Source organism: Callithrix jacchus, chromosome 2, assembly GCF_049354715.1.
Source record: "Callithrix jacchus isolate 240 chromosome 2, calJac240_pri, whole genome shotgun sequence".
Taxonomy (NCBI): Eukaryota; Metazoa; Chordata; class Mammalia; order Primates; family Cebidae; genus Callithrix; species Callithrix jacchus.
Window position 1 is genome coordinate 166,451,769 of NC_133503.1, and position 535,398 is coordinate 166,987,166.

Below are 535,398 nucleotides of genomic sequence, written 5' to 3' on the forward strand. Positions count from 1 at the left end.
CTGAGGTGGGAGGATCACTGGAGCACAAGAGGTTGAGGCTGCAATAAGCCATAATTGTGCCACTGTCTCAAAAAAAAAAAAACTGATCCTGTCTCAAAAGAGAAGAAAATATATATATATATTTAATTAAAAATATATTTAATATATATTTTTATATATAAAAAATATATATTTTTTATATAATATATATTTTATATATATTTATATAAATATATATTTTAAAATATATTTAAATATATTTAAAAAATATATTTAAATTAAATATATATTTAATTAAAATATATATAATTAAAATATATTTGAGACTGACCCTGTCTCAAAAAAGGAGAAAATATATATTTAATTAAAAACATATATTTTTAATATTTTTATTAAAATTTTAATTTATCTATTATATATTTATTAAAATTTTAATTAAAATATATATTTTTAATTAAATATATATATATTTTTTAATATTGAGGCCATCAGGCTTTTTCTCCCTTAACTTGATCCCACATCTCAAAAGAGTCTTTCTCGGCATCCAACCTTGCCTCTTAACTTCAGCCTCAGACAATGGGATATCTCCTCTTCAAGACCAAGCCTCCTACCAGGGCTCCTAACACTTTGCTCCTCTGTTGTGTCAGAAATTAAGATAACTAAATGCAATTCCTTTCAGTTCCCTACAACCTTCGACCTTAACCCATATCCAGACACTCTCCCAGAGAATAAGATGTCATGCCTCAAATTCAAACCCATAAGCTTTGGATCCTATTTCTTCCTGCCTTTTCTGGAGTGTTTGTCCTTTACAATTTATTCTTTCTGATTCTCTTTCTCCCTCCCTCTCTTTATCCCTCTTCTTTAAGTTCTCCCACTATACAGATTCCTTTCTCTAGGCTTACAAACACTGAAATCTTTCCCATCTAAAAAGCAGCATGAAACTTTGCCTTAGGCCCAAATACCTGTCCAGCTATGGCCCATTTGGATTTTTTTCCCCTCATTTCATTGTCTTAAAATGACAGGGTACATGTGGCAGCCAAGAGAATGTGCCTCAAAGACCTCCAACTATGGGACATTTAATTGTCCAAAAGGTCCCACCTGCTGTATTCTGAATCCGTCACAATGTTTGTGCCAAGACCAGTCTTCCCACAGGCTGCTCTAGCCAATGACTGAGTGTTGCAGGGATACTAAGGCAGGCCTGTTGCTGAAAGATACAGAACTCCTCACATGGCCAACTTCAGTTTGAGGACTCCCTCACAAGCTTGCTAACCCCGCAGAATGCTCTGAGATACTTCTAACCATCCCTCTTCCTGCCTTTATTGGTGAAGATTTGCATAGCAGTGTGAGAGCTCATCCAGCCTTCTCCAGCTCCCTTCCCATTTCCTCTCACACATGTATTCTTCCCACCCACATATGTTTTCCTCTCCTCCCATTTTTACTCCGTCTTGGTGTCTGCTTTCCAGAGGACAGGACATCTGAAGAGTTCATAAAAATATAAATTTTTCTCTGCAGATCAACAAATAAAAATCTCTAGGGAAAAAAACTTTGGAATTCATTTTCCCTTAATTCTAAATATGAGTTTGATGCTCAGTCAAGTTTGAGAATCTCCCATCTCTATTCATCCTTTGCCATATGCTCAGGGTATATCAGTCTTCAACTTACTACACCTTGATCTCTGGTATGATTACTCTGAAGTCATCTCTACGTGATATCCCACAGGTGCCTGTAACTCATGGAACTCAAAAACAAACCTCTTTCCCTCTTTTAAACTAATTATCCTTCCTGTAGATTCTACCTCAATGACATCTGAATCATCCAGTCAACCAAGCTCAAAATATGGAGGCTGCTCTCTTTCTTCTCTTTTATTCTCCATATCCAACGAAATTTCATTAAACAGAGCTCCTAGAAAACAAATGATTTTTGTCTTGTTTTTATATTTCTTACTTTATGTCATATTTGAAGCCCTTTATTATATATTTAATAATGAAAAAATAAATAAATGCTGTGTCTGCAAGGACTGTGTTAATTCTGTGGGCTGCCACTGTAATTCTTTCTTAATTACTATTTCAGATGCCATAAGAGATTAATTAAATTAATGACCAAGAAATGTCTGTTTGATTTACCAACATGTATGTCATTGGCCACCTTAGAAAGATTCACTGAAGCAATCAAGACCAAGCTGAGTGCATTGATGTCACTGTCAGGCTTTCTGGAAACGGGGATAGAGTTTGAGGAAAGAGATGTCTATTAAGGATCAGTATCTGCGAAAGGAAGGGGAGGAAGCAAGATTGGGCAGAGAAGAAGGTTGAACGTGATGCAAGCCTGAAAATGCTTCAGCCGACCAGACTGGGGCCTCTGGAGTAAATGTGGCCCAATACTTACCTTCCTTCAGGCCAAAATAGCCAGTCTTTGTGACTTTGCCTTGCTCTTCATTATCTGTGGACCATCCTGGAAAGGTCATGACCTGTACAAGATGACATTGCACAGTCATGAACAGTTTCCATTCTGTTCTCTCCAGGAAAACACTAGGCTGTATTTACATTCTCCTAAAGTAGGCTGGAGCATAGGCACAATCTTCAGCTTCATTTGCACATTTGGAGAAATGAATAGATGCGCAACAAGTACTTCTCATCTTTGGGGATTCATCTGCAACCAGTAATTCCTCTATAACTCTCTCCACAGCCTACTGAGTTAGAAAAGTTTCCCAAATGTTGGAAAAGTATTTTTAAATACCAACCTATTAATGGTCTTCCTCCTCAATTTAGATAATGATTCAGTTATTATTCATGATTGGCAGCAAGCAACAGAAGTTTACTATTGCCATTGAGTAACTTACTCATGAGTCAAAGTCCCTGGAGAGAGAACTCCATTGATGGTGCTTGAGTCATGTGCCTGACCATGTGGTGGGAGGAGGGAGGGTTCTAACCCTTCAGCTCCCGTAGTAGCAAAAAGCCACCTAGAATTAGCCACCCAAACAAGACTAGACTTAATGGTGGAAGGATAATTTTTAAATAAAAAATTCAGGGAAAGCAAACTCGACCTCATGAGTGAAACAGGGTATATAAAAAAATTTTTTTTTGAGACAGGGCCTCTGTTGCCCAGGCCAGAGTGAAGTGGTGCCATCTTAGCTCACTGCACGCTTGACCTCCCAGGCTCAAGCAATCCTCCCACCTCAGCCTCCCCAGTAGTTGGGACTATAGGCACATGCCACCAGGTCTGGCTGATTCTTTATTTTTGTAGAGATGGGGGTCTCACTATGTTGCCCTTACTGATCTCAAACTTCTGGACTCAAGTGGTCCACCCACCTTGGCTTCTCAAAGTGCTGGGATTACAGGCATGAGCCACCACACCTGACCAAAAATGTTTTAAGAGAAGATCAAGGTATATTCTGCTTATATATTAAACACATATTAATATTTCTTTTATGTATTATTTTCCCCCAGTTTTCTTGAAGAATTTGGTCCTTTATCATTCCTTGCTCACTTTTGATACAGACATTGATAAAAAATTGGTTTTGTCCTATGAAGAACACCATATTGGCATGATGATAAATGGTAACTGATAATCAGCTTTGGTGTGGAGACAGTACAGAAGGTGGGGGACCGTGGCAAACTGCGGAATATAAGGCCTGTCCATGGGAATGAGTTGCTAATTATGCTGGGTATCTTCTGTTTGGCCTCCAGATTCCCCCTCTCCAACTGTCTCCATCCTGTTCTGTGCCTCTTGAGACAAACCTTTATGGATTGCCTCAAGAGGCTCCCTTGACTTCCAGCTGCCAGTTTCATTGGGCCTTTTGGGGAGCACTAGCACTCAATGAGAGGTACAGAGAGTGAGGTTTGGAGATTTATTTCTGCAGTATCCTCCCAGAGAGGACCTTACAAGCTGGCAGTGTTCTTCACTCAAAGGCCACAGCTCTGTTGGACGGGCTTTTCCACATTGTGCTGGCTCTCTGGGTTCCAGTGCTTCTCCCTGGACCTTTTCCTTCAGAATTGCAACCACTTCCCATGTTTACCAGCCCTAGAATTCTGTCTTTTATTTTGTAGCTTTCTAACACACTGTTCACATATTAGTAAACAATCCCTGAATGAAGCCTTCCTCAAATTTCCCAATTTGAGTTTGCTATTTGTTTCCCATGTAGGCCCTGCTGATGTATGTATGACTCAGCTCTGATGAATTGTGGGCCCAGTGTTGATTCTCCTATTTTTCAAGAGAAGCTGAATATCAAGGTTAATATATAAAATTTCCACTTGTTTTTATCGTAAATTGAATTTTTTAAATGCACTATTCAGAGCAAAAAAAAAAATCTCTGTAGGTCAGATTTGGCCGATGCCATTAGTCTACAACCTCTGCTATTTATAAGAAATAAATCAGATGAAGGACAGGCCACTCTAGCTATCCAACCCTGCCAATATTGTGGAAACTATGCATAGGTGAGTGATGAACAAGATGTATTTAGTGTCTGTAACAGCCAGATTCCATCACTTTTAGTAGCACCAAAGGCCACTGAGTAGTCCAATAAGAGTATGATCATAAAAAAGTAATGTGACTGCACAACATTCTTTAGCATTTGAAATTTTGCAAATACCACCACCTGAAACCAAACAGAAGTCTAAAGTCAAACCGTGGTTTGGGATGTGCTCAACTGAATGTAATATTCTTACATAATGTAGGCTACCTGGGGCCAGGTTGTTATCAACAAAGGAGAGCAAACGAATATCTGCTAAGACTGCCAAGGTAAGCCCTCTCATCTCAGTTCTTGGAAATAGATCTTTGAAATATTGTCATATTTTTCAAAAAGTTTATATGAAGAGTTTTATTTAGTAATATAAACCATGGCTTCCCTTTCAGCTTAATGATCTCAACACATATGTCACCATACATGAAAGCTTAGCTTTCCATCATGTCTCCAGCAGCAATACTAAAGGGAATCTGCAATCTGTTTTTTGTTTGTTTGTTTGAGATGGAGTCTCACTCTGTCACCCAGTCTGGAGTGCTGCGGTATAATCTCAGCTCACTGCAACCTCTGCTTCCCGGGTTCATGGGATTCTCCTGCCTCAGGCTCCCGAGTAGCTATGACTACAGGTGCATGCCATCATGCCTGGCTAATTTTTTGTAGAGATGGGTTTTCACCATGTTAGCCAGGATGGTCTCGATCTCCTGACCTAGTGAATAGCTTGCCTCGGCCTCCCAAAGTGCTGGGATACAGGCTTTAGCCACCGTGCCCAGCCAAGTGAATCTTTATTAATCTTTTTTAGTTATGATGAAATGTAGGTTACTGTACTTATTTTGAATATTTTGAATTTGCTTAATTCAATATGTTTGTCAGAGGTTCGCCCTAAATGGTGGAAGCTGTGTTAAGTAAAGCACTGAAATCCTCTTGCCTCCCGCATGCCTCAGGAAACCTGAGTTTTCTTTTGGCTTCTTATCTTTAATATGTACGGATCTAAAAGATCTTTTTATCTTTATTGTGTATGGCTTCTTATCTTTATTTGACTTCTTATCTTTAATATGTATGGATCTAACCACTATAGCACTAAGCTATAGTGGTTACCTAATTTCCAAGATCTAAATAAATGTGCAGAACTACAAAAACCAAAACTGCAAGGTATTAAAGAATACATGTAGGTGTTTGTGCCTTCATCTAGAGGAGCAACAACAAAGATATCCACTATTCATAATGTCTCTATCTGTAGAAGTAGACTTAGTAGGAAGATATCTTAGGTTGGTGTTTTCACCCATTGGGACTGCTATAACAAAGTACCATAGACTGGATGCTTATAAACAATAGAAATGTATTTAGTACAGTACAGGAGGCTGGGGAGTCCAAGATCAGGATGCCAGCATGGTCAGGTTCTGGGGAGGGCCCTCTTCCAAAACGCAGACTGCCTAGTTCTTCTTCTGTTTTCACTCTACAGCAGAGAGTGAGCTAGCTTTCTGGCCTCTTCTTATACAGGCACTAATTCCACCCATGAGGGTTTCACTATCAAAGACTCAACATCCCAGTACCATAACACCAGGGACCATGCTTCAACAATCCCTAAGCCCCCAAAGGCCCAACCTCTCAAAGACCCGACCTCTAAACACCATCACACTGACTGTGTTTCAACATATGAAACTTGGAGGTGTGGCAAGCACAAGCAATCAGTCCCCAACATTCCTATTCCCTAGAAGCAGAGCTCAAGACGGGAATTCTTGTGCAAGGGATTTGCTAAGGGCATGCTCTCAGGAGAAACCTATAAGGAGTGAGGAAGCAAAAGAGCACAGGAGAAGTTAGGCAAAGATGTAGATGCAGCTAAAGTCCAGCCTCAGCCTGATTCCACAGCAAGAAGGGCATCACTGAATTATGTCACCTTAAGGCAAGGGAGTGGGGCTATTATACCCTCCCAGTCAGTCATTTGCTGCTGGAGGCATCCCCCTTCCTCAACCTGAATTTTCTACAAATCTCTGGGCACCATTGCCCCTTTGAGCCAAGGGCAATTTTCAAAAGTAAATTGCATGTGGGAGCTTTACCAACCAGCTCTTACATCAGCTGAGGAATAGGTTCACACACTAGGAAAAGTTAATAGAGATTAATTAGAAGTAATTTTTTTGCAGGAATAGTGGTTCTGTCATTGACTGGAAAGAGACATAAAGGAGTATATTTTATGGACCAGACCTAGAGCTGACTCTCCCCACATCATTAAGGGGTTGTTCTGGCTTTCCAGGGCCCTGTGAGCATCCTGAATCATTTCAGCTGTAACATCACCTAAGTAACAAAATTTATACTGAGTAAGTTGAGTTGCATTTGAGAGGTGAATATTCATTGCAAGCCTATTTCTTGTTATTCTATATTTTTTATTCATTTATTTGAATGGTAAAGTGGTCCAATCTCAGTATTTAAGTAAGTTACATTTATGCTGCATTATCATCGTCATCTTCATCATATTTGAGCTTAGTATTTGGTTAGTATATGGAGTGCTTAGTATTCGTTAGCCATTGTGCTAAGTGCCTAATGGACCTTGTCTTATTTAAACCTTACATCAACCCTTTCAAGTGAGGGTCATTTTATTTATTTATTTGTTTGTTTGTTTGTTTTTGAGATGGAATCTCACACTGTCACCCAGTCTGGAGTGCAGTGGCACGATCTCAGCTCAGCACAACCACTGCCTCCCAGGCTCAAGTGATTCTTCTGCCTCAGCCTCCTGAGTAGTTGGGATTACAGGCACTGTAAAATTAAGCTGTGACCTCACATTAATGATAGTTTCTTATTGATCATAACACTGGATTCAGCTTGCTAATATTTTCTATATGAGTTTTGGAAACTGTGATCATAAGTGTCATCTACAAATTGGCCTGTATTATTGCTCTCCTCAACTGCATATGGTTTGGATACTAAGGTTATGTTAAGCTCATCGAAGCGTTTGAGGGATGCCTTCTCATTTTATCTTTTGTAAAAGTATGAATAAGATTAGGGTTACCTGGCCCTTAACTGTTGTGTTTTCTTTGTTTGTTTTAATTTTCAATTTCAGTTGTTTTTTGTTTTTGTTTTTTTGTTCTTTATTTGAGACAGGGTCTCTGTTGCTTAGGCTGAAGTGCAGTGGTACAATCATGGCTCACGGCAGCCTCGAACTCCTGGGATCAAACAATCCTCCTGCTTCAGTCTCCTCAGCAGCTGGAAATACAGGCTTGCACCACTACATCCAGCTAATTTTTAAAATTTTTCTTTTTTTCTTTTCTTTACAGACTTTTCTTTTTTTCTTTTCTGTACAGACTTCTGTACAGACAGGGTCTCCTAACATTACTGGGCTGACTTCAAACTCCTGTCCTCAAACGATCCTCCTGCCTCAGCCTCCCAAAGTGCTAGGATTACAGGCATGAGCCACCACATCTGCTCTCTTAAATGTTTTGATATGATTTACTTATAAAACTATTTAAATCCAGCACCCAACCAGCCTGGGCAGCAGAGCAAGAAGCTGTCTCAAAAAAAAAAAAAAAACGAAAGGAATATAAAGAAAACATTTAAGATAGATATTGCTATTGCAGGTAGATTTTAAAGTATCTATCCATTGGGTTTTTAATTTTATATATATTTTTCTAAGGTCTGCTCGATTACTTTTCAAATCCATCTGGTAATTTTTAATTGCTCGTTTTGTATTCATAGTTTCTTTAGTCCATCTTTTATTCTCTTAAACATTTTAACATCATTATTTGTATTATGTATGAATAATTTTATTATCTTAAATTCTTAGTGGGGAGTATCATTCTCCGCTTTTGTGATTCTGCTGATTCTTGCTCACCTATGGGTGGGCTTTTTCTGAAGGAATCCTGTGATGTCTGGGACAAGGGTGCATTTTTCCAGAGATTTATCTCTGCATCTTTTGGGTGTCCCAGGTATATGAATTCAGGACTTCAAGAAAATATATTTACTTGGAATTTCCCAGACTTTGCCAGTAAGTGTAGACAGGAACTTTGAAACTTTATGACAGCGTGCTTGAATCCTGAAGGGAGTCTTTCGTTCCACACTCAGAGTCCAAAACTGGACAGACAGGGGAACCTCAACATGTCCCTTGGCTGGAATGATAATTTATTCTAATCCACCTTTTTCCTGACCATGTAGTCCCTCCAGATCTTAGGCTTTATCTGTGAGAGAATTCTTACTTCCAATTTCCCACCTTTCCATAGACCCAAAATCTTATGTTTCCCAAACTACCTTTAAAACAAAAGTCTCTTGAATGTCAACATTGTCAAAAGACCCTGGGCAGTCATCATGTCACCTGCAGCTAACCATTCTGGTTTTAACAATTCTGGTTTCCAACTCCCTTGAAGCCAGTCTTTCAATCCCTGGGGATTTCCCTTTTTTTCTTATGAGATCAACCATACATTCAAGGAAACATGTATTATCTCTTTTTTTGCATTACTGGATATTTGTATATTAGAAGGTCTTTCAGGGTAACCTTTCCATTGAAGTATTGGATTCAGATGTCCCAATATCTTTTTAACTTCCGAGTACCTGTATCACAAGCATTTGACATTATAACTTTGATTACAGGTTATTAAATTACTTATTGCAGTGTATTTTTTCATGTGAAATTAGTCATTACAAATATGATAAGCCAAATTAAAAGAGAATGAAATGAGATTCCTCCTTTGTTACATTATTTTGATACTTCTATACCTGTTTTCACTGTGTAAGGTAATTTTTAAGTATTTTTTTAATGTGGCAATGTTGCTTCAATAACATATTAAATAATAATTTCCAGTTTCTTTTCTTAAAATAAATGAAAGGCAATTTCCAACCAAATGAAGTCTCACCAGAAATATATAATTATGAAAAAGAAATTACTTGTCAGAGACATTACAAAGGCAAAAATTCCAACACAAGAACATAATAAATTGCCAATTGTGATCACGTTTATCAAAGAATCTGGTAATCTGGTATTTCTTTACATGCTTTAAGAAATGTCTTTAGGCCAGGCGCGGTGGCTCACACCTATAATGCCAGCACTTTGGGAGGCCAAGGCGGGTGGATCACAAGGTCAAGAGATCGAGACCATCCTGGTCAACATGGTGAAACCCCATCTCTACTAAAAATACAAAAATTAGCTGGTCATGGTGGTGCGCGCCTGTAGTCCCAGCTACTCGGGAGGCTGAGGCAGGAGAATTGCTTGAACCCAGAAGGCGGAGGTTGTGGTGAGCCGAGATCGTGCCATTGCAGTCCAGTCTGGGTAACAAGAGCGAAACTCTGTCTCAAAAGAAAAAAGAAATGTCTTTACATAATTTCTTTATGTAAGAAATTCTTTCTGTAAGAAATTTCTTTATGTACTTTAAATTGGAAAGTAAAAAAATATAATACATATTCACATTTTTACCAGGCATTTTGGATTAGTTACGCTATTAACATTGAAAGAAGAAAGTACTTTAAAAGTTGAGTCATAATTTCTCATAACATACTAAGTCACCATCAAATCAGATTGTCTTAAAGCCTCAGTCCCAACTACTTGTTTGGCTGAAAGTATGTGAAACTCATACGGATTACCAATACCACCCTGCAATGCAAGGGATTCGTTCTGTCACAACAAACTGAAAAGCATATAACTAAGATAAGCATAACTGCTAAATATTTTTGTTGCTTTAACTTTTAAAGCAATATCTATATTCTGTTTCCCAGCTTACCAGGTAGGCAAGATGGTACTTATAAGAACAGAGAAATTGTCTCCTGAACATGATGTATACCTCCAACCCCACAGAAGAAAATGTATGGTATCTACCCAATGCTCTCAAAGTGTAGTGAGCATAATAATCACTTCTGTATTGAAAAATTAATATTTTTGGATGCTAGGTACCCAGTCTCTCTCTTCATTAGAACGATGTGCTGGATTGTCTGTTTTTGACTTGGGCAGTAAAACACCAGGTCTCAGGCCCTATGCAGAAAAGACAACATAGCAAGCCTGAGACTGCCGCCTTAAAACATCCTGCTTGGAAAGTTGGCTTTGAACTGCTGTCTGGGGACCTGGATTTTGAGAGGATTTCCAACATTCCCAGAACTGATAAGAATGGCTTGCTGTGCCTAGACTGTTTGTACAAACAATATGATTTACAGTGAACATCTGCTTTACTCTAGAAGTCTGGAATGTTGGTTCATGCTAGGCAGAGGGTACTTATTTGACCAGTCCTCAATAAAAACCTCGGGCACTAAGTCTCTAACACACTGCCTTGGAAAGCAACATTTCAAATGTGCTGTCATAAATTGTTGCTGGAGGAATTAAGTATGTGTGTTACTGTACTGGAGAAAAATTATTGGAAGTTTGTACCTGGCTTCCTCTGGACTTCACTCATTGTGCCTTCTCCTTTTGCTTGTTTTGCTTTGAATCTTTTCATCATAATAAATCACAGCTATGAGCAGAACTACACGCTGAATCATGTGAGTCCTACTAGCCAAATCATCAAACCTGGAATAGTCTTGGGGACCCACACACACAGTGAAAACAACACATCCCAGAATCTTTTTTTCTATAGGGTTAGAATTGGCCAATGAAAGAAATTGTGCAGCATTTGGAAAACAAGCACCACAGAGGTTATTACTCTCAGAAAGTCCCAGCAGTCAGACGTGGTAATGGACAGACGCAAATATATACAGTGGGTCACAGACAATCCTTACTTTCCTACGCTAAGCTCATATCAACTGCTGACTTCATTGTTTGTATTAGCCCATTTTCACACTGCTATAAAGACATACCTGAGCCTGGGTAATTTAATTTATAAAGAAAAGAGGTTTGACTCAGTTCTGCCAGTCTGGGGAGGCCTCAGGAAACTTACAATCATGGCGGAAGGGGAAGCAGGCACATTTTCCATAGCAGCAGGTGAGAGGAAGCAAGAGCATGAGACCTCGCTTACTATCACAAGAACAGCATGATCCAATCACCCCCAGCTGGTCCCTCCCTCGACATGTGGGGATTATAGATATTACAATTCGAGATGAGATTTGAGTGAGGACACAGAGTCCAACTAAATCACTTTTCAATTCCACCCCCAAGCACAACACCAAGCCCTTGGCTCCTGGCCTGCATAGGTAAAAGCTTCCACAAAGGCAGTGGCTTCCACATATCTCTCCATAATCTCCCAGATGCTATCCCACTTGAAAACCATATATATACAGTTTCTTGCACTTTTTACTCTTGACTGTATATGAAACAAAGACGCATATATAAAAAGGCAAGTACAACAATGTATGACTAAGATCCCCTGCTCCTAAATGACAAGTTATTGTTGTCAGGTATTTTATTTCTTTCCTTTTCAAACCCTAAAATTAAAATACTTTTATTATTAAAGGCAGAGCATTTTTGTTTAAATTTGTCTACATGTTTTACCAATTTCTTTATTCTTATTCTTTCTTGTATCTCAGACTGTCATTCCAAGGCCACTTTCTTATTCTTTAAGTACACATAATAAAGTTAATTTAGTCGAGTCTTGTGGTAAACGTTTCCATTTTTTATTGACCCATAATAATTTACATATTTCTGGGGTACATGTGAGTATTTGTTACATGTATAGAATATGTAATTATCAAGTAAAAGTACTTGGGGTATCCATCACCTTGAGTATTTGTGAGTTCTGCGTCACAAACATTTCAAGTCATCTCTTGTAGCTACTTTGAAATACACAATACATTGCACTAACTATAGTCACCCTACTCTGCTATTGAAAATCAGAACTTATTTCTTCTAAATCACTGTATGTTTGTACCCATTCACCAATCACTCTTGATCACCCTGCCTCCCACCCACACACCCTTCCTAGCCTCTGGTATCTATCATTCTATTCTTTATCTCCATGAGATCAACTTTTATAGCTCCCACATATGGGTGAGAACATGCAATATTTGTCTTTATGTGCCTGGCTTATTTCATTTAACATCATGACCTCCAGTTCCACTCATGTTGCTGCAAATGACATGATTTCATCCCTTTTTATGGCCAAATAGTATTCAATTGTTTATATATACCAGATTTTTCTTTATTCATTCATCCATTGACGGACATTTAGGCTGATTCCACATCTTTGCTATTGTGAATAGTGCTATAATAAACACAAAGGTACAGATATTCCTTTGATATACTGATTCCCTTTCCTTTAAATAAATACCCAGTGTAGATTACTGGATCATATAGTAGCTCTATTTAGTATTTTTTGAGAAATCTCTATACTGTTTTACATAATGAATGTACTAACTTACATTCCCACCAACAGTACAAAAGAGTTCTCTTTTTTTCTACATCCTCACCTGCATCTATTATTTTTTGTCTTTTTAAAAATAATAACCATTCTAACTGGGGTAAGATGGTATCTCATTGTGGTTTTGATTTTTCATTTCCCTGATAATTATGGATGTTGAGCATTTTTTATAAACCTGTTGGCCATTTGTATGTTGTCTTTTGAGAAATGTCTACTCATGCCCTTTACCCACTTCTTAATGAGATTGTTGGGTTTTTTTAAATTGAGTTGACCACGCCTCCTTCAAGTCCCAAGGAGTTCGCATGCGGCCGTGTCCGATTCCAGCCGCCTCTTCAGTTCGGCATGGATCCCAACTGCTCCTGTGCCACCAGTTACTCCTGCACCTGAGCCGGCTCCTGCAAGTGCAAAGAGCACAAATGCACCTCCTGCAAGAAAAGCCGCTGCTCCTGCTGCTCTGTGGGCTGTGCCAAGTGTGCACAGGGCTGCATCTGCAAAGGGAGCAAGTGCAGCTGCTACAGCTGATGCCAGGACAGCCCTGCTCCCATGTGTAAATAACATGACCTCTACAAACCTGGATTTAAAAAAAAATGTACAACCCTAACCCATTTGCTACATTCCTTTTTCTATGAAATAATGTGAATGATAATAAAACAGCTTTGACCTGAAAAAAAATTGAGTTGTTGAGTTCCTAGCATATTCTGGATATTAGTTCCGTGGTGGATAAATAGTCTGCAGATATTTGCTCCTATTCAACAAGTTGTCTCTTTATTCTGTTGATTGCTTTGCCATGCAGAAGTTTTAAGTGTAAGATAATCCCATTTGTCTATTTTTGTTTCTGTTGTCTATGCTTTTGGAGTCTTAGCCATAAAATATTTGTCTAGACCAATATCCTGAAGTATTTTCCCTAATGTTTTCTTCTAGTAGTTTTATAGGTCGGGATCTTACATTTAAGGCTTTAATCTGTCATGAGTTGATTTTTGCATACAGTGAGAGATAAGGGTCTAGTTTTGTACTTTTGCAAATGGTTACACAGTTTTCCGAGTACCATTTATTGAAGAAGTTGTCCTTTCCCCTGTGTAGGTTCTTAGTCAGTTGGTTGGAGTCAGTTGACTATACATACATAGATTTATCTCTTGATTGTCTATTCTCTTATGTTGGTCTATTTGCCTGTTTTCATATCAATACCATGATGTTTTGGTTACTATAGCCTTGTAATATATTTTGAAGTCTGTAGTGTGACACTTCCAGCTTTGTTCTCTTTTGCTCAGGATTGCTTTGGTTATTCTGGCTCTTTGGGATCAATACAAATTTTAGAATTGCCTTTTTCTAAGTCTGTGAGAAAATGATATAAACAATTTGATAGGAATTGCATTAAATCTGTAGATTGCTTTGAACACTATAGTCATTTAAATGATGTTAATTCTTACAATCTGTGAGCATGGGATGTCTTTCCATTTGTTTGTTTTCTCTTCAATTTCTTCCATTGGAGCTTTTTAAATTTTCTTTGTAGAGATGGTTCACCTTTTTAGTTAAAATTATTCCTAGGTATTTTTTGTAGCTATTATAAATAGGATTGCCTTCTTAATTTCTTTCTCAGCTAGTTCATTATAGGTATATAGAAATGTTACTGACTTTTGTGTGTTGATTTTATATCTTGCAACTTTACTGAAAGTATTTATCAGATCAAAGAGTCTTCAGTAAAGTCTTTAGGTTTTACTAGATATAAGATCATATATTATCAGCAAAAAGTAAAATTACACTTCCTTTTTCAAATTTGGATGTCTTTTGCTTCTTTTTCTTGCCTGATTATGCTGGCTAGTATTTTCTTTACTATGTTGAATAGGAGTGGTGAAAGTGAGCATTCTCATCTTATTCCAGTTCTTAGAGAATTGGCTCTGGATTTTTCCCCATTCTGTACAATGTTAGTTGTAGGTTTGTCACATATGGCCTTTTTTACATTGAGGTATGTTCCTTGTATGCCTAGTTTGTTGCAAATTTTTATCATGAAAGGATGGTGAATTCTATCAGATGCTTTTTCTGCACCAATTGAGATTGTATGTAATCAACTGTGTGAATTTTTTCCTTCATTTTGTTGATGTGATGTGTTAGGTTTATTAATTTTTTATATATTGAACCATATTTGAGACACATCTCTCTTGATCATGGCATATTATTTTTTATGTGCTGTTGGATTCAGTTTGCTAACATTTTGGGAAGAATTTTTGCATCTATGTGCATCAGAGATTTTGGTGTATGGTTTTCTTTTTTGCTGTGTCTTATTTTGCCATCAGGTTAATTCTTGCGCCAAAGGATGAGTTAGGGAGAAGACTCTCCTCTTCAATGTTTTGAAATAGTTTGAGGAGACTGGATGTTTGTCCTTCTTTAAAGTTTAATAGAATTTGACAGTGAAGCCATTTGGTGCTACACTTCTTTTTTTTGGGAGACTTTTTATTACTGCCTCAACTTTGTTATTTGTTACTGGTCTCTTTAGGTCTAATTCCTTCCTGATTTAGTCTTGGAAGGTTGTGTGGGTCTAGGAATTTATCCATTTTGTCTAGGTTTTCTAGTTTGTTGATATATAGTTGCTCATAATAGTCTCATGATCTTTTGTATTGTGGTATCAGTTGTAATGTCTTCTTTTTCATTTCCAATTTTGTTTATATGTATCTTCTTTCTTTTTATTGGTTACTCCAGCCAGTGATTTATTGATTTTATTTATTCTTTTCAAAAATGTTTTTTCTTTTATTAATCTTTTGTATCACCTTTTTAGTCTTTATTTCATTTAATTCCGCTATGATTTTTATTATTTATTGCCATCTACTAATTTCACGTCTGGTTTATTCTTGCTTTTTTAGTTACCTGAGGTACATTGTTAGGTTGTTAATTTGTATCTTAGTAAAAGTATATTTCTACTTTTTTGATGTAGGCATTTACTGCTATAAACTTCCCTCATAGCACTGCTTTTGCTGTATCTCATAGGTTTGATATGTTGTGTTCACATTTTCATTTGTTTCAATAATTTTTTTAAATGTTCTTGTTAATTTCTTCATTGTCCCAATGTCATACAGGAGTATCCATTTATTTGTAGTTTCAAAAGTTTCTCTTGTTATAGATGTCTAGTTTTATTTCATTGTGGTCTGAGAAGATACTTACATAATGTCAATTTTTAAAAACTTGTTGAGACTTGTTTTGTGCCTTTACCTATGGTCTATCCTGAAAAATGTTCCATGTGCTGATAAAAATATGTCTATTTTGGGCTGCATGTGGTGGCTCACTCCTGTAATAGCACTTCGGGAGGCCGAGGCAGGCGGATCACCTGAGGTCAGGAGTTCGAGACCAGCCTGGCCAATATGGCAAAACCCTGTCTCTACTAAAAATACAAAAATTAGTTGGGTGTGGTGGCACATGCCTGTAGTCCCAGGTACTTGGGAGGCTGAGGCAAGAGAATCGCTTGAATCTGGGCAGTGGAGGTTGCAGTGAGCTGAGATCTTGCCACTGCACTCCAGCCTGCACGAAAGAAGTGAAACTTCATCTCTCTCTCTCTCTCTCTCTATATATATATATATATATACACACACACACACACACACACACACACACACATATTCTATAACTATTGAACAAAATGTATTGTAAATGCCTGTTAGGGCCATTTGGTCTAATGTGAAATTTAAATCCAATGTTTATTTGTGCATTTTCTGTCTAGATGATCTGTCTAATATTGAAAGTGGGATGTTCAAGTCTCCAACAATTATTGTATTGAAGTTTATACCTCCCTTTAAATTTAATAACATTTGTTTTACATATCTGGGTGCTCCAGTGTTGAGTGTATAAATATTTACTATTTAAAAAATTAGTTAGAGACTGGGTCTCATTGTATTGATGAGGCTGGTCTCAAACTCTTGGCTTCAAGTGATCCTCCTGCCTTGGCCTCCCAAAGTGCTGGCATTACAAGCACGAGCCACCACATCTGACCTATTTACTAATTTTATATCAGCTTGCTGAATGACGTTTTTATAATAAAAATTTGACCTTCTTTGTCTCTTTTTATGGTTTTTGACTTAAAATCTATTTAAGCAATATATAGCTATTCCTGATTGCTTTTGGTTTGCATTTTTATGGAATATCTTTTTCCATCCCATTGCTTTCAGTCTACATATGTCTTTACAGAGGAGATGAGTTCCTTGTAGGCAACATCTAGTTGGGTCATGGTTTTTGTTTTTGTTTTTGTTTTATCCATTCTGCCAGTCTATATCTTTTATGCTTCAATTGTTTTTTATTTTTAGTTGGAGTCTCGCTCTGTTACCCAGGCTGGAGTGCAGTGGCGCAGTCTTGACTCACTGCAACCTCTGCCTCCTGGGTTCAAGCAATACTCCTGCCTCAGCCTCCTGAACATCTGTGATTACAGGCATCTATCACCACCATGCCCATCTAATTTTATTTTTTATTTTTGGAAGAGACGGGGTTTCTCCAGGTTGGCCGGGCTGATCTTGAACTCCTCACTTCAAATGATCTGCCTGCCTCGGCCTTCCAAAGTGTTGGGATTACAGGCATGAGCCACCGTGCCTGGCCACAGTCTATATCTTTTAAGTGGAAGGTTTAATCTATTAACATTCAAGGTCATTATTAATATGTGAGAGTTTATTCCTGTCATTTTATTAAATAATTTCTGGGCCGGGAGCAGTGGCTCAACCCTGTAATCCCAGCACTTTGGGAGGCCGAGGCGGGTGAATCACGAGGTCAAGAGATTGAGACAATCCTGGTCAACATGGTGAAACCCCATCTCTACTAAAAATACAAAAACTTAACTGGGCATGATGGCGTGTGCCTGTAATCCCAGCTACGCAGGAGGCTGAGGCAGAAGAATTACCTGAACCCAGGAGGTGGAGGTTGCGGTGAGCCAAGATAGTGCCATTGCACTCCAGCCTGGGTAACAAGAGCAAAACTCTGTCTCAAAAAAAAAAAAATAAATAAAATAAAATAAATAAATAAATGATTTCTGATATTTTTTCTTTTGTATATCCTTTGTTCCTTTCTTTCTTTCCTATTTTGTTATCATGGTGCTTTGAAAGTTTTCTGTAGAGCTAACAGCTGACTGTTCTCCCTTCCTTGTTTGTGCATTTGTTCTACCAGTGATTTTTTACTTTTACATGTTTTCATTATGGTAAATAACATTCTTTCACTTCCCAGTGTAAAGCATCCTTAAATGCTTGTAGGACCAGTCTGGTGCTATGAATTCCTTCAGCTTTTGCTTGTCTGGGAAAGACTTTGTTTCTCTTACTTTTTTATGAAAGAGAATTTTGCTGAATATACTATCCTTCCACGATAGCTTTTATTTTTCAGCCCCTTAAATATATCATCTGATTTTCTCTTGGCCTGTAAGGTTTCTAACAAGAAGTCTATTGTTAATTTGGTGAGTGTTCCTTTATAGATGTCTAGACAGTTTTCTCTTGCTGTTTTTAGAATTTGCTCTTTGCCGTTGACTTCTGACAGTTTGTTTTTGGTTTTTTTTATCTTTTTTTTTTTTCAAGAAATAAAGAGAGAGAGAGAAAGAAGAAAGAAAGAAAGAAAGAAAGAAAGAAAGAAAGAAAGAAAGAAAGAAAGAAAGAAAGAAAGAAAGAGAGGAAGAGAAAGAGGGAGAGAGAACGGGAGTGTTGCTTAATTGCCGGGGCTAGAATGCAGTCTGAAAATGGGTATTGAAAACCTCCCTTATACCATCAATTTTGCTTATTAATGGCCAACCAACATTTCATTTAAACCTGTGAGTAGGTGTGATGTGGTACTGATAAGAGTGCATATCTTGTGTGTTTAAAGTGGAGAGTTCTATAAATGTTATTAAGTTTACTTGTTCCGGATCTGAGTTCAAGTCCTGGATATCCTTATTAATTTTCTGTCTCCTGAATCTGTCTAATATTGATGTTGAAATCTCCCACTACTACTGTGTGGGAGTCCAAGTCTCTTTAAAAGTCTTATGTAGGCCAGGCGCGGTGGCTCACACCTATAATCCCAGCACTTTGGGAGGCCAAGGCAGGTGGATCACGAGGTCAAGAGATCGAGACCATCCTGGTCAACAAGGTGAAACCCCATCTCTACTAAAAATACAAAAATTAGCTGGTGGTGTGCACCTGTAATTCCAGCTACTTGGGAGGCTGAGGCAGGAGAATTGCTTGAACCCGGAAGGCGGAGGTTGCGGTGAGCCAAGATCATGCCATTGCACTCCAGTCTGGGTAACAACAGCGAAACTCCATCTCAAAAAAAAACAAAAAAATAAAAGTCTTATGTATCCTGTATTGGGTGCGTACACATCCAGGATTGTCAGCTCTTCTTGTTGCATTGATCCTTTCACCATTATGTCCTCTTTTGATCTTTGCTGCTTTAAAATCCATTCCATCAGAGGCAAGAATTGCAACCTCTGCTTTTTATTTATTTATTTATTTATTTTTGCTCTCCATTTGGTTGGCAAATCTTTCTCCATCCTTTTGTTTTGAGTCTTTATGTATCCTTCCATGTAAGATGGGTCTGGATGCTACATACCGATGGGTTTTGCCTGTATCTTTTGATTGGGGAATTTAGTTAATTTAAATTTAGGATTACTGCCATTTGATGTTAGCTGGCTGTTTTGCCCATTAGTTGCTGTAAATTCTTCATTATGTTGATGCTCTTTACTTTTTGGTATATTTTTAGAAAGGCTAATACTGGTTGTTCCTTTCTATGTGCTTCTTTCAGAAGCTCTTGTAAAGCAGGCCTGGTAGTAATGAAATCTCTGAGTACTTGCTTGTTCACAAAAGATTTTATTTTACCTTTGCTTGTGAAGCTTAGTTTGGCTGGATATGAAATTCTGGGTTGAAAGTTCTTTTCTTTAACAATGTTAAATATTGGCCCCCACTCTCTTCTGGCTTGCAGGGTTTCTGCTGAGAGATCTGCTATGAGTCTTATAGGCTTCCCTTTGTGGGTAACCTGACCTTTCTCTCTGGCTACGCTTAGTATTTTCTCCTTCGTTTCAACCCTGGTGAATCTAACAATTATGTGCCTTGGCGTTGCTCTTCTTGAGAAATATCTTTGTGGTGTTCTCTGTATTACCTGGAGTTGAATATTGTCCTGCCTTACTAGGTTGGGAAAGTTTTCCTGAATAATATCCTGAAGAGTATTTTCCAGCTTGGATTCATTCTCTTCGTCACATTCAAGTACACCTATCAAACGTAGATTAGGTCTTTTCACATAGTCCAATATTTCTTGGAAACTTTGCTCATTCCTTTTTAACTTTTTTTCTCTATTCTTGTCTTCTTGTTTTATTTCATTAAGTTGGTCTTCAACCTCTGATATCCTTTCTTCTGCTTGATCAATTCAGCTGTTAAAACTTGTGCATACTTCACGAAGTTCTCGTGTTGTGTTTTTCAACTCCTTTAATTCACTTATATTCCTCTCTATATTGTCAATTCTTATTAGCATTTCGTCAAACCTTTTTTCAAAGTTCTTAGTTTCTTTGCATTGGGTTGGAACAAGTTCTTTTAACTCCCAGAAGTTTCTTATTATCCACCTTCTGAAGCCTACTTCTGTTAATGGAACACAGTCATTCTCCATCAGGCCTTGTTTTGTTGCTGTTGAGGAACTGTGATCCCCTGTAAAGGGAGAGGCATTCTGATTTTGAGTATTCTCAGCCTTTTTAGGATGGTTTCTTCCCTTTGTTACAAATTTATCCATCTGTCATTTTTGTAATTACTGCCTTTCCATTAGGTTTCTGAGTGGACATCCAATTTATTGATTCCCAGTGCCAGGATCTGAGCAACCCACTGTGCTGACTAAAACAGCGGCGTTAAGATTGATGGTGCTTTTCTGCCCAGGAATCTCCGGTCTGGCTTCCTTCTTGAGTCCGTCCTTCAATCAGCTGAATAGGCGACTCTGCCTTCCCAGAGGTCCAAACGTTGGCCAAAAGGGTCCCACTTACTCTGCACCAAGAACCGCCGCACCGAGGCACTGGCAAAACTGCTGCACAGGCCAGAAGAGTTGCACTGGTGACCCGTGGGGCTCCTCCGCTGGGAATCTCCTGGTCTGTGAGCAACAAAAATTCATCTGAAAGTGTGGCATCCTCTCGTTCTCTGAGCTTTCACTGGGAGCCACAATCCTGAGCTGCTAGTGATCAGCCATCTTGGATCTTTCCCTTGACTTCTGACAGTTTGACTATAATGTGTTGAGAAGACCTTTTTACATAGTATCTTTTTGGGGATTGCTGAGCCTCCTTTATCTGGACATCTAAATGTCTTGGTAGATGTGAGAAGTTTTCATCTATTACTTTGTTAAATAGGTTAAGTAGGTTTTCTAACTATTGTTTTCTCTTTATCTTATGGAATTTCAAATATTTGGTTGCTTTTTGGTGTCCCATTTGTCACATAGGCTTTGCTCATTCTTTTTTGTTATTTTTTCTTTATTTTAGTTTGCCTGGGTTGTTTCAAAACACCTGTCTTAAAGTTCTGAGATTCTTCTGCTTGATCTAGTCTATTATTGAAGCTTTCAAATGTGTATTGTATTTTATTAAATGAATGCTTCAGTTCCAGGATTTCTATTTCTTTCCTTTTTTATAATATCTATCTCTTTGGTAAATTTCTCATTTATATCCTGAATTGTTTTTCAAAATTTTTTTGTATTGTTTTTCAATATTCTCTTGTATCTCTCTGATCTCTCTGCACTTCTTTAAAATCAGTATTTCACATTCTTTTTTCTGGGCTTTTGTAAATTTATTAATTGGAATCTGTTGCTGAAGAACTATTGTGTTCCATTGGAGGCATCATATTTCCTTGCTTTTTCATGTTTCCTGTATATTTACATTGATTTCTCTGCATCTGGTATAACAGTTGCTTCTTTCGATTTTTTAAATTTGTTTTCTTAAGGGAGGACTTTTTCTTGGAAATGTATCTATGGTGTTGGTTGGGTTGCGTACCTTGGCTTCGATTCTGGGTGTGTGTATGAGTGTAATTTTGTATGATTTCTTTGGCTATAAATAGTGTCAGTGGTATCTGATTTTCTTGGTGACTTAGAATGTGGTTATTAGTGGAGGCTGTGATGAAGTTTTGCTGGGGACTGGGGTGTCAAGTGAGCCAGTCTTTGGGCCCCGGTGGTGTCAGTGATAAGCTGAGGCCTGTCCTTGGGCCCCTGAGCAGCTTATGCTGGCACCAGAATTAGCAGGTCCAGCAGACTGATTCATGTGCCTCCAGGTGGCTTGCTTGGATGTCAGTAGTGGCAGTGGTGGGACAAGAAGGCAGAGGGGTTCTCAAGCTTCTAAGCAGCGAGCATGGGATGGACAGTGTCAGTCACAGTGGCAGGACAACCCTCTGGGTCCTAAGTGGTGCATGCTGGTGTTAGTGGTGGCTGCAATGGGCTGAATGGATGAGTCTCCAGCCGAAATGTGACACATGCAGGTAGGCACCAGCGATGGTTGTATCATCAGGATGAGTAGGCTCAACCTCATGCCTCCCTGGGAGAAGTGCACAGGTGCCAATAGCAGTGGATTGAACTGGACAATTTCCAGGTTCCCAGACTATATGCTTGAAGCCAGGCCAAGCAGGCTTGTCCTCAGATCCCCTAATTGTGTGTACAGGCGCCTTCTATGTTAGGCAGAGGCAGGGAACTCCCCAGGCTTCCAGCAGAATGCCAGGGTTGGAGACAGCAGTGGCCATATTGCAGCCCTGCCACTGAGGAGGTCAGGGACATCTACAATGAAAGCAGCCTAAGTTGGTGGCTGGAAAACACATACCACACTCATGCCTTAGCCTCTGTGGCAACAGCTTATGCTTCACTCACACTTCACCTCTGGTTCCACTGGGCCCCAGGACAGTGTTCAGGTCTATTGTGGGCTGGGCTTTCAGAATGGTACCTTACTATAGCTGCCTGTGACTCAGGGGGAATGTAGGACCCAGCACAACTTCTTCCCTGCAGCAGAGCCATTGTGTAGTCTCCAAGTGGCTCCTCATGTTAATTCCAGGGCCTGTGAGGCTTTAGATTCTTTTCTGTGACTAGGATTGCAGAAGTCATGGTGGAACCATCGCCCACTGGGGGTCACTCACTTACCATTTCCCTGTATTTCCCACTCCCAGACAATCCTGGCTGAGAAGGCAGCCTTACTTCTTTCTCTCCTTGCTTTAGGTTTTTCTGTGACTTTCCTGTTGAATTCCAGTGTTCTGTCTTGGAAGATCCATTCAAAGTGTGATTTTCTGATCACTATTTTGGTTCTTCTTTGGTCAGGAGGCAAACATAAAATGCTTCCAGTCAGCCATCTTAAAGTTGTTTCCCATATTTTTTTGATTATATGAAATAACTTTATTATTTCATTTTTATTGAAGGTAAATATTAAAAATACAGAAATTTTGGTTGATACTGATTTTTATTCAGTACTCTAATGATATTTTTCTTGTTTTCCCCATATTATTTATGTTGAAAAAAACTACATAATTATTCTAATTGTAGTTTCTGCATTTGCCTTTCCTCTCCACCTGCTTTGTTTTTAGTATTCTGTACTTTTATTATATAGCATCAAGGTTTACATTTCACTTGATTTATCCTGATTTGCATATATTATCCCTCTTATAATCATTAATTTGTGTTTTTCCTAAGTCCCAAAAATGCATAATCTCTTCAAATATTATATCTCCTTTGATCTCTCAATTCTTTCCTTCTTGGAATCCTACTAGATCTTTTCATTTGGTGCTCCATGTATTTTTACTCCTTACGATAATGATTTTTGTTATTTCCATTTTTATTAAAGTATAAATTACATAAGGCAAATTTGCCCTTTTTAATATGCAGTTCTGTAAGTTTAACAAACACATACAGTCACATAACCATCACTGTATGCAAGAATTCGAACTATTCCATCACTCGTAAAAACCACCCTGTGCCATGTTACACTTAACTCCACTGCCCAACCCTGGCCACCCCTGATCTTTCTGTCACTATAGTTCTGCCTTTTCCAGAATGTCAAATAAATAAAATCATACAGTATATAGTCTTTTAAGTCTGGCTCCTTTCACTTAGCATAATACATTTGAAATTCATGCATATTGAATTTCATAGGCTGGGCACTGTGTGGCTCACGCCTATAATCCCAGCACTTTGGGAGGCCACGTCGTGTGGATCACCTGAGGAGTTTAGACCAGCCTGACCAACATGGAGAAACTCCATCATCTCTACTAAAAATACAAAATTACCCAGGTATTGTGGCATGTGCCTGTAATCCCAGCTACTTGAGAGGCTGGGGCAGGAGAATCGCTTGAACCCGGGAGGTGGCAGTGAGCCAAGATCACTTCCTTGCACTCAGCCTGGGTAACAACAACAACAAAAAAGAAAGAAATTCATGTATATTGTTTTGTGATTCAGTAATCTGCTCTTTTTTAATGCTAAGTGATATTCAAGTGTATAAAAACTCTATACTTTGTCTATCCATTCTCCAGTTGAGAGACATTTGGTTGATTTTAGTTTTTGGCAATTATAAGTAAAGCCTCTATAAAGGATCACATCCAGATTTTCATGTGAACATTAGGTATTTCACGTGGGCAACACCTACGCGTGGGAATGCTAAGTTGTACAACAAGTGCATGCATAACTTCAAAATAAACTGGCTGATGGATTTCCAAAGTCACTGAGGTATTTTGTGTCCCCACCAAGTATGTAAGTAAGAGAGTTGCACTTGTTCCACATCCTTGCCATTTTTGGTATTTTTATGCACTTTTAAAGACATTCTAATAGATATGTAGTGATATCTTTTTGTGCTTTTAATAACCACATTCTTTATAACTTATTGAGTAATTTTTATGTGCTTATTTTCCATATGTGTATCTTTTTTGGTGAAATGCCTATTCAAGTTTTTGTCCATTTTGTTTTCATTGTTTAGTTTTCTATTAGTGAGTGTTGAGAGCTCTTTATATAGCCCGCATACAATTACTTTATCAGATACATGATTTGAAAACATTTTCTTAGTCTGCAGCTTCGGTTTTTACTCTCTTAAAAGTGTCTTTGCGGGAGCAGAAGTTTTTCTTTTGATGAACTTCAGTCTATCAATTATTTCTCATATTGATCAGGTTTCCCAGTACCGTATCTAAGAAATCTTTGCTTCACTGAAGGCTACAAAAATTGTTTTCTATTTTGTTCTAGAAGTTGTGTAGTTTCAATTTGACATTTAGGTTTATGATTCATTTTGAGTTAATTTTTGCATACAGTGTAACATATAGATCAAGGTTTGTTATTTGTATATGAATATCCAATTGATCCAACACCATTTGTTGAAAAAGACTATCTACAATGAATTGTCTTTACACCTTTGTCAAAAATTAATAAAATATATGTACTTTGTGAGCTCTTTATGATATGGTTTGGCTCTGTGTCCCCACCCAAATCTCATCTTGAATTGGAATTCCCATAATCCCCACATATTGAAAGCAGGACCTGATGGGAGGTAATTGGATCATGGGAGCAGTTTCCCTCATGCTGTTATTCTGATAGTGACTGAGTTCTCAGAAAACATAATGGTTTTATAAGGAGCTTCCCCCTTTGCTCTTTGCTCTTTTGCCTGCTGCCATGTAAGACATGCTTCTTTCCCTTCTGCCATTATTGTAAGTTTCCTGAGATCTCTCCAGCCCTGCAAAACTGTGAGTCAATTAAATCTCTTTTCTCTATAAATTACCCAGTCTTGGCTACGTCTTTAGAGCAGAATGAGAACAGACTAACACACTTTATTTCTGTCCTATTAATTTATGTCCATCCTTTCTCTAAACTTGCCTTTGCTCTGGCTTTAGAGTAAGTCTTGAATTCAGATTGTGTTTCTTTAGTATTGTGCTGACAATTTTAGATCTTTGACTTTCTATATAAACTTTATAATCACTTTGCATATCTACCAAATAGCTTCTTAAGTAAGCTTTGGTATTTTCTGTCTTCGAAAAATTTGGTCCACCTCATCTAAGTTGACAAATTTATTGGCATAAAGTTGTTAATATTCCCTTCCTATACTTTTAACATCTGTAGGTTCTATAGTAATGTCCCATCCTTCAGTTTTAGATATTTGTTATTTCTTTCTTGTCTCCTTTGCCTTGGTCAGTCTAGCTAGAGGTTTATCCATTATTACTTTATTTTCTCTGCCCAATCTCTCTCTCCACTTCTTCTAGGATTTCAATTATGTGTATTTCAGACTACATGATTTTTTTTATATGCGTCACTGAAGCTTTTTCTTCTTCCCTTTTCCCCCAGTCTTTTTCTTCTCTATGCTTTTTGTTAATTTGTCTTCAAATTCACAGACCTTTTCTTTTTTAGGGTACAATCTGTCATAATTTACTGAATTTCTGACTAATATATCATCATTGCTGGCACCGTATTTTTCATTTCTAAAATTTTCACTTGGTTCTTTTTTACAGAATACATTCCTCTAGAGAATCTCCACCTGTTTACTTATTGTGTCCAACATTTTAGAAAAAATCTTTTATCATATTTATGAAATTCTATTAATTCCAGTGTCTGTGCTTTCTCTGTTCTTGTTTTTAATTGACTATTTTTTATCAGGAGGATGAGTCACATTTTCCTGATTTTTCAAATCTCATAAAATTTGTGTCGTATGCTGAACATTAGCAATGTGATGTTCTGGAGAGTTGAAATACTGTTGTTTTGTTTTTAATAAGTTTTTACCCTGTTCTTTAGTTAATTAATTGGCAGATCAGCTTGATCCTATTGAGGCTTGACTTTGGGCTCTGTTTAGGTATATCTATAGTAGCCTTATTCCTTTTCTATAAGTTATGGCCTTTGAGGGGTCTCAGTGTAACTCATTTCCTAATGTACAGCCTTTTGGGGGTCTGACGTGAATACTCGAAGTGTTCACCAAAGTCTCTTTACTTGCTGGTTGGATGTCTTTCAGCAATCTGTAACCTCTGGAATCTCCATTTAGTTTAGAGTCCCCAGGGGCTGTTCTTTGCCAAGTTTCACTGAGTCTTTCCCCACGCTTGTCCAGCTTAAAATTTACCTACATAAGCATGGGGATTCCTGTGCAGATTTCTGGAGCTTCTACTTTGTACAGCTCTCTCATCTCTGGTATTCTGCCCTTCAACGTTCAATTGCCTCACTATCTCAACTTTGATTTTTCTTTCCTCCATTCTGTGAGACTGCTGCTCTGTTTAGGTTCCATAAATTTTTTGTTGTATTTTCAAAGCTGGAGAGAATGTGAAACTCAATTTTTCTTGCTCCTTTTATGTCCAGGTCACAGTGCCACACTATTGTCTAATACCTAAAAGCTGCTGTTTCATATATTTGTCTCTAAATTAACAATTGTTTATTGCAGGAAGGTACATCCAATTCTCATTATTCTATCATGGATAGAATCATAAATTCATTTAAAAATTATTTAATATAGACTAGGTACCTTGTATTTTGTTTCATAATATCTGAAGCCCTTGGCATCAAAATTTGTTCATTTTGATTTCTATGGATTCTTACCCATAGTTAGTTTTCTCTAGGATTTTAGTGATCTTTCAATGTGAGTTTTTGTTTGTTTGAGCCTTTATTTGTTTGATGTTAATATGTGACGATCCTAGGAGCTGATGAAGTAATGGGCTTTCTCCCGAAAGGATTTGTAATTGCTACTGCTGGAAGCCAGGGGGCACTACCAACCTGGGTCCACTTTGGTCCACTCCTAGGATCCTGCGCTTAATGCAAGAGCCTCGTGTTTTGCCTTCCTACCTTGTAGTGGCTTAGTCTTCAGATCTGGATAGCTAGAGAGTTCCAGTTTTCCGGTTTTCTAGTTGCTCACTGTGCCTCACTCTGACTTCAGTGTCCTTTTTTGTTATGGTTTTTGGTGGAGGAATTTGGGGAAATTTTTTTAGCTCCCTACCCTGTACCTGTCCCAATCAAAAAAAAAAAAAAAAAAAGAAAAGCGAGAGAGAGAGAAAAAAAAAGAAAAGATATAAAAACTTAAGCTATTGATATTTATTATACAGAACAACAATGGAGCTTTCATCTTGTCAGCAGGTTAAATTAATATGAGTCACATAAGTATTTTGAGGGAAGACTGGGAGTTCCACAACTCAGAAGAATTCACAACAATCTCCAAGAATTCTATCCACTTTGGCATAAGGCCATATGCTTTATCTAGTTAAGTGGATTTAAGGGGGATATTATAAACTATTCCTCATACAATGTATGTATGGCTTAAGAAAAAATCTTGCAAATAAACCATAGGTAATACAAATAATAAATGTACAGCACAGGTTTTAAAATATGGCAGACCTGATACTTCTAGTTTTAGTACTTTATCAGCTTCGTTACAAGGAAAAAGCAACGATAATGGAATCAAATGTTGCAACATTAGCCAACATTTTAAAAAATTAAAAACATTAGAATTATGTGAAATATGAATTTACATGCATTATCCTTTACTATTATCTAAGTCTAATTATATATTTTAACTTGAGATGTTAGCTATTATAAAGCTACTAGATTAAAATATTTTAAAAATAAACAGAAAATAAAGAATTTTCTGTGATGTTAGAAGTCATGCCTATTGAATTCATTGCTTTGCAAAAAGAAAGATTTCTTTTTCCTTTTTTTTGAGCTAGGATCTTGCTTTACTACCCAGGCTGAAGTGCAGTGGTGTGATTATCGCTCAATGTAGACTTGAAAATCTGAGCTCAAGTGAACCTCCCACCTCAGCCTCCCAAGTAGCTGGTATTACAAGAGCATGCCATCATGCCAGATAATTTTATTATTATTTTATTAGAGACGAAATTTTGCTACGTTGCCTAGGCTAGTCTGGAATTTCTGGGCTCAAAGGATCCTCCTGCCTCAGCCTCCCAAACTTCTGGGATTATAAGCATGAGCCACCCTGCCCTGTGAAAAAAGAGATTTCTTATTAGCAACAGAAAAAAACGGACATATGGGTTGGGAATATAGTGCTATTTCCTGCTGTGGTTGAAAAAAAAAAATGGCTGGGAAAAAAAGAGAAAAATATATGTTGACACCACAAAAATGCAAACTTATTGGTCAACTAAAGCAGAAAAAGGGGTGGTAGTGGGGGGAGGCTGAAGATTTGCAGAAAAAGGCATTTGAACAAATAAGCATTATGAAAGCTTGAAAGCTTTGCTGTGTGTGCAGTTGGGTGAAAGCACAAATATTTGTAACTATTACTTAGCTTTTGGTGTTGGCTTAATTCTGGTTAGTTTTTGTCTGTTCCATCAAAGTAAAAGTACCAAATAGCATGCGTCCTTATCAGTAAACAACTTCCTTAATGAGGGTAATGTTTTATGAAAATTGATGAAGCGGTTCCCATAAATTTAGAAACGGGTTCATACAGAAGCATAGAGATAGTGCCACATGTGATAATTTTGTGTTAACAAGATGTTTAAAACACAGTTTAATTTTCACATTTTTGAAATGAGAAGTGATGAAGAAAATCTTTTGTACCATACAGATGTTTACTATTTATTTAGTGGCAAGTTTGTTGTTCATGACTGGTTATGATTATATTTATATATTATTTTTATATATTTATAAATTATATATAATTATATTTGCTGGTTATTATAATTATTCTGGCTTCCAGTAGCATGTTACCTATCAGATTTTTTTAAAAATTAAAATTAAATAATTTCCCTTCAAGGTAAATGTGACAACAATAACTAAGAAAGTTAATACTTTCAAAAAGAACCTGTGCTAGGATGAGAGCATTTAGAAAATAGATATTTGAAAGTGTGTCACAGTTTTGTCATTTTTTTCTGAAAAAAAGAAAATACACATATGACACATATATACATTTTCGTATCTGCACACTTGAAAATCATGGGTACAGAGTTTCCTAAGCTGCTTAAAAATCTTTCAGATAAATGGTTTTGCAACGATTTTGCTGGAAATTTCTGTGTTACGTCTTCTAGTTTGATAGAAAAACTGATTGACATTAGGGAAGATGGACATGTGATAGCCCAATGACATTTGAAAAAGCCTTTGTATCACTGGGCACATGAAATGGGAAAATGAGTTTATGGTTTAGAAATGCAGCCAGTAAAGTAGTTCTTCCATTTTGCACTTGTATTTTGCAATGAAAACTCTATACCCACGTAAACTCTTCTCAGAACTAGATTTTTACATTTCAGTATCACAAAGCATATAACAAGAAATATAAAAAATCACAAAGTATATTCAGCCCTGTTGCTTGTATTTGTGCCATTAGTAAAGTAACATTAAAAATTACTTTTAACTATTTTTATTTCATCTTTATGTTTTCTGTTCTAATTTAATTTAAAAAGTGAATATATATGTATTGCAGTGTGTGTGAAAATATTTTTTTAATGAACAGATGCATAAATAATTTTGATTGTTTAAAATAATAACCTGTTAACCAAGTCTATATTATAATCAACTGTTTCTAATTTTGGTGTAGAATAGCCAACAAAATTTTTCTGAAACACTTTTCCTAAAAAAATTCATGAGTAAAAATTTGCTTGGGAACAAGTAAAATGAGAAAATGGGAGAGAAAAATCACTAAAAATTCTACCATCCATAATCATGTTGAAATTTTAACGCATACCCTTTCAGATTTCATTTTTTAACATATCTTCATCTTCCATAAACATAGGTTTATCCTTTATTTAAAAGTGTTTTTAATAGAGAGCCTTTAAAGAATTATTTAAAAGGAAATTTAAATGAGATTTTGGGACAAGGATTAAAAGTTAAAGACACAATACTCAGGAGCTTTGTTCTTCTGTGACCAAGGCATAATTGACACTAGATGGAATTATAACATTTCTTAAATTTAGTTCATTGCCTGTCATGTAAATGGTCTTTAGATGTCTGAAATGTGTGGTTTAACTACAAAGAAAAATTACCAAGAAATAGTCTGACCAAATTTTGCGGTTTTTGACTTGCTTTATCGTCAAATGGCCTATGTATCAAGGCAGAGACATTAAAAGGAACTAAGATTTTGATAAAGCTTTTGTTTCTTTTCAGTATTACAACTGTATCCCAAACTGATAAAATATGGTTTATAAACTAGAATTATTAACTACAGGCAAGAGGGTAGAGAATAGAACCAAGGGAGTGACTATGAATGGAGTAATTGTATCTTTAGAATCAAGCAGTTATCTTTCAAAGGTATGGTCCTGGACTCGATCTTCTCATAGAACATTTTTTATCAATGACTAACACTACTAGAAAAAAAGTCATTGACACAGCAAATGAAACCTAGCTGGGAAATGAAAAGTAGAAGAGGAAGTCACATTCTCAATGACCAGATTAGAATCAAAATAAAAATTGGAGAAGTAGTAAGAAGTAAACAAAATGTGTAAGTCATATGGGTGGGCTAAAAGAAGCAAGGAAGAGAAACAAGTTTCAAAACGAGGAATAGCTAGCAATTGGCAAGTATTAAAGAAGAAAACTTAGGGGTTTTAACAAGCAGTCTGACTACCAGCAATAAGGAAGTGCCATTGTTTAAAAAGCAAACACAATATTATAAAATGTATTCCTTACCAAAATTTGCCTCAACTTCTGCTTCCTAGTTGAGTGTCACTTGCAAACACTAAGAACTTGTTTTTTACCAGACCTGCCATTCAGTTTAAGAGCTAATATGGAGAACCTAACCACTCAAATGACTGAAACAGTAACAGAGAAAAAACTAGTTTCAATGTAAGATTGAATGCCATTTTTTTCTCCTGCAAGAAATGGAGTAATTGAATAACTGTTGTTAATAGAAGCATAGACTTATAAAATACTACTGGATTTAGGCACTTATGTACCTCAAGTAACCTAAAAGTAGATTAGTTGTACTCAACTTTCATAAAACACTGAGAGAAAATGAAGTTAAATTGTATTAGGAAGGAGTTAATTTAGAATATACAGGGATTTAAAAATACAATAAAAAATATCGGTTGGAAGTCAGAACAACTCTAAGAATCCATTATAATTTCTACCGATACATTCCTACTTTTCAATAAGTGTGAAATGTGGTGATACATGGAGGAGTGAAATCTAAAATTTTTCATGTCTCAGCCAGACCTCAAATTATGTGATTTCTGTTTTAGGCAGTAGCTAGAATAAATAAATTGCACCAAGATTTTTAAAGCTATAACAGAGGGAGCACATTTGTTGGTATTAAAACTACCTCTGGCGATGCCAGGAGATGTTTCTTTGAAGCACTGTAATTGTGTTACATCCTTAACTGAAGTGCAGTATCAGCTGCAGATATCTGAGTGTTGACTTGATTTAAAAAAAAACAACAAAAAACCTGGATTATATAGACAATGGGCAATATCCTAAGGAAGCAGTGCTCCTATTTTTTTTTCTGGATGATGCTACTTTTTAACATTTATTTTAAAAATGATATATATTAACTATAGGACATTTAAAAAGTAGAGACAAGCAAACAACAAAAAAGTGCACGTGTAATTCTACAAACGAGGGGAGAAAATCAGTTAACATTTTTACATATATTTTCAGACTTTTTTCAACGTACATGTATATATAAAATATTTTATAAGGTATATTTTAATTTCGTATGTATTTAAACTTTATAAAAACAGAAAATTTGTAATCTTTGCTTAACATCATGAACATTATTTCCTATTACTATTACTAAGTCTACCTCGTCACTTTAAATGGTTGAGATAATTTACATAATCCCTAACTTTGGACATTTACGTGTTTCCAAATTGTTATTAATAACTTCAATAAATATCCCATATACATATACATATATATATATATATATATATATACATGTATTTTAAAGCAAGCAGAGAATTGGAACAAAGAAGAAATGCAGGGCATTTACTCATCTAACAGGTATTTACTGAATACTTATTTGTGCCAGATATTGCATTAACTAGGAGCTGGTAAAACAGAATGGTTAAAGCAAGATCTCCACTTTTAATTAACTTTCAGTCTTATGGAATAGAAAGATGAGCTGAGGAACTGGAGGGGACAAATCACTCATCCTCTCTTTAAAATAAATGTAGTTTAAGAAAGCTACTGGGTCAGTGGGCAGATGTATATATATTAACTAACTAAGCAGTTTCTAGAATTAAAATCCCTAATGTTAATAGGCTTATGCATACAATAGATTAATCCCCAACATCTGCATGAGCCACGCTCCTAGGACCTACAGAGACAGAAAAGCCGGACACAATACCCAGCAGTCTGGCCTCGATTCCTAGCAAAGGAAACCCCTCTCCCCGGCCTCCCGGCGCTGGCGCGATCCCACCGCGGGGACTGCCGCCCGCGTCCCCCTCCGATGCACCCCCTTCTCGCGTCCTATGCCTGGCGGCCACAAAAAAAAAAAACAAAACCGCCCAACCGCTTCCACTTGGAGAAGCCCTCCTAGCCGAGAGGGGCGTTCTGAAAGATCAAGGGCAAGGCTGGAAAACAAACTTTGTTATGTGTTAACTTGGTCGGAGCAAAGCGATTCCAGGAAGGGAGACTAAAACTGCGCAGCGTTTTTATAAAAATTGTTTCAATGGATGAACGGGGGAGTGGGGCCGTCTACGGCAGGGCTTGAGAGCAAGCAGGACACTCGCAGGCCGGCGATGAGCAGGTGGCCCGCCGGTCGCATCTCGGCCTCCTCCTCCTCCTTGCTCGCCTCCGTTTGGACGACTGCTTCCGCGGCGGCCAGAGGGGAGCATCCTTTACGCTGCCAACTCGCATCAATGGGACTTTCCTCGTGGGAACTGCCCCTCCCGGCGGACTTGCCCTCCGGGTCTGGCGTGGGCGGGCAGGCGGGCAGGCGGGCGCTGCGAACTCAGTGCAGACCTTGGATTTGTTCCGCGCTCCCTCCGCGCCGGGACCGAGCCTACACCACCCGCACAGCCGTCGCCGCCAAGGGGGCGGGGAAGGTGCCGCGGGGGGCGGGCGCGGCGCGCGGGGAGGGGAAGGGGTTCTCGCGCGATTGGGCGAGGTTTCCGGTGTTGTGACTGAAACCCGTCAATATGGCGGCGATCGGCCGCGGCCGCTCTCTGAAGAATCTCCGAGTACGAGGTAAGCCCGCTGCAACCCTCACTCTCCACCGCCCGGCGCCCGCCACCCCCTGGCACTTGCCTTCCCCTGGCCGTGGGTGGGGAGCGAGCCGGGGCGCTGGCCGGAGCCAGGTCAGCCGCAGCTGGCCTGCGAGCGAATCCTAACTGGGGTTGTGTGTCTGTTTCGCGCAGGGCGGAATGACAGCGGCGAGGAGAACGTCCCGCTGGATCTAACCCGAGGTAACGCGGGGCGCCGCGGGCACAGGCGAGGGCGCGCTGCTGGGGAGGAGCCGGGCCCGGGGCTTGGGGCCAGAGGCGGGGGCGGGCCCCACACGGGACCGGCGGGGTGCGGTGGGCAGAGCCGGAGCCCCGCCTGCCCGCGGGAGCCGAGCCCGGGGCCGCCTTGCCGGACCCGCCTCGCCGGACCCATCCCCCTTCCCGGCTCCCGCTTCCCTGGCCCGAGCCCTTCTCCGGGCCTCCGGCTGCTTGCGGGTGCGGGGGAGCCCCGAGTGGAACTCGGCGGACCCGCCGACCCTCTGGGCTCGAACTCCGGCGGAGCGGTTTGCACCTATCCCGGAGTCCGGCAGCCAAGCTGGGGGCAGCCAGAGGGAGGTAAAGGCTGTTATTTAGGTTGCAGGAGGATGTTTGAGGGATGAGCGACCACATCCTGCCCTCCCCATCCCCGGAGCAGAAGCCGGACCTACTCGGTGTTTGCTGACTGCGTGACTCTTTTCCCCTTTGCCCACAGCCCTGTGGGGACCCGCAGCATTGATAACTCGACAGTGAAACCTGGAACTGGTCATTACTGCTAACTGGTTTATGCTGTTTCCCTTCTGCTTCCCTTTCCCGGGCCGCTGGGACTGTAGTTGGCAAAAGACCGCCCCCTCGCCCTGCTGCAGGTTCATTGTTTACCTTCTGCAGTGGAGATGGGTTTGTTTACACCTTTCGAACTGGGGAAACCCGGGTTATATTTTTAATGACCTAATCCGGTTACTAGCCAGTGTTTCTTCTATCACTCACAGTACTAGAGTTTATTCGACATTATCTCGTTGAAGAGTTAGTAGTTACGTACAAGATTCTTTTCTCTTCCACGGTAAACAGGATTTAGTCTACTGATTCTGACGAAGTCATACACGGGCTGTAGCTTGAAGTGTAACCGGGCTAAACTGTGCAGAATCCGTTTCTGAGATCTGTAAAACGCCTTAGGAAGTAAAAACAACAACAACAAAACTTGTTGTAAACATTCTGTATGAGCTATTTTTTACCCTATACTGTGCTTGACGTAATGACTCTTATCTACAGTAATTTGTCAAACCTGGGCTCGTTGTTCGCAATGGCTCATCTCTAGAGGGAAAGCATAGTGTATTTTCTAATTTGTTTTATTTTGCATATCACAGTGTAAGATTACTGTTTTAAAAACTGAATGGTCAGCTTTCATTGGCTACAAGAGTACATGTTTGTTACTTAATATTTTATTCTGAAAGTTCAAGGACTTAGTTTCGGGTGAACTAAGACCTTTTGCAAGCACCGTTTCTAAAATATAATACAATGTAATAGAGCTTAAATCCTGGAAATGGCTGCTAATTAGATTATCAATGCGCTAATTTCCAACGGTTTTTCAGCAGATAGGTTTTGAGAATTAGTATAAAAAGACGTAAAGCTTTTGACTTCTGTACAGCAGTTTGGAAACTTGACTAAATATAACACACGTGAAAAATCTATATAAAATAGATTTACTAGTAAACTTCCTAACAAATAAGGATAATTCCTACAATTTCAGGTTTGTAAAAGATGTAATTAGTGAGTGATTTAATTTTTATAGCGGCATTTCTGTTTTTCGATGAAGGTGAAAGGAGCACTTAAAAAACTTGAGTTTATCTTGTGCATTAAAAACCTGCTTAGATGTGGTGCTGGAAATACATAGTTGTTTTAAATTGAGTTCGTCGAGCTCCTATATATAGTGCTCTGTTTACTATTTAAAATGCTGTATTAACTGAGCATTTAGTAAGCACCTGTGTCCATAGGTGTTTCCAGGTTAATATAAACAGTGCAGAAAATGCTGTTTCTGCTTGCCCTGACAAAATGTACTTCAGTTTGGTATAAAATATACATAGCCACTTAAAACTGATTGCAACAATTGTGAGAGATTGTATGAGATCTGTATTTCTTAATCATAAGAAGTTTAGAATTAATCTGAATTAGTCATTTTATAGTGTTACTATTGTTTTAAAAAGTTGCTGTTGTGACAAACATTTCATTGTTCAAAGTAGGCTTGAAGAAAGTTCATGAGGAATTAAAGTTTAGTAATAATTTGAGAACTGTGAGGCAGTTTGGGTTGCAGCTGAAGGGCAGCTGTTTGTGGATTAGATTACAGTATGTAAAAAGATAAAGTTTGGGGAATGAAAATTTTTTTTTGTTTAACGCCAAGGCAGTGTTTGCTTTTATTCTCATTATTTTAATTTAATCTTTGAGAGATTCATTGTATAGATACCTAATGAAGCTCATTATAAAATAGAGGTCATGGTCATTATAATACCTAAAGGAGCCATCAATGTGTAGTGAAAACATAGTTGACTATAAAATCACATCATTCTGGGTTATAACCTCAGCTGTGAGGTTTAATAGTTGGGTGATTTGGGGCGTTATTTGACCTCGCTTAACCCCTGATTTCTTCATTTCTAAAAGAAGAGATAACTTCAAAGGGTTATTAAGAATGTGAAAAGTGAATGAGCTAGTTGTTCATTAAAGTACTTGGTGTAAGACCAGGTACTTTGTGATATTTAACATTAGTTGCTATTCTACATTGTGAAATCAGAATGTTAAAGCTCACATTAAAAATACTTCAAACAGCAGGGCATGGTGGCTCACGCCTGTAATCCAAGCACTTTGGAGGCCAAGGCAGGTGGATCACCTGAGGTCGGGAGTTCAAGACCAGCCTGACCAACACGGTGAAACCCCATCTTAAAAAAAAAAAAAAGTAAAAAAAAAAAAAAATACTTCAAACAATTGTTTTGAGTATTATAAACTTGTTAATAAGGAATTATGGTATTTGAACTTTTTTTTGAGACATACTGTTGTGATTATTAGGTACAGTCTATCTAAGGTAGAGTTCTTGAATATAACAACTGTAAAAAAGTAATCTGTGACATTACCAATAAATTAAGTCTGAGTGAAGTGCAATCTGTTATATTCACTTAGGATAAAATGTGATACTGTATTTGATAGAACCTTAGAATTTTTCTCCCTGACACCAGGAAATGGCATACTATTTTAGTAATGACTTGGCCAGCCTTACAAGCTTCTTGAGACCCAGAAGACATTTCATTGGTTTTGGTACTGGTGTTAGTGCTGTGGTTCATCCATAGAGTGCCTCAGTTAAAAATCGATGGATTAATTTTTATCTAGTTTAGGAACTTCATTGTAGTAGATTTTACAGTGTATTGGTAGTTGTTGCTTTCAGTTTTGTTTAGACAACTACTTAATTTTGAAAGTCCCCAATATTTGCTAATGATACTATTAAATACCGTTTATAATGCATGCCAAAATGTATTTTGAAACCCAAATGCTTCCATTTGTACTGCAAGGATAGACTCTTATCAGTCCAGTAGTGCATCTCTTACAGGTACTGAGTCACTTGAAAAGATACTATGTTCTTCCTGGGTAAACCCCTCCTGGTAGACTTTTGCTATTGTGTTCAAAGTGAATTCCCAGAATATGGACACACTAGTTGAAATATTATTAAAATATAATTTATTTAAAAGTACAGTTGAGTTTTGCAATGTTTGATTAACCCCTTTACATTTCTACTACTAAGAACTAAAAAACTGTCTTTGTTGCTATTTAATACCTAGAAAAGTAGAAAGGTTATCCAAAATGCTGTAGATTTGAACCCTAACATTTTCTAATTTCTTCTAGATAGGAGTTTACTCATTTGTTTAATTGTTCAGTTAGACAAAATGGACATTGATAAAACATCTATTATATACCAGATGCTGAATTAACTGCTGGAAGAATACAAACAAGGAAACTGTTTCCCTCTTTTAAGGGGTTCATTGGAATAGACATAAGGAAATGATTGTGGATGGAAAAATAATTTAAGTACAAAATAATTTAAGTAAACAAACTGTATAGGAAACAGAGGTAGCCCAATAGTAGAGGAGAGAAGGATTAACTGGTGGGTAGAGGGTCAGAGAAGTCTCATAGAAGGGTTTACTTCTTAAAAGAATAATGGTGGACATAGTGGAAGAAAATATGTGTTCTCTTGGGAATACGCCATGCCCTTTGGGAAGGGGAAAGTTAGGAAGTAGAGGAGCTGCCTAGGGGGCTGCTGATATAATCTGATAGATGATAAAAGACTGGACCAGAGTGCTGGCTACAGAAAGGAAGTCAGTTACATATTTAAACGGAAGAATTGTCTAATTCGCTTTCTTTGGATTTCAGATCGCTCCCCCCACTCTATGCAGTGAACTTTATTTCTTTATAAATAAATAAAGTTTATTTCTTTATAAATAAATTCACACTGCCCATCCAGTGTGAATTCCTCAATTGTCTCCCCAGACTTACCTTCTTTTACCCTGATTCAGAGAATAAAGCATTGCTATTCCTTTCCAAGGGTAGCTTGGAAAAAAATTTTTAGACTTCTTACACTGTTTCCTCAAGATTCTTTGTAGAACTAAAATCTTCATTTCTCCCTCCAGTTGACTCAGTTTTCTCATGTTCATCAAGCAGTTGTTAGGTTCTTCACAGGGACCAGGTACTATGCTAGGCATGGGCTTAAAGTGGGAGATATGGAGTGATAATGAAAGATGTCACAAAACCTTTTTTTTTTTGAGATGGAGTTTTGCTCTTGTTACCCAGGCTGGAGTGCAATGGTGCGATCTCGGCTCACTGCAAACTCCGCCTCCTGGGTTCAGGCAATTCTCCTGCCTCAGCCTCCTGAGTAGCTGGGATTACAGGCACGTGCCACCATGCCCAGCTAATTTTTTGTATTTTTAGTAGAGACGGGGTTTCACCGTGTTGACCAGGATGGTCTTGATCTCTTGACCTCGGATCCACCCGCCTCGGCCTCCCAAAGTGCCGGGATGACAGGCGTGAGCCACCGCGCCCAGCCAACCTTTTTTTTTTTTTTTTAAAGGATCTACAGACAGGATAGTTTATCTTCACTCTACAACTTTATTGTTTAACCACTAAAGTCTTGTAAGCAAAACTCTCCCTTTGTACGGAAAAGAATTTCTGAAACGATGCTTGTAACCTCTTGCAAAATTTATGGGCAATTTTAAGTTCCACATTCTACTATTATGAATACTGTTACTATAATACTAGTTTTGTGTCAGGCACTGATTTCATTATTTCACTTAATATTCAGCAACTATTTTAGCTACACTTACTATCCCTGCTTTATAGTTGAGAATATAGGCTTTGAAATTTGAAAGTACTAAAACTCAGATAAGTTATTTAACCAGTGTCACGGGGCTTAGTAAATCACTGCTATGCGTCTGATCATTTCAGATTCGTGATGTGTAAAACTTTGCACCCCAAAGTATGCTAACTTTTCACTTTCTAGGTATTTCCACCATCCTCTGTTACTCAAGCTAGAGAGCCACTGCTTATGCTCTTTGTTGTATTGCTAAACTCCTGATTACCTTCTGAAATATCGGTTGAATTCAATGTCTCCTCTGTTCCCATTGTCAGTTCACATCCTAATTATGTCATTGGTGTGGCAGTCACATCTTCTTTTTTCACCTTTTTTCACTTGGTCTACTGTATGACTGCCAGGATTATTTCCCAGAAATCTAGATCTGATCTTCTTGTTCTATTAAATAAAAAAACAAAACAAAACATATACACACATTTTCTAGACGAATTTTTGCTCATAGAATACAGCACACATTTCTTTAGCTTGACATTCAAGGCCTTTTTTGATTTATTCCTATATGGTTTTCTTTTAGACTATTTTAACCATACACATCTCAATGTATCTGCCTCTCTGCGTAATTCACTTCATTACACACAATTCTTCTCAAAGAGGATTGGGGAGAATTTGCTAATCTAAAGCACCAACCCCCATTCCTCTCCTTTCTCTGTGGAGACTGTATTCCCCTAGTTGAAAATCTTTTAGTCAAAGAAGAATGTTTGCTGTTCCTTGAATATGCATGCAGTTTCATATTTGTTTGACCTTGCATAGGTATTTCCTTTGCCTTGAATTGCATTTCCAGCACAGTTTATCTACAGAAATCCTAATTCTTTAAGGTTGAGGTCAGATGCCACTTCTGGGAATCCTTCCTTATCACTCCAGTGGAAATTTATTGCTTCTTCCTGTGCTTTTTCAGGTCTTTATTTATTCCTTTCTAAATTGCACTTACCATTGTATTACTTTAGTTCTTTGTCCAGTTTCTTCCCCCTTCACTAGATCTTTAGCTTTTTCAGGGCAGGAGTCCTCTTTTTTTTTTTTGAGACAGTTTTGCCCTTGTTGCCTGGTCTGGAGTGCAGTGGCACAATCTTGGCTTACTGCAACCTCCACCTCCAGGTTCAAGCGAGTCTCCTACCTCAGCCTCCCAAGTAGCTGGCATTACAGGCATGCACTATCATGTCTGGCTAATTTTTGTATTTTTATAAGAGACGGGGTTTCACCATGTTGGCCAGGCTGGTCTTGAACTCCTGAACTTAGGTGATCTGCCTTCCTCGGCCTCTCAAAGTGCTGGGATTACAGGCATGAGCCACCGTGTTTCACCCTTTTTTAACATCCTCTTCCCCCCAACATATATCAGATAATAATCACTGAAGCATTTATTGACTGGAAGAATGGAGTGAGAGACATGGGAAAAGGAATAGTACAATATTAAGGAGATTAGAAGGAAAAGAGTCCTTTAAGTTTGCTATCCTGAGGGACAGTGAAGTTGATAGTACCATAAAATGGAGAAGTCATTTTGGGAAGGATAATGAGTTCAGCTTTGCTTTAAATTTCAGGTTATTGATGTTGCTATAAATATGTAAAAGGTGGCAGCAAATACTGGAATGGAGGTTGTAGTTGTTCTGAACTTCTTATCTGATGGTTGTATGTATAGGATGTTAAGAAAAGGGATATAAATGGAGAAAGAGCTTAAGATTTGAATGTTTGAGAATAAGTTGGTGAGAATGTATATCATAGAGTAGGAATCAATAAGAAAGGAATCAACAGAAGAGAAGTGGGCCGGGCGCGGTGGCTCAAGCCTGTAATCCCAGCACTTTGGGAGGCCGAGGCGGGTGGATCACAAGGTCAAGAGAACGAGACCATCCTGGTCAATATGGTGAAACCCCGTCTCTACTAAAAATAAAATAAAAAAAAAAAAAAAGGAAGAAAGAAGATTGTGATCTCTTAAGCTAAACAGTTTGGGTATTTGTCCCCACCCAAATTTCATATTGAATTGTAATCCCCAGTGCTGGAGGTGGGGGCTTGGTAGGAGGTATTTGGGCCATGGGAATGGATCCCTCCTGGCTTGGTGGTGTTTTTGAGATAGTGAGTTCTAGCGAGATCTGGTTGTTTAACAGTGTGTGGCACCTACCCCTCTTACTCTCTCACTCCCACTTTGCCATGTGAGATGCCTACTCCTGCTTCACCTTCCATCTTCAGTAAAAGCACCCTGAGGCCTCCATAGAAGCAGATGCTGGCACTATGCTTTCTGTACAGCCTACATTACCAATAGCCAATCAAACCTCTTTTCTTTTAAATTACCCAGTCTCAGATATTTCTTTATAGCAGTGCAAGAACAGCCTATTACAGATAATTGATAACTGGGAGTGGAGTATTGCTATAAAGATACCTGAAAATATGGAAGCAGCTTTGAAACTAGGTAACAGGCAGAGGTTGGAAGAGTTTGGAGGACTCAGAAGAAGACAGGAAAATGAAGGAAAGTTTGGAACTTCTTAGAGACTGGTTGGTTGGTTGTGACCAAAATACTGATAGTGATATGTATGGACAGTGAAGTCCATCCACAAAGGTGAGGCCTCAGGTGGAAATGAAGAATTAGTAGGAACTGGAGCAAAGGTCACCCTCATTGTGCCTTAGCAAAGCCCCTTAGCTGAATTCTGTTTTTGCTGTAGGGATCTGTAGAAGTTTGAACTTGAGAACGATGACTTCTGATATCTGGCAGAAGAAATGTCTAAGCAGCAAAATGTTCAAGATGTGTCCCAGATGCTTCTAATAGCCTCATGCTCAGACGTAGGATCAAATAAATGACTTAAAGTTGGAACTTACTCTTTTTTTTTTTTTTTTTTTGAGACGGAGTTTCGCTCTTGTTACCCAGGCTGGAGTGCAGTGGCACGATCTCGGCTTATCGCAACCTCCGCCTCCTGGGTTCAAGCAATTCTCCTGCCTCAGCCTCCTGAGTAGCTGGGATTACAGGCATGTGCCACCATGCCCAGCTAATATTTTGTATTTTTAGTAGAGACAGGGTTTCACCGTGTTGACCAGGATGGTCTCGATCTCTTGACCTTGGATCCACCTGCCTCGGCCTCCCAAAGTGCTGGGATTACAGGCTTGAGCCTCTGCGTCCGGCGGAACTTATTCTTATACAGAAAGCAGAGCCTAGCCATGTGGCAAACAAAACAAAGAAAAAGCTTTGTTGGGGGAGGAATTCAAGCAGGCTGTGGAACAACCACTTGCTAAAGATATTTGCATAATTATAAGGATGCCAAAGTGCTGATATCAATGACATTGGAGAAACGGCCTTCAAGGCATTTTAGAGACCTTATACAGTAGCTCCTCTCATATGCCTAGGAAGAAAGAATGGTTTTGTGGGCCAGGTAGGCCCTGCTGCCCTGCACAGCCTCAAGACACTGCTCCTAGTGTCCCAGCTACTCAGGCTTCCAGCCTTGCTCTAAGGGGCCCAGGTACAGTTTGGGCTGCTGCTCCAAAGGGTGCAAGCCAGAAGACTTGATGGCTTCCATGTGGTGTTAAGCCTGCAGATGCATAAAATGCAAGAGTTGAGGCTTGGCACCTTCTGCCTAGATTTCAGAGGATGTATGAGAAAGCCTGGGTGTCTAGGCAGGAGCCTGCTGCAGGGATGGAGCCCTCACAGAATCTCTATTAGGGTGGGGACAAGGGGAAATGTGGGGATGGAGTCCCCACAGAGTCCCTAGTGGGGTACTGACTAATGTAGCTGTGAGAAGGGGCCTACCATCCTTCAGACCACAGAATGGTAGATCCACTGGCAGTTTGCACCCGGTACCTGGAGAAGCCACAAGTATTCTTCTAAAACCCATGAGAACATTCCTGGGGGCTAAACCCTGCAAAGCCACAGGGCAGAGCTGCACAAAGCCTTGGGAGCCCACCCTTTGCAGCAGCATGCCTTGAATGTGGAACATAGAGTCAAAGGAGATTATTTTGGAGCTTCAAGATTTAATGACTGCCCTGCTGGGTTTTGAACTTGTATGGGGCCTGTAGCCCCTTTCTTTTGGATGATTTCTCCTTTTCGAAATGGCGGTGTTTATCCAATGCCTATATGTCCATTATATCTTGGGAGTAAATAACTTGTTTGTGATTTTACAGCCTCGTAAGTGGAAGGGACTTGCCTTGTCTCAAATGAGACGTTGGACTTTGGATTTTTTTAGTTAATGCTGGAATGAGTTAAGATTTTGGGAGACTGTTAGGAAGGCATGAGTTTATTTTGCAGTGTGAGAAGGACATGAGATTTGGGAAGGGCCATGGGCAGAATGATGTAGTTTTGATACTTGAATTGTAGACCTTAATGCTCGAGATGGGGCATGGTGGGAAGTGTTTGGGTCATGGGGACAGGTTCTTCATGGCTTGGTGCTGTTTTCATGATAGTAAGTTTTCACAAAATCTTGTTATTTGAAAGCATGTGGCTCCTTCCTCAGCTCCTCTCTTGCTCCTGCCAGGTGAGATCCCTGCACCCACTTTTGCCTTTGCTTTGAGTAAAAGCTCCCTGAGGCCTTTTTAGAAGCAAGTGTTGGTGCCCTGCTTCTTGTATATCCTGCAGAAATGATAGCCAATTAAACCTCTTTTCTTATAAATTACCCAGTCTTAGGTGTTTCTTTATAATAATGTGATAATGACCTAATAACATAAGCCACGAGAAGAGTTTTGAAGGGACTGCTAGACTGTTGCATTGAAGGTGAAGTCCAGAGAACAAGGTTCTATCATAATCTGAGGAAGATGCGGCAAGCTATTTAACCTCTCTGGGCTTCAGTTTCCTCACCTCTAGAATGCATACTACTTTATATTTGCAGTACTTTAGCCTTTGGTCTTTGTAATTCTCACATATCACTATGGACCTGGAATATCCTAAAAGTTAAAAAGAAAGCATTTGTAGCCTTGTTAAATCACTGTAGTATTCCCACAAACAATAATGAATACATGTAGGAGTGGTAGTATTTCATAGCACTTTACATTTAAATTATAGTCAACTATCAATTTCCTTCTAAGTGATCCACCAGCAGTGACTTGCTGCCTCCTCCCCCTCCCAGGTCTGAAAATAAGGCGGCGAAAAGCACAGTTGGGTGAGCGAATTTGCTTGCCTGTGTATCGTACCTCTGTCACCAAGCTATTAAATACAGTCCATTCTCAGTTACCTGCTTTAAAAAGATGAATAATGGTAGAAGAGTACTAAATATGTAATCTAAATACTTACATTGGTGAGAAAAGATTTTATGTTCTTTTTTCTCCCACAGTAGATTGATGTATATTTTCTTTTACATTTCATTTGAATTATTAGCACAGATTTTTGTTTCCTAAGCAAATACTTTTAGTGGAAGAACATAAACAGGTTAAAATATTTGTTAAGATAATCTGTGTATGAATAATTGAAGTTGACTGTTAATGCTTTTTGGGTCATCTACAAATGGTATTTGTGTTTTTGTTGCAGAGGCCAGGTTAAAGTTGAATGGTTCCTTAAACATTATATCCATACAACAAATGTAGTTATAAAATTATACAGATGTAAAAGTAAATTGAAAATAATTATGTAAAACTAGTTAATATGTATAACATTCATATTCCCAAAGTAATAGGGTGGAAAGAGAACCTAAATATAAGTATATTGTTAATATTCCTCTTATAGAGGCTTCCAGCCAGATTATGTAAACTGAGCAATGTACCTGGTAATGATAAAATTTATATAACATATGAAATTAAGGATATTCTGATGCTTTAAACATATTCTGTTAAAGATGTCAATAAGAAATACAGAAAGCATTTTTTAACCTTAATTACGTGGATTTTCAAGAATCTGGCTCTTTCAATTACTTTTCCTTTTTTTTTTTTTTTTGCCCCATTGTGTTAAAGAATTTGGATTTGTAGTGGTTTTATTAATGTAATGGATTTATTAATTTCAGCCAGTATAGCTTTTAATCACATGGGTTAATTGTATATATTATATGATCCCACGGGTTAAGACTGTTGTGTTTGAGGGAGGCATACATCTTTCTTCAAGGAGTTTCTTTTATAGTTGGGATGTAGCTATATCAGTGTATAGTAAAAGACAGTAGTATTTGAAGCATCTGCCAGTTATCTATGTAAAGGGCTATAAAAGCTAGAGGAAATCAGAAAAAATGGGAGATAGGTAAGGAATGACCTAAAACGAAATCTTAGAAGTGAAGAAATAATGACATTTGCAAGACCTTTGCATAAAAGAGTAGCATTCAAATAGGTAGAGCTCTGCACAGGGCTTTACAACTTATAACTTAAGTTTTTGAACTTTTTCTTGGTACATTATTCAGTATTCCAAGATAATGTTGAGAAAAAGTTGGGGGTGAGTTTTTTTCCCTGTATATAAATCTCTTAACTATTGAAGAATGATTATATTACAAACAGGCTCTTCTGGCCTTAGAAGTTACTGCTGGACTGAAAGATTTGGGGCACACTGTGAAATACTAATTGTTTGTGTATACTTGTGACTATGAGTATGTAAATATCTGCATTCCAGACCCAAGTGTAAGTGATTTTTTTTTCTGTTGTTTTGTAGTACATTGTGTCTTGCACCTTCAGCAGTACTGTTTAATGGAGGATAGTATGCATGTTCAAAGGCCTTTGTAAATTTATCAACTTTACTTCTAGTAGATGTATGCAGTCTGGAAATAGAAAATATAAATGGGATGGGTGGTGTTTTTGTTTTGTTTCACACTAAAATCACCATATTTTCTAATCTCAAAATTTAAACATGTAACCTGACAGTCACATAGAATATTTGAAATGAAGATTTTCCTGAAAAACACAGAATGTTTCATTGCCAAATCCAGGCACCCTACCCAGCCCTCTAGTGATTTAGGTACAGGACATAGTGTTTGAGGAAATTATTGCTCTATTATAGCAGCATAACAAGACTTCAGGTATTTTAGTCATCTTGCTTTGAATCCAGTGAAATTTCATGTGTTTCTTATAATGAGTAGAGAATGAAGAGATGTAGAAGCTGTAAACAAAGAAGGTTGCCAAGTAATTAAGTAATTTAGCTACTAAGAGGGAACAGCTTGTCAGATAAAAGTGTATTTAACTGTTTTAGATGTGTGCACATACATCTTTTTACCATTAGTTTCATACTTCAAGAAATCACATCTTAGAATAGTATTGTTGATTATTTCCATGCTTAGTGTTCGACCCTCATATACTAAAATTTTTAATTGCACTGTTCTTTTTACTCATAATTCTATAATGCACTTTCTAATGTTCACCACACTACCATCACCACCACTTCCCTCCCTCAAGAAGGAAAAAAAAAGGGAAAAATGAAAAACTCTGGGGGGAATGGAGTTTCAGGGAGAGACTCCAGTGGTTGGAAATACATTTTGAGGTAGGTGAGCTGTGAACTCTTTAACATTTAGCCATGTGGTGGTTTCTGGATGTATGACCAGGTAGCAAGTGGAATATTTGTGAAACGGTTTATTCAGTATATGTGTTATAAGTTTTTAATTATATCTGTCATGTGGTATTAGTGTAAAATTATAATAATGGATGTTTGAATACTAAGCTATTTCTTACCCTACTTAGAGTGACTTATTACTGTAAGCTATAACTTTGAGTGGTATTTTTGAATGACATAACAGTACAAAGCAGGTCAGATTAATTCTTATGTCATAAGGTTTCATATGTTATGTAAGAATAATTCTTACATGACATAAGAATTTATAGTAAGTTAAATTTTAGATTGGAATAGTTTTTAAAATGCTTAAATCACCTTATTTTAATATGAACCTTAACATTGTGTTTCTTTTTTCTCATGGGAAAGTTTGTTGTTTTATGGTCTTGTTTCAACATTGTTTTGAATACACAAATGTATGTTATTGTTTACCTAGCAGAGTGAAAAAAGTTATATATTTGAAAAGATTCTGGTTGTTCTTCATATCAAAGTTAAAAGGAGATGATTAAGAGCTTTGGGTAAACTGTGGCAGTTGCCTTTTGCTATGCATTGTTTCTTCTAATAGTTATTTTGTTTTACTAAAAAAAAAAAAGTACTTGATTTTTGATTCCTGGAGGCATTTTTTGCATACCTAAATAATTGTTTTTATATTGGAAAAGTACCACAGAGAGAAAGTGTAATTATCTTTAAAACTTATATATTGCTGCTAAATGTTCACCTGGATTGCTTGAATATATATGAATTTGGGAAAGGTATGTGCGTATATAAATCTATTATTTGTTTTTAAGACTATTTGGAAGCTATTCTAGAAATTGGTAGATCTCCCACTCAAAGCAGGAATTTTCTCTGCAATATCAGACAATCCTCATCCATCATCACTCAAACCTTCCACTGATGGGTAGGTTATTCACAGTGGTTTGTCCTTTGTTGAGCAGTTATGTTTGCTAATAAAACTCTTACATCAAATTAGCAAAAAAAAATCTAATAAAAGAATAACTTTCTGCAGTTAGTCCTAGCTCTCTCCTTTAAAACAATTCTTTTATTCTTTTATTTGATAAGTGTTTGCAAATAAAAAGTAGTAGACATAATCAGGCTGGACACTGCTGTATGCTATTAGAGATTTGTTTACCCTTCTCCTCTTCTCATACATAGGCCGGTCACCAGGTATTTATTGAATACTGGTTATGTGTCCAGCATTGTTCTAATTGCTAAATATTTAATGGTCTGTGAACACAAGAAATAATAGCAGCTGCTGCCATATTTTGAATAATAATCATATGTTGGAGAGTATGTTAAAAACATTACTTAAATTCTAATTGTCTTCTACATGGTTTAGAGAATATGCATTAATACACCTGTAACTGATGAGGAAAATGGGGCAATGCCTAACTAGCTGAAGGTCATATGGATATTATGAGACAGAGGTGGGTTTCAGACCCCTTTTTTTGTTTCTGATTCTAAAATTTATGCACTTAACTCTGCAGTCTTCCCATAGATAGCATCATGTATAAGATAAATCATACTACTAAGGCTAAATGAGTATTCTATGTATTGTATTGACGGAACCCCCAGGACCCAGGTTATTAACTGAGATCTAAAATGTATATTTTAGCCATTTTGATGCAGTGATTTCTAGAGCCGGTTCCTTTTTTTTCCTATCTTGAGAAAATACCAACTATTAACTTGAGAAAAAGTTTAAATACATTAACTTTTTCTCATTGGCTAGAGTCATCATTATGAATATTGATTTTTGTTTTGGGAGTGGGGTGAAGACAATTTATTACTACCCTCTGTAATACCTCACTGTTCTTTTGATTCTTATATGCCACTGCATTGCTCTCAGCTGTCACTTTACATTACAGTTTTTTTCCCTATATTTAGTGGTCCTTTAATTCTTTATATTTTTTTACTTTTATTATGCTGTAGAATGGCAACTCTAAGTATGGACTATTGCTAATATAATATGTAAAATAGGATAAACAGGTTGTGATTATGAAGAATTAACAGGCTCTATTGTGATAATATATGCAAATAAACTTGGTGATGGTACATACTTTGAAATTTTATTGTCATTTTTTGGAGTACTTACATTTGAGTACTGGTTTTCCAGATAGGTAACTGCCTCATAGCATAGTTCAAAGTAGGTGAAGTGTCACTTGATACAGAGTTGGCTTATATGTATGTAACATGGATAGCAGGATTATATGAAGATAACTAATAAGATACAAAATATGACTGATAGGGACAAAATAATGTCTAATAAGGTGCTGACTGAATGGTATGAAGGCAGTCTAGTATTGACTAAAAGCATGGTGTTGGACCCAGACAGATCTGGATTTGAATCTTGATCCTGCCTTTGAGAAGTTTAGGGTTCTGGATAAGTTGCCTTTTCTGAGCATGTTTCTTCATCTCCTTTTGAGATAACACTTGAGGATTGAAGGGAATGTTTGTAAAATATTTACTATCGTTTTAGCACATAGATATAAATAAAGGGATATTAGGTGTTCTTATTTGTATGGTCAATAAAAGCAAAAGAGATGAGAGAATGGGGAGATTGAACTGAAAAAAAGTCATAGAAAGTGGAGCATTGTTTCAATTTTGGATGGGTAGAATGTGCTTAAATCTAGAGGAAATAGGGCATGAATAAAGGCATGAAACATTTTACTGAAAGCAACAATAAGAATATGGAATTTTAGTATTAGATTTATAGGATAGGGGTAAGTTGTTGAGGACCTTCACAACTGTGGAGAAAACAGTAAATGCTGTTTAAAAGTTTTTCTTCATTAAAAGATAGCATAGATCCAAAAAGTCTTTCTTATAAATGTGTAATTCTGAGAATTTTGACAAATGAAACACATAGGAAATCAGAACCCAGATCAAGAAGCATAGTATTGCAATACCCTGGAAGCTCGCATTCTCCCATTCTTTCCAGGCACTGCTTCCCCAGCCAAGGAAGGCATTATCCTGACCTCTAATACCATGGATTACTTTAGCCTGTTTTTGAACTTTATAAAATGAGTACATTTTTGCGTGCTCAGTATGTACTCTTAAATTTATCCCCATAGATTAGTTTAGCCTGTTTTTGAACTTTATAAAACGTACTTGTACAGTAGATGTACTCTTTTTATAAAGTTCAGAAACAGGCCAAACCAATCTATGGTGATAAATAAGAGTACTTACTCTTTTCTATCTGCCTTTCTGTGCCTGCTGTTATGTCTTATCTCCATGATGTATATACAAAGTTATTTTAATCTAAGTCTGCTCATGTGAATTCAGGTATGTTGTGATATGGATGGATTCTTTCCTATAGGATTGGCATTGGGTTTATATGAGTGGATAAAGTTTGAAGTAATTACAGTAATTCCACCTTAATTTAAAAATTTTAAATCGTCTTCTCCATTACTTGTCTGTGTTTTCAGCCTGACCTTTTCATTGAATAGGTTTTGGCCAGTTAATATACCTCGATAGGTGAACTTTTTTTGAATGATTGTTTAGTGAAAAATAAATAATCAAATTACTTACAAAAGAGTTGAAAACTACAGATTAGAAAATTGGAAAAAATTAGAATTGCAGTCTAGTAGAAGTTTTATGTTGACCTGATTGTGTTGCTGGGATGAATACCAACATCAGTTTAGTATCTTTTACAGAAGATAAAGGGAAGATAATGAACATTGTTTGATCCTCAGTTCAACGGTATGCTCATGTGGAAATACCAACATTTGTTATATTTGTTAATATGTTAGATTTACAGCATGCCCTTGTAATTGTGCATCAAAGTTGAAAAGTTGTTAAAATACAAAATAGAGATGCCTCTCCTTAAAAGAGCATAAATACCTTTTCTGATTCTTTATTTTAAGAGCTCAAAATGAACCATTAGAACTGTCTTATACCACTCCAGATTTCACATATGAGAGAAGTCATAAAGAAATATGATTGATTTTCTAATAGATATATTAGAATTTTATTAGACTGAGAGTGTCTAACATCTCATTGATAGTTATAACCTATCCCTGTGTGATTGCTTCTCTTTCTGCCTTGTTTTTCTGTTTCTTTTATTACTTTCTGTTTCTATTTTGCTATTTCTAGCCTTTCTTCAAGTGCCCCTTCAAATAGAACATACTATTTAGATGAATTACATTTTTTTGTTGTACTTGATACTGTTTTATGTTCCCTGATTTAAAATGTTTTAATATTTAGATTTTTTTGTTGTTATCAGTTATTTTTCCCCCCTAAGAAATTGTGATATGAGAGTTGGAATAGAAAAAGATTCCACTGCCTATCATTTGGTGATTCTCTCCAAGAAATATAAACCAAGTATTTAGTAGGAAATTGATTAAATACTTGACAGCAACTTGGCAACATGTGCTGTTTAGCATAGACTTTTAGTAAAGAAAATTTTAACTTAGTTCAGTATGTAAAAGCCCTAGAGTAAATATGAAAGTGAAACAAAAATACTGAACTGTATGAAGGTAAAAAAGTTTCTGAAGTACATTTTGTAAATGTTGATAATTAAATATTAGTATTAATTTGTTTTAAATACTATACATACACTCTTTGGAAGTGTGGAAAACAATGAGTTGGGAATTTCCCGAAGATGGGAACACTTAATATAGTCTTGACAGATTCTTGCTGACTCTGAGTCTGGACTATTTATTTCACTGAGCAGATTTAAACTGAGTGTAGATTCTTAGCCACCAAAAGAATACTTGTTTTTATTGGTGGATTTTAAGTGATTGATTGATTCTATCAAGAATGATATAATGCAATAAACGTATATTTTTAATCAGGATTATATTATTTATTGCTCTTGTATATACCGACACATCATTTTCCTTTTTCCAACTGTTTTTAAATGACTTTCCCTAGAATAAAGCTGAAGTAGTGCGGTAAACTAATGACGGTTCCTCATAATCTGAACTTTGTCTAAAATGATATTTTCATTATTAAAATATTGCTAAACGTGGTTTATGAAGTGATGCATTAATTTAGCACACATCCCAGAAATTATATACTTCTAAGTAGATGTTGTTTTCTCTTAAGCGTTCTTCTTGCAAGGGACAGGTAAATGTTCCATTGATGTTGCTGTTGTTCAATACATTTTAAAATTCTACTTGTGACGAGTGCTAAAACTTGTAAGGCCTTTAAATTTTTCCTTTATATTATTAGTCCTTCAAATTGCTATTTGGTTTCTCCTTTGAAGATGAATTGGAGTTTGGGAAATGGTCAGATATAATCAGGCTCAAATTTGTGAAATTACTCATTAATTTATTCACTCTTTAATTTGAAAATAATTCAGTGAGCACCTGCTCTTTTCTTAGCACTGTATTACATACTGGAAGGTGGCATTTGCAAGATGGATAATTAGTTTTAAATAAATTGCCACTATATGCAATACTGTCATTGTCATCTAGTCCCTGATTACCTCTACTACCATTCTCATTTTGTAACTCTCGCCTAATTCACTGTGTTTACTGAAATGATTTCCATCCTGGTGATTCCTAATCATATTTTCTTTACTTGGCCTTTGTACTTGCTCTAGCTGGATTGTTTTTCCTTTGATATTTGTATTACTTACTCCCTGACTCCATTTAAATCTGTTCAAATGTCACCTTATCATCAGTGAGCCCTTTTCTGATCACTCTTATCTAAAGTAGCTCCTCTCTCTATCACTTTTTTTTTTATTGTATTGCTTTTTCTTTTTTAAGACAGGGTCTTGCTTTGTCACCCAGGCTGGAGGGCAGTGGCACGATCATGGCTCACTGCATTCTTGACCTCCTGTACTCATGTGATCCTCTCACTTCAGCCCGGTGAAGTGGCTGGGAATACAGGCACAAGCCACCAAGCCTGGCTAATTCTTTGGTAGTTTTTATAGAGATGGGGTTCTGCCATGTTGCCCAGGCTTGTCTTGAATTCCTGGGCTCAAGTGATCCGCCTGCCTTGGCCTCCCAAAGTGCTGGGATTGCAGGTGTGAGCCACTGTACCTGCCATTATTGCTTTTTCTTTCATAGCCCTTGTCACTACTGACATTACAGTATATATTTCTTGTCTCCTGGAATGTAAGTTTTGTGTGGAGACAAGTACTTTGTTTTGTTCACCATTGTATCCTTGGTGCTTAGAATAGCCCCAGGATGTAGTAAGTGCTGGATAAATATTTGTTGACTGAATAATTGACTCTCAAATTTGTGTTATAGCTTGAGGGCTCCAGTCCAGTTTTGCTGCTTAGTCAACATGGTAACCATGCAGCCAAATACATCAAACTTAATGTGTTTCAAACTGACTAATTATCTCATTATTCTAAAAATCTTTCTGGGTTAAGAGAAGTACTTTAATTGGGCCAAATAAGACACCCGGGAGACATTTTAACCTCGTTCCTTGTCCTTATTCCACATGTCCAATCTGAGACCAGATGGTATTGATTTTATCTCTGAAATCTGTTTTTTCTATTTCTGTTGCCGTGCTTTTTATTCAGGCCCTTATTATCTTTCTTGGATGATTCTATGGACTTCATAACTACTTGCCTCATTTCTAGTTCTGTTTTCCAGTCTGTTCTCTTCTCCATAACCAACAAAAAATTTTCCCAAAAGTCAATCTTCCCTTGCAGGGTTGAGCATCTTCTTCTTTTGGGGTTTTATAGTATATTATATTTTACCTCTCTTATAATTGGTATAATTTTGTTCATATGTTTGCCTCTCTGTCACAGTAGACAAATATTTGACTTTTACTGTGTACTGAGTACTGATCTTTTGGTGCTGATTCAGTGGTGAAAAAAATATATTGAGTCCCTGCCTTTGAGGGACCAAGAGTCTAGTGGGGAGAACACAGACAGTTAAACATGTGAATGCAGAATTTTAGGTACTGATAACTGCTTTTAATAGTATAAAATCAGATATGTGAAAGAGAGTTGGAGAGATTGTCAGAGAAACTTTCTCTTAAGTAGTAATGTTTAGTTGATACTGACTAACAAGGAGGCACCATGTAAAGGAGGAAAGCCTTCCAAGGGGAAGGAAAAACTAGCCAAAAATAAGTAACGATCTAACAGACAGGAAAGAACCAGTATGGCTTGTACATGGTGAATGAGAGAGAGTATAGGAATATGAGATTTGGAGAGACAGGGAAACAAGTGATAACTTGGAGAAGGTGGTGGACAACTGCAAAGGGAAGTCATAAGAGGGTTTTAGGCAGGGGTGTGATAAGCTAAGATAATTTAGAAGAATCACTTTGCCTCATGGACAATAGACTGTGGCCCTTGGAGCAGGCACTCCATAGAACATGTCACTAAGTCAGTGTTAACTAAATTAATAAGTGAATGGACTAATTCTTTCTTGTTGCAAGGCAGGTAAGACTAAGCCATTTGAATCACTTGAAACTTCAGTAGTATATTGTTTTTCAAGATGAGATAGCAGTACAACCAAACATTGTGGAAATGATAGTTGTACGAATAGATTTTCTTATAAGCAATGTATGTATAAACCTCATTACTTTAATATTTTTGAGTTATCAATTAATGTCTGATTACTAATTTGAACAACAATTCTTTTCATCGTTGGGTGGCAATGCTGTATTTAATGAGTGTGTAACAGTATTCTGCCAGGTTTTCTGAAGGTTGAGGTTACATGATAAATCAGACCTTGTTCTTCAAGAAGCTCCAGTTAGTTGCATGTTATTCAAAAAACATAGACTGAATAAATAGTTAAGTTAGACTGACAAATCAAGAGGCCCAGAAGGGACTTATTAGCCTTATATAATCTATGTAAAAAATGATTCTGTTCATTTTATCTACTTTTATGCTGTTTCTGCAGCTAGATGCTTTCATTTAGATGTTGATTCTATCCTTGGGAATATGGAGGAGTACTGAAAATAGCAGAATGAGTGAAGTTAGTGTTGCCTTTATTCTCTGTAATTTTAGATAAATTTTTATTCTGGATATGAGCTCTCTCTTCCTCTCATTTATCTCAATCTTTCCCCTTATTCAACTGTAACTGCCACTGTCCTCCCACCTATCCTGCACCCAGATATGTGGGCTGTGAGTGCTTTGGAAACAATCTCTTTTTTCTTGGAGCTAAATCAGAATGGCTTATAGGCAGATTTGGGGACAATTCTTGTCTTTCATTTCACAACTGTTATTCATATGTTCTTTGTACTTTTTTTAAGTGAATGTGATCCCTGCAATCTGTTCTTTAGCATCTTTTCAGCCAGTTGTTAAAATTAAAACCCCCCTTTTTTTTAACCTATTCTTGCTTTTTTTTTTTTTTTTTTTGAGACGAAGTCTTGTAGTGTCACCCAGGCTGGAGTGCAGCAGCGCGATCACGGCTCACTGCAACCTCTGCCTCCTGGAGGCGATTCTCCTGCCTCAGCCTCCTGAGTAGCTGGGACCACAGGTGCATGCCACCATGCCCAGCTAATTTTTTGTCACTGTGTTGGCCAGGCTGGTCTTGAACTCCTGACCTAGTGATCCACCTGCCTTGGCCTCCCAAAGTACTGGGATACAGGGTGAGCTACTGCGACCAGCCCCTATTCTTGCTTTCTAATTCTGCAGATTTAATAAACATTTAATAAATATTATTTTTTATGTGCCAGGCACTGTGCTAGATCCTAAATATTTTTTAAACAGGCTGTAGTATGAGTATGTGTGCCTTTGGTAAAGTCAAGTCATGGCTCAGGGTTGGCAGATAACATGAGAACCACTGTGGTAGAGATTGTTCAGCAATCACCATACTCTTTCCTCTGAGTGACACTGAAGGTTCATAATCTTCAGGGTAGTATTCCTGGCAGCACTAGGGCCGACACTGGAGTTGAAACCTGATTTGCTATGACAAATACAATTGAATAATGTCTGTGTTTTGGTTTGTGACTGAGGGATGTTTTGTACTTTTAGGAAATAGAGGAGGATTTAGCTACTTAGTAAATTGTATTGTGTTTTACTGTTAGCATTTTCCAGAGAAAGTTTTATTGAGTAGGTACATCAGGGGCATTGAATTAGCCTAAAATAAATTGGAGAAAAACTATTGAAAAATTTGGCTGTGATTTGTTTCTTTTAAAAAAATGGTTCATGAAAGTGTTTGGATGTAATCTAATCAATTGAATACTCTTACAAGTTGAATTGCTAGAAGTAGCATGGATGTGGTTCTTAACTGATACTGTTATTTATTTGATATTTATCCCTTGGTCTGAGCAGGACATTCTTAGTAAGCCAAGCTTTGTACTAGAGGATGGTTTTATGGGTTCAGAAATAGTGTAGGTGGAGATCATTGGTGTGGAATTATAAAACTGAAGCCAAGTAAGCTCTTAAGAGTTTAGAGCTAGAAGAAACTTATAGAGATCACTTAATATAGAAAGACTTTTAACAAAAAGAAGGTGGCTGTCTGTATAAAATGAGATCCTGTTGTCAGTGCACTTTGAGGAGACTGATCATATTAAGAGGAATACTTGAGTTAATCTAGTCAGTCATCTTCCCCAGGGACCTCATTGGTTTCATTTTATGTGTACATACATAAAATATGTACTGCGAATTATGGGAAACCTTGTTATTTTAGATCGTATTGGTAATTTGTACAGGTCTGTATCAACTACAGTTTACCTTTGTGATACTGTAAAAAGTTCTTTTTATGCAGGTAACCTTAGACTTATGATGGGATTACATCCTTATAAACTTATTGTAAGTGAAAAATGAGTATTTGTAGACAATGAGTGCAAAAACAATATAAAGAAAATGCTAATGACTGGGTACACTGTAGAGTGTTGGCTTACTCTGTTGCCCAGGCTGGATTGCAGTGGCAGAATCATAGCTCACTGTAAACTCAAACTCCTGGGCAGAGGGAATCCTCCTGTCTCAGTCTTCTAAGCAGCTAGGACTATATATGCACACCACCACGCCCAGCTAATTTTTAAATTTTTTTTGTTGAGATGGATGTCTTGCTGTTACCCAGGTTGGTCATGAACTCTTGTTCTCAAGCAATCCTCTCACATTCGTCTCCCAAAGTGCTGGGAGTACAGGTGTGAGCCACTAAACCTGGCCTGTTTACCCTTGCAATCATGTGTCTGACTGAGATCTTGATTGACTACTTCGGTCCAGCATTATGAGAGTATCCTACCACACACTGCTGCTCAGAGAAAGATCAAAATTTAGAATTCAAAGTAATGTTTCTATTGAATGTGTGTTATGCTTGCAACATCTTGAAGTAAGAAAATTTTAAGTTGAACCATCATAAGTCAGTGACCATCTATTAATTTTAAGCTATTTTAGAAAATTAGCATATTACTGCTCTTTTGAAAATTTACATTCCTGATTACTACTGTGAAATGAAAACTGAGTTTGTAGAAGGGAAAATAGAAATTCACATTTTTTTTTGAGGCAGAGTCTTGCTCTGTCACCCAGGCTGGAGTGCCGTTGTGCAATCTCTGATCACTACATCTTCTGCCTCCTGGGGTCAGGTGATTCTCCTGCCTCAGCCTCCAAGTAGCTGAGATTACAGGTGTCCGCCACCACACCCAGCTAATTTCTTTAATTTTATTTTTGGTAGAGATGGGGTTTCACCATGCTGGCCAGCCTGTCTGGAATCCCTACCTCAGGTGATCCACCTACCTTGGTCTCCCAAAGTGCTGGGGATTACAGGCCTCAGCCACTATGCTCAGCTGAAATTCACATTCTTGCTCCATGATTTGCAAGCAGATTTCAGATGTGTTGTCTAGTTTTCTGAGCCTTTTTTTATTCATGAAAAGGGATAAAATATTATATATCCTACAAGGTCATTATGAGTATTAAGTGAGAAAATTATTTGTTTGCAGACCTCAACATAGTGTCTGGCGAATGGGTGAAAAACTCTAAGGACAAGTATTAATAAACAAGTAACAGTTATTTATACATTCTTTGATCATGAGCATTTGGAATATTTGTAGTTTCTTGCTATTATATACAGTGATTTTATATATAGTCTTGCATATGAATCCTGCTACTTATATGTAGATTTCTCTGCATTATATAACTTAGTGTGGAATTACTGGTTATATGCCATATATATATATATATGGAGAGAGAGAGAGGTTATCCATCTATATGTTTTTATTTTCACAGTAGTAATATGTAAGACTAGCTGTTACTTCATACTTTCATCACTTGGGATTATATTATTAAAAAATACTTTATGAAAATTTTCAAACATACACGTAATTTGAGGAAAAAGTATAATGAGTCCTCATTGTATTCTCTGTCTTCAACCATTATAAACATATGGGACAATCTTATTTCATTTGTATATTCTCTCACTTCCCTCATGGATATTTTGAAGCAAATCCAAGGTATATATTATTTCATTGCAGATCATCAGTATGTATTTCTAAGGGATAAGGAATTTTAAAATATATAACCACAATGGCATTAACAAAACTGAGTAAATTAACAGTAAGTTCTTTGTAGGCCAGGCGTGGTGGCTCATGCCTGTAATTCTAGCACTTTGGGAGGCCTAGGTGGGCAGATTGCCTGAGCTCAGGAGTTCTTGAAGCAACATGGGCAAGAAACCTTGTCTCAAAGAAAATACAAAAAATCAGTCCGGTGTGGCGGCGTGCACCTGTAGTCCCAGCTACTTGGGAAGCTGAGGGAGGAGAATCGCTTGAGCCTGGGAGGTGGAGGTTGCAGTGAGCCGAGATCATGCCACTGCACTCCATCTTGAGCAACAGTGAGACCCTGTCTCAAAAACAAACAACAACAAAAAACAGTAAGATCTTTATATTATCTAATATTCAGTCAGTGCTCAAATTCTTCTGATTGTTTTACAGATACTTTCAGTAATAATTCATACAAGGTCAGCACACCTTATATATATATGTAAAAAAACAAGTTGTTCATCTAGATCACCTTCCTTTTGGGTAATCTGTTTTTCTGTCTCTTTTAAATATTTTGAATAAAATGTGTTTAGGAGGTTGTTTAATCTGCCTTGGGATACATTAGGCATCCTGATTCTAAGTATTTCAAGTCTTCGCGTAATTCCAGAAAAGTGTCAGTCCTTGTGTTTTTGAGTATTGAATTTCTCCCATTTTGTCTTGTTAAATGTATGTTAGACTTTCTCATTATCTTTTTTGGTTTTTAAACTTTTTTATATGTTTCATCTCCTTTTTTCTGAGAAACCAACTTCTGTATAATATCTTCAGCTAGGTCTTTTGTTCATTAATTCCTCTGCTAGCTGTGTTTATGCTGTTCATCCTTTCCATTGAGTTATTTCAGTTATGATATTTTTATTTCAAGAAGTTCTACTTGAGTCTCCCCCCCCTTTTCTATCATGGATCTTTTTGATATTTTTAATTTTTTTTTTTTTTGAATGCTCTCTTGAATGTTCTTTTTACTTCTTTTTTGCCCCTTAAGCCAGAGGTTTGCAAATTATGGTTTGCAAGTCTGGCTTGCTGCTGCATATGTAAATAACATTTTATTGGGACATGGCAGTGCTTATTTATTTTAAGTGTTATTGTGGCTGCTTTGGTGTCTGTGGAGTTAAGTAGTTGAAACAGAGACTGTGTAACTTAAAAAACCTAAAGTGTTTATTATGTGACTCTTTATGAACAAGTTTGCCAGCTCTCCTGTTTTAGATATATAAAACATAATTATTTCATTGTATGTAATGATTCTGCTTTTTTAGTCTTTTTAGATTTTTTTTTAATTGGTTTCTGTTTATAATGGCTTATTATACTGTTTACTGTGTGTTTGTGGCTTTTGGTTGTGCCCTATATTTGTTAGGTTACCCAGGCTAAGGGTGGTTACCTGGTTGGGTGGGTGAGTTAGTGCCGGAGTGATTAGTAGTTGAGTTTGCTTCTGCCTGCTGCCTAGGAGCATTGTAGACCAAGGGCTACTTTAAATTCAGATTCTCACCTTGGTGGTTTTTTTTTTTTTTTTGAGACGGAGTTTCGCTCTTGTGTTACCCAGGCTGGCGTGCAATGGCGCGATCTCGGCTCACCGCAACCTCCGCCTCCTGGGTTCAGGCAGTTCTCCTGCCTCAGCCTCCTGAGTAGCTGGGATTACAGGCACGCGCCACCATGCCCAGCTAATGTTTTGTATTTTTAGTAGAGATGGGTTTTCACCATGTTCACCAGAATGGTCTCAAGCTCTTGTTTTTTTTTTTTTTATTTCCTTAACCATGCAAGAGTACATTTATGTTCCAAAGTCACATGTGGTGGCTTCAGAGTCTCAGCAAAGTCTCTCTTTTTTTTTTTTTTTTTTTAATTTGTTTACAGCTTGACCCAGAGCTGCTTTTCTTTGCTGTTTACCTCTGTTGGATGTTCTTCTAATTCACCTTTTTTCTTAGGATGTAGACTTTTCCATGGTCTAACTTTATGGCTAATAGATTCCTTGTCTTGCATTGACTCAAGGGTTTGCCTGCAGTCCTCATGGCCTGCTCTTAAGTTTGGGAATAGAATTTCATGTGGATTCTCTAAAGCAGAGCTTCTGAAATTTAGTGCTTTGTTGGAGGTCCGAGACACCATCCTCAGATTCAGTGATTTACTAGAACTCATTACAGCAAAAAGATATGACACTAAATCAGCAAAGGGTAAAGATAGATACATGGGGCAAAGAATTGGGGAAACCAGCATAACCTTCTAGAATCTTTTCCCAGCAGAGTCACACAGGGCATGCTAGTTCCCTCCAGTAATGAATTGCAATAACCCATGAAATGTTTGTCAACCAGGGAATCTCGTTAGAGACTCAGAGCCCAGAGTTTTTATTGAGGACTTGCCAAGTAGGTAGCCTCTACCCAGCAGATAACAAAATTCCAAACTTACAGAACGAAATCAAGTATTATATATGAAACATATTGTTTGTATAAATAGGTTAGGTCCAGTGAGCCACAAGTACCAGTTTAGAGAACCTCTCAAAATGTTAAGTTCCTGTATGCCAGCTGAAGGTCAACCTTGTAAGCAGGCCTTTTTTTAAGCATAAGCAGTTAGGCCTGCTAGGTTAACTTTTTTCCTGCAGAAATATACAATTGGACCACCTGGGGATTTTGTCATAATGAAGAGTCCTGGAAGGGCTTAAGATTTTGCATTTATGACATGCTCGCAGGTTGTACCCATGTTGATTGTCCACAGCCACACTTTGGTAGCCAGGTCGTTATTCTTAGGGCCAGAAGCCCTTCTTTTCATTAGTGTTTTTATCCTAAATGGCCAAAGTCATTTATTCTGAATTGGTGGGAAAATTCTTTGTTGTGGTTAAATTCTTTGTGTTGACAAACTAATTATTGCTGGGGCGATATGATTTACTTTTTGTTAAACTTTTTCCAACTTAATATCTAGATTTATACTTCACTACATATTTTGTGTCTTAGAATGGAAAAAGTAACAGTTTCAATAATATTGTTGTAGAAAAAAGTGCAAGATTTTCCCACTGGTAGTATTAATTGTATAGGTCCACAGTCTCTTCTCCACAACTTTGAAAACTTAAAAACTCTGAGAAGGAAAGATTTTTTCATATATAACCTGACCTAATAAAAGCTGACCTGACGGCCCGGTGTGGTGGCTTATGCCTGTAATCCCAGCACTTTGGGAGGCCGAGGTGGATGGATCACCTGAGGTCAGGAGTTCGAGACTAGCTTGGCTAACATAGTGAAACCCTGTCTCTACTAAAAATACAAAAATATTAGCTGGGCATGGTGGCAGGCACCTCTAATCCCAGTTACTCAGGAGGCTGAGGCAGGAGAATCGCTTAAACCCAGGAGGTAGAGCTTGCAGTGAGCCAAGATGGAGTCACTGCGCTCCAGCCTGGGCCACAGAACAAGACTCTGTCTCAAAAAAAAGAGAAACAAAACAACAACAACAAAAAACCTGACCTAAACTCATTTTACATAACAAAGCCTTACTGGAATTTGTCTTCTTAATATTTATCACAGTGTGTCTAGTCATGTTTTTCTTAAAAGAAATTATAGTTTATGAATAGGCAATGAAATATGGAGAACAAATATCACAAAAGCACTATCAGTGCATAAATAAAATATAAAAATATCAGCAATTAGTTCTTGCAAGATACACCTAAATAAATGTGTTATACTGATTTTATGTATAATGGTTTAAAGTTTTTAAAGGCTAATTCCAAAGAGCATTTGCAAATTTATTTTTAAATTCTGATCGTTAGTCTATGCAGTTATTTATGAGTGTCCAACCAAAGTGTAGGGAAGAATAACAAATAGTAAACTTGGAATTAGAGGGCCTGTTTACACTTACACTACATGAATTAATTGTGCATTGTGGTATTTTTTGCCAGGTTAGGGTCATCATTGACCCAGGTTCATAGAAAGGCTTAATTTAACATGTGTTTCTTTTCATGCTTAGGACTTGAGATAAGCCAATATATTTTTGTTCTGATAATTGTTGGTGAGCTTTTTCGATTTATATGAATGATTATGCTTAACCATAAAAGCAGGAATAGGATACTAAATATGGTAATATGTATAAAACACTGATTCAGAACTTAGTAGTGTATAAAAACAGGATACTATTATGACGTAGTCTATGTAAGAGGTTATTAAGATACATGAACTAAAGCAGGGGTTCCGAAACCCCTGACTGTGCACTGGTACCAGTCCCTGGCCTCTTAGAAACTGGGCTACACAGTAGGAGGTGAGCAGCAGGCAAGAGAGCATTACCACCTGAGCTCCACCTTCTGTCAGATCAGTGGCAGCATTAAATTCTCATAGGAGCTTGAACCCTATTGTGAACTGTGCATGTGAGGGATCTAGGTTATGCCTTCCTCATGAGAATCTAATAATGCCTGATGATCTGAGGTGGAACAGTTTCCTCCAAAACCATTCCCACCACTTGACCCTGTCTGTTGCAAAATTGTCTTCCATAGAACTGGTCCCTGGTGCCAGAAAGATTGAGAACTGCTGTTTTAAAGTGTCTCAGTGATACCTGATGGCTACCTGGATTTGAATAGATTCCATCGAGTCCAGAATTTCCAATAGTAATATTATTTGAAGGTGGAAATTCTTGAAAGCTTTTATTAGGATGAATTAATTTGATTACAGGACATGCCAAATTTGAGGTGGACACACCACAAAACATGTAGACTGAAGTGTATTGCTTTTAATCATAGATACATTTTAGAATTGAACTTTCGAGGCGTTGTTGACTTAAAGGGTAAAATTGAATTTGTTAGACTCGATGGAGACAGTGAAAAGAGAAACCTGAGGAAAAGGATATAGAACTTTAGGTAATTTTTATTGTCTTTGTTGTTGTTTACATTTAAAACATTTTTTTTTTCCTGGCAACCTTCATTTAACTCAAAACTTTCGGTAATGTTAAAGGATACGGAACAGGAGGAGGGAATACAAATCTTTAAACCAAGACATAAGGAGCAGTGAGGAATAGACATGAAAAGGACCGAAACAGTGTAGTTGTAGAAACCATGGGAAAGAAGGTGGATTTGGTTAGCATGGGTGAGTATTGTAATGGAAAAGTCAAAAAGTTTGAAAAACTGAGAGAAAAACTTTGAATTGGGCAAATGGTAAGCTTGAGGAGGACAGTTTAATTGGAATGATGGCCTTAGCCACCAGGTTGATGAAGTTTAGGAGATGATGAGGTAAGAATAAACTTGTAGCATCTCAGATTTGGCAAGTAATGTTTCAAAGATGGGTAATAACGGGCAAAGCATTTAATTTTTTTTTTTAATTTTTAGATACAAGGTCTTGCTCTGTCACCCAGACTAAAGTTCAGTGGCACCATTATGGCTCACTGTACCTTCAACCTCCTGGGCTCAAGTAATTCTCCCATCTTAGCCTCCTGTATAGCTGGGATGGCAGATGTGCGCCACCATACCCAGCTGTGTTGTTGTTGTTGATTTGTTTTGTTTTCTTTTGTTTTCCCTAATTTTTGTAGGGACAGGAGTCTTACAATGCTCTTATTGCTGGTCTTAAACTCCCCGCCTCAAGAAATCCTCCCATCCTGGCCTCCCAAAGTTTTGGGATTGTATGCACGAGCCTCTGCACCTGGCCAGCATTTTTTTTTTAAAGACAGAGCTGTGAAAGAAACTGAAGATTTATGAAGAATCGTGCACAATAAGACAAGATGTGGAATCAATACAGATGGAAAGATTAGAAAATAATATAGTAACAATGTATTTTTCAGTTTGCTAACCCATCTAGTGTCCTACTGCCAAGATGTATTTGTACTTTTGCTCTCCTTATTAGTTCCTAAGAAGGTAAGCCCATTTAACTACCTTCATAGAAGCCACCTGTCTGACAAATGATCTGAACTATAGACATGTTTCATAGAGAAAAGCAGAAGCATGAAAGTAACTGTACATGCAAATATACAACTGACTTCTAAATAATTCTAATAGACTGGATATATATCAGAATTAATTGTCTTGGCCTTTAGGCACAGCTGTTTCATTCTTTCACAGGGTTCATTTACATAGTGAATTGTTTCAAAGACAAACTGATTTTTTTCTCTTATAATAGAGGATTCCTAATTAGAGGACTGTGAAAGCCTAATGATTTTATAAATATCTTTGTAAAATACAATAGACTAAGACATAGAAATTGTAGCAGAACATGTAGTAATTGTAATCTTTAAGTAATAATTGCTTTTAGTTATTTTTACTGTCTTAGACAAAGTTGTTCAAGTTGCAGACCATTTTTCATAATGATTTTCTGCAGAAAAATAACATTAAATGTTATGAAAAACATTTCTTTGAACGATAGCCATTTCTGTAGGCTGGTGAAGACCTTTTGAATTCTTTGTATATACTTGCGTATACTTTTGTGTTTGTGTACAAAGTAAAAGTGCTTTGTGAATTTGGTTCAGTTGTCTACCACAAATTATTTTTTAACAGGTGTTATGATCCCAAGTACTCAATTCTAATTTTACTGTGAAGAAGAGAGAGAGATGAAGTCTAAGAAAGCACTTGATATGCTTTTTCCATTGGGGAGGTCTTACTCATTTTCTGCCTCAAACATCTGTGCCAGAAAATCTTTATAAATTCACGAATTACCTACCATGTAATAATAGACAAGGATGAAATGATTAGAAGATTAGTTAAGGTGAATGGTTAGGCTTTAGCTTTTGCTAGTGAAACCTGGCAACAGGATTTTTAGCACTGAGTGAATATAGTACCTGAGAAGGTGGAATAGAAAAGGATCAGAATGTGGTTTTCTGAAGGTAGACAGCGGGCTTAAATTTTTGTCTTTTTCTTTTTGTTTTCCTATGCATTGCCATCTAAAAAATTTTGTGTTTGACAAATTTGGGTAAATGCCATTGCATTGTTAATTTTTAAACAGGTTTGTTCTTCCCTTAGAAAGTGAGATTTCTTTTCAAAGCAGTAAGAAAGAAGTTTGGTTAGGGTGTTTGGAAAATTATGCTATTTCATATCTTCTTGTTCCTCAGAGTCTGGGAAGTAGATACATTTCTTTTTTTATTCCCTCTTTTATGTATGTCCATATTATAGCTACCATTATTATAAGTAATCATAAGATAGTAAATCCCTTGTCAATTCTTCTATTTTAGAATTCACAGGTATGGCTTAGAGACTTCTGTTATAATTGCCAGATTGTTAAAAGTCAAGTTAAAGAAGCAGTCTTGTTTACTGTAAAAGGACAATAAATATAGTCTTTAATATCTGGCAAAATAACACATTTTTTTTTATTCTTGCTTTTTGCTATTTATTGAATAGAGAGAGACATGAATTTATTATATATGTTTTGCTCAGTGTGTCTGACAGATTGACACCTCTGAAACCAGCACCCCGATCAAGAAACAGAGCTTGGTGTGTTTTAAATACATATTATTTTTAACATTTTGGTTTTAATTGACATGAATAATTACATATTTATAGGATACACTGTGATATTTTGATATGTGTCTACATTGTGTAAAACAAAATCAGGGTATTTAGCATATCCATTAATGGATTAATCAGTTTTCTTTCACTTACAGAAGATTACCTGAAATTGGGTAATTTATAAGAAAAGGAATTTAGTTCTTACCATTATGGAGGCTGAGAAGTCCAAGATTGAGGGGCTGCCATCTGATGACACCTTCTTGCTGTCATTGAAGAGTCTCAGGGTGGTACAGGTTGTCACATGTCAAGGAGGGCTGAATGTGCTAATGTGCTAGCTCAGGTCTCTTTTCTTCTTATAAAGCTACCAGTTCCTCTCTTGTGATAACTCATTCCTGAGGGCAAAGCTTCATGATCCAATCACCTCTTCAAGGCCCCACCTCTCAATACAGCCACATTGGGGATGAAATTTCAACATCAGCTTTGGAGGGGACATTCAGACCATAGCAATCACCTCATATGTTTATAATTTGTTTGTCGTGAGAACATTCAAAATCCTTTCTCCTAGTTATTTGGAAATACAATACAATACTGTTAGTCATAGTCACCCTACTGCACAAGAGAACACCAGAACTTATTCCTCCTAACTTTAACTTTCTCTGTTCCCCCCTAGCCTCTACTATTCTACTCTCTACTTCTATGAGATCAGTTTCTTTAGATTCCACTTCTTTAAATTTATGAGATTGTGTGGTGTCTTTCTGTGCCTGGTTTATTTCACTTAAGATCATGTCCTCCAGGTTCATCCATGTTGCGGCAAATGAAGATTTTATTTTTTTAATGGCTGAATAGTATTTTATTGTGCATATATACCACACTTAAAAAATTCATTTATCCATTGAAGGACACTTAGGTTGCTTCTATATCTTGGCTATTACGAATAGTGCTGCAATAAATATGGTATCTCTTTGTCTTACTGATTCTCTCTGATAGGCTGATTTCATTTCCTTTGGCTTTATATATCTAGTAGTGGAATTGCTGGATTATCCATATGATAATTCTATTTTTAGTTTTTTGAGGCACCTCTATATTATTTTCTTTAATGGCTGTACTTAATAATTTATATTCTCAGCAACAGTATATGAATTCCTTTTCCACATTTGTTACTTTTTGTGTTTTTCTTTTGACATAGGGTCACCCAGGCTAGAGTACAGTGGTATGTTCATGGCTCCCTGCATTTTTTTGTCTTTGATAATCGCCTAATTGAGGTGATATGAAACCAGAACCCAGACCAAGAAACTGAATTTGGTTTATTTTGAAGTTTTGTGTATTTATTTCTGAATAGTAAATTCATTTATTCAACAAATACTTTTTGAATGTGGTTACTGCCTGCCAACCATTGTTTAGATATTTGGATGATGTCACAGTGGTGAACTAAAGCAGAATTATGGCATAGGGAGATAAACATCAACTAATTATACAATTAAGTGTGTAATTATAAACCAGTATGAACACCGAAGGTACATTGTCCTATGCAAGGCAGTATAACTAGGTAGTCTGTATTGTGTTATATATTGAGGAATGAAAGGTACACTTTGGAGTCATGCTGCTTAAGTTCAGATCTCATTGCCACATCTGGTATTAGTGTGACTTTCAGGCAAGTCAACTATGTCTCTAGGCCTCATTTATTAACATGGGGTCAATAATAATAGTACCTACCTTATACGATTGTTACGGAGATTAAAATAGGTTATTCATACAAAAATATTAGCACAATATTATAGGTTTTCTGTATAGTATTAGTAATTATTAATTTTGTGTCAGTGGTGGTGTTTTATATTGTAACATTTGAAGATGATCAGAATATTTCATACAGTAGGTTCTGGTCTTAGATTTCAGATGAAATAATCCAAAGAGATAAAAGAATCTAGTTGCATGACACCTGGCAGTCTTTATAGCATGTTTCACATTTTAGTGAGCATGAGAATCACTGGGGTACTTCTATAAATGCAAATTACTGTGGGCAGCTTTCTAGGGACATTTGACTCTGGAATTGGTATTTTTATGATAATCTATATATATATTTAAGAACACAGGCTTGAAAATGGATAGCCTGTAAATGTGGTTTAAAATAATTTTGTAATTAAACATAATTTTTTACAATTATTTTTTAATTTTAGAAACAGGGACTTGCTCTGTCACCCAAACTTGAGGTGGAGTACAGTGGCATGATCATAGCTCACTGCAGCCTTGAACTCCCAGGCTCTAGGGCCCCCAGTATCAGCCTCTGGAGTAGCCAAGCCTGACTAATATAAGTGTTTTTGATACAATACCAAATAGCCAGTTATTATTTCTTATTATTTTAACATTTAACATATTATGTTATATGCTATTTAACATTTAACATATAACATTATAAATATTAGCATTATTTAATATATAACATTGTAAGGTTTGTTGTTACTTACTTTTGGTGCATAAGCTTACTACAGCTGGTAGAAAATTTCCCCCAAATCTGTACTTGCTCTAGGATTCCCTGTTAGTGAGTAGAATCATACATCAATTTACCCAGTCCAGAAATCTGGAATTCATCTTTGATTCTGTCCTCTATCTTTCCTCCATCTCTAAGCCATTACTAAGTTTCCTGGTTAGAAAATTTTTTTAACCTGTACTTAAACTTGCCTTTCTCCTCTTCTACAGTTCATTCTCCAAAGTTGTATTTCTGAAACACAAAGAACTGATCATGCCATTCACTTGCATAACTGCCTTCCTTAATAATTAGAACTGATCATGCCATTCACTTGCATAACTGCCTTCCTTAATAATTAGAACTGATCATGCCATTCACTTGCATAAATGCCTTCCTTAATAATTAGAACTGAACATGCCATTCACTTGCATAAATGCCTTCCTTAATAATTAACTGTTGCCCAAAGATATAAGATGTTAACTTATATTTTTCTAAGTTAAGTTAACATATCTTAGAAAGCTGTTGGAATCTAGCTCTGTTTTCATTTGTTCTCTATCCTGTTTTCTGGGTATATAGAATTTCTTGCTATTTCTTGAGTTCATTGAGAAAAGTACCATATTTTTTCACATTTCCATGTTAATGTGCATATTACTTTTCACATTTTATCTGTCTACAGGATGTATTGCTTATCGTCAAGAATAAATTCCAGTGTTAACTATCTCCAAATAACATTTGTGCCACTTACTGTCTTGCTCAGTATTTCTTTTAACCACTGATTATTGACAACCTACCACGTGCCTGGCATTGTGCCAGAGGTGCATCGGTAAACGGACAGACAGGTTTCCTGTTCTCACTTGTCTTATACTAGTGAAATCTCTGTCAAGCACTCTCTTTTTATTTTGTTCGCATGGTATTTGCCACCTACCTGTCTTTATATTACTGTTAGATTTGTATCCCTCTTTTTTCCCATTTAATTTTGAGCTCCAGGAATGAGATCATATATTTATTAATGTTGCTTTCCTAGCAGTTATTTAGCACAGTATATGGCAGATGAAGAGCATTGAAATTTATGACTGAATAAAACACAGAAATTGAAATACTCTTGTAGATATACAGAGCTGTTCCTAGGACAGATCATAATTGTCCTTTATGGTATAGATTTATTTTGAAAAATTATGTAAGTAATAAAATTATTAAATAAAATCTAGGGGAAAACCTGTGTTCCACAGTATTGATATTGTCAGTAAATGAAAAAGAACCTTGGGAGGACCATTGTTTGAAGTTTAGTTTTAAATATTTAAATATTTTAAGCTGTAAACTTATATAAACTTGTATTCTAAGTATATGAATTAAAATAGTAATTATAGCTTCTAATTATTAAAATACAGCTTTTAAGAGATGTACTGTTCAAATCAATTACTACTACATCTAGCTCACTTTCTTTTAGTGTTGTATACCTAGATTGATCCTTGTTTATATTTGACAGTTACAATATATAATAACATGCTGATAAACCAATTAAAGACATGGCTTTTGTTAATAGAATTTTAAGATCATCACAGGAGTGGCCTGTTAGATGTCACTTTTTAAATTTATCCAAAGATACAGAATGATAAACTGTCAACGAGAACTTTTTTTTTTTGTCATTGGTTATAACATTTGCTGCTTGAAATCATTCAGAGTGAGCAATTCTTTGGAATTATAGAAAGGAAGATGTTTTTGTGTACACAGAAAGAGGAAAGTATAAAATGAAGTAAGTTTATAATCCAGAATTGAAGGGAGAGGAAAATAGATCTCAATACCTGGGTCATGGAGTAAAAGTTATTTATTTAAAACATATATGTATTTGTTTTTCAACCGTTATTTTCAGGGGGTACATGTGCAGATTTGTTACATGGTTAAGTTGCATGTTGCTGAGGTTCAGTGTACAGATGTTTTCATTACCCAGGTAGTGTGCATAGTACCTGATAGGTTGTTTTTCTGTGCTTACTCCCCTTCTAGTCCCCATAGTCTCTTGTTACCATCTTCAGGGAAGTCAATTTTAATATGTTACAAGTCAGCAGAAATTGCCATAACGCTTCCTGCCATCATTATTATAAGAGTAGGACACTGGTACAAGAAGCCAACAACACAGTTTCTTTTTAATTTTTATATACATATATATATATTTATTTATTTATTTTACCTCAACAACACACTTTTAGTCTCTGGGAGGAGATAATGGAGCAGATGTAGTCCTGGGAAAAACAGACACTGCCGTTGAAGTTTATACTTAAGGTGATCATATTATTTATAGTTATTGTTTATAATACAACCTGGAATACTTTGGGAAGTGAGAATAGATGGTATTAACAATTACAGTGGTACACTAGCTGTTAACTGGAACCCTGACAAATCAGATATATGTAATATATATGCTATAATGTTAGTATGAAGAAAGTATCATAACAGTATAGAGAAGGGGTCTTGTAGGTTAGGAAAAACTTTTACATCTAGTCTGAGCTAGACTTCTGAAGAGTGACAAGGTTGTTCCCCAAGTTGGGTTGAGAAACAAAGGGCATTCCAGGTTAAAGGGACCTAGTACCGTCTTGCTGTTTGTATTGCTCTGTCTCTGTCCATATCATTGCCTCTCACGAAGTGCTTCGTAGTTCGCTGTTTTTCTGAAACAGCTATGAAACATCCAGTTGATCGATTGTACTTCAGGTTTACCTACCCAGACACTGGTTCTCACAGCAGTTTTTGCTCATGAACCTCTTTTCTAATAATGTGTGACTCCCTGTATTCTCAGGTCTACCTTTATGATCTTGAGGGTAGTGGATAGCCCTGTGCCCTCATTTCTCTTACAAATGCAGAAGAGTTGTTGATTTTTCAGTTTGATCAGATTTTTACTTGTTGTTAGAATGATGTGGTGACTTCCAGGCTCCTCTTGTGTGGAACCAGAAATGAAGTCCATGTTCAGTTTTTAGTATGATAAACTTAACATTTTAGAAGCATTATAAGCCAGTTAAATTGATTGACTTGCCATTGTAATTGATTGACAGGTTTTTCTGTCAATCATTTAGCCATTGTATTTATATTTAAAATATACCAAGGATCAAAAGATTATTACATGCTTCAGTTGCTTGAGAGAAAACATTGTTATTTTGAGTGTGTTAAGGGAAGATAATACTTGTTCTCTGCATTCCAGATGATTACACCAGAACAAATAAACAATTACACGGGGACAGATTTTGGCATCAGTGTAAGAAAAAATGTTCTATATCTCTATCCAAAGATGGAATACGTTCTCTTGGCAAATTTTGACTTCCTCTGCATTAGTGTTATTTTGCAATAAACTAGAGGCCCTCAGGAGATGCTATCCTTGGGATAGAGCCTTTCTCTACTAAATTATGTAACTTTTTGAAATTAATAATTGTTAAAATTTCAGGAAATGTTAGATTGTTTCAAGCAATGCTTTTCTCATCTTTTGGACCTGTGGATAAGGGTGAGAAGATGTACTCCCAGTGTCTTTGCTGGTGGAGACCATTTTACTTCTAGCTTTTGCAAAGTAATGCTAACTACAGTAATCTTCACATGCATTTAGTTATATCTGCTTACATTAATCATGGATTATATTAAAGACATAATTACATATCAGATTTGTGTAATTGTTTAATTATGTTATACTGTTGAAGCCCTGTATGTATCCAACTTTTCTAGTTGGATAGGTTGCTTATGTGGCATTTGTTTACGTGTATTCAAAAGTACATCATACAATACATTGTTCAGGTCTGCTTCTACTTCAGTTTCTCTTTGAAATTTTGAGGAAGGTAGAAAATATGATAAAAGTTAGATTTGTACAGTTAATCTTGCAGTGGCTTGGAGATTGGATTAGAATAAAGAAAGGTAATATAAGCACAGGGAATTAATTCATTGTGCAGCTTTTGCCATAATTTAGGTATGAGTTAGAAGAGCAATTGAAATGTGGTTATGGTTGATAGAATTTAAAAAAAGGAAGAGATGTCAGAAACTTTAGAGAGGCGTATATAGCACTTTGCTGGCCAGTTGAAGGTGGGAGATCAGGGAGAGGAAAATGTCAAAGATAACTTTAAAGGAGAAGTTTTCCCTTAAGGGGGAAAATAATTTAAAGGACCGGTAATTACTCAGAATTTGCCTAACTGACTTTTCTTTTCAGTGCCTCTTTAAGGCTATGATCAACGAACTTGGTCACTCATTAACTGTAATAATTGTTGTTTCTGAACAGTTACAGATGATAAATGGAAATATATTTAGACGTTTGCTTCAAGATTCTAATCAGCCTCCAGCCCTTCAAGAAAACATTAAGTGATTTTAATTAGAAGGAGCTCGTGTGTGTAAGAAACCTTGTATGAAGCCTAGGAAGAGATAATGAGGGGAACTAAAGCTCCCTTAGGTTCATGGAACCTCATATGCCATTATATGTGTATCACCCTCCTTTCATATACTCCTTTTATAGTTGTTTCTTTTTCCTCTTCCTCTGTCCTCTTGCTGCTTTGTTTGACAGGACTTTTGGAAGGGATAATTAGCAATAGTTACTGGAATTCGTACATGACCAGACATAGAATTGTTTTTTTAGTAAATATTGGTTGGACCCTCTTCCTCCTGAGTACTGTTAGCAAAACCTGATCTTAAAAATAATTACTTACAAATTTATTCTTTAGTATAGAAAAATAATTCTTGAAAGCCTACTGTGTGGTAGAGACCGCTAGGCATTTGAAGATAAGGGTGGTAAGCAAGATGTCCTTGTCCTCCTAAAGCTTAAAACCCTTCATAGAGTCTCAGTTCATGTTATATAATTGTTCACCTGTTTTTTTTTTTTTTTTTTACTGTCCTGTTTTAGAGTGAAAATATTAGAAATTACAGAGCTACACAGCTAATGCTCTAGAGTATGTGACATCTCATCCAAACTACTGAGAGTTTAGGTAAGAGTGTTGGGAAATTAAAGGCTAGGTAAGTGGTGGGATAGTGGATAAGAATTGAGGGATCCTTGAAGTGACTGTAAGATGTCGGGGAATGTATTCTGAGAATATACTTACGACAGCATAGTGGGCTGTTGAGTTATTACCACATTTGGCTTTATTAAATTTGTACTGATTCCTTTAATTTATTTACTATGCTTGCATGACTGAAACAGTTTCTTTAGGGATTTGTTTGAGGTTTCATTAATAACATCTAAGACAGTTTTAGATAGAATTATGTATCAAAAAGTATGTTATATGTTATATAAGCAAAACAAATTCTACCTGCCTATTAAATGATTTCAGGTCATTCACACTCAACTAAGCAAAAGAGGGTCATAATTTCTAGTATTTGTATAGCATTTCATGGTTTGAATATTTCTATGTGAAATATCTAATGTAATCATCAATATAGCTCGGGAAGGGCATTATTGTTTCTACTTTAAAAACAAATCTTGGGGCCGGGCGCGGTGGCTCAAGCCTGTAATCCCAGCACTTTGGGAGGCCGAGGCGGGTGGATCACGAGGTCGAGAGATCGAGACCAACCTGGTCAACATGGTGAAACCCCGTCTCTACTAAAATACAAAAAATTAGCTGGGCATGGTGGCGCGTGCCTGTAATCCCAGCTACTCGGGAGGCTGAGGCAGGAGAATTGCCTGAACCCAGGAGGCGGAGGTTGCGGTGAGCCGAGATCGCGCCATTGCACTCCAGCCTGGGTAACAAGAGCGAAACTCCGTCTCAAAAAAAAAAAAAAAAAAAACAAATCTTGGATCATGAAAGTAATATACTACTAAAACCCTCATATAATAAAAATTAATTTAAGCAGACTAATGTGTTAAATACTTGCTTGGACTAACTGTATCTTTCACATGATTGCTCCATGAAAATTGGTTATGCTAAATGAATAATTTTTAATTATAGTTATTATTTATTGAGTAGCTGTTATGGGCTAGCCACTGTGCTAAGGAAATTATATCTCATATTTTGAAAAAGCTTTTTCAGAGTAGGTAAGTGTTTCCCCTTTACGTATGAGAAAATGGATGCTCAGCCAGGCGTGGTGGCTCATGCCTGTAATCCAAGCACTTTGGAGCCCAAGGTGGGCGGATCACCTGAGGTCAGGAGTTCAAGACCAGCCTGACCAACATGGTGAAACCCTGTCTTAAATAAATAAATAAAAAGAGAAAATGGATGCTCATGAAGTTAAGTGATTTAGCCAAGGCTACATGGTTTGGTTATTAATAAGCTGGACTTGAATTCTGTTTTTTTTTGTTATTCTAAAGATTTTTTAAAATTTCCATTACTCCCAAGTAGCATCTGCATGCCAGCAGTTTTTGGTCATTAATTTACTATATGGACTTGGACTCAAATTTATTTAAAAATCAATATTGTGTTGTGTATTTATTGACAGGTAAAGATAATATAGTTTTATTGCAGCAAGTTATAAAGCAATATGTATTGAAGCCATTTTAAAATTAATGTTTACACACATATAAACATATACATATGTGTGTGTGAACGTGCACATACCCAGAATTGAGCCAATAAATAAATAAATGCATGGATAAATGAACAATTAATGAATAAATATGGTTTATATCTTAGTTTTCTCTTGGTGGTCTGCGTATTATGTAGCATATAATATATGTGTCTGTGGGTGTGTTTATGTAAAGAGCTTTATGATAATGGTAATCTTTTGTTGAGCTGTAATACAAAATAAAATGTACATATTTTAAGTATGCATTTAAGTATCATTTGGTAATTATTTACTCACTACTTCCAAACAAGATATAGCATATTTTTATCCCCTTCTCTAAGCCCCTCTGCCTGTTTCCAATTGAATACTTTGTCTCCCAGCAATCACTATCTAATTTCTATCATCATAGATTACTTCTGCTTATATTTGCATTGCATACAAATAGAATGTTACAATATGTACTCTTGTATCTGGCTTCTTTTTCTTAACATTTTGAAATTCATCTATGTTGTATGTATAAGTAGTTTGTTTTTTTCTTATTATTGTTTTATTTTTGTTTTAAGAGACTGAGTCTTGCTCTGGCACCCAGGCTGGAGTGCAGCGGCACATTCATAGCTCACAGCAGTTTCAAATTCCTAGGCTCAAGGGATCCTCCTGCCTCAGCCTCCCTAGTTGCTAGGATTACAGGCATGAGCCACTGCACACAGCTCTGTTTATTAATTTGATTAATATTCCAATATGTAAATATACTACCATTTGTTTATCCATCTATTAATGGACATTTGGGTTATTTCCAATTTGGAGCTGTTATGAATAAGGCTGCTATAATAAATATTCTTGTACAAGTATATTTATGGACATATGTTTCTAAGAGTGAAATTATGGAATCATGATATGGACAGATGTATGTTGCTAGCAGTTCTTTAAAGTGGTTGTAACATTTCTTACTTCTCCAATAGTGTATAAGAATTCCATTTGTTCCATTGCCCCTCCAACATTTGATGTTGCCAGTCTTCTTGATTTTAGCTATTATAGGTGTGTAATGGTAATTCTGTGCTTTTAATTTTCCTGTTAGGCACTTTTTCTCATATTTTTTGGCCCCTTATCCTTTCATATCTAATTAAATCTTTTACCTGTTTTTATGTGGGTTATTATATTGTGGATTTGTAGATGATATTTATATATTAGTTACTGAAGTCTTGTCTGATGTTTCTGCTGTGAATGTTTTTTCCCCATTTTGTGGATTGTCTTTTCATTTTCTTAATAGTCTGATGAGCAGAGGATTAGATAATCATGTCAGATAATTAACTTTATACTAATGAAAATTGCTTTCTATTGTTCAGTATACTTAGAAAAATATTTAACATTGATATGTAAAAATGCTTCTTCAGGGTAGAAGTGTTAATAATTTTTAAAACTTTTCTTTGACTTAATTTTTCAAAACGTCTACAAAATAATGTAACATCAGAAGTCTCTAAAAAAACAAACTTCAACATGAATACATGTAACTTATGGTGACATTAATATATAAATACTTCAGTGAATACTATGTACGTGCCACGCAATAGATGATAAGCACATATAAAACACGTTACACTTAAATTTATTATATTTATTTTAAACTTTTTCCATTTTTACTTATAAAAGCAATGTAGAGAGATTAATTATTTTAATATAGTCACAGCCATGAAGTCTTCTTTTTTTTTTTTCAGTTCTTTTCATTTTGTACACGTTTCTTATACTCATTTAGAGAACTTGGAAAATACAGTCCAAGGCATGAAAATAAATCAGTAATTTTTACCACCTAAAATTAACTTCTCTGAAAATATTTTTGGTGTATATACTTTCCTAATTTCAAGAATCCTTGAATTGCCATGTGTTACCTACTTGGGGGAAATTATTAACCCTGTCTCTTTTCAGCTATACTCAAAGTTTTATATAATCCTCATTTCCAAAAACATATAAGGCAGTGTAAAATCAAGAAAATAAATCTTGTGATGTTTTGGTTTTTCTTCTAAATCTGCATTTTGTTTTTCTTAATACATAGTAACTAAGGCCAGATGTAGTGGCTCATACCTGTAATCCCAGTACTTTGGGAGGCTGAGGCGGGCAGATTACCTGAGATCAGGAGTTTGAGACCAGCCTGACCAACATGGAGAAACCTTGTCTCTCCTAAAAATACAAAATTAGCCAGGTGTGGTGGTACATGCCTGTAATCCCAACTAGTTGGGAGGCTGAGGCAGGAGAATCCCTTGAACCCGGGAGGTGGAGTTTGCAGTAAGCCAAGATCGCGCTATTGCACTCCAGCCTGGGCCACAAGAGCGAAACTCTGTCTTAAAGAAAATAATAATAATAATAATTATTATTATCATAAGCAGTAACTAGTATGTGAGAGCAATACATTATATTTTTAACTGATCTATTAAAAACAATTCCACAAAGTATCTATAATGTCACAAGTGGAATAGGCAGCTCCTCAATGGAAGGACAGGAGAAGACGGATGAAATTAAGGTTGAAATCAATTGTGTTCAGCTCTACAATTGAAGATATTAAATTACTGGATATTTAGAATTGACTGCAATTGTTGCATTACCTCCAGAGAGATTCATCAGGAATACATGTAGGATTTACTGTCTATACAATATGAGGAAAAGACTCACTGTAATTCTGGTAGTTCTTTGTATTTTGTTTATTTGCATTTGAGTGGTTACCTATCATAGCAAGTTACCCACATTTATTTTTCCTTTTTTTTTTTTCTTTTTTGAGACAGGATCTTGCTCTGTCTGTTGCCCAGGCTGGAGTACAAGTGACATGATCACTGCTCACTGCAGCCTTGACCTCCTGGGCTCAAGCAGTCCTCCTTCCTCAGCCTCCTGAGTAGATAGGACTACAGGTGTGAGCCACTGTGTCCGGTTGTTTTTACCCTTTTTCTCATACAGCTATGGTTTTCGAAACTTTAAGACTTCAGAGAATATCATCTTAGATTATCTCATTTCTCACTTTATACTTTTCACATATTGCTGTTATCAGTAGACGGTTTTAGAGAAGGAAAGTTGGAAACACTGAGAATAGTAAGAAAGAGAGACAGGTAAACCTCTCTTTAAATTTCTTTTTGCTATTTCCGTATCGATTCATCCTATCCCTCATGTAAAAACCACATCAATCTCAGCTTCCTCACCACTCTAGGTTCTGACTATTTAGCATGAAGGGTGACAGACTGCAATTCGAGAGCCATGTTTGTTTTATTGAAACAGTGCAATGGACTGAATGTTTGTGTCATTCAAAAATTCATATGTCAAAACCCTAACCCATAATGTATTGATATTAGGAGGTGGGACCTCTGGGAGGTAATTAGATCATGAGGGTGAAACCCTCACAAATGGAATTAGTGCCCTTATAAAAGAGAATCCAGGGAGCTCTCTAGCTCCATTTCCCACCATGTGAGGAGGCAGTGAGAAATTGGCAGTCTGCGGCTTGAAAGAGGAACCAGGACCTGACCATGCTGGCACCCTGATCTTGGACTTGCAGCCTCCAGAACTGTGAGACATAAGTTTTTGTTGTATAATAAGCCATTCAGTCTCCATTACTTAGTTTTACAGCATACTGAACTAATATACATAAAAACTACATTTTCTATACTTGCTTTTATTAGAGTTGCATGGCTGCAACAGAGACTTACGGCCTGCAAAGTCTAAAATACTGGTCCTTTACAGAATAATGTTCTCCAGTCCCTGGTCTAGCAGGTAAAGAAGAAAGTGGAGAGTTCTCATTTTATTACCAGGGAAACTTTAACCTGTTATTGCAAGTTAAAAAGTTCCTCAGAGCAACATTGTACCACATGAATGTTAGATAGTAGTTTAGTGTCTAAAATGGCCCTAATACTGTTTTAATTGATTTGGGAAGTCACATACTGTCTGGGAGATGGAGGTTCTAGGTAGTGATATAAAGGAGAAAGCTTTGAGGAGAAGGAAGGAGAAAGCCTGGTTCATTTTGGTGGGTTAAGAAAGAAAACATCTTCATTAGGCAAACATTTGACTCATTGCTGAGTTATCAACACCTGTCAATTTTTAAATTATGTGCATGCCATTTGTTGTTGTCATCAGTTTTCTTCCACTTCTGTTAGATGTATTAGAGATGGAGTTGTCTTGTTGGTTGTTATATTTCCAGTACCTAAAACAGTACCTGATCATAATAGCCATTCAGTTAATATTTGTTGAATGAATACACTTAAACGAGATTGGCTTCGTAAGAAGATTGTGGTTTCTTAAAAAAAGTCTGCAATCAGTTTATACCCAGAAAATAGTATTTTAAAATTTGCAAAACTTTGTGAGGAATATATCTTTTCAAATTGTAACTATTAGTCCTGTTAGATCATTAGCTAGCAGTAACTATATTGTCATTTGAGTAAATCTTACTGTTTGGTGCCTGACAAGGTAATGATAAATTGAAGTAAAATGTTTAGATTATGCATTTCCATGAGGTGAGTTTCACAATAGCTTCTATGAGCCTCAGCCCTGACTTTGCAAACTGCCATAGGTCCTAAATTATCTAAAGGTTGTTATTTAATTTTTATGAAATTCTCAAATATATATATAGTTAAATCATTTTTTATTTTTATTTATTTTTTAAATTGCATTTTAGGTTTTGGGGTACATGTGAAGGACATGCAAGATTGTTGCATAGGTACACACATGGCAGTGTGATTTGCTGCCTTCCTCCCCACCACCTATAACTGGCATTTCCCCCCATGCATTTCCCCCCATGCAGTTAAATCATCTTAATGCCATTGACTTGCTTATAATTTTTCTCCCACAGTCTTTTCAAACAGATAAAATTTATAATAGTGAAAAGCATTACTAAATACTTAACAGCAACCTCTTCATGGCCCCTTGTAATTCTTTTTAATACATCCAGTCTCAGTGATGGATCATTCGACTTTTAAGATAACTTCCCCAAATCATTAAGTATAAAGACATATGCTAAACTGGAAATCTCAAACCCCTGAGCCTGGACTGGTACAGGTCTGTGGCCTGGTGGGGACTGGGCTCTACAGCAGGCGGTGAACAGCGGGGAGTGAGCATTACTGCTGGAGCTCCACCTCCTGTCAGATCAGCACCAGCATTAAATTATTAACAGGAGCACAAACCCTATTGTGAACTGCACATGTGAGAGATCTAGGTTGCGCCTTCCTTATGAGAATCTAATGCCTGATGATTTGAGGTGAAACAGTTTCATCCCAAAACCACCCCCACCCCTGCCCCATGGAAAAATTGTCTTCCACAGAAGCTGTCCCTGTTGTCCAAAAGGTTGGGGACTGCCACACTAAATCACTTAAGATTGAATTTTATTCACATTAAAAGTATTTCATCTCATGAAAATCAAATGATGGGTCTCAGCATGTAGCAACTTCAAAGCAATTGGAAATAGCTAAGTAGTGTACTTAGTGCTTTGACACCACATTTGTTGTCATAGACAACACCCAGTACAGCAGAATGGAGTAAGATAGGCAGACAGAAGCTAAATGTAAAACAGGACAATGCAAACAGTTTCATTTGGTGAGGAAAACATTAATTGAAAACAAACAGTTCCTTGGGTTTGTGATAACAGATAAAAGTCTCAAGGGAAGTCATACGGCTCTTAAAATATCAAAAACATGGTAATGTATTTTTTAAATTGTGCTTTTGTTTTTATTAAAACCAATAGGGTGGTGAAGGTTTAAATAGAATACCTTATAGCTATCTGAGGAAATGGACACTTTGTTCCAGAGGTGGCAAACTGCTGCCTGCAAGGCCATATCCATGGCTTGTTTGTATAAAGCAAGTATATTTTTAAAGCATTTTCTTCTTTCATTACTTTAAAGATGTTGCTTCACTTTCTTCCGTTTTGGACAAGAAATCTTCTTTTTTTTTGCTTTTCTCTATGTAACTTTTTAAAATCTGGCTACTTTAAAGATTTTCTCTATCAGTGGTTTTGAGAAATTTGATTATAATCTGCCTAGGTCTAGTTTTCCTGGCTTGTTTTTGTAGAGCAAGTATATTTTTAAAGCGTTTTTTTCTTTCATTTCTTTAAAGGTGTTGCTTTACTCTCTTCTGTTTTGGACACGAAATCTGCCATTATCTTTTTTTTTTTTTTTTTTTTTCTATTGTCTGTCTAATTTTTGAAAAAAAAAATCTACTTTTTAAGATTTTCTCTCTATCAGTGGTTTTGGGCAATTTGATTATAATCTGCCTCAGTCTAGTTTTCTTCATGTCTCTTGTGATTGGGGCTTGTTGAGCATTTTATTGGTTTATTGTTTTCATCAAATTTGGAAAGTTTTCTTCTTTTTTTTTTTTTTTTGGCAAAGATGACTTTATTAGGTTCTTTTTCTCTCTTATAAGGAGGATTTGAGTCCTTTCAGGTGAAGCTCCAAATTACTAGACAATACACTCTTTTCTTCAGTTGCAGCAAGTTTATCCCAAAGTGGGTGCTCAGGAAAGCATCTTGAGGGTGAATGGGTTTCAGACCATTCATGGTTAAGTTTGTCTGATGATTTTGTTAGTTGAAGATGTTCCTGTGTCACTTGTTAGAAGCAGTTTTGTGTCTCCCTTCAAATAGTCCACCACCTGGCTGCATGCCACCTCCATTTGTCCCACAACTATCAGGTAATAGTGTATGGCTCAGAAGGTGCTGCTCTGGGGCAGCTGGGCCTTTAAAAGATGCAACACAGGACAATGAACAGCAGCAACTTCCAGTTCCCCCCGTGGGTCTGATGCAAGGGCATTTAGATGGCCTTCTAGTTGCACAGGATAGAGCAGTACAACAGCAGAAACACCACTGGCAGCAGCTGGCAGGCGATGAGGACCACGTTTGCAAGAGGCTGGGCAGGCTGGGTGGCCTTTATCCATCATTTCTTCAAGTAATTGCTCTATTCCTCAATTCTTTCTTTTATTTGGGGTTTCTATTTACACATATGTTAAGCAGCTTAAAGTTCCACAGCTCGCTGATGGGGTTACATCCCAATAAATCCATCGTAAGTTGAAAATATCTTAAGTCAAAAATATATTTGCTATACCTAACCTACCAAACATCTTAGTTTAGCCTAGCCTACCTTAAACATACTCAGAACACTTACATTAGCCTACAGTTGGGCAAAATTACCTAACACAAAGCCTATATTATAATAAAATGTTGAATATTTCATGTAATATATTGAGTACTACACTGAAAAACCGTGGTTTTATGGGTTTTTGAAGTATAGTTTCTACTGAATATGTATTGCTTTCGCACCATGTAAAATTGAAAGATTAAGCCTAACCATTGTAAGTCCTGAACCATATGTATATTTTATCTAATTTTTTGGTTTACTGAAACAGGGACAGTATATTTGGTTCCTTTTACTACATTGTAGCCATGCTATTAAGCAGCTATCAAATGAAAGTTGTGATGTTGAGGTTTTTCTTTATCTGTTTTATACTGCTGTAACAAATTCTGAGACTGGGCAATTTATCAAATACAGAGATTTATTTCTCACAATTCTGGAAGCAGGGAAGTCTGAGGTCAAGGGACCTTCATCTAATAAATGCCTTCTTGCCTTGTCATCCCATGCTGGAAGGTCAAGAGAGCACTGGAGGTGGGGTGAGGGGAGAGATGTTTGTGAGAGCATGAGCACAAGCAAGGTTGGGAGGGTACATTCAAGAGGGAGCCAAAAGCTTTTATAACAAACCCACTCTGGTGATAATCAACCCATTCCCTCCTTAAGAATCCATTCTTGGGGGCAGAGCCTTCATAACCTAATCACCTCTTAACGGTCCCACCTCTCAACACTTTTGCATTAGTGGTTAAGTTTCCAACACAACTTTAGGGGAACACATTCAAATAATAGCAAGATATAAGATTTTGTGGTTGAGTAATTCCAGGCAATGATATAGAGGTAGACCATAGGTATAGAGGAGTAGAGATGTAAAGTTAATTGGATGAGTCCCAGAGACTTAGAAGTCACTTAAATTAATAGATTTAGGGTGGAGGGTAAGACTTGAAACCAAGAGCCAAAGTTGTGAAGTTTTAATACTGCATGTTTTATGTGTTTGATCAGGAAAATACTCATAAAATTATGTTAAATTGTCTTGTCTTTCCTTCTAGAACCTTCTGATAACTTAAGAGAGATTCTCCAAAATGTGGCCAAATTGCAAGGAGTATCAAATATGAGAAAGCTAGGCCATCTGAATAACTTTACTAAGGTAAGTAACTTGAATTTTTATTATTATCTAAAATTCTTTGTTCCTTACTACACTTACTAGATGTTTCTCGGCCGTCATTAAATGTAAATTCTTGTGTATTCACACAGCATTAATGCTTTTCTTTCCTGCTTCTCATCGATTTTGTCCTGTGTATCTTAAACTTTTATTTGTGTTATGGAAGAATTATATATTTGTTATAGAAAATATGGTAGATTCAGAAAAGAATAAAATAACTGAGAAACTTGCAATTCAACCTTTTATTCATATAAGGATGTATTTTGCCTTCTCATTTTACTTGATGATACATGGTGCAGGCATATATTGGAGATGTTGTGGGTTTGATTCTAAACCACTGCAATAAAGTGAATGTTGCAATAAAGCAAGTCATTAATTTTTTTTTGTTTCCCAGTGAATATAAAAGTTATGTTTATAGTGTAGTGTAGTCCATTAAGTGTGCAATAACATGTTTAAAAAATGCATGTACCTTAATTTTAAAATATCAATTAAAAAATACAATCATCTGAGCTTTCAGCAAATTGTTGTTTTTTGTTGTTGTTGTTGTTGGCTGAGGAACTTGCCTCAATGTCGATGGCTGCTGCCTTATCAGATTAGTGGTTGCTGAAGGTTGTGGTGACTGTAGCAACTTTTTAAAATAAGACAGCAATGAAGTTTGCTGCATTGACTCTTCCTGTCATGAAAGATTTCTCTGTAGTATGCAATGCTGTTTGATAGCTTTTTAACCACAGTAGAACTTCTTTCAAAATTGGAGTCAATCCTCTCTAACCCTGCCGATGCTGTATCGGCTAATTTTCTGTAATATTCTGAATTATTTGTTGCCATTTCAACAGTGTTCACAGCCTCTTCACCAGGAATAGATTTCATTTCATGAAACTTTTTTTTTTGTGCATCCATAAGAGGGAACTCTATATCCATTAAAGCTTTTTCATGAGATTGCAGCAATTCAGTTACATCTTCAGGATCCACCTCTAATTCTAGTTCTCTTGCTATTTCTTCCACGTCTTCAGTGACTCCCTCCACGAAATCTTGAATGCCTCAAAGTCATCCATGAATATTGGAATCAACTTCTTCCAAATTCCTGTTAGTGTTGAGACTTTGATTTCCTCCCATGAATCAGGAATGTTCTTAATGGCATCTGGTGGTGAATCCTTTCCAGAAGGTTTTCAATTTACTTTGCCCAGATCCATTAGAGGAATTACTATCTATGGAGGCTGTAGTGTTACAAAATGTATTTGATTAAAATAAGACTTAAAAATCAAAATTATTCCCCAGTTCCCTATTCATGGGCTGCAGAATGGAGTTGTGTTAGCAAGCATGAAAACAACATTAATCTCCTTGCAACTATCAGAGCTCTTGGGTAACTAGGTACATTGTCAATGAGCAGTAATATTTTGAAAGAAATTTTTTTTCCCTGAGCAATAGTAAATACTGTTTTTTTCAACAGTAGGTTTAAAATGTTTGTAAACCATACTGTGAAGAGATGTGCTGTCATCCACGCTTTATTCCATTTATAAAGCACAGACAAAGCTACCTTGGTCAGTGATCTTAGCTAGATCTCCTGGATAACTTGCTGCAGCTTCTTCGTCAGCACCTACTGCTTTACATTGCCATTTTATGTTATGAAGATGGGTTCTTTCCTTTAACCTCATGAACCATTCACACTTTTCTTCTGCAGCTTCCTCACCTCTCTCAGCCTTTATAACATTTAAGAAAGTTAGGGCCGTGCTTGCTCTGGGTTAGGCTTTATTTTAAAGGAATGTTGGTAGCTACTTTTATCTTTTGTCTAGACCACTAAAACTTGGTCAGCAGTAAGGCTGTTTTGCTTTCATAGTATTCATGTGTTCATTGGATTAGCACTTTTAATTTTCTTTAAGAACTTTTCCTTTGCATTCACAATTTGGCTACCTGTTTGTCACAAGAGGCCTGTCTGGATTTTCAGCATGCCTTCATCACTAAGCTCAGTCTTTAACTTGTACTTTAAAGTGAGAGTTGGTTGACTCTCCCTTTCACTTGAACACTTAGGGGCCATTCTGAGGTTATTAATTAGTCCAGTTTTACTAAGTATTGTGTCTCAGGAAATAGGGAGGCCTAAGGAGAGAGATTGAGACAGGAATGGCCAGCTGGTGGAGCAGTTTAAGTTCATCATCCTACATGGGTGCAGTTCATGGTGCCCCAAAATAAGGATGATAGTAACATTGAGGATCACTGATCACAGATCACCCTTACAGATAATAATGAAAACATTTTTAGTATTGTAAGAATTGTCAAAATTTGCCAGATATGCACAAAGTTGAGCACATGCTTTTGGAAAAATGGCATCAATTAACCTACTTGATGCAGGTTTACCACAGATCTTCAACATGTAAAGTGAAGTATGCTTGTAAGTATCTGTAAGTAAATATGTGTGCCATATTTCATAAATACAGCCATAAACCCCAAAGAACTGTATTAGAACGTCTTCTTTTCCTGATGTTGTATACTCATTATTTGGATCTAAATTAGATCCCAAATTAAATTGTGGGGACCCTGGTCCCAAATAAACATTGACTTGATCTCTAATACCAGCCCAGAATTCTTGAGATTGATGAATAGATTGGTATGTTTCTCAGCCTTGTAATGCTGGACAGACAATTCAGGCAAACTAAAATGCCTGCTATTTTAGGTGATACCCTAAAATAGAAAACAGAATAGGTCTTTTGAATAACATTCCCTCCACCTTTTAGTATATTAATTATAAATTGTTTTTAATGAAAGAATTATTTCATGTTTTAACCTGTTGCTACTCAAAATATGACCCACAGTTCATTGGTATTGGTATTGCCTTGAAGCTTGTTTGAAAGCGTACTATTTTAGCCCCATCCCAGACCTACTAAATTAGGATCTAGAGTTTAGTAAAGATTCTCAAGTAAATGTATGTTTACATTCAAGTTTGAGCAGCGTTGTTTTAATCCTTCCAAATATTCTTTATTAAGTAGTTGGACTGTGGCTTGGATTTGATTTTTTATTTCATAGAAATAGAAGGGGATGAGAATATAGTCTCTATGTATTAAAATCGCTTTTTTCATATAGTATTGTGCAATAAAAATAGGTTGAGGTTTTTTCTATAGCTAGGGAAGCAAGTACATAGGTATTTTTCCTTAGTGAAGTTTTAAAATATTCTGGCTTTTTAAAAAAATATATATAAGAGATGAGAAAATGATTTTATATGAGGGATGAGAAAGTTTTTTTTTAAAAAAACAGCTCTTAAACACATTAAATAAATACTCGAGAATGGACTCTCAAAAACATGTTTATATATTTTATGTGTGTGTGTGAACATAATGAAACTCTTCAAACATCTTTCTTCAACATGAGATAATGTCAAATCTTTAAGACACTGACATTGTTCCAGGGTTGCAAAATGCATCTTCTAGTTTCATTGCCTTTTATTAAATTTTATAGTTTTATTTCACCAATCTTCACTCAATTCAAATTAGCCTTACTTGCTTGGTTTTAACTTTTAAAAACAATTATAATAGAAGTCTGTGTCCTGTTTGCAATTATGATTACTGTTATAACCAGATTTGGACACCTAGATATACAGTTCCATAACTCTTGCCAACTAGGATTCTGAAAGTTGGGGATGGAGGTAAGAATGGCAATAATTTCTCTTATTTTACTTTGTTACCAGCATGGGTCCTACAGCAATCTTAAAAATCTAGAATAGTGTTGCCTAATAGAAATATAATGTGAGCCACGTAGGTAATTTTAAATTTTCTGGTAGCCATACTAAAAAAGTAAAAAGAAACATGACATTAACTTTAGTATTTTTATTAAACCAGTATATCTAAAACATTATCATTTGATGTAATTAGTATAAAACATTATTAAATGTTATTTAACTGTTTTTCATACTAAAGATTTGAAAGCACGTTTATAGTTTATAATTCAACAAATTTTAATTAAAACTAGTCACACTTCCAGTGCTCATAGCTACTTGAGACTCATAGCTACACACGACATTGGACAGTGAAGAGACACGGCTTTTTGGAACAGTAGTGACTTCAAAACCTTCATTTCTAGGAATCTGTTGAACACCTCTTATTCTCCCTTCTCATTCGTTATTTATTTCTGTCTGGGTCCCAGGTTCTCTTGCATTAGGATTAGTTTCCCTTTTTTTTTCTTTTTTCTTTTCTCCTCAATTTCCTTGTTTTCTGTCTAAATTTCTCCCATAGTATTTCACTGTTATTCACTCTGCCTGCTCTCTCTTTCTTGATTTGTGCTTCCCCACTCTCTACTGGCATTTCTGCTGCTTCTAATTCCTTCTCTACCTCTTCCTTCCCCATTATCTTCTCATTCTTCAGCCTTCCTTGTCCCCTTTCTCTGCCTCCTCCTTTTCTCAGTTCCCTCTACTTCCTTTTCTATGTTGTACAACTGTAGAGTATGCAGTGATGTATCTCTATAATGAAGGCTGTAGACTTTTGTACTTTTTATAGTCTTGTTTTTTATTTTACCATGTCCTTCAAAAATTAGGCTGGGCGCGGTGGCTCATGCCTGTAATCCCAGCACTTTGGGAGACCAAGGCGGGCAGATCATGAGGTCAAGAGATCGAGACGATCCCGGCTAATGTGGTGAAACCCAGTCTCTACTAAAAGTACAAAAAATTAGCAGTGCGTGGTGGTACGCGCCTGTAGTCCCAGCTACTTGGGAGGCTGAAGCAGGAGAATTGCTTGAAACTGGAAAAGGGAAGTTGCAGTAAGCCGGGATCGCGCCACTGCACTGCAGCCTAGTGATAGAGTGAGACTCTGTCTCAAAAAAAAAAAAAAAAAAATTGATTTTCGTATATCCCTCTGGCCTTGGTGCCAGCTTTGTAGCAGTCCCTTTTATTGCTATTAATTTAAAATCCTGATAGCCAAACTTACTAGAATTTGGCTATTCTAAGAGTGAGTACACCCAGAGTCAGGATCTGACCATCCTGGCCAATGTGGTGAAAGCCCGTCTCTACTAAAAAATACAAAAATTAGCTGGGCGTGGTGGTGCGCAGTGCACCTGTAGTCCTAGCTACTCGGGAGGCTGAGGCAAGAGAATTGCTTGAACCCAGGGGGCAGAGGTTGCAGTGAGCTGAGATTGCGCCACTGCACTACAGCCTGGCGCCTGGCAACAGAACAAGACTCTGTCTCAAAAAAAAAAAAAAAAAAAACGGGGGGGGGGCCAGGTTCCAAATTAGACTTGTAAATATGGTGTTAGTGTTTGACACTACCCCTGGATAGTTCCAAATGTCTTCCTTGTGGCAGCTTTCCTGGCTGAGCCCGAGCTTCCCTCCATGTTTATTGTGTTCATGTTCAGTATGTGTTGTCAAGGTAAAACGTTTCTCCATGGAATAGCAGTGTCTGTGGTGCTCTTAACAGGACTCCTCCCAGAGGGATGCTCCCAGGCAGCGGGAGGTAAAAACACATGCATGTCAAGGCACGGGAGCTGGCCACCTTTGCCAGCCTCCTGTTACTAGCATGTGCTCTCTGACAGTCCAGACTTTGGTGTTCTGAGGGTAGGATTCTGAGGCCTTAGCTCCACGGACCTTCTTTCTGGGTAATAGTTTACAAATCCCTAATGATCAGTAGGGTGGCTATAAAAATCTGATTCAGAGAGGAGCTAAAAGAAAAAATAAATAAATAAATCTTCAAAAAAATACATATATTTTTAAATACATATATTCATATATTTAATACATATATTCATGGCTGTCCCATGAATAAAGTCAATGAAGTTTGGACTTGATAAAATCTGTTTTGGCTGCTTAGTGATATACTGGGAAAACCATGAGCTTTAGGTCAAACAGATGGAGACTTGCAGCCCAACTGTGATTAACTAGCAGGGCAATCTTGGGCAGATTTCTTTCCTCAGAGGTAATCTTGCTGTCTTTAGAGGCAAAGTCTCAGTCTAGTGCCTGGCGCATAATAGATGCTCTGTAACAGGTAGTGCCTTTCAACCTCATGTTTGGTTTTTGTGATTTTTCTGTTCTTTTTGCCACTTCTCTAATTTTTTGGCTGACTGTAAGATGATGAGTCTGCTTAATGGCTTGAATTGTCAATTGGTAAACTGTTACTGTAAATCAGGGTTCTTCAATGCTGGCATTACTAACAAATTGAGCCAGATGATTATTTGTTTTGAGAAGCTGCTAAGTGTATTTTAGGGCGTTCAGCACTGCTCCTGGCCTCTACCCACTAGATGCTAGCAGCACCCTTGCCCCAAACCAGTTGTGGCAAGCAGAAATGTCTCCAGACAATGACAAATTTTCCCTGGGAGAAAAATTGCCCCCGTTGATAACCCCTTCTGTAAATAAATGTGTGTGTAGATTTTATTATTAAATTTATTTAAATATGCCACACAAACACTGAATTTAGTTGTACTATGTCTTGAATTCCATTTGTTAGAAAGCTGAGTTTATAAATACTTAGGTAACTAGTATTCCAATAAAACCTATAAATTCATTCATTTGCTTATTGAGTAAAAGGAATTCTCAGAAATTTCTAATAATAGCTCTATAGAATAAGAAAATAAGAATATTATGATGCCAGGACTAGTGGAGTTAGTTGGCCACCCTCTTTTGTGTTTCCATTAGTTTATAGATATGCCTACTAAATTGTATCTTTCTTTATTATTTATTGTACATTAGGTTATTAAACTGAGTTTCTCAAACACAAAAAATATATGTATTATTTTTCCACTGTCATATCTGTCTCTGCTCCAAAGTGTGTCATATAACATGTGTTTAATTAATGGTATTATATTAGATTGGGAAGCTGATGCATTTTAAATATGAGCTTTTGTTTTTACTGGTATTTGTTTTGTTGTTAAGTATAAGCCTGTAAGGAGTAAGTTATCTTACTAGAACAGTAACGTTAAAATGTTGTATAGGGTCTACTTCAGCTTCAAAACTAAACCTCCTTTTAAGGTATAAAGAGAGCGAGCTAGTGATGTGATCCTTTAACCATGTGAATGTCACACACCCATGCTTGCCTTCTGACATCATCTCACTGGATAAAGTAATGTGTATAACAGACTGCTGATGAATATAATCTTAGTATTCTATTTTTAAAACTGACAACATGCTCGTAATCTAAAGACCTGCTTTTTAAAGATGAAAATATTTCAACTCTTTTATATCTTAAAAGTTCTCTTTTCCTATGTTTAATCTCATGTTTATATTAAAATAAGCTTTAAAGGAATCTTTATTTTCTTCTGTTTTATAAAAACTTTAAGGTATAGGCTGAGTATGAAAAATTAAAATTCTACAGAAGAATATATGGTAAAAAGTAAAATTCTCTCCTTTCATACCCTTCCCACCCACCTCCCTGTTCTGACAGTAATACCACTCTCCAGAGGTAACCACTAGAAAGTATTTATTCTTTTCTAGTATAATTATCAGTACAAATATGTGTGTGTGTGTGTGTGTGTTCGGAGTTGTGAGAATTAAATGAGCTAAACAAAATGAAGTGTTTACTGTATGCTCAGTTTATTTGCCATTTATTATACAGTTATACATGATTTGTTTACCATTACACAGGATATGTTCAAGGAATGCATTGTTAGGCAATTTCATCATTTTGTGAACATCATAGAGTGTACTTACAGTCCTTGACAGTGTAGTATACTGCACATCCAGACTGTATGGTGTAGCCTATTGATCTTAGGCTATGAACCTGTACAGCGTGTTACTGTACTGGATACTGTAGGCAGTTGTAACACAATGGTAAGTGTCTAAACACAAAAGGATATAGTAAAAATATAGTTTCATAATCGTATGGGACCACAGTCGTATATGTGATCCATCATTGACTGAAAAGTCATTATGCAGTGCATGACTGTAGATATATATGCAAAAAGAATTTTTGAAATGCGAATGTTATATATATGTGTATATAAATGTATATCTATGTATATATGTGTATGTGTATGTGTATGTATATGTATATTGACTTGCAGTTTGCTGCTTTCCACATCCCAATATATCATAGAATGCTTTCCTTTCTATATGTATCAGTCTACTTTTTTTGTAGCTGTGAGTGGGAGTGTGTGTGTCTAAATTGCCATGTAAAAGACTATGCCATGGTGTTCTAATATGTGAGATAACCTGTTTTAAAGTTTGCATATTATTTCTTTTGCTTATTTAGAAGAACTATTTAACCTTTAGAGTAATACAACTAAAATGGGAGTAGCATTTAGAACTATCTAGTTTTAACTAGTAATTACATTTTTAAAAAATTCTTCATTTTAACAAACATAGTCAATTTTTTTAATACTTGGAGATAATTTACAGTTCTGTTGTAACTTTGTCAGAATATAATTGTTCATAGCCCTTTTTGAATATTTTAGTATTTATGTAAGAAAGTCATGTAGATTTATTATAACAAAGAACAGATTGATTCACGGATGATAGACATGGATTTTAATAGGCAAACCAGTGACATTATCAAAACCTTTAACCTATCTTAAAATAAGGTTTATATGATAGTATTTGTTTTGCTTAAATAAAAATACAAAGTTTAACATGTTATACAATAATTGTGGACTTAGGATGCTGAATGTTTAGCTTGCTTATAAGTAACAAATTCAACAAACTTAATTCATCTTAGCTTAAATATAAAGAAGTTATTTGCCTACATAATTAGGAATATCAAATGTCGGATCCTGATTTCAGACACGATAACCCAGGGGTAGAGACAGTGTCAATACATGCTGCCACTCTGTTTTTTCATTCCTGTTTTCTTTCAGGTTGGCTTCGTTCTCAGATAAACATTTTCTATAGGACTAAGATACATCATCTTTAATACTTCTAGTCTTGCTGGGTGTGGTGGCTCATGCCTGTAATCGTAGCACTTTGGGAGGCCAAGGTGGGTGGATCACCTGAGGTCAGGAGTTCAAGACCAGCCTGGCCATCATGGTGAAACCCCATCTTTATAAAAAAAGAAAAAAATTTATAATACTTCTAGTCTTGAAAAGCAGAGAGGAACCCTATCTTAGCATCTTCGTGTATGAACTCTGATGTTATTTGGTAATGTTCAGCTAGGCATTGTGACTGATAGCCAATTAAAAAAATGCCTGGGTGGCATGGGGAGTGCAAAACTTAATGAAAAGTGTAGTGTCTAATAACTTAGCATTTTATGTGACTGTTATTCTAATTCTTACATTTTGTAAAGTTTAACAATTTCTAAACATAGTCATTTATTTGCTCTTAATATATAATAATGAGCCTATGTAATAGAGTAGACAGAATTACATTTTAATGACTTATATAGGAGATGGGATGTCATCAGTAATGGCAAAAATAGTAGTGAAGAAACTGCTACCTAATGGCTGAAAATTAATTAGCAACTTGGTTATTAGCAGAGGTGTCATGAGAGGCCCATGTTTTAATTCATTCTGTGTTCTTCTATTTCTTCATGTGTTTTTCATAGTATATTAGTTCATTCTCATGCTGCTGTAAAGAACTGCCTGAGACTAGGTAATTTATAAATGAAAGGTGTTTAATTGACTCACAGTTCCATTGGGCTAGAGAGACCTAGGGAAACCTATTATCATGGTGGAAGGGGAAGCGAAGATGTCTTTCTTCACAGGGTGACAGGAGAGAGGAATGAGTGCTGAATGAAGGAGGAAAGAAGCTCCTTATAAAATCACTGATAGTGGAGAACGATCCAAGATGGCCGATCGCTAACATCCTGGGATTGCAGCTCTCAGGGAAAGCGCAGAGAACTAGAGGACGCCACACTTTCAGACAAATTCTGGTCGCTCACGGAGCAGAAGATCCCCCAGTGGAGGAAACACACAGGTGGCCAGCGCGAATCTCATGGCCGGCACAGCGGTCCCTCCGGCACCTCGGCGCGGCAGCTCTTGGAGCAGAGTAAACAGGTTTGGAGGACCCACACGGGCCCCCAACACAACACCAGAGCCCAACGCAGTGGCTGTGACGGCACCTCGGCGCGGCAGCGCTCAGTGCAGAGTAAACGGGACCGGTTCCCCTTCTGACCGAGGTTTGGAGCCCCGGGAAGGCAGAGTCGCCTACTACAGACACAAGAAGGAAGCCAGACAGGAGAATCCTGGGCAGAAAAGCACCATCAGTTTTAACGCCGCTGCTCTGGCCCTGGGAACTAACAACCTGGACGTCCACTCAAGAGACCTAATCTGAAAGTTGGTAAATTCAAAGACGACAGGAGGATAAATTTACAATGACGGGAAGAAACCAGCGTAAAAAAGCTGAGAATACTCAAAGTCAGAACGCCTCTCCCTCTAAAGATGATCACAGTTCCACATCAACAATGGAACAAGGCTTGATGGAGAACGAGCGCATCCTGATGACAGAATCACTCTTCAAGGAATGGTTAATAACAAACTTCAGTGAGTTAAGAGAACATGTTGTAGCCCAACGTAAAGAAACTAGGAACTTTGAAAAAAAGTTTGATGAAATCCTATTGAGAATAGACAACTTAGAGAGGAATATGAGTGAAATAATGGAACTGAAGAATATAATACAGGAACTCCGAGAAGTATGCATAGGTTTAAACACTCGAATTGTTCAAGCAGAAGAAGGGATATCAGAGGTCAAAGTCCAACTTAATGAAATAAAACGTGAAGAAAAGATTAGAGAAAAAAGGATAAAAAGGAATGAGCAAAGTCTCCAAGAAATGTGGGACTATGTGAAAAGACCAAATTTACGTTTGATAGGTGTACCTGAATGCGACGGAGAGAATGAATCCAAGCTGGAAAATACCCTTCAGGATATTATTCAGGAAAATTTTCCTAAACTAGCAAAGCAGGTCAGCATTCAACCCCAGGTAATAACAGAGAACACCACAAAGATATTCCTCAAGAAGAGCAACCCCAAGGCACATAACCGTTAGATTCACCAGGGTTGAAATGAAGGAGAAAATACTAAGGGCAGCCAGAGAGAGAGGTCAGGTTACCCACAAAGGCAAGCCTATCAGACTTACAGCAGAAACTCTACAAGGCAGAAGAGAGTGGGGGCCAATATTCAACATCCTCAAAGAACAGAACCTTCAGCCCAGAATTTCATATCCAGCCAAACTAAGCTTCACAACTGAAGGAAAAATAAAATCTTTTATGAACAAGCAAGAACTCAGAGATTTTATTACCACCAGGCCAGCTTTACAAGAGCGTCTGAAAGAAGCATTACACACAGAAAGAAACAACCAGTATTAGCCTTTCTAAAAATACACCAAAAAGTAAAGAGCACCAACATAAAGAATTTACACCAACGAATGGATAAAACAGCCGGTCAACATCAAATGGCAGTAACCCTAAATATAAATTGACTAAATCCCCCAATCAAAAGACACAGCCAAAACCCAATGGCATGTTACATCCAGACCTGTTTCACATGCAAGGATACACAAAGACTCAAAACAAAGGGATGGAGAAAGATTTACCAACCAAATGCAGAGCAAAAATAAATAATAAATAAATAAAAAGCAGGAGTTGCAATTCTCGTATCGGATAAAATAGATTTTAAAGCAACAAAGATATAGTGGTAAAAGGATCAATGCAACAACAAGAACAAGAGCTAACGATCCTAACACCCAGATACGAGACTTTGATTCAATGAGACAGAAAATTAATAAGGATATCAAGGACTCGAACTCAGATCCGGAACAAGTAAACTTAATAAATATTTATAGAGCTCTCCACTTCAAATACACAAAATATACATTCTTGTCAATACCACATCACACCTACCCATAAGTTTAAATGAAACATTGATTGGCCATTATTAATACCCAAGTTTTTTCACAATAAAGCAATATTTCCATTTACTCTCCCTCTTTCTTCCTCTCCTTTATTTATTTATTTATTTTTTCTTTCCTTCTCTAAAAAAAAAAAAAGAAATCAACTTGTAAACCTCTAGATCCAGGTCGGCAATGTCTCTCTCATTGCTTGATTTCCTTCCTTCCCATCCCTCCCTCCGTCCCTCCCTCCCTCCCTCCCTCCCTTCCTCCCTCCCTCCTCGCTTTCTCCCTTCCTTCCTTCCTTCCTTCCTTCCTTCCTTCCTTCCTTCATCCCTTCCTTCCTCCCTACCGTCCTTCTTCCCTCCCTTCCTGCCTTCCTCTGCCCCCCCCCAAAAAAATCACTGATAGTTCTATCAGAGGACTGTGTAAGGGAGAAGGAAGCCTCTAATAAAATCAGTGATAGTGAGTTCTCACTCAGATATTATGAGAACTTACTCACTATCACAAACCACCCCCATAATTCAATTATTTTCAATTGGTTTCACCCTTGACACATGGGAATTATTGCAATTCAGAGTGAGATTTTGGTGGGGACACAGAACCAAACCTTACAATTCTGCTCCCCCCAAATCTCATGTCATCACATTTCACAACACAAACATGGCCTTTCAGTAGTCCCCCAAAGTTTTATTAACTCATTCCAGCAATAACCCAAAAGTCCAAGTTCAAAATTTCATTGGAGACAAGGCAAATCCCTTCCGTCTAGGAGCCTATAAAAAGTTAGTTAGTTACTTTCTAGATACAATGAGGGTATAGGCATTGGCTAAATACACCTGTTCCAAATGGGAGAAATTGGCCAAAATGAAAGAGCCACAGGCCCCATACAAGTCTGAAACCCAATAGGGCAGTTATTAAACCTTAAAGTTCCAAAATGATCTCCTTTGACACCATGTCTCACATCCAGGTCACTGATGCAAGAGGTGAGCTCCTATGGCTTTGGGCAGCTTCATCTCTGTGACTTGGCAGGATACGGTGCCCCTTCTCATCTGCTTTCATGGGCTGGAATTGAGTGCCTGTAGCTTTTTCAGGCACACCGTGCAAGCTGTTGTGGAGCTCCCATTCTGGGATCTGGAGGATAGTTATTCTCTTCTCATAGCTCCACTAGGCATTGGGGCTGCAAGTCCACGCTTCTCTTCCTCAGTGTCCTAGCAGAGGTTCTCCATGAGGGCTTCACCCCTGTAGCAAACTTCTGCTTGGACATCCAGGTATTTTCACACACCCTCTGAAATCTGGATGGAGGTTCCCAAACCTCAGTTTTTGACTTCTGTGCACCCACAGGCCCAACACCATGTGTAAGTCACCAAAGCCTGGAGGCCTGGGGCTTGCATCCTCTGAAGCAATGGCCTGAGCTCTGTGTGGGCCCCTTTTAGCCACAGCTGGGATACAGGACACCAAGTCTGAGGACTACACAAAGCAGCAAATCCCTGGGCCTGGCCCAGGAAACCATTTTTTCCTCTTAGACCTCTGGGCTTGTGATGGGAGGGGTTGCCATGAAGATCTGTGACATGCCTTGGAGACATTTTCCTATTGTCTTGGCAGTTAACATTCAGCTCCTTGTTATTTAATGCAAATTTCTCTGGCCAGCTTGAATTTCTCCTCAGACAATGGTTTGTTCTTTTCTCTTGTATCATCAGGTTGCAAATTTTCCAAACTTGTGCTCTACTTCACATGTAAACATGAGTTCCAATTCCAAATTGTATCTTTGTAAATACATAAAACTGAATGCTTTAAAGAGCACCCAACTCATCTCTTGAATGCTTTGCTGCTTAGAAATTTTTCCCACTAGTTAGCCTAAATCATCTCTCTCAAGTTCTAAGTTCCACAGAGCTCTAGTGCAGGGGCAAAATGCTGTCAGTCTCTTTGTTACAGCATAGCAAGAATCACATTTATTCTAGTTTCCAACAAATTCCTCATCTGCATCTGAGTCCATCTCAGCCTGGACTTCAGTTTCCATATCACTATCAGCATTTTGGACAAAGCCATTCAGCAAGTCTCTAGGAAGTTCCAAACTTTCCCACATTTTTCTCTCTTCTTCTGAGCCCTCTCAACTGTTCTAGCCTCTGCCTGTTACCCAGTTCCGAAGTTGCCTACACATTTCATGTATCTTTACAGCAGTGCCCCACTCTCTGTGGTATGTTAGTCTGTTCTCACAGCACTATAAAGGACTGCCTGAGACTGGATAAAGGAAAGAGGTTTCACTGATAGTTCTGCATGTTTGGGGAGGCCTCAGGAAACTTACAGTCATGGCAGAAGGGAAATCAAATAGGTCCTTTTTCACATGGCAGCAGGAGAGAAATATGAGTGCCGAGCAAAGGCGGAATCCCCTTATAAAACCATCAGATCTCATAAGCACTCACTGTCAGAAGAGTTTGGGTGTGTTCAGGGTGATATGGTCATAGACAGAACTCACTATCCTGTGAACAGCATGGTGGAAACCAGCCCCATGATTCAGTTATCTCCACCTGGTCCTGTCCTTGACACGTGGGGATTATTATAATTCAAGTTGAGATTTTTGTGGGGACACAGAGCCAAACATCAAATAGAGAAAGAGCTAAAGAATTTAATGTGTCCTTTAGGATTTGGTTATTTAAAGTGGGAGATAACTAGTAAGGCGGTCATCACAAGAAATTTGTATCAAAATCATTCTTATAATATTTTGAGATTTATATGTGCGCTCTAGTGATTAACAGTGAATGTATAACATTTCTTTCATAACCCAAAATTTAGAATTCTGTTATTAACTTCTTATTTCCAATATATATGTGAATTTATTTACACATACAAAGTTTAATTGTTGCTTGGGATAATTCTAATTCAAAAGGGATATTTTCGTTTAAGACTGATTAAAACCTTCTTCTCCAGTCTTGGAAACAACCTGAAAGCATTTAACCATTATTGAAAGTATAGCCCTGACATCTATTACTACTTCTGGAAAATAGGCACTAATTAATAAATACACTATGTTTCTGCCATAATTGTTCTTTTTAGTTATTTATGATTTTCCAGTTTCCAGCTGATTTGGCATCTTTCTCGAAAATTTTTCCTGCAATGGAAATGCATTGACATTAATAATCAGAAAATGATACTCTTACTGTAGCAGGAGCAACCGTGGGAAAGGATCTCTTGGACACCAAATACAGGAGGAAGGAATTTATTTCAGCTGGGAACAAGGTGGCATAGGTGCCTAACAAACAGCCAAGCTCCTCTAACAAAGGGAGGTTCAGCCTTTATATAGGCTTATACTTTAGATGTTACACGTGGAAGAATCTTAGGTTCATAGTTTTAGGACTAACGTGAAAAGGTTTTGGTTTACAGTTTTAGGACTCACATATGAAAAGGTCTCTGTTTACAGTTTCAGGAATCACATATGAAAGGGTTCCAGTTTACAGTTTTAGGACTCACATGTGAAAAGGTTTCTGGTTTGATCTTGTTTTAAGTAAAAATAGTGCCTTCTGGAGAGTTTCCCCAAGGCCTAGCCTGTTGTTTTCAGGAAGGAGAATCAGGAGGCGCCAGCTGGCCTGCTCTCTCTTTTATTGAGATGCACAGTGGATGACAGAGGGGGAGGGAATCCCAAATGCCTGGGTCTCCCTCCTCATTACTTTTTTAAAAGTTGTACACGTTTTTTTTTTAAGATTATAATACTTTCGAATTATGTTTAACTTTTTCACTAAAACTGCTAACTCTAGGAAACGTTAAGTGGTAAATAGTCATATATTTTTGTGGTCTGAGAAAGTAGATGATTTGAAAATTGTGTTCTCTGAATCTGTAGTTTTTTACAGATTCAGAGAACACAATTTTCAAATTAGGTTGACTGGCAAGTAGGAAAAACATAATGTAGGAAATGAGAGTCAAGTACACACAGGGGAGAAACCAACCCTTTAAAAGACGAGACTTTGTATGTTTGTAGAATTTTACAACCTTTCATTTTATTAACATTCATTATTACTGTAGTAGAAGAATGGAAATACTCCCCATTTAAGCAGTTGAGTTGGTATGTTTAAATTATAGTTTAAGAAAGTAACATTTTTTCCCAGTAAAAGCACAATATTTTACATGTTGATGCAAACAACCTTAATTTTTCTCTATTATATATATTAGAATATTCCCAAGGTTGAAGTAGTCATAACACTGTAAGCTGACCATATTTTTCTTTCTTATTCATGTATGGTACCACATAGTGATAATGCTAGTATCCTGAAATACTTGACAAATCTTAATAATTATTTTAAGTAGTGAAAGTGCAGTTTTTTTGTGTTTTAATTCTTTGAAATGGGCAGTTTTTTAATGATATATTTTTAGTTAGCAGTTCTGGAGAAAAACAGTAGTTAAATTTGCTTATTTGTTTTATGTATATATAGCAAGGGTACAGTTCTCCAGACTCTTGATGCCACATTTTAGACTGGAGAAGTGAAATAAGATAATAATACTGAGTTGTTCTTTACTTCCACTTCCTTCCCCAACCCCAACCCTGTGTAAATAATTTCAATACAAAATTATAGTATTATTTTTCACAGTGGGCTCTGGACTCACACTGGTGTGATCTGATTTCCAGCTTTAGCTCTTAATTACCTCTTTGTCCTTAGGAAATCATATTAACCTCTCTAAGCCTAGAGAGTTGTTAGAAATACTAACTACTCTCTAGGGTTGAGAAGATTAACAGGCAGTAGTCGTAACTTCTGTGTATATTAATCAATACTATATATAAAACGATTCCTAGATTGTGTGATGTATGTTTAATCGTGAAAATTTATAAAATACACAAAAACACAGAGAGGAGAATAAATTATCTGTGATTCTTTTTTGTTAAAAAATTTTTGGTGCTAAAATTTTGAAGTATACACTTTTTTAAAAAAGTATGTCTTTAAGAAATATATCTTACAGGATCTTTCCCCCTACTTAGCAATAGATTATGCATACTTTTCCTTATGATTATAAATTACATTATTTTAATGGCTTCATAAATTTCCTCCTTTATAAACATTTTATTCCCATTTCTTAATTTTGTTAATAACTTCAGCATCTTGTACTTGAACCTACTTTATACTAATAAAGTAATTTAAAATATCAATCTCCAAAAGTAGATCTTGATTCTAGTGCATTTTTCCAATTTATTTTATAAACTATTTTCAGTTTTTAATTCCATTACCAGTATGTCTTCTTAGCTGGTAAAATAATATTTAAAAACAACATTATGCCATTTTTGTGAGTTTCAAATAGGACTTTGGAATTCACATGATTTGGATTTTAGAAATAATGAGTATATGTCATATTTATTTGTCAATTATATTTCTTCAGTAAGTTCTTCGTACATTTTCTTTGCGTGTTCTTCTTTGGGGTCCTTAGAAGTCTTTCCTCAATTTGTTTCAAGCTTCCATAAGGATCTGTATTAGTTTGCTAGGTGAGGAGAGCTGAATTGTGACTTGTCAAAATTCATATGTTGAAGTCCTAACCTCCAGCACCTCAGAATGTGACTGTATTTGGAGATAGGAACTTTGAAAAAGATAATTAAGGGAAAATGTGGTCATATGGGTGGGTCTAATCCAATAGAATCTCTTCCTTATGAAAAGTGTAGATTAGGAGACAGACAAACACATAGGAAGACACAGAAAATAGCCATAGGTAAGGCAAGGAGAGAGACTGGGGGGAAAAAAAAAAAAAAACAGCTCTGCCAGTACCTTCTGGCCTTCAGAGTTACGTAAAAGTAAATTTCTGTTGTTTAAGCTACCTAGTCTGTGACATATGTTATGGTAGCCCTAGCAAACTACATATAGTGCCTTAACCTTTTTCTTACCCTATTTGTTGCAAATATTTTTTACTAACACATTATGTCACTTTTAATTTTAGGTATATAGTTGGTTTTTAGAGGTATAGAAGTTTTCTCTTGTCTCAAAACTTAGAAAATTTTATGTTATTGTTTTAAATATGTAAGTATAAATTCATCCTTTTAAATTTTTAACTACTTTAACACTGTACAAGACAGTAAAAACAAAAGAAAAAAATTGTACTGTTTGAAAGTCTGAAGCCTCTTTGTCATATCAGAATTTTAAGGAATACTGGTGTTACAGTATCAGCAGTGTTGCAATATTTGATAGCAGCTATTCTGATCCTGTCTCCTACCCTATTCTATTTGGGACTCTTAATTTATTTTATTTTATTTATTATTATTATTTTGCCTCTAAAAAATTGGACAGGAATTTTTTTACGGATATCTTACCAATAGGTACTGAACTTCTATTGTCAGCTTTTCCTTCTGTTCTCCTCATAGATGTGATATGATGTGTTTATCACTTTGGTTGGTTTATACTGTATGGTTACAATGTTTACAACTTCATATTGAGAAAGACTATTATTTGAAGACCCTTCTTAGTCTTCAGTGTTAAATAAACGATTTACCTTCTCTTTACTCCATTTCAGTTAGCCCCAATAAATCAATGAAGGACATTATACCTAACTTTTTGGTAAAAGTCAATTCTCCAAAGTCATACCTAGATTAAACTGGCACACATTTATCCAGGTGGCATCCATATATACCAGTATTACACCACCACCCTCAATGAAAACTCGGAAAACCTGTCTGAAGGCAGCAGCGAGCTGCTCGGGCAACAATAAGTGCAGGTGCCAACCTTTCAGAAAAGGGAGAATCTTGTACAAGTAAGCTGCTTCAGCAACTTTTTCCTGGGGGACACTTGCTGATATTAAGTGCAGGCAGGAAACAGCATTCAAGCGTTAGGCCTAGAAATACTGTTGCTGAAAGACCAAAGAACAGCACAGAGGTTTTGGTGGAGTCCTGGGTACATCAAGCATGAGGAGATTCCCTTAGTTCAGTTGTTTAATCCTGGGGGTACCTGGGGTGATAAACTTAAAACCTTAGTGAAAATTTTTTGAAAATAAGGGAAAGAGCTTGCAAGACAAAATAAATTTTTCATTCTCCTCGGACTAGGTTTCTTAACAATAGACTTTCAGTTGAAACTTCAGGTGGCAAGGAAAAAGCAGAGGTAGAACTGGTCTTCCCAGGGCAGCCACCTAACCTGGACTCTACACTATCTAGTGGCCTAACAGAAAGAAGGCTGAACCTTCTGTGGAGACAGATGAAGCCATCAAATCTTCGCAAGTTTTTATATACAATCAAAGATTAAGGCACCACCAAAGGAGAGGATTACATGACTAGAACAAAAGAACATGACTAATTTGTTATTAGACAATAGCTAATAACAAATCCAGAGGTGATCCACATCGTTCAGGTTTATTAGATAAAATCTACTTTCAATAACAATCATTGTCATGAACATAGAGGATATATGGAGAAAACTGATGTGAAATGAATTTCATTAGCACATTTGAATGACTAAAAAGATTAAGTAGAAATTCAAGAAGGGAATAATACAGTATCTAAATTTAAAAACTCATTAGATACATGTAATAGAAGATTAGAAACAACAGAAGACAGGTTAATAGAAAACATTCAACTGAAGCATTGAGATAAAATGGAAAAAAAAACGAAAGCGGATTTACGGATTTCTGATACACATGAAAAGATCTGGCATATATTTAATTGAATTACCAGAGGAGAGTTTAGAGCGAATTGGAGAAAAGTAGTTTTGAAGATATATTGTATATAATTTTTCAAAATTGCAAGAATAGATAAACCCAGAGATTTAAGAAGTTTTGTTTACCCTAAACAGGATAGCTACAAAGGAAACTACACCTAGATACATTGTAATGAGATTGCTGGAAACCAAAGATAAAGAAAGATGTCTTTTTTTTTTTTTTGAGACGGAGTTTCGCTCTTGTTACCCAGGCTGGAGTGCAATGGCGTGACCTCGGCTCACAGCAACCTCCGCCTCCTGAGTTCAGGCAATTCTCCCTCAGCCTCCTGAGTAGCTGGGACTACAGGCACGCACCATCATGCCCAGCTAATTTTTTTTTTGTATTTTTATTAGGGAAGGGGTTTCACCATGTCGACCAGGATGGTCTCGATCTCTTAACCTTGTGATCCACCTGCCTCAGCCTCCCAAAGTGCTGGGATTACAGGCATGAGCCACTGCGCCCAGCCAGATAGATGTCTTAAAGAGTGTCTGGAGAGGCTGGGTGCAATGGCTCTCATGCCTGTAATCCCAGCACTTTGGGAGGCTGAGGTGGGCAGATCACCTAAGGTCAGGAGTTTGAGACCAGCCTGGCTCACATGGTGAGACTCCATCTATATTAAAAATACAAAAAATTAGCTGGGAATGGTGGTGGGCACCTCTAATCCCAGCAACTCAGGAGGCTGAGGCAGGAGAATCACTTGAACCCGGGAGGCAGAGGTTGCAGTGAGGAGCTGAGATCACACCACAGTACTCCAGCTTGGGCAAGAGCGAGACTGTCTCCAAAACAAAGAGAAAAGGAGTCTGAGAAATGACATGACTTTCTAAAGAGTCAACAATAACAGTGATGGCAGACTTCACAACTGAAACAATTGAAGCCATCTTGAAACCATTGGAGGAAAATAGCAGCTAACTTAAACTTCTAAATATCCAGCAAAATATTCTTAATCATAAAAGTAAAAATAAAAATTAAAATAAAAACAGTCATTTCCAGAGAAATAAAAACTAGAAAAATCATTATCAGCAACCTAGTCTAAAATTAAAACACCACAAAACAAGTCAACAGCAACAACAGAGTTCTTCAGGTAGAAGGAAGAATATCCCATTAAGGAACCATCAGAATGACAAATAATGACAAGGGTAAATATGTGAATAAATATAAATTGATATTGACTAAATACTGTAAAAAAATAACTATGGTATAGCTCTTTAAAGATAGGATAAATAATTGTCAAGTGAAATGTGAGGGGAGAAAGTGAAATTTAGCATTATTGAAGACATGGTGAAGTTATACCTTTTGTTAGCTTGTAATTTTTGAGGAAGAAAATGGAATAGTAGAAAAAAAAGTAGCTTTTAAAAAGGCAGGAAAGGTAAAAGAGTAAAGAAACTTAAAAACTGGCGGGTCAAATGAGATGATGATATAAAGATGATATAAATAAGATGATATGAATAAAGCCGCCTATTTAAACAGTAGAATCATTTTTAAAAATATTATTAAATAAAAATACCTTATTTTCCAGCATAAATATATAATTTATATAAATATATAAAAATATAAAAACATACAAGACAAATACACATTTGTTTTGTTTTTCTGACAGCTTCTTTGTGATATTGGCCATAGTGAAGAAAAACTGGGTTTTAACTATGAAGATATCATAATTTGGTAAGTGTATTTTATTCCCCTCTCCCATCCCTTCCAGATATTGGTAATTTTAATTTTAGTAATTTTAAACTAGAAATAGGATAGTACAGCACCTGATATGTGGTTTTGTAGTAATGGTTGCTTGAACATTAGAAAAATTTAAGAGCTACAGTAGTTTTGTTTTTGTGTCTTTGTGATATTTTCTAATTCCTAAATATGAAGAACCAAAGAGTGAATGTTCAAAAATACCTGGACTTCTATAATTTAAACTTCTAAATTAAATCTGAAATTTGCAGACTGAATTTCTCATATTATTCTCAGGAACGAGAAGAACCTGTGACTCTTGGTCTTACCTAAGAGAAAGTTTGTGCTTACAGCAGACTTGATTTGTTCATGCACACTAATAGAGGCATGTTATATGGTTTTGTAATTTCTATTAGGTGCTCTTTGGAATTAAAATTGATATAAAAGGTCTGTGCCTGCTATTGGTGTAAATTATTTTTATAATTGATTTAAACCAGTGATTCTTTGGGAGTTATGGAACCAGGTAGTCAGAGAGAGGATATTCGACTGTAGAGACGCAAATCATATAGCTTGAAAAAGGCATATTTAATTTTCCATTGTTTTATAAAATAAAGTACAGAAAGTAGAAAAAACTTAGTAATATTTTCTTGATTGGTAAAAATGTACTAAGGAGGCATACATTTTTTAAAAAGCAACACTAAATGAAATTTTTTAAAAAGCAACACTAAATGGCTTAGAGTGAATAATTTTTATGTATGTAGAATGCTTTTAGATAGAATTCCATCCATGACTAGAAATTTGGCATATTTGGGCTGAGGAATAATTTGGTAATATAATTTTGCATGTATTTGAAACCCATGCAACACAACTTATATTTTGTTTGTTTTCATACAGTTTGCGGTTAGCTTTATTAAACGAAGCAAAAGAAGTGCGAGCAGCAGGGCTACGAGCGCTTCGATATCTCATCCAAGACTCCAGTATTCTCCAGAAGGTGCTAAAATTAAAAGTGGACTATTTAATAGCTAGGTAAATTTCCTAGAGTTATTTATGTTTTTGAAATTTTGTGTTGAGTTTTTAGCATGCCTATCATAAAATGTACAGATTTTTACTATAGTGTAAGTTTGATGAATTTTTGGCACACACGCGCACACACAACCCACCCCAAGTAACAAGATTTAGAACATTTTCAGCATCCCAGTAAAGCTCTGTTATGCCTCTAATCAGTTGTAAACATTATTCTGACTTTTCTCACTGCAGACTAGTTTTTCCTGTTGTTGAGCATTGTGTGTTGCAGGTATACAGTACTCTTTTTTTCTCATTATTATCTTTGAGATTCATCCATGTTGATGTATTCTTTTGTTGTTTTTGCTGTGTAATATTTCATTTTATGAATAGACCACAATTTATTCCATTCTGTTGAAGCTTTTCCGGGTTGTTTTCAGTGTTTGACTCTTCAGAATAAAGCGCCCTGAATATTCTTAGAAGGCTGTTGGTGGACATATGCACTAATTTCTCTTAGGTATATGTAGAATTAGAACTTTTGGGTCATAAGGTACATGTATGTTTAGTTTTAGTAGATACTGCTAATTACTTTGCAAAATGATTGCACTGATTTATACTTCTATTATTTATAAGAATTTCAGTACCCCCATGTCCTCATCAACACTTGGTATTTTCAGTTTTTAGTTATATCCTTTCTGGTTTGGTTTTCATTGTGGGGTCGCACTGTGGCTTTAACTTGTGTTCCCTGATGAGCGATGATGGTAAGCACATTTCGTTTACTTGTTGAAAGTTTGCTTATCCTATCCTTTGCTCATTTGTAAATTGGATTATCTTTTTTGTTATGTAGCCATTCCTGAGGTCTTCTGGATATGAGTCTTTATAGATACATGTATGTCTTCTTTCAGTTTGCCTTGCCTTATCTTTGAAAGCCTTGCCTTTTCACTCTTTTAATGGGTCTTTGATGAACAAAAGTTCATAATTAGTGAAAACCAATATACTTTTTGGTCTGTTTGGAAGAGATCTATGTTTTTTTTTAAAGGTTTTATTCCTTTACACGTTTAAGTCTTTGAACCATCTTACTTGATTTGATCTAATTTCATGGTTGTGTAAGGTATGAGATAGATGTCAAGTCATGATTCATTTTTATCTTTATGAATATCCAATAAAATTACCACCTTTCATTAAAAACATTTTCATTTTTTGTCTAGATTTGTGTCATCTTTGTTGTAAATTGGATAGTTAAGTAGCAGTCTATTTCTGGGTTCTCTATCCTCTTTAGTTGGGATATTTTTCTGTCCTTGCACCAGTTTCGCACTGTTTTAAGTAATGCAGTTCTAAAATATGTCTTGATACCTGTTAATGTGAGTCTGATGTTGCTTCTTCAGGACTATCTTGACTAATCTGGGTCCTGCATTTTCATATAAATTTTAGAATAAGATAGTTCATATCCACATAACTTCCTGGGATTTTAGTAAGGATTGCACTGATGCTCTAGATTAATTTGGGGTGCATTTACATCTTAATATTTAATTTTCCAAACATCTATTTATTGGAAATTTTGATTTCTGTCAGCAGTATTTAATAGTCTCTGTTTTTTGCAGAGATCCTGAACATGTTTATTCTAAGATATTTTTATGATAGTATAAATGTAATTTATAACTTACTCTTTTCTGTTTTTGCTACTAATATTAAAAAAATGAAGGGGAGATATTGACCTCTTATTTAGCAAACTTGCTAAATTTATTTTTAAATTCTGATTGTTTGTAGATTACTTTGGATTTTCTGTGTATAAGCATTAATTACAGATAATGTTCATTTTATATCTTCTTTTCCAATCTTTATCTTTCTTTTTCTTGCCTTCCTGCCTGAGATAGAATATTGCAGTGAATAGGAATGATAATAATGGACAAGTTTGTTTTGATCTTGAACTCAGGTGGAAAGCGTTGAATATTTCACCATTTTGTAAGCTTTTATTTTTTATTTTATTTATTCTTTTTTGAGACGGAGTTTCACTCTTGTTACCCAGGCTGGAGTGCAATGGTGTGATCTCGGCTCACCGCAGCCTCCGCCTCTTGGATTCAGGCAATTCTCCTGCCTCAGCCGCCTGAGTAGCTGGGATTACAGGCACGCGCCACCATGCCCAGCTAACTTTTTGTATTTTTTTAGTAGAGACGGGGTTTCACCATGTTGACCAGGATGGTGTCGATCTCTTGACCTCGAGATCCACCCGCCTCAGCCTCCCAAAGTGCTGGGATTACAGGTTTGAGCCACCACGCCTGGTCTTTTGTAAGCTTTTTCTAGATTTTTTTTACATTTCTAGTTTGCATTCTTGAAATAAACACCACTATTCATGATGTATTGTCGTTTTTATATACAACTGAATTTCATTTGCTAGAATTTTAAAGATTTTTGCTCCTATGTTTAGGAGAGATATTGACCTTTATTTTTCTATTCTTCTAAAGTCTTTGTCTGGTTTTAGTATTGGGAGTATGTTTGTTTCATAAAACAACTAGGGAAATCCAGGCTTGTTTTCATATTCTCTGGAAAATATATGTAAGACATGTATTTTTTTTTTTTTGTTCCACATGATTAGAATTTGTTAATGGATCTGTCTGACTGGGTTTTCTTTTTCAGCATGTTTTAAAATGATAGACTCAGTTTTTTTTTTTCCACCTATATAGTATATTCTGACTTTTCTTTTTCTTGTTTTAGCTTTTGAAACTTTGTTGTTACTTTCATATTTAGAATTGTTAAATTTTCATATTGGGCTTAATTGTTTTACAATTATAAAGTAACCTTCTGTATTTCTAGTAATACTTCTTTTATGAGTATTCATGTCATCTAATAATACATTACCACCTTTATTTTGCCTGGTGTTTGCATGGTATACCTTTTCCTATCCTTTTACTTTCTTTTTTTTTCTTTACATTTAAGTGTCTTCCCTGTAAATATCATACAGGTTTTTTTTTAATATCTGGTTTGAGGAACTTTATCTTCTTATTGGAGAATTTAGACTATGTCTAGTGGTTTATCATGTGCATGATTTATGGACTTTGTCTACTGTAATTATTTGTATGTGTTTATGAGTTTGTCTTCTCATTACTAGCTTCCTAATACTGGAATTTGTTTGCTCTTTTGCTATTTGTATTCTGTTTGTCACATATGTTCTTTGTTCTTGTATTTCTCCTTTTTTTGTTTCTTTTGAAATAATAAGTAATATTTTTCCTCTTTTAGTGTCTGGTGGATTAAGTCTTCTTCTTTTTAGTAGTTGTCTTAGAGTTTGGAACGTGTATCCTTGATATATTAAGTTCTGCCAGTCATCTTTTGTCTGTAAATTCCTCTATTTTACCTTCATGTTCCGAAGGCTGTTTTCATTACCGCTTATTTATTTTTAAATGCTTCAATTACTGTCTTCTGGATTTCTTTCTCTTTCTTTCTTTCTTTCTTTCCTTCCTTCCCTCCCTCCCTCCCTCCCTCCCTCCCTCCCTCCTTCCTTCCTTCCTTCCTTCCTTCCTTCCTTCCTTCCTTCCTTCCTTCCTTCTCTCTCTCTCTCTCTCTCTCTTTCTTTCTTTCTTTCTTTCTTTCTTTCTTTCTTTCTTTTTCTTTTCTTTTTTCCCTCCCTCCCTCCCTCCCTCCCTCCCTCCCTCCCTCCCTTCCTTCCTTCCTTCCTTCCCTCCCTCCCTCCCTCCCTTTTCTTTCTTTCATGGTTAAACAGTAAGTAGCTTATTTGGAATATCTCTTTTTACTTCTGGCTGCTTTAAAGATTGTTTTTCTCTGTTATATATTCTGCCCTGTTGACTGGGACTCCATCTGTACACATGTTGAATCTTTTCATTGTCCTACATTTCTGATGCTGTTACTGTGGTTTTCATCCTTTTGCTGTGATGAATCTTTGTACTTCAGTATGCCTACTCTCTACTTATATTTATTAAAAATCTTCTACCCTGCTAGTAAATTACTCTCATGAATTCTTAATTTCAGTTATGATTATTTATGGTTTATTTTAGTTTTATTTAAAGATTTCAAGTCTCTGCTTTATTTCTTCATCTTCTGTTTAGCATATTAACCATAGTTATTTTGAAGTGTCCCCTCTGACAACTCCAATATGTGACTCACCTGTGTTCTATTTGTAGTGCCATTATTTTTCTTAGTTTTTGGTTCTTGGTCCTGTTTTAAACCGTGCCTCATATTGTCTGATAGAATCTGAACATTGATATTAAAATGTTAGGGTTGGGCTTGGTGGCTCATGCCTGTAATTCTGGCACTTTGGGAGGCCGAGGCAGGCAGATCACTTGAGGCCAGGAGTTCGAGACCAGTCTGGCCAACATGGCAAAACCCCATCTCTACTAAATAAACAAAAATCTGGCTCAAGCCTGTAATCCCAGCACTTTGGGAGGCCGAGGCGGGTGGATCACGAGGTCAAGATATCGAGACCATCCTGGTCAACATGGTGAAACTCCGTCTCTACTAAAGATACAAAAAATTAGCTGGGCATGGTGGCGCGTGCCTGTAATCCCAGCTACTCAGGAGGCTGAGGCAGGAGAATTGCCTGAACCCAGGAGGCGGAGGTTGTGGGGAGCCGAGATCGCGCCATTGCACTCCAGCCTGGGTAACAAGAGCGAAACTCTGTCTCAAAAAAAAAACAAAAAAACAAAACACCAAAAATCAGCCAGGCATGTTGGCATGCACCTATAATCCCAGCTACTCAGGAGGCTGAGGCACCAGCTCTGTCTCAAAAACAATTAAAAAAAAAATCCCCCCAAACAAACAAAAAAACAAAATTGTCTCAGGATCATGTTATTTTCCTTTTAAGAGAGTTAAGTTTTGTTATAGAATGTTGGCTTATTACACTGATTCTGCTAAAGTTAAGATTTGCCTTTGCTCCTAGAAGTGGCTATTTGGGATCTCAAGTTACAGTGTAGATATTGAGCAGAATCTTTTTACCTTAACCAGTCTTGAACCCTAACCCATTTCTTAGAGTACTGTGTTCCTGCTAACATCTATACCCTGTTCCTTTGTTTTTTAGAGTGTAATTCTGCTTTTGCACAGTGCAGCTGATGACAAGTGTTGTGGAGAGAATTCTGCATGCAGATTTTAGTTCACTTTCTTCCGTTTTCTTCTCGAGGATTTTACCCCTCAAGTGCCAACTACTTTGGCTGTTCTGAAGTTAAACTTGTATCTTTTCAGTACAGCCAGATTTCTGCTTTCTGTTAGGACTCTGCCCACAAGGCCAGAGATTGACAAATGCACCCAGGGAAAAAGTCTGGTTGATAGTGGAGCTACTTATGCTTCGTTTTTCAGAGATTATTCTTCATTGCCCTTTGAACAGTTGTTTTATACTGTAAATTTTTTAAAAAAACCTTTATGGTAGTTTTTGGCAGGATACTCAACCTCGCATCTCTATCATGGCCAGGAATGGAATTCTGTGTCCATTTATATTTTAATAGAGTTGCCTTAGATTAATTGTATTCAGATAGAAGAAATGCTTTTTGAATAGCAAACTCTCTCTATATAAAGCATTGATTAGAATAATGAACTGTCTAAATAAAACTTATGCTTCTACATAAATAAAAGATGTTCAAAATTGGATAATTTAATAAATTTTACAAAGAAATGTCAGTTTGGTGATATTTGTTTGGACATCAATATTTGAAGTGAATTAAGAATTCAGATTATATTTTGGTAAAATAGAATTTTTATGGATAGTGCCTAATTTAGCTTAAGCCCTGGTTAAAATCTGAATTAAATGAAAACAGCCTTGAACTATTGTTCTTTACAATTTTTATAAAATGTCTGAATTTTATCATGGATAAGTGAATTTTTTTAGTAGACTTTTTATGCTTTATTTTTTCTTTATAAATAGATGTAGTCTTATAAATTACTGTTCTTTGCTGAGGTTTTAAAAGAAAAAATTGGTCTTTTAAATGACAGATATTTATCACTAGAGTTATTAGGTTAATTAAATATATGCTGGTACTGAGAAATCATATACTAAAACTTTAATATACCATATTGACATTGTGAAAATGCGTCTCATCTAGCAGTATTATTATACAAAAAGTTGTTTAACAGAATTTTATCAATGATTTATATTTTGTGTATTGTTTAGGTGCATTGACATACAACAGAGCAACGAGGTAGAGAGGACACAAGCACTTCGATTAGTCAGAAAGGTATGCTCTATGTGTGAGAGTAAAAGGCAAATTTATGGTTTTTATGTTTACATTTTAAAATTAGACTGTTTTGTGAAATCTTTATTAAGATTAAAGACTAAACTTTTATTAAACATTTATATTACAGTTATATATTAAATAAATTCATTAAACTTTGAGGTAAACATAAATCTTTTGTGAAATTCTATGTGATTGGGTATAGCTAGGACATTATTTCTTATAAATGTTTACTGTGAAGACTATTTCTTCCTCCAATAGACATGTAAATGTAATTACTGCTTTGATAAGTTACTGGAGAGAGAGGATTGCTTGCTCCCCATCCTGATTTTCTCTTAATTAATACTATTAAATGGATGTCACAAATAGAAGTTTATTGTTTTGAAGATGAATTTGGATACAGTCTGTGGGCAGTTGCAATAAACAATTCAGGCCCTTGTACAGGATAAAAGGTCATAGCCTAAACTCCCGAAGATTGAGTGTTAAGGACAATCCATAATGCTTCTCTTGAGAGGCCTTCAGGGAGTGCTTTGTTGTTTTACTTCATACCCTAATGGTGGAACAAAGAGAGTGAACTGAGAGTAAATTTGGTTGGGACTCAGCCTGAGTGAGATAAGTGTCATATTTCATCTTAATGTTTCATGAGAATCATGAAGTATATGTTTGTTTGCATAAAGACATCTAAAAATACTTACCAGTTGAATTTTCTAGTTCTTTATTTTCCCCCTTCCTTTCAATTTAGTGCATGTTCCAAAATGGTGTACTGTTCAATTCCTGTGTTAGCTAGGGTTCCCTCTTCTTCCCTTTTCTTAAAATTGTCTACCTTGTAGTTAGTAATAGTACCCACAGGTGAGCATAGAAAGGAACAAGTAAATGGATGTGTTAAGTCTTAAAAGAAGTCTGATATTTAACTAAGAATGATACTGGAGATTAGATTAGGAGACTATTGTTATAGGTGAACTGTTACACTAGGATTGTAATTTGACTTTTCAAATTCAGATTTTAAAAATGTACTGTTTTTATTTATACAATTCTTCCTTCTATGACTGAGAATTCAAGATAAAACAAAATTTGGTTTTGAAGAACCTAGAACAATTTTTTGATTATTTGGGTTATATATGTCAGAATTTATCGTATTTGGAATAAAAATATATATTAATATGTTTAATAAACACATTAAATACAAACAACATTCTTATGAAACTGTATTTTTTTCTTTTTTCAATAGTTTTTGGGGAGCAGGTGGTTTTCAGTTACATGGATAACTTATTTAGCGGTGATTTCTGACATTTTTGTGTACGTATCACCCAAGAAGTGTACACTGTACCCCATATGTAATCTTTTTGTACCTAACCTCCTCCCAAACTCCCCCACCACCTCCAGTCTCCAAAGTTCATTTATCATTCTTATGCCTTTGCGTACTCATAGTTTAGTTCCCACTTATAAGCAGGGAACATACAATATTTGGTTTTTCATTCCTGAGTTAACTTGACTTACAATAATGGCCTGCAGCTCCATCCAGTTGCTTTAAAAGACATTATTTCCATTGCTTTTATGGCTGAGTAATATTACATAGTGTATAACACCACATTTTCTTTATCAACTCATTGGTTGATGGACACTTAGGAATGTCTGTATTTTTCAAAAAATGAAATTAATGAGAAGAGTGCTATTGTTTTAGAGTTTTGCAACTCTCTTTAATTTTGTTTTGATATACAAGTCAGTTGGATTATCATATTTGCTTCTGCATTCAGTCTGTTGTGATTACACATGTGGTGGAGTCCCTAGAAAACTTTAATACACACTTGTGAGAAAATAAAGGTAAAAAGGACAAATAACGTCTTTTTATTGCTATGCAGAATTTCCGAAATTATCTTAAGGACCTCAGAATTTCCTGGTCTACATTTTGAGCACTACTGCTCTAGAGACTGCTGTCGGAAGAAAAGACAATTTCAAATGGATTCAGACCAATTAATTCAACTTGGGATTTTATAGTAAATGTTTTACTTCAGTTTTCTATTTTTGCACAAGTTAAAATTGAATTTAAAGTAGCTCAGTTTTTAATTGCTTAAAAGTAATTTAATAGCACCATAACAAAAGTATCATTTCATTTGGTTGTCTTCTGAAATGCAGAGTAGTTGACTCACATACATTTGTGAATTGTAGAAGAGGAAAATTACTGGTATTTGGTAGTGGGATATAGGATCAGAGGAAGAATTGTGGCACAGGGCCTTTCCTTGGTTTCAGCTAAAAAGGTTAGAGTGAGAGCACATTTGCTGAACGAACAGTGGCCTCTATCGGCCAGAGAAACTATAATTTCATTAGTACTTTTACTATCTGAAGCACACTTTTTTTTTTTTAAAGTAAAACCTTGGCAACAGAATTATAGGATGAGTATTTCTTATTCAAAGTGCTTGGGACCTGAAGTATTTTCCATTCCCATTGGATTTTTTTGGGGTTTTGGAATATTTTTGTATATACAATAAGATCTTGTGAATGAGACCTAAATCTAAACACAGAATTCACTTATGTTTCATATACACCTTGTACACATATCTTGAAGGTAATTTTGTATAATATTTTTAAGACTTTTGTGAATGAAACAAAGTTTATATACCTTGAACCATCAGAAAGCAAAGTTATCAGATGCTGAATTTTCTACCTCTGGCATCACATCAGTGTTCAAAAAGTTTTTGATTTTGGAGCATTTTGGATTTTCAGATTAGGGATGCTCAACCTGCAGTAGAAATTAATGTTTAATATTATAATTACTATATCACTGAGATTTTTTTGTATGCATTCCAAAAACTCTTAAAATTTATAATAAAAGTATTAGTCTGTTATATCTTAAAGGATAAGGAAAAACATTTTTTGCTTTAGGATAGCTTACACTATAATTAAGGAATTCTTATGTTACTTTTTCTCTTATTTTACCCATCTCATTCATTTGGAAATTTTCTGTCTTTCTGCTGTTTTCTTTTCCATGTTTTTAATTTTTTTTTCTCTCTCTCCCCCTTCCAATGCAGGCAGCTCTTTTCTGGCTTTATCTCTTATTTTTAGCGTAATTTTTCTACTAGTCAGTTGTTACTATTCTTCTCCTAATCTTATTTAAATTCTGCCTGTTGCCCACTTAATTTGAGCTGTCATTTTATTTATATATAATTTTTTTATTCATGTAATAAGGAATTAATTCCACAAACATTTTACATTTGAAAGAGATTCATTGGGTGGAATCACAAGCCTTTGATACATTACATAGCAAGATAGTGGCAAAGCCAGAGCAAGAGCCCTCTTCTCAGAGATTTCCAGACCTACATTGACCCATGAATTTTAAGTACAACTTGCCTACTTCGGCCTTCAAAGCCCGGTTTTGGTCCAACCAACCATTTCTATCTGTCATGTCTTATGCCACCATGTGTAGACAAACTACCCACCACTGCCACCACAATTGTTACTTCCTTCCTACTCGTCATTTCCAGCCCTTCCTTTTTTTTTTTTGAGGTGGAGTTTCGCTCTTGTGACCCAGGCTGGAGTGCAATGGCGCAATCTCGGCTCACCGCAACCTCCGCCTCCTGGGTTCAGGCAATTCTCCTGCCTCAGCCTCCCGAGTAGCTGGGATTACAGGCACGCGCCACCATGCCCAGCTAATTTTTTGTATCTTTAGTAGAGACGGGGTTTCACCATGTTGACCAAGATGGTCTCGATCTCTTGACCTCATGATCCACCCGCCTCGGCCTCCCAAAGTGCTGGGATTACAGGCATGAGCCACCGCGCCCGGCCCCAGCCCTTCTTACCTTTTACATCAATCTTCTAGTCTCAGCTCAAATATTAGATATTCCCCTTAGATAACTCAGCTCAAATATTAGATATTCCCCTTAGATAATTCCTTTGTGTCAGTTCCACAAATTTATTACCTAGTCATGATCTTAAATTTGTTTTATATGTCTGTCCTGTCATGCCAGAATGATGACTGAATTTTACAGTTTTAACAGCGACAGCATTCTGTGGCCTCTCCATTATGGAGCATTCATTGATTTATGAGGAAAGCATTCTCTGATTTACACACAATTTAAGAGTTTCTTTGCATATATTTCCCTGGAAATAAGAGTGATTTTATTTGTAAAAATTTTATGTATCTGTTTCACAGCACAATCTGTTAAGTAAGTATATGTTTAGTAGACACATATATAGAATTTTATACTTGAAACTCTGGAAATCATCGGTTCATACATGTCTTCATTTTACAAATGAGGAAACTGAGGCACAGAGGATTGGTTTAGTCAAGGTAACATAGTTTATTAATAGTAGACTTAATTTTAAAAACCATTTTGCCTGTTTTTTTTTTTAGCCAGCTCTTTACAGAATTTATTACATGCATTTTGCTGCTTAGAGAAATTTTCTTACAAGCTCCTTAGAATAATAATAAATTAGAAAGTATTAAGAAAGAGATTAATGTCATAAGATGTTAGAATTCTTTCACCCAGGAAGATCAATTTCCTATATCTCCTTCCTTCTCCCTTTCTTCTTCTTTTTCAATTGATTGAAAAAAAAACTGACTTAGAAATGAATATGAAAGCTTTTGTAGATTCAGCAGTTATTGGAAATGTATTTGTTTTTTGGTTATAGAACTGTATTCTATAATTCCAGGTGAACTTTGTAACGTATCTTAATGCTGCTTAAATGACATAAACCATTTACAGTTACTTAAACATATCTTTCTTTTGATCCTGTGTAAGACTTAACTGTATCTTTCATTTAGTTATATTGCATCGTCTAATTGTTTTATCTCACAAGTTTTTTTTCAACAGGATAATAAATCCAGTGACATCTGGATCAGATTAATTTTCTGTAATATTTTATTACCACACAAACAAAAGAAAATATTTCATTTCCACTCCAGGAACCTGCTATTTTCAAATTCTTAATTTGCAAAATAGTCTTTATTTATGAAACAATAATTAACTATGTATTTTTCTTTCTGTTTTCCAAATCAAAGGCATATGTTACTGATTTTCAATATTCCAAATATGTTATTGACAGTTAGACCTTTCATTTAATGTGAGATTCATACACAATTTTATTACATAATATTTTCATCAGGATTTCCATCAGGATTTTTTAAATATTAAAAATAGATTTGGATTATGAACTCTGCTTTCTTGTATAGCAATGAGTAATTGATAGGGAAGGTAACTAGAGAGGAGGGAAATCATTAGGTATCTATTGCAGTAGTCAGAGTGAGAGTGAGGGCCCAAGTCAACCAATTAATTTGATGAGGAGAGGGGAGTAGAGATAAAGATGTTATTGAAGTAAATTGATAGGATTTGGTGATGATGGTATATGGAGAAATAGGATTGTAATAGTACAGTAGTATATTGACTACTATCATCACCCCTGGTTTACCTTACCTAAAGACTGAAAAACTGTTTAAGATTTAGTCCTTATTCTACAGTAATTAAAAATCTCAGAACATTTGGTCAACGAATTTATAGTCCGTGCTGCTAGAAAAAAATTTAACACATTTTCTGTAGTAACAGCTATTAACATTTGTTATGTCAATTATTAGTTGTATTAATCTTTTGAAATATCCAGAAGAAGCAGAAGATTAAAATTGGTTCCTAGATCTTATTGTGGATCTTATTCTGTGTTATTAACTACCTCACTCTGAACAAAATAGGTTTAAGAAATGTGTTATTAAAGTAACTTCTTTTTCTGATTTCTTCTGTTTCAGATGATTACTGTGAATGCTTCCTTGTTTCCTAGTTCTGTAACCAACTCGTTAATTGCAGTTGGAAATGATGGACTTCAAGAAAGAGACAGAATGGTCCGAGCATGCATTGCCATTATCTGTGAACTAGGTCAGAATTTTCTTCAAGTAATAAAAATGTAACATTTTAGAAAGGCTATATGAGATATATAACTACACACACACACACACACACACACACACACACACACACACACACTTTATTATACTTTAAGTTCTGGGATATATGTGCAGAATTTACAGGTTTGTTATATTGGTATACACGTGCCATGGTGGTTTGTTGCACCCATTAACCCATCATCTACATTAGGTATTTCTCCTTATCCTATCCCTCCCCTAGGCCCCCACCCACCGACAGGCCCCAGTATGTGATGTTCCTCTCCCTGTGTCCATGTGTTCTCATTGTTTAGCTCCCACTTACGAGTGAGAATATTCAGTGTTTGGTTTTCTGTTTCTGTGTTAATTTGCTGAGAATGATGGTTTCCACCTTCATCCATGTCCTCATGTCCCTGCAAAGGACATGAACTCATCCTTTTTTATGGCTGCATAATATTCTATGCTATATATGTGCCACATTTTCTTCATCTACTCTATCATTGATGGGCATTTGGGTTGGTTCCAAGTCTTTGCTATTGTGAATAGTGCTGTAATAAACATATGTGTGCATGTGTCTTTATGGTAGAATTATTTATAATCCTTTGGGTGCATACTGAGTAATGGGATTGCTGGGTCAAATGGTATTTCTATTTCTAGATCCTTGAGGAATGACCACACTGTCTTCCATAATTTACACTCCCACCAACAGTGTAAATGCATTCCTATTTCTCCACATTGTCTCTAGCACCTGTTGTTTCCTGACTTTCTAATGATTGCCATTCTATCTGGCTTGAGATGGTATCTCATTGTGGTTTTGATTTGCATTCTTTAATGACCAGTGATGATGAGCCTTTTTCGTGTGTGTTGGCTGCATACATGTCTTCTTTTGAGAAGTATTTGTTCATATCCTTTGCCCACTTTTTGTTGGGGCTGTTTTTTCTTGTAAATTTGTTTTAGTTCTTTGTAGATTTTGGATATTAGCCCTTTGTCAGATGGATAGATTGTAAAAATTTTTTTCCCATTCTGTAGGTTGCCTTTTTACTCTGATGATAGTTTCTTTGCTGTGCAGAAGCTTTTTAGTTTAATTAGATCCCATTTGTCAATTTTGGTTTTTGTTGCTATTGCTTTTGGTGTTTTAGTAATGAAGTCTTTGCCCATGCCTATGTCCTGTGAATGGTATTGCCTAGGTTTTCTTCTAGGGTTTTTATGATTTTTGGTTTTACATTTAAGTCTTTAATCTATCTTGAGTTCATTTTTGTGTAAGGTGTAAGAAATGAGTCCAGTTTCAGTTTTCTGCATATGGCTAGCCAGTTTCCCCCACACCATTCCTTTCCCCATTGCTTGTTTTTGTCAGATTTATCAAAGATCAGATGGTTGTAGATGTGTGGCGTTATTTCTGAGGCCTCTCTTGTGTTCCATTAGTCAATATCTCTGTTTTGTTACCAGTATCATCCTGTTTTGGTTACTGTAGGCTTGTAGTATAGTTTGAAGTCAGGTAGCATGATGCCTCTCCAGCTTTGTTCTTTTTGCTTAGGATTGTCTTGGCTATACGGGCTCTTGTATGGTTCCATATGAAATTTAAAGTGTTTTTTTTTTGTAATTTATGTGAAGAAAGTCAATGGTAGCTTGATGGGGATAACATTGACTATGAATTACTTTGGGCAGTATGGCTATTTTCATGATACTGATTCTTCCTATCCATGAGCATGGAATGTTTTTCCATTTGTTTGTGTCTTCTCTTATTTTCTTGAGCAGTGGTTTGTAGTTCTCCTTGAAGATGTCCTTCACAACTCTTGTAAGTTCTATTCCTGGTATTTTATTTTCTTTGTAGCAACTGTGAATGAGAATTCCCTCATGATTTGGCTCTCTGATTGTTTATTATTGGTATATAGGAATACTTATGATTTTTGCACATTGATTTTGTATCCTGAGACTTTGCTGAAGTTGCTTATCAGCTTAAGGAGATTTTGGGCTGAGGCAATGGGGATTTCTAAGGAGACCTGTCTCACATGCAAAGACATACATAGGCTCAAAGGGATAAAATCTGTTTTATCAGAGACTAGAATTGCAACCCATGCTTTTTCTTGCTTTCCATATGCTTGGTAAGCAAGGAATATTTCCAAGCAAATGGAAAGCAAGAAAAAGCATGGGTTGCAACTCTAGTCTCTGATAAAACAGATTTTAAACCAACAAAGAACAAAAAAGACAAAGGCATTACATAATGGTAAAGGGATAAGTGCAACAAGAAGAGCTAACTATCCTAAATATATATGCGCCCAATATGGGGCACCCAGATTCATAATGCAAGTTCTTAGAGACCTACATAGAGACTTAACTCCCATACAATAATAGTGGGAAACTGTAACACCCCACCGTCAATATTAGATCAACAAGACAGAAAATTAACAAAGATGTTCAGGACTTGAACTCAGCTCTGGTACAAGCGGACCAAACAGACATCTACAGAGATCTCCACCCCAAATCAACAGAATATACATTCTTCTTAGCACCACATTGCACTTATTCTAAGGTTGATCACTTAATTGGAAGTAAGACACTCCTCAGCAAATGCAAAAGAACAGAAATCATAGTCTCTCAAACCACAGTGTAATCAAATTAGAACTCAGGATTAAGCAGCTCACTCAAAACTGCACAACTGCATGGAAACTGAACAACCTGCTTCTGAAAAACTACTGGGTAATAATGAAATTAAGGCAAAAATAAATAAGTACTTTGAAACCAGTGAGAACAAAGACACAATGTACCAGAATCTCTAGGACATAGCCAAAGCAGTGTTTAGAGGGAAATTGATAGCACTGAATGCCCACAAGAGAAAGTGGGAAAGATCTAAAATTGACACCCTAATATCACAATTAAAAGAACTAGAGAAGCAAGAGCAAACAAATTCACAAGCTAACAGAAGATAGGAAATAACTAAGATCAAAGCAGAAATGAAAGTGATATAGACAAGAAAAACTCTTCAAAAAAATAAGTGAATCCAGGAGATGGTTTTTTGAAAAGATTAACAAAATAGATAAACTGCTATCCAGCCAGACTAATAAGGAAGAAAAGACAGAAGAATCAAACACAAAAAATGATAACAGAGATATCATCACCGATCCTACAGAAATACAAACTACCATCAGAGAGTACTATAAACACCTCTATGCAAATAACCTAGAAAATCCAAAAGAAAGTGATAAATCTTTGGACACATATACAGGAAGAAGTCAAATCCCTGAATAGACCAATAACAGTTTCTGAAATTGAGTCAGTAATTAATAGCCTATCAATCAAAAAAAGCTCAGGACCAGATGAAATCACAGCCAGATTCTACCAGAGGTACAAAGAGGAGCTGGTACCATTCACTCTGAGACTATTCCATATAATAGAAATAAGGGACTCCTTCCTAACTCATTTTAGGAGGCCAGAATCATCCTGATACCAAAACCTGGCAGAGACACAACTAAAAAAGAAAATGTCAGGCCAGTGTCTCTGATGAACATTGATATGAAAATTCTCAATAAAATACTGGCAAACTGAATCCAGCAGCACATCAAAAAGCTTATCTACCATGATCAGTTGGCTACATCCCTGGAATGCAAGACTGGTTCAACATTGGCAAATCAATAAACGTAATCCATCACATAAATAGAACCAATGACAAAAACCACATGATTATCTCAATAGATACAGAAAAGGCCTTTGATAAAATTCAGCACCACTTTATGCTAAAAACTCTTAATAAACTAGGTATTGGTGGAATGTATCTCAATAATAAGAGCTATTTATGACAAATCCACAGCCAGTATACTGAATGACAAAACCTGGAAGCATTCCCTTTGAAAACTGGCACAAGACAAGGATGCCCTCTCTCACTACTCCTATTCAACATAGTGTTGGAAGTTCTGCCTAGGACAGTCAGGCAAGAGAAAGAAATAAGGGGTTTTCAGATAAGAAGAGAGGAAGTCAAATTGTCTCTGTTTGCAGCTGACATGATTGGATATATTACATTTTTAAGGCCTTTAATACATGAATTATTTAGTTATAAAAATATGAAAAAGTAGCACATTTCTGATAGGGAAGTAGAGAACTTGTTATTTAAGAAAGAATTTCAATGTGACATTAAAATTCTATAAATTTTGAATTTTTATTCATCATTAAATTTAGTATAGAGAAATTGTCTAAATTCTAGTACTATTATGTAATATAATCTAAAGTCTGGCTCGCTAAAATTAAAATTAAATAATGTTGTATTAGTTTCTTTTCACACTACTATGAAGAACTACCTGAGACTGGGTAATTTATGAAGTAAAAAGGTTTAATTGACTCAGAGTTCTGCATGACTTGGGAGACCTCAGGAAACTTATAATCATGACAAGGCGAAGGAAGTGAGGCATGTCTTACATGGCAGCAGGAGAAAGAGTGAAAGGGAAGTGCCGCTTTTAACCATCAGATCTTGTGAGAACTCACTATCTTGAAAACAGCATGGGGAAAACCACCCTGCAATCCAGTCAACTCCCACTGGGTCCCTCCCTTGACACATATGTCCTACAATTTGAGATGAAATGTGGATGGGGACACAGCCGTATCAGTTTTGATATGGGTTAAAAATGGTAAACAATCCACTATGCATAAAAAAATGAAATCTAAGTGCAAAAGCATCAAAGGGCTGAGCAGGGAAAAAAACGGGGGCCCGTGGGCAGCATTAATGAATATTTATCTGATAATTGGAAGGAAAAGGGGTTTTGAGTTATCAAAAGAAATCACACAGGGATTTTAGCAGCTTTAGATTTTACTATATGGAGTCAAGAAAACAAGCAGTGCCAAAACAATCCAATAAAAAGGTAAATGTAACAAGTAAAATAAGTAATTTATTTATATAGAAGCCAGTAGGAAAACAAATACAGTTGGCCCCTTGTATCCACAGGTTTCATATCTGTGGATTCAACCATCTGCAGTTCCAAAACATTCAGAGAAAAAAAGTACACATTTCAAAATACAGTATAACCATTTACATAGAGTTTACATTGTAGGGTATTGTAAGTAATCTAGAGGTGATTTAAAGTATATGAGAGAATGTGAGTAGTTTATATGTAAATACTATCCCTTTTTATATAAATGACTTGAGCATCTGAGAATTTTGGTATCATCTGGGACCATTTCCCAGTGGATACAGAGTGATGACTGTAATTCTCAAAGAAATGCATGGCTAAACAGCATATTTTGAAAGTTCAGTCTCACTTATTATCAAAGAAATATAATTTTAAGTGACAAGAAAAGGCATTTTTTTCACCACCTAAAGTAGGACTGGTGTTGGTTATATTCCCTTTTAAGATAAATGGTAACAAAAGTTTAAGCTAAAAAAAAGAGAACCAAAACCTACCATTGAGGATTTTAAACAGTGACCACAATGCTTGTTGATTTAGAGACAGAGTCAGAACTGTGATTAAGGAAATTAAAAAATAAAAATAAAATTTGACTGTGCACCAGTCTGTAGGACTGCCTGGATACCTGGAGAGCTATACTCAGTTAATTTTTCATCATAAAGCACATTGTAATTAAGCAAAAAATAAGTGAGTGAACCATTATAACTCAAGAAATACCAAAAGAAGAAAAGAAATTCCATGTTAAGTCGATGGAGAAAAACCAATAAAATTAAAAGTCTTAATATAGTGAACAAGATAGATTATGTAATATAAATTGTTAATTGGATAGAGAAAGTAAAATCCACAAATGTTTGGAAAACTCAAAGGTTAGAAATACAAAAGATTAATAAATGAGGAAGAGAATAGTTTTTATATGTATTTGGAAACTTAATAAAATAAATGGATTTTCAGGATAGATTGTAATTTCCAGTTAAAAATTATAAAATATGAATAGTTCAAAAGCTGTAGAAGTATTTGAAAATACTGATGAAATAAATTGCCTCCAAAAAAATGCATCCAGGTATTTTTCTTTTTAAAAAAAAAACAGGTAATTAGTGTAATCTGATTTACAGCCTTAAAAAGATATAAACCTTCAAATTTCTTATGCAACTAGCATTTTATGTACATGTACACAGATATACATGTACCCAGATACATAGATAATTAGAAGGCTATTTTGTTAACATTCCAGAATATTTATCTCAAATCAACAATTAAAGCTGTTCTTAATGGTTAATTTCTACAAATACCACATTCTTGTAACTATTAATTAGCATTATTTTAAAACTTTTAGCCAGGTTATTAGCCAAAATAAAATATGTTTATATATTTGAAAGGAGACAGTGTTACTTTGTAAATGGTATCATATATAAAAAACTCTGAATCAAGTGAAAACCAACTTAATTTTAGGTAGTAGAACTGTGTGAAAACACAAATTTGACAGATTTTTGTGTTTCAGCAATAATTAGTAATTATAATAGAAAAAGCAATACTATTTTTAAAGTAGAAAAGAAAATATATAAGACAAATTGTTTAAGAAGTGTGTATGACTTGTGTATGTGTTTGGGGAGTATGTTTGAATTTGTCAAATTGATTCTCAAGAAGACACAACTAATCTATAAGGGTAGAAATAAGAATGGTGCAGTGGAAGACTCATTGGAAGGTAATGTGAGAGATCTTTCTAGGATAATGAGTTCTGCACGGTGAGTGGGACATTGTTCATAATTTATTCAACTTTACCATTAAGATCTGTGATTTTACTGAACGTAATTATACCTCATTTTAGAAAATAGAAGAAAAAAACTTGATTCTAAAATTTCCTGGAAGAATAAACAGTCAGGAACCAACCATGAAAACATTTTTGAAAAAGTAAAAATAAACATTTTTGAAAAAGAATATATAATTTTAAACTGTTAACCTAGATTTTTAAGAGAGAGACAAATGAAAGACAAGAGTTGCTGACCCTGATAAACAGAAAATTTTAATGTATCATAAAGTACAAAAACCGGTTTGGGAAGTATGCCAGGATAATTGATTAAACATTTGGGAGGGGGAAGATTGTGTTTATCATCTTAACAAAACTCAACTTTGTAAAAGATTGCAAACTGAAATGTAACTAAATCATGAACTCTTTTAAAACACCTACCTACATGTACACATATACAAAGAAATGTCTGATCTTTGCAGTAAGAAGTTTCTGAGCTTAAAATTATTAAAGCTGTGTTCTGTGTGTGTGTTTAATAAAAATAGAGAGAAATGAGGTGTACAATTTAAAAAAAAATCTCAAGTCACAAATGAAAAACTGGAAACAAATAAATGGCTAGTATCCCTACTTTATAAAGAACTCCCTGCAATTGATAGAGAAAAGCCATTCCGGTAATATATGGACAAAGGTTATGAAAAGACAATCCAAAGATATTTTTAAAATCAGGTTGTGGGGGAAGTATGTTCAGTAACTCTTATTTTATCCACTTGTCCTTTTATCCACCTGTTCTTATAAATGTTGTTGATTAGAAAGTTTTTCAAGTCAGAAAGACAATTAAATTTTAAAGCCCAGATTTTTTATTACTTTTAATATTACCCCAAATATAATATGTTAAGTTTTTCTCTTTTATTTTAGCACTTCAGAATCCCGAGGTGGTGGCCCTTCGAGGTGGACTAAACACCATCTTGAAAAATGTGATCGATTGCCAATTAAGTCGAATAAATGAGGCCCTAATTACTACAATTTTGCACCTTCTTAATCATCCAAAGACTCGGCAGTATGTACGAGCTGATGTAGAATTAGAGGTAGGAACTTTAATATTCTTTTCTAGTTTTAAAATATGATTTTAAATGCATATTCTTACCTTGAAATACTAAATTCTGTAGATGCAGCACCACATTAATTATCAAGCCTAAATTAACTGAGACTGATTTATTCCCAGCTGTATTTTACAGCTCGGTTTGGACTGAATTGGAAACATTACTTTTAAGGATTTAATGAATATGCAAAGTAAATTTTATTTTTGTATTATCTATGAAAAGTTTATGAAGCAAATTGAAGTACAAATAATGTTATGAAATTTACTTATTTTAAAAATACCATTTACTTGTAAGGCCTTTGGTACATTGTGTGTGAATAGCTCCTGCTAATTAGATGGTATTTTATGAAACCCACTAAAATTCTCTGAAGTTGAAAGTACTTTGTTAGCAACTAATTATATCTACTTGAAAGAAAGCCTATATATATATTTTATAAATTTCTTTTCAATTTTTTACTGATTTAAGTAGGGTTTATTGCAGTTAGTCAGAAGTAATAAGACTACTGTATACTTGATAAGAGTACGTAGTGGAGGTTAGAACAGAATTATGCACTGTATTATAGTTTCTTCATGTGCATATATTGCATTGTTGTCTTTTGAATATAGTATTTAGAGTCAGTTTAAATCAAGGATTTGTATTTAGGTATGAAATCATGCACGATGTAAAAGATTGTCCCCTAATTTGTCTTTGCACATCATTTTATGAAACTTAAGTGTTCGGTTTTTATCAGATTATTTTTAAAAACACTTCACATTATATATTTGACATTAGCCTATATTATTAATTAATAATTTTTGTATACTCTTAATAAGTGATTTCAAGTACATTATTCATAGGAATCCTATGGGAATAAACTGGCACTGTTGATATTTTATAATAGTTTAGCTTTAATTTTTTTTCTTATCAAGTAAAAAAACTATAATTTTAAAATTGGAGAGATGAATAATAGATAATATGTATAGGCTCTGTGTTTTGTTTTGTTTTGAGATGGGGTCTTACTTTGTTGCCCAGGCTTAAGTGCAGTGGCACAATCACGGCTCACTGCAGCCTAGACCTCCCGGGCTCAAGTGATTGAGCTTCCATCTCAACCTCCTGAGTAGCTGGGACTACAGTCATGTGCCACCACACCCAGCTAATTTTTGTATTTTTTGTAGAGACTGTGGTCCAGGCAGGTCTTGAACTCCTGAGCTCATGCAATCCATGCTTTTCAGCCTCCCAAAGTGCTGGCTTACAGATATGAGCCACTGCACCCAGCGAGCTGCATATTTATTCCTGTGTATTATACAGTGGATTAGGAATTATAATTGAAGGATTATAATTAGGAATTATAAATGAAGCAAACCTCAAACACAGGAAGACCAGAGGTCTACTTAGTCTTATCAAAATTGCATTGTAGCCTCAGTTTAGCTCAGTTGGGCATTAGGATAAGCTGATCAGTTCCCTTAATCTACTTGTCTAGCAGAAGAAAGAATAAACCATCTCTAGTGGGAGATAACATCACTTGGAGCCTTTTATAAAGTGCACAATGCCTGACAGTCAGAAATTTCTAGTCATATAAAAAGACATGACTGTATGACTGAAAACCCAAAGGTAAAAAAACAATCCATAGAAACACACTTACAGGTAATTCAGCTAGAGGAAAAAGATATTACAACAATCATGATTATTAGTTCAAGAAAAAAATAGATGAAATAATGGAGAATTTCACTTATATAATTGGATATGTGAAAAGAAATGGAAATTCTAGTACTGAAAATATATCTGGAATTCAGAGCACAATGAAATTAAATATTCAGTGTGAACAAGAAGATAGTAAACGGAAAGAGAAGTCAATCAAAATATCCAGGGGTAAAACAAAAATAATCTTAATTCACACACAGTAAAGCACAGAGAGAAAAAAGAAATTGAAGAGCACAAAAGGGATAAAACATAATTGTAGTCTTTGGAGAGAAAAAATTGGCAGAAGCAAAGATCCAAAGAGACAGTGGCCAAAACTGTTTCTAAAACTGATAAAGCTTCATGTTACAAAGCTCAGAAAACAGCTAAGATAAATAATACATAGGGAGGAACTGAGCCCTCTTGCTAACAATCAGCACCTTGTGAATGGAACTTCTTGTAGATCCTGAAGCGCCAATCAGTCATTGAGGTGAATGCAGGCTTGGCCAACACCAGGACTGAAATCTTAGGAGACCTTTAGCTGTAACCATGTAGCCAAGCCTCTCCTCGATTCTTAAGTCACTGCAACTTTAATAAATATCATTTGTTGTAAAAAAAAAAAAAAGACACATAAAAAAGGCTAAACAAAATCCTCAATTAAAAGGAAAATGACCTAAGACAAAGAAATGCACGAAGGAATGAAGAGCACCAGTAAATGTAAATAAATGGCTAGATTTAAAATAATCATGATGGTTAAATGCAATTATTAATCTCTTATATTTTATATTATACTTAGAATTAAAATCTATGTCCACAGTAATGCCATAGGCAAGATGGGAAGGTTGTTAATAAATACAGTAGTTCTGAAGTAGCCGGTAATCCCAGCTACTCTGGAGGCTGAGGTAGGAGGATTACTTGAGCCCAGGAGTTCAAGATTGCAGTAAGCGCTGATCACGCCACTACACCTTAGCCTGTGCAATAGAGTAAGATCCCATCTCTTAAGTTTTAAAGTAATGAGTTACTTTTTGCAAGGTTGCTGAATACAAGCAACAACACACAAAAATAACTTGGATTTTCTTTATACAAGCAACAAAAGGAAATGAAGTTCATTAAATAGAATTAAATAATTTTCAAAGACAGGCAAAACTAATCATAATGTCAGAAGTCAAGATGGTTATCCTGGGATAGAGACTGATTGTGACTGCTGTCTACATCATACCACCCTGAACATACCCAATCTTTGTGACTACAAAGGTGTAATAGAGCTTTGAGGATGCCAATAATGTTTTCTTTATCAAGTGCTAGTTACATGAGTGTGCTTAGTTTGAGCAAATCACTGTTTTAGATACATGTTAAACCTCAGTTTAAATGTTCAAAACTTCAATTTGTACATTAAAAAAAATCACCCAACATATTCCTCCATGATGAGTTAGAACAAATAAGTCCCTCAAGCAGTAAACCCATTAAAGATAGAGAGAAATGGAATGCATTGTAGCTTGTTATAGGAAGGATGCATTTTAAAATAAAGATTGTTTTCTTCTTTGTTTTTTTTTTAAATTAGAGAATTTTAGCACCCTATACTGATTTTCACTACAGACATAGTCCAGATACAGCTGAAGGACAGCTCAAGTAAGTAAAATTGGTTCCTAATAATTTTTAAGAGAATGTATAAAGCTTTTAGGTTTGTGATTGCTTCTACTGCCAGAGAAATGTGAATTTAAATAAATTTTCTATTTTATAGAATTATGTTATATTTATCTCATAATTTATCGTGGTTTAAAAAATTTAAAGTTTTGAGAAACCTCAAAAAAATATATGGTAGACTAAGAAACCAAGGTTGTTGTTTTCGTATTGTATATATTTTAGCATAACTACATTTAAAAAACTAAAAGAAAGAAGTAACAGTGGGTAGTAGAATGAAGAGTTAACTTGCTGAGTCAGCAGAATGATGTAATATGTTGAGTTCTGACATTAAGGTTAATACAGAAATAAACGAGTAGAATAAATATTGTTATCTAGAAATGGGACAGTATAATTTTCAGAGTGTTTTTAGAGAGAAGGGCACATATTCACTAGGTATATGGAGATAATTTAAGGATCAAATAAAGCACTCTGCAACGATTTTGCAAATGACACAATTCCATTAAATATGCTATCTAGTGTTTTTCTGGTAGACTTTATTGCAGGCGTAAACTTATTGTGATACATAGTATAGGTTTTTTAATTCCTCACTACATTTTGGAACATTGCCAGGGGAATGATTTTATTGTTTTTCATTTTTCCCCCAAGTTAAAAATAGTGATTTCATACCTTCAGTCACATCTATCACTGTGAACTCATTATCATACCCTAACATAACACGATCTACTTTGAGCTAAGAGATAAAGTAGATGTGCTCAAAGACTTCTCAGACTTATTCTTGCAAACTTTAGCTATGAATTGGAATTTATAAGGCCCTTTCTTGGCTTCTTTGGAGATACAGATATTCTGGTTTTTTTTTTTTTTTTAAGATGGAGTTTCACTCTTGTCCCAGGCTGGAGTGCAATGGCGCGATCTCGGCTCACCACAACCTCCGCCTCCTGGGTTCAGGCAATTCTCCTGCCTCAGCCTCCTGAGTAGCTGGGATTACAGGCACGCGCCACCATGCCCAGCTAATTTTTTGTATTTTTAGTAGAGATGGGGTTTCACCATGTTGACCAGGATGGTGTCGATCTCTTGACCTCATGATCCACCCGCCTTGGCCTCCCAAAGTGCTGGGATTATAGGCTTGAGCCACCACGCCCGGCAGCTTAGTCTTTTTCTTTGAGCTTTTCAATTCACTTTTCTAGGCTAATTGCTCACTAATATACCTAATTTGATTTTCTGTCATTCCTCTTTATTTCCTCTACTTTTTGTTGCTGTTTTTCCCAGTTCTGTAATTTTCTGTATGCTCACAACCATTAAGAATTTAAGTAAGAAAGAAAAAAAAAGGTGGTACAGGAAAAAAGGGACAATGGGCAGGATAGACATGGCGGTTGGAGTGACATAAATAGACACAAAGTTGCTATTAAGTATTGAAACTGGCCATAAGCCAACCATGAAAAATGCTTAACAGATATAAAAATTCAATTGCTTAATTAATTGTCATAACTATTATTTAGAAAGGAATAATGGATACAGTTGGGTACACAGTTGTCAAGGAAGAAAGGAGCTAGCGATGTTAATATATAGTTATTTCATAACATTTCAGTGCCTATATAGGTTGTTGAACTTGCATGTTGGAAACGTTCAAATAAGTTTAGATCAAGAATTTTGAAGTAAAGAGTGTGTGTGATTAAAATTAAGAGGTTTATGTGTTAATTTTCTTTGCTAAGGGGCAGCCTAGTACCATAGATGCTTATTAATCAGACTTAATAATGCTTAATTAAATCTTATCAAAGAATAGTTTTCAGAGAGAGCAGGAATATAGAACTGAGTAGAAAAGTAGAATTTATTACTAAAATGTTGTAAATTTTAAGTTTAAAGTCAGTTCATAGTTGGCTAATTTGCCTTAGTGTAGATCTGGTCTTTGTGTTTTTTAATGTTTTTTATTTTTATGTGTAAGTGTTTAAACATTAATGATAGCTCTTATTATGATTTAATAGTAGGAAAAAACTCGTTTTAACATTTTATTTCATCGATTCTGCCCCCTGCTTCTCCCTCGCCCCGCAACAGAGAAGACAGAGAAGCACGATTTCTAGCCAGTAAAATGGGAATCATAGCAACATTCCGATCATGGGCAGGTAGGTTACTCTACATTGCTTTGTAACATCCAAGAAGAAAAACTAGACTGCTTTTTTGAATGTGAAATTGTTATTGTAGCATCTAATTTAGATGTTAATCTAGTCTTACTTTATATGCTATTATTAGAACCAATTTCTCCTGGAGCCTTTTTATACTGATTCATCATCAGAAACTTAAAGGAGTATGGCCAGGTGCGGTGGCTTACACATGTAATCCCAGCACTTTCAGAGGTCAAGCCAGGTGGGTCACCTGAGGTCAGGAGTTCGAGACCAGCCTGGCCAACGTGGTGAAACCCTGCCTCTACTAAAAATACAAAAATTAGCCAGGTGTGGCGGCAGGTTCCTCTAATCCCAACTACTCAGGAGGCTGAGGCAGGAGAATAGCTTTAACCCAGGAGGTGGAAGTTGCATTGAGCCGTGATCACGTCACCGTTACTCTAGTCTGGGTGACAAAAAAAAAAAAGAAACATAGAGGGGTGGGAGTCTTCTCCCTTTCTATTGAAGTAAGAAGAGAAGTATCAGCATTGTAAGTTAGAACCTTGAAAGCCTTTGTCTCATGGAAATAACTTCCTAAATATTTATTTTCTGTAGTACTGTTTATAAGTTAAATAAACTTTTGTGTACTTGTAATGTTACTTCTGTAATGTATTTCTAGTTACAAGTAACTGATTGAAAAATGACCTTTTAGAACACATTTTTAATGAGATGCAACAGCCTGTTGTCCATATTAGCACAAAGTACGATCTTTTGAGACTATTTCTTAATCCGGAATTTCTCAAGCTACTATCAAACATCAAAATTTGAGAAATACTATTTTGATACTTGAAGCAAGTTTACCTAGTGTGTTTTAATTTGAATTTTGATCTTGAATCTAAAGAGAACTTATAGACTGTTCATAAATATACATGTGCTTAGCTAGAAGTACAGGGAACTTTGGAGTCCCGTAAGACTTTTTAAAGAATGTTTTCCCTAACATGTCATGAAAAATTTGAAACATACAGAAAAACCGAAAAAACTGTACAGTGAACACCCATATATTTCCACCTAGATTTTACTGTATTTGCTGCATTATATATCTGTCCATGTGTCCATCCCCCTAGGCGTTCATCAGTCCGTTATTCTAATATATCTGAAAGGAAGTTTCAGACAGTAGTCCTCTTCACTCCTGAACAGTGTAGCATGCACACTGTTAACTAGAATTAGATGTTTGTTTATGGTCCTGATTTGTTTGCTTTGGGGAGAGAGATTTGAGGTAAAATTTACATACAGTGAAATGCACACATCATTAGTCTACTGTTAGATGTGTTTTGACAAATGCTTACACCTTTGTCATTCAAATGCTTTTCAATATATAGAACATTATCATCGCCCCAGAAAGTTCTCTTATACTCTTTCCTAGTCAGTTTTTGACTCTGTATCCCCAGGAAGGAACCACTATTATTATTTTGATAGATTAGTTCTGCCTATTCTGAAACTTAATATTGGTGGAATCATACTGATATAAAGGCTTTTATGTAAGTCTTCTTTCACTTGACATAATGATTTTGATACTCATTTATGTTATTGTATCTATCAGTAATATGTTCCCTTTTTGTGCTGGGTAGTATTTAATTCAATGAACATACCAGTTTTTGTTGTTGTTATTGTTGTTTTTAGCCTTCCTCCTGTTAAGGAACATTTGACCTGTTTGTAGTTTTGACTATTCAAAGCTCCTTTATCAAAGATAAAGCTTCTTTGAGCAATACTGTACAAGCTTTTTTTGTAGACCTGAGTTTTCATTTCTCTTGAGTAAATACCTAAATGGAATTGCTGGGTCAGAGAGTGGATGCATGTTTATGTCCATGAGAAACTACCAGACTTTCTCCCAAAATACTTAGACTGTTCTATATTCCCATCATCAGGGTATGTGAGTCCCTGTTGTTCTGTATCCTTGTCAGTATTTGGTGTTGTAGGTCTTTGACTTTAGCTATTCTAGTAGGTATGTTTTGGTTTCTTGTTATTAATATAATTTGCATTTCCCTGATGACTAATGATATTGAGCATTTTGTTTGTGTTTATTGGCTATTCATACATCTTTTGTGACATGGTTTTATTATGTTAAAAATTATTGAACTTAGAACTCTGTAACTTAAAAATTTTGAACCATATTATTTATTTGAAGTCTGTTGCTTGTACTCATCTGTGCATTCAATATATTTTAGAATTGAACTCTTAAATAATAAATGCCAAGCAGATTTTTTCACTTGAAAGTGAGGAGCATAAAAGAGGTAGGACAAACCATTGTCTTATTCTCTTCCATATTCTTACTCCCAGAGAAGTGTTAATCAGGCAGTCAGACTCATGAACTTTTTGGATATGAAACAGATACTGAAGGTGGAATTTAAGTGATGAAATTATTTGTAGTCTCTAATCGATAGAGAAATACAGAGAATGCTTGAAATACATTTTAGTTATGTAATAGCTTTTATGAGAGCCAAATAGTATCATATTATATAGTTTTGCTTAGAAAAATATCATAGGTTTTATATTATACATTGCTATAGAAATTTTTTTTGAAACTCAAGTCAGTGATTTTTTTTTCTTTCTATACTCTTTAGGTATTATTAATTTATGTAAACCTGGAAACTCTGGGATCCAGTCTCTAATAGGAGTACTTTGCATACCAAATATGGAAATAAGGGTAGGTAAAAGTTATTAAGATTGTTTCATTCCTGGACCTTAAATTAATTCCTGGGAATTAATTACATAAAAAAAATTATTTCAGGTGATGCTTTTTCCTCATTAGTTGCTAATGTATGTCAAAATATACGAGTAAATATGTACTACTTAGTTAAACCCTAAATATAGTAGGAATCATTTAAAATATTGCCGTTGTTAGGAATGATGGCTGTATTAAAAATTGAGTTGAGGCCAGGCACGGTGGCTCATGCCTGTAACCCCAGCACTTTGGGAGGCCAAGACAGGTGGATCAGGAGTTTAAGACCAGCTTCCTCAATATGGTAAAACCTCGTCCGTACTAAAAATACAAAAAAATCAGTCAGGCGTGGTGGTGGGCACCTGTAATACCAGCTACTCAGGAGGCTGAGGCAGGAGAATCACTTGAACTCAGGAGGTGGAGGTTACATTGAGCCGAAATTGTGCCATTGCACTCCAGCCTGGGCAACGAGTGAAACTCCACCTCAAAAAAACAAGAAACAAAAAAAAAATTGAGATGAAAATATGAACTTAATTATACTTTATTCATTAAAACAATGTAAACAACACACAAGAGCATTCTCACTGTAAAGGGTTCAAGCACTACAGATTACATTTAACAAAAAGTAAATGCATTTAGTTATGCCTTCTAATTTATGTTTTATTACATGTGGAGAGATTTTATTTTGACAATGGTGGTTTTTATTAAATGGAGTTGTTAATATTTCTGTCTTTATTTATTAGATGTATTTTAAAATTATTTGTAAGAACTTGTATTATACAGTTGAATTTGGAGGAAAAGAGAATTAATTCTTAAAACGATTTTTTTTTTCTTTCTCCTTAAATGTTTTTATTTAATTTTGTTTCTTCCTTTTGCCCTTCCTTATATAAACCAAACCTGGAACTGAAAAATATTATTAGAAAATATTAGCCAGGTGTGCCTTGTTTAAATGTGAAATAAAAAGTATTTAGATAATGGAAATGGAAGGATATATTATAAATGGAAAGATCTGTAAGCAGGTTCAAACTGTTGAGATAATTCAACTTATTACTCTATAGGTGGAAAAAGAACATGTTCTTTGGAGTCTGACCAACTGGGGTTTATCCCTCTCATTTTATTTATTTTTTTATTTTAGCTCCATGACCTTGGGAAATTGCTTTTAAGTCTGTTTCTTCATATGCGCAATTAGTGAAAAATTTAAAGACTAGATTAAATGATCTATGTAGTAGTAAGCATTCAGTAAAAGACTAGATTAAGTGATTTATGTAGTAGTAAGCATTCAGTTATCTCTTCTGTACTATCGGTCTGATACAGTTTTAAAATACGATTTAATCATACATTGGTTAGTAACAGGAATATGTTCTAGGAAACTCACTGTTAGACGATTTCATCCTGTGAACATCCTAGAGTACACTTACACAGACCTAGATGGTATAGCCTACTACACTACACACCTAGGTTATATAGTATAGCCTATTGCTTCTAAGCTACGAACCTGAATAGCATGTACTGAGTACTATGGGCAGTTGTAACACAGTAGAGTTCGTGTATCTAAACTACTATACACAGAAAGGTCCAATAAAAATACAGTAATACTGTATTATATTACAGATTAAAAATGCAACACCTGTATAGGTTACTTACATGCGTGGAGCTTATGGGACGAGTAGTAACTCCGAATGAGTCAGTGCGTGAGAAGTGAGTGAATATTAAGACCTAGAACATGACTTTATACACTACTGTAGACTTTACTGACTTGTGTGTACACTTGGATTACACTTAATTTACTAAAATTTCTTCAAAAATAATTAACTTTAGCTTATTATAACCTTTTTACATTATAACTTTCAAATGTTTTAAACTTTTGGCTGTTTTACAATGATATTTGGCTTAAAACACAAACATGTAGAGGTGTACAAAAAAATTTTGTTTTTATATCCTTATTCTATAAGATTTTTCTGTTTTTAAATTGTTTTAGTTTTTAAACTTTTTTGTTAAAAACAAAAACACAAACACACACATTAGTCTAGGCCTGCATAGGGTCAGTATCACTGTCTTCCACCTCCATACCTTGTCCCGCTGGAAAGTCTCCAGGGGCAATACCATGAATGAAGCTGTCATCCCCTGTGATAGCCATGTCTTCTTATGGAATACCTGTCTGTGGCTGTTTTATAATTAACCTTTTTTTTTTTTAAAGAGGCAAGTTCTTGCTCTGTCACCCATGCTAGAGTGCAGTGGCATGATCATAGCTCATTGCATCCCTAAACTCCTGGGCTCAAGTCATCCTTTTGCCCCAGACTCCTGAGTAGCTAGGACTACAGTAACGTGTCACCACACCCAGCGAATTTTAAAATTTTTTATTGAGATGGGATTTCACCATATTGCTGGTCTTGAAATTCTGGCCTCAAGCAATCCTCCCACCTTGGTTTCCCAAAGTGCTTTTTTTTTTTTAAGTGTAGGAGCACACTCTTAAGATAATGGTAAAAAGTATAGTATAGTAAATTGGTAAACCAGTAACATAGTCACTTTGATCATTATCAAGTAGTATGTAATTGTACATAATTCTATATATAATACTTTAACTGGCAGTGCAGTGGGTTGTTTACTCCAACATCACCACAAACAGTTGAGTAATACTACCCTATGACATTATGACTGCTTCAGTGTCACTAGGCGATAGGAATTTTTCAGCTTCATCATAAGCTTAGGGAACCACCATTGTATATATGGTCCATTATTGACAAAAATGTTGTTAGGTGGCAGGTGTATTAATAGTTCTGTTTTTCATTTTTAAAATTATGTGAATGGAACATTTAAAAATCTTAAAATATTTCATAAAAATGAAGTCTATTTGTTTGCTAATTTAGCGAGGTCTACTTGAAGTGCTTTATGATATCTTTCGTCTTCCTCTACCTGTTGTGACTGAGGAGTTTATAGAAGCACTACTAAGTGTAGGTAAGTATTTAAGTACATTTGCATCTTTTCATATATTGTAATTTTTATTTAATGGAGACAAAGTTCCTAAAAGGAGAATTACTAAATATTGAATATCATTTTCTTTTCTTGCTTCATAATTGTGGCAGGAAATTAATACAAAAATAAAACAGCAAATAAATTCTTAAGACTAAGAAATTTTGGTTTCTTATTTATCAACTTGGCTTTTAGAGCAATTAAATTAATAGGAATGGGCCAACAGAGGAAGAGAGAAAACAGTAAGAAACCTGTGTATTCCTCAGATTATCTCATTCTCACGTTATTTGAGCCAAATGACTTAAAGTCCCGATGTCCCAAAATGAAGATTAGATCTGTGTATAGTTACATAAATAGTTTTTGTCTGTATCTTTTTGAATGTATGGTATTTAACCAGCACTTTTAAAAGTTATTTTCTAGCCTGGCTAGCTGATGGTTCTAAACTTACCTGAAATGTTTTGGTGATACCTAATATTTTCCCTACCTAATTTTAACTATTTTAGATCCAGGGAGGTTCCAGGACAGTTGGAGGCTTTCAGATGGCTTTGTGGCAGCTGAGGCAAAAACTATTCTTCCTCATCGTGCCAGATCCAGGTAGAATATAAAAAAGGTTTCAGTTTATTAGAATTAGAGTTTTAATGTTAGACTGTGTAATCTATAAAACTTTATTCAAAACGTTTCTGTGCTGTTTTTTCCAGGCCAGATCTCATGGATAATTATTTGGCACTGATACTTTCTGCATTTATTCGTAATGGACTTTTAGAGGTAAGACTTATAAACCTTACTTTATTCCATTTTGTTTATTTTCTCTAACAGATCTTTCAGTCCAGGCGCGGTGGCTCATGCCTGTAACCCAACACTTTGGGAAGCCAAGACAGGCGGATCACTTGAGGCCAGGAGTTCAAGACCAGCCTAGCCAACATAGTGAAACCCTATCTTGACTAAAAATAGAAAAATCAGCCAGGCATGGTGGTGCATGCCTATAGTCCCCACTACTCAGGAGGCTGACACATGAGAATCTTTTGAACCTGGGAGGCAGAGATTAATTACACTTAGCTGAGATCTTGCCATTGCACTTGAGCCTAGGCAACAGAGTGAGACTCTGTCTCAAAAAAAAAAAAAATTCTTTTAGAGTAAAAAATATATCTGATGCACAAGTGTATTCAGATGTATTATTTTGCAACAATGATGTTATCTTTTTATTTTCAAAGGGCCTAGTTGAAGTGATAACGAACAGTGATGATCATATCTCAGTTAGAGCTACCATCCTTTTAGGAGAGCTTTTACATATGGTAAGTTTAGCAACTTCTGATTATATGTTTCATGTCTTTGTTTGAATTTATAAAACAGGTCATTTTAATAGTGTTGCTTTGTATTAGCTCAAATAGTACATTTGCATTTTTTATGAATGTTTATCTTTGCATTACAAAAAGCCCTTGGTACTGTATCCTGAGATAGATACATACATGCACACGTGCACACACACACACACACACACACACACATACACGTACATATTTTGATTGTTTTATAAATGGAATAAATATACAACATACAAAATTCTGAAATTTTGATTTTTACACTCACTTTGAAAGTTCATATATTTGTCCTGTAAATCTTAATTGATTTCAGAAAGACTTGCTAAGAAGCAAGAAATTGCAAAACTATGGATACCACTTCAGTCTGCTGAGAATGTACTTGATACACAGTAGTGCTTGAATTTTAGAAGCCTTGTGCAGAAACTTTAAATATAGTCTTGGTTGAACATTATAGTGTTTTCCATAAACTTGTAGTTTGAGGTTCAGAAGATGGTTTTTTGTTTTTGTTTTCACCATGATTTTATGATTACAGTAACTTTTGGAAACTAGGAGATAGGGAAGTTATTTGACAATTCTTTACTCTCAGCAAATCAATCAGTGAGGGAACCCTGATAGTTTGCAAGGTAGGAATTTATATTTTTAGATTACTTACTAGTTAGTAAAATACAAAAGAAAAAGAATCATTTAAAACTGATTAAGGAAGAATTGATTCTGTGGCACATCTTTTGAAATTATGTTGCAGCTTGCTATTTTTAGCAGATAGTTTTTGTTTTTCTTTCTTGATCTCTTTTCCTCCTCCTCACCCTTTTTTCTCCCCTCATAGCAGCTGGGCTATGTGAGTTAGGTAAAGAGCATTAAGCAGAATTTAATTTAACTGTCTTTTTTAAATCAGTGAATTATTTAGCTGCTTGCTCTGTTCTTTTGTTTGTTTTGTTGTTTTGTTTGGTCCATCTGTGAAAGAATTAATATATAGTCAGAGGCTTTCAAGTCTGATTATTTGTCTTTTAATTCTTAAGATATCATTTCCTGTAAGAATACCAATATTCAGAATTATTTGCTTTTATATGAAGGAATCTCTATAAATTTCATTTTTTTTCCGTTCCCCCATACCCAGAACTCCATAATTCTCTTGAAATAAAAACACTGGTTATTTTTAGTATGACAGCGTTAGTTCATTGCTTATTATTCTTACATTTTCTATCTTTCACATTTGGTTGATGTTCTTGTCTTCATTGATAGCTGGTTGGGTGGTGGGGTTTTTGTTTGGAAAGTAGAAATTAATATTTCCTATTTTCAATATTATGGCATACGGGACAAACCTATTTTGAGAAAGTAGTTTTTTTTTTGAGACGGAGTTTCACTCTTGTTACCCAGGCTGGAGTGCAATGGCGCAATCTCGGCTCACCGCAACGTCCGCTTCCTCGGTTCAGGCAATTCTCCTTCCTCAGCCTCCCAAGTAGCTGGGATTACAGGCACGCGCCACCCTGCCCAGCTAATTTTTTGTATCTGTAGTAGAGACGGGGTTTCACCATTTTGACCAGGATGGTCTTGATCTCATGACCTCGTGATCCACCCACCTCGGCCTCCCAAAGTGCTGGGATTACAGGCTTGAGCCACCGCGCCCGGCCGAGAAAGTAGTTTTTAAAACTTAAGCCAACTCATAAATTTAGATATGACATCTAGCATTTTAAATGTATTTTAAACATAAGTTGAGTCCTATAATGTTTTGACATATAATCCCTTCTGGTCATTTAAGAATTAAGTTTAATTTGGGTGCCACTTAAAAACCATAATATTATAATAAAGAATCTTTGAAACTTAATGGTTATATTAATATAATATATCTTTATATTTCATTCTTGTTGGAAGTATTATAGATATGATAAAAATATAAATAAGCATGTATTGGGGAAAATAAGTTAATTTTATGAGTAAAGCTTCAGAATTTGTAATAGTCTTGAATACAGCATTATATGTATAGGTAATCTGTAACATAAAATATTTCTACTGCTGAAAACTAATGTAAAATGTTATGCTTCATTTTAGGCAAACACAATTCTTCCTCATTCACATAGCCATCATTTACACTGTTTGCCAACCCTAATGAATATGGCTGCATCCTTTGATATCCCAAAGGAAAAGAGACTGTAAGTATCAGAGCTTTAGCAGAGCTTTTGTTTGACATATTTAATATTGAATTAGATTACCTTTTCTTCTTTTTTAAAAAAAATAGTATGGATAGATTATGCTGGGAAATTCTTTCAGGGAATTTGCTAAATGGAAATTCAGTAGTTCTAGGGCCGGGTGCGGTGGCTCACGCCTGTAATGCCAGCACTTTGGGAGGCCGAGGTGGGTGGATCACGAGGTCAAGATATTGAGACCATCCTGGCCAACGTAGTGAAACCCCGTCTCTACTAAATACAAAAAAAATTAGCCGGGCATAGTGGCACATGCCTGTAATCCCAGCTACTTGGGAGGCTGAGACAGGAGAATCGTTTGAACCCAGAAGATGGAGGTTGCAGTGAGCCGAGAATGTGCCATTGCACTCCCACCTGGGTAACAAGAGCAAAACTCCGTCTCAAAAAGAAGAGAAAAATCAATAGTTCTAACAATAATAATTTGTGTTTTAGGGTACAAAATACTAATTGTCTAATAAAATCACTTTTTTCCAGCATGTTTGTAGACAGGGACATAGGATATCATATTACTAAAAAATGTTAGCTGAGAGTTTTTTGGACTCCTTTATGTTGTGAGCAGCAGTTCTGGCTCTTTATGTCTATGAACTATTTAAAATTAACAAAGCTTTACAATATTACTATTTTCTTTTATTTGCATGGTTAAAAGTGTCAACATTTAGTAACAAGTACTGGGCCATATAGCAATAAGCTGAACTGTTACTACTAAAGGAGCTATGGCAAACAGAACTTACGAACAAAATTATGGTATTACAACTGTAGCTTTGCTGGAATTCCAGTGCTAATAATAAAATATATGTAAAAGGTAAGGATGGAAGGCCTCATTGGGAAGTGCTAGCAGGAACTTAGTTTGGTTTGGTGAAGATTATATCTAGGCCAAGAATGTCTTTTTTTGTTTGTTTTCTTGTTTTTATTTTGCTATTATGATCAGAAACATTTATATATGTACCATGTTATTTTTTTTTTGGCTTGATGTTCATGAAATGCCATTTTTTAACTCTTCAGAACTATGTATTTTTGTTAAGTTATGATACATTTTTGACAAGTTTAGCTTTAATAATAAATTACACTTAATAATCTCTTAATTTTCATTCTTCCATTGAATATACTGTTTGACAGAACAAATTTGTCATACAAACTGAGGGCATTAGGAGTCATCTCAGTTCTGTCTCTAGGCTTACATCAGTAATAGTAGCTTTTAGCTTTTACATTAGTAGTTTCACGATGGAAAAAATGTACTTTCCCAATATCTGATAGACCTAAACTCAGGGTCGGAGTATGGCCACAAATTCCAGCGCTCATCAGAAATTCAAATACATCTCTAGAATTCCAGTAAGAATAGTCCTCTTAAAATAGTTTTATCTTTAGCTCAGTAAGCTTTCTTTACTGTTAAATACTTGCCACTCAGCACATTGCAATATTGAAAAATTCTACTTACTAGAAATTCTGAAGTTGAGACTTGCTACCAAATTCTTCAAAACTGCACTTTTATGTACCACAAAGAATTAAATATAATTTATAAAAATAAACCATTTACAGTTACAGACCAATGTGGAAAATAGAGACTGTTCAGTTGATACTGGGATCATTGATTATTCATATGGGAGTACAGTGAAATTATTTCAACCTCATACCATAAACACATGTAAGTTTCAGGTGGATTAAGGATTTATATATGAAAAGCAAAGCTTTAAAACTTTGATAGAAAATGTAGAATACTAGGTTTCTGACCTTGTAGGAGTTCCTAAAACCAATAAAAAATATACCCACCACTATAGAAGAAAAGTTTAGTAAGTACATGTTCAGTTGAGTCTAAATAATCAGTATGTCTTTATGTAAATCAGTAGTGTTGTTGATTTTTTTTGTCTTTGTCTCTCCAAATTTGGTGAAATAATTTATCAATAATAATTTCTAGCTTTGAACTTACATAAGCTTTAACAATTTACCAAGGCAATCTCTTAAATTATGCTGGTCTTGTTACTGTATTAATTGAATTGTTTTTCTCATTAGGCGAGCCAGTGCAGCCTTGAACTGCTTAAAACGCTTCCATGAAATGAAGAAACGAGGACCTAAGCCTTACAGTCTTCATTTAGACCACATTATTCAGAAAGCAATTGCAACACACCAGAAACGGGATCAGTATCTCCGAGTTCAGAAAGATATATTTGTTCTTAAGGTACTGACATGAAATCATGATTTTCAACTTAAACACAGTATCTTAATTTCTTAACCACTGGATTTTAATATGCATGTGTTTGAGTTTGCACTTTTCTTCATGCATATGCATATTCAGATGGCTTCTGAGTTTTATAATTTAGAGCTGGGTTTTTATAACTTAAAGTTGAAAAACCTTTATCTATCCTTAAATGGAAAAGCTATTTTTCAGTTTTTCAAATTTGAGCTTAGTTTTCTGATAAAAGGAAGATTACCTTAATTTTTCTTATTACTTTCTGATGATTTTAGGATACAGAGGAAGCTCTCTTAATTAACCTTAGAGATAGCCAAGTCCTTCAACATAAAGAGAATCTTGAATGGAATTGGAATCTTATAGGGACCATTCTTAAGGTATGAAAAGATACTTCATGGTAATGGCTTGTCTTTCATTATTAATGTATTATAATTATCTTATATATTTGAGAATTGATAAATATATATGTAATATCACATATTATGTTTTTCTAGTGGCCAAATGTAAATCTAAGAAACTATAAAGATGAACAGTTACACAGGTATGTAAGAACTATTTTGCATTTAAATGTAAAGAACTTAGATATGGATATTATGCCTAACGCCTGCTAAAATATGTAATAATTTAAAAAAAATACACATACATTTTAATAATTTCTCAATAGGTACATTCATATTTTTTTATATGGTCTTATTTTATAACCAAAAAATATTATCAAATTTTTTTTTCTAGTTATTTACATTCTGCTTTTAGGTTTGGAATAGATGAAGTAGTTGAGATAAACGTTTTTCAAACTGGGGTAATAACTATGTAGTGGGTTTTAGCCTTAACATATGAGGATGACGTAATAAGGGCTTATATTTTTAATATACAGCTTCTGTTCCTGTTTGACTTTGGAGTTATCCATTCTAACTGCTGTTTACATTCTCCTTAATTACACCTTCCATAACCCATGCAAATGTTTGTAGCATGAAGAGCACTTTAAGCTACTATGCTGTTCTTTATTACACCCATACATTTTTACTCCTGAGTTTAGATTGACCAGCTATCAGTACTGATCTCAGAAAGAGGGCCTTAGTATGTTCAAAAAATTGTCATCAACATTATTATTTGATTACATTCTCTATTCATGATATGTAACTTAATATTTATATTATTAAGTTTTAAGAAATAGAGATTACTTATAAATTACACTCAAAAAAGCATAGTACTAACTTGTTATACTCCTTGAGAGCACAGATGATGTCTTACCCAACTTTGTTTTCCCAACTCCTGGATTGGACACCTCTATTGTATTGAATTATAGTGCATGAAATTGAACTGAACTAAATTCAATAGAAGCTTAGAACATAATGTTGAAATAGTATAAATTATGTCTATAAATTCATTGGCCTAAGTTGCAACTTTCATGTTTGACCTTTTGCCTAATTGTGAAAAACCACCAAAATCATAGTGTAGTATCTTACAATTATCTTAACAATAGAACATTATTGAGCCATGGGACAAAGTTCTACATAGAATACAAGAGAAGAAAATTTAAGTTAGGCGACATTCTGTTTATCCAATTTTATATTCTAGCCGTGTTAAATCTGCATTCATCCGGCTAGCATCTTTCTTCTCCTTTATTTCTTCCAACCATTTCACCATAAAATTCTTACTCCGCGGAGATATTTTTTACAATGAAGGTTTTTTGTGTTTTTTTTTTTTTGATGTGAAATGTACTGTATTAGTCTGTTCCCACACTGCTATAAATAACTGCCTGAGACCGAGTAATTTCTATAAACGAAAGACATTTAATTGACTCATAATTTCACATAACTAGGGAAGCCTCAGGAAACTTAAAATTGTGGCAAAAGGGAAAGCAAACATATCCCTCTTCATATGGCAGCAGGAGAGAAGTACAGAGCACAGGGGGAAAAGCTCCTGATAAAACCATCAGATCTTATGAGAACTCACTCACTCTCACTAAAACAGCACGAGGATAACTGCCCCCTTGATTTTATCTTCTCTCGTGAAATCCCTTTCACGACATGTGGGGATTATGGGAACTACAACTGAAGATGAGATTTGGGTGGGGGCACAGCCAAACCGTATTGTGTACCAAACATTTAATATATTTCTTGCCATTTATCCCAATGGTTCAGACCCAAAACATATTCTGAAAGCCTTATTATGCCATAAACAATGGTTAAGATTCTAAAATAATTGCTTTGTTTTTTACCTTTCTGCTACTTGTGTTTTGATTTTAGGTTTGTACGAAGACTACTTTATTTTTACAAACCCAGCAGTAAATTATATGCCAACCTGGATCTGGATTTTGCCAAGGCCAAACAGCTCACGGTTGTAGGTTGCCAGTTTACAGAATTTCTTCTTGAATCTGAAGAGGTGAGCATTCTGAATATTTTCCAGAGCAAATGTTTTTTTATTGAATTTGCTTTCCTTGCCCTCTCTCTGTTTCCACCCTTCTGTTTTGCTTTTATTTCTGAATATGCATAAGCTATATTTAGAAACTTAGTGAATGATCCCAGACCTAGAGTTGAATCCTGACTTAGTCACTAGTTATGAGACTGGGCAAGTTATCTGCCCTCTAGAAGACTTGGTTTACTCTTCTGTGAAATGGAGAATAATGTCATCTCCATGCAGCATTGTGTTGAAGTGGATTAAAAAACAACAAGTACTCACTGATCAATAGTTAATATTGGTAACTTCATCATTATTACTAAATTTTTGTACTTGATTGAGGTTAATTTTTCTAATTGTAGATTTTGAATGCTTTTCTCAGAATATCACAATGTACTTACTTTTAGGATGGGCAAGGATACTTAGAAGATCTAGTAAAGGATGTTGTTCAGTGGCTCAATGCCTCATCTGGAATGAAACCTGAAAGAAGTCTTCAAAATAATGGTTTATTGACCACCCTTAGTCAACACTACTTTTTATTTATTGGAACACTTTCTTGCCACCCTCATGGAGTTAAAATGCTAGAAAAATGCAGTGTATTTCAATGGTGAGCATTCCTAGATTTTGTTGCAATATATACATAAACTTCATTTTTAAATATATTTAAGTAGTCAGATATGGTATGCATTTTAGTCTGTGTGCATATTTGGTTGTTTTATTCTAAATTAGAATTGTCTTTGCTTTAATATTCTTTTTTATATGATAGTTGTTATTAAATGCTTTCTTTCAGAAAAGCTTGTTTATAATAGGAATTTTAAAAACATGCATTGAATTGTCTTCATACTCTTCCCACCCCAACATTCAAAATAGTAACTATGTGTGACGGTTGATGTTACTTGATTGTGGTTATCTTCACAATGTACGTGTACATCAAATCATGTTGTACACCTTGAATAATACAATTTTTGTCATTTATACTTCAGTAAAGCTGGAAAAAATGCTTGTTGAATTGATGTATCAATATAGTAATTTCTTGTAACCTTTCTTCTTTTTTTTTTAAGTCTCCTTAATCTTTGCTCCTTGAAAAACCAAGATCACTTGCTAAAACTTACTGTTTCTAGCTTGGACTATAGCAGAGATGGATTGGCTAGAGTCATCCTTTCCAAAATTTTAACTGCAGCTACTGATGTAAGTATAACATAGCCAGTAAAACTGTATTTTTTATAACCAGTTAATTCACTGCTTGATGATTTTGGGCTAAGTAAAATTAATTATAAATTCTAAGAAGATGATATGGAAATTAAGTTTACTTTAACATTTTAGGTTCTTCAAGGAACTCCATATAGTACTGATATTTTTTATATCAAGGGGAAGAAGCTGCTAGATAGAAAGGGAAGTATTTTATTTTACAAGACCAAAAAAGTCGAATTAAGGGCTAGACCACCAATTCCAGTCTTTCTTCCCTTTTCAAGTAGTATGACTATCTCAAAATAAAATCAAATAGACTATTTATGGTGAAGTTTTTTTTTTAATGTATTAATTTATCTTTATAGGCCTGCAGGCTCTATGCAACAAAACATTTAAGGGTATTGTTGAGAGCTAATGTCGAATTCTTTAATAATTGGGGAATTGAGTTGTTAGTGACCCAGCTACATGATAAAAACAAAACGATTTCTTCTGAAGCTCTTGATATCCTCGATGAAGCATGTGAAGACAAGGTAAAGGTTCATTTTTTAATTATTTAATACTTAAAAAATACTAAATTGACAATTACTTAAAAGTATAATACATAATAGGCATTTTGGAACTAAAAAGTTTGCTATCTTTCTGCAATTGTGAAAAATAATGATCATCTCTTTTAGGCCAATCTTCATGCTCTCATTCAGATGAAACCAGCTTTATCCCACCTTGGAGACAAGGGTTTGCTTCTCCTCCTGAGGTAAAATTTTCATAGTTACATTTTTTGTTGTGGTTTTTTTTTTTTGACAGTGTATATTAAAGATGTATTCAAATCCAAATAGGAAGTATGCTAAAGAGTTTACCTTTTAAACTCTGAAATAAACCTAATTTTGACCTTGTATTTCCTTTAATATTGAAGCATTGTCTTTTCATTGTTTTGAGTGTTTTTAAAAAAATCTTTTGGTCTCTTCAAACTTTTCATGACATTTTCCTTTTTTTCTTTCTTTCTTTTTTTTGTTTGAGATGTCGTCTCGCTTTGTCATCCAGGCCTGAGTGCAGTGGTGTGATCTTGGCTTGCTGCAACCTCTGCCTCCCAGGTTCAAGCAATTCTCCTGCCTCGGCCTCCCAAGTAGCTGGGACTAAAGGCGCACGCCACCACACCTGGCTAATTTTTTGTATTTTTAGTAGAGACGGGGTTTCATCATGTTGACCAGGCTGATCTCGGTCTCTTGACCTCAGGTGATCTGCCCACCTTGGCCTCTCAAAGTGCTGGGATTATAGGCGTGAGCTGACATATAGGCTGACATTTTCTGTGTTGTGATTGGGTTCATGCATTGTTGCAAAGATTGTGAAAATTTATTTCTAATTGAAGTTATAATTAATTATAGTTGACCTTTTGGGAAGTAAAGTTAACTTTAGGAAATATTCCTAAAAATCTTTTAGCTCCTTATATTTTTAAAAATTTTAGTTATTTTAGCTTCTTAGACTTGACAGACTCAATGTAAAACTATTGCTTGTTTTCATTTACAGATTTCTCTCCATTCCGAAAGGGTTTTCCTATCTGAATGAAAGAGGTTATGTAGCAAAACAATTGGAAAAGTGGCACAAGGTAACTTCTTATTGAATAATGCTGAATTTGTGTGTTTTTCTCTTTGGAAATTGATTTGTGAATTTAGAGGGTGGTTTTTTTTTTTTTTTTTGAACTACAGTTATTTCTTTTATTCTGAACTTTTGACTGTGTTCATTCTATTGAAATTTTGCTCTCTACTAATTTGATTTTATAATCTAATGTGTTGGCCCTACTTACTTCGTTCACTCTTGGGTCCCTTATATAACCTATGACTTTGCATGAACCCTTTTAATCCAAAACTAAAATAATTTTTTTTTAATGAAAGAAGATTGAAAACAGTTCTACCAAAAGAGATAAATCATTTAATGAAACTTCATTTTAGGGTACTACTTTACCTAAATCTGAGAATCAACTTCTTGCTGTCAGAGGGAAACCTAAGAAAGGGAGTAGTTGCTATCATATGTACTAGGCAAATCTGCTAAGAAGGGAGTAGTTTGGAAGAAGATAAGAAACAGCATTTCTTTAGCTGTTAATTGCTGTGGCTTCATTATTTTGTCTGAAGTATTGTAAGTCATCAAAGCATCTTGGAAACCCGTGGTCAAAATGATCTTTACCAGTATAAGTGATTTTTAGATTTTACATCATTTCAGATCAATTATCCTGTTTTCTCTTTTTTGTTAACATAGTTGCAGATTCTTTTATAGTGTCATTATTGAGCCATATTTCATAAGAGATGCTCCTTAAATGGACTAAAACTTTGAAGCATACAACTTAAGGCATAAAGTCTTTTAGTATTTGAGGAATTATAGAACTGAGACAAGATGTGATAGGTTTGTTTCCTAGAAGATGTTTAAATCATCATAATAAAATTTATTATACAAAATCATAGTATTAGAAAATTGCTTAGAATTTTTGTGCAGTGCTTACAAATAGTAAGTATAAAATAGAAGAGCTATAACAAAGGCATATGCAAGTGTATAAGGGAACACAGAGGAGAGATTAATGATTCTGCCTTAGGGATTATCAAAAGAAATGTTGTTCAGACACAGTAGAAGATGTGATACTTGAAATGGTCTTGAGGAGTAAGTCAGCAAATAAATTGGAAGAAGGATATCCAAGGAAGAGGGAGTAGGATAAAGCTGTATAGATTATTGGAACATTATAGACTTATGAAGAAAGTCATATTCCAGTGTAGTTGGGATTAAGTTAAGTGTGGAATGGCAAGATGGATCTGGAATAGTAAATTAAAGGTAGATTGTAAAAGGCCTCATAAGCCACATTATATCATTCTAAGGGATTTCAGTTGTATATGTACTGGGAAATCCTTAACAGATATTTAAAGAGTCACCAGAGTTGTACTTTAGTAACCTGACAGGTCTGACAGGTTGCAGTGAAGAGTGGAATTTTGATCATCAAAGGGAAAGTCTAGGAATATTGACACAAGTTTAGAAATAAGACTTGATGAGTGCCTGAACTCCCTGGTAGTTAAGTTGAATAGATAAGGACAATTTTCTGGGCATTTTCAAAATAAGATGGACAGAATTTGTGGGCTGATTGGATACAGTAAATGAGAGGTCCAACTTGGCTCATAAGGTTTCTAATTTAATGACTGAATATATAATGGATCACTATTAAGAGACTGCATATGTAAAAAGTGGTTTGCTAAGATGAGGATAATGAATTTTCAATATGTTGAACTGGCATTGCCTGTGCGATAACCAAGTGATGGTATCCAGGAAATACTTGAAAATGTGGATCTGGAACTGAGATTTGTGAGGAAGATGGCAGATATGGGGGTCATCAGTATGTAGTAGTAATTGAAACCTGAGCCGAAATCTTATGGGTATGATAGAACATTTGCATTCATAATACCTTGATCTGTCTATCCTTTGCTAAGTATCTGACATATTATAAATTTAGTGACTGTCATTGTGATACTATGTGCAATTAAAACAATGTTATCTTCTAGGAATATAACTCAAAATATGTTGACTTGATTGAGGAACAACTCAACGAAGCACTTACTACTTATCGGAAGCCTATTGATGGTGATAACTATGTTCGTCGGAGTAACCAAAGGTGTATACCCAGTGCTAGTTCTCAGATATCAAATTTAAAACCAGTTCATCATTCATTATTTTTTAACATTTCTGAGTTTTTGTACATTCATTCAGTTTCTTACATGATATAGGAAGAATCTTAAGGCGCATCATTAATTGCTCAAAAATTCAGTGGCATTCATGGCTTGTTGAATACTGATAAAGCATTCAGATATGCTCCATGCTGGCACCCCAGTCTACATTTCTAGCCCTAGATTCTCTTACCAGTACTTTGAGAGCTGATAAACTGTTACAGGTTGAACATCACTTATCCAAAATGCTTGAGTCCAAAATTTTGCATAAATGTACTCTATAGTTTCATGTGTTTTTTATATTATTTTGTTTGAAGTATTATAAGTCATCAAAGCATCTTGGAAACCCATTTGTCAAAATGATCTTTACCAATATAAGTGATTTTTAGATTTTTTGTCCAGAAATGTTTTGGATTTTGGAATTTTTCCGATTTTTAAATAATTGCAAATATATAATGAGATATCTTGGGGATTGTACCCAAGTCTCAACATGAAATTAATCTGTGTTTTATGTACACATTATACATGTAACCTAAACATAATTTTATACTGTGTTTTAAGTAATTCCGTGCATGAAACAGTTTGCGTTAAATACTAATGTTTGGAATTTTCCACTTACAGGGTCTTGTCAGCACTTGAAAAGTTTTAGATTTTGGAGCATTTTAGATTAGGGATGCTTAGTGTATATTTACCTGAGAAATCCTCACTCCTTCTTTCATATTTTCATTTATGCTAGAGAGTTTTATGTAGTTTTATTTATCAAATACTTATTAATACTTTTGTCCTAATTAGCATTCTTAAATTAGCCAGGAGGTATATTAATCATCTTTGTTATGCTAGATTACAGCGTCCTCATGTCTACCTGCCTATACATCTTTATGGACAACTAGTACACCATAAAACAGGCTGCCATTTGTTGGAAGTACAGGTAAAACATAATTCACTTATTTTAAGTAGCTGCAATAGTAAAAAAAAAAAAAAAAAAAAAAAAAAAAACCAGAATCTTAATGTTGCTAAAATACTTCCTTTGTAAAAACTGCTCAGAAGCCTTAATATCACTGGCATAATTGCTTTTAAAGTCATCTATTTCGTGATTGACTTAGGCATTCTATATTTATTAACCTTAGAAATATTAATAGTCTTGCAATGAATTAACTGACTTGTGTATGACTTTTTGAATAACTAGTTATGTAGAGTAAGCAATCTAATTAAAGTCTGAGTTCTTTTCTTACAATTTATTGGAGAAATTCAGATCTCCAGAAATGTACTGAAAAAAAGTTTTTCTTCCACTCATTAGGAAGTTAAACTGAACCTGATACAGATTCAGTTATCTTTGAGCAGTAAGTTGAAAATTGCTGGTTGTCAGAACATTTTATCTCATATACTTCATGGAATGTAACAGGTTTAGGCAAGCAGTTCTTTGAGTTATGGTATTTATGTTTCTGACTACACCATGCAACTGTTTACAATAAATGTAACCTTTCTGTTATTTTAGAAATAGTTATAGGAATATTTGTGTGTGTGACAGAACAATAGTTATTTACAGTTTAGTTCCTTTTTGTATCAGTATTCATCTCGAGCACAAAATTTTGCATAAATGTACTCTATAGTTTCGTGTGTTTTTATATTATGTCAGAAAACTATTGGGACAGGTATTTTTATGTAAATATTTGAAAATTTCACTAAAAATTTAAATGATTTTCTCAGTGTTATTACTTACATAGTGTGATAAAACCTAAGCACTAATTTACTTTGTATTTAAAAGTAGTATTATTTTTTAGTAATACTAAGTGCCAAGTACTTTTGTAAGCACTATATATGCAATAATTGATTAAATCCTGAAACCTTTTGACACAAATGTTATCACTCTTCTAGATATTAGGAAATCAAAGGATGGGGAGATGAAGTAACTTGCCCAAGGCCATGCAGTTAATAAGTGATAATTCTAGAATGTGAATTCAGAACCCATGCCCTAATGCTGTTTCTCAAGAAATTTTAATGAAATTATTTAGAATTTTAAGTATGCGAAAATGACAAAAAGCAAACCTTACATAGGTTTTATGATACAATAAGAAAACATATTAAATACATAAATATATTATTACTCATATGGTAATTTCCTTTTTCTTTCTTCAGAATATCATTACAGAACTCTGTCGTAATGTTCGTACACCAGATTTGGATAAATGGGAAGAAATTAAGAAACTGAAAGCATCTCTTTGGGCCTTGGTTTGTAATAAACACTTCTGTAAGATCTTTGCAATTTTTAGATTTCATTTTTTTAAAAATTTATATTAAATAGATAAAAATTGTTTTATTTGGAATTTATTAGATTAATATTCAAGACTGGATTGTTCCTGCCAATTTAAGTATTTTCTCTGTGTTGAAGAATAGATGGTTAAACTATTAGTTTTATGACTTTCATTTTGTTGCTAAGGCAACTAGAATTAACCAATGCCTAGTGTTTTTTATTTGAGGACATTTTTACATTTTTTTTCTCTCAGAGATAAGGTTAAATTTGTTTCTTGGTAGCTTTCCAAATCTTTTGAAAGAGTTACTCTTGTAAATATATTTGATGAAAGTGATTTCTTTTCTTTCAGGGAAATATCGGCTCATCAAATTGGGGTCTCAATTTACTACAGGAAGAAAACGTGATTCCAGATATACTAAAACTTGCAAAACAGTGTGAAGTTCTTTCCATCAGAGGGTAGGCCATTTAACTCAGAAATCTTTCTAATGTAGACATTGTTATTTACAAATGGATGTTAGCAAAAAGTATTTTATGATTAAGTGCAGTGCATAACCGTTAATTCACTGAAAGTTCTAATGATATAAGATTATTAACTGTTTTAAGTGAAACATCTAAATGAACTCCTTGTTTACTATTATCATTTGATTTTTATTATGATATTGAAGTTTACCTTGTAGGTAACAGGGAAGGTGTAGTATTTGTGTACAGATATTCCAGTAGTCCAGTAGCCCAACTATTCCAGATTTATACTAGAAAAGATAATACGTCTTTTTTGCTCATATTGCATTGTGTTCTTTTTATTTCGTTGTAATTACTATTTTTATTGGGAAAGTTTGCTTTTTTTTTATTGCTGCTAATTTATTCCTAACTAGTTTTAATAAGTTTTTTTCAAAATGGTTATTTTAGTGGGTTTTAGAGAAAGTTGAAAGTACATATAGTAAATGAATCCGTGATTGCTTTAAGAAATCTCAGCTTGGAATTATAACTTACTTTACTGCATCTTTTATATACAGGACCTGTGTATATGTACTTGGGCTCATAGCTAAAACCAAACAAGGCTGTGATATTCTAAAATGTCACAACTGGGATGCTGTGAGACATAGTCGCAAACATCCGTGGCCAGTGGTTCCAGATGATGTAGAACAACTCTGTAATGAACTATCATCTATCCCAAGCACTCTAAGTTTGAACTCAGAGTCAACCAGCTCTAGACATAATAGTGAAAGTGAATCTGTGCCATCGAGTGAGTATCCTGACAGGTTTATATACAGTTCGCCAGTGTTAACATTTATATTTGTGTTTTAAAATTTAAATGTATGTGTAACATTCCTGATTTGCTTTTATCTAAGGTAATTACTTGGCAACAGTAGCCTCTTGAAGAATGTGTATCTTTTCATAACACAGACTATAGTCACCAGCTTACATTGTTCTCTCTCCTTATTTTCTAAGTGGGTTTTGAGAATTCCTACAAAGTTATATAATAAACCATGTGCCAGGAGAACCAATCCCCATTTCTTTTTGGCAGAAAAGAAGCAAATATAATAAGTATTTATTTGTCTAGTTTCTTTAAATTTAATCTTTTTACTCATTTTTCAGATACAGGGATTGTTGAGCCAGAATATATTTTTAATAGATATTATATTCACAGCTTTATTTTAGAGAAAAGCACTAAATTTTAAAATAGTGAAATTGTTAACAGAGTAGCAAAAGTAATTATATATAAAATGATTTGTGGTTTTAAGTTCTATGCTAAGTGGTGTTAGGTGTACAAAATGTGTAAGGTATGGTTCTTCCTTTTAAGAAGATAGTGTCAGATTTATCAGACTGTGTATGTCACCAAATCTGAGATGCCATGAATTTTGAAATGTACAAATATTTTATGTACCACAAAAGAAGATGAAAGAAAAAGTGCTGTCTCTTAAACTAAACATACTACTATTGCAAGATGCATTCTGATTTTAGAATCAGATTCTATGTGAAAATAGAAGAAATTAAATATGAAAAGTGTACATCTTAGAATTGACAAAATATAGAAAAAAAATTGACAAAATATAGAAATGCAATGCTGTATGCAAGTTCACTTAGGATTTTCTTTTACCTTCTTTCAGAATATATTTGAAGTAGTTTGTAATTATTCAACAGAAAAATTGAAAAGAAAATTTCTATAGATGTCATTAGGCACTCACTTAGGTTACGTCTTCTAATAGAGTTGGGCACTAAATTGAGTTTCTTAGTATCTAAAGTAAAATGGGAAATAAACAATGTAAACATGAACTTAAAATGTTATCACTTGGTTCTCTGTAAGTATATTTTAAGATTGGGAATTCATTTCTTACAAGGTGAATTTCTCCTGCCCATAGTAATTTAAATATGAATTACTAGGATTCTATAGTAACTGAGTAAGCATCCATGATCAAGTCTCCTTTTTCCCTTTAATTTCATCTTGAATATTTGGAAAATCAAATTAACTTCATGTAACCTGTGCCATAGTAGGTCTTAGAATAATTTTTCTTTCGAAATAACAGGAGATCCTCATAAATTACCTAATTTTACATTTTACCCAAGTCCAAACTGTGGGTTTCAAGAAAGATATTTTCAGGTAGCTGAATGGTTTTAACACTTTGTTTTTTAATTTTTTTCATTCAGATGACTAAAAAGAATTTCTGAAATGTGATATCACTAATAGTTAAGCATTTGTCATTTTATTTGTACTTTTATTAATCGATCCTTCAATCATAGGTATGTTCATATTGGAGGATGACCGGTTTGGCAGCAGCTCTACTAGTACATTTTTCCTTGATATCAGTGAAGATACAGAGCCAGCATTTTATGACCGATCTGGACCCATAAAGGATAAAAATTCATTCCCTTTCTTTGCTTCTAGTAAACTTGTGAAGAATCGTATCTTAAATTCACTTACTTTGCCTAACAAAAAACATCGTAGTAGCAGTGATCCAAAAGGTGGGAAACTGTCAACTGAAAGTAAGACAAGCAACAGGCGAATCAGAACACTTACGGAGCCCAGTGTTGACTTTAATCATAGTGATGATTTTACACCCATATCCACTGTACAGAAAACATTACAATTAGAAACTTCATTTATGGGGAATAAGCACATTGAAGACACTGGTAGTACACCAAGCATTGGAGAAAATGACTTAAAATTCACCAAGAATTTTGGTACAGAGAATCACAGAGAAAATACGAGCCGAGAGAGGTTAGTAGTAGAAAGTTCAACGAGCTCACATATGAAGATTCGTAGCCAAAGTTTTAATACAGACACTACAACAAGTGGCATAAGTTCAATGAGCTCAAGTCCTTCACGAGAGACAGTAGGTATAGATGCTTCAACTATGGACACAGACTGTGGAAGCATGAGTACTGTGGTAAGTACTAAAACTGTTAAGACAAGCCACTATTTGATGCCACAGTCTAACCATCTGTCTCTCTCCAAATCAAACTCGGTGTCCCTGGTGCCTCCAGGTTCTTCTCATACGCTTCCTAGAAGAGCACAGTCCCTTAAAGCACCCTCTATTGCTACAATTAAAAGTCTAGCAGATTGTAACTTTAGTTACACGAGTTCTAGAGATGCCTTTGGCTATGCTACACTGAAAAGACTACAGCAACAAAGAATGCATCCATCCTTATCTCACTCCGAAGCTTTGGCATCTCCAGCAAAAGATGTGCTGTTTACTGATACCATCACCATGAAGGCTAACAGTTTTGAGTCCAGATTAACACCAAGCAGGTGAGCAAATATATGTTTAAAAGTGAGCAACAATGGTTGCATTTTAACAAATTTAAATACAAAAGGTTAACCAGATTTTACACTCTAAAATCCTCACAACTAACCTATTACAATTGTTTACTATGGTAGGCTATAAGCTCCTTGTTACCCGATATGACTTGAAATGGATTCTTGCAGCTGCGAGGGGGGAAGAAATCCTATAGGCCCTGAAAATAAACATACATGCTTTGCAAAGGACATACAAGTCACAAGCTTTTTTTTATTTATTTCTCGCTTCTGCAAGGATCGATTTTAAAAAGAAGCATGTCGGGGGAATCAGGAGCTTAAGACCTACAATAACAAACAACCTTTTCAGGTAGGTCAATTTAAGGCTCCAAAAGTTGACCTCTTTATTATTTTTTTAAAAGATAAATGAAAATTTCAGTGAAATTATTTTCACTTTAAGTAGCTGTGATTATTAAGTAGGAACCTAATAAACACTAAATGAATTACTTGGTCCTCATGACTTGAGAGGGATTTCTGTACCATATTTAGATTGTGTCAAGCTTGTCAAAGTTAACAGTTTCGATTTTACTTTTAAAAGATATACAGTATTAAATTTGATTGTTGCAAAAATTTCTGTACCTATAATTTTTGTTGTCGGGCCAAATGCTTCTAAACAACTTTCCTTAGTTTTAAATTATTCATTTACATTTATGTAAGTGGGAATATATGCCAAGTACTTATATGTCAACAATATATGTCAGAATAGTGTGGCAATAAAAGTCAGCTATTTTTATTCATCATCTTTGATAATTAATGTGGTAAAAGTTAGCTATTGTTTTTTATCATCATCCTTGATAGTTATTTAATGTAATCCATCGACGCTTACCTTATTCTTAATAACATTAAACAGTTTTGCTTCAATTAACACATTTAATAGAGGGTTTCCTGGTAGGAGATGATCAATTATGTACCCTAACAGGATTTAAGAAACTGTGCAGCAGTGTCTCATCTATCTGGAACTTACTAGCTTTGGCAGCCTTGTCCAGGACTAAGCCGGGGAAATGGCTTAGCAGCTCACTGTTACAAACCTATGCAGTAAAGTTCATGAATGTTGAAAATTCCTAAGCTTCAGTTACCTCCTCTGGTGGAGATCAGTGGTTTTAAGCTTTTGTATTGTTGCTTTTTGAGCCAAGAAATTATTTTTTCACATAAACATTTCTATGGAAAACCAACAGATAGAATATATAGAAATGGAGCTATACTGGTTGAAATAGGAATTAGGAAGGAGAATAATCCAATAATTTTTTCTTCCCATTCCAGTAATCCTTGAAGAGTTTTATGGAATCAATGAAGTATAACAGAGTACAGTTCGAAAGAGTGTTTGCTGGGTGGAAATTAGGAGAATGGTTTTTGCTATGACAATCTTAATAGCTATGGTTATAAAACATTTATTTTGTGTATTTTATGAAGTAATTCTTTATTAGGCTATATTCATACATTTTAAAGACTTTGGTTTTTCAAATAAAAATATCTTCATATAAATGTATATCAATGTGGAACCTTGTATAGTACCTTGTATGTATACAGCAGATACCATGTAAATAGCATGTAAGAATCTGTATGAGAATGATGTATCTTATAGAAATATCAGTGTAAGGATCTCTAGTAATGAATGCATTGCGGAAATAGTGCTTTTATACAAGGATATCTCCTGTCATATTTATAAAGGGTACCATTTTGCTCTTGTGTCTGTCTTGTGTGTTACAAAAATCTTATGTTGATATGAAGGCATTAAGGTAAATATCAATTGGTATTACATATCAAATAATGATATGTAAGCTTATTGTTTATAAATATAAATAGAGTTAATACACATATCCTTAGTTACATAAATACCAAATCTGGTAGTCTCAAGTAATTATGAAGATAGTCCTTGGACTATGCTCTGACTACTGAGGTTAGTTTCTTTTTTTACTTCTAGATGTTGAAAGTTATTCTAATTGCCCACCTTTTCGCCTTTACCTGAGAGACGGTAACAGTTGTTTTGGTAACAATCAACATTACTGGTGACCTTTTACATATCAGTCTATAACAGCTAATATTTTAAAGTGTTTGTGTGTTCCCAGTAAACAAGATGACACTGCTTAATACATGACTAGCTACTTGTCTTTTATAAAGGTAGGAATACATGTTATTTCTTCATATGATTAAAATTACAGATCAGGAAACTAACGCAAGTTTTTTTTTATGGTTTTATAGGTTCATGAAAGCCTTAAGTTATGCATCATTAGATAAAGAAGATTTATTGAGTCCTATTAATCAAAATACCCTGCAACGATCCTCCTCAGTGCGGTCCATGGTGTCCAGTGCCACATATGGGGGTTCAGATGATTACATTGGTCTTGCTCTTCCGGTAGATATAAATGATATATTCCAGGTATCATCATACATTTTATTGTTTTCCTATGAGTTCGTTTCCTGTTTTTTCATGTTCGATGACAGCTTACTAAAAATCATAATTTAGAGTGGGCGCTAGTTTCCTGCAGCATGATTTTTTAAGATCGTTTTGTTTAAAGAAACTTTAAGATGAAAATTATGCCTTCTTCAACTATTTTATACTCTTTTATTTAGTCTTTAGAACATTATCCTTCCCTCTCTTCCTGTATTAAATCAGTATCTCATTTGATTTCTTTTTTTTTTTTCTTTTTGAGATGGAGTTTCGCTCTTGTTACCCAGGCTGGAGTGCAATGGCGCTATCTCGGCTCACCGCAACCTCCACCACCTGGGTTCAGGCAATTCTCCTCCCTCAACCTCCTGAGTAGCTGGGATTACAGGCATGCGCCACCGTGCCCAGCTAATTTTTTGTATTTTTAGTAGAGATGAGGTTTTGCCTTTCTAACTTGTTTTTTAGTCACATTAACTTACACCTCATTTTTTAAATCCTCATTCTTATCCCATAAAAGTTAGTCACATGTGGTGCCCAGTAATATAAAGTGACCCTAATCCCATGAGATATCCACAGATCTCTAGATAGTATATAGTACTAAAAACATGTATTCTTAGAAGTTTAAAGACGGTTTAGGTAAACACTGAATTATTTTTATATTTGTTTACTCACTAAGAATAGGGTTATTTTGTTAAGTTTTGGTAGTTAAACCTTCAGTAAACTTGACTATAGGTTCATATGCTATAGTAATTCTATTTTAATTGTATTTTGTTTAATTTTGCTAATTTTCTTAAAGTGGATTTCTTTTTATAGCATGACTTATGGTTTATATCTTTCTTAGGTAAAGGATATTCCCTATTTTCAGACAAAAAACATACCACCACATGATGATCGAGGTGCAAGAGCATTTGCCCATGATGCAGGAGGTAATGCATTGTGCTTTGTACTTGTGAGATGCCTCTTTATATTAAAAAGAAAACTCTTAGTTCTTTCTAATAGGATAACACTAAAAATTTAGTTAGATTCACTTTTGGATCAACTTTTAAAAATTATATCAAAACAATCGTTAAAGTCACCTTAACATTAAACCACTTTTTCTTGTGTGTGTGAGGGACTTAACAGTGTTTTGCCAATGAAGTACTCAACCTTTCAAAGAAATAACAACCAAATTCATTGTTTCTTCTTTTTAAAAAAGTAGCACATGAAAAATGTATCACGCTAATCCTCATAGATCCAGGAAACAGCTGCTTGTTTGGTAGGAGAGATAGAAATATACTTATAAATTACATGATCTTTGTTATGAACTGTTATATTTTAATATGTAAACATAAGCCACAGGTTTTACAGTTTTATATTCTTGATTTTTTAAACAAATGACTCTTTATACTTAAAATTATTACATATCTTGAGTCAAATATTGAAGATAATTAAAATGATGCATTATATAATCTCAATTTTCCATTTTGTGTTTAAAACTCTATATTAAAATCACAAACATCTGCTGGCTTTACTTATTTTCATAATTTAAAGCAAATTTTTTTTTTTTCTTTCCAGTTAAAGTTAGATTTTGAGTCATAAAATGTGCTTTAGTTTTGTTTAAAGTTTCACATAATTTAAGGTACCCTCAAAAGTACTATCTTTATTGGATAATGTTTTATATCTACTTATGCACAGGTCTTCCATCTGGAACTGGAGGTCTTGTAAAAAATTCTTTTCACTTGCTACGACAGCAGATGAGTCTCACGGAAATAATGAATTCAATCCATTCAGATGCCTCTCTATTTTTAGAAAGTACAGAAGACACTGGACTACAGGAACATACAGATGATAACTGCCTTTATTGTGTCTGTATTGAAATTCTGGGTTTCCAGCCCAGTAACCAACTAAGTGCAATATGTAGTCATTCAGGTAAGTGTGATCATGTCCTTTGAAATAAATCCACCTGAATATGAATTTGAATTAGCCACAAGTTATCTCCAGCCCTATTAATCATCCATACCCTCTTGCTCCATTCTCAGTGCCTCAGACTTAGTTCAATTACTTAGCATCTCCCTATTGGCATATTAGTATTTTAGCTTCGAATTTTGGTACCTTTCAGTTCATCTTTTATACTATATCGTGGAATTAATCTGTGTGCAATTCTTTAATGGCTGTTCATGCCTGAGACACAAAACACTCTGTCATCTGTCTAGTGGTCTTTCTCTTTTCCTATAGTTGACATATCATTACTAACTGACCTGAAGTTTTTGAACAAATTTTTAGGTATGAAATTGCCTGCCATCCTCTCTTTGCCCTTTCTACTCCCTACACAGACATACATGATCTGTTTGGCAAGTCCACCTCATCCTACACTTCAGTAGTATCTTGCCTGTGTGTTGACACTCCTTCCTCTTTCCTCTCATTGCCCTTTGCATATAGATCTCTTATGATAATTATGACTATGACAGCTTAGGTTATTTTGGTCTTTCCACGCAGTTAAATTCCTTTAGGGCATGGTCTGTCAGTCTTTACATTTTTATATTTCTGATACCTATATGTGTACTGCTTTGTACAGCAGGCCCCTAATATGTATTTGGTAAGGAAATAAAGTGGAGCTACATTGAGCTTTTTTATCAACAAGTGACATGTGTTGGCAATTTTAAGTAAGTATATATGTGTTTTAAGTATTACCTTTTCTTGGTGAGTATCACTTAGCTACCTTCAGAAAAACCTAGTGATGACTAAAGTTCTCTGATTTACTTTTCCAAATTTCTTTTTAGTATTCTAATTCAGAGTTTCCCTGCTGGTGAGTTGCAGCACACTAATATGCCACAAATAGAATATGGTTATGCTGAGATGCCAATCCTCTCATGGTTTCAGGTCACAGTGGGGCCTGAATCTGACAGATCCCTGGACTAGGCCTTTTCCACTATGAACAGCCCTGTCCAGGGTCTTTGCATGCTATAATTATTTTCATTTTCTATGAGGAATAAGGTTTGGGAAGTGTTTGGTGTATTGCACACAATTAGAGAAAATGTTAATTTATATTATTTCTTTTTAATATGCAATGTAAGCATGGTAAGTAAGCCATTATGGTGCTTTAATTGAAATAATTATTTTTTCTTCAGACTTTCAAGATATTCCATATTCTGATTGGTGTGAGCAGACTATCCATAATCCCTTAGAAGTGGTTCCCTCCAAGTTTTCGGGGATCTCTGGATGCAGTGATGGGGTGTCCCAAGAAGGCTCAGCTAGCAGCACCAAAAGCACAGAATTGTTACTAGGTGAATATTCAGATCCAAATCCAATCATTATTAATAAAACCGTTTTTAGTTGGTTTTGTTTTTCATAAATACTGTAAATTAAAATTGTCTCAAAACGATAATATATCTATTTTAGTGGAGCAATTTAACACTGTTAAATATTGCACCTATATCACCCACTGACAGAGCCTCTTAGCTAACTGCTTTTATTAGAGTTTTGCTCCTGAAATGATTGGCAGAGCTTGTGTAATTGATCTCAGTTCTAGGTCTTTAGGTGAAGTTTAAAAATAAATTTCATGAGTCATAAGCATTTTTTGTTGTGATATAGATAGTATTTAACTTCTTACTGCAATCTTTTCAGGTGTTAAAACAATTCCAGATGATACACCAATGTGCCGTATACTCCTTCGCAAAGAAGTTCTAAGATTAGTCATTAATTTGAGTAGTTCAGTTTCAACTAAATGTCATGAGACTGGGCTTTTAACGTGAGTAAACCATATGCATAAGTATTATTTGTTTATACTGTTAAGTTGAGAAAAGATGCTTGATATACTTCAAAAGTTAGGCATGTTAACTTACATCAGTAGTTCTAAACCACATCACATAATGCAGAAGCAAGTGTAAGAATCTAGCTATCTTCTTATAAGCCAGACTTTTAAAGACATCTATAAAACGTGTAAAATAATGCCACTCTTCTCACTTTTTTACTTTTGGAAATACAGTTATTTTTATTAAAATTATGTTATTTATGTTAACATGTAATGGATTTATTTTTTAAATAAATTAATGCATATTAGGGAAATCTCTTAATTTCTAATATAGTAGTTAATGATGGCTATAACCCACACAAAAATAACTTTTGGGGTCCTCAGTAGTTTTTAAGAAAGAAAGTCCTGAGACCAAATAAGGAAAGTGGGTTTATGTAACAAATCATATTTTCTTGGTTTAATTTTTTTCTTATTATTTAAAGCAGTGGTTCTCAAAAAAAAAACCAAAAAAAGTGCACCTCGGGGTCTCCTGTAGAGCTTGCTATTTTTTTTTTTTTTTTCCCCAGGAGACAGAGTCTTGAACTTATCAACCAGGCTGTAGTGCAGTGGCGCAATCTTGGCTCATTGCAACCTCAGCCTCCTGAGTAGCTGGGATTATAGGTGTGTGCCAACACACCCGGCTAATTTTTGTATTTTTAGTAGAAACAGGATTTTGCCGTGTTAACTAGGCTGATCTTGAACTCCTGACCTCAAGTGATCCGTCCTCCTTGGCCTCCCAAAGGGCTGAGATTACAGGCATAAGCCACTGACCCCGGACAGTTGCAGGGCTTTTTTTAAGGGTGATAATAGGTTTTGTGGTCCCACATAGGTATCAGGGTCCCACAGCAGACCTTTGGGCCAGGATCTTTATGAGCGGGCCCTTAACTTGTCACCCACCCAACCCACAGTTGATTCTGAGGTGCTCTTGCAGCTAAAAGCTACTATTTGAAGCGTTCAAAGAAATAGCCCAGTCAGGGATGTTAATAACTTCAATGTAACTTGAAAAATGTATTTCTATTTTAAAACTTACTTTGAAAATATTTTAATCATCCTAGGCTGATGAATACATTTTGAAATTTTTCATGCCAGTGAAAAAGAATGTTTTAACTTTACAAGAAGTATTCAGGTTTTGATAATCATTTTTTTTAAACCCCTAACTCAGAATATCTAATTTAAGTGTGTGAGCGAAATATTTAATATACTTTTTTTTTTTTTGAGATGGAATCTTACTCTTATCACCCAGGCTGGAGTACAGTGGCACAATCTCAGCTCACTACAACCTCTGCCTCCCAGGTTCAAGCGATTGTCCTGTCTCAGCCTCCTGAGTAACTGGATTATAGACGCACGTCACCACGCCTGGCTAATTTTTGTATTTTTAGTAGAGAAGGAGTTTCGCCATGTTGGCCAGCCTGTCTCAAACTCCTGACCTCATGATCCACTCACCTCAGCCTCCCAAAGTGCTGGGATTACAGGCATGAGCCACTGTGCCTGGCTGGCCTGTATTTTATATTCTGAAGTCATCACCCCAAGTATTCCATCTAATCCATATCTGGAGGGAAATCTGTTTTTTAAAGTAAGTGATATCTTGGAGATAAAAATAGATACATTATGATTACAGTTTTCATCACAACATAATCTTTTCTTTCATTTTAGAATTAAGGAGAAGTATCCTCAAACATTTGATGACATTTGCCTTTACTCTGAGGTTTCCCATTTGCTGTCACACTGCACATTCAGACTTCCATGTCGGAGGTTCATACAAGAATTATTTCAAGATGTACAGTTCCTACAAGTAAGTATGATTAGTGCTTCTCAAATTTATCTTCCAAGAATAAATCTCTGTTTGAATTGAATTAAAAGAGAGATTATAGTGCGGTATGGTGACTTATGCCTAAATCCCAGCACTTCGGGGGGCTAACGTGGGAGAATCGCCTGAGCCCAGGAATTCAAGACCACCTTGGGCAGTATAGTGAGACTGCGTCACTACAAAAACTCTTTTAAAAATTAGCCAAGGGTAGTGGCATGTGCCTGTAGTCCCAGCTACTTGGGAGCCTGAGGTAGGAGGATCCTTTGAGCCCAGGAGTCAGAGGTTGTGGTGAGCAAATATTGTGCCACTGCACTGCATCCTGGGAAGACTGAGCAAGACACTATCTGAAAAAAATTTTTTAAATATAATTTAAATAAATACATGCTATATTATCTATTTTTATAAAAGTCATTAATGATACACCATTTTTTCTCTAGATGCATGAAGAAGCAGAGGCTGTGTTGGCAACACCACCAAAGCAACCTATAGTTGATACATCTGCTGAATCCTGACCTCATATTTATTATGGATATAGATATATACTATATATCTATTTCCTAAAAGCCTCAGAAAATACGACTGGGCAGCAAAGACAGGAGTATCTTCTGTACACTGTTCCACAGTTACTGGTACATGAGCAGTTGGAACTGCTGACTTCCCTAACCAAAACAACTTCCTTCTCTCCCTTGTTGAGCCTTTTGAGGGGTTCATGATTCATTACCACAGATTTAAAGAGTTTTAGTTAACATTGTATGCAAGAGCCAAGCACTGAATACCTACATAAGTTTTCTATTTTTTCATTTTAAAAGCATAATGACAGTGGAACAATAATGGGATATGCAGAAGCACCCTTCACAGGTATTTCTGGATTATTTTTCGGGTAAATTACAGATGCCTTGTTAACTAATTTGTGGAAACCAGGAATCAGTGTCTCTGAGGCTGCATTATCTTACACAATGGGGTGTGCTGTAACTGCTGGTATTAGAGAGGGAATTTTGGCCCTTTCACATTTTTCTTAATGTTTGTAACACTACTTCAGGGGTTTATAACCTCAAAGCGAAAGAAGAGCCTCAACAACCCGGGACTTATAAGTTATTTTTATGTTACTAGACTTGCATAAAGATTCTTGTTTTCCATCTCTTCATTTTGTTGCAATGTGTCATTACAGGATATATGAACCAATTAAGGTTTTTCACTACAGTTCTTGAATAAAATTTAAAAATCATTTTTTATTTTAATAAAAATTTTTCCCATTTATAGAATGCATATATTTGCAGTGGACTTCACTTTCATCAACTTTCCATCGCATTGCTTTAAACAGGAACTTGAACAAGCACTATTAGTTCAGACCTAAAGAAAAGGAAAGCATTAAATAATACTTTGGATCTCCTGAGGAAAAGATAAGTTTGCCTGCAATTTACACATTCCATGGGGAAAGAAGAGCCATATTTCCTTTAAGAAAAATCATTAATAAAGCTTGTTACTAAGAAAAATTGTAGTGAAAAGCCTTAAGTACCAAATTTTAAAGCAGCCGTAACTTAATTTTTGTATCAGTGTTTTTGTTTTGCACAAACTAAATGCAGTGATAGGTGGGTTTGTGAGTGTATTAATTGCCTTTATCCATTTGTGAAGTTAAGCTGATGAGGGCAAGGTTTTTGTTTGTTTAATTTGTATATGTCTAAAGGTATTTGGAAATTTTTACAGGAATTAAACATATATGCAAATTTGTATATAAAAATAGCATGGCCATTATCATTTGAATGCTTGTAAATGAAAGGATTATCTTTTTTGAGATCTATATATAAATAGAAATAGAAAATCCAGCTGGACTGATTAGGATTCTTTTTTAATTCATTTGCGTATAACATTTTTATTACAATTACACATCAGTTTTGACACAGTCATAGCAACATTGATTAATATTTTCCCATGTTGCAGATCCTTTTTGTAATGGGTTCATTCTTTGAGATCTCTGTAAAGAACCCTGTGAACTAGAAAACAGAACTCACAGAGATACTTTTTTAAAAAATGTATTTACTGGCACTGAAAGTTCCAGTTGGGATGAAGCATTTCATCTCACTTTATAACACCTCTTTGACTGCACTTCAGTGAATTGTTCTTATGTGCACTGTGTAGCAACTTACATTGTAACAAAGCAGATAAGGGCTGTAAGCTGCTGCTTATGTTGAAAGTGGTTCTTCAGATTTTCTCTCATAAAATCCAATTGAAGATAAATAATTTTTTATACTTTATCCCTGAACCCAAGTGTTTATTTAAATGTCAACAGTACTTCTAAGAATGTTGCCTGTCACCGTGGTCCTTGGTCTTGGATAACTAAACTGCCTTTCCAGAGAACCAAATGTCAGAGTTACTAGACCAAATAGTGGTTAAAACCTCCAAAGGAAGTCATGTAGTTACCTTATTCATAATGGGATTAACATATTTTAGACGTTCATTTTAAACACTACCTCAGTTAATATAGACAATAAAATCTGTGGTTTCATCCCTCAAAAGTGAACAGTAATTTTTTTTGTCTTACACACACACACACACACACACACACACACACACACCTTCCCCCACCATCACTGTCCCTGGACCCCCACCTTGGTCATCTGTCCTAAAATAAAGCTGTTACTATTGCCTGAATAGGTTGTTTTTTTTTTTAAACTGTTACTTTGAGAAATATGTATGTATACATTATGGTATCTGCCTATATCACTTAATTTAGGGAGATACTCAGAGCTTTGTGTTTATCAGTATACTTTAAAAAAAAAGTCTATGCTTAAATTTATAGTGCTATTTGGTTTCTCCGTGGTTTCACTGACAGGTCTAATACATTTTCTTTGAGTACTTGTTTGTAAAAAGTAGACTTTATGGTGAAAAATACATGCAGTGCCAAGTGATTAACTTAGGTGTTTAAAAATATTAAATTATAGCAGAAGTGGTTAGGAATGATATCAGCAGTAATAGAAATAATTGAGAAAATCATCTATAAATAATAGATACAGCAGACTATAGAATACCAAAATAATGTCAATAATGTAGTTTTTAAAGATTTTAGGATTAATCTTAGTCCATATAAATTTGTACTATTGGTAATTATTGAATAATTTGGAGGAATTTGGGCAGTCGTGCTGGTTATAAACTGTGAATTTCTAATCATAAAGTGAATTGTTACTTCTAATTAAACTTTTTTCAAGAACAGATTTCAGCCTCACATACTAAATACTGATAAATAAGGAAATTAGAAATTTAGTATTTATAATTATATATGTTCTAAAATTTCTTAAACCTTTATTTCCTGTTTATTTTTAGATTTGAAGGGGAAAACAGTCTATTCTAATTAAATTTTTTCTAATAAATATTAGTAGAATAATGACATTCTGTATGACAGTGACATTTAAAAAGGTTCTTTGGAAGTGTATACATTATTATAACAATGTGTACAAGTCCTTTTGAAATGACAGCTTTTATGGGTTTCAGCTCTTTTATCTAGAGCTTGAGATAATTAAAGCTGAATTTTTCAGGGCATATCACAATGGTGAAGTGTTCAACAGTGGGATGTCAGTGCTTATTTAGATTTGCCTACTGCTATTTATATAAAACGTTATTCCATTCAGAGGATGCCTTTTATCCCCTCATTAAAGCACAGATCACTAAGCAATAAAAACCAAATTGTCTGTCATTCAAATTATAACTGCAGTTATTTTCGCATGGTAAGAGTGAGGTGCTAATTTTGTGTGAGATGAACTTTATAAAGTACATTGGAAAATGTTCTTTGGAAGTAAGTTTTATTTCCCCCTTTACTGTTATGCTTCCAGTTTTGTCTCAGATTCACAATCCATTAAAACATGGGAAAAAAAGAAAAGGTAAAATTGAGAGACTTTTATTGGAAGAGCTGTTTGGAATGAACCAACATTTCAGATTTTCCAAAATGGAAGTTGGAAAAAGTCGCCGTTGTCTCTGGATTAACAAAATACACTGTTACTATCTTAATCTCAAGAGTGTCATTACAGTGAGAATCTCATTAAAAAGCATACCAGTGAAATTAATAGCAGTGCTTATCAAAGAACACTGAAATCTGTGAGAATCTTTCTAGGAGCATTCTTTTTTTCTTTTAGTTCTAAGTTCCAGGGTATTTTTCATTCCTACTAGGTTTATATGACTCACAGAATGTGGACTTCTTCCCATTTGGAGTATTTTTGTAATGTAAGTATCGGATAGCTGTACTACAGCATGCATAAATTGCACATTTCGTTTTGCTTTCTTTATAAAATATTTAATTTCAAAAATATAATTTATGCCAAAAAAACAGCATACCTTTCAATTTTGCTACTTGGTTGATTTAGCACAAAATGCAAAGTGTTGCGGCATAGAGGGGGAGTGAAAAAAATTTTATAGGGAATTGTTAGAAAAATGCCTGTCAGAAACCCTAAAGCTGCATTGTAAAACAAATGGTGTAAATTAGTTTTGAAAAGTGGTAAGGAATTATGAAAAAAATCTCAGACTTAATGCTCTCTAACCACAATTTTCTTCTTTATTATTTAGTAATACGCTGCTACATATTTGGAGGTTCTGATGTTTGTAGGTCACTGAACAGACATTGAAATCTGATTTATATTGTATAACTGTAACATAGAAAAAGTATTTATATTTTTTCTGTAAGAATATTTCATCGAGCTGTGTATAATTTAAATAAGATTTGTCCCCAAATGGTTTTGCTCACCTTGATTTTTTTGTTGTGATTTTCTTGTTTTTGTATAATGTGTACAGTTTATGTCAACGGCATTAAAAGCCTCCTGAAGCATAATCTTATCAAAGGGATACATTGTTAATAAAATGTACTTAAAATTCTTAAACTCTTTGCCATTGTTTCATTTGAAATCTTAAAACAGTCAGTAGTCATATGGCCTTGATTTGAGTCCTGTAATGCTGATGCTGACATATGTGAGACTACAAGCAAAAGTGACTTTCAGGTCCCACAGACAAAGTAGCTGTGACAAATATTTCAAAGCAATACTCTCCTTAAACACTTTGTAATTTAATCAAACATCTTCGGAGTTTTTAAAAAATCTGTTAAAGACATGGAATTTGGAAAATGGGTCAACATCTTTAGATAAAACAGCTCTGAATTTTTTGAGGAAATAATGTACAATATTATAAATGATGATATGACATTGGTGACATCTGTGGGAGGTATTTAATTTCTCATGCATGAATTGCCCTGATTGGATAAGGTTACCTACAACCACTTACTGGCAAAAGACAATACCACAGAAATGACCAATTCTGGAGAATAAAGTTGAGTGTCAAAGTGTAGGATCTGTTAATAAAATATGGTAAACTACATGTTTCACTTCAAGAAACATTTTGTTTCGGATAGTTTGGCAAATTTCTGTGTATCATTTTTCCCAATGTCTTCCACTCTATATGTCATTGAAAACTTAGTTGGCCCCAAAATAAACTAAAAATCATACTTATAATCAGCATGCAGCTGATCTTTTGAAAAAAGTCCTAATATGCCAAACTTGGAAAAGATTGTTTCATTTTTAAAACTCTTTAGCATATAAAATGCCCCAAAATATGTACTACTTCAATATTGATTTTAAAAACTAAAATGTACTAAAACTTTCCTTAATGCTTAGAGGAATAAAGCAACTATGCTTTCAAATTGAATATATCTATTGTGTTGAAAACATTTTAACTGACAGCTATGAAAACTTTATCTTCTATTGTTTCTCTTGCAGTGTTTTAAAAGTTCTAGTTTATGCAGAGTGCTTTAACATGTTTTGTAAATTATTTGAGATGAAAGCATATCTTTCAACAGAATTCTTAGGAGTGTTAACAAGATATTAAGCCTTGACGATCTTAGCAGTCAAGTAGGCAACGAGGTTGACCCTACTTAGTATGAATTAATTAGGTGTTTGAATGTAGGAAGCGTTTCAGCAGGTGTATGACTGTTGTGTGAAGAGGTCCCAACTCCCATCCTGAATCATAGAGGTCTTCTGCACACAGGTGAGAACCATGCACAGGCTGATGTAGGATTTAAAGGCCATTACTGCTAGTCCTGTCCACCCAAATATCCTGATGTTTTTAAGGCATTGTGATTTTATATGCAATTTTTAAATAGTATTATGACTATATTAGAAAAAGTAGAGCTTATTTAGAGAAACTCATATTTACATGAAGTCATGATTTGCTTCAAAATAATGTAAGGACGAAGAGCACACAGGGGTATGGATGGAGCTGAAATGGTGGGTAGTGACCGTTGGGGCTGGAGATGATACATAGAGGTTTATTAAACTATTCTACTTTGGAGTGTATTTGAAATTTTCCATTTTTCTGACACATGAATGTGTATTTCAAAGTTTCCAAATAACACTTCTTAAAGCCATGTTAAGATGGCATATAGAATTGAAAACTAAGGTTTTGAACATGAACTTAACTTGGTTATGAACATTGAAGAGGAAATGTTTACAGCCAAGACTATAGGCCATAGTGATATTATGAAGACAAAAGTTACATAGCCCAGCGTTTCCTATTGGCATGTTCTATTTCAGAAAGACTTCATTTAGGCCAGTGATTCTCAAAGTTTAGTGTGTATCTGAATGCCTAGGAACTGATGAAAAATAGACTCCAAGTCCATGCCCCAAAGATTCTGATTAAGAGGCTTGTAGTCATACCCAGTAATGTACATTTTTATTTAGTATGTTCATGAGGTGATGATCATCTAAACTGAGTAATTACTAGATTTTCATTTCATTGGGGGAGATAAACACAATGTGATGATGAAATATTTTAAGGTTTATTGCAATAGCAAAAATGACTTCAAAGTTTTGTGTGAATTATTTTTTAAAAACTATATGAAAAATATGTACAAATCAGTCATCAATGTCATTGACATTTTTGTGAACAAGTTTCAAATGAAAAATACCCCATCATGACAAAGGTATGTAAATAAATGCTGACAACACTGGCCCTAAAGTCTAACACAACTGTTAGACTAATTAGGATACCACTTCGTACTATGTGAGGAGCAATGTTTCCAGCTAAAGGCTTAGTTACCTGTAAGGCAAAAGCAGAAAAGCTCAAACAGAAGTACTGGTTTGTATAGGTTTATTTAGGCCAGTTGACAGCCACATTATTTTGAGGTGTGGCTACTTGTTTCTCTTCATAGTGTTGAATGGCACAGTGCAAGGGAGTGGGCACTAGAGGCACGAGCATAGGCAGAGCCATTGAATGCTGATGGCAGGCAGGAAATGTGACAGCAGGTGTGGTGGCTCATGCCTGTAATCCCAGCACTTTGGGAGGCCAAGGTGGGCGGGTCACCTGAGGTCAGGAGTTCGAGACCTGCCTAAGATGGTGAAACCCCATCTCCTCTACTAAAGATACAAAATTAGCTAGGCATGGTGATGCATGCCTGTGATCCCAGCTACTCAGGAGGCTGAGACAAGAGAATTGCTTGAACCTGGGAGGCTGAGGTTGCAGTGAGCTGAGGTGACACCATTGCACTCCAACCTGGGCAACAAGAGTGAAACTCTGTCTCAAAAAATAAAAAAAAATGTGACAAATAAGGCTGGGTGTGGTGGCTCATGACTATAATCCCAGCACTTGGGGAGACCAAGGCAGGCAGATCACTTGAGGTCAGGAGTTCAAGACCAGCCTGACCAACATGGTGAAACCCAATCTCTACTAAAAATACAAAAACTAGCCAGGTGTGGTGGTGTGCACCTGGAGCCCTAGGTACTCTGGAGGCTGTGGCAGGAGAATTGCTTGTACCCAGGAGGGAGAAGCTGCAGTGAGCTGAGATTGCCCCATCTGAAGAACTAACATGTACTAAACACTAGTTGTGTACCAAGTGATTTGCATATATTGGTTCAGAGGAGACAAAGTTGCTCCAAAGCCAACACAGAATTTCCCACTCCATAGAACTTTTTAGTTATATCTAAATTATGTACAGCAACAGGTTTCATTTTACTTATTATTTTAGTATAATATGAATATAAATGTGACAGTTATCTTGACCCAGGCAACCTACTACAGAGTCCAAAGGATGCTAAGTGAAAACACGTCATGTATATATAGTTCTTGAAAGAAAAGAGGAGCCAAAAACTGAATGGAATTATGTGATATATTTTCCTTTTTATGTTCTGTTCTGAGGTAGTCATAAAAAATTATGGTAGAATACTGATGACTATGGAGCCGAGGTGTAACTGACAGTAAGTAGTTCTTTGCCAGTCCCATTCTTTCCCGGTAATAAACTTGATGGAATTGTAGAAATCTTGTTGATTCATCACACAGTTTACGTATTAGATTAGATCTACGTCCCCTCTTCCACCACAGAGTTAATTTTACCGTGTCAATGAACTATAGATTCTTATCCCTTCAAGGGAGTCTAAAATCTGTTTTGGCCTCAAACATCTGTGAGTTTTTAATTAAACACACTCAGTAAATTTACATTGACAATTTATGCTGTAGGAATAAGTCTCCTGTGGCTTTTATTGAAGCCTTCAATCTAATAATTGTTTCTAACGAAAATATTTCCTCAGTAACCTTACAGGACCACAGTCATCCTGTACAGTACTGAGTGGGAGTCTGTGGAGTGGTTAATGCATTTCCTTATGTCAAGCTCAAGTCTCCCGTTCTAAAGGTGAGCCTGGAATAAACAGCAGCAAGGTAAGCATGCTCCCATGATCCTGCCATTTCTAGGGCAAGCCTCCTCCAACAGGGATTGTTAACATTCCATAGCTTCTGGCCTTTAACCTAGCCAGATTGTAGTACTCTTACATAAACCAGACTGCAAATCGTAATGGGATTAAGGACCAAGGCCACCAGTGATGAGAGGGTGGCAACTCTGCTCCTCTTAATGTCTGTGTAGCATAAGGTATGCAGTTGGCATGCTGGTTAGCGGTAGTGCTCACCTGGATTTAAAAGGGTAATCGAGGAGAGGCTGCTATTCTCGGTCAGGGGAGGCGAGGCAAGACAGAGGGGTACTGCCATTTGCCTTTTATACTCTGAACAGTTTGATGGCTCTACTGGATTTGTTGGGAGACTGTCCTTGTCTCCAGACATGGGTGAAGCCAACTGGGACACATAATTCAAATTTGTTCCTCCAGCTGAGATTTCTCCCAGGGAGTTCATGTAGTTTTTTCCTAGTGCCTTTTTTACATTTTCAGGTGAGATCATTAGTCCCAGCTGACTTGGGGGAGGTTTCATGGGTACTGGAACATGGCCGCAAGAGCCAGAGTCAGAAGTTGCCTGGTTATAGGTCAAGTTCTCAAAACAGATGAAGGGGACAGGGCCAGAGTGATTCTTTTCTGTTGGAAGGAGGTAAAGGTAGTTAGGCTTAGTCAACTCAGTTTCTGTGAGTGACTTCCTAAACTGTATCTTTGTCCCTTCTGGCTTGCTTACAACTTCGATAGCATCTGGAATACAGTCACTGACATTCATTATTGTTAGGTGAGGTTTCTCCTAAAAAGGAAAAAAAAATATGTAAATATAAACATTTGTGTGTGTGCATGCATCGAAGTATATTAAGCATGTGAAATACACTTAGAGCTTCAATGTTTATGTTTCTTCCGGGTCACAAATAACCTGGAGGTGATGTTGAAAACGAAAACCTTTCCCCTGACAGAAGAAATCAAAGCTTCAATCACCTATTTCATGGCTGTGGGTGCAGAGGTGGCTTTTACTGTGCTATATTTTCCTTAGAAACTCTAGGAAAATAGGATTCTGACAGCTCCCACTCTGGGTTAGTCCTTAATAGGTATATGGCATACATATAATTTGCCAACATTTACCTTGAATTTTATTAATGACAGGATGCTGCTCTTGTAAGGGTCAGGGATGTCAGGGTAACATGTCTCCTTAATCCTAGAAAAAACATGAAAATGAGACTGAATTTTGCAATATAGTGGAATAGTTAGGAGCAAGAACTCTGGAGTCAGATTCCTACTGGCTTTTAATCCTTGCTTTGTAACTTACTAAACAAGTTACTTAATTCTTCCATGCTTTAATTTCTTACCTGCTAAATGGAGATAATTATGGTACTTAGAGTGTCCTCATGAGGATTAAATGAATTAATTAATAAGCACTTAGAATACTGCCAAACATATAGTAAGTGAGATATAAATATTAGCTATTGCTGTTGAAAAATTATGTGGTCTATTTTAAAAGGTTATTACTTTCCTCATATAGTGGCCTGGAAATCAAAATTGTGAAATAAATTACATATTCTCATCCTAGCCTCCTTTGTCCTTTTCCTTTTTTGTACATTGTTTCATATTATTCACTGTCATTTCTATCTTACTAAGTCTTTCTGCAGATTTTTCTCTGACTCTCCTCTTGGATGAAACCTTCCTCACACACTTACCACTGACTTTTCAAGTAGCACCCGATCATGATGAGCAAGACGCAGAAAGACATCGGCAGTAGGATGTAAATCAGCATCGAGGCTGAACAAGGAAAAAGAAAGGGACATTTTTAATCAGTATTTTTCCTTCCCTCAAAGGAATAAAAATAAATGTATGATTGAGAGTAATTTTACATTTATTATTTCTCAAATTATTTATTCAAGTTGCAATATAACTTGAGTTCTGCCTAACTTCAAGGGAAAAGCCAACTAGCCACTAGCCATCCACACAGGAAGCCATTTGCCATCAACATTGTTTGTGACTCAAATTTGTTACCTCTTTTGATAGACTGGATCATGACTTGCTGTATTAAAATTATACTTTTCCACTCCTGCCAAAACTTCATGGTAGGCTGAGAATATTTTCCTGTCCCTTGACTTGGGGCTCAGCCATGTGCCTTGCCTTGGCCAATGGGCTGTTGGTAATTGTAAGTAAGGGCTTTAAATGTACATGCATACATTGGCTTGCCCTCTTGTGCTCCTGTAATCCAAGATGAGAAGTGTGTGCCCCAGGTAGTTGCTGCACCTTCGGCCTTAGCCCTAGAATGAAACTATGTGAAACAAACCTGAACCTGACTGAACTTGGGAGTCCAGCTTAGCCCAGCCTAGATCAGCCAATTTCAGCTGACCTGTAAATTCATGAGCACAAAAAGAAATATTTGTTCTGGTATGCTACTGAGCTTTTGAGGGTATTTGTTACACATCAAAAATTGACTAGTACGCTGCTTCTACTTAGCATCAGATTACCTAAATATATCTTAATCTGGGATAATGATTATATTTATTTCTCAACTGCTGCTTCATTTATTTCAAATGCCCATTGTGAAAGTTCTTAGAATCAAAATGGAATCATTAATGGTAGGAAACCCTGACAAAAAGAGCTGGAAAGGATTTGAAGATAACAAAAAACACTACAAAAACCACAACCTTGCACAAAGGTCCACAATGCTTCTGCAAGGACATCTCCCATCCAACCTTGAACTGGCATCACCTTGTTATTAATCTTTGTAGTCAAGAATAATTATTTCAAAGCAATTATATAATCCTCCTTTTTTTGAAAAAAAAACTTTGTCTTCCTTTACCTCCCTGAATATGAACATAGTTTACTATGGTTTGTTTATTTCCTTTGCAATCCTCAGTCCTAAATAAACATCTTTTCTTTTACAGAGTATCTCTCTGATGTTAGATTGACACCATCTTCCTGTTCCCACTACTTGCAATTTCCACCAAATAATAATCCAGCTGTGTTGGTAAACACTCCCTTTCACAAATGTAAATTGCTCAGGGAGGGTCTGCGGGGTTAAGAGTTATTCACATGTACATATGATTCTGTTCAATCCATTTGCTTCCGCTGCCCTCTCCATGCTCCACCCCACACCTGGCTGTCCTGGAAGAAATGCGGCTTGATTTGGGAACAGTAGTGTGGTGGGTAATATTGGAATTTTGTAAAGAAAGGTGGCCCTGGGTAGATGCACACACTAGTGCTATGAGGCAACACAGGGTTCTAGGGAAAGTAACCCAGAAAGGTAAGAGAGGGCCAAAGCAAGCACCTCAACAACTGGCGTAAAACTAACCCTGGCCCTGGAAGGGGAAAGAAACTCTCTCTGAATCTCACTGCGGAAGACCTTGCTCTCAAGAACAGTACTTTTGATCATGTAAACCAAAAAGTATCTGAGACAGGTCTCCATCAATTTAGAAGTTTATTTTGCCAAAGTGAAGGATGTAACAGGAAGAAATAAAGAAAACCACAGAAACATTATGTGGTCTGTGCCTTTCTCCAACTATAATTTTGAGGGCTTCAATATTTAAAGGGACCGAAGGAGAAAGGTGGGGGTATGGTTATTTAGAGGTTTCAAGAGAAAAGGAACAGGCAGAAGACCAGTCAATTATGTATTCATCTTTCTGGAGAGGCTAAGATAAGATAAGGTAAACATAGAGTAGGTACCTGTGGAGATATTTAACCTTTTACACTACCTGTCTGCTTAGAAACAAAAGAAGAGGTAGCTTCTTGCATGAATCAGCTTTCAGCTTATTTTTTTCCTTTGCATAGTGAATTTTATTTTCCTTTAACAATCACTACTATTGGTTTTAAAATTTGATTAAGTTATGGGTTTTTAATGTATTTGAAGGCAAGCCTGAGAACCCAACCATATTTCCAAATTTCAGACTGGTTTGCTAAACTTTTTATATTTATTTATTTTGAGACGGAGTTTCGCTGTTGTTACCCAGACTGGAGTGCAATGGCACGATCTCGGCTCACCGCAACCTCCGCCTTCTGGGTTCAAGCAATTCTCCTGCCTCAGCCTCCTGAGTAGCTGGGACTACAGGTGCACACCACCATGCCCAGCTAATTTTTGTATTTTTAGTAGAGACAGGGTTTCACCTTGTTGACCAGGATGGTCTCAATCTCTTGACCTCATGATCCACCTGCCTCAGCCTCCCAAAGTGCTGGGATTATAGGCGTGAGCCACTGCTCCCAGCCGCTAAACTTTTTATTGAAGTATAATATATACATGAAGAAAAATGCTGATAAGTGTATACAGCTCAATGAATTTTCACAAATTGATCACACCCATGTGACCAGTACCCAGATCCAGACAACAACATTATGGCTTCCTAGCAAGGTCCTCTTGTGTCCCCATCCAGTCGTAATTCCCTCCGAAGGCAACCACTAGCCTATCCTTTCACAGCACAGAGCATTTGCCTTTTTCTATACTTTACAGATGGAATTACAGGGCAAGAGTCATGTCTGGCTTTTTCCACTCAGCCTTACATTTGTGAGATTCAGTCATATTATTTCTGTAAATGTGAAGTGTTCATTCTCATTGCTGCATGATATTCCATTGTGTAAATATACCACAATTATTTATCTTTTCTATTTGAGGGGTAACTGGTATTTCCAGTGTGAAGCTCTCATGAGTTGTGCTGTCATGAACATTCTAGTATATGTCTTCAGGTATTTCCTTAGGGTTTATGTAGGCATTTGGGGGGCATATATACCTAGAAGTGAAGGTTCTCACATCTAGGGTTTATATATGCTCATTTTAGAAGATACTACTAAAGAATTTTCCAAAATTGCTTGTACCAATTTACTTCTACCAGCAAGGTGTGGGAGTTCCAGTTTTTCTATATCCTCATCAACACTTGGTATTTTTCATGTCAGCTATTTTCAGCTAATTTTAAACACAAACTTTGGAAACATAATCTACTTCCGTATCTGAGACTGAAAAAATGATTCAGTATTGCCTGTGAAATTCACAAGGAAATGTAGCGCCAAATGTCCAAATATAAAAACACAAATCACAGTTGGTGTAGACACCCCATACATTTAAACAAATTGCTTACCCTCTCTGTGCCTCATTATCTCTATCTAATAACCTAGTCTTCTAATCAAAGAAAAAGTTAACAAACCAATTTACAATGAGAAAGGATTATTTTGAAAAGTACCAATAGAATAAGCATTTATTCACTACTTTGCAATTTCAATATTACATTAATTTTTTGCATTTGTTTTTTTTGTTTTTACTGTTTAATCATTCCAGCCTCATTGCAGCAGATACCTTACTCCCATCTAACACGATCTGAGGTACAGTTAATTGGATGCTAGACACAAAATATTCTACCTATTTTTTTTATAAAAAGTAAAATTTCTGTCAGGAAAGTTGCAAATATTTCAAATACTAATATAATCAATAGTCACAAGCAGTGTGGAAGGGAAATATGGAGTTGGAGTCCCCCCCACAGAGTCCCCACTGTGGCACTGCCTAGTGGAGCTGTAAGAAGGAGGACACCATCCTCCAGGCTCCAGAATGGTAGATCCACCAACAGTTTGTACCATGTGCTTAGAAAAGCTGCAGACACTCAATGCCAGCCCATGAAATCAGCCAGAAGGGGTTTCTACCCTGCAGAGCCACAGAGGCAGAGCTACCCAAGACCATAGAAGCATATCTCTTACATCAGCATGACCCAGATGTGAGACATGGAATCCAAGGAGATCAAACCTCTGAGAGTTTTGGAACTTTACGGTTTAATGACTGCCCTACTGGATTTTGAACTTGCATGAGGGCTGAGGCCTGTAGTTCCTATGTTTTGGCCAATTTCTCCCATTTAGAATGGATGTATGTACCGAATGACTGTACTCCCACTGTATCTAGGAAACAACTAACTTGCTTTTAATTTTACAGGCTCATAGGTGGAAGGACTTGCCTTGTCTCAGATTAGACTTTGGACTTGGACTTTTGGGTTAATACTGGAATGAGCTAAGACTTTGGGGGACTGTTGGAAAGGAATAATCATGTTTTGAAAAGTGAGGGCATGAGGTTTGGAAGGGGCCAGGAGTGGAATGATATGGTTTGGCAGTGTCCCCACCCAAATTTCCAATTTCAGCTCCCATAATCCCCACGTGTCCTTGGAGGGAGGCAGTGAGAGGCAATTGAATCATGGGGGTGTTTATCCCCATGCTGTTCTCATGACAGTGAATGAGTTTTTACAAGATCTGATGGTTTTATAAGGTGCTTTTCCCCCTTTGCTCAGCACCTATCTCTCCTTCCACCACGTGAAGAAGGATGTGTTTGCTTCCCTCTGCCATGATTGTTACGTTTCCTGAGGCCTCCCCAGCCCATGTGGAACTGTGAGTCAACTAAACTTCTTTACTTTAGAAGTTACTCACTCTCAAGTAGTTCTTTATAGAAGTGTGAGACTGGACTGATACACTGCCACTGCAGCCACGTGTGTCCGAATCACCAGTCAGAGCATTCCAGGGTCAGCAGTCCAACAGAATGTGCCCATCTCTACAGCTCCAGCTTCAGTGAGAGCACCTTATACTAAGGAAAGGTGGTAACTTCAAGCAAGCCTTTTGAATCTATTTGCTTTTCATGAGTGCCTTCCAGGACCTTCTATGATCCTCTTATTGAAGATACTCTTTTCTCCTCTTTCCTCCATCAGTATCTACTTTCTCTCACCACATTCCTGTTTATTGGATGTCAGGGTTTGCCATGAGAATAAATGTTTCCATCAACCAGTTCTTACTGTTTTTCTCCATTCCCTCTTATTTCTCCATCTTTTAAGCCAAATGCATTTTTGAAAAGATCTATCTCTCTCTCCACGTCAACATTTCCAAAATATGCAAACAGGGAGTTTGGGAGCAAGTACTCCATGCATCTGCCCAATTCCCACCCCACTGCATCAATCTCTAATTGCCCCTAAAGGCCCTGGCAGAATCAAGAAGCAATTTGTTTGCTGCTGAGGGAAACTAGTCAGAGGAAAGCTGGCTCCAGAGAACAATTCTGCTAAGAAAACCAGCACCACTCTTCTCTAGGCAGAAGCCTTGTGGCTCTTCTGATATCAACACTAAAATACGCTATCTGTGATTTGCAAACTACATACAGGATAGTAAGACTGAGTTCCAGAGAACTGTCTCAAGGGCCACTGAGGGAGGCAGAAGGAAGATTCTAGGCCTTAATCAGTCAAATTAGCTCCATTTATATCAGTTTTATGTAGTGAGAGTCTGTGCAACCCTTTTTTTGGTGAAACAAAGGGTTTCATTGAGAGAAAGAGGGAGGTAAGATGGGGAGAAAAAAGATTTGAAAATTCCTCATCTAGATAAAGCCTAAGTCAACACTTCTGTAATTTGTTAGTTTTCCAGAAACTCCTAAGGGAAGAGCTTTGATTTGGGAAAACTCACAGTGTTCATCCGGAGTGGTGACCTTCGTGAACGTAGCATTGGGGCCCTCACCAGCACTAGTGAATGGAGTGACGAAAATCTCATAGACGGATTTCGGCTTTAGGTTGTCCACAATCAATGCCTTTTCTTCTGGGTTGTCAATTTTGTATTTGCAACATTCTGAACCATCTGTGATTTAAATTTTTTTTTTCAAGGAAAACAATATTTTATTAAAAGTGTGGTGAATGTCTTGTGAGAGAGTTGGACACTGATACTCTTGTTAACTCAGCACCATCAACATGTTTATACCAAAAACAAAAATCAAAGCATAATTGTATCACCGTGGGTACACTGGGTAAAATGTTCAGGAGATGGCACAAAAAGCAAAAAGCCATTGAACAATGGGTACTAATGAACCAGGTAGAGCATACAAATCTGTAAGAAATAGTAAGAGCTTGCAAGGGGCTTAAAAGTAAACTGAAACAATGCTCAATAAAGTGAAAAAAAAAGTTTCATAAAAGGGCAGGCTTTGTTAAGGAGCTGATGGTGCTTCGGATGCTTCTAAAAATACCAGGTCACTTTGTTTTTTAAGTAAGTTAAAATGCTGCCCCCACCATCTTGTTCAGCCTACTAATTTGCTTAAGAATACCTTTCAGTATAAAGTCATGCAAGAAGAGAATTAAGCCTGGCCAGTCTGAAATGGCAGCCATTATTTTCAATGATTTCAAATAATGAGATCTTAATAAATTAATTAAAAATACAAGTCACCTGTAAGAACTGCCCTTTCAAATCGTGGATGGCACTGTCTCGCCTTGGATTTCAGATAGACATGATACCCCTGTATAAAACCAGGTTGAGATTCAGTGGAGTAATATTTCCAACTCAGAGTGAAGGAATGGGATGTCAACTTATCTACCAGCATGTGAGGGTTGTCTGAAGGAGCTAGGAAAAAAAGTTGGGATAAGAGAAAAGTCATGATTTGGAAATAGTCTCAGAACACTCATGTCAACTAATACAAGAACCACAGCCAGCTCTGGAAGTTGTAAGAGCTTATGCTAAGTTAAGGAGTTTTATCTGTTTCTCTAGAGGATTTGTACCTTGACAGTTTATGAGAGCTGTGAAGGAGTTGAGCAATCTTGTTCAAGTCTTGCCTTTTGCAGATGAAGAATGGACACCCAGAGACTAAATAACTTGCACACAATTACAAAGCCAAAACAAAAAAAGGGAAGGGGAGGGGAGGGGAGAGGAGGGGAGGGGAGGGGAGGGGGGGGGAGGGGAGGTTGTGGCAGTGCATAGTTATCCAAGTGTCACTAAAAAACAATCCAGGAATGTTTACTTTGAGGCTTTGCTAAGCCATTTTCCTATCCACGCTTATGCACACTTGGACTGTGCACAAAAGGTCACATTCCTCCTGCCTGCTCTGACCCAACTATAAACTGTGGGTCAGCTCCTGCTAAAGGAAGAACCCCTGAGAACTGGTCTGATTTGTATGCTAGGGTATAAGAGCGAGAAACTTAGCAATAAGAATTAATGAAAATATTTCACGTTACTATGATTAAAAAATAATTTAAAAACCCCAATTGCTAGAATAAATGGGACACCAAAAATTGGGTATGGTGCTGACATCTTCCTAAACCAAAAGCTAGGAATCTATGAATTGTTCTGAACAAGTCTACACATGGGGCACATTAAATACTTTGAACTTACCAAGTTCCTGAGAGTATCCTGTTTTCTTCTCTAATAAACAAGCAATTCTTTTTGTAGATAACCCATAAATTCTGAAGTTGTATCGAACTCCTGGCCTAAAAGCATCTAGGGGAAAAAAGTCAACAGATTTTTAATAACAAAAAATGATGTTTCCTAATTCTGAAAAAAAAAAATAGAGAAGAGTGAAAAGGTGTGGCACTGTGGCTCACACCTGTAATTCCACACTCTGGGAGGCTGAGGCAGGCTGATCACTTGAGGCCAGGAGTTGGAGACCAGCCTGGCCAACATGGTGAAACTCTGTCGCCACTAAAAATACAAAAATTAGCCGGGCGTAATAGTGGGCGCCTGTAATGCCAGCTACTGGGGAGGCTGAGACAGGAGAATCACTTGAACCCAAGAGGCAGAGGTGCAGTGAGCTGAGATCAAGCCACTGCACTCCAGCCTGGGTAGCAGATCAACAGTTTGTCTCAAAAAAAAGAAAAAATAAATAAATTTCTGCTCCTCTAATAATGGCCTTTCAGGAATTTTGCATTTCATCCCCATCATATTCCCTCCTTCCATGAAGCCTTGGAGTCCTCCATGTTGCAAACATCTGGCCCCACTGTCTTGTCTCCAGCAAAGCCTGCAGGGACTGGTCTCTGTAGTATCCTCTGAAGTAAGAGCTGTCAAACATGCCTGTATCCATGTGCATAGAACCGGGTGCAGAATCAGACCAGACACAGAAAACCATTCAAACCTTTCTTTGACTCCAAATCCCCTTCCAGTTCCTTGTCTTCCTTTTTCCCATTAAAGCCAATAGTCTTGAAAGCTTTGCATTCCCTTCCTCATTTCCCTCTCACACCTTTACCTCAGCAAACTCCTTCCCGAAACCACCATACCACTGAAATTGGTGGATCACTCTCTGAAGAGGGACATTTTCCACACCTTTCCCTGAGCCCAGTAGATGGCGCCACCCACCCCTCCAGCTCAAACCACACAAACCTATGCTGCTCTGACGGCTAAACTAGCAATCTTCACATTACATATCCAACGTGGGAGGTAAGAGAACAAGATCTACATGTTCTATTGAAACTGAAGTTGATGATTGACTCTCATCAACTCTATGTCTTAAACATCTTAAATCCATGCAAGTCTCTGCTTTTGTAAAAGCTCTCTGGACAACTGTTATAATGTCCCTCTGCCATTGGAGACTAGGCACTAATTTAGAGAAACAAGCTTATGAAAATCAATTCCCACCTCATGTTCAGATATTCTCTGCAAAAGCAGATTTAAAGGGCAAGTTTTAGAACATATTCTTGTAACATCTGAACTCCTAACACCCATGCTGGATTTGTCTTTTCAAAAGTATTAGCTTAACATAGTCAAAGTCTGTGAAACAGTCCAGAGATCCCACTGGAATTTGCTTCATGGTGAATATAGTAATGTGACGATATTGAAGGTTCCTCTTACCTGTGCTAATGACTGTGCTTGTGGCATTGGGACCTACATTCTTCCACTGGAGATCACAGAGTGTATACTGGGGATGGTCACACCAGTCCACAACATAGCCTACAACATCTCCAGGTTGGGGTTTCCAAGACAGAGAGAATCGACCCTCTGTGTCTGCAATTCTTTCTTCCTCAACCTCTTCTGTATATAAACAAATAAAGCAATGATCCAGATTTAATTAACTGTAAATTGTTCTAAGTGTGTAAGGTAGAAAATAAATATATACATGCACTCTGATAGAGCAACGATCCAGATTTAGTTAACCGTAAAGTGCTTTAAGTGTGTAAGGTAGAAAGTAAACATATACATGCACTGTATCTAGTATGTAACAGACCTTCACTTCAATAGTTACAGGTACTTGGGTGGGGGATGCTTCAATGGGTGAGTTCCTGCCTCTTACTTCCCAGCAAACATTCACACCTGCCCTTCAGATGCCCATCATGTTGACCTTCTGACGCCCAACCAACTTCAGCACCTAGGACAGGGGTCAGCAAACTACCACCAGTAGGATGATTGTAGCCTCTGAGGGTTGTTTTCATATGACCCTTGAGCTGAGAATGGTTCTAAGACTTTTTAAGAGTTGCAAAAATACAAATAAACCAACAAGAATGTATATAATAGAATATGTGATGGTGACTGTATGACCTGCAAAAAGGTTTGCTATCTGCCCCTTTACCACAAAATTTGTTGATCCTTGATCTACAATCTGGTATTAGGTACTGGATCAGCTTCAAAAAACACCTGTTGAATGAATAACTAATGCAGGTTGATTCTCCCACAATAGTGTCAGTTGCCCCTGAAGTAGATACTGCTTATGAGGTGTTAGGGGTAGGAAGTGAGTTGAAGACAAGAAGACAACATTCAGGTGTATAAAAGGTTGGGTTATATAAGGATATGCACACAGTTTATGACTAATGCTGCCATCTCAAGCTATTTTATAAGTTAAAGTAGGTTTCCTGATGTCTGACAACTGGAAAAAGGGTGACACGACCTCAGGGAACTCCTGAGTTCCAACAAGGGGATACCTTAATCTTAAGGCACGTGAATTTCTCCTCTTTCCACAGACTTACACTAAGAACTGATTTATTGTTTGTCTGTAATTCATATTTAGCTGGGCATCCTGCATTTTATCTGGCAACCCTAATTACAACTGATTCATTTTTAAAGGGCATCCAAATGTCATCCAGCTGGGGGCACCCAAAGGAATGCGTAGCCCTAGGTAAAAGGTAAAAGCCCAGGAGGGCATTACAGATCCCATCCACATGGCTTCCCTGCCTTCCTCCATCAAGCGAACAAATGCCCCTCACATATTAAGGCTGACTTCACTTTACTTATTGATGCTGAGTAAAATTTAACTCCAAAACCAGGGTTAAAACTCTTAGAAATCTGCTTCTTTAAATTTGAAAATATGTTTTGAGAGATGGAGGTAAATGAAAGAGTAGGGAAATCTTTTTGTCAGTCATTCGCACCCTCAGGAAACATAGAGCACTTAAGGATAACTAGCTGGAGTCTCACAATGGAAGGTCTAGGCATCTGAGGGCAGGGCATGGGGATGGAGGGTATGGTAGGAGACCCCAAAATACATAATTGCTCTCAGCAGTGTTGCTTTGGACTCACCTGAGACCATTCAAAAGCAACAGTATCAGCTCCCCCAGGTGCAATGAAATGTCCCCTTTTCCTGTTCAGATGCTAATGCAGTCAGAATATAACTTCTTTAATACAGTTCTTCAGAAAGCAAAGGTTACACTAAACAACTCCTAAACCAACTCCTAGAGCTTTTCTTCTATGGCACAATATAATTTCTTTTCCTCATCTGATACATACTGGATAGTTCTTTAAAAAACATAAAAATAAGGGATGGGCACGGTGGCTCGTGCCTGTAATCCCAGCACTTCGGGAGGCCGAGGCGGGTGAATCCCAAGGTCAAGAGATCAAGACCATCCTGGTCAACATGGTGAAACCCTGTCACTACTAAAAATACAAAAAATTAGCTGGGCATGGTGGCATGTGCCTGTAATCCCAGCTACTCAGGAGGCTGAGGCAGGAGAATTGCCTGAACCTAGGAGGCGGAGGTTGCGGTGAGCCGAGATCACGCCATTGCTCCAGCCAGGGTAACGAGCGAACTCCGTCTCAAAAAACAAAACAAAACAAAAAAACCATAAAAATAAAACTGGCTGGGCACAATGGCTCACACTTTTAATCCCAGCATTTTGGGAGGCCAAGGCGGGTGGACCCCCTAAGGTCAGGACTTTGAGATCAGCCTGGCCATTATGGTGAAACCCGGTTTCTATTAAAAATGCAAAAAAAAAAAAATTGTCATGCGTTCTGGCAGGGGCCTATAATTCTAGCTATTCGGGAGGCTGGGGCAGGAGAATTGCTTGAACCCAGGAGGTAGAGGTTGCAGTGAACCAAGATAGTGCCACTGCACTCTAGCCTGGAGTTTATTTATTTATTATTTATTTTCAAATAAATAAATAAAACATCCTCTAATTCAATGTACTTAACCCAAATTTAAGCTGAACTTGAATAAATACGTATCATAGAACCTACCATAACCTCATAAGCAGGGTCTAGAAATTTTAATAGCAGGAACTGAAGGGTGATACTATTGCAAGGTTCGTGAATGATCCTAGGATGCCACTTGCCAACTGCATTATGTATGCACATGTGTGTATCATCTCATAGCGTGTAACTGTGAGGCTGACTCTTTTTATGGCTCTCTAAGAAGGAAATTAATATCACTATTGATTTGGCATGGAAGGCCCCTGTTTGCTCTTTCATAGGCAAGAGATTAGCCAGTTATTATCTTTTATTCTTTTTTTTTTGAGACAGAGTTTCGCTCTTGTTACCCAGGCTGGAGTGCAATGACACGATCTCGGCTCACCACAACCTCAGCCTCCTGGGTTCAAGTAATTCTCCTGCCTCAGCCTCCCAAGTAGCTGGGACTACAGGCGTGCACCACCATGCCCAGCTAATTTTTTGTACTTTTAGTAGAGATGGGGTTTCACCTTGTTGACCAGGATGGTCTCGAACTCTTGACCTCATGATCCACCTGCCTTGGCCTCCCAAAGTGCTGAAATTATAGGCATGAGCCACTGGGCCCAGCCCTTTTATTCTATAATGTTAACTGAGCCCCTGGTGAAAGGTGACACCAGTTCTGGTGATCTCTGGAAATGTTCATGGACTCTTTCCAGGTACAAAGACCGAAAACACTTTTTACAAAATAGTAAATGCAATCCTATTTCACAAGCCACAAAGCTCATGAAAATTAACTCCAACTCTCAGTGGTGACTGTTTGTTGGGATGCATTTACTTGAATAAACCTGAGCTAATTTCCCCAAGTATGTTGAAGAATCCCCTAGACAGAAATGTCCTGAACCATGGCTAAAGTCTCCTCCCCACACTGAAGGGACTGTCCCACTGAAACATGTTGACACACTTGGCCCAAAAGAAAATGACTGTTTGGTGACTAGACATTTTGTCTTCTTAAGTTATTGTCTTCTCAATTATCTATCACTACTTTATAACGTCAACATTTTCCTAGAGAATGAGAAAAGAAATGAAAAACTCACGGTTTTCAGGGTCTGCAGAGATGACTATTATAGAAGCAGGAGAGGCGCCCACACTGTTGTTGGCTGTGACCCAGATTTCATAGGAATGCCGGTCGAGAGTGAGTTTTGTGCTTTTGGCCGGTGCAGGAACGGAATGGAGCTCTGACTTGGATGGTTTGTCTAGATTTTCTACAACTACATTGTAGAACAGGATCTTTCCATTGGCATGCAATTTTGATAAAGGCTGAAAAATATTGATAAACATTTTAAAAAGGGTTTTAAGTGAAAAGAGTTTGTACAATTCTCTTTTTATCTTTTCTGTCCCTCAACTCCCACACACACACACACACACACACACACACACACACACACACACACACACACACAGCAAATTCAAACAGCTTAACAGAGAATATAACCCTCTCAACCAAGCCTGAAATCAGACACTGGAATCTAACTGAAGGTGAGTAGAGAAGAGGATCATTTGGAGTTAAGAGCCTCAAGAGTATTATGTGTCCTGAGAAGAGTGCTCAGGTCAGGAATCACAAGGAACAGACTCTTTAACTTGGCAGAAAGAAAGATGTAAGGGGTAGCCAAGGGTAGAAAAGCAATGAGTACAAACAATGCCACCCTGCCAGAGAAGCCTGAGTCCTGGCCTCACCCCACCTCCAGCTGTGCTGTCACCGTGCAGCTGTACAGGGATTAGCTGCTCTTCATACTCAGAGCCCTCCTCTGGATAATCCTCAGGTTGCAGAGAAATTCCTGACCACACTTGCAGGGTCTGTTCCTCAGGCCTCCCCCTCCCTGGCGTGTGTACCACCAGACCTGAGAGTGGGCTGGGAGTGGCTATCTGCTTGGGGTGTGGACAGAATCCGGACTTGCAGACTGGCATGTCCACATGTCTGTGCACAGAGATCCTTGCAGAGTGTGCCAAACTAAAGGTGGAAAAAAGCAGGGTAGGCTGCCACTAGAGCCCACTCTCCCAGCACCACCATGTTTCCATGTGAAAATGACGCATCCTAGAGTTCAGAATACAAACCTGGCCTTCCAGATTGTCATGAAGGTATATTAGGCAAGATAGAAGGATAAAATTTATATTACAATGTTTAAGCTTGATTTGTAACTTTTAAATATAAATAGTATGAATGTTTAAATATGTGTAACTCTTCTTTTTTTTCAAGATGGAGTTTTTCTGTCACCCAGGCTGGAGTGCAGTGGCGTGATCTCGGCTCACTGCAACCTCCGCTTCCCAAGTTCAATAGATTCTCCTGCTTCAGCCTCCCGAGTAGCTGGGATTACAGGCATGCGCCACCACATCCACCTATTTTTCATATTTTTAGTAGAGACAGGGTTTCACCATGTTGGTCAGGCTGGTCTTGATCTCCTGACCTCGTGATCCACCCACCTCAGCCTCCCAAAGTGCTGGGATTACAGGTGTGAGCACCACGCCCAGCCTTGAAATATGTGTAACCTTTAATTAGGATATGTGGTGGTCTGGGCCCTGCAAAAATAAGGGCTGGCCTGAGTTGAAGTTGCAGAGAAAATGTTCTACCAGTCAGAACTGGCAATCAGTGGCATGAGCTGTCAAAAAAGTGGAGTAGGATTCTTCTACTAGGTAAGAAACTCCATTGGATGAATGTGAAGATGCCTTCCAGTTAAGACGTTGAACTAGGCCGGGCACCGTGGCTCAAGCCTGTAATCCCAGCACTTTGGGAGGCCCAGGCGGGTGGATCACGAGGTCAACAGATCGAGACCATCCTGGTCAACATGGTGAAACCCCGTCTCTACTAAAAATACAAAAAATTAGCTGGGCATGGTGGCGCGTGCCTGTAATCCCAGCTACTCAGAAGGCTGAGGCAGGAGAATTGCCTGAACCCAGGTGGCGGAGGTTGCAGTGAGCCAAGATCGCGCCATTGCACCCCAGCCTGGGTAACAAGAGCGAAACTCCGTCTCAAAAAAAAAAAGACATTGAACCAATCCACCGTTCTACAGAGGAAGACATATTTGTTTCCACAAATGTGGCTTTTGGAATCTGCACATCTTACCTTCCAGAATAAGGTCACAATGTGACTTCCTGGTTCTGAGTTCACATTTCTCCAGACATCAGGGGCCTCTGAGGGAGCTGAAATTAACCAAAGAAAAGTTCCTGGGTCATCATATATGTGTAAAGCAATATGCTCAACCTTTTTCTAGGTTGGTCAGTTCAACCTGAGGCTTGCTCCTCCCTTTTTTGCTCTCTGTAACTTCTACCCGCTGGTCCACAGCCGCACTGCTCACTCCTCACTAAATGCACACAGTATGGTGCTTTATAAAAAGGCCGGCTGCCTCTGAAAGCCTTTATAAACATCAAGCCATAGAACTACCAAAGAATTTTGGAATAATTTTTCTGTTAGACCAATTCCAGATGAGTTAGGTAAATTTCCCCTTTGTTGACTTTGTAGGCAGCAGACCCTTGCTACTTCCTTGCCCCATGTGTGATGGCTAGAGGCATACCAATGGGGAGCCCACTAGGGGCAGGATGCTTTCTTCCTCCTGTTCATGATATCCACTGCTGGCCCGCTCACTGGAGTCCTGGTCTCCCTCCACTGGGAAGGCTTCATCCCACTCCTCCTTGCAGCACCCTGCCGGTACCTGGGTTATCTGCTTGCTGTGGACACTGAGGCACCTGCAGCACCCACAATTCCTTCTATCGTGGCTCTCACCATGCTGTTTTAGAATAGTGTGCTTCCTTGTCTCTCTTTCAATAAACCATAGATCCCTGGGGCCAAGGGCTTTGAAACTCTAGCATCTGGCTCAGGGCCTGGCACTTCGTGAAAGCTCTATAAACTGTTTGACTGAATAATAAAAAACTTAAAAGGAACTGAAAAAACAACCTGCTTCAATGTCTCAGTCTTTTCTTGTCTCCAAATCTTTGAAAATTGATTAAATGATTGATTTTTGCATCTAAATCTCCATTTGCTCGATCAACTTATCATGAGGACACATCTTTCAATCCAAACCAACTCTGGGTACCTATGTATAAATCTATTTAGGGGATCTCTTTTACACATAATAGTAGCTAGTATTTATAGAGGGGTTACTAGATACCAGTCCAGTTCCAAATGTTTTACATATATTAACTCATTTAATTCTCATAACAATTCTATGGGGCAGGTATGATTATATACCCCATTCTCTAGATAAGGGAGAGTAAGTTAATTTCTCAAATCACCCAGGTGAAACTGAAAGGGAAGCCAAGATTTGAACTCAAGGTAGTTAGGGTCTGGTCATTCCATTATTCATCTTTAGAAAATAGATGGTCAATTGAAGCCTAGGCTTGCATGCCAGTTCAACAACATTCTCATTTAAAAAAATCTCAGCAATAGAAAAATAATGAAATCAATGCAATTTATTTTAAAATCTTTAAAAGGCACACATTTTAGTCATTGATTGATACAAATATTATGAAAGTTTTATTGAGATGACTTTTTAGTCTGCAAATTATTTTGTTGGATTTATGTAATACTCTGTATTCCACACAGGTTCGAATTTTTTACTGATAGAATTTTGTCACGGTATGACTTTCACAAGAATAGTACAACAAAAAGTAGTGAAAAGAATTTACAACATTCATACGCCACAAGAAATATCAGGCTTTAACTGCTGAAAATATAGATGACCCAATTATAGGACATCCATGGAGATAAACAAAAAAGAGACTCATAAGTATTAATGTCTTTCTGCAATTGAGCAACAACAGCATATCTCATTTTTAAATCCCGACTTAATCCATCTTCATCTCTCTACTCACATTTTGTGAATGTGCTGCCTCAGCTTTCTGAATTTGAAAAAACAACTATAGCATGTCTCCTATGACTTCTATTTTAAATGTTTACTTTGAAACTTCCCTTTAATTCTTAAAGACAGCTTGAATATTTTAGCATAGCCCCTAACAAAAATAATTGAATTAAATTCAAGTATCTAATTAGGAGAGCTAATAGCAATTACTACAACCTAAACAATGCTTGTGATAACAAAAATCAATTTAAATACAAGATGTGGTATAGAGGTGTTAGTTTAATCATCCTATGGGTTAATAGTCCAGATTCCATTTTAGAGTAATGACATAAACCCCACATTACTTATTAGTAGGTTTCTTAACTTTATATGAATTATTTTTCTTCCAATTCTTCCAACTTTTTTTCCACCTCTCAGTTTGCGAAATCACAAACTTGATTTTGATCAGAGAAAAACATGTTTTGGAAGGTGCAAATCAGTATTTACTAAATGTTTGCCAGTATAGAGTTTACTATATTTCAAAATATATATCCCAGTATTGTTGAATTTTTGACAAATTGTGATTTCATTAAATTAGAGTTTGGTTATCAAAACATAGCTTCAAAGTCCATCATCTGAACGCCACTTTAATCTCCAGACATCTTGGTGCATGCTATTATGTTTCTGAAAGTAATTTAGCATAATTCCATATAACTCATTCATGTGAAAACATAGTCAAAACTTCATTATTCAGTACTTAATAATCAAACCTCAGTGAATCATATCCCTATTACATTTTATTTTCCTTTGAAATACTTAAAAAATATACTTCCTAGAAACTCTCTTCTTTTATAATTTAAACTTTTATTTTAGAGTCAGGGAGTACATGTGCAGTTTTGTTACATGGGTATACTGTGCAATGCTGAGGTTTGGAATATGAATGATCCCATCACCCAAATGGTGAGCCCAAATAGAACCCAACGCTTAGTTTTTCAATCCTTACCCCTCCCTTCCTTCCCCCTCACCCCCTTCCTTCCTTCCCCCTCTAGTAATCCCCAGTGTCTATTATTTCTATCTTTATTTTAATGAATACCCATTGTTTAGTTCCCACTTAAAAGTGAGAACATGCAGTATTGGTTTTCTGTTCCTGCATTAATTCGCTTAGGATAATGGCCTCCAGCTGCATTCATGTTTCTGGGAAGAACATTATTTCATTATTTTTTATGGCTGTATAGTATTCCATGGTGTACATATACCTTGTTTTCTTTATCCACTCCACCATTAATGGGCACCTAGGTAGATTCCATGTCTTTGCTATGGTGAATAGTGCTATGATGAACATATGAGTGTAGGTATCTTTTTGGTAGAATGATTTATTTTCTTTTGGATATATACCTAGTAATGGGATTTCTGGGTGGAATGGTAGCTCTGTTTTGAGAAATCTCCAAACTGCTTTTTATGAAGGCTGAACTAATTTATATTCCCATCAATGGTGTCTAAGTGTTTCCTTTCCCCTGCAGCTTCCCCAGCATCTGTTGCTTTTTGACTTTTTAGTAACAGCCATTTGACTGGTGTCCTCATTAGAAAAAGCAGTGGGTGCACAGAGAAGCTCAAGAAAATATCCTGTGACCACAGACATAAAAGATGACCATCTACTAGCCAAAGAGAGTAGCCTCTGAGAAGTAACCTCAGCCAACAGCTTGACATCAGATTCCTAGCCTCTAGAATTACCAGACACTAAATTTCTGTAGAGTCCTTCAGTATGTGTGCTGTGTTATTAAAGCCCTAGAAAACTGTTACAACCTATTAATATACATGAAATATATTCCCTGCAGCATGGCTAAAATGAAAACAAAGTTTTATTATGTCAGGCTCCACTTGCATTTGAGAGCTGAAGCACTGTGGAAAATGGCCTCCCTTATGAAACATTATAAAGACACATGAAGAGGGCTCCTGCCCCGATGGGGCTACAAGGATGAGTTCTGTGAGACGACACATTGCAAACAAATGCATACAGTAGCTTAATCTTCCCCACTTTTGTGTAAAAACTTTCTTGTAAGAATGCTGGCTATTAATATTTAGAGAAGGTCTAGCAGGGCAGTGGAGCTGACTACTACTGAAGCTACCTGGGGTAGCTAAAGAATAAAAACAGTAACAACATGCAAAGGGTTTTTAAAAAATAACCTTTCTGATTGATGTGAGATGATGTCTCATTGTGATTTGATCTGCATTTTTCTGGTGATTGGTGAAGTTGTGTTTTCCTGTTTTTTGGCTGCTTGAATGTCTCAGAACTCTCTTTTCATGTCTTTTGCAGACTTTTTAATGGGATTGTTTGCTTTTTGCTTGCTGAATTAAGCTCCTTATTGATTCTGGATATTAGATCTTTGTCAGTTGCATAGTTTAGAAATAGTTTCTCACATTCTGTAGGTTGTTGCTTACTCTTTTGATAGTTTCTTTTGGGTTTCAGTAGCTTGTTTAATTAGGTCCCACTTTTCCAATTTTTTGTTGCAATTGCTTTTCAAGACTTAGTCATAAATTATTTCCCAAGGCTAATGTACAGAATGGTGTTTCCTAGGTTTTATTCTAGGATTCCTATGCTTTGAGGTCTTACATTTAAATCTTTAATTCATTTGAGTTAATTTTTGGACATGGTGAAAGGGAGAAGTCTAGTTTCATTCATTGACATATAGCTAGGCAGCTAACCCCGCACCATCTATTGAATTAGGAGTCCTTTCCCCATTGCTTATTTTTTGCTGACTTTGTAGAAGATCAGATGCCTGTAGGTGTGTAGTTTTGTTTCTGGGTTCTCTACTCTGCTCCATTGGTCTATGTGACTGTTTCTGTACTGGTATTTTTTGTACTGGTACCATAATGTTTCAGTTACTGTAACCCTGTAGTTTAGTTTGAAGTTGAGTAATGTGCTGTCTATTCCTTTGCCTGTTTTGCATAGAAATGCTTTGTCTATACAGGCTCTTTTTCATTCTCATATAAATTGTTAGAATAGTTTTTTTTTTTTCTATTTCTGTGAAAAATAACATTGATAGTTTGCTAGAAATAGCACTGAATCTGTAGATGGCTTTGGGAGTCTGGTCATTTTAATGATGTTGATTCTTCTAATCCATGAGCATGGAATATTTTTCTGTTTCTTGTCATCTATGATTTCTTTCAGCAGTGTTTTCTAGTTCTCCTTTTAGAGATCTTTCACTTCCTTGGTTAAATGTATTATAGGTATTTTTGTGTGTGTGAGTTTTGAAAGTGGGATTGCATTCTTAACTTGGGTCTCAATCTTATTGATGTATAGAAATACTACTGATTTTTGTACACTGATCTTGTATCCTGAAACTTTGCTGAAGTTTTGTTTTTTTAAATCAGATCTAGGAACTTTTATGCAGAGACTATGGGATTTTCTAGGTATACAATCCTATCACCTGCAAACAGAGATAATTTGACTTCTGACTTCCTCTCTTTTTATTTAGATGCTTTTTATTTCTTTTTCTCTTTTTTTTCAGGCAGAGTTTCGCTCTTGTTACCCAGCTGGAGTGCAATGGTGCGATCTCGACTCACCGCAACCTCCGCCTCCTGGGTTCAAGCAATTCTTCTGCTTCAGCCTCCTGAGTAGCTGGGATTACAGGCACACGCCACCATGCCCAGCTAATTTTTTGTATTTTTAGTAGAGACGGGGTTTCACCATGTTGACCAGGATGGTTTCAATCTCTTGACCTCGTGATCCACCTGCCTCGGCCTCCCAAAGTGCTGGGATTACAGGCTTGAGCCACCGCACCCGGCCACTTTTTATTTCTTTCTCTTGCCTGACTGCTCTGGACCTTCAGTATTATGTTGAATAGAAGTGGTAAGAGTGGGCAACCTTGTCTTATTCCAGTTCTCAAGGGGAATGCTTCCAGCTTTTGCCCATTTAGTATGATATTGGTTGTGGATTTGTCATAGATGGCTCTTATTTTGAGATATGTTCCTTCAACAACTTGTTTGTTGAGAGTTTTCAACATGAATAGATGTTAAATTTTATCAAAAGCTTTTTCTTCATATGAGATATGTGTTTTTTGTTTTTAATTCAGTTTATGTGATGAATCACATTTATTGATTTGTGTATGCTGACCCAATCTTGCATCCTAGGGATAAAGCCTATTTAATCATGGCAGATTAGCTTTTCGATGTGCTGCTGCATCTGGATTGCTAGGATTTTGAGGATTTTTGCATCTATATTCATCAAGGATATTGACCTGAAGTTTTCTCTTTTTGTTGTGTGTCTGTCTAGTTTTGGTGTCAGAATGATGTTGGCCTCAAGAATGAGTTAGGGAGATGTCCCCCTCCTCAGCCTTTTGGAATAGTTTACATGGGAATGGTACCAGCTCTTTATACATCTGAAGAATCTGGCTGTGAATGCATCTGGTCCTGGTCTCTTCCTGGTTCCTAGGCTTTTTGTTACTGATTCAATTTCAGATCTCACTATTCATCTGTCCAGGGATTCAGTTTCTTTTTGGCTCAGTCTTGAGAAGCTGTATGTTTCCAGGTTGGATGTTTTCTAGTTTGTGTCCATAAGGTATTCATAGCAATCTCTGAGAGTTTTTGTATTTCTGTGGGGTCAAGTGGTAACGTCCCCTTTGACATTTCTAATTGTGTTTATTTGGATCTTTGCTCTTTTATTCTTGATTAGACTGTGATCTATCAAACTTATTTATTCTTTGGAATAACTCCTGAATTCAGTGTGCTTTTGTATAATTTTTTGCATCTCAATATCCTTCAGTTCAGCTCTAATTTTGGTTATTTCTTATATTCTTCCAGCTTTGGTGTTGGTTTGCTCATTTCTCTAGTTCTTTGAGGTGTGATATTGGGTTGTTAATTTGAGATCTTTCTTTTTTTTAGATGGAGTTTTGCTGTTGTTACCCAGACTGGAGTGCAATGGCACAATCTCGGCTCACCGCAACCTCCGCCTTCTGGGTTCAAGCAATTCTCCTACCTCAGCCTCCCGAGTAGCTGGGACTACAGGTGCGCACCATCATGCCCAACTAATTTTTGTATTTTTAGTAGAGACAGGGTTTTACCTTGTTGACCAGGATGGTCTCGATCTCTTGACCTTGTGATCCACTCGCCTTGGCCTCCCAAAGTGCTGGGATTATAGGCGTGAGCCACTGCGCCCGGCCAATTTGAGATCTTTCTAACTGTCAAATGCAGGCATTTAGCACTAGAAACTTTTCTCTTAACATGGCTTTGTTGTGTCTCAGAGATCTTAGTACATTGTTATTTTTCTTCTCATTAGTTTCAAATAATTTCTTAATTTCTGCCTTAATTTCATTTTTTTATCCAAAAGTCATTAGGAGCAGGTTAATTTCCATGTAATCTGATATTTTTGAGTGACTTTCTTAGTACTGATTTCCGTTTTTATTGTGCTGTTGCTTGACAGTGTTTGGTGTTGTTTTAGATTTTTTGAATTTGCTCAGGATTGTTTTATGTATTACTGTGTGGTCAGTTTTAAGAGTATTTGCCATGTGCAGATGAGAATAATGCATATTTATTTGGGGTGGAGAGTTCTGTAGGCACATTTGGTCAAGTGTCAAGTTGAGGTCCTTAGTATCTGTTGGTTTTCTGTCTTGATAATTCATGTAATACTTCCAGTGAAATTAGTCTCTTTGTAGGTCTCTAAGAACTTACTTTATGAATCTGGCTCCTGTGTTAGGTGCATGTATATTTAGGATAGTTAAGTCTTCCTGTAGAATTGAACTCTTTACTGTTATGCAGCCCTTCTTTGTCTTTTCTGATCATTGTTGGTTTAAAATACATTTGGACAGAAATTGGAACAGCAACCCCTGCTTTTTTCTGTTTTGTTTTCTTGGTAGATTTTTCTGCCCTTTACTTTGAGCCTATGGGTTCACTGCATGTGGTATAAGTATGCTGTAGACAGCATACAGTTGGATCTTGCTTCTTTCTCCAACTTGCCACTCTGTGCCTTTCAATTGGGCATGTATCCTGTGTACATTCAAGTTTAATATGATACATGTAAATTTGATCCTGTTATTGTCTTGTTAGCTGGTTATTATGCAGATTTAATTGTGTGGTGCATTATATTGCCAGTGGTCTACTATTTAAATCTGTTTTTGTAGTGGTTGGTAATGGACTTCCTTTCTCATATTTAGCACTTCCTTAATGATCTCTTCTAAGGCAGGTCTCGTGGTAGTAAATTCCCTAGGTATTTGCTTGTTTGAAAAGGATCTTATTTCTCATTTACTTATGAAGCTTAGCTTGACTAGATATGAAATTCCTGGTTAATAGTTTTTTCTTTTTCTGAGACGGAGTTTTGCTCTTGTTACCCAGGCTGGAGTGCAATGGTGCAATCTCGGCTCACCGCAACCTCCGCCTCCTGGGTTCAGGCAATTCTCCTGCCTCAGTCTCCTGAGTAGCTGGGATTACAGGCATGCACCACCATGCCCAGCTAATTTTTTGTATTTTTAATAGAGACGGGGTCTCACCATGTTGACCAGGATGGTCTCGATCTTGACCTCGTGATCCACCTGCCTCGGCCTCCCAAAGTGCTGCGGTTACAGGCATGAGCCACTGCACCCGGCAATATTTCTTTTAAGAATGCTAAATATAGGCCCCCAATCTCTTTTGGCTTGTAGGGTTTCTGATGAAAGGTCTACTGTTAGCCTGAGAGGGTAACCTTTGTAGGTGACCTGCCCTAGCTCCCTATAATATTTTTTCTTTCATTTTGACCTTGAAGAATCTGATGACTATGTCTTGGGGACATGGTATCTTGGGGATGGTCATCTTCTTGTATAGTATCTCATAGGGGTTCCCTGCATTTCCTGAATTTGAATGTTGTCCTCTCCAGTGAGGTTGGGAAAATTTTTGTGAATAATATCCTCAAATATGTTTTCCAAGTTGCTTGCCTTCTCTCCCTCTCTTTCAAGAACACCAATGAGTGGCTGATCTGTCCTCTTTACATAATAATTCTTTACTGATTTTTCTTTATTTTTGTCTGACTGAGTTATTTTGAAGAACTGGTCTTTGAGCTCTGAGACCCTTTCTTCAGCTTGCATTTGTATTATGAAGTTCTTGAAATGAATTATTCAGCTCTATCAGATCAGTTTTATTCTTTCTTTAAATGGCCATTTCATCTTTTATCTCCTGTGTCATTTTGTTGTATTCCTTAGATTTCTTGGACTGGGTTTTGACTTTCTCTTGGATGTGGATGATCTTTGTTCATCTATATTCTGAATTCTAATTCTGTCATTTTGAACAGGTTAAGAACCATTGCTGGGATGTCAGTGTGGTCTCTGGAAGTAAGGAGACACTCTAGCTTTTTGAGTTGCCAGAGTTCTTGCATTGTTTCTTTCTCAACTTGTGGGCTGATGTTCCTTTAGTCTTTGAAGTTGTTGGATGGGTTATTGTTTTGTTCTTTGATGTCCTAGGGGACATCTGATTTTGGTATAAAGTGAGTTCAGTTGCCTGGGTTCCTATCTGGAAGATTTTAAGAGGCCAAGAGTCAGTTTAGCACTCCTGGTCTGCATGCTCTAACTCGGCAGGACTGCTATCAGCCCCCACCTTTGTTCTCTGGCCCCTCAAGGCTAGGAACCTACTGTTTTGGAGGGGCTGAAGTATTCCCAGTCTGTTGGCCACAAAACTCTGATGAGTGGTGCAGGCCAAAGCACTTCATCAGGGCAGTGGCAGCAAGATCCATGCTCACTCACATGTGTCAGCAGCCATGGCAGTGCAGTGGTTTGTACATGCATCAGCTGGGGTGGGGTACCTGTGAGAGTAGGGCTGCAAGGTTCCTGTATGCACTTGCCCTAGCAGTGGGATGCAGGCAGGGGCAGAAGTGCCAATGACAGTGCCCGCCCTGGTGCTGGCACTGGTGGGAGCAGGAGGCTACCAGTCTTTGTGCATAGTTTGCACAGGCAGCAGTGGTAGTGTAGAGAGTCAGCAGAGTTGCCAGCATCCATGCATGCATTCACACCGGCAGTCATGGTGGCACTGGGAAGGCAGGGCTGCTGTTGTCTGTGTGCTGGTTTGCAGCAGCTGCAGTGATAGCACTGGGGTGGGGGCAGAGTTTCTGGTGTCTCTTCATGCATTTGTGCCAGTGATGGTGTCGTGGGGGGCACAGGGCTGTGCACACACTGACACTGGTGGCAGTGTCGGGAGTGGGGGTGGGGCCGCTGGTGGCCATGTACTCTTTCACACCAGGAATGGCAGCAGCGAGGAGTGGCAGGGCCACATGCTGTGCTTATGCCAGCAGCAGAAGTGGGATATGTGCACACACATGAGCCACAGGGGGAGAAGAGGCAAGGTCCACCCATAGGTGTGCACTGGCAAAGTGGTAGTGGGGTGGCCATGGGCAAGTGCAGGCTGGCAAAGTGGCACTGGGGAGGCTCTGGTTGGGGAAGGTTGCAGGTAGGCTGAGGCATGTCAGTAGGGGTTGCCCTGCTGGAACTCTCCAATGATCAGGTGCCATCTGCCAGCAAAGCAGCTATGATGAGATCCCCCAGGAAGCACCCTGGTTGGGCATCTGAGGCTGCACTGCCAGCTAGTGTGGCTAGGCTGGAGCCTCAGGAGAGGCCAGCAGACAGGGGACTACTCATATTGGACTGGCCCCAGCTCATGGGTAAGACCACTGTCCCCTGTCTAGGTCTGACAGTCACCTTATGGCCAAGGTCTCCTAGAGGAGCACAGCAAGGCTTGGGGGCTTTGCATCCCTGGCCATGCTCCACTGCAGATGTTTCTGCACCAAACCCTCTGGGCTCTGCCCAAGATGGAGCCCTGTTCCTACTATCTCTCTAAGAAGTTCTTCCTGCCAGCCCAATTGTCCATGAGGGTTGTGAGGTTTCCTGCTGCCTGGATTACAAAGGCCCATGGCAGCAGCAGAGAGCCTGTACAAGCCCTTCCCCAGGAGCTGCTGGAGGCCAAGAACGAGTGTGAGTGCTTGGTAGCCCCTTGCAGGGTGTGCAGCTTCCTGACCCTTTAGCCCAGCATCTGTGTTCTCCCTCTGTCCACGCTTAATCTAGGGTTTCTAGGTATAGAATCACATTGTCAAAAAAGACAAAGAGTTTGACTTCTTTTCCTTTTGGGATGTGTTTCTCTTGCCTGATTCCTCTGACTAGGACTTCCAACTACTATTTTTAAAATATGATTTCTGCATACAAAATTTGTTTAAAAATCTTGACTGTTAAGTGTGAAAGTGTTAAATAGCAACTGTCATGAAATTAACAAAATTAAGATGTTTCAAATATTAAAAAATAGCTTTTCTTTTTTTTAGTTTTTGGTTTGTGAGAGGACAAGTAACTTTTGATCTAATTCAGAACACGTCTTTGAAAGAACTATTTTGGAACATAAAAATTTATGTCTCTATTTTATAAAAATATAGTCTTTTTGCCTGATAATTGACATTTAAGTGGGGAAAAATCTCTAAAGCCCATTTCCTAACTATAACCTTTTTTTCTTTCAGTTGCTGTCACAACACTTTATGCTTAAGTTAAAGGTGACCGCATGTTTTTAAGGCTATTGAAGCAAATTTCAATTTGCTAAATAAGCCATTGGAGAAGCCAATATTAAATGTAAAACTTTATTGAAATACTCAAGCACAATATCTAAGTTCAATGTAAAATCTTCAGCTGGCTTATAAATTACTATTTGTAACAAAAAAGTGCTACAATACAGTTGATAGCACTGTATTCTATAAACAACATAGTTTCTACCACCGTATCATTTAACTTGATGTCTGCTCACTATAATTATACTTAAGCATGATTATAACACACATAAACATTGAGTTTTCTGGCATTAAGCAAAGTGACATCAGACATAATAAAAAATTCCTACGAGTTCACCTTCAGTAGGTTCATCTCATTTTCTTGTCATCATCAAAAGCAAAGTTAAGTGTTTTCAAGATATTAGATTACTACTATAATCCAAAAGAAACTCTATTCTTTTGCTATCTTCCCTTTTTATATAATTCTAGTTATGTTGGAATACATTTTAAAAAAACGAACAAAAAAGTGAAGCAAAATGATAAAACTTCTTCTCTAAAACAACTGAGGAAAACACAACATTCCTTTCAGGAACAGGGCCTTCCAGAGCAAAGATTATTGAGGAACCTGTAGCCCTAGGAAAAATTACTGGAGTCTCAATGGGCTTGAGGATAGGCAGGCACCACCAGGGAAAGGGGAGGCCTGGAGAACTTGACTAATGACCATCCTCATGTATGGATTCTGACTAGCTGCCCCCACCACCCTCAAATTAGAGTCACTGCTTTAAAATGGTCCTCCCAGAATGAAACAGAAAGAGTTCTGCCAGCTGCCATACACAAATAAGATGAATAAAATATATATGTATAATCCTTCCTTTGGCAGTAAAACAGCCAGGACTTGAATCAACAAGATCTGGAGGTTGTAATAACACCAAGAGAGAGAACACACAGAATGAGCTCTGGTTAAGGGTGGAGATCTGGCGTCAGGCTGCCTGGACGTGAGTCGCAGCTCAGTCAGTGCCTGGCTGGGCCAGTTAAATTACTTAATCTTTCTCTGCTCTGATATCCTCCAGCATAAAATGAGGATAATAAGAATACCTAACTGCATGTTGTCAGGATGGAAAGAGAGAAACACAGAGGGCCCTTCGAGTTATGTGTGACTCTCAGTAAATGTTAACTCCTATGATTATTATGATGTCTGTAGCATTCAGTAACTGCAATATGGGCAAATCTCTTCAGTTATGGGTGCAAGTTGCCTCATCTGTAAAATGGGCAACAGTTTCTTTCATTACATTGAATTGGTAGGAGATGGAAGCAGGACTGGGCCATCGAATCTCCTGAGGCCCATTTGAGTTCTGAGACATAGTTATTTAACAGAAAAATCTTGCAATCAATGCTGAGGAAACTTTGCCACAGAACAAGCTGGAGAGGGCACACAGTATGCCATCAGTGGAACAAATGACTCACAAGTAACCATTAAGGTTCCAAATATCATTACATTTCCAAACATAGCCCAAAGTCATTTAGTATGAGACCAATGCTTTCCTTGTCATTAACACTTCTATTTGCTCCCAGTCCTGAATTAAAGGTGCATACTAATTTGTATAGCCTTAGATCTACTCTGAAATCAGCAAAGTGAACCATTTTGGAAAAATGAAAGACAAGAGAGAAGACAGGCAGTATAAATAATACTACTGTCAACTGTTTGAGGTGGACGGCCGCCCACTCACTTCTCATCAGGCATCTAATCTAATTTTTTAAATGCCACCCCACCTCTGTTTAAATATTTTTCTCTTAGATATTGGTATAACCAAAAGCTCTCAGGGAAACCAGCCTAACTCCTAAGACTTACTGCTTTGGGTTAAATGCCAGGGGGGCTAAACATACCGGCTTCAAGTGTGGTGAAGTTCTGACCACTCCACTGACTCCATTTCCAGAAGTGGCTCGCACCAGCACAGCGTACTCGGGCCATATATTCTGTGAAAGGTTCCAGGTCACTTAAGAAGTACTCACCATTCATCTTGATGGAAACATTGTATTGCTTGATCAAAAAAGAGAAGAAAGAAAAAAGGAGAAAAGAAAAAGACAGAAGCATTGATGAGTATATACCGTTACAAAGATGAACCAGGACATAGCAAATCCTGACCTGGAGTAAGATCAGTTCATTTTTGAGGGGAAAAATATCTCCAAGGCCCATTTCCTAACCATAAAAATCTAAAATTAATTTCATGGACTTTTTAAAACAGATGACCCACACCAGTTGAACCTACACAGAAATAAGAGTTTAAAGGGATTCTATTCACCAGTGTCTCTGTTCAGGACAAAAAGGAATTTTTGAAAATAAATTAAGCACGGCTCTTACTTGCTTCATTTTTCCTTCACAATAGACTTCAATCTGACACAAATATGTGAAATTATTCTTCACGGAGTACACCTTCCAGGTCATGATGGCGTTTGTGGCATTTACATTTTCAAAGTTGACACTAAAAGGATTCATTGGATAAACTGTCAAAAAAAAAAAAAAAGAAAGAAAAAGAAACAAAAAAACATCAAGCATAGATCCAAAAAGATATTGGTAATAGGCAGTTTATTTCTTCAACAAGTATTTTTTGTTTACTTTTGAGAACATGACAAACAAGAACTTACAGACAAGATAGAATAAGCCAACTACAGCCTTGCTCACTCAAGGATTCTACTACACACATTGAACAAAAGACAAAAGGAAACTACCCGAGGGCTCCTACAATTAAACACAAGTAGGCAAACTGTGAAGGGGAGTCAACTTAAAGAAGGTGGTTCACAGGGAGAGTTTTAACAGAACACAGAATCTAAGCAAAATAACATTAACAATGCCAAGGATATAATCCAAAATATGCAGAATGTGCTAGGAATGGAACATCTTTAGATGAAAGGGGGACTGGCCAGAACAGCCCAGGCTCTGTTCCATCCCTCTGTCCTTTAATGCTGTAGTGCAGTGAGTCATGTGTTATCAGGATATAAAATCCAGGATGGGTGCTTCTGAGGTCTCTTAGCTGTGGTACAAGTGAAGAACTCAGAGATAAGATTCTGTTTGCCCTAGACAGCTCTCTTCAGCCTTGAGGACCAGCCAGCAATAAATCTGAGACTTGTGTTGTCCCTTTCTGCCTATCTGATAGTAATAAATCCACTTCATGTAACTTGTATATGAGCGTATTCTGTATCACTGGAGTCGGTCAGTTGATAACCAGTGCACAGAGACAACCTGCTTCACAAAATTGGCATAGCAAGCAGGATTCAATCTGACAGAACAATGGCTCACTGGTAAAGTAGAAGGGGCAATGCCCTATCTCATATCTGGCCTATGATGGAGACATCAGACCAGCTAGATGTTTTATGGGGAAGAAGCAGTGATAAGAGAAACATAGGTCACACATACGCCCTGAGAATGTGGGTGAGCTGGTACATGGATTGCAGCAGGAAAGAAGTGTGGAAACAGGGGGGTTTAGTGCACATATGTGATTGCTCCTTCCTGGGTATTCAGATGCATCTGGAGGCATCTGAGAGGGAATGAAAAAGAGGTCCTCTGATGGTCCTTGAGACATCCGAGAAGGAACCAGCATGCACAAAGCAGGCCTTCACAGAGAAGGAGACTCAAGATCCAAAGGACACACATGGACACGAGCAGTAAACTCTCAAGCAACCTGGATGGTGTGTTTGTTGGATAAAGGGACACTGCAGACCCAAATGGTGCAGTCAGTGTTGGGCCAAAGCCTCTAGGTGCCTACCGAAGGTCACTGGCCCAATACTCTTCTCGAGAGAAAAAGAGAAAAAGAAGAAAATGCAGACTTTTCTGGGCTTCTTAGATATTGAAACCCACATGACAATATTTCCTGTTTCTTTTAGGTGAAAAATTAAACTGATGACATTGGGAGGTTTTCAGACAAACACAGTGACCCAAGATGCTTATCTCATTGTGGGCGGGGCCCATTGGGCCATTTTAGGTGCCAGTAACCATGTTTCCTATCACTCAGGGCACCATCGGCAATGGGTATTTTGGCTGTTTAAGGACCAGAAGGCCACCTCCATCTGAAAGGGTATGTTCTCCCAACACAGCTAAGGATTTGAGCCAAAACAGTGGGGCATATCCACTTCTGCCTGCTACCTAAGCTCCCCAAGTTCCAATGGCTTATTCAACACAAGTAGTACTGTTATACATACTGAATGGAGAATAGGATATTACTTTGTTAATTGAGGACTTAATACAGATATAAATGTTATAAACCACCCTCTCACAATATTTGACTGGTCACAAAAGGCCCCCTAGGGCATGGAGACTAACAATGGACTATTGCAAACTAAATGCCAAGGCCACTTAAGCTGAACACCAAAGAAGTATCCCAGATATAGCCAAACAAGTGTCGCCCCTTGTGGCATCCTATAATAAAAATGAGGCCAGCAGCTGGTGGGCCTCTTTGAGTCCTGGAGACCACATGTACCCAACCTAGATGTCCTTTTGCTCTCCTTAGTCAAGGTTGCCGGCAAACCCACAAATTTTAAATGAGGTTCTTTGCGACAACAGGCCTTGGAAGCCACTCAGCAAGTTGTGGTCCAGGCACTGCTTTTAGAACCCTTAGAGCCTGCTAGCTCAATAAAATTACAGATGTCCAAAACCTTCATGCATGCTGAGAGTAGTCTCTGGGAAGAAAAAATTCACTACCAGGATGTACCAGCCTTTCACATTTTGGACACATAAGCTGCTTAGGCAGCCCCCAGATAGACCACTTTTAAACAGCAACTCCTTGCTTGCTACTAGGAACTAGTCTCTGGACACTGTGCATCTTTTTTTTTTTTTTTTTTTTTTTTTTTTGAGACGGAGTTTCGCTCTTGTTACCCAGGCTGGAGTGCAATGGCTCGATCTCGGCTCACCGCAATCTCCGCCTCCTGGGTTCAGGCAATTCTCCTGCCTCAGCCTCCCAAGCAGCTGGGATTACAGGCACGCACCACCATGCCCAGCTAATTTTTTGTAATTTTAGTAGAGACGGGGTTTCACCATGTTGACCAAGATGGTCTCGATCTGTTGACCTCGTGATCCACCCGCCTCGGCCTCCCAAAGTGCTGGGATCACAGGCTTGAGCCACCGCGCCCGGCCGACACTGTGCATCTTATGGCCAGAGCACCACACATGACACTACAACATGAAATGCCCATCCGTACTTGTGTGCTTGCAAACTTCACCAATCAAATTAGGCTCAACAGAGCTCAATTATTAAATGAAACTAGCCCATTTAAGATCATGTCCAGCCAGGCCCCATGGGACCAGTAGGTTTCACGAACAAATGGCTAGCTAATTAAAAGTGACCAAGTAACCTGTTGAGGATGTTTTGGCTCCTCCTATGGATTCAAAAATAAACCTACCAATGGTCTGGCATGGTTTACTGATGGTTCTGCCAAACTAAAAACAGATGGGGTTCATTGGGCTGCCACCTTACCATCTGGCCAACAGACAGCCAACTTTAGACTGAGACTGGACATGGAAATTCTATCCAAACTACATGCAGTGGCAATGGCCGTGCCGGCCACCTTTCCTACCATATATTGCTATATTTTCACCAACTCATTGGCCATTGCCAATAGCCTAGCCATCTTGTCAGAAGAAAAACAACTGAGTGACTGGACTGATTAAGGAATCCCCTGTGTGGGACAAGAATTATGGCAAGAGCTTGCAGCATAAAAGCTGTCAGAATCAAAATGGAGTCATTTATGTTAAAAAGCAAAATCATGAAAAATGGAGCCAGGTAAGGTCATGCAGGATGGGCTCTCTTATACGAATGCCTGATCACAAAACTATCATGAAACAACCTGTAAGAGCCACAGACATGCACAAAGGTCAATACAACCTTACACACATACTTCTACAAGGACACCTGTCCAGCAGCTGGATTATCTGATCTAACACTGACACCACTCTTGTTATTGATCCTTGTAGTCAAAAATTATTAACTGAAAACATCATGTAATCCTTCTAATTTTTCTTTAAAAACCTTTGTCTTTGTTCACTTTCCTGAATATACACATAGTTTTCTATGGTAAATGTATTTCCATTGCAATGTCTATTCCTGAATAAATATCATTTTCTTTTAGAGTCTCCCTCTCTGTTATTTAGATTGTCATAATGGCATCTCAGAAGTGAGACTAAGATAGCTAAAGAGAAGGCTCCATCGATTGACTCACCTGCAGGATCACCAAATTTAACAACTATATGAAACAAGCGCCTTCATAAGACTGAAAAATCAAGTAGGCATTCATAGTACCTGTCTTTAATACCATATCACTAAAAGATGCACTGAAAGGGGAAGAAAGATATTCTTGAATCACTGATGCCACCCCTTCCCCATTCACTGGCAGCAGCCCTGTGTCATGGACAGAGACTGTAACTTGGGAGAGGGAGAAGAGGGAAAACACAGTGACCGAGAGATTTTGCATGGAAGTCAGTGCTGCCCAGTCACTGGGAAAGCAAGCAAAAATGCGTTGAACTCAGCTGAGAGAGACTCCATTTGTTTGAAAGCAAAGGAAGTGAACAAGAGTCTTCGGTAATTCAGAGAATTCTTCTAGATCTTATTCAAGACCGCCAAGGAGGTACCTCTATGAGTCTACAAGAACCATAGTGTTACTGGGTTTGTGTTTCCCCAAATGAAGATAAAGTACAGATCACAACACTATATCTTTTTGATATGGATAATCTTTCTCAAGAAGGATGGGTACAAACAAGCCCAGACTGTGATGACTACAAGAAATACTTGACTCTTCAAAGCTCAGACATTCATAAGCATCAAGACCATCCAGGAAAACATGATCTCACCAAACAAACTAAATAATTCACCCAGGGACAATCCTAGAGAAACAGAGATATGAGACCTTTCAGACAGAGAATTCAAAATAGTTGTTTTAAAGAAACTCAAAGAAATGTAGGATAGCACAAAGAAGAAATTCAGAATTCTGTAACATAAATTTAAAAAGGTATTAAAATACTTTTTTTAAACCTAGCAGAAATTCTGGAGTTGAAAAATGCAATTGACATACCAAAGAATGCATCAGATTCACTTAATAGCAGAGCTGATCAAGCAGAAGAAATAATTAGTGAACTTGAAGATAGGCTATTTGAAAATGTAGTCAGAAGAGACAAGAAAAAAAAGAATAAGAGTTATTGGCCTTAAAGAGGAGGCAGAGAATGAGACGGGTAGAAACTCTATTCAAAGGGATTGTAACAGAGAACTTCCCATACCTAAAGAAACAGACCAATATCCAAGTCCAAGAAGGTTATATAATACCAAGTAAATTTAATCCCCAAAGAAGAAGACAATCTAGAGGCATTTAATAATCAAACTCCCTAAGGTCAAGGATAAAGAAAGGATCCTAAGAGCAACAGGAGAAAAGAAACCATATATAAAGCATAAAGATATATAAACAAAATATATATCTGGAAGGAGCCTTTTCAGTGGAAACCTTACAGGCCAGGAAAGAGTGGCATAATATGAAGGAGAAATAAAAACTCCCAGACAAACAAAAGCTGAAAGATTTCATCAACACCAGACCTATCCTAAAAGAGATGATAAAGGGATTTCTTCAATCAGAAAAAAATAGGATGTTACTGAGCAATAAGAAATCATCTGAAGGTACAAAACTCACTGGTAATAGTAAAGTACACACAGAGCAAACCCCACAGAATATGATAACACTGTAACTGTGGTGTGTAAACTACTCTTATCTGAAGTAGAAAGACTAAATGATAAACCAATCAAAAATAATAACAACTTTTCAAGACATAGACCATATAATATCTGAGGTGGGCAGATCACCTGAGGTCAGGAGTTCGAGACCATCCTGGCCAACATGAAGAAACCCCGTTTCTACTAAAAATAAAAAGTTCGGTAGGCATGGTGGCACATGGCTGTAATCCTAGCTACTCAGGAGGCTGATGCAGGAGAATCGCTTGAACCCAGGAGGCGGAGGTTGTGGTGAGCTGAGATCCCGTCATTGCACTCCAGCCTGGGCAACAAGAGTGAAACTCTATCTCAAAAAAAAAAAAAAAAAATACACACATCAAAAAGTTAAAAAGCCGAGAAACAAAGTTAGAGTAGAGGTTTAATTAGTTTTCTTTTTGCCTGTTTATGTAAGCAGTGTTAAGTTGTTATCAACTTAAAATAAGTTATAAGATAGTATTTGCAAGCCTCATGGTAACCTCAAATTAAAAAAAATATATATATACATATATATATATATATATATATATATAATAAATATGCAAAAAAAGAAAAAGCAGAAAATTAAATCAAACCACCAGAGAAATTCACCTTCACTAAAAGAAAGACAGGAAGAAAGGAAAGAAGAAGGAGACCATAAAAGAGCCAGAAAACAATTTAAAAAATGGCCAGAGTAAGCTTTTACTTATAATAATAACAGTGAATGTAAATGGACTAAACTTTCCAATCAGAAGACATAGAGTGGTTGAATGGATTTAAAAACAACTGACCCAATGACCTATTGCCTATGAGAAGCACTTAGCCTATAAAGGCACACATAGACTGAAGATAAAGGGATGGAAAAAGATATTCCATGACAATGGAAACCAAAAAGGAAGAGGAGTAGCTTTACTTATGTCAGACAAAATAGATTTCAAAACAAAAACTATAAGGAGACACAAAGTAGGTCACTATGTAGTGATAAAGGGGTCAATCAGAAAGAAGATAAGACAATTATAAGTATATACACAACCAACACTGGAGCATCCAGATATACAGAGAAATATTAGAGCTAAAGAGAGCAACAGACCCTAATACAACAATAGCTGCAGACTTAAACACCCCATTTTCAGCATTAGACAGATCTTCCAGACAGAAAATCAAAAAATAAATATCTGATTATCTGATTTAATCTGCACTATAGAAAAAATAGGCCTAATAGATATTTACAGAAATATTTTGTACAATGCCTGCAGAATAGACTCTTCTCCTCAGTACATCAGTCACTCTCAAGGATAGATTATATGTTAGGTCACATAACAAGTCTTAAACATTTTTAATAATTGAAATAATATCAGGCATCTTCTCAGATCATAATGGAATCAAACTAAAAATCAATAACAAGAGGAATTTTGGAAACTATAAACTACATAGAAATTAAACAATATGCTCCCAAATAACCAGTGAGTCAATCAAGAAATTAAGAGGGAAACTGAAAAATTTCTTGAAACAAATGATAATGGAAACACAATGCACCAAAACCTATAGGATGCAGCAAAAGCAGTACTAAGAAGGAAGTTTATAGCTACAAGTGCCCACATCAAGAAGAAGAAGTTCAAATACACAACTTAATACTGAATTAGAAAAGCAAGAGCAAAACCAAGCCCCAAGTTAGTAGAATAAAGAAATAATAAAGATCAGAGATGAAATAAATGAAATTGAAATGAAGAAAACAATACAAAAGACCACCAAAAAGTTGGTTCTTTGAAAAGATAAACAAAATTGGCAAACCATTAGCCAGGCCAAGAAAAAAGAGAGAGAAGACCCAAATAAATAAAATCAGAGGTGAAAAAGGAGATACTAAAATGATAGTGCAGGAATTCAAAGGATCAATTGTGGTTACTAAGAGCAACTATATGGCAATACATTGGAAAATCCAGAAGAAATAGAAAAATTCCTAGACACATAAAAATAACAGTGTTGAACAATGAGGAAATCCAAAACCTGAGTAACAAATTTGAACTTGTAATAAAAAGTCTCTCAGTGAAGAAAAGCCTGGGCCCCAGTCGGTTCACTTCTAAAATCTACCAAACATTTAAAGAACAAATACCAATCCTACTCAAACTACTCTGAAAAACAGAGGAGGAGGGAATATGTCCAAAGTCATTCTATTAGGCCAGTATTAGCCTGACACCAAAACCAGACAGAGACAGATAAAAAAATGAAAACTACAGACCAATATCACTGATGAATATTAATGCAAAAATCCTCAATAAAATATTCACAAACCAAATTCAACAACATGCTAAAAAGATCATTCATCATGACCAAATGGGATTTACCCCAGGAACACAAGGATGGTTCAACATATGCAAATCAACAAATGTTTCACCATATCAACCAAACGAAGGACAAAAAAACCCCATATAATCATTTCAATTGATGCTAAAAAAAATTTGATGAAATTCAACATCCCTTTCATGATAAAAAGCACTAAAAAAACCAGGCATAGAGGGAGCCTATGTCAACACAATGAAAGTCATATATGACAGACCCATAGCTAGTATCATACTGAACGGGGGAAAAACTGAAATCCTATCCTCTAAGATTGGGAACAGGAAAAAGATGGCCACTTTCACCACTGTTATTCGACATAGTACTCAAAGTCCTTGCTAGAGCAATCAGACAAGATAAAGAAATGAAGGGCATCCAAATTAGAGAGAAAAAAAGTCAAATCTTCCTTATTTGCAGTTGATATTATCTTATATTTGCTAAAACCTAAAGACCCCACTAAGAAACTATTAGAACCGATCAACAAATTCGGTAAAGGTGCAGGATACAAAATCATTATACAAATATCAGAAGCATTCCTATATATCAGCAAAAAAATCTGAAAAAGAAATCAAGAAAGTTATCCCGTTTACAATAGCTACAAATAAAATTAAATACCTAGGAATTAACTTAACCAAATCCGTTAAGTATCTCTACAATGAAAACTACAAAACGCTGATGAAAGAAATTGAAGAAGACTCAAAAAAGGAAACATACTCCATGTTCATGGATTGGAAGAATCAATATTGTTAAAATGTCTATTCTACTCAAAGCAATCCACAGAGTTACTGAAATCCCTATCAAAATACCAAAGCCATTCCTTACAAAAATAGAAAAACAATCCTAAAATTTATATGGAATCACAAAAAACCCAGAATTGCCAAAGCAGTGAAGTAATTACATTAGCTGACTTCAAATTATACTACAGAGCTATAGGAACCAAAACAGCATCGTAATGGGATTAAAAACAGATACACAGACCAGCAGAATAGACTTAGAGAACTCCCAAATAAATCCATACATCTATAGTAAACTCATTTTTGACAAAGGTGCCAAAAACATACATTGGGGAAAAGCAAGTCTCTTCAATAAATAGTGCTGGGAAAACTGGCTATCCATATGCAAAAGAATGAAACTAGATACCTATTTCTAGTCGTATACAAAAATCAAATCAAAATGGGTTAAAGTCTTAAATCTAAAACCTTAAACTATGAAACGACTATAAGAAAACATTAGGGAAACTTTCCAAGACACTGAAGTAATTTATGCAAGTAAGAATTTTTAAGTAATACCCAACAACCAGAGACAACCAAAGCAAAAACGGACAAATAGAATCCCATCAAGTTAAAATGCTTCTGCACAACAAAGGAAACAATCAACAAAGTGAAGAGACAAACCACAGAATGGGAAAATTTTTTTTGCAAACTATCAATCTGACAAGGGTAGTAACCAGAGTATATAAGAAGCTCAAACAACTCTATAGGAAAAAAACTCTGATTTTAAAATGGGCAAAAGATCTGAATAGACATTTCTCAAAAGAAGAAATACAATTTGCAAACAGAAATATAAAAAGTACTCAACATCATGGATCATCAGAGAAATGCAAATCAAAACTACAATTTAGCTAGCGTTCTGCCAATCTTGTTTATCCTTTAAAAAAACTAGTGTTTGGTTTCATCGAGCCTTTGTATGGCTTTTGGGTGTCCATTTGAATCAGTTCTGCTCTAATTTTAGTTATTTCTTTTCTTTTATAGCTTTGTGGTCAGTTTATTGTTGTTTCTCTAGTTTCTCTATGTGTGATATTAGATTAATTTGAGATCTTTCTAAATTCTTGATGCAGGCATTTAGCTCTATAAACTTTATTCTTTAAAGTTTTTAGAATGAAGTTCTGCTTTTTCTGCATCTCAGAGATTTTGGTAAGTTATGTCTCTGTTTTTATTTCCAAGAATTTTAAAATGTTTTCTTTAATTTTGTTATTCACTCACAAGTTTTGATGTTTTTAAATTTATTTAGACTTTATTTCTGACTGAGCATGTGGTTAATCTTGGAATATGTTCTGTGTGCTGATGAGAAGAATGTATATTCTGTGGTTGATGGGTGGAGTGTTTTTAGATGTCTATTAAGCCCAAAACAGAATTTCTTTGTTAGTTTTCTCCCTCAATGATCTAATGCTGTCAGTGTGGTGTTGAAGTCCCATTTTTCTATGGTTGTGTGGTTATCTAAGTCTCTTTGTAAGTCATAGAATAAGAAGCACTTGTTTTATGAATCTGGGTGCTTCTGTGTTGGGTACCTATATATTTAAAATCAATAAGTCTTCTTACTGAATTGAGCCCTTTATCATCATGTAGTGTCTTTTTTTTTTGTTGTCTTTTTAAACTGTTGTTCATTTAAAGTCTGTTTAACCTGATATAAGAATAGTGACCCTTACTCTTTTTGGTTTTCTATTTTTATGACAGAGCTGTCTCCAACTCTTTATTTTGAGCCTATGGATATCATTACATGTAAGAAGGGTCTCTTGAAGACAGCAGACAGATGGGTGTTGTTTTTTTTTTAATTCAACTTGCCACTGTGCTTTTTCGGTGGGGGCATTAAGACTGTTTACATTCAAGATCAATATTGACATAGGAGGTTTTGATCCTTTTGTGAAGTCGTTAGCTGGATGACCTGTAGTTTCTATTCTGTAGTTCCTTTATAGGGTCTGTGGACTAGGTACTTAAGTGTGATTTTGTGGTAACAGGTATTGTTCTTTTTGTTTTCACATTTAGAACTTCCTTAAAGATTTCTTGTAAGGTTGGTCTAGTGATAACAAATTCCCTTAGCAATTGCTTATCTGAAAAAATGTTTTATTTTACATTTTTATTTTTTTTTTATTTATTTATTTTTATTAAAGACGGGGTTTCACCATGTTGGTCAGGCTGGTCTTGAACTCCCAACCTCAGGTGATCCGCCCGCCTTGGCCTCCAAAGTGCTTCGATTACAGGTGTGAGCCACCACGCCCGGCCTTACCTTCATTTATGAAGCTCAATTTGTCAGGATATGAAATTTTTTATTGGAATGGCTTTTCTTTGAGAATGCTGAAAATAGGCCCGCAATCTCTTCTGGCTTGTAAGGTTTCTGCTGAGTTCACTGTTAGCCTGAAGGGGGTCCCCTTGCATGTGATATGACCTTTTTCTCCAGCTACATTTAAGATTTTTTTCTTTAGTGCTGGCCTTAAACAATCTGGTGACTACATATGCATCAGTGATATTCATTTTATGTAGAATCCAGCAGGTGTTCTCTGGATTTCTTGTATCTGGATGTCTACCTCTCTAGCAAGATTACAGAAATTTTATTCTATTATTCCCTCAAATTTGTTCCCCAGATTGATTACTTTTTCTCCTGCTCTCTCAAGAACGCCAACAATTTGTATGTTTTATAGCTTTACACAATGCCATATTTCTTGGAGACTTTGTTCATCTTTAAAAATAATCCTTATTTTTGTCTGACTAGATTAGTTTGAAAAAAAAAAAAAAAAACAGTCTTCAAGTTACAAAATTATTCTGGTTGGTCCAGTCTACTAATAAAACCTTAAATTGTATTTTGAAATTCCTTGAGTTTTTCAGTTCCAGTAGTTCTAACTGATTTCTTTTTAAGATATTTATCTCTTTCTTGATTTTCTGGACTGATTTAGAAGTTTCTTCACGTTGATTTTCAACTTTGTCTTGGATCTCTTTGAGTTTTCTTACAACAGATGCTTTAAATTGCTTATCTGTCATTTCTGAGTTTCCATTTTGGTTCAGGAGCTAGAGCGATTTTTTGATGGTGTCACAGTATTTTGGTTTTCATGATGAGAATTCTCATGCTTTTTCCTTTTAGTCTATAGAGAGTAAGGTCTTTTGGCTTTGCACCTATAACCCTATAGCCCTAGGCACTTCCACCAGCAGGTTTCATTTTGGGCTGCATGGCTTGGCCTTTAGGCCAATAGATGGCACTTGCAGGTAAGAGCCAGCTGCTACACAAGCAAGTGGGTATGTATCCTGTCTATGTTTACTGTGAAGTGCTCTGTTTTTTCAGGTGAAGGCCTGGACAGTGGAGTGCCCAGTTCCCTGGGGTTCCTGTTTTGCAGAGGTGGGGTAACAAATGTGGGCAGAGCTGGAACCCCTGGCTTGCCCACAAATACCCCAATGGTGAGCACAGGCACTAGCCCTGGCAAGGGTGGCTAGGAGAAGTCCCGTAAGTACACTTAGGTTTATGTGGGCAGGATGGGGGGGGGGAGTAAGGTGGCTTCACCAGCTCCCCATCCTAGATAGGCAGGAACTTTAGCTGTTTCCCTATCACTCCCCTGTTCCAGGACTTGTGATTCCTAGTTCAGGTGTACCCTGTAGTCTACCTGCAGACCACAATGTGTTTGAAAGCCATGGGAAATGTTTGCTTTGTGACTCTGTGGGAGTGGTTTCACGGCATAATCTCATTACTCAACCCAATACAGAGAGCTTTACAGTTATTCTGTATCCCCCCAATATTCAGGCATGCCAAGTATTCCGGCTGGCTACATGGCTTTTCAGTCAATGGTCATCATAAGAATCATTCAACATCCTCAAGCTTGTTTTCCTCAGTACCAAATTAAGAAAAACTATAGAATTTTTTAAAATGCTGGTACATAGAGGCTTCTAACTTCTTTATCTCTTTTTTTCTTCTTCCTCTCTGCTTACTCCAAATCTGTTGATTTTTTTCACTTGGATTAAGATATTCTACTGTTGCTAAACTCAAAAGCCAATTAAAGTTTTTCTTTTTTTTCTTTTTTTTTTGGGGGGGGGGAAATTCAGTTTATTTAATGTGTTTCTTAGTAATGGAATCGTGGGGAAGAACAAAGAGGGCTCTGGGACTCACATTGCTTTGGGGAAGGCTCAGGCTTCCCAGAATCCCTTGTCCCTCCTCACTTTGGGCACTTAGGGGTGGGGCTGGGAAGTGAAAGGGACAAGGCAGGGCATGATTGATTAAAGCTAACAAGCAGACAGAAGGCACTGGCGGGTCATATCTCAGGCCAGGGAGAGGGAGGGCGTGGGCCAGGCCCCAGGTAACACCAGGGGCTCCTCGGCATCCAGGCTTGGCCTCTAGTCCTTTCCCTTCCCTTTCTTGGCTTTGGCCTTGGCTTTGGTCTTGGGGTTGCAGGGCTTGGTCACGCGGATGGTCTCCTGGCACTGGGCATTGTAGCGCGCCTTCTTCAGGGTGCCCTGGCGGACTTTGGTGCCGGTGCCCCCATCACACGCACCCCAGTTCTCAAACTTGTACTTGCAGTCGGCTCCAAACTCCTTCTTCCAGTTGCAGGGGATCCTGCACCGGATGCGCTGCGTCTGGGCCCCACAGCTGCCCTCGCGGAAGCCCACGCCGCAATCCAGGCCCACTCCTCCGCGCACTCTATCCCCGGGCCGTCTTTCTTCACCTTGTCTTTCTTTTTGGCCACCGCGGAGGTGAGCGCCAACAGAGCAAGGAGAGAGAGGAGGAGGAAGCCTCGGTGCTGCATCCTGGGGCGGCCGTGCACTCGCTCGCTGCTTGCGCTGCTTCGTTCCCTCCCGCGCCAGGCCTGTCTAAAGTTTTTCTTAAGGCATTTCAGCCAAGATCAGAAAAAAAAAGAGAGGGCTTTCAAATTATGACAGCTGTGTGGCAACCAAGAACCTATCATTGTACACCTGAATCATCCTTTTGGAAATATAAAATTAGGTTTGCCTCGCTAGCAATTGCTTAGGGTGATATAACAGCTAATAAAAGACTGATCATCTAAAAAGGAAAGAACTAGATAAATGTTTGTGAAAAGTTAAGCTCTTAGATTAAACAAGTCAAAATCTTGAATTCAGAGCAATAATATAAGTTATCCTGCCTGGCATAAAAGTTTTGCTTTGTCTGCCACGTATGAGCCAGAAAAAGGCAAGGGAGTGAGGAACTGAAAGTACCTTTTCCTAAAACATGTCCCCACCTAGGGTCACTAATCAAGCCAACCAGATGGGCAAACAAAAAGAAAAATTACTGCTAAAATTAAAGGCCACTTGAAGATTTTGGTCTTCTGATACAATTTAGCTATCTCTAGCTAAAATGCAAATATTTAAATATTTAACCCCTAAACTCATTTGAAACACAAAAAGGGAAGAGGTTTTTAAAAATAAACCTGCTACAGAAATTTCTTTACCAAAAATTTGGTATCCAGTCTTCATAAATTACCTATTGAGGCAAATAAAATGTAGCCACATGAATAGGTCCCATTTTGTCAGACACGTCATTTAAACCCAACTCTCCTTCTATAAACCAGTGCATTGTTTTTGAGCTCTTGTTATTTGCCTGCAGACTGGATTCAGTCCTGTAATCTCTTAATGTCCTCCAATATTGGCTATAACTCTCCAAAACCTGCTCTGTTCGTAAAGCCCTAAAACCGAAGTTGGACAACTTAATAACTTTCAAGGGATAAGTCTCATGCCTGATGTACGGGCTGCACAGAAAGTCCATTGAACCGCCTGATTCCATACCCAGTGACTTTCAAGCTGCAAATAAGGACAATAGATGGCTTTATGTAGTGAACAACGTTTTGCAAGATGATGGAACAAGATACCCCAACATAATGAGACTCTTGGCCCGGCGCGGTGGCTCACACTGGTAATCCCAGCACTTTGGGAGGCTGAGGTAGGCAGATCATGAGGTCAGGAGTTCTAGATCAGCCTGGCCAACATGGTGAAACCCTGAATCTACTAAAAATTACAAAACTTAGCCGGGTGTGGTGGCACATGCCTGTAATCCCAGCTACTCAGGAGGCTGAGGTAGGAGAATTGCTTGAACCTGGGAGGCAGAGGTTGCAGTGAGCCAATCCTGCCACTGCACTCCAGCCTGGGGGACAGAGTGAGACTCCGTCTTAAAAAACAAAAACAAAAAAAATGAGACTCTTGTTCCTCTTACTTTTTCCTTTCTTATGCCTATCTTTTTCTTTATAAGATAGCAGTGTAACCGAAATTTCACAATTAGTAGTTTCTGTTGGTAATTTGATAGAATCTAATTTCAGAGCTCCTTTAAGTCATAAATTTTTTAAAAATCTGTGCTATTGATAATACTACATATTGTATATGGATAAATTCCTCTGGGGTAGTTGAGACCTATATACATACAATTTTTTTTTAAAGTCATACAGTTATAACAGGTCTCACGTAAGTCCCATATCTTTTGATTTGTTTGCCCTTAAGGCTAGCCTCAAAGCTCAAAACCATTATGCAAACTAGGGTTATCATATTGCTATTAACTTTATTTTGCATTTTCCTTTTAGAATTTTGTACCTGTTCCTTATCAAATTTCTGCTGAAGTACTACTCCTAAAAGAACAATGCTGGCCCAGCACTTTGAGAGGATGGCTAAAAGACTCCAGGATAGATGAAACTGAACTTAACAAAGGACTCCAGGAAGGGTTATCTTGAGAGCAACTCCCTCCAGGCCTTCTTTGTTGTCCAAATATGGCTAAAAGGGTTTTGACGCCTAGTTGCCAATCACTCCCTCCAATGTGGGACCACACCAGTAACCCAGGACATGTCCATCTTGGTTAAAGGATGATCAGCAATGATTTCAGAGCGAGATCTTGATCAAAAGGGAGAAATGTGAAAGTTGTCAGAATAAAAATGAAGTCCCATGTCATTTTTTAAAACCCTGAATAATGAAGCCAGGGAAAAACATGAAGGGAAGGGAGGGTTCTCAGACATGGATTCCCAAATAAAAAAACTCTCACAAAAGACTGCAAAAATCACAATCTTGCACAAAGGCCATCACAATCTTACACACACACACAACTTCCGCAAGGACATCTGCCCAGCAACTGCTTGTCACAGACTGTAGCATGAGGTCAGAAGTTCAAGACCACCCTGGCCAAGACGTGAAACCTCATCTCTACTAAAAATATAAAAATTAGCCAGGCGTGGTGGCAGACTCATGTAATCCCAGCAACTAGGGAGGCTGAGGCAGGTGAATCACTTGAACTCGGAGGATGGAGGCTGTAGTGAGCTGAGATTGTGCCATTGCACTCCAGCCTGGGTGACAGAGTGAGACTCTGCCTTATAATAAATAAATAAATAAATAAATGAACAACAAATCAGTACCAAGAATATCTAAGTATTCTTCCCAGAGAAAAATGTGCAAATAGCATGAATAAGCTTTTCATAAAAGAGAAAACAGACGTGGTCAAAACACTAATGAGATTCAATCACAAGACTATCATAAAATACAGTCTTATAGCCATTTAACTGGCAAAAATAAAAAATGTGCCAATACCAACTTGGTTAGAACATATGAATCTACAGGGTGGGAATATAATTGCTACTACTCTTTTGAAAAATAATTTGACCTTATCCTATAAGTTGAACATTCACATATTCTACCTCTGATCCCACTCTTAAGTATATACTCAAGAAAAACAATTGTAGATGTGTACTGGACACATGTATGACAATGTTCATATTAACATGTAGCCAAGCACACAAACCTTGATACAACCTGCCATCAAAAAGGATGTATGAATAAAATATTTAATATTCATGCAATGAAATACTACACAGCAGTAAAAGTGAATGGACTACAGCAACAGTAAGCAATATGGGCAAATATTAGCAATTTAACAGTATACAAACATAATTACTGAATTATTACATACAGCGTGATGTCCTTTCTATACATTAAAAGCAAACAAAATAAAGGCATTTTTACCATCACATAAGAAATGAGAACACACATGCACACAATTTAAAGTGATAATGATCTCAGTGGAAGGAGTGGGGGTGGGGTGATTATAGGATGAGACATGATAGAAGTTATTGTTAGAGTCCTAGGTTTGAAGCTGGGTAGTAAGCCCACTGGTGCTCGTGACATTATAAAAACAAACAAATAACAGAGGATGTGTGCGTCCATGTGGAGAAACGCAGCATAAACAACAGGCATAAATTCTAACTCTCACCTCGGCTGTGAATGAGGCAAAGATCTACAGCACATTTACTTGATCACAGACTGTCAAACAAAGACCTATTAGTGGCCACGGTGGGCTGTGACAACTCTAGTCTCACCTTGATGAGTCAGGTTAAAAAGGATATTGACACTTCTCTTCCTTAGGTAATTTTCAGCTATGAGTGTGAAGTTATAAGTTTCTTGTGAGTCTTGAGTTATCTGCCAATTACACCAGTTTTGGTGGGTACAAAGTTTCTTTTCCCCAGAAAATCTTTAGAAACAAAACAAAAGAACACAACAATTACCAGGTTTTTAATTCTGTCAAAGCAAGTGTCTCCCTTAACCCTTGGGGCTTTCTCAAACTATGTTCCCCATAATGGCACTGATGCACCGCCAACAAATACCAGGAATGAAAACATTGTTTCTACAAATCTGATATATGTGCTAAAATGTCTTAACAATGAATCACTGACACCCTGTGGGTGGCAAAAAGTCCCTTAATTTACTTGGAATATTCTTAAAAAGTCAGAAATTGGGTAGACCAGGTTATCAGAGCGGACAATTTTCATGTCAAGATATACCATTGACTGTCTTTCTTACCTTTTAATAAAGGAACTATGCTAAATGTTCCTTTATTAAAAACCTCAGGTAGAAAATATTAGACACTTGTGACCACTTAAAGGTTTCCTCTTGATCTTGGCAGATGGTTCTAAAATATTTGTTCCAATTTCCTGCAACATCTAAGTGTAGATTTTGCTATGTTGTTCACAAGCACCTCAAACAAGAAAGAACTTGTCAAGAATGTAACCAGAGCCAACTTACGATTCAAATAAAGTGTAGCTTTGGGAAGGTTGTTTAGACCACCCCAAGGCAGTGTCCACCCCAGGATCCCAAGTACAGTGCAAAGTCTTGAAGTCCCGGGTTTCACAAGAAAAGTCCTTGGGCTCCTCAAGTACTTCTGTCCATACAAAGGAAAACAGACCTAGTTAAACATTTTTATTGGAAGCTAAGCCAAATGGAAAGCTCTGTTTAGAGTCTGAAGCCATAGAGTTACTCTGAACAATGTACGGGTCACTGAGGTGGAAGCCTACTATCAACAGCCTCCCAAAGTCACTTTTCAGGGGCCCTTCTCCTTCCTGCCCTTCTCCTCATCTTGGCCCCTTCTCCTTCCTGCCCTTGTGATTTCTCAGATGTCATGGGTATGGGTGGTCAATATTTTGCGAGTGGTTGGTGCTGTGTCTGAGAAGGGTTGTATCCCCAGTCCCTGCCAGAGTTTCATTTTGGGTACTGTGGCTCACAGAAAGCCTCAGGGATGTGAGAAAATCAGTCAGATTTGTGAACCTGCTAAATCCAACAGGCAGGAACTGAGTGTTCAGGGAATAGTGAAGCACTTCTGAGTCCCCAGAGTTATTGCTTCTCTTAGTGACCATGCTAAGGGGACACAGAAGAAACAGGCATCCAGGCGACTGGAGACTTCCTTTGGCAAGGGAGGCAGGTAGGGAGATGTCCCCTACTGTGTAGGGGAAGGAGATGCTCAAAACAAAATATAGGAGGCCACTAGTTGTGCACACACAGACCTATACAAAAATCAAAATGTTCCCACTCCACTAATGTATCCAATGGAGCCAATTTACTGCACAGTTAAGAACAGTAATGGCCTCCATTTGCTGATCTCCAACTGCACACAGATATTACTGGGGCCAGATGCTACACACGTTCATTAATCCTCACAATCACCATCACTGTCCCCATTTTACAAAGGAGAAAACTGGCTCAGAGAGGCTAGGAATGTTGCCCAAGACGACACACCCAGCCAGGGAAAGAAGATTCAAATCCAGCTCTCCTGGGCCACAACCCCGGCTGACTCTGTGGTTGTCCAATCTGTAGCCCCTCCCCTTCCTCCATGATTCCGTAGTAATTTCAGCATGGCTGGAGAAAAAAAGGGTATTTTCCCAGTAGTCCAGGTCATGACCGGAAGTGTCTCTTCTTTAATACTACTGATTTCTAGGAATACAACTGTCAGTAAAAACAAGAAAACAACAGGAAATCCTAGAAATATTACTAAAGGACATCAATTTCAGAGCCTCTCTAGAAAACTTGGGAAGCAAAAGTAAATCAAGATCATGGGCAGAAATGTTTAACTTGTCTTCTAGTAAAGGAGATTTAATCTATTCCTCAGGAAATGAGAAGAAAGGGCCGCAGAGAATTTGCATACTTACTTGAGACAAAGAGAACGATGCCTTTTATGCTTGTAGAGACATTTCCTTGGCTCACCTCACAATACATATCTGCCCCTGTTTTCCTAATGAAAGGCACACTACTCAAGTGGAATACAGATACATGTGGATCAAGTTGTTCTCCATAAATCTGTTTCCCTTCCCAATAACAGGATACATTATTTTGAATGTTTCTAGAAATGTAGCAAATGGTGACATTGGCACCTTCTTCCACCAGTTTATCTTTAGGGAAAACAAACAGTATATCCTGTCCAAGAGAATCTTGTACTGCAAGACCAAAAAAGAAAAAAATAGTCGTTAGTGTCTCACTCAAAATTCAAGCCTCTTAAAACAAGTTGTCCATTTTCCCTCAGCAGATAACTTTAGTTTTTTCTACCTCCTGTAGAAAACAGCAACCTAAATGTATCTGCCAATCCTCTACCCTTTGGTGCATGCGAGACAATCCTTTCCAGCACTGCTCCTATTGTTACATGGCTACCACTGCTGTTGCAGTTACGGCCACAGACAGCACATCACTACTACCACTCTGAGTATTGCATGATTGCTACTGCTAGGTTGTTGTATCAGCAGCAGCTGCTCAAGTCCCAGCCCTGTGGGAGGCCATGTTAAGTGTTTATGTACATTATCTCAGGACATTCTTAGTACTTTATGACAACAGGTCAGGTAGGACGGAGCCAAAGTTTGCTCGGTTAGAAAGTGGCAAAACCACATTTAGATTGGCAAGGTCTACCTAGTTCCAAAATCCCTCATAATCTCTTAATTGTTCTGGAGATCATATCTCTCCCTAGCTTCTGAGAAATGCCCATCCCTCAAATGTGAGGGGTCTTTAAAAAGTTCATTTTTTTAAAGTTTATAAAAATCCAACCTTCAAGCGATTCTCAAACCTCAGCCTCCTGAATAGCTGGGACTACAGGCATGTGCCACCACCTGGCTGATTTTTGTATCTTTAGTAGAGATGGGGTTTTGCCATGTTGTGTAGGCTGGTCTTGAACTCCTGAGCTCAGGCAGTCTGCTCGCCTCAGCCTCCTAAAGTACTAGGATTACAGACGTTCACCACTGCACCCAGCTTCTTACTATCTTTTTAAAATCCTTTCTTTCCCTGTATATGTGTCCGTGTAATGGTTAGCACGTGACCTCTGGAGCCAGATTGTCTGGGTTAGAATTCCAGCCTCACCACTTAGTGGCGTGGTGACCTTGCATGGCTTCTTTAACCTTTCAGTGCTTGTTTCCTTACCTGTGAAGAGAGGATAAGAAGTCCTTTTACAGGACTGATATGAGAACTAAATATATATAGTACTTTAAAAAGTGACTAGGCCACAGGTTTAATTCAATTATTATTATCTCATTATTATTATTAGTTTAATGGGAGCAAAAGAAACTGACAAAACTCACTCTAAATTTTAATTACAACAAAATTAAATTATCAGTATTAAAGAATATTTAAAATATATTTATCCATAATCTCATTTTTCAAATAACACATCACTTTCATTTCTCCATATTTCCTCTGCCTCTAGATTGGGGGGTGCTACAACTTGAGCCCACTATCTATTGGGGTGTGTGTGTGTGTGTGTGTGTGTGTATGTCAGAACCTCACTCTGTGGCCCAGGCTGGAGTGTAATGGCGTGATCTAGGCTCACTGGAACCTCTGCCTTTTGGGTTCAAGTGATTCTCCTGCCTCAGCCTCCCAAGTACCTGGGACTACAGGCGCCCGTTGCCACACCCACCTAATTTTTGTATTTTTAGTAGAGACATTGTTTCACCATGTTTCCCAGGCTGGTCTTGGACTCCTGACCTCCAGTGATCTGCCCACTTTGGCCTGCCAAAGTGCTGGGATTACAGGCGTGAGCCTGGCCCTATTTTGTAAATAAAGTTCTATCAAAAAAGCCCTCTCATTGGTTTTCACACAATCTATGGCTGCTTTCACACTACAGTGGCAGAGCTGAATAGTCACAACTGAAATGGTATGCCCTGAAAAGGATACGATATCTCTGATCTTGTCCTTCACAGAAAAAGGTTCCCAACCTCTACTCTAGATGCATACACATTTTGTGTTGCTCAGAAACATACATATGTACAAGTTACGTCTTGCTTTGTTCACTTAGCATTTATAATATACACACTTGACACGTTTCGAAAACAAATACAAAATTGATTTGCACAACTGTCTCAATGAGTAAGTTCAGGAGCAAGACTTCAGACTGTATCTTCCAGTGCCAAGTTTCACACCTGTGGTTTTTAGTTCCCACAGGAGCCAAAGGAAAATAATGTCAGTGTCTACCCAGGGTTCCAAAAAGGAGAGTTCCACTATTCAACTACTGCTCTTCATTAAAAAAACATTAACCCTTTTCACTCTTTAACTACCTCACTTCTTACCACTGACTTCCTCCCATGAACTCCAGTTGCTCCAGAAATTTGGCTCAGGGAACCTGGCATCGTCCACCACACTCTTTATTCTTACAAAGTGTGTTGCACATTCCAAAGGGAGTTCGGATTCCCAGCTCCAATGCAAAACCTGGTTCCACTTCACAGTGGTGCTATAATTCCCCTAAAAGCAAAGAGAAAAAAAAATGGAAACATATAGCCATCTTGTCCTGTAAAATAGCTTGACTTATCCCAAAGCATAAATCTAAGATCCCATTGCAGGGCCACAATATGTACCAGGGAAGACCATTTTAGTCAATTCCCTGTGCTCTGATGCTTCGCATGGGAGTCAGCTATAATCTCCTGCCTTTTGAAAACTCAACTTCCAATCCCTATGGTCTTCCAATTCCAGGGGTCTCACGTGGAACATGCGGAAGAGAAACACAGAAGCTACTCAGGTCTTGGGGAACAGATCAGAGACAGAGTGTTCACTGTGCCAGTCCCAGAGAATGTAAGAAAGTTCTTGAAAAGTAGAGAATTAATTCAGTCATCCTTTCTTTAAAAAAAAAAATGATTGATTGTTTTACAAATATTCATCTTCGGCAAGGTTCAAATTAGGTTAGCCAATTCTCAGTCAAGAAAGCAGTTTTTCATGGCACAGCAGAAATTCCATTTTCTCTTGGAAGTCAACAGATGGCTCTCTAAGTCTCCCTTAGTTTCCTGTCTCTTGCGTTTTCAGATGTGGTGGCCACATGGACCACACCCCATCTCCTGGGCTCCACTTGTCAGACTCTTAAGCCCTGGAGATATCAATGACACATAATGTCTTACACTGTTCTGTAGGAAGCTTGTCTAAGTTGAACTGCCTTTTGGGCTTCTGGCACAGCCTTTAGCCTTCATCTTTCTGAGATGCTGGTATTTCCATTCACTAATTCCACTGGCCTCAGTGGTTCCTTTGCACCTTACCCTGTTACACAAGGCCTGCTATATAATCTGGCTCCAACGCACCAGTCCCTTGCAGGAACCACCTCTTCAAACATGGCTCCTCCCCCACACTTCTGCAACTGCCTTATGTTTTCACACCTCTTTGCTCAGGCCTTGTCTTTGGTTTGCTGTCTTCCACTCCCTGCTGAATTGGGATCTGTCCCATTCTTCAAGCCCAGGTCATGCCCCATCTCCTTCATGAAGCCTTTCTTGCTCTTTCTTCCGCATTCCTCTCGTCTCCACCCCTCCTGAGGCCCTCCTGTATACTGTGGCTAGTTGTTGGTGGATCAGCTGTGACTCCAGCAGGAACCGTGCTCTCCTCTTCTTCATGTCCCTCATAGCTCCAGCCACATCTTCTTCTCAGAATGCCTCCTCAAAGACCTGTTTTCTGCCCCACAGCTGCCAGGTGGAGACAACACACATGTGACACTTCCTGGGGGAACTGAGTTCAAGCCTGCATCCGTGTTTCTAAGTGCGAATACTAAGGCCTCAGTGAAGGGAGTGGGACAAGTCACATGTCACACACTGCTTGGAGTTAGCAACTCAGAGGCCTTCTTCTATTTATGTCTGCCCCCTGTTCAGGTGGCTAACTGGAAACAGTGTCCCTGACAAAACTAAACCCAGCCCTGGGCTGAGAACATCCCAGTCCACTCGGTGGGCATTTAATTGTCGGCTTCCTTTTTCACTCTACGCAGACTGGGATTTTTTTAATGTTTATATTTTATTTCCATTTACTGCATTACTTTATTCCTAGATCACAAAATATGTTCTTTTAACAAGTTGTGAGGTCCTGATCCATGAAACTCTCACTACTTAACGTGAGCAATATCAAGTACATTTTACTTAAATATTTTTAAAATTTAAGAGCAAATAACCCCTCCCTTCCCCCCACGGCCCCTGCTAGAAGGAAGTACATCCATAATGGCAACCTCACTATAATGTCAACAAGTCACAGACTGAATTTTACCTCCCACTTCTCCTTGAAATGCAGCGCTTCTCTCAGCTGCATCTCTGCTTTGGCTGGACCCCACAGCTCACTTCCTGCTGGCCACACCTCCCTTTCCCCAGTTCCCACCACACTCTGCTTTGCAGCTATTCAAATCAGATCTTGCCACTTCCTTTGTTCTTATTGCCCTCGGGATAAAACAAAAAAGAAAACAAAACCTGAGCATGCTCCCACGGTCCTGTGCATCTAGGCCTGTGCCACCATCCCCATGTGCTCAGGGATCCAGCACCACAGCCAGCTTTCAGGCCTGGAAATTCTCCACCCGCTCTTTCAGGGCCTCTGCTTATGCCTGTTGGGTCTGCTCAGAGCACTCTTTTCTACTTTGCTTGCTACATTAACTTCAATCCTCTTGGATATTTGGTCTCAAACAGCCCTTTATCCAGACTGTAGGAGAAGATGAGGCCTAATCCCAACCTCACAGCATCTTATCAGTGACCTGTACACACAGCCCACATGCAGAATACCCTATTTGTGTGTTTACTTCCTCATTCTTTCCAGCGTGCTCAGTGCTGATATTCCCACACTATGCACAATGCCTGACCTGGGCCTACTGTCTACAACTCTGGACTGAATGATTTCATCATTTCATTAACATGCAATGAGCTGTGCTTCCCCCAGACACTATTTATGTGTGGATTCTGTTTAATCTCAACTTCTCCTTTGTGGTCTTTACAGACCTTGTTAATGTAGGAGATAAAACTTTTCCTTAAATACAGCAATTCAGTGATTTTTTTTTCTTTAAAAATGATAAATTGTCTTTGGGTCATTTTATTCATTGAAGCGGCAAGTTTAATTTGACCCTTGCAGACATCAGTAAATCACAAGAAATTGGCACATACATTCACACAGAAGTCTAACTGAGGACACTGATTTGTTACTGAGACGTTTGACTCCCACACCTGGCCTCCTTCCAAGCTTGAGCTCTTACCCTACTTTGCCTTCCTATGCCACTGACAATATCATAAAGCAAAGGGAAGGGGAGGGACATGACTCAGGGCAGGACCATGCAGTTCAGGGTTCCAAATGGCAAATACCATCCAGGAGACAGCTCAGTGCCTCTGGCCCAGCTGCAAGTAACTGGGTCAAGGTGCTCTTCCTTTGGCTTGTTTGGGAACAGAGATGTCTGAGACCCTGAGTCCAGAAGCTCCCCACTATTCCCCAGCATGAATGAGAGTACCCGTCAGGCCTGCACTACAGGGAGCTTCCCTGTGTAAGGGAGATTTTAGTCTAAACAGAAGCAGCATCCTCCTCCTTAACAGGAGGAGGATCTTATATTTCTCCTCAACTTCAGGCATGAGTGATTCAGACAAGTGCTTCTCAAGGTATCATCTATTCCATAGAACATGTGCCCACCAATGGCCTGGGGGCTGCATGTGACTGTCATCCCTGTCTGGCCACAGGGGTGAAGGATGATCCCACCTTGCCTCTGTCACTTGGAGCAACACAACAAACCTCTCTGTGGTGTAGTTTATTCTCTGTTGTGGTCAGGCTGGGTTGGGTGTTGTGAGGGTGACACGATAGACTAAGCAAAACTCTACCCCGAAGGATCTTGAACCCTAGGTTACAGAAATAGTCTACACTAGCTGCTTTCTCTTGCAAAGAGGACTATTCAGAGAATCCAATATGAAGCAGATTTGAACAACTGCTTTTTAGGAAAATAAAGAAAAAGATCCACTTGGTCTATGGCTAATGATGTGTTCTCTAACATAATGATAGATATGAGTTGTCCTTTGGAAAAATAAAGAATGGGATCCATGTAGTCTACAGTTAATGTTATTTTTGCTAATGGTGCTCAGTGCTAGTTTTCCACAATTCCTCCAGCACTTCCACCTCGATTTTTCTTTTTGTAGCTAATTATTAGTCACAATATGACCTTTGCTTCAATGTTTTACTGAGCCCAAATTACCGAGTATACCCATTAAAAATACAAAAATCAAAATCACTAGTAGGGATGGTGGGAAGATGTGCTGATAAGCAGGGAGTAAATGGCTACACCTAAGTATCGCTGTTGTTGAAAATCATCATACTACTCAAGTCTCATTGCAGAAAACTGCCCTTTGAAAGGTAGAATTATAGACTTGGTATGAATCCTAAATGGACAGAGTTGAAACTTTATTTAACTTGCTCAGATCTCAAATTGCAATAGTGAATATGGAAAGTAACTGAGAATTTTAAAACTGGTGACTTTTATGCTTTACCAAAGGAGCTAACCATGCTGTATCTGTGTACCCAAAGCCTCCACTGCCTGGGGGAAGAGTGGACCTGGCTGAGCTGACAGAGGGCCTGAGCACAGTCCTAGGCTTCTCTTATCTGTAGGAAAGTTTTCAGTTTCTTTCAATGAGAAAACATTCCTCTGTCCTTAAACATCCCATGAAAATGGCTGGACATTATGTGCATATAGATTACTAGAGTGCCCAGATGAGAAATGGAAATCATAAACCACTAATGTGTCCCAGTGTACTAGATGGGGACACCTCAGCAAAACAGACCCAACAACCATCTGAACTAAGATAAGTGAAAAATCCATCCCAAAGAATTCAAAAACAAAAAGAGTATGAAATTCAGTATTTTCTTAATTTAATTTGTTGTAGAAAAAGCCACATGTGAGGCAACAAAAGAAACAGGAAGTTACTCTCCAACATGGATCCTTGTTGACTAGAACATTAAGGGCTAGTGCTTACTCTTCCTTGCATTTCAGCAGGGTATAGGCCAGGAAACTGTCAGGAAATTACATTCGAAAGAAAAATGTTGCCAAATTATTACATCTTATTTAGGAAAATCTCTGGGGGGACAGAGAAGAAAGAGGTAGGAGGAATGAAATGGTTAATATTCGTGGATCTCTGGAATCCAGTGTTCATGAGGACAGACTCAATAGTCTTCTTAAGAGACAGAGCAAAACAGAGAAAATAATCTATTCTCTTAATGCATCCCATCCTATCTACCGAACCAAAGTTGTCATGTTACTTTGTCCTGGATCCTTAACTGAAAACACAGAAATGTAATTGTTTAGAAAAACTGTTTTGAGCTGCTAATATGTTTCTAAAATGAGATTTTTTTCAGATGTTATAAAAGACAAACCATGGTGTCTGTTTTTAAAGATGATTTTTAAAATATTGAGCCAAAAAATTACTTACCACCCAGATGACATTGGATGTTTCAATTCTACTGATCTGGATCTGAAATACCATTTTCAATTCCTGATGATATGGAAGGTTTTGGACAGTCCATTGTAAATGCAAACTCTGGCGTGCAGAATTGGTGGAAACTTTAAGTGATACAGGAGTCAATGGTACACGTTCAGCCAAGACTGAAAAGACCAAAATGAGGTATGAAATAATGCTTAATAGGAGCATGACTGGAGACAGGGACAATTGAACTTCAGTATCATCATTACTCAGCTCTGGAAAACATTGCTCATATGTGCATCCTGGAATCAAACACCTTGGAAAACTGGAAGATAATTTAGAAATTACTTAGCAGACACAGAAATTAAGACCTAGATGAACGAAGTGATCTGCTCAATAATATTTAGCTAGCTCATACATTGATAAACGGGTACACAAAACAGAAAGATCCTTTACTAGACAATCTTACTGGTTTGGAAATTTATGAGAAGGCTGAAAAAAAGAAAGAGCTTTTTCGATAGAAATGTTGTATTTCTGGAAATCAGAAATAAAAGTTTCCTTTTTTGAAAGTCGGTATTTTGTAGTTTAGTAGAAGACTACAATGTGGGAGCGTATCTTATCTGTAGACATTGCCATTTGTATCTCAATGTATTTAACTTAAAAGATAAAGACTAGCAAGAATTAACTGAACTCTCTGGATGAGAACAGCAGCACACCAGTCATTTGATGTGAAACAAAATAATTGTGACAAAGTTCCAAGCTCAAAGAAGGAAGCTAGTTTGAGAGATATGATGAACTCATATGAAATAATCAGATTGAAATTTTATACTGGTTAGTAGTATGACACGGTCTGTAAAAGAATAAGGAATTCAAACATGAATCAGATTTGCTGAAGTTGGTGGCCTTGGGAAGCTGCAGCCCGTCTCTTCGGCTGACTGTATAAACCATCAGTGGCGCCACTGCAAATGGCTTGCACACAGAGGTTTATGCAGATCTATCTGGCACTAGAGAGAGAATGGGTCCTAAGTGAGTTAAGTCACTGCTGGTTCTTACAGAAGAACAAATCATGACTTTCCACTTAAGAGGAGCAAAACACCATATAGACTGAAAAAGAATTGTGTATTGCTGATTCAACTATTTCAACTGTGAGGGTATTAGAAGTAAACTGGGAGTGGTACAAAGGTATTGAAAAGATAAAGCCTGCATCGATAAAATCAGCTGCTATGTGATGACCCACGGCATAAGAGATTTCATTTTTTAAGCATTCATTTTTCTAGTTTCAGGGGGATTTCCCCTCATCATTTGAACCCTTCCAATATTAAATGGTAAGAGGCTATCTCGTTTTGACAACAAAAAATGGAAACAATCTCCAATACTGAAAAAATGTCCCCAAATTGCCATTCTGCACTTGCTATTTTTCTCATAGTGAAGTAAAACACACAATGATATTGAGCACATGTTATTTACCAGGCACAGTGCTAGGGCCTTTACTTACATTGTCTCATGCAATGCCTACTATAAAACTGCAAGATAGCAAGTTTTTAGTTAAGGAAATTCAAGCTCAATTAGGGTAAATAATGTATACAAAGCGATGTGAAATTAAATAGGAATATCTCTAATACCAACACCTGTGTCCCCTTTACTGTCCTCCAGCTGTTAAGACAGGAGCACTGGCCCAGTCCAAGTTTGCATGGAATGTAATGTCTGAGAAGTATTTTGCATGGCGCCAACAACTAAGTCCTGCCAAGGTCAGGACACAGGCAACAGGATGGGGCTCTGTATGGAGCCAGATAAACTGAGGAGCATCCCTGATGGATACAAAACAAACATGATGTTTTCCCTGTGATTGGTCCACATGGTAGAAAGCTTCAGATTCAAATGAGGCACAACCTCAGAAATTGGAGAAACACCTCAGAAAACTCACTCTATGAAAGTGAGATGAAGAATGCCCAGAAAAGAAAAGAGACCCACAATAGCTACCTTCTCAGAAAGTTACCTTGGGATATTTTGTAAATGTTATGCTGGGAAGGGTGAGAGTGATAACTATAATTTCAAGGTGAATTCCATGACCATGAGTTTAGCAGTGGGTCCTTAGATCTGAATCTAAAAGCGTGAGCAACAACAACAACGAGACATAGAACTTCCACAGAATAAATTGTGTGCATCAAATAACAATATCAAAAAAGTGAAAAGACAACCTACAGAATGTGAGAAAATATCTACAAATTACATATCTGATAAGGTTCTGGTATTCGTTCTACATAAAGAGCTCTTATAAGCCAGCAACAAAAAGACAAAGAATTCAATTTAAAAATGGGCAAGAGAGTCTGGGCAACATGGAAAAACCCTGTCGCTACCAAAAAAATACAAAAATTAGCCAGGTGTCATGGCACAGGTAGTCTCAGCTACTCAAGAGGCTGAAGTGAGAGGATGGCTTGAGCCTGGGAGACAGAGGCTGCTGTGAACCTTGATCGTGTCACTGCACTCCACCTGGGCAATAGAGTGAGACCCTGTCACAATAAAATAAAATAAGGCAAAAGACTTGAATGAACATTTCTCCAAAAAAGATATACAAATAGCTAACAAGCACATGAAAAGATGTTCAATATCATTAGTCACTAAGGAAATGCAGGTCAAAATCACAAAGAGGTACCATTTTACCTCCATGAAGATGGCTATAGTAATTTTTAAAATGGAAATAACAAGTGTTGGTTTTATACACACACACACACACACACACACACACACACAGAATTACCATATAACTTGGCAATTGCATTTGTAGGTATATAACCCAAAGAATTGAAAGCAGGAATTGAAACAAATAATTGTCTAGAAATTTATAGCAGCATTATTCATAACAGCCAAGAGGTGGAAACAACTTTCATCAGTGGATGACCAGATGAACAAACTGTGGTATATACATGCGAAGGACTGTTAGTCATAACAAATTGAATACTGCTACATGCTACAATTAGATTAACCTCACAAACATCATGCTAAGTGAAAGAAGCCAGATACAAAAGGTTTTATACTGTGATTCCATTTGTATGAAATAGCCAGAACAGTAAGTTCCATGGAGACAGAAAGTAGATTGGCAGCTGCCAGGGGCCGAGAGAGAGGGGAATCAAGACTAACTGCTTAAGCAGTGGTTTCCTTTTAGGGGGATGAAAATGTTTTGGAACTGAATGGGGTGATGGTTGCACAACACTGTGAATGCACTAATATTGCTAATTTACTCACCAAATGAGTAACATCAATCAATGTCACTAATTACTCATGATAGAAATGCTCATGTAACACAGAAATTGAATTCCCACAATCCTACCAACTCTACTTTTACTCTATTGCCAAGTTTAAATCATATATATTTTCCTTGGATTTTCTCATACACTTTAAAAAAATATATTGAAATATGTACCCCATCTTATGGTTTTTAAAGGACATGTTATTTTTTAAACCAATAAAGGGAAGTAAAAAGAAAATGTTAACAGTCATTATAACAGTAATTATTTCTGGATGACGAGGTTGGGTGATTTTAATTTTCTTCTTTATACTTTTCAGTATTTTGTAAATGTTCTTTGGAAACATATATTAGTTTGAGAATCACATAATAAGTTATATTTTAAAAGAAATGTTTCTTTAAGATATCTGATTCACTCCACTATAATGATACTTCAGAATATGCAATTCCTCCTTAGTTTTCCTATCTTTCAAGCACCGATTGCAACATGCTGTAAGAGTCTGTCTCTGTGTCTGTCTCCCTGTAGACTGTGAGTGAAACAAGGTTGGGACTCAGCCTTACTCAGCTCAGAGAAACCAAGACTAAGAACATACCAGTTATGGGACAGACATTCAGTGATTGGTGGCTGAATGAATGAGTCAACTACCAGTCTAAACTTTACTTCTGGAAGCTCCAGGCAAAAGAAGAACACCTTATATTAACATATGCTATTAGTGAGTGCTGAATGACTCAGGTGCTCAAGTGACATCAGTCAAAAATAACCTGTTAAAAGCAATCTAGGACTTCCTTGGGAAATAGTGGGAAGTACCAAGGCTAAATCAGGAAGATCAAAGAACCAGAAAGATTCTTAAATCCAATCCCATTATTTTTCAGATGAGGAAATTGAGGTTAAAAAATGGGAAGTGACTTTGCCACAGCTGCACAATCAGACCAGAACCTAAGGCTCCTGGGTCTCTGTCCAGCTCTCTTTTTATAACACTGGAGTGTGGCCAAGAAGGCCAGGTTTGGGAATCAAACAGACCAGGATTTAATCACATACTCTCCTCCCAGTTTCCCCACCCTGTTTCTCTAACCATCCATAAAACTACTCAAGGAAATAAACCATTGTCCAGTCATAAGCAGGAATATCATGCAGCAATTAAAAGTAATGTTGTTTCTAGAAGAACATTTAATATCAAAGAATAACACTCACCATATGTTATAGTAATTAAGTAATAAAGAAATCCTGAGTATATATCTATTATAATCTTACTTTTATTTAAAAATACACTATATATTTATCTATCTCTATTTACATGCACATATACACAGCAGATGGAGGAAAATACATCAAAATGCTGCAGTCATAGTCTCTGGCTGATGGAAACAGGTACCTGGGGTTAACTGAAGAAAGTCTTGGCTCTTCCTTGTTGATTAGAGAAATTAAACCAGGTTATTTGGAATAAATCCCCAGATCTGAATCTGGCTGGGTGATTAAGTGGTAAGCAAACTAGTTTGAGTAGGAGATTAGTAAGTACTTGGTTAAATGCAGCAGAAATTGAGACAAGAAATCCAAACAGTACAGGTCAGGGCAAAGGCAGGATTAATTATCAAAGAAGGCATGCTTGACAGAGAAAGCTGGAAGCAGAAGTGAAGACTGGTTCATAGACAAACAGGGAAAGCATGTCTGATCTAAACAAAAGAAGCTGAAAGAGTGAGCAGCAGAGCTGAGAGCAGAGTGCCTTGTACATAGAAGGCACATAGGAAATATCACCGGATCCGAAAATGAACTTCACTAGAGAAATGAGCTGGGCTGAAAGCTTGGAGTTAGATGCCGGGGACTTCCTGGAGACCCCATGTAACTGAGTCCCCACATTTTTCTAAGAAAAAGAAAATGAGTTACTATTTTTATTGTTATTTTCTCTTTTCTCCATTTTCCTCTGTTCCCCACTTCCTACTTAGCCTTTTGGAAATGCAATTATAACCTTTTACCACCCCTTCACCAGACACTCGCTACAAGATGAGCTCATCTATTAATAATGACATGCTTAGAAGCTCCAGAGAGGAACTGTTACCCGCCAGGAGACTGCCTTAAGAGATAACAGTTGATTTATAACCCAAAGTATGCCCACTGCGAAACTCTCAAGGTGGAGAATTTTCAGCCACTTTATAGCCTATTTCTGCCCATGAAGATGCCAGCTCAACTGACCAGTAGATAAGGCACCAAAGTGAGTGTGCAGACACCTACCTGCTCACTTCTGCTACTGCCTAGGCCCCCTGCTTTAAAAGTGCCCACTTTCTGCTTCAAAAGCAAAGCAGTACTCTTAAGGAGGAAAGCCTGTACTTATTACCCTAAGTCAGCTTTGGAATAAAAAGTCAGTTTCTTTATACCAGACCTTGCTAATTTTAACTGGACTCTGCGAGCCTCAAGCAACTGAACCTGCATTTCGGTTACACCCAGAGATGGGGCAGTGGGTCTGTTTGAAAATCATTCTTACTGTATGGTTTGATCACTCAGTCTGATTACACTGTGCTTACATTTTAGCAAATAAGACAGAAGGAGCAAGAGGTACACATACTACAAATGAGAAATCCCAATTCCCACCTTTCAGCCCCAGATTATAAGAGACTAACACCAAACTATGGTTTTTAAGATGCCAAAAGAAGCAGCATAGCAATGTCTTCCCATGTGCCCTGGACCTAAAATAAATCCAGATGAAAGGAATGTCAGACAGAGAACTGAGAAATTATCAGAACAATGTTTCCTTCTTTTTTCAAATATCTTTTCATGGAGTTTCTAGGAAGATGAGAAATTCTATGCATATTCCCTGCAAAAATCATTTTCATGAATTTGTGGACAGGAATTGCATAAATAACTACTAGGAGCAAACACTTGTACTCTTCTTTAAAAAGCTCCAGAGCACAGCAAAGAATAAATATAGAAAGAGGAAAATGTAAAACTTTGTAAAATACACAGGAAAGGTACAAAAAATTATGGAACCAGTAGAAACTCTCTCAACTCTCAGATCTACTTCTAAACAAGTTCAAGGTAATAAAGTATCAGTAAACGTTTTAGAGGTATTAAATTCTTATTGACTTTATTTATAAAGTTGATTTATCTCAAAATACCTTCCCTTGGGGAGTAGCTGAATGACACAATATTATTTTTCTATAAACATTTCAGCATTTAACATACTGTCTTGCAGAGACTTGAAAGAGTTTCTTCATATTTTCATTGCTTTTACTCATATTTTACAAAGCTAACAGCTTCACAATGAATGTAGCTGAAGGACACAAAGACTTGTGCTAACCTAGTGGTCAGTACTGGTGTGGTATATCCCATGTCTTTCCGCAGAAGGAACTACTTCAATGATGGTCTGGTAAAATATATTAATCATGAAATTCTATGGAATTAGGTCCATTTACAATTGCCCCTAATGAGCAGTACATTGACTGGAAAGTCAAGGCCAAGGGTGGTTTATTGAGATGAGCCATCGAAATGAGAGAGGCCAAGACTAAAACGACCACTACTCTGAGAGACTGACAAATCTCCTCATGGGAGATACTCATGAACTCTAAGTAATTCCCAAAGGAAAAAGGAAAACTTTTTTCCAAAGCATCAATGACCTCATTTGTTCCCGATATGATTTTTGTCTTTACTGTTCTTTCTACTTCTTACCTTCACTCTGGTAAGTCCTCAAGGACAGCAATGTTAAGAAGAACGTTGTCTGAAAGACTTCAAATAGAGCCATCAGCTCTGCTTTTCTGAAAAAGATAAATTATAAAGAAGGAAAATTTTATTTAATTTTTTTCTCCTGGCAGGTTTCTTTGAGCCAACTGTGGTAGATGAGGCAATAAGGCCCCCATACTTCTCCCTTCCCTGTATCCATGTCTCCTGTCATGTGACTTTGGAGGTTCCCCAAAATAGGAAGAGTATCTTTCCTTGCCCCATGGGACCTTCTTGGGTCCATAAATAAGGCACAAGTGATAGTGTGCCAGGTAGAATGGTGTGCCAGTTTCTACCTGCTCTTTTGTGTTTCTACCTGTGACATGAAAAGAACAGTTGTGGGCTATCCTACTATATTAGTCTGTTTTCATGCTGCTGATAAAGACATACCTGAGACTAGGAAGAAAAAGAGGTTTAATTGGACTTACAGTTCCCCAAGGCTGGGGAGCTTCAGAATCATGGCAGGAGGTGAAAGGTGGTGGCAAGGGAAAATGAGGAAGAAGCCAAAGTAGAAACCCTTGATAAACCCATCAGATCTCATTAAACTTATTAACTATGAATAGAATAGCACAGGAAAGACCAGCCCCCATGATTCAATTACTTCCCCCTGGGTCCCTCTCACAACATGTGGGAATTCTGGGAGATATAATTCAAGTTGAGATTTGGATGGGGCCACAGCCAAACCATATCACCTAATGGAACCAGAAGGAGAATGAGCAACACATGAAACAGAGAGAGCCACCTCAGGTGCTCCAGCTGAGACCAGCCTAGATCAGCCAGCAGCCAGCTAACACCAGACAAGAGCAGCTGACCCCAGGTGAAAGAGAAATAAATGCTTATTGCTGTGTGCCACTGATGCTTGGTGGCAATGGATAACTGATCAACCAATTCATTCAGTCCAAGCAAAGATTGGTATAAAGAAAGGTCAAACAGAGAAACATGAGTTAAATATGGACAACGAACAAATACAATCGTTTCACAAAAGCTAAATTTAAATTAATTACTTGGAGGTGAGAGCATCTCCATTCTTTCCTATCTCCCTTATTAAAACTTAACCTAGGAAAAGTTAGTATATCCTCCCAAGAGACAGTCAGTTTTTCATTATTCCAAATAATTCCCGGTTATCCTTTTCTTAGAAAAGAATTGTAAAGAGCCAAAGAGCTTCAGTGATTCATCAGGTACTTTGATCAGGGGAAAATCTGAGGACATCAAGAATAAGGCTAGATGACCTCAAAAAGGCTAATATGTTCCTAATTTAATAACAAATGTATTAGTCAGGGGAAGCACTGGATTTCACTTTTCTGCTTAAAACTCTGACTCAGCAGAGGGCAACAATGAAGCAATTAATTCAAAACAATTTTTGCCTCTGTCCAGCCACTTTTGATTTTATCACTTTTGATTATCTGGTATTCAGTAAACCAGATAATCAACTGTTACTGCCTATGTCCTCTATTTTTTTTAAAATAATATTTTACAGGTAAATGGGAACAATAGTGAAGACAAGAAGAGGGTAAACCACATCATCAAATTATTCTAGGATGGTCAGACCTGTCTATAGGTGAGCCCAATTGCAAACAGAAACAGAAGACTGCAAAGAACAGTTCCTATTCCTATTCCTTTAAGCACCTCTTTCTTCTACTTTCTATTTTTGGCAAAAAGTCATTCATACTTCTCCAAAATCTCTACTTAAAACTTCAGTAGAATACATTGAGGGAGCAGCTTCAAGATGGCTGGCTAGAGGCACCTGACACTCACCTTTCTAAAAAGGACTAGTACAGTGAGTAGATAATCGCATGTTGAACACAGCGTCTAAGAGAGACCACTGGAATTCAGCAGGGAAGTGACAGAAAACCCCTGAGAAGGAGAGGGAGGTAAAGCAGATGACCCAGCCAGGATTGGCTCAGGGCCAGAAGAAACTCCCCAGTGCCAGGAAAAGTTAAGTGAGAGATCCCCAGTGGTTCATATTCCTATTGTGAGCTCCCGTAATCCTAGCCACAAGACAGCCTCCCTACCCTTGCCAGGCCTGAGATTAGTATAGGGAGCTGTCTGGAGTCTGTGTGATGTCATTGCTCCAGAGAGGTAGTTTGTGTGGGGTCCCCGCCCCTTCCCTCTCAGCAGCACAGTACCATGTCGAGATCTCAGCCCCCATTACACTACATCCTGTGCTGGGGCCAACAGACCCTGCTCTCCACATTTCTGCAGCCCTGATGACATCACCCAATATCCACTCAGAGGGCAGTGGTGTTGTAGTGCACTCTAGCTCACTCAGTCTACACTCTGGGGAACAACTGGTGAAGCACACTGGGGAAGCTGCCCCCAGAACAAAAGAAGCCAAAGCACATGCTCCCAAAAGCCTGAGAGTTCCCTACTTCGAGTCACTGTCACTAATAGCAACCCTACCTTCCCCCCACCTCCAGCATCAGGGCTACCACCCACCTGCATGTACTTTAGAGGGCCTGGGGATCAGTCCACCCCACCAACCCCACTGTTACTGCCTGAGCACACTGTCCAGGGCCCTGGGCACCAACTTGCCCCACCTACCACAGCTAGCCTTCATGCACACCATTGGGAGGACTGAGGACAGGCTTACCACACCCAGCATCAACATCACCAGTGCCTGCACACATGAACCAGGGGCCTGGGAATTGATCTGCCTTGCCCACCCACTCTGGCAGCCAATGACACTTTCTGGAGTGCTGAGGACAGGCCCACCCAGCCTACTGGTGCCCACATACATCATCTAGGAGCCTGGTGATAAATTAATGTGCTCAGTCTACCAACATCAGAATCTGCACCTGCCTCCTGGAAGCCTGAGTGTAGCCTGCCTACCCTGCCTTCATCACTGCCACCAGAACCCACCTGCATACACTACCTGGGGTCTGGGGACTGGCCTGCACAGTCCACCACAGCCACCACTAGCACTCATGTGTGTGCCAGGGGTCCTGACGGCTGACCCGCCACAACTACCATTACCAACACCACACATGCTTCCCAAAGGCCAGAAGATCTGTCTGCCTGCCTGGCCTACCACTGCCACTAGTGGCACCCAAGCAAGCTACATGGAGGCCCAAGGATTGGTCCATGCAGACCCACTACCACTGGTGCTTGTGTACATCCGGTGGGCATGTGGGGGCCCAAGGACTGACCACTAGGCCTGGTGCCACCACCAGCACTGGGGCTCAACAACCAGCCTGCCTAGTGTCCCCATCCTTAACAAAGTCTTACCACAGCTTCTACTAACAACAGCAGCCTAAGCAACCAAGACACCACTGATACTGATTACAGCCAAATATATCATACAGAGACTACACTACTGTGTCTAGCCAGAATCAAACCTAAGCACTCTCTCTACCCAACCAACATTATCAATATAGCTATAGGAAAAAATATTTCCTTATGAAAGCAAATCCATAAAATTACAAACAGCAACTCTTTCACCAGATGCTCAGATAGCAATGTAAGGACACAATACACATGAAAATGCAAAGAAACGTGATACCTCCAAAGGAACATAATAATTCTCCAGCAACAGATTCCAATGAAAAAGAAATCTATGAATTGTCTGAAAAAGAATTCAAAGTAATGATATTAAAGAAACTCAGAGAGATACAATAGAACAATAAACAATTTAAATAAATCAGGACAATTCATATCTGAATGAGAAATTCAACAAAACAGGTATCATTAAAAGGAACTGAACAGAAATCCTGTACCTGAATAATTCAATAATTGAAATAAAAAATACAATCAAGGGCTTCAACAACAGACTAGAGAGAATTTCTGAACTTGTCTACAGGTCTTTTGAAATAACCCAGTCATAAAAAGAGAAAGAGAAAGAAAGACAGATAGACAGAGATAAGAATTTAAATGAAGAAAGAATGCCTACATTACATATGAGACACCAAAAGGTAACCAAATATTCAAATTTCTGGTGTTCCATAAGGAGAAGACATGGGCAATGGCATTGAAAATCTATTTAACAAAATAATAGCTGAAAACTTTCCAAGTCTTGCAAGAGATATAGACATCCAGATACAGAAAGCTCAGAGATTCCCAAAGATATTGAACTCCAAAAAAGTTAGACTGTCAAAAGTTAAAGACAGATAGATAATTTTTAAAAAGGAAAGAGAAAAGGATCAAGTCATATATAAGGAAACCCCCATCAGACTAGCAGTGGATTTCTTAGTAACAGGCCAGGAGAGAATGGGCAGATATATTCTAGTGCTGAAAGAAAAAAAAAAAACTTCAGGAAAGAATACTATATTTGAAGTTACCCTTCAAAAATAAAGGAGAAATAGTCTTTCCAAGACAAGCAAAAACTAAAGGAATTTACCCCCCCTACACCAGCCCTATAAGAAATGCTTAAAAAAATCCTATATCTGGAAGTGAAAGAATGATAACTGCCATCATGAAAACACGTGAAAATATAAACTAACTGGAAACAGGCAAAAAAAAAAAAATGAGAAAAAGCAAGGACTCAAATACATCCACTGCAGAAAACCACCAAACTGCAATGATGAACAGTAAGAGAAAAAAAAAAAAAGAACAAACAATATAAAAAAAAATGTTTAGAGGGAAATTTGTAGCACTAAATACCCACAGGAGAAAGCAAGAAAGATCTAAAATCACAATTAAAAGAACTAGAAAAGCAAGAGCAGAAGACAAGAAATAAGATCAGAGCAGAACTGAAGGAGATAGAGACACAAAAAACTCTTCAAAAAAAATCAATGAATCCTTGAGGTGCTTTTTTGCAAAGATTAACAAACTAGATAGACGGCTAGAAGAAAAAAAGGATCAAATAGACACAATAAAAAGTGAGAAATGGAATATTACCACTGATGCCACAGAAATACAAACTACCATCAGAGAATACTGTAAACACCTCTACACAAATAACCTAGAAAATCTAGAAGAAATGAATAAATTTCTGGACACATACACCTTCCCAAGACTAAACCAGGAAGGAGTCGAATCCCTGAATAGACCAATAACAAGGTCTGAAATTGAGGCAGTAACTACCCTACCAACCAAGAAAAGCCCAGGACCAGATGGATTCACAGCCGAATTCTACCAGAGATACAAAGAGGATCTGGTACCATTCCTTCTGAAACTATTCCAAACAATAGACAAAGAGTGACTCCTCCCTAACTCATTTTATGAGGACAGCATCATCCTGACACCAAAACCTGGCAGAGACACAACAAAGAAAGAAAATTTCAGGCCAATATCCCTGATGAACATCCATGCAAAAATCCTCAATAAAATACTGGCAAACTGAATCCAGCAGCACAACAAAAAGTTTGTCCACCACAATCAAGTCGGCTTCATCTCTGGGATGCAAGGCTGGTTCAACGTACACAAATCAATAAATGTAATCCATCACATAAACAGAACCAATGACAAAAACCACGATTATCTCTATAGATGCAGAAAAGGCCTTCAACAAAATTCAACACCCCTTCATGCTAAAAACTCTCAATAAACTAGGTACTGATGGAACGCATCTCAAAATAATAAGAGCTATTTATAACTAACCCACTGCCAGTATCATACTGAATGGGAAAAAGCTGGAAAACTTTGAAAACCAGCACAAGACAAGGATGCCCTCTTAACATAGGACTGGAAGTTCTAGTCAAAGCAATCAGGCAAGAGAAAGAAAGAAAGGGTATTCAAATAGGAAGAGAGGAATTCAAGTTGTCTCTGTTTGCAGATGACATGATTGTATATTTAGAAAACCACATCATCTCAGCTCAAAATTTCCTTAAATTGATAAGCAAACTTCAGCAGTGTCAGGATACAAAATCAATGTGCAAACATCACGTATTCCTATACACCAATAATAGACAGAGAGCCAAATCATGAGTGAACTCCCATACACAATTACTACAAAGAGAATAAAATACCTAAACATACTACTGACAAGGGATGTGAAGGACTTCTTCAAGGAGAACTACAAACCACTGCTCAAGAAAATAAGAGAGGAAACAAATGGAAAAACATTCCATGCTCATGAACAGAAAGAGGAAATAGCATGAAAATAGCCATACTGCTCAAAGTAATTTATAGATTCAATGATATCCTAATCAATCTACCATTGACTTTCTTCACAGAATTAGAAAAAAACTACTTTAAATTTCATATAGAACCAAAAGAGAGCCCGCATAGCCAAGACGATCCTAAGCAAAAAATCAAAGCTGAAGGCATCACACTACCTGACTTGAAACTAAAGACTATGGTAACCAAAATAGCATGATACTTGCACCAAAACATATGCATAGACTAATGACAGAACAGAGGCTTCCGAAATAATGTCACATATCTACAACTATCTGATATTTGACAAACCTGACAAAAAAGAACAATGGGGAAAGGATTCCCTATTTAATAAATGGTGTTGGGAAAACTGGCTAGCCATATGCAGAATACTGAAACTGGACTCCGTCCTTACACCTTATACAAAAATTAACTGAAGATGGATTAAAAGCTTAAACATAAGACCTAAAAACATAAAAACTCCAGAAGAAAACTTAGGCAATACCATTCAGGACACAGGCATGGGCAAAGATCTCATGACTAAAACACCAAAAGCAATGGCAACAAAAGCCAAAATTGACAAATGGGATCTAATTAAACTAAAGAGCTTCTGCACAGCAAAAGAAACTATCATCAGAGTGAACTGGCAACTTACAGAATGGGAGAAAATTTTCGCAATCTAGCCATCTGACAAAGGGCTAATATCCAGAATCTACAAAGAACTTAAACAAATTTACAAGAAAACAACAAACAACCCCATCAAAAAGTGGGCAAAGGATATTAAAGACACTTCTCAAAAGAAGACATTTATGTGGCCAACAAATGTATGAAAAAAAGCTCATCATCACTGGTTATTAGAGAGATAAATGCAAATCAAAACCATGAGATATCATCTCATACCAGTTAGAATGACAATCATTAAAAAGTCAGGAAACAAGAGATATTGGAAAGGATATGGAAAAACAGGAATGCTTTTACACTGTTGGTGACAGTGTAAATTAGTTCAACCACTGTGGAAGACAGTGTGGCGATTCCTCAAGGATCTAGAACTAGAAATACCATTTGACCCAGCAATCCCATTACTGGGTATATACCCAAAGGATTATAAATCATTCTACCATAAAGACACATACACATGTATGTTTATTGTGGCACTGTTCACAATAGCAAAGACTTGGAACCAACCCAAATTCCTATCAATGATAGACTGGATAAAGAAAATGTGGCACATATATACCATGGAATACTATGCAGCCATAAAAAGGATGAGTTTGTGTCCTTTGCAGGGATATGGATGAAGCTGGAGGCCATTATTCTCAGCAAATTAACACCAGAATATAAAACCAAACACTGCATGTTCTCACTCATAAGTGGGAGTTGAATAATGAGAACATATGGACACAGGGAGGAGAACATCACACACCAGGGCCTGTAGGGAGGTGGGGGGCTAGGGACAGGATAGCGGTAGGAGATATACCTAATGTAGGTGACGAGGTGATGGATGCAGGAAACCAGCATGGCCCCACAAATATAAACAAGTAACAGAACTTCACGTTCTGCACATGTACCTCAGAACTTATAGTAGGAAAAAAAAAGATCAATGAATGGAAAGTTGGTTTTTTTTAAAAAGGTAAACAAAATTGATAAACCTCTAGCTAGACTAGTCAAGAAGAAAAGAAGATCCAAGTAAATAAAATCAGAAATGGGAAAGCAGACATACATAACAATAAATAACACGAAAATCCAAAGGATCATCAGAGACTACTATGAACAACCATATGCTAACAAACTGAAAAACGCAAAGGAAACGGATAAACTTCTGTACACGCACAACCTACCAAGATTGAACCAGAAGTAGATAGCAGGTCAATGAGAAGTGGTCAGATAGAATGAATAATAGAAAGTCTCCCAATAAAGAAAAGTCCAGGACCAGATGATGGATTTACTGCTTAATTCTACCAAACTTACTAAGAAGAACTAACACCAATTTCTTCAAAGTATTCAAAAAAATTAAAGAAGAAGGAATTCTCTCTAACTAATTCTATAAGGCTAGCATTACCCTGATACCAAAGCCAGACAAGGACACACACACAAAGAAAACTATAGGCCAATATCTCTGATGAACATAGATGCAAAAATCCTCAATAAAATATTAGGCAAATAGAATCCAGTAACATGTCAAAAAGATAATGCTCCATGATCATATGGGATTTATCCCAGGGATACAGGGATAGTTCAACCTATGCAAATCAATAAATGTGATACATTACATGAAAGGAATGGAGGACAAAAACCATATGATCATCTCAATAGATGCAGAAAAGGCATTTGATAAAATTCAACATTTCTTCATGATAAAAACTCTCAACAAACTAGACATAGAAAGAATGACCCTCAACATAATAAAGGCTATATAACAAACCCAGAGCTAACATCATACTGAATGGAGAAAAGCAAAATACTTTTTCTCAGAGTTGTAATGAGAAAAGGTTGCCCAATTTTACAACTTTTATTCAATGTAGTATTGGAAGTCTTAGCTAAAGCAATCAGGCAAGAGAAAGAAAGAAAAAGCATCTGAATTTGGAAAGAAAGTTATAGTGTCCCCATTCACAGATGTCATGATCTTGTATATATAAAAATCTAAAGACTCCACCAAAAAACTTGCAGAACTGATAAATGAATTCAGTAAAGTTGTAGACTACAAAATCAACATAGAAAAATTAGTAGTGTTCCTATACACTAAGAATAAACTGACTGAAAAGAAGTCAAGAAAGCAATCCCATTTACAATAGCTACACCAAAAACCTAAAAATAAAATTAACTATGGGGGTGAAAGACCTTGAAGGAAAAATACAAAACACTAATGAAAGAAACTGGAGAGAACACAAACAGAAAGACGTATCATTCTCAGAGATTGGAAGAATTAATATTGTTAAAATGACCATATCACCCAAAGCAAACTACAGATTCACTGCAATCCCTCTCAAAATATCAATGACATCACTTTTCAGAGACATAGGAAAAGCAATTCTAAAATATATATGAAACCCCAAAAGATCTCAAATAGCCAAAGCAATCCTGAGCAAAAAGAGCAAAGCTAAGATCTCATAACACCTGCCTTCAAAATATACTACAAAACTACAGTAACCCAAATGGCATGATATTGGTATAAAAACAGACACATAGACCAATTTATGAGAATAGAGAATCCAGAAATAAATTCACATGTTTACAGCCATGTGATTTTCAACCAAGATTCCAAGAACATACATTGGGGAAAGGACACACTCTTTGATAAATGATGCGGGGAAAACTCAATAGCTGTGCTGTAGAATGAAACTATATCCCCATTTCTCATCATAGACAAAAATAAATGCAAAATGGATTATACACTTAAACATAATACCTAAACTATAAAAATACAAGAAAAAATAGCAGAAATACTTCAGAACATTGGTCAAGACAACAATTTTGTCGCTAAGACTTCAAAAGCACAGAAAACAAAACGAACACAGATAAACAGAACTATACTAAACTGAAAAGCTTCCCCATAGCAAAGGAAACATCAACAGAGTGAAGAGAAAACCTGCAGAATGAGAGCAAATATTTGCAAGCTATTCATCTGAGTAGGAATTAATATCCAGAATATGCAAAAAGCTCAAATAATAACAACAAAAATCACATTAAAAAGTGGACAAATGTTCTGAATAGACATTTCCCAAAAGACATACAAATGGCTCACAGGTATATGGCAAAAATATTCAACATCAATAATCATCAAGGAAATGCAAATCAAAACCACAGTGAGATGTCATCTTACCCAGTCAGAATGACTACTATCAAAAAGGCAAAAATAACAAATGCTGGCAATGTTACAGAGAAAAGGAAGCTCATACACTGGTTCTGGGAACATAAATTAGCACAGCTATTATAGAAAGCAGTATGGAGGTCTCTCAAAAAACTAAAAATAGAACTACCATACAATCTAGCAATCCCACTACTAGGTATTTATTCAAAGGAAAATAAGTAAGTAACTGGATACAAGCCACAGTTACAAGGGAGGCTGAGTCAAGAGCATCTCTTGTATCTGGGAGTTTGAGGTTGTAATGAACCATGATCACACCACTACATTCCACTCTAAAACCAAAAATAAATACCTGCACCCCCATGTTTGTTGCAGAACTATTCACAATGGCAAAGATATGGAATCAGTCACCCCGCTACATTCCACTCTAAAACCAAAAATAAATTCCTGCACCTCCATGTTTGTTGCAGAACTATTCACAATAACAAAGATACAGAATCAACCCCTGTCATTCACTGGATGAGTGATAAAGAAAATGTGGCATATATACACAGTGGAATACAATTCAGCCATAAAAAGGAATGAAATCCTGTCATTTGCAGCAACATGGATAGAAGTCAAGGTCATCATGTTAAGTGAAATAAGCCAGGCACAGAATGAAAAAGATCACATGTCCTCACTCATATGTGGGAGCTAAAAAAAAAAATCACATGTCCTCACTCATATGTGTGGATAAATGGAAATAGAAGGTAGAATGATGGTTACCTGAGGCTGAAAAGGGTTAGGAAGGGGGCAGTCAATAGGCACAAACATGCAGTTGGATTGGAGGAGTAAGCTCTAGTGTTCTATGGCACCACAGGATGATTACAGTTAACAACAATATATTGTATATTTCAAAACTGTTAGAGGAAAAAATTTTCCCAACACAAAGAAATGATAAATGTTTGAGATGATAGATATCCTAAAACCCCTATTTAATTACTACACATTTTATGCATGTATCAAAATATTATAATACCCTCTAAATATGTACAATTATTATACATACCATTTTTAAAAAGATAGCTAGAAGAGGCTGGGCACAGTAGCTCATGCCTGTAATCCCAGCCCTTTGGGAGGCTGAGGCTGGTGGATTACCTGAGATCAGAAGTTCGAGATCAGCCTGGCTAACATGGTGAAACCCAGTTACACAAACATTAGCCAGGCATGGTGGTGTGCACCTGTAGTCCCAGCAACTCGGGAGGCTGAGGCAGGAGAATCACTTGAACCTAGGAGGTGGCGGTTGCAGTGAGCCATTGCACTCCAGCCTGGCGACAGAGCGAGACTCTATCCCAAGAAAAAAATAAAAATAAAGAAATAAAAGATAGCTAGAAGAGAGGATTTTAAATGTTGTCAGAAAGAAATGATAAATGTTTAAAGTTTTGGATATGCTAATTACCTTGATTTGATCATTATACAATGTATAATACACTGAAACATCACAACTGTACCCCATAAAGATGTATAATAATTATGTGTCAATTTTAAATAAAATTTCAAATAGGTCTGTATTGCAACTGAATATTAAAGCCAGGGAGAAAACTAATTCTAGAGGAAACAGTTTTTAGTTATAACCAAGGGGAAGTCAAAGAAAAATCCTCCAAAATGTCTGACACTCACTGTGCAATTTAGAATATCCCTTAAATTCTATGGGTTTAGTATCTCATTCTCTTCACGTTAATATCATCTGAGGAATGCAAGGTGTTCACCATTGAAAGGAAATCTCATCTCAGAAATTTAAAAGCAGATGATTCAGAGTGATGTGCATGTTGCCAAATGATTTAAGAAAGGACTATTTTTAATGTTTTTAAAATTTGAGTTTTCCTAGAATATCGAGTATTTTCCATGTCACAAAATAGTCAAATAGTCTTAAGAAAAACTTAAGACTAAAAGTTAGAAGCCACTCATCATTTAAGGGTAAGCAGAAAGTAGAGAATAAAAGCTGTCAAGCAACACAATGGAAAGACATGAGTATTTACAAAAGATGTATTTCCATGGTTTGGGTACCACAGAATAGTCTTTGAGAATCACCAACATAGTCTTGTCTGGGCCGGGCATGATGGCTCATGCCTGTAATTCCAGCATTTTGGGAGTCCGAGGCTGGAGGATCACTTGAGGCCAGGAGTTCCAGACCAGACTGAGCAACGTAGCAAGATCCAACTCTACAGATAAAAATGAAGATCACCTGGGCATAGTGGCACATACCCATAGTCCCAGTTACAAGGGAGGCTGAGTCAAGAGGATCCCTTGTATCTGGGAGTTTGAGGCTGCAGTGAACCATGATCACACCACTACATTCCACTCTAAAACCAAAAATAAAAGATCACAAGATAGTCTTGTCTGGAATTCCTGCCCTCTATACTGTCTCTCACGTATGTCAGACTATGAATCCTAGAAGCTTAGTTTCGGTGCTCAGATTTCCTGTTTTTTCTGTCATCAGTTCACACACGTTGGGCAGGCGCAAGCAGAACACAGTAGTCACTGCCTACAGATAAGCAAAGTGACTATTATTTCCAGTAATGGGACTGGACAATGCCACCCCCAGTATTTCAGGCCCCAGAGCACCTGCGGACTACAGACAGAGGGAAGATGAGTCCTAGCTACTGTCTAAAAATCTTCTGGAAAAATCAATAAAGTTTATCAAAACATCCAGAACAGGAGTCAACAGCTGGAAGAACATTCCAGAGACACTATAGAACCTGCTTTGGTAAATGCCATGGGGACAGTCTTCCTTATGGCTGATGCTGTGTGAAAAAAAACACAGACACCAATGATTCCAAGTCAGGCTGCTTCCAAGACCCAAGAAGTCCCTAACTCTACACCTTGTAAATAAATCCTCAAGTTATCCTATACCAAGTGTGTCAACTGTTTCCTGATGGGATCCTGACTAACACAATGAAAAGCCCAGAGGTGAGGGAGAAAACGCTACAAAGACCCTGAGGTGTGTGTGTGGGGGCGCTGCTTGGAGGATTCGGGGAATGAGGAGGAGCCAGGTGTGGCTAGAGAGGAGTGAGCAAGCCATCCGGTGAGAGCCAGAGAAGACATCAGAGGGCACGCAGACAGGCAGAACAGAGCAGGCAAAACGTGGGAAAAACCTTGGGCTTCTGATCTGAGCCAGATGGGAGCACTGTAGGATTTTAAGCAGAGGAGTAACACAGTCTGGCTTATATTGAACAGAATCCTGCAAGGATGAGAGATTGAAGGGATGACAGCGAAGTGAGGAACATCAGGTGGGGGTTGGGGGTGGGGACTGGGGGGTTTAGTGAAATGGTCCAGGCAAGAATGATGAGGGACTCAGAGCAGGTGACAGCCATGGAAGCAGGGAGCAGTGGTGGAATTCGGGAGTGATTTTAACGATAGAGCTGACAGGATGGGTGGTGACAAAGTGACACATCCTGGATGACTGCAAGAGTTTTGACCAGTCTCTACTAAAGAATGGAATTGCCATTTACAGAGAAGTAGAGAAGTGTGGGAGGAACAGACCTGGTGGTCTGTATCAAGAGTTCACTTTGCCACATAGTTTGAGATGCTTATTTCATCTCCAAGAAAAGATGTCAGGCAGCTAGCCAGATACAGACTTTGGAGGTCTGAGAGTGGTCCTGGCTAGGCATACACATTCAGGCATCCTCAGTGCTTCCACATAGTTCTTAAAGCCATGGGACTAGACAATTACCAAAACCAGAAGTACAGACAGAAGACAGAAGGTCTGCACACGAAGATCTGGGCTGCTCCACACCCTCCACTTTAGCCCCTCCTGCAGATCAAATGAAAATCCAAGATTGGGCCAGGCTTTCCTAGCTCCCCTCAAGGGGGAGGGCTCTGTGGTGGGGGTGGGCAGTCTGCAGAACCCCTGCAGCCTGGGCACAGTCTCACTGCTGCTCTGGGTGGGACAACCTTGGTCGTGTCTCCTCTGCAGCTCTGGCACAGGAAAGGCAGCCAGCCCTCTCTCTTCTGACACAGGAAAGGCAGCCAGACCTCTCATCTGCCCAGCTGGCTTTCTCTCCCTGCAACTGTCAGTGAGAAGCAATGCTACTTCCAACTTCCACTGAGAAAAGGAAGTCAGGGAAGTGTGAAGCAGCAGAATTTGGAAAGGGAAAAAATACTTCCTGCTTCATCCCCATTACTTGGTCCTTTCCCCACATCTGTTCTTCATTTCTCTCTAGTTTTCAGGTCTCCACCATTCCCAGCTAGACTATGAGTCTCTTGCAGGCAGACCTGGATCTTATACCCCATTGTTTAATCAGTCCCAAAACACAGGTGCTACTCAGGAAGTATTTGGTAAATGAATAAAAATGGGTACCAACTTTCTCATATTCTCTCTTCTTTGCTTGCAATCTTATTTTAATGAAAATGGATTCCTGTTCAGGCCTTTCTACTTTTACTATTGTCAAATATTGCCTGATTTATAAATCTTGCATTGACTTTCCTTCTTTGCGGAGCAAAAGGAAGGAAAAGAAAAATTGCAGTTGGTTTTATAGAACTTCTTATTCACATCTTGTCTCTTTGCAAAATCTCATTCTCAGTAAAGACGCTTATGAAAATCCCTCAGATAAATATTGCATGCATAATAAAACACAACTTTTTAAATGGATGTTAGTCTGCCCTTCCTCACCACACTTCTTGTTCTGTCATTGCTGACAATGTTCCTGGGACATTTCCTCACCACAAATAATGCCCATGAGAAGTAGCACGTTAAGAGTCATTCACTTCCCAAGAACTTGGGTGTGTTGCCAAACTCTTCAAAACTGGCTGGGTGACCTGATGAAGTCTTATGCAAATGTTTTAAAGGAAGAAGCTGTTCTTGGAGGGCTCATGCCTGGGTGTGTGCATTTATGAAAGAGTTCTGTGCAGCGGTACAAAGAGTTGCCTGCCACTTCATGCAGCTTCTCCATGATTCTCAGCCTCAGTTATCTTTATTTTTTTAAGAGTACTGCCAGTTATATTTAAGAGGCCCTTTGAAGAGGCCTCTGCCCTTACAGCATGGAGTTGATTACTAGAAGTGTTCACTCCAATTACCTTCCTCCTCAAGGCTCCACAATCAGAAGCTACGGCCATGGGAAGCTTTGAGCATTTCTCCTTCCATGTCTGTCCCCCACACCCCACCACTGGATAATGGTTAAGTGTTGCCACCAGTGTTATAAGGGAAATCCTAATTTATGAAATTGAATGAGCTCATGCATAACTGGTTTTTTTAAAAAGCAGTGTTCAGTTCAGGATTTCTGGAATTTGTGACATCAGCCAGGATTAAAGCTGAGTCTCTAAGAGGTAAATGAAGCCAAATAAAAAAATGGAAAACCTGAATCCAAGGGTATTCTGAATCCAAAAAAATGTACAAATGCTAAAGGTGATATTTTAAATCACTTTTGAGAAAACACACATCATTCCCCAAAATGGTACTGGAACAACAGCCTGGAGACTTGTGGGAAAGGAAGCTGTAATATTAATAATTAAGTACATTAACTCTGACATAAAATGCTTTGGGTCAAATTCCTACTTTGGTACTTAAAAACTGGATGACCAAAGGCAGGTGATTTAACCCCTCTAGGTTTCAATTTCCTTTTCCGTAGAAGGAGAATAAAAGAACCTACCTTGTAGCATTTGGCTTGAGGATTCAATGGGCTTATGAGAACCTACATGTAGTAAACCCAGTTAATGTTAATTTTATCATTATTGCTATTGCCTCACTTCCTACAGCAAAATAAATTCCAGATGAACAAAGATATCAATGCAAGAAATAAAACCATTAAAATACTAGAATAAATCATAGGTGAATAGTTTTATAATCTGTTAGGCATGGTATAAAACCCATAAGCAAAAAAGATAAGGATTGTGGGGGAAAGGTGAAGAAAGATAAAGATAGCTGTATTGATTAATAAACACTGAAACATTTTAGTGCTTTAACTGGAAACAGGAGTTTCAATATGTATCACAAAGAGTTATCCCTAATATAGAGTTCTTAGAAATAGTAAAAACAGGCAAATAACTGTAGAAAAACATGAATATGTAATTCATAAAAAGAAGGAAAAACAAATCACCCTCCCCCACAAAAATCTTGGCAAGATCACTAAGAATTAAAGACAACTGTGTGTGTCTGTGTATGTCTATGTAGTATCCAATTTGTAACATTTAAAAACGTCTTAATGCCTCACATTGGTAAGAGTTTACAGAAATAAGCACTGTGACTCACTAATGATCAAAGCATACAACTTTACAGAGGTCCATTTGACCACATGGACTAAAATTCTATGTGTATTTCTGTTGATCCAGAAATAATTCTATAATTCTATTGTTAAAATTTTGCCCTACAGATGATAGATCAATAGATTTATAAACTTTATATACTGTATACACATATATTTAAAGACTGTTGTAGCACTGTGTACCTGAGGGAAAAATAAATGAAAATCCAAGAGTTCTTCAAAAGAACTGAAAAATAATTATGGTGCATTTCTGCAAAGGGACACCATGCAACTATTAAAAAGAATGAACCAGATCCATGTGCTGACATGGAAAAATATTCTAAAATAGGACTGATCCAAGATGGCCGATCACTAACAGCTCAGGATTGTAGCTCCCAGTGAAAGCTCAGAGAACGAGACGACGCCACACTTTTAGACGAATTTTCGTCACTCACGGATCAGCCGATTCCCAGTGGAGGAGCCCCACGGGTCGCCAGCGTGACTCTCGTGGCCACCGCAGCGGTTTTGCCGGCGCTTTGGCGCAGCAGCTCCTCATGCAGAGCAAACGGGACCGCTTCTCCTACCCCTACTGACCGGAGTTTGGAGCTCCGGGAAGTCAGAGCCGCTTGTTGCGGACTCAAGAGGGAAGCCAGACCAGAGATTCCTGGGCAGAAGAGCACCATCAGTCTTATCGCTGCTATTTAGGCCGCCACAGTGGGTTGCTCGGATCCCAGCACTGGGAATCAATAAATCGGACTTCGACTCAGAAACCTAATTAGAAAGGAGGTTCACCTACAATGAAGGGAAAAAAACAGCCTAAGAAGGCCGAGTATACTCAAAATCAGAACCCATCAGCAACGGAACAAGCCCTGATGGAAAAGGACTCATCAGCAGCAGAACAAGTCCTGATGGAAAAAGACTGTGTTCCATTATCTGAAGTAGGCTTTAAAAGGTGGATGATAAGAAACTTCTGGGAGTTAAAGGAACTTGTTCTAACCCAATGTAAAGAAACTAAGAACTTTGAAAAAAGGTTCGATGAAATGATGAAAAGAATAGACAATATAGAGAGGAATACAAATGAACTTATGGAGTTGAAAAATACAACACGAGAACTTAGTGAAATATGTACAAGCATAAATAGCCGAATGGATCAAGCAGAAGAAAGGATATCAGAGGTCGAAGACCAATTTAATGAAATAAAATGACAAGACAAGAATAGAGAAAAAAGGATAAAAAGGAATGAGCAAAGTCTTCAAGAAATATGGGACTATGTGAAAAGACCTAATACACGTTTGATTGGTGTACCTGAATGTGATGGAGAGAATGAATTCAAGCTGGAAAATATTCTTCAGGATATTATCCAGGAAAATTTTCCTAATTTATCAAAGCAGGACAGTATTCAACCCCAGGCAATACAGAGAACACCACAAAGATATTCCTCAAGAAGACCAACCCCAAGGCACATAATCGTTAGATTCACCAGGATCGAAACAAAGGAGAAAATATTAAGGGCAGCCAGAGGGAAAGATCAGGTTACCCAAAAAGGGAAGCCTATTAGGCTTACAGCAGATCTCTCAGCGGAAACCCTACAAGCTAGAAGAGAGTGGGGGCCAATACTCAATATACTTAAAGAACAGAACTTTCAGCCCAGAATTTCATATTCTGCCAATTTAAGCTTTACAATTGAAGGAAAAATAAAATCTTTTAGGAACAAGCAAGTACTCAGAGATTTTATTACCACCAGGCCTGCTTTACAAGAACTTCTAAAAGAAGCGTTATACATAGAAGGGAACAACCAGTATGAGCCTTTTTAAAAATATACCCAAAAGTAAAGAGCATTAACATAAAGAAGAATTTACATCAATGAAAGGATAAAATAGCCAGTTAATATCAAATGGTAGTAACTCTAAATTTCAATCGACTAAATCCCCAATCAAAAGATACAGACAAAATCTAACGGTATATCTAAAGATATACAAAGACTCAAAATAAAGGGTTGGAAAAAAACTTACCAATTAAATGGAGAGCAAAAATAAATAAATAAAAAGCAGGAGTTGCAATTCTCACAATTAATAAAATAGATTTCAAAGCTACAAGGATACAAGGGTAAAAGGATTAATGTAATAATAAGAGATCTTAACACCCAGATACATAAGACCCATAATGAGATTTAGATTCAACGAGACAGAAAATTGATAACAATATCCAGGACTTGAACTCATATCCAGAACAAATAAACTCAATAGAGCTCTCCATTTTAAACACACAAAATATACATTATCCACTTTAAACACACAAAATATTGATCGGCCATTATTGATACCCATTTTAGGAATGAAGTAATATTTCTTTTTCCCTCTTTTTCTCTTTTTCCCTCTTTTTTCCCTCTTTTTCTTTCTCTTTCTTCTTAGAAAAAAAAAGAAAAAATAAATAAATAAAATAAGAAAATAAATAAATAAATAAAATTCTAAAATACTGAGTGAATGTACTAGCCTGTTTTCACACTGCTGATAAAGACATACCAGAAACTGGGCAATTTACAAAAGAAAAAGGTTTAATGGACTCACAGTTCCACATGGCTGGGGAGGCTTCACAGTCATGGTGGGAGGGGAAAGGCACATCTCACATGGCGGCAGACAAGGGAAGAATGAGAGCCAAGTGAAAGGGGTTTCCCCTTATAAAATCATCAGATCTTGTGAGACTTATTCACTACCATGAGAACAGTATGGGGGAAACTGCCCCCAGGATTCAACTCTCTCCTACTGGGTTCCTCCTACAACAATTATGGGAGCTACAATTCAAGATGAGATTTGGGTGGGGATAGATCCAAACCACAACAGTGAATAAGTCAGTTTCAGAACAGTATATGCATAAGAACATCTCTGAAAGAGAAGCATGAGAGTATGCAGCTGTGCCCCTCAGTACTCCCTTCAAGAGAGCATAGATGACTGACAGTCTTCAGACACTGCCCCTTTTGATCTGCTGAACATTCATGCACCTCAGGCTGTCCCCAGCCAATGGCTGCAGCTGGATGCAACTCCTTCCCACCTTCCTTATTCTCCATCGCCTTCCACAGGCATCACACCTGTAGTGGGTCTGAAGGCTCTGTGCCTATGGTTACTCCCTTCCCCTTACAAGTTCTTCCCCCAGTAAATCTCTTGCACGTGTGTTTCTGTCTTTCTGTCTTCTACTTAAGGGATCCAAACCAGCACCAAAAGACACACCCACTTGCTAAGTTGAAAATTTACAGGTAAGATGGAGGAAGGGAGGAAGGCAGAATAAGGGAAATTATAGATAACTTGTTTTAAGTTATACAATTCTGCAACATGAAGCATTCCTTAAAACCTGTGTGTGTGCATGTTTTAAACACATTAAGCTCAGTCTTGTGCAAGTAACAATTCCCTTATTTCCACACTTGAACCATATATCCCAACACGATTAAACTAGTTGATGGCATTTGTGTTTCTAATCCAACCCATGGCTATTGGACGGACTTGAAAAAGGTTGGCAGTTTTTACATACTAGATCAGCCTGGGAGGATGCCATGTGTTTCTTTACAGAAAACATAACCTCTTAGGTTCTAAGAGAGTGTAGATACTTTAATGATGCATTTCCAAATGCAAAAAGCAACCAATGTCCTGAGTAGAAAAATTATATTACCATCCCCTGCTTACTAGCAGGCTCACTGAAGTATATATGAAGTAAACTTGCTCAAAATCCCCCATTAGGGAGACTGGGAGTAGAAAGAGGTGACTAAGAAATAACACGGTGTATGAAAAATTTACTCAGAAGAAAGCATAACTTCTGTTAATGCACAGCTTATCAAAAGCTGGCATACATATGAACAATGGAACCATAATCACTGTTTTCTGAGAATTCTTTTGTATTACATTTTCCCAAATGTTCTTTATGTCTTATGTTTTTCCATTTGCAAAAGCCCACCTACAATTGTGCTTTTCTTTAGTTGATATTAAATATCATATTCAGGCTGTATACATTTTATGTAACTGTCTTCATCTTAAGTCAACAGTTTAAAATAATCCAGACAGGTAATTGCCTCAATGATTCTAGATCCAAGAACAGAATTAAGTATTCTATTAGCGATCTAGCCAATCCTCTTTCTTTTAACAAAAACAAAGGAAGGGAGGGAGGGAGGAAAGAAAGAAGAAAGAAAAACAACTATAATTTAGTTCTTTTGCATGTAATTTTAAAAAGAATCTATTTACAAATCCTGTCAATCACAATCATTACAAATAGGAAGTACTACCACTAGCAGCATAACTTTAAGTAGTAATGCAAGACTGTATGCCCTAAGTGTGGACAAAGGACCAACAGGATTGACATCACCTGGTAGTCTGTCAGAAATGTAATCTGTGGCCAGACCTTAGACCTCTTGTATAAAGGTCTGCAGTTAAACAATATCCTCAGGTGATTCACGTGCACACTGACGTTTGAGAAACACTACCATATTTAAGAGAGATGATATATTTTTGTCTCTTAGGATACTACTGACAAATAAAATTATTTACTAGTTCCTACTACCAGTAGGGCACCCTGAAAACCATGAGTAGGATATAAATATGAATATGATCCCACCTAGCATGTATTAGATACTAACTTTCTACCAGGTGCTCTGCTAAGTGACTTACATGCATTTATTAACTGAATCCTCACAACAGCCCTAAGAAAAGGATTATATTATTATTCCCATTCACAAAGGAGGAAATTAAGGCTAAGAAAGGTTAAAAGTAACTCATCCAAATGGACCCAATTAATCTGATGTGAAGCCAGTATTTGAGATTGGGTAAGTCATTAACCAAAGTTCACATGATGCCGCTTCCTTAAAGCTTGGGATTCATACCAAAGTGGACATTAAAGCATTAAAAATTGCTAACAATTATAAACTCAATAAAATCTTAATAGGATTTTATTAAACTCGACGGGCTATGTGTAAAGAGAAAATGTATGTGATTTATAAAAAGTTTTTTTAAAAAAGTACAAATACATACTAGATTTTTTAAAACACTATCAAAAGCCACAGTGGGTTAACTCAGTGTGATACTGGTATAGGAAGATATAAAAAAATATATATATATCAATGAAACAGATGTAGATTGAGACAGAGTCCTGACCCAGACCCCTTTACAAACAGGAATTTATTTTAGATAAAAACAGATTTTCAAATGAATTGGGAAAAAAAGACAAATTATTAAATAAAAGCTATTAGATCAGCTGTCTAGAACTTTACAAAAAAATTGAGTTACAAAGTATCTATTAAGTGGAAAAATGGGCCAAACCTTTGAGGCAAGAACACCTCTCCACAGATTGTCTTCCGCAGAAATACACTTGAGCACAAAGATGAATGTGTGATTTGCCCTGAAGCAATGTTGCTAATGCTAAATCTCCATCAATACAGGAAGAGACTGATAAATTATATCCTATTTCTTTTTTTTTTTTTTTTTTTTTTTTGAGATGGAGTTTCGCTCTTGTTACCCAGGCTGGAGTGCAATGGCGCGATCTCGGCTCACCGCAACCTCCGCCTCCTGGGTTCAGGCAATTCTCCTGCCTCAGCCTCCCGAGCAGCTGGGATTACAGGCACGCACCACCATGCCCAGCTAATTTTTTGTCATTTTAGTAGAGACGGGGTTTCACCATGTTGACCAGGATGGTCTCGATCTGTTGACCTCGTGATCCACCCGCCTCGGCCTCCCAAAGTGCTGGGATTACAGGCTTGAGCCACCGCGCCCGGCCCCTATTTCTTTTTTTTTTGAGACGGAGTTTCGCTCTTGTTACCCAGGCTGGAGTGCAATGGCGCGATCTCGGCTCACCGCAACCTCCGCCTCCTGGGTTCAGGCAATTCTCCTGCCTCAGCCTCCTGAGTAGCTGGGATTATAGGCATGCGCTACCGTGCCCAGCTAATTTTTTGTATTCTATTTCTACTTTAGAATTACATGTAGCTGGATGGGCGCAGTGGTTCATGTCTATAATCCCAGCATTTTAGGAAGCCAAGGCAGGCAGATTGCTTGAGCCTAGGAGTTCAAGACCAGTCTGGGCATCATGAGAGACCCCATCTCTACCAAAAATACAAAAAAAAAAAAAAATAGTCAGGTGTGGTGGCATGTGCCTGTAGTCCCAGCTTCTCAGGAGGCTGAGGTGAGATGATCACTTGAGCCCAGAAGGTGGAGGCTACAGTGAGTCATGATCGTGACACTGCACTTCTGCCTGTGTGACAGAGTGAGACCCTGTGACCCTGTCTCACCAAAAAAAAAAAAAAAAAAAGAGTAACAAGTAGCCATTAACAAAAGAGGTATGTAGAGACAATGGAAAGATCTCTGAGACTTGGAAAGTGAAAAACCAAGCAGCATAATAAGTATAGTAAGATTCATTTGCATATTTAAAAAACATACGTATATGTATGTATTATGTAAATCCAGAAAAGAAAAACAAACCTTAGAATGGTATTATCAAACTTAACCTTCCCTCTCCTGAGTGGGAGTAGGGTGGTGATGGCACATCTACATTTCACTTTACTTCTATATTGTTAGAGCGAGGATGAGTTATTATTATTTGTATTACTTTTAAAACATAAAAACAGAATACAACATGGAGTACACAAATGCAGAGCAACCAGTAGAACTAAAATGAGGAGGGAAGGAGGGCTACAAAGCCACGGCACGGCTGATGGAAAAGAAATTCTCCCTTCATGTAGCTACAAAGAAGCCTGCCTGGAGGAGGGGGTTTCTCCAGCAAGGCCACAATATTCTTTTTGTTTTGGTTTTGTTTTTTTTCCCCCCATTTTACACATTTTTTAAGAAATCAAGAATGATTTCCTCCCCCAAGGAAAGGAGGGCCAAGGCTCACTGTTCCAGTAAGTGAGCGAGATGACACTCACTAAGATTCCCTTCTACTGCAGCCAAGGAACGCCCCAGCCCTTTCCCACAAGAAAAACATACGCTTTCTTCTTGTCAAATGTAGTACCACTGATTCCTCTTTCAAAACCGTCATAGTTCTCCTGACTTGGTTTTGTTCTCAGGACAAAGGGTTACAAAAATATTAGAGATCCAGCAACACCTCTGCATGTGTTCCTAGTCTGTTCAGGCTACAGAAAAGGGTAGAGGGGAAAGAGGAAGTGTTTAAGTGTTCTCTCCCCTGAGGAGGGAACACCCAAGACCAGCCTTTTTCTCTCAAAGCCACCTTGATAAAAAAGGCCGAGCCATACCTGCTGGGACAAATAGTGGCAGAACTGGGACCAAGATGTAAGTCACAAGGAGGCAATATACAGCTGAGAACTAGCTCTTCCTGCAATAAAACCTGAGGTGGTGAGCTTCCTAGCTCTGGAGGCACTGAACAAGTACTACTGGGGAAACATTAAACGGAGCATTTCCTGAAGACTGCTGTGGTTGTAGTTTGATGCTCTCGAAAGCTTCAGAAATGATTCTCAGACACAGCGGAGTTTGGGAACCTCAAGGACCTCTGAGTGCATTTTAAAGCAGCCCAGGCGAGAGACAAGCAGGACAACAATGAAATACCCCCACAGCACAGGGATCAGGAGCAGACTCTAAACCCAAATCCTGATCCTGCCACCTGCTAGCTGTGTGACCCTAGACAAGTTACAAAACCTCTTTGGGCCTCAGTTTCCTCAATACAGTAAGAATGACAAAACTAGTACCTGTCTCACTCCAAAGCTTAAATGAGCTAGCATATGTCAAGTGCTTAGAATAGGGGGCTGGCCCACAGTAAGTATGAACCATTATGATTTTGCAGACAAGAAAATTAAGAGGTGATACGTAGCTTGACCCATATTACAAAGTAAGTTTTAATCTTGGGAACTGGACCCCAAAATTTCTTTCTCCTTCATCAGAAGTCCTTCTAGCTCAAACTAGATGTCCCACATTCATTCCTACCTTCTCTGCCTACATAGACCCTCCCATTTACTTCTCTTGAGTATTTTCTTCCCAAAGTGTTCTCCAGGCAGGTCTGTTACCAAGCCACTCCATCAGCAGCACCTAGCGCTGTGCCTCCGCAGCAAGGTAGGCAGGATGGATGGACGGATGCAGGCATGCATGGGTGGGCAGATAAATGGCAGATCAAGAACTATCAAGAAAGGAATTGCAGTGTCAGGAGTAAAGCCCTGGTCTGCAAGAGCCGGCTTGGATTTCACTGCCCTCACAGCTAGCTAAAGGCCTTGGACAAGTTACTAAACCCCTCCGTGCCTAAGTTTCCAGAATAGAGGACCACTTCCATTCACGTGGCTGGAGAAGAAGGTAAGCGCCCGGGACACTACCGCCTAGTCGCGGAGGGTTTCCTCTCTCCACCTGTGAGTGAGCTCCACCCCCTTCTACTTTAGGGAGCAGGTGGGAGAGATACACGGATTCCAAGAGAAATGGCTCTGCCGGTTGGGAGTTAAGGGTTACGAGAGGAGAGGAGAGGTTGGGAAGCAACGAACTCCCCCACACGATGTGTTGGGAGAGAGGCAAAAGGGGATCAAGTGGGGATTTTCACTCAACAAGCATTCCCCCATCACTTGAGGAAGAGGCGCTGGGATGGTGAGTTTCAAACAGGCTGTGAAATGGGCGACCCGGCAGTGTGCGGCTTGTAAGGAATGAATCTTTGAGTGTTTACCCACCGGGTAGGCAGGCCGGGGGCGAGGACCCTCCGAGCGCCGTCCCCGCGCAGGTGGAAGCCAAGGCAAACACGGAGCAGGGGCAGCGCCAGGAGGGGAGCGGGCGGCTGCGCTCCCGGCCGGTCCAGCCGGGAAGGGCTTCGAAGTGGTCAGATTCTTTCCCGCGCAGCGGCGGGCTCGGCAGTCGGAAAAGCCAGGGAGGGCGGCGCGCGCCGGGGCGCCAGCACAGCGGGGCCGGGCGCGTCGGGGATACTCACGCCGCGGGCGAAGGGCTCCGCGAGCCGGGCCGAGTCCTCCGCGGCGTGTGGGGCGCGGGTGCGGGTGCGGGCGCCGGTGTGGACGGCGGGGCGGACGTGCCGAGGCGGCCCGGGCCGGGGCTATGAATCAGCTGCGGGGCGAGCGCGGAGGGGCGGGAGTTACGGGAAAACCGCGGGGGAGGGCAGAGGGGTGAGGTCTTTTGCAATTTCCCGTCTTGCTTCGCACTCTTGGCACTCCTGGGACCCACAGGAATTCGCCTCCCTTCGGTCCCGCGGGGGAGGCGGACGGGATCCTGCGGGAGGCGCGACCTCGCCACCCGGACTTTGCGGGCGGGCGGGCGGCGGTGAGAAGGGGAAGTGGTAGAGGCCTGGGAAGGAAACGCGGAAACCGAAAACTCCGCGGCCGAGGCTCTGCGCCCCGCGCAGCGCTGCTGCTGCCCGGGCCAAGGACGCCCGGGCCAGCCGGCGGGGCCAGAGGGAAGCCGAGTGACTGATGAGGGCTGGGCTGTGTATCTCACAGGGGCACTTGTCGTCCCTATCCAGAGGCCAAACCGGTGAGATCCCCGCCGAAAATCTTCAGGCAAAAAGTCCTTTAACCAAACTTTTGGCCTTGTTTCCATTTGACGTCCAGAGCAATGAAACCGTGTTTGAACCGAGTCATAGGGTTCCCGTTCCCATCCCCACTCGCGTCCTATGTAAAAACTCCCTGTCCGAAAAAGTTTCTTCAGCTGCAACAGTTGCTAAGCCTTTGCTACACATGGTTTACTTTTCCCCTTAAAAATGCCATTCAGTCTTTACCGTGTCTGAGCCTTGGAAAGGCGCATTTGACCTCCCTTAGTTACAGGATAACGGAGCCTTCCGAGGCAGCCTCGGACCGGCAGAGGAGAGGGGTCTGGCTTGGGTGTCCCAAAGCCTCACCTGTCTGGATGTCGGCAGGCAAAGGGCCTTGCTCCAGGTCAGCTGAGCCTGGTTTGGCTTGTGTTTGGGGACCTTGGAAAGTGTCACAAAAGGAAGGTGGTATGAAGGGGGGTGCCGGGCGAAACCAAGAGTGATCAACGAGTACCCACCTTAAGCATATCTTAGAATCCTATCTTGAATGGACTCGATGGCTCAAAATAATGTCACAGTTATTTTTAAATGTTACTTTTATGTTTGTTCACATACCTGGCTCCTCCCTAATGTTATCCCAAGGAAAGTTGGGAGTCTTTTTTTCCCCCCTAAAACAAAGGCCTAAAGGCCCTAATACACTTAATACCTAATGGTACCACAAAGACTGTGTTGCATACTAAATATTTGATGATAATAAAAGGTATTTTTGTCTCAATAAATGTATAGTTCTTTGCCACACCTCTCATTACTTGAAGACTTTTAAAGAGTCCATTAGTTTAGCCATCTGTGTGGTTATGGAAACTGTCAAGCCCAAGAGTTGGAAAGGTTTTGTGATTTTATATTTTACTGAGAAAAAAATTATTCTTTATAGAAGCAGTTGAAAGAGATCTCTCTTCTAGCAGATGAGATGTCAAATAAAAGTATTCAGCCCAGTATGAATTTCTAAAAAGTGAATCTTAATTTATTTGGGGCTCCTATTGCCATTGAAGAAGACTGAAGTGTAAAAATTTTTTACAATAAAGTGCTCACATATAATTTATCTGTTTGTGCACCCTAATATCTTACATTTATACTTTATTCTAGAATCTAGTTGCAGTAGCACCTATAAATTTGCCATCATGTCCTTAACAGTGGGTATGACTTATCCATAAAGTCCGATTTACCCAAAGACTCCAAATATCACTTTATTTGGAAGTAGTTTTGCAGATTTAATCAAGTTAACCTGAGGTCATATGAGATTAATCCAGTGTCTGCTGTACTTCTGTAAAGAGGGGAAATTGGACACAGACACCCAGAAAGAACACCGTGTGACCACTGAGACAGATATCCTGCTTATGCTGACTCAAGTCAAGGAATGGCAAGGTTGCCAACCGCCACCAGAAGCTAGGAGAGAGGCATGGAATGGGCTCCCTTTAAGCCCCTAAGAAGAAGCCAACCCTGCCAATGTCTTAATTTCAGACCTCTGGCCTCCAGACTAAGAGAATACATTTCCTTAAGCCAGCAAGTTTGTGGTAATGTGTTATGGCAGCCCTAGGAAACTGATACATAGTACCAGGGAAGTGATACTATGTTCCTATCAACTATTGTCCTGAAAATAGCTAATAGGAAAAGATGAAAAATACCAATGGCTTATTAAGCTAAGAGCGAAAGCAGCCATCCTTACTCAGCTTTGATAAGATTATGTGGCTAAGGCATATATTATTCTACTTCATTAAACACTCTTGTGTTCTTTCTTCCTTTTGATTTCAGTAGCAATATTCTCTCCATTCCTTCTTCATTTCCCTGACTTCCTTCCCTTTCGTATTTTTGGGCTTCTTGCTCGCCGCTTGTCCCCTAAATGTTGATGTTTCCCAGGGCGCCATCCTTGACCTTCTCTGAATTCATAGTCTTCTGCATGATCACATTCATATCCAGGATTTCAGTGATCATGTGTGCCTTGATGGCTCTCAGCTCTTCCTTTCCATTGCAATGATTTCATCCACACTCCAAACCAATATATTTGTACTTCAAAATTCGTATGCCCAAATTCAAACTCTTCAGTTCTACTTACTTGATTTTGTTATACTAAGTGAATGGTCCAGCCTTTAATGTTTACTACGTAAATGGACCAGCCTTCATTTAACCTGTACTAAGCTTTAATCTTTACTCAGCTAATGGTTCAGCTTTCTAGATACAGGAGTCAAAACCCTGGGAATGATTCTCGATCCATCCTCTTTCATCTTCCATCTACCACTGGAAAATCTCATATGTGTAACTATTATGGAGGAGGAATTAGTGAAATGTATCGCTACCCTATCTAAATTCTCAGAGGAAAAATAGTTCTATAACAGTCAGGAACATTATATTTATCTATATGTAGATATCTGTATATACATACATATATTAAATCAGCTATGTAAATTGTAAAATACCATTATGATTTTATTTATCCAACTACTGTAAATATCTATAATTACAAGTTTAGCAGTATTTTGTTACTAGCTGATGGAATTTGAAGGAATTGGGGATTTTGTGAAGGAAGTGGCTTCATCACCTAAGCAGTAGATGATGGTTTACAATGACCCTCATCTACAAGTTCTGTAGAATTCTGTGTTGGCATCTTATCACATTTGACGTGTGTGTGTGTGTGTGTGTGTGTGTGTGTGTGTGAGAGAGAGAGAGAGAGACAGACAGACAGACAGACAGACAAGGTCTCTGTCATTCAGGCTGGAATGCAGTGGTGTAATCTTGGCTCACTGCAACCACCACCTCCTGGGCTCAAGGTCCTCCCACCTCAGCCTCCCAAGCAGCTGGGACTACAGGCGCACAGCACCATGCCTGACTAATTTTTGTATGTTTTATAGACCAGACTGGTCTGGTGCAGTTACACATCTAACTTCTAAATATCCAACAAGGTGACTCTGCAATAACAAAGCAAGATGTTGAGTGTAAGGAGACCACATGGGACATTCTCATTTTATAATATTTGGAATTCCCTATAATGACTTACTTATGAATTGTTTTTCTTTCAAAATCTGTTACGTTAATTTAAGTGATGAATAATGTTATCCATAATAATTCTACAGGAATTCCTTGATTAAACTAGATGTTATCTGAAAACTGATTGATTGATTGATTTTGTACATTCCACTCTCTTCTGGATGTTGTAATTGCGCTCACACCTTGTTCCAGAAGTCATCAGAAACCAGACAATGGGGAGAACCTTCCTGGATCTTTTACTGCTTTTTCCCTCAGGAACTTTAGCAAAAATTATGATTATGTGTTTGTTTAGACAGCGGCTTTTATTCTCTTGGCCTATGGTTATGGCACTTACTAAATTTGAGTGCAGCTGTAATGCTAAAAGATAGAACATTAATACAGTGAGAGAGGAAATACTGTAGAAAGAATTAGATGGGAACTTTTGGGACTTTTGAAAACTATTGGCTTAAGGTTAATCCTAAATAAACCTGTGGTTGTATTTATGTTTAAGCTGAATCTCTTACAGAAAACATATAGTTGAGATTTTTTTTTTAAAGTTGACTGATAATCTCTGCATTTGAATTTGATAGAGACTGTTTCGTAGACTTACATTTAGGGCAATCACTGATATGCTTGTGTTTAGCCTACCATTTTACTATAAGTTTTCTGTTTTGTTCTCTCTGGTTTCGTTTCTCTGTTCCTCCTTTTCTTCTTCTTTTTTCTGGACTATAAAATACTTTTATCTTTTTATATTTCCATTTTTATTCTTTTAGAGATGGGGTCTCACTACGTGGCCCAGGCTGGTCTCGAACTCAAGGAATTCTCAAGAAATGTTTTTGTTGGATATAGAATTCTGTTTTCCTCCATCTATTTAAAGATACTGTTCAACAGTTTAATGGCTTTCATTGCTTCTGATGAGAAGTCAGCCATTATTTGATTCTTCTTTCCCCTGTCAATATAATGTGTCATTTTTTCTCTGGGTGCTTTAAACATTTTCCGATGATCTTAGATTGTCAGTAGTTTATCAGTGATGTGCTTAGAAGTTTTAAAATTATTATCTATCCTGCCCGACATTTGCTAAGTTTCTTGAATTTATAAATTTGTGTCTTTTACCAAATGGGAGAATGCTTCAGCCTGTATATCTTTTTAATATCTTTTCTGTACTTTATCTTTCTAATCCTTTTGAAATTCCAGTCTCAAGTATGTCAGACCCCTTAATATAGTCCTAAATGCCCATTAGCCTCTGTTGTTTTTCAACATTTTTCTCTGAGCTCTTCAGATTCAATAATTTCTACTGAACTATCTTGAAGCTTACAAATTCCTTTTGTGTTATTTTCATTGGGCTATTAAATCCATCTAGTAAATTTTCTGTCATAGATAAGATATATTTCAGTTCTAGAATTTCAATCTGTTCTTTTAAAATATAATTTCTATTTCTCCACTGGTAGTCCCTATTTTTTTTAATTATTATGGGCATATTTTCCTTTGCTTCATTGAGCATAGTTATTCTAATTGCTGCTTTTAAAACATTGCTTCTTTTATTCCAATATTTAGATCATCTTGGAGTCAGTCTCTACTGATTGTTTCTCTTGTAAGAATGGATTACACTTTCCTGGTTTTTAAATTTACCTATTTTTGGACTGTCAGAGTAATTTTGGAGTGGAACCTGAGCATTATAAATATTATGTGATGAAGATTCTGTTCTGTTCCTCCAATGACATGGATTATCTTTTAAAATGGCAGCAGTGTGATTAAACTGAAGCTGCAAACCTGATATTGCTTACAGTGAGTAAAAGCTCAAATCTGAATTCATTCTTTAATGTTAACTGGGATGCTTTGAGTTTGCCTTGCACAAGAATGGTTCAGAGATTATCCAATAATTGGTATTTACTTTAAATACAGAATTTGGGCTGCTTCTTCTCTTGCTCTCTCCTTTATGCTTCCCCCCTCACTTTCCAAAGAATGTAGTTGCTCTGAACTCTGACCTCTGGTTCTTCAAACCAGAAATATTGCATATTTTCTAACAGAGTTTTAGCTACCTCACATTGCACAGATGTGCACTAGTCTTGGGCTGAGGGACATAAAATTTGGGAAAGTTGCTCCATGCCTTTCCTCTGCCAAATGTTGACTTTCCTCCACAATCTGCCTGTTGTTGGTCACTCTCCACTGCCAATAAATGTTTTAAATTTTTAACAATTTTTTTCTAGTGTTTTATATTGTTATATGGGGGGAGGGGGCAGTCAAATTAACGGAGCTACTCAGCAATGGCTAAAAGTGGCACTCCCTACAATTGTAGTTATATCTGCTAAGTGACTAGGTTATTGGGGGAACCAGTATGAACTGTTTCCTATGCTAAATTAGATTTTTCTCCAATAGAACATTCTTTTGGATGCAACCCAGCTTTTCAAAAGATTAAAATACATTTGCCATAGACCTAAATCTGGAAAATGAGTAAAAACCTTCTGAAATGATGTAAGGTTAATCTATTATAGCCGAACATCACTTGAGAATGAAGGCTTAAATAAATATTAATAGCACTATAATAAAAAGGAAAGAATTTTAAACAAAAAAGGAGAATAGTTAAATGCATTACTGGATTTTCTCTGAACTTTGTTCAAATGAGAAACACAAAATTCATTTGAGTGTGTTCTGTAAGCTATAGCTTTATCTTTGTTATTTCATTTGTGCTTAACTCCATGTAGGCTGAAACAAAAACTTCCTAAAGGCACTCACTTTTATACTCAATCTTATCAGCTACTTAAATGTAGCACCTTTTGTCCAATTATAATGCAATTGTGATTATTTTATCCATTATAAAACTGTAGCCTATGATGCTTAGTCACTTTGGAATAATGCTCAGATAGTTTTCATACTCCCATGGGAAGTATATAGGGAACAGGCTAGGGAAACATATTTATTCAAATTTAATACGATGCAACCAAACTAAGAGAGAAAAAGAAGGGGCACCCAGGAAAGAAAGAAGTGTTATTAAATCAGTTTTCTTAACTCTAGAACCACAAAGAATCATAAGATCTTATGTTCTTTATCTTCCATAATCATGAGATCTGAATTTCCTAAGTTCACAATAAGATCATAGAACATGATGCCTAAAGATAAAATTGTAAATGTTTCGAAAAAGAAGACAGGTCAGGTGCAGTGGCTCACGCCTGTAATTCCAGCACTTTGGGAGACCGAGGCAGGTAGATCGCCTGAGGTCAGGAGTTTAAAACCAGCCTGGCCAACATGGTGAAACCCCATCTCTACTAAAAATACAATAATTAGTTAGTCATCATGGTGCATACCTGTAGTCCCAGCTTCTCCAGAGGCTGAGGCAGGAGAATCGCTGGAACCCAGGAGCTGGAGGTGGCAGTGAGTCAAGATAGCGCCACTGCACTCCAGCCTGGGCAACAGAGCGAGACTCTATCTCAAAAGAAAAGAAAATAGGCAACTTCTTCTGAAAATCTCCCATTTTTAAAAAGAAAAAAGGTAACTTGACTTTTTTATTCTACTTGACTGGGTATTTAAGCTTACAAACATCCATACTTGCAAAATGATAATACACATGCTGACACACACAAACGCATGAATGCTCAGTAGAAGAACATTGTACTAACAAAGAACTTGTAACAACCTAAAAGTCTGCCAATGGAAGACTGAAAACTGTGATTCATCCTTTCAAAAGAAGGAAGATTATACATGTATCTTCTATGGAAATATTTCCAAGATGCACAACTCAGTGAGAAAAGCAAAAGTCAGAAATGTATATATAGTATATCCAATTCATCTATTTAACTTCTTAATATGTATGGAGTATATACATAAGAAAGTTCTGGATAGGATTACAAGAAATTGGTAACAGGCTATTCTTGGGGAGAAGGTCTAAAGATGGAGGAAGAGGAATAAGAGAGGCTTGGGCTTTTCATTTCAGAGCTGTCTGCAGATTGACTTTTTATCATTGGTATTATTCTTAAAAATAATAATTTTAGAAATCAAAGAATGCCTTGCTAGAGAAGCTTCATTTATGATTTTTTGAATGTTATATTCAATTTATAATCAATTAATATTTATGAAATGCTTATATACAAGGTATTGGACTAGGTTCTTTGGATATAATCCAGAGAATAACTTGTGCCTTGGTCCCTCTCCTCAAGAAGTTTACCATCCGGTTGTGGACCATGATAATAAACACTATCTGTGATAAGCACCAATTGAGAAGCACAGGCCATAGCCTTTTGGGACTTCAGAAGAGTGGTGACTTTTGATTGTAGCAGAGATGGGGTTAAGAGCTATGAGAAAGAAAAAGTACGAAGCTAGGAGAGACACTAGAGAGAACTGCAGAATGATTTGAACTTAGCAAGAGGGTATGCCTGAGAGGGGATCTTCCCCCTTACACGGGGCCTGATTGATTTTTCTCATGGGAACAGCTGATTTCTCATGGGAACAGCTGATTTATTGTTTCCTAGAATACTTTGTTGGTGAAGCCATCTTTTACCAACTGTGTCATTAGTACTGCCCGGCTCTGCATGGCTCCAGGGACAATGCTGCTGTGATGAAGCTCTGAATGGGTTTCTGAATTGCAGGGAAACTGGAGGGAGGGGAAACCCATTTTCTATGGTATAGTCTCAGAGCCAAAAGGAAGGTGGTTCTTCCCAGTAAAGAGAGGGAGAAACTAAATTGGTTGCTGGAAGCAATGAAGACCCAGAGATTTCTGACTGACTGTTAGGCAGTGAGGCAGACATTCCAGGCTGGAAGAAAGATCGGAATAAATAAAAACAGATTTCATCAAAGAGGCAGTTCCCAGGCCTGCTAAATTGAAAGAGATGTGTCTATTGGAAGGAAGTAAAACTTTCTTCATAAAGAAAGTTTGGAGCCAGATGTAAAGAAAGATATTGTTGTCACAGGATGATTTTTGCACTGAATTCTATAGGCGATGGATAAAAGTTTAACAGTTCCTAAAGCATGCATTTTTTAAAAGGAAAAAAGGATAGAAAAGGATAAAACATCGTAAAATATATTTTAAAAAACAAAATTAGTTTCCTCTAGGAAAGTCCCTGGGTGGCTAAGGAACAGAAAGGAGAGTCTCTCCCTTTTTCTGTCTTTTGAATTTTTTCTTATATAAATATATTATTTAAAAATTAAAATGAATAAAATGACGATTAACAGAGAAAGAGAGAGACTAATTTAGTGTTTTATGTATGGGCTGAGCTTATTAACAAATAGGCTTTATGTAAGCTAGACAGACCTTAGGTGCCAAATAGCCTGAGTTCAGATGTAGGCTGAGCAGTGTCTGAGAATGCTCGCTCCTAGCACCTGGCAACAGTTTTAGACATTAGATTCACAGAGCTGAAGAAGAGATGCCTCAACCCATACGGCAGTGGGTTGGGACACATGGGGAAGAGGTAACCCTTGTTCCAGGTCAGCCCATCACCAGATGGCAACTTCAGGCTCATTCAGCAGATGATTCAGCTTGTCTCTCTTCATACACACACTCTCTCTTTTCCTGTTTTGTTTTTGTTTTTGTTTTTAGACAGGGTCTCACATTGTTGCCCAGACTGAAGTGGAGTTGTGCAATCTGGGCTCACTGCAACCTTGACTCCCCCAGGCCCAAGCAATCCCACTTCAGCCCCCAGAACAGCTGGGACTACAGGCATGTGCCACCATGGCCAGCTAATTTTTGTATTTTTTTTTAGAGACAGGGTTTTGCCCCATTGCCCAGGCTGGTCTTGAACTCCTGGGCCCAAGTAGTCTTCCTGCCTCAGCCTCCCCAAGTGTTAGGATTATAGGCATGAACCACTGCACCTGGCCCACACTCTCTTAATATTTGTTTAAAGAATAGTTTCCTGGGCTGGGCACGGTGGCTCACACTTGTAATCCCAGCACTTTGGGAGGCCGAGATGGGTAGATCACCTGAGGGCAAGTGTTCGAGACCAACCTGACCAACACAGTGAGGCCCCGTCTCTACTAAAAATACAAGAGAAAATTAGCTGCGCTTGGTGGTGCATGCTTGTAATCCTAGCTACCCGGGAGGCTACAACACAAGAATCGCTTGAACCCGGGAGGTGGAGGTTGCAGTGAGCTGAGATAGTGCCATTGCACTCCAGCCTGGGCAACAAGAGCGAAACTCCATCTCAAAAAAAAAAAAAAAAAAAGCTTTCTGTAGAAAACATAAACTTACACAAAAATATAAAGATGAGAATAGTAACTATCCACATTTAAAATGGGGGAAGAAACCTAAATATTTCTCATTTATGACAGCAACATAATTAGAAATAACCAAAATGTTGCTATTTACTTACAATAATGGAAAGTTGGAAGCCACTTGCAGCTCTTCTGTTAGGTCGGTTTACTTACGGCATCATTTCACTAAGGGCAGTAAGTCACAGAGGCTTGTTCCTCACTCAGGTCACATAGTTGGATGCCAATTAGATGGTCTTTTTTCTGCCAAGTGGTAACTCAGGAATCTCAGTTGCTTCCATATTACGGCCATGCCAACTAGAACCTCCAAGATCACTATAGCATCAGACAAGAGCTGGAGGAGGACATGAGATTTTCAGCCGCGGGCTGAACCCTATCTCTATCAGCTGGAACCCAGTCACATGGCCCCAACGGAACTGCAAGTGAGGCAGGGAAATGCAAGCATCCCATGTGCCCAAGGAGAGGACGCAGTGGGCAGAACAAGCGAGCACACTGGGCACAGGAGGAACTTTGTTAAGAAATTATGATATGTCTTTATAGTGGGATATCATTTAGTCTTTAAAAATCAGATTTTGAAGAGTATTTAAAGACAGAAAAATGCTAATGATAAGTGAAAAGAATGTAGACTCAGGATTCTAATTTGGGGAAAAAATGATATCATGCATGTATATATGTACTTATAGACTAAGAGGAAATAGAAAATATATTATTTGTGTGGTGATCTCTAAATAATATGGTTATAAGTTACTTTATTTTTTGCACCTTTCAAAGAAATTGCTGAATTTTCTTAATCGATCACATACATATATGTATATATATTTTCTTTTTGAGACAAAGTCTCGCTCTGTCACCAGGCTGGAGTGCAATGGCATGATATCAGTTCACTGCAACTTCCACCTCCAGGGTTAAGCAATTCTCCTGCCTCAGCCTGCCGAGTAGCTGGGACCATAGGCACCTGCCACCCCACCCAGATAATTTTTGTATTTTTAGTAGAGACAGGGTTTAACTGTGTTGGCCAGGATGGTCTTGACCTCTTGACCTCATGATCCGCCCACCTCGGCCTCCCAAAGTGCTGGGATTATAGGTGAGAACCAATGCACCCAGCCCGATCACATATTTTTTTTTTGAAAATAACTATGGATAACCTGAGAGCCAAGGTTTTTTTTTTTTTTTTTAAGTGAAAAAAAAATCCTCAGACCATCTAAAGCATAAGCTGTTACAGACTATACATCTGAAGTTATGCTGGTAAGCTTTTTATATCAGCAGAGGGCAGCTCTTTAGTGCTTCTTTTTCCTCATGGCATAGATGTTAGCCACATTCCCTGTTTTACACATTAGCTGTGGTCAGAATCACATATTAGATTTATTCGCTGGGAGGGAGAAGCCAAGGCTGAAACATGTCTGTCAGCTGCAACACTTACTGAACAGTCTGCATTATGCTGAGGAAGCAACTACGCAAACCCGCTCTGCCCCTTCGGAAAGTCGTAGAAAGCAGACAGAACTAACAGTCTACAGCCTCAGCCATCAAACTATGGACACACTGAGCTATCACACACCACACAAACACTGTCTTCACAAGAACATGACCACGTTTTGTCTGGAAGGGAATGAGGACTAGGCCAAGGTGGTTTGCTATTACGATGGGAAGGGGCTAGACAGGAACCGTGATTCCTTTATACAGTGACACTTCGTGGATTAAAATCTATCATTTTTAATGTCCATCCAAGGCAAAGAATATTAACAGGATGTGAACAGACAAAATATAGACAGCTAATTAAGACAAGAAAATTTGCTCAATATGTATTTTCAATCTAGCATGTTGAAAATTTTACAAGATTGATCATGTCCCGGTGTTGATGAGGTATGTAGATCAACAGTTAATTCTCAAATGCTGTTGGTGGGAGTGTAAATTAGCCTTTGTACTACCAACATTTTAAATGTGTGACTATTTCAGTGGATAAATTGTGTGTCTTGGAAGCTCCTTTACCCCAAGGTAACTCACTCAGCAGAGATAATGTGGGTGATGTGAGCAAGGCCTCTGCTGTTCTGCTGTTCAGCTCCCTAACCTAAGGCTGCTCTCAAACCCCTCAACTAGCCTAGAGCCGGGGTGGGAGGGGCGGGGGGGGGAGAGAGAGAGAGAGAGAGAGAGAGAGAGAGAGAGAGAGGGAGGGAGGGAGGGAGGGAGGGAGAGAGAGAGAGAGAGAGAGAGAGAGAGAGAGAGAGAGAGAGAGAGAGAGAGAGAGAGAGAGAGAGAGAGAGAGAGAGAGAGAGAGAGAGAGAGAGAGAGAGAGAGAGAGAGAGAGAGAGAGAGAGAGACCGTGAGACCGTATAGAGCCCTCTAGTGGCTGCTTTTTAGAAAACAGGCCGCTTGAGAAATTTGCTTGAAGTCTTTCCACCACAGTGCAGGCAGTCTGACCTTAGAGGACTTTGATGCTTGGCTACCTGAGCCTCCCCACCCGCAACACACACATCACCTGAGATTGGCCAGGTACAGCCCTCTGACTTGGCTTTCCCTAAGATGAGCTCTGGGCATTTCCAGAGTGGTACAACCAAAAATTCCTTCCCTAGTTAAAAAATTGTTCAGATACTTAATAACACCTGGTAAGAACGACTTTATTCAGGACCATCACCACATGTATAGGGACCACAGCAATGGGATTTTGCAGTGGGAGAGAAATTGGTCTCAACTCCAAATACAGCATGGGCAAGTAGAAATGTACAGCCAAGGGCTGGGTGTGGTGGCTTGTGCCTGTAATCCCAGCACTTTGGGAGGCCAAGATGGGCTGATCACCTGAGGTCAGGAGTTTGAGACCAGCCTGACCAACATGGAGGAAACCCCATCTCTACCAAAAATACAAAAGTAGCAGGGCATGATGGTGCATGCCTGTATCTCAGCTATTCAGGAGGCTGAGGCAGGAGAGTCGCTTGAACCCAGGAGATGGAGGTTGCGGTGAGCCAAGATTGTGCCATTGTACTTGAGCCTGGGCAACAAGAGTGAACTTTGTCTCAAAAAAAAAAAAGTTTATAGTGGAGGAGCAGGGTGGTGGTCAGTGGATGGAAAATTACTAAGAGAAAACGTATGGAGTAAGGGGAATTCTGACTAAGGCAACCTCACAAGACTCTTGCTGAGATAGGCCAGGGTAATAACCTGGGAGATGGTGAACCTGCTCAGATACTGAAGGCAGGTCTTGCTAAACTGACTTAACAGGGTTCTTGCTAAAACTGGATTTTATAAGGAAATACACATATGGGCTTAGGAGAGGGCTCAGGACTCTGGCTGAAGTTTGGCTAAGCTAAGCAACTTTGTCACGGTGCACCAATGCATATAGACAAGGAATCTGGCAACATCCCCAAAGATGTTGTCTTATATGGAATCCCCTGGAAGCACTGGGACACACTGGTCAGTCAATTCCCTGCAGCAACTTAGGTCTCTAATTGCTTCCTTGAAAATATGCAAACTTAACTTTTTTACTGACCTTGAGGTATACAAGGTTGTTGAGCAAGTAAGGAAAGCGTTACATAGATAGGAAAGAATGAGGGGTGGGATAGGGCACAAAGGAACATTTAAGTGTGTAGAGTGCTTATTGTGTGCCTGGGATCAGGGTTGCTGCCTACACTGGTGTAATACACTGGCCCACCCACCAGTTCTAAGGCACCTCTGCACACATTAGCAAAAAGTAGGCACAGGGTTTAGCAGAAAGATGGAGACTTCATGTGAAGCCAAACATGCCCTCTTCTTGCGTTATATGCAGCTGCATGTTGAGACACACAACTTGGCAAGAAAAGGGGACTTGAATGTGGTTCCTGCTCACCTCCACCCTGTTGGCCAAGGACCTTTGTGGAGTGCACCAACTGCCAGCTGTATCAGCAACCTCCAGTTTTTCCAATGCCGAAGACCCCTAACCAAGAAAAATAGAGAGGGCTAAAATCTAGCGCTTGGTCTGCTGTCCAAGCCCTGAGCCCTGTGTCCATCTGGAGGCATCATCCTTGTGTAATAAGCACAAAGTGACCTTTGTTCCAGTGGCCCTGTCTATATGTTGTGTGATCCTCTAATTGCCCTGTGAGGTAGTCAGAGTAGATTTACTGTGAAGATAATGACACATACTTTTCCAAGCTCCAGGGAGATGCTCAAGGATTGGTTTACATGGTCATGTTTTGTCCTAAAATTTGCAAAAGCAGGATAATTTAGCTGTATCATTGTAATAATGTAAACTTGCATAATAATTTCACTTAAAACTATTGTCATAGCAACTTTGGAAGACAAGTAGAATTACTACCCCATTTTATAACGGAGACACAGAAAAGTTCAGTAGCCTTGCTGTCAAGTGGTAGAGCTTGAATTTGTTGCAAGCTAGCTGACTCCAAGGCCAGAAGATCATGGGAAATATGTATATTGTTTCCAAGAAGACAGAGTTTCCAAGAGCGTCCTTCAAGGTGCTGTTCATTCTTGCCCCAGATTCTCCCAATGTCATGAGATAGAGAAGAGAAACATCTTTCGATGTTCTAGTCAGAGGAGACTTCTGATAGGCAGAGAACAAGCTATGGAAGTTGTACCTGAAATTATGTTGTGAAACCAGCCTTGGCTGTTGTATGGCAGCTGGACCACACAACCATTGTTATCAAGGAGAGCAATGTGCCTTGTGACCATTGTAGTATTCAGAGTATAGTCTTTCAGGGAGAAACAACTTTTCCTCTGTCCTCTTAGGTTCAGTGTCTGGGCGCCTGTGAATTAAACTAATAAAAGATAGATTAATGGGAGAAAAAGTGTGAATTTTTACTAATATTTATATGCATAGGAGTTCATAGAAAGGAAGTGAAACTACTCGAAGTACTTAGACTTCTAGCTTACATATAACTGTAACAAAGGAAAGTTTGAACTTTAAAGGATAATAAATCATGGGGAAGTAACTAGGAAATATATTGGGGAAACTAATGGAAGATAAACGTTCTTTTCCTAAAGTCTGTTATGCAGATTTATCTTAGTGCCAACTCTTCATCTCTGGTGATACAAGTTGCTCCGCTCTTTCTGGTAAAGGAGATAGAGAGACACCATAACAAAGGGAAATGTATGCCTAATCTCTAGACAGATAAAAGCAGGGTAGAGAACTCTTCCTATATCTGTTGATTTTCAGTTGTTTTCAGGTCAAAATAAACCTCATGTTAAAGTGGCATATTTTGGGGTAGCATATCCTGATCCCCGTCAAGTAAAAAAGAAAACAACACTATGGCTTACCTAAAATCTGAATTAATCTCCCTCCCATTAACAGTCCAGAATAAGTGGCCTGGGTCAGTAGGACAGCTTCATCATGCTTAATTCAATATATGGCTCCCAAGATTTCTCCAGCCAGCCATCAACTACGGCACAAGTGTGTCCCTTTGTTTCAGACAGAATCACATGGTCACATATAGCTGCTTAAGAAGACAAGAAATTAGTCTCTAGCTGGACTAATGTAAAACTCAGGGATTCTTTTACCAAAAAAAAAAAAAAAAAAAGAAGTGACGATGGATATTGGGAGATTATTGGCAGGATCTACCAAAGTCATGAAGCCAAGTATGGTTTGACTTAGAGAACTGTGGGGGTTGAGGACTGTGAGTATCATAATAAGATGAGTAAGAGACACAGCCTTGCCTGGGATAATGGGATACAGGCTGCATGAGGCAAGCAGAAAAGTAGAGCACAGAGACAGCTGCTTCAGGGAACTTTCCTATGCTGTGGGCGAGGATAATTCCACAACAACGAGATGCAAAGAAAATCTGAGAGTCACTTTTGTTCACTCACAAGATGATTTGCAAGACCCAAGAAGAAGACCTGTTAGATTAGAAAGCAAGGAGAGGATTTCTTTTAATGACAGAAAGGAGAGAGATCGAAACTTTTCGAGTCCATCCACAGCAGAGTTGGTCAGTCCCTTACTGAGGAGTGACTCACTATCACACAAGATCTCATAACCAGATCCTTCCCCTTCCTTTCTCAACCAAGCTCTGGAAAGAGTATTCTAGGAGTCATTGTCTCTTCCTTCTCATCTTTCTACCAGTGACACAGCTCGTTTTGGTGTTGAGGGACATTGTTATTGCCCAATTCAGGAGTAATTTACATTCTTACATAGTGTTTCTCTGCCTCACTTATTTTCATTTAATTAACCATTAAATGAAATGGTTCACTTAATTAACCATTTGCTTCTTCCTCATATCATTTATTGTCATATGACGTCAGTCTCTCCTAATTCTCTCCAACTTTATCTTCATTCTCCTCCCTAACCTCCTCCTTGTCTACTTACATGGCAGTTTGCTAGAAAAAAATAGATTGGTTCACTCAAGTTGATCATAACCTCCTCCTGAGTTTCGGGGGCTGGAAAGCTAAAAAGCTACATATCCTAAACTCCCTTGCGTCTTGAATTCCAGACATATTTTAGATTCTGCCAATCAGATGGACTCATATGGTATGGAGACCTGAAAAGAGGCAGGTGCATGCAAGGAAGCTATTTTGGGAACAATCTGATCAAGACATTTATTAGATTTTCAGTAAAGTCCATGTGTTCATCAATTTTGGCTGTCTAAACAAACGTTTATTTATTACAGTTCTGGAGGCCAAGGAGTCTGAGATCAAGGTACCAGCAGAGTTGGTGTCTGGTGAAAGCATGCATCCTGGTTCATAGATGGCCATCTATGGCCATCATGTTACGTTCTCACATGCAGGAGGGATGAAGGGAGCTCTCTCTCTAATAAGGACACTAATCCCATCCAGGAGAGTTCCTCTCTCATGACCTAATTCCCTCTTGAAGACCCCACCACCTCACCCCATCATCTAGGGAGCTAGGATTTCAACAGATGAATTTGGTGGGGAAAACACAAACATTTACTCCACCACAGTCCATAAGCCATAATCCATAAACAATCCATAAGCCATCAACAGGTTGAGTCATGGCTTCATGCATTCTTTCGAGGAAATGCATCTGCCCTCATGTTTTCGTTCCTGTGTGTGCAGATGATTTCTGTTAGTCAGCTATTAAGGGAGGAATGCTGCGTAACAAACCACCTATCTTAGTCTGTTCTGTGCTGCCAATTACTGGAGACTAGGTAATTTATAAAAAACAAAAATTTCTTTTTCACAGTTCTGGAGGCTGGGATATCCAAGATCAAGGCACCTGCAGGTTTGGTCTCTGGTTTCAAGATGGTCCCTTGCTAGGTTCTCACAGGGCTGAAGAGCAGAAGAGAGAGGCAGCCCATTCCCACAAGCCTTTTTCATGGTGGAATTAATCCATTCATGAGGGCGGAGCTCTCTGACCTAAACAGCTCCCCAAGGGCCCCATATCCCAACATGATGGTGTTGAGGTTGGGTTTCTAACACATAAATCTTAGAGAGGACAAAAAATATTTAAACCATAGCACCACTGCTAAATTCAGAGGCTTGCAACAAGCCTTTATCGTTTTCCCTCACAGGTTTACGGGCCCTTTGGGGCAGCTCTGCTTCAGGCTGCAGGTCACCTGGGCTTTCTTCAGGCTTCAGATTGGATTCTGATCTCCACATTATCCTTGATTGACAGTTGCCCATGACATGTTCTTCCTGTAAGAGATAAAGAACCTTAGGAGAGAAGCCAGGTCACACAGCACATCGAAAGCTTCTGCACTTATGTCTGCTCCTGTTTTGTTATCCAAAGTAAGATACCTGGCCAAGCTCAAAGTCAGTGGAATCGGGAGGTGTAGTTGTCCTCCAGGGGAATAAGGAAGGGAATTAATATTTTGTACAAAGTTGACCAGATCTATTCCAACTTCCAATAGAAATCTCAAGCTAAGAATAGTTTTTATGGGCTTCAGATCCTGCCTGTGAGACATCATCCCTGTGTTAAGGCTGTTTCTAGGTTGTCTTCAGAGATGACCGTGACCTACCCACAGCAGGTGGGGGTGGACATTAGTAACTGCCAATTAACAGAATAAAGCAGGAAATCTCAGGAGATTGACTTGGCTTCTGCAGAGAAAAGATACACTAGAAAGGGGTTAGGCACCCTTGTGTATACAACTAAAAGTTCCTTTACATATAGATGGAAATTTACCATGTAAAGCCTTTGATGATCTAGTCCCTCTCTAATTTTTCCATTTTTATCTTTCACAGTTTCCTCTTTTGAAACTTCTGCTTTACTCAAACTACAACAAACAAAAACAAACCTCATTTAAAATGAAAGAAAGGTCTTGTTTGAATACTGACATTTCTCGACATGGGAAGATAAATTCAATCTTTTTGGCCATTTAAAAAGATATAAAATAGAAAAAAGACAGCCTGAAATAACTTTTATTACATTACCAGGTTTTCCAAATTAAATGTGAAAGTACCATTTTGTTGAATTTTTCATCTGAAAACACACTTGATTTTGAGAATTTTTTTTCAAAGTGTAGATAAATAAGGACTTTCAGAAGCCTCCAACCAACCTTGAACCCAGGCTTCTGCTGAATTATATAATTGCTTTGGACAAAAACAGGAAACCTTCGAAATAAGCTCTTTTTGAATAATGTATTTTAAAAATTGCTGTGTTTCTTCTTACACAATCCTTCTCCCAAACTGGTCTGACCACTTGAGCGGAGTTAGGAAAACATGTGACTCAGTGTATATACATATACACTACCGTATAACTAAGACTCCCGGGAGAAGCCACATCTTAGAACTTACTGTGAGTACAGGATAAAGGTGGGTAGGTTGAAATTCTCTTAGTTTCTGCCTGAGTTTGATTTCTTTGTTTCTTTTTCAAGGGGTTTATCGTGCCGCCCACCAGAGAGATGAATTTTATCTCTGAATTTTATCAGTCCTCTCAAAATGATAACACTTCATACCACCACAATTTCAACTTATCTCGGAATCTAATTGTATTTTTCAAAAATTTTTATTATGGAAAATTTCAAACATATGCAAAAGTAATGATAAATAATATAAGGAACCTCCTGTGGTTATCGCCTGCTTAAAGAATGATTTAGTCCTGGCCAATCCTATGCCATCTAAATGCCGATCCACTTTTCTTCACTCCACTGGTAATTTGGAAGCAAATCTGAAACATCCTGTCAATTAATCTGTAAATAGTTCAGTTTACATCTCTAACAGTTAATGATTACTTTACAAATTCCAATATCATTTTCAGGATAACTATTATATTGTAAATAAACATAATGTATACATTGCTGTTAAAGAGAAAATTCAGTTGTTTCTTGATTAGACACAATTTACAACTGAAATCACTCGATGAATCATTTTCAATGGGTATCAGAACGTGTAAAACCACAGAGGCATTAATTTATCAAACTTATCACTTCAATTGCCCACTTTAATTGGAATATTTTTATTGTATTTATTTTAAATAAATTCAAAAAGAGTTTTTCACATTCTGCTTAGCTGCCAGTTTTTTAGATTCTTCCCATGACTGTTCCTGGGTGATTTTCTAGGGAATTAATTATCTTTGCAAAATTACATTTTTCTCCAATATCTAATAATGATAAAGTCTTTTGAACTTTAAGCTTTACATTTTCCTTCACATCAGCTTCTTTTTCCTGCTTGTGTCATAGCATACATTGTCACAGTTTGCCTGCCCAGTTATCACCCTTTAAGAGGTGTTAGCATTCTATCATTGCCTCCCCACCAAGTTTCAAGTGCTTAAATTCCAAGACATTTAATATACTGTTATCATCAGCATTTCCTAAGTGGCTTATTGAAAACCCATTTCCCAAGTGGCTTATTATCCCAAGTGGTGGCGGTGGTGTGGTGGCGGTGGTAGTGGAGGTGGTGTGGTGGTGGAGGTGGTGGTGGCAGCAGTGGAGGTGGTGTGGCGAGGGCGGTGGTGGTGGTGGTGGCGGCAGAGGCTGTGGCGGTGGCGGTGTAGGCCGCATCGGTGGCGGTGGAGGCGGTGGTGGAGGCAGAGGTGGCAGTGGAGGTGGCGGAGGTGGCAGTGCTGGAGGCAGCAGAGGTGGTGGTGCTGGAGGTGGCAGTGTCAGTGGAGGCTGCGGTGGTGGCAATGGTGGAGGTGGAGGTGGTGGTAGTGGTGGTGGTGGCAATGGTGGAGGTGGAGGTGGCGGTAGTGGTGGCGGTGGGGGCAATGGAGGTGGCGGTGGAGAAGGCGCTGGTGGCACTGGAGGTGGTAGAGGCGGAGGCAGCGTTGGTGGCAGTGCTGGAGGCTTGGTGGCGGTGGAGACGGCAAAGGTGGCGGCGGTGGAGGCATTGGTGGTGGCGGAGGCCGCGGTGGTGACATTGGAGGTGGCGGTGGTGGAGGCGTTGGTGGCGGTGGAGGCGGAGATCACAGTGGAGGTGGCGGACGTGGAGGCAGTTGTGGCGGTGGAGGCGGCAGAGGTGGCAGTGGTGGAGGCGGAGGTGACGGTGGCTGCGGCGGAGGTGGTGGTGGTATAGGCGGCGAGGTGGTGGTGGTGTGAGGTGGTGTGGAGGTGTTGTGGTGTGTGTTTGTGTGTAGTGAGGGAAGTTCAGGGATGATAAAAGTAACTCTGATTTTAGCCCTAAGCATTGCTGACTTGCCTACCAGTTTAAAAATTCATCATCACTGCCATATGATACTTCTATTATTTATTTATTTATTGACAGAATCTTGCTCTGCTGCCCAGGCTGAAGTACAGTGGCGTAATCTCAGATCACTGCAACCTTGGCCTCCTGGGCTCAAGCAATTCTCATGCTTCAGCTTCCCAAATAGTTGGGATTACAGGCGTGCACTATCACGCCTGGCTAATTTTTTTTTTTTGTATTTTTAGTAGAGACAGGGTCTTGCCATGTTGGCCAGGCTGGTCTGGAACTCCTGGCCTCAAGTGATCCGCCTGCCTCGGCCTCCCAAAGTGCTAGAGCTACAGGCATGAGCCACCATGCCCAGCCATTGCTGTTAATTTATTAGTACATTTTTAAATTTTATTTTATTTTTATTATGCTCTAAGTTCTGGGGTACATATGCAGAACATGCAGGTTTGTTACATAGGTATACATGTGCCATGGTGGTTTGCTGTACCCATCTACCTGTAATCTACATTAGGTATTTCTCCTAATGCTATCCTTCCCCTATTTCCCCACCCTCCTACAGGCCCTGGTGTGTGATGTTCCCCTGCTTGCATCCATGTGTTCTCATTGTTCAACTGCCACTTATGAGTGAGAACATGTGGTATTTGGTTTTCTGTTCTTGTGTTTGCTGAGAATCATGGTTTCCAGCTTCATCCATTTTCCTGCAAAGGACATGAACTCATCATTTTTTATGGCTGCATAATATTTCATGGTGTATATGTGCCACATTTTCTTTATCCAGTCTATCATTGATGGACATTTGGGTTGGTTCCAAGTCTTTGCTATTGTGAACAGTGCTGCAATAAACATACGTGTGCACATGTCTTTGTGGTAGAATGATTTATAATCCTTTGGGTATATACCCAGTAATAGGATTACTGGGTCAAATGGTGTTTCTAGTTCTAGATTCTTAAGGAACCACCACACTGTTTTCCACAATGGTTACATTAATTTACACTCCCACCAACAGTGTAAAAGCATTCCTGTTTCTCCACATCCTCTCCAGCATCTGTTGTTTCCTGACTTTTTAATGATTGCCATTCTAACTGACATGAGATGGTATCTCACTGTGGTTTTGATTTGCATTTCTCTAATGACCAGTGATGTTGAGCTTTTTTTCATGTTTGTTGGCTGCATAAATGTCTTCTTTTGAGAAGTGTCTGTTCATATCCTTCACCCACTTTTTGATGGGGTTGTTTTTCTCATGTAAATTTGTTCTTTGTAGATTTTGGATATTAGCCCTTTGTCAGATGGATAGATTGCAAAATTTTTCTACCATTCTATAGGTTGCCTGTTCACTCTGATGATTGCTTCTTTTGCTATGCAGAAGCTCTTTAGTTTAATTAGATCCCATTTGTCAATTTTGGCATTTGTTGCCATTGCTTTTGGTGTTTTAGTCATGAAGTGTTTGCCATGCCTATGTCCTGAATGGTATTGCCTAGGTTTTCTTATAGGGATTTTTGGTTTTAGGTCTTAATGTTTAAGTCTTTAATCCACCTTGAGTTAATTTTTTATAAGGTGTAAGTAAAGGATCCAGTTTTAGCTTTCTGCATATGGCTAGCCAGTTTCCCCCACACCATTTATTAAATAGGGAATCCTTTCCCCATTTCTTGTTTTTGTCAGGTTTGTCAAAGATCAGATGGTTGTAGATGTGTGGTGTTATTTCTGAGGCCTCTGTTCTGTTCCATTGGTCTATATCTCTGTTTTGGTACCAGTACCATGCTGTTTTTGTTACTGTAGCCTTGTAGTATAGTTTGAAGTCAGGTAGCATGATGCCTCCACCTTTGACTACTATAGTTATGTAATAAAATTTGAAATCAGGTACCATGATGGCTTACCATGCCATGTCGTTTCCTTCTTTTCTGTCCACATCATTTTGAATAATGTATTCCTTAGGCTCCTTTCAAATTACCAATGTATTTTCTAATAATTGGTTGTATGTGCATACATATCTCTAGAAGGAAGCACAAAAAACAAATAATGGTTTCCTAAGAGTTAGGAAACTCAGTGGGGAAAATGCTTTTCATTGTATATTTTTACAACTCTTGTTTTTGAATAATGTGGATGCATTTGATATGTGTATATATGCATAATATATATACAAATATATATAAATGTATATAGATGTATGTGAATAAATAAAATGCAGCAATGTCTAATATAACTATTTTTCTTTGTATTTATTCTAACATGCACTTTTTTAAAAATTTAACTTTTATTTTACGTTCAGGGGTATATGTGCAGGTTTGTTAAATAAGTAAACTTGTGTCATGGGCATTTGTTGTACAGATTATTTTATCACCCAAGTATTAAGCCTAGTACCCATTCGTTATTTTATTTTTCCTGATCCTCTTCCTCCTACCATAGGCCCCAGTGTCTGTTGTTCCCCTCTGTGTGTCCATGTGTTCTCATCATTGAGCTTCTACCTATAAATGAGAGCATGCATTTTTTTTTGTTGTGTGTGTGTGTGTGTGTGTGTGTGTGTGTGTGAGTGTTTTGGTGGGAGGAGGTTGAGACAGAGTGTCACTCTGTCATCCAGGCTGAAGTGCAGTGGCATGATCTTAGCTCACTGCATCCTCTGCCTCCTGGGATCAGATGATCTTCCCACCTCAGCCTCCCAAGTAGCTGGGTACATGCATGTGCTACCATGCCTAGCTAATTTTTGTGTTTTTAGTAAAGACAGGGTTTCACCATATTGGCCAGGCTGAGAATGTGCAGTCTTTGGCTTTCTGTTTCTGCACTAGTTGCTAAGGATAATGGTCTCCAGCTTCATCCATGTTCCTGCAGAGGACATGATAGCATCCTTTTTATGGTTGTATAGTATTCCATAACATGAAAACTTTTACTTTGGCACATCTTTGGACTTTTATACTTTTTATAGGATTACTAATATACTCTAGGAGGAAATTTGGTATCTATTAGTAACTATATAATAAAGCATAGTATTTTTTCTGGAATAAAATATTTAAAACTAGACATCTAAAATTAAATCGTGAAGTAAAAGTGAACTCAGCTTTAAAAAATAATTTAAAAGTGAACTTGGATTTCAAAAATAATTGTTCATATTATTTAAATTGATACTTAACTATATTGTGTGAAGACATTTATAAACCAAGGACATCTTTAACCTGTGAATTAAAGTCTCTATTCATGGCTTTTTTTTTTTAAACTTTGGAGACCTAAGGAGCTAGATAGATACAATAAAAGGAAGAAGATATTTTTTTAAAAATGACATCTGCTTAAAGAAGGAGAAGTCATTAGATCTACTATCTTCCTACATCAACCAAGTATAAAGGTAAAGTAAACTATTTTTCAGGTAAACAAGATCTCAAAAAATTTACCTGCCATGTACCATTTCTGAGGAAAGTACTGATGGATGTGCTTCACCAGAACGGGGAAGTAAACCAAGAAAGAGGGAAACAATATTTGGTGCAAGAAAGATGTAAAGGAAGCCTCCAAATTAATGGGAAAGGAGATTCCAAGAAAATAGTAGGCAATCCTAGGTATCGATAATACAATTAATGTGGTCCAGAAGGTTCTAGAAGAGACATCTTCCAAAAGGTAAAAGTGATAGTGTACTTAATTTGTTTGAATATATAAAGAGGAGATTTACAGGGGGAATGTTTGTAAATTAGTGATAAATACATAGAAAACTAAGCTAATGAAAAAATAAGACAAATGTTCACTTTAGGAAAAGAAAATGTAAGGGGGAAAAGCAATCATATTCTATTATATTGCTGAGCTTTCTTTGTCATTTATGTATTGTCATAATAACATATTTACTGAGTATTCATTCTAACTTTACTGGGATGATGGATAGATGGGAAGTGTTTCTCTCTCTCTCTCTCTCTCTCTCTCTCTCTCTCTCTCTCTCTCTCTCTCTCTCTCGATTTCTGTGTGTGTGTGTATGTGTAAGAAAGCAATATCTTCAGTTTCCATAGAGGCAAGTTGATGGTAATGCCTAAAACAGAAAAATAAAAAAAGTAGCAATATAAACATTTTTTTCCAGGGATGCAAAGAATATATCAGAGGAGCCAAATCTAATTACCTCTGGAAAACTGGTAATGAGAGGAAAAAGGAAGGCTGCTGTTTCTCATATGATCTATAGAGTTGTTTGACTTCTTGTCATGGGTTGATTCTCTGGAAAGCGGATTCTGAGATGGATGCAAGAGGCTTATTGGGGAGTATTCTTGAGATCAAGGAAGAGATGGGAATGAAGAACAAGGGAGCCTGTTCTTTACATGTCAGCTCCTTTTGGGAGGTGGCAGGATGGATAGTGGATCTAACAGCAAATAGCATATTCATCACATGGAATGTATTTGTGCTCATGTCATAGAAGTTGGAGAATAGGAACTTCAGTTCTTTTAACTTTGCTTTCTGAAAAAATGGTATGTTCTTGTCATACACATGCCTTAATTCAGTGGTTGTTCTACACTCAAGATGCCTCCCACAGAAACCTCCCTTCCAAAAAAAGGCATGTGGGTAACACAAAAAATATCTGGGCATTCTTGCACGGCAGGGTTTGGGGAGCACTCTGTTAAATTCATTGTCACTCAGATTTATTTGTCCATAGTCCCGTTTTCAAATCACATGATGCCATTCTAAGAAATACACTAATAAACTCGTTTAATTGTTGTTGAGCTTTTTTCAGGAATGCAATCCCTAATTGTTGTCATTGTTCTTAGAAGGAAACATGACTGTCTTTAGAAGGAAGATTCCAAGAACTGGTTGATTGTGGTGAAAATGGAGTCTGCCTATACATGCCTGGGTGAGCATTGAGAAATAGAAACAAAACAAACAAAACACACCTTAGGCAAAAGAGGAGAACTAGGGGAAAGAATGAAAATAGGGGTAAGGAGCGGAGGCTGTTTTGAGCCAGGTTTGAAGGATGCAGTAAGCATCAATGGGAATCATAAAGGCCCAAATGGGAAGAAGTTTTGTTTGCTTGTTTTAAATAAAAAAGTTTAGAGCAGGGGAAGGCTTTCTCCTGGGGAGGCTGGATGGAGGAAAAAGATCTTATTAAGGAAGAGGTGGGTTGGATTCCAGGAGAGGCAGGCAACTACACGGAGGTTCAGGTGAATGAGATCATTTAGTTTCAACCTAAACTGGCTGTGTCTGGAGCAGCCAGACGTCATGAGCCTGAGATCTGGCAGGCACTCTGCAAAAACAGGAGCAAACCAGCCTGGGGGGAAAGAATGAAAATTGCAGAGCATGACTTATGCATTAGGCTCAGTCAGTCAAGATCAGTGACTCTCAGTGTGTCTTTGATTTTTCCGCCTGTGTCCTATCTGTTTGGTAAAACTTCAGCTTTACCCTCTGAAACAGAAACTGTAATAAGTGGCAACCCCATTGCAAAGGTCTGCGGTAAAGAACAGTAAATTAAATTTATTAAGGAGGTAGAATATACCAATGATAGGGTTGGAGATTAAGGAAATGGAAAACAGATATACTATAGAAAGTATCAATATAGGCAAAATTAGATTCTTTGAAAACATGAAGAAAAAAAACCTGACAAACTCTTGGTTAGGGGGAGGTTTGGGAAAACAGAGGGGCCTTCTAGAGAATAAAAAAAGTGTGTGCGCATCTTTATCTTTGCGCATCTTAGAATCTTTGGTCTTATAGGAGAGGGTGAAGGAAGTGAACTGGGTGGACATGAAATTACTTGTAATTGAGTAAGCCTGGGGAAATTTCACCAAAAGAGCTAATGGTGGATGTGAGGATCATCTTTACAGGTTCTAAGCATTTTTCTCTTCTGAAATTGAGCAGCGGAGGTTGTTTAAAATATTAAATAGATACTAAAAAACATTAAAATATACATATAGGGTAACAAAATTATCGTGATAAAAGCCAATAAGTGGTTGCCAGGGATTAGGGTTGGGAGGAGGGTAGGACTCTCAAGAGGAAGGAAATTGTTTCTTACTGTTAATGGATCAGTTCTGTATTCTGATTGTGATGGCAATTACAGGAATCTACACATGCAATAAAATGTCAAATACTCTCAAAAACTGTACATGTAAAAACTAGTGAAATCTGAATAAAGCCTGCCATTTAGTTCAATGTCAGTTTCCTGATGTTTTGAATTGAACTATCCTTATGTAAGATGGTATCACTGGGGGAAGCTGAATGAAGGGCTTATTGCAACTCATTGTGTTCAATGAACTCACAGGACTCAAATTTCTATTTGAAATTTCTATATAAATATGAAATTATTTCAAAATAAAGAGCTTAAAACACTGGGGGTGGGGAGCAGTTAAAGAATAAGAATACAACAGATATTCATTACCAACCACCCGCTTGAACAGTGCATTACCATTACTTCAGAAAGCTTCAAAGCACTCTTTCCGAAGTTCTCTTTCCCTCTCCCATCATAGACAACTACTAACTAGATATTTGTATTTATTATCTCTTTGCTTTTCTCTACAGTTTTAACTGCATGTATTTATATCCTCCCAACTATATTGTTTACTTTTGTGTATTTTGAATGCTATGTAAATGGAGTCATTCTGCATATATTGTTCTACCACTTGCTTTTTCACTCAACATTTCCTTTCTGAATTTAATCAACGCAGTTTGTTTTGTTTTGTTTTCTTTTTTTAGAGTCTCGCTCTGTCGCCCAGGCTGAGTGCAGCAGCATGATCTTGGCTCACTGCAACCTCTGCCTCCTGAGTTCAAGCAGTTCTTCCTGCCTCAGCCTCCCAAATAGCTGGGATTGCAGGTGCCCGCCACCAAGCCTGGCTAACTTTTGTATTTTTAGTAGAGATGGGGTTTTACCATGCTTGTCAGGCTGGTCTTGAACTCCTGACCTCAGGTGATCCACCTTTGTTGGCCTCCCAAAGTGCTGGGATTACAGGCATGGGCCACTGCCCCTAGCTGTCTGTAGCTTTTTGATTTATTCATTGATGTAGTCATTGTGAATATATTAGAGTTTATTCCATTGTTTATCAACATTTGGTCTGTTTTTAGTTTTTTTCCCCCAATTACAAACAGTGCTAGTATAAACATTCTTTTACATGCCTCCTGATAAACAGAAGAATTTCTCTAGGGAATATACTTAGGGGTGAAATTTCTGAGTCAGAGAGTTCAGCTACTTTTTGTATTTACTAAATGATGCCAATTTATTTTCCAAAGTGGTGTAACTATTGCTGCACATTCTCAGTCACATTGGTATTGTCAGGATTCTTATTTCTTCTGCGTGTGGTAAGTGTAAAATGGCATCTGATCATTGTGGTTTAAAGTTTTTCCCCAATTTCTAACAAGATTGAGCATTTTCTATGTATTTTTGCTATTTCTTTCTCTTCTATGAAATACACATGTAATGTTTTTGCTTATCGATCAGTTGGATTGTTTATTTTTTTCTTATAGCTTTATAGAGTTCTTTGTATATTTTCGAGCTTCATTATTTATGTCGTGAGTACCTTCTCCCAGTTTCTGATACTTATTTTTTACTTTCATTACAGTGTCTTTTATTTTTATTTTTTATTTTTCGAGACCGGCTCTCACTCTTGCCCAGGCTGGAGTACAGTGGCACGATGATGGCTCACTGCAGCCATGACCCACCAGGCTCAGGTGATCCTCACACCTCAGCCTCCCAAGCAGCTGGGATGACAGGTGTGTACTACTATGCCTGGCTAATTTTTAATTTTTTGTAGAGACAGAGTCCTACTGTTTCCCAGATTGGTCATTCCAGTGTATTTTAAGGAACGTAAACTTATAATTTTAATGAGGTTGATCTCATTTTAAGAATCATTATATTTATAATTATATATATATATATGTTAACAATCTATATAAGCTAGGAAGTTATAAAATTGTCAATGTGTATTAATCTTTGACTGATTTTGCTTTTCAAGTCTTTAATATACCAGAAATTGGCTTTTTGTGTGTGTAAGAGGTCTAATTTAATTTTTTAACACGTGAGTAATGTGTTTTCCCCATAACCACATATTGAAATAATTAATATTTCCTCCAAGTGTCTGCAATGCCGGCTCTAGGAAAATAAATCAGATTTTTATGCATGTGTAGGTTTGTTTCTGGATTCTCTATTCTGTTGCCCTGGTTCATCTATATGTTTTCCCCCATGCCACACTATCTTAATTGCTATAGCCCTAGAATAATTGTAATATCTGGAAGACAAGATCACTTGTAGGGTTCTTCTTTTTGAGTGTCATATATTTTCTTGGTCCTTGACTTTTTCATATTCATTTTGGGATCTGTTGCCAGGGTTCCTGAGAAGCTCATGGAAATTTCCATTTGAATTACATTAAATACATGAAGTCACGTATCTTTAAGTGTATGTACTTACAGACTTGAGAACATTTTGCAGCCAAATAGATCATATGTAGATCATTATAATGCATTAGATCATGTGGCATATCAGAGGCAGGGGGTTGGTTTGGTGTAAAGTTGCATGAAGCTGGTGGTTCTTTCCCAGCTCTAATATATCACAATTTAATAACAATATGGAAAGAGATTTTATGCTCAAATTGCCATGAACAGAGTTTTCACTTACAAAGCGTTGTTCCCCAAATCAGGAGATCTCAGGAATTGCTATTACTATTACATGAATACAATGAATTGCTATTGCAATTCCAATTAAGTTTGTATTTCTGGTGTGCTTAGTACAAAACATTGCAACCTGAAAGCAAATGCTATAGAATATAGCACTCAAAAAAGTCTTTTGTCTTTAGTACGTCTATCTGTGTCTTCCTATCCATAAAGAATTTCTAATAGTTTCTCAGAACAAAGACTCTTGATCCAATTCAGATGAGAATGTGTGATTATACAAATGTGGGTGCAGGACGAACATAAAAAATAGGAAGAATGTAAACTCCTGCTCTCAGATCAAATTAATATTCCTTTTTTTGCAGTTTAATGAAGCCTAAATAAAAGCCATGTGAAGCCCGAAGATACTGGATATATAAGATTTGTCAAGCCATTTTCCCCACCACCAATGCCTGAACATGACCTCATTTATCTCGATCAATGAAGCTCAAGGAAGCATTGCACTTTGGCTTCTGCTTTAAGTTTTGTATGTTGATGTGTATCCCATGTCTTCTAACAATAAAGTGCTATTTTTCTGGCATTAATCACTGTCAAAGGCTTTCTGGTAAATTCCTTAGGCACTCGCCTTGTGGGAAAAGGCATCAGTTTGCCACATCCTAAGAAATGGGCTGTTCGTAATGTTGTGTCGTAACTTGATTCTTGTGAGGCATTAGTTGAACACAATAATAGACCAGAGTCAATGATGATACACAGTGGCTAACCCTTAAAAGATGGCTCCAAAAGTTAATCCTTGTTTTCATTTGCCTATAGTGTCAAGTCAATTGACAAATAATATGTGAGTCTTTGTCATATTAATATGCTTCAGAAAGGGCACCACTTTCTAATAGTCTAGGTATTGAATCTAAAATTAGATAACAGCTTCTAGTGGCTTGTAGGTATAGGGTAGCCAGACAGGATCCTTGCACTTAAGAAATTTAAAATCTAATACATGAAAAAGCAAGTGAACAAAAATAACCTTGATTATCAATCAGTCAACTGCATTAATTGAGCATCCATTTGAGATTGAGCAGTGGTCATCAAACTTTTCTATATGCTTTTCTCCTAAAATAATTTTTGAAAGCTGGATACCTTCTCCTGCTTCTGCTGCCAATGTGGGGGTATCAAAAAGAAACTGCCATTGAGGGTTGCTATGCAGGCACAATACACAATGCTAATTAATGAAGACTGCTTCAGGTAGGATCAAAAAACATGGTTTATTAGGATGCAAGAAAACTCAGGTTTGTTCCTTTAAATTCTAGCATGATTAAACACTAACATTTCAATGAAGTGTCTGCATGTGTCAGATCTTATTGTAAACACTATATACTTTATGTCATTTAAACTTCACAAAAGCCCTATGAATTAGGTACTAGGTTTATCCTCATTGTATAGAGAACTAAGGTTACTGGAGTTCAAGTAATAGGGAAGTGAGGATTAACCCCAGGAATTTGGCTCCAGAGCCCATATTAACGCCACTGTATTCTCCTAACCCTTTCAAAGGCAAGGACTGTCTCTTCTGTGTGGTCATCAAAACACTTTTTGCCTGGAACCTAGAGGCATCCTTGAGTCTCTGTTTCCACAGAGATTTGTATGTTTCAGATGGGAAGGGCTGCTCCAGTGTTCTGGACGTGGCCTCCAAGGATGTTTTGGATGTGCTGCATTTTCTTTTCCTTTTTTGAGACAGAATCTCACTTTGTCACCCAGACTGGAGTGCAGTGCCAAGATGTCGACTCACTGCAACCTCTGCCTCCCGGATTCTCCTGCCTCAGCCTCCTGAGTAGCTGGGATTACAGGCACCCAGTATCATGCTCGACTAATTTTTGTATTATTAGTAGAGACAAGATTTCACCATGTTGGCCACGATGGTCTCAAACTTCTGATATCAGGTGATCCGCCCACCTCGGCCTCCCAAAGTGCTGGGATTACAGGCATGAGCCACCGCGCCCGGCCAGGTGTGCTGCATGTTCAGCGTGTATATCAAGTGTCTCCTCATGGGACCGATGTGTGGGAACAGGGAAGCCAAGCTCACTTTCTAGAACCCAAAGAAGCAAAGTGACATCATAAAATTGTCAGAATGTCCCTTGACCTTACCTGTTTGTAGCATCGTGTCCTTGGTGAGCCCTTCTTCCATTCTGGACACGAAGGCGTCACCCAGAAGTCAATCTGACCTGGAGAAGAAAAGAAAAAGAGGAAAAGAAAAAAACAGGGAACAGTAGCTCTTTCACCAATTAAAAAATACCTTTGGCCATTACATGTGGCTTACCCCTGTAATCCCAGCACTTTGGGAGGCCGAGGAGGGTGGGTCCCGCGCCAAGAGATTGAGACAATCCCGGCCAGCATGGTGAAACCCCGTCTCTACTAAAAATACAAAAACTAACGGGGCGTGGTGGCAGGTGCCTGTAATCCCAGCTACTCGGGAAGCTAAGGCAGGAGATTTCTTGAACCTGGGAGGTGGAGGTTGCAGTGAGCCGGGATCGTGCCATTGCACTGTAGCCTGGTGACAGAGGGAGACTTAGTCTTAAAAAAAAAAATTAACTGAAGATAGAATCAAGTTCTTTTTGAAGCAAAAACTGCATAGTCACAGCTGTTCCTAGGAAAAAATGTCTAGAAAATCAAACACTTGTCCTCGTAGGTTTTGATTACTCTTGCCTTGGGGCCAGATTTTCTCATTAGATTAAAATAAATGTTTTCCATCATGACCAAAAAATGTTTTACACAAATTCCATTTCCGAGAACTCTGTGAATGAAATGGAAACCCCCTTTTCTGGTTGTGGAAAAAAACTGAACCAAAACAAACCCCACAACCTCCCAGCTCCTTCTTTCTTAGGTACCCCCTGGTTTTGCTAGGTGGCGCCATAGGCTAATGCATGGGTCTTCCTCTGCTGCCCGGGAAGCCTCCTTCGCTGAGGCGGGAACAACGGCTTCTGCGGTTCCCTTGGAGTTCAAGATCCTCAGACCAGCCCACGAGAGGTAAGATCCATTTGCCAGACTCTGGCTTCTGTGGTGCTAGGAGCTGCCCCCTCCCCTTTCCTGAGTGATCACAGCTGGTCATGAGGAGTTTTGGCCACGTGCTTTAGCAGTTCCTGAGGGAAGTTCTGGGGGGTCTTAAACTTGATCCTAAATATTGTGTTTCTGTTTATCTAAGTTTCCTAAAAATTGTTCATGAATTTGGGGAGGAAGGCTCACGCCCATATTGAAGAGTGAAAGAAAAGGACAATAACGCAAAGGTTTGCACCAACTCTGTCCCAATCCCCTCATAAGGTCAATACGTGGGGAAATCCCAATCCCTGTCCTTCTTGAGACCCCGATGTTCCCCAGCCTCGGCAAGGGCCAGGACAACCTTTCATGGGAGGCCCTGTTGTAGGAGGGGCGGCACAGGTCCCATAAGCCCTGTGGGGTTTGGAGGACACCCCGGAACCTTCTGACTTAGCAGAGAATCCCCTTTCCCACCCTGCTAGAGGCCGGAGGCTCCCAATTACTGACTTCTTTGCCTTAAAGCATTAGAGACTCTCCAAACGCAAATATGAAGCAAGGCTTTACTTGGAAACGTTAGAGAATTAATCCATTGCAAAATGGCACAGCTCGGAGAGATCCCCAGGGAGGAGCTGGTGATGGACGGGGCGGGGCGGCGAGGGCTGCGGGGAGGAAGAGCAGAGCACTGGAGTGGAGGTGACCTCATTGCCTCGGGGCCTGCGGGAGGGATCAAGGCTTCCTTTCGCCTGCAGGTCTGCAGCCTGGGGGTCCGATCCGCATGCCCCAGAGAATGTGGATTTCAAATACTATGCTGATAGCTGCTTGAACACCCACATGTTAGTCCGCCCATGGGTCCTGGTTAGGGTTCAGACACATTCCTACCCGCTGAAATCTGCGTCATGCTGAGGGGCAGCCTTGGCAGTGGCTGCGGGTGCTTGTTGAGGACACAAGAGGGAGGAGGAGCCTCAGCCAGGTGAAAGATCATCCATATATTCCAAGAAGGAAGTTTTGTAAACATGCAGACTTGCACAGCACACGAGACTCAAATAGGAATGCCCTACACATTGCAAGTCAGAGGACAGTTAGATTCCAGAAAATACATAGAAGGGAAGAAATGGGTAAGTAATGTATTAAAGTCAAAATGGGAAGAACAGCTTTTAAAACTTGACAAAAAACATATTCATACATACAGATTATATATTAATGTACCTAGTAATGTATATATGTCATATATATATATAGAGAGAGAGTGTGTGTCACAAGAAGACAAGGAGAAACACAAATACCCAAAATTAGAGAGAGAAGAAGCTGGAAATAAAAACATGTATACCTATGGATTTTCGTGACTATCTTTTGAGTTCACCTCTGATACTCCTCCCAAAGACATTTATTTGAGCAATTGTAGGAATGTCTATAATGCCATGTCCATGTCAATATCTCTGTTTCAACCTTGAGGAATCTATAAGCCCTTCCTGCATTTATCTCTGTCACAGGAACAACGCTTCTTTTGGCAGTAAACATCAGTATACTTAAGTGCCATGAGTCATATTTTCAATTTTTAATTAAATCATGGTCTAGCTAAGGTTTGATTTATTTTGGCCTGAATTAATTTAGACCCTGGTCCACATAAATTTACATAGTTTATTTCACACAGCTCATGATTGCATAGATTGTAAAATCCCTTACATAGATAGCTACAGTGTAGGTTGTAGAAACCACCCTCTTATCCAGCAAGGAGTGGTAGAATATAATTTCTGGGAGTGGTGTTAACTTAATTCTTATAACTAGCATCACAAAGGAAATGTGTTGTATTCCTAAATAAAGACATTTATGAGATCATCTAAAGATACTGCATCCCATATGTTTTCACTCTAAGAGTTTGAGTGATATGGTAAAGCCTCATTAAGTGGTGCTGATGCATGCTTTTTTCTTTCTTTCCCAGAATGGTCACAGAAGGTCATAAATCTATATAGAAAGCACCCTGCAAAAAGCTCATCTGCCGCACTCAAATATAGTAAATACTGTTTAAACAGCAGAAGTGTGAGTCATACCGATATCGTTTTCCTAGAATTCTGATAAAAAAGCATCATGGCTAATTAATGTTCCCAAGAAAGAGTCACAGCTTACAGGAAATGAATTGGAAGGTGACAGGAAGAAAGGGTGGGGAGCTCAGAACGCTCTGGCTCATGATTGTTGGCGAGATCCTTGTTCCTTAAGCCAGGAATTGACAGCAATCACGAGGAAGAGAATAAATCACGCTACACAATGAAACTCAGATTTGACCAGACTGGAAATGCAGGGATGGAGAGACAGAGAAAAGATGGGGAGGAGGGAAGGATGACAGGAGATGCTGGCCAGAGGGTTGGGGGGTGAAGACTGGGGTTCAGTGGAGAATGGCTGAGGGAACAGCACTGAAACCCCCTCTGCTGTTGATTTGGTCTGGGCCTTGCAGTTAAGTTGTTTTTGTGGGTTTGGGGTTTCATGGCACTTCTGAATGTTAAATATGATTGGATGAGCACAGTTGGCAATTCAGCATTCATGACTCAGTTGAACTTGTGGCCTATAGCAGGACATCTTGTAACCCTCAGAGGAGAAAGTGAGTCAGACACATTTTCTGCAAACATCAAATTTGCCTTGTGGGAAGAAAGAATGCTCCCCATGCATGTGTGTGGAGTGGAGCACAGATGTTTGCCCCATGCCCTCCAGGACCTGGGGGCTGGGTGGAGGTGGGAGAAGCCAAGACCAGGCCGGCAGGGCTGCTTTCTTGTCTTCAGCTGATTCTTTACATTTGGTTCCAGCCCCTGCATTTCCAAACACAAACCATCAGGACACAAGGGCCATCAGAGGATTCTTTTTTTCTCACGAATGGTTTGATGAATAGAATACATTTGCAAAGGTCTGAAAACCAAATTAAATTTTCATTACATGCATAATGAACTTATTTGTCAGACAGAAATCAGTATTCTTCCAGGAAATCTGGAAAGAGTGGGTATCATACTTCTAGCAATTCCTGAAAATCCTCATGTATTATTAATTTTCCTGGAGGGAGGGACTATGAGAGCCATTGTTGGTTTGCAACACCAGAAGTTTAGCTTTGTCTCAAGAAGGTATACTTCAACTTCTTTCTAAAAATGCCATTTTTATGTGCCTTATTGCACTTTTGACAGGGATTTGGGATGGGGAGGAGATGACTATTGAATAATCCAATCAAATGTCAGGTATTGCAAATCCCTAAAGTTTGGGGCAATTTGGGTTGACCCCAAGGAATCAGGACGCCTTAGGAGAACTTTCTTCCGTGCTCTGTGCCCCAGCAGGGAGCTGACTATCCCATTGTGCATGCAGTGAGAAGAAAAGTTGGGTTTCAGTAAGAATCTAAGTACTATTTGCCAGTCTATCAGCAAACACTGGAAAGTCCCTTTGCCCGTGATGTTTTTGTAAAAATGATGGCTTCACTGAATGGAAATAAGAAGTCAAAAAAAACCTGAGTAACATTTACATTTTTTCACCGGAGTCGAGGTTTATTCTCAAAACCCAGCTCCACAACTAACTAGCTGTTTCAGTAGGGACAAATCATGTTATTTCTCCAAGTCTTCGTTTCCCAGGGGACTGGGCTTTTTAATCAGTGCAAGCCTACTTAGCTCTAAACTATCTTCTAAATTTCTTTTACTGTATTTTGGATACATCCTGGAAATGCAGGGCGAGTAATTGATTTTTCTAGCTCTCCCACTATCGTTTATAGAGTATATATGGTAGAATTTTTTTTTTTAGACAGGGAAGTTACTGAATCACTACTTTTTTTTTTTTTTTTTTTTTTGAGACAGAGTCTTGCTCTGTTGCCAGGCTGGAGTGCAGTGGCGCAGTCTTGGCTCACTGCAACCTCCACATCTCGAGTTCAAGCGATTCTTCCGCCTCAGCCTCCCGAGTAGCTGGGACTACACATGTGCGCCAAACGCCCGGCTAATTTTTGTATTTTTAGTAGAGACTGGGGGTTTCACCATGTTGGCCAGGATGGTCTCGATCTCTCGGCCTCGTGATCCACCCACCTCGGCCTCACAAAGTGCTGGGATTACCGGCTTGAGCCACCGCGCCTGGCCATCACTACGTTTTTTAGGGTAAAAATGTATTTTTAATGATACGAAAAGGCCTCAGTTTTTTTTTGAATGTACCAGAGGCACATTAAGTAATTGTTTTCACATAGATGCTTTACGGCCTAGTAATCTAAACAGCTGCGGTCATGTCCTGTCCTGGATAGAGGGCCATACTCTTAATAGGCAGCAGAACCAGCCTTGGCCTTTGTAGGTTCATCTTAAAGAGTAGACATAATCACTGAAGTCGAGTTGCCAGTAATCTGACAGAAACAACACTAATATGCATCTAACTTAGATCTATGCAGAACAAAACGGCATTCTGAGAGGTCAAATTTGGGTAGGGATAGTTGGAGAAGGGATGGAGTTAGGCAAGGAAACCAGACAGGAGCCAGGCCAGGCCCTCCTTGAGCTGGGAGGATGCGCTTGGGTAAGCAGGCAGCCCCTTTCTTGCTGAAACCTTACTAGCGCCCTCTTCCACTCTCATTTTCTGCCTTGGTAATTGTTTTCACATAGATGCTTTACGGCCTAGTAATCTAAACAGCTGCGGTCATGTCCTGTCCTGGATAGAGGGACATACTCTTCTTCTTAAATTCTGTTTGGATTCCAACTTCTCTCACTTGATTTGAAGTTAATATTGCAATGCCCAACAGGACGCTTTTTCCAAGGATTCTGTAAAGTCTAATAGCTTTACAGAGCATTGGAAGGGTGATGAAACCAGACAGCTTGCTCTCTTTTACTGCCATAGGTGCAGACCTCTACACCTAAGGGGGTGTGTGTGGCGGGGGCAGGGAAGGGAAGGGAGATTTATGGGAGAGAGAGCTTCCTGGGCATTGGAAAGGTGTCTGTGATAGCTAGTTTTATGTGTCAACTTGGAGAGTATTTTTGCATAAATTTAACATTTGTATTGATGAACATTAATAGCAGATTGCCCTCCATAATGAGGGTGGGTCTTAGCCAATTGAAGGCCTAAATAGAACAAAAAGACCAGACTGCTCAAGCAGGAAGAATTCTCCCGCAGACCTCCTTTGGACTTTATCTACACTGTCAGCCCTTCTGGGTCCTGAGCCTGCCAGCCCACACTATAACAGCCTCCATAACTGTGTGAGCCAATGCCTTATAATACATTTCTTTATATATCTACATGTATCTCCATCTCATTGCTATACCCCCATCCAGTAGGTCTGTTTCTCTGGAGAACGCTGATTACTCCAAAGTCTTTTATGAACTTCCCTATTTCCTGACTCTTCTCTCTTTACATCCTACAGTTGTTTCTCTTCAGTCTTCATCCCCCTGTTATTGCAGGTGGGGTTCCCTGGGAAGCAAACTCTGAGATACAGTTAAGAGCACAGGATGTTTATCAGGCAGTGCCCTTGGGATCAACATCTGGGAAAAGGATGGAGCAGAGTAGGATTGGGATGAAGGAGAAATAGAACTTCGAAGTAACCAATAGCAACCTCAGCCAACCACAGGGGGAGCTCTGGAGCTTATATGGCCTGCCAGACTTGTCCCATGAAAGGCAGGCACCTATGCTCGAACCTCAATCAGTATCAAATGTGGGCTGCATGCAGGATAGCAAGCCCTTGGCCCCAGCAGCTCTCTGCAGCTGAGACAGTCCTGAAGGACTGGAGGTGAAGGCTGTCCGTCACCTGCACCCCTGACAGGTGGGGCAATGGGGCCTTCCTGCATGTGGAAGCTGGGTGGTGCATCTTCATGTCCACCATAACTTAGCTGGAGACTGTTGTCCACCAGTAGACATTTCCCTCACTTTTAACTCTGTGATGATTATCTGGATGCTTAGCTGTCCTGAATAAGGAAAACATTTCCCAACCTCTCTTGCAGCTAGGTGTGGCTCTGCAATTCCCCTTTGGGCAATGGGATATTAGCAGAAGTGTGTGTGCAGATTCCACAGGGTATCCTTAAGTGGAAGAGTAGGTGTTCTTCTTCTCTTCTTTTCCTACTTACGGACTGGAAGACAGATGGAAAGACTGGGGCTCCAGCAGCCACCTGGACCATGAAGTTAACTTGGAAATGGAAAGAGTATGTGACATAAAGACAGAGAAGACTCTCTGCCCCATGGATTCTTTACTAGCCCAGCTCTGGCTACCTCCAGACCTCTTGAACATGAGAGAGACATAATCTTTCTTTTTAAAGTCACTCTTACTCAGGATTTTTCTGTTTCTTACAGCTGCAACCAATTTTGATATATAGCTAGTCCCTGACTTATGGTGGTTTGACTTACAGTCTTTGGATCTTAAGAGGGTATGGAAGTGATACACATTCAGTAGAAAGTAGTAGGATACTCTCTTGTGATGCTGGGTGGTGCCAGTGAGCTGCAGCTCCCAGTCAGCCACGTGATCACAAGAGTTAACAACCAATGCTCTGCAATGTACCATATTCAGTAAGTTACATGAGATGTTCAACACTTCATTATAAAATAGGGTTTGTGTCAGAAAAAAGTTTCCCCAGCTGTAGGCTAATGTAAGTGTTCTGAACATGTTTAATGTAAGTGAGACTAAGCTGTGATGTTCAATAGGTTAGGTGTATTAAATGCATTATGACTTAAGATATTTTCAACTTAATCACTGGTTTATCAGGAGATAACTGCACTGTAAGTCAATGAGCATCTGTATCCTCCCATAGCCCTTCCTCTACTTCTTCTGCTAAGATAAAGCCCACCACTGCATAGAAAAATAATCAAGTTCTACACCATTTGGTCCTTTCTAGTGTCTTGAAATGTCAGTTATCATCTGTAGCCAGCGGTCTTTCTCCTCAGCCTGTGTTTGCTACGCTGGCCTCTGAGACCACTGGCTGGGAGAGGGGGTGGTATACATATAGGACTCAGCTTTGATCAGTGGGAAAGAATAAAGGGGCTTCTACTCTGACTTGTGACTAGTTCTGTCTCTGAATCTCCAAATTTAAAGTCACCTTGTCATAACAAAGATTAGTTTCCTTCTAAATATACCCATTTGGTTTGCATGAAAAACTCATATTCCTTCTATTTGCATACATTTGGCTCTATTTCATGCAAACTAGGGCTGTAAACCCTCTAATAGTATTAAACCCTGTTTTTAGTGCTGTAAACTCTTTGGAAGGGACCCAGCTTCTCCCTGCCCTGGGTTACATTGTCGTATTGTTTTACCTTCACTGATAATGAAGGGTTTCCACCCAAATGACTTTCCCTGTCCTTAGAGTAAGGGTGGGTGATGGAATAAATCCCACTTGCCTTTGCATTCCAAACCCGGGGCAACCTGGGCAAAGATTGAGGACTGGGAAGAGTGGAGGTAGAATAAAAGGGAAACATGTAGAAGGGGCAGCAGAAAGGCATCTGTGACCTGTTGTGGAGGACAGTCTCTCAGGTGGCCTCATGATCTTCGCACCCTGGTATTTGTGCCCTCATCCCTTCCCTTGAGGATAAGTAGGCACTGCGGCTGACTTCTAATCAATAGAATACGGCAAAAGTAATTATATGTGGGTGACCACAATGCATACAATCGTAATTTCTACCTTGTGAGGAGACCCTCTCCTCTGCTGCCTTTGAAGAAGAAAGCTGCAGGATCGTGAGCTGCCCACAGAGAGTATGGTGTGGCAAGGAGCTGAGAGTCTGTCTCTGACCAACAGCCAACAAGAAATGGAAGCCCGCGGTCCTACAACTGCAAAGAATTGAATGCTTCAGCAACCTGAATGAGCTCAGAACTGGGTGCTTTCTCAGTTAAGACTGCCACCCCAACTAACACCTTGATTACAACCTAATGAGATCCTAGGTAGAGGATCCCTGATGCATAGAAACTGTGAGATAATAAATGTGTGTTGTTTTAAGCTAGTAAACTTCCGGTAATATTGCTACATAGCAGTAGATAATTAATATATCCATAATAAGGACTTTGGCCTTAGGGAAAGAAAATGCAAATTTGTTTGATGAAGACTTTTGAGAGCAAAGTAACTGTGCTCTGGAGGACTGGGATGGATACACAGCAGGTATGAACAATGCTTTGTTCTATGCTGTACTAACAAGTGAGAAAAGGCAGAGAAAGGGGATAGCAGTCGATCTCTTAGAGTAGGGGGGATTGAAGCAAAACAGAAGTCAATATTTTATAAAAATGACCAGCATGGGATTTGAATCATGGCTAGAGGAGGTGGAGGCTGTGGTGCTGGTGGTGAGATGTTAGAAAAATTTCTGCCCTGAAATTTGGGGGTGGCAGGTGAGAGATACAAGGATGCTTCACAGGCCAGAGCTTCTGAGATGGGTCCCCGTGTGGTTCCATGGGCTCTGTGTCAGAAGACCAGATCTATTGCACATGAACTGTGTCCTCTTGGCTAATTGACCGCGTCTCTCCAGATTTTATTTCCGCATCTGTAAAGTGGCGTTAATTATAGTACTGGTTAATAGGATTATTGTGTTGGGTCAATGAAGTAACGCATGAAAAGTGTCCAGCCTGGCACATAGTGAAGGCCTAATCAATGAGAGCTTTAAAAAAGTAATGACTGAATGAGGAGTTTAAAAAAAATGTGGACAAGTTGAGGCTTTCCAAGTACTTACAGTATTTGGGGAAAAATTGGGCAAGCTCAATTCAAATCACCTTTTTGAATTGAGATTGCCCATCAAGGTATCAGGCTTGTTCGAGCCAGTGATTTTCTTCCTTAGCTGCATATTAAAATTACCCGGTGTGATTTAGAATGTATTGGTGCTTGGGCCCTACCTCTAGAGATTCTGATTTAATCAGTCTGGGTATGGCTTGGGCAGCAGGACTTTGAAAAATTCCCCCAAGTGATGCTAATGTGCAATCAAGCTTGAGCATCACTGCTTTGGCCCTTTATCTATTTCTTGATGGTGGCCCCTGATTGTTTCATGTGCATCTGTTTTGTTTATCCAGCTAGATCGCAAGTCCTTGTGGGCTCACCTGTGTGTTATCCTCTGTGGGCTGGCAGAGTAAGAGGCATGGGGAGCCAGAAGCCAAAGAGCTTGGGTTCTCATCTCAAAGAGCCTATGTACATCTTACATATATTTTTCTGATGTCTCGTGTCTGTCTAAAAAAAACTGGCTGTGGGGCCCATGGCGAGGGTCATGATCTGATTGAGCATGTCTCATGCACAAGATACTGCTCCAAGTACTTTGCCTGCTTTCACTCATTTATTCCACCAGGCTGATGAACCTGTTCTATTATTAGCCTCAGAGCTAATAATAATACAGAGAAGTTAAGTAACTTGCCCAGGGTCATACCACTGTGCTTCTGACTATGAGTGCAGCAAGCCCGAGCTCCCACCATGACCCACTCCACCCTCCTTGGCCTGCCATGAGGCTGGTCTTAATTCTGTTCATCTCCAATGAGGAGCTAGATTGTCCTTGAGTCCCTCCCAGCTCTAATGTTCCCAGTTCTGCCGCCCCCACCAGCACCTAGCAGAGACATCACATAGTGGGTGGTCTGATGCTGTTCACTTGGGGATTGATTGTTAAACCAAAGAATTGATTTCAGACTACAATGAGCACAACAGAACAAAGAGGGCAGGCAGCTGGAAGCCATGACCTGGGAGGGAGGCTTTGCTTGGAAAGGTGACCAGGTTAAAGGGATGAGGTAAAAGGAACCGTTATGCCTCACTTTGTGCTTTTGGTTCTTGGGTTAGCTGAGTGAATGGGTAGAGGGGTGTGTCAAAGTCAGCCAAAGGCTACTTTCGCTAAGGATGTGGAAAGTTGACTATCCCTGCATAAAATAAGTGCCAGGAATTTGGAGGAATCAAACCCAACAGCCAGAGAAAAGATGAAAAAGCCTCTGGAATGGATGTGACCCAAAGAGTCATAATTCTCCATGACTGGAATTTTCCACAGCCACTGGGTGTTAGGTTGGTGATGTCTGATGTTTGACTTTAAGATGATGGCTACGCTGTTCTGTGTGGTAATAATCATTCACTGGCACTTCAACTATCCATGAAAGTCTGCTGCACACAGTCTTTTGCTAGTGGTGCTTTGAGGGAATGAAGTGATAGGGATGGTAGACTGTTGGTCATGGAGAAAAATAATGAGGAAGACAGATGATGCTTACAGGAGATTGCATGGAGAGCAGAGAGAAAACGTTTAGGGGAAGCAGGAAGCGGTGTCAGTGGAAACATGGGTCCCTCAGGAATCCTCAGATGTGTTGGCTGAACATGAGGCTTAAAGTTAATTGAATATATCAGGCAACAGTAAGATCCTGAAGTCTGAGGCGACTGGGATACCCGGGAGGCCAAGATGTGGGTTATTCAAGGTAAAAGAAGAAACTGAAAGGAAAGGTACAAAATGTGATTTCCTCAGTGAAATGGAGAGTCATAAAAAAGACACTTTTTAATCTGCATGGCTTTTAAGAAAAAGAAAAACGCTGAGGGAATGCCTTCATTCACGCAGGTGTTAGATGACATAGCCCACCTCAGATGTTCCTCAAGTCCTGTATATGCCCTAAAGATCTCCAGTTCTGGTGAAAACTGGAATAATGGGGACTTTTCAGAATCCTACTGTCTGGTCCCACAGCAGGAAAAGAGGCTGATATCTTTAGGTCAGCAGGTTTCCTGTTCATGGGACTTTTAAAAGTTCCTTAGGGCTGGACACAGTGGCTCATGCCTGTAATCTTGGCACTTTGGGAGGCCAAAACGGGAGGATTGCTTGAGGCCAGGAGTTTGACTTGAGACCGGTCTGGGTAACATAGCAAGACCCTATCTCTTAAAAAAAAAAAAAATTGGCTGGGTATGGTGGCATGGGACTGTAGTCCTAGCTACTGGGAAGGCCGAGGTAGAAGGATCTCTTAAACTCAGGAATTTGAGGCTGAGGTGAGCTAAGATGGTGCCACTGCACTCCAGCCTGAGTGAGAGTGAGACACTGTCTCAACAAGAAGAAATAAAAGCTTCTCAGGAAATTTACTGTGCAGCCAAGGTTGGAACACACTGCCCAGAGTGCAATGCAATGAACACACACCTTGGGACAGGAGGGGTCTGGCAATTCTACAGAAAGGCTTGAGAAAGAAAAATAAATCTCAGGACCCCAAAATCACTAAGCCAAAAGGAAAAGCCAAGCTGGGAACTGCTTAGGGCAAAGCTGCCTCCCATTTTATTTCTCAAACAGATAGCTACTAAGATAAAAAACTTACACACCTCTCTCACTTTGCCCACAAGGAAATTAAACTCAAATTTATTCCTCTGTGACAAATGCCGTCTCAGACAAATATCTCACCTGAGACAAATGCATATATGATTGCTTCCTTTGCCCTATTGTTTAATGCAACCATTTATCTTCTATCTACCTATGACCTGGACCCTTCCCACTTCGAGGTATCCCGTCTTTCTGGACCAAGTCAATATACATCTTACATATATGTTTTAATGGCTTGTGTCTCTCTATAAAACCCAGATACGCCCTGACCACCTCTGGCACATGTCATCAGGACCTCCCGAGGCAGTGTCATGGACGTGCCCTTAACCTTAGCAAAATTAACTTCTTAAATTGATTGAGGCTTGTCTCAGTTACTTTTGGTTGACAGGCTTTAAGCCTCAACATTTTCACATTTCTTAGTTTTAAACTTACTCATTGGTCACACTGTATTAGGTGAGTATAAGAAAGTTAATGATAGGAACATTAATATTAGTTATAATATTCATACTGATACGGGAGGGCTGGGAAGGGAAGAGTGTGGTTCCTTTAAATGATTCAGAATCGGGGAAGGGAAGCGCTGGGTAGAGAAGGGCGTGGTCCCTGGCTAGAGCTCCACCCACACGGACCTGGGTGAGGACAGGTACTCTTCCCTTCCTGCCCAAATGTCGTATTTTCCAGGATCACCCTGGCCCACAACACTCCCATCCTGTGCCTATAAAACCCCACAGACCCTACCAGGCAGACACACGTGTCCAGACATTGAGAGGAACACATAAGCGGAAGAAGACACAAGCGGTGGCCTGCAAGAGGACATCCAGGGGAGCATGCCGGCGGCAGCGCGCATCCACAGATGCCGGCGTCCGGACAGGCCATGGTGGAGTTGGAGGAGAGTCCAGGCCACCGCAGCCGACTCCAGGGGAAAACCATCTCCCCTTTGACTAGAAGCCTAGCTGGGGAGGAGAATGAGCCCTCATCTGCTGAGGGCTACTTCTACTCAATAAAACCTTCCACTCATTCTCCAAGCCCATATGTAATCCGGTTCTTCTTGTACACCAAGGCAAGAAACCCTGGGATACAGAAATCCCTCTGTCCTTGTGGTAAGGAAGGGGGTCTAGCTGAGCTAACACAAGCCGCCTACAGATGGATAAACTAAAAGAGCATCCCGGAACACATGCTCACTGGGGCCTTGGGAGCTGTCAACATTCACCCCTAGACACTGCCATGGGGTCTGAGCCCCACAGCCTGCCCTTTCTTCTATATGTCCCCTAGAGCGGGACACTGAAGACGTGAGCCACACTCCCATCGCACACCCTTTGAGGGGGACAAGGGAACTTTTCTTGTTTCAATACTGAGAATGTTACCCAGAATAAAGAGTGGGCCTTTCCTTGCATAAAATGCTAGCAGAAATTTCAAGAGAAAAGCTGGGGACCACCGTCGTCAGAAGATGCCTTAGGATCTCTTGGCATTTGGATGATGGAAGCAGAGAACGACATGATTGGCTCAGAGGCAGAGAACGACATGATTGGCTCAGAGGTCTGGTGGTGGTGGGGGGGGGAGTGGCTCACTCCTCAGATATCCCCCTCTAATATTGGGACTAGAAGTTCATAGCTTTAAGAACAGGAAAGAACTTTAGAAACCATCCAGTTAAACTTATGTTGTTAATAATTTTTTTTTTTAACTGAGGCTCCAAGACATAAAGTATCTGACCCAGGAAACCCAGCCATTTAGCTGCAGAACCAGAAGTCAAGTGGAATCTTTGAATGACTGGCCTATTACCTCCCTACCCTTCAGATGCAAGGGTTGATACTCAAGTGCCCTTAGGAGCAGTAACCCGACTTAAATTCACACTCAAGTGTCCATGACTAACATAAAATGTTTTCTTTCCAGGAGGTAATTGATAGCTGAGTGGAAGGCCTTAAACTTAGGAACCTGAACAAGGGGAGAGAGAGGAAAATGTCAACACTGATGGGAAAAGTCAAAGAAGCCTAGCTGGGGAGGAGAATGAGGGCAGAGAGATTCCATAGTGAAGGCTCGGGCTCTAGAGCGTAGTACTCAGGCTCCAGAGATGAACATGAGGCAGACCCTCCTGGGACATGGGAAGTAGGGAAGAATGACTTTATGTTGAACATGTTTTCAAATGAATACATATTAAATTAACAAGTGCCAAAAACCACCCACCCACCCACAGCTCAGAGGAAGCCCCCAAAGCCTGGCCCCAAATGACCCAACCCCATAATCACGAATCTCTTGTATCAAGGCTATTTCTACTTTTTCCAAATGGTTTTCAGTGATATTCAGAGTCAACAGGAAATTAATCAGCAAGTAGAAAATTGAAAGGAGATCTGCATCTTGATGCAGGAGTCATTAAAATAAAAGCAGATTTGGCAAAATGGCAAGGTGAGTTGTTTTTTTTTTTTAATCTCTCTCTTACCATGTTACTTAATAAGTTGGAGATTGCAAAACTAAAAGTCTAAGGAACAGAGGCTCCTTGGAGAATAGGGTACACACTGTCCTAAGCCCTGTACCCTTCTGCTGAGCACGCCAGCCTGGTCACCATCCAAATAGCTCTCTCTGCTGTCTCAAAAAGCCCCTGGAAACCCGACCATGCTCTGACACGGTCTATTTAAAACTCTCTGGACGCATCACAGGCCACATCTCTGTCTTGTATTGTTTCACTTGCCTCTCCCCTCTAAGCTCTTGGGGGGAAAAGATTTTTTTTTTCTTTTCTTGTTTTGGAATGATTTTATTTATTATTCTAAGCCTGGGTGGAGAATGTACTTCCTTGCTTATCATGCAGTTATGTAGAAATATAAAATAATAATAATACCTGGATGCGGTAGAGAACATAAAACTCTGCCTATCATATAACCTTTGCTCTGCCATCCTGAGTATCTGGGGAAACAGCTTCCCTCGGTCTTCCTTATTATGGCAACGAAAACCCCCAAGACCCTAAATAAAGAACTGATACATGGGTTGATGGAGAGAAAAAAATCTTTTTTCTTTTTCACTAGTTTCTAACCTACTGATCTTAAAAAGGTTCCTTTCTTTACCTGACCCAAAGTGTTAGTAAAGAGAATGGATACTGAGTCAATGCACTTACTCTGGGTTCTCAGTTAAGACCACTGGGGTTGCAAACAACAGAAACCAGCTCCAGTTGGTGTGAGCAAAGCAGGAAATTTATTGGAGAATCATTAGAGTTTCTCACAAAACCCAAAGGCAGCATTTAGGGGCCATGCTCTTGGTTTTCTAGCAGACAGCTTGGGTGAAATGGTTCATGGCAATCCCCAAATAGAGCCATCTTTTGATTAATAGCAAACAAGAAGAAACTCTACCTGTTCCCGTAGCATAAAACTTTTTTGCAGATTTGCAAATGCACTATCGAACAATCTTTCTTTGGACGTGTCCAGGGAGAAAGAAAGTACTGTGTCTCAGGAGCTGCTCACTCCATTTCTAAAAACACATCTGATTATTAGAAAAACCATACATGCATCTGTCTGAATTTTACCTTCATTGGTCCAAACTCTGCCTTTGGGAGCCATAGAGACTAAGTTTCTCTCCTATATGACAACCCTTAAAAAAGTGATTTGAAGAACATTATGCTGCTTTGAAGTATTTTCCTTGAGGTCATTAATAAATGCTGTCCATGCATTCATTATAGCCTCTTTCTGATTTCTTTAACATGATAGAATCAATAACTCAATTGTGGATGGAAGATGGGCTTGGGAGACTTTATACTGCATGATCTTTGAATCCATCCAAAAGAAGGACTTTCTCAGCGTACTCAAGGTTTTATTCAGCCTTCCTTTACAGACATAATGGTATTGATCAGTGGTGACATCTGCTTTGAGGAACACGTGTTACCTGCTGGAAATAAATGGCTAAAGGAACTAAAACTTACCAACTGGTTGCTCTGGAGCAAGGAAGATTTAATTGGTAATCTTTGGCTATTCTCAAGCCTAATGGTATATCTATTAAATCTATCAGCCCCTTTATATCTTCTTGATGTGGTTTGGCTGCTTCTCCACCCAAATCTCATCTTGAATGTAGCTCCCATAATTCTCACATGTTGCGGGAGGGACCTGGTGGGAGATAATTGAAACATGGGGCAGTTTCCATTATACTGTTCTCATGGTAATTAATAAGTCTCACAAAATCTGATGGTCTTATAAGGGGAAACCCCATTTGCTTAGTTCTCTCATTCTCATTTGTTTGCCAGCACATAAGATGTGCCTTTTGCCTTCTGCCTCCCCAGCCATGTAGAACTGTGAGTCCATTAAACCTCTTTTTCTTTATAAATTACCCAGTCTTGGGTATGTCTTTATCAGCAGCATGAAAACAGACTAACACACTTCTCTTTTCAAGACTAAATGTCCTCTATTTTTTTATTTAATTCATGTCACTTAACAAACATTTGCAGAGCACCAACTATTTTTGAGGAACTTTATACTAGTTATTGCAATAACAGATAAAGGACACGATTGCTACCTTCAAAGAATTCATAGTGAAATGAAAATAGGAAGCTGAGTAAACATGATTTTAAGCTAGCGTAAGTGCATGACAAAGGCATAGATAAAGACCATCAGCAGTGTGCAGGAGGATAGGCACTCAACCAGGGTGGGAAGGGGTCCGGGGACAGGGAGCTCAGGGAATGCTGCCTAGACTACTAAAATCATGGTGCCTGAGATGAGTCTTGGAAGATGAGTAGGAATTACCTGGATGAAGAAGGATGGGTATGGGAGGAGGGAGCATAGAGAGGCAGAGGTTTGTGTTTGCAAAGCTGTGGAGTTGAAATATGGTTTGTTCACAGCATGACTGAAACATGGAATACGAGAGCCAGAGCAGCAAGACAAGAGCTGAAGTAGGACAGATATGTGTGGGCTGTAATGAGGGGTGATTAGCTGCCTAACAACCCACCTTCAAAACCTAGTGACTTCAGACAACACACCTTTGTTATTGTTCATGAGTCAACTGGTCAGCTGCAAAGCTCTGGTGAACTGGCTGGGGCTTGTGTGATTACCACTGGGCTTACTCATGTCTCAGGGGTCAAATGACAGATTGGGGGCTGGCTGGTCTTGGGTGGCCTCACTCACATGTTGGCAGTTGGCTGGCTGTTGGCTGGGTGAGAAGGCAATATGTTTCTCGCTGTACAGCAGGCTAGCCTGAACTATTTTATACAGAGTTTCCAAAGCGGAAGAGTGGAAACAGACAGGCCACTTCAGACCTAGGCTTGGAGCTGGCATATCATAACTCTGCCACATTTTATTGACCACGGCAAGTCACAAGAGCACTTCAAAGTACAAGGGCATAGACTGTCTCTTGATAGCAGGTACTGTAAGGTCTTATTGCAAAGCCTCTATAATAGGAAGGGATGAATAATTGTAGCCATTTTGCAATCAATCGACAATAAGAACCTTAGATGATTGGAGTTTATCTTGACAAGAATGGGGAGAGATCAAAAAGATATTAAATTTCTTAACAGTTAATTTTCATTTACACATTAACATTAAAACACACTCACTGTTTAAAAAGAAAAGTATGCCAAATAAGATTAAAATCTCCTGCCAGCCATGTTCTTGTTGAATAAAATGAGGCAGTGATATTTTCTGGACACCACCTTCCAGATCTTTGGCAGGTTGACATGGACCATTTCCCAGCACCCCTTGCCTCTGGCAGTTCAGCCAACTAGAAAGCCATGTAAATCTCCTTATCCCTCAAACCATATTATTTAGTTCCCATGAGGGTCTCTTGGGAAACTTTGTCAACTGCCTCATAATATCCAGGCCCACTATGTCTACAACATTCCTTATTGATTCATGGTCAAGTCAATTAAACCTGTGAGGAAAAGAGTGAGGATGGTCCAATCCAACTTGGCTCTCAAAATCTCCCTTTCCAGGCACTTGCATCTTTTTTAGTAACCCATTCTAGAAGGTTGCTCAAGTTCTGTACTGCAGTGACTGTTATCTGAGGCATCCACACTGATCCACTTTGTGAAAACTGGGATCCAGTTTTCGTCCATCACCAAAGTTCCTTAAACACAGTAAGTTGTTTCATCCAGGGTCCTCCCAGTTCCCAGAGGTGAAATTCACAATGGCCCTTAAGCTTAATCTCATCAAGATGGGCTGGATTCATTGGCTAGCTCCTCTCATGGCTGGATCTTCACTTCTCTCAGGCCAGGGAACCTCAGTCTTCTACTTGACAGGTAGAAAAATAAAAAGAGATGTGGAGAAAGGGAGGGAGAAAAAAGGGAGGCAGAAAGAAAAGGTGAGAAAGAAAGAGTGGAGAATTAAATATGTTTCTCTTTTGTTCTGTCATAAATTTATATTGCACCACACACCCTATTTGACTTACCACTAATTGTTTTTAATCTTATGTAGCACTTAATTAAAAATAAAACTTTGGAATGTTATTCTGTAAGTAATCATAAGAATCTTTCAGCAGTGGTTACATTTGGGGAGTGGAAGGGGTAGGTTTCATGGAGGCAGGAGATTTCAGGTTTTCCTTTGGTGTTTTCCTTTATTGGTTGAATTCTCTAAACATGCCAAGGCGACATATGTGGAAAATGGAATTATGGAAAATGCTTCTGGTTTTTCCCCTAATTCCTCTCCCTTTATTAAAAAATATTTTATAAATGAAATACTTATTGTTGTTTCTACAGCACCACAAATACTGTGTATATAGGGAGTGCTTACTTTGCACCAGGCACGATGCTAATGTGCTCTGCATACATTATCTTTTTGGTTCTACAACAACCCAGTGGAGGAAGACTTCTCAAACACAGTTTAAGGATGAGGAAATGAAGGCACAGAGCAATTATTCAACTTGTCTAAGGCCACACAGCTACTAAGAATCATTGCCAGAATGTATCTCCAATTGTATTTGTCTCCATTGCCAAGGTTTTGGCCACCGTGTGAAGATGATGCCTTTCCTCTTCTCATGGATATCTAGAGAGCACCTTGGGCAGCCACCTAACTGTTATGACCACCCTCCCAGTTTTGGATCATCAAAGCTGTTGTCAGAATGTCTTCACAGGAGTCTTCCAACCTTCTATTTTTCCTTCAAACTTGGAAAATCTACCTCCAGATGTTGAAAGCTCTTATCTAACTGAGCTAATGATAGTCCTCCATTTTCCAAAAAGCTTAAGCTGCCACTTTCTTTTAGTTGCTATTTTCTTAACTAACTAGTTTGTCCTGATGGAACGAAATTAAGGGTTTTTGATAAGGAGAACAGTTATTCTATTTTTTTTTCAAAATTCTGGGAGATGAAGCCACATGAAGAATTTATTGTATTGTTCTTAGCTGACCTTACCCTGATTTTACCACATAATAAAGTGCTTTGAGTCCTACATTCTACTGATTACTTTGGGTTTTGTTTGTATGTTCATTGTTAACCACAACTGAACGTTAAGTCTGGGAATAGTTTCCGAGTTTCTGAAAATAGTAAGTGGCTCCCCTGTCCTTCTGATGTTGCTATAGATCAGTTTTGAAGAGAAGTCCAACCTCAAAACCTTTTTTGATTCCTCTATCTCACTTGTTTCTCCCGGCTCCATATTCAACTAATGACTCTTCTCTTTGCAAAACACCTCTTACTTCTGACTTTTATAACCATTTTTACCAAAGTAAATAAACAAGTTCAGGCTTTGAAACTGCTTACCTACAGTGTGGCATTAACTTCTAAACTGGACTCATAGCCATACAGATTTCCTTCCCAGTACCCATCCCACCCTGAATGGTGAGTCTAAACCAGTCACACAAATGCCACCCCTCTTTTCAGTGACTGGCCTAAGAATGGGCAGATGACTCAGTTCTGCCCAAAGAAATGTGAGAGGACGTCTACTACTGGCCTCCAGGGAATGATTTCTTTCCTTCTAAAAAGTAGGAGTCAGGTCCTTTGTCTTCTCTGGATGTGCAGCATCTGGTGTGATAGCAGAATCTCTTGTGTCCCTTCTTCCTGTGTGGCACATAAGCCTGCCCTTCTCCTGCATTCCTTGTTATGTGCAATTTCAACCGTTTCTATTCTAAAGTACATAGCATCCCAACAGATACACCAGCCCCTCTGCCTATACATTTCTCACTATTCATCTTACTTATGCCAGATTAACCACCCCAAAGTGAAAACTCTTTATGACCTCAACTTCTCTTCTAGTTACCTTGAGCGAAGGGAATTGAAAATGCATGGCCAGGACTCAAGATTGTAAATCTGTACAATGTTGTAACTTTGTTACTTCCCCATGTTTATTTTTTAAATATTATACCATGTATAGTCATTGTCATTCATTCAGCAAACACTAATTGAGCACCTACTGTCAGTGTCATGCTAAACTCTGGAGGTACAAAAGGAAAATGAGAGAATCAGTTCCTGCTATTAAAGAAGTTGCAGCCTAGTGGAGGAGTACAGCAGGCACAAAGGCTGCCCTCTCAGCAGATGCCCCCTCCTTTCTTGTTAATAGGACCTCAGTTTTGTTTGGACAATAATGTGTTCAGCCAGAAGGGATGACCTGTAACTTGTCGAGGAGTGAGCACGTGAATGAAACCGAAGGGAAAGCCTACTGGGGATTTTGGGAAGGAGTTCCCTTTTGATAAAAGAAAGAAACCAACTACCAACTTCCTTATTTATTGGGGCCCTGTTGTCTGAAGCCATGATGTCTGGAGCTCTGGCAGCCTTCTTTAAATTGAGAGAAAGGCCTGTCATAGAGATGCTCAGTGCCATGACATCATTGCTATGCTGATCCAACTTTGCAATTGCCTATATCCAGACTTACTTTTTATAACATAATCAAATGCTTTTACTGTTTAAGCCACTATAGGGTTTTCTAACTGAAGCAAGGTAGAAAGCCATGCAAATAAGTATTTTAAATACATTATAAATGTGATTATAGAGTTATGCATAGGAAGGCAGTATATTTAGAGATGTACAGACATAAATAGTATTCTCTCCCTGACCCTGACAACTACAGTCCAGGAGGAAGCAGACCAGTTAGTGAAGTTTTGTTGTACACATAACAAATGCAATACTAGAAATATGCACAGAGTAATATGAGAGTATCAAAGAGGAAAGTGTGACTCAGGTATCTGTAATGTTTGCTCTTAATGAGAGTGAGCATTTTGCAGGAGTGTCACAGATGTCATGTGGTCTCTCAGTGCATCACATCAGTAGAAACATGGTGTCAGTTTGTCCCATTACTGATAATGTTAAATTAGATTATGAGGCACCAGAGGTATTTGCCAGATTCTCCTCTTTAAATTTACCATTTGACTTTCTTATTAATAAGTATTTTGTGAATAGATATTTTGAGACTATGGAGATATCTTGTTGCATGTCAAACTTTTGTCTACTAGTTTTAGCATCCATTGATGATTCTGCATGAATAAATCATTGCAAAAATTTGTAAAGTGATTTTGAAACTCTTTTTTTCTTTCTATATTTATTACACGGCACTCTACAAAGGGAGAAGTTTTTCCTCATCCCTCATCATTTTTTCATTCATTCTCTCATTTAAAACAGTGTGAACTTATGGGTTTCCATTTTCTTTGGTAGCTAATCTGTAAATATTATTTATTTGTGTGCTCAAATTATACCAAGTTTGGCAGTGGGAGTCCCTTCAAATGTCTTCCCATGTTCTTATTTTTGAGAATTTATTTATTTCACAAGATGATATTCTAGGCTGATCTTGAATTTTTCCTGTCCTACCAATGAAATAAGCTGTATCTTCAAGTGACCCTGTTTTCTTCTTATCCAAATCTCAAGTGAAGAATAGTGTGGTATTTAGAAACAAAAAGTCTGTGCACTATATGTGCTCTTGCTACTGAACTGTCATTGCTGTGAGGCCTTCTCAGGGACGTAAGAAATAGACATACGTATACACACATCTATACATACATCTATATCAATGTAGATATAGATATAACATATCTATATATCCTTGATATATAGATATAGAAGTAAAATAATATCTATTGGTCCTTTGCTAGTTAAGAAACCCAAGCATCTGTAAAATAGATAAATATATATCTGTTTATATAGAGATAAAATAAATCATGAATTTATACTGATACTTCCAGTTCTAATTCAACATACTGTTCTTTGACAGTGAGAAGTCAGTCCCCACTATCCTCAATATATTAACCTGTTTAATCTTAGAATATACTGAAAGCAGTTTCGTAATTGCTGATCCATACAACTGTGACAAACAACTAACCAGACTTTAATATTTATTCATTATTATCTTCAGTTTAAGGGTTGTGTTAGTCTGTTCTCATGCTGCTAATAAAGACATACCTGAGACTGGGTAATTTACAAAGGGAACAGGTATAACGGATTCACAGTTACACATGGCTGGGGAGGCTTTGTAATCATGGTGGAAGACAAAAGAAGAGCAAAGGGACGTCTTATGTGGCGGCAGGCAAGAGAGAGCTTGGGTAGGGGAACTCCCCTTTATAAAATCATCAGATCTCGTAAGACTTATTTACTATCACAAGAATACCACAGGAAAGACCTGCTGCTGTTATTCAGTTACCTCCCACTGGGTCCCTCCCACAATGCGTAGGAATTATGGGAGCTAGAATTCAAGATGAGATTTGGATAGGGACACAGCCAAACCATATTGTTCCATACCTAGCCCCTCCCAAATCTCATACCCTCACATTTCAAAACAACCATGCCTTCCCAACAATCCCCCAAAGTTTTAACCCACTTTAGCATTAGCTCAAAAGTCCACAGTCCAAAGTATAATCTGAGACAAGGCAAGTCCCTTCTGTCTATGAGCCTGTAAAATCAAAAGTTAGTTACTTCCTAGATACAATGGTAATATAGGCATTGGGTAAATACACCCATTCCAAATGGGAGAAATTGGCCAAAACAAAGGGGCTACAGGCCCCATGCAAGTCCAAAATCCCACAGGGCAGTCAGATCTTAAAGCTCTAAAATGATATCCTTTGACTCCATGTCTCACATTCAGGTCATGCTGATGCAAGAGGTGGGTTACTATGGTCTTGGGAAGCTCTGCCCTGATGGCTTTTCAGGGTATGGCCTCCATCCCAGCTGCTTTCATGGGCTGGCATTGAGCATCTGTGGCTTTTTCAGGTACATGGTATAAGCTGTTGGTGGATCTACTGTTCTGGGGTCTAGAGGATGATGGCCCTCTTCTCACAGCTCCACTAAGCAGTGCCCAAGTGGGGACTCTGTGTGGGGGCTCCCACCCCACATTTTCCTTCCACACTGCTCCGGCAGAGGTTCTTCATGAAGGCCCCAGCCCTGCAGCAAACTTCTGCCTGGACATCCAGGTGTTTCTGTGCATCCTCTGAAATCTAGGCAGAGGTTCCCAAACCTCAATTCTTGACTTCTGTGCACTCACAGGATCAACACTACATGGAAGCTGCTAAGGCTTAGGGCTTGAACCCTCTGAAGCCATGGCCTGAGCTATACTTTTGCTCCTTTTAGCCACAGCTGGAACACCTCAAGTCTCTTGACTGCAAGAACAGAAGGGCCCTGGGCCTGGCCCACAAAATGATATTTTTCTCCTAGACCTATGGGCCTATGATGGGAGGGGCTGCTGCAAAGGTCTTTGACATGCTCTGGAGACATTTTCCTCATTGTCTTGGCAATTAACATTTGGCTCTTCATTACTTATGCAAATTTCTGCAGCTGGCTTGAATTTCTCCTCAGAAAATGGGTTATTCTTTTCTATAGTATCACCAAGCTGCAAATTTTCTGAACTTTTATGCTCTGCTTCCCTTTTAAACATAAGTTCCAATTCCAAACCATATCTTTGTGAATACATAAAACTGAATGCTTTTATCAGCACCCAAGTTACATGTTGAACATTTTGCTGCTTAGAAATTTCTTCCACCAGATGCTCTAAATCATCTCCCCCAAGTTCAGATTTCCACAAATCTCTAGGGCAGTGGCAGAATACCACCTGTCTTTGCTAAAACATAGCAAGAGCCACTTTTGATCTAGTTCCCAACAAGTTCCTCATTTTCATCTGAGACCACCTCAGCCTGGAATTTATTGTCCATATCACCATTAGCATTTTGGTCAAAGTCATTCTACAACTCACCAGGAAGTTCCAAACTCTCCTACATCTCTTTGTCTTCTGAGCCCTCTAGACTGTTCCAATCTCTGTTTGTTAACCGGTTCCAAAGCTGCTTTCACATTTTCAGGTATCTTTACAGGAGCACCCCACTGCCTGGTGCCAATTTACTGTATTAGTCTGTTCTGGTGTTGCTAATAGAGACACACCTGAGACTGGGTATTTTATAAAGAAAAGAGGTTTAATGGTCTCGCAGTTCTATATAGCTGAGAAGGCCTCACAATTATAGTGGAAGATGAAGAAAACCATCAGAAAACCTTAATAAAATCATCAGATCTTATTCAATATCCCAAGAACAGCATGGGAAAGATCCATCTCCATGATTCAATTACCTTTCACCAGGTCCCTCCCACAACTTGTGGGAATTATGGGAGCTACGATTCTAGATGAATTTTTTTAAACCAATTATTTATTTATTTATTTGTACCAATTATTTGTTTACAAAATGTTTTTCCACTAGAATGTAATTGCCTTGAATGTAGGGAAAAATTTTTGCTTTTAAAAAAATGTCCAAAACCTAGTAAAGGATCTGAGACATATAAGATACTCTATCAGTGGTAAGTGAATTAATCAATGAGTGACTCAAACACTCAATTATTCCCATTGCCTATAGGAGGAAGTCTATTGCTCAAAGCTTCTTACTAGTACTGTGTGTCATGTTCCCCTAATGGACCCTCCTGTACATAGAACCAACTGTCTATCCAACATATCTTGCCTTCCCAGTCCTCTGGCCTCTTATTTATGCTGTTCTTTTTGTCATGAAGGTTATTTACCTTATTCTTTCAAATTTAATCTCATTTAAATAAATATTTTTAAAAATATCTCATTTAAATCTCTTTTTAAGAACAAAATGTTCATAACACATTGCTCTGAATTACTTAGTCTCTCTCTATATATACATATATAATATTATATATGTAACCATGCATCATAGATTTTTTACACATGTATTCAAGCCTTATGCACTTCAGATTGCCATGCTGACTGTCATCTTCAAATCCTGTTCAGTGCCTATGGCAGTGCTATGCAAGTAGATGGCAATAAATGAATACTTGCCAAATCAATGAGTGTCGGATCACTGTCAATCATGTGAGTGCAGAGTTCTTAGGAAGGCCTCTAAACCATAACAAGGGTTTACCTCTATTATGGCACTTTTGACCAGTTATTTGTTGCCATCCCAATCTTGATAATAAAGTAAGTTAGATTCAAAATACTACTTTTAAGGATTTATTCTTTTGGATTCCTCTGAATTTATCCTCTTATTGTCATTCTTAATTCTTATTATTCCAGGATACTGGCAATGTTTTCCTCTTGATTCTTTAAAAGTAATAGCAGAACCAAATACCCTTCCAATGGTGGACATCAAGGGCTTCAAACATTGAGCCAGGTCCTGCAAACAGGCCAGATTTCACATGGGTACAAAGTGCTTTTTTTTTTTTTTTTTTTTAGATGGAGTCTGGCTGTCACCCAGGCTGGAGTGTAGAGGCATGATCTTCGCTCACTGCAACCTCCGCCTCCCGGGTTCAAGCAATACTCTGCCTCAGCCTCCCAAGTAACTGGGATTATAGGCACCCGCCACCACACCCGGCTAAATTATTTGTATTTTTAATAGAGACAGGGTTTCTCCACCTTGGCCAGGCTGGTCTTGAACTCCTGACCTGGTGATTCCCCCAGGTTGGCCTCCCAAAGTGCTGGAATTTCAGGCATGAGCCATCATGCCTGGCAAGTACACAGTGTCTTACAGAGATGACAGTTTTCATCTGTGATAAGATGAGGAGATAAATATATCCAACTCTATCAGTTGGTGTTTGTAGATTGTAAACAACAGTTCTCAAAACAAATATCCACAGCTGTCCTATGATTTCTGGTCCCCACTTAATGTGGTATTTATTCCTAAATAATTCTCCTTTGACCTGGTTAGGGCTAGCCTAGCCAAAAGGTACTTTAAAAACACAAACCAACGATTATTGGCCTTGTGAATGCAAGAGCCAATTCAAGTAAAATTATCAGTTTCCTAGGCTCTTTGGTAATTCCCTTGATGGTGAAGAGTAAACTACATATCACCTACTGGGACTTTTGTAGAGTTTAGCAGAAGTCTCACCTTGAAAGGCCAATCCTGCATTGCAAAATATTAGAAATTCCAGACCCTGGACAGGAAGCCACCATCCTTAGAATATCTTCTAGTGTCTTCACAAACCCAAAGGCAATACCAATTGTCAATTTCCTATGAGGATAAACATTCCTTTCCTCAAATTGTTTTCTCTTTGAACCTACCAGTTTTCAATCAATCATCTTCACATTTACGAGCATGTGTTTTTTGTAAACTCTCTCCCCTTTGGAAAGCAGGGGAATGGCTTGCTCCTCTTCTCTTCAGCACATCCCTGTTTCAGCATAGCTAGCCTGACCCTAAAATATGCCCACTTTGCAGATCCTTGTGGCAAAGAAGAAATAAGAAACTACAGAATACTCTCCTTCCTAAGCACTGTCACTGTGTAATGGTGAGCTGGGGCTCCTGATCCAGGCAAGATCTATTTCACAGAGAAATATGATTACTGAATGAGGCTGCATGGGGACAGAGACTAGAAGTACTCATTTGTTGAATCAGCAGAGAAGACTGTCTATCCTTCATAGAATATTCTCATCATCCTGGACTCCCTTTGCATCTTGTGAGGCTTACCTTTACCAATCACAGTCCACAAGACTTCGTTATTCAGTCAGGCCTGTCAGTCTCATCCTGTCCCTGTGGAAAAGCAACTCAGCTGCACCACAAATGATTTTCAGTCCAGCCTCACATCTTACCAAATTTTCCAGCTGAATGGACAACAAGCCCCATGAGGTTAAGAGATGTAACCCTGGGTTACAGAATGAGTCAGTTGCTCAGCTATGTTGTAAAATATGGGTCCATTCTGACTTCCAGTACATCTCTGTAACCAGCAGACCACATAGTCCCTCTTCTGCAATAGGATCAGCTTGTCTGCAGAGAAATGGAATTAAGCTATTAGCAAGTGGTTTCTGCCTCTTGCAGAAGCACCAGCAACAATAGCCACTTCTATATAACGTTTTAAGAGAACTGTTTGTTTTGGCAGAGCTTCACTATATTACACATTCCTGCCACTTAATTGTCCTTGCAAATATAAACAAAGACCTTCTGGAGCAGAGCTGGAAGCTCTATAACTCAGCCAACCAAATGTTTGTTAAATGGAGGAGGAAAAAAGGGGTTGGCTGTATATATTCAGCTGTCCTCTGAAACCACACCATCTTGTCTACACTGTCAGCCATTTCCTGAACTTCTATAACCCTCCTACTGCCTTCAATTCTGAGAGAAAACTTAAAAATATATTTTAATTCTTGATTTCCTTATTATCAAACTATTTCCTTCAAAGTTGATTGGCAAGTTCAAAGCTCACACAAGTTTTACTATTCACATTTTTGATGTTTCTCTTTAAATATAAAATCAATCATAGTGGATGTTGATGAAGATAGTGAACACACTTTCAAATATCTTAGTTGACATTGATAAAGGACCCCTATTAGCTAAGAGCTGCACAGGACATAGAGCCAAATATGAGCCTCTCTTTTGATAAAGACAAGAAAAAAAAACATTGATACACAGTTTTTCTTATTCTATGTGCAGTTTCTGGCTGAAGAGGCAGGGCTAGATATGAAAGAGATTGGGTAAGTCAGTTCCTGCCAACAATGAGTTAACAATCTACCAGAATGGTGAGGTCATGAGTTTTAGAAGTGGTTGATACCTTTTTAATTGAGACAGAAAAATTACCCAGTGGCTTTCCTAGTTCTTTAGAAACATTGAAAATTAAGTCAGTTTCTGAAAGTCATATTTAGAGGTTGGTTGAGAGTAAGTACGGTATTCATTTTGGCCACACTTTATACTTACGCAAATATGTTTATGTTTGTTATGCCCCATGTATTCTATTAATATCAAGAAACTCATCAACTGTGAGGAGGCCACTTTATGAATGTGGGCGTGTGTGAGAAGGAAAAGGGAACTAAGTCTCCCATCTACAACTCTCAGCTGCTGATCCACTGACAGATATAAGACGAAAATGCAAGGAAACTGGTTATTTTTAAATTATCTTTATCATTGGATTATTAGAAAACATGAGTAAAATACAGGTGAGTATCCCTCATCTAAAATGTTTAAGAGTAGAAGTTACTTCAGACTTTGGCTTTTTTTCAGATTTTGGAATATTTGCCTGTACATAATGAGATATCTTGGTGAAGGAATCCAAGTCTAAACACGAAATTCACTTAAGTTTTAGATACACCTGGTACACATAGCCTGAAGATAATTTTGTATAAAATTTGTATTAATTTAATGCACAATACAAACTTTGTGTTAAGTATATGTGAAATTTTCCACTTACGGCATCATGTTGATGCTCAGAGTTGTGGATTTTGGAGCATTTCGAATTTCATATTTTCAGATTAGGGATATGAAGTAGCCACAGTAGGTTAACCTGTGTTACCATGGTACAGAGGAAAATATGTTATAAGCCTTATGAATTAACTGAAGGAAAAAAGGGTGGCTTGAGGTGTAGAGGACCTAAGAGATTAACTGCCCACGCCTTGGCGCACGCTATTGCCTCTGTCTGGAACACCACCACTCTTTGCCTGGCTCACTGTTACTTTTTTGTGCAGGTCTCAGCTTAAATGCTACCTCCTTGAGGAAGCCACCTTTGGTCCTTTCAAGTTTATACTCTTCCTGTGTGATCCCATATCCCTTCTCAGTCTCATAACACATAATTTATTGCATTTTGTTTGAAATTACCCTACTTAGCACTGCTCAACATTGATCTAAGCTCTTTCAGAATAAAGACATTGTCTATTTCACATGTTGATGCCCAGCGACTAGCACACAGTAGGCTTATAATCAACATTTTTCAAATGAAAGAACAAAATTATCTCTCCTCTTCATGCAAAGAAGGCAACAAGAAGTAGGTTTTAATAGTGCAGCTAACAGAAGAAGGGGGAATTAGGTTCCTGTGGCTGCTATTACAAATTACTACAAATTATGTGGCTTTAAAGACCAGAAATTTATTTTCTCACAGTTCTGGAGTCCAGGAGTGTGAAATAGTATCCCTGGGTAGAATCAACACTGACACTAGATGGTGTCCAGAGGGCTTCCCTGACTCTGGATGCTCTAGGGGAGGATCTATTTCTTGCCTCTTCTAGCTTCTGGTAGCTGCTAACATTCCTTGGCTTGTGGCCGAATCACTCCAAATTGCAAAGTCAGCATCTCCAAATCGCTCTCTGCTCTGCCTTCACATTGCTTTGCCCTGCATGCGTGTGTCAAATCTCTCTTCCTTTCTCTTAAGGATACATGTGATTGTATTTAGGATCCATTCAGATAATATAGGATAATCTTCCCATCTCAAGACACTGAACGTAAGCAATCTGCAAAGACTGCCTTATAAAATCACATTCACAAGTTCCAGGAGGCTTGGAAAGAAAAAACATTTTCTTGATGATAAAGGAGTTAACGAGAAGAAGCAATTTGATAAAGAATAATACGTACATGCACTGCAGACTGATGTTTCATTAAATGACAGACCACATATACAAGGGTGGTCCTGTAAGATTATAATGGAACTGAAAAATTCCTAATGCCTAGCGATGTTATAGGCATCATAATGTTGTACCACAATTATTTTCTTTTTCATGAATTTAGTGTAGCCTAAGTGTATCATGTTTATAAAGCCTATAGTAGTGTACAATAATATCCTAAGCCTTTATATTTTTTCACCACTCACTCACTGACTTACCCAGGATAACTTCCAGTCCTGCAAGCTCCATGTATGTAAAGGGCCCTGTATAGATATACATCTTTATCTTTTATACTGTAGTTTTGCTGTACCTTTCTATATTTAGATACATATATAGTTACCATTATGTTACAGTTGTCCCCAGTATTCTATACATCATGATGCTGCACAGCTTTGTAGCCTAGAAGCAATACGTTATACTGAGTAGAATAGGCCAGTAGTGGGCTCTGCTGTCTAGATTTGTGTAAGTACACTTCATGATGCTGCTTATACAATGACAATATCACCCCCAACGTTTGTCAGAACGTGTTCCTTTCACAAAGTGATGCATGAATGTATAACGGACTGAAAGCTTTTGAAAATAAAAAAAGGCTTTGAAAGAGAAAATTAAAAATAAGTTATAAAAACCGGAACCAAAATATTTCACTTGGCAATCTAAAGAGGCAGACTCTATAACCCAGTAGTTAAGAGCATAGGCACTGCTATCCAACTCCTGGTTAGAGTCTGGTTTCACCATATTCCAGCTGTGTGACTTGGGGCCAGTTACTTAACTTTTCTGGGCTTCGATGTTTTCATCTTTAAAATAGGGATAATAACAGCACTTGCTTCAGGGCATGGTGGTAAATGATTAAATGACAATGTATTAAAAGCTCTTAGAAGTGTTTGCTGTTGCCATTTTAAGGAAACCAGAAATCTACAAAAGAAGTATAGATTTAAAAAAAAAACAGAAAAAAAAATAGCTGAAAGACATATATTGATAAGAAAAAAAAGGGCTTTAAATTGATTAGCCAAGAAAAAAGAGTAAGAAAAACCACATAAATGATGTAAGATAATATATATTTTAAAAAGCAAATTAAAAACATTTGCAACCACAAATTTGAGAGGAAAAGAGGGTAAATACATTGCATATCAGAAGAAAGACCCAGATTGTAATTGAGGACATCAGGAAAATGTGGAAAGAAGAAAAGAATGTTCCAAGGGTAACAACTGTTTTTTCCTCTGTGTATTTATGTGGTTAGTAGTGTTTTTCTCAGATCTTCTGTGTTTTTGCTGATTTTTTTTGCCTAGTTATCCAATTAGTTGCTGAGAAAAGACTCATAAAATCACTAAGACTGGGGAATTACTGATTTCTTCCGGTAATTATGTCTGTTTTTACCTCCTGTGTTTTGAAACTCTTCTATGAGTTGCATAAACTTTATGATGGTTAAGTCTTCCTGATGAATTGGCCCTTTTATTATAATATGATATGCTATAATACCACTCTTCATTTCTGATAATGATTTTTTTTGTCTTGTGTATTTGTTTCCTAGGGCTTCTATTAAAACGTACGTAAAGAGGGCGGTTTAAGTCTAAAGAAATTCTCTTTCAGTTCTGGAGGACAGAAATCTGGGTATCAGCAAGGCTATTCTCACTCCGAAGACTCTAGGGAAAAATCCTTCCTCGCCCCTTCCAGCATCAGTGGTTACCTATAATCCTTGGTGCTCTTTGGCTTGTAGAGATATGAATTCAATCTCTGCCTCCATCATCACATAACCTTCCTCAGCCTGTGAACCTCTGTGTCTCTGTGTCCATATTTCTCTCTCCTTATAAGGACACCAATCATTGGATTACGGTCCACCCCAATCCACCATGACCTCAGCAATTTTTCATTACCTCAGTTAAGATCTCATTTCTAAATAAGGTCACATTCGTGGTCACTAGGGGTTAGGATATCTTTTTAGGAGACACAATTCAACCATAATATTTTGAAATCTATTTTGTCTGGGAATCACATAGCCACGCCAACAGTTTTATGCCCTCCATTTCAGTAGTATATATTTTTCATTCATTTACCTTGAGTATATCTGTGTCTTAAGAAATGAAGTGTGTCTCTTGTTAGTTTTTAAACTACATTCTGACAATTGCTGCCTTCTGATTGAATAGTTTAATCCATTATTATCTAATGTAATTATTGATATGTTTGGGTAAGTCTGTCATTTTATTATTTTTTACTTGTCTCCTCTGAGTTTTTTTTGCACTTTGTTTTTTTTTCAATTGTGTGTACATGTGTGTATATGGAGAGTATATGCATATATATGCACTATATACAGTGTATATATGTATATGTTGACAAATAATAGTTGCACATATTTGTGGTGATGTTTTTGGCCTGTGATCTTCATTTATTGCCTTTACAAATTATTTGAATATTCTAAATTTCATTTACATTTTCTTACTAACTCTTCAGCTATGTGTCTTTGCTTTTTTTGTTTGTTTGTTTTTTTGACACAGAGTCTTGCTTTGTTGCCCAGGCTGGAGTGCAGCGATGCAATTTTGGCTCATTGCAACCTTGGCCTCCCGAGCTCAGGTGATCCTCCCACATCAGCCTCTGAGTAGCCGAGACTACAGGTGTGTGTGCCACAATGCCTGGCTAATTTTTGTACTTTTTGTAGAGATAGGGTTTTGCTATGTTGCCCAGGCTGGTCTCAAACTCCTGGGCTCAAGCGATCTGCCTGCCTTGGCCTCCCAAGTGCTTGGATGACGGGCGTGTGCCACCGTACCCAGCATCCAGATTTTCTTTTTGTAGCTGAATAGTGATTACAAAATATATCCTTAACTTTTCACCTTTAACATGGTAACATAATAACACTGCTTAAAATATGAAAAAAATTGCAAATACACAGAGCCATCTCCACCCTTGTGCCCCTTTTTGTGTTATAGTTGTTTTATGAATTGTGTATACCTATGTTATAAATTTCTGTCATGATTCTTGCTTTAGACAGATTTATTTTAAGAAATTAAGAAGAACAAGGAAAGAAAACCTTTTGCATTCCCCCAGCTACTTTTTTTAAAAACCATTTCTGATGCTCTTTATTATTTTCTGGGGTCCACATTTCCATCTAGATTCTTTTCCTTTCAGCCTGAGGAACTTCCATTGGCATTTTATAGTCCAGTTCTGCTGGCAACACTTCTCTTCGTTCCCTTTTGTCTGAAATTGTTTTTTATTTTGTCTTCATCTTTGAAGGATATTTTTTGCTGGATCAGACATTCTGGGGTGGAGGTATTTTTTCTTTCAGCTCTTTATAGATGCTATTCCACTGTCTTCTGGCCTCCATAGTTTCTGATGAGAATTCAGTTCTTAATGAAATTCTGTTCTTCTGTATGTAATGGCTCATTTTCCTTTTACTGATTTCAAGATTTCTTCTTTATCTTTGGCTCAACACTTAACCATGATGTGTTTCAATGTGAGTATCTTCATGTTTCTTTTAATTGGTGTTGACAAAGTATCTGGGAAATTTCTGTCTTTCAACAAATTTGGAAAACTTTGCTCCGTTATTACTTTAATATTTTTTTCTACCTCTTTCTCTGGTAGCTGCCTGTATGTTAAACTATTTGTGTTATTTGAGAGGTCATTTGTTCTTTTTTTAAAATCTTTTTTCTTTCCTCTTTGTCTCCTTAGATAATTTTATAGATTTATTTTCAAGTTCATTTCCTTTGGTTTTGCTTTGTTTTTTGGACACCTCCATTTGGTTACTAAGCATATCCAATAATTTTAAAATACCAGATATTATATTTTTTAGTTCTAGAATTTCCTTTTTGTTCTTTTTTTGTTTAAATATCTTTGCTGAATTTTCCTATGTTTTACTCATCAAGCATGTATTTTGCTTTACTGCATCAAGGATAGTTGAAAGAACGGGTTTAACATTCTTGTCTGTTAATTTTAACATCTGGTTCATCTCAGGGTCAGACGTGGTTGGCTTTTTCCCCCTTGAGAATGTGCTCCATTTTCTCGATACTTCATATGTCAAATTATTTTGGATTGTATCCTGTATATTATGAATGTGAGATTGTGAAGAGTCTGATTTCTGCTATTTTCCCCTAACACGTGTTGTTTCCTTTGCTTTCTCAGGCAGTTTTCTTGGCTGGGCTTGAAGTGCAAACTGTTTCTGTGAGCAGCAGCGCCGGTATTGATTCAAATCATTTGCTTAGCTGAGCTGATTTATTCAGTCCCAGGCATGCATGGTTCAGAGTTCAGCCTAAGATATGAGCAGACAGAATTTAGGGATCTTTTTTCTATCTCCTTTCTCTTTCCTCCCAGGATTCTTCTACTTGCTTTGGTAGCAGTTTTTCAGCTTTACTTTTCTGATTCTGCTGACCAGAAAGGCTGCAGGTTGTCCATCAGCGTTCTTGCTACTGGGCTGCCAAATGCCTAAAAGACCTCATTAATCTGATTAAAAGTTGCTGAAATGCAGAACTTCACCTCACAGTGCTCCCCTTCTTCAAGCACTGACTCCCTGCAAGAGTCAATCTGCTTCTGTTCACATTTCAGTCATACAGGTGATTGTTTTCATATTATTATGAATATATCCAGGTTTTGTCACTGTTTCTAGGAGAAGGGAAGAATGGGCATCCTCTGGGAGGGACTCATTCCATGGCCACCAGAAGCTGCAAGTCCATTTGACCTGCAGTATTGTTTGTAGCAGTAAAAAGTTGGAAAAAACTGAAAGCGCATCAAGAAAAGAGTGACTAAAGAGACTGTGGGGCATCATTCTCTGAAATACAATGGAGCAATTTAAAAGAGTAAAGGCAATCTAACTACTGAAAGGGGTAGATCTCTAGCACTTAGACTTGGACTTAAAAGCACGTTTTAGAACTGTTTGTATAGCCTGTAGTGGATGCTGTGATGTGCCTCCTAGGTCCTCCCTTCAGGATCATTGCACACTTCTCTGCTGCCAGGAGTCCTGGCGGATGAAGGATCACTGCAGAGTCCCTCTCTAGGAAATGTCCTCAGCTGAAGGGAGTAGTATTTTCTAAATTATGCTTCCTCCTCAGGGTTAGCTCATATTCAGTGATTGGTTAATGTGAGGGTATAATAGTCCAGCCCCCTTGCTTCAATTTGGGTCAACTCTGAAAGCCTATCCTAGTTTTAGTGCCCATGGATTAACTGGAACATCCACTGTATTTGTGTCACCATTCAATGTGCTCTTCAGCCCAGCTGCTTCCCTCACTCCCTTACAGGTGCTGTTCTAGCAGTTCCTTTCACCAAATTCAATCTTCTGCATATGTTCCATCGTTCAACTCCCATTTATAAGTGAGAACACACAGCGTTTGGTTTTCTGTTCCTATGTTAGTTTGCTGAGGATAATGGCTTCTGGCTCCATCCATGTCCCTGTAGAGGACATGATCTCATTCCTTTTTATGGCTGCATAGTATTTCATGGTGTATATGTATCACATTTTCTTTATCCAGCGAATCATTGATGGGCAGGACATTTGGGTTGTTGAGTTGACAGTTGCAGCAAACCTCCATAGCCCACATTTACCTATGTAACAAACCAGCACAGCCTGCACATGTATCCCAGAACTTAAATAAAGTCATTTTTTTATTTAAAACCTGCATACAGGCCAGGCGTGTTGGCTCACGCCTCTAATCCCAGCACTTTAGGAGGCTGAGGTGGGTGGATCACCCGAGGTTGTGAGTTTGAGACCAGCCTGGCCACATGATGAAACCCTGTCTCTACTAAAAATACAAAAATTAGCTGGGCGTGGTGGTGGGCACCTATAATCCCAACTACTCTGGAGGCTGAGGCTTGGACGGAGGTGGGGGTGTGGGGGTGGGGACAGAGATTGCAGTGAACTGAGATCGCACACTTCACTCCAGCCTGGGTAAAAGAGCGAAACTCCATCTCAAAAAAACAAAAACAACAACAACCAAAAAACGTTTCTTCACACAAATCTCAGAAGCTATTTACTGGGCAACCTGACTTAAGGCAGCTCAAGGCCTTTCAGGAAAACAGATAAACAAACTCACAAACAAAACAGGCTTCTGTAGGTATTTACATGTATATAAAGGCATAGGAAAAATTCTGGAGGAGTATAGGTGAAGACAACAGTGAGGAAGCAGGAGGGTGGAGGGTATGCAAGAGATCCTTCATTTATGTTTACTGTTTAAATTTGTTACGACTCAAATATGTATATCTTTGTGGAATCGAAAACAAATACAATTATAAAAAACAAAAGATAACTTTCCATCCATATCTTCACCCCAGATCCAAAGCCTGAGCTCTAGGACCGTATACCCAACTAATTAGTGCACACGCACACTTGGGTGGCCCTCAGAATCTTTACCCTCAAGCATCTCAACGCAAACTCATCTCCTGCCTCCAGTTTTCTTCATGTATTTTCTCTCTTGGTGAATGAGGACATCACCCACTTAGCTGACTGCACAAGCAAGGAATGTTGGAGTCATTTCTCACTTTTCTTTTTTCCTCACTGCTCCACTTCCAACCCATGTTCAAGTCCTGATTGTTCCATCTCCTCATTTTCTCTCAGACTCCTTGAATTCTTCTTCTTTTTTTTTTTTTTTATCTGAGATAGAGTCTCGCTCTTGTTAACCAGGCTGGAGTGCAATGGCACAATCTCGGCTCACTGCAACCTCTGCCTCCCAGGTTCAAGCAATTCTTCTGCCTGAGCCTCCCAAGTAGCTGGAATTACAGGCATGCACCACCATGCCCAGCTAATTTTTTGTGTTTTTAGTAGACACGGGGTTTTACCATGTTGAGTAGGTTGGTCTCAAACTCCTGACCTCAGGTGATCCACCTGCCTTGGCCTCCCAAAGTGCTGGGATTACAGGTGTGAACCACCCTGCCCAGCCAGACTCCTAGAATTCTTCACATCCTTGGTCATTATCTTATTTTAGGTTAGCATCCACTTTTGATTGGATTATTGTTCCAGAATCTCAACTTTTCTGTTTGTCTTCAGTCTTGCTCATCTTTAATCCCTTCTTCACATTCCAGCAATGACACCGTTTGCAAATCATTAAGCTGATCAAAGCACTCCTCTTCAATGGGACCTATTGTCTTCAGGAGATTCCGAAGTTCCTAGCATGGCATGTAAGACACTACTCATCTGGCATTACATGTCCCAACCACACTGTGCCTCTGACTTGCACATTGTTTACTCTTTTACTCGTACACAGCACACTGATTTGTATTCAGGTATTCTCTTAACTCTAGGACTTTCCTCCATCTGTTCCTTCTGCTGGAATGAACATCCTACCCAACCTATCTCTCCATAATTTACCTAGATACCCTATTAAGCTTTTAAGACTCAATTTGGTCTCTTCTTCCCAAGATCAAGGTAAGTACCCTTCTTCTGTGCAACCAGAGCATCTCGTGCCAGTCCTACCATGGCATGCATTGCTCTTGGCTGGTTGTCTGAGACCCCCTCTGAACTATGAGTTCCTTATTGTTTTTCTGCCTCATTGACCTTCTTATATTCAACATCTAACACGTTGACTTGCCTGATTTAGCAAAGAAAAATACCTGACACACCGTTTAATTTGAATTTCAGATAAATAACAAATCTCTTTCTAGAATAAATATTTCTCATGCAATATTTGGAGGTATACTTATAGTAAAGATGAATATTTGTTATTTATCTAAATTCAAATTTAAGTACATACTTTATGTCTTATCTGACAATCCTACTAACACAGTGCCTGGCAGAAAGTCGGCATTCAGTAAAATGTGTGTATCCCAAATATATCCCAACACTCCAGCCCTGGGTTACATGTTCCTTTAAAATCCACATATTCCTACATGATGGAGGGACACACATTCATAATGTTTCCCAGCATTACCTAGGATAGATGGGCAACTGGGTTTGTGGCAAGAAAATTAAGTTATCGTTCCTTATAACTTCTTGGTCTGTATTCCTGGTTTCAGGTCATTTTTTCCCTCTTTCTTCCCTCTTGGTGCTGGTGTTTTCACTGATTCACTCCAGGCAAAAATATTCTTCCTTCCCTTTTCTTCCATCAGAGCTCTACTGGCAAAGGGCCATTGTGCCTAACATGCTATAGTGGAGATTAGGGACCTTGGAAGGTAGCTGGCATAAAGCCACTTCCTATAGTTGTAGAGCTCATTCACTACACAAGAGCATCCAGCCTAGGGACACAGTAGGGGTTGAAATCTAGTCACACACCCCTTGCCAAGCCTGGAACCATGGCACAGGGCTACTTTTGTTTGAATGAAATAGTATCTTTTTTCTAAGTTGGCCTAAGGTCACTTTAGGCTGAAATCATCTTTCATGGGATAGGATGAGAAGAGTAGGCAGTTACAATGAGGAGCAGAAAATAAATCCAAACTGACTACCAGAGATGAGTGACCTAGACACTGATAGCCTTTTCCCCAACACAAAACATTTCCTACTGACTACCCCACAGTCAGGGCTTGAGATGCCACACATTGCCACTTTTCTTCTCTGTCTTTCTGGAAGCCGTTCTCCACCTGCCTCCCTACCCCTTCCCCTCTCCCTGCCACTGGCACTGCCCTGTCCCTTCTCCTCAGCATCCTGACCCTACCAAACTCTCTGGCTCCACGGCCAGCCCCACTCACACATCCACATTTGTTACCACCGTCTCATAAGGATCCATTTATCTTTTCCTTTTTCTTTCTCCTGGATTTTTTGCTTGATTAACTTTAAAAATATGATAAAGTATTTTCTAAAAGAGAAGTTTCTATTTAAGATGAATTCTAACATTTTTTAGGGTCAAACTGCAGTTACCTTTGAAAGTAACCTTTTATTCCCCCAGATATGTTGAGTGGAAGAGCAGTTTATGTATCCACAAATGAGGAAAACGTTAAACCAGGCAAGACACCAATAAATCTGTCTTTATTTTAAGGCTATACTTCTTAATAAAGACATTACCAAGCTACTGCCTCTGGGATTTTTGCTTTGTCTTTGCAGAGGGGCTGCAGTTGGCATGGAATCACTCGGGTTCTTCCAGTTGCCATTCAACTTGTCATATAACATTTCTGTGTTGGGGCTGAGGGGCAGCCTGTAGCTGGGAAAGAAGAACTCAGTGCCTCACCTTGGCCTGCAAGACAGAGAGCATCATTTGAGCTAACTAGTTATTTCCAGTCATGGTCTTTCGTTTTGATTCAGTTGAACTCTGCGGATTATGTCGTGTTGATGGACTTACCAGAGGGAGTTCAAAAATGGGAGTAAGAGTGATGAAAACAATGAAAAAAAGATACATGGAGAAAGACGAAAGAAAGAAATATATATATATATGTTAAAAGGATATATATATATGAAGAATATATTAAAGGGCTGTCTATATCTGGAATATATATATATATATATATGAGAAATATATAAGGAGTACATATAAATAAAAGAATGTGTGTATGAGCTACGTCATATCCTTACATGTAGTTGAAGACTGAGAACACATTCTGTCTCTAAGTAGAAAACTGTCTATAAGGAAAGGGTGGGAAGAGTAAGACCGAACTTAGGCTACTGAAATGGGCCAGCTACACCTGGGATTTGAGATTCTTGATAAAGCAAATCTGTAAAATGCTGTCTAAACAAAAAAGAAAGAACATTTGATTTTTTTGAATTGGCAGGATTGTAGATAGATCTTGAAAAAATGTTTTAAATTTCCATGAAAATTATTTTGACATTTCGAATGTATTAATATTAGTAGTAGCCTAGGCATTATAGCTCACACCTGCAATCCCAGTGCCTTGGGAGGCCTAGGCGAAACGATCTCTTGAGATCAGGAGTTGAAGATGCTGTCTGTACAAAAAATTATTATTATTATTTTTTAGTTAGGCAGGTGTAGTGGCATATGTCTGTGGTTTAAGCTGCTTGGGAGGCTGAGGTGGGAGAGTCGCTTGAGCCCAGGAGGTTGAGGCTGCGGTAAGTTATGATGCTGCCACTGCACACTAGCCTGGGCAACAAAAAATATAATAATAATAATACTAACAGTTTAAAAGATGTTTTTTTTTAAGGTGAGCCTATTGACTCCCTTTTTAACTTCATGTTATGAAAAATTTTCAAATATATTCAAAGAGAATAGTATATAATAAATCCTTATGAACACATTACCCAGTTTCAACAATTCACCTCTATTCCTCAACTCGGGACTATTCCCTGCATGCCAGTTGCTGAGCTATGATCTCAGCTCCAAACCCACCCTTCTCTGCTCTCCCTGCCATGCTGGGGCTGGGGCTCTTCAATGCTCACTTCCATCTTGCCCACTGGCTCCCTGTTGGACTCTGCAAGCAGGAGGGGACTTGCTGCTTCCTATGGCTTCCTGTTAACACCACCCAGCGATGATGCTTCTTTACCGGGTCGTTTCCAGTTTGCAGTTTCTCTCTCTCTCTTTTTTTTTTTTTTTTTTTGAGATGGAGTCTCGTGCTGTCTCCCAGGCTGGAGTGCAGTGGCACGATCTTGGCTCACTGAAACCTCAATCTCCTGGGTTCAAGCGATTCGAAATAGCTGGGACTACAGGCCTGTGCCACCATGCCTGGCTAATTTTTGTGTTTTTAGTAGAGATGGGGTTTTGCCATGTTGGCCATGCTGGTCTCGAACTCCTGGGCTCAATTGAGCTGCCTGCCTCAGCCTCCCAAAGTGCTGGGATTACAGGAGTGAACCACTGTGCCCAGCCCAGTTGGCGGTTTTTATAATACTCACATAACCAGCCTCATTACCCTCCTCAAATACACCAACCACAGTGAGCTGAAGCGCTCTGGAAGTCCCAGCCTTTGGGGCCTCACCTCTGAGCTCAGAGACACTAGGGTTCTTCTCACAGGTCTATGTTTTGGCTGGGTGGGGGCCTTTCCTTCAAGCCTCCACATTTTGATAATTACAACCTCTTCTCTTTGTCCTGAATCCTAGGGCTTCCTACAGCTGCTACTTCCATGATATCTTTGTTTTCTTTTTTTTGCCTTTGAGTAACTTTGCTAATAATCTTTTATATTAAATTCTCCGTTAAAATAAATAATGTGGTTTCTGTTTCCTGACAGGATGCTGATTAATATACCCTTCCTCCTCCCCCCTTTTTTTTTCTAAAGCTTTTTTTGTTTGTTTGCTTCATTTTGTTTTTGAGACAGAGTCTGGCTGTCACCCAGGCTGGAGTGCAGTAGCCTGATCTCAGCTCACTGCAACCTCTGCCTCCCAGGCTCAAGTGATTCTCCTACCTCAACCTCCCAAGTAGCTGGGATTACAGGCACCCACCACCATGCCTGGCTAATTTTTGTATTTTTAGTGAAGCTGGGGTTTTGCCATATTGGCCAGGCCAATCTTGAACTCTTGGCCTCAAGCAATCCTCCCACCTTGGCCTCTCAAAGTGCCTGGATTACAGGCATGAGCCACTGTGCCTGGCCTCTAAAGTATTTTTAAAGCACTCTCAGACATTATGACATTTCACCTAAATGCTTCAGAATGTATCGCCAACTTCTTTGAAATTTTTAAAAAGTTACTAACCCACCACGGCATTAACAAACTTAACAAAATTAACAGTAACTCCTTAATGCCATTTAATAATTGTTTGCATACAAATTTATTTGCTCTTCCTAATGATTGCGACACCATCATAAGCATTCCCAGATGCTCTTGGGCTGCAGAGAGGAAACAGGAGCAAGGACCATAGGAGGATGGTGACTGCCCCAGGTGAGACTTCCAAAGAGCCAGAAAACCCCTGGGATTTTCACTTGTATTAGGGCTGCACTCGGGGTAAAAAGGAGCCTTGGGTAAAGGCTGGCCCTGATGAGTGAGTACAGGGTGTAGCAGGAGGGCCTGGGTATCAAACGGCTGACTTGGAGTGTTGGCCAGAACATTATTGCCTTTGGGCACTGCCTCCTTACCACAACCCTATCTGAAAAACGCAAGTGAAGGAAACATCTTGAATTCACATTTTTATCCAGAAAAAAACCTGGAAAAGAAGGTCAGGGACAGGAAGAGCAGTGGAATGCGGAGACAGCTGAATTGGGTCCTTCGTTCGGTTCACTTCAGATAGGAATGGTCTTCCTGGAAGGGTCTGATCAACTCGCTGTTCCCTTCCTCCTGACATAAATCTTCATTGCTTTCCCAGGAGAAAGGTCTCCACTGCCAAATGGCGGTTTTCGCAATGAAAGTTTCAGTGATTTATTTATCTTTCCAAGATTCTCCAAACAGGAGAAATTTAATTAGATTTGTCTAAATACTGTCAGTCATCCAGAGCCTTAAAGACCTCCTCACTCCATGTTCAGAACATAATAGAAATTAATGACACAATAAAGATGCCAAAACTCAGTCTCTGATAGAGGCAAAAGGAAAAGTAATAAAAAATGATCGCACATACTTTGTAGTCGTGTGGCACTGTGTATCGGGTCCAAGGGAGGAGGTGAAAACGGACCCAGAGTAAGAAAACATGATAGTATTGGTGACTTTTTTATGGAGACTTGTGATGTAAGCCCCCAGGCCACTCTCACACGAGACTGGGAAAACTTAAGGTACAAAGAAATTTAGTAGTTGGAATTGGGGTTTGGTAATAATCAATGCTGAACCATTGACTACAGCACTATATTTGTATACCATCATTTTCTCTGGCATACCAAATTAGCTGTCTCTTCACCCTGAAGTCCCAGGCTATCCAAGAAAATGTTTCTTGGTTTTTCTCCATGAATTAGGAGTCACTCAGTGACTGCACAAGCTCCCAGCTTTTGAAGGTCAAGCTGTATCTCAACTTACTGAAGTCACCAGAATACCAGTAGAGAGAAGACCAGGGTTCTTCGTTTGCCCTGCTGCCTCTAGGAATCTGACCTGGTTAAATTAAACTCCCCAGACTCTCAATTGCTCCATTTGTAAGATGGAAATAGCAGTGAACTCTTGCTTTGTTTTCATCATAGGGTTGTGGCAAGAATGACATGAGATAAAGGTCCTTTAAACCTGTAAACAATTATGTTTTAGGGAGGTATCCTCAGGATTATTTAGCAACTTGGGTAAATCTTAAGTAGCTTCTGCTATGACCTTAGAGAAAAGTTTCTAACCCTGCCTTGCCATAATTTAGCCCATGAAATGAAGGTTCTTCAATTATTTTTCTTATCCCTCTCAGAAGAAAGTTGTAGAACAGAGATATAAAATGGGAAAGACTTTGTAAATTCCAGATTCTTTATGAAATTGTCACCAGTTATAGCAGTTGAAAAGGTTGATATTAGTCCAAAGTAATTTACACACCATGCAAGTAAGCACAATCCTTAGCTCCTGACAGCCACCACTATCTGCTGAACCTGGTTCCTTCTCAGTTATCTGTTTGACTTCTTGGATGCACAGCAGAAGCCAACCTGAGTCCATCTGCTGCTCTAGCATCTATACGGCCCAAAGCTATACATCACTTGTAGCAGGGTTTCTGCATGCCCCATCCTCCAAGCACATCTTATTCATCTTGCTTCTCCGTATTTCAGCTCTTTATGGAGTGTACGGGTTAAGGCAAACTGATGTTTTTTATGACTTAAGTGGGTCTTGTTATTTAAATGTAATGAAGATGATACTTTGGGTCTGATCGTCACATTTCATATCCAGATCTAGCATTTGTTGATACATTAAATTCTGTGCTGTCTTCTTAAAAGTCATTTTAGATTTTTTTAATTTTGCTTTTAATGTCCTTGATAATCAGGACCTTATTGGCTAGTGCGTTCTCTAGAAGTAGAACTGAGTTACCACTTCTATAAATATGTCATCAGTGGCCATGGAAAAAGCCAGAGCTCCAGGAAGATAGCTCTGTTTGACTTTGCAGATATCAAGTAAATTCATCTTCATTTAACTGGGGACACTTCATTCAGATCCAGACCCCAGCTGCAAGGAAGTCTGAAAATGGAGACTAAAGTTTTTTGACTTTTCCAAATAGATCTGTCCTCCACTCCCTTGTGATCTCGGCAGCGCTTTGAACTCTCTTCTTCTCTTGGCTTTTGTGATACAGAATCTCCTGGGTTTCTATCTACGCTTTTGTGGTTTTTCTTCCTCTGCCCTTTCCTAAAATGATGACGCTCCTTGTATTTATGCCCCAGGCCCACTTTCTTTCTCATCCTATGTTCTTTTTCTAGGTAATCTCACATGTGTCCAGTTATGATCTATTTGCCATCAACTCCCAAGTCTGCATATGCAGGCCAACTCTACTAAAATTGTGTGTCCCAAGGACAAAGCACATTCAGCATGTTTGGTATGAATCCATCCTGTTTTCCCCTAAAACTTATCTTTTCTCTGTGTTTTCATTATCCATCCAGTAATCCAACCAGAAGCTTGAAATTGCAGAGGATTCTAATTTTTATCTGGTGGCTGTCTTCCGAGAGGCGGAAGCAGAAGTTGCCAGGTCAGTTAAAAGCTATATCTGTAACTAGTGCATCATCACTTCTGCTGAATTAAATTGCTCAAACCAGTCACAAGGTTTACCGAGATTCAGGTTACCAAGAGTAGACAAACCTGACTAACTCAGGATGGGTGAGTAGCAAGTTCATATTGCAAAAGAGTGTGTGAATGGGAAATATCACTGAGAGCATCTTTGTGAAGTGCAATCTGCAACAATATCACAATCAGAAACCAAATTCAGACTGAACTAACCCTTAAGCCCAGACACTTAATCGTTGTTATACTGCTTCACATATTCAGAAGAGTACTTTCTTTACTTCTAGAAAAGGGCCGAATTTAAGAAATTTTTGTTCTTCTCAATTATTAGTTAATTGTTCATTCACTTATTCATCCAATATCTTCAGGTACTACAGGTATCCAGCACCTACAACAAGCCCAGGCATTGTTTGAATGCACACAGCAATGAATAGAATAGAAAAATCATTGGTCTCCTGGAGTGCAGAGTTCATTCTTCCATCATTGCTTAAATAGTTTCATTTTAAATGATGGAATCAGAATCAGTTGTTATTAATGGCAAGGAATGGTCAGTTTTTGACCCTAAGGAATGTTGGAATGAAGCTCTTCAGAGAAGTGGAGTTCTGCACAGAGTTTAAAACTTAAGCTCGGCCCACAGTGCATGACACTGTAAAACATTTAGAGCTCTTGGTGGCATGTATAGAGGGAAGAATGTAAATTTTAAATATTTACAGCTGACAAGTATAATTTATTATATGATAGTACTTGACACATAGCAGCTTACCAAAAAAAAATGCTTAAACATTGCATTCAAGCAAATTAATTTTACATCCTGTCCTGGGGTCAAACTGTGGCTCTGGCTAAATGGCCAACAGTTGGTAGGCCAACTGCCAAAATAATCAGTGGGATCACTGTGTGCAATCCCATTCCCTCATTAAGGCAACTGAAACACTAACAACCAAATCCAACGGACTCTATGGCAATCGAATCAATTGCTCCACAATCAGATAGAACAGCCCTCCAATCAAATTGATTTAATTGCATTTAGCTTAGTTAAGTGACATGGTGCCTGTTCTCTACTCAAACATAGTATGACATTATGCTAGCTTTTGAATGGATCCTGGAGAACATCTGGTTCTATGTTTCTCAAATTGGGAAAAAAGTGTGGGAAGTGCACTGTCACCAGATAAATGTGGTGTGTCTTTCTGGATTGCTAAATATATCTTAAAATTTGGTGGGAAGGGGGAAGATATATTTACATATGTAGACAAGTACACATATATCACGGATTATGTATACTCTGACAACAATAACAAAAATCTCAATCTCAGTGATTTAAAACAGCAAAGCTTATTTCTCATTTGTGCTATACATCCATCAGGGTCATCTGGGGGCTGAGTTCCTAGCATTCTTCATTCCATGATTCAGATGAATGGCGCAGCCTCTATCTGGAATTTTACCTATTGCCTTAATGGAAGAAAAGACAACAGTACATTTAGAGGAAATAGTAGGCTAGATTTTAATACACCCACCTGGAAGTACAACATATCACTTCCATACATACTTCATTGGCCTAAGCATGTCACATTTTAACCCTCACCTCATTTTCAAAGCGGGGCAGGGAAGGGCAATCCTATGATGTGTCCAGAAGAACTAGAAATATTTGGTACACAGTAAAGTCACCTCTCAGCCAAAAATGGCTGCACTCAGATGAGCTGAACGAAAGTTGCAGTGAGCCCTGGCATGGCTGAGGAAGACCTGGGTAGGCACCAATACCTAGGAGAAGGAGAGTATAAAGCTCAAGATGGAAAATCATGGGCTAGACACCACTATCAAGGAAAACGTAACGATTTTAGGTGTCATAACTAGAAAAATTAACCAGCTTCCAAAAGTAGAAAGGAAACTACTTGAACATGGATCAATATACATTGAACTTAATGCTGTTCTCTGTGGCCTAATAGCAGTCTTTTTTAATGAATCTTGAACATAACACAGGCTCATAAAGCTCCTGGCTTACCAATGGCAGAGATCCCATTTTTGATAGTACATGTATTTTACAAAAGTTTTGTAAGTTTACCTTTGAATTGAGGTGATTGGAATTTGAAACCTGTACCATAACATGAGGTGGATTGGTTGGTCTTGTTTTTGATGGTCTTTTCTTGACCAATGAATGGTGTTTAGAAGCCAGATATGAATCAACTCTTATCAGAGAAAGGAAACATTTTAATTTACTGGATTAGAATTTCTAAACCTGACTTTAGAAAGATGTTGTATATTAGTCAGGGTTCTCTAAAGGGAAAGAACTAATAGGATAGATGTATACTCAAAGAAGACTTTATTAAGGAGTATTGACTCACACAATCACAAGGTGAATCCCACAATAGGACATCTGCAAGCTGAGAAACAAGAAGCCAGTCCGAGTCCCAAAACCTCAAAAGTGGGGAAGCCGACAGTGCAGCCTTCGGTCTGTGGCTGCAGGCCTGAGAGCCCATGGCAAATCACTGGCATAAGTCCAAGAGTCCAAAAGCTGAAGAGCTTGGGGTCTGATGTTTGAGGGCAGGAAGCATCCAGCATGGGAGAAGGATGAAGGCCGTAAGACTCAGCAAGTCAAGTCCTTCCACGCTCTTCTGCCTGCTTCACTATAGCCTCGCTGGCAGATGATTAGATGGTGCCCACCCAGACGGAGGGTGGGTCTGCCTCTCCTGGTCCACTGACTCAAATATTAATCTCCTTTGGCAACACCCAACACCCAGGAACAATATTTTGCATGTTTCAGTCCAATCAAGTTAACACTCAACATTGACTCTTATATTTTGGCTCCTGTTTTGCTCCAGACTGTGTTTGCAGCATACCTTGTGTGTAGACAATAAACAGTACTTATAAAGGCCCTTCAGGTACCAGAACCTGGCCTAGAAATTCACCGATTTTAAACAATATGTACACAAATAAAATGGTAAAGAGAAAGATTTGGTGAACAGTATTAATGGCTACCACAGAGTAGAGTGCAAAAATTCGAAGACTTCCATGTTTCTTACACACATATTTAGCCACTGAAATATTAGACTAAGTAAGAGAATCATAGAAAATGACATGTAGTTGCCCGAAATGTTTTATCTTAAAATATATAAATGTATTTTCATTCCCTTATCTTTTGATGTCAGTCTAAGGGGATTTCTACGAAAATGGTTCACTCATCATTGTTTTCCATTGTCTTTCTTCCTGATAATAGCTCTAAGTGCATTGTCCACGCGAGAAATTCAAGCCACTAGAGAAGCAAATGGTCTGAAAAGTCCCTCAAAATGTTCTACAATTTCTGTTTTTGGAACGGAGTCTCACTCTGTTGCCAGCTGGGGTGCAGTGGCATGATCTTGGCTCACTGCAACCTCCAACTCTGGGTTCAAGCAATTCTTCTGCCTCAGCCTCTGAGTAGCTGGGATTACAGGCACCCATCACCACGCCCAGCTAATTTTTGTATTTTTAGTAGAGATGGGTTTTACCATGTTGGCCATGATGGTCTCAACTCCTGACCTTGTTATATGCCCACTTTGGCTTCTGAAAGTGCTGGGATTAAGGGCATGAGCCACTGTGCCCGGCCAACTCTACAATTCTTTAAAAGTCATCACATCAACACATTACTGGAAGCAATTTTTTAATGACTTGAATTAATCATAAATTTCCAAGCCATTTAATTTAGCGTTTCCATATTCACTATTCATTTTAAAATGTTTTAAACATACAGGCAAGAATCTATTCTCACGTATCAACCACCTTGTTAGTTTAGCTCTCATAGAAAAAACAGATCTCTTGGCAGAAACCCTACAAGCTAGAATAGAGTGGGGGCCAATATTCAACATCCTTAAAGAAAAGAACTTTCAACCCAGATTTCATATCCAGCCAAACTGAGCTTCATAAGTGAAGGAAAAATAAAATCCTTTGCGAACAAGCAAGTACTCAGAGATTTTGTCACCACCAGGCCTGCTTTACAAGAGCTCCTGAAAGAGGCACTACACATAGAAAGGAACAACCAGTACCAGCCATTCCAAAAACATACCAAATGCGAAAGAGCATCAACAAAATGAAGAATCTCCATCAACTAATGGGCAAAACAGCCAGCTAGCATCAAAATGGCAGTATCAAATTCACACTAACAATATTAACCCTAAATGTAAATGGGCTAGATGCACCAATCAAAAGACACAGACTGGCAAATTGGATAAAAAGTCAAAATCCATCGATGTGCTATATCCAGGAAACCCATCTCACATGCGAGGATACACAAAGGCTCAAAGTAAAGGGATGGAGGAAGATTTACCAAGCAAATGGGGAGCAAAAAAAAGCAGGAGTTGCAATTCTCATCTCTGATAAAATAGACTTTAAAGCAACAAAGATCAAAAGAGACAAAGAAGGACATTACATAACAGTAAAAGGATCGATACAACAAGAAGGACTTTACATAATGGTAAAAGGATTGGTAAATGATATCCTTTAGGTAAAAAGATCCTAAATATATATGGACCCAATACAGGAGCACCCAGATATATAAGGCAAGTTCTTTTTTTTTTTTTTTTTTTGAGATGACGTTTCACTCTTGTTACCCAGGCTGGAGTGCAATGGCGCAATCTTGGCTCACCGCAACTTCTGCCTCCTGGGTTCAGGCAATTATCCTGCCTCAGCCTTTCGAGTAGCTGGGATTACAGGCATGTGCCACCATGCCCAGCTAATTTTTTGTATTTTTAGTAGAGACAGGGTTTCACCATGTTGACCAGGATGGTCTTGATCTCTTGACCTCATGATCCACCCGCCTCAGCTTCGCAATGTGCTGGGATTACAGGCTTGAGCCACTGTGCCCGGCCATAAGGCAAGTTCTTAATGACTTACAAAGAGACTTAGACTCCCACACAATAATAGTGGGAGACGTTAACACTCCACTGTCAATATTAGACAGATCAACCAGACAGAAAATTAACAAGGATATCCAGGGCTTGAACTCAGACCTGGAACAAGCAAACCTCATACACATTTACAGAACTCTCCACCGCAAATCCATAGAATATACATTCTTTTCAGCACCACATCACACCTACTCTAAAATTGACCACATAATTGGAAGTAAAGCACTCCTCAGCAAAGGCAAAAGAATGGAAATCATAAAAAACAGTCTCAGACCATGGTGCAATCAAGTTAGAACTCAGAATTTAGAATCTAACTCAGAACCACACAGCTTCATGGAAACTGAACAACTGGCTCTTGAATATTGACTGGATAAACAATGAAATGAAGGCAGAAATAAAGAAGATCTTCGAAACCAACAAGAACGAAGACACAATATATCAGAATCTCTGGGACACATTTAAAGCAGTCTCTAGAGGAAAGTATATAGCAATAAGTGCCCACATGAGAAGAATGGAGAGATCCAAAATTGACATCCTATCGTCAAAATTGAAAGAGCTAGAGGAGCAAGATCAAAAAAACTCAAAACCTAGCAGAAGACAAGAAATAACTAAGATCAGAGCAGAACTGAAGGAGATAGAGACACGAAAAACCCTTCAAAAAATCAATAAATCCAAGAGCTGGTTTTTTGAAAAGATCAACAAAATAGACCACTAGCCAGATTGATAAAAAAGAAAACAGAGAATAACCAAATAGATGCAATAAAAAACAATAAAGGGGAAATCACCACAGATTCCACAGAAATTCAAACCATCATCAGAGAATATTACAAACAACTCTATGCACATAAACTAGTAAAACTGGAAGAAGTGGATAAATTCCTGGACACTTGTGTCCTCCCAAGCCTAAACCAGGAGGAAGCCGAAACTATGAATAGACCAATAACAAGGTCTGAAGTTGAGGCAGCAATTAAAAGCCTACCACACAAAAAAAGCCCAGGTCCAGATGGGTTCACAGCTGAATTCTACCAGACACACAAAGAAGAACTGTTACCATTCCTTCTGAAACTATTCCAAATAATCCAAAAAGAGGGAATCCTTTCCAAATCATTTTATGAGACCAACATCATCCTGATACCAAAACCTGGCAGAGACTCAACAAGAAAAGAAAACTTCAGGCCAATAGCCATGATGAACATAGATGCAAAAATCTTCAATAAAATATGGGCAAGCCGATTGCAACAGCACATCAAAAAGCTTATCCACTATGATCAAGCAGGATTCATCCCAAGGATGCAAGGCTGGTTCAACATACGCAAGTCTATAAACGTAATTCACCACATAAACAGAACCAAAAACAAAAACCACATGATTATCTCAATTGACACAGAGAAGGCCTTTGACAAAATTCAACAGCCCTGTATGCTAAAAACCCTCAATAAACTCGGTATTGATGGAATGTATCTCAAAATAATAAAAGCTATTTACGACAAACCAACAGCCAATATCATACTGAATGGGCAAAAACTGGAAGCATTCAATTTGAAATCCAGCACTAGACAAGGATGCCCTCTCTCACCACTCCTATTCAATATAGTACTGGAAGTTCTAGTCAGAGCAATCAGGCAAGAAAAAGAAATAAAGGGTATTCAAATAGGAAAGGAGGAAGTCAAATTGTCTCTATTTGAAGACGACATGATAGTATATCTGGAAGACGTCTCAGCCCAAAAACTTTTGAAACTGATGAGCAACTTCAGCAAAGTCTCAGGATACAAAATCAATGTGCAAAAATCACAAGCATTCCTATACACCAATAACAGACTGAAAGAGAGCCAAATCAAGAACGAACTGCCATTCAGAATTGCTACAAAGAGAATAAAATACCTAGAAATACAACTAACAAGGAACTTAAGGGACCTCTTCAAGGAAAACTACAAACCACTGCTCAACGAAATAAGAGAGGACACAAACAGATGGAGAAACATTCCATGTTCATGTTTAGGAAGAATCAATATTGTGAAAATGGCCATAATGCCCAAAGTAATTTACAGACTCAACGCTATCCCCATCAAGCTACCATTGACTTTCTTCAAAGAACTGGAACAAACCATCTTGAACTTCATATGGAACCAAAAGAGAGCCCACATAGCCAAGTCAATTCTAAGCAAAAAGAACACAGCAGGAGGCATTATACTACCGGACTTCAAACTATACTACAAGGCTACAGTAATCAAAACAGCACAGTACTGGTACCAAAACAGAGATATAGACCAATGGAACAGAACAGAGGCACTGGAGGCAACACAACATATCTACAACCATACAATCTTGGATAAACCTGACAAAAACAAGCAATGGGGAAAGCATTCCCTGTTTAATAAATGGTGTTGGGAAAATGGCTAGCCATGTGCAGAAAGCAGAAACTGGACCCCTTCCTGACACCTTACACTAAAATTAACTCCAGATGGATTAAAGACTTAAACATAAGACCTGGCACCATAAAAACCCTAGAAGAAAATCTAGGCAAAACCAATCAGGACATAGGAGTAGGCAAGGACTTCATGAACAAAACACCAAAAGCATTGGCAACAAAAGCCAAAATAGACAAATGGGACCTAATCAAACTCCACAGCTTCTGCACGGCAAAAGAAACAGTCATTAGAGTGAATTGGCAACCAACAGAATGGGAAAAAATTTTTGCAGTTTACCCACCTGACAAAGGGCTGATATCCAGAATTTACGAAGAACTAAAACAGATTTACAAGAAAAAAACAAACAGGCCCATTCAAAAATGTGCAAAGGATATGAACAGACACTTTACAAAAGAAGACATACATGAGGCCAACAAACATAGGAAAAAATGCTCATCATCACTGGTCATCAGAGAAATGCAAATCAAAACTACATTGAGATACCATCTCCTGCCAGTTAGAATGGCGATCATTAAAAAATCTGAAGACAACAGATGCTGGAGAGGATGTGGAGAAATAGGAACACTTTTACACTGCTGGTGGGAGTGTAAATTAGTTCAACCATTGTAGAAGACAGTGTGGCAATTCCTCAAGGCCTTAGAAATAGAAATTCCATTTGACCCAGCAATCCCATTACTGGGTATATATCCAAAGGACTACAAATCGTTCTACTATAAGGACACATGCACACGAATATTCATTGCAGCACTGTTTACAATAGCAAAGACCTGGAACCAACCCAAATGCCCATCGATGATAGATTGGACTGGGAAAATGTGGCACATATACACCATGGAATATTATGCAGCAATCAAAAACGGTGAGTTCGTGTCCTTTGTAGGGACATGGATGAATCTGGAGAACATCATTCTCAGCAAACTGACACAAGAACAGAAAATGAAATACTGCATATTCTCACTTATAGGCAGGTGATGAACAATGAGAACACATGGACATGGGTCTACAGTGTGTAGAACACGACACACTGGGGTCTATTGGGGGGAATAGGGGAGGGACAGTGGGGGGGAGCTGAGGAGGGATAGCATGGGGAGAAATGCCAGATGTGGGTGAAGGAGAGGAAGGCAACAAATCACACTGCCACGTGTGTACCTATGCAACTATCTTGCATGTTCTGCACATGTATCCCAAAACCTAAAATGCAATTTAAAAAAAAGAAATAACAGCTCTACTGCTTTTTGGACTCATGTTTTGTATATTTAAATAATATTTAATTAAGTCATGTCATGGAAGTACCAAAAGGCACAAACAGTTTTTGGAATCATACAACTCAAGTAGCAGGAATAGAAATGCAAGGGCGTATCAGTGGCATGTGGGCCATTAGCCGCTGCCATTCCTGCACCTTATGAGCTAGTAAGTAGAGAGCACCTGATGGTAATCTGGTAAAGTGATTAAATTAGTTAAAAGAAATTGGACTAAACTTTTGCTGGAAAAGTTTAGGAGCATGACTCTAGTCCAACATTCTTATATTGCAATTTATGATCCCAAACTTAGAGGCTGTAAGTTATTTAAATTCATTTATTCATTCATCCATTTACTTAGTGGTGCATTCATAGGCAGTAGAGGATAGTGGGTAAGAATGTGGTTCTGACACCAGATTGCCTGGGTTTGGACCCCAGTCCTGCTTGTGACCTTCAGCAAGTCTCTTAATGTTTCTTTTTCTTAGTGTTCTCAATTATAAAATGGTGAGAATAGGACCTATCTCATTGGGTTATTGTGAGGGTTAAATGAGATGATGGATGAAAGTGTTATGTAAATGTTAATTTATTATGATAAATTCATTCATCTGATGAATATTTGTTGAGTAAATACCGTGCGCCATGTATTGTCACTTCCCTTGTGAAGTTCATAGTTGAATGTTCAGAGACAGAAAATTGGCAGTAAGCTTTGAAATGATTTGTTACAATTTAGTTACATTATGTCAGGAAGTACAGGGTGGCATGAAAGAGGCTTTCATCTCTATATCTTCAGATTGGTACAGAGTATGGGGTACCAATACAGTAAAGAATAAAATATGTCTGGAATTAATAAATAAACATATGACTTGCCCAAAAATATACTTATTTAGTAGATGAGATGAATGAAACTAACATTATCTAATCTAGTGTTTCTAGTTCACTAAAATGCCTTCTTTAAATAGATTTCTTAGATTTGAACTTAGCAGATCCAGAATTCTAACTTTTATATAAGTATTAGTATATTTATGTTTATAAGCTTAGGAAAAATACCAATAGAATATTATTACACATTTGAACCACGACTTTTTTTTTTCTTTTTTGAAAGGAAAAAAGAGACAGTCTTGGTCTGTTGCCAGGCACCAGGCTGGAGTGCAGTGCAATCTTGGCTCATTGCAACCTCCGCCTCCCGGGTTCAAGCAATTCTCCTGCCTCAGCCTCCTGAGTAGCTGGGACTACAGGCGCACACCACCATACCTAACTAATTTTTGTATTTTTAATAGAGATGGAGTTTCACCATGTTGACCAGGATGGTCTCGATCTCTTGACCTCGTGATCCTCCCGCCTTGGCCTCCCAAAGTGCTGGGTTTACAGGCTTGAGCTACCACGCCCAGCCTGAACCATGACTTTTATGTGCTTCAAAATGAGTTTCTACATTTGTAGTGTTTTTTATAAAACTATATGAATCTTTTGACTAGCGACGGATGTTTTGAAAGATAAACACTAAAAGGTGAAATGTTCTATTGCCCCCAAAACCTAACCAGACAGACCCACCATTGAGCACATCTCTGAGGCCTTCTCTAACTCTGATGACAAACACATGAAGGAAAAGCTGGGCTCTCCGGAGCCCCTGGAGGGAACGGGGCAGGGACATGCAAGTCTAAGTAGCTCAGTTTAAACTGAAGTTTCCCCTCTATAAACTGTTACAAAAATTAATGATCCCCATAAAACTTTTTCACGATTCACTATATGTTCTCCTGACTTCTTAAATAGAATGTTCTGGAAGTTCAGTGTCCAGTTTTAGCATAGTCAGTTTTAGCTAAAAAAAAAAAAAGCCTCCCTAAGTGGAGTTGTAAAGAAAAGAGTTACCCTTGTCCATCTCTGTTTGCTCCCATTTCTCCCATGCGTAATAATTTCTGAGATGTGTAAAATGTGACATGACTGACAATGAGCAAATGTTTGTCTGGTTTTGTCTGGTTCCAGACATACAGTTACCCCAATTCAAGGCCACATCAAGATCCATTATCTGCTAAGTACACATGTTTCTGTGGACATCACAGGGTAGAATATTTCATATTTGAGATTCTTTGGTGTTTAATTTTTTATAGGCACCCCTTGATGCAGCTATTTGGCATCACTTTGCTATTTAGTTATTATCAAGAATTAACATAGGTGATTAACTCCATTTTGCTTGTGTTGTAAACTCCTCTGTTGTCCTTTGAAAGTCTGAACTACTAACGTATCTCCTCACTCTTTGCTTACTTCATTTTCCTTCCTCTCTCCCTCTCTGCTCCCTTACTATTTTTTCTCTATCTCCCTCTTATACTCACCCTCCTCTTCCTTCTTCCTTTTCTTCTCCTCCTTCTCCTTCTCCTCCTTCTTCTCCTCCCCCTCTTCTCCCCCCTCCTCCTCCGTCATCGTCGTCTTCTTCTCCTCCTCCTCCTCCTCTTCTTCTTCTTCTTTTCTTCTTCTCTCCTCTTCCTCCTCCTCCTCCTCTTCCTCCTCCTCCTTCTCCTTCTTCTTCTTCTTCCTTGGTCTCTTTCCACTCCTCATTCTCCTTTCCCTTTCTTCTACCTTCCCTCCCTTTTACCTACCCTCGCTCCTCCTTCCCAACAGCAGAAACCTACATAGTAGCTTTAGATCTTTGTTTGTAGTTGTTCTGGTGTGTTTTATTTGTTAATTTTATTTTATTTTTCTGTAAGTTATTGAGATACAGGGGGTATTTGGTTGCATGAGTAAGTTCTCTAGTGGTGATTTATGAGATCCTGTGCACCCATCACCCGAGCAATGTACACTGCACCTTATTTGTTGTCTTTTATCCCTCACCCCCCTCCCACCTTTCCCTCCAAGTCTCCAAAGTCAATTTTATCATTCTTATGCCTTTGCATTCTCATAGCTTAGCTCCCACATATCAGTGAGAACATACAATGTTTGGTTTTCCATTCCTGAGTTACTTCACTTAGAATAATAGTCTCCAATCTCATCCAGCTCACTGCAAATCCTGTTAATTCATTCCTTTTTATAGTTGAGTAGTATTCCATCATATATATGTATATATATGATATATACATATATATGATACACACACACACACACACACACACACACACACACATGTCATAGTTTCTTTATCCACTCGTTGACTGAAGGGCATTTAGGTTGGTTCCATGATTTTGCAATTGTGAAATGCGCTGGTATAAACATGTATGTGCAAGTATTTTTCTTCTTTTAAAAGTGGCTTATTTTCCTCTGGGTAGATACCCATTAGTGGGATTGCTGGATCAAATGGTAGTTTAATTCACAGGATTTCATTGAGGTGTGTCTCTTAAGCCTGCCAACTATTTAGGACTTCAGATCTGGAGATAAAATGATGCATATTTAAGGAAGAACTGATAAAAATAATCAAATACAAACTGCCAGTCAACACGTGACAGCTTGCAAGAGAGCTCTCCTAAAGAAAACAGAATCAAAGCAGTGCAGTGCAGAAGCCCTAGGAGGTCACAAAAGTTCCAACTGACAGCCGGAGCAGCCAGGCAGGAGGCAAGACAATAGAAGCAGCATGATTTAAACTTAGCAAAGTAAAAACACAATGTCGGGTCTGGGAAGAGTTGATGATAGCTAAACTAAGAATTAGAAAGTGGGTTCGAAACTTCCTGTGGGATCCCAGGCTTGGCCTGTCTTCCCACTCTGTGGACTCCGTGCCAGCAAACACATCTCCTTTTCATTTGTCAGCATTCTGTTTCTTGTTAGAGACTGGGATTCCCGGCAGTGGGAGAGACCAGCACTGCTTGATATGCAGGACCTGTGCTTCCTCATGGATATCTGCAGGCTTGGATCCTCGTGCTGATGCTGTGGGAGATGCTGCGAGTTGTCCCAGCTACCTGGGTGGCATCTGAGAACAAGCCGTCGTCTCTTCCAAGAAGCAGCTCCCTCGCGGCGCCTCCCCTCCCTGTGCATTCCCAATATTCTTTGCCTTGGACTGTTTTCTTTCCTCCTGAACTGGTCTGAGCTACCTCTTCCTTTCGTTAAGCATTAGGGCTCTGTTCTTTCTGTGGGAGCGGAGTGTTGGGGGACTGACTGGGAGGGGACAGGAGGGAGTGACCTGGGATGACGGAAGTGTTCCATATCTTGTTGATCGGAGTGGTGGTTGTATGGGGCGTATATGTAGGTAAACATTCATCCAGCTGCATATTTAAGATCACTTCACAGCAGGTAAGTTACTCCTTACAAAAAAAAAAAGAGGGTCTAAAACCAGGAGATCAGGATTTGAATCCACTTAGGGTTGTATGACCTCTATAAACAAGAATAAACATAGTACCTGCCACACAGGTGTTTGTGTGGATGAAAGGAAACAAAAGCAGCCCGCCACATGTGACCTGCTGGGTATAGGGTTTCTACTCAATAACAGATTACAAGTATCATTATTATTTTTTGAGAAAAGTAATCTCTGAGCATGGTAGTGGTTACAGCTTCTTTGATTTAAAATCCCTCTTAGCATCTTGGAGCATCTGGAGCCCATGCTTCAAGGCCTTAGCTCAGAGTTATGACTAAGTGGGAGTTTTAGGCACCAGGACAGGCTAACAGGAGAAAATTATTGAGCCAGGGGCCTCTGGGTGCTTTTTAAATTACACCAGCCAGGCAGCCCCAGTTGCCCAGCCCTTCCTTGCAGGCTGCCCTCACCTGTATTTCATAGTCATTACAGGTACATTTCTGGAGTCATGGGAGCAAATTTTTGATGAGTTCATTTTTGGCGAACAAACTCTACTCATCTGCAAAATATAAACTCTTGTTCTATCCACTCTAACATCAGTGCTATGACTAATGGCATTATCTCAATTCAGCAGTGAAAAATTCAAGGCTTTCTGATTCTTTGCTGACCACCATTAGCATTTGTTTTACTATATTGTTTTGATCACTCCCCGGGAAACAAATGGGCCCCTGGTATTTATTGCTGACCTCTACTTTGCATGTAACTACCTAGTGACCCATAGAACCACAGAATTTTGGAGCTCTATGAGGTCTTAAAAATTAACTAAGTGAAAACCTCTCACTTTACAGATTAAGTAGGACAAGTAACCTGCCCAAAGTTCATTCATCTTTAGAAAGTATTCAGCAACTGTCTGCTAGGATCTGTAGTAGACCCTGGATTACATAAGCTGGCATGGAGAATTTCTTCCAGTTCTCTTCCAGAGTTCCCCAAGCCAGACTACCCTTGAATCAGTACTGCCTGATCCGCATAGGTATCTGCAATAAGCAACTTGAATAAAACAGTAGCCTGAATGGTGTAGGACGGCTGGATTGCCGAGTTAAGTCATCAAGTGAGAAGCAGGGGCTCAGCCAGCTGGCACTGAAACCATGTGGGCCTCTTGCCCAGGTAAGAGCCTAAGGCTCACACTCTGAGCCGGGTGGAGGGAACACAGCCTTCACCACTGCCTTGCCTGTTTTCCTCTTATGATCTCCTCTGCTGCATACAACCCTTTGGGGAATCACCTTTGTTTCCTGGTTTCAAGGCTTCTCTAGATAGTCATTCTGTTCTTAATTCAAGTACTTAAGTGTGCAGGAAAGGGAAATGGAATACACAAACAGACTGGCCCAGGTCTCCAAAGCCCCTGAATCAGACACTGAGTCCATTTGCTGTAGAGCATTAAAGCACACTTCATCACCCTACAGGCAAGTGACCTAAACAAGTGAAGCAGACCAGGAAAAAGCATCAAAGAGTAACGAAGACAATTAGAGAGATCTACCCTCCATCAAGGGACAGAAACTACTCAACTTACCGGATTTTTCCATGAGACACAGTGGACTCTGCATTGCTACATCTTCAGTTATTTCAGATAGGTCACAAATGATGATTTTCTTAAGATGCTACTTCCCAGTTTTAAAAAATCATTTTGTGGGTCAAGTATAAAAACATCTGTGGGCCACTGGGTTGCTTTCTCCCATCAACTACTTCCCTAAGAGATGGCTCAGAGGTGGTCTTAGACCATTTTGGCTACTACAATGAAGTACCATAGACGGGGTGGCTTGTTAAACTGACAGAAATGTACTTCTCTCCATTCTGGAAGCTGGAAGTCTGAGATCAGGGAGCCATTGGGGTGGGGTCTGGTGAGGGCCCTCTTCTGGGTTGAGGCTGCTGACTTCTCCTTGTGTGCCCTCATGGCAAGCTCCCTTAGGACTCCTATAAAGACACTGATCCAATTCATATGGGTCCTACTCTCATGGCTTCATCTAATTCGAATTATGTCCTGTAGTCCCAACTTCCTCAATGCTATCACATTTGAGGGTAGAGTTTCAGCGTGTGAATTTGGTGGGGATACAACATTCAGTCCATGACAGATACTATTTCAAATTCAAAGTCATCAGAAGGGCTGGGCTCTGTGGCTCATGCCTGTAATCCCAGCATTTTGGGAGGCTGAGGCAGGTGGATCATGAGGGCAAGAGATCGAGACCATCCTGGCCAAGACAACCTGGCCAATATAGTGAAACCCCATCTCTACTAAAAATACAAAAATTAGCTGGGCGTGGTGGCATGCGCCTCTAGTCCCAGTTACTCGGGAGGCTGAGGCAGGAGAATAGCTTGAATCAGGCAGGGCGGAGGTTGCAATGAGTTGAGATGGTGCCACTGCACTCCATCCTGGGCAACAGAGCAAGACTGTCTCAAAACCAAAACCAAATCAAAACAAAAAACAACAACAAAGTCAGCAGAGGGATAGAAAATGAGAATGGGCTGAGAGATGTTTGGATGTTAGAGTCTGTACCTTACCTCTTGATTTAGGACCCACAGTGCCGATATTGATATTGTGAGAGAGAGCTTTGATCACAAAGACGCTGAATTCCAACCACACAACTCCCTTCTTTCCCTTTGGGAAAGTCATTTACACAATCTGACCCTCTTGTTCTCTATTGTGATATGGGCTCATCCATCTTCTCAGAGATTTGTCATTGAATCAAGAAACTCGGTGTTTTGAGTTCCTCCATTATGTCACTTAGTCAGTCGAATATTTACTGAGAATCTACCATGTGGCATGCTTGAAATCAGTAATGAGCAGAATAAACACAGCCTTGGGTCTCAAAGAAAAACACCTTGGAGTTTTTCTCCACCATGGAGTGTAGAAAGCAGTAAGCATGCAGGGTGAAAGAGTGGTGTTGGGGGTGGAGAGTGCTACAGAAGCCACTTGCTATCGGACCCTGGACACTTGCTGGCCTCATCTTCTTCCCCTCTCCCATGGCTTACGGTGTTCTCGCCACACTGGACTCCGAACTACCTCCTGAGCACACCATCCTCTTCATGCCAGTCTTTCTGTCTCACCACCTTTGTCTTGCTGTTCACTCTGCTGAAATAACCCTTCACCAGATACTTGCAGGGCTGCTCCTGTCCTCCAACTGTCCTAATCTAAACTAGCAGCCCAAGTCCTTCTCTACTCTTCCTCGTGACTCTGCTTTATTTATTTTATAGCACTTGCCACCTCCTGACGTTCGAGGGCACATTTGTTTTGCTGTTGCTGTTGTTCGTTGTCTGTCTGTTCCTCTAGACTGTAAGCCCCATGAGAGCCCGCACTTTTGTCTACTTTGTTCGCTGCCCCATCTCCAGTGCCAGTTGGAAGCTAGATCCTGGTTTTATTCATCAAACATTTGCTGAATGAATGAAGGAAGGAAACACATAGGGGAACCTAATTAGGGTCAGGGAAAGCTTCCTCGCAAAGAAGATGTTTAAGCCAAAGATATTTCCAGATAAAGAAGTTATTTAGGTGAAGAAGGGAATATGAAAGTATTTCAGGCAGGAAATACAGCATGTGGGGAGTCCTGGAGATGAGTAAGAGCTTGTTCACAGCAGCGAAAGATGTTGAGTGCAGTCGGTGACAAAGTGTGGAAAGGCTGGAGTAAGGTAGAGGGCTGTGGGTGGGGAGCCAGAGGGCTGGCGTAGAGAGCCCTAGAAGACCTGGCCAGGAGCTTGAACTTTATCCCACCAGCAGAGGGATGCAAAATGGTACAGTTACGTTAGAAATCATTTCTGCATTTTCTTATGAAGTTAAGTCTGTCTTTACTGTACAGCCAGAAATGCCATTCCTAGGTATTTATTTGGGTGAAATGTAAACTTATATTCCACAAAACATTCTATGAGAATGCTAATAAAAGCTCTATTCTCTTTTTCTGAGACAGAGTTTCACTCTTGTTGCCCAGGCTAGAGTACAATGGTGCAATCTCAGCTCACCGCAAACTCCCCCTCCCAGGTTCAAACGATTCTCCTGACTCAGCCTCCCGAGTAGCTGGGATTACAGGCATGTGCCACCACGCCCAGCTAATATTGTATTTTTGTAGAGACGGTGTTTCTCCATGTCAGGCTGGTCTTGAACTCCCGACCTCAGGTGATCTCCCACCTCAGCCTCCCAAAGTGTTGGGATTATGGTGTGAACCACCACCAGCCCGGCCAAAAAGAACTGTTCTGTATTTGTAATGCTGTGATTACCTGACTGTGTGCTTGTCAAAATTTGCACAATTAGGTATTCAAAAGAGTTATTTTCACTCTTTGAATATTACTCTTTAGTTTTTAAGAAAAAAAATACATGGGAAATCATTAGAAGGTTTTCTGTGGAGATGTAGCACTGTCAGATTTGTGTCTCCAAAAGATCACCTTGTCTGGAGGACAACAAGAATGGAAACAGAGAAACCAGTGAAGAGTCTAGCAGTGGAGGAGGCGAGAGATAAGGGTGGCTCCCACTATGCTGGTAAAAGTGAAGACGTAAGGAGTGGAGGACTTGAGAACTATTTAGGAAGTAGAATTGGCAGGACTTGGCGATTAATTAGACATGAGAAATGAGAAAGAGGGAGGAGTCAAGAACGATGCTGAGGAATCTGGCTTGGAGGCATCTGGGTAAGTAGTGGTGCCATGGAGCAAGCAGCAGGAGGAGGAACAGGCTCTGGCACATACCAGGTGTGAGGATAAGGTGAGATAACAGCGGCTAGGTACACATCAGAGGTGTGCTTAATGTTTTCATCTGCTGCATTGGGTTGTTCGGTCTTGTTTAGCTAAGTAGCAAAATGTTAGGCATGTTGCTCACATAAAGAGACCACCAGGCAGGCTTTGTGTGGGCAACAAGGCCGTTTTAATTCATGCTTGGGTGCAAGCGGGCCAAGTCTGACAAAGGAGTTAGGTGAGGAGGGTAGGAAAGGGGGCTTGTTATATAGGTTGGTGCAAATGATCAGTTAAAGGTGGTTATCTATTTTAGGGAGGGGAAGGGCATCACGGGATACGTGGCCACAAGGGCAGGGGTTATCTATTACGATCAGGCATAGTCATAAGGGTAGGGGTTATCAGTTGCTAGCAGAGGGGAGGGTGCAGTAACTTACGTAGTTACAGGGATGGGAGTCATGAGAAACCTAATGTCTTGTGGGGAAGCTTCGCAAGGCTAACCAGGAGCAATGATAGACCGTTGCAGCGGGAGTGCAGTCAGCTGAGGCGTGAGCTAGTTGTTTCACTTATCTTTGTGGCCATCAGATTACTCCAGACTTTCTGGCCCCTGGAGACCATCAGGAGGTGTATGTGTAAGTCACAAAGGCTGTAATGCTGACACAAAGTAGCACATGCCTGAGCACTTACTACTAAGGGTCTCTTTGCAGCCATAAAATCCACCTGTCTCATTAGTTGTCCTTTTAATTTCACCTGCTATACACTCTCATCAGAACACTCTCATCTTCCAAACTCAGTGCTGCTCACGTGGGTGATCAAGCCACAGTGCCTACTCAATTCGAGCAGGTGCAACCACATCATTAAGATACTAAGTCAGATGGTGGACCATTCCTCAGGTCCAAACCTATTTTCAAGGCATTTTTTTTTCTATATCTGTACAAATAAGCCCTAGTAAAGAGAGAGCTGTCTGTCTACCCTCCCAGAGCCTTTAGCACCTGCACTTGGTGTGGCTTGGGCAGTGTTTACTGACTCCATAGAGGAATGACGAGCCTCCATCCTCCCCTCTGCTTTGTCAGCTCCTTTTATTCTCTGGCCTGGAGAAAGCTGGATTGTGCATCTCCGGCCAAACCACCTTCTACCAATTTCATGTGGCCCCAATTCCTTGTGGTCTGGCCTGGCAAGGAGGAACCCAGACTGAATGAGTGTGGTTTCTGGAGACTGTAGATTTCTTTCAGAACATTTAAAATTCCCAACCAATGTCATATTATTGATCCTGAAAATACTTTTGTGAAGTTAATTGGAGACTCTTGTTTGTATTTAAGAATAGGGAAACAAATCCAGAAACATTCTGGATAAATCAGCCTAAATTCTAACTGAAGATGTGCAGAGCGTTGGTTTCTTACCGTTGCCTTAGAGGCATGTTGCAACTTTCCGGGCTTTGTAAATGTCAAGATTCAATGAAACTGCTTTGTAATGGTTACCTCTTGGTGGGTGGGATTGTAGGGTGGTTTTATGCTCTTTATGATTGCGTGTTCTGTTTTTTCTATACTAAGCATGTGTTACTTTTATAATTAGGAAGAAAATGCAAGAAACTACTGCAAAACAGCATGCATAGTATGAAACCATTTTTAAGGAAACAAGTACATGTGAGACTATGCATCTAAATGTTTGCAACAGGCAGTCAACAGGCCTGTCTGGGAATAAGGGTGACTTTTCTTCTTCATGCTTTCTGTGTTTTTCCAATTTTCTGTGATAAATGCAATGTTTATTGCAGCACTGTTTACGGTAGCAAAGACTTGGAACCAACCCAAATGCTCATCAATGATAGACTGGATAAAGAAAATGTGGCACATATACACCATGGAATACTATGCAGTCACAAAAAAGGATGAGTTCATGTTCTTTTCAGGGACATGGATGAATCTGGAAACCATCGTTCTCAGCAAACTGACACAAGAACAGAAAACCAAACACTGCATATTCTCACTCATAAGTGGGTGTTGAACAATGAGAACACATGGACACAGGGAGGGGAACATCACACCCTGGGGCCTGTTGGGGAGTTCAGGGGGCTAGGGGAGGGATAGCAGGGAGTGAGGGGATTGGAGAGGGACAGCATTAGAAGAAATACCTAATGTAGATGTCAGGGGGATGGATACAGCAAACCACCATGGCACATGTATAGCTATGTAACAAAGCTGTACAATCTGCACATGTACCCAGAACTTAAAGTATAATAAAAACATATATGTATATATATATATATATATAATTGTTAAAAAATGATGCATAGCATTTCTGTCCTCAATTAAATCAATAGGACTTGGGTGGTGAGGAAACCTGGCTTCGTCCTGACCCTGAAAGTAACTGGCTCTGTGACCTGAGGCAAATCCATTCAGAATGATCCATTTCCATGGCTTTAAACAGGGGTAATGAGGTCAGTGTGATCTAACCCCCGCCCCCACCCCACCACATCAGTGTCAGTCCTAATGAGCTAAGCCATGGGAAAGCATTTGGAAGGAAGATGGGAAGCTGCATTCCACAACTAGAACTGCTGTCCCATAAATATTCTGTTAAATATTATTAAAGCAACATGTTGCAATTTGCAAGCACATAATTTTTATTTTAAGGAAACAGACTAAATCACAGTTATTAAACCAATATCCTGTACTTTGGTATTTCTTGTGCCAACTGACATCATGTGAGAGCAGAAGGGAAACAAAGTTTGTCTTTATATGCCTGGGTATCTTGCCACCATTGAAGGAGATGGGAGTGCGAAGGCCAAGGGCCCTTGGGAGTATGGGGGTGCAGGCACTGCTGGCTCTGAGCGGGGCTTCTCTTTTTCTCCCAGTCGTGGTCTGGTTTGAACAGGGATTCTGGGAATGCTGCACCACTGTGCCTCTGAGTCTTGCTGGTAACCATGCCCGAATCTTCCATAAAGGCAGAAAATCAGACCCTCTTGGCTGCACATTGACAGAAAATCTATGGCTAAGACAGCTCCATCAGGGAACTAAAGCTATTGTTCCCTTCCAGTTAAAAGTCATGTAATTATCAATGTTCAGTCATATGATTTTATGGCCATGATGATTCACACAGATTCTCTGTAAGAAGAAAAATGGCACAGAGAACAGCTTATAGATCTCTCTGATACATAGCTATATGCATCACAGAGGGCGAGAGATTTATATTTCTTTGAATTTGAAGTTTCACTGGGCACTTAAAAATATATTATTAGGGTGGTGCTGCCCCTTCTTCCTCCTCAGGGGTAGAAATGGAAATCATTTAATGTGGGAACTCAACTCATTTCAAGTTTTCTTTGGCTGAACACCTAGTGGAGGAGCGGAGGGTTGCTTTCAAATGCTTCTATTCTGATCACGCTTTTAAGTTTTTCTATTGTTAAATGACTCATATATTGGTGGAACTAAGGGTGTAACACTTTTCAGTATTACACCTGGCTTGCTTTTCCATATATCTAAAAGAAATAAAAAGTATTTTCCTCACTTAAGCAATTTAGGAATGGTCCTAGTGTTAGAGAAGACAAACAGAGATTAAGTTTGTGAATATTAAAAACTGAATGTTGGGATCAGGTGTGGTGGCTCACGCCTGTGATTCTAGCACTTTGGGAGGCTAAGACAGGCAGATCACTTGAGGTCTGCAGTTCACGACCAGCCTGGCCAACATGACGAAACGCCCTCTGCTCCTACCTGACAGTTTACTCACCAGGCTCTTTCTGCTGGGCTGTCTAGTCCCTGCAGGTGGGATGGGACTGGGCCTGGGTCCTTTCAAGGCAGCCAGAGTCCGGCTGTCATTTGAGATGTCCTTCCTGCCCCATGAATGACACCCATCCCTCCCACCTCAGGTGCAAATGCTATTGGTTTTCCCTTTAGCTCTCTCTCTTACCCACCAGTTCCATCAGCCTCCCACTTTGGATTTTTGCAGTCTCTGTGCCCTCCCAACTCTGGGGAACATCTGTTGAGCTTTCTAAGAGTTCTCTCTGATCTCATAACAGTCTTGGGTTTCTGTAGTCTGCAAGCAACTTGCTTTGGGGTAGGTGGGCGAGATTGAGAAGTATTCTCCCTTGCTGACCAGCGCCTTCACGTCCCCACCCCTTTCCTTTCCATCATATCCTTGCTTTGAGTAAGAAGAGGGGAGGAAATGTTCTGTGTTCGGAGAAATTCTCCCTCACTAACCTTCCACCATCATTATTGCTTTTTTTTTCTGTGTAGGTGAAGGTGTGTGGTGCTTTGTGAGTTACAAAAGTGGTTCCAGACTCTTAGCAAGTCCTGTGCATGTTCTAATATCTATTGCCCTCAGCTTTGGAGCCTGAATCAAGACCAAGACCCATCCTATGTAATATTCTGTGACAAAGAAAGACAGCGATTTCTCCAGGCTGGCTTGAATGCAAGCCAGGGTTTGCCATGTAGGTGGCACCAAGACCATACTGCAGCAGTGCTCCTCAGATACGACTTTCTGCCTCTTCATCTCTCTCTGTCCCCTTGCCCTGGTTCTGGAGGAGTTCGATGCAGCAGAGGAAGTTGGGGGACGGTGTCACAGGTAAATAAAGAACCAATCAATACCTTTTGCTCTTTTCTAATGCAAGTATCTGAGCCTGGGTCAGGCCTGAAATGGCAGAGGAGAGGAGCTTCGAAGCACATGAAAAACTGAAGTTTGGGATTAGAGGAACTAGACTTTGCGATACCTGAAAATAAGACCTGCTTGGTATGTGACAGTAACTCGAAGGGGAAAGGTCTGCCTGAGATACTCTTCAGGTGTGGGGAAGAGAAATCTGTTGGAGAAGTGAAACAGAAGTCCATGGATGAGAGAAAAATTTGATTCAGGAGCTACAAGGCCAGCCCCACAATGTTTCATTTACCCAAGCAAAGATTGCAGGGAGAGAGGTCTTTGTGTGCCATGATTTTGAGAAATGTTTGGAGGTGTGCAGTCTTGGTACTTGACCTATAAAAATACTCCTTTAATTTCTATAATACTCGTCTTTTCTCTTTTTTGCAAACTTCTGTCTGTGATAACCCTGCCTCATCTATTAATATTTCTGGGTTTGAAGAACTTTTCTCTCCCACTTACTGAACAGAGAATTTGATGGTAAGAACAATCTAGATATTCCGGAATGTAAAACTGAGATTTTTAAAATTAGTTTTCTGTTGAAATGCAATATTTAGGATTTGTAAAATATAACTGGCACGGCTTTCTCAGAAAGGCAGATTCAGTTTTTATAGAATTTACACTGTTTGATAACTAATGGCACAGTGATTAAGACACCAAACTCAGTCTGATTCTGTCTCTTTTTAATTGTAAGACCTTGAGAAATTGTACGACCTTGAGCAAATCACACGAGCTCTCCTCACCTCGATTTCCCCTTCTTTAGTGCCGGATACCGACCTTATAGACTTGTCGGGAGGACTAAATGAGGGAATACGCGGACGGTGGTAAAGACAGAGTCTGGTAACTTGGTAAGGACTCGGGACTCTTAACTACCGTTGTAGATGCTGTATGAACCCAAGTCATATCTTCTTGGCCTACACTAGAATAGCCTGTGATAATTCCCATGCACATCTATAGCTTCCTGCCTCTTCCTTCGCTTCCTAAGGGTGTTCTCTGGCAGCAGGAGTGAGCTCAGTTCAAGTGCAGGGCCGCCAGAGTGCTGGGCGTTAACACCCCAGATGAGATTTTCAATCAATGAGGATGGGAGGTGGAAGATAAATACCCCAGATCCCCTACCTTTCATTGAGTGGATTCTGAGACATGTTCTATCCAGTCTTTCAGGGACGCCCTGATGGGATCCAGTTCCAGTTGCCCATTGCAGTAATCCATTCATCATGTGTCCTGTATCCACTTACGTCCCCTGGAGGCCTCACTTCCCCCACCTGGAGGCCTCACTTCTCCACTCCCTTGTCATGTCTCCTGAGATTGCCTTTCAAATAAACAACTTAAGCCCAACCCTTGTCTTAGTGGGGAACCTTGAGGGAATCAAACCCCAGACAGCCCTTTGTTAGGTAAGTCTGCTAAGTTCTTAAAATTCTATCTTACACATTTTTCATGTCACTGACAACACCTAAGAATGGTGGAATTCACAACTAGAGCTCAAATACTTCTTGATTTTTATTTTTTGTTTATTTTCTTTTGAGACAGTCTCCCTCTGTTGCCTAGGCTGTAGTGCAGTGGTGCAATCTTGGCTCACTATGACCTCCACCTCCTGGGTTTGAGTGATTCTCAACACGCCCAGCTGATTTTTATAGTTTTAGTAGAGGCAGGATTTCACCATGCTGTCCAGGCTGGTCTTGAACTCCTGACCTCAAATTATCTACCTGCCTTGGCCTCCCAAAGTGCTAGGATTATAGGTGTGAGCCACTGCTCCCAGCCTCTTGTTGTTTTTTAAATCTAGATCTCCATTATTCAGTATTTCTCTCTGCATCTTCACAAGCTTGTAATTAGAAGTGTACCCTCAGAACTTCAGATGGATGGATAGTTATCCTTTTCTTAAGATTTCTACTCAAAGAACTCTGGGGCTCTAAAAAGGATTGTTTTTTGCTCATCCTGTGCTCCTAGAGCAAAACCCAGTATCTGGCAATACTAATACTCAACAAAAACTCTACTGCCTTACCAACCAAAGCCTTATTCTTTACATTAAATCGAAAACTAGCTGGTTACAAATTAAATTCCAAATAATGAGAAAGCATCAACAAACTTTACATATTATCTATTAATATTATATATTAAATACATCAGCCTAATAATGGTGTTGAGACGGTCTAGACCTGTGCTGTCCAGTAAGATATTAAACACCCACAGCTACTGAGCACTTGTGATATTCCTTCCGCACAAATAAAATGCACCCAAGATTTTAAAGACTTAGTACCAAAGAAAGAATGTAAGCTATCTCATTGCTAATTTTTTTAATACATTGCATGCTGAAATATTTTTGACATATTGGGTTACATAAAATGCCTTATTAAAATTTATTTCACATATTTATTTTGATTCTTATTAATGTGACTACTAGAAAATTTGAAATTACCCATGTGATTACATTATATTTCTATGGGACAGTGCTGGTCTAGAGAGTTCTCACACCCATACCTTTCAAAGATCACTCTTCTCAACTGCCTTTCATGTGTGGCAGTTTTCTTAGCCTCTAACTAAACATGTACGACCCATGGGCCTGTCCTAGAGGCTCGTTACCTGAAGGCTGGATATTGCCTGCTGCTTGAGGCTGGGCTGGAGGCAACTTGCCATGAGGAAGAGCAAATACAACGAGAGCCCAGGTCCTACCTTGTGCACATTTGTCTTGGATCTCAGAGAGGGAGTGAAGTAGATAAAGCCTTACTATATCCGTAATAAATCATGAGAATCCAATACCTGTGTCTTTATTCAAATGTCTCTACTTTCACTTGGTTGGTTGGCTGATTTCTGGCCTGTGGTGTGCCTAAATAGTATTTTTTTCTCCTGACTTAATTGAATAATTTGAGAATTTGTAATCCAGAGACATGTTCTTGAATGTAGGCCATGCATTTTCTAGTCCTTGAGTGTTATCTTCCTAAGCCTTGGTTTCCAACTCTGCAAAATAGCTATAGTGATACCTGACTGTGTATTGTACAGAACTACCACAAGGAGCAAATTAGAGAGTGGGCAGCTTTATGCAGACTAGACTCTGGGATGAGTCCTTAAAATGATACCAGTTTAAGGAGCGGCAAGCAGATTTGATGGTGAGTGACTGAAATATCCCAGAGGGTATCCAGTGACTGATAAGCTGTTCTTCTTCCCTTTGTTGACCATCTCAACAAAGTCCACAGTAGGGTACAGACCAGAATACATGTTATTGTTGAATGAGCTTAAATAAGATGCAACATATTGGTTAGTAAGAGAACTATCCCTATGGGTTTGTTTGTTTTCATAGCTATGCACACATTTTCATTCTTGAGAACCCCAAGGAACAAAATGTTATTGGCATCCTCTCCAGAAACAAAGAACAGCTGCACTTGTCTGGGACATTTCCCAAGCTGCTCCTTCTCCTATGTGTGAAAGATGCTGTTGATCTAATGACCTGACAGTGAGGAGGGAGACTGAGTTCCTACCACTCTCCTTCACAAGCACTTGTGCAGAACTGGGTATGCCATGTGGATACTCAATGGTGTTCAGTAAAGGGAGCACTATGTACACTAGCTTTTCCCCAAAACACAGTGGAGACCATGGAGCCCCTGTGGAGGAAAGACCTGGAAGATCCCCGCTTCTATCAGCAGCAGTCTCATTCTGACAACTGGTGCCACACAGATTGTGAAGCTGGTAGAGTCTTGAGCAGTGATTCTCAACCCTTGCTGCCCATTAGAATCTTTTGATGAGTTTTGAAAATGCCCAATGCTCAGGCCTTGATTCTGATATTCTGATTTAAGTGAATTGGAACAGGATGTTGGCACTTGGAGCTTTATAAAGCTCTCCAGGGTTGAGAATCCGTGGTCTACAATCAGGACTAGAAGCCCTGTCTCTCAATTTCTCATTCAGATAATTGGTGAAAACATGGGCTTCAGACTCAGATATCTTTGTGTTTAGAATTCTGACTGTTCATTAATTCAGTTCTTGAATGAACTATTGAAATTCTCAATTTCCTTATTTCTAAAATGGAATAACACTTATCTCAGAGCATTTTTAGAAAAATTAAGTGTCAAGACTTATGTCTATTTATTGTAAATAACTTGAAGATAGGGACCTTCTGGTAATATAAATAACATTTAATTGAATAACTGTGATGTGTCAGACACTATAGTAGACAGAGCAAGGGCAATAATGATATTATCTCACTTAAGCCTATATGTGAAATAAACTATATGTGACTATATGTGACTTAAGCCTATATGTGACAAACTATATGTGAAATAAAGAACAGTTCTGAGAGATGAAGAAAATAATATACAGAAAAGTTGACTGCAGATGCCCAGGATCTCACAGGCTACAGCAAAGCCAGAATTTGAACTTTCATTTTTCTGACTCAAGAGTTCATTATTTTAATTGAGGCACTACAATGTCTCCCTAGGCTGTGCTAAATGCTACATCATTAGCCCCTCCCATGATGCCTGCCATGTGAAAGTACTTAATAACATGCACCAAATGGATACAAATGAAAAGATGTAAATTAATGAATAAAGTACCCAGGTCATGGAAGACAATTAACATTAGTTCTCTCCTCTATTGATTAAGTCTCTCCATTAGTCTAACAGATGAAAAGGGTTTATTTTCATCAGAGGCAACATCCAATATGCAAAATTATAACATGCCTTATATTGCTATTGCAAAATGAGAAACTAGACTAGCAGCAGATCAATCCCATGCTTTTGTATACTATTCAGTGGGATATGATTTTAACTTGGAGTATGCTGATGGCTCCAGATCAGAAAAGCAAATATTGCGCCAGGCTCAGTGGCTCAAGCCCGTAATCCCAGCCCTTTGAGAGGCTAAGGCAGGCGGATCACTTGAGGTCAGGAGCTCGAGACCAGCCTGGCTGATATGGTGAAACCCTGTCTCTACTAAAAACACAAAGATTAGGCTGGCATGATGGTGCATGCCTGTAATTCCAGCTACGAAGGAGGCTGAGACAGGAGAATTGCTTGAACGTGGGAGGTGGAAGTTGCAGTTAGCCAAGATCACACCACTGTATTCTAAAGTGGGCGTGATCACTGGGCGACAGAGGTAGACTCTGTCTCAAAAAAAAAAAAAGAAAGAGAGAAAGAAAGAAGAAAGAAAGAAAGAAAAAGAAAGAAAGAAAGAAAGAAAGAAAGAAAGAAAGAAAGAAAGAAAGAAAGAAAGAAAAGCAAATATTGGTTCTTGCCAGGTTTAAACTCCTGTTAATCTTCCAAATTACTATTTGGATACTAGCTGTCAGAATGTTTTATGTATTTCCTACATGGATTCTGAACACAGCTGTGTTAAAACTCTGTGGGCTTTTTAACACATTAGAGCATCTTGGAATAGTTGGAAATATACAATAAGTGGAGTCAGCCAGCCTGAGTTCAGGTTTTGGCCATCCAGTTACAGCTGTGAAGCTTTAAGCCCAAGCGTCTCAAATGAAGTATTCATGGCCTGGAGGTTTGGGACATTGTGGTGGAAGGTCTCAGAGATTCAGGATAAGCATGATTCATTCATTCATTCACTAAGCAAATATTTATTGGATGTCAGGCATTGTCTTACAAGACAGGGAAGATTTCCGTTCTCGTGGAGCTTTAGATTCTTCAAATAGAGAGGTATAAATAAAATGATTTCAGGTACAGATTAATGTTATTTTTTCAAGCGATAATATAAAACTATTTTAAAAGCCTAATAACATTGAGTAATGAATACTAATAGTTGACAACCAGAATACACTTTCTCCTTTCTAATAGTACCTTGTTTTCAATTAGGTTTCTACCATTCCTACACTCTACCCATGGAATAGGTAATTGGTTGACTCAAATCAAAGACATTCAACTTCTCATTGGTTTAGGGTAGTCATGTAACCCAAATAGTTTAATCAAGGTAAATCTTAAGACTCCAATATTCTGGTATGTAATGTTGATATTAAGGGTTGGGTTTTTTTTTCCCCTGCCTTTCCTCTCAGAATCAGAGGATAAAGTTGTAAAACAAGAACTTTTGGGGCCATTTTGCCGCCAGGATGTAAACAGTTTAAGGATAAAGTTGACATGAAAAAGGTGCAGCTAAGTGAATCCCACTCAAAAGTAAGCTGTCTCTTAAGTGTGCCTTACCTCTGGACTTCAAGTCGTAAAAGCGAATGCATTTCTTTATTGTTTAAGTTAATATGAACCAGATCTTCTGTTTCTTGCAGCCAAAGAATTCTCTAATTGATACAGAATTTGGTTCCGGGAGTGGGATGCAATAAAATATAAACTCTAAAACATAGACTTGTCTGAACAGAGATAACTAGGTGAAAAGCCTGTTGAGACTCAGGCCATATGACTGCAAAGTATATCAGGAAAAATGGTAGAAAAAATTTAGGATTTTGGATTACAGTAATGTCTTACAATAAAGAGAAAATCTTAAGATGATGTGGCTCATCTAAAAGCAGAGAAGGAAAAAATGTGGCCTTATTTAGGAAGACCCTCTCTGGGTGTGAACTGCAATCCAAAATGACTAGAATCTAGTGTTGTTGCAAAGACTAAATACTCCACTCCAAGTTAAGGTTCATCCATGTGAATAAAAGAGGTAAGATTGGGCAACAGACCACACTAACCCCTCAGGCCACTCCCAAATGCTTCCTACTAAAGAGTTTCCATCTGACAAAGCAAACAAGTATAATTGTGACAGAACCAGTATTAGTCCTTTCTGCATTGCTATAAAGGAATACCTGAGGCTGGGTAATTCACAGGGAAAACACTTTTTTATTTTTTTGGCTCACATTTTCTGCAGGCTGTACAGGAAGCATAGTGCCAATATCTGCCTCTGGTGAGGGAGGGTGTCAGGAAGCTCACAGTCATGGCAGAAGGCGAAGGGGAGCCAGCGTTTCACATGGTGACAGAGGAAGCAAGCAGGGAGTGGGGGAAGTGCTGCATTCCTTTAAACAACATGATCTCCCATAAACTCAGAGTGAGAAATCACTCATTACCACAAGGAAGACACCAGCCATTCATGATGAATCCACCCCCATGACTGAAACACCTGCTACTAGGCTCCACCTCCAACATTAAGGATCACATTTCAACAGGAAATTTGGAGGGGACAAAACATCCAAACCATATTGGAACCTGAGAGCAGGCAGCAAATCATTATATTCCAAGTTATTGTCAGAAACTTCCAGAAGAAGCCAAGATAAAAGTAGCAATCATTACACTAAAGCCTGAGTTGAAGATGATATAACAGAGGGCGTTTTTTAGACAGTGGAAATTCCTGGACTCAGACAGAATGAGTGGAGACAGGCTCTCTGTCAATGGTTTCTAGCCCATGGAAGTGATTTGTCAAATATACTGATGTTAACTAAGTTTTGTGAAGAGCGATTGTATTAGTCTGTTTTCACGCTGCTGTGACATACCCAAGACTGGGTAATTTATAACGGAAAAAATTTTAATTGACTCACAGTTCATCATGGCTGGGGAGGCCTCAGGAAACTTACAATCATGGCAGAAGGGGAAGCAACATGTCCTTCACATGATATCAGGGAAGAATGAGTGCCCAGCAAAGGGGGAAGCCCCTTCTAAAACCATTGGATCTCATGAGAACTAACTCACTATCATGAAAACGGGATGGGGGAACTGCTCCCATTATTCAATTATTTCCACCTCGTCCCTCCTACAACACATGGGGATTATGGGAACTACAATTCAAGATCAGATTTGGGTGGCGACACAGCCAAACTATATCAGCTATATTGCTAAAGAAATCCCAATCCTAGACAACCACAGTCCATGACTGCTCAAGCCCTAAACCAGTCTCAGGCTCTGAAAGTTACACACACAGAAAAGGGGATGCTTGAGTTATGCAGCCCCTGGGAAGGGAAACTTCTCTAGATATGGCTATGGAGGTCAGTGAACAGAGAAGAGTCTCCCAGAGTGGAAAACCAGAGGCTTCCAGATTGATTGACTAAGATACTTCCCCACTGTCAGAGAATTATCAGACCATAATGCTGAGAGAAAGAAATAATATTCTCAATATCAGCATCTCTAATTCAGAATCTCAACATTTACCCTGACTGAATGGATTGTTTAAGTAATGTTCTCATCACAAGTCACATACCCATCATAGGGGATTATATCTTGTATGTACTGATGTCCAGTGTGTGTATTTGTGCATGTGTATATGTGTGTGTGTGTGTGTGTGTTTTCTCAATGCTCTTTGTAATTAAGGTTTTTTACTGCAGTCATTCTTGTTCTTCTCTATTATTGCGTATTGAATGTGTTGATAATTGATGAATTTGCTTTAGCCATAATTTTTTCCAACCAAAAGAACTACATTCAAAATGAAATAAGATGTCATATCACCCAGAAGTCCTGGACTTGGAACCAGATGCTGTAACTGGATAATACTTTGGTTGTGTATTTTTTGGAGACAGAGTGAGAATGTCTTATTTAGATATGGAAATTTTTGAAAATGAATATGGGGAAGATGAGTATATGTAGGTGTTCGATATTCAAAGAGTTGGACTTTCTAAAACCAGTTCACATGTATCCAAGGATTTAGCAAATAATATATTATTAAAATAATAGGGGTGGGTTTCTAACAGAGAAAGGAGTTACAAGTAAAGGTGGGAAGCTAGAATGAACTCTGTAATGTTGAATTAAAATGGAAGGTATCAGCATGAACTCATGGTTTTTAATTTATAGATATATATAGAAATAGACACAGATACATGCATTGTGTTCACACATGTATTTCCTATTTCTGTCTGCAGAGAGCGCCTAGAAGCAATGAGACCCCATACCAATCAACGTAACAACTGCCCAGATCTTGGTTTCTTAACACCGTTTGCCAATAAAAGTTACTAGGTTCCTTGGAGAAAGTGGCTGATTCTAGGTCTGAGACAGGGAAAGTACAAGATGTGCACGAATTGTCTTGGAATTCCAGAAATAAGAAAGTATGCACAAAAAAGATTGGGAATATGTCGAAAGAACACAGGAGCCTGCTTGAAGAAACTCCCAACAGTCAAATCTGGGACAATTTGAGCAGTAAAATAATGCTAGTAATGGATTATGATCCAAGGAATAAAGTAAGAATGCATGAGACTATATTTATATTAACAAATAAATGTAAAGGAGAGAAGAAGAAGTACAGTAGATTTCCAACTAATAAATACTAAAAAAAATAACGGAGTTAGAAAATTACCATTTGGGAAACACTACCCTAATTGTGTTAGGCAAGATTCACCAATAAATTTTAAAATTAGTGGATAAAACTATGATGACAAACAAGATATTTACATATGTCAAAATATGTCCCCTCCCTCATCTTTTATTTGCTGGATCTATCCCTATTTGAGCCTCCTTATATTGATTAGCTTTCACTCCGTAAGTTTCATATTAACTACAAAGGGAAAAACAGTGACATTACAGCAGGGAAACATGGTAGGCACCATGTTAATTTAGTGATCAGAATTTTCATGACCTATAATGGTCTAAATTGGCATCATATGTCTGATTACAATGTGCTAAGATGGATACAGCATCGCTCTGTAACATTTCTTCCAAAAATGTATAACCCAAATTTCGATTGTGAGTAAACATTAGACAAACCCAAATTCAGTGCCATTTCACGAAATAACTGACCAAAATCCTTTGACAATATTAGGGTTATCAATAACACACACAATAAAACCTCTTCCAGAATAAGGGAGACGTAATAACCAAATACAAAGTGTGATCCTGGATTAGGTCCTGAACAAGAAAAGAAAAGTCATTAGGATAATTGATGACATTTGAATAGATCTATAGATTAGATAACAATATTATATCAGAGAAGATTTCCTGATCTTAATTATTTGTATGTAGTCTTGTTAGATGTCAACATTTGAAGAATCTTGGTGAAGAGAAAGGAGGAAGTTTTGTATAATTTTTGTATCATGTTTTTCAGTAAAATCATTTCCAAATGAAAACTCTTTTAAATTTAAAATTAAATTTAAATAGTCAAAAAAAAACTGCTCAGCCTTTAAAATATTTCTATGGTCTTCTCTTCTTCAGAACCTTTCCCGACCCCTCATTTTTTGTAATTCTATACTTATGTTTACTTCTCCATTATACTGGTTTCTGTTATGACTCAGAGTTCCATAAACTGGCAGCCTGTGGGCTAAATTGGCCTTCAGTTCTTTTCGTTTGGCTGGCACAAAGCCCCCCTCCCTAAATCTGATTTGTCATAGCTCCCCACTACTCCTTATTGTGTCAGGTGTTAGGCTGGCTTTACTCATTTAAGACAGTTCTTTTTGTTAGTTTAAGCCTTTCTACCAAAATCTTGAAATCTTGTGTGATAACTTACGTGAAAGGTATTCCCATAGATAACTTTATTCTGTTCAAATGATCAGATTTGCTGATTCACAGGGTCTGAGTTAATGTGCACTTGAATTTTATTACATTATGAATATAAGTGCTATTTCATTTTTGACTCAGAAATAGCCATTAGTCATCAAGTCCTAACACTGATCTTTGAGGTTAATAGCAGTTTAGATCAATCACAAAATATATGAAAATGAGGAGATTCAGAGAGATTCTGTATTTACTCATTTCTCAGAAACCTGATGAGTCTTGCTCTAGGAATTGCATCATCTCTTCCAGAGTCTTCTCCTCCTCCATAATCCAATCACCTGGGAAGCTTTTTAAATACTCTTTTAAAGCCTTTTTTTAATGCTTAAAAAACACCTAGACCTTACTCTCAGAGATTCAGATTTAATTGCTGTACAGTAGAGTATAGGCATTATTAGCCACTTCATAAACGGAGGACCTATGGTTTCCTCTTGCCCAAAGCTTTATTTCTGAATTGCTCGGTCTAACCCATTCATTTCTCCCACCATTTGGTCTTCTCTTAATCCCACAGACCTCCAAACTAATTGTTCATGCATCAGTTTCCATCTTCAACTTTCCCAGTGAACTTGATTTCTGGCATTTTCTTTTTTGTGGCTCCCCATTGGCCATAAAGCCCAGAGCCCAAATGGAGGAGCTCTAGGGGAGTAGCTCCCAGTCCATGGTCCTCCATCACTCCTGACCCATCTACCTGGGCTCTGGGCCTTTACTCCTGAGACAACCTTCCTTTTCCATAGAAATAGCCCAGGTTGGCAGCTGAACAGCCTCCTGAGCCTGCTCCTTACTCAAAAAATTGGGAGACCCAAAGTCATTTTGCGATTTGTAAAATCTTAGAGCCTTGCACTCCAAGCTGGCTAGGTTTTTTTCCCCCCAGTAAAATTCTCTTTAAAATATAGGTCTTCTATTATTTTCATTTATGTCTACCACATGCTCCAAAGCCACATTCCATAATTCTTTTTGTGAGTGGCCTCTCACTGCTTTGGGCATGTCTGGCTGCTGTGGAACACCTGATGATTCTTAAAAGCCTTTTTGTCTAACTGAGATGTTCCACTGGGAATCACTTTGTAAAATCCAAAACCCAAAATTCAAAAATAAGTAAGATTCAAAAAAAGAAGAAAGGAACATTTCTGTAAAGGTAGCAATATCCCTTTGCTACCAGGAATTTGCAAAGAACACAACTGGGGCACTCAGTTCCGCTGGATGCTATGTGGATGGGTAAAATGAGATGAAAGGAACAAGGCTGGGCAAACAGCCAGAATTTGACAGCTACCATCCCAATGTATATTTAGCATCCAGGAATGTTTTTTTTAACATTATTTTCCAAATATGTCTGCAAATTATTGCATAGTATTTATCATATATTATTTGAAATGGCTGGATGGTTCTCTAGCGATTTAATATATCATAATTTACCATTCCCCTACAGTACCTCATTTAGGTAGTTTTGGTTTTCTGCTGTTTAAATAACTGCTATGATCGTCTTTATACATTTTTAGTCATCCATTATAATATATTTAATCTTTCAAGAATTAGATCACTGGGTAACATACTTAGGCAAGTGACTTAAGTGGTCAGTGTTTTCTAGAAGGCTTACATCAACTCTCAGCCCTTTAATCTACCTATTAAAGTCCACTTTAACCTACCTGTTTCCCGCAAGCCTTAGCACCATTAAGTTTTATCACTCTTCTTTGTTTCTTTAGAATTTGGCAGACACAATGGCATCTCCTGGTTTCTATTCATTTTTAAAATTTATAAATAGCATCATCATTTTTCCTTTTGATAATTTAACAAAACTAATTTTCCTTGTGTGAAGTTAGCTCTAATCCTAGTGTGTAAAAGATAAAAGGCCCAGCTGCAAAAGATAGAAATGAAAAAAGAATCAAATAATAAAAAAAAATTAACAGTGGCTTTTTTCTTTCTCACATAAAAGAATTCTGGGGATAACCCAGGGCTGCCAGGAACTCTGTATTGTCAGCAACTTGTGCTTCATTCATCTCGTCACTGTTATCCTAGGTGACAGCTTCTACCTCATGATCTGCATTCCAGTTGGCGGGAAGGAGATGGGGTGGGAATGTGATAAGCTACTTCCCCTGAAGGACATTTTCCAGAAGGTGAACACTGCTTCTGTTTATATCCCATTGGCCAGCACTTAGTTTTATTTCCAAGAAGAAAAAGGAGAACAGATATCACGATGATGGGCAGTCTCTGCCGGGCAGCTAATCTTCACCTTCCATTAAGGCTGAGAAATTGCCAGCACAGGAGAAAAAGGTGGTGCAGTTCAGCAGAAGGAATAAATGTGAGAAGAGAGCCAAGACTTAGACTGGCAAAGAGAGGCAGATGTGTGGAGGTGGGAAAACACTACCTGCGTGAAGTCAGCTTCTCCCTGATTCTAGACTCTTGGCTGCTTCACTGTCAGCCCTCTCTGATAGACCCTTCATCTCCTCCACAAATTTTAAACACTTTTCAATGCCCAGCTAAGATCTCAATACCTTCTGCAACCTTCCCTGACCGGGACCAGACCAAACAGTCTTTTGAACCTAGACACCAAGCTGAGTCTTCTTAAATATCATTTCTGTAAGTTTAATTGACCTCAAGAGATTACAAATACATTGCAAACAGACATAGTACCTTGCATTTTTCAATGGCCACCATCCCCCACTAATCTAGCTTTCTGTATTCTCTTATCTCAATAGAATCATCCCGAGCTCTTCCCAAATATGCTGTTTATTAGAAATCCAGGATTTTAAAGTTCAGAAAATATAATTTTCCCAAGAAGGTAGCAGATGTTTATTTATACCATCAGCTTTTGTGGACTTATAGTTGGTAAACAGACAATACAGCACCAGGATAAGAACTCTTGGAACTTAGTAATATGACATGCCTTTCATTTGGTTGTTTTGCTTTAATTTCCATAGATCTGCTTTTTAGATAACTCACACTTGCCCAATTGTGTATTTCTGAAAATCACTATGTGTGGCTTGAAATTATCTATTAGAACACATTATGTATACGGAAAATTGGGAAATGATGCTTGGTAATCAAGATGCAATAACCTGTTTCAGGAAAAAGGAGTATTTACTAATTTTTTGATAAATATGTAGTATATACTAAGTGCCTGCTACCTACAAGGCACAATGCCAGCTCATGTGGTGTCCGTTAACATGGGGGACCCAAAGATGGATCAGACCAGACCGGGATTCTGCTCTCAAGAAGGTTTTAGCCTTCTAGGTAAGAAACACATACATACATGCTAGCATAGAGCCCTTTAATTGTTCCTTTCACTGTTAGAAACCCCAGTGGTAGAGGGAAAACCTTGCCGTGGGTAGATCAAGCACAAATAGGCAACCTAAGAATGGCTCAAAGCAGAACTTGACTTTGGCCCCTGAATCACCTCTCAGTCCATAGACTGTGGGAATTTGGGCACACTACTTAACTCTCTTCTGCAAAATGAGGATAATAACACTGACATCACAGTCAATACCTATCTTGTCAGTTCACAGAAGTCATTAATGATTCTGCTAGGTACAGCATGCTGTAATATAGCTAATGGCCTTATTAAGCAGGCTATAAACTACAACTTGATACAATTATAAATGAATACGTTCTTTTATAGCTACAGAATTATTCAACGGATCAAATGGGTCAGCTTGCTACACTTCCGGAAAATTCTTGATGTTTCTTGATTTGTCAGGCTGAGGCTTGAAGAAGGAGGAATTCCCTGAATTCCAGAGTCAAGGTAACCACAGGAAACCCAGGTGCTTGGGTGTTTCTCTTCCCTGGTTGCCAGTAGGGGAGGCCCCTGGACTCAAAAATACTTCTACTGGCAGCCAGGGAAGGGAGTAGGGAAGAAGCCATGTGAGGAGACGGGATGAGAAATTGGGAAAAAAGAAGGGGAGAGAATGCCAAAAAAATCTTGTTTTGCCCGGAGATATACTTCCCTTTGTTGTGGGAAGTATAGCTGAAGACTGAGGAACTACTACCTTCTTACTTCCTCTTTCCAAATCTAGTTCTCCTGCTCCCATTCTGGGAATTCTGATGTGGCAGGAATAATGGGAAGGAGCATAGTAAGGGAGGAGGTGAATACAAGCAGGATCCCTTGGTTCTAGTACCGGAGCTGCTCATCTGGACAATCTACCATCCTCCAATTCTACACTTTTGTCATGCACATTTGAGAAACTCTTTTCCTCTTCCTCCGTCTCTCTTTCCAGGGAACTGGGTTTTAAAGGTGCTTCTGAGCTATGGGCCCAGATTAATGACCCAGCAAACTGAAGTTATATTTGGGGTACTTTTCTGGTTGGGGCCTTAGGTATTTGCAGCTTATTGTGTATAGCAACCTTGAGATACTAAAGAGACTGGGGTAGGTGGAGAAAAAGGCAGAAAGGATGCAGCAGGTAAGAGCATAGGAGTGGCCTCACCTACTTCACCAAAAGGCAAGGCCTTTACAAACTGCCTACCTTTCAGTTGCAAATAATATGTCTGGATGCATTCAAGTCATTGTGTGACAAATCAGAAACCAAGGTCTGAAGTCCCAGTGAATGAGAGGTGTGCTGAAAGACTGAGGGTGGGAAGAGAGGAAGACGGCTGTAGTGGGGTTGTTGAAATGGGGGCTCTCGATCTTTGGCTTGAAGGAGATGGTCACTGGGATTAGTGCAGTCAAAGAACTGATGATTGACAGAGGGTGCCCCAGAGCAACCCACTGGTAGGGGGTACAAAGTCTCAAGGGGCACATGGGCATGGGTAAGTTTAAGAGAGTTACATTCTAGATCCTAGTTTCCATATGCGCTCTTTCTCAAAACTGATTGTGTTTGGACACCTCTTGGCTGTCATGCTGGTTCTCATACTTGATTCCTTTTGTGCAATGGCCTCAGTGGCACTTTTTAAAAGGAAAGTCGACTGTCATGCATGCCAAATCTCACTACAGCATGCTGTCCCCCAGAGGAAATCCCTGTATGATGCCAGAGAGGGTCCACCTGAAATATCGAAGCCTGTGTCTCACATACCTCTTTTGCATTGAATTTAAGTAGGAGGAGGAGAAGGATTAACATTATAGTTTCAAATTAAAGCAAACTATACCGACAAATTTTCTTAAACATTTACTCAAACTCATGGGAAAACCATTTCTTTCAACTTTTGCCAAAAGATTGTGTACTACAAATCCATGTAAATTTAATTTAATTAATTTATTTATTTTGAGACAGAGTTTTGCTCTTGTTACCCCGGCTGGAGTGCATTGGCATGATCTCGGCTCACCACAACCTCTACCTCCTGGGTTCAGGTGATTCTCCTGCCTCAGCCTCCTGAATAGCTGGGATTATAGTCATGCACCACCATGCCCAGCTAATTTTGTATTTTATAAGTAGAGATGGGGTTTCTCCATTTTGGTCAGGCTGGTCTTGAACTCCCGACACCAGGTGATCTGCCCACCTCGGCCTCCCAAATACCATGTTTATTTTTAAATTTGGATACAAGTCTCCTGTTTGCTTCAAGTTTTCTGTAGATTTAGTGGCACAATGCCTTCTCTTTATTTGCTGGTAATTTCCACAAAATATCATCCTATTCTAGCAATAAGAAACATTCATTCATGATACACCAACTTATCTTTTTATTTAAAGGCTAATTTCCTTTTTATGTTTAATGGTTACTTTAAAATGTTATATTTTAATGGCTTTATTTTACCCAAGTATGCACTAATATAAATTGTAATGATAAATCAAAGCAGAATATTTATTAACATGCATAGTCTTCCGGTGACAATTTTAACTAATTTGTATTAATAAATATTCAATCTAGAAAAAATTAAGTATGTTTATCTTATGAACATGTTTTTCTGCCAATAATTATAATGTGGTGTTCAATAAAAGATTATCAAGTTTAAAAGTATCTCATATTAAGATAAAATTCTGTGGGTAACATAAGATGAAAATATGAGTTTAAGGAGAAAAAATTAAGTGATGGAAAATTTCTGACTGTTACAAAAGAGCTTATTCATGTGCTTTTTGAATACAAGAAGGTAGATATTTAATACATTTAATTGAATGATTTAATAGTTTTAAAAGTCAATGTGCCAGAAATTATATCCTCTTTAATTATTTAAACCTGCAATAAAAATTTTATACGTTAATTAAAAAAGTGTGTGATGGGGATACATAATTTTCCCAAAAATGGTAGGAGGTTCCAGAAAAAAGCATCTTGTCGAGCTCTGCCCTAGGAAGAGGGAGATGAATGTGGAAAGAGAACAGGGTGGAGGAGGAGGCGCTGCCCACTCTGTAATTTTGCCCAGGGGCAGGGCACATACTTGTGTCCCCGGGCCTCTCTGGGGTGCCTCTGCCTTGTGGTGAGGGGGTCTTGTCTGGCTTTCCAAGAGAATATGAAGCAGATGATCCTCCAGGGCAGACACTTCATTCTGCATAGTATTTGCTCAAAGTGGCATCCCAGTGGACTATAGTGATATATCCTTGACTCTGTATGGTACTTATAGTTCATCCTGGAGTGGTCAGTACCCTACAGGAGACACAGCTGGTGGAGTCGGATAGTGATGGTACAGCTAATCAGACACCCTGGAATGCTAAAATCTTGGCAAAGTTGCCAGATAGATGAAAAGATGTAGTGTTATAAAAATGCACGATGGAATGCATAAGACACATAAATGACCTTCTTGTCCTTCACTGTCAAGAGCCCTAGGAGACTCTGAGCACAGAACTCCAGTTTCTCCATGCCTCAGCCTCCCAGACACAGATGGGCCTCTAACCCTTCCTGTTGGTGGTGCCTGCCCAGCCCTCTCCTTGCCCTCATCAACCCTCTGCCAGTGCTCCCTCCTCCATCCATTGCCACCTCGTCGCCTGTGGCTCCCCAGAGTCTGGCCGCTCACTTAGGACTTTTGCCAGCAAATGCTGACTTGGCAGAAGCTGCAACGGGTTTTCTGGGTTTAAGAAAAAAACCAGTCCCATCCAGTGTCAGTTTTCCAGCTGCCCCAGAAGCTATTTCCATGGCGTGCCCAGTCCTCATAAAGTCAGGCTGTGTTTCTTGGTGTTGACTTGGGGTCTGGATTAGCAGGAACAAGGCAGCTGGGAGAGAAGGTCAGATCCACTGGAACACGCTGTTGGCAAAAACAAACAGGACACATGGAAATGAAGGGGGTTCTTAGGTGGCCACAGCCCTGTGGTCCCCATGGTTCTGATGGCCAAAGGAAATATGTGAGAGTGTAAAGTGGTGTCTGCATCTTAAAGTTGAAGCAATAACCTCTTCAGTCTTCCTTTTTCTTAATGAAACCTAAGGTGGCCTTTGTGATGGGCAGGTATCATTGCACCACAGGCCTTTAGATCAGGGTCCTCAGGTGGAGTCTGAAGTCAGCAAGGTGGAAGCTAATTCCACCATGATACTAAGATGTTTTTTTCATGACTACTCTCCCTCAAGTGGATCACGGGATTTTCAGAGGCTCCATGATACATGATGACATGTTCGCTCTGATGATAACAGAACCTGTGCAAACCTCTGATGACAAACAGAACAGTAAATATTAATAGACATGACTCAGCAGATATCACAAAATCTCTTTGGTTATTTTCAGTAATTTTTAAATGTAACAAAGAGTCCTGAGAACAAAACGTTTAAGAACTGCTGCCACAGATCTTAAGTTGCAGAATAAGGTTATAAAAAAGAGGAGATAAATTGCTCAAAATAGCACAGAACTTGAGGCAGAGTTGGGAGGAAACTCTGTACCACACCACACTGCCCAGGTTTGCTTCAACTTTAATTAATGGGAAGCTGTTAATGTCCACGCCTACCATGTTCCACTCTGAAGAATGTTAGGTTTTCCTAAACGAAGGCAAGAGCAGGACCCTCCGGGACAGGAGCTTATCTGATGGGAGCAGCAGAGCAAGACAGATGAACCTTCAGGGGAATCACTTTGGGCTGCAAGGTGACCACATGGGAATAATCAAGTAAAAATTTGCCTCATCGCTTGAATTCCAATTGCAATCTTCTGTCATAGCTAAGATTCCCTTCTCTCCTTTATGGTCTGCTCCTGCGGTCCTTCTAGACATTGAGGGACATAGCAGTTGGGATATACATAAAAGAAGTCTTAGCAGTATCTAGTGCATTTGCCCATTCATTCAATGATGTATGTACAGTACCTACCGTGTGCCTCTTACAGGCATGGGCCCCAGGAACATAGCAGCCACAAGACAGATGCGGGTCCTTCTCCCTACCAGGATGGCCCATCCCCTCCATTTCAGATGCTAGAGGCTGGAGGGATAATGTGACCTGCCCAAAGCCACACAGCAGTTAAAAAAGAAGCATCTACTGTATATCTGTCCTCTGGGGGATACAACAAAATAGGTGACACATTCAGGCCACAAATGAGCTTATGGTCTCATTAGAGAAATGAGATTTATACTCAGAATGATATAAAGATTTGGATGGCAAAGGCTAGGTATTCCGCAGTGGGATAATAAAATAGCTGTTTAATTGCTTTAACTACTTTAAGAACAGTTTTTTGGGGAGGGGGAATCATTCAGAGGGACAGAGTCTTTGATTGTTTTCATTTATTTGTTTAATATTCAATTTATCAGCCAGGAATGGAGGAATTAAATAAGAAATTATGGTGAAAATGTACAATCAAGTGTAAAATTGGTGTAGAATTGATTGAGTAGAGACATGGAGTGAAGCTTAGGCTGTAAAGTGTAATCCCAGCACCTTGAGAGGCTGAGGCGAGAGGATTGTGTGAGCACAGGAGTTCCAGACCAGCCTGGGCAACATGGAGAGACCCTGTCTCTAGAAAAAATGCTAATATTAGCTGAGCAAAGTGGCACTCACTTTGAAAAAGATTCAGTTTATCAAATTACACATTTTAAAGTCAAGCTCTTAATTGTGAGGTTTTAAGTTCTGCCTATAAATAGAACAAAATCTGCAAGCCTAGCAAAATTTTAAATTACTTTGGAATTCCTTAAATTAATATTTTGTAGCACTTACAAATTCATTTAAACACCTTTAAACATTTTAAGCTGCATGAACAAATTTAATATGTTTTATTTCCTTTTTATGTTTCAGTTGCCTAATGACAAAATCATCTAATTATCCTGAGTACTTGAAAAACCTCTTAAAAGTTAACAAGTCACAACCTTGTAAGTATGGCTAAGCTTAAGCTTTTTAACTTTTCAATATTAGGTAAAACTTAATATTTTCACTTAAAATTAAAAGTTTAAATGACTTACACAATTAACATTTTTAACTGAAATGTCAAGACTGACTTATTTATAACTCACATGCCCAAAATACCAACGTGCACAGATTCCTAACACAAAAATATTAATACTCTTGTTTTGACACTCTTTATATCCAATTCTACCTCTTTCTGAAATAAGACTTAGCTGGGGAGTAATTTGGGTCATTCTGTCCATTTTTGGGCATCACTTTCTTATGGAAATTTTTGCATTGCTTTCTCAACTTACTGGAAGTTGCAAAGCAATCAAAGGTATTGGCCTAGATCTTTATTAGATTCTTACTTGCTGCCTCACTCTTGAGAACACACAAAAGTGGTGCCCCTCAGCCATGGCCTTTACATTCAGGTGACAATAACTCATTCTTTTGCTGCCCAAGCAGAATTTCAACTTCTGCCCAAAATGGTCACTTAATTAGATTTTGCTTTTCTTCTGATCCTAACATATGTGAAAGTATATGTCAAACAGAAAACACCGTTGAACTGAGGAAAGCCTGTATCCTTCTATTCCCCCCATTTTTAGAACTTCACACCTCTTAAGAATGTTAACCTGTGGTGTCGGTTGTGCTAAGGGTAGTGAGTCTTTTCCGTATGTGAAAAATGAACAGTCCTACTTGTACTTTTTATTTCCATTTTTATCCATTCAACTCCGCTACCTATAATCACATTTTAAGATGAGGCCCTGGTCCTTAAGGAATTCTGTTATGCATCTTTTTCTCTAACTCTATCATAAGCTCTTTAAAGAGTTACAGTCACCAAATACATCTCTTGAAATCCTTCTCAGCATCTAGCACAGGGTGCCCAGTGTATTTGTTGACTTAGCAATGTTTGATGAATTAAATAAGAAATTATGATAAAAACATACAATCGAGGGGAAAATTGGTGTTGAATTGATTGAGTAGAGGCACAGAGTGAAGCTTAGGCTTCAAAGAAGTTTGGCAGCAAAGATGATGTAAAGATACGTGAAGTCTAAGGAAGACTTCTGTGGGCTGCCGGGAATAAGTGAGCCAGAGAAAGAAAATAATAACAACGGTACTGAGTACATAATTACTATGTGCCAAACTCAATTTTAAATGTTTTATATGTGTAACTAACTCTTTAACCCTCCTAACATTTCTATAGGGTAGACACCATTATTATTGCCGTTTTACAGAATGAAGAAACTGAGGCACAGAAAGGCTAAGTCATTTAGTGCTATACTGTTTGTATGATAATTTACTTTAAAATAGTTCAATACAAGCCAGGTGTGGTGGCTCACACTTGTAATCCCAGCACTTTGGGAGGCCGAGGTGGGCGGATCACCTGAGGTCAGCGGTTCGAGACCAGCCAGGCCAACATAATGAAACCCTGTCTCTACTAAAAATACAAAAATTAGCCAGGCATGGTGTTGGGTGCCTGTAATCCCAGCACTTGGGAGGGTGAGGCAGGAGAATCACTTGAACTGGGAGGTGGAGGTTGTAGTACGCCAGATCATGCCCCCTCACTGCTGCCTGGGTGACAGAGCAAGAATCCATCTTAGAAAATGAAATAAAAAATTTCAATGTAAACTTCACTGTGACATTTGTATATATAGCTTTAGCCCTTGGGGTAGGTAGTTAGCATTTGAAGTCTACTAATCAGGAATCTATCCCCCAGAGGTGGCCATGTCCCCAGGCCCTTCTCCCCAGTCTTGCCAGGCTGGTTGGTATGATTTGGCTCTGTATCCCCACCTAAATCTCATTTCCCCACTTGTAATCCCCACTTGTTGGGGGAGGGGCCTGGTGGGAAGTCATTGGATCATGGGGATAGACTTCCCCTTGCTGTTCTCATGATAAAATTCTCATGAGAGCTGAAGGTTTAAAAGCATGGGACCTCCCTTCTCTCTCTCTCTTTCTCTCTCTCTCTCTCTCACTGCCATGTAAGCCTTATGTGCCTTGCTTCCCCTTTGCCTTCTGCCATGATTATAAGTTTCCTGAGGTCTCCCCAGCCATGCAGAATTGGGAGTCGATTAAAGCTCTTTTATTTGTAAGTTACCCAGTCTCAGGTAGTTCTTTACAGCAGTGCAAAAACAGAAATACACTGGTCCTGCTGTCAGAGTATCGTTCCATCTACTTCCTATCTACCTCGAAGTGGATCTTATGTGCAAGGTGCTTGTCAGAGTGCTTGAGGACAGAGCAAGGAGAAATCAAGTTTGCAATGACAGATTTCTTGTAGTTTGGTGTCTGCTTGCCAATAAATATTTGTACTTTTAGCAGAATTTGACCTTAGACTTGCTGTCATGGTAACATAGGCTTGTTAGAGTTTGTCAAGGACTGCTCTACCTCTGATCAGCAGAGGTTATTAATATCTATCACATTAGCCTGCAACCGCCACAGGTCACACAGCTGGCAGCATCAGCACTCACTCTCAGGCCACCAGCACCCTAATTAGCACGCCACACTGCCTCTCTGGAAGAGGATTGAACAGAAGCAAGCAGGGCATGAGTGAAGGAGCAGGGTTTTCAGGCAAAGGGAGATGATCCAGGGCATAACTAGAGACAGCAGTGTTTTCAGAGGAAAGATTTCTTTTAGTCAGAAAGGGAGACACAGAAAGATGTGAGGACAGTGAGTGTCACTGTAAGTAAGTTTAGAGGCAGAGGGAGGAAATCAGAGCTTCTGCCTGATGAATCATATTCCCTTGTAGAAGTAGAATTCAGGGGCTTGAATTGGAAGTAAAGGTGGTGGGGTTGGTGCAGGCTTAAGTTCAGGGGCAATAGGGAGAAAGTCCCTTCTGTGTTTCCCATGTATGTTCTTATGAGAAGAAGGGTTGCCGGGGACCAGAAGTATGCAGCTTGTAGAAAGGGAAGCCTCGGAGGCTAAGCGCGGCCCCAGGGTCAAGGCGAGGAATTTGTTCCAACTTCTAGTACCCTGTCAAGATATCCAGGTCATCCAGAGGGAGGCCTGACATATAGCCTGTCCCAATGAACGGCAGGAAGAGGAACAAGGCATAGCTCAAAGGCCCCAGTAGCCAGAGACACCTGCTTAGCAGGACTCAACCTTACCTCAAAGGGGATGATGATAAGGCCCTTTCCTGTCCCTGTCTAAAGTGCATTGAGGAGTTCAGGATGCTCATGGTGAATTTTAAGATTTCCCGAGGTCAAAGATTAGGACAGTCAGTTCTGGAGGAGACAAAATGACTCTGCATTTTGTTCCTCTGTAAGAGCTGATGAATAATTCAAGGCAATGCTAAGTAAGTGAGCTCTGCCAGGCAGGCTGGCTCTGAGCAGGGACATCCTGGCGGGTTGCCATGGGATTGTGTTCACAAAGAAAAGACCCCTTCTTCCCCTTATATACTCCTTAGTGTCCCTGGCACTGATCCTACATGGCTCCCAGGGAAGTCCTTTTCAACCAAGGGGATGAATGCCTGCTACAGAAAGGCCCTGGAGGAACTTCCAAACTCAGGCGGAAACAAGAATGGATGGAGAGGCCACGTGACTCTCTCTTGGGTATTTGCATTGTACTAAGAGGACAAATAGAAGGGTCTTGCCAAAGAAAAGAAAAGGAGTAAAGAAAGTGGTCTGGCTGGCTGGGGAATCCCAGGGACCTAACTGGTCCTCACTACTGCCTGTCATAGGTGAAGCCATGGGGCTTCCTTCCCTACTCAGGGAGACAACCTGTTCCCCAAGAGCAAAACCCTGTATGTAACACAGCCCTGCCCCTATAGTCTCCCCTTTGGACTTTGGACTAGATTTGTTAATTCTTATTGGAAGGAGGAGATCCCTTTGGACTTTGGACTAGATTCGTTGATTCTTATTGGAAGGAGGAGATGTCAAGAGCCCTCAAAAACAGCAGATCCCCACCTCCATTCAGCTGGCAATAAACGTACACAGCAGCATATCAGATGCCTCAGACAGAAAGATGATAACCATGTTGTCTTGACTTTACCTGGAAATTCAGCTGTTCAGTTATCATTATTGTATCCTATCACACTATAAAAATACCTTTGAGACACTTTAAGTGAGCAAAATCCCATCTGCTTCCTTAGTAAGCGCAGCTATGCAAAATCCTGGCACCAAAACCCGTTATCACAGAGAACTACCCAATAGAAAAGCCAATCCCATTCCCAAGTGACCTCTCTCTTTGCCTCCTCACCATTTGGAAGCCTGTCCTAGTCTGTCACTCATAAAATTAAAAAAAAAAAAAAAAGATGCTTGTGTCAATAGACTGAACCTTCAGAGTATCATATAGTATAATATTCATGGTGTCCATATCGGTTTCAGAGTAAAATATTCAGTTTGATAAAAATGTGTTACAGCAACTCCACCATAAACTCATTTAGGAAATATTGGCAACCAAATCCAGGTCTTGCATGGGACAAGGGAGTGGAGGTTGATCTCAATACATTTCTCATTAATCTTCAGTAACATTCTCCAAAACACAGAGTAAGGCAGCATCAGCAGGGGCTACAGATCCTACTCAGTGAGCCAACCCCGCCCTGCTGACTTAGAGTCAGTCACTCCTTGGAGTACCTGTGGACTGAGAGCTCTCTGGCTACTCAGGGAAAACAAAACATGGTGCCTGTTTGCCACTAATTATCTGTTGTAATTATTTCACTACGGCTTTTTGTAAAGAGGTGCTCCTTTTTGTCTTCCCAAAACCATGTATCTGGGGATAGGAGGCACAATACCGGGGAAGTCACCGTGTGTGTGTGTGTGTGTGTGTGTGTGTGTGTGTGTGTGTGTCTGTTGTGTATGTGTGTATTGGTGCAACAGACTGAGTGTGTCCCCCCAACGTTGATATGTTGAAATTCTAACCCCCAGTGTGATGCTATGAAGAGGTGGGCTTTGGGAGCTGATGAAGTCATGAGGGCAGAGGCCCTCAGGGATGGGATTAGTGCCCTTATGAAAGAGACCCCAAAGAGATCTCTCATCCTTTTTCTGCCACATGAGGAGGCAGTAAGAAGACTGCAGTCTGCAATCCAGAAGAGAGTCCTCACCAGATCCTTACCATGCTGGCACCCTAATCATGGACTTCCAGCCTCCAGAACTATGAAAAATAAATCTCTGTTGTTTATAAGCTACCCCGTCTATGGTATTTTGTGATAACAGCCTGAATGGACTAAGACAATTGGGGTAGTAGTGGGAGGGGGCCGAGTTACCACCTATTAAGATGGAGCATTGAGGACCTACTCAGTGTGGCAAGAAGTGATCAAGCACTCACAGAATGGCTAGGATTGAGGAAAGAGATACATTGAGGCAATAACAATAATGAAAATAGAACACTTTCTGTGACTAAACTCTATTTTGAGAAATGAGTCATCTAGGGGAGAAGAGCAACAACATATATCTAATTAACAATAAATCAGACCAGTGTAATACAGAGTATATTTAAGAAAAGAGCTACAAAATTGCAAAGGAGGAGGTTGGAGAACAATATTTTTGCAGTTGGAGGAGAGAGGAAAGGCTTCCTGGAGAAGTCCATTTGTGTCTCAGTACTTGCCCCAGCATGCACAGCCTCCACCCCACCCAGGGCCCTCATCCCTGCTGGCCACGTGGGAGGCCGTGGCACACATATGGAGGGGCGCCCCCAACCTCCATTTTACCCCTTTTATTTTCCTTTCCTTTTTTTTTTTTTTTTTAAGGTGGAGTCTTGCACTGTTGCCTGGGCTGGAGTGCAATGGCATGATTTCAGCTTGCTGCAACCTCCACCACCCAGATTCAAGTGATTCTCCTGGCTCAGCCTCCCAAGTAGCTGGGATTACAGGTGCCTGCTGCCAGGCCAGGCTAATTTTTTGTATTTTTAGTAGAGATTGGGTTTCACTTCGTTGGTCAGGCTGGTCTCGAACTCCTGACCTCATGATCCACTCACCTTGGCCTCTCCAAGTGCTGGGATTACAGGCGCGAGCCACTGTGCCTGGCCCATTTACCCCCCTTTCTATCTGGAGTGGTTGGAAAGCTGAAAGCCTTCCGAGGCTACCTTGGAACTCAAGCTCTACAGGAGAGTTTGGTTTAGCCTGAGAGCTGCCCTTGCCAAAGATCTGGGAGGCAGACAGGAGGCAGAAGCCATTCTCTGCACCTGTCGTGGCTAATGAGTGAGCGCCAACTGTTGCAGATGTTTCAACAGCTGACCTCCCGCTTCCACGTCAAGGGGCGAGGTGCTTGAGGCAGAAGCCCTAGTAATTGTGAAAACAGCAGAAGGCTGTTCTCTGGATGCTACCAGTGGTTTGGCCTTGAAACCTACACTCAGTCAGCAGCCTCCTGACTTCTGCCCCTGCAGCCCCTCCTACTTGAAATACCTAGAATGGTTTCTGTTTTCTGCACTTTACAGTGAGAAATAAAGATGCTCTGGATGACTAATTAAAAACTCCTACAGATAAGTAGTAATATAGAGAAAATGACAGCAATTTGGGCCTGGCCACTATCACTGCATCCATTTATTAGCCTCTTACAAACTGGCCACTGTTCCACCACCCTAAGAGAAAAGCCCTATCTGAGTTATCCAGCCACCTCATCCTTGCAGAGACACCTTAGTCACTTTTCTGCTGATTTGTTGCCCCTCCCTTCCTTAATATGGTTTCTTCCTGTATCTGACCTTTCTGTGATACCTTCTCTTTTTCTCTGAATTCTCTTTTATCCTACCTCTCTCAAACTGCTTAAGTTCTTGGCCTTTTACACTTCTAACTTTGCATTCTGTCTCTTTGGAAAATATATTCATGCTTTCTTTTGTCATTTCTGATTATCAACTGTGTGCTTGGAGCTACGGCACAGGTGAAGATGAGCTGCAAGAATCTTGTAAGAGAAGGAAGTCAGTTACAGAAAACGCACTTTCTAGTGCAATGAGTATTCTAGGGAAGGTAGCCATAAAGGGCTTTGAAAATAGATGGTAGAAAATGGAAGGTGGGAAATGAAGGACGCTTCGTGAAGAAAACAGCTTGGGAGATAAACCAGAGAGGACTTCTGATAGGTGAAAACAGGCCTCAGGGAAAGGAAAACATTTGAACCGGAGGAAATAACATGGGAAGAACTGAATGGAAGTGAAAAGGTATAGGGCATGTGGGAAATCCTACTCACATCCATAAAGCAATCCCGTATACCGTGGTGCATCACTTAACCAGGAAGATATGGCCTGAGAAGTCTGTCCGGCTCTTTTGTCATTGTGTGAAAATCATAGAGTGCACTTACACAAACCTAGATGGCATAGCCCTACACACCCAGGCTGTACGGGGTAGCCTATTGCTCCCAGGCTGCCAACCTGTACAGCAGATTGCTGTATTGATTACCATAGGCAACCGTAACACAGTAAAAATATTTGCATACATTTAAACATATCTAAACATGTACAAGGTAAGATCCAAATACAGTTTTATAATCTTACGGGACCACCACTGTATAAGTGATCCGTCATTGACCAGAATGCCATTTTTGGTGCATGACTGTGGTTAGATTGTGAGCTCTGTGAGTGAGAAACCTGTTCACTAGCTGTCTTTCTTCCTAGAATTCAGCATTGCACCCTCATTAAGTACTTGCGAGTGAAAGACTAAAAGAGGAGCATTCTCCATCATGCCAGCGGATGAGTCTAGTTCAGAGCCCAGCCACTGCCTTCTGCCCAGGCTGCTGTAGTTGTGTCAAGACACGGAGACAGAGCCCTGAGTGAAGAACTCTACTCCTCAGCATTTTCCATGAACCCCGCCAGGGAGCTGCCTCCTTACTTTATCTTCTACTCCTCCACAGTTAACCAATCCACTGGGTTGAAGGTGCCACTGACCATCAGCTAATGTTGACAGTTCTACTACCTTTAAAACTTATGCAGAATAAGACCCATTCATATTCTGGATTCTGCTACCACCCAGTTCATTGTTCATATTCCATCTTGATCCTTGGCAAACACAGCAGCCAGAATGGTCCTTTCAGGAGCATCACTCCGAGCACATTACACCTGTCCAGCCCCACGTGTTCTCCATGGTCTTACATAGTCTCCTCTGTGATATGGTTTGGTTCTGTGTTTCCACCCAAATCTCATGTTGAACTGTAGTCCCAGTGTTGGCAGAGGGACCTGGTGGGAGGTGATTGGAACATGGTGGTGGATTTCCCCCTTGCTGCTCTCACGATAGTAAATGCTCATGAGATCTGGTTGTTTGAAAGTGTGCAACACTTCCCCCTTTACTCTCTCTCTCCTTCTTTGCCATGTGAAGAAGGTGCTTGCTTCGCCTTCACCTTCTGCCATGATTGTAAGTTTCATGAGGCCTCTCCAGCCGTGCCTCCTATACCACCTGTGGAACTGTGAGTCAATTCAACCTCAGTTCTTCATAAATTACCCAGTCTCCGGTAGTTCTTGACAGCAGTGTGAGAATGGACTAATACGCCCTGCTAACTTCACCAGGAGCATGTACACTCACTGCTTCTGCATCAACTATTTCCATGCTAGCTAATTTCCTTCTCACGCATGGTGAGACATGCATTTCAATTTTCTTCCTAATTTCTTCCAACTCTTGCCTATTTACTTCATTTGAAAAGTGTTATTCCCTCTCCTTTCTTGGTCCCTTTTTGTGAGCCAAGAAACAAGCTGCATTAAGTCTAATAAACCTAAGAATAGTTCTAGAGATGTAACTACCCTGGGGTTTGCAATGAAATTAAACAAAGATCCAGTTAGCATCCTCTGAAGTTTCTCAGAATCTTATACCTACAGAGTATATCAGCATCCCCACACAGGTTTCCACTGCCTCCTTCTGCTCTCCTAATTAAATCTGCTATTCTTTTGAGGGCCAGCCTCTTTCAAATTATATAATCTTTCCAAAATAACATCTTACTTGGGATTATTCTTTTTATGATAGTTTAAATAGTAATATAGAAAATTAGGGTTTTCTTATTCCTTTCCTTTGCAATAAACAATTTTCAACAGTATAGTAGCTTAAACAGGCCATTGTGATGTCACTGCTTGTCACATTGTTTCTGTAGGGAAACCAACTCATGAACGATGAAATGTGATGGGGGTGAAATCACGGCTGTGTGATTTTAGACCACCAACTCGCCTGTGACGGGAATCTGGGGATGTGCGCTGCTGGAGGCCGCGTGACTGTTGAAAGTATGTAAATTCAGATGACTTGAGGGAATGTGGTGTTGTAAACAATTGTGCAGGGTCTATTTATGTGTGCATAATTGGTTGCTAGAACTGAGCCATGATTTGTCACCAAATTACAAAAGCATGCCTTTTCCTTCAGTGGATGTAGCACTGGCCCAGGATACACAGCATGGAGAGGAGCAAGGGTTAGATTTTTGCCCCACTCACCCACGTGGCAGAGGTCTGTGTGCAGTGTATAATTTGCACAACCAGAAAAATTGCATTCATATGATGCCCTACAAAATGCCAAAAATCTACAATGCAGTCAACCTGTCTACAGGGAAAGGAAGGACATGTTTATTCTAGTGACCTAGAATCAAATCATAGACAAAGAAGCAGTGAGGAAAAAAGATCAAAGAGAAAAATCATACAATTCTGGGGTTGGGAAAGAAAGAATGGGTGGGGCATAGATGAGGCAAAGGGAGACACAGACAAAACAGATTGGAGAGAGGGAAAGGAAACGAAGGAAGGAAAGAAGAAAGGAAGGAGCAAAAGAAGATTCATGCATGAAAAATAGAAGTTATTTTTTGAAACACTCATGACCCGCCTCCCCTTTTTGAGGCACTGTGGTGGGGAGACAGAGATGGGTCCGGTTCCTTAAGATCAATCCACTCACATATAAAATAAGGAGCAAAGCAATTACACACACACACACACACACAGACACACACACACACCCAGACACACACACAGGCAATGAGGCAGCCATCCTTATAAATTTCAAACTGGAGCAGGACACGAGAAGTCCACATTAGTCAAGGTAATAGTTATGCCAATGAAAAGTCCATGCTTCTCAGACTGCACACCATTCTCAGAAGCCAAAGGAGGAGACAGCTTCAGAGAGCTAAAGTTAGATCAGTTCAGAAGAGGAAATGCTCCCAGCGAATTCACTGTTTCATTTCACAACACACCTCCTTGTGTTGGTGCCCTGGGCCCCTGATAAGCTGTAAACAAGAGACCGATCAGACAATGATTTTGAGTCTGTGTGTCCTACAGGGAATCTACCCAGGCTAGGTAAGACGAAAATAAAGGAAGGGGCTAAAGCCAGGATTTTAGAGCTTGAAAATATTTTGCTGCCTGGGAGAGTGTCTGTAAGCAGATGATAATGATGACAGTTGTCTGTAGGCCTTGGCAGATGCATTTCCCAAGCATTTTCAGACTTAATGAGTCCAGAGAGCATCCCGTGGGGCAGGGAAGTCACGTTATTAGCAGATTACGGTAAGGAAATGGGAGAAATCTACGGGTTTCAGTGAATGATGGGGACACCAGAATTAAGTGTTTTAGCCTGAATCCTCACAAACACTTTTGCTTCCAACCTTTCTCCCAGGAGAGGCAGGGGAAAGGGGTGGTTTGAAGTCTGAATGTGATTTCAGGGAAGACGAGAGTGATTCTCCACATGTGCATTTAGTCCCTCCTCCTGTTTGTACACACGCCCGTGATGCTGCCTGAGCCTGTAGAAACCACCCTACTGCAGTGCAGTCTCTATACATTGTACCACATGCACAGTTATATGTGGGACCCTGCAAAGTTATCCAGAAAACTGCAAAACTGCACTCATGAGCCCTAGCCATCCGGCTGCCTAGCACTTTCTCAGTTCCCTTCCTTGGTTTGAAGATTTCCAGATTTATGAATCCCACTTCCCCAGGAGGGAGCCAGAAACTCACTTTCTCTAAGTTGTTTATAGCTGGAAACAGGCCTGGCCCTGGCCTCCTCAGATAGACTGTGCCAGACTTTGATTGTAGGAGAGCCTTGTGGAAGAATGAGCGTGGAGTGGAGGAATTCTGATGGGGGTGACAGAGAGACACTTAGTTTGCAGAAGCAAAGGCTGTGGTGGTTCCAGTGGCAGTTCCCCTGCTGTGCTGTAATGGTAGACACTCTCCTGGAGCAATAATTAAAGTACTGGACCCAGCTGAGTAGGCTCCAAGCCTGATTATCTAACCCTCCCAGGTACTCTGCATAAAAATCAATATAGTCCAGTGACTACAGATGAAGTAGCTACAGTGAATTCTGTTGTTTGTAACCAAAAACTTTTACTAATTGTCTTTGTACTTACAGGCGATGCCAAAAAAAAAAAAAAAAAAACCCTCTGTAATTAAAATGAAATTTTAATGTAGTGATTTTATTTTGTTTTATTTTTATTTATTTATTTCTATTGCATTTCAGGTTTTGGGGTACATATGCAGAACATGTAAGATAGTTGCATAGGTACACACGTGGAAGTGTGATTTGCTGTCTTCCTCCCCTTCACCCGTATCTGGCATTTCTCCCCATGCTATCCCTCCCCAGCTCCCCCGCCCCATGCTGTCCCTCCCCTGTTCCCCCCAATAGACCCCAGTGTGTAGTGCTCCCTTCCCTGTGTCCATGTGTTCTCATTGTTCATTACCCGCCTATGAGTAAACATATGTGGTATTTCATTTTCTGTTCTTGTGTCAGTTTGCTGAGAATGATGTTCTCCAGATTCATCCATGTCCCTACAAAGGACACAAACTCATCATTTTTGATTGTTGCATAATATTCCATGGTGTATATGTGCCACATTTTCCCAGTCCAGTCTATCATCGATGGGCATTTGGGTTGGTTCCAGGTCTTTGCTATTGTAAACAGTGCTGCAATGAATATTCATGTGCATGTGTCCTTATAGTAGAATGATTTATAGTGCTTTGGATATGTACCCAGTAATGGGATTGCTGGGTCAAATGGAATTTCTATTTCTAAGGCCTTGAGGAATCGCCACACTGTCTTCTACAATGGTTGAACTAATTTACACTCCCACCAGCCATGTAAAAGTGGTCCTATTTCTCCACATCCTCTCCAGCATCTGTTGCCTCCAGATTTTTTAATGATCACCATTCTAACTGGCGAGAGATGGTATCTCAATGTGGTTTTGATTTGCATTTGTCTGATGACCAGTGACGATGAGCATTTTTTCCTATGTCTGTTGGACTCATGTATGTCTTCTTTTGTAAAGTGTCTGTTCATATCCTTTGCCCATTTTTGAATGGGCTTGTTTGTTTTTTTCTTGTAAATTTGTTTTAGTTCTTTGTAAATTCTGGATATCAGCCCTTCGTCAGATGGGTAAACTGCCAAAACTTTTTCCCATTCTGTTGGTTGCCGATTCACTCTAGTGACTGTTTCTTTTGCCGTGCAGAAGCTGTGGAGTTTGATTAGGTCCCATTTGTCTATTTTGGCTTTTGCTGCCAATGCTTTTGGTGTTTTGGTCATGAAGTCCTTGCCTACTCCTCCTATGTCCTGAATGGTTTTGCCTAGATCTTCTTCTAGGGTTTTTATGGTGCTAGGTCTTATGTTTAAGTATTTAATCCATCTGGAGTTAATTTTAGTGTAGGGTGTCAGGAAGGGGTCCAGTTTCTGCTTTCTGCACATGGCTAGCCAGTTTTCCCAACACCATTTATTAAACAGGGAATGCTTTCCCCATTGCTTGTTTTTGTCAGGTTTATCAAAGATTGTATGGTTGTAGATATGTTGTGTTGCCTCCAATGCCTCTGTTCTGTTCCATTGGTCTATATCTGTTTTGGTACCAGTACCATGCTGTTTTGATTACTGTAGCCTTGTAGTATAGTTTGAAGTCCAGTAGTGTGATGTCTCCTGCTGTGTTCTTTTTGCTTAGAATTGACTTGGCTATGCAGGCTCCCTTTTGGTTCCATATGAAGTTCAAGATGGTTTGTTCCAGTTCTGTGAAGAAAGTCAATGGTAGCTTGATGGGGATAGCGTTGAGTCTGTAAATTACTTTGGGCATTATGGCCATTTTAACGATATTGATTCTTCCTAAACATGAACATGGAATGTTTCTCCATCTGTTTGTGTCTTCTCTTATTTCATTGAGCAGTAGTTTGTAGTTCTCCTTGAAAAGGTCCCTTACATTCCTTGTTAGTTGTATTCCTAGGTATTTTATTCTATTTGTAGCAATTGTGAATGGCAGCTTGTTCTTGATTTGGCTCTCTTTAAGTCTGTTATTGGTGTATAGGAATGCTTATGATTTTTGCACATTAATTTTATATCCTGAGACTTTGCTGAAGTTGCTTATCAACTTTTTCAGGAGTTTTTGGGCTGAGACGATGGGGTCTTCTAGATATACTATCATTTCGTCTGCAAATAGAGACAATTTGGCTTCCTCCTTTCGTATTTGTATACCCTTTATTTCTTTTTCTTGCCTGATTGCTCTGGCTAGAACTTCCAGTACTATATTGAATAGGAGTGATGAGAGAGGGCATCCTTGTCTAGTGCCAGGTTTCAAAGGGAATGCTTCCAGTTTTTGCCCATTCAGTATGATATTGGTTGTTGCTATAATAATAGCTTTTATTATTTTGAGATACGTTCCATCAATACCGAGTTTATTGAAGGTTTTTAGCATAAAGGGCTGTTGAATTTTGTCAAAGGTCTTCTCTGCGTCGATTGAGATAATCATGTGTTTTTTGTTTTTGGTTCTGTTTATGTGGTGAATTACGTTTACAGACTTGCGTATGTTGAACCAGCCTTGCATCCCTGGTATGTATCCTACTTGATCATGGTGGATAAGCTTTTTGATGTGCTGTTGCAATTGGCTTGCCAGTATTTTATTGAAGATTTTTGTGTCTATGTTCATCATGGATACTGGCCTGAAGTTTTCTTTTCTGGTTGAGTCTCTGTTGGGTTTTGGTATCAGGATGATGTTGGTCTCATAAAATGATTTGGGAAGGATTCCCTCTTTTTGGATTATTTGGAATAGTTTCAGAAGGAATGGTACCAGCTCCTCTTTGTGTGTCTGGTAGAATTCGGCTGTGAACCCATCTGGACCTGGCTTTTTTTGTGTGGTAGACTCTTAATTGCTGCCTCAACTTCAGACCTTGTTATTGGTCTATTCATAGTTTAGGCTTCTAATGTAGTAATTTTAGAAAACATTTAGGTATTCAAAAATGCTTTTGCAAAAAATGTATAAATGTACTTGTTATACTTTATTTTAAAATCAAAGAAACAGAATCCAGGGAAGCCTAGTCATGTATCAAGCTGCTTAGCACATTAAGATTAAAATGAGAATTAGGCCAGGCATGGTGGCTCACGACTGTAATCCCAACACTGGGAGGCTGAGGCAGGCGGATCACCTGAGGTCAGGTGTTTGAGACTAGCCTGAGCAACATGGAGAAACCCCCTCTCTACTAAAAATACAAAATTAGCCAGGTGTAGTGGCACATGCCTGTAATTGCAGCTACTTGGGAGGCTGAGGCAGGAGAATCACTTGATCCCAGGGGGCAGAGGTTGCAGTGAGCTGAGATCATGCCATTGCACTCCAGCCTGGGCAACAAGAGTGAAACTCCATCTCAAAAAAAAAAAAAAAAATGAGAATTAGGCTTTCGGATTTCACTTCAGTGATTTCCCCATCACAGAAACCTGCCCATGGGAGGGGACTTGAATCATATTCTTGACTGAATCCAACTAGAGATTACCAAAAACATTAAAAAAAAAATCTTGCACTAAGTGGCTCATTCACAACTGAGCAGAACTGGGGGTCTGGGTTGAGACGGGGAAGGCATGCCTGATTTGAATCCAAGAGTTAGAAGGTACTAGAAAAATGCAATAATCAAGACAAATAAGAGTTTAGCTGGGACTGGTGTCTCATACCTGCAATCCTAGCACTTTGGGAGGCTGAGACAGACGGATCACCTAAGGTCAGGAGTTCAACACCATCTTGACCAAGATGGGAAACCCAGTCTCTACTAAAAATACAAAAATTAGATGGGTGTGGTGAGTGCGTGTCTGTAATCTCAGCTACTCAGGAGGCTGAGACATGAGAATCACTTGAACCCGGGAAGCAGAGGTTACAGTGAGCCAAGATTGTGCCACTGCAGTCCAGCCTGGGGGACAGAGTGAGACTCTGTCTCAAAAGAAAAAAAGAAAAGAGAAAAACAGTTTCACGCAACATTTTATAAATTAAAATAAATGCAAAAACCCATGATGAACAAAATTTTAAACAAAGACAAGATCAGTATTACTGATTTTTCCCTTTGTCTCAGACTCTGATACATAGTTACTTATGCTGTCTATAGGGAACTTGTATATGTTATCTTTAAATAAACTAATAGCACAGCTTAGACTACCTCATTGCCTACTCGAATAATCAAAGTTTAAATCTTTCTTCCTGGTATGTGAATCTTCTCCAGCAGAATATATAGTGGCATCTCTCTGGAAGCGTTCCTGAGCCCACAAATTTGGATTAGATCAGAATCTCTGGGTCCAGACCTGTCTGGACCTTGCAGAAATATGAATGCTGGCAGAATCTCTAAAATAACAGCGTAAATTGAACCAAATTAAACACAAGGAGACATAAGATCAAATTTTAACGAACATTTGGGCTGCCGGCTACCCAGCACTTCTAAATAGATGAGTGCCTTGATAAATCACAACAAGGATGATGGTAATTAGTGTCCATTTCTCACTATATGCCAGAGGCCCTGTTAGACACTTGAAATAGTGGATACTTCTTGTCACAATTCCTATATGACAAAAGTAGGGGTAAAGTTCCTAGTTAGGAAGTGGCAGAGCCACACCATAAGCCCAAGATAACAAACTCCAGGGCTGAAGTCTCCCTGCCATACTGTGCTTTATTTCAAGAAAGTGGACCTGTTCTCAAGAAGTCTGAGGATCACAAAGCATCAGGCCTAGACTTTCCCAGCAGGCAAATGGATATTGTTAGAACAATCACTTGGGAAAAGCCACAGATTCTCTTTTATGAGTGAAGAGAGTGGAAGGAGAGACAGCTGCAGTCTGCAAGCCTGGAATCTCTGTCCAATAACCAGCATCTTTCAATTCTCCCTGCCTTGATGAGGAGGTTGTCTAGTCCCAAAGAAGCACTTAATGTACTTTCATGCCCATTATACAATCCTAGGTGTTCTGATGAGAGAAGAACTTTTTCAGAAGGTATCTTAATGCATATGGGGAAACTGAGGCCAAGGTAAGTAAAGTAATTTTCATAGAAAACTGAGACTAGAACCCAAGTTACTCAATCTCCAATCAAGACTGAGTTAATCACACCATACAGCCACGCAGATTAAGTCCTGAACTGTCTATATAAAAACTGTGCTTTGCAACTGAGGCTGAGAGAACCTCTTCAAAAGGTTTAGTCTGTACACCAAGGGTTTAAAAAAAGAAAAACTTGACATTTTATGGGCCAAATCTAGTTTGCAGTTGTGGCTGGGTTTTTTTTTTTCCCTTGGTTTGTCAAACGTTTTTGAAAAATTTGAACTAGTTGATATAATTTAAAAAATCAGGAGTTTTCACATGCAAATCCAGATTTCTGGCTCCCTTTGAAAAAATCCAAGATCAGGACACACTGGAACCACTTTCACACATGGCAGCTATTGGCTAGAGCAGGTGGTGCACTGAGCCATACTGGCTCTCAAGAGCCAATTACAAAATATTCAGAAATCTCATGGGCCATGTGTTAAATGGCAGCTTGAAATTCGCCATCATAGGATCCTTTACACCAGCCATGTTACCATGGAAACATGGACAATGGAAACGTTTCTCCACTGTCCATCTGCTCCTTCCCCTGATTGGTTAAGGAAAGTGCCACTAGCAAAATTCTCCTGTTCTTCCAGACTGCATGTACATGAGTTGTCCAAGAAAACCTCAAGTCAAAGAAGCTGCACTGCCGGAAACCAATATGGTGCAGGCCCCAGGCAAGGCATCGCTGATTGCACCTGCAAGAAACAAATGCCTGCAAAAATCAGGCCAAGGGAGTTTGAAGCTGTGCAAAAAAAGGTGTCTATATACTGGCCTTTTTGAATAGTGTAGCTATGAACATTCTTGCACATCTCTCTTGTGCATGTGTATATATTTCTGTCAGATATACGCCATAGGACTGGAATTACTAGAACATAGGCATTCACATGTTCACCCTTAGGAACTATAGCAGTTTTCTAAAGTGCTCTTATTTATTTACATTCCCACCAGCCATGAAGGAGAGTTGTGGTTTTCGTTTTAAAACTGTCACTTAAAAAAATCATTTCCTATTGGCTAAAGATTATGTCAGTTTGTACCTCTTTAGCTATTCAGTTTAGCACCACATTTTATATCAGGCCACTTGCGTGCTATGTCCTGGCCACAGACGTGCTTGCGTATTCTAGGCTGATGGGGTAAGATCAACAACTTTACACTTGACCCAAGTGGCAATCCAAAGTAAACAAGTAGGAAGGAATAAGTCAATAGAATTCCCTAAAGAAGTCATCATAATTGATTACATTTCACTTATCAGAAAACCATTCCAAGTCTTTGACTAATTTGAGACTCCCTGTTGTGATACAGAATCTCTTCCTCTGTAAGATGTTATAATTCTTGCCAGGAATATCCAAGGACCTGCTTTCCTCTGCTCCCAGTCTCAGAGTCCAGGCTGTTTGTAACATGTAATCTATGATTGAGAAACAGGAAAAAAGGGAGACCATCTTACAAGTTCTGGCCCCAAACCTCCTTTCTCTTTAGTTCCAGCCCCAAATCAACCCCACTTGACTGCCCCCCTCATGCCGTAAAACAACCAAGTGCTCTCGTTCTGAAGTGCTCTTTTGGCTCCCACTGGTCATGATAAAATTCACTCCCCCATAGTCATTTTGGCCTGACCTCCAACTAGGGTCACCTCCTAGGAGATGCACTATGATTAGGAAAATCATCCTCAAGTATCTCTGGCTTCTAAATGTCCACTCCAAAGACTGAGTGATAAGGATGAATGAATTGCGAATAGAAGCAGTTTCTATTTGGGAAGCCCAAAGAAGCTCCCTGTGTTCTTCTTCTGTGACCTGAAGTAGGCAGGTCATTCTTTGGCCGGGAGGAGCGGAGGCTCTCCAATCCTGCCTCTACCCTTTGTACTGTTTCAGCCCACCTGGGACAGGCATTCTTAGGTCCATCCTGCCATGCCAGATCATTCTTGCCATGCCCACAGGGTGGTGTCCTGGGGGAGAGTCCTCCTCTGGAGAAAGGTGCTCTTTCTTCACCACGGGCAAAGGGAGGCCAAGCTGCCCCAACGTGTGGTGTTGGCAAGCATCCAGGAGAGGCTTCGCAGCTGTGAATTAGCTCAACACCCTGTCATGTCCTGAGGAAGAAGTCACAGGTTATAGCATTATTTCTTTGGTATGTATTCCTTCTCTCATAGAGCAAAGCTGGCTTGCTCACAAATGCTTTCACATTTCACACCCTCCAAACATGCCAATTCACCGCACTCATGGGAAGCAGGCAGCAATGAGGGTGGCAGAAAGTCAGACTTAAGAGCTTTATCCTCAAACTCCTTTACTGAAATATCTATGGCTGGCCTCACCATGTATACTTACTAAGTGCTTTCTATGCATCTCATATTTAATTCTCACAACACTTTGAGGCAGCTGCTAGTATTAGGCTATTTCACAGTTGGAGAAACTGTGCCCATGAATTCACAATTAGGAAGTGGTTAAGGTGGGATTCAAACCAGGAAATTGGCCTCCCAAGGCCATGCTCTCAGTAGCTATTTCGTAGCAGGATTTCTTACCCTGTCACCCAGATGTGGATCCTCAGCCCCCAGCCACCCGTTTTCATTTACCTTCTTTGTGGTCCCAGCTCCCAGACTATCTTGAAAGTGTCTTCAAGGCTTTTGGTTGGGACCCATCCCAATCTCTTGTCTTCTCCCCAGACCTCACAGAGACTTTCTAAGATCAGAACCCTTGGAGCATTTTGAGCTGCCCAGTAGCAGAGTCTACACCAGCAGGCCTCAGCTACCAGCAGAGCAGAGTCCATACAACAGACTTGAACTCCTCAGCTTCAAGCCCCAGCACCATCACCCAACGGGAGTGAACATCTAGCAGGTTATCTAAACACTCCAAGGCTTGGTTTCTACCTTGTTACCACAGTATAATAATAATGCCTGCCTAATAGGGCTTTTCATAGGATCCAATGAGCTGATGAACATAAAACACAGCAGTTAAGGGTGCAGTGAATACTCGCTATTGCTAGTCATGAGACACCTGTTCAGTTTTCAATTTTTGAAATCTTGAGGTTAGAAAGTGTAAAACAAATTCCCCTTTAATTCTGGCTTTTCTCCAAGCCTTCTTTCCCTTACCTCCATTTTCTGCCCTGTTGGAGGTCTCCATTCTAAGGGTGTGAGTACAGAACACAGTGCTTGGCTCTGAGCAAGGAGCAATGCCAGTGTTGCTCCTTCCTTCTAGCTTTTGTTCTCCCTACATCATCCTAATGCTAACTTACCCTTTCCCTCTTCTCTTGATATTTTTGTTCTCCTTTTTCCAGGTGCTTGAGAGGGAGCTGAAAGACCTAGACACCATCTTTAGAGTGGCCTACGCAGCATCCACAAGGCCAGAGTAGCTCATCTGTCCAGAACTAAACCTAGATCCCCACTCTACAGACTCTTCACCCAGCCGTTTTAGGGGATATCCAGTGTCTGACTTTGGATGATGATTTTTCTCTTACAGAGAGACATAATCGATGTCCATTAAAACCACAGAGTGGCTGGGTGCAGTGACTCATGCCTGTAATCCTTGGACTTTGGGAGGCAGAGGCACGAGCCCAAGAATTTGAGACCAGCTCAAGCAACATGGTGAGACCCTGTCTTTACAAAAAAATACAAATTTTATTTGTGTGTGGTGGTGTGTGCTTATAGCCTCATCTACTTCAGAGGCTGAGGTGGGAGGATCACCTGAACCCAGGGAAGTCGAGGCTGCAGTGAGCCATGATCGTGCCATTGCACTCCAGCCTGGGCAACAGAGTGAGACCCCATCTAAAAAAAAAATCACCGAGCATTTTGTCAAAAAGCATCAGTAAGACATCTGTGAAGAGTTGGCTTCTTATCTCAGAAGTGTGGTTCTGTTCATGTTAGATACGCATTTTCTTACCTCTTGTAAGTACATATGATTGAGGTTAAATCTCATACTTGTACTACTGCAGTGGTTCTTAATCAGGGAGAGTATCAGAATTACATTTCTGAAATTCCTCAGGATGGCTTTAAAAGCACAGAGCCAAGGACGTGTATATTTTGATTCAGACACTGTTCCCTCTTCCAGACCCTGCTACCACCTTCCCAGTCAACAACCATTATCCTGGTGGCTTTTTAGATGGTGGGCATCCATCCAAATGAGCAGCTCTGAAAATGAAAGTTTAAAAAAATCAAAATAGGCGGGGCCCAGTGTAGTCCCAGCACTTTGAGAGGCTGGCGTGGGAGGATTGCTTGAGCCCAGGAGTTCCTGATCAGCCTGGGCAACATAGTGAGACCCTGTCTCTACAAAAAATTAAAAAAAAATTAGCCCAGTGTTGTGGAGCACACTTGTAGTCTCAGCTACTTGGGAAGAGGGGGCAGGCGGATTGCTAGAGCCTGGGAGGTCGAGGCTGCAGTGAGCTGTGATGGCACCACTGCACTCCAGCTTGTGCAACAGAAATAGACCTTGTTTCAAAAAATACACACACACACACACACACACACGTGGTCTAATTTCTGTCAAAAGACATTCTATTTGCTCCTTGATTCTCTGCCCATTTAAAACAGCTTCTCTTTCCAGTTAACACCTAAGGCTCTGACTTTCTTTCCCCCATTGGTTGCCATAGCCTTCTCCAACATGTGCTCCTTCTATATTTCAAACATGGCATAGGAGGCACAGCAATAACTAAGCATGTACAGCAAATCAAAAGATGGAGCCCCCAGTTGAAGCCAAGTCTCCTATATCTTATCAATTTACCCAATAACATTGTCTTTCTCTGTAGAGGTTACTCTTTTATGCACATAAATGTGAATTGGAACATCTCTGCCCTGCTCCTTTCAGCAGTACAGCTTGGCAATGATGTACACTGCCATCCATTTCACTGGAACATTTGCCATAAAGTTGCTTTTAAAAGACATTCTCTTACAATACTGTCAATGGCCCTTGCATTAAAAATGAGAAAAATATGGAAACATGCATTAAAATATTCAGAAATAAATGGCTTTTTTATTACATAAAAGCTCTCATGTGTCTCAAAGTTACCGAGAATAGAATAATTTATCATAAATTAGATTATTATTGCTGGGAAAAGATCTATTTTAATGCCAGTTTTCTTGGAGATTAAACCAAACCCTAAGAGTCCATTGGGGGTGTTCATAAATGTGTAAGTCAAATACTTAAAAGCTTTAAGTGGAAAATACATGCTAATGAAGCAGTCTTGGGAAAGACAGAGCACGTTCTGTTTGTTCTTATCTCTGGGAGGGGGAAACTATTGCATCCAGAAAAAAAAAGTGGAGATAATGACTTCTCTGCAACCAAGATGAAGATCCACTGAGCTTTGGGATTTGAAATGCAATGTCAGAACTTCAGTCTCCCGGCACCTAAGTTGCCAGTGGCTGGGTGGTGTCCAGCATCAGAGATACACTCTGCAAAACAGATACCATCTTAGGAAAATGTGATCCTGTCGTCCTTTCAGGCTCATATTTCACAGGAAGATAAACGGAAAATTAACAAGAAAACTGCAGCTTGAGTGAAGAGAGAGCAAGTTGTCTTTTCTGATACATCCAGGAAATAAGATGTTCTGGTTAATATGTGCTGAAGACATAGTGCTGACTTTCAGACTCAGAATATGATCACATGTATTTCTCATTAAAACTATATTGAATGTTATTTGACTTTTGTTGAATCAGTTATCTCGATAAATAGTATCTTCGTACAGCACTGAACAGAGAGTCAGTGACTAGAATGCCACTGAAACCAGCTTTTTGTAGGACATGGTTTTCATGGTTGTAGGGAGTGGAGAAACGTGCACAGTGATCCACAGTGATGAATGATTTAGGTGGGGTAGGAGAAAAGTGATGAGCATTCATTTCGCTAGCAGTGTCACTTCCGTGGAGGAGTGGTATACTGCTGATTGTACTTCACATGCCCTATACTTATAAAGGCTTTATTACATGATCCAGCGTTGTGATCAAAGATGAAAGGAATCTCTTCATAGCTCTCCTTCCTTTTTCTATTCTCATTTCCTTACCAATTCCCTTTATCCCTGGTCCTTCGCATCTTCATTTCTAGTCAATATCCTGTTACTCTGCTGGAAAGATCTGTCTGCGAAACTGGATACTAAAAATGTCATAAGTGCAACTTATTTGGAGGGGTAGAGCAGTGGATTTGGGCAGCATAGAGGCCCAGGCTGGAAGAAAGGAGCTGGCAGGGAGAAAGTTTGGCTGAGGGACAGGTCCCCTCAGGACTGATTTCTTGGTAGTCTATTCAAGTCCTTGGATGTCTGCACTGGAGTTATAATAATAGCCAACATTTATTAAGCGTTTTGTTAGTGCCAGGATCTGTGCATTATCTTCTTTAATCCTTACACAAGCCTGTGAAGTAGGCACTATTACCATCTCAATTTAAAAGATGAGGGCTAAGGCTCAGTAACCTCAGGCGAATTTCCAAGTTCTCACATCAACTAAGTGGCCGATCCAGCTATGTTTCATTTCAAAGCTTGAGCCTAGACCACCCCCTCCAATTAATTAGCTATGCCTTCCTTTTTATCTTTATCTCTTTCTTCTCTCTCCTTTTTCTTTTTTGTCTTCTTTTATTTATTTAATTATTTTACTTTAAGTTCTGGGGTACATGTTCAGATCTTTCAGGATTGTTACACAGATATACACACATCATGGTGGTTTGTTGCCTCCATTCCCCCCATCACCTACATTAGGCATTTCTCCTAACGTTATTCCTCCCCAATCTCCCCACCCCCTGCTGTCCCTCCCCTTGCCTCCCACCCCACAAGACCCCAGTGTGTGATGCTCCCCTCTCTGTGTCCATTTGTTCTCATTGTTCAGCACCCACTTATGAGTGAGAACATGTGATGTTTGGTTCTCTGTTCTTGTGTCCGTTTGCTGAGAATGATGGTTTCCAGATTCATCCATGTCCCTGCAAAGAACATGAACTCTCATCCCTTTTTATGGCTGCATAGCATTCCATGGTGTATATGTGCCACATTTTCTTTATCAAGTCTATCATTGATGGGCATTTGGGTTGGTTCCAAGTCTTTGCTATTGTAAACAGTGCCGCAATGAACATACGTGTGCATGTGCCTTTATAATAGAATGATTTAAAAACCTCTGGGTATATACCCAGTAATGAGATTGCTGTGTCAAATGGAATTTCTATTTCTAGATCCTTGAGGAATTGCCACACAGTCCTCCACAATGGTTGAACTAATTTGCACCCCTACCAACAGTGTAAAAGTGTTCCTATTTCTCCACATCCTCTCCAGCATCTGCTGTCTCCAGATTTTTAATGATCACCATTCTAACTGGCATGAGATGGTATCTCAATGTAGTTTTGATTTGCATTTCTCTAATGACCAGTGACGATGAGCTTTTTTTCATATGTTTGTTGGCTACACAAATGTCTTCTTTTGAAAAGTGTCTGTTCATATCTTTTGTCCACTTTTTGATGGGGTTATTTTCTTGTAAATTTGTTTTAGTTCTTTGTAGATTCTGGATATTAGCCCTTTGTCAGATGGGTAGCTTGCAAAAACTTTTTCCTATTCTGTTGGTTGCCAGTTCACGCTAATGACTGTTTCTTTTGCTGTGCAGAAGCTCTTAAGTTTAATTAGATCCCATTTGTCTATTTTGGCATTTGTTGCCATTGCTTTTGGTGTTTTAGTCATGAAGTCCTTGCCTATGCCTATGTCTTGAATGATATTGCCTAGGTTTTTTTCCAGGGTTTTTTGGTGTTAGGTCTTATGTTTAAATCTTTAATCCATTTTGAGTTAATTTTTGTATAAGGTATAAAGAAGGGGTCCAGTTACAGCTTTCTGCACACGGCTAACTGGTTTTCCCAACACCATTTATTAAACAGGGAATCCTTTCCCCATTGCTTTTGTCCTGTTCATCAAAGATCAGATGGTTGTAGATGTGTGGCATTACTTCAGAGGCCTCTGTTCTGATCTATTGGTCTATATCTCTGTTTTGGTACCAGTACTGTGCTGTTTTGATTACTGTGGCCTTGTAGTATAGTTTGAAGTCAGGTAGCATGATGCCTCCAGTTTTGTTCTTTTTGCTTTGGATTGTCTTGGCTATGCAGGCTCTTTTTTGGTTCCATATGAAGTTTAAGGTGATTTTTTCCAGTTCTGTGAAGAAGGTCAATGCATTCAGTATGATATTTGCTGTGGGTTTGTCATAAATAACTTTTATTATTTTGAGATATGTTCCATCAATACCTAGTTTATTGAGTGTTTTTAGCATGAAGGAGTGTTGAATTTTATTGAAGGCATTTTCTGTATCTATTGAGATAATCATGTGGTTTTTGTCATTGATTCTGTTTATGTGATGGATTATGTTTATTGATTTGCATATGTTGAACCAGCCTTGCATCCCAGGGATGAAGCTGACTTGATCATGATGAATAAGCTTTTCAATGTGTTGCTGGATTCAGTTTCTTAGTAATTTATTGTGGATTTTTGCATTGATGTTCATCAGTGAAATTGGACTGAAATTTTGTTTTTTTTTTGTTGTATCTCTGCCAGGTTTTGGTAACAAGATGATGCTGGCCTCATAAAATGAGTTAGGGAGAAGTCTCTCTTTTTCTATTGTTTGGAATCATTTCAGAAGGAATGGAACCAAATTTTATTTGTACCACTGGTAGAATTTGGTTGTGAATCTGTCTGGCCCTGGACTTTATTTGGTTGATAAGATATTAATTACTACCTCAATTTCAGAACTTGTTATTGGTCTATTCAGAGATTTGACTTCTTCCTGATTTAGTCTTGGGAGAGTGTATGTGCCCGGGAATTTATCCATTTCTTCTAGATTTTCTAATTTATTTGGGTAGAGGTATTTATAGTATTCTCTGATGATATTTTGTATTTTTGTGGAATCAGTGGTGATATTCCCTTTATCATTTTTTATTTTGTCTATTTGATTCTTCTCTCTTTTCTTCTTTATTAGTCTAGCTAGTGGTCTGTCTATTTCGTTAATCTTTCCAAAAAACCAGCTCATGGGTTCATTGATTTTTTTGAAGGGCTTTTTGTGTCTATCTCCTTCAGTTCTGCTCTAATCTTAGTTATTTCTTGTCTTCTGGTAGCTTTTGAATATGTTTGCTCTTGTTTCTCTAGTTCTTTTAATTGTGATGTTTGGGTATTGATTTTAGATATTTCCTGCTTTCTCATGTGGGTGTTTAGTGCTATACATTTCCCTCTAAACACTGCTTTAGCTGTGTCCTGGAGATTCTGGTAGGTGTGTCTTTGTTCTCATTGGTTTCAAAGAACTTATTTATTTCTGCCTTAATTTCGTTATTTACCCAGTAGTCATTCAGGAGCAAGTTGTTCGGTTTCCATGTAGTTGTTTGGTTTTGAGTGAGTTTCTTAATCCTGAGTTCTAATTTGATGGCACTGTAGTCTAAAAGACTGTTATAATTTCTGTTCTTTTGCATTTGCTGAGGAGTGTTTTACTCCCAAGAATGTGGTCAATTTTAGAAGAAGTGCTATGTGGTGCTCAGAAGAATGCATATTCTGTTGATTTGGGTTGGAGAGTTATGCAGATGTCTATTAGGTACACTTGGTCCAGTGCTGAGTTCAAGTCCTGAATATTCTTGTTAATTTTCTGTCCCCTTGATCTGTCTAATATTGACAGTGGGGTGTTAAAGTCTCCCACAATTATTGTATGGGAGTCTAAGTCTCTTTGTATGTCCCTAAGCATTTCCTTTATGAATCTGGGTGCTCCTGTATTGGGTGCATATATATTTAAGATAGTTAGTGCTTCTTGTTGCATTGTTCTTTTTACCATTATGTAATATCCTTCTTTGTCTGTTTTCATCTTTGTTGAGTTAAGTTCTGTTTTATCAGAGAATAGGATTGCAACCCCTGTTTTGTTGTTGTTGTTGTTGTTGCTAGCTTTCCATTTACTTGGTAAATCTTCTTCCATCCCTTTATTTTGAGCCTATGTGCATCTTTGCATATAAGATAGGTCTCCTGAATACAGCACCCTGATAGGTCTTGACCCCTTATCCAATTTGCCAGTCTGTGTCTTTGAATTGGGGGCATTTAGCCCATTTACATTTAAGGTTAATATTGTTATGTGTGAATTTGATCTTGTCATGATAATGCTAGCTGGCTATTATGCCAGTTAGTTTATGTAGTTTCTTCATAGTGTTGATGGTCTTTACAATTGGTATGTTTTTGCAGCGCCTAGAACCGGTTTTTCCTTTCCATATTTAGTGCTTCCTTTAGGAGGTCTTGTAGAGCAGGCCTGGTGGTGACAAAAATCTCTCAGCATTTTCTTGTCTGTAAAGAATTTTATTTCTCCTTTGCTTATGAGGCTTAGTTTGGCTGGATATAAAATTCTGGGTTGAAAATTCTTTACTTTAAGAATGTTGTATTTTGGACCTCACTCTCTTCTGGCTTGTAGGGTCTCTGCAGAGAGATCTGCTGTTAGTCTGATGGGCTTCCCTTTGTGGATAACCCAACCTTTTTCTCTGGCTGCCCTTAACATTTTTTCCTTCATTTCAACGTTGATGAATCAGATGATTATGTGTCTTGGGGTTGCTCCTCTTGAGGAACATCTTTGTAGTGTTCTCTGTATTTCCTGAAGTTGACTGTTGGCCTGCCTGGCTAGGTTGGTGAAATTCTCCTGAATAATATCCTGAAGAGTGTTTTCCAACTTGGTTCCATTCTCCCTGACACTTTCAGGTATACCAATCAAACATAGATTTGGTCTTTTCACATAGTCCCATACTTCTTGGAGGCTTTGTTTGTTCCTTTTCTTTCTTTTTTCTCTAATCTTGTCTTTCCACTTTATTTCATTAAGTTGATCTTTAGTCTCTGATATCCTTTCTTCCGCTTGATTGATTCAGCTATTGATACTTGTGTGTGCTTCACAAAGTTCTCATCCTGTGTTTTTCAGCTCCATCAGGTCATTTATCTTCTTCTCTAAACTGGTCATTCTAGGCAGCAATTTGTCTAACCTTTCTTCAAGTTCCTAGCTTCCTTGCATTGGGTTAGAACATGCTCCTTTAGCTTGGAGGAGTTTGTTATTACCCACCTTCTGAAGCCTACTTCTTTCAATTCATCAAACTCATTCTCTGTCCAGTTTTGTTCTCTTGCTGGTGAGGAGTTGTGATCCTTTGGAGGAGAAGAGGTGTCCTGGTTTTTAGAATTTTCAACCTTCTCGAGCTGGTTTTTTCCTCATCTTCATGGATTTATCTACCTTTGGTCTTTGATGTTGGAGACCTTTGGATGGAATTTTTGTGTGGGCATCCTTTTTGTTGATGTTAATGCTATTGCTTTCTGTTTGTTAGTTTTCCTTCTGGCAGTCAGGCCCCTCTTCTGCAGGTCTGCTGCAGTTTGCTGGAGGTCCACTCCAGATCCTGTTTGCCTTGGTATTAGCAGAGGCTGCAGATCAATAAAGACTCCTGCCTGCTCCTTCCTCTGGAAGTTTCATCCAAGAGGGGCACCCACCAGATGCCAGTCAGAGCTCTCCTGTCTTTCAACCCCTGCTGAGAGGTGTCTCTCAGACAAGAGACATGCAGGTCAGGGACCAACTTGAGGAGGCAGTCTGTCCTTAGCAGAGCTTGAGCATTGTGCTGGGATATCTGCTGCTCTCTTCAGAGCCAGCAGGCAGGAAAGTTTAAGTCTGCTGAAACTGTGCCTGCAGCCAGCCCTTCCTCCAGATGCTCTGTCCCAGGGAGATGGGAGTTTTATCTATAAGCCCCTGACTGAGCTGCTGCTTTTCTTTCAGAGATGCCCTGCCCAGAGAGGAATAATCTAGAGAGGCAGTCTGGCCACAGTGCCCTTGCCGAGCTGTGGTGGGTTCCACACCCAGTTTGAAGTTCCCAATGACTTTGTTTACACTGTGAGGGGAAGACCACTACTCAAGCCTCAGTAATGGTGGCACCCTTCCCTCCATCAATCTCAAGCATCCCAGGTTGACTTCAGACTGCTGTGCTGCCAGTGAGAATTTCAAGCCAGTGGACCTTAGCTTTCTGGGCTCCATGGGGGTGGAATCTACTGAGCTGGACCACTTGCCTCCCTGGCTTCAGCCCCTTTTCCAGGGGAGTGAATGGTTCTGACTCATTGGCATTCCAGGCACCACTGGGTTACAAAAAAAAAACCCCTGCAGCTAGCTCGGTGGGAAGACTTTATCTTAAGGAGGCTATGAGGATTGCCAGCATATAGAACATCCCTTAAAGTTCCAGAATATTTCATGTATGCGAAAACATGGAGGAGTTCATGCCACAGGTCAAGTCTTGAGATCTCAAAGGAGAGATCACAACCTGACACCCAGTCCTTGTTATGGTAAACCCAGTCCAGTTGGGAAAGCTGGTACATCTTGATGGCATTTATTCATTTTGCAACATTTTTTTACTCAGACGTAGCAATGTTTTGTACCTGCCACTGGAGGTTTGGCTGAGCTCTGTTTGTATTGTGGTGATGCTTAAATCGGAGCCTCTTTTTGGGGAGAGTTGACCCAGACTTGCAGACAGGAATGTGACAAGAGCCACAGTGTCTAGACTGGACAACAAAAGCAAACCAGAAAAGCAATTACTCCAAGTTGCTGTCTTTTTTTTTTCTGGGAGCCTCCTCATCATGGTTGTTAGAAAAACCTCAGAGCCACCAGAGTAAAATAATAATAATAATAATAATAATAATAAAGATTTTTTTTGCCCATAATGAGAGTTTGAAAAAAAAAACAACAAAAAAATTTAAAAAACAAACCAAAAAAACCTGTGGCAAATCAGTACTATCACCCAAATGGGAGACCTAGGCACTTCCTCCTAGAAGGAAAAAAAAACATTTTCTGCTGGGAAAAGTGGACAGTAGACCTGGAGAGAGTTCAGTTTTTTTAAAAAAAGAAAAATTTTTCCCACTTTCCTTCAGCAAAGGGTAGAACTCAGATGAGATCCTCTTATTTGGTCTTCCCTTAACGCAGCCCAGAGTTTGGGAAGGGAAGAATTGAATTCACTTTTCAGGAATTCAATTCAATTTCCTTTTTTAAAAAAATATATTCTATTTCCTTGAATACAGTTTGATAAACACGTAGGGAAGTGCTATGAGTTGGAGAACCATGTAGACAATGGGAGACAGAGTGGGAAGAGGCAGGGTTGTACTTGACCAAGGAGTGCTCTTTTGGGCAGGGTGAGACCAAAGAAGATAAAAAAGCCATAAAGAAGCAGGATCAAAAAAAGATTCAGACTGGTATTTAGGCAGAAGGAAGTAAAGCAAGAAGACCTGGAGATTTAACTCTAAGCAGATCAACTGAATGTAATCCCCATGGATGTTTTTATATCAATGAGATAATAGAATTGGAGAGTTTTTGATTCTTAGGTTTGAATATGGTTTGTCCTCACCAAAACTCATATTGAGGCCTGAACCCCAATGTGGCGTTGTTAGGAGGTTATGCCTTTAAAAGTTGATTAGGTCATTAAGATGAATTAAGTCTTTCTCTCTAGGCTGGATTAGTTCACCTGGGAATGTGTTAGTTCTTGTACGAGTGGATGAGTTCCCTCAAGAGCAGGTTGTTACAAAGTGAGGTTGCTTCTTTTGTTTTGCCCTTTTTTCATATGCACCTGGTTCCCTTTCTGTTTCTCTGCCAAAGAAACAGAACAAAGCCCTCACCAGAAGCCACCAAATGTGGCTGCCCAATCTTGAACTTCCCAGCCTCCTATGAGCTAAATAAATCCCTTTTCTTTATAAATTATCCAGTTTCAGATATTCTATTGTAGCAGCAGAAAACTGACTAGGACAATATGTACTTTCACATACATCTCTTGACTTCATTCTTAAAAGAGCCACATCATCATCTGAATTTTGCAGAAGACACTAAAGCTCAGAGTCATGACATGCCCAACATATTGACATCTCTACATGGCCAAGACAGGACACTGAACCCATGCCTTCTGCCTCCCAATGGAACATTCTTTCTGCCATATTATATTCTCTATGATCTTGTGTTCATAGGACATCTGACTGTACTAAAGGTACCTTATATTATGCTGTCCTATGTCTACTTCATTTGTATTTTGCTTAGATCTCATACCTGGCATAAAGTGACCTTTGAGAACTGTGGTTTTCATTATTACTTTGTTAATTAGAAATATAAGACAAAGGATTATCTTCTTCAATTTAAAAGTTAGAACTGGACTAGGTACTGTCTAACACTGTTTTAATTCCAGCATTCTGAAATCTGTTATTATATTAGCTCAAACTTCATTTTTTTAGTCTTCCAAAAATCACAATAATTAGAAGTAATGGTGTTCATGCCAAATTCATCAGAGTTTGAAAACAGAGCTATATTTTGGCTCTTTGGAGGCCAAAAATGAACTTTGATATTTTCACAAGTGTGAAAATTCTTTCAGCTGTACCAAATTAACTGAAAACGTCTGAATGGTCTACCCCCAAGTATCATAAAATTTTCTGTTTTATGCTTTGAATTTTATTCTAGAGAAACTTTATTCTCCTAGATGTTGTATAAAGAGGCTGAAAGGTTGCAGGGAATCTTGGTGGAGTGATATTTGCTGAGTAGGCTCAGAGCCAAACTATTGTTCTTGCTATTTCTTAATAGAGAAGTGAAAAGTATTTGCTAACTACCCCTGGAATCTCTGTCAATTAGCTTGGAATTTAAGGGATTTTCCTGATGTGCTTTGTGGAGTTTATTTAATGTTTGCTATTCCAGGTGAAAGTTTTGAACTCTGCAGTGGAATATAGGTTGGCCCAGAAGACCAGCTTAGTGGAGGATCCTACTTCATTGTATCAGTGATCTGATGAGTTGTCTTTGTAAGGCAGACATCTTCCCCAAGCTCAGCTCTGTCAAGCACCGTGGGTGACACAGAAATAATTTAAGACCTACCTACATAAATAGCTTGAGAGTAACTTTTTCAAAATACAGTCCTCCAATCCAGGTTCCTAGGCCTGACTCCAAGGAAGAAACATTCTGTAAGTTGTGGTAGGAATTTACATTTTAATGAGTGTCCTGGTGTGTGTCGTGAACTGACAACCCCAGCCATGCAGTTTTCTAAAAGCATAAACTTTATATACACACAAAAAATAGTTATCACAACACAATTCTATACCTTATGGAGTCACAAATAGCAAAGCAGCAGCCAGATGGCCAGCTTCTATGGAGTTGTTGGAGACGTGACTAGAAGACCTCTTAGGAGCCTGACACCTGCTAGAAACTATGAGACAAGATGCATCAAAGAGGCAAAGGATAATGTGGACAGAAAAGTGACAGAGAGGTGCTGGTTGGATAGTGAAAGAGAAATTCATGGATGCAACAGAAGCCATGCTTGACCTTGAGAGGAGAGAGAATATGGATAGCTAACATTTTGTTGAGAAGATACTAATTTCAAATGTTTACTATCTTATAGGCTAACACAGATACATTGAGACATTCAGTTAAGTAGCTGCCTTCATGAACCCTGGGAGGTGAGGTGGAAAAGGAGGGCAGGGAATTTGGAAACAAATGGTTTTCCCTTATGGTGAAATGTAAATAACAAACAAGACCCCAGAAGCACTAAGATGATCTCAAGAGCCACATCGCTCAGGGTTTCAAGTTCAGAAGTGAGTGAGAACACCAAATGATGAAAACGCGGGGAAGACTGGGGGAAACTGGGCTGAACTTTGAGGATTAAGAGGAAGGTTCATAAAACAAACAGGAAAGAGAATGAAATGAAGGGGTTTGGTCTCGAGCAAAGACAGGTAAGGAAGCAATGATCCTGAGCAGCATGAGATTCTTTTTTCACAGTTGACTCTGAGTTAGAATTCTGAGCTTCTGCCATCTTACACACCAAACACCTTCTTCCAGGAATCATTGCACCTTTGCTTTGGGCTTGGTGGGCAGAGCAAGGTTATGTTCTGTGGAGAGTCAAGGCTTGCTGTCTCCGAGGTCATAGCAACCCCAGCTTTGGTTTACAGATCCAGTTTTGGGGATGAGTGGGTCTGACACAGAGTTGCCCATAGCCTGCTTGGAAGCTTCCCTTCCTGACTTCTAATTACCAGTTCGTTTATCGTTTATCTCTGGCTCTTAGTTTGCAACAGGGAGCCAAAATGTTAATGAACACAAAAGGTTAAGCCATCGCTTGACCCCTTCATTCTGCAGATGGGGGAAGAGGAGGAGGAAGGTAATGCGATCTCTGCTAGCCTTTGTTTATAGGAAGCGCCTTGCACTCACTCAGTGAGTTCACAGCCTAACTGTAAAAGATGCGAAGGGTGTGATTATCAGGCTGGCGGTAAATGGGAACACACTGTGGCTTTGTTTGGGCCTGTGGGGAGTTTTTGGTAAATTTTTTGCTTTCAACCCCCCTATAAAAATATTTGGGGATTCAATGATGCTGACTCTACATTTCTCACTTCAAGCCCATACTTTCTCTTCTTTTCATAGAGAAGTGGTGGTGTTTTTTTCCCTCTTTGGCCACAGACAGTTTCTCAGTAGCCCTTGCTGACCCAGTGGGCCCACTCCTGCTAATTTTACACAAACGAGATGGTGTCCAAACAAGTCACCTCTATTTCACGCAGGCTAGCCCTCCCTCCTGAAAATGAAATGAAGTCAGGGAACATTGATTCCTGGAAGCTCACAGGGATTCCTCTAAGCCAGCAGGACCTGTTTATTTTATTTATTTATTTTTAATAAAAAGGGGATACTGCTCCCATTCAGAGGCTCACACACTCATTTAAGTCAGTAGAGTTCTGCAGGGCTTGAAGTGAGTGGCAGCAAGGCTGGCAGGCTCTGCACATGGTGGGTTGGGGCTGGAGAAGTCACCTGTGTAAATCAGTAGCTACTATCTAGACCGCTCTTACCCTCTGACTCAGGGTGAAGCCAGGGATTACTTATCTCAAGTTTCTAGTCTCAAGAATTTTTTTCAAGGCAGGTATTTCATGTCTCTTATTTAGATTTAGCTGAGAGTTGGCTCTGGCTGGCACCAATTTTGATCCTTGTCCCCAAGCTCAAGGCCAGCTTAAGGGAATTAGTGCCTTCAGTAGACACAGACTTCCCTCCCCTGCCTGTCTCTAGAGCCCAGGCCTGTGGTTTGGACCAACTCATCACTTGGCTCCACATGAAATACACATGGGCTCTGGAGCTTCAGGCTTCTGAGCTTCTTTAAGGAAAATGTGCCATTTAGAACAGATCATGTGAAAGGTCCACGGGCTTGGGAAATGATGGCTTTGAGTTTCCCCTATTGCTAACCCAGCTGGGCTAACATTGTTACCTACTAGCTAAGTTCACATGCCATTCTTCTCTCTTAATTTTTGTTTGCTTCTTGTCCTTAGACAATTCAACAAATGTGTAATAAATAAATATAATATACAAGGTGTTAGATGCTGACTACAATCCCTTAATTTGTATTCTGCATAATTTTCAAGATACTTCACCACCTGTGGTCCATTTGGTTTTCACACCATTGCTGAGTAGGTAGTAATAGACTCATTTTACAGTGACTTCCTGGAGGCAGGTGATAGATCTCTGAAGTCACAGAACCAGTAAAAGAGTGTGGACTGGCTGAGAAAGAATTGCTTTATAAAATCACGAAATGCTCATCATGTGAGAAAGAGACCTTAACTAATCCAGTCATCTCACAGATCCAGCCCTCTCCTTCGTGTACCAGGAAACCAAGGTTCAGAGAGGGAAAGTGACTTGCCTGGAGTCACACAGTTACTGTGCTCCGGTCATTCAATCCTCTGAATTGTTCTTTCTTCCTTCCTAATTGAAGACCCAGAGTCCCAGTCTTTGGAAATTGGCTGAAGATGCTTGTTGCCCCAGCTTCGAGCTGATTCTGGACCCAGCTCTGAATCCTCGAGTGGATTTTGAGTTTCCCCTGGAAGTTAAAACTCTGTTTATCCTTGGAGGATGGATGACATCTTACAGAGGCAGAGTGCTGGATCCTCACCCCCAGTTTTGCTCATGGTTACGAAGGTAGCCCAGCACACTCTCAGGGGATCTCACCGACCAAGCACAAATTCTAAAGGCTTCCTGGGTGGTTTTAGGGCTTATGGATATGCCCAGAAACCTTACAAACTCCTGGGTCGCTGGCTCAGATAGCTCCCATACACATACACACACATATGCCCGTTTAAAAAATGCCAGGGGAGGGAATGAATAAAGACCTCTACAGTTACACAAATAGGAGAGGAAAGATCCATGTTCCATAATCCTAGCTGGAGTCAAAAGAGTTGATACTAATGACGGCTACCGTTAATGTTCATTATGAACTAAATGCCACGATTACACCTGCTCTACAGATAAGAAAATTGGGTCTCAGAGATGTTAAATGGCTGTGATTCCACAACTAGTAAGGGGCAGAACATCCCAATGTATGCTGATGCCTGAACCAAGACACTGTCCCATGCTGTCCTCCTTCTGCAGACAAAATGACAGTTAATGGGCTGCCCCAAATCTACAGTGAACAAGCAGCCTGAGACCTGAGCCAAGTAATCCCAGCACAGTCTTAGATGTGCAAGGCAGAAGCAAATTTAAAGAAAATGAAAGGGAAAGCAAGGCGCAATTAGAATCCAAATGAACAGGAAGCATGATGCAAACGCAAACTTGGAAAAAACGAAGACGAGAGAGGAACACTTTGGAAGAAGGTGAGACAAAAAGAAAACCACAGGAGAAATGTCCTCTGCAGCCCAAACTGGCCTCATCAGATAGCTCTGGAATGAGTTTTTATCTTCGAAAGTTATAGCTGGCTGCAGCCAACTGTTTGCATAGTGTGTGGACTGAAATGTTTTATTGCTTTATGGATGCAATTAAACAAAAGTGCTTAAAGGCAGCGGTAACACTTGCATCCTGGTGAAGGAGATTGGAATGCTATTTCCTGGGCTTTCTCTGGAACAGGGTGTTTTAATCAGAGAAGAGAAATCTGTTTCCCATTCTTGTGTTGGGAAGACAATGCAGGAATGGATGGATGATTAAAATGTTTAAAGAGTCACGATCTATAAAAGATGATAAAGGTGTTGGGTTGGGGGGTGAAAGACAAAAGTGGAGAGATATTAACAGCTCAAAATATAAGCAGGTATGACTGGCCTCTGAGAGGAAACCAACATGGCATCTGAAGCACATATGGGAATGAGATGGAAGAAATCTTCACCATGCTATGATGACAGTGCTTCCAAAGGGATTCAAGTAGAATGTTTCGTTGCCAGCAGAGGGAAATTCTGGTGCAAGGAAATGTAAAGAATTCAGGAATTCAAAGCAAGATAAGGCCAAAGGCCCACTGTGGGAAGGAGAGAAGAAGCCAGATATTTCTGGGATTTACATTTACAGATAAAGAGAATCACAAGTTCCAGTAACTGTGCTGGGTGCTTGGGCTAGAAGAGGGAGTGGGCCTGGGTGATACTGCAAAGGTGAGTCAGATAAATGTCTTCCACTTCTGTTAAAAATGTTTTACCATGGTGAGGGAGAGAGTGATAGCAATACCTCTCTTTATTGTGTGATACAGAGTTGCATAAACCTAAAATGTAGCCACTAAAATAGGAGTTTGTATTGTATTGTATTTATTGAGACAGAGTCTCACTCTGTCACCCAAGCTGGAGTGCCCTGGTGTGATCTCAGCTCACTGCAACCACTGCCTCCCAGGTGCAAGTGATTCTCATGCCTCAGCCTCCAGACTAGCTGGGATTACAGGCATGCACCAGCATGTCTGATTAATTTTTGTTTTTTGGTAGGGACACAGTTTTACCATGTTGGCCAGATTGTTCTCAAACACCTGACCTCAAGTGATTCACCCACCTTGGCCTCCCAAAGTGCTGGGATTACAGGCTTAAGCCACTGCACCCATCCCGAGTTTGGATTTTTAAATAAAGGAGTAATGGAATTTGTATCATGTTGGGGGAATATGGGGAGTGTCAAGGAAGGTTTCGGAGAGGAGGTGGTTTTTGGCTGGATCTTGAAGGGAGAATTGAGGAAGAAATTCAAGGCTTCCTAAAGTGCCTTCTTAGCAAAGGCATGAAAGCAGGACAGCTGAGGGCATTTTGGTTGAGGTGACAATGGAAAAGTCTAGAATGGCTGCGTCCAAGGCTATTTGGAAGTTATAAGAGAAACAAAATGATGTGGCATTATAGAAGCCATGCTGGGAAATCTGGATTTTATTTTATAGGTTACTGTTTCTTGACCAATTTTCTGCCTCCCTACCATTGATATGTACAATACAACAGTCTCAGTTTTAAATAGGCCCAGGCCCTGCTGAGGAGTCATATCAGAACTGTGGATCGGTGGATCTTTAGGAGGCAAAAGAATGGGATCAGAGCTATTAGATAAATTACCAGAATGGAGACTGAAGTCAGGAAAACCAGCGTGGAAGTAATTCAATTTGTCCAGGTAGAGATGATAAAGGACTGAACTGGGCTTTATTCATTTTGCCTTTACTGAACACTCACAGTGGGCCAAGCACTGTGTTTGCTGTTGGAGATACAAACATTTAAGCTCATGATCTACCACTCATGGCTTCCTATTGATGAAGCAAGTAAGCCAATACTGATATGGTTTGGCTTGTGTCTCCACCCAGATCTCATGTTGAATTGTAGGAGGAGGGCCTGGTGGGAGGTGATTAGATCTTGGGGGCAGACTTTCCCCTTGCTGTTCTTCTGATAGTGAGTTCTCATGAGATCTGGTTGTTTAAAAGTGTGTAGCACCTCCCCCTTCTCTCCTCCTCCTGCTTCAGCCATGCAAAATGTGCCTACTTCCCCTTCCCCTTCTGCCAGGATTATAAGTTTTCTGAGGTCTCCTCAGACATGCTTCCTGTACAGCCGGTGGAACCATGAGCTAATTCAACTTCTTTTTTTTATAAATAACCCACTTTTTGGTATTTCTTTATAGCAGTGCGAGGACGAACTAATACAAATACTAAACGTAGGGGCCATGAGGGTGGCAACGGAGGGACCCTCAGGAGTACTGAGAAGAGATGTTTAACTAGGTTTTAAAGAAATAAGGTTTCAAGGAAATAGGTTAGGTTGAGGATTAAAAGATAAATAGGCACTATTTAGGTGGAAAAAGGGAAGAAGGGGCCAGGAGGAGTGGAAGGATAGGAGAGTATATGCAAAGACATAGCAGCATGAAGTGGCACATGAAATAAGAGGAAGAGAAAATCTTCAGGCCAATAATTGAACATAGGAATGAATATGTTGAGCCAGGCCCACTATTAGCAATTTGACATGTGTTACCGCATAGGATCTTTTGGGCATGCATAGTGTGGGCTAGAGACACAATGGCCGAAGGTTGAATGAAGACTGCCCTATCATGGAGGTTGGACTTTATGTGGAAAACCTATCTAACTCAGATATGTGATTTTAGAAAGATTTGTCTGGCAGCAGTGTAAAGAATGGATGGAAAGGGCACAATTTAGAAAGGAAGAAAATAAGTCACGTAATAATGAGCTAATAGACATGGCAAAGGGGGATGTATTAGCCTGTTACCACATAGCTATAAATTTCCCAGTCTCCCACTATCTGAGACTGGGAAATTTATTAAGAAAAAGGGTTTGACTCACAGTTCTACATTCTATACAGGAGACATGGCTGGGAAGGCCTCAGGAAACCTGCAATCATGGCAGAAGGGCAAAGGAGAAGCCAGCACATGTTCACATGGTGGCAGGAGAGAGAAAGTGAAGGGGAAAGTGCTACATACTTTGAAACAACCAGATCTCATGAGAACTCACTGTCATGAGAACAGCAAGAAAGAAATCTACCCCCATGATTCAATCTCCTCCCACCAGGTTCCTCCCCCAACACTGAGATTTGGGTGGGGACACAGAGCCCCCAACATGAGAACTCAACATGAGATTTGGGTGGGGACACAGAGCAAAATCATACCAGGGGACATGTATGAGAAAGTATGAATAGAAGGCAGTCAGCATGAATGGTGATTGGTCAGACTTGATAGAAGAGGAAAGAATCCAGAAGGAGCCCAGTTTCTGATTTGATGACTGTTGTTGATAATGATGTACTTCACAGAGCTAGAGGATGAGGCAGGGGAGGAAAGTGGAAGGTCAGAAATGAGACGTGATGGGTTCTATTTTTACCTATTGAGGAGAAATGGTCTGGGAGTGATTTCTAGTAAAAAGTTAGACACTAGAGCTAAGAAGAGAAGCCTTGGCTAAAGGTCTGTGATTGGGAGGCATCATCCTATGTTGGTGGTTGAAGCCAAGGGGGTAGCTGACATCACTCAGCATCATGTGAAAGGAGAAGTGGGCCACAGACCAAGACCTGGGCAACAATAACATTTCAAGAATGGGCTGAGGGACAGGTGACCTTGCAGGAGACCAGGGAGGAGTGATTTGTGAGGGAGAAGAGGAACCAGGAGAGGGAGCTGCCTAGAAAATGAAGAGGGCCTCAATAGGTAGGGAGTGGTCAACATTGCCTGGATTACACCAGAAGCTGGAGACAACAGAGAGGTCCGAGTGAACAGTGGACACCTGCAGTTAAAAGTGAAGCACACACACGTATATTGTGAATGCTGGGGGCAGGAAAAAGTAAAAATGAGAAAGAAAAGGAAGGCAGGTTTAGCAGTCTGGAAAATAAGGCTCTGAAAGGGGTAGAGGGAAATTCTGTAAAAATCAGACAATACTCTAAAATAAATATATAAAATACATAAAAGATTTTCATATTCCTTTCCTTGGGAAGTAGGGGTTGGGCAGGAGGTGGAGGAAGGAAGAATGGGGCAAGAGGAACCATCTAATTGTAGAAAAAATGGTACATTAGCATAATTCATGGGAATTTGGGAAGCCGATGCTTAGAAGAAAGAATGTTATATAACTAATAGGAATGAAAATGAGCTAAGACCCCATAAAAGTGGAAGGGTTTAAAATAAATATTTTAAAATCCATACAATGCCATCTCAGAAAAAATAAATTGGGTATATATAGTTTTTAAGAATAAACAATAGGCTGGATGTAGTGGCTCACAACTGTAATGCCAGTACTTTGGGAGGCTGAGGTGGGAGGATCACTTGAGGTCAGAAGTTCAAGACCAGCCTGGCCAACATGATGAAACCCTGTCTCTACTAAAAATACAAAAATTAGCCAGGCATGGTAGTGCATTCCTGTAACCTCAGCTACTCAGGAGGCTGAGGCACGAGAATTGCTTGAATCCAGGTGGCAGAGGTTGCAAAGAGCCCGGATTGTACCACTGCACTCTAGCCTGGGTGACAGAGTGCAGTGGCACAATAAATAAACAAACAAACACATAATGTCACAAAAAGAGAAATGACCATGATGTGCCTCCTGAAGAAAGCACACAACATTATTACCACCACCTGTGACGTATTCACAGCAACAAAAAAATGGAAATGAAATTAGATCATGCATACTTCTAGATCCATCTTCAGTTTACAGGAAATAGGAGACAGAGAAACAACTTATACAAAAGTATGGAAATGAGATGAGCAAAATCCAGACAGTGGGAAATTCTGCAGGATAAATAACATGTGTCTTCCAGTCATAAACTGAAAAGACAAAAGAAAAAAGGAAGGGAATTGTCGATACTAGACTTGAGACAGCAACAAAATGGAATGAGTGAAATTTTTGGGTTCTGATTCCAACAACGTAGCTATGGAAACAATTTCTCGAAACAATTAGGGGAAATTTCAGCATACTTGTGTATTTTTAACATTAAGGAATTATTTCAAATGTGTTTAGACATAATTTTTAGAATGCTTATCCTTTAGAGATATATACTGAAATATTCGTGGATGAAAAGATATGAAAGCTGAGATTTGCTTCACAATAATTCACTGAGGCTAGGACGGCCAGTGAGAATGACTGTGAGTGGATGATTGTTGAAACTGGTTGTCGGGTTCATAAGAATTCATGATACTGCTGTATTTTGTGTGTGTTTGAAAATTACCATAATGAAAGATTTTTTAAATTCAAAGAATAAATGTGAACATGCTCATAAAGTCCTCTCAGCACTGTGAAAGGACTTGTAGGAGCATAAATTGTTAATATTTCAAAATTGTTATTTCCTTTTGATGTGGAATCTCTTCTGGTTTTAAATGTTCCTAATTAAAGAGCTTCCACCAATTCTTAAAAGTTAAGAATTGGCCGGGCACGGTGGATCACGCCTGTAATCCCAGCACTTTGGTAGGCCCAGGAGGGTGCATCATGAGGTCAGGAGTTCGAGACCAGCCTGGCCCATCTCTACTAAACTCAGTCTCTACTAAAAAATACAAAAATTAACTCGGTGTGGTGGCGTGCTCCTGCAGTCCAAGATACTCAGGAGGCTGAGGCAGGAGAATCGCCTGAAGCCAGGAGGCAGAGGTTTCAGTGAGCCAAGATTGGGCCACTTGTCATCCAAGCCTGGACGACAGAGTGAGATTCAGTCTCAAAAAAAAAATTAAATATTGCTGCTGGCTACTGTCTCACAATGAAGCATGTTTGGCATGTGCATGCATGTGTGTGTGGTGTGTTGTAGGAACGGGGCAGGGGGAATGTGCTTTCATGTAGTGGGTTTTGGCATTGCTTTTGTCCAGTTAATCCAAATGGACCATGCTGACCCAGTCTTCTGAAAGACAGCAGAAAGGGGTAGTATAGGAGAAGCCAGCAATGGAGGTCAGATTGACACATTTAAGAAAGGATGGTTTTCACTGCATTTCTACAGAGCCTCAACCAAGAAGACAGCTACTGTAAAGAGGGGTCTGCTATTGACTCTAGAGGGCAGAGATAAATTCAGAATTGGGGAGTTTCTGGAGGATAGGAAGAAGTTCGTATGTAAGCAAATGGGAGTCACCAGCTAGAGGCAGAGAAATACTGAAAGTGGGGCCAGGCATGGTGTCTCATGCCTGTGATCCCATCACAGCCAAGGCGGGTGGATCACCTGAGGTGGGGAGTTTGAGACTAGCCTGGCCAACCTGATGAAACCCCATCTCTACTAAAAGAAATACAAAAATTAGCCGGGCATGGTGTGGGCACCTGTAATCCCAGCTACTTGGAAGGCTGAGGCAGGAGAATCACTTGAACCTAGGAGGTGGAGGCTGCAGTGAGCCAAGATCACGCCATTGCACTACAGCCTTGGTAACAGAGCGAGACTCCATGAGAGAGAGAGAGACAGAGAGAGAGAGAGAAGGAAGGAAGGGATGGAGGGAGGGAGGGAGGGAGGAAGGAAGGAAGGAAGGAAGGAAGGAAGGAAGGAAGGAAGGAAGGAAAGAAAATGCTGAAAGCAATACAGTATCAGAAAGGAAAGTTAAGAGGGTAAACCCACATTACAACAAAGAACATCCCCAAAATGAGAAGGCGGGTCTCCGCAACAGATCCAATAGGCTCACCACCAACAATTCAAGAGAAGAGATGAAAAGCAATCATCCTGGAGTAGAAGAGAAAGGTGCTAAGGCATTATTTGTGGGGAAGAGAGCCTAGGAGTTTGACATTGTGTAGAAAGCCCCAAATGTCCAAGGGAACGTTTTCAAAATTCCCTAAGTGGACAGTGTTTTATAAAAGAAGAGAGTCTAGTGATCCATACAGCTACAGTAAGAAGTTGGGAGAGTTAAAGCCACCTTTGAGGAGCCTAGCAAGAACTGTGACACTGATATGGGTAAAAACTCGATCTCTCCTCACTCTTCTCTCCTTTCATTTCCCTTCTCCTTGCTGCATCTCAATGAAGCAGCAGCAGTTATGGCAAAGGAGCTATCCTGTTCCACCACGAAGGAGAGGGTGGTAAAGGACCCCGCAGAAATGGAGGGACTTATGTTGACACAAAAATGAGACAAGATCTAACTCCAGCTTCAAATTGAAGTAACAGCAGCTGCAGCAACTAAGATAAGCCACCAGGAACTGGAGTTGGGATAACCAAAGGGGAACTTAAAAACCACCATAGAGAATTAAAGAACCACTTTGGCATTCTTAAGGGAAAAGAGAGACTTAGGGGAAATGGTGGTTAGAATCCCTTATGTGAAAGCAAATGAGAAAAACTACTAATACCAATTGGTAGTTATTTTCCCTAAATATCCTCTCACAAGCTGGGTGACCAGGGGCGTCGTGGAGTACATTTTAGTCACTAATTCTTTGATACAAGATTATGATTTTGGATCCCATTTTCTAGCCTAGGTTAGAAGATCAAGATTCATGGTTCCTTCTAGGTACTTTGTCTGCAGAGAGGGTAGGTAGGCTGCAATCCGGTGAACAGTGGTGTTTTGGACCAATAATCTCTGAGTTCAAACCACTAGGCCGGGAGTGATGGTCCATGCCTGTAATCCTAGCACTTTTGGAAGCTGAGGCGGATAGATCACTTGAGGCCAGGAGTTCAAGACCAGCCTTGCCAACAGGGTAAAACTTCATCTCTACTAAAAACTAAAAAAAAAAAATTAGGCGGGCATGTGGGCACATGCTTGTAATCCCAGCTATTCACGAAGCTGAGGCAAGAGAATCACTTAAACCTGGGAGATGGAGGTTGCAGTGAGCCAAGATTGCACCACTACACTCCAGCCTGTGCCACAGAGTATGACTCCATCCCCCACAAAAAAGAACCACAAGACCTCTCCTGAGAACAGCTGGCTTCTTAAAACTTAAGTTAAAAAGAAAATAGATAACAGAAGTTTTTAAAAATATCTAAATAACCAGTAAGGCACACTCTGAGGCAATACATAATTGTAAGAGAATTTAATAAATGGTATCTATTTATGAGCTTAGCTTTTCCAAGGCAAGGTTGTCTGAAGAGACACAGGGAGCCCTTTTACCTGTTTTAGATACACTGTCTCCATCCTTCTCTTGGTACAGAATTTGTCCATCTCCAACCCTGTGTATCAGACTATTTGGTGGTAGTCCTTCCTTGCCATACAGAGCCACTAGCCTCTCGTAAGTTCTGGAGATCCTCACTTTCCTCCACTTCTTCCATAAGTAGTCAATTGAAACTTCTCTGACCTTTCGAAATGTGAGATTTTTCCTGTGTTTATCCATTTAAAGTTTCTAGAACAGAATACCTGAGGCTGGATAATTATGAAGAAAAGAGTTATACTTAGCTCCTGGTTCTGCAGGCAGGGAAATCCAAGAAGCACGGCACCAGCATCTCCTTAACTTCTGCTGAGGGTTTTTGTGTTGGGGCAAAACATGGTGAAAGGCCAAAGGAGAAGCAGACAAGTGCAAAGAGGCAAAACCCAAGAGCCACCTTGGCTTTATGACAACCCACTGTCATGGAAACATTCCCACAAGAGCTAATTCAGTCTCACAAGAGGGAGAACTTACTGCCACCAGAATGGTTCCAAGCCATTCGTGAGGAATCTGCCCTCATGACCCAAACACCTCCTACTAGGCCTCACCTCCAACTACCACCACACTGAAGATCAAATTTCAACATGAGTTTCCGTGGGAACAAACTCAAACTGTAACAGTTTCCCATTGGGAGAGCTTGCTCTTTACTTTCTTTTGATGAAAGAACGATGGACTGGAATTGCAGAAAAGGTTTTATTTAGACATTTTTTAAGACTTCCTGACCCTAAGGCATATGAACTGGGATGCATTTTCAAAAACATTTTGCTGTTCTCTTTGCTTTAAGATATTAAGTATTTTTTGGCCGAGTGTGGTGGCTCATGCCTGTAATTCCGGCACTTTGGGAGGCCGAGGCAGTTAGATCACCTGAAGTCAGGAGCTCAAGACCAGCATGACCAACTTGGAGAAATCCCGTCTCTATTAAAAATAAAAATTCGCCAGGCATGGTGATGCATGCCTGTAATCCCCGCTACTTGGAAAGCTGAGGCAGGAGAATCGCTTGAACCCGGGAGGCGGAGGATGTGGTGAGCCGAGATTGTGCCACTGCACTCCAGCCTAGACAAGAGTGAAACTCCATCTCAACATCAACAACAACAGAACCAGCCTGGCCAACATAATGTAACCCTGTCTTTACTAAAAATACAAAAATTAGCCAGGCATGGTGGCACATACCTGTAGCCTCAGCTACTCAGGAGGCTGAGGCTGAGGCAGGAGAATCGCTCGAACCTAGGAGGTGGAGATTGTGGCAAACCAAGATCATGCCTGAGCAACAGAGCAAGACTGCATCTCAAAATTAAAAAAAAGATATTAAGGGTTGTTTACAATGTAGATTTATAACATCTTCTCATACATAGCCTGCTTAAAGGTCAAAGGCAGAGGATAAATTAGGAAAAAATATTTCTCTTGCTCCTTCGACCATCTACTCTGTAACATCTACAGTCCATCAGGATGCAATGCTAAATGGCACAGGTGAGCTGCATAAACTATAAGCTGGCAGAATAATTGCTGGGAGGACAGTTTTTTTCACTTCTCCTTGTCATCTTTTCTTGAACCCAGTGTCAAGATTATTCCAAGTCACTTAAAAAAATATGGACCAAGATTCCGGCAGCCTTGGAAGGCCTTATTTTGGACATTCCATTACTCCATTCATCTAGACCAGTCCTAAAGATTTCAAGACCACCTTAGCCAACTTCAGATCTTTACTGCACAGTTCAGTAAGGACCCCTAGGTCCACTGCAGGTAGGTTGGTGTCAAAAAAGACCCTATAGTTGCCCCCTAGTGATCCAAGGCTTAGGCCAGATCTCAGATGAATATGGACTACAAGGCCATGACCACACTTCATAGCTGCTCGTCTCAACTGGCCTAAAGAACATGTGTAGGCTTTTACTCTGCAATGCGCAGCATTATTTCAACTTATCATCTGACCAAAATGTAGGCATATACTGAAATTAATGTGAGCCCTTCAGCACAACTGAGCTCATATCAATAGTCATGCAGATGAAAAGAAAAGAAAATGCACTCGAAGAAACAGAGGGACCCTGTCCAAAGTTTGGCTCTGCCGCCTCTCAGGTGTGTGATCCTGAGCAGGAAACTTACCTGCCATGAGGATACATGAGATAATGCAGGAGACGCACCTGGTGTGTGGTAGGTATGCTCATCGACTTTATGATTAATATCATTGCACAAAACAAGCCTTACATGGTTTTAGAGTACATGCAAATGAGCTTCTAGGGAGCGTATTTCTCTAAGCTAATTTTTATTTTTTCCTTTCATTATCCAACTCTCCATCCTTTCCCACCCCTTTCTCATTATTACTAATTAGAAACTGTTTTCAGCAACAATTTCTTAGCATGTGCTTCCTCCCTTGAATAAAATTACAAATTAAGACCTGCCTAAGGTGACCCCTCTGTCCCTAGTTCATCATTGTAAGGGTGTTTCCAAATAGCTCCAAACTAGACTCTCAGAACAGAGAGCCATCTACAGAGAAAGTAAATACCACCTTGGCTGTAGATTTCCCCAGGAATGCTGGAGGAGGGGTAGAAGATAGTGGAAGATGTTTAACAGGCAGTGAGGCTCCAACATAACAGACTCGTTTCAATGCAGTAGGGATTCTAAGCAATTTGTATGATTTGAGATGATTTTGCATGACCCATGGCCAGTTTTTATCTACTTTTTGGTTATATATAAAATGATTTATTTGTTCTTATGTGTATTCAGAGAAAATATAACTAGCACACAGAACTCGTGATCTGGATATAATTGCTCAAAAAGAGGCCTAAATAAAAGTCATGGAACAGCTATATGTGTTCTCGTGTTTGTGTATAATGTGCAATTGTGACAAAAAAGGAAGGCAGTGTCCTCATAATATATGGAACTCTACAATAACAGAAAAAATAAGACAGCTGTCTGAAGACTTTACAGAGCTTTACAAAAGCATCATCATTACTCCTTTGTAGGCCCTGAGTTTCCTCATCTACAGATTTCAACAAATGGTTAATGACATTTTTTACATGCCAGACACTTTTCTGAATTCTGAGGATACAACAATTGGCAAGATAGACAAATTTCTTCTCTCTAGGAGCTTATATTTAGGTAGAGAAGCATATTTAAACCCACAAAATAATTGTAGAGATCCGACGCGATGATGTACAAAGAAAGCTTTTGAAAGTTACCAAGACTATATCAATGTCTGGTACTGTTGTTGTGAGATGCCAGGGGCAGAAATGAGAACTTGATTTGAGAATATCTAAAAAATGTCTAGCAGAAGGCAGAGAAATGCACTAGTGTGGGCAAATACAAATTGTTTTTGTTTCTGCTGGGTTTTCCTTTGGGATAAATTCCTGGAAATTTTTTCTAAACTTTTGCACAGTGAAAGACTTATTCCAAATAATTCCATTTGGAGATATGTACTCTTTAGAGGTAATGGGAAATGTGAATTGAAGAAGCATCATATTAGAATCATGTATCATAATCTTCAAATGGTTAAGCCAGCTTGAATTAATCTAACTACAGAATTACTTTTCTCAATCAAATGTTGTTCTTAAATTCAAATATGTGAAGTCTAATTTGTTTTCCTTCATTCTCTAATATTCAAGTTCTTTCCAAAAGAATTAGCAAATTTCTCTGGACTCGTTTTCTCTTTTTAAATCCCCAAAGTAACTTATTTCTTAACTGGTTTTGGTTGCATTATAACTGCATTTGTTGGATTCTTCCTATCAGCTCAAAAGTTGGCTATTTGACAACATATAAAGGGCCAGCTAATTCTACTTGGGAAATGATGGCCTCTGTGAACTTACTAAATAACACCCTAGTGAATTGAAAGAGTTAAAAACAAGTTTCTAAACAGCCTAATCTCCAATCAGGGAATAGTTTATGGGCTGGGAGCTTGTGTCAAAACACAAAGCGTTATGAAATCATTACAAAATAACTGTCCAACAAAGAAGGAAACCAGCAGATGATATATGGAGAGAATGTCATGTCCTGGAGCCAAAATGTAAAAGGGAAGATGTATTCACCAGGCCTCCACGTGAGACAAGTCTATATAACTTGAGCCTTCAGTCCCTCTGCAAGTGAACAACTGAAGATAATGATCCGGCACCTCTGTACTGATTGCATCACGAGCTTGCTTGTGTTCTGATGTTTAGTGTTGTCACTGGAAGGACGGCATCACTATTTTGCCAAATAACCCAAGTTTAAATATTCATTTAACGTCATGGGTACTTGCCAATGTGCATAGCAGTTTTGTAAATTGTACTTTTGTTTATAGGCTTAGTCTCAAAAACAAAAAAGCTTAAGGTTTTCTGTTTTGATTAAAGTAGAAAGCACGTAAAAATATTTGTTCAATCTGGCTACCTGGTATGGCATGCAAGGTTTGGACATTTTAAATGCGGGGTAGGAATATAAAATGATATTTTAAAAGTAATCTCCCAGAACTTAGAAAGCCTAAGGGATTTTGTCTCTTTTCAGCACATTCTCGTTGGGAGGTCATATACTGACTCTAATAGTCTTGTTTTTCCTCTAAACATTTGGAACTACTCGCACAGAATTGTCTTCAGAGCCTGCAGAGCATTTTTCTGAAAGTCCTGTGCCAAGTCTTCATCCTTTGGGGTGGGATGGGGGATGGGAGTCAGTGGAAGAGAGTGAATTTAATGATTTCTGGAAAGAGTCAAAAGTCATCCAGAGGCCAATCTGGTCAATGGCGTGAGTATAACCATTTGGGGTTAAAAAAAATAAGAAAACAAAAAGACTGTCTATAAAGTGTGGAGCCTGGCCTGTCGTCTGGCCTGTGAACTGATGATTTGAAGGCAGTCCTCCAAGAGGCATTCCCAAGCAGTTTGGCTCATAACTGTTACTCTCTGAATCAATGTATAGAATCTTCAGAAGTGGCTACTTCTGAAGTAGTGTTTCAAACACTCATTTTTATATGACTTGGAGTTTGGTTCACAAATCAGCATGGTCGTACATAGAGAAGAGTCAGCATTTAATATGGATCTGGAATCAAGATAAAGACTGTTCAGTAAACACACTTTCTTGATAACCCAGAGGAAAGAAAATAATTTGTTGTGAATGTCTTCATTGTTCTTTCCCTTGGAACCTTGGTTAGGATTCAACCATTGTTTCTACATCTACAATATATGCCTTAATTGGGCATATATTAACTATGTTCCTAGTTAAATGTCAAATATGAGACACTCCCATTACCTAAGTAAATGCTCCTTTTTCCCTCATCAAAAGGAGCATTTACTTAGGTAATGGGAGTGTCCCATATTTGACATTTAACTAGGAACATAGCTAAAAATCATGAATCATCTGCTTAAAAATAATTCATGTATTAATTTAGTTACATACATATTATAAATCATTTATACATACTTATAAAATTGATGTGTTCATATTATTTTTTATAAGCATATTATCTTTTTTTTGAGACAGGTTCTCACTCTGTCACTCAGGCTGGAGTGCAGTGGCACGCTCACTGCAGCCTCAACCACCCATGTCTCAGAGGATCCTCCCACCTCAGCCTCCCACGTAGCTGGACTATGGATGCACAGCAACATGCCCAGATAATTTGTATATTTTTTGTTGAGATGGAGACTCACCATGATGCCCAGGCTGGTCTTAAACTCTTGGGCTCAAGAGAACTACCCACTTCAGCCTCCCAAAGTGCTGGCATTACAGGCATGAGCCCCCATGCCCAGTCCCATTTTATGTAAGTATGTTGTCTTATATTTCATCTAAAGATACCTTGTAATCGACGTATTTTTCCTCCATCATATCTCAATTTTATCCCAAGCCACAGCATAATATTAGGACAATTTTCTCTCATTCTTCCTGAAGTTTCATGTTCTCAACATTTACTATGCAATCACTTACTGTAATACCTCAAAAAAGTGATACTTAAAAGACTCATTCACATTATTCCCATTCTTGAAAATGTAAGGCCATTCACCTAAATGAAAGAAAAATTAAATATTTATTAAGGTTCACAAATTCTACTTATAGACATCCAAATCCAGCATTAATTGAGAGTGTTTTAGGATAATATGTCTTCCCTGGAAAGAACTTTATTATTCAAAATTAAACAGTGAAGAAAACATCCTGTGGTAGGTGCCAATGAAAATAAAATGGTTGCTTCTTTCCAAGAAGAGATGTTGGGAAAATAGTACTGGCATTTCAGTGTATGTAGAGTCAATAATTTGCTCTGTCTCCCTAAAAGAGATTGAACATCTTTTTATTTTTTCTTTTGAGACAGGGTCTCACTGTGTCACCCAGGCTGGAGTGCAGTGGTGTGATCTCCGCTCATTGCAACCTCCACCTCCCAGGCTCAAGCAACCCTCCCACCAAGTGAACCTCTTTCTGTATTTTCTTTTCTGTTGAAAGGGTTAAAATGAATTGCCAACAGAAGTCAGAGTTCACAGGAACTGTGATTAGAAAGAGTGCTGAATGAGCACTGGTCACTCAGAAGGAGGGAGTCTGGGACTCGCCTGTGGTCCAGAGATGAGGGGTGGGATACAGATTGAAATAAGACCACAGCTCAACTCATTCCTGGTCCAGCTTTGTCCACTACCCCTCCCCTCCTCGGGTCATTGCAACCTCCACCTCCCAGGCTTCAGCAATCCTCCCACCAATTGAACATCTTTCTGTATTTTCATTTCTGTTGAAAGGGTTAAAATGGATTGCCAACAGAAGTTGGAGTTCACAGGAACTGTGATTAGAAAGACACACAAGTGCAGAGCTTTTTGGTATTTGCTTTGTAATCCAGTGCATAGAGATGTTGATTCCCATCTCTAGGGGCTAATTTTATCCTAGAGGGCTAGGATAAAAAACTACATATTGGGTACAGTGAACACGACTCAGGTGAGGTGGGCACTGAAATCTCAGGCTTCACCACCGTGCAATTCATCCATGTTACCAAAAACCACTTGTACCCCCAAAGCCTATTGAAATAAAAAATATGTATAAAATAGCTAGCTAGCTCTAGGTAGATAGATAGACAGACAAGCAGATAAAGACAGTATTGTAAACAGAGAACAGAATAGATTTGTTTTCTTTTGGCATACAATAGGGAAAAAAACAAAACATAGTATAATTGTTTGCCCCTAGAGATAGGAATCAACATCTCTATACACTGGATTACAAAGCAAGTACCAAAAGCTCTGCATTTGTGGGAAAAAAAAAATAATAGAAAATAGCTGAAGAAGAGAGGAAGCAGAGAAGTAAGTCGAAAGGACAGGAATCTATTAATATTTAGTTAAATAATAATGCCTCTTATACAAGGGCATCATCGAGATTTTGACTTGGGGTTTTTTAAAGATTTTCAGCTTTGGGGTTCTCATAAGCTATCCTGTTTTGATGCTAACCCCCATATAAGCTGTCATTATATTTATCATGGATGAGGCCAATATTCTCATCCTGACTGGGTCCCTAGACATTGTATTGCCTTGGTGGCTGCTCTCATGCATTCAAAACGGTTCATGGTGTTGATTCCTTTACAAGGACAGCAGTGGTCCACCTCATGTTGAGCTCCCTGCTGTTGTCAGCAGCTTGCTGGCCTCTACGTTAGATTTTAGAGATGAAGAATTAAAGGCATTCTTCTGGAGAACGGGTGAAGAGCCCTGGTTATAAATTTCTCTCCTTCACGTGCCTTCAAAGTGCCATACATAGCCTGCCCACCGGTTTAGCAAGCTGAAGGAATTAGAGTTCTGCAGAGAAAACAGATTCAACAGAACTAACACACAAAGAGATTCATTAGAAGGCATTGGCACAAAATAATGGAGGCTGAAAAGTTTTGTGATCTGCTGTCTGCAAGCTGGAGACCCAGAAAAGCCAGTGGTGTAGTTCAAAGACCTGAGAGCCAGGGAGCCAGTGGTGTAGATTCCAGTCTGCATCTGAAGGCCTGAGATCCAAGAAGGCTGGGGGCCAGAGATCAATATCCCAGCTCATACAGTCAAGCAGATAGCAAATTTAATCATCCTCTGTCTTTTTGTTCTATACTCACTGCATTGGATGATGCCTGCCACCCACCTCCTGCCACCCCCCACCCTGCTCCAAATTAGGGAGGAATGTCTGCTTTACTCAGTCCACCAACTTAAATGCTAATCTCTTCCAGAAACCCCCTCACAGATGCACCCAGAAATAATGGTTAACCACTTATCTGGGAATCGTTTTCCCAATCAAGTTGACAAACAAAATTAACCATCACATGTACCCTGGTCCATAATCATCTGTGTTGTGATTTCCTCTTCCCAACTCTGTAGGCACTTTTCCTTATAACCTCTGACAAGCGCTGGCATGATTTGGAAACAGCATTATAACCTTTAAAAAGAGCGGATGTGGATAAAAAACCTTTTCTGTTTTCTGTATTTATTCATTTCACAACACTCCATTGGCCAGAATGTTGACAGTTATATGGATTTAAACATGTTATGAATAAAAATTCCTTTTAGTCCCAGGAAAATGAGTTTGTATATATTTTCTTGAGCCCAAGGAGGTGACGAGGGATAGTGGACAAAGCTGGACAAGGAGTGAGTTGAGCTGTGGTCTTGTTTCACTCCCCACCCCCGCATGTCTGGATTGTAGACAAGTCCCAGACTCACCTGTTATCCTGCCCTGCATTCATGGAATAAGAATTAACTCGTTCACCTCTCAGGTTTTGTCAGGGTCTAACATTCTTTGTTTCCAAATAGTAATGGCTGCTGGTTACTGAACACTTACCTGAACCAGATACTTTGTGTGGACCTACATGGGTCACCCTTTTAATTTACTCATCAGAAAAGAAGCTAAGGTTTACTGAGTTAAGCAACTGTCCTAGGTAAGGCACCTTTTCTTCAACTAGATCCTAACGAATGGGCTAATTCATTTCTGAAGAAGTGAAACAGAGGTTTCAGAACAGAGACAGAGATCAGCTGGGTTTCTCAACACATCTTTTGTTTCTTTTCCTTCCTTTGCTTTATCTTTCTTAGCTCTCAGGTGGGCAGAATTTAGTCATTAAAACTCTTCTTTCTATGACTCATTATTGACACTCATCTATGTAAGCCTCTCATGTTAGTCTCATGTTTGTCCTCTTCATCCCCTGCTGCTATGTGCACTCACTATAGTGTATTTAATCTATGTCTTTGCAATCCACTTTCCCTGTGTTTATTTAGATGTATGTACCCTTGAAAAATAATGTTATTTAGTGTCTGTGGTTTTGATTTACATAAATGCTGTGAAGCTTTTAATCTCATCCTTTTTTCTTTTTGCACTCAACACTACATTTTGAGATCCCACCCATGTTGCTCTGTGTAAATAAATCTTGTTCATTACATATGATGAACTCATAGTATTCCATATATCATATCACATATTTTCCTTATCAATTTCCCTGATCAACAGACATGTAGATTGCCTTCAGATCACTGTTACCACAGTCTGGGATGTGCATCTCTTTTTTTTGTCTTAGGTTTCTACAATTTGATTTTTTTAATTAAATAAATTTTTTAAATTTTACTTTAGGTTCTGGGGTACATGTGCAAGTCATGCAGGATTGCTGCATAGGTGCATACTCCATCTGGCATTTCTCCCCATGTTATCCCTCCCCACCCTTCCCACTCCCCACTGTCCCTCCCCTAGCCACCCTCAGCTGCCCCCCCCAGTGTGTGATGCTCTTCTCCCTGAGTCCACGTGTTCTCATTGTTCAACACCCACCTGTGAGTGAGAACACGCGGTGTTTGATTTTCTGTTCTTATGTCAGTTTGCTGAGAATGATGGTTTCCAGATTCATCCAATTCCCTACAAAGGACACAAACTCGACACTTTTTATGGCTGCATAGTATTCCATGGTGTATGTGTCACATTTACTTTGTGCAGTCTATCATTGATGAGCATTTGGGTTGGTTCCAGGTCTTTGCTATTGTACACAGGGCTGCTATGAACATACGTGTGCATGTGTCTTTATAGTAGAACAATTTATAGTTCTTTGGGTATATATCCAGTAATGGGATTGCTGGGTCAAATGGAATTTCAATTTCTTCTTCTAATATGTCTTTGTACCCATTGATATTGAATTTCTTTGAATTGTATGCCCAGGAATTGCATTATTGGCTCGCAGAGTATATGCAACCATAATTTCACCGAGTTTTGCGGGGTGGCTTTCTAGAAAGGCTGCTCCCCTTTAACCTCTGCCAGTTGTGTATGAGGATTACAACTCCCTGTATCCTCACTAGCACTTGTTATGGTCTGACTTCCAATTTCTGCCAATCTCTACATTTTAAATGGTGTATCATTTTTTATTTCATTTGTTATTTATCTGATTGCCAGGGAGGTAGAACATTCTTCATGTAATTTCTAGCCGTTTGGTTTTCCTCCTGTGATTGGCCTAGCTATACCTTTACCCATTTTTTTTATTCTTGCTGTTTCCTAACTTGACTGGCTTGCAGAGTTATGACTTTCTAATTTGCCTGATTATCTAATAGGGTGAATTTTTCTCCCTACCTTTCCTGCTTTGAACTTCATTTTCACTATTGACTTAACTGGATTACCAAAAGTTTATTATATTTTAATAACATACTTTAAATAGACAAATTTTAAAACAATTATTTTTCTGTTGTAGTTGTCAATAGCTTCTCTTAATCTGCCATTTCTGCTTTATTGAGGGATACAAAATTTCCTTCATCTGTAATATTTCCTAATATCTAATACATAGATCATCTTTTTTGGTTTTGCTTTAACTCTTTGAAAATAATTTTTTCCCACATAAATTTTAGAATCAGTTTTGCATGTTAAAAATCCTTCTGGGATTTTAATTGTAATGACATTGAATTTAGAGATTAATTAAGAAAAATTAACTCTGCAAAGGTGAAGCAAGCTGTGAATATGGTACTTAGAGTTCCATTTATTTAGGTCTTCTGGTGTGTGCTTTCATAATTTTAAATTCTTTTTATCTGTAAGCATCCTGTGTTTTCTTTGCTTAATGTCTACATTACAGTTTTTGTTGCTACTATGGTGTCTTATATTATGTTTTATATTAAATTATTGTTTTAATGGCAAGGCTGTTGAGTTTTGTATATTGTTTTAAAAATCTAACAAATTTGCAGAACTCCTTTATTAATTTTAATATTTTACCAGTATTCTCCAGTTTCCCATGCATCTGGTCTGTATCTGGTATTGTAACTATAAATAATGACAATTTGGTTTCCTTCCTTCCTGTTTCTAATGCATTGATCAGGGCTTCCTGTACTTTGCTGGAGTGGCAATGACACCAAGATATAAGTGTCTGATTCCTAACTTTAAAGGAAATTGCATCTAAAATCTCAAAATTAAATTTGATGATTGCGGTAGATCATTTCTACCACTTAGGATCTTCGCCTTCATGGTAAGTGAAAATGGTCTGTGAACAATTTTTTCTTCTTGTACTTGATTTGGTATCAAGACCATACAAGCCTCACAAAATGAGGTATACTTTCTCCTTTTTATTTTTAATTTGTGCCACAATTAGAGTAAGACAGGGAGAATCATTATAACAACAGCCGTTCTCTCTGTTTTCCCCACATGAATAAATGGCAACCAGTTATCAGGTTAAAAACATTGACTCTTCTATTTCCCATTCATATTTTATTTCTGAGCAAATCCCAGTGCCTCTGCCTTCACAATACTTCTCAAATCCAGCCAAGTACATCTCGCCACCACTACTTCCGCCCTCGTCTAAGCCGCTGTTGTATCTGAATGATTCCATGACTTCATACCTACGTTTGAAGTTTGAAGTCCTCATAGTTTATTCTCAATAGTAAAGCACAAATAGTACATAGTAAAGCAGTCCCAATTTAAAGCACAAATCAGTTCATGTGACTCATGTTGCCTCCTATTCACTTCCTTGGTGAGGGAGGAATTCCAAGTTTAGGGTTATGGGCATGGCTAATGGTAGACACATGGCACCCAACACTGGACAGATGAGATTGACACAATCGATTAGTCACATCTACTCATAGTCTAGGAGAGGAGAACACTGCATGCCACGGCTGACCACACAGGGGTTGCACGTGAGAACAGAGTAGACCACCAGGTGCTGTGGAAGGCAGGCTCTGCAGTATTAAGCGGGTTAGTGCCCCCTGGTTCCCACAGGAGGATGTGATTCGTTGTTTGAATAATTCCATAAGCTAGCAAGGAACTGAAATCCATTTCTCAGAGAAAAGCAGTAACTGCACCTGGTCCATTTGATAAGAGGGTTGTATGCTTGAGGAGCATAATCGTGAGGGGAATTTGTAATTAGGCCATCTGCAACCCTACTTTTCCTGAATGTTGAGGCAGCACATAATACTGGGGCTTAATTTCAAAACTTACACCACAGATTCCCTGGTCAAAACTTTCCTGTGGCAACTACAGGGTTCTTCATGGTCTGAAAACTGGCTTGATTTTCTATCCTCCCTACACACACCCCAAATACTCCATAGTCCAGTCACAGCAACCTGCTTGTTCTCACGCAGACACATCAAACATGCTTTCACCTCAGGCCTTAAGCTCTTGCTTCTTCCGCTACCTTGAGCCCTCTTCCCCCAAATATCTCCATGGTGCATTTTCTCGCTTTCTTCAGATCTCTGCTCACTCCCTCAAAAGATAATCAATGGCATTATTTCGCATCCTTGACAACTTTATTTAAATGCTATATTGCTATATGTTGCTTTTCTTTTTTATTACTGTATTCTTTAAAGTCCTCCAGATTGCGATGTTGAGCTGTGTTTCTTTCATATAAAATGAATGAATGTTTATTCCATTGTATGACTACAACATTTATTCATCTCATCTCCTATGGATGAACATTTATGTTGTTTCCAAGTTTCTTCCATTAAAACCATGCTTCACTATATAGCCTGCCAGGTCTCTTTGTGAACATATAAGAGATTTTTCTTGAGAATATATAAAAATATGTGGAATTGCTGATCAGAGTTCCAGAGGCTTGCTGGGAGTTGACCTCCACGGTGGTGCTGGGAGAGTCCTATGAGGTCTTCCTCCTGCTGAATATCACAGAAACTACTGGAAGATCTGAGAGAAACTGAGACCTAAAAGAGAGAGTGACATAAGTTAAGTACAAACAATTGTCTCCATGATTCACAGGAGGACCTTCTACTGTCTGTGAGAGGAGTACCCGCTTCTAGTACTACAGCCAAGGGCCACCCTTTGTGAAGCATCTGTTGCCACTGTGTGAATGAATTCTGGGAGCAGTTGCTATAACAGAGTGTGAAGCTGGGAGGTCTTAACTCTTAGATATCTCTTAGATATGCTGCGCTTTCTCCCTCGGGCTTGCATGAGTCACCATTTACCTACAGAGAAGAAAGAGCACTGGCCTTTGTCAATAGCCCTCACTGAGTTGAGAGAACAATTTCCCCGTGGGACCCCTTGGTATGGATTAGATGCCTAGAAGCTACGGAAAGAAATTCAAAACAGCTTCAGAGCTCCTGAATTAGAGCCCAGCTTTCAGATTCCTGGTGAAGAGTGTGGCCAGGAAAAGATGGCTGCGTGGACATGTGCATCTATTTACTCTCTCCCTTCTCTTGCCTTTATTTTGTATCTTCTCTCCCTTTCCTTCTTCTTTTCTCTCTTTCTTTCTCACTTTCTTGGTCCCCTCTATAGGGGATTTCACCACCAATAAGATTTCATGATCCCACTTTGCCTCTGTAGTGTTCATGTTTTAAAACCAAAAGAAGCCAGTGGAAGAAATGTACTATTTTCCAAAACTATTAAAATTCAGAAGAAATCCATGCACACTGAGCTAGCCCCTCCCTAGCTCTTGGCCTTTGGCTCATCTATAAGAGCCGTGTTCTTGGTATAGATCTTTTTGGTGCACTGTAGGAGTGGGTTCTCCTCCAGGATGTTATCATAGAGACCTCTGGGTCCCAAGAAACTCACAGAGACCCAGGAAGACAGCTGTCATGGCCTGGGTTTGATCTGGGAAACAGACTGACTAAACATTTCTCCATGTACCCCACCATGATACATGCACATCCATTTCCTTCAGAAACAGGAGCCTGATGCCACATGGAGGAAGAGATAAAACATTAATTGAAAGTGAGGAGAGTCGAGTTCTGATGCCACCGCTGCCATTGTCTGGCTGGTGACTGGGCCAATTGTTTACCCCCCTGGGCTTTAATTACCTCATGAAAACATGAGGGCTTTGCTGTCAAAGACCCATTCCCTCAAAATGTATTAAGCATCTGCTTTCAGCAACTGCTACTCTTCATAGTCAATTTTTGTTCCGAAATGTCTTGATGTTGGAAGGTATTACAAACTGTTTTTCTGTGTCTGAGGTCACTTGAATTGTAATCATCTGAGATCTTTAAGTGAATTTACAGATATCATGTTACTAACAGATTGTATGATTTCTCTGTCCTAAACTCATTCCAGGGCTGATGGAGGATCTCTGCTATTTTCTCATCTTTGCAATTACTGCATAGTTGTGGGAAGGGACATGTTGTCAGCCTTCTTGGTTGACGTAGCTGTCTGTTCCCTGGCTGCCTTCCAGGCATGTACCTGTTGGGGACACAATGTCATTGGAGTGAGGCCATAACCCCTCTATTTCCCAGTCCCTCTGCCAGTGACTCATGAGGATCGTGTCCCAGGCCCACCATACTGCACCTAGGCGGATATAATCTATTTCTAAGCTTCACAGTGAGCGGCATTGTTTCAATTAAATATTTCCCACTAAATAAGGATTGCAGTCTCCTCCAGTGGTTTCCCAAAGGGCATTTTCCATGAAATTGGAAGGAACATTCTTTTAAGGAGGCTGGCAAAGGCATTCATCTCATATTAACCATTGTAAGAACAACTTGCTTCTTGAATGTGGCTGCAATATGTATCTTGCCAAAGCACCAAGTTTCTCATGTTACTCCCCGATCCAAAAACTGCCATCAACACCCATTGCCTGTAGAATTCATGTTGTTTCCCTGCCTCTTTTTTCTTTTTTAAGAAAAACCCTCTGTTGGCTGGTCCCATCTTACTTCTTCATTATTATTATTATTTCACATTGTTTCTGTCTGTTTTCAGCTATTCTCAAACAAACATACATCTATCTCTGGGGGAGGGGAGAGGACAAAACAAAAAGCAACAGTAGTTGATTATCTACTACTGTTAACCACTATCGCAGATATTTTCACATTTGTTATTTTATAGCTGAAAAACTAAGATGCAGAGAGGTTATATACATTGCCCAACTTATCAGTGGGCAAGTTGTTCTCAAGGCCTGTTTGACTTTGAGCTCATAATCATTCTGCTTTAACACACTGCCGAATCTAGCGGTTCCACACCCCAGTCTGATAACTGCAGGGTTGTTCTGGAAGTCACTCACGGAAGACGCCCCCGCACCTGCTCCTCCAGCCCTTCCCATTACCTTTGTAAGCACTTAAACCCCTGCATTAAATTATTTCTGCTGAAATAACTTGGGCGACTTCTAAATCCTGACTCATACAGTCTATCATCAGGGAATGTTTTTTATATAAACATTAATATCGAATAATTGTAGAGCTTATATTTCTTTCAGCCCTGTGTCTTTATTTTACACAGGAGTAAACAGAAACCAGAGAGGTAGAAACAATTGTCCAACGTCACATAAGCACTTTGTGACAAAGTTCAATTACCTTTGCCCAGAACAAAAAGGGACCAGAATGACAGATTGAAATGTGTTTCAGGGGCTTAGAGGTCTTTAGCCTGGGCCAAATCCTGACCAAAACTCACTAGCTCTAGCTCCTTAGGGAAGTCACTTCACCTCCATAATTCTGTATTTCTTCATTTGTAAAATGAGGATGATAATAACCTTTTGCAGCGCTGTGGAATACCGGGAGGTTATGTGTATATAATGCCTAGTACAGCATCTACCTCATCATATGTGCACAGTAAATAGTATTTAGGTGCATTATTCTCAATTTCCCCAAATTAGCAAGGCCAGACTCCTTCGCTTTGGGGACTAACAGGGAAATGTTCAATAAAAACAATCATCCTTTAGTTCTCACTCCTGCCTCGCTCTGAGAGGCTCAACGAATACTACGAAAGCAAATCAGGTGCCTTGTGGACTAAGACTAGTGATTCATCACATCTGACTCAAACATTTCATTCATGTTTGCACTCAGTAAAGACTAAAATGGTTTCTAATCAAGTAAGGAGTTCTCAAATTTTATTCATATTATATAGCACTGGGCTCAAAAGGGGATTAAAAACATTACTTTTTGACATTCTTGCTAAAGAAATGTTCAGTATACTCCATGTTATTCTTCCTTAATCCTTTTTCTTACATCAGAGAAGGTGGGCTAATAAGAATCTGTCTTACGAATACGCATGGGTTGATTATAACAGTGTTATTTTGTACTTTCAACTGCTACTGAATGGCATACAAAAGGCATTGTGGAATTTGTACTTGCCTTAATAAATTTTTAAGTCTCTGAATATAATAGACATTAAAGATTTCTAGAATGCTGGGGGTTCTGAGTCATGGGGAGCTGCAGGTGTTTCTAACACACCAATTCTCATAATGCTGAAATGCTCTCCCTGCCCACTGACTCAAGGGAGCCAACCAATGAACTACATCTATTTATGGAGAGACGCACGTTAGGATCACAGTATCATAAAGATGCTCCCTCCATCCCTCCCTCCCTCCCTCCTTCCCTCCCTCCTTCCTTCCTTCCTTCCTTCCTTCCTTCCTTCCTTCCTTCCTCCCTCCCTCCCTCCCTCCCTCCTTCCTTCCTTCCCTTTCTTTCTTCCTTCCCTCCCTCCCTCTCTCCTCTTTCTTTTTCTTTCTTTCTTCCTTCTTTCCTCCTTCCTTCCTTTCCTTCCTTCCCTCCCTTCCTTTCTTCCTCCCTCTCTCCTTTCTTTCTTTCTTCCCTTCTTCCTTCCCTCTGTCCCTCCCTCCCCTTCCTTCTTTCCTTCCCTCCCTCCCTCTCTCCCTTCCTTCTTTCTTTCTTCCCTCCTTCCTTCCTTCCTTCCCTCCCTCCCACCTCCCTTCCTTCCTTCCTCTCTCCCTCCTTCCCTCCTTCCTTCCTTCCTTCCCTCCCTCCCTCCTTTCTTGCTTCCTTCCCTCCCTCCCTCTCTCCCTTCCTTCTTTCTTTCTTTCCTCCTTCCTTTCCTTCCTTCCCTCCCCTCCTTCCTTCCTTTCTTCCTCCCTCCCTCCGTTTTTTCTTTCTTTCTTCCTTTCTTTCTTCCCTCCTTCCCTCCCCCCTCCCTTCTTTCTTTCTTCTTTCCTTTTTTCTTCCTTCCCTCCCTTCCTTCCTTTCTTCCTCCCTCCCTCCCTCCTTTCTTCCTTCCTTCCCTCCCTCCCTCTCTTCCTCCCTTCTTTCTTTCTTTCCTCCTTTCTTCCCTCCCTCCCTCCCTTCATTCCTTCCTTCCTCCCTTCCTCCCTCCCTCCCCTCCTTCCTTCCTCCCTCCCTTCCTCCCTTCTTTCTTTCTTCCTTTCTTTCTTCCCTCCTTCCTTCCTTTTCCCTCCCTCCCTCCCTCCCTCCCTCCCTCCCTCCCTCTTTTCCTTCCTTCTATCCTTCCTTCCTTCCTTCCCTTTCTTTTCAAAGTTTTGCCCTTGATGCCCAGGCTGGAGTGCAATCACACCATATCAGCCCACTGCAACCTCTGCCTCCTGGGTTCAAGCAATTCTCCTGTCTCAGCCTCGAGAGTAGCTGGAACTACAGGCATGTGCCACCATGCCCAGCTAATTTTGTATTTTTAGTGGAGATGGGGTTTTGCCATGTTGGTCAGGCTGGTCTCAAACTCCTGACCTCAGGTGATCCACCCACCTCAGACTCCCAAAGTGTTGAGATTACAGGCATGAGCTACTGAACCTGGCCCAAAGACGCATTTTTCTAGACAGTATCTGGTCTCTGTACACCAGTTACCAGTACAGGGAATGTGTGAACACAGCCAAGAATCTGCACTGAAATTCAGAAGACTTTTAATCCAGTATTGGTAGTGCATATTTCTGACTCAAGTCTCAACAGAAAACAGAGTTCACTCAAGATGGTAACCAAAGAACATTCAAGAAGAGACTATTTGTGAAGAAATAAATAGGATCAGAAGGGACTCTGAGGCACCAGGAGACTGACGACAGTGGGTAGCCATTACCACCCCTAGGTTTGAAGGGGCAGGAAGAGATCTGGCAGTTGCCCGAACCGTCGGAGCTGTGATGTGAGAGAGGAGCCCTTTGATGGGAATTTGCCCATCAGTAGAGGAACAGGACCACCACACCCTGGCAAAGAGAGGAGTCCAAAACACTCTGACATCGCTTTCCCACTTTCTGACTGCTTACTAGTGACTCCCTTTGGCTGAACCAACAGAATTCCATTGACATGACCCACACAGGGAGTCTCCTGCAGCTCAGGCAGAGCTAAAAAGGTGGAAATACATTTGGAGGGCAAATCGAAATAACCTGTGTGGCAAGCCTGTGAGTCCAGGGAAAGGCACAAATGCAGTTTCACTTGTTTGTTTGTTTTGCCTTGGTTTGTCCTGGGTTGGAAGGGCTATGTGACTAATCCACACTTACTGGTAGGAAAAAGTTATCTACTACGTACTTTTATTGGATCGATGGCAATCGAAGGGTCCAGTTCAATTCTCTAAGCAGCTGAATTCTCTTAACTACCTGGGAGGATATGTCACATTTTTAAGCCATACAAAGATCTTCAAGGCTCTGCATTCCAGACAGTATTCTTTGTTGGGATTTTCGGAAGCCCAATGAGTGACACTCCTGTTCCTTTCAATCTCTCTATATTAGGAGATTGAAAAATCAAGTCATCGAAAAATCAGGTTGAAAAATCAGCTACCCCTTTCCATACTCTACCTTGGCCTTAAAAGAAAGAAAAAAAAGTGAAAAAGAAAAATCAGCTCCCCATGACTCCGAACGCTTGGCATTCTAGAAATCTTTAATCTTTATATTGAGACACCTAAGAAGTTATTAATGTAAGTATAATTCACAATGCCTTTTGCATTGCATTCCATTCCATAGCACTTGAAAGTACAAAATAACATTGTTATAATTAACCCATGTTTGAAAGACAGATTTTATTACCCCACCTTCCCTTATGTAAGAAAAACGATTGGGGAAGAATAACATGGAGTATTTAATATTTAAGCTGATATTAGACAGCAAGGTTTAGCAGGAAGGCCAAACGAGCTTACTAAAACTGTGCTGCAGAATCAAATGTATCCAATCAGTCACCGGCAAAGTAGGAAAACTGCAGGTTTTGCCCACAGGGGCAAGGTCTTTACGGCTAACCTCTTGAGCAGATGAAAATCCATGCTTTTTGCAAGTGGGATCTCAGATCCCTAAAGAGAGACAGGAGCGGAGGCACCATGCTCAGTTCCTTACCTCATTCAGGGGTTAGATCTGTCCTTGTTCCTTGGTGGAAGAGTGAGTTACCTGCCAACAACATGTAAGGAAATATGAAAACAGACAAAGCAGATAGTCTCCTGGTCCATCCACCCATTATTCCCTTTCTGATAGTAACCTCCAGGGGTGTTCTTCTATGGGAAAAGGTGGTCCACTTGTCCCCTAGGCTTTTAAGAAATGTATCAGTGCCCATGTCTGACTTCCCAAAACCCTGGCTTGAGCTGTTGACACTGATTGTACAACTTCTCGGAGGAACCAGTTCCTTGTTTTCCTCCCCATGGATTCTCTGTGCCCCCAAACTGTAGGGTAGACAGCAGGAGACCAGCCTCCACCTCCGCTTCTGTCCTCCAGGTGGCAGGAGCACCATCTGGACTGTTTGACACCCTCAGACCAAGCCTCAGACTAAGCCAAAGATAACAGTGTGTTCACACACAGGAACATGCTGTGCTTCTCCGGATTCCCAGGAAAGCAAATCCCACTGTAGGTCAATAGTGATACACGGTGTATAACTCAACTTTGGGTAGGAAGAACAAATATTAGGCCTCAGAACTTCCTTTTGTCAAAGACTCACGAGCCTTCTCCTAGGTCCCGTCTGATCCTTTATTAACTGGGTTCTTTCAAGCCCTGTGTATTCAGTGTCACAAATTCTTGAGCAGCCGAACTCATGTACCTAGGCTAGAAAGCTGCTATAGTTGCTCTGGAGAGAGCAGCCAGGAGTAGCACATACCCTCCTGCCCAGGCCCCACTGACTCTCGGCTCCAGGCCACCTCTCCTACCCCAGAAATTCATCCAAATACAATGCAACAGAAGCTACCTTCTCACTCTGGTGGTCAGAAACTAGAGCCATGCATACAACTGCCTACTTGATATTTCTTCTCGGATGTCCTGAAGGAACCTGTCCCACCTCTACCCCAAGCCTGGTCCTTCTGCAGTGTTCCTTTTCCATTGCCAGTGAAGACATTCCTACCCAGCCAGATGTGAAAGGCAGAAACCTAGAAGTCAGACCTACCTCAACCCACATCGAAGTCATGGCCAAGTCATTTCTATTGAGTCCGAATTCTCTCTTGAGTCCCTCCAGTCCCCTCCCTCTCCTCCTCTACTCCCGTGGTCTGCGCCATGGGGCGAGTCATCTCTTGCCTTACCAATTCTGCTTGCATTCGGTCTCATCCTGCCTCCAATTCAGCGCCACTCTGCAGCTACATTTTTTTTTCTGGAATGCAAATCTCATCATCTCACTTCTCTACTTTAATGACCTTCCATAGCCTCGTATTGCTCCTGGGAGAAAAATGAAGACCTAAAATGATCTACTAGAACTCATCCAGCCCTTCATGCATCTGCACCTCTTTTTGAGCCGCACTTCTATGGGCTTCCCACCCTTAGTATTCTTGTCCCCCAGGTACTGCTTTTTCTCCCACCAAAGGGCCAGTGCATGTGCACTTTCTCTGTGGTGCTCCCCCCTGTGGAGGTTGAAGGCTTTAGTTCTCAGCTAGCGGGACTTCCTCAGGGGTCCCTTTCTGACTTTCAGGACTAGACAAAGCCTCCCCTATAACATGTTTCCACGACAACCATAGGCATCCCCCCTTCAGAGCACCTGCCGTAGTTGTCATTTGTTGTCACTCAGGTGGATTATTTACTAATGTTTATCTCCCAACTAAAAATGTATCCCCGTATGGGCAAGAATGACCTCTATTTTTGCTCGAAATGAATTGTATTTGCAGAACCTGGCATGAAGATTGCTAGGGTTTGTGTAAACATTTGTTGAGTGAATAGCAAGGTTTTCCTCAAAGAGGCACAGAGCAGGAATATCCCTGTGGTGTTACTTCCACTCAGGATATTCCATCTCCAGCTCGACCTGGCTCCCTGGTTTGGCCAGCATCTAGCTCGTGTTCTTCCACTCTGTGCCCACCCTGAAGGGCAAAACCACTAGGGTGGGCTCCAGGGACAAAGGGCCAACATGAAAGCTGTTTCACTAAGACCACGCCAAGCTCCCAGGGTCACCTCATGAATTTAAGTATTGTCACCACTATAGAAAGTTCCTGCCACCAAACTGCCAATGCTGCTTCTGTGTGGGTAATTAGGCTGTGCCAACCAGAGTCCTGCTGGTCTCTTTCTGCTTTAGGCAGAAGGCAGATCTCAGCTGTGTAATAGGTATCAGAAACTCTTAGCTCCCTCTCACTCTGTCCTTCTCTCCTTTTCCTCCTCTCTTTCTCCTGTTTAATTCCTTAACTGACCACACTGCTTAAACATGTTTCCTGCCCAGGGAAAATACAAGCCAAACCCTCTGCATACAAACCAGCTGTGAATAACCAGGTCAACATGACAGAGTGGTCCCAGTACATACCCATAGAAGTGAGGGAATTTTTGCCTGGCACAGTGGCTCATGTCTGTAATCCCAGCACTTTGGGAGGCTGAGGCAGGTGGATCACCTGAGGTTGGGAGTTCAAGACCAGCCTGATCAACATGGAGAAACCTTGTCTCTACTCAAAATGCAAAATTAGCCAGGCATGGTGGGCATACCTGTAATCCCAGCTACTCAGGAGGCTGAGGCAGGAGAATCACTTGAACCCAGGAGGCAGAGGTTGCAGTGAGCCGAGATCGTGCCACTGCATGCCAGCCTGGGCAACAAGAGCAAAACTCCATTAAAAAAAAGTGGGAGGCTTTATCTAATGCACATTATTTTGTAGAAAGGTGTCTACCTGTGCCTTTCAGAATACATAGTCTCCCATAGTGTGTGTGTGCATGTGTGTGTGTGTGCATGTGTGTGTGTGCATGTGTGTGTGTGCACGTGCACATGCATGTGTGTGCTCAAGGTCAATGTGCCTGTAGTGTGAATGTGCATGAAACTGTGTGTATGTGTCTGTAGCATGTGTGTGTCTAGGGGACCTGGGGAGGGATCTGTCTCTACATTCCACAGATGGCCCTCTCACTTCCACAGTAGCTGCCTGAGGTCCCCATAGGAGATTCTGGGGCAATTAGCGACCATCTGCTGGGTAGTCATGGGAATCCACTTCACAGACCACAAACTACAGGGAGCAAAATTGACTCTACTGATGCCACCTGAGATCCAGCTCATTGTTGCACCAATCTCACACTTTCTCTAAGCTGTTCACAGCCACTGACTCTATGTGGCAGGGATGACAGAGTAGGCTTGCCTGTTCCTGGCTGACATAGGCCACATCTGACAGCTGACTTTTACTCAAGGACCGCCTGATGGTCTGGATGGGTCTTTATACTCTGCAAGGCCTCAGGTGCCTCCTCCAATCTTTCCCTGTTAAGCTTGCATTGCATTGAGAGGCCTCCCCCAGCCACACCAGCTAGGACTCTACACATCTGTCTCTGGTGGGCATTTCCCAATTCAGTCCTTGCATGTTTAATCCCATTTTAGGATCTGTATCTCTGAGGTCCCAAATTAACACATCTTCTTACTTGTCTCCTTTGGAGAGCAGCACATCCAGTAACAGTAAGGCCTTCCAGCCATGCTTTTCTGGGACTTACAGACCTTGAGACAAGAAAGGATGGAAAAACAACATTCAAACCACCCATATTGGCCAGGCGCGGTGGCTGATACTTATAATCCCAGCACTTTAGGAGGCCGAGGTGGGCGGATCACCTGAGGTCAGGAGTTTGAGACCAGCCTGGCCAACATGGTGAAACCCCATCTCTACTAAAAATACAAAAATAAGCTGGGCGTGGTGGCAGGTGCCTGTAGTCCCATCTACTCAGGAGGCTGAGGCTGGAGAATTGCTTGAACCCAGGAGGTGGAGGTTGCAGTGAGCCAAGATCGCGCCATTGCACTCCAGCCTGGGCAACAAGAGTGAAACTCCATCTCAAAAAACAAACAAACAAATAAATCACCCATATCTAGTGCATGTATATATAGGTGGACCATACACAATACGTATTTTTTACATAAATTAAGCAGTTTCAAAAAATGCCCTTCAAAAGTAAGGAAACAACTCAACAGCATTCTGGGGTTTGTCAGTCCTTCATCCTGATAAATTTCTTTTGGACTTTGAGGGGCATCTTAAATAGTGACAAGTCCTTTAGTGACCTCAGCAAGGACCAGGTGTTGCATATAAAAGGCCAGGGCCACCATTCTAATCAGAAAGCGTTTAATTCCAGGCCGCAAATACTCTTGGCTTTGTGGTCTTCTCCTCCTTCACAGGGTCAGAAGCCAAAAAGGAATGCCGAATCACAAACGGAAGGAAGGAAACTAGCTGAAGGAGTGAACGAAGCATCTGTTTTGAAGTGGGGTTGTCAAGGCTGTGCCATGGAAGAGGAAAATGAATTTCATAGCTTCACTAACATTCTTGGATCAAACAGTCCATCAGAGGAATGGCCTCATTTGCATATGTATGCCATTTATTCTCATTTGATATTCATATTCATATATGTGCATATAAAGTCATTTTAATCTAGGAAATGGTTGATCTGTCATTCTAATCAGAGGGTGTTTATTATTATTAAAAATGACTACAGCATTTATTCAATACTTACTTGCTATTGCCAAGCATTATGGTAAGCATGTCACATACACTTTCATTTTATTTTCAACTTATGGAAGAGGAAATTATGTGCTGTGATAGGATTCTGCAAACTAAAGACAAGATTTTAACCCCTGTGACTTTCTTTCTAAATTGATTTATCTTTAATCATTGAATCAGTTGCCAGACCAACTAATCATAAGATTCCAAGAAGGGAGCGGCATGGGACACTTTCAGAATAACCAAGGCAGGGAGAGTGTAAGCCTTGCTCTAAGGTCACACCGTGAGCAAGGGCAGAAGCAAGATTCAAATTTAAGATTGTTCAACTCCAAAGACTTCTTTCTGTTCCTTAGAACAACAGTGAGCACTTGATAGTAGAGTTGCATGCTTGAATAACAAGGTCCATGATTAAAGAAATTCTTGTGCATCTGAATACAGAAATGGCACTTCAGATTTGAATCTCAGCTCTGGCTCAGTTGTTAAATCACCTTGACAAACTGAACTTTCTCTTGGGAAAAATGAGCCTATCTTCTGGAAGGTACAGAAGGGCTAAAGATCCTGAAAAAGCCCCGCCTCTCTCAGAAGCAACAAAAGGAATAACAAAGAATAGTGCAACACTATGTCCACATAGTTTGCAATGGACTTGCTTAAATCAAACACATTTTAGGTTCTTATGGCGTTAGGAATCGTATTATCATGGCTGAGTTATGTTTTCATCACTTCCTCATGGCCACAGAAAATTCCAAGTTGCAAAATGAAATTTAAAAAAAAATGCTTTTCTTCTTTGAAAATTATTCACTCCTTTCCGCCTGTTTGCTCCCTGAGAAATATTTTTGAACCGTGTTTGCTACCCCCTATTTATAGCTTTCCAGTTTTGGCAGGTATGGGAAAGTTTATAAGTGGTTTGTTTTCTTTGCTATATCCAGTGTTGATTTAGGTCGTTTTAGCTACTGAAACAATTGGAAGCACTTTCAAGGAAGGCAAAGTCTGTTGACAACTGATAACATTGTAAAATCCAGATAGTCCAAATCGGGATTTCTTCGGGGGGCTCAGATCAGTTAGAAAATCCTAGCAGCGCCATGATTTGAATAATTATCTTTACTTCGTGTGTGTGTGTGTATGTGTGTGCGTGTGTGTGTGACTGTCGTGGAGGAAGTTTGCTCTTGACATCGGTAGGAAAAGCATCTCCTGAACATTTTCCCAGTAGTTGGTGACTCTGGGTTTGATGCTGACTTTGACAGCTAGGTAAGAAAATGTGCCTGTGGTGCTCTGTATCTGAGCTGTAAATATCTACCTTATGAGCCTATGTCTAACATCCAGCTTTTCACTAATTTTTTCATGCAAACATTAGTGGTGCTTTTGTTTAGGAGAGATACCTGGATTTTCTAGGGTTTGTTGCATAAATGTCTGAACTAAATAAATGCCTTTGAAAGCCACTAGAATTATAGGCATCTTTTTTTCCCCATCTGGCATGTTTGTATGGGTGGTATGGTTGGGTTTTTTTTTTTTTTTTTCTGGATTTTTCCACCCTTTGCCTCCCTATAATTTGTGGGCCTTGAAAAAAGTCATGGTTTGCCCTGTAAATGTAGAGGGCGAGCTTGTTAAATTAGGGCCATTCCATTTTTTCTTGTCGCTTGGATTCTTGTCTGTAGTGCTCTAGGGAGTGAGCCCACAGGAATAAAGAGCTTCAACCCTGAGAGATGGATTTCCAGCTTCAAACACTGGAAAGATGGCAGCATTTCTGAAATTAAATGGCTCCTGGAAAGTAAACCTCACTAGGGACAGGAGCAGAATATGGAGGATGCCCACCGGCCTGTCGTCTGATCCAGTGGCAGCTCAGAGGGAATAAAACCATTAGATCTCCTAAAGACACTTAGCAGGACAGGAGGCCCTTGAATGGCTCCACCCATCCATCCATTGGCACTGCAGAACAGGCAATTAACTCTCACACACACCTGGGAAATTTCCCCCCGACATTTAAATGAGTAAGGGACTTTCTCCAAGTTCACTCAGTCAGGTTAGGTCAATTCTGGAAATAGATCTGAGGCGGTGCCATACACATCCCCCAACATTCACCCCCATCTGCCCCAACACCCTGCTCCACCCTCCCCCACCTGGCTTCTAATTTGTAGGTCAATTCTCTCCTTTTGGCTGTGGTCACTGATTTCCTCTCCTCTCCCCTTTTTTATTTATTTATTTTTTTTTATTTTCCCCTAGCTTTATTAAGGTATAATTGACAAATTATATATTTATGGTGTACAACATGATGTTCTAATATATGTATATATTGCAAAATAAATGAAGCTAATTAACGCATTTATCACCTCGCACACTTACCCTCTCCCTCTTTTCTTTTTTTATTTAAAAATATTTAATTGACAAATAAAGATGGTCTGTCCCCCTTTTAAAATGTGGCTAGTAGTTTAACAAAGTGTTTACATTTTTTTTTTGAGACAGAGTCCCGCACTGTTGCTGGGGTTGGAGTACAATCTCGTCTTACGACAACCTCTGCCTCCCAGGTTCAAGCGACTCTCCTCCCTCAGCCTCCCGAGTAGCTGGGATTACAGATGACTGCCACTGTTCCCAGCTAATTTTTTGTAGTTTTAGTAGAGACAGAGTGTCATTATGTTGGTCAGGCTGGTCTCGAACTCGTGACCTTGTGATCCACCTGCCTTAGCCTCCCAAAGTGCTGAGATTACAGGCCTGAGCCACCGCACCCAGCCTAAATTTTTTTAATTAGGAAAAAATTCAAATATATACAGAAGTAGAAATGAAGTGGCTTCGTTGTCCGGGGTAAATAATGGAGGTTCATCATCTCATGCCAAAGAAATCGAGGACGTCGACACACAAGAAGCAAGTTTAAGAGCAGAGGTTTAATAGGCAAGAGGAAAGAGAAAAGAACTCTCCTGCAGAGAAAGAGGAGAGGGCATCTGGGCACATCTTCTGATTTCATAGTGAAATGCATGGGGTTTTACAGATGAGCCTAAGGAGGAGGTGTCTGATTTACACAGGTCCCAAACATTGGTTGGACCAAATGTGTCTTTTACATAGCATATAAAGAAGCTGGCCTCCCGAGTAGCTAGGACTACAGGTGCATGCCACCATGCCTGCTAATTTTTGTATTTTCAGTAGAGATGGGGTTTTACTATGTTGGCCAGGCTGGTCTCGAACTCCTGACCTCAGGTGATCTGCCCACCTCAGCCTCCCAAAATACTGGGATTACAGGCATGAGCCACCCAGCCTCTTTTGTCTGTTTCTATTCATCCTTTTCTTCCCTGTCAAATATTTATTTAAGAAACCAGATCAATTGTCCTAGTGCTCATTTATTTCCCCACTGTTATTATACATGTATTATTTGAGGATGAAGAGTTGGAAAATCTCTTCCATTAAAATTCTAGCAACAAATAAAAAGCATTAAGTATCAAGAAATAAGCTATTATTAATGTGTAGATGAGGCCTAGGTGATGATACATGCAAGAAATAGAGAATGACCTTAGATTTTAAAATCTAAGTAAAAAGGGTTATAATATAAACTCCTTGTTGTGATTTAAGTGTAGCACTTTTCTAGAGATACAAAGTGCCTGAAAAATAACTCATTTTTAAGGCACTAAATTGAAACTGAAAAAGAATGTACACTTATAAAATTGTCTGGACTGACCCTGGGAAAAATAGTTGATTAGTTATCTTTTTTCTCTCCTGGTCAACTCCCCTACACCTTGTTATCTACTAATAATTTATTTTTAATTCCTGAATTTTAAAAACAGCTTCTTTATTAAGTTGCAATTGACATACAGTAAAGTGCATAAAGTTAAGCTATACAATTTGATAGGTTTTGACATCTGAATATACTTAAAAAGCAATTACCACAATTAATATAATGAACATAAGATTAGACCCAAAAAATTTCCTCCTGCTCCATTATAATCTCTCCCTCCTAACCCTATCTACACTTGCCCCCTACTCCAGACAACAATTGATCTGGATTCTGTCACTATACATTAGTTTGCATTTTCCAGAAATTTCTATAAACAGAATTATATGGTGTATAGTCTTGTCTGGCTTCATTGAGCATAATTATTTCGAGATTTGTTAATGTTGTACTGAGTATCAATAGTTCATTTCATTTCATTTTTTTTTTTTTTTTTTTGCAGAATAGTAATTCTTTGCATTCTATTCCTGATTAACTGTGGTAGGATTTACAAAAAGTCTCTTATCTGGACCACTCTTTTTTTTTTTTTTGAGGCGGAGTCTTTCTCTGTTGCCCAGGCTGGAGTGCAGTGGCATGATCTCGGTTCCCTGCAACCTCTGCCTCCCATGTTCAAGCAATTCTCCTGCCTCAGCCTCCTGAGTAGCTGGGATTATAGGAGTGTACCACAATGCCTGGCTAATTTTTGTATTTTTAGTAGAGATGGGGTTTCGCCATGTTGGCCAGGCTGGACTGGAACTCCTGACCTAATGATCCACCCACCTCGGCCTCCCACAGTGCTGGGATTACAGGTGTGAGCCACTGTGCCCGGCCCTGTGGACCACTCTTGAGCCTTTAGTGTCTTCAGTACTTCTGATGAGCCACTGGTCTTTTAATAGCCTGGGGCGAATCACACTTCACTAAAACCCACTCCCAAAGGAATGAATCTTTCCACTATCATACTCTTTTGAGCTTTCCTGACCCCAGTTCAGATATGAAGGGATCTGAATTCACTATTGTCTCCCAGTGCTATAATTATATGAGTAGGTAGGTGGTGGGAATGAGCAGAGTCAGAGGGATAATGACATTCATCTAATAAGTCATAGTAACATCAATTTTTTCTTAAAGGCAACCCCAAAATCCCTTTACCCACCAATCCTCTGAGTGCTTCTAGTGCTATAGAATAGTTGGAGGATCCTATTTCTTTTCTTTTCTTTTTGAGACAGAGTCTCTCTTTGTCACCCAGCCCAGTCTAGAGTGCAGTGGCACCATCATGGCTCATCGCACCCTCAAACTCCTGAGCTCAAGAGATTCTCCTGCCTCAACCTCCCAAGTAGCTGGGACTATAGGCATGCACCGCCATGCTTAGCTAATTTTTCTTATTTTTTATAGAGATGGAGTCTTGTTGTGTTGCCCAGGCTGGTTTCAAACTCCTGGACTCAAGCTATCCTCCCGTCTCAGCCTCCCAAAGTGCTAAGATTACAGGCATGAGTCACCACACCCAGACAATGCTATTTCTTTAGCGACTGTAAGTTCTTTTACATTTTCAAAAGATTAAAACAATGATGGTAGTGAGAATGCATTTTCTGATATCTTATGCAAAGGATGTTGTTTAAGACTCAGTACTACTTAAGATCCATTAAGCATCCTTCAAAGATGGTGTTGATCTGATGATTGTGAGACACGTCCAGAAACAATAGTTCCAGAAAGAGAAGATGAGCATAATCACGGTGAGAAGAGAAAGAATGGGAATGAATCACTGCTTTTCATCTTGCTCCTAATCCAGATTATAGAATGAAAATAATGTTTCCACACTATCTCCCATCCCCTGCTCTATTGTGATTTAGTACAGTTACAGGATGTCTTTTCACTAGAAAAGCTTATCTTCTTAAGAAAGCAGTCCTGATTTGCTTGGCACATACTGGCCATGAACATTCAGGCTTTTTCCTTAAAAAGTCAAAAGGGGAGTGTGAGGAGGGAGTGGCAGGGGATCTGGGGTCATGATGGTCATTTTATTTCTTCCTAGAATACGATATTCTTTGCTGGTTGCCAGCATGCTTATTTTTATGTAGATTTGACCTTCACTGCAACCTTGAACAACTAAAATAGAATAAGATCACTATAAGCTACTTCAAAAAGCTTGGCTCTTGAAAGTATATAAAAATATAAGACAAAGGCAGGAAAACTAACCAGGCCACAGCTTTGAGCAAAGAATCATAAGGCTTCTTGGGCCTAGTTAAAATATCAGCTTTGTGCATATTAGATTCCATCCTTTGTTTGATTATTTCTGCAGTGAGTGCTGCCTTTATCGATTGTTAGAGTGAAATGTTCAAGAGCATTATATTACAATCTGTCTCTAAATGGCTTTTCAGAAATTTCCTGTAACTCTGAAGCAGAAATTATGCAGGGAACTGAGAGCAAAGAGACTAGACAGTTGAATTTCACCCAGACTTTTGCATATGGGAAAGGGATAAAGCATGGCTAAAGAGACTTATATTGGTTTTCTTAGTAAAGAGGGTCAGTTTCAGCTTATTATTATCTCATCACCAGAAACTACGCTGAATACTATATAAAGTCAAAGTGACAGGGGTTGCGGCTTTGAGGATTACAATACTTTAAAGATGTCTTAGAGTCCAGAGCCTTTTGGCTCATGTTGCTCACTTGATGATCTCCTTCATCCAGCTCCTCCTACGTGTTCTTGCCTAAATCTCACCTCCTCCATGGAGTCTCTCATCCTTTTTCATGGATTTCTTCTTCTTTGAAAACCTTATTTTTAAAACCACTGAATATCATCTATATATTATTTTCTAATATATATTATATATATTCTAACATATATTATTTCCTAATAGTTTCACTTGCAATTATTTTATTTTTTATTTAGACTACAAAATTCAGAATACATATTATACACTGTATGTCCTCCAAAGAAAAGTACAATGTATCGTGCATAGATGGAGAACTATTTCTGTGTGTCTATCTCATCCCCCTCCTCCACCCGCCCGCCACACACACGCACACTGGTTCTCTTAGTCAAAGAGATGACTTATCGTAATTAATAATCTTTGGGTTATACATACCAGAAACTCCAACTCAACTCATCTTAAATAATAAAAGGAATTATTGACTCAACACAACTGAAAAATCTGTTTGTGGGTGTGGTTTCAAGTGAGGCTCAATCCAGTGGCTCAAAGACCTCATTTCTTTCTGTCTCTCTGCTTTACTTGCCATGAAATTGGCTTAATCTCATAATTCCTCTGGTCACAGATGGCTGCTAGCAACTCTTGGGACAATATATGCATCATCATTCACAAGTAAACTAAGGGACATCATTGTCCCAGCATCCCCAGAAAAGGTCCTGAGAATCGCTTTGCTTGGACTAGCTGAAGTCACATGTTCAGCCCTAACCATCCCATAGAAAGAAGTATGGATCAACTGATTAACTTAATCTAGCTCCTCTGGAACTATATGGATTCCCAGAGCAAAACTGGGAAGGTCATATGGGCACATGGGAGCTTGACAAGTGACCAACAAATTCTATAAATCTTCAACCAATTTTATCGACCTCCCATAATCTGCAAAACATTGCCTCTCATATATAAGGGATTTGTTTGCTGGCTTTTTGATATTTTTACTTTAGAGAAAATAAAAGGAACCAATCTATAACTTTGGCATTGGCTGGCTTTCACAGAGTTTGGCAAGTTTTCAGGGGGCCACATCAGTAGTTTTTCCAGGGATGGAAACTCCCTTCTGTTCACTGCTCATCACCACAGTTTTGTCTTCAAAAAAATGCAAAGAAGGAATGATAGAAAGAAGGGAGGGAAGGAGGGGTGGGAGGAGGAGAGAGGGAAGGAAGGAAGGAAGGAAGGGAGGGAGGGAGGAAACAAAGGGAGGAAAGGAAGGGAGGAAAGGAGGGAGGAAGGAAATGAATAAAACAAAAAAAATACAGTGTGTTTTCCAGGCACAGAAGTGCCTGTGGTTCTGGCTCACTCAATCTGGGGAGATTTCCTGGACCAGGTCTGTGAATATAGTGTTAAGAATGTACAATGAAGAGCCACCATCATTTGCTAGATCTTCCTTGTAATGGCTAGTCTCTTGTCAAATGAATACTAGATATTTTTCAGGGTGGGGCTGAGTTCCTTGAGGTAACGTTCTCCTTAAATATGAATCTTGTTTCTTCTCGGCTTCATTTTAAACTCTACAGAGGGAAACCACATCCCATAGAGTTCTATTTCTATGTTTCTGTTTCCAACAAGATCTGGGGTCATTCCTGCTGTCTGCAATAAGCTATAGGTCTGTGAAAAGACTAAATGTACTTTTTGTCTGTGTGATTGACAAAGCAAACCCTGGTTTTCAAAGCTCTGCCCACTAGAGCTAAGAATGGAAGAGAAGACACACCAGGGAAATTATGGTTACTTCACTGATTTGGGAATAATGATCTCGCCTTATGAAAAAGTCAACCTCCCATTTGAATTGAGTGTGGGAAGAAAGGATGGCAGGTAGGGAAGAAGATAAACCTCTTCTAAGGAGGGTCTGTATAAAAGACATAAACGCCACCAGATGCTTTTGCATAACAGTAGTTTTTTTATTTTTTTAATTTTTTATTTTTCAAGACTGTGTCTTACTCTGTCACCCAGGCTGGAGTGCAATGGCGTGGTCTCAGCTCACTGCAACCTCTGCCTCCCGGGCACAAGCGATTCTCCCACCTCACCTCCTGAGTAGCTGGGACTACAGGTGCATGCCACCACACTTGGCTAATTTTTGTATTTCTAGTAGAAATGGGGTTTCTTTTACTAAAAGATGTCTACAGGGTCATTTAACTGACAAACTCCTTGGCCTTACATGATAGCTCAACTCTCCCCCAGAGTTTTTGGAACCCATCAACTTTGGAAAAGGAGGTAAGACTCAATCTTCTGTGGCTTGTTTAAGCTTGAATAAAAATGTGACACACTGGCTTCACTTGTTCAGGAGACTTCAGTTTAAAGAGACCTTAAACACATTTTTTAGTGTCTTCTTTAAACTTTTGCATTGAAAGAGATCTGGAGGATAGGAATAGTGCTTGCTTTTTGGAAGGAATCATATCACATGAGAGGCACAGGCTTCACTAAAACCCAACGATATTTGGAGACACATTGTTCCATCTTCAGGAAGGCTTGTCCGGACTGGAAGAAACTGCTGCCTCATCCTGTCACCTGGAACAAGAGGGGATTTCATTTGCCAATGTGGGGCCCTTTAGGCCCTGTAGAATCTTGGAGTTTGTGTACCTGGGTCAGCCAAGCGAGAATCCAGGAAGGTACAATGCATGCATTCAAAGATCGGTGTGTTCTTCTTGGCAAGTGTGACTTGTGGGCACTGTTTGTCCCCAGCACAAGGCAATCCTACTTTCTCAACCTTGTGACATTTGAATGTCTGCTAACTGCTTTCTTTATACCAAATGCTTATGAAAGGAGCACTCTACAATCACAAAATTTAAAAACTCATTTACATCTAATATTTAGACAAGATAAACTGGAGGTCATTGTGGTAACTCCTGCCACAAATGGTAAGAATGGTAATTCAAAAGTTTAGGAGCAAGCAGTTATGCCAGGCATGGTGGCTCACATCTGTAATCCCAACATTTTGGGAGGCTGAGGTAGGAGGATTGCCTAAGGCCAGGAGATCAAGACCAGCCTAAGCAACATGGTAAGACCCTCATCTCTACCAAAAATAAAAAAAATAATAAATTATCTAGGTGTAGTGTCACATGCCTGTAGTCCCAACTACTTAGGAGGCTGAGGCAGGAGGCTTGCTTGAGCCTGAGAGATTGAGGCTGCAGTGAGCTGTAATTGCTTCTAAAAGACAATAATGAGATAGAGGCTTAACAGGTGCTTCTAAAGTGTTTTCAGTTCTTAACAGAATATGCATGGCCTGATATTGTTGACCTGTAAGTGTTGTTACAGTATCAAGTGCTCCATTCTCTTTGCAAGATAATTTTCACAGTTATAGTACAATAGAAATAGCATCAACCAGATTCTTCCTTCAATGTCAGGTGTGATTCTGGATGTCAAATGTTAGTGGGACCCACAGAGAACTTGGAAAAGGCACAAAGAAGACTAAAAAGTCTGATTAGGCTGGGCTTGGTGGCTTATACCTGTAACCTCAGCACTTTGGGAGGTCAAGGCAGGTGGATCACAAGGTCAGGAGATCGAAACCATCCTGGCTAACACAGTGAAAACCTGTCTCTATTAAAAATACAAAAAATTAGTCAGGCTTGGTGGGACACACCTGTAGTGCCAGCTACTCAGGAGGCTGGGGCAGGAGAATCTCTTGAACCCAGGAGGCAGAGGTTGCAGTGAGCTGAGATCGTGCCACTGCATCTGAGCCTGGGTGACAAGAGGGAGACTTCGTCTAAAAAAAAAAAGTCTCATTAAAAGATTAAAAAATAAGAAAATAAGGAAACTGGTACAAAGGTCTTGGACTTATTTAGCTCAGGAAAAAAACTAAAGTTGTTCTGAATTGATGGTTGCTGGCATTTGTAAGCCTTCACATGTAGCATGCAGGCTGGATCTGGTAAGGAAGCGTGAATGTCAATATTGAGGAGTTTGTTAAAGTCAAAATAAGTTCCCCACAGTGAGTGAGGACTGGTCTTTCCAACAAGAAATACTTTATGAAAAACGATTTCCAATAGCTAAAGAAGAAAAACTCCTTCAAAGCTTCTCACCCTTGTCAATTATTTCTCTCTCCATGGACCTCATGTTTTTAAATACCCAATATATCAATTGCTTATCAATAATCATATATTTACTCTGGTTTTCCCAGGATAATCTCAATTTATGCATTTTATCTTGTATAATTATCAATAGCTTCCCCTTTCAATATCTGATTATCCCATTTGAAAAATAAGGTATATGATTATTCTAATAAGAGCTAGCATGATTTCATTTTGGAAATATGTATGGATTCCATTGGTTACACTCTGTTTAAAAGTAACTCAAAAGATTCTATTATAGTGAAATTGGCCTAAATAGATGATCTTTTAGGTTGCAAATGTATGATTCTGTGACAACTCTGACATCATCAAAAACAACTGTTCATCTCATGACTCCCATGACAGTGAAAGGGACAACAATGCCTTCCAGGTCTTTTCAGCCTCATTTGGAACAGGTAGGAATAATAACAAAGGTCACACTTTGAGCCATAAGTCTAAAGAAAGAGAAAGCATGATTCCAACATCTGAGTTGGGAAGTTTACAGTTTTCAGATGTTCAGGAATCCAGGCCCCTACCCTTCTTCATATTCTGGGAATGCATGATTATGGAAAGAGAATCAACATGAGACCTCTACATTGAATTATTTAATTAATTCAGCAAATACTTATTGAGCACCTACTTGTGCCAGGCACAATTCTAAGTACTTGGATTTTGTTCACAAAAGTGAACAAAAGAGACCTTAACCCATCTTCTTGGTACTTACAGTTTTATAGGGAGATAGACAGTAGGTCCAAAATATGTATAGTTAAATGACAAGTAGGTAGCACTGATATATTGTAACCTAGTTTGAAAGAATGTGGGCCCTGAGCAATAGAACCCAGGCCATCAGAAAGAGAGGAGCAGAGGCACACTCTCCAGTCATGCCTTGGTTGCACACTTCCCAATCCTGGTTGTCTTGGGGACTGCAAGCTGCACATCCCAGCACACCAACATTGTGCCTTTAGTGTAAATAAAATAAAAAAGTGCTGGTGGCAGAAGCCAAGTGATTGTCACTATTTCCCACCATGCCGGGGAGTGAGGCTCCCCAAATGCACTGGTAACGGCTGTGTTTGTTTCCTGAGTGCTCAGTGGGCATGGCCCTTGCTTCAAGCCCGGGGATTCTGTGTTCTCAGAAATAAAAACAAGCGAAAGAGACACAGACTTTGTTTCTCAGAAATAATTGGTTTGGGGATTTACGTTTATTATTTTCTTCCCTATTCTCATGTACTGATTTCGTCTTTAAGCCTCTCCTTCTCATTTCATACTTGGGAGCACTGGTTGGAGAGAGCTGTGTCAGCTAGAGGAGAACTTGAGGTTTGTCTTATTTTGTTTTGTTTTAATCATTGAAGAATTTTGAAAGGAAGAATAATCAAAATTAAATTTTTAAGAATTATGACATGACTGTGATCATAATATCTTCCACAAATTAGGTACGAAATGATCTCAAGTTGTCATTTGTGCCCTAAACGAAACTGGAACATTCAATCTAGGTTTTATTATACAGGATCGTTATAGGTGCACAGACGGTGCTTCACCAACAGCGGACTGAGTTGAATGAAACTATCTACTTTGGAGAACATGAGTTGTTGTAGATTGAGGGCCTCTCCATCGTTTTGCTCCAGATGCATTCCAAAAGTTGTCACTAAAGGTTTAAAGATGGCACCATAGACTCTATTTCCACGGAAGTAAACTGGTCTCTAATTAATACACCAGAAGCTGAGTCACTTTGTTTTCTCAGGCACAAAGAGAGGAAGAGCCATCTCTCCTCAGTCATGACACACTGCCAATTAGCCGATGTATAGTTCTTTCTTATTTTTTTCATTAAGGAGTAGAAAAGAAACAGAACCGAAAGCTGAAACAATTCATATAAGGAAGAGGAAGGCCTGGGAAGTTCCCTACATTGCCTAACGTCACAGAATCTGGAGGACTCAAACTCTCTTTCTTTCTTGTATTTGAGTAAGGGAGACCTCATCTCAAGACAAGAATTTTTCCAGGTTTCCCTGGACAGCTTCTTTCATTCTCCACAGTGTTTATTTCAAACTTTCCTACCTGCCTCAACGTAATTGAGGTCACCAACACCTTCCTTGCACACCTGGGGAGGGCTTTACCCGCTACCTTACAGACGATGTAAGAAGCACCAAAGCAAAAGCACCCCCACTGCAGCACCACACAGCCTGCATCTCACCCGCATCTGCACCATCTCCACCACCCCCTGACTCCCCGCCATCTCAATGGGCAATGGAAGAGGGGGTCCTTCCTCTAGTCTCAGGCAGTGCTCTCCAACCCATGCTTTAAATCTCGTTCCTTTCCACATCTCTGGAAATTTGCTCCTGTAACCACCCACATTCTTTCCTGTATCTTCCACTCACACAGGAATATTCTCAAATTTCCCCCATCTTTAAAAACAATTAAAACCAAACCTCTCAAGTGCATATTTTCCTTTAAAGAGAGACTTGCTTTTCTTCAGAGTCAGGATTTTAGAAAAGGTGGCACTTGCTGTCTCCTCATTCTCACTCTCATTTCCTCCTTACCTGCATTTGCCTCTCCTGCTTCACAGAAAGTTCTCTCCACGAGGCCCTGATTCCTTCCTAGTTGCTCATCCTTTCGTTTTTTTTTTTTTCTTTTATTTTTTGGAAACAGAATCTTACTCTGTCACCCAGACTGGAGTGCAGTGGCACAATCTCAGCTCACTGCAACCTCCACCTCCCAGGTTCAAGGGATTCTCCTGCCTTAGCTGGGATTACAGGCACATGCCACCACACCTGGCTAATTTTTGTATTTTTAGTAGAGATAGGGTTCGGCCATGTTGGTCAGGCTGGTCTTGAACTCCTGACCTCAGGTGATCTACCTGCCTTGGTCTCCCAAAGTGCTGGGATTACAGGCATAAGCAATCGCGCCCAACCCAATTCTTGCCCTTCTTGAGCTCTCTATGACCTTGGGCATCCTTGTCTCTTCCTACTTCTTGAGTTCATAACACTACTCTCTCTTGGGTTTCTTCTAACTTTCATGGCTACGCCTTCTAAGTCTTCCTCTTGGCTCTGCTTCCACCATAAATGCATGAGTTTCCTAGGGATTCATTCTCATCTATTCTTGTCCCTTTTTGCTGTTTCTAGAGTGTTTTTGCGGGGGGCTCACAAATTTAATCATTACACTCTCCCTGAGGTCCTCCAGAAGTTCTCAGTTACCTTCAGAGTAAACCTTACCTCCTAAGTAGGGCTTCCTACATCTTTCCTGATTAGATCCACGGCAAGCCCATCTATTACTTCCCCACAAATTCTTGAAATTCTAACCATAGTTAGCAATTAACAGAAGAAATCATGTTCCTTTTGGTTTCTGTGTCTTAGAAAACGCTGCTGCCTTTGCTCAGAACACACTTTCTTCCCCTTCTTTACCTATGAAATTCAAGATTTTCCCCAAAACTTACTGCATATTTTGATCATAGGATGTATCAATTTGTATTGTGTTTATCAGTTTACCCATCTGTTTGAGTTCCTTAAGACAGGCACCCTATTTATTTATTCTGTTAAGCTCTTGGTGATTCTCTATGCCTAACATAGTTCCTTCACGAGCAATAACTATGTTGAATGACTAAGTGGATAAGGAGAAGATACCGTTCCTTTCTATTCCAAGCCTAGTATGTAAACTAAGTTCAAGTCAAGTAGACTTTTCTATCAGACCTGAGTACAATGCTTCTAAAGCAATGTAGGTACCTCCACATCATAAGGATATTGATTTTCTATCTTCAGAATAAATGTGGCTTCTGTTGGTAGAAATGTTTTTGTTCCAACCTTCCTGGTTGTCATGGAAATGAATTACAGCCTTGGGCAAAAGGGCATCCCTCAGTCAAGGGGATGTGGTGTGATCTGGTGGGTAGAGAGGGCGTCATGGAGGCAGCATTCTATTTATAGTTGATGTTGACGCCTCCAGACCACTAAGGTGACAAGCAGCAATGACTGGCCCCTCCTCTCCTTTTCTCCAGTTCATTCCTGACATGAAGCTAGCTGAAAGATTTGCTCTTCTATTTTCAAATCGGGTTTCTTTCTAGGTTAGAAAAACTTTTGCTAAGAGTAGAGGCCAGGAAGAGCTTTGCTAAGATTTTATTCCCATGGAAGTTTCCTCCCATTTAGTTGCTACATCTGCGTAAGGTTTTGTTGTTTTTGTTGTTGTGTTTTTTAGATGAAGTTTCACTTTTGTTGCCTGGGCTGGAGTGCAAATGGCGTGGTCTTGGCTCACTGCAATCTGTCTCCTGGTTTCAAGCAATTCTCCTGCCTCAGCTTCCTGATAACTGGGATTACAGGCGCCTGCCACCACACCCAGCTGATTTTGTATTTTTAGTAGACATGGGGTTTCATCATGTTGGCCAAGCTGATCTCGAATTCCTGATTTCAGGTGATCCACCTGCCTTGACCTCCCAAAGTACGGGAAATTACAGGAGTGAGGCACCATGCCCAGTCATCTGGATAGTTCTTATGGGCTCTGATTTCTGCTTTTGATCTCACAAGATACTAAGGTCTTTAAGAGCAAGACCTATGTGTTTTTCTTTCTTTGTAGTGCCCTTCAGGCAAAGTTTAGCTGGCTAGCAGAGCTCAATCATTGCTCTTAAGTATAATTATCAATCATAAACTTAGATAACTCATCCTGAATAAAAGGGTAAAATAATCATAAAGATCTCCCAGATGGTGATGTGTGAACTTCTCTACAGAATCCTGGAAAATGTGAGAAATCAGAAAGCTTGCAATTTCATGGTACAAGCTCCTTGAGCACAGTGGCATGATTTTGCAAACTATTTCTAGGGTAAGAAATACTACATTTTAAATTTGTGGCAAAATCTGCTGTAATGGGAGATTATTGCAGTGATGGACAGCTTTATAGAAACACAGTTACATGTACTTTATTAAACCATGTAGCAGGAAAAATACATGGCAGCACTCAAGTAGTTGAATTCCAGCCACTTTCAAGTTCTGGGTACACATAGCCTTTTTGTTAGCCCCTCTAAGACACTGAGTTTGTTATCAAAATGACAAGAGCATTTGACAGAAGGACGTTTGGTTCAAGACTTCTAGATCTGTCAAACTTCTTGGGGTAGCCAGTCTCCAATAGATGAGGGTAGCTCATAGATGACCCAAGTGGTCTCCGCCTTCGGGTATCCATGTCCTTGTGTAATCTCTTCCTGCAATGAATAGTGCCAACATGCGTAAGTAACAGGACATTGTAGAAATGATGGTTTGTGGCTCTCAAGGTTGGGTCACAAAAGACATTGTGGCTTCTGCCTTTCTCTCTCTTGGATTACTTGCTTAGGGGTAAACCAGCTGCCGTGTTATGAGGACTCTCATCATCACAGCCCTATGAAAAGATTCATGTAACCAGGTACTGGGGTTTCTTGCCAACAGCCACCACCAACTTACTAGCAATATGAGTGAGCCATCTTGGAAATGGAGTCTCCAGCTCCAGTCAAGCCTTCAGGTGACGGCAGGCTCAGCCATCGTCATGCATACAATCTTGTGAGAGGCCCGGAGCCAGAACCAGGTAAGCTGCTCCTAAATTTACAGAAAGTGAAAAATAATAACTGTTTATCATTGTTTCAAGTCACTAAATTTTGTATTTTAATTTCTTACACAGCAATAGATAAAACCCGAACCTGAATTAGAAAAATTAGAAAAATGGTATAACATTATAATCGATACTGTGGAATACTACCTAGATCACTTATCAGGGCTGACGCAATCATTTTCCAGCTACTGGAAGTATTGTTTGTTGATAATACATAGCTATGTCCCTTATAGAAATTTCCCTTAGCAGAAGGCATATCTCATTAAAGATTATGGGCTCCTCCCTGGGGCAGCCTGGAGCCAATGACCGACATGAGGATAAAGAAGTCAAACCCCATTCAATTTGCCCCTCCCCAGTCCTGCTTCCCTCAGTTCCCTAAAGTGTATCTCATGAGTGCTATCCAAAATAAATCTTTGCCTGCAACTTTCTGTCTCAGAGTCTGGTTTCCATGCTACCCAACCTAAAAGAGTTGGTATGGTCCTTGGAGACAGGGCATGCAGCCAGTGACCTAATTGGTTTGTCAGGGCCTGGGAAGAAAACATTTGAAAGACTGAGGACAAGATTGTCTGCAGAGGAGGCCCTGGGATGAGCCTATGGGGGTGCACACAAATTATGAAGATTTTGTTAACGCCCACGAGATAGCATACACTGCAGAAGAGGCACTAAATACCAACTGCCTCAGCTAGTAGATATCAGGCAGCCTCTTTTCTTTTCACTCCAGTGCTTACACAGTGGATTCATGAACAGAGCAGCCATGATGGCAGAAATGAAGGTTCATGCGTAGCCCCAGCAGCTAACTCACAAAGGCTGATTTAACTACAGATGCTGCTGAGTGTCCATCCAACCTGCCAGCAATAAAGGGTAATGGGTCCCCAATATGGAACCTTCACTCAATGAAAGCAACCAGTCTTGTGGTACCAAATCAATACCTTTTAATCTTTTCGGTCCTAGATTGCCCTTCCTGCCCATAGGGCCTTAGCTGTACTGTCTTTTGGCTCTTCCATGCCTACATTTACTGTATAGAGTCAGGTAAAGCAGCCATAGCCTGAAAAGGATCTGGTAACCAGGGCCTTAGATTCTTCAGGGCCGAGAGTCTAGGTGCCTCACCGGGCTAGCCACCTAGACCAACAGAAGTGCTGGCTGAGGGTGAGACAAACCCAGAATGAGTGGTAGAGGATACAGACAATGAACATCCATTATGAATATGAATAGCAAGGCTAGAGCTGTATCCCACTGGTGCTTCCAAGTTTCCACAAGAAACAAGACTCACTGGAACCTGAGAGGATCTATGTGGGATGCAGAGATGCTGTGGGGCTCTGTCAAGGTTCTTTCTTAAGAGGCAATGCACTCATGCCCCAGCTGCTGGGACTCCTAGCTGTTGACAATTCATAAACACATGGCTCACTGGGACTTACTCTTGGTTACAGAGAACTCCTTCACTTAAGTTTGCACTCTCTCCCAGAGATGGCCAGTGGTCAATGACTAACTGATGTAAGGAAACAAAGGCTGGCACATTTCTTCAGTTAGGACACCTCTGAAAGGCCATCCCAGCTCCAGAGCTTCCCAAAGGATGAACTGAGACTCCTATTGCAGCTACACTGTGGATCAGCTTCTGCCTTTGTCCAATCCTGCCTTCCTCAGCTCCTGACATTGTCTCTCCCACGACACTCCCTCAGTAAACCTGCTGCATGCAACTCTCTGTCTCAGAGTCTGTTTCCAGGAAACCCAACCTACGAAAAGCTTCCATACAGGTATTTTAACCTTCAATCAGCACAGTGAAAAAATGAGGCCAGAGAAAAGTCTATGCTCTTTGTTGTTAATCCAGTAGAGGAGAAAACTAGAAATTGCAAGCTTTGATATACTTGACAGTGGTTGCAAAGTAAAAGGGAGCATGTCAGGAAAGAAAGTGACTGGGAGCTTGGTGTCCACTTTATTCACGAATGGAGGTGTAGGGCATCAGGGGTAGGTGTATTTGATATGCCTCAGCTTTTCTGAGGGAGGTAAGCCACATGGAAAAATATCATAGTAAGGCTCTTTGTTCACTAGGTGGCCTTGGTAATTTCATTGTTGCAATCTTTACTGACATGCTTGTCAAACTGTTTTGTTTGTTGTGATAACTCTAGTTCATTTATTTGTAAATTTCCTAATATAGTCATAATCAGCTGATAGTCTCTTTAAATAAGAAATTGTACAAAGGAATTTGATATTTTGCTGGAGAAACTCTGCAAAAGAAATTTGTAGGAATTCGTAGGTTGTAGGTTCAGAGGGAGAGAGCTCACTGATATGGTGTATGAGTCTGTTCTTACACTGTTATAAGGACATATCTGAGACTGGGTAATTTATAAAGGAAAGAGGTTTAACTGACTCACAGTTCCGCAGGGTTGGGGAGGCCTCAGGAAACTTACAATCATGGCTGAAGGGGAAGCTAACATGTCCTTCTTCGCATGACAGCAGCAAGGAGAAGTGCTGAGCAAGAAGGGAAAAAGCCCCTTACAAAACCATCAGATATCACGAGAACTCATTCACTAACACAAGAACAACAGCATGGGGATAACTGCCCCTGGATCCAATTACCTCCCACGGGGTCCCTCCCACAACATGTGGGGATTATGGCAGCTACAATTCAAGATGAGATGTTTGTGGGGACACACCAAAACCATATCATATGGGCATCTAGAGTTTACACTTACCAAGACCAGTGTGACCCTTTCATGAGGGACTGATTTTTTTCCCCTCCAAATTGCTTCAGGTCTGTTTGCTTGATGTGGACTTCATGCTGCTTAACCCCACTCTCTCCCTGGGAGGAAGGCCGACCACAGAGACTGCTACAGGGGTCCCATGCCTTCTAAATCCTGTGGGATTCAGCCCATGGGGAACACAAGCGGATCTGAGGAGTGGGGAGAGTGAGGTTAGTGTATTCTCTCTTCTCTCTAGTAAGGTGACCCCAGGCTGTCAGCCTCCCTCCATTGGAAAACACAGGCCCTGCCAGGCAGTCCCTCCCTAGCCCCTCTTGGCTTAGGGTGTACTAACTATCTTCAGCAACTCCAGTTGGAGTTTCCCTACAGCCTTCCCTGATAGAATAATTCTTCTTTCTGTCTCTTGCACATTTAGGAGACTAAATTTGAGATGTGCTTCTTACAGAAACAAGTGAAGCAGCCATGGGCAAGTTGCTTTGCCAATGTAGGTGAAGAAATTCTTGGGATCTGGCACTCAGAGATTTAAAAGAATTTTGAACTGATTGCAGGAGACAATGTTCCCACCTTATTCCAGTGCTTTATATCTTGTTTTCTTGAGGGAAGTGAGAAGGCAGGAGATATGAGGATGGAAAGTTTAAAAATTTGAAGCTGCTCATGAAGGGAGCAAGTGCACATTTAGAGATGACACACGAATGGCAGCAGGTAGAAGCAGGCCCAGGCTGATGGGAGACTGAACAGCAGAACAGAGCAAAGCCAGTATGGAGTCTTGCTCTGTCACCCAGGCTGGAACCAGTGGCGCAATCTCGGCTCATTGCAACCTCCACTTCCCAGGTGTGGGAAGTAAAAAATTTCCTCTTTAAAATTTCCTTTATTGTTAAAGAATAAATCATAAGTGTGCTAATAAGTCTTTGTTAAGCCCTATCCTATGTAACTTTTAGACATGCCATGCTTATAGGAACCTAGTATATTCTATGTCTTTATATTTTAACCAAGGTATTTGTGCTGGATGTGCTCACAGGCATGTCCCAACTCTCCATTGCTTTTACCCATTTAGAAAAGCTTTAAGTTGTTAGCCAACTGGGTTTTAGTTTAGATTGTGAGGTCTGGCTCCAACCAACAGAGATCAGACACGGCAGTAAGGGCGACCCAAAAGGCGTAAGGGATAAATAGGTCTGCTTTCCTTAGTTCATTGTGCTCTCTGGCTAGCTGGCTAGCAAGAGTGCCTTTCCTGGACTGCAGGATTTAGGACAGAAAAAGTTAGTTTCCCTCATTTCTGAAAGATCCTTTGTCTCGATGCTGATTTTTCTTTGCAGCACTGAGTATCTGTTCACAACACAGGGTTCAAGTGATTCTCCTGCCTCAGCCTCCTGAGTAGTTGAGATTACAGGCACGTGCCACCATGCCCAGCTAATGTTTGTATTTTTAGTAGAGATGGGATTTCACCGTGTTGGTCAGGCTGGTCTTGAACTCCCGATTTGCCTGCCTTGGCCTTCCAAAGTGCTGGGATTACAGGTGTGAGCCACTGCACCCAGCCAAGAAAAGGGTTTTAAGTAAACTCCTTAAACTTTTGGGAAGCCACAGGACAGATGGACAGTGCAGTGAATGACCATTCTGAGATAGCCAAGTATAAACAGTCCCCAGAGAATCTCTAACCAGCCTGCACACTGGGAGAACAGAGTGGAGCCACAGAAATTCATCCCATTTTCCGGAAGGAGGAGCCTGGCCCTCCTGTTCCTGTGTGGTAAACTTGAATTCAATCTGTGAGATGGTGGCCTGTTAACAGGAACCCCTCTCACTTTCCTGAGAGTCTTTTTCCTTTTCGCTGAATAAATTTCATAACCCCTTACCCTTCGAAGTATCTGCATGCCTAATCTTTCCTGATCGTGTGACAAGAACCCGGTTGTTAGCTGAACTGAGGAGAGAGTCCTACAATTCCTCCCATCCTCTGCCACTCCTGGGTCAGACGTTCTAGTCATAGCTTCCATCGATTGGCTGCCTCCTATGCCCCAGGCATGATGCATCATACTCATTTTCACCTTTCATCCTCACAACCTTGGCAGGACAGAGAAAGGTGGTGTGAGGAGACAAGCCGAGCCACTTGCCAAGGACCCAGGGCCTCCTAAGTGGCAGAGCAAGGATGCCAACCCTGGGGCTTCCTCACATAGGTAATCTCCCTTTTCTAGAACTGATTTGGCCTGGCCCTGAGGATACCTATGCAGGCTGGAGTGAACGCTGAGTTTGCACTACTTCCTCTCATCTCTCAGAAATCACTGAAGCAGACCCAAGTTCATGGTTAATCCAACAGCAACCCACTCTGTTTGAGCCCAAAATTATAACAGGCCAGTTGCTGGATCAGGGAGCTCACTTCCTTCTCCGTCCTCTCTCCACTTTGTCCTTCCTGCCCAGGTGTGAATCCTTCCCCAGAGCCAAGGCCCACACCAGAATAAGCCCTGGGAAGCAGGGAAGTGGGACATGGCAAGGTATTTGTCTTCATGGATTCTTCTCTGTGTGTGGGATTGTGCTGGGAGAGGAGGTCGGAGGGAAGGCTTTCTTCATGCAGTAAACAACCCAGACCAATTTGCACCCCAGCCACTGAGCCTTAATCTTTTCATGATGGTTTGCATATTTATAACCAAGATTCCTATTGCTCTGGTACAAACAAGGTTGCAATCAGCCTGCCAACAGATTCTCTTTAAACCGTCAGTCTTTATGGAGAAAAAAACAGTCATTGACATTGAATGCCCTTTAAACAAGCCCCCTCTTCTTCTCCTTAGCTGGCAGGCAGTACACAAGCTGAGTCCTAAGAAGAGAGGAAACTTGTTTCCTTTAAACGGCCCCTGCCCAGGTTTTCTTCAGTTTGGTTAGAGCAGCATCAACTTCTTTTAAATGCCTGGCTTAGCGGGTGCCAGCCTGCTTGAGCTGTGCCTGCAGATGCCAATTTCAGCTGCCACATTTAATTTTCATGTCCGGAGGGCCTCCTGTGCTTTTTCTGATTCCCTTAAATGAATAAAAATAACGAAGGAGCATGGAGCACGTGACCCTGATTTGGTGTTCAAGCTTTTGCTGCAGATACGTTTGCCCACATCCAGGCCTATTTGTTTTAAAGAAAAGATGACGCGGAAAAAGGGGGCCTGTCACATCTGCGTTTCCCAGATTGTTAGGGCCTAAATACAGCTGTGAATTAGGACATAAAAAGTTAGTTTCCTTATCTAGAGGCCAGACATGTACCAACGGCAGAAGCATGTTCTACTTTGGTTCTACTGTGAAAAGAAACAATGGAAAGAAAAAAACCTAACGAGCACACAAAGATTCCTTACTCGACTTAGTGATGAGTACCCTAAGGTCCCACCAGCACATGCTGATGTCACTCCAGGGCTGAAATAAAGAGGACAGTGCTGCCTCATTGTCTCCAGTGGAAGAGACAGCTGGGATTTTATTTTATTTTATTTTAAGACAGAGTCTCATTCTGTTGCCCATTAAGACAGAGTCTCATTCTGTCACCCAGGCTGGAGTGCAGTGGCATGATCTCAGCTCACTGCAACCTCTCCCCCCCAACCCTCCGCTCCCCCCCCCCCAGGTGCCAGTGATTCTCCTGCCTCAGCCTCCCAAGTAGCTGGGATTACAGGCGCATGCCACCACGCCCAGCTAATTTCATCTGGGATTTTAAACTGAACTGAAAAAATACTGAGTTCCCAGGGGTCTTGCTTAGGGCCAAAAGAATGCTCCTTAGAAGTAAGATGGGCCATGAGACTCCCTTTTCTACCCTCAGAAAGACCCCAAAAGAAACCCTCGGGTTTCTCACCGGCCCCCACCCCAGGACTAAGATTATGTCAAGCCCAGCCGTGAACATTGTGATCCCTTCTATGGCCCTTTTAGGGACTGTTTTGGGAGAGGCAGAGTCAAAGAGTGCATTGCAGCTGCTATTCTTGTTCCTTTACCCAGCCAACCCTCAGTCGCCAGCGTTTCTCAAACCATAGTTTAGCTGTGAAAGCCCGAGATTTTCTTCCTGTCCTGACCACAGTGGCGCTGGTGGTCATGCTGCTTTCTGGCACAGCCCGGCAGGACGCCAGCCACCTCAGAGCCTGGGGAGGAGGGAGAGGAAGGATGCCTTCCCCTGGGGCCCAGAAGGGGCTGTGGGTTCCAACCGCCTGGACACTCAGGCTGAAATCAAGCTGAACACACTACAGGGAGGAATTTAAGGATCCGGTGGGGGAACATACTCCTCAATCCAGACCGATGTTGTCAAAGGCCCCTGTTCTGTGAAGGTGTTGTCATCAAAGCTTGCCTTTCCCTTTATAAATGAACTCATTTGTGGAAAATTCTGGGAAGAAAGAAAAGGAGAGAGACAGAAAGAGGGAAAGAAAGACCAAATCCATCTTTTCAACGCCAGTAATTGAAGGTAACCTACAGTTTCAGAGCTATAGTCTCCCACAGACATTCTTCTGCAGTTGTTACCAGCATTTTGGCCCCTCACATCTGCTCCTTATCTGCCAGGATAGCAGTCATGAAACTCCTTGGTCTGCTCAGAGATGTGCAACTGAGGGAAATAAATTCTGTTTCAGCCACTGGGTAGTATCTAGTGAGCATGTGTTCAGCCTGGTGCTGGGAACTCATGAGAATTTTCTCTCTTTTTGGAAGAGAGTTGAATCTTCTCTCTTTTTGGACATGAAACATTAGAAATGATTTGAAGTTCCATGTACTAATAAGGCTGGTGGATGCAAGATACAGTAATTAGAAAGAGAAAATTTACAGTTAGCAAATAGAATAGTTAGGTGGGGCTTGAGAGAAGAGAGAATTGAAGCAGAGGACTGCATAAATACAAGGTGAGGTTTCAGATTTTGAGTGAACAGTGTATATCTTACTTATCAGCACCTCCTTATCTTAGAATCTTCTTTGCTCCTTACACACACACACACACACACACACACACAGACACACACACTGCCTCTCCAATGCCCTCTCCTCATTTCTCCTTTTACTGAAAGCTGACTCATCATTCACAGCTTAGCTTAACCTCTGTCTTCTTCATGTAGACCTTCTCAGCATCTCAGCCCACATTGATTCCCCTTCCTGGAAACTCTCCCTCACTTAAAGTCAATATCACTCAGTTAAGTACTTAGTTGATTTCTATTTGTTTCAAGGGTGTGTTTGTCCTTCTTGGTAAAGGATAAGGCTCTTAGGGGAAGGATCATATGTTTCAGTAGGATCAGACATGGGGAGATACACTGGAACCACTTTACAAACACTGGTTTAATGGATGAAAGGTTTGGTTCAGGGTCTTGTTTCTCTGGGAACATTATCGCCAAGAGTCCTCGTCTGGGCAAACATTTCGTTTCTTGGCCGTTTCATCAGTGCCACCATGCAGACTGTCTCATACTCTTAAATGACCCTTCAGTGTTCTGTTTTCAGCGCAGCGGGGGAGATTATGTTAGTTTCTTGCAAAATGTTTGAGAAGAGTTTCATTGTTCTTAGAAGGCAGAGAAGAGCAATTGACCTACTTTTCTGTACTCTACACATAAAATACTTGCTTAACTGTGATTAAAAAGCTAAACTTGGAAGGTGCTGCTATAAACTCAGAGTGCAAAGGAAGGCCAGTCTAAGGGTGATCATTTCAGCTAATATGCAATAGATTCAGCTGCCACCTCCAGAAAAGCCAGCATTAGTTAATCAGTATGTGGGCAATCCAGGACCTTTGTTCTGGCTCAGGTCCCACCTGTTCTTTCTTTTTAGCATTTTGAGCTTCTAAGATTTTTTCCCCAGGAGGCATGAAGGAGAGGGAAGAGGACTGAGAAAAGAGGACAATGAACAAAGACGATGTTGTTATCAGTAACCCAGCCCTGCTAGAGACTTGGTGGAGTGAAGGCTAAAGTCAGTGCTCGCAACAAAAGTTCTGGGTTTGGCATCACCTCAAGATTAGATCTATGACAGCCATGCCCCATGTATGAGAAATGCACAGAACGGTAGTCTGAAGGCAAAAGGAGCCATGCACAGTCATAAAACATGCCTGCTGCATAGGAATATTCATCCCCTCCAAACCTCGTGTTGGAATTTGATCCCCGGTGTTAGAGGTGATTCTTAATGGGAGGTGTTTGGGTCATTGGGGCAGATTTCCCATGAAGAGAATTATACCCTCTGTTTCAGGAAAAACTCTCTCAAACTGCATTTTTTTCCTCTGCTCTTGTTGTAGTAGTTACCTAGCCAGGCATGAGCAGGGCAGATGAGGGCTCCCCATGACCTACCAGGAATGTCAGGTGACCATCAGGTGATGGTCCAGCAGTTGTCACACTGCCTCTCTAAAAATGATAATTGGTTGCAGGTGCCGGGAAGAGGTTATTTCACAATAGGTGAAAACTCTCAAAATTGGTAACCGGCAGCTCTGGAATTGGGTGAGTCTGCTCAGGCATGCACATTAAGAGACAAAATGGCAGAGTATGACCTTCTAGGAGCATTGCACCGGAAAAGAGAAGAATGCCATGGGCAAGCAATTGTACAACTCCAGTAAACACGCTGCACATGCTCACCTCTCAACTGTTAGCAGGCCACTGTGCCTGCGGTGGCCCACCCTAAAGGAATAATGATGGGAAGAAGGATGCAAACCCAAGAGTATGCCAATGTATAAAACCCCAAACCAAAAGGCCGAATATCCCATCTGACCTCCACAGTGCCCACTTGGGTCTCTTCCAAGTATACCTTCCTTTCCTTTCTTTCCTGCTCTAAAACTTTTTAATAAACTTCCACTTCTGCTCTGAAACTTGCCTCAGTCCCTTGTTCTGCCTTATGCCCCTCAGCTGAATTCTTTCTTTTAACAAGACAAGGACTGAGGTTGCTGCAGACCTGTATTTATTTGCTGCCAATAACCCAGATATTCACCACCCCTAACACTCTCACACCACCATCACGAGCAGCACACTGAAGACTTCTGTGACCAATGTCGTGGGGGCTTCTCCCTCCACCAAGCAGTGAACACCAGTCGGGTGTCAATTCCAACAGGATCTACCTGGAGATAGTGTCAGATCCCACAGGTTGAGTGCTCAGTCCCCAGGTCTGCCGCACCCTCCGCCACACACTAGTCACAAGTCCAGGCCTCCAGAACTTCTGACTGACTGGCTTCAAGTTGGAGCTCCCATTCTAGCTTCAATTAATTTGCTGGAGCAGCTCACAGATTTCAGGGAAACATAATGAGTGGTGTATTGTCAAAGATATTGCACAGAATATAGAAGAAGAGCTGGGTAGGGCAAGGCATGTGGGAAGGGTCACAGGTTCCCATACCCTCCATAGGTATGCCACCTCCAGGAACCTTCACATGTTCAGCTGTCCAAAAGCTCCCTGAACCCAGTGGGCTTGGGTTTTTATGGAAGCTTCATGACATCAGCATTTCTTCCCTGCAGGTGTAGGGTGGGACTATCTCAGGGGAGGTGAGGAAGATTAAAGTCCTGTTCTGGGGCAGTGAAAAGAGGGCAAGAGAGACTCTGTTTCTGAAGACTTAACACACCCAACAACATTTTAACAAAAGACTGTAAAAAGGGCTATGTGAGTTATGAGCCAGGACCATGGATGAAAGCCAGCATATATTATAAAGACATATGTAAATATGTATGTATAAATGTATAAAAACACCACAGGCTACACCCTTGGTTTTTTTGTTTGTTTGTTTTGAGATGGAGTCTGGCTCGTTGCCCAGGCTGGAGTGCAGTGGTGCAATCTTGGCTCACTGAAGCCTCTGCCTCCCGGGTTCAAGGAATTCTCCTGCCTCAGCCTCCCAAGTAGCTGGAATTACAGACATGCACCACCATGCCTAGCTAATTTTTTGTATTTTTAGTAGAGACAGCGTTCTACCATGTGGGCCAGGCTGCTCTTAAACTCCTGACTTCAGGTGATTCATCTGCCTTGGCCTCCCAAAGTTCTGGGATTACAGGTGTGAACCACCATGCCCAGCCCACCCTCTGGTTTTTGACCATAGATCTCTTACATCAAAACAATATACATAATCATTAATACTTAGTCCAGTCCATCATGATGTATGAATGTCTCCCAGAGTGAGGCCGCACAGGTTTGAATATTTCCTTTCAATCTTGTCAGATTCCAAAAGCAGGAGTGATCTTGGTAAACATATACACCCTTCAGGCACCTGGAATAATTGAGCTAAGAGAAATGTCATCTCTTGCTCCGGAACTCTTTTGAGTTGTTAATGTAATATTGAATTTCCCTCAATTAATAATCCATTTATTCATTTCTTTACACTCAGCTACATTTCTCCTTCTCTCCACGAATACCCAAACCTTTTCACCTTGTGAAGGGATGTTAGAATCACCGCTCTGCTGCCTAGATTGCAGGCAGTGGTCCAAGTCTAGCAAGTACCTCCTCCTCAGTCCACCCCCATTCAGATAGTGTAAGGTTACACAGGTACAGAGCTAGTGAGCTATTTTTACCACCAGGCAATATGCTTGCTTTGCTCTTAACCCCAGTGTTGCTAGATGGGTGGAAGGCACAGCTCACTTCCATCAGGCCCTCAGAAATTCTGACATGAGGTTTAAAAACACAGAGGCAGTTTCTTACTTAGAAATCAACCCTGCTTCCAGCACTTGCAGTTGTAGCCTTGGTCCTGGGACCACTGCATCAGATAGGGGAGAAAAATAAAAATAAATTTTTAAGGTGATTTTGGGAAGAAAAAATATGTATAGTTTTATAGTTATAGTTACATAACTATTATTTTTGTATAACAACTGTTTACATATATTAGTTTATATATATATAGTTCTATGTGTGTGTGTGTGTGTGTGTGTGTGTGTGTGTGTATATATATTCCCTGGTATAGCAACTATATTTATAATTAATTTGCTGAAGCAGCTCACAGAACTCAGGGAAACACAATTAGTGGTTTATTGTAAAAACTATATATACATAGTTTTTAAAAAATCTAGTTTTATTGTGAAAATATATAGTTTTTTTGAAAATATATAGTTTTATTGTGAAAAATCCATATATATAGTTTTATACCAGTTATGCTGTTATACCTGTTATACTCCCTTGGCAAGATTGCATAGCCATACCAGCATCCATCCTCCCTACCTGCTCTTCCCCAGATCAATCAGAAAAACAGAAAAATCTAGCGTGGACACTAGTCCCGCTCATGTTGGGGGTGAGCACATACTCATGAAAGCATGTAAGCGAGCCCTTCATGCTTTCATCCTCCCTGTTCCAGATAAGCAATGCTTCAATTGCCTGTTTTACTTCTTTATTAAACTATTACTCTAAGGCGGGTATCTCTCTGCCCACTGCTAGACATGATGGGCTCTTCAGTGTGTTCCTTGGCCTAAAGAAATGATGGTCAGTCACCCAGATTAGTTTTTGTTTTTTTTAATGGCACTCTGAGCATTTTCATCTTCTGCTGGGTAAACAAAGCCCAGTTCCAAGTCGGCATCCATTCCCGTCAAGACCCATTTGTAGCCCCCCAGGGCTCCCAGCATCAGTCTCATTTCCTGAGGGCCTTCCCATCAGGAAACCTGTCTCATGGCTATCCTCAGCCTCTGTCTCTCTTGGTAACAAACAGAGTAATTCTTAATGGCATTATGTGCCAGAGAGGGTGCAAAGGGAACATGTCTCAATTCAGCCCATCTCTGCACTGCTGTGGTGACCTAAGTCTCCTCATGTCATGGACCCAGGTGGCCACCTGCAGGGAGCACACAGAGATATCTACTTGTTGATTCCAGTCACCTTCTAGACCTGGAAGGGAGTTCTTCTGATGGGCACTCATTCTACTTTAAACACTTCTCAAATTTCCATAGGGCCATGCCCCATGTGGGCATTCCTTTAATAAACTGGGTTTCCATTGCCCTTCTGCGTGACCATGTGGCCAGGCCATTTGTCACTACCATGAGTCAGTAAAAACCCAAACACAGAGGCTTCCACCACTATTCAATTATTCCATCACTGTGAGAAAAACAGTATGCAATTCAGCTCACCAAACTGGTCCATTGTAATCTTCTTTGATCAAGGTAGCTGACTTCCAAACAGGATGTTGTCTATTCACTTTGAAACTGCCATCTGTAAACCAAGCAGCTCCATTTTGGTCACCAAAGAGCTATTCATGGTGTACTGTCCAAGTGTTGATAGAATCCAGCAGCACCCACCTCACACAGTTTCAGAGTCAGGCCTAGAGGTAAAGAGGCTCCCTGCTTGTGAGTATCTCCTCCCTGCATTTCCCAGGTAGCAGAATCCTAAATAAACCATTTCCATTTTATTATGGAATTCTTCCTGGCATTACTATCCTGATTAGAGTATTTCCCTGACGTCATCCAAGATAGCGTTGGTATTTCAGGTGTCAAGATCATTTTATGACCTTCAGTCATAGAAGTAGCGTCAGTTAACTTCCCTTAGCAAGGCAATAAATGCTCCTCAACTGGAAATTCTTTAGTCCAAAATCTTTGTAGGCATTGTGGGAAATTCTCACAGAATTTTGCTATAAGCCCCAGGAAATGTGCCACAGAGTGCTGTCAAATGGAGAATTTATCTTTATCAGCTGCTCTGCCTTCTCCTCTGCACTGTGTGGGCTTGGGCAAGCTTACCAGTTCCCATTTAGTGTGTAAAAGTAACATTGCTTGAAGAGCAGGTTTACATGCTTTCTGTTTTACAGTACCAGGTAGGGGAAGCATTCCCCAGTCAGATACAATGTCATTTCTCATGATACAATTAGGTAAAAGAGATGCAACCACTTCACATGAAGTGTGTTCAAATACATCAACTTTCATAATCCTACCAATCCTTACATTTTTATGCTCTAGTTTCAGAAAATTCTCTTCTCTACCCCCAGACTATTTTACCCTCTTTTGTGCAAAAGGCGTTGGGTTTCCAGCCAAGGGCTGAGCCAAAGGACCTTGGTCTTTCTTTAATTTTTATTTTGATCAACCTTCCTGACTATTGCCCCAGACAATTTGTCAATGTCTGATTAGATTTCTCATTAGAATCTCTAGAGGCCTTCTGGCTTTTAACATTTCTCTAAACTAGAGCAAACTGGGTTGAAGCCCTTTAACATTGGGGGATTAGCAGAGGCTCCCTTTGGTTCACCCAACCTTTGATACTGTTGTATTGACCCCATCAATTTCCTTTGTTATAACTCCATCAATTTCCATTTTATTCATTCTGTTTTTTAATAGCCATCTAAAGATTTCCTTCTGTTCAATCTCATGACTCTCCTTTCTTTTTATTTTCAAAAAGAATTTCATTTTTAAATAACCTTTTAAGAATTTCCACCTTGTTGGGATGAGCCCTTTGATTCTCCTTTTCTTCTTTCCCTGGTCTCATTAGGTTAATTAATATTTTTATTAATTAACCTAATTTTTATTAGCATCTGTATGTCCCATAAGGGAAAGTTGAGACAGCAAATTTGGTACAGCTTCTCAAAACACTGTTTGATTTTGAAGGAGGATCGTCACATGGGGTGCCCATGTAGAAGGGGTCCCCTTAACCACAGCATTTACCATGACCTGAGTTAGGGACATATTCATCAGATGAATATTCCTGCCATCATAAAACTGATCCCACAGGGCTTGCAGGTGAAGCATTTCAGCTGCTTCATGTGGGGGGCATTTACAGGTGGATTGGACAGTCTCTCTTCTCAGGGTAAAGCAATCTTACAGAGGCTTTTATTGAGTCCAGCAGGCTGGCTATTACCTCATGAATAACCCCCTTTGTGTCTGATCATATATCCCCATCTATGATTGTTCAATAGTAAGCTTTGGGTCTTCCATCAACCTGAGCATCATCTACTTTGCAGCATTCAAAACCAAAGATACTGTGCCTAAATTAGTCACTCTCAGAATCCATTTTAGTAAAGGGTTCTCTGGAAGCTGATACTGATCTACAACATGAAACAATTCCTTCACATTATTCTCTTTGGTTTCAACAGTTACCTGGGTTTGTCCTTCTTCCACATTGACTACCTTCTTGGTACTTTGTACTGTCCCTGCATAATATTTTCTCCTTTGTTGATGTCTTTGAGACTAGTGGGCTGAGCTCAGACAGACCCACATCTGAGCTTGATCCAGCCTCAAAGCCTGACCCAGAACTCTCTTTTACTTTTATTTTGGCTATTATAGGTAACAGTAACCAAGGAATTGACTATTTTATTTTTGTCTCATGAGTTTGCATTTCCTTATGCATCCAGTGAACCAACCCCATGGGAGTTAGATTCACCTTTAAATTCCACTGGTAATGTCTACCTTTAGTAACTGATCACACAGCTTTGGCTTCATACCATAGGTGACCACATGGTCATCCAGGAATAAAAAATTCTTCATCCCTCACCCTTTCCTCCTTTCTCTTTCCAAACTACATGGTTCTGTTAGCCAGAATGAGTCTAGCAAATCCCACTTCTGACACCAATCATTTCAGGAAAAACTCTCAAGCCACATTTTCCCTCTGCTCTCATGTCACCACAACAATCAGCAACACAGAAGAAAACTTCTGTGAACAAAGATGTGGGAGTTTCTCCCCACTACCAAGCAGCAGACACCAGCTGGGTGTCCTCCAGTCGATTCCAACATGATCTATCTGGAGATAGTGTCAGATCCCACAGATTGAGGGGTCAGTTCCCAGGACTGCTCCCTGTCTCTTGACACCAGTCACAAGTCCAACCAACAGAAATGCTGATCAACCAGCTTCAAGTTAGGATTCCCACAACCCCCTCTTTGGGCTCAATTAGTTTGCTGGAGCAGCTCACAGAACTCTGGGAAAAACAATTAGTGGTTTATTATAAAGGATATTGCAAAGATTACAGATGAAGGGCAAGGTATATGGGAAGGTATATGTGGCATAAGCTCCCATATCCTCCACGGATGTGCTACCCTCCAAGGGAATGGAGGTTCCATGTGGTCAGCTATCCAGAAACTCACTAAACCCAGTCTTCCTAGATTTTTATGGAAGCTTCATGATGTCAGCAATTCTTCCCCCAGGATATGAGGTAGGACTCTCTCAGAGGAGGGTCTTAAGTCCCACAATCAAAAAGGCGAAGGAACATTAGAGTCCTGTCTCAGGGCAGGTGAAAGAAGGACAGGAGAGAGATTCCGTTTCTGAGGGCTTAACGTACCCGATGTTATAACAAAAGACTGTGACAAGGGCTATGGGAGTTATGAACCAAGAACCAAGGATAAAAACCAATGTGGGGTGTGTGTGTGTGTGTGTGTGTGTGTGTGTGTGTATCATAATACCACAGCCTCCCTCTGGGGCGAGTGAGCTCTCATTATATTAGTATTCACAGGTCTGGTTGTTAAAAAGAGCCTGGCCTTTCCCCTCTCCCTTGCTCTCTCTCTCACCATGGGATCTCAGAACACACTGGTTCCCCTTCACCTTCTGTGATGAGTGGAAGCAGCCTGAGGTCCTCACATTGCAGACGCCTAATCTTGAACTTTCCAACCATCAGAACCGTGAGCCAAATAACCGTTTTTCTTAATAAATTACTCAGCCTCAGGTATTCCTTTATAGCAATGCAAGATGGACTAAGTACCACAAATAGTTTTGTCCTCTGTTTTTATTTTATTCTAAAGTATAATCATCAATGCTATCATTTATGTACAGGATTATCTCATCCACATAATAACTTTTCAAAATGGAAATAATCACCTCATTTATGCAGATCAGGAAACTGAGGCTCAGAGGAGTTAAGTGAACTTTCTGTGTTCAGCAAATATTGATTGTGAGTCTTTCACGTACCAGGACTTAGAATCAGAAAGTGGTAAAACCAAGATCCAGGGGTAGATGTGTCTGGATTTCAAGCCTGTGTTCTCTCCACAAGGCTGCATTGCTTTCTTAAGGGAGAACTTCTCCAAAGGACCTTCTCTGTCATCCTCATTTCAGAATAATCCCTTTGAATTCTAGAAGCCTTTTGAGTAAGAAGTAAGGAAGACTATTAACTATGTTTACCAGATGGTAGTAACAACATTGGAATATGTCTGTTTTGTTTGTTGTTGTTTTAAAAGTAAAGATAGAGAGAGCTAATTTCTAGACTTCATTTAGTGCTTCTTAATTGAGGAGCAGGTCTGGAAAAGAATACACCAGCTGCCGGGTGCAGTGGCTTAAGCCTGTAATCCCAGCACTTTGGGAGGCCAAGGCAGGCAGATCACTTGAGGTCAGGAGTTTGAGACCAACCTGGCCAATGTGGTGAAATCCCATCTCTACTAAAAATACAAAAATTAGCTGGCTGTGGCATGGGTGCCTGTAATCCTAGCTACTCAGGAGGCTGAGGATGGAGAATCTCCTGAACCCGGAAACAAAGGTTGCAGTGAGCCAAGATCATGCCACTGCACTCCAGCCTGGGTGGCAGAGGGAGACTACATCTAAAAAAAAAAAAAAGATTAAATTAACAAACAGTTCCCAAAAGCAATATTTTGTTGTGGGAGCCTCTGCAACCTGATTAACTGAGTTGAAGGAGTCAGGGGTGGTTTTGTTAAAGGGACTTAGTTTAATACTTAAATTACATTCTGTTCTGTATCCCTGGGGTATCTTTTCAGAAAATCTACTCAATTCCTCAAGCCACGTGCCTGGGAATCAAGGTGGACTCACCTTATCCTGTCTTGCTGAGGATGTCTACATCTTCAATGTGTCTGCTTCCTCCATGCATGCAACCATCCACATTCCGACCATGATTTTCTCTTGCCTACATTTTTGCAACTAATTTGATCTCCCTAGCTCTGGCCTTTTCCCCCTCCAATTTATTTCCCACACAGCTGCCAGCGTAAATTTTCTGATGTGTAAATAAAAAACGTAAATTGGGTCTTGTTTCTTCCACTGTATCTTCCCATGGCTCTTAGGATAAAGGTCAAACATTTTAGTATAGTAAATAAGGTCCCTCAAAATCTAGCCCAGCACTGTTCAATACAATTTGAGCCTCATATCTAGTCTTCAATTTTCTAGTACCTATATTAAAAAAGTAAAAACAAGCAGGGTAAGTTAATTTTAATATGGTTTATTTAGCCCAACCTATTCAAAATATTATCATTTTAAGATGCAATCAATATTTTTAAAAAATTAATGAGACATTTTGCAGCCTTCTTTTCTTGTACTTCATTATCAAAATCTGGATGGTAAATTTTTATTAGAAATAGTGAATCTGTAGATTTCATTAAATTTAAAATTGAAAAAATTAATTCACATTTCTGAACTGTTCCAAACATACTTAAGATTGTAGGGATAACTGAATCAAGTATTATTTTTAATTAAAATTAAATACAATGTAAAATTCAATCATTCAGTCACATTAGCCATACTTGAAACATGTTTTAAGCTACATGTGCCCAGTGGCCATTACACTGGACAGCACAGCTCCAACTCTGATTACATCCCTCAGGAATAACAGCAGCTAACGTCAGTATATGTCAGGCCCTGACCTAAGCATTCTTATGTATTAGCTCATTTTAATTTAGTTGTTACAGGATAACAATCCTATGAACTAGATACTATTTTTTCTCCATTTTATGAAAGCAAAATTCAAGGCACAGAGAGGTTGAGTGATTTGCTCAAGTTCATAGAGCCAGAAAGAGCAGAACTGAGATTTGGACCTAGGCAGTCAGGCTCCAAAACTTGGGATCTTAACCACAGAAATATAGATTGCCTCAAATTCTTGAAGTTCCAAGATGCCCCCTTTTGCTTCTAGACTGCTATACCTGCTCCTCCCTGCATATTCTTCTCTTCTCAGGCCAAGGCCTGACAATGCACATTGACCCTTTCTGACTGGGAGAGTGACATTTCCCACACTGTGGCATTATTTTTCTGGTAATTTTGGGGTTCTTATCTTTACGGATTGTAGAAGCAGTGTATTACTAAGACAAATGTCAGTGTTCATAACAAATTCCAGGACAGAAAACATATTTAATCAGATGTGCTTATCAAAGCTCTTTCCTTGCTTCAGAAATGTCTAAACTGTTTTTGAGCTGATACTATTCCCCTGTCCTGCCTGAAACATTTGAGGAAACTTCTTGGTTACATATCTTGGTGTGGACCCTCTCGCTCTGTCCATAGGAGATGATGGTTTGCAGCGCGCCGACATGAACATTTTCTCTCCTTCCTAACTAATGAAGGACAGCCTTTCCAGGAAACATGTGCTCTGTGAAGTCTGACATTAAGAGTACACTAAGTCAGCCTAAGAATGGGGTGCAGTTAAATATGATTAAAAGTAGAAAATTAAAAATATTATAACAGGAAATGGAAAAAAGGAGAATTACTGGCAAGGCAGCTCTTGCTGCACTTTGAGTTCAAAAAGAAGTTACCTAGTTTCATGAGAAGGTAAAGAAATGCTATCACTATAAATCACTATTAAATTTGACATTAATATAATTACATTAAAAATTAGATGAGAAGAGGGAAAGCTAATTAGATTCTGCTGCAGTCACACTAATCAGTATTCTTTTTACAGCTAGAAGATAGGATTTATACAGAGGTGCCGCTGACACATTAATGGCCACTAGTGAACAATACCAAATGGTTTGATTTAACTACTAGAGATGAATCAACCTCTTCCTTTAACCTGATAGACATGAGCCAAAAAAGATTATCATCTGAGATACTTGTAGCTTGAGTCGGGTCTCAACTCAGCTACAGGTTCTAAGGAAAAGATCTGAGCATCTGTGGGACCTCAAAGCCATGGGTGGATAACTTATGACAGAAATCCAATGACAGCATGAAGGAAGATTTTTAGGGAAATCATATCTGGGTGAGGCTGTGAAAATTATGTTCTGAACTTGGAAAAATAATCATAATTATTCTCTTCCTTCCCTATTCTGTGTTCATACACACCAGGGTTCCTCCTTTATTCCGATTCACTATAAAGAAAGGAAATAATAAACATTTGACATGCTATTTCAGCAATACTGCTGTTGTCCTTTCAAAATATTTTTCTGGAGATCAGACTTTTGCTTCCAGCCAAGATGGAGTAACAAGGACCAGGATTATTTTCACTCTTGAAACAACCCAAAGCCTACAAAATGGTGCTCAAGACACTGAACATCAAGTGGCAAAAAATAATGATCTCTTCAAGACAGGAAACAAACAAGGTGAGTTCTACAATTGTCCCAGCTCACCCGCTTTGAGACAAATTACAAGCCATGGTGTAAAAAAGAGAAAATCAGAGGAAGCCCTGAGTTGAGGAGACAGAGCTGAGATCTGAGGAAGACCAAGGTGGCTAGAATACTAGAGAGAAGAGATAGCCAATGAAAAAATCTCCAGAAAGAATACCTCTTTGAGTAAGTATTCACGTAGACATGTGAGAAACCACTGGAGTCCAGGGAAAGAACCACCAGAAAAGATAAGAGGTGATCATGTTCAGCTTTCACTCAAGGCCAGAAATAATGCCTAATCTCACAATATAGACTGAAAATCCTCACGATTCATAGAAAATTGGGTAGAATATAGAGATAGGTCTTCCCTCAGAACTGGGAAATAATTAGCTCTAATTATTGAACCTTGAACACTGTTCTCATCTAACCTAACAAATATTAAAAGCATATTCAAAAGAACCAAACTCTTTCCAAATAACTTCATTCAGTCCCACAAAATGTCCTAAAAACGTCTTTATAGGAATACAGAAATCACCAGCATCCAACAAGGTAAAATTCACAATGTCTGTCATCCAATAAAAAAGTACTAAGAAGGAGAAAAACATGAGCAGAAAAATCAATCAAAGGACTCAGGATTTTTCAGGTAGAACAATCAGCAGCAAAGGGCATTAAAGCAGTTATTATAACTCTATTTCATAGGTTCTAAAAGTTAAGTAGCAAAATGAAAGCTGTAACTGAGACCCAACTTGAACTTCAGAGATGAAAAGTCCAATATCTGAGATTAAAAAAAAAAGGCACTGGATTGGATTAACAGATATTTAACTTAGACATTTTAGAAGAAGAGAATTGTGAACTTGAAGACAGAGCAAGAGAAATTACTCAAAATGAAGTATAGAGAGAAAATCAATATTTTAAAAAAATTGAGCTGTGCCAACTTCAAGTAGCCTAACATATGTGTAATTGCAATTTGCAAAGAAGGGGTTCCCAAAGTAGTAGGCAGATTTTAAGATTACCTCCCAACTATCTTTGCCTCCTAACAGTCCTGTTATTCTTTAGTTCCTTCCTCTTGAGTGTGGGCTCAATTTATTGACTCAATTCTAATGAAGAAAATATGGCAAAGGTGATGTGATATAACTTGTATTATACAATATATTATAAAAAGACCTGAGGCTTTCTCTCTCATTTTCTTTAGAGTCTCTTTTTTTGGCGGAAGCCAGATGCCGTGTTGTGAGGCAGTCCCATGAGAGTTCCACGTGGTGAGGAACTGAGCTGCCAACAGCATGTGAATGAGCTTTGAAATGGATCTTCTGAGGTCTGCCAGGAGCTGCAAAAGTAGTTTGTAAATAGATCTTGCTTCAGTCAAGCCTTGAGATGCTACATCTCTGGCCAACGCCTAGGATGTAGCTTCATGAGAGACCCAAAGTCAGAGGTAGTCAGCAAAGTTATATCCAGATTTCTGACCCACAGAAAGTATGAAATAATAGGCCAGGTGTGGTGGCTGAAGCCTGTAATCCCAGCACTTTGGGAGGCCGAGGTAGGTGGATCACTTGAGGTCAGGAGTTTGAAACCAGCTGGCCAACATGGCAAAGCCCCATCTGCACTAAAAATACAAGAATTAGCCAGGTGTTGTGTCGTGCGTCTGTAATCCCGGCTACTTAGGAGGCTGAGGCAGAAGAATTGCATGAAGCTGGGAGGCAGAGGTTGCAGTGAGCTGAGATCGTGCCACTGTACTCTAGCCTGGGCAACAAAGCGAGAGACTCCATCTTAAAAAAAAAGGGTGACATAATAAATGTGTATTGTTTTCAGTTGCTAAATTTTGGGATAATATGTTACACAGCAATAAATAACTAATAAAAATACTGATGTAAAATGGCCAAAAAATTTCCAAATTTATTGAAAACTGTAAACTCACAGATCTAAGAAAATCAATGAACTCCAAGCATAATAATAATAACGAAAACCACATTAAGGCACATCATAATCAAATTATTCTAAACCAATGACAATAAGAAAATCTTAAAAGCAGACAGTGAAAAAAGACACATTAACAAAGATAAGGATGTCAGCATATTTCTTGTTAGAAAAAAATGTGAGAAAGAAGATGGTGGAACAATACCTCAAAGTTCTGAAAGATAAAAATTGCCAATAGAAAAATTATTTTTCTAAAATGAAGGTGAAATGGAGATTTTTTTCAGTCATGCAAAAGTTGAAGAATGTATCATCAGCATATCAAAATTTCACCCAAGAAGAATCAATAAAAGTCCTTCAAGTAAAAGAAAAATATCAGCTGGAAATATGTGTTAACATAAGGAAATGAAGAAAACTGCAGGCGGTAATGACACAGACAAATATGTAAGTTATTTTAAGTGGTTAAATCATTTTGAAAGGTAATTGAGTGTTTAAACAAAAAACAATGAACAGTGTAGTATTAGGTTTGTAACATGCAAAAGTCAAATGCAAGACAACAACAACGTGAAGGATGGAAAGGGAGAATTGGACTAATGTAGAAATTCTATACTATTCATGAAGGGGCATTATATCTTTAATGTGGATTGTGATAAGTTAAAGATGCCTATTATTAAAAAATGTAAAGTGACCATTAAAGTAACAAAACAAAGAGTTTTAGTTAATTGGCCAATGAAGGCAATAAATGCATCATAAAAAATAATCCAAAAGAAGGCAGAACAAGGGGGTGCAGGGGGAGCAAAAAAATGGGACAAATAGAAAACAAATAGTAAGATGAATGATTTAAACTCAACCACAGTAGTAATGAAATAAAATATAAATGGTGCGAACATCTCAAGAGGCAGAAATTGTCAGACTGTATAAAAAGGTAAGATTCAATCATATGTTGCCTACAAGAAACCCAGTCTAAAATAGGAAGACCCAAATTGATTACAAGTAAAAGAATGGGGAAAATGTACCATGGTAATACTAACCAAAGGAAAGCTGGAGTGGCTATATTAATATCAGACCATGTAGATTTGGAGTATAGAATATTACCTGGGACAAAGAAGTTTATTTCATAATGATGAAGGGGTCAATTCATCAGGAAGTTATAGCCATCATAAACTTTTATGCACCTAGTAAGTGAGCTTCAAAACACGTGAAGCAAAAATTGTGGAAGTACAAGAAGAAATAGACAATCCAAAAATTAGCTAGAGATTTCAGCATCTCTCTCTCTCTCAATAATTAATAGGACAAGTAGACAGAAGAATTTAAGAAGACTTAAATAACACTGTTAACCAACCTGAACTAAATGACATTTATTGAACATTCTGCCTAATAACAGAAGAATACCCATTTTTTTCAAGTTCACGCAGAATATTTACCCAAGTTAAATTATATTTTGTATCATCAAACAAGTCTCAATAAACTGTATAATCTATGACCATAATGAATCAAATTAAAATTAAGTATTATTAATGGAACATCTGTTGAAAATTCCTCCAAATATTTGGATATGATATAACACACATTATATGACATATGGGTCAAAATAGAAATAAAAAATATTGGGAAGTATTTTGAAGTAAATAAAAATATAAAAATAGCATATGAAATATGAGACATACTGCTAAAGCAGTACTTAGAGGAATTGTTATAACACAAAAACACCTGTATTGGGAAAGAAGAAAAGTCTGAAATTCATGTCCACTTTCACCTTGAAAAAAAAAAAAAGCAGAGAAACAAGAGCAAATTAAAATCACAGTCACACTAACTTTGAAAAAGAACTAAGTTGGAGAACTAACAACTGATTTCCAGATGTATTATAAAGCCACAATAATCAAGACAATGTGATATGGGTGTAAAGGTAGACAAATAGGTCAATGAACTGAAAAGACCAGAACTCACATATACTGCTCCTGGGAATGAAAAATGGTACCACTTTGGAAAATAATCTGGCTGTTTCTTTTCTCTTTTTCTTTTTTTTTTTTTTTTGAGATGAAGTCTCACTCTGTGACCCAGTCTGGAGTACAGTGGCATGATCTCAGGTCACTGCAATCTCTGCCTCCCAGGTTTAAGTGATTCTTCTACCTCAGTCTCCTGAGTAGCTAGGACTACAGGCATATGCCACCATACCTGGCTAATTTTTTATCTTTAGTAGAGATGGTTTCACCATGTTGGCCAGGCTGGACTGGAACTCCTGACCTCAGCTGATCTGCCCACCTTGGCCTCCCAAAGTGCTGGGATTATAGGCATGAGCCACCACACCCAGTCCTGGCAGTTTCTTAAAGAGATAAACATGAATCAGATAATTCAACAATTCCACTCCTAGATATTTACCAAAGAGAAATATAAGCATATGTCCATACAAAAACTTGTACATAAATGCTTATAGTAGCTTTATCTGTCATGGGAAAAAGCAACCATAGAATGGATAAACAAACTATAGCATATTCATACAGTGGAATACTACACAGCAATAAGAAGAAATGACTATTGACACAGGCAAACATAAATGAATCTCAAAATCATTTGCTGATTGAAAGAATATAGGCAAAATGAGTATATACTAAATTATTTCATTGATTAAAATTACAGAAAATTCAAAGTAGCGATAGAAAGTAGATACACAGATGGGAGTTGGTGAGCAGTGGGAAAAGGCGGAGGAAAGGATTACCAAAGGCACAGGAAAACTCTTGGGTGCAGTGAGTAAATGTCCATTATATTGATTGCACTGACAGTTTTATGAGTACATATATATGTATATTTATATATGTGTGTGTATATATGTATATATATATACACACACACACTTATATATGTTGCAATTTACCAAATTATATACCTTAAACCAGTAGTTTATTGTATGTCAATTATACCTCAATATAGCTGTCATAAAAGAAAAGGAGATCAAATTCAGATGTAGACAAATAGGTCTATATCTTTAAAGAGATAAAATAATATTGTGAACCAAATTAATGTATCTGGATGGTAATGAAAGTTTAATTCAGATTGTAAATGCTTCTTATGCATCTTGAAACTGTGGGGAAACTGACAGGAAGGAAGTTATATCAGGTTTATCACATAGGCTACATTTGTGGTGTATTTGAGATGCAACTCTTGAGCACTTTAGTACTGCTAGTGTCAGAAGAATCTATCTATGCTAGGAAGACTTCTTGACTCTTTGAGTGTGGAAGTTATTAGGGGGAACATTTGTCAGTACATTCCATTTTTAGCTCAATTCTTGGGCTATGAACTGGTGCCAGATACTACATCTGGTTCTTTTAAGGGTTTCATTAGTGTCCCCTATGAGGTGCAGTTAAAATAGAAAAGAATTTTAATGAGATTCAAAATCATATTGAGTTCAGGAGTCTTGGTGTGATATTGAAGGTGGCACCAGTCCTAGAGGCAGCAAAAGGGGAAGATGAACTACAGGAGATCTGAGGCGTTGAAGAGATCTGAGGGTCAGAGCTCCTTGGGTCTCCCTGAGGCCATGGGAAGGGAAAGGCTACAAGAGAATAGAACCAACAGGCTGTGCCAGCTGGTTCACAGCAGTCAGGCAGAGGAGAGCTACCCACACCCAACCTCCATAAGCAGGAAATAACATGGTCTATGGATGGGGACAGCCCCCAATGTTACTCTGCTAACAGTTCTTTCCCACAGGTAAAAGTCAGTGTAAATACCTATTACTAAATACTCAGTGCCAGGCTGTGCACTAAACACCTCACTCTCATAAATTCTTCACGCTGACCTTGATAGGTAGTATATCAGTGAGGGTGGCATTTGGCTGTATGTGGCTTAACTTAATAGGGTACTTCTTTTTTTTCTTTTCTCTTATAACAAGGAATAGAGTGGGCAGTTCATTATGCCTGCAGCCGCTCAAGGAGCAATGCTTGCCAATCTACCTGCTCCTTTACCCTTAGTATTTGACTTCATTTCTTAATGACCGCTCCACTGCTGGGTACTGAATCACATCCCAAGCAGAGGGACCCTGAAGAGCAAAAGCACGTGCCAGTTGAGTCAACCTCCATGGGAATAGCCCCACCCAATGACACCTGCTTAAAACTCACTTGCCAGAACTGGGTCAAAAAGATCCCATACTGGAGTCTGGGAAATGAGTGTTTCTAACTGGAAATACCTCTGAACTGGACAAAACCATGGTACCATTAGAAGGAAGGAAGACAGCATAGCTACTGGGTAAGAAACTAGCAGTGCCTTCAGAGGATATTAACATCCCCATTTTACAGACAAGGAGACTGATTCAGAGAGATTAGCATAATTACAAAGGAACAGAGATGAGATTTGAACCCAGCCAGCTGGCTCCAGGCTCCATGCACTTTATCACTAAGCAGGAGTCAGGGACTCTGAGTGTGTTGTCCCTGTTGTGTCACTCTTATTGGTAGTGACATTCCACATAAACAGATATGAGAACAATATTCTGACTTCCTCTTCGGAAATATTACAAAAATGGTCTTCCAGTGATTTCTTTTCTGTAAGACAGCAAATTGACCTTTATTCTATATATATTTTTAAATAAATTGATTCAAGATTTACTGAAATAAGTATTGGGCTTTGCTTACATATTGTGCCATTTGCTTAAGAAATGCAGGGTTTCCCTTACCCCTAGAATTAAGAACAAGATTTCAACTGTCTCTTAGTGATAGAGTAGATCAAAACTCATCATAGTTACTGACCAGGCTGTGATATAACCTAGATCCCTGGTTTAGAACCAGGCCTTTATGTCCACCAAGCATGTCATGCATGCTGTTTCCATTCTGATGGGGAGCTGTTTCTTTCCTTTCCTTTTTGTTTTGAGCTCAGTCTTTATTTCCATCTCCCCATCCCTCTTCCCAGAGGAGTGCTAAGCAGAAAACAGCCAGCCACCAGCCTCCAAGAAGCCCGGCTATCCAAATGCTGGGAATAATTTGCCAAAGGGTTAAAGAGGCTGACCAGGTTTTTCTTGTCATAGAAAGACCAATTATAGAGCAATGTAATTTGCAGGCTTGCTGTCTACTTTTACATAAGATAGAACGGGTGAAACAAAAGATGCCAGTTTCCCTCTCCTCCCTTCTCAGGAAAGATACCAGAACCATGATCCTATAAACTCGCTTCTCAGTGGGAGCTGTGAGTTTCATGCGTGTAGATCAAAGTAGACACCAAACCCGTTCTACCAGTTTTAAGGGCCACTGAGTTGGCACAGAGGCATTACAGGCTTAACTCCAGTTCCTTGTCTTAGTATAAGACCAGTCTCCTTGGTGACAATCAATAATGCCAGGTCCACGTGTTCTTTAAAAGTCACATATCTGTCATCTCTAGGATCTAGGAGTGTGCAGGTCCTACTGCCACCCTCTTTCCTAAAACATCACACAGGCTAAGAACAGCTCTGTATTTGAAACTTATTTGTGAACATGTGTGGGTATGTCAGTACTTAAATATCAAAGGATTCTTAATTATGCTTTATAGATTCATATAAACAGACAAGTGTGAGTGAAAAATATGACAGTGTTCAAGTGACTCTGAAGATGATTGGCAAAGTATCAAAAAATTTCAATCCCTTATTAGATTTATTTTGCTTTGGTTTGTACCCCGGATGTCCACGGAGCTCAAATTAGCCAGATAAGTGGCAAATCTCCCTTGACCTGGTGTCTACTAAAGAACAACACTAAATTAGCATTTGATTGAGTTTGGTCTTGAATTTCAGGATTTCCCTTCATCTGCTGAAGAGGTCACGTGGAAGAGCTCGACAGTTTGGGCTGAGGCGGTATTTCTCGTTTCTGGTTTGGTTTGTTTGGATATTTTTGGCAGCGAACACTTGCGTTTGTTTGCTTGTTTATAGAGTCCTTTATTTTACCCTGTGTGAACCTGACATTTCACCTTTAATATAAATAAGTTGCAAATAAAGCAGTAGTAATTTAACCCTGAGCCAACCAGAATAACTGAATACAAAAGCTGAGCATCTAGAAGCTTCTAAATGTGTCTGCTTTTGTTGGAATGACAACCTCCCTGCCGTAGCACAGGGATAAATGGTTCAAGGAAATAGTAAGACAATGGTGTTTTTAATTTCCTATTCACTGACTCAGTTGTCGTTCACAACAGCAATCAAACCATGTTGACATCTTAGATCTGTTAAACGGTCTTAATGACAGACACCCAAATGTTCCTGGTTCTGACCGTTACTTGGGCAATGATTTTGGGTCCCTTCCCTCTCTCTCGTCTTCCTCCTCGACTTCCATGCACACAAACATACTACCTGTGTGTCTTTGTGCAAATAGCCTAACCTTTTTGAGAGTTCTTCTTAGCTGTGAAATGTTGATATTTCTCTCCCACAGTTGTTTTGAAAATAACATGAATTGTGAATGTGTTTTTGCACTGTGTCCAGAATATAGTACATGCCCAATAATGTGAGCACCCTTCCGCTAAGTTTTTTGCTGTCTTCACGGCTGACTTCACAGATATGTCACTCAACAGGGCTTCATGCTTCCCAGGGCCCCACTCATGGCTTCATGCTCTACTGTCATTGCCAAAAATTCTTAATATTTTTTTCAACAGTAGGTCCATATTTTTATTTTGTAGTGGACCCTCCAAATTATGTAACTGTTCTGCCCTTCTTTTTTTACTCTTTCTCCCCCTTTTCAAACTTTTTGGGCCTAGCAGATGTTCTCTTGGTTGGCTGGGTCATTCAGCCAGTTGCCCACAAGGTGTTCTGCTGGTCAGAGTGGTGCCCATGGCTAAACCATGTTCCAAGCCTTGGCCTAGGGGTTACCCATGTACTGCACAGGGTTTCACCATACTTCTGGTTAAGATGCATGTGTATTGGTCAAGATGTAGCTTTGAACAAGGAAAGTTTTTCTGAAAATATGACTTCTAGTTGACCCAGAACAGAGATAGTTTAGTGCTCCCAACAGCAGCCAAAATGTAAACTTAAGGACATCAGGTCATTGGTGGGATTTGCTTCCATGTTCTATTCCCTACTTTTCCCCATCAGGGGCAAAGCCAAGTTTGGTAAGGCCTGAGACTATGTAATTTAGAGGCCTTCTTTAGAAGCAAATATTACAAATACACCACTAGCTGAAGTTTTAATGTGGTGTGTCACTATGGTTTACTTAAAGGAAGGAAAAAGTCCCAGGTTTTCCCTAAACGTATCAGCATTGTTATTTGTGATACTTACCAGGTTAGGACCTAACTCATTCAGTAGGTATCCAATAAATGTTCATTGATTTCATTAAATATCAACTGGAAATTCTGAATATTTTTGTCTGACTTAATTCTTTATATCTTCAACTAAATTATGTACATATATATTTTTTCTGAGATGGAGTTTTGCTCTTGTCCAGGCTGGAGGATAGTGGCACAATCCTAGCTCACTGCAACCTCTACCTCCCAGGTTCCAGTGATTCTTCTGCCTCAGCCTCCCAAGTAGCTGGGATTACAGGAGTGCACCATCACACCCCAGCTAATTTTATATTTTTTAATAGATGGGGTTTCACCATGGTGGTCAGGCTGGTCTTGAACTCCTAACCTCAAATGATCCACCCATCTCAGCCTCCCAAAGTGCTGGGATTACAGGTGTGAGCCATGGTGCCTGGCCTAAATTATAATTTCATTTTTTAAGATGGGGTTTCACCATGTTGGCTGGGCTGGTCTTGAACTCCTGACCTTGTGATCCACCCGCTTCGGCATCCCAAAGTGCTGGGATTACAGGCGTGAGCCACCATGCCCAGCCAATTACAATTTTTATAGTAAAGCCTTGGAGATATAATTGCTAATTCTTTGAATTCTCCATAGCACTATCTTATTTCTTTAGCAGAGTGCTCAGTAAATATTTGTTAATTTATATATATGTCACATATATAATATAAATGTTATACATATTATATAAACATATATGTTAATTTATATATACATAACATGTATGTTAATTTTTGTATATACATATATGTGTGGGTATACACACACATACACACACACATACACACGCACACCATATTTGATATATGACATGTTCCCACACTATATGGCCAGGACAGAAAACCAGACACTTCATTTGATTGAGGGTTGTCAAACCAATACTCTGCCTTCCTACTAATTCCTAAAGACGGAAGGGACCTCACATATCACCTGGTGATGTCTTTATTTTACTGAGGAGAAAGAAGCGCAGAGAAGTTAATTGACTTTATAAAGCAATTCCATGGCCTGGGCTAGAATTCAGGCTTCTCAACTTGGGGTCCAGTGATTATTTTGCTACATAATGCTAAGTGTGTGGCTAAAGAATGTGGGGAAAAAAGAGAAATTAGATATAGTTTACTTAAGTTACAGAGAATTTAATAAGATTCTTTAGCATTAAAAGTATTTTGTTTTGGCCGGGTGCGGTGGCTCAAGCCTGTAATCCCAGTACTTTGGGAGGCTGAGGTGGGTGGATCACGAGGTCAAGAGATCAAGACCATCCTGGTTAACATGGTGAAACCCCGTCTCTACTAAAAATACAAAAAATTAGCTGGGCATGGTGGCATGTGCCTGTAATCCCAGCTACTCGGGAGGCTGAGGCAGGAGAATTGCCTGAACCCAGGAGGCGGAGGTAGTGGTGAGCCGAGATTGAGCCATCGCACTGCAGCCTGGGTAAGGAGAGCGAAACTCCGTCTCAAAAAAAAAAAAAGTATTTTGTTTTATCAGTTTCATCAGTAAGGTAGAGTAATGATTTCAAGTTTAATGCTAGATTAATTTGCCTTGTAAAAACTTCATTGTACTGAAATGGGGAGGAAATGTACAGAATTAGAGTGGTCATATTTCTTGCAGACAATGATTTTCATTTATGATACGATCCCATTATTTTTTATGTCATAATTTATCTCAAAGCTTTAATTTAGAATTATTGTATCTTTCTAAAAGAGGAAAGAATCATTTTGTCTAAGACAAATAGCAATTATATTATGAGGATGGCTTTTAATCTTTAATTTACCCTATTTTCCTGATTTTGATAAATATTAAAACTTTTTACTATAAGCCTCAATTCAAGCCATAGAAAGACTCCAAGGAAGAACATCAAATAATCTGAAATAATCTGTATCTGCCCAGATGACCCATGCTGACCACAGTTAAAAGGCTTCCCTCCTACTGGAAGATCAGATGTCCTTTAGCACTAAAAAGATCCTGGAAGAATAATTTCCTTCAGTTCTTTGGGATATCTGTTCTCTCCCCCACTGAGTAGGAGACACATCCAAGACATTATTAGTTCTGGCTGCATTTTCTTATAATCTAGAGAGTGTTTTGTTTTGTTTTGTTTGAGACAGTTTGACCGTTGCCCAGGCTAGAGTGAAGTGGCACAGTCTCGGTTCACTGCAACTTCCACCTGCCAGGTTCAAGCAATTCTTGTGCCTTAGCCTCCCAAGTAGCTAAGACTAGAGGAACATGCCACCATGCCCAGATAATTTTTGTGTTATTAGTAGAGGTGGGCTTTCGCCTTGGTGGCCAGGTTTGTTTTGAACTCCTGGCCTCAAGAGATCCGCCTACCTCAGTCCATCCATAAATGGAAAATCCCACTTGTTTTCTCTCCAGTCCTGAACTGAGAAGAAGGGAAGAGAATAGAGGGTTCCAGGTATGTGCCTGGAGGACAGATTGTGTTTTGTTTCCATCTATCTTTGTTTTTGTGCCAAAGGTACAAAAAGAGAATAAAGGCCTCCGCTGTCTCCTAGAGCAAAGCTTTTCCACCTCAGCACTGTGGACATTTGGGGCTGGATAAGGCTTTGTTGTGGAGGTCTTCCTGTGTTCTGTAAATTCTTAAGCAGCTTTCTTGCCTTTGACTCACTGGATGCCAGTGGCATTCACTTCCCCAAGTTGTGACAACCAAAAAATGTGTACACACATTGCCAAATGTCCCCTGCGGCTGAGGGGAGAGGATGCGAAATGGCCCTTGGGTGAGAACCATTGTCCTACAGCTAACAGCAGAAGCTCTGATGAAGACTTCAGTGGCGATGGTTATTAGGCTGTGGCTTTTGGGAGTATTGGCAACTGAGGGCAAGGATGGTTGTGCTGGGGAAGACATTGGTGGAGATGGCAGTTTGGGCCCAGGCAGCAGGAGAGGCTCTGAAGGTCATGGCTGTGACTGTGTCTCATCAAACAGGCAGTGGGAGAGACGTGAAGGCTCTGGGTTAAGCAGGAATGCCAGGCAGCCAGGAGGAGGGGAGCAGTTGCAAAGACTTGGAGGAGAGGGAGGACGTTGATTGAACTTTGCTTAGGGCTGTAGGACATGAACTGACAAGGCAGCACCTAAGAGGGCTGAGAGGAGACTTGAAGTCCACTTTGAAAGAACTAAAATGTCCTATTTGGCCTGAACTGCTGAAGATAGCCAACAAGAATAAACTTCCCTCCATAGGGAGGAACTCTCTAGATATTAAATCGGTGAAAGGGAAAAAGAGCAGGCTTTGCTTTGAAATCTTCTCAAGATTTACTTAACACTGCAATTAATGTCTCATTAGTCAAAGGTATTAAAACAGGACCTTAAAAGTCATAATGCATTTTCTTCACTCTCATAAACCCAGGATTATTTACTTATTTCACTCTCCCTCCTTAGATAAAAGAGGAAAGGGAGGTTAAAAAGGATGAGAGGGAACAATTTTGAAAGCCTGTGAGATTAGTCCTGACTCTGAAATTTAAGTCACATAATTCTACCAGTTAGGCTTAGGAGGAACCCTTCTTGCATCTGTGATTTTCCATGATATTCTCATATAGAAAGACAACTGATTTTGTCTACACTGACAAGGGGAGTCATGGCTTTTGAAAAAACAATTGGCAAAACATTTTTTTGTGTGTATCTACAGTAGGTTCTTTGAAACAAACAAAACTCAAAGCTGAAATGCTTTCCAGGGTTGGTCAAATAATTCCCCACTTTCCCTTTTATTGAGAATTATAAACTTTAAAGCAGAAAGTGATTCAACAGCATCTGGTTCATCAAGCATCAACCTCAATAAAAAGTATGGAGTATGAGAATGTTGCATTAACTAATCCCCACCTTAAAAATACATGGGCTAAATATAAGGAATATTCAAAGGGGCTTAAGCTTCAAAGTAAGACAAATTCTTTAGCTCTCTATTTCCCATTCTGACATGTCTACCTACCATTTTACCTCTGCTCTTTCAATAGTTTAGGAAATGTACTATTAATTCATCATCAAGCATTTCAATGGAAATAAACCGATTGCCTCTTGGAAAAAAAATGTTGAATGTGTTTAGAGAACCCTACACCAAGGTTTAGCTGGTTGCATTCCAGGTCTCATATCAGATTGCAAACAGGCTGCTTTTAGATCGGCTTAGTTTTCATGTACTTTTTTTTTTTAAGGTCATGGAAGCTGAAGATCAGAAAAGCAAACAAGAAAAAAATTCTTCAGCTTAGAGATAAGCAGGCAGCCCAAAGAACATGTTCTTAAACATAAGACCTCAGTAATTATATTGAATAGAAATTCAACCAAATGGAGCTGGCAAAAGCCCAGGCAGGCAACCAGGAGATTCTTGCGGTGAGTTCTCGTGCTGACTCTCTCTCTATCTCAACCTCTCTCTACCTCCTTTCCCCCATCTGTTCACTGGGGATATGAGCAATGATGTATATATCACTCTGAAAATATGATCTCATGTGTGTGCATTTTAAAATGTTTATAGGTGCTTAGATCATTTCTGAAAGAAGCACCCTCTCATAAGAAAGAATTAACCCAGATTCCCATATTTTAAATAAATGCAGAATCCCATATTTTATGCATAGTTGAAAAATATTATGCATTCATCATAACCACCTCTAAATTAATTCCAAGTTTATGACACCTGTTATCTCTACTCCTACATATAACCCTATGCACCTGACCTTACTTGTCTTCAGACAATCCTGATTCTACCTCTGGCCTTCCATGAAATTGAGAGAAAAGTTACAGATATTCTCAGCATTGTTTCCTTTGCTGTCAAATAGAGGGGGATGTGGATAATCTCTGGGGCCTCCAGCTGTAACCTTCTCTGGTCAAGATGAGTCAGCTGGAGTGCCCTAGCTGCTGTTCCGCTCCTCTTGTGCAAGAGTTTCTATTCTGCCAGAAGTAAGAATGCACAGCAGTTTTCCACAGGGTTCAAGAAAGGAAAGCTTGTGAATAAGAGAGAGAGAGAGAAGGGGGGAAGAGAGAGAGAGAGAGAGGAGAGAGAGAGAGAAGGAGGAAAAGAGGTCTGGGAGTGAAGATGGGAGTTTGGGAGCCATGTTGAATATTGAAGCCTTTGTTTTGATAAAGCCCAGATAGACAAAAAAGATTTTTAAAATTCTAGCCACAGACCCCTGCTCTGATCTGTGGAGGTACCTGATGCACACAGATTATGATAATGTCCCTTCTTAGATGAAAATGTGAGGCCCAGTAAGTCCATGGCTCTGGATATATATCCATCTTAGTGACCCTGAGCTGTAAGTGCCATCAGTAGAGTTTCAACACAAAAAAACTCCAATAAGTATAAGATGATTCTAAGAATGAGTGTGTGGATTAAAAATAGCTTAGATAAATGTTAAATAATCCAAAGAAGGTACAAAACAGTGTATAAACTCATTTCTAAATACTAGTTTTTAAAAAATATGTTTACAAATGAACAGATCATTTTTGATGTTACCTAAGACTGTAGGAACTGATGGGGATGGAAAAGGTGAAGAAGGAAATAGACTTGCTATTAATATTTTTTTTAATTTAAAAACAAATGCCACATATCAGTTTAACTTTTATAATGAAAATATTAATTAATTCTGAACATACAGGTTGGATATGATATGAATTGTGTGACGTAAGTGGTTTATAAAGCACTTCCCAACCAGTAAGTCATAGGGATGTACTGGGTTGCCTCTAAACCAAACTTTCCCCATGCGAGAAAAAAAAGCAAGCGTCCTTGATGGAAAGGTATTGGGCTTGGCAATGGGACAGGCATGAATCTGGAACCTGGCTCTATCACCTAATATGCAGCTGTGCAGCACTGAGGATGTTAACTTCTGAGCCTGTCTTCTCAACAAAACATTGAAATAATGCCCACTTTCTAGTTAGTTTTTAGGATGGAATCAGATATGAAAGCAGCTCTTTTTACTATTTTTAAATAGTAGGTGCCGGCAATATAGATAATTTGAATTTATCTGACAGGAGTTTGGATATTTGACCCTATGTCCTGTTGAATTGTAATCCCCAGTGCTGGAGGTGGGGCCTGGTGGGAGGCGTTTGGGTCATAGCTTGGTGCTGTCTTTGTGATAATGAGTTCCTGGCTAGATCTGGTCATTTGGAAGTGTGTGGAACCTCCTCTCTCTCTCTCTCTCTCTCCTCCCTTTTCCTCTCTCTCTCTCTCTCTCTCTCTCCCTCTAACCCCCCTCCTTCTTCTCTCCCCCCCCACCTCACCTCTCCCCCATCCTGCTTTCTCCATGGGATATGCCTGCCCTGCTTCACCTTCTGCAAAGAGTAAAAGCTTCCTGAGGCCTCCTAAAGCCAAGCAGATGCTGGCACTGTTTCCTGTACAGCCTGCAGAACTGTGGTAAGCCCATTAAAGTTCTCTTATAAATTCCCATCTCAGGTATTTCTTTATAGCAGTGCAAGAATGGCCTAATTCATTACCTATGGTCTCATTCTGCATCTGCCCCAACATAGCAACTAATATTAATTGATTGATTTCACAAACACTTGTGAACTCCAAATATCTGAGACAGGCCTCAGTCAATTTAGAAAGTTTATTTTGCTAAAGTTAAGGACGCATACCCATGACACCGCCTCAGGAGGTCCTGGCTACATATGCCCAAGGTGGTCAGGGCACAACTGGATTTTATACATTTTAGGGAGACATGAGACATCAGTCAATATAAGTAACATGTACCTTGGTTCTGTCTGTAAAATCGTAAACCAAAAATAAAACTCAACACCTCCCCCACTCCCCAGGGCACTCTAAAATTTAACCTGGAAGACTGGTTCAGGCCATGATGTACAGTGGGCACAAGCGCCTCATTATAACCCTCCAGCATCAATAGCAACACAAGCCTCAAGTCTGACAAGAAACTTTTATAGTCTATGCTCTTAAAGCCTACTACTTGAAGGCTTCAGCTGCATGATAAACCTTGGTTTCCACAACTCCTTATCATAACCCAGACATTCCTTTCTACAATAATAACACTGATAATAACTCTTTCAACTAATTACCAGTCAGAATATGCTTAAAGCTACCTATGTCCTGGAAGCCACCCTCTCCCTTTGAGTTGTCTTGCCCTCCAGACCAAACCAGTATAAATCTTCTATGTATTGAGTGATGTCTCCTGTCTCCTCTAAAATGTATAAAAGCAAGCTGTACCCCAACCACCTTAGGCACATGTTGTCAGGACCTCCTGTGCTGTGTCACTGGGTGTCCTTGTTCTTGGCAAAATAAACTTTCTAAATTGAGTGAGACTTGTCTGAGATACCCTTTGGTTTACAAAACAAATGGCTGTCTCTGGGGCAATATGCTGGATATCCAAGTCAGAGATGCTGCCCTGTGCCCCTTTTTCCTCTCCACAGGTCTGGGAGTTCAATAGGACTAGCTAATTTCCTTTCTTCTAGATAGATGCAGTGAAGAAGAGTTCTGCCCGCCTCAGCTTCAACCACTGCAGAAAATGCTCCACGTGAGCTCCAAGTGCCCAAGTTCAGGCTCTGGGTCACCACATTTGCATCTCTGCCACCTCAAGGCAAATAGGAAATATTAGATTATTAGATTATGCTTGTGTTTACTGCTTTAATAAACATTTGTTGAGCCTCACTATGTGCTTGGGCCTCATAGAGTGCATGAGATGGCAGTGTAAATGACCAGTGGCTGCCCTCCCAGTATTGTGGCTGGAGATCATTAGGACATAACCAGAAAAAGATAAGCAGCAATAGGATAATAGATGCTGTTAAGTGAGTTGAAGGATGTGGTTCATCTGCGGAGCAGACCAGTTCAAAGTTGAGTCTGACCACAGGAATGAATAAGAGAAAACTTCCTGGAAGGCTTGACCTTGTTTACATAACAAAACCTTCAGATAGTTACATTCAATCCTCAAGTTTAGTCCCTGGAGGCATTAGAATCCTAGGAAGTTTTCTTTCTGAGGATTAAATTGGCCATTGTCGTTTTGTGAGTGATGGAGATCATTTTTTTCCGAAAATGCTTCCAGAGCTACTGGACCCTGGGGAAGCCCCTGTTCTGTTTTCCCACATTCCCCTTTGCTGGGCACATGTCTCCCTTTGCTTCTTGCACCTATGTTGTAAGGATCCGCTTAAGGGTATTTCCCTGACCTTGGGCTTGGAAGGGACAGAGTTAAATCAGATTAAACAGGTTTCTGCTGAAATACTCCCCTGAGCTCGTAGCTATGGTGAATATGCAGGTTTTCCAAAACTTATTTGACCACAGATTCTCCTTTCAAAAATGCCTTTTTAAATAACACATAATGTGACTGGTGGAAGGTATCTCAGCTACCTCGGCAAATCCATACGGGTCTACAGCCATCTCAATTCTTGCCTCTTCAGAAGAAAGAATTCAACTGAGGGGCATAAGACAGGAAAAGAGACCAAGGCAAGTTTCAATGCAGAAGCAGAAATATATTAAAAAGGCTTTAGAACAGGAAAGAAAGGAAAGAACACATGGAGGAGATCCAGTGAGTTACTTGGAGAACAAGTGCAGTGTTCAACCTTGATCCTGGGACTTCATGGGCTGCCTGCCATATTGTACCTCTTTCCCTTAGGGTGATTCTTTCTTTACAGTGGGCAGCCTAGATGCACAGTGCCTGTCTTTTGGGAGGTGAGCACGTGCAGCGTGTTTAGGAAGTTGTACACATGCCCTTCTTCAGCTTTCTTCCATTCTCCGGTGGTATGCCCCGGAAGGTCATGCTCCATTTTGTCTCTCAACGTACATTCCCAGGAAGTTGCTTTTCCTGGTGTCTGCATTCTGTGAACACTTTCATGTTAACAGCTCTGGATCAGGAGGACCTTGTCTCTTCCTGGCTCTGGCAGCTGAATTATCATTTTTAGAGAGTCAATGTGATAATTGTCGAACCATCATCTGACATTCCTAGTGGGTGTGGGGAGAAGATCCCTTTCCTGCCCCACTCACACCTGTTTAACTACCTGTAACAAGACTAGTAATCCAAGAATGCAGTTTTAGAAGCACTGTGGTAGCTGCAGAGGAGAGCAAAATCATGAGATAAGGCCCCTGTCCTTGAAGAACTCAGAATTTAGAGGGGAAGATAAAAGCCTAAACAAGGAATTAGAATTTAGCCCACTAGTGCTGGAAAACAGGTATATACAATGGATATAAGAGAAGAAGAGCAGAGAGGGAAAAAGAAAAAGGTCAGAGAAGGCCTCAAAGAGAAGATAACGCAGGGACTGGGGGTTGAATTACTTAATCCACCAGAATAAAGGGAAGCGGCATTCCAGGTAGTGGACACACATGTGCAAGGGCGTGGGATTGTGTAACAGCATGGTCAGTTACGGAGACAGACACTATGTGTATCTAAGGTATGAAGTACTACTAGGAAAATGTCTGTAAATAAGCCTACATAGAGAAGGAGTGTGTGCCAAGAATTGTGTCTAGATTTTATCTGGTAGGAGACCATGAGAAGTCATTGAACTGTGGAATAACATCATCAGCTTCCTACTGTAAAGAAAACTGTAGAATCGCATTGAAGGATTGACTGAGAGGCTGTGAAACTGGTTACAAGTGACTGGTTGGTAAACACCTGGAATATCCAGATGAAAAATGATGAAGAGTAGCCAAGAAATTGGCAATGGAGAAGGAAAAGTGTGGACAAATTGACAGACGATTAAGAGGCAGATCGACTCACACACAGAGAAAGGTGGATGAGACAAGGATGATGCGGTGGTTTCTAGCTTGGATGGACATCGGTGTTATTATCCAGCAGGGAGAATAAAGGGGACAGAACAGAGCCAGTTTGGAGAGAAGAGAATAGCTTCAGTTGGGGGTATATTGATTTTTAGGTTCTTATTTAATTTATAGGTAGACTTACAGGTTTGGAGTTTAGCTAGAGATACATATTTGGGATGTGTCATCCTAAAAACAGTATCTCAAGCCAACAGAGTGGATGAGACCACCCAGCAAAGTGAAAAAGGAAATGCAAAGATGTGGGCCAAGTGCAGAACCCTGGAGAACAAATGTCAAGTGAGCCTGGAGGAAGGAGCCAGGATGTCCCAGTGGAAGGATCTGGCAACGCCTGGTGGAAATGTGGTCTGGAAATCAGTACATATGTATTGTTCCTGACCCTATAAAGAGTACACGAACCCAGGTAAGAGCTATGCCATGGTGGGAACTCAGGGTTCAGGAGAAAAATCCCAAACTGACAGCCAACCCGCCTGCACCTGGCATTTCTTTCTCTTCCCATCTGTCAGTCCTTCCAGTTTGTGTCCTGGGTGACTGTCCCTTGTTGTAGTCAGCTCAGGCTGCTATAACCAAACATCATAGACTAGGTGGCTTAAGCAACAGACATTTTATTTCTCACAGTTTTTGAGGCTGGGAAGGCCAAAATCAAGGTGTCAGCAGATAAGGTGTCTAGAGAGGGTCTGCTTTCTGGTTCATAGACAGGAGTTTTCTCACTGTGTCCTCAGGTGGCAGAAAGAGGAAGCAAGCTCTCTCAGGACTCTCTTTAAGGACACTAATCCCATGCACACCAAAGGCTCCATCTTGTGACCTCATCTGATCCTAATTACCTCCCAAGGATCCCACTTCTTACCACCATTACATTAGAAGATAGGGTTTCAACACATGAATTTTGAACAGGACACAAGCATTCAGTCCCAACACCCCTCTAAGGTCAGTGTTAACCCCTTGTGTCCTGTTCTACTTTTGCCTTTGTGTAGTTTACCAGACTAATGTTTCCTTCCAGTATCAACCCAGGGCTGCTGGCCACTTTGTTAAAAGATGGACTGGCATTCAGCCTCCTCCCCCAGTTCCAGAGAATCAGGCCCAAAATGACCAGGAAAGACATCAGGGCTTGAGTAATCATCCTAGAAGCCATAGCTGAGACCATGGATGATTTCCTAATATTTTCCTAGTAGTACTTCAGACCTTGGGTACAAATAGTGTCGGTCTTCGTAACTGACCATACTGTTTCACAATTCCATGCCATAGCACACAGATGAGTAGAACCTGAAAAAGAAGAGGGGAGGGACAAAAGAGATATGTGAGCAATAATCTGCTTTTAGGGAACAAAGAGAGGAAAAGGAGCCAGGAGGGGAGGCTGAAAGTAATATTCAGCAAAGAAGTCTGAGGAAGAACCAAGAGAACACAGTGATATGAAAGACAAGCATGGCAACTGTTCAGTGAATGAGGGGAACTAGTGGTGCTGAATGCTACAGAGATTGTGGAAGGTGACTTGAGAATAGGCCAGTAGATTTGGCAATGCAGAAGTTATAGACAACTTGCTAAAGAGACATTTCAGTCCCGTGATGCTAGCAGAACCCAAATAGTTAAATCTAAAGGAAGTAAAGACAAAAGGGAAGCTGTGGTGATGAAAAGAGTAAACCTTGTAAAGCATTTGCAGAGATTTATTCTGAGCCAAATATAAGTGACCAATGGCCCATGATACAGCCCTCAGAAGATCCTGAAAATATGTGTCCAAGCTGCCTGAGTACATAAGCTTGGTTTTATACATTTTAGGGAAACATGAAACATCAGTCAAATACATGTAAAATGTACATTGGTTCAGTCAGGAAACGTGGGACAACTGGAAGCAGGGGGCTTCCAGGTCATAGGTAGATTCAAAGAATCTGGTTGGCAGTTGGTTGAAAGAGTTAAGTTATTGTCTAAAGACTTGGGAATGTCTGAGTTAAGATAAGGGATTGTGGAGAGCAAGGTTTTATCATGCAGATGAAGCCTCCAGATAGCAAGCTTCAGAGAGAATAGATTGTAAAAATGTTTCTTATCAGACTTAAAGAGTCTGTTCCATCAGTACTTCTAAAAGGGAGGAGGATATGATGAGGCATGTCTGATGGTCCCTTCCCATCATAGCCTGAACTAGTTTATCAGGTTAACTTTGGAATGTCCTGGCTGAGAAGATGGGTCCATTCAGATGATTGGAAGGCTTAGAATTTTACTTTTGGTTTACAGCTATTTCCAGAAGTTTAATGATGGAGGGAAAAGGTTTAATTAATTTGTTAATTAAATTCTTAAACACCTTTAAAATTTTTTTGAAAGGTAAAAGTTCCCTAACACCAAGGAATCTGCAAACTAATTGAGAAGATAAGCTATAGATTAAAAATTAACTGAAAATGCAAGACATTGAGAGATTGTTTGGCGCTTTCCATACTCAGCCTGTTTTCACTCTACACTTTTATCCCTCTCTAATTTCATTCACTTTCACAGCTTCAAAGGCCGCTTCTAACATAGGCCCTATGTACTAACGATGACTCCCAAACTGGGCCTTGGGTCCTGAGCTTTGTGCTGATCTCCAGGATCTCAAGGTCTGTGCTTCAAACTGCATACTGAAGGCTTCCATCTCAACTACTGTCATACTCTATGGATTTTGTAACTGAGGCAATGACCCTTCCAGTAATGGTGCCAGAAAGTCCAGCTTGGGGTCAGTCTATCAAAAATGCTTATCTTAGCTCTAGGACTTTAAGGCAATGGGTTCCTGGAGAAGCAGGTGCTGCCTTTGGTTTATCCTACAGATGTTAGAATGCAAAACCCTTGTATTTATAAAACCCTTATCCCTGACTCACTTTCTGGCCTTATTCTTTGTTTTTTCTGTGACTCATTTCTAAGTTATGCTCTTTTTACTGGTAACATAGCTCCTGGGGAAAACCTGCTCATTCTCTTTTCAGACCATAGGTCAAGATAAGGTTTAGGACCCAGAAGGGGACATGGAAGAAGGCTACACCCATCCCTCATCTGAGAAATCCGTGTACTTTTCTACAAGATGAGGATAATCATAACTATCTCAAAGGAGGTTAAGTGGATGAAGAGAGATAATGAGTGCAAATTATCTTATGGTTGTAATCAGTATTTATTGAGGGTTCCGTATGCACCAGGCATTGTGCTAGGCATAGACACCTGCCTAAGAGTTCCTTATGGACAGGAAGTAAATTATTATAGCAAAGTAGGAACAATGCTATAATAGGAGTAAGATATATCCTGTGCTAGGGAAGTGCATGAAAGGGCAAGCAGCTCAGTGTTGAGGAAGTTAGGGCACATCTCGTGGAGAAGCTGAGAAAAAGGAGTAACAGTTAGCCACATGAAGGCTATCAGGGGAAGGGGCAGGAGAGGGTAGTGCAGGCCTGCAGAGAAAAAGCTCAGTGGGTTTGGGAACAGCAATCAGTGATTCACTATGGCTGACCATAGGGATGTTAGGTAGAATGTGGCAGGAGCCAGATTGAAAGAATGACTTTTGGAAGGCCAAGGCAGGTAGATCACCTGATAGCGGGAATTCAAGACCAGTCTGGCCAACATGGTGAAACCCCATCTTTACAAAAATACAAAAATTAGCCAGGCATGATGGTGCATGCCTATAATCCCAGCTACTCAGGAGGCTGAGGTGGGAGAATTGCTTGAACCTGGGAGGAGGAGGTTGCAGTGTGCAGAGATTGCACCATTGTACTCCAGCCTGGGCAACAGAGTAAGATTCCATTTCAAAACAAAACAGTGTGCCTTAAAATGCAAGGATATTATTTCTGTTTTATCCAGAAGCAGTAAGAAACCAATCTTAGCCATTGAGTCACTGCCATAGATTTGCTTCTTAGAAAGATTCCACTATGTGAATCCTGGATGCAGCTGGGGAAAGTGGGTGAATGTCTAGAGTCTAATCAGTGTTTCTCAACCTTTTTTTTTTCAATATCACCTCATAAGTAGACTTTTTAGTTATTATTTCCCCAAGCACCCCATCAATCCCCGTAAAACTTTAATACCCTATGCTGTCTGTCTCTTTATGCATTGCATGTGCTTTATGCATAAAATAAATAACATTGTTTGCTTCATCCACCCCCATTCAAGAACCAACTTTTACCTTCTGAGGACTGCTAATGTAACATTCCTCTAGACTAAGCCCACGAACTATTTCCCTGTTCCCTCCCCACCACTGCCATGCTCTGTCTCCAGCTGGTCATCTACCAGCATCCTAGCTGGATTCCCTCTCCGTCACTCCAGAACAGGGGTTCTCAACCCCTGCATTTGGGGCTGGATAATTCTGAGTTGTGCAAGGCTGTTCTGTGCATTGTAGGATACAGAGCAGCATCCCTGGCCTCTGCCTTTGGGTGCTAGGAGCACTCCCTCCCCAGTTGTGACAACCAGAAATGACTTCAGACATTGCCAGCATCCCCTAATCGAGGCCCACTATTCTGGTGCTTTAATCCCTAGTTCTGCTACTCCTACAAGAAATATGTGCAATTACAGTGACTAATTTTTCCTCCCAGGAGAGATGGCACCCCTGGGCTAGAGGGATACTAGGAAGGAAAAGTCCTTGTCCTTTTGTCATCCTCTCATCCTGTGAGCTACTTCTGTGTCTTTTCTTTAGGCAACTCTGAACTCTCCAGCTCAGGCCTCCAGGTCCCGAGTTCATAATCTCATTACAACTAATCCTGTTTACAGCCATTCTCTTGGCAGAACAATCGTGTCTGGACCAAAGCTCTTTCCTCGACACCCAATGTTCTTGTTGCTCCATTGTTCCTGGGGACTGTGGCCTGGCTGTGTCTAAGCTCTCATTGATAGGGTTTATCCTGTTTACAGGGAGTCTGCAGAAGGGCCTCATCAAATACTTCCATTCCCTTCCTTCAATAAATGACTCCCTTTGATCTGTGCAAGGCAAAATTGTGTTTATCAGAAGCTGGGCTTCCTCTAGTTGATGATGGGGACATCCTGTCCCAGACAGGCTCCCCAAAATAACACCTTCGAATTTCAGAGTATTTTCAGGTTTCTCTACTTTGGAAGCCTTTTCTTTTTTTTTTTTCATGACATCTCTTATGGCAAGCAAAGAAAGGAGCTGATTTTGCATTTTGAAGCCCAAGGTAACACAAAGTTGAACAGGTCACCGCCAAACACGAGGAAAGGACAGTGTTAATAATGTAAACATGGGGAACCAGAACAATATACAAGATTAGAGCTGGCCAGGTGAGTTCCTTTTTCATACTGTCAATTTACAACTAGAAGTTATCTAACAAGGTGAAAAAGAGGTCATGGGTGTTAGTCATCTATATAACAGGATGGTAGAAGCTAGCCGAATTATGCAGATGAATAGTAACAGCAATTTTACACTCTCTGAGGCAGGTTAAGAGCTCTATTTTTTTTTTTGAGACAGTCTTGCTCTGTTGCCAGGCTGGACTGCAGTGGTGCAATGTCAGCTCACTGCAACCTCCAACTCCCTGATTCAAGCAATTCTCCTGCCTCAGCCTCCCTAGTAGCTGGGATTACAGGCACACACCACCATGTCTGGCTAATTTTTGTATTTTTAGTAGAGACAGAGTTTCATCATGTTGGCCAGGATGGTCTTGATCTCCTGACCTCGTGAACCTCCCCACTCCCCAACCCCTGCCTCAGCCTCCCAAAGTGCTGGGATTACAGGTATGAGCCACCGTGCCTGGCAAGAGCTCTATTTACAGCAGTGGTTCTCAAAGGGTGGTCTCTAGTCCAGCAGCATGACCTGGAAACTTCTTAGAAATGCAAATTCTCAAGCCCCACCCCAGATAGTGAACTGGAAACTCAGGAAGTAGGGCCCAGGCACCTATAAGCCAACAAGCCCTTTCAGTGATGCGATTCTCTCGTGCTCGCTAAGATTTGAGAACCCCTGATCTGCCTCAATAATCCTCAAACTTCAGTGTACAGAAGACTCACTTAGGAAGGTAGATTCCCAGACCCCATCCCTAAAGGTGCAGATTCACTTGGTCTAGAGTGGACCCAGGAAAGCCTGCATTGCTAATCAGCATCCCAGGGTGATTTGGGTGCAACTGGTCCATGGACCAGTTCAAGGAGCATTGGCCTATATATAAAAAGGTGGTAGAAATTGTCCACATTGCTCCAGTCTTCTTCTAAAGAGGATCCTTTCATGGCTAAGAATGACCCAGTATCACAATTCATCTTCCCTTCCAAGTCATTTATTGAAGCAGGCTGCTAAGGTTACCTATTATGGCAGGTGGCTCTTTTCTGGATTACTCTACTACTGGAAGGTTAGACTGACCCCATGGGGTGCTTTCATACTGACATCTGAGGCACGTTGCTAATTCCTAACCTGGGTTGGACTCAATGCTGCTGGCCTGGAGGCAAAAGCTTTTTATCCTATTACTAGTTCCTTGAACCACAGTCCAAGACACAATTTGGTTTTCCCAAGAGTTTTGTTTTGCACTGCTGATGCATTCCAGTCATTGTTAGGATGCATTTTCCTTCTCCTCTTTCCCTCCAGCCCCTGGGCAATGCCACGCATGTATATATAGCCTCCTAGCATGAACTTACTCAAATCCTAACCCTCTCTCCCAGAATCTGTCTCTGCTGCAAGGTACAAGACCCTTCGCTCTGCAGAACTGCGCTTGCAAGACCACTATCAACAACTAATCCCAGCTCAGAAAGGGAGCCTCTGCAACCCATGCATTGTCTTCCAGGTACGGCATTGCTAGGGTTTGTGCCTTCCTTCTTGGTTTTGTGGCCCTTGTCTCTTTAGACCTGTCCCTTTAGATTTATTTCCACTTTGCTTTAATACCAGTTGTGAGGGGCTCTCGGGGCTCTGACTTTGCTTCTTTGTCCTACGAAACAGTATTTCTTGTGTGGTTTCCTGTGACCTGTACTCACCCAGACTTTCTCCAGTCAGTCCTTGGCATCCTACAGAGGTGGTCCCCCTCAGTCTTCAGTCACTGTAACGATCTTAGCCCTTGTTTACAGCCCCAGAGTAGAAATGGTCATGTACAGTTTGTGCACTGCACAGACACCTGAGGAAGAAAGCAAGTGGGTAGGAAAATCCAGCTTGCACTCTGCTCACTAAGATGAGTGCCTGAAGCTGCTCTGTGGAAACCTGAAGGAAGGTATATTGCTTTGCATTTTTTTTTTTTTTTTGAGACAGAGTCTCACACTGTCCCCCAGGCTGGAGGGTAGTGGCATGATCTCAGCTCACTGCAACCTCTGCCTCCCAGGTTTAAGTGATTCTCCTGCCTCAGCCTCCCGAGTAGCTGGGATTACAGGCATGTACCACTATGCCAAGCTAATTTTTGTATTTTTAGTAGAGATGGGGTTTCACCATGTTGGCCAGGATGGTCTTGATCTCTTGACCTTGTGATCCACCCGCCTCAGCCTCCCAAAGTGCTGGGATTACAGGTGTGAGCCACCACGCCCATGTTATTTTACATGTCAGATATTGATATAATCACATATAACTACATTAGATGATCAGCTAAAACCAGATTAGTGTGTTTTATTGTCATGTCATTGTGTATGTGAACATGAAGACTTTTAGAGTGTCTGAAAATATTTTATGAGAAATAAGTAGGTTCCCTTTTTATTTCTAATTGCTAGACTTTATTTATTAGAGCAGCTTTAGGTTTACAAAAACACTGAGCAGAAAGTACAGAGAGCTTCCTACATCCCTGTCCACCCCATCCACCCCACTCCCAGTCTCCCCTATTATTAACAGCTTACATGAGTGTGGTACATTTCCTGCAACTGATGAATCTATATTAATAGATTATTATGAACTAAAGTTCATGGTATGCATTAGGGTTTACTCTTTGTGTTGTGCATTCTATGGGTTTTGACAAACAGGTGATGACATATATGCACTGTCATAGTATCCTACATGATAGCTTCATTGCTATTGCTAAAACTCCCCTGCCCTGCACTCCAACTATTCCTCCTTCTTTTCTTCCCTTCCTTCTCCAGGCCTGCATTGCTAACCACCTCCCAGGTACAAGCAATTCTTGTACCTCAGCCTCCCAAGTAGCTGGGATTACAGGTATGGCCACCACACCCAGCCAATTTTTTTTGTTTTTAGTAGAGACAGGGTTTTGCCCTGTTGGCCAGGCTGGTCTCAAACTCCTGGCCTCAACTGATCTGCCTGCCTCAGCCTCCCAAAGTGCTAGGATTACAGGTGTGAGCCACCACGTCCAGCCTCACGTAACATATCTTAAAATTAATTTCTGAAGCTATTTGATGTTGCTTGGCTATACCTTTTAATGCTTCCCTCTGTTGGAAGTTTTCTGACAACCACTAATCTTTTAACCATCTCCATCATTTTGAGGAAAGTACACTTCTTTTCTTTGAACAAAGAACTATATACCAGCCAAAACCACAGGATGCTTCTGCCCAAAGGGACACCATTCTTAAAAAAATATGCACAAAGGTTTTATCCCGGCCAGCCAATGCCTTGAATCCAAGCTGTCACCCAATTCAAGACCTTTCCCTGGATGGCGTCTATGTGTCTTGTCTCTCTTGTTTCCCCTTATTTATCCAGCACATCCTTTTCCTGGTAAACATTTCAATCTTCGTCTGTTTAGGCTGCTATAACAAAAAAGCCATAGACTGGGTAGCTTAAACAAACATCATTTATTTCTCACAGATCCCTCCAGAGGCTGGGAATTCCAAGATCAAGGCACTAGGCAGAATCAGGGCCTGGTGAACGCCCACTTCTTGGTTCTTAGAGGACTGTTTTCTTATCATGTCTTCACATGGCAAAAGGGACAATGGAGCTCTCTGGAGTCTCTTTTATGAGGCCACTAATCTCACTCATGAGGCCTTCACCCTCACAACCTAACCACCTCCCCAAGGCCCCGCATGCTAATACCATCACATTAAGGGTTAGGATTTTAACATATGAGTTTGCCAGAGACATAAACATTCCTTCTGTAGCAATTACCTTATGCTCCCCTCTCATCTACTCCCCCATTCCCTTCCTCTTCTCTGATGCATCTTCTATGTCAGCCCTGTCTGAAAGCATTTTCTGCAATGATGAGAATGTTTTACACCTGTATGGTCCAATAGTAGCCACCAGCTGCATGTGACTGCTGAGCACTTGAAATGGGTCTCAAGTGACAGAACTGAATTTGTAAGTTACATTTCATTTGAATAATTTAAACTTAAGTCCATGTGGCAAGCAGTAATTGTATTAGACCACATAGATTTAAGTTTTTACCTATGCCAGATTTCCCATTCGAATAGAATTCATAAACATCCCTCCAGTTCCATACTGAACATCCTCCATTCCCCCTTGATTCTTTCCTGACTAATTAGAAAAGATACAATTCTTCCTGACCTGGTTGCTGAAATAGTCAGCTACCAGGTTCATTACATTTATTACAATTAAATTTGCACATATAATATGTACAACTATTATGTATCCATAAAAGTAAAAATAGTTTTTAAACTATTAGTTTAATTCAATTAAACTAAACTATTAGTTTTTTCTAAAAAAATATGCACATATGCTGCTGTCTCACATAACAGACCTTTTTTTTTTTTTTTTGAGATGGAGTCTTGCTCTGTTGCGCAGGATGGAGTGCAGTGGCTCAATCTCGGCTCACTGCAATCTCCACCTCCCAGGTACAAGCAATTCTTGTACCTCAGCCTCCCAAGTAGCTGGGATTACAGGTATGGCCACCACACCCAGCCAATTTTTTTTGTTTTTAGTAGAGACAGGGTTTCGCCTTGTTGGCCAGGCTGGTCTCAAACTCCTGGCCTCAACTGATCTGCCTGCCTCAGCCTCCCAAAGTGCTAGGATTACAGGTGTGAGCCACCATGCCCAGCCTCACATAACATATCTTAAAATTAATTTCTGAAGCTATTTGATGTTGCTTGTCTATACATTTTAATGCTTCCCTCTGTTGGAAGTTTTCTGTTTAAAACCCTATACTCCTAGAAATCAGAGTAGAGTTGCATAACTAATGCTTTATTTGGCAAAAACTACAAGGCCATAGTTAGTGGGCTAATGTGTCAGTTCGGGAGATTGTGGCACCACCTTTAAGGTATGAAAAGGGGAGAAGGTAAGAAATAATAGCACCAAAAGAAATTAAGAATTTACGTTCAGAGTCAGCATGGAGTGGAGGTAAGGAACTCTGGATTGTGGCTCTCAGGAGGCTGGAGTTACTTCTAAGCTATCTGTGCCACCAGCAAGTCCATAGCATTGGTCATATCACTTAGTCTCTCAAAGGCTCAGCTCTCGGCTTCACAGCATGCAGGTTTTGACTGGACACTCCAATTTAAGGTGTCTCCTAGATCAAAATGCTCGTTGGGTCAAACATAGTCTTAAGAATAACTAGGAAAGTTGAAAAAACTTTTGTCAAACAGACCATTTCACATATTTCTATCATCCACTTTTCCCACCTAGCAATGTTTGTGATGAATACACCAACTTTCCTGAGGACAAGAACAAAACAATATTTTAAGAAACAACAAAACTCAGTTTGGAGTGAGTCACTAAGCCTGACCATAGTGGCTAAACTGACCGCAAACCTTTGTGAATAGTCTATATGGTGTCCTTCAAACATCTGCACAGACCTTTTCTTTCCAGTGCTTTGAACAAAAATAAACACAGTCATTAAGCCAAATTCTACATTCCACAAAACAGAGGAAAAGTTAACGCATAACGTTAAGTCCACAGCCTAAGAGTGGAATCCTTAGCTGAATACTTCTTGCCAGCATGCCCATATGAGCAGTCAGTTAAATGCCTGGTATCTGTTAGATGAGCAGTGAGAAATCTTTGCATACAAAAAAGTATGAGCTGTACTAAAGTAAAATCAGTATTCTGGATCTCTTAATGTGCACTTAATTACCACTTAGGCTTCTAAGCAAAATGATTTGCTAATGGCAACTAAAATGTGACATGCCCCAGAGTGAAAAATTGACCCATAACTTGGGAAGGTTTGACTAGCTTGCCCTCAGGCAAGTGCCTAGAGAGTTTTCCTCTCCCTCCCTAAACCTTGCTTCTGCTGTCCCAATGTACAAAATAGGAATAGGGTTGTTGTGAAGATTACACGAAACTAGGGCAGGTCTTCTGAACAGATACTGTTACAGTGCCGCAAGCCTTCCTTCAGAAACCTTGGCAGCCTTACAGTTCTACAGTTATTTATATCATCATTTGACTACTGTTCCTCTGCTGACTGTGAGTTCATAAGGACAGGATTTATGTCAACTTTTTCGCAACATTCCATCACTGCCTCCTCACAGAGCCTGGCTTATAAAAGGGTGTCAACAAAAATCTTTTGAAAGAAATGTGTAAGTCATTTGCCGTCAAATCCCTGGATTTGGATCCTGTGTGCTTGGAAAAGTAATGTTTCTGCCTCTGCCTTAGTTTCTGCTTTCTATAAAGGGGAGATTTTAATGGTATCTACTTGATTGAATAGTTGTACAAATTAAGTGAGATAATAATATGTGCAAGGAGCTCGGAACAGTATCTGGTACATAGTGAGGACTCAATATATGCTAATGAATTTGGATGATGGCAGTGGTGGCAGTGGACATGCAATAAGCTCTTCATAAATAATAGCTCTTCTAACCATCATTCATGGTCATCATTGAAAGAGTATTTGCCTTTTGATTAGCAGTTATACGGTGGTCCTCAGTTACCTATAATATCAGAGGACCACTGCTTTACCTTTCTATGTTGCGCCAGGCACAGAGGACAAAGGTGGTGTCAAAGGAGATATCCAAATGATGTTTACAATGGTACATGGGTCTCTAGGGTCCAGGGAAAAGTTACCAAGTATTTTCAGACCTCTCCACTTTCATCCCCCTCTTACTTCCCAATACCTTCCCCCTATGCTTGTATGGTCTTCTGGCTATTTGACCAGTCCTCCGTGGGGATTTGCAAGTCCCCACGGAGGACTTGCAAAAACTGGGGACTTGTAAATCAGCCTCCCCTAGAGGAGCTGTCTCTACTCATCATAGTCAAAGGATGTATGCCGTTCTCATGTAGAAATAATGTATTCATAGGAGGTAAATGACCAAGGCCTGTAGTTCTGTATTCAGGAGAGGAAGAGAAAATAGTAGAAAAGACTTGAGGCTAATTCTAGATCCTGCATTTACTAAGTCATCTCTGATAAATTACTTGGTGAATTGTCTTAGAAAAATAATTGGTTTGATAGGAATAATCAATATAAGATCCATGTCCCAGGTTTTTAAGAATTAAATGAGTTAACTACATAGATGGTCTAGTTCCAATTAGAAAAGAGAATTTCTAAATAGTGAAAAGTAGAGATTTTGCCACACCCTGCCCTCACAACTCTAGCATTTCCAGGTTTCCAAACCTGGGAAATATAGCTAAGGGCTCTTCCTTTCTCTAGGGACTCCCTTTACAAGTGGTGTAGCTACTTTCTGCCCGAGAACAAAGGAGGAGGGAGGACACACACACACACACACACACACACACACACACACACACACATTTTCTTCTTTGCCTTCTGACCCCTTGCTATTGAGACATTAATTTGGGAATTAAATTTCAATAATTCTAAAATCCCATTTCAGTGCTTTCCATATACTATTATTTAATAGAATAAGGTTAACAAATCTTATCCTTAACCCTTCTCTTATTTTTAAAAATTTCATGATACCAGATTTTGATTTTATAGCATTTCAAGAATCATTTGGGATTAATTTGGGATTCAGTTTTACTTGAGAACTAGCTGTTGTAAAGTTGAATTATTTTTAAAAAGCAAAATTACTTTCATTCATTTTATTATTATTTTTTAACAGTTAAGGAACATTCACTTTGATATTCATAGTTCTTTGAAGTATAACATAAGCATTATTGTTTCTTGTTTAAACATGATCTAACAAGATCGATAGCTAACCTGTAAAAAAATGGGGACATACGTTAGCCCTACACTTAAAGAAGGCAGTATCCCGAAGAATATGATTTTTAAAATGAGACCAATAACATAGAGCTCTTCAATGTGAAAGTACAACAAATGCTAATAAATACATGCATAATTGAACCTACTTTATTCTGATGGTTGAGATGTATAAATGTATTGCTAACCTATAGATAGAGGATTTGTGGGAAAAATGAAGAGCTCAGTTTTGTAAGTTTTTAGAGTAATTCTAGTTCTAAAGAAAAATTTCCAGGCAAATTCTCAAGTTCAGATCTTAATGTGCCTTTTATCCCATTAGGAGCTGTTTCTGTCCTGAGCACTGAAGGGACAATATCTGAGATGTGCTTGATTAATCCAGAGGGATGTAAGGCCTTTTTAAAAAGGCACTCAAAGACCTATGTAACCATATCTTCTGAATTTTATAAATACTTTATTGTTTACTTATTTGAGCAAAATTGCGTATCTTACTAACAAGTCTAACTATATGTAACATTTAACCTAAAAAAACAATTAGGGAAGAAAAATGAGGTTTAGTTAAAATTGAAAAGCCATTTGTTTTCTCTGTAATACTGACTTTTGTGAGGATTTTAAACAATGAGGTCAATAAAAGTATTTAAAGCCATGGGGAATAATTGGACGGTCTCATCATTCTGTTTACAGTGTTCTTCATATTAAAATTTTCCCTCTTTTCCCTAAACTTTTCTTCTCCCCTTCCTTCCTTCCTTTTCAGAGTGAGCACCTAATCAGAGAAAACCTGCTTGGCTATGTAGCCCTAAGAGTTTGGTTTCCCAGAGGACAGACGCTGGCCTCTTAACCTAGAACTTTCTACCTGTGTTAACCTTGGGCCAGTGACTTAACCTTCAGAACCTCAGTCTACTCATCTGCAACTGGGCACCCATGTCACATGTTAATGTTGGCATTATAATGAATATTGGGGATTTTGCTAATGGGAGAATGGTTTCCCTCACAACCTCCAGTTGCAGCTAACTTATGCTTTGACATAATGTTGCTATAGGTCAAAAATAAAATAGGCCTTGGGACATGTATGAATGGATGGAGTCAGAAATACAGATTTCAAATTCTACAGTAGCAACTAAGAAGAAACAGAAGGCAGGGTCTATCTCTAGGCCAAGGCCTTTGAATCCCTACACCTAATGTAGGCCCAGGCACAAGGTAAGCACTAGATGCATGTGCTTTTGAAGGATCTTTTGATAAATTTGTTAATGATAAGTTGCCCTGGCTAGAATTAAGCTGGTGAAACTAGAAGGTAACAGAGATTTATGGGCTAGGAGCAAAAGATGGGAATCTAGCACACTGGGTTTAAATTCCAGCTTTAAAGTGACTTTGGACAATGTCATTTAATTTCTCTGATTCTGGGTTTAAATCTGATCATTCTTCTCCCTATTTGTCCCCCATCCCGTACATTCTTTTAAAACAGTAACAGCCACCCCCTCCACCACCACCTTTAATGGCTTTTCATTGCCTTTAGGATAAAGTTCAAAGCATAGCTCACAGCATCTGGTCCCTGCCTATCTCACCAGTCTTCTTTTGGTAGTTCTCTTAGCTCCAGCAACGTGGCCTTTTTTTTTTTTTTTTTTTTTCAGTCCTTCAGAAGTGCTACCTGACTCTTTCTTGCTCCTGGGCTGTTTTGTCCAACAGCATCTTGTCTCATCTCATCTGCCTGGAATGATTTTTACCCCCAGCAACAGTAATGCCTCCCTCTTGCCTGAATAACTTTTAATGTCCAGGCTTCAACATCCTTTTTATCCATGAGGTTTTTTTTTTCTCACCCCTCTAGGTTAGGGCCCCTGGCATATGCTTCTCAGTTTCCCTCTTTCTTGACACTCACTGCATTGGGATGTCTGTTCCCTCATCAGACTCCATGGGATGTTTGTGTGTTTGTAGAGGGCTGGGGTCGGAGGGGAGGTAAGGGGAAGGAGGTCTGCTTCTTTCAGTGCTGTATTCCCAGAGTGTAGTCCTGTGCCTGTTTCTAAAACTCACTGAATGGATGAGTGAAGGATTTAATATCAAGAGACCAATATCCATCTACCTCATAGACTGGTGAAGGGTAATGGAGATCATGTATGGATAGTGTTTAGCACAATTCTTAGCATGTAGTGCTTAGTCAAGGGTGGCTATTATTAATAATACAAATGCTTAAGTGATGGATTTGTTTCATTTCTAAATTCTTTGGTGGACACTTTTTTAAACAGGCAAGTTAAAGGAAAATAAGCAAGCTGCCATTTTTCCCCCATTCTTCTGAAAACTATTTGAAGGTTTTAAAGCAGAACAATTTAAAACAATGTGGCAGACCTAAAATTGGAGGCAGCACAGAAAACAGCTTTGATGTGATGGATCTAGTGTAACTGTGTGTTTGCAAGGGCCTTGGGTCTGGCTACGCTCCAGGTGCAAGCATCCATAACCCAGTCTATCAATCAGATATTACCAGTTTGAAGGGTTTTGTGGGTTTTTTTTTTTAACAGAAATATGAGCTGTGCCTATAGGAATCTACATGTTAGCACTTGGAAAATGACTACAGTGAGTGTCACATAAAAACACAATTTGCAAAAGATAATTATGGCACCCACATGAAAGTCTTATATCTAAGTCTTCTGCATGAATAATGAAAGGTGAACAGTATAGCTACTGTATACACATGCATCTAGTGCTTACCTTGTGCCTGGGCCTATATTAGGTGTAGGGATTCAAAGGCCTTGGCCTAGAGATAGACCCTGCCTTCTGTTTCTTCTTAGTTGCTACTGTAGAATTTGGAATCTGTATTTCTGACTCCATCCATTCATACATGTCCCAAGGCCTATTTTATTTTTGACCTATAGCAACATTATATCAAAGCATAATTCTAAGACAGGACTTCTATAGTGAAGATCATATTATGTACAGCTTGGTGTAATAGACTTGTGTCTTCTTTTATTTAAACATTATAAGTGTGAGAATTCTTTAATTTCCAGCTGACCAGGTCTCTTAAGTTACAAACTTTGCTGAAAATCTAACATAGGTAGAATAGTTTGCCATGATTCTTAGCATTGGAAGAAATTGTGAATTAAAGGAATGAGGCCATAAAGTTGCTATGTCATGAGTCAGAGCCGATGTTTTAAAATGGGGGCTTTTAATTGATGCCTGGGTGACAAGAGTGAAACTGCCTCAAAAAAAAAAAAAAAAAAATGAAACCAAAAGCTTTTACCAGAACTCCAGGCAAATATCTCCTTATGTCTCAGTGGCTGGGAAAGTGGATATTTCACTAGACAAGTGTTTCGTGAGGTAAAAGGGGGACGTGGATACTGAATAAGTAATGAATAGTGATGCTACACTCGGCTTAGTTGCTTCATATTATCCTGGTTGCAGATGGGAAACAGGGAAGGGGATTGACTGATCTGGGTCATCAATCATGCTCTCCTAGTGGGGTGTGGATGAGGAAGAGAAGATGTGACAAGTCATTTCTGGCAGCTTCCAAGTCTGTAATAGCTTAGCTAGCAAGTGAACTCACTGACAACATTTTGTTATTGACTTATATTTTTAAAATCATTACGTTATTTATTTTTTTTTTTTTTCTGGAGACAGAGTCTTGCTCTGTCACCAGGCACCAGGCTGGAGTGCAGTGGCATGATCCTGGCTCACTGCAACCTCCGCCTCCCAGGTTCAAGCAATTCTCCTGCATCAGCCTCCCGAGTAGCTGGGACTACAGCGCATGCCACCACACCCAGCTAATTTTTGTATTTTTTAGTAGAGACGAGGTTTCCCCATGTTGGCCAGGATGGTCTCGATCTCTTGACCTTGTGATCCACCCTCCTCGGCCTCCCAAAGTGCTGGGATTACAGGCGTGAGCCACGGCACCCACTCTGAGCCACCGTGCCCAGCCATGTTATTTAAAATAAAGTAGATAGCCATGTGAGCTGAGCTACATGCTTTCCTCCATGACAAAAAGACAAAAATGAACAACTAGGTTACCATTTGCAATAGGTCATATGTGACTCTGAATGACTGTGTGTCTGTATATTTGAGAAGTATCTGGGCCTTCCTGATGTCCAGGTTGACATACAGTCTCTTTTACCAAGTTGGAAAGAGATTGGAAAATCCCATTCCATTTTATTTGCAGAAATCACCACAGCATTTCTTCTTCTAACCCTAATGGGAAGCATATGGAGATCATTGAAGGCTGGGAGCCCTTCTATGCCCAAATTATGTTTTTTAAGCAAAGAGCTATAATAAAGCGACCTCCAAACATGACCCTGGCAAAAGTCAGTGGCCTTGCTTGTTCTGGCCATGTTCCTGATGTAAGCCAGGGTTCTGGGAAGATTTACTTTAATTACAACCCATTTTGCTCTGTTCCTCATGGTCTTTTACATAACATGTATTACAGTTACTAAAACTGAAATTTCCATTTTGGAGCTAATTAAATGGATATAATTTGTATTTGACTTTTTTTTCTTTTAGAAGAGCTGGTGAAGTCAGCATGTTATACTGTTTTTCTAAAGCACAAATAACTTAAATCTCTTTATTTCTTTACTTTTTGTATTTAAGTAAAACTTTTGCTTTTGTGTTCTATTACGAGGATAATAAAAATACTATGGCATCATCTAACAGCCATCATACAACAGCCTATGAAGAATATTTCGTTGGAAAGCATTTTCTTCTTTTTAAAAAAATAAATTTTATTGTGTATATTTGAGGCTTACAACGTGATGTTATGAGATGCATGTATTAATAGATAGTAAAATGGTTATTATAATGAAGCAAATTACCTTATCTACCTTCTCACACAGTCACTTGTGTGTGTGTGTGTGTGTGAGAGAGAGAGAGAGAGAGAGACAAAAGCAGATTAACTCTACTTATTTAACAAATCCTTAATGCAATACAGTTTTATTAACATAGTCCCCATTTTGTACATGAGGTCTCTAGGTGTGTTCATTCTGCTATCTGCTACATTTTATCCTTTAACCTGCATCTTTCTGTTTTCTCCCCACTGACCCATAACCACTGTTTTATTCTCTTTATCTATTTGATTTTTTGTTTTAAGATTCCACATATAAGTTAGATCATGTATTTTTTTTCTGTGTCTGGCTAACTCACTTAGCATAGTGTCCTTCAGGTCTGTTTATGCTTTGGCAAGTGTTAGCATCTCCTTTTTTAAGGCTGAATAATATTCCAGTGTGTGTGTTTGTGTATGTCTGTATACGTATATATACCACATTTTCTTTATCCATTTATTTGTTGACACTTAGGTTGTTTCCATGTCTTGGCTATGGAATAGTATCACAATGAACTCCAGAGTGCAGATATCTTTATGAGGGGGTGATTTCATCTTTGTGTGCATACTCAGAAGAGGGATTACTGGATCATATGGTAGTACCATTTTTAAATTTCTGTAGGAGCCTCCATACGGTTTTCCCTCATGGCTGTACCAATCTAAATTCCCACCAACATTGTGCAAGGATTCCCTGTTCTCTACCACCTTACCAATATTTGTTATTTGTTGACTTTTCAGTAATAGTCCTATTATCAAAAGGGTACGACATGGTATCTAATGAGTATGAGATGGTGTCTCACAGTGGCTTTAATTTGCATTTCCATGGTTGTGTTAATCCGTTTTCATGCTGCTGATAAAGACATACCCGAGACTGGGTAATTTATAAAGAAAAAGAGGTTTAATGGACTCACATGGCTGGGGAGGCCTCACAATTGCGGCAGAAGGCAAAAGGTACATCTTACATGGCAGCAGGTAAGAGAGAATGAGAGCCAAGCAAAAGGGAAAACCCCTTATAAAACCATCAGGTCTTGTGAGACATAGTCACTACCATGAGAACAGTATGGGGGAACCACCCCCATGATTCAGTTATCTCCCACTGGAATCCCCCCACAACACATAGGAATTATAGGAATTACAATTCAAGCTAAGATTTGGATGGGGACACAGCCAAACCGTATCAATGGTGATTAGTGATGTTGAGTACTTTTTTCATATACCTATTGACCATTTTTGTGTCTTCTTTGGAGAAATGTCTATTCAGATTCTTTACCCTTTTTTAAATCAGGTTATTTATTTTTCTGCTATTGAGATACAGGTGTTCTTTATAAATTTTGGATATTAACCCCTTATCAGATATGTGCTTTGCAAGTACTTTTTCCCAATCTGTAGGTTGCCTTTTCTTTTTGTTGACTGTTTCCTTTGCAGTGCAGAAGGTTTTTAGTTTGATGTAGTCTCATTTATTTATTTTTGCTTTTGTAGCCTGAGTTTTTGGTGTGGGTGTTTTCTTAATATACTAATAAGTTCTCATGAGAATTGGTTCATTTCCAAAAAGCCTTGCATGGTGATTGTGTATGAAAGTTAAAATCCATGTTAATTAACATAAAGCATGTTGATTAATACTAGCAACACTCCATTCTCCATGTATCATGAAAATATTAGCATATGTCAGAATGCCAGATCAAAAAAGTGTTTTAAGTTGTACCATATTACTGGTCATGAAATTTATAAATCATAATTTTGTTCTTCAGTTCAATAGCAGCTCATGTAACAAGCAAGCATCATTTGAACACATTATGTACCTGCAAGGCACTCTGCTCTGAGTATAGAGAGGAATTAGCATACTGGTGTTCCTGTTCTCAAAGGACTCTTTCTTATTCCATCAAGAGGAAACAGACACATAAACAAATAATTACAATGCAATGCGATCAAACACAGTGATAAAACTTTACACGGAGACCGGATTTAACTCTGTTGGAGGATGATGAAGAGAGGGCGTCAGAAAGGGTGCATAAGGAAGGCAATGCCTGATGAAAACCTTCTTGACTGAAGGGTGCTGAGGAAGTGGCAGCAGGGCATTCCTGGGGCAGAAGGAAACCAAGTAAGGGTTGTGAGAAAAGCGCAAGTTAGTAGTGCTGGGAACCGAAACTAACTGCCAGTGAAATGCTGGCAGGGGATGTATCTGGAATACTTTGGAGGTAACACTGAAAACCTGGCAATTTGATTCAGTATTGCCCAAAAACGTTACTACAGATGAAGCTTACTGGTGGTTCATGGACATCATTGTGCTGGTCTAGTCTTTTTAATAGATGACTTGATTTGAAGCAAAGTTTTAACAAACACTATATGAGCATAATTTATTTTCATTTGAATACTGTATATAAATGCCCAAGGCTGTTTGCATAAATAGTGTATTTCTAAAGTATTTGTTCTTGCATAGCAACAGACTGAGAGCAAAATAAGAAAAGGATGTAAGTATTTAGTGAACATGGAAAAAAAAACAAACTGAGGCTCACTGATCCTTCCATCTCCTTTCTGCCGGATTGAAAGAGTTACTTGGTCACCTATCTCTGCATATTAGTAGAAAAGAGTTCCCAATCCTGTCTAATAAATTGCCAAGCAACAAACCGCCTTATTTATTCATTCTCTCAATATGTTCTGAGATGCTTGGAATTGGCAATAGAGAAATCAAGAAGAAGTTGTAGCCGGGCATGGTGTCACATGCTACTTGGGAGGCGAGGAGGAGTTCGAGGCTTCAGTGAGCTATGATCATGAGACTGCACTTCAGCCTGGGCAACAGAGAGAGACCCCATTTCTGAAAAAAAAAAAGGGAAAAAAAATGGTGATTTCCCACAAGAGAATGGGAGTGTAAGCAGATACTGTAAGTCCAGTGTAATAAGCACATTCTTAGAAGTGAGGCCTGCAAGAATGCAGAGAAGTGAGCTAATTCTGCCTGGTGGCAAAAGAAATGCTTCATAAAGGAAGGGATAATGCAGCTTTGAAGGTTTCAAGAAAGGAGAAAAGGAGGAACGTGTGATGGCATTTCAAATATAGGATACTGTGCAAGATTACATTATTGTTTCCAATTATTTGTTCCTGTGACAGGTTTATATTTCCCTGCCCCATTTAAGGTCAGTCTTGGCAATGTGACTTGCTCAGGCCAATAAAATGTGAACAGAAGTGATTTGTGTCTTAGGAGCAAAATCCATCATGACATTCCAGTATTACTCTTTTCCCTCTGACATGTGAGAAAACCATTTTCAGAAAGGGCCTACTCTTTCCATTTAAGTCTCAGAACAAGAAGACTCTTGGAGTAAAGTTGAGGCCAACGTACAGCCAATGTGTAATATACAAGCAAGAAATGGACCTTGCTGTTGAAAACCTCCAAGACATGGATGCCGGCTAAAGCAACATACCTTAGGAAAGCTGATTAACACAGAAATGATCACTGAAAACACACAGGACAATGAAAGGGCACAGAGTGGTTGAAGAATGGTGAGAAGTTCAGACTGACTCAGAGTGTAGACTCAGCATTTAGAGAGAGACAGCCAGAAATACTCCAGAAAGGTAGCCTGGGAACAGATTTTCGAAGGGTCTTAAATGTCCTGCTAGGAAAGTTGAGTTTTAGTCTTCAAATGGTAGAAAATCAGCAGAAGCTAAGGAGTGACCTGATAAGCTTTTTTTCTTAGGAAGATTATTCTCATAGGAGGGAAAAGATGCTAGTGCCAGGGATATCAACTAAAGCATCATTATGATACTAACCACCACAGTGGATTGTGTACATACCATGTGTGAGGCATTTTGCATCTATTTATCAAAGTAATACTCACAAGAACCCTCTGTGGTAGATATTTTAATGATCTGTTTTTAATAGATGAGGAACTTGGGGCACAGAGAGGTTGAATAACTTCGCTAAGTCACTCCAAAAGACACTGTAGCATCAGAGTTCCATCCCACGCAGTCTGAGTGCCAGAGTCCATACCTGTCACCCCTATATCCCACTCTCAGAAGCCTACCAAGTGGTCATAAGCACCTAAACCACATGGAGATAGAGAGGGTCTTGAGTCTGATATTTATGGGGCTGCATAGGCTGAAGGTGGGCATGAGATGAAGCTTAGGAGTGACAGAGATGGAGGAGCCACAGATAATGCCTCATTCTTTACTGAAAGAGGCTCAATCAGGTCTGAAACAATCAATGGGAACAAGGAAAAACAAGAGCTGGTTTAGGAAATGAAAATGACGAGTTTCGCTTGGGATACAATTTTTTTTTTTTTTTTTTGAGATGGAGGTTCGCTCTTGTTGCCCAGGCTGGAATGCAATGGCACGATCTCAGCTCACTGTAACCTCAACCTCCTGGGTTCAAGCGATTCTCTTGCCTCAGTCTCCTGAGTAGCTGGGATTACAGGCATGCACAACCACATCTGGCTAAGGGATGCATTAATTTTGAGGCAGATATGAAGCACCAGCTGAAGACAACCCATTGGCAGTGAGAATTTGGGACTGAAGCTAGGAGCAATGTGGGGTGGAGACAGACCCCAGGTGGGGCAGAAGGCCAGGGATTAATTCACCCTGGCAGATGTAGAAAGTGAGTTGACAAGAGTGTCAAGGGAAGAATTTGGAGGAGCCCCATGATTTAAGGAGTAGATCTAGGAGGAAAAACCAGAGAAACTTTGACTGGGAGGCAGCGATAAAGGAAAGGAAGGTGACAGGCAGAGAAGAGAGGATGGGTTTTCAAAGTGATGATCACCACAATGACTTAAAACTGGCAGAATTAGGAGGCGACCACAGCCACTTTGTTTGTGGCACACTCCAGCTATAACAACTTTGAGAAACAAGAACCTCCACTTTCCACAGCAGCATCAATCACATTGTACCTTATGAGTGTCCCAGTGGAGGAGGTGCAAGGGTACATTTGGGTGGAGGTAGAGAAAAAGTAGAAAATGAGCTTCCCTAATGATGACTCTTATAGATGTAAGTACTTTTATACTCATTTATAACTGCAGAACTTATTTATGAACTTCTAAAATGATAGGTTCCCATAAATGGGGGAAAAAGTGCATTGCTTCAATTTACAGAAATTGCCTAATTCCAAACACAGTAATGAGAAGGATTGAAAATTAAAATACTTTCTGGAACACTCTTCTACCTGAAAGAGCTAGCTTGTTAGAGTCACCACTTATATGTTCTCCATTAACACTATTAAATTTCAACAGCCTGTAATTAGTTCAAAGAATATTAAGATATTTGCATAGAACTCCCCAGGTTTTTGGATGACCCAGTAGAATATCAGATTTTTTAAAACATAGGAATAGCTCAAATGAATGCTTTATCATAGAAGAAAATATTACAGTATTTTACCTATAACATAAATGACTTTCTTGGTGAGTATACCTCAAATTATTGAGGTATGTTGAAATGGTGTTTGAAAAATGTCCCCAAGAAACAAAGATTGGAAACATGGGGTTAAACAATCTTAATTTTATTTTTCTATTGCATATAGATAGATCCCTGGATTTTTATCACAAACGAACATTCTCAGGTTCAATTCTGAGAGATTCTGATTTAATGAGCCTTGGAGTGGGTCCTAAGAATCTGAATTTTAATATAAATAGAATACTTATAATTCTATTTCTCCTCAGTGTGCTGGTTTACATTGCATAGCTCTAGAGATGGATATTATGTAGCAGTGCCTAAACTTATCTGACCATAGATTCCCCTCTTTTTTTTTTTTTAAAAAACATTTGATCTACTTTATGAAATGTCCTATATTGAAGATTACACTTCTGTTTAAAATGTTGGCTGCTCCTCCCTGTGGTATCCTTTTTCTATAGAAATATTATCCTTCTCTACTTCACTGACCCCAGGTGTGGTCACATGACCTGTTTTGGCCAATGCAATATGGCTGTGGGTAAGGTGTGTTGCTTCTAGCAGACACTCAAAGAGCCAAGTAGTATAGTTCATCTACTCTTTTTACCCTTTGCTACAAGACAAGCCATGTCCTAAAGTTTGTTCTGACATCTTAGAGTTCTGGAGAGTCCTAGGATGGAAATGTAAATGCATAAAAAATAAGCCTTTGAAATTGTAAACCATTAACATTTTGCATCATTTGTTACCACAGCAAACTGAGCCTGAGCTTACTAATGCCTTCTACTTCTAAGTATTTCTAAATGATCTGAACCTTTACCACTTTTCACAGGTATACTCATTCTGTATTGATTGTCTAAGTGATGAAATGCTCTTAGGACAATTATTATTCTTTAGGTTAGGACAGTACACTTGAAGGTGAACTAAAAAAAAGAAAAAAATATATATATATAAGAAACATGTCTTAACAAAATGGTGTCTAGGCGGGGCATGGTGGCTAATGCCTGTTATCCCAGCATTTTGGGAGGCTGAGGCAGGCAGATCACCAGAGGTCAGGAGTTCAAGACCAGCCTGTCCAACATGGTGAAACCCTGTCTCTACTAAAAATACAAAAAAAAAAAAAAATTAGCTGGGTGTGGTGGTGGGCACCTGTAATCCCATTCTTGGGAATCTGAGGCATGAGAATCACTTGAACCTGGGAGGTGGAGGTTGCAGTGAGCCAAAATTGCACCACTGCACTATAGCCTGGGTGACAGAGCAAGACTCAAGGAAAGAAGAAAGAAAGAAAGAAAGAAAGAAAGAAAGAAAGAAAGAAAGAAAGAAAGAAAGAAAGAAAGAAAGAAAGAAAGAAAGAAAGGGAAAAGAAAGAGAAGGAAGGAAGGAAGGAAGGAGAAAGAGAGAGAGAGGAAGGAAGAAAGGAAAAAAGAAAGAAGAAAGAAACAATGTCTAGTAGTTATCTGGAATTTTATCAAAAATAAATATTTTCAGGCTTAATTCTCAGAGATTCCGATTTAAAGGGGCCTTGGAGTGGGTCCTAGGAATCTGAATTTTAAACCAGATATTACCAATGCCCGTGGGCTGTTAACCACATGTTGGAAAAATGCTGCTCTAAAGCCACCATTTGATTAACAGTCATAAGATCAAATGCATTTAAATGTGTCATTTCAATTTAAGAAGGCACCATGGGGGGCCCTCCTTTGAACTCCTGGAGGCATATCTGAAATCAGTTTTATTACATTTGAGTTTATACTCATTATATTTTAACGCAAAGTATTTTGTGCACAAATGATAACTTTCATGCTTAAATGCCTATCTTGTTCAAAAAGCCTGATTCTAAATGACCCTTAGCTCTTTCAAAAAAAAAAATAAAACCAATCTGCTTTAAAAAGATTATGTTCTGATACCAATGAAGATCAAGGGCTATTTCAGTTGCAAGTGACAGAAACTTAATTCAAACTGTCTCAAGCAAAAGAAACACTGGTTACAGAGCTAAAACATCCATGGTTTTTGAGAAAGATGAAGTTCTTGGTTGACCAGGCAGGACATGTCAAACTGGAGATAAGACCTTTGGGAGGTGTCTGGGAGGTGGGAATGCTGTCAGTCAGTGGACAGGGAGAGGATGGTGTGCAGGTTCTTGTGGGAGGAAGATCAGGCAGGCAAGGCACTACCTGGACAATGTGGGAACAGGTGAAGGGGTGGTCTAGGCAAATGACTGGTCCCAGGAAGATTTGGCCAGATGTGATAAGTAGAAATCCTGACAGCTGGGTAGGGAATAACCAGGAAGGTAAGGAGTAGGTGGGTAGGCAGAACGAGTGGTGTCAGTCAGCTGAAATCAGGGCTCCACTTACAACTGGATCTAGATACTCAAAACCTTCAAATATCTGTTTCTTTTCATCACTCAACACTGCTTCCTCCTCCATTGTTAGCTTCATACTCAGACATTAAGTCAGAATGAGAAGAAAGGAGAAGGAGAATGAGTTGGCTGGATACCATGACCAGATGCTTAGAAACCAAATCATAATAATCTTTTCAACTCATGTCTTTGAATACCTTGAGCTTTTCATGAAATTCTTACAACCTTCCGTAACTGTTTATGTCATTGGTGTCAGTTCAAATCATTGATTCCACTGACAGCTTGATAAATTTTTTCCAATTTTATCTCAGACCAAGGCACTATGGTTCAATCAGTGGTTTGGCTTATGTGAGCACTTTAGGATTGTGTCCATAGATCTATTTCTACTTAAACATTTAAGTTTTTGGAGTATTGCTTGATTAATTTTCACAACTTTGTGCTTTGGATGTGTCTGAATATTGCCCCGAATCCCTCCTTGCAACAGGCATGAAGAAAACCTGAGGTAGCAATAGTATGTACTTGGTTATCTGAGCCCTTCTCATCACAGGCAACTAACTACTATACCCAGATGACTCCCTGCTGACACTACTGTGACACCTGCCAAAGAAACTGTCTAATGTCACATTAACACACTAAAAATGACAACCAACCAACCAGGCCTCCAAGTCTTCTTTCACGCTTGGCATTTGTAGTTGTTTGCTTATCGGATGGTGTCATGTTTCTATGACCCCGTGTGCTGGCTCACGTTATGGTCAAGTGGAAGCAAGAAAATGCCAGCAAGACTGTCCTGGAAAGCTAGGCCTACGACACATAGGACGACCCTCTTCAACCAAAAATTATCCGGCTCCGGATGTCAAGAGTGCCAAGGTTGGGCAAGGTTGTGCCTGTTTTAGACAATCACAGGAACTCTGGCAATTGCCTGTGAGAAATTGAAAGGCCTGATCAGGTTTTAAGCAAAAAGAAGAATAATCCAAGTTACATTTTTAAACAGGATTGTTCTGGATGTTTTGTTGACCATAGCTGGCAGTGGAGCAAGGAGGAAGCAGAGAGAACTGTTAGCATATTATTGTAATAACAGGCAAGAGATGATGGTGACTTAGGCCAGCAGGGTGGTTTTTGATGTTCACAACTTTAAATCTGGTTCTTTTATCCATACTACAGAGATGAGGAAACAGAGAGGCTCAGGGAGGAAAGTAACCAGGTCACATGGCTGATTAAACCCCGGCGTTAGTATGTGGGCCCAGGAGTGCGACTTCAAAGCCACGTTCTTTCAATAGCACTATGATACCCTGCCCCCATCACCTTCCTCTGTATCTCTTTCTCAAACAAAATACAAAACCAGTGACACAGGAATAAATCCTAGAAAGAACAATCTTCACAAGTTTCCTTTCTAGACCTACCATTCCAAGTATCTGAGCTAAACTGACTTGAGCCTGGGTTACCTCAGTTACCCAAATCTGTCTCTTTAAATTTCCCCTAAGGACAGGATTGGTCCCAGAACCCAGAGGCGGTGGGGCGTGGGGTGCTCTCGGTCCTACAGAGGATGGAGAAGAGATACGAGGGGTGGGAAACCAGTCCAGCATGTTTTCTGGATGAGCAGACTGTGTAATGCGTGTTTGTTAGTTTGTGCCCCAAACCACAGCTGCCCATGAACCGAGCCCAGCCATCAGTGGATTTCTGACAGTCCATGGCAGGCAGGCTCGTGTTCTTCACGTTTGTCACAATTTAGACTTTAAACAATTCACAGTGGTCTCTTCTCATGCATAGGAAGCTCTCTCTAGATAAATCGTGGGTAACTAGCACATCAGACAGTGGCATCAGATTGCAAACTTGTCTCTGTAAGTTGAAGTAGTCAGAAACAAACAGATACAAGTTGTTTTGTAAAACTGTTTAAAGTATAATATACATAAATATAAGTGCACATGTCATAAATGTATATATTGATGAATTTTTATAACCTAAATGTCAAGAAATAGAACATTATCAGTACCCTGGGGCCCCCATCATTTCCTTCCAATCACTACCCTTACAAGAGTAGCCGCCATTCCTGACTTTTAATACTGTAAATTAGTTTTGCCAGTTTTGGAAGTTTTTCTAAGTGGAACCACATAGAATGTTCTTGACTTATTTCCTCCAACATCATGTTTGTGAGATTCACCTGTGTTGTGTAAAGTTTAGACCACTTATTCTCTCTGTTATATAATATGACATATGAATACAAAACAGTTGATCTGTTCTTGTTGGATGGGCATGTAGATAGTTTCCAGTTTGGAGTTACAAATAGTGTGCTGTGACAATTTCAGTGCATGCCTTTTGGTGAAAACATGCACAAGCTCCTGTTGGGTATATATCTAGGTGTGGAATTGCAGGATTGCAGGGGGAAAAAGATGCCTTGATAGGATGAAATATAACATATTCTAGCTAGAGCAGTAACACAATGGGATAGATATTACAGGGAAGGTTGGGATAGGTTCAAGAATGAAAGCGAAAGTCTGAGCTTAGGAAAAGACTGTGACCATCGGTTGCAAAGTAGAGTATGAGAAGTATGGAAGCTAAGGAAAATGATGGTGGATGTAGATAGGTAGGTCACCTGCAGAAACCAAGTGGCAGCAGTGTTAAGTAGTAAAGGGCTTGAGTTGAAAGACCTGAGTTTAATTTTGCTCTGAGTTTGACTGTGTGACTGGGGTGTGTCACTCGACAGCTCCAAGCCTTGACTTTCCCTTACAGAAAATTGTTGAGAAGAGTAAATTCATTCATTTAACAATTATTGATTGACTACCTACCCATGTGCTGAGGACTGGGGATTCAGTGGTAAACACAAAAGTGTCCTTGTCCGCCTTAATTTTACTGGGAAGGAATACCCATGGTAAACAATGGCCATTTAATGACAATCATGAAAATTGCAATGACGGAATCCAACCAGTCTGGGGGGTCTGGGAGGAGTCTCTGAGACCAAGTAGACATGAACCAGGCCAAGAATTGGGGTGAGAAATTTCAGGCAGATGAAATAGCGTGAGGGAAGTCTGAGGAGGGAAGGAGCTTGGCATGTGTAAGGAAAAGAGACAGTGAGTGAGTGTGGCTGACATGAGCAAGCAGAGGGGAGAGTAAGGAAAAGACCAGATGCAGTGGCAGGCCAGGCTTTTAAATGGCAGGCTTACCTTGATTGCTTTTGTTTTGTTTTATTTTTTGAGATGGAGTCTCACTCTGTTGCCCAGGCTGGAATGCAGTGGTGCCATCTCAGCTCACTGCAAGCTCCATCTCTCAGGTTCAAGCCATTCTCCCGCCTCAGCCTTTGAAGTAGCTTGGGACTGTAGGCATATGCCACCATGCTCTACCGATCTTTGTATTTTTAGCAGAGATGGGTTTTCACCATGTTGACCAGGCTGGTCTCGGGTAATCAGCCAGCTTCAGCCTCAAGTGATCTGTCCTTAGCCGCCCAAAGTGCACCGGGCCCCTTGATTGTTTTTTAAGCATTTTAAACTGAAGGCAAAAAGAAGGTTGGGGAATGGGGTGGGAGTGGTGACAAAATCATCGAAGTGCAAATATACGTTCTGATTTGTGAATTTGCATTTCAGTATTCATCCATTCATTCGTTTATATTTATGAGATGAGAGATTAGCAAGTGAATCTGATCATGTCTGAAATTATTTGTGTGTAAATAACTACTGAAAGGAATGAATGCATAAATAGTAACTTACGAGGTCACTACACTGGCAAAAGAAATTACATTTAAAATTATTTAATTCCATTTGCTCTTAAGTTAGTTATTTCAGTAGATTTTCATTCTAGGAACAGTAGCTAATATTTGTAGAATGCTTACTATGCATCAATTTCTGTTCTAAGTAATATGGTAATATGTAACAGGTGTTTTCTCATTCACTCTTCACCACAACAACCCAGGCAGGTAGGGCTCATTATTATCCCCCTTTTTACTGATCATGATGAAATAGACATTGAAAGGCACACTGACCCACTGGCCTGAGATCACCCAGTTCATAAGCAGACAGTTAAAATTTGCACTCAGGCAGTCTGATCCCAGTTCAAAAGCTCTTAATGGCGACTCTTTCTAGCTTTCAGAAGGAAGTCACAGACAAGCTACCCAAACATCTGGTTGGTTTAATTGTTCCATTTCTCATTTTAAATGAGTAAATTGGCATTATGTATTACACATTAATCTCTTGTGAGCTGCTTAATGTGACTTGATTCTCTATAGTTTTGCTACCTTCTAGTGAACTAATAAGGCTGAATTTCCAAACCTGTAATCCAGCTGTGGTTTAACAGTTAGAACACAGGAAAATGACATTTACAAAGTTGCAGTGGTCACATATTGCAGGCTATACAGACAATGCACATAGTTTGAACTGTTTCTTAGTGTGTAGGGAAGGAATATGACTGGTTAGGAGGTGATCACAATAGTTTGGGTGACAGATGATATGATGACCTGGACCACTGTGATAGCCGTTAAAAGGGAGATGAAATGACAGATTCTAAGTAAAAGGCTGTATGAAGTGCTTGGCATGTAGTAGGCACGCTATTAAGGGGTACCTTTGTTAACAACCATGGCAAATTCATTTCAATCCGGCAGGTCAAATTTCATGGATTGGAAACTACTGCCTGAAGCACAGCATTGGAAAGGATTTTGATCCCTCTTCAGGCTTGCATACAAGGAGCACTAGGATAGACTGGAGGTGTCTGTCATAGGCTCTGGATAAACAGGTGGTAGCACTGGGCATGATGGCTCACACCTGTAATCCCAGCACTTTGGGACACTGAGGTGGGTGGATCACCTGAGATCGGGAGTTTAAGACCAGCTTGACCAACATGGTGAAACCCTGTCTCTACTAAAATCAGTCGGGGATAGTGGCACATGTCTGTAATTCCAGCTACTCAGGAGGCTGAGGCAGGAGAATTGTTTGAACTCCGGGGGCGGAGGTTGCAGTGAGTCCAGATCGTGCCATTACACTCCAGCCCGGGCAACAAGAGTGAAACTTCATCTCAAAAACAAACAAACAATAAAAACAAAACAAAGCAGGTGATAGCACACATGTCGAGGTGTGCTTTATAAGGATTTTCAAGTTGATATAGTTTGGATTTGTGTCCCCACCCAAATCTCATGTTGAATTATAATCCCGGATGTTGGAGGTGGGGCCTGGTGGATGTGTTTGGATCATGGGGGTGGATTCCTCATGAATAATTTAACACCCTCCCCTTGGTGCTGTTCTCATAATAGTGAGTTCTTGCAAGATCTGGTTGTTTAAAAGTGTGTAGCACATTCCCTCACTCTATCTATCTTGTCCTGCTTCTGCCATGGAAGATGCCTGCTCCTTCTATGTGTTCTGCATCATTGGAAGCTTCCTGAGGTCACCCCAAAAGCAGAAGCTGCTATGCTTCCCATATAACCTGCAGAATTGTGAGCCAATTAAACCTCTTTTCTTTACAAATTACCCGGTCTCAGGTATTTCTTTACAGCAAGGTGAGAAAAGTTTAATGTACAAATAAAGACCAGATTCTTATACAGATGAGTTTGAATCCCTTTCTCCATAATAATATTCAAAGATAAAGTGGGCTTAAGCTATAGTAAAAACAATATTTTTATTAGAAAAAAGCAATATCTAATGGATGGTGAACTATAGAAACTTACAAAATTGACCTTGGGTTTGAAAGTATTCATGGGCAATGCCCTCCCTGACAACAAAAGTTTCCACAGGCAAGTTAATTTGGCTTAGGTCAAATGTCTCAGCCCTTCTTAGAGATTCATATACATATTAGCACGCTAAAGGTTCAGAAAAGGAAGGGCACTAAAAGACATATTTTTAAGGTTGTTTACCCAGAAGTTTCCAAATTAATTGACCATAGGATATTTTTTCACTTTACACTTAACATCCCATAGAAACATAATACCTGCATTAATATTGCATTATGATAACAAGACATTGTGTTGCAAAATTTGTAATGTCATCTGTTTTGTTCTGGCTTTTGTACAACTCAATCAGTAAGGGCAAAGGAGAAGAGAAGGAAGCTAGTGCTTTTTTTTTTTTTGAGCTGGAGTGCAGTGGTGCAATCTCGGCTCACTGCAACCTCCACTTCCCAGGTTCAAGTGATTCTCCTGCCCCAGCCTCTCGAGTAGCTGGGACTACAGGCACTCACCACCAAGGCCGGCTCATTGTTTTTGTATTTTTAGTAGAGATAGGGTTTTACTATGTTGGCCAGGCTGGTCTTGAACTCCTGACCTCAAGTGATCCTCCCACCTCAGCCTCCCAAAGTGCGGGGATTACAGGCCAGCCACTGTGCCTGGCTGACTAGTGCATATTATTTGTTTGTTTTTAGAGAACGATTCTCACTTAATGATAACTGGTTATATATAAAGGCACCTTGGCTCTGAATCTGATCACTGACGTTGTGGCTAACAATATTTAACCTTTGGCTGATGAAGATTGAGTCGCAACCTACACCCACATTCTGAAGTTGCTTAAATTTGGATTGCTCAGGAGACACACAGATTCTACAGATGTAAGCCAGTCACAGAACACTAGGGCTTATTCATTTTCAAAGTTTCCAATTTTTAGTTCAGTGCTTCGTACATAAAAGAGACTCACAAATGGCTTTTGAGTAATGAATGAATACACAAATGAATGAATAATTATGGTAACTATTTTTGCTTGTGAGATAAGGTTTATAAGACCAGCAGGTATTGTGCCAAATCTAGGATAAATTTTAAATAACACAATAAGCCTTAAAATTAAACAAGAGTTTCTTTTTTTGTTCTATGGAGATTTAGCAAGTTAGATTAACTTTTGTCTGAATTATACATGTTGAAAAAATGACGCCTTTGGACAAAAATTGGGTAATGTTAAGTAACTTTGTTTTTTAATTAGGAAAGTCACTTAATCTCTTTGTTTTCTTGTCTCCTGCAATAGGTGACCTCTAAGTTCTAAAGTGTCCATAAATCTATTCACTTATAAATATGATGCTTTGCAATTTTTTTTTCTTGCTACATTGGAAAAGTGCATAGTGTTCATTCTAAAACCCAGGCTAAGCCCAGACCAAAAGAGCCTCAGGAAAGCACAAAATTCCAAAATGTTTTGCAAGAAAATCCTCACTCATTAAAGGTATGCTCATAAAAGGAAAACAAGAACTCTATTTTATTTTACTACAGAATAATTGTGTGAAGACCCCTTCACAGAATGTCAGCAAGAACAGTACTCTCTTCTGGGACAGTCTTGATGAACATGGGCTGCTTTGGGAACTGGTGACACGGGCAGATCCCCTAATAATCTTTAGGTACCATTATGAGCCAATACTTACAGGTACTTATTAAGTAGCAGCCACTGTTCTAAATGCTCTACTTAGAAAAATTTATTTAATGCTGACCACAGCCCTAAGAACTGGGTGGTATTATTATCCTCATTTTTACAGATGGACAAGTTCAGGTATAGCATGCTTAATTATCTCAGTGTTACGGATCTATTAAATGGTGGAGAATCAAGATAGTGTAGGTCCAGAATCTCTGCTTGTAACCCCTCTGCTATATTGCCACCCAGGATATCATCTAGCCATTGACAAAGGCTGAAACAGGCTAAGTCAACTGACACTTATCGGGAGTCCACCATGTTAAATGCCGCAAGGAACTGAGAGGGATAAAATGATGAGGACTTCATAACTGCACTTATCCAGCTAACAAGTAAGCAACACACTGTAGGCAAAATGAAATGAGTACTAGAATAAAGGTTCTTGGGAAAGAGGAGATAGAATTTGATCTTGAAGAATAGCATTTTAATACACAGAATGGGAAGACAGCATTTCAGGTTCAAGCAACAGTGTGATTTTAGGGTGTGCCAATTGGCTTGTCTGCTCAGATTGTAAGACACACAGTAGAGCAGCGGTCCCCAACCTTTTTGGCACCAGGGACCAGTTTCCATGGGAGAAAATTTCTCCACGGACTGGGGTTGTGGGGGTAATGGTTTCAGGATGAAACTGTTCCACCTCAGATCAGATCATCAGGTATCAGATTCTCATAAGAAGCACGCAACCTAGATCCCTCACATATGCAGTTCACAGTAGGGTCCACACTCCTATGACAATCTAATGCTGCTGCTGATCTGATAGGAGGTGGAGCTCAGGTGGTAATGCTCGCTTACCTGCTTCTCACCTCCTGCTGTGCAGCCTGGTTCCCAACAGGCCCAAGGGTTGTCCCCTGCAATAGGGGATGACATCTATGTCTTGAAGGGTCTGAATGCTATGCTGAGTCTAAATGTCATTGTGTAGGCAATAAGGACTAATTTGACTTTTACTTTGGAGTATAACTTGAGATAGAATGGTGGGCTATAACCTAAGCAGGAAGAATGAGAAATTAAATCAAGGCAGTTTCAGTGACAAGTGTAAAAATGGATGATGTGGTATCAGGATGTTGCGATATGGTGCCCAGACATCCCTTTCCATAATAATGATCATATTATCCAAATCACTTGGAATGCTGCTGAAAGAGGGCCCTCAGCCAAGGTCATGCCCTCTTCCTGGGATGGTGGCATCAATGACTGATCATCACGGGAGGGTATCAAGGCCTCTACATCTCACCACAGCTCAAGACAGCTCCAAAGGGCCATCTCAGCCTCAGAACTCACCACACTGCAGTGGAACTTCTTCCTCTGCCCAATTGTGCTTCCTTTCCTTCTCTTTGACAAGCTGCTATCTCAAGAGCACTCCCAATAAACCTCCTCCACCCTAATCTCTGTCCTAGAGTCTGCATCCTGGGAAACTCAACCTGCTTCTGATGGCTGTAAGATGCATTATAAAAGCAAAACCCTCAGTTGGGCATCTATGCAGGAATGTAGCAAAGGAAGGAGAAGAAAAAGTCAAAGATGATGCCCAACCATTGTAGCTAGGAGGGTGGCCTTAGCCAGCATGGTCACTACCCTGACTGACTATACTCAGCCCCTCAGAGTGGTATCTTTTCTTGACCCCTATAATCTACTCCTCACATATGGGGCAGAGGGATTCATGCTCCAAATCTTGCCATCATGTACAGAAGAAATTCAAGAATCCTTATCCTGCCTACAACCTCCCACCTAAATAGCTCCCCCAGATACCTCTCCCCACCTCCGCTTGCTGCCACCTGGCTTCTGGACTCCAGCTGCACTGTCCTCTTTGCAGTTCTGGAACATGCCAACCATGTGGCTGTTAGTCCCCCCATAGGTCCTTGTCTCATTTCATTTAGCCCTCTATGCTCAAAAGTTCCTTCTCAAGAAGGCCTCCTCCAACTACCCCATTTAGCATAGAAACCCCTGTCACTCTCTACCCCTTTAAACCCACTTGTTTTTCCAAAGCACTTATTTCAAGTTGCCATTGGCACACTATCCCCCTATGTGTTTATGTATGGTCTCTTTCTCTCTCTGGAATGAGGGCTCCAAGAGGGCAAGAACTTTATCTTCTTCACTGTTATATCCCTGGTCAGGTACATAATTTGTGCATGAGTTAATGAAAATGAGAGTCACAGGAGGAGTGTGTTTTCAAAAGAAAACATAAGTTCAATTTTGAATAGGTTGAGTCTGAACAGCCTTTACAACAAAGCAGTCAGATCAGATGTTTAAGACAGTTACTCACAGTACTCAGTCTCCATGAGGTATAGGAAGAGAATGAACTAAAACAGCAGTTCCCAAGTTGCTCTGGGAAATATTAAGGAATAACCCACCAGAGGTGAATAGCAGTATGAGAATCCAGTCATGGGGTACTAAGTGTGCTGGTTCACACCTGTAATCCCAACACTTTGGGAGGCTGAGGTGGGAGGATCCTTTGAGCCCAGGAGTTTGAGACAAGCCTGGGAAACATAATGAGACCCTGTCTCTATGAAAAATAAAATTAGCCAGGCATGGTGGTGTGTCTGTAGTCCCAGCCACCTGGGAGGCTAAGGTGGGAGGGTCACCTTAGGTTGAGGTCTGCAGTGAGCTATGATGGTGCCACTGCACTCCAGTTTAGGCAGTAATCTCAATAAAAAAAAAAAAATCCAATCATGGGATCTCAAAGCAGAAGAGACCAGCTTGGGGAAGGGAGATAGGTTGATCCTACAGAGACACAATTCTGCACTCAAACAACACCCACAAGAAACAGCAAAGTCTCTCTCAACGAGCAATATAATCTGAAACAAGAATGTAGGAGAGAAAGAGTTAGATTCAACCCAACAGAGACAAAGGACAGGAGCCTTTGGACTAAGGAGGGACAGAATTCAGAGCATGTCTTTCGGGTTGAGAAGAGCCTTTGACAGCACTCAGTCAAAACCCAACTTTGTCAAAGCCTCACTCGCAGCGGCACTGAGGTGTAGCCGAGATACTAGTGAAGCTCCCGAAACTAGAAGTGGTTCCTGAAACAGAAGTTTCAGTGGCCAGCACTGAAGCGGAATGGAGCATCCAGGAATGAGGAGTGTGGGGTTTGGAGCCAGACTGCCATGGTTTGAATCACGCTGTTGTCAATAACTGTGTGGCCTTTGGCAAGTTACTGAAGCTCTTTGCCTGATTTGTAAATGGAGATGACAACGCTCCGGATAACTTGCAGGGTTGTAGGGAGGATGGGCTGAGTTGGTACACAGTACTTGGCATGCCATAAGTGCTCAATCAATGTGCAATATTTTCTAGTGATTATAAATTCTGAGCTCCACTTTTAGCCAGCATCTTCTAAATCATTATAAATTATGATGACTTTGGAATTAAACAGACTGGTGCATTCACCTCTTTGTTATTTTACTCCTTTGAGCTTTGGCCTCTTCACCAGTAAAGTGAGACTAATATCTATATATATAAAACACAGAGAAAGTGCCTAGCATGGGGACTCTTTATATTAACAACCAATTAATATTAATCTCCCAACCTGACAGTCACCTCTACAGCTATATTTCTCTTTTCCAGAGAGATGGAAAAAAAATCCTGCAACGTTAGACTAAGTGGTGTAGTCCAGGACAAGACCACTTGGGTGGATAGAATGGAATTCTATGTGAGCTCACATTTGAGAGAGATAGTTCATTGCTTAAGGCAGCGGCAAAATTTCTGTCAGCCCCTTAAGTCTACGATCTTGGGATTAAACAAAATAGTCAGAAACACAAGATTTCTTGGGCATGTCACAGAAAAGAAATTCCAAGCTGCAGACTTTCCCTTTGAGAGTGGCACTCTCAGTTACCTTATATTCCAGTAGGAATGCCATCCACAGAAATGTTCCTATTCACCAGAGCTGCCATAGTGATGGCAGTGTTCCAGATTAGGTACCATAAGGAAACACTGGAGACATTACTGTTATTTAATTATTTAACTGACTAGTTATTTTTCAGCTACCCAGTGTTTCAGAGACCTTGAATTATGCCTGTTGGCAAACGTGCAACCATTGAAAATTCTTCACAGTCAGAAACTGGCAAGAAAAACTCACCCCTGTAGTTTTAGATTTTTTGGTTTTGTACAATAATATTGAAGGCTGTGGATTAAGTACATTATTTAGAAATATATATTCGAGGATTTAAGGAATTCTGATTCCATTTTGAACCACTCCACTACCCCTAGCTGGACCTCAGTGCAATCCCTTAATCTTCTGGCTTCTTTCTCCATCTGCACAAGATGCCTCTGGCAACGCACTGAGTGCAGTAGCCACAGGAATACATTCAATAATAGGCTTAATATCACCACTCAGAAGGGAGTTAATTGCTCTTTTGTGGGATCCATTAGCTTAACTGAGAATATTAGCCCAGCATTCTAAATGTATGATGAGCTATAAGAAAGAAGGTAGCAACAATTTAAATGTTTTGCTCTGCCCCTAAATGACTTGGGACAACAGATAAAGAATAAGGTGAAAGAAGAGAAGCAGGAACAGAGGAGAGTGCTCTGGAAGTCAACAGAGGAGGAAAGAGGTAAAGGGATGGAGGCCCATGGGTTAAGAAGTGAGTTATAGGTGAAGACAGAGGCAGAAAAGAAAAGATAGGAGAGGCAAGAAGAGAAACAGGAAGATTCCTGAGGGGGAGGAAGAACAAGAATGTGAAACGAAGATTCCAATCAGACAAAAGTTCATTGGGACCAACCCTATGGAGAGGAACAGAGCAGAGGGGATGGGCAGGGTTAACCACTCTGGAAAGAGAAGGTTTGCTAGGGCTCGTGTCCCGCCCTCCTGTCCCTGGCTCTCTTCACATTTGCAGTACTCCCACCATCCCCAACACTAGGCTTTTGGCTTAGGGAGTTGGCTTTAACACCTTTGCCATTTAGTCTCCCAAGAGTAAAAGAAGTCTCCAAGACCCAGGGAGTTAAGCAAATGTTAGCGTGTTGTGGGAAAGTGTTCTTACTTCATGTTCTTCAAATTAAACAATGAAGTGAAGTCATAGAGAAAGGGAAGTGATGGTAAACAATACAATGGAACCAAAGGGAAAATGACTGCTTTACGGGTATCTGAGTGATACCAATTGACTCCTCATAATTCTCTAAGCTTTGCTCTGTACGGACAATTGGAGGCTAGAACTGTCTCACCATCACTCCTACTCGTAAAGTAGGCTCCTGTATTTGCTTTGATAGATTTGGGAGTGGTAGTAGAAATCATAATAATGTTAACATTCACAGCAAATATTTATTGCTTACTCTGTGTCAGGCACATGTGCATGTATCCTTCCAAAAGAGATCTGAGGTTGTCTTCAATAAGACAGCTCCTCAGAGGGAAGGAAAAAATAGATATATAAACCCTGGCTGAGGAAAACTACAGTAAATTTCATACAGCAGAAAGTGTGTAGATACTTTTAATAGTCCCTTTTTATAGAGAAGGAAACTGGGAAAACCAAGATTTAATATTACATCATTGGCTTGACTTCAAAGGCTAGGAAAAACAAAACTGCTGTAGGAGTCTCACTACTTACTTTGAACAATAGCAATTTTAAAGTTAATTACCAGAAAAAAAAAATTAGCTCTGTCTGCCACCAAAAGATAGCCAAAATTGTTGTTGTGCATCGTCCCTCTTAACTTAGATATGTGACTATCGCTCATATAAGTATCCTTGAGACAAATTCCTCCCAGAGACTAAATCAGGAAAGACTTTCTCCTGCTGAAACTGTGGGACTCCCTCCACTTGACAATGAGAGCTATGCAAACCTTCACTTCCCCTATTTTACTGCTATGAGGATGCTTGAGTTAAGTTTTATGCTCAAATACTATTGTTTGCCTCAGCCAGAATTTCAACTTTCCTTTCTTTTTTTTTTTTTTTTTTAATATTTGTCTTTCATTGTAAATAAACCACCTTAAGTCTCTTTTGGAAGAAGGCACAGTATAAATAAACAAAAGGCAAAATGCAATCCTGTTGGGGCCAAGCTAGAGATATAATTTATCAAATTACTTGACATAGCACTCCGAAATCATTGTATCTAAAAGAAAATATTCTAAACAAAATTTTGAGCAGATACTA

The 535,398-nt window shown here is 39.3% G+C and overlaps 3 protein-coding genes, 1 long non-coding RNA gene and 1 pseudogene across 13 annotated transcripts; 3 read left to right on the plus strand and 2 right to left on the minus strand.

Moving 5' to 3' along the window:
- Positions 1–13,032: 13,032 nt before the first annotated feature.
- Positions 13,033–13,293, plus strand: LOC144581468 (metallothionein-2 pseudogene; annotated as a pseudogene).
- A 20,308-nt stretch (positions 13,294–33,601) lies between these two features.
- RICTOR (RPTOR independent companion of MTOR complex 2) lies at positions 33,602–167,130 on the plus strand. 7 transcript variants are annotated; one of them, XR_013532330.1, is made up of 40 exons: positions 33,602–33,672; positions 33,843–33,890; positions 82,286–82,383; positions 103,363–103,427; positions 104,325–104,456; positions 110,542–110,605; positions 116,334–116,460; positions 124,014–124,183; positions 127,416–127,483; positions 129,548–129,615; positions 132,213–132,295; positions 135,178–135,265; positions 135,784–135,874; positions 135,979–136,045; positions 136,492–136,572; positions 138,646–138,746; positions 140,805–140,970; positions 141,258–141,359; positions 141,477–141,523; positions 143,232–143,367; positions 143,790–143,989; positions 144,444–144,570; positions 144,936–145,100; positions 145,245–145,321; positions 146,092–146,170; positions 148,101–148,210; positions 149,103–149,190; positions 150,399–150,491; positions 150,863–150,969; positions 151,527–151,756; positions 153,253–154,261; positions 154,545–154,616; positions 156,228–156,424; positions 156,506–156,683; positions 157,534–157,618; positions 158,367–158,600; positions 159,800–159,955; positions 160,296–160,419; positions 162,115–162,253; positions 162,706–164,091. XR_013532330.1 is itself a non-coding variant. In XM_035291643.3 (40 exons), exons 4-40 carry the CDS (start codon positions 82,348–82,350, stop codon positions 162,778–162,780), a joined length of 5,040 nt encoding a protein of 1,679 aa, XP_035147534.1. In that variant the 5' UTR covers positions 33,602–33,672; positions 33,843–33,890; positions 72,575–72,656; positions 82,286–82,347; the 3' UTR covers positions 162,781–167,130. The 7 variants fall into 7 exon arrangements, 6 of the variants coding, with proteins under 6 accessions (XP_035147534.1, XP_078221677.1, XP_002745077.1 ...); XM_035291643.3 differs by lacking the exon at positions 156,228–156,424 and adding an exon at positions 72,575–72,656 and having other exon boundaries at positions 162,706–167,130; XM_078365551.1 differs by lacking the exons at positions 154,545–154,616; positions 156,228–156,424 and adding an exon at positions 72,575–72,656 and having other exon boundaries at positions 162,706–167,130.
- Positions 167,131–170,384: 3,254 nt separating this feature from the next.
- On the minus strand, positions 170,385–259,046 carry OSMR (oncostatin M receptor). Of its 4 annotated transcripts, none has more exons than XM_017969945.4 (19): positions 258,912–259,046; positions 233,928–234,013; positions 227,035–227,207; positions 221,923–222,094; positions 220,721–220,780; positions 219,529–219,813; positions 218,132–218,267; positions 217,429–217,580; positions 200,684–200,826; positions 200,209–200,362; positions 187,136–187,212; positions 185,112–185,334; positions 181,501–181,680; positions 180,052–180,156; positions 179,113–179,286; positions 178,366–178,533; positions 172,644–172,725; positions 172,072–172,144; positions 170,385–171,742 (listed from the first exon to the last, which is right to left on the minus strand). In XM_017969945.4, exons 2-19 carry the CDS (start codon positions 233,998–234,000, stop codon positions 171,176–171,178), a joined length of 2,997 nt encoding a protein of 998 aa, XP_017825434.2. In that variant the 5' UTR covers positions 234,001–234,013; positions 258,912–259,046; the 3' UTR covers positions 170,385–171,175. The 4 variants fall into 4 exon arrangements, with proteins under 4 accessions (XP_017825434.2, XP_017825433.2, XP_002745090.2 ...); XM_017969944.4 differs by having other exon boundaries at positions 258,658–259,046; XM_002745044.7 differs by lacking the exon at positions 220,721–220,780.
- Positions 213,330–213,935, minus strand: LOC103787206 (midkine). Its single transcript, XM_002745033.7, is given in 2 exon segments — positions 213,330–213,744; positions 213,747–213,935. Coding segments are annotated over 2 exon segments (408 nt in total). The 5' UTR covers positions 213,874–213,935; the 3' UTR covers positions 213,330–213,463.
- Positions 258,401–288,286, plus strand: LOC103791628 (uncharacterized). Its single transcript, XR_013532331.1, has 3 exons — positions 258,401–258,577; positions 283,886–283,968; positions 288,068–288,286. It is a non-coding gene; the product is annotated as an uncharacterized LOC103791628 (long non-coding RNA).
- The last annotated feature ends 247,112 nt before the right edge of the window (positions 288,287–535,398 follow it).

Coding starts and splice junctions, on each gene's coding strand:
- RICTOR (XM_002745031.6), top strand. CDS start 33,624: ATGGCGGCGATCGGCCGCGGCCGCTCTCTGAAGAATCTCCGAGTACGA. Junction 127,484..129,547: donor ACAGCTGAAGGACAGCTCAA/GTAAGTAAAATT, acceptor GCCCCGCAACAG/AGAAGACAGAGAAGCACGAT. Junction 138,747..140,804: donor ATCCCAAAGGAAAAGAGACT/GTAAGTATCAGA, acceptor TTTTCTCATTAG/GCGAGCCAGTGCAGCCTTGA.
- OSMR (XM_017969945.4), bottom strand. CDS start 234,000: ATGGCTCTATTTGAAGTCTTTCAGACAACGTTCTTCTTAACATTGCTG. Junction 200,827..217,428: donor TTTTAACCTGACTCATCAAG/GTGAGACTAGAG, acceptor TTTTTTTGACAG/TTTATCCAATGAATCCTTTT. Junction 187,213..200,208: donor CTTCACCACACTTGAAGCCG/GTATGTTTAGCC, acceptor GGTTAATTTCAG/CTCCCTCAGAGGCCCCTGAT.